This window comes from Triturus cristatus, chromosome 8, assembly GCF_964204655.1.
Source record: "Triturus cristatus chromosome 8, aTriCri1.1, whole genome shotgun sequence".
NCBI lineage: Eukaryota > Metazoa > Chordata > Amphibia > Caudata > Salamandridae > Triturus > Triturus cristatus.
Window position 1 is genome coordinate 1,695,760,520 of NC_140591.1, and position 576,716 is coordinate 1,696,337,235.

The window sequence follows — 576,716 nt, forward strand, 5'->3', positions numbered from 1 at the left end:
ATCCTCAGTCAGCGGGTTTGGTGGAGTGCTATAATGGCACTCTCAAGCCTAAATTGGCGAAAATTCAAGCCAGCACGGGTCTGGCTTGGCCTGATGCCTTGCCCTTGGCTCTCTTATCTACCAGAACAACCACCCATTCCCGTATGGGACTTAGTCCCTATGAGGTTGTGTTCGGACGCCCGGCAAATGTCTGGGGAGTCCCAAGGCCCAGGAAATACTCAGAGATAGAGCATCCATTGTTAATTGATTATTTGTATGAACTCACCACTAAGCTACGTGTCCTTCACCAACAGGTACAAAAAACTTTGCCTCAGGCTTCAACGAATCCTGGTCATGCCATACGACCAGGAGACTGGGTCTGCATTAAAAACTTCCAGAGGTCGAAGAACTTGGAACCTCGCTGGAGAGAACCTCGTCAGGTACTCCTCACAACCCGTACCGCAGTAAAGGTCGTCGGCAAAAAGAACTGGGTACATGGGGTACATTGCAAGAAAGTGCCCCTACCTTTGCCTTATGATCAGTGGGTTCGTAACCCAATTGGCGATTCTGAAAGTGGAAGAATACCAAGATTTGAACTGTTAAGCGATGCACACCTAGACTCTGCCAGATCACAGAAGAACAACGACGAGGTCTTCCAAGCAACTGTACCACCGAAATCGGACACTACTGAACCACATCTCCTTTTCCAAGAACAAACTGTACCTGGTTCCCAGAGATACGATTTGAGGCCCAGACTGAATAGAAATACCCCAATGGTACCTCATTGACTTTGTCTTTTATTCCGATTTCCACATGTTGCAGGGCCGTGAGAGAAGTCTCAGACTTGTGACCCAAGTTGTGGCACTAGGCCTGTGGGACTTGTAGGAAAGTAAAGAAAACTACAGACAATCACAGCTGAGTGAAGCAACCTCTCGTCACGGGCAACCTTTAGAGATGGAAATGACTGTTGAAAAGAGAATGAACAAAACACGAACAATGAACACGAAGCATTGTAAATTATTGCATAACCATTTTGTAGTAGTCTTAATAGTATTGCTTGTAATGTGTATTATATTGTCGTGCATAGGATGGGGACTACATGCAATTTTTACGCAGCCTGTTACCAAAGTTACCGTTGAAATGCATACATATGTCACTCTACCACCTCATGTTGAGTCAAGCAGGGGTGAATTCCGTAAAAACACTTTTGTTTCTATGCTACACCAACATCAATTGGCGACTAATGCAACAAACTGTTGGGTTTGTGGCCTCCTGACAAGTTCAGTGCACATTGGAATTCCATATATTACCCTTCCTTTTTCATTTAATGGTTCTTGTAGTGCATGGTGGGAACTGAGTGCCAGTTGGGTATTTTCTGCAGATAGTGATACCCAAGACGTGAGAAGCTTGGGAGTACATCTGTATCACTTATGTCGGCGGGACAGAAAAAGGATATATGGGACGAGTAGTGAGAAATCAGAATATGCTGATCGTCAAACCAGGTCTACAGACTTGTACTTCCTGCCCTCCAACAAAACCTCTCGGAAGGGTCAAACTTTTCTGGTGGTACCCGGACAAGAACCATTCTGTATTAAGAAAGGGGGGACAGAGTATAAGGGTACAAGCAATTGCCAACATATTGTGACATTGAATGGGACAGACTGGCCTCGCATGGTTCCCTCACTTAATACCTACTTTGTATGTGGAAATAAGGCTTATACTTCTCTACCTGGTAGCTGGAGAGGCACTTTGTTGGACCCGGCCTCGTGGCGTGGTCCTTAACCCCCTGGATTGTGCCCATTCCCCGCCCCGGCCTTCACGGGCCACCCGTCAGAACTGCACCAAGGCCCCTCACCCGGAGCTGCACGTGGTCGCATACTCCTCGTGGCTCCGCCATCTTGTTGGCATCCACGTCACACCGTGCACCAGCCGGCGCGACCCCGCTCAACCCGGCCTCGACCCCAGCGAAGCCCCGACATCGAGGCACCACGAACTAGCCAGGGGGGTGCCGCAGGAACCATTCATCGCCCCCGGCGGAGGACAGTATCGATGGGACCCCCAACTGTCCTCCCCTCTCGAGGTGTGATCGCCCTGCAACTCCCATGAGCCTGGCGCCTCTCCTGCTGGGCGTCTGGCCACCTCCACCCGGCCACTCCGCCCCCTCGGGCGCATAGGTCCGGACATCAAAGGGCTCCAGACCTATATCTGGGGCGACCCCACCACAGCTCGGCAGTTGTATCCCGGAGTCGAGAGCCCTGCTGATTGAATCGCGGCTGACCCTATGGAGAAGAACTCTTGTCGGAACCATCACGAGCCCTGCTGACTGCGTCGCAGCTCCTTCTTGTGAACCCTTTCTGAACCACCTGGAACATCGGAGCCCTGCTGACGCTGTCGCGGCCCAACCTCGCTGAAACCTTCCTCGGAGCCCTGCTGACGACGTCGCGGCTCGAGCTGAGCAGAAACCATCTTGAGAGCCCTGCTGATTGAATCGCGGCTCTCCACGAACTGTACGCCAGAGCCCTGCTGAAGCCGTCGCGGCTCGACCCCTCTGAGATCCGGAGGTCCTCCAGCTTGAGGATAAGAACTGGGCCCCAGGTACCCTCGTACCGCATTCCTGCCAAAGACTGTCCCGCTACCCCGACCCTTCCAAAGAGACACTGAGACTTTTGGTGGATCCCTCGATCCCTTCGTGTAAATATTGACCTCGTAACCTTTTTTATTGCTGATAAAGAATTGCTTGTCACAAGACAACCTCCTTGAGTCCTGTGTGGTGGTGTTACTGTGCTAGTACGTGATAGGAGAAGGATCTCTCAGGAGACTTCTCGGCAGCGCTCGGCTACTTCGTGCAGTGAGAGGGCCCCCCCTTGGTGGTCTCACCGACTCCTCGGGGTCCGCCTTCCAACACACTTGTTATATCGCTTGGTTGTTGCCCCCTACATACATAGCTGATGCCAAACATCATTTACAGAGAAGAGAGGTGACATTTGAACAGGATACGTCAGGACAGGAAGCCGGGGATGTCTTGATAGGACTCCTCCCATTCTGGGGCCCAATAGCCAACAGTAGGGACATAAGGCAACTAATTCGAGTTGTAGAAGCCACTATCAATGAAACAGCTGGAGCTTTTAGTAATCTCACTGCAGAACTAGTTGCTGACCGCCTCGTCACGCTTCAGAACAGAATGGTATAAGATATTATTCTTGCTGACTGTGGGGGCGTATGCAAATTGATCGGATCAAGCTGCTGCATTTATATTCCAGACCACGCCCCTACAGTATACCAAGCCATCTCTAAGCTACATAAGATCGCCGAGTCCGTTCACCAGGATGAAGGAAACTGGTCTTTGATAGGATGGTTTGTCTACATGGGGGTGGATGATTCTTACCTTTGTCGGAGCGATTTTGGCTATTCTCTTCTCATGTTGCCTTTGCTACAATGTGGTCCAGCTATATGTGGGCTCTGCGCTACCTTGTGTCTCCCACGTCCTGTGTCCCAGAAAGCAGAGAATGCAAAAATAATGTTACAACAACAGCTTGTAGATTTCATGGCCATTGAAGTCGATTCAGATTAACCACAGCCTCTGTTTGCTTTGCCTGAGTAATGGCAAAAGGAGGGTCTGAGGAAATTCAAATTTGACCCCATCCCGTTTTAGTAGCATTATTGCGCGGTTGCCCTCACTCAGGCACCTTAAACCTCCATAGCGTTTCTTTCGTATTTTATGCTGTTGTACATAGTACACAACCTCTCCTATTCTCTCGAGCCAAGCCCATCCTGCACCTCGTGAACCTCGGCTCGAAGCAACCAATTCTCGAGATAGCCATCTATTGACCCTTGGTGACCATTCTCCGGCCCCTACAGCTGTTTTACGAATCATCTTCTCCAGCACGCACACACGCTCTCTCGTAAAGTAATTTAACTAAGGAATGGCTAAGCCACCTGACCTGTCGGGTCGGATAGAGAACACGACCTTAGGGAAGGAATTTGTATTGCCCATTATTCAATATCTTGTGCAAAGAATGTGTTTCCGTGGATGATTTGTATTTTTATTGCACCTGAAGGGGGGTGTTGCTTTAGGGGATTCCAGCGCTACAAAAGATTGTGAGCCACAGATTGAAGTGGCAGTCTCCTAAGAACCTACTTACGATGTACTTCTGGGACAACTGTACCTAGCTGCAGCTAAATAAATTGAAGTTCCTATGCTAACAGAGTTTTCCGTGTCTCTGTAATTTGGAAGGCAAACTCAGAAGATTTCAGGCGTACCCTGCGCCGCTGGGCCTGACAAAGCCTGGTTCTTCAGTATGTATGTGGTGTGTAGTGAAATTAGGTGAGTTGGATTGGAATTGTTGTGGAATTGTGTGGCACAGAAATGTGAAGTGGATTTGTGTAGTGGAATTATGTGCCATGGTGTGCAGTGGGAATATATGGATAGTAATTATGTGTTATTGAATGCAGTGGAATTATGTAAAGTGGGGTTGTGTGTTATGTAGTGGAATTATGTGGAATAGTATTTTGTGTTGTGGAGTGATATGTAGTGGTGTTTACTTAATTACGTAGAGTAATGTTTAACCCCTTCACCGCGGCGCTGGGGGGGTTTATGGGCAGTGCGGCGCCGCCATGCTCATGACGGAACCACTCCGTCACGAGTCACGGGCGAGCTGTGCTCATGACGGAGTGGTTCCGTCACGACTCCGCCCACTGCGCTAATCGCCCACACAGGCGGGGAATTAGCGCCGCGTGGGCGGAGCGGCCGCCAACAGCCACAGCATGACGGAACCACTCCGTCATGAGCACACGGCGCCCGTGGCTCATGAAGGAGTGGTTCCGTCATGAGCACGGAACGGGTTAATGTTGTGTTTATAATGTTGAATGTGGATTGCTTGTATGTGGTGTGTTGAGTTGAATTATGTGGTTTGGCGTTGAATTATGTGGTGTGGATTGGAAATGTATGGAGTTGAATTGTGTGGAATGGAACTGGATTGCTTTGCCTTTTTTGGTTACAAAAAAAACAAGCATTGGCATAGCCAATAGGTCTCGCTTTTGGGACCTTATAAGTATTTAGTTATGCAGCACAATATCCTTCCTGCAACAACATTAACTGTTCCATGGCTAAACACTTAGCAGGTCCCAAAGGTGAGACCTATTGGCTATGCCAATGCTGTTTTTTCTTTGCTACAGTCCTCTCTACCCTTGCTTATCGCTCACGAGTGCTCCCCCAGTTTATACCTTAGTACGTCTATCCCAACTTCTTCCCTAGTACAACCACCGCAACCAGGGTGTGATCTAACCAGTACATCGAGGTGTGACAGATGCCCCTGTGAGTTCTCTATGCAGGGTGTGATCTAACCGGTGCACGGTTGTGTGAGAGATGCCCCTGTGAGTTCTCTATGCAGGGTGTAATCTAACCGGTGCACAGTGGTATGAGAGGTGCGCCTGTGAGTTCTCTATGCAGGGTGTGATCTAACCGGTGCACGGTGGATTGAGAGACGCCCCTTTGAGTTCTCTATGCAGGGTGTGATCTAACCGGTGCACGGTGGTGTGAGAGATGCCCTGTTAGAAAAGGTAGATGGACCGGGAGGGTCGGCCGGGGTCAGGAGGAGAGGTCTCCGGGGAGAGCCGTCTCCAGCGATCGTACAGACAAGTAACTTCCCCCCCACAGACAGATATCACACACGGATAAGGTTCAGTGATCTTTATAGGCACTTATTTAAGGTACGGTAAAATGGTACAAGGAGGTCTGGACTCAGGGGTCCCCTCGATTAGAGTCTCGTAAGGTAGGGAAGGGGGTAGCGGGACAGTCTATTTACCAATCAGGTAATTCGGATGAGATGGTGATGAGCTCACAATCCTCGAGCTTGGTGGTTAGGTGGTATGGGCCGCGGCAGCGCCAGCAGGTCCCGGTGTGGATGGTCGATACAACGGGCCGCGGCAGCGCCAGCAGGTCCCTGGAAGATGAACGGTCCGCGGCAGCGCCAGCAGGTCCCGGTGAGGATGGTCGTTACAACGGGCCGCGGCAGCGCCAGCAGGTCCCAGGAAGATGAAGGTTGCAGAGGGCCGCGGCAGCGCCAGCAGGTCCCGGTGAGGATGGTCGGTACAACGGGCCGCGGCAGCGCCAGCAGGTCCCAGGAAGATGAAGGTTGCAGAAGGCCGCGGCAGCGCCAGCAGGCAGGACGATGGTTCACAAGAGCGGGCTACGGCAGCGCCAGTAGACCGTCAGGGTTGAGTTCACTCGGTGTCTCTCGACTCCAGGATACAACTGCCTTCCTGCTCCGGAGCTGTCTTAGTTATAGGGCTGGTGCCCTTTGATGTCCGGACCCTCGCACTTGGAGGTCGGAGGGTCCGGGATGAAGGTGTCCAGACACCCAGCAGGGGGTGGAGCCAGCGCCTGGGGGCTGCTGGAGGCGATCGGCACCTGGCGGGGGAAGAGCTCTTGACGCTTCGTTCTCCCATTGACCTGCCAAGTGGTCCGCTCACCTCCTGGGTGGATGGTGGTGCCGGGATGTCGGGGCCGGCCAGGCCCGGGGTTAGGGTCGAGGTGAGGCCACGCGGCCGCGTGGTGCAGGGCCCAAGATGGCGGCTTGACCTGGCCGGGGAAGCCGGTGGGGCTGGACCCCGTGATGAGTAGGGGTCCGAGGGCAGAGGGTCCGTCGGGAGACGGAGTACAGGGGCTTGTCACGGGGGTATGCCGGGTGGGCCGGAGCTCGGGCCCTGTCGTGCGGGGGGGGAGCCAGCCCTCTGTGTGGCCTGTCCAACATGCGTCCCCCCCAGCTGAAGGCGGGGAGAGTCACCCATCTCCTTGGGGACTCTCTTCGTCGAGGCGGAAAAAGCGGGACAGGCCGTCCGCGTTGGCGTGGTCTTGGCCTGGCCGGTGCTCCACAGTGAAGTCCATTCCCTGCAGGGAAATGGACCAGCGCAAGAGTTTTGGGTTCTCCCCCCGCATCTGCATCAGCCATTGCAGGGGTCGATGGTCGGTTTGTACCCGGAAGTGGGTACCGAAGAGATAGGGCCGGAGCTTTTTGAGGGCCCACACTACTGCAAATGCCTCCCTCTCGATTGTGCTCCAACGCTGTTCTCGGGCCAGGAGACGTCGACTGATGAAGGCCACCGGCTGGTCATGACCTTCGGGGTTCAGCTGAGAGAGGACGGCCCCGATGCCGTGGTCGGAGGCGTCGGTCTGTACTACAAATTCCCGACTGTAATCGGGGGCCTGGAGCACCGGGGCGGTGCACAGGGCGGCCTTCAGCTCCTCGAAGGCCGCTTGACACTCAGGAGTCCAGTGGACCCGCTTCGGTTGATTCTTGGATGTGAGTCCCGTGAGGGGCCCCACGATGCTGCCGTAGTCCTTCACGAACCGCCGGTAGTAGCCGGTGAGCCCCAAGAAGGCTCGGACCTCGGTCTGGGTGACGGGGGGCTGCCAGGACTGGATGGCAGCAATCTTAAGTTGTAGTGGGGCCACCAGCCCGCTTCCCACTTGGTGCCCCAGGTAGGTCACAGACCCTTGGCCAATTTGGCACTTGCCGGCTTTAATGGTGAGGCCGGCCCGCTGGAGGGCTTGGAGGACCTCTTGGAGGTGACGGAGGTGGTCGGACCAGTGGCGGCTGTATACAGCGATATCGTCCAGGTAGGCAGCGCTGAATTCTTCGAGCCCTGCCAAGACCTGGTTCACAAGACGTTGGAATGTGGCGGGGGCATTCTTCATGCCAAAGGGCATGACCTTAAATTGATAGTGGCCATCGGGGGTGGAGAAGGCTGACCGTTCCTGAGCCCTGGGTGTGAGGCCGATCTGCCAGTAGCCCGCCGTCAGGTCGAAGATACTAAGGTAGCGGGCGGCCCCCAGCCGGTCGATCAGCTCGTCTGCTCGGGGGATGGGATGAGCGTCGGTCCGGGTGACAGCGTTCAAGCCCCGGTAGTCGACGCAGAATCTCAGTTCAGGGGCGGTGCCGGGGGCAGCGGCCTTGGGAACTAATACAACCGGACTGGCCCAGGGACTGTCCGAGGGCTCGATGACCCCGATCGTGAGCATCTTGGCCACTTCCTCCTGTATGCAGGCCCGTACCCGATCTGGTACGCGGTAGGCCCGGTGCCGGACAGGGGGACTGTCCCCGGTGTCTACGTCGTGCAAACACCAAGGGGTGACCCCGGGGGTGAGTGAGAACAGGGCAGCGAACTGCAGCAGGAGGTCCCGGCAGTCCTGGCGTTGCTCCGAAGTGAGGGCGTCGGAGAGCCGGACCCCATCCACGGAGCCGTCCTTCTCCTGAGTCTTTAAGAGATCCGGGAGGGGCTCGGAGTCTTCTTCTGTACCACTGTCGGTCGCCATCAGGAGGCTTAGTTCGGAGCGCACAAAGTGCGGTTTGAGCCGGTTGGTGTGGAGGACCCGCAGGGGGTTCCGGGTGGACCCCATGTCGATGAGATAAGTGACGGGGCTTTTGCGCTCGACCACTTTGAAGGGCCCCGTCCACTTATCTTGCAGGGCACACGGTTCGGTGGGGGACATTACCCATACTTGCTGCCCCGGCTCGAATTCCACGGAGGAGGCATTGTGGTCATACCACCTCTTCATGTCTTCCTGGCTGGCCTCGAGGTTCGCCTTGGCAATCTCCCTGAAGCGCCGGGTCTGGTTTCGTAAGGCCAGGAGGTATTTGAAGACGTCTGGAGGGGTCGTTAGGGGGGCCAACTCCCAGCCCTCCTTCACGAGGCTGAGGGGCCCTCGCACAGGGTGTCCGTATAGGAGTTCAAAGGGGCTAAAGCCGAGGGACTTCTGGGGTACTTCTCGGTAGGCGAAGAGGAGGCACGGGAGCAGTACATCCCACTGGCGACGGAGAGGCTCTTCCAATCCCCCAATCATCCCTTTGAGAGTGCGGTTGAACCGCTCCACTAGTCCGTTTCCTTGGGGGTGATAGGGGGTCGTGAATCTGTATGTGACCCCGCATTGTTGCCAGAGGGACTTCATGTACTTCGATATGAAGTTCGTACCTCGGTCGCTGACGACTTCTCGGGGGAAGCCTACCCGGGAGAAGATCCCCATCAGGGCCCGGCCAACCACTGGAGCGGTCACGGTCCGTAGGGGCACCGCCTCGGGATAGCGGGTGGCATGGTCCACTAGTACCAAGATGAACCTGTGTCCTTGTGCCGTGCGAGGGTCCAGCGGCCCCACAATGTCTATCCCCACCCTCTCGAACGGGGTGGTGACCACCGGGAAGGGTTGTAGAGGAGCCTTAAGCTTCCGGCCACTCTTCCCGCTTGCTTGGCATGTGGGGCACGATCGGCAGTGGTTCAGGACGTCATTCCTCATTTTTGGCCAGAAAAAGTGGGTCACCAGTCGACTGTACGTTTTATCTTGGCCCAGGTGCCCAGCCAGGGGGACATCGTGGGCTAGGTTGAGTAGAAAGTCTCGGAAGCGGAGCGGTACCACCAGAACTCGACTGGCCCCCAGCTCGGCGATTCTTTGCTCGCTGTAGAGCAGGTCGTTATCCCAGTAGACCCAGTGGGTTCCGGTGGTGTCCCCGGCGGCTTGGGTGCTGGCTTGTTGGCGAAGTCCCTCGAGGGAGGGACAGGTCTTTTGCTCCTGGCGGAACTGTTCTTGGGTGGGCCCCCCTTCTTGCCGCCACTGAGCCAGATCCGGAAGGTCCTGGGGTTGCGCGTTTTCTTCGGGGGCCGGGTCTGGGAGGTCGGCCTCGCCGTTGTCCTCTACGGGGGCAACCGGGGGCGGAGGTGCCGGCCATTCGGTTTCTTCTGATCGGGGGGCGGCCCGGCCGGCCATGGATCGGGTGGTTATGCAGGCCCAGTCCGGGAGGCCCAGCATCCCCAAGTGCTCTCTTCTCTCGACGGTGGCCCACGGGGAACTCTCGAGGTCATTCCCCAGGAGGCAGTCCACGGGGGCATCGTCCCGGACCGTCACTTTCAGTAGGCCGGAGACCCCTCCCCATTCAAACGGGACGCAGGCCATCTTGCACATGCTTTCAGAGTTATCTGCCGAGCGGACGGGGCAGAGAATGTTCGGCAAGATCTGCTCGGGCTTCACCAGGTGACAGCGGACGGCCGTCACGCTGGCGCCGGTGTCGCGCAAGGCCTCAGCTCTCTGTCCATTAATGGTCACCCACTGACCGTATTTCCTGGTGTTGGCGGGTAGGGGAGCCCGCGGAACCATGTCTCTTCCCCCTAAGCATGCCAGGACCATGGCGGCCGGTTCCCACCCTTGCTGGTCCGGCTCACACTCCTCGGGACCCTCCAACGACTGCTCCTCCCCCAGGGCAGCGGCAGCTACCTGGCGGGGTTTGGGCGTTTGGTTCAGCGGGCAGTTCGGATCGTTGGCGTAGTGGCCTAGTCGCTGGCATCTGTGGCACGTGACGTTGGCTCGGTACCCAGGCCGCAACGGGGGGTTGCCCCGGCCGGCCGGCGGCGGGGTGCTGGCCACGGTTGTTGCTGGCAAGGCGTCTCTCCCCCGCCCCTGGCCTCCTCCTCCTCCCCGAGGACGGTGCTGGCCTTGGTTGCTTCTGTTCTGGTCGTGTGGCCCTTTCCGGCCCACTCGGGTGCTCTCCCACCGGTCAGCTTCGGCGGCGAGCTGCCGGGGGTCAGTCAGCTTACTGTCGAGTAGATGCTGCCGGAGCTCGACGAAGCAGTTGTTTGACAGGTGTTCCCATACCATGAGGTTGAAGAGCTGTTCGTAGGTGGTGACCTGACTTCCCTTGATCCAACCCTCGAAGGCCCGGCTGAAATAGTTCACGTATTCCACCCAAGTGGTACCTGGGATCCGGGTGCAATCCCTGAACCTCTGGCGGTACATCTCGGGCGTGAGGCCGTAGCGGGTGAGGAGGGCAGCCTTCATGTGGTCGTAGGACGACATTTGGTGATCGGGGAGCTGCAGCAGGGCATCGCGACCCTCGTTGATAAATCTCCCCCAAAGTCCGGCTCCCCAATCACTCCGGTCGATCCGGTGGGAGGTCATTGCGATCTCATAGGCCTTAAACCATTGTTGTATGTCGTCTCCTCGGACATACTCGCGGACCACATCCTTGGGGATGTGAACTTTTTTCTCAGTTGGTCCCGGGGTGTGTGGTCTTTCAGGCACCCCCAAGTCCTTATGCTGTTTGCGCAGTTCTATCTCTGCCAATTGGCGCTCGTGCTCGAGCGTTATCTTTTTCTCTTCCAGCTCTCTCTGTCTCTGTTTTTCTTCTCGCTCCTCTCGAATCCGCATATGCTCGAGGTTGAGTTTCTGTTCAGCTAACTTGAGCTCCCCATCCATCTTGAGTCGTGCCATCTCTAATTCGTGCAGTCTGACTCTGTCTCTTTCTCGTATCTCCTCCGGTGAGAGGCCCGTTCCCCGTTCCTCGGGAGTCGTGGCGTTCCCCTCTGGTGTAACGCTGTTTTGGTCTGGTGTGACGCTGCTTTGGTCGGAGGGTCTTGCGACCCCCGTTTCTGTCCACGACTCAAGGGCGTGCTTTAGGTCATCCTTGGTACTCAGGCCAGTGGTAGCAATGCCAAGTTCTATGCAAAATTGTCTCAGTTCGCGGTGGTTGTACTCCTCTAGTTTCTCCATTTGGAACTTCTCGGTGGAGCTGCTATCTTTGGTCGACATCGTGCTTTGTCGTGGGGTGAGCTACTCTCTGTACGATTACGCGTTGATTCGGATCGCGCCGCTGGCCACCAATGTTAGAAAAGGTAGATGGACCGGGAGGGTCGGCCGGGGTCAGGAGGAGAGGTCTCCGGGGAGAGCCGTCTCCAGCGATCGTACAGACAAGTAACTTCCCCCCCACAGACAGATATCACACACGGATAAGGTTCAGTGATCTTTATAGGCACTTATTTAAGGTACGGTAAAATGGTACAAGGAGGTCTGGACTCAGGGGTCCCCTCGATTAGAGTCTCGTAAGGTAGGGAAGGGGGTAGCGGGACAGTCTATTTACCAATCAGGTAATTCGGATGAGATGGTGATGAGCTCACAATCCTCGAGCTTGGTGGTTAGGTGGTATGGGCCGCGGCAGCGCCAGCAGGTCCCGGTGTGGATGGTCGATACAACGGGCCGCGGCAGCGCCAGCAGGTCCCTGGAAGATGAACGGTCCGCGGCAGCGCCAGCAGGTCCCGGTGAGGATGGTCGTTACAACGGGCCGCGGCAGCGCCAGCAGGTCCCAGGAAGATGAAGGTTGCAGAGGGCCGCGGCAGCGCCAGCAGGTCCCGGTGAGGATGGTCGGTACAACGGGCCGCGGCAGCGCCAGCAGGTCCCAGGAAGATGAAGGTTGCAGAAGGCCGCGGCAGCGCCAGCAGGCAGGACGATGGTTCACAAGAGCGGGCTACGGCAGCGCCAGTAGACCGTCAGGGTTGAGTTCACTCGGTGTCTCTCGACTCCAGGATACAACTGCCTTCCTGCTCCGGAGCTGTCTTAGTTATAGGGCTGGTGCCCTTTGATGTCCGGACCCTCGCACTTGGAGGTCGGAGGGTCCGGGATGAAGGTGTCCAGACACCCAGCAGGGGGTGGAGCCAGCGCCTGGGGGCTGCTGGAGGCGATCGGCACCTGGCGGGGGAAGAGCTCTTGACGCTTCGTTCTCCCATTGACCTGCCAAGTGGTCCGCTCACCTCCTGGGTGGATGGTGGTGCCGGGATGTCGGGGCCGGCCAGGCCCGGGGTTAGGGTCGAGGTGAGGCCACGCGGCCGCGTGGTGCAGGGCCCAAGATGGCGGCTTGACCTGGCCGGGGAAGCCGGTGGGGCTGGACCCCGTGATGAGTAGGGGTCCGAGGGCAGAGGGTCCGTCGGGAGACGGAGTACAGGGGCTTGTCACGGGGGTATGCCGGGTGGGCCGGAGCTCGGGCCCTGTCGTGCGGGGGGGGAGCCAGCCCTCTGTGTGGCCTGTCCAACATGCCCCTGTGAGTTCTCTATGCAGGGTGTGATCTAACCGGTGCACGGTGTTACGAGAGGTGCGCCTGTGAGTTCTCTATGCACGGTGGATTGAGAGATGCCCCTGTGAGTTCTCTATGCAGGGTGTGATCTAACTGGTGCACGGTGGTGTAAGAGGTGTGCCTGTGAGTTCCACGGTGGTGTAAGAGGTGTGCCTGTGAGTTCTCTATGCAGGGTGTGATCTAACCGGTGCACAGTGGTGTGAGAGGTGCGCCTGTGAGTTCTCTATGCAGGGTGTGACCTAACCGGTGCACAGTGGTGTGAGAGGTGTGCTTGTGAGTTCTCAATGCAGGGTGTGATCTAACCGGTGCACAGTGGTGTGAGAGGTAGCTTGTGAGTTCTCAATGCAGGGTGTGATCTAACCGGTGCACGGTTGTGTGAGAGATGCGCCTATGAGTTCTCTATGCAGGGTGTGATCTAACCGGTGCACGGTGGATTGAGAGATGCCCCTGTGAGTTCTCTATGCAGGGTGTGAACTAACCGGTGCACGGTGGTGTGAGAGATGCCCCTGTGAGTTTTCTATGCTGGGTGTGATCTAACCGGTGCACGGTGGTATGAGAGGTGCGCCTGTGAGTTCTCTATGCACGGTGGATTGAGAGATGCCCCTGTGAGTTCTCTATGCAGGGTGTGATCTAACTGGTGCACGGTGGTGTGAGAGATGCCCCTGTGAGTTCTCTATGCAGGGTGTGATCTAACCGGTGCACGGTGGTGTGAGAGGTGCGCCTGTGAGTTCTCTATGCAGGGTGTGATCTAACCGGTGCACAGTGGTGTGAGAGGTGTGCTTGTGAGTTCTCAATGCAGGGTGTGATCTAACCGGTGCGCAGTGGTGTGAGAGGTAGCTTGTGAGTTCTCAATGCAGGGTGTGATCTAACCGGTGCACGGTTGTGTGAAAGATGCCCCTGTGAGTTCTCTATGCAGGGTGTGATCTAACCGGTGCACGGTGGTATGAGAGGTGCGCCTATGAGTTCTCTATGCAGGGTGTGATCTAACCGGTGCACGGTGGATTGAGAGATGCCCCTGTGAGTTCTCTATGCAGGGTGTGATCTAACCGGTGCACGGTGGTGTGAGAGATGCCCCTGTAAGTTCTCTATGCAGGGTGTGATCTAACCGGTGCACGGTGGTATGAGAGGTGCGCCTGTGAGTTCTCTATGCACGGTGGATTGAGAGATGCCCCTGTGAGTTCTCTATGCAGGGTGTGATCTAACAGGTGCACGGTGGTGTGAGAGATGCCCCTGTGAGTTCTCTATGCAGGGTGTGATCTAACCGGTGCACGGTGGTGTGAGAGGTGCCCCTGTGAGTTCTCTATGCAGGGTGTGATCTAACCAGTGCACGACGGTGTGAGAGGTGCACTTGTGAGTTCTCTCTGCAGGGTGTGACCTAACCGGTGCACAGTGGTGTGAGAGGTGTGCTTGTGAGTTCTCAATGCAGGGTGTGATCTAACCGGTGGGCAGTGGTGTAAGAGGTAGCTTGTGAGTTCTCAATGCAGGGTGTGATCTAACCGGTGCACGGTGGTGTGAGAGGTGCGCCTGTGAGTTCTCTATGCAGGGTTTGACCTAACCGGTGCAGAGTGGTGTGAGAGGTGTGCTTGTGAGTTCTCTATGCAGGATGTGATCTAACAGGTGCACGGTGGTGTGAGAGGTTCGCCTATGAGTTCTCCATGCAGGATGTGATCTAACAGGTGCACGGTGGTATGAGAGGTGCGCCTATGAGTTCTCTATGCAGGGTGTGATCTAACAGGTGCACGGTGGTGTGAGAGATGCCCCTGTGAGTTCTCTATGCAGGGTGTGATCTAACCGGTGCACGGTGGTGTGAGAGGTGCGCCTGTGAGTTCTCTATGCAGGGTGTGATCTAACCAGTGCACGATGGTGTGAGAGGTGCACTTGTGAGTTCTCTATGCAGGGTGTGATCTAACCGGTGCACGGTGGTATGAGAGGTGCGCCTATGAGTTCTCTATGCAGGGTGTGATCTAACAGGTGCACGGTGGTGTGAGAGATGCCCCTGTGAGTTCTCTATGCAGGGTGTGATCTAACCGGTGCACGGTGGTGTGAGAGGTGCGCCTGTGAGTTCTCTATGCAGGGTTTGACCTAACCGGTGCAGAGTGGTGTGAGAGGTGTGCTTGTGAGTTCTCAATGCAGGGTGTGATCTAACCGGTGCACAGTGGTGTGAGAGGTAGCTTGTGAGTTCTCAATGCAGGGTGTGATCTAACCGGTGCACGGTGGTGTGAGAGGTGTGCCTGTGAGTTCTCTATGCAGGGTGTGACCTAACCGGTGCACAGTGGTGTGAGAGGTGTGCTTGTGAGTTCTCTATGTAGGATGTGATCTAACAGGTGCACGGTGGTGTGAGAGGTTCGCCTATGAGTTCTCCATGCAGGATGTGATCTAACAGGTGCACGGTGGTGTGAGAGGTAGCTTGTGAGTTCTCAATGCAGGGTGTGATCTAACCGGTGCACGGTGGTGTGAGAGGTGCGCTTGTGAGTTGTTCTCTATGCAGGGTGTGATCTAGTTTGACTTGTTGGTTTAGTGCGCCAGAAGTATGCATCCAGGGCAGAGACACACGCAGCTTTTAAATTTCAGCAGCACAATAGTTATGTGTGTCTGGTGGCTATGCACAATGAACTGAGAAACAGCCCAGCAGCTCTATACACTGGCTTGATTGAGGGATTCAAGTGGGCCAGCTGAGGCTGCCAGCTCTATGCATTGGCTTGAATGAGGGGTTGAAGAGGGCCAGCTGAGGCTGCCAGCTCTATGCATTGGCTTGAATGAGGGGTTGAAGAGGGCCAGCTGAGGCTGCCAGCTCTATGCATTGGCTTGAATGAGGCGTTGAAGAGGGCCAGCTGAGGCTGCCAGCTCTATGCATTGGCTTGGACGAGGGGGTTGAAGAGGGCCAGCTGAGGCTGCCAGGTGAATACACCTCAGTAGCTAAGGAACTTTTCAAACACTTCCCCGCCTCGCGCTGTGCTGCTTGGCTCGCCCAGGCTGCTGCTTGCTTTCATTCTGCACGTTTCAATGTGTGATTGAAGACAGATGCATGCGGCTTGTGTGCACTTAGTTACATTGTGTGCACCAGTGCACGTTCATTCCCTAGGCACACAACCAGGGGGCATATTATCAAGACAGGCGATAAAATTATCGCCGCTTTAACGGCAGAAAACTGCCGCTAAAACGGCGATAATGGGCTTGATAATACGCCCTATGGCATTCCAATTGAAGCCCATGTTCGATGTGAAGGACAGCTAACCCGAGCTTCAATTGGAATTCCATAGAGCATATTATCAAGCCCATTATCGCCGCTTTAGCGGCAGTTTTCTGCCGCTAAAGCGGTGAAAATGTTATTGCCTGGCTTGATAATATGCCCCTAGGTTCGATATAAAGAAAGTTATAGCTGTCCATGGAAAGTAAACTTGGGAGCAACAGCAGCCGCCATAAGCGAGTTATATACATTATGGACATTAATACTTCCTGCTCTGCTGTCAGGGTAGCGGTGCCTGTCAGTTTCTTGCTTTTGTGAAAACATCCCGGTGATTTTAGAAATGTTTCCAGTAGTACCATGTCTGAGTAATTAGTTCTATGTGAGTACTTTAATTTGTTTAACAAGCACTGGCACGCTCAGAGAGTCATGGGCCCAGCGTGAACCGTGTATGTGCTTCAACATTATTCATGGACACGAAACCTTCTGTTTGAAAAATGTAATTTTTTATATGAAATAATGATATCAACATTTTGCAAGAATTCTTTTAATCAATGCGAGTGAGTCATCAAAAAAGTCTTGAGGTGGGCGGGGTTTGCGGGTGTTTATCTCGGAAGTAATTTAAATGCATCGGTAGGAGGCAGGTTCTAATATACTCTTAAGGCACCGTCACAACTGTGGAGTGTGTTGCTTTGTAGTTGTGTTGCTACTGCAGTTGGCAGTGCCCACAGTGGCAATGGGCAGTGCAGGCGGAAATGACGTACTAAAGAGAGCCCTGGTCCCTTTTTTGTTTTTTTAAACAAATAAAGTACAGGTTAAAGAGTGAGCAGGCTCAAGAAACTTACATTCATGTACACATACGTTCTAAGTGCTACGTGGACTCCATAAGGTGGAGAGTAGTGCGTCACAAATCCCCCAATTAACTCAATCTAATGATGTACAATGAGTCACTTTTATCTCCATTTGCCTTCAGATCGATTAAGAAAATGAAATCCATTTTGAATGGAACTTTAACGTGGACCTCGGCGACGCTTCATTTGCTTCAGGATTCCGGGGCTTCCACTTTTCTTTTGACTTTGCAGATCGTAGAAGGCAGGGATTTTTTTACATTAAGATAAACCTGTCTGTTATTGCTGCTAAAGGGTTAGGGGTGACCAAGGCAACGTCATCGGCGTATGCGAGGACCTTTGTCGCTATCCCATGATAAATGATAGGCTCGATTTCCCGAGCGGACTCACGGCCGTTGAGGAGATAGCCTTAGCTTTGGCGCATTCTGCGGTCACGCCTTGAGTAATCAGAAGACCCAGGGCCCGATTCACAGAACTAACTTAAGACAAAATCCTAAACTTACTTACTTATGTGGTGAAGGAATATTACAAGAACTACGCTATCCCATGATAAATGATAGGCTCGATTTCCCGACCGGACTCACGGCCGTTGAGGAGATAGCCTTAGCTTTGGCGCATTCTGCGGTCACGTCTTGAGTAATCAGTAGACCCAGATTGTAGTCAATGGTAAGGTTTGCCGCTCCGATCCGCGAATGGTAGACTCCGCGGTATACCTCGGTGTTAGACGGACCGGGAGGGTCGGCCGAGGACAAGGGGAGAGGTCTCCGGGGAGAGCCGTCTCCAGCGATCGTACAGATAAATAACTTCCCCCCCACAGACAGACACCACACAAGGAGAAGATTTAGCGTTCTTTATAGGCAATTTCTTAAGGTACGATGAAATGGTACAAGGAGGTCTGGACTCAGGGGTCCCCTCGATTCGAGTCTCTCAGGTTGGGGAAAAGGGGGTAGCGGGACAGTCTGGTTACCAGTCTGGTAGCTGAGATGGTATGGTGGATAGCTCACAATCCTCGAGCTCGGTGTTCTAGCTTGGACGGGCCGCGGCAGCGCCAGCAGGTCCCGGTGAAGATGGTCGATACATGGTCCGCGGCAGCGCCAGCAGGTCCCGGTGAAGATGGTCGTTACACGGTCCGCGGCAGCGCCAGCAGGTCCCGATGAAGGTGGTCGTTACAACGGTCCGCGGCAGCGCCAGCAGGTCCCGACAAGGATGGATGTTACAGAAGGCCACGGCAGCGCCAGCAGGCAGGACGATAGTTCACAAGGCAGGGCTACGGCAGCGCCAGTAGTCCGTCAAGGCTGAGTTCTCTCGGTGTCTCTCGACTCCAGGATACAACTGCCTTCCTGCTCTGGGGCTGCCCTAGTTATAGGTCTGGCGCCCTTTGATGTCCGGACCCTCGCACTTGGAGGTCGGGGGGTCCGGGATGAGGGTGTCCAGACACCCAGCAGGGGGTGGAGCCAGCGCCTGGGGGAGCTGGATGGGGATCGGCACCTGGCGGGGGAGAGCCCTTGACGCTTCTTTCTCCCATTGACCTGCCAAGTGGTCCGTTCACCTCCTGGGTGGATGGTGGTGCCGAGATGTCGGGGCCGGCCAGGCCCAGGGTTAGGGTCGGGTGGAGGCCACGCGGCCTCGTGGCGCAGGGCCCAAGATGGCGGCTGATCCGGCCGGGGAAGCCGGTAGTGGTTCGGTCCCGTGATACATGGATGTCCGGGGGCAGGAGTTCCGTTGGGAGACGGGGTGCGGGTGATTCTTGTGGATAACACCTGGCGGGCCGGGGCTTGGGCCCTGTCATGCGGGGAGGGAGCAAGCCCTTCATGTGGCCTGTCCAACACTCGGGATCACGATAAGTCAAGATCTGAATCATTTAGTCGATGTAAATATCGACCCTGTGATCCGCAAGGCCAAATGCGACTTCGATAAATTCCATAACTTGCACTTATCGTTGGTTGGCCGGTGCAACGTGATTAAAATGGTATTTTTACCAGAAATATTGTACTTGTTCAGGGCAATACCTTTAGAATTTGGGAAGAAGTGGTTTACCGTGCTGGACAATATGGTTAATCGATTTATTTAGGCGCGTGGTAAAACAAGGCGGGCCTTACGATTCATAACCCTGCCATCGGACAGAGGGGGCTGGGCAGTCCCAGATTTTAAATCTTATTTCAGGGCTGCGGCTTTCCAATATATGTGCGGATGCTTGGTGGCAGACTTGAAGACCCTAACTCCGAAGCTAAGCCTCCCGATGTATATAGCCCATTGGTGGGGGAGGACGCAGCAAATTGTTTTTTGAAATTTAGCGAGCCCAGCTACTACAAGAGAACTAAATTTAAAACTATGCAGGCATCTTTTGAAATCTGGGCTGCCTTTAAGAAGACGACAGGCCTTGTCAAGTCAAGAGTACTTATATCGCGCACAAATCACTCTTCCGAGTCTCATGGCGCTTGCAGACAGCTCTGAGAAGTGAAACGGAACCAAAAACTAGTTTCCAAAAAGCCAGGTCTTAAGCTTTTTGCGGAAACAGCTGTGGTCTGACATGTTGCGGAGGTGGTAAGGCATTTTATTCCAAGATGCAGGGGCCAGAAAAGAAAAAGCACGACCCCCCTGCCTTGCAGTGTGAATTTTAAGGGGGGTAAGCAGAGCAGAGTAACTAGAGCGCAGAGCCCTGGAGGGTTGACGCCATCGTAGCTTTGGCAACCAATATTTTGGACCGCTTCCATACATATGTTTATGAGTTAAACATAAAGTTTTAAAGAGGGTTCGTTTTCTCATTGGGAGCCAGTGAAGGGTGCTTAAGCAGGATGCCGACGGGGTTCTGTATGGGCGGTCGAGGACCAGCCTGGCGGCCGTGTTCTGAATAATCTGGAGTCTATTTAAAAGATCTAAATTAATTGATATCAAAAGAGCGTTGCCATAGTGCATTCGATTGAAAATTAGACCTTGTATTAAGGGTCTGCGGGCCTCGAAGGGAAGCCATTTAAAAACCTTGCGAAGGCTCCGCATGACACCAAAACAGGTGCCAATAACATGATTCACATGCCCCCTCTTGGACAAACAGTTGTCCATGTAGAATCCTAAGTTTCGGACCACGTTCTTATGGGGAGGACACGGACCAAGCCTGGACGGCCACCAGTCCTGCGTCCAGTGGTCAGTCGCTTTGCCGAAGAGCATAATCTCAGACTTGATCGCATTTAACTGGAGATGGTTGGACATCATCCATTTATCCACGTGGATCAAACAGTCTTTAAAACGTTGCTTAGTTTCTTGGGAGGTTACATTTTTATACTCAACTGTATGGTAACCCTACCTTGCCAGAATTTGTTTCGGATCAAATTATGGCACAGTGGGCAGAGAGTGGCTTTTTGAAAGTTGGGGATATTTTGGGCTCAGGCAGCTTTTGCCAATTTAAGGACATTCAGGATAAATTTGGCATTTTTTTAAATATCTCCAACTTAGGAGCTGCTTGAGTAAAAAAGTGGGCGGGGTTAACAGATTCAGTAAGGTGAAAGCCATCAATGTAATAAGAAGTGGGGATGGTTTTTCCATTAAAGGAATTTATGGTGAATTAATGGCAGCTAAACCGGATGATCTAGAAAAGCATGGTAAAAAATGGAAAGACAGGTTGAGCATTGATTCGGATAACTTTACCCAGTCTTTAGAATTGGGGCAGACAGTTTTATGCTCCGCGGGGCTTCAGGCCCAGCACGGCAAAACAGTTTTTTCCCTATATTATACTCCGGCAAAAAATGCACCATGGGGGGGTAGGAGGGCACCAGGTGCCCATGGTGCAACTCTGCTAATGCAGATCTTATCCATATGTTCTCTACTTGCCCTCGTCTTGACATGTTAAAATCCTCTATCAAGGTTTTCTTTGAATCTACCCTGGGTCTAAAAGTTAAGCTAACTCCAGTTTTAATGCTTCTTGGGGTTAATAACAGCCAGGGGCAAATTGTGTCTTACCGTTTTCTTTTTCTGGCTATGGCAGTGTTATGAATCTGTGTTGCCGCTGGCTGGCTTGATCAAGCCACCCCAACATTTCAGCTATGGCTCGCTCGGCTCCTCTCAGTATTCAATCTCGAGAGGGGAATATATGAAAGAAAAGGCAGGAGCGGGAAATCACTCAGTAGACGTATATGGGCTCCCATTTACAGCTGGAAGGAAGCGTTGTCTCATACTGGGCCATAGGTCTCTGTATTAAAAAGGCAGGTACTTTGTGGTTGGGTTACTATTCCCTATTGGTTATATGATGGAAATTTTGTTCTTTACTTTCTTCCATTCTCGTTTCCTTTGTCACACTAAATAATTATTTGGGTTATGGTTTATCCCTGCTAAAATCTCCCAAATGTAATGTTGTTTTCCAAAATTTGGTCCGATTATTCCTCATTTCTAACCGTAATTGTCATATGCTGTGCTATATATAGAAAATTCAATACAAATATTAAAAAAAAAGAAAAAAGATAAACCTGTCGCTGTGTTCCCGCACTGTTACAATACCTGATCGGGGCATACATATCATTTAAAGGGACCGCTTAGACAGAACATCTGTTAAGGACTTGCTAGTTGACATCTCATGAGTCTTCTTCTAAATTGTTTGAAGAAAAGGTGACTCCTTTCTGTAGCTGCCGTCCCCCTACTCAGGGAAAGTATACATGAAGCTGCCAATGGCCTCCATCGGAGGGTGCCAAATAGAAGGCACAGCCCACAAAGGGAGGGGATGGTGGGGGTGGTATTGACAAACTTAAGAATATTGATATCCGGATAGAAATGATGGGAGATGGTGGACACCAAACTCCTCCTGAATGAGCAGGAAAGAGAAAAGAACCAGGACAGATATTGGGATCCAGCAGAAGAAGCAGCTACAAGGAGCAACAAGCATTTGCAATGCAATAGGTCTCACAGTTGCAAGAGTAAGAGCTCTTGGCATTGTAAACACCCACTTTGTACTTATAGTCCTTGCTAACGAGAAGCAAGGCTGGCAGTAAAAGAGGCGCAGTTACTGCCAGCCTGGCTTCTCGTAAGCAATGACTATAAGTACTGAGGGGCAGATTTACAAACCCCTTGCAACACTTTTACGCCGCTGTTTCATCGCTTTTGTCATGCAGCAGCGGCGTAAACAATGCTCCACCATGCAACAGATTTACAACCTGACGCATCTAGTGAGATGCGTCACGTTGTAAAGCCCTGCGCTACATTATACTTGCATCAGGTATAATGTATGCAGGGTGGGCGTTCCGTCGCAAGGAAGCCCCGTTAACGTGGGGCAGTGAAACCAACAAGATTTCACTGAGTCACTTTTACGTCCCCTCTGCGTCAAAACCTTATGCCTGCTTGTAGCAGGCGTAAGGAGTGACGCAGCACAGCAAGTATAGGGCACCCCCGAGCATTGCTGGAGTTGCGTCGCGCATACAACACAACTGCAGCACTGCGTCACCTTTTCACTGTCAGATGCGTAACGCATCTCTCTATCCTTGCGCCACGGTGCGTAACATTGTAAATGCGAAGCATTCATGGTGGCGCAAGGGGTTTCAACCGTCAAGCAAAATAACTAGCGCATCCCTGCTGATATGCAGGGATGCACCAGTTATTGTAAATCTGCCCCAAAGTACGTGTTTACACACTGCTTGCAGGTTTTCAAAACATGAATAAAAGGCATTGTCATTACAATGCCAATAGCTCAAACTCTCGCAAATGCAAGACCTATTGCATTGCAAATGCTTGTTTTCTTTAAAATTTTGCCCACTGTGGGACCGTCAGTCTCACCTGTGTCCATGGCCTCCTTCTAAAGGGAATCATTCATACATTCATTCAGTGCTTGAAATGGAAACATAGATGTGCAGGTACTCTGTATTAGAGTGTCTGGTTGTTACTGTGAAGTGTCGGTACTCACTGTTGGAAGGGCGTTCTCCGGGAGGCTTCGGGATACGTTCCTGACCACCCTTTGACCCACCTCTCCCAGAGTTAGGCCGAGCACTGGCGGGGAGGCCCTTCCTGGAAGGGTCTCGTTCCTAGGATCGTACACACTGAGCTTACACTATTCGACAGAGGGACATCACACAGTAGTTCTTAGTAAGACAGTATACTTTATCTATAGTTTCGGGGGATCTTTATGATCCGTGATACAGCTGTTGGATCAATATCACAACGTTGGTGGTTTTGTGAGGTGGTACGGTGGTAGCGGGACAGTCTTTAAGTTCAGTGTCTCTGCGGAATATCCTTCGCACAGCTCTCAATCCTCGAGCTGGGGAATTTGGGTTCACTCGGCAATCTCTGCCGGTCCTTCAGGATAGGAGCGCCGCGAGTCTCTCAGCAGGCACATGTGGTTTCAGGTTCTCGGGAGCCGCGACGGTGTCAGCAGGGCTCCGATGGTTCAGAGTTCGGGGAGCCGCGACGTCATCAGCAGGGTTCAGATGGTTCAGAGTTCGGGGAGCCGCGACGGCGTCAGCAGGGCTCAGATGGTTCAGAGTTCGGGGAGCCGCGACGGCGTCAGCAGGGCTCAGATGGTTCAGAGTTCGGGGAGCCGCGACGGCGTCAGCAGGGCTCAGATGGTTCAGAGTTCGGGGAGCCACGGCGGCGTCAGCAGGGCTCAGATGGTTCCGTGGGTCAGGTAGCGTCCTTGGTTTCTGAGGTCGCTCGAGCCGCAACCAGGTCAGCAGGGCTCTCGTAGGTCCTGGTCTTCTCTGCCGCCTGTCCCTTCAGCACCCCTTGTTATACTCCCCCTCCTCTTTGAAGTCCGGAGTCCTCGCAGAGAGGGGTCTTGGTGGTTGGGGGCGGTGTGTTGGGATTTCCTGCCGCTCGGCTCTTGGATCTGTTCAGGTTGGTCTGGGAGGGACTCCAGACACCCAGCAGGCGAGGCGCCTGCTCACCGGGGGCCTGGTGGCCAATTGAAACCCTCCTTGGGGAGGAGATCAGAGGTGTGACAGAGACGGCTCCTCCCGGTCTTGCTTGGGGGGGTTTCTCTCTCCCTTGGCCGGGCATGCGAGGTAGTGTCTAGGTTTTGCTGTGGCCCCGGCCGGCCATCGGGTTTATTGGGCCATGGTGGCCGGAAGTCTGTGATACCAGGGGATTTGGTGTGGTTGCAGGGGTCGCTTACTGGTCGAGAGGGTCCACGCCACGAGGCCGGTCTCACACGTGCCCCCCCCCAGCTGAAAGGCTGGGAGAACTACCCATCCACTTGGGGGTTCTCCTCGCTGAAGCGGAAGAACCGGGACAGGCCATCAGCGTTGGCGTGGTCAGTCCCGGGGCGATGCTCCACAGTGAAGTCCATCCCCTGGAGGGAGATTGACCATCGTAGCAGTTTGGGGTTTTCTCCTCTCATTTGCATCAGCCACCGTAAGGGTCGATGATCCGTTTGAACTCGGAATTGGGTTCCGAACAAGTAGGGCCGTAGCTTCTTGAGGGCCCAGACTACTGCGAAGGTCTCTCTTTCAATGGTGCTCCACCGTCGTTCCCGAGGTAGTAACCTTCGGCTGATGAAGACTACAGGCTGGACTATGCCTTGGTCGTTGAACTGAGAGAGGACTGCCCAGATGCCGTGTTCCGAAGCGTCCGTCTGGACCACAAATTCCTGAGAGTAGTCGGGGGCCTTGAGTACCGGAGCAGTACACATAGCGGTTTTCAAGGCGTCGAATGCTTCTTGGCACGGGGGGGTCCACTGTACTTCCTTCGGGTGTTTTTTGGAGATTAACTCTGTGAGGGGGCATGCGATGCTGCCATAGTTTTTAATAAACCTCCGGTAGTAGCCGGTGAGGCCTAGGAAAGCCCGGACTTCTGTTTGGGTCGTGGGGGGTTCCCAGGACAAGATGGCGTCGATTTTCGGCTGGAGGGGGGCGACCTGCCCGCTTCCCACCTGGTGTCCCAGATAGATCACTGGGCCCTGTCCAATTTGACACTTGCTAGCTTTGATGGTTAGGCCTGCCTGGCGCAGGGCCATCAGTACTTGTCGGAGGTGCTGGAGGTGTTCGGTCCATTGGGAGCTGAATACCGCAATGTCGTCTAGGTACGCTGCTCTGAACCCCTCTAGCCCGGCCAGGACCCGGTTCACTAGTCGATGGAAGGTGGCCGGGGCATTTTTCATTCCAAAAGGCATGACTCTGAAGCGGTAGTGCCCATCCAGGGTGGAGAAGGCGGACCGTTCCTTGGCTCCCTCGGTGAGCGCAATTTGCCAGTATCCGCAGGTCAGGTCGAAGGTGCTGAGGTAGCGAGCAGCCCCGTTACGGTTGATGAGCTCGTCTGCGCGGGTATAGGGTGAGCGTCAGCTCGGGTGACCGCATTGAGTCCCCGGTAGTCTACACAGAATCTCAGCTCGGGGGCGACACCAGGGGCTGTTGCTTTCGGGACCAGTACTACTGGGCTGGCCCATGGGCTGTCGGAGGGTTCAATCACCCCTAGAGCTAACATCTTGGCTACTTCGGTCTGGATGCAGGTCCGGACCCGGTCAGGGACTCGGTAGGCTCGGTGTCTTACCGGCGGGCTGTCTCCGGTGTCTACGTCGTGGACACACCAGTCGGTGACCCTAGGGGTGAGGGAGAAGAGGTCTGTGAATTGTCTCAATAGCTGGCGGCAGTCGTCGGACTGTTGGGGGGTGAGGGTGGACAAAAGTCTCACCCCCTCTTCGGAGCCATCTTTCTCCATAGCACACAGGGGGTCCGGAAGGGGCTCTGTGTCTTCTTCAGTCCAATCGTCGGTGGCCAGGAACAAACTCAACTCCGTCCTCATGAAGTGGGGTTTGAGGCGGTTCACGTAGAGGACCCGGAGGGGGTTCCAAGGAGACTGAACGTCAACTTGATACGTGACTTGACTCTTCCGCTCGACCACTTTGAAGGGTCCAGTCCATTTGTCTTGGAGGGCGCAGGGTTTCACCGGGGACATTACCCAGACCTGTTGGCCCGGCTGAAACTCGACCAGCGTGGCATTCTGGTCATACCAGCGCTTCATCTCTTCTTGGCTAGCCTCGAGGTTTGCCTCGGCGAGCTCCCGGAACTTCCGGGTCTGGTTGCGGAGCGCCAGGATATAGCGGAATACATCGGGAGGGGCTCCTCGGGGAGCCGTTTCCCAGCCCTCTTTGCCAGGCTCAGGGGTCCCCGGACGGGGTGTCCGTAGAGTAGTTCGAATGGTCTGAACCCCAGGGATTTTTGGGGGACTTCCCGGTAGGCGAACAGGAGGCAAGGGGGGAGGACGTCCCATTTCCGTCGAAGGGGTTCTTCGAGGCCCATGATCATTCCCTTCAGGGTCCGGTTAAATCGTTCGACTAGGCCATTGCCTTGGGGGTGGTATGGGGTGGTGAATTTGTATGACACTCCGCATTGTTGTCATAAGGACCTCATGTACTTGGAGATAAAGTTCGTGCCACGATCACTCGCGAGGGAACCCCACGCTGGAGAAGATTCCCATCAAGGCCCGGCCCACCACGGGGGCTGTCACGGTGCAGAGGGGAATGGCCTCTGGGTAGCGGGTGGCATGGTCCACCAGGACGAGGATGAACCGGTGGCCCTGGGCGGTCCTGGGATCCAGGGGTTCCACGATGTCGATCCCCACCCGCTCAAAGGGTGTACTAACCACGGGGAAGGGTTGTAGTGGAGCCTTGCGCTTCCCACCACTTTTTCCGCTGGCCTGGCACGTGAGACATGACTTGCAGTGGGCCTCTACATTAGCTCGCATTTTGGGCCAATAGAAGTGGGTAACCAGGCGATGATAGGTTTTGTCTTGGCCTAAGTGTCCTGCCAGGGGTACATCATGGGCTAGGCCTAGGAGGAAACCTCGAAAGCGCAGGGGTACCACCAGTACCCGGGCCGATCCCAGCTCGGCCGACTTCTGTTCGCTGTACAGGAGGCCGTTTTCCCAATTTACCCAGTGGGTTCCGGACTGGTCGCCTGCGGCCTGGGCTTCGGCCTGCTGTCGGGGTCCAATGAGGGAAGGGCAGGTGGCTTGTTCCTTGCAGAATTCTTCTCGGGAGGGACCCCCCTCGCAGTGCCAATGAGCCATCTTGGGTAGGTCCCCTAGCTCGGTCAGTTGCTCGGGGTCTGGATGTACTGATCCATCATTGGGAACGGGTTCTCCTTCCGGGAGAGGGTCGTCGGGCTCGAGTAGCGCGTGCCGGTCCTCGGGGACGGCGACTGGGTACAGGGGTAAGGCCTCAACTCCCTTGAGGGAAGGCGATCGGGCAGACATGGAGCGCGTGGTGGCGCACACCCATACGGGTAGGCCCATCATCTCCAGATGGGCTCTTCGTTCCACTTGTCCCCACAGGGAGCTCTCGAGGTCGTTGCCCAGGAGGCAGTCTACTGGTTGGGAGGTTCAGACGGCCACTCTCAATTTACCAGTGACTCCCCCCCATTCGAAGGGTACCAGGGGCATCCGGCAGAGGGTCTCGGAATTGTCCGAGGATATGACTGGACAGAAGGCGTCAGGCAGGATCTGGTCATCGGAGACCAGGTGGCAGTGGACCGCCGTGACACTCGCCCCGGTGTCGCAGAGGGCCTCGACTCGGTGACCGTTGACCGTCACCTGTTGTCGGTATTTCTTCGTGTTGGCGGGTAGGAGGGTTCCGGGAACCATCTCTCGGTCTCCTAGGGAGACCAGGGCCATGGCTGCTAGTTCCCACTCCTCGGAGTCTTCCATCTCCTCTCCTAGGGCCACGGATGCCATTTGTCGGGCTGGAGAGGCTGTCGCTGCTGGTCGTTGGTACATGGGACACTGGGGGTCACTGGCATAGTGTCCGGTCTGTTGGCAGCGGAAACAGGTAATCTTGACTCGGGGTCCTTGCGTCCCCGGGGGCCCGACGCTGGCTGGAGGTGGGGCTGGAAAGTGCGGGGGTTGGCTTCTGGGGGGACTATGCTGGGGGCCCACCTGGGATTCCCTCTGTCTGCCTTGGTTCCTCCGCCCCTCTGGTGGGGGGGTCCCTGACTGTGGCGGCCGTAGTCTCCCACGGGGCCCCGGGAGGCCCGGGTGTTCACCCATCGGTCAGCTTCGACTGCCAGTTTCCGAGGATCAGTGAGCTTGCTGACCAGGAGGTGCTGGCGTAACTCCACAAAGCAATTTGCGGACAAGTGTTCCCATGCTATCAGGTCAAACAGTTCCTCAAAGGAGGAGACCTTGCTGCCCTTGATCCACCCGTCCAAGGCCCTGCTTTAAAAGTTCACGTATTCTACCCACGTAGTACCGGGTATCTTTTTGCAGTCTCGAAACCTTTGCCGGTACATCTCGGGGGTGAGTCCATATCTGGCTAATAGGGCCTCTTTCATGTGGCTGTAGGAATTCAGCACTGTGGAGGGCAGGTCCAGCAGGGTATCTCTCCCCTCGCTCAGGAACCGGCCCCACAAGCCAGCCCCCCAATCCTTCTGTGGAACTCGGTGGGAGGTCATGGCGACTTCGTAGGCCTTGAACCACTGCTGGATGTCGTCGTTCTTGTAGTATTCCTTCACCAAATCCTTGGGGATGTGGACCTTTGGTTCCACTGCGGGGGAGGTTGGTTGATTTCCCGTAGTTCTGGACTCCTCACTCTTGGCCTTGAGTTCGATCTCTTTTAGGCTGCGTTCATGTTCTAGTTGAAGTTTTCTTTCTTCGTGTTCCCGCTGGCGTTTCTTTTCCTCGAGTTCCCTTTGTAGGCGTAATTGATCTACGGCTAACTTTTTTTCGGCCAATTTTAGCTCTCCCTCTATTTTTAGTTTGGCTAGTTCTAGTTCGTGGTTGCGGCCCCTTTCTCGGTCTGCTAGCTCTTCCGGGGATAGGCCCCCCTCTGGGGCGTTGCCCCTTACCGGGATGATTCGTGGTTCGTTTGGCGGCTCTCTTTCCCGGGCGCCTCCTTCGGTTTGGGGCAGGGAAGCTCCTGCCTCGACCCAGGTCTTCAACGCTTCCTGGAGATCTTCTTTGGTGCTTAATCCGGTGGTAGCGATTCCAAGATCTTTGCAGAACTGTTTTAGTTCTCGATGCGTATAATCTTCCAACCGGTCCTCTTGGAATGTCGGGCTTGTGTTGGTTCCTGCGGCACTCATGGCGGTTTCTCCTTCCATCTCCGTTCGGTAGTGCGTCAGCCGTTTACTGTATGATCTCTAGGTGTCGGCTCGGATCCCGTCGTCTGCCACCAAATGTTAGAAGGGCGTTCTCCGGGAGGCTTCGGAATACGTTCCTGACCACCCTTTGACCCACCTCTCCCAGAGTTAGGCCGAGCACTGGCGGGGAGGCCCTTCCTGGAAGGGTCTCGTTCCTAGGATCGTACACACTGAGTAGGCCTGGGCGGTAAATTCCGTTCCGTTCGCGGAATTTGGGTAATTTCGCGTTCCGCGGAGAACGCGAAATTGCCCAAAAATCTGCGTTCCGCGACTTCGCGAAATTTTTTGCTTGTTCGCGTTCTCAATATGCGTGTTCGCGAGATATTTCACCCTGAGCACGCAAACAGCGATCGCGAACAGGAAAAAAGTATCGCGAACAAGCAATTCTGCGTGTTCGTGGAGATTTTTTACCGTTTCGCGGAGATTTGCGTAACGCGATTACGCAAATTCCGCCCACCCCTAACACTGAGTTTACACCATTCGACAGAGGGACACCACACAGTAGTTCTTAGTAAGACAGTATACTTTATCTATAGTTTCGGGGGATCTTTATGATCCGTGATACAGCTATTGGATCAATATCACAATGTCGGTGGTTTTGTGATGGGGTATGGGGGTAGCGGGACAGTCTTTAAGTTCAGTGTCTCTGCGGAATATCCTCTCAATCCTCGAGCTGGGGAATTTGGGTTCACTCGGCAATCTCTGCCGGTCCTTCAGGATAGGAGCGCCGCGAGTCTCTCAGCAGGCACATGTGGTTTCAGGTTCTCGGGAGCCGCGACGGTGTCAGCAGGGCTCTGATGGGTCAGAGTTCGGGGAGCCGCGACGGCGTCAGCAGGGCTCAGATGGTTCAGAGTTCGGGGAGCCGCAACGGCGTCAGCAGGGCTCAGATGGTTCAGAGTTCGGGGAGCCGCAACGGCGTCAGCAGGGCTCAGATGGTTCAGAGTTCGGGGAGCCACGACGGTGTCAGCAGGGCTCAGATGGTTCAGAGTTTGGGGAGCCGCGACAGCTTCAGCAGGGCTCAGATGGTTCCGTGGGTCAGGTAGTGTCCTTGGTTTCTGAGGTCGGTCGAGCCGCGACCAGGTCAGCAGGGCTCTCGTAGGTCCAGGTCTTCTCTGCCGCCTGTCCCTTCAGCATCCCTTGTTATACACCCCCTCCTCTTTGAAGTCCGGAGTCCTTGCAGAGAGGAGTCTTGGTGCCTGGGGGCGGTGTGTTGGGATTTCCTGCCGCTCGGCTCTTGGATCTGTTCAGGTTGGTCTGGGAGGGACTCCAGACACCCAGCAGGCGAGGCACCCGCTCACCGGGGGCCTGGTGGCCGATCGAAACCCTCCTTGGGGAGGAGATCAGAGGTGTGACAGAGACGGCTCCTCCCGGTCTTGCTTGGGGGGGTTTCTCTCTCCCTTGGCCGGGCATGCGCGGTAGTGTCTAGGTTTTGCTGGGGCCCCGGCCGGCCATCGGGTTTATTGGGCCATGGTGGCCGGAAGTCTGTGATACCGGGGGATTTGGTGTGGTTGCAGGGGTCGCTTACTGGTCGGGAGGGTCCACGCCACGAGGCCGGTCTCACACTCACAAATTAAAAGTATAGCATTTCTCGTGAGAAGCACCAGTACTCTCCCTCTCAAAATAAAAAAAGTGCGGGTACTCCGTATCGGACTGTACCGGCCCATTTAAAGGTCTGCATTCATTCTAAAATACACAAACGTCTCCAGTGTCACGAGTCAGACCTTAGCAATAAATCTCCACATGAGGGCGCGCTCGCCTCAAAAAAGACCCTTCAGTTAATTTAACAAAATCACCCACACAAGGAACACGAGTCACTCCAGAAGCACCTTCGGAGCCTCTGATGAACTCTGCCAGATACTAGAACCAGGACTGGCAACGCTTCAAGAATCATTGATGTGTTTGTTAAACAACTTAGAACAGGAAGTCACCACTTATGTATCTGTTGTAACTTACCTAGAACCGACCAGCACAACCCAGTGGCCTGCAATGAAATGTCTTCTAACCCTGTGTTGACATACCGTAAATCTTGCCTTTTTTTAGCGACACATTCTGGAAAATATGCAAATCATGTAAACTAACCCTAACAAAACAGACTGAAACCACCTAGGGGCATATCAACAAGGGCTTTATCTCTGCTTTTTTGGCTTTAAAAGCCAAAAAAGCAGAGATAAAACTAGCGCCCTATCAACAACAGGGTGCTAATACGCAAATTTGCATGTTAGCACCCTTTTACTCTACGCTTCCCCTTGCATCTCTAATGAGATGCAAAGGGGGCGTTCCAGAGTAAAATAATAGGAGAAATGTCGCTAAGCGACATTTCTCCTATTATCAAGAATGTCGCTAACCCTGTTAGAGACAAAAAAAGCAGCGCTAACCGCGGTTAACGCTGCTTTTTTACGTCTGCTAATTTTCAGACTTAGCCATGATATCCTATGGAAGGAGGATATCATGGCTAAGTTTGCCTGTCCCTATCAACAAGGTAACGTGAGATTATCGCTGGGTTTCCAGCGATAATCTCACGTTAGCCTGTTAGCGTGAGGATTTTTATCGCTATTGAGATAAGCATTGCTAATAGCACGCTATCTCAGCGATAAAAATTCACGCTAGCCGGCGATGATTATCCAAGCGCTAAGTGCGCTTTGCGATAATTATCGCCGGTTGTTGTTGATATGCCCCCTAGTCTCTTGCATTTAAATGTCTCTTAACCCTGGATTGACATATAGCAATCAATTTTGAGCTCACAAGGCTTATTTCCTTGTTTGTCTTTGATTTTTTGCTCATCCTGTAGATTACCAGCACACTTCCTGCTGACTCTCTGATACTTAAAGAGATGCTGCTGACAATTAAGGCATTAACCCGGATCTGAATCTAAAGCCCACAAACTATCATCTGGCCCTGACACAGATTATCTGTGCTCGGTAGAAGCTGTACCAGGCTCTGAGAGCTAACAAAGGCCGCGCCTCTTGTTAAACAGACAGCAGACTGCTTTGTCCTTTTTTCTTTTCTATTTATTTGAATAATGATAGCAAAAGATACTTCTGAATAGACGTACAGAAAACTCTAATGTCTTTTGTGGGACTTTTAAGAAAAACCTACACATTGTATAAATCACTCTGTTATGTTTCCTGTTGTGTTTTTTAGGTCGAGGTAGGGAGCGCCTCGAGACCTGCTGGAATCAGTCTATGGGCTTCAAGTTCACACCCTTTCTTCCTATCGTCTGCCTGCATTGTCAGTCGTTCATTCTTTCTTTTCATTGGTTTACTGCATGCATTTGTCATGCCTCTTTTACTGTTGTCCCTGCCCGAGAGGACAGGCCGAGTACAGTCTGACTCCTCAAGTTAGGCTTATAGCCTCAATTTTGGACTTCAAAAGCGCTGTAAATACCCCGTTAGTTGTCGTGCTGCGTGTCACCAACCCCCACAGCTGCACCCCGTTCCTTGGCGTCTGCGCTGAATGTGGAGGTTCCCGTCCTTGCACCGTGCGTCGATCATTGCGTCTCTTTTGCCCCACCCCCGCTCCTCTTCCTCACAGTTTATTGAACAGCAGGGCTCGAGTCGGGGAACCACGCGGGTGGACGGCGTCCCTCCACTTATTTTACTGGAAGTTCGATAACTGGAGCAAATGGAGCCACACATTCACTCTTTGGCCTCTCTGGGGCAAAATTGGAGCTCATTCAGAACGCTGCTCACGCGCTGGCTTCTCTGATGCAATCGCATCTAAGGCATGAGTGAGAGGAGGCAACGAGTCTGATGGTGCAAGCCACCTTTCGTGATATCACTTCCTGTCTTGACGTCAGCATCCCCCCACTTCTTTTTTTAGGTCTCGTCTAGGAGCACACATGCGCTGCATAGGCAAAAGACCTTTTGGAATCGCTTCGGCTTTTCAGCCAAAAACGTGCACGCGTTCCATTGCCTTCAACAGCAACATGTGCACATTTGGCGACTCCCTTGCGGGAGCGAGCAGCTGGCGCCATATGGTATCAATTATCGCGCCTTGCTGCTTGCTCCCGCAAGGGAATCACGCAGGCCCCCTCCTCTCTCCCCTCCCCCTGCTGCCACGCGAGGTGCACGCGCGCTTGTGCTTGTTTCAGCTTGAAGCAAGCAAGCCTGCGAGTCTCTCTAATAAGGGGAGGTTTTCTTTCTTAAGGTAAGGTCTCCAAGAGCCATATAATGACCACTTCTGGAGGCAGTTCCTGTGAACCAGATCTGTTTTGGTTCAAAGCACATTGTTCAGAAGTGTTTTCCCCCATCATCCCCTGCCTGGATCGACCTAATTAAATTTACCTCCTGAAAAATTGCATTTTATGTTTTCTGAATGAATATCAATTATTTTGTAGGTTGTTTTGGCCTTTTTTCTATTTGTTGGTTCATCTGTGATTTTTGGGAAATATTGCTTTGAAAACTCGTCTTGAAAGCTGCTTGAACCTCGGTTTCCGTGGTAACAGGTTGGCTGATGTTTCCGCATGCTCCGCCCTTTTGCGCCAGCCGAGTCCCATCATTTTCTTCCTTGCATGGTTTTCAGTCAACCATAGACTTGTATAATGCAGGACCCTTTAACCAGGAGGGATTTGAGTGAAATATCCAGAGAATGGCAGTGCTGAAACCCATTTCTTGTCAGACTTGATTGAGACCATTACCCTAAATTACATTATGCATGCCGCTGCCCACGTCCCACGCAGGGGGACATCAGCAGGGCAGCTCTCTAGTGGCCACCCGTCGGAGCACCCTCCCCCCCCCCCTGTTCCATCTCTCCCGAGAGGAGAGGCCGCGCCTTGGGGAGGGGAGGCCTCATTATGCATATGCTGGGGGAGGCGGGCCACTGGTGCTGGGCGGGGCTAGGCCCTACTTAAGCCTTCCGCCCTCGCAGATCGCCCTCTGCTTCCTGGTGTACACTCCTGTGCCACGCGAGTTCCCACCCTTTCCGCTTACCCTGCGCGGCGTAGGCAGCACACAACTGGAATGTTATAATGTTTTTTCTTGTGTTGCAGGCGGAGTTACAGGGCGATCTGGAGGCAGAAGGGTACAGTAAGGGTACCTCTGCGACAGTTGGTACAGTAAGGGTACCCCTGTCCGGCACAGTAAGGGTGCGCGAGCCAAGGTCCGGGAGCCGAAGGAGGTTCTGGGAAGACCGCGACGGCGCCCCGTTAGTCCTTCGGGCGGTTGGGGGGCCTGACCAACCGGGGGTGTGCCATAACACGCTTCGCCCCCGTTAAAAGGGGCGGGAGTATGAGACAGATCACGTGATCCAAAGGAGGGCATCGACCCACCGTGCGTGCTGGCTCGTAAGGCGGGTGGAGCAGTGAGGGGCTGCTTGCCCTGGATCGCCCGTAAGATAACCCACTCTATCGTCATACTTATGTTGTATGAAATAAACCTGCAGCAGTTCTTCACCCATAACTAATGTGTCAGTGTAATCATTGGGTGATGTCTGTGCTTACGTGTTGAGTGGAGCGGATGACGGTGTGGTCAATATGTAAATGGACCTCTGTTTACTTGGCACCGGAACGGTGTGTCTTCAGAGACATCCTACAGGTCTACCGCAGCAGGCATTTTAGAAGGCACTGGCAGGGGAATGCCCACCTGCCCAGCCCCCGCCAGGAAGGGCGATACAAAGACAATGCCCGTCATGGCACCCAGACGCACCTTCACAGCACAGGCGTGGGAGAATGTGGCTCAGAGCACTAGCCCCCCTTCTCTTTCAGTGACGTGGCAGACGTTCCATGGGCCCCAGGGAAAGCAAGGCACATGCACTGCAAGACTGGTATTTGGGTTCTGAAATAAAACAACAGTTAGCTTGCAGGCCCCGGTGCCACTACACGTGCTGAACGCCGATAACCATACCCTTGGTGTTGTTTGGCACAGAGGTGTGACAGGTGGCTCTGCAGTGCTCGCGACTTGAGGCTTCAGCTCCGCCATCACGAAAAGCTCTAAATATGTTACATTGCTCTGTGAGTGCTTTGCGCGTGTTGTTGGCAAATTTAGAAATGCCAACACTCCTTGATAATTGGCAATGTGATGTCTCAAGGCGCTTAGTGACGTACTAATTGGCTAAGCAGAAGATCCAGTAAATATTTTGGTCTAATTTATAACCAGGGAAAGGGTGTCGTGGCCAGGATAACATGGTGTGAAAAGAATGTTTTCGCTTTTTATCTTTCTGACTACATAGTGAGGGTTAGTTTAGTGGCGAGTGTGCGAATGGGCCTTTGTTATGTGCAGATGAGTGTCGCCTCTATGTGTCGGGTATTTTACAGCTGGTAGAGAGGGCTTCGATCAGATTTCCAAGTGGTTCCGTGCACTTCTAAAGCTAAGAATTTCTGCACAGAATTTAGAGAACGTGGTGGCTGTTGCTTACATAGACAGACTGACAGAAGAATGTATAAATGAGTGCATGATGTGATCTGGTGAGATGGCTAGAGAAACTATTAGCATGGGCTGCACGAGCGAATGACCACCTCTTCTCTCTGGCAGTCTAATGTTTCTTAGAGTGCCTGAGTTAATTTGACGGAATGTTTGACAGTGCATGGTTCCTATGTTTTCTAGGCAAGGGAAAGAACGAAAAGGCTTCGTTTTCATAACTATAGCACCCCTGTGTATTGTTTTCTGAAAAGTCAGTAATTCTTTGGAGAGCTCATGTTGTGCCTATCTTTCACCCTGTGCAAGAGGATGTTGTATGTTATCTAGTTTTTGCTGGTCCCTGGCCCAAGGGCTGATGTAGGACAGCTGGAGCTCACCCTTCGTGAGACAGTGGTTGACTAGGACCGTCCCACAGATTGGCATTCGGGGTCATATTTGGAACTTTTTTTTTACCTATCTAAGGGGATATGATTTGGGTGTTTATCTCAGCAAGTCACTCAGCCCAAGCGCAGCACCACCTCAGAACCAGCGCAGACCACCTCCACACCAGCACACCACCTCAACATCAGCTCTGCTCCAGTGCAGCACCACCACACTACCTCAGCATCAGTGCAGCACCAGCACAGCATCACTCTGCACCAGCTCTGCACCAGCTCAGCACCAGCGCAGCATTACCTAAGCATCACTCAACAACACCACCTCAGCACAGCACTACCTCACATCAGTGCACCATCTGATGCGCAGCACCATCGCAGCCCCAACACAGCATCAGCACAACGCCACCTCATCCGCAACTCAGTACCAACGCATCACCTGAATATCACCAAAACATCACTCAATACCGCCTCTGCATTACTCAGCACCACTCTAGCATCACTCAGCACCATCCCAGCACCACCTCAGCACATCCTCGGCACCACTTAGCACCACCTTAGCATCAATCGGCTCCACCTCAGTATCACTCAGTACCACTTCAGCACCAGTGAAGCACCACCCCAGCATAGCATCAATACAACACCAACTCAGCCCCACCACAGAATTAGCACAACACCAACTCAGCACCAGCATAGCACCACTTCAGCAGCAACTCATCACCAATGCAGCACCTCATCACCAATGCAGCACCACTTCAGCATTAGCACAGCAGCACCAGTGCAGCATCACCTTAGCACCAGCGCAGCACCAGCTGTGCATTACTAAGCACACTTGAACACTGGCACAGCACCGACAAAGAATCACTACGCATCACTCAGCACCACTTGAGCACCACCACAGAACCACATGAGCACCGCATCAGCACAGCACCATCTTAACATCAGCACAGTACCAGTTCCTCATCAGTGCACCACCACCAGTGCAACACCAACTTAGCATCACCGCAGCATTACCTCAGCTGCAGTGCAGCACCATCTTATTATCAGCACAGCACCATCTCAGCATTAGCGCAGCACCACCTCTACATCATTGCACCACCACCAGCACAGCCCCAACTCCACACATGCACAGCCCCACCTCAGCAGCAATTCAAAACCAACATAGCACCACTTCAGCATCAGTGCAGCACCACCTCAGCAGAGAACCAACTCAGCATCACTTATCACCACCTGAGCACCAGTTCAGCTTCACCACCTCAGAATGAGTCATCACTGTAGAATCACTCAGCAACTCAGTACCACCTTAGTATCATTCAGCATCCCCTGAGCATCACATCCGAACCAGCACACCACCACCTCAGCATCACCTCAGTATCACTCACGATCACCTGTCACCACCACTTCAGCATCACCTCAGTATCACCCAGGATCACCTGTCACCACCATCTCAGCATCACTCAGGATCACTCAGGATCACCTGTCACCACCACTTCAGCATCACTCAGTATCACTCAGGATCACCTGTCACCACCACTTCAGCATCACCTCAGTATCACTCAGGATCACCTGTCAAAACCACCTCAGCATCACCTCAGTATCACTCAGGATCACCTGTCACCACCACTTCAGAATCACCTCAGTATCATTCAGGATCACCTGTCACCACCACTTCAGCATCACTCAGTATCACTCAGGATCACCTGTCACCACAATTTCAGCATCACTCAGTATCACTTAGGATCACCTGTCACCACCACCTCAGCATCACTCAGTATCACTCAGGATCACCTGTCACCACCATCTCAGCATCACTCAGTATCATTCAGATTCAACTGTCACCACCACTTCAGCATCACCTCAGGACCACCTGTCACCGCCACCTCAGCATCACCTCAGTATCACTCAGGATCACCTGTCACCACCACTAAAGGATCAACTCAGTATCACTCAGAATCACCAGTCACCACCACTTCAGAATCACCTCAGTATCATTCAGGATCACCTGTCACTACCACCTCAGCATCCCCTCAGTATCACTCAGGATCACCTGTCACCACCACCTCAGCATCACTCAGTATCACTAAGGATCACCTGTCACTACCACCTCAGCATCCCCTCAGTATCATTCAGGACCACCTGTCACCACCACCTCAGCATCACTCAGTATCACTCAAGATCACCTGTCACTACCAGCTCAGCATCCCCCCAGTATCACTCAGGATCACCTGTCACCACCACCTCAGCATCACCTCAGTATCACTCAGGATCACCTGTCACCACCACCTCAGCATCACCTCAGTATCACTCAGGATCACCTGTCACCACCACCTCAGCATCACCTCAGTATCACTCAGGATCACCTGTCACCACCACCTCAGCATCACCTCAGTATCACTCAGGATCACCTGTCACCACAACCTCAGCATCACTCAGGATCACCTGTCACCACCACCTCAGCATCACCTCAGTATAACTCAGGATCACCTGTCACCACCACCTCAGCATCACCTCAGTATCACTCAGGATCACCTGTCACCACCACCTCAGCATCACCTCAGCATCATTCAGGATCACCTGTCACCACCACCTCAGCATCACCTCAGCATCACTCAGGATCACCTGTCACCACCACCTCAGCATCACCTCAGTATCACTCAGGATCACCTGTCACCACCACCTCAGCATCACCTCAGTATCACTCAGGATCACCTGTCACCACCACCTCAGCATCACTCAGTATCATTCAGGATCACCTGTCACCACCACCTCAGCATTACCTCAATATCAATTAGGATCACCTGTCACCACCACTTCAGCATCACTCAGTATCACTCAGGATCACCTGTCACCACCACCTCAGCATCACTCAGTATCACTCAGGATCACCTGTCACCACCACCTCAGCATCACTCAGTATCATTCGGGATCACCTGTCACCACTATCTCAGAATCACTCAGTATCACTCAGGATCACCTGTCACCACAACTTCAGCATCACTCAGTATCACTCAGGATAACCTGTGACCACCACCTCAGCATCACTCGGATCACTGACGAAATATCGAGAAGGAGAATATCAAATTGCCAAAATTTCGAAGGAAAAATATAGAATGCCAAATATCGAAGCCCTATCTCCAAAGAGGTAATTACAAAAATATCGAATCCAAAATATCGTTGTAAAAAATATAGTTAGTCACAATATCAAGTTATTGTAAATGTCTTAAAATTAATGTAATATTAATGAAATAAAACATATAATTAACTGAAACATACTCAAAAATACTGAAATAACTTTAAAATTATTAAATAATTAATGTAAGTAAAAAAAAATAATAATACATATATATTAACGTAATAGTAATTAAAAAAATGCAATATTTTTTACGTAGGATAGTGGGCGGGTAACTTTTACTATTACCACTCCAGTAAGTGCAATGGTAGGGAAAGCGTTGGATAGCAGGACGGTAAAAATTAATATTCCCACTCCAGAGAGTGCAACAGTAGAGAAAGTGTTGGATAGCGGGAGGGTAAAAATTAGTATTCCCACTCCAGACAGTGCAATAATAGGGAAAGCATTGGATAGCGTAGGGGTAAAAATTAATATTCATACTCCAGAGAGTGCAACATTAGGGAAAGTGTTGGATAGCGGGAGGGTAAAATTTACTATTCCCACTCCAGTGAGTTCATCAGTAGGGAAAGCGTTGGATAGAGTAGGGCTAAAAATTACTATTCCCACTCCAGAGAGTGCAACAGTAGGGAAAGCGTTGGATAGCGTAGGGCTAAAAATTACTATTCCCACTCCAGAGAGTGCAACAGTAGGGAAAGCGTTGGATAGCGTAAGGGTAAAAATTACTATTCCCACTCCAAAGAGTGCAACAGTAGGGAAAGCGTTGAATAGCGGGAGGGTAAAAATTACTATTCCCACTCCAGAGAGTGCAACAGTAGGGAAAGCGTTGGATAGCGTAGGGGTAAAAATTACTATTCCCACTCCAAATAGTGCAACAGTAGGGAAAGGGTTAGATAGCGTAGGGGTAAAAATTACTATTCCCACTCCAGTGAGTGCAACTGTAGGGTAAGCGTTGGATAGCGTAGGGGTAAAAATTACTATTCCCACTCCAGAGAGTGCAACAGTAGGGAATGTGGTGGATAGAGTAGGGCTAAAAATTACTATTCCCACTCCAGTGAGTGCAAAAGTAGGGAAAACGTCAGATGGCGTAAGGGTAAAAATTACTATTCCCACTCCAAAAGGTGCAACAGTAGGGAAAGCGTTGGATAGCGGGAGGGTAAAAATTACTATTCCCACTCCAAAGAGTGCAACAGTAGGGAAAGCATTGGATAGCGTAGGGGTAAAAATTACTATTCCCACTCCAGAGAGTGCAACAGTAGGGAATGCGTTGGATAGCGGGAGGGTAAAAATTACTATTCCCACTCCAAAGAGTGCAACAGTAGGGAAAGCGGTCAATAGCGTAGGGGTAAAAATTACTATTCCCACTCCAAAGAGTGCAACAGTAGGGAAAGCGTTGGATAGCGTAGGGGTAAAAATTACTATTCCCACTCCAGAGAGTGCAACAGTAGGGAAAGCGTTGGATAGCGGGAGGGTAAAATGTACTATTCCCACTCCAGTGAGTGCAACTGTAGGGTAAGCGTTGGATACCGTAGGGGTAAAAATTATTATTCCCACTCCAGTGAGTGCAATAGTAGGGAAAGCGTTGGATAGCGTAGGGGTAAAAAATACTATTCCCACTACAGTGAGTACAATAGTAGGGAAAATAATAATTTAATATGTGATTAAAAATAAATAAATTATTAATACCCCTAAAAAAATTACAATTAATTACCAATAACACTATATTTAATAATTAATTTATTATAAATACCAATATTTTATTATTAATAACCTATTAATAATTAATTAACAACCAATTAATTTTCAATACAAAAAATTAATAAATAAAATTAATCACAATTAATAATTAATTAAGAATAAACTAATTAGCAATATACAAAAATTATTTCAATAATTAATTATTTACAATTAAATTAATTCCCACCATATTCCCCTATAAACCCACAACCCGCTACAAATAATAAATTTATACAATTAGCATAATTATCAATTAAAAAATGATACAAATTAATTACCAATTAATACAAATTATTTACCAATTAATAATTAATCAACAACCAATTAATTTTCAATACCAATTAATAATTACCTAATAGCAATTAAGTTACTTCCCACCCTATTTCCCTATAAACCCACAACCCGCTACAGAAGTAAAACGCAAAATTAAATTAAAAATAATTCATAATTCCTAAAAATTATTATTTAATGTACTATAATTAAATTACTTCCCACCCTAATCCCCTATAAACCCACAACCCGCTACGAAATTAAATTACTCAAAAATTAAATAACATAACATTAATTACTTTAAAAATCTTCAAACATACATTCAAAAATGTATACATACTTTTAACACATATACTAACACTTAAAACACTATATAAAAATTTGATATTTTTAGCAACTATATTATGACTGTCGATATTACTTACTTCTATATTATTTAAATCGATATTTTATTTCTTACCTGATTTTCGATATTCTTCACCACTATATTTTGGCAATTCGATATTCTGTCCATTCTATATTAAAAACTCGATATTCTGTCCTGTCTATATTTTTAATTCGATATTATGTCTGTTTACCCATCACTCAGTATCACTCAGGATCACCTGTCACCACCACCTCAGCATCACTCAGTATCATTCAGGATCACCTGTCACCACCACCTCAGCATCACTCAGTATCATTCAGGATCACCTGTCACCACTACCTCAGCATCCCCTCAGTATCACTCAGGATCACCTGTCACCACCACCTCAGCATCACTCAGTATCACTCAGGATCACCTGTCACCACCACCTCAGCATCACTCAGTATCACTCAGGATCACCTGTCACCACCACCTCAGCATTACTCAGTATCATTCAGGATCACCTGTCACCACTATCTCAGCATCACTCAGTATCACTCAGGATCACCTGTCACCACCACCTCAGCATCACTCAGTATCACTCAGGATAACCTGTGACCACCACCTCAGCATCACTCGGATCACTGACGAAATATCGAATTGCCAAAATATCGAAGGAAAAATATAGAATGCCAAAATATCGAAGCCCTATCTCCAAACAGGTAAGTACAAAAATATCGAATCCAAAATATCGTTGTAAAAAATATAGTTAGTCACAATATCAAATTATTGTAAGTGTCTTAAAATTAATGTAAAATTAATGAAATAAAACATATAATTAACTGAAACATACTTAAAAATACTTAAATAACTTTAAAATTCATAATTAATGTAAGTAAAAAAAATAATAATACATATATATATTAACGTAATAGTAATTAAAAAAAATTAATATTTTTTTACGTAGGATAGCGGGCGGGTAACATTTAGGTGCCGATTCTGATCCGTTAAAAATTTTCCCCGTACAAATCGTATCCGTTTTTTTTTCCGTACGAATCGTACAAGTGCCGTACAAACTGCCAAGTACGATTCGTATGGGAAAAAGTCCATACGAATCGCATTGGGAAAATTCCCCCACACGTCCTCGGGTCGGAAATTGTGTCCGACACGTCCCCGGACGATTTTAGGTACGAATCGGAAATATGAAGTCCGACCGCGCAAGTACGATCCGTACTGGCCGTCCGATTGTACAACCGTATGGAAAAAAAAACCTCCGGAGCGAACTCCTATAGCAACCATGGAGACATGTGTCCGCATACGCGCCGAACACCCCCCCAGCCCCCGTATGTATGCAGCGAACACCCCCCAGCCCCCATATGTACGGAGCGCACCCCCACCTGTGTATGTATGGAGCGTACCCCCACCCGTGTATGTATGGAGCGTACCCACACCCCACCCATGTATGTACGGAGCGTACCCCCACCCGTGTATGTATGGAGCGGACCCACACCCCACCCGTGTATGTACAGAGCGTACCCCCACCCGTGTATGTATGGAGCGTAATCACACCCCACCCGTGTATGTACGGAGCGTACCCCCACCCGTGTATGTATGGAGCGTACCCACACCCCACCTGTGTATGTACGGAGCGTACCCCCACCCGTGTATGTATGGAGCGTACCCACACCCCACCCGTGTATGTACGGAGCGTACCCCCACCCGTGTATGTATGGAGCGTACCCACACCCCACCCGTGTATGTACGGAGCGTACCCCCACCCATGTATGTATGGAGCGTACCCACACCCCACCCGTGTATGTACGGAGCGTATCCCCACCCGTGTATGTACGGAGCATACCCCCACCCGTGTATGTATGGAGCGTACCCACACCCCACCAGTGTATGTATGGAGCGTACCCCCACCCGTGTATGTACGGAGCGTACCCCCACCCGTGTATGTATGGAGCGTACCCACACCCCACCCGTGTATGTACGGAGCGTACCCCCACCCGTGTATGTATGGAGCGTACCCACACCCCACCCGTGTATGTACGGAGCGTACACCCAGCCCCCCCTGTATGTACGGTGCGAAACGCCACCACCTATGGATGGTGCTGACCAACACCCTGCCCGTGTCTGTATGCACCCTACCTCAGGCCCCTACACCAGCACCCTCACCCAACATCGCACATGTACGAGTCGTACTAAGCCATAGCAAAGGCCAGTACTGTACAACAACATGGCCGATGTACGCACCGTACAGACGCAAAAAACACACGTACTGAACCAGGACAAAGCAAAACAACACAAGGAGAGTCACCACAAAACATGTCCAACAAGCCCAAATACAACCTATTCACTGACCTGCAACTGCCAAACACCTAAACAGAGGCCCAAAACACAACCACTCCTTATAACACACCCACCCAAAGTTCAGACACAGCCACACCCACAAATGGACCAATAAAAAGGGCCCATACACACAAACCATGAGCCTTTGCAACAGACCCACTGCTGCCAGACCACACATACAAACAACTGCACCATACTTCAACCTTCACTACACCTTACACTTGCACTCCTTCACACAACCACCATCACAAACACCCCCTCATCACATTCACACACACACCTTCACAACCACACTCACACACCCACAACCATCCACACCCACACCCCACACCATGGCCACTAACAAGAATCCAAAGTTCACTAAGGAAGAGTTGGAGATCCTTGTCGACGAAATCATCGGAGTCGAGCCACAGCTCTTTGGAACATTGGTCAGACAGACCAGCATATCCGAAAAATCAGCCATGTGGCAGAGGATCGTCGATTCTGTGAATGCTGTTGGGGCCACCAGGAGGACCAGGCATGAATGCCAAGCCAGGTGGTACGATCTGCGGAGGACGGTCCGCCGCAAAATGACGGACGAGCACAACCAGGGGAACATCACTGGAGGAGGGCCGCCCCGCAGACCAGTACACTACCATCCCTGGGAGGAGAAGGTGATGGCCACGCTGCCGCCGGTGGGAGTACATGGAGTAGAAGGAGTCCGATAGCCTGGTGAGTACACAAACAACTCACCTCACATGGGGGGAACGCCATCCACAACCCAAATCCCAATAATGCACGCAACCACCCCAAAGCCATCACCGGACACAACCATACTCCAAAAACAAGCACATGCCACTAGCGGCTCCATGCCCCATGCACTAAGCAAGGCCATGCCAAGTCACAGGCCTCACAAAACACCAGTACAAGACAGGATGTCCCGGATGCCGGGAGGGTGGGCAGCAAAATTAACAGTGTGCAACTCAGAAGCAGACAACAATGCCCTCAGCCCATATGGCCTAGGGCACAGCTATACAAACAGTTTGTCCCCACACAGTACTGTGTGGCCTGCAAATGGTGGCCGAGTTGCAGGATGACATGGGTATGAAGGTACAATTTGCACATAACAGCAGCTAATGAAGAGGCAACACTGTGAAAGAGTGGCAGCACACACCACCACAGCAGCAGCGCAGACTCAGACACTCCGCCCCATGGGTGCCTGGAGATTAGAAACAAACCCACATGAACAAGCCAATGGCCTTTGAAAGACCTGCAAACTGTGTGTGCCCAGGAAGCTGGGCTGAGGTGACAGAGGGTGACAGACAGAGGGAGGGAGAGGAGGATAGAGAGGGAGGGAGACAGAGGGGGACAGAGGGAGACAGACAGAGGGAGGAGAGTGACAGAGGGAGGGAGAAAAGGAGACACAGGGAGACGGACAGAGGGAGGAGGCTGACAGAGGGAAGGAGAAAGGGAGACACAGGGAGACCAAATCACCCTTGGGTGGTGTGGGCATGTCCGCTCGTCAGCAGGTGGACTGTGTGCATGTAGACAAGGTTAGGCAGTGCCTGAACCCCCCTTTTTCCATGGCAAAACACTGGGCCATGTGTCAATCTGTGCACGAGTAGATCCGTGCTGCAGGCACAAACCTAACCGTACACCCAGTATACCCACTCACTGTGTATGTTATAGCCAAGTCACAAATGCATAAGTTACCTACCTGCATTCTCAAATTGTTTGGAAAAACACCATTTGCCCACGTACAGTGCCACACGTAAGGCGGCTATGCATGGCTCGCTACGCCCGCTCACTACACTGCTGACAGCGGTCACAAATGATGCATCAACAAAGAGTGTGTCACACATAGGTAAAGTCTCAAAAGCTGTGGCCAAGGGACATACCCATGCACAAGTGCACTGTGAGAGGAATGCTAGACATATCCAACTACCCAGAGGAACTGTGCCAACTTGAATATGTATGAAACATGGATGTCGCATGTAACACAATTAACATTGTCTCTCTCTCACACACAGGTCAACGTCATCGATCTCCCCCCCACACTGGGGGAGAAGACTCACAGGACCAGGCGCCACGTGAAGAGGATCCCAGCGGCAGCGACCACTCCCACCCCTCCGTGGATGACCCCGACCAACCTGGCCCCTCTGGTGTCCAACCACCTGCAGCACCTGCGTCAGGTACAACTGTGCCAACCACCACCCCCATTCCTGCCACATCCCAGGAGACACACAGGAGCCCTGCCCGCACACCACAACGCAGCCAGTCTGACCAGGAGGGACAAGGTTCTCCGGGTACCCAGGAGGAGGCAGGTGACACCGCAAATGCCATCCCTCAGGGGTCCCGGAGACCCGATGTGCCCACAACGGCAGGCCAGGCGCAAGTGGGCAGGGGTGGTGGGAGTGGAGGACGGCGGAGGTGCGAGCCTGACCAGTTGGCTTAGGAACCGGTAATGTCACACGTCAGCAACATCCTCGACACATACCGGCGTGACACCAGGGGCATCAGCCAGGTTGTGTCCACCCTCAACGAGATGAAGGGGACCCTCGAGGAGATGAAGACCCTGCAGGCCGAGCAACATGCCAGTCAACAGCGACACCAAGGACGGATGGAGGCAAGACTGGCTGAGCTCCGGACGGTGCACACGGAAATGAACCGTTCACTCCGTCGGATTGCCGACAACATGGGCAACCTTCCCTGTGCCACCAGGCGAAGATCATCACCAGCCACAGGGAGGGAGCAGGAGGAGGAGGATTCATCCGACGGAGCATCACAAGCATCGTCACGGCCTCCTTCTGAGGATCCCCGCAGGAAGGTGGGTCGTCCACGGAAAAGACCGTGAGAGTCAGCGGAACATCACCATCTCCCAGGTCACCTGGCCTCGCACCTGGCCCTCTGGCCCAACAGCAGCACATCAGCAAATGACATTCTCTGCCACATGGACTTGCTGGTCACTGTCTGACCAATGTTGACAAAGACTGTGGCATGAACTCCGATGATTTCCAATGGCAAGGATACCAACTCCCCCAGGGAACTTTGGATTCTACACACCCGGAAAGCACCTCTTGTCATCCCCCCCAACACGTACCCCACCACAAATAAAATTCATCACAATCAAGAGATGATGCCGTCATTTAGCATTATTGCATTACATGTGTGTGTTGTAAAGTAAAACCATGCCTGAGTTTTTAAATAACTACAACCATCCATACCCTGGGGTCTGAGTCTGCCACAGGACACACATGGGTCACAATATATCATCCAATACAGACATGGAGCACCATACTCACCCGTGATGGGCCCAACCAGCTCAGGGGGTTGCCGCACAACTGTGCCGACAGACCTATTTAGAAGAGCAACAGTCATGCGCATAGGTCAGGGATCATGTGGAGTGTCCTGGAGTGCTACTCCCAGGTATGTGTAGACAGGTGGCAGAACCATGTCCTGCATGCTTGAGTCAGGTGGATGTGGAGAATGGTGGCCCGGCCAACGTTGGATGCATGGAGATGGCACAATGGGGTCTTGGATCACAGTGCCACAAGGTTGTGTTGGGGTTGTGGGCTGCATCCTGAGTGTGGGCGTGGATTGAGAAGGTCATCCTGCAGCTGGCAGTGATCCATTCCCCCCACTCTGTTGGACGTCGATGTGGCTTGGTCGCCGGATGTAGAAGCAGAGCTGTGCAGGTGCACCCTGTATGTGGACAAGTATCATGGGAGTTGTAACGCACATGTCCGTAGAGTGCAGGGTAGGATTAGACACGGATGTTGTAGTTCACCTGGGGGATGGTCTCTCTTGCCTTGAGGTGGATGGAACTGGGGATCTTGTGCATAATGCAGAGTGTGCTGCAGCATGAGGCACAGATGCTGCTGATCAGCATAGCACATGTGAGCAAGCAATCCATGATGAAAACCAACTCGTTGCGTGGACACTGGGTGCCCTTGCTTCAGGGCCTGCAGCAGAATGCACCATGTCAAGAAAACAATGCCACAAGTTACACACAAAGACAAGGATCTCAGGATGGAACTATGCAAAAGGTGTATGTCAAGGAAGGCATGGCTGGTTCAACATGGCACACACACACACAATGGATGCACATGCAGCACAGTGGCCGTCGTGGAGACTGACATGCCACAATACCTACACAGCCATGGACATCATGCACAATACGGATTATAATCCATGACCAACAGCTTGCATCTTGCTACTCTACACATAGACTCATAGGCACTATCTCTGATAACTATGCCAGACATGCCGTATGCACAGTGGCAACAGACCAGCATTGACAGAGATGAGGCACCTTGGAGGCAGAGGGACACCTTTATTAGTCATGTGTGTCAGAATGCAAATGCATCTCTGTTAACACATACACAGGTCATGTGGATGAACATGTGGGACCGACACTGGCACCCCCCTTTGCACCACAGATGCTGGAAATCCCTAGAACTGGCACACAAGTGACGGGTTACAGCTAAACCCCCCCTGCTGCTCACGGAGAGGCTGCTATACACCATTGAGCCTCTAATGGGGAAGTCCCACACCATGTCAACCCGGTGCAACCCGTATGTTTCCAAGGGCAGTGTTACACACATTGATGCCTTCATCACAATCCACTATCCCATTACAGATGACTGTCACCAAGTCTGACCATCAATTCAGGTGAATCCAGCTCCATGTCATGTGCCCCATGGTGATTCTACATGTATGCAATGTAACCAAACATGAACAGGAGCAGTGCACACACATTCAAAACAAATACCACACCCAAAAAGCCGTGATGCGCCCCTTACCCTAAGGAGATCTTCAAACTTGTCCGTGCATGTAAGGCTGATTCAGCACACGTTGCTGTGTTCATGAGGAATAGCAGGACCACAACAATGCCACCAGCAGACAGCATGCACAAGTACCTGGGGATGAGAGACACACAAGAAGTCAGCCAAAAGAAGCACATCCGCATGCATGTGCATGTACTCGACACGTATAAGGATGTCAACATGCTAGGTGACAATGATGACTCTGGAAAAACATTCATCTATTGCACCATCACTCGAGTGACACATCCAAACACACCTCTGACTCACATGGCATACATGCAGATGGACACACACATTGCAACACATGCCACACAAGGCCCAATGTGTGCACACTCAGACACTGGAACTCACCACTAAGCAAAGAAGTCGCGTATGAGCCGACTCCGGATGTCCTCCTCCACCTCCTCCTCCACATCACTTACCTCATCACCAAGCCCTTCATCCTCCACGGGTGGAGGGTCCTGATCATCCGGATCCAGGATGAGTGGCACAGCTTTCTCAACTGCCATGTTGTGCAGCATGCAGCAGACGATGAAGATGGTGCAGACCTTCACCAGTGCATATGGGAGTGCGCCGCCGGTCTTGTGGAGGCAACGGAATCGGCTCTTCAGGAGGCCAAACGTCCGCTGTATCACTCGCCTGGTCCGCCCATGGGCGTTGTTGTAGCGGTGCTGGGCAGCCGTGCTGGGGTTGCAGAGCGGCGTGATCAGCCATGGCATGTTGGGATAGCCAGCGTCCCCTACATGAAAACAACATGGACAAAAGTGGGTCAGGAGAAGCAGTCAGATAGGAAGTTAACGCTAAATACAGGACTGACAGAGTGTACCCACCAACAATACATGCTCGTTCATTGCGCAGCTGCAGCATCATTTCAGGCACCCTGCTACGCCTCATGATGTAGGCATCGTGTGCTGATCCTGGAAAACGAGCACATACATGGGAAATCACCATGTTGGCAAGACACACCACAAGGGCATTGATGGAGTGGTAATGCTTGCGGTTCCTGTACGCTACCTCCTGTGCCTGTGGTGGTACCAAAGCCACATGTGTCCCATCAATGGACCCAATGACATGGGGCATCCCTCCCAGGGCATAGAACTCACGCTTGACACCTGTCAACTGCTCAGGAGTTGGGAACTTGATGAAGTCATCCAGGTGAAGCAACATGGCCTCTAAAAAATCATGCAGCACACGGCTGAACATGGTTTGGGACATGCCACCAACATGAGCAATGGTATATTGAAAGGTACCCGTGGCAAAGAAATGTAGGGCTGCCATCACCTTCATCTTGGGTGTCAGTGCCGTAGGATACCTGTGTACCAGTCTTGCCGTCAAGTACTCAATCAACGGTCGGGGGAAGCGGTAGCGGCATATACAGTCATTTTCCCTCAGGTCAGCCAAGTCCGGAATTGGTCGGGGGAGAGGCGGAGCCCTGCAGTAATTTGGAAGGGACAACGAAGAGTGAGTTCAGTACAACAACAATGTCAATGTACTGAGCACATATTCAACAGTCAATACACATATGCTACATACAGAGTCAGGTCTGTGCAATATGCCCTGGACACATATGCCAGGCAGGTGACACTCCTACCAAGAACCAGTGTCACAGCCCACTTGCCGGGAAGACCTAGAACCCTGCCAAATCGCGTTCGAGTGCGCGGGACGGGGAAGAACTACTAATCCCATGAGCCTTGGAACACTCGCTGATGGGGTGACGTCAGGACGCTCGCGTACGGCGAGCTCAAAGAGGTTCCGGGGCATCGAGGGAGCGCCGCTTACTTTTTGCAGAGAGCTGCGCTGGACGTCGTGAAGACTGGTAAGGGTGCCAAGTGCACCGACCTGCGTTCGCTGTTAAGTTGTGGCTCAACTTGATTCCTGGTGGCCTTTCCTTGCGGGGACTCGGATCGTGAGTCTCCTTGTGGCAGGTCCGTAGATTCTTCCCTGGTTCCTCCCGCGGTGAATACCCGTAGTACCGCGCCAGGCTGGTATCGGGAAACCGCCGAGGAACTTCTCCTTCGGTGCTTCCTTCCCGCGTTGGTGAACTCGTGATACGAAGTTCGTGCGGGGAAGGAAGGCACTATTCGTGACTTTGTTAGCGGGGCTCTGTGTAGCGACACACGGGGTGCTGCGGGCTTTCTTCCCTCGTTGGTGAACTCGTGGTACGAAGTTCGTGCGGGGAAGGAAGGCACTATTCGTGACTTTGTTAGCGGGGCTCTGTGTAGCGACACACGGGGTGCTGCGGGCTTTCTTCCCTCGTTGGTGAACTCGTGGTACGAAGTTCGTGCGGGGAAGGAAGGCACTATTCGTGACTTTGATAGCGGGGCTCTGTGAAACGCCACACGGGGTGCTGCGTGCTTTCTTCCCTCATTGGTGAACTCGGGGTACGAAGTTCATGCGGGGAAGGAAGGCACTGTACGGAACTTGGTGTAGCGGGGCTCTGTGAATTAACCTCACGGGGTACTGCTGGACTACAAAACTTTCATGTCGTGGGGGTTCCGACTCTGCCGTTTCCGGCAAGGCAGAAGGCGCTGTCCTGGAACCTACTTGGAACTTATCTGAGGGTGCATGACTTAATGCATCAGTGTGTCCAACTAGCCAAGGCCTGTTGTTTAATGGTGGAATTCTCCACACCTGCAGATTTATTTTGAGAGTTTTCTTTCTTTTCAGGTACGGTCTCATTCTTAGAGAGAGGGTGGAGTCGGGAAGGGAGTTAGGCAGGGTGTTATTGATTACTGTCCTGTTTCTGTCTTCACAGGTCTCCCTCCCTGCTGTCCCCATCCTTCCCTTCCCCCGCTGGACCACTCCATGGAGTCTGTCATGCTAAATCAGACCATGGTGGTGTCGAGAGAGGGACCCCTTTAGAGCAACGTACGATCCTGAGGATTCCGGCCACAACAGAGTAAGCGGCCCACGGTTTATATCCTCCTGGTCGTACGTTGTCCCTCGGGCAGCCATGACATCCTTAGAAGACGTCCTGGCCGCTTTACAGATGGTCCACACCGAACTAGCCGCTTCTAGGGCAGAAACGGCGACTTTACAGGCTACGGTTGAAGGGATGCAGAGAAACCCCTTCAGCGTAGGGACCCCCTCCGCAACACGTTCAACTCCCTTGGTAGTGGAGATCCCCACCCCTGTTCCCTTGGCCACTCCAGAAAGATTTCACGGGGAAAGTAGTAAGGTCCAGGTGTTCCTCACCCAGATAATGTTACACTTTTCTTGCAAGCCAAAGGCGTTCACATCTAACCATGCTAGAGTAGCCTTCTTTATATCCTATCTGGCTGGGGATGCCGCCCAATGGGCAGTGCCGTTAGTAAAGCGAGATGATCCCTTACTCTATGATTGGGATTCATTTATACAAGACTTTGAAAAGACTTTCAATCGTAGAGCGGCAACGCTATCTGCCGACAAGGATCTTATGGAGCTTAAGCAGGGGAATCGAGATCTGATATCTTACCTCAATGATTTTCGGCGCCTTGTGACAGAAACTGAATGGCCAGAAGCGAAACAGTTAGCCGTTTTCTATAAAGGCTTAAAAGAAGATATGAAGGACATTGTGGCCCAAATCGACCCACAGCCAGGAACTTGTGAGGATTTGATAAACCTCGTTCTACGTCTAGATCATCGCCTTAGCGAGAGAAAAGGGGAAAACCGTAGAAAGGACAGGGGAACATGGCGTCCGGAACCCGTCCGGAATCCGGACAACACCCAGGTAGCCCGAGCCGAACCTATGGAAGTGGGAACAGTGCGTTCCGCTCTCACGAGCGAAGAGAGAGAATACCGGAGGAAGAAGGGCCTCTGCATTTATTGTGGAAAGAAGGGGCATTTCATAAGGGAATGCTTATTGCGGACCAAAACCCCAAGGATAGAAACGCGTCGACAACTCGCGGCCACAGCAGAAGGCCCTTCGGGAAACGAGGAAGCTTGAAGGACAGAGAAGGGGTCTCTTCAAGCCACATCCATATCCCTTCGTTGAGTGGTACCCAGCCGACGGCCAAACAACACCTTCTTCTCGAACTCTCTCTGTTAGTGGATGGAGAGCGTTGTGTTATCACGGCCATGTTGGACTCAGGAGCGACGGGGTGTTTTGTAGACCACCGACTGGCCGCTCGAATCGGGTTGTCTCTTTGTGAAAAAGAAATCCCTGAAGTAGTGTATGCGGTGGATGGGAAGCAGCTGGAGGCAGGGCCTATTCGTTTCCACACCAAGGCGGTTGAAGTGAGCCATGGGGTGGACCATGTGGAAAAACTCGAGTTTAATGTCATCCACGCTCCTCAATATGGGATAATCCTAGGACTGCCCTGGTTACGGTTACATAACCCCCAAGTGAATTGGAGGGAAGAAGAAATACACTACACCTCCGACTATTGTCAAAGGAATTGTATTCCTCCACCTCAGAGCCCGGCGCGTTTGTTGGCAGTAGGGCATCGTGTGGCCACCGCAGCTGAACAGGCAGTTACCCTGCCGAAGGAGTATCAGGAGTACGCTGCGGTGTTCAACGAAGAAGAAGCCGAGAAATTACCCCCGCACAGGCCATACGACTGCTAGATTGACAAATTCCAGGGGCGGTAGTGCCCACAGGCAGAGTATACACCCTCACGGAACCGGAAAATACATACCTGAGGGAATATTTGGACAAATATTTGGCGTTGGGATTCATTCGTAACTCCAAGTCTCCTGCGGCATCGCCACTGTTTTTATCCCCAAAGCCAACGGGGAGCTGAGAGCATGTATTGACTTTAGGGCTTTGAATGCCATAACGGTAAAAAACCGCTATCCCCTACCATTAATCCCCGTCATGCTGGAACAAGTACAGAAGGCCGTCATCTACACACGACTGGACCTGAGAGGGGCGTACCATTTGGTACGCATAAGGCAGGGGGACGAGTGGAAAACTGCCTTTAAGACGCGTTACGGCTTGTATGAATATCTAGTCATGCCATTTGGATTGTGTAACGCGCCCGCTGCCTTCCAGTTTTTCCTGAATGACGTTCTCCGTGAATACCTGGATCGTATAGTAGTGGTGTATATCGACGACCTGATCATCTATTCCTCCACGGTGGAGAGCCACGTCCATCATGTACGCACCATTCTACAAACCTTACAAAAACACCATCTCTATTGTAAGATAAGTAAATGTGTATTCGGGGTTTCCACCGTGGAGTTCCTAGGAGTGATCTTAACACCACAAGGCCAGGAGATGTCAGAAAGGAAGATCACCGCCGTAAAAAACTGGCCCATCCCGAAAAACATCAGAGACATCCAGTGCTTTCTCGGTTTTGCCAATTTTTACCGAAGGTTTATCGGCAACTTCTCAGGTTTGGCAAACCCCTTGACCAGATTACTGCGCAAAAAGGTCCCCTTTCGCTGGACGGCAGAGACGCAAAAGGGGTTTGAGGCGTTGAAAGAGGCTTTTGTGACGGCGCCGATCTTGGTGCACGCGGACCCTGCAAGGCCCTACATGTTGGAGGCAGATGCGTCGGATTATGCTGTAGGAGCAGTTCTATCCCAACGACATCCTGAAACGGGTCAGTTACACCCAGTGGCCTTTCGTTCCCGCAAGTTAAATCCAGCGGAACAGAATTATAACATAGCTGAGAAAGAGCTGCTAGCGATTAAAGACACCTTCGAGGAGTGGCGCCATTATCTCAAAGGGGCCCGTCATATAGTCACTGTATACACCGACCACCGCAATCTCCAATTCATGAAGGCAGCCCGACACCTATCTCCACGACAATTGCGATGGACATTGTTCTTCGCGGAGTATGACTTTATTGTCACTTATCGACCAGGAAAGGACAATAAAAAAGCCGACGCTTTAACCCGCCAGTCCACCTCCAATGATATCTCCGCACCGATCGCACAAACCATTATAGACCCAAGCAAAATCCTTGGTACCACGGTCACGGAAGCCTTTCTGAAGAGTGTGAACCGTTGCATCAAGACTGATAAATGGAAAAGGTGGATATCCCAACATCAGGAGTGGACGGTGCAGGATGGAGTGCCCTTACGCCAGAAACAACTATTGGTCCCAGTACCGGCGCTTCAACGACGTGTGTTTCATTGGTGTCATACGCTGCCCAGCGCCGGTCACAATGGAGTAGAGAAGACGACAGAGAGAGTACTCCGACAATTCTGGTGGCCTACTGTACGAAAGGATCTCCGGCAATGGGTCAAGGAGTGCACAGTATGCGAACAAATGAAGTCATCACATGCACGACCCGCTGGGTTGTTGCAAATCATGCCAACTCCTTAACACCCCTGGCAAAATATCTCGTTGGATTTTGTGGTGGGAATGCCTCTAGACCAAGGGCATACCGTGATATTGGTTGTGGTGGACTCTCTAACAAAAATGGCTCATTTTGTTGCATGCAAGAAGGTACCTACAGCAGGCCAATTAGCCCAGTTGTTATTGCTGCACGTAGTCAGGTTGCACGGGTTACCCCAAAGGGTGGTTTCAGACAGAGGGTCCCAATTCACCGCCAAATTTTGGTAGGAGTGGTGTACTTCCCTGAGGATCTCCCCCGATCTGTCCACCAGTTTTCATCCGCAAACGGATGGGCAGACGGAGAGGGTGAATCAGAGTTTAAAACAATATCTGAGATGTTACGTGGATAGCACTACAGAGAACTGGGTTGACACATTGTGGTTGGCGGAAATAGCATATAACAGTGCAATACATAGCTCCACCAAACATTCACCTTTCTACTGTTCTTATGGGTTTCATCCCAGGTTCATTCCTTTTTTGCACCCCAAGGGAACGGAACACCTACCAGAGGTCAAGGGGAGGGTTAGGCAGATCCAACAGCTCCTGTCCCAGGCGCACAGATCGTTAAAGAAAACCAAAGAGAAGTATAAGAACTACGCGGATAAAACCAGAAGACAGGGACAGGTATATAAGATCGGAGACTATGTATGGCTATCAACCAGAAACATCAGGTTTTAAAAATATAGCATGTTTAATCCCAAATACATCGGCCCGTACAGAGTAGTAAAACTCATCAACCCTGTCGCGGTTAGACTAAACCTCCCATCCTCTCTCCGAATCCATCCTACCTTTCATGTCTCTTTGTTAAAACCTGCAAGGAAAGGGAAGGCTGCTCCCCAGGCACGAGTTCAGGAAGAGGCAGAATATGAGATCAGGGGGATCCTGGATTCAAAAATCCACCGCACAAAACTGTGGTATCTGATTGCCTGGAAGGGATATGGGGAGGAGGAGAACTCATGGGAACCTGCAGAAGGGGTACACGCGCCTAGATTCGTCAGACTATTTCACCAGCGCTTCCCTAAAAAGCCATATCCTTGTCAGGGTTCTTCGGGGAGGGGATGTCCTGTCACAGCCCACTTGCCGGGAAGACCTAGAACCCTGCCAAATCGCGTTCGAGTGCGCGGGACGGGGAAGAACTACTAATCCCATGAGCCTTGGAACACCCGCTGACGGGGTGACGTCAGGACGCTCGCGTACGGCGAGCTCAAAGAGGTTCCGGGGCATCGAGGGAGCGCCGCTTACTCTTTGCAGAGAGCTGCGCTGGACGTCGTGAAGACTGGTAAGGGTGCCAAGTGCACCGACCTGCGTTCGCTGTTAAGTTGTGGCTCAACTTGATTCCTGGTGGCCTTTCCTTGCGGGGACTCGGATCGTGAGTCTCCTTGTGGCAGGTCCGTAGATTCTTCCCTGGTTCCTCCCGCGGTGAATACCCGTAGTACCGCGCCAGGCTGGTATCGGGAAACCGCCGAGGAACTTCTCCTTGGGTGCTTCCTTCCCGCGTTGGTGAACTCGTGATACGAAGTTCGTGCGGGGAAGGAAGGCACTATTCGTGACTTTGTTAGCGGGGCTCTGTGTAGCGACACACGGGGTGCTGCGGGCTTTCTTCCCTCGTTGGTGAACTCGTGGTACGAAGTTCGTGCGGGGAAGGAAGGCACTATTCGTGACTTTGTTAGCGGGGCTCTGTGTAGCGACACACGGGGTGCTGCGGGCTTTCTTCCCTCGTTGGTGAACTCGTGGTACGAAGTTCGTGCGGGGAAGGAAGGCACTATTCGTGACTTTGATAGCGGGGCTCTGTGAAACGCCACACGGGGTGCTGCGTGCTTTCTTCCCTCATTGGTGAACTCGGGGTACGAAGTTCATGCGGGGAAGGAAGGCACTGTACGGAACTTGGTGTAGCGGGGCTCTGTGAATTAACCTCACGGGGTACTGCTGGACTACAAAACTTTCATGTCGTGGGGGTTCCGACTCTGCCGTTTCCGGCAAGGCAGAAGGCGCTGTCCTGGAACCTACTTGGAACTTATCTGAGGGTGCATGACTTAATGCATCAGTGTGTCCAACTAGCCAAGGCCTGTTGTTTAATGGTGGAATTCTCCACACCTGCGGATTTATTTTGAGAGTTTTCTTTCTTTTCAGGTACGTTCTCATTCTTAGAGAGAGGGTGGAGTCGGGAAGGGAGTTAGGCAGGGTGTTATTGATTACTGTCCTGTTTCTGTCTTCACAGGTCTCCCTCCCTGCTGTCCCCATCCTTCCCTACCCCCGCTGGACCACTCCATGGAGTCTGTCATGCTAAATCAGACCATGGTGGTGTCGAGAGAGGGACCCCTTTAGAGCAACGTACGATCCTGAGGATTCCGGCCACAACAACCAGCTACAAACGTGGATTGTGAACCTCCACATCCCATGCCATTAAACTAGCTGTGGGCCGGTGTAAGTGAACAGGCAGACGCATTACAGGAGTGACAGACATCCACATATGTGCAGAAGAAGGATGTTTATCATACAGACAGGTTGCGGTACACTAGAGGCACAGGTCACATGTCCTTGAAAAAAGGAAAGACCACACACCTTGCCAAGAAGGAGTACATGTCAAGACTGATCACACTTACATTGAGACTACGCAGATATGTCCTAGTCTTGCAAGTCCATTTTCGATGCATACATACACACCTTACGTCGGATTACACATGTGGGATGGTATGCGTAACAGTGTGCCATGCCCATCTACACACAGACACATGTTGGTTGCAGCAACTGCAGATGCATGTGAGGGAACACCAACAGCAAGCTTATGGAAACACATGACACACACATGACATAGTCACATTGTGCAACAATAGTCACATGTCAGGTGTAATAATCGGTGTACCTGGTATCAGGGGACAGTTGCGGGTGTTGGTGACTGTGCCATGCCAGTGGCGCATCGCTCAACAAGTCTGTACTACATTCACACATGTCAAAGGAGTGAAGGGGATGAGTGGCACTTGGTGCACCATCAAACATGACATGTGTACACAGCTCATCACACATCTATTGGCTTCACACCTCAGGAGTTAAGTGCCACATCACAGCCTGACACACCTGTGCCCGACACATGTAGTACTGCACAGACAATGCCTTGATGTCCAGCCTTGGCCAAGTATGACAGCTCTATTCCTGTCTGTGTGCCGCCTGTCACCACTGTCAGGTGTGAAAGGCACCGTACATACGCTCTGAGGGTGTGTGTATGGTCCCTATCACTATGGGAGTGCTGGTGTATGCGTATGCCATAGTAATATGGACCGTACACGCGTGTGTACGGTCCCTATCACTATGGGAGTGCTCGCGTATGCGTACGCCATAGTGATATGGACCGTACACGCGTGTGTACGGTCCCTATCACTATGGCGTACACATACGCGAGCACTCCCATAGTGATAGGGACCGTACATACACGTGTGCGGTCCGTATTACTATGGCGTACGCATACGCCAGCACTCCCATAGTGATACGGACCATACACGCGTGTGTACGGTCCCTATCACTATGGGAGTGCTGGCGTATGCGTACGCCATAGTAATACGGACCGTACACGCGTGTGTACGGTCCCTATCACTATGGGAGTGCTCGCGTATGCGTACGCCATAGTGATACGGACCGTACACGCGTGTGTATGGTCCCTATCACTATGGGAGTGCTCGTGTATGCGTACGCCATAGTGATACGGACCGTACACGCGTGTGTATGGTCTGTATCACTATGGCGTACGCATACGTGAGCACTCCCATAGTGATAGGGACCGTACACACGCTTGTACGGTCCATTTCAATGCATTTGGGGTGCCCTAGGGCCGTGGAACGCACCGTACCTGTGTTTAAATATTGAAATACCATAGGGGACAAATGAGGGACAAGGATAAGGGCCTAAATGCATGCTGGTTGTCATGGAGACCGAGTTTCAAGTTTGAATTTTTGCATCATGTGGCCATCAAAAGTCGGTTGGAGACAATATACTTTGTTGCAAAGTGGTTGTTGGCTTGACATCATGCTCAATTTTTAAACCATGCAAAGCCACTCACTGGGGTAGGTTTAAAGGGATTGGAGGACATGTAGGATGCAAATGTGACTGACCAATCACTCTGTACTCCTGTAAATGAAACAGGGCAGCAAGGCAGATATAAGGCAGCCAGGTCCCATGAGAGAGCACTTGCCTGCATATCCTTTCATTCCACAACACTGCTGCTGCTCGTGATTCCTCTGGCGCCATGTCCAGATCTGTGGAGAGGGCCCAGCCTTTCACCCAAGAGGAGAATGAGGCGTTGCTGGACGTCATCCTCCCACAGTACACCATGCTGTATGGTCGACCAGGGGAGCAGGTGAGCGCTGAGTCCACTAGCTTAGACTGTGCCCCTTTTTTGTGACTGTGACTTCTGGCATTGTGTCCATGTGTGACAGACATGCAATGTTCTTTATAGTGGGTCCCAGGGGAAGGAAGGCCTCATGTCTCCCATGCAGAGCATGCTGTAGTTCCTGTGTGCACTCCTCACTTTCATAGTCCTTACTGTGACGATCACTGCATGGTGCATGCCACATTCAGCCTGCCTCATCCTCCTGGGAATGTTATTTCTACAGTCCTGATGTGATTCTGTGGTCCCCCCAGTGTGACAGGTGACAGTACCCATTGATGTGTGTTTGTGTACCTGTGCTGAGAGTGTCCAAATGATGTGCCCGTCCCCTGGACATTGGTGTGTGTGTGTAAGTCCCCTGTCATGTGGGTGAGTGCATATGTGGAGTGTTGCACCCCAGCTGCATGAGGGATGGATATACCCTGCCCATCTGATGTGAGCAGGGAGCAGTGCTGTGTGACTGCCATGCTGAGCCAGCCCCACATCTGTGACACCCCCCAGTTTAGTGGGACATGTGCATAGTGAGGTTTGTACCCGCAGTTGCCAATGGCAGGTGATTATCCTGTGCCTGTGTGTGTCTGTGTACTCTGCTGAGGTTGCGTCAGTGGCCTGGGGCATGTGACTGCTTTGAGGTGCTGTATATAATCCTGGTGTAGCTTGTGATGCACAGTGTGAGCCTGGATCATTGATTGTGTTGCACCCCTCATGCCACCTGTGTACTTTCAATGCCACCTAGTGCATTAGCCCTTCCCCAGGGGATAATGTCCCTATGACAAAGGTGCAATGAGTTGGCTGCATACCATGCCCTGTGCAAACAAGAAAAATTTGTAATATGTGTGTCTCTGTGTCATTGCTCAGGTGGATTAAAGTATTTTCACTTTTGCATCCTCACAGGTAGGCGTCTATGCCAAGGGGGAGATATGGAGGCAAGCCGTCAGTGCCGTGAGGAAGACGGATGGACGGAAGCGGCGCCTAGCCCAGGTGAGGAAACGCTGGCAGGATATCCGGTGCTGGACGAGGAGGATCGCATGGGTCCTGCTGGGGGACTCACCTGAGAGCCACAAGAACCGTGGGTGCCGGCGTCTGACCCACATCCATAAGCGTGTGCTGGCGGTGGTCTTCCCTGACTTGGATAGGTGCTTACGGGAGAAGCAGCAGCAGGAAGGGGGTAGGTACATGTGTGTTTGTTGTGTGTCACCAGCTTTTGGAAGTACGCAGTTGCATGGATACACTGCCAGGGTTTAAATGTGCAGTGCATATCCTGTTCCCCAAAGTAAACCGGTGCTGTTCTTCCTCCCTTCCCCTCCTTGCCATGTGTTCCCTGGTCTGTGTGTAGTCACTCTTGCACAAGGTTATCTAGGCTGCCAGTTTATCCAAGTGCCCAATGCTTGTCGCATCATGTGTGGGGCTGGTGTGTAACAGGTTTTGGGACCTTGCCTGTGCCCTGTCCAGTTCAGTCATTGTGGGGTCCATGTCAGTTGGCACTGATGCTGAGTCCCGACATAGGAGTGTGTCTTAAAAGTGTACTGCCTAACAGCATGCATGTCCAATGTTGTGCCCTCTGACATGATGTGCATGAGTGGGAGGGATGCATAGTGCAGGGACGTTTGCTTCAGTTGCAGTCATATTCATCCAGGACCATGGAGGAGTGTGGCCACTACCGTGCCCTGGGGCACCTTTTCCTAGGTATCATGTGTGTCATCCAACAATGTGGACATTCTCTGTGTCTTCAGCATAGGTTGGGCTCCGTGGCATTGTACCATGGACTAATTTGTATTTACGTAAACTGCTACATGTGTCCACTGTGCAGGGTGATCCAATTTTGCTTGTGCATACTCACAGCGGCCAGTGCCTGTGTGTGTTGGTACAACTATCTGATGATGGTTGTTTGTCAATTATATATGTGGACAGGCGCACCAGGGGTATTTTGTGTACAATCAGGATTTATTGCAGGCCATGTGTTTTTATCCCAGACTAACAGGTGTAAGTCCTTCCTCTGTCTCAATCACATTGTCTCAGGTAGGGGGTGGTTTGTGCGGGCAAGGCCTACATGTCAAAACCTGATGTCTCCTTGCTAGGTCTGGCCAGTGTGTGATGTTTGTCTGGACATACACTCAAGGTGCAGTGACCCAGTCATGTTGGGCATGGTTTAATGTATTACCTTTGCAGCATGTGCCAAAAGTTAAAAGACATGGTTCCTGCTCATCCGTTTTTTGGCAACGATGTGTGGTGCAGATGCTGTGCTCGATTGTCCCCAGAGCCTGGCTCCTCTGTCCAATTTGATATCAAGTTATTTGCTGTTGTGTCATGCTCTCCATTGTTTCTCAGTGGCATGGTGGGTCAACCAACTGTGTGTTGCAGGGCCTACATATGTGCCTTGTATTGTAGATGTTACTCATGTTGCTTTTCAGGCTATGCACTGTGTCCTATGTAGATTTGACTCATGTGACATATGTATACAGGTGTCTGAGTATTTCCTGTCTCTTCACCTTGCCCACAGCATCGTCGGGGGACTCCGAGGGAGACACTGGCACGGACCGTGAGGAGGGAGCGAGCACCAGTGCCAGCAGTGCTGTCTTGTCTGGCACATCGAGTGGCACGGAGGCCGAGGGGAGTGAGGCGGAGGACCTGTCCAGTCCCACGACCGACTATGAAGCTGACGGGTCCGAGGCTGAGCTCTCAGAGGGGGCGGAGGCTGCTCCCACAGCTGAAAGCAGCACTCAAACTCTACCCGCTCCCTCCATTCCCATCACCGGCCTCCCACTTGCTCGTTTCCCTTCCCGCCGTGCTAGGTCACCACGTGTCTCCTTCTTGCCAGGCACCGCACCCCCTGCCCCTGTCTCCACTGCTGCCGTGAATGCCGAGTCTGTGGACATCCTGCGACAGTTGCAAGTTGGTCAGACAGTGATGCTTAATGTCCTCCATGGCCACACCCGAGTGCTCACCCAGATGGAGGCATGCATGGAGGGCATTTCAGCTGCGCAGTCTGACCAACGCAACTTGCTGAGGTCCATAGACTCGACACTGACTGCAGCAGTGGATCTCCTGCAGTGCTGCGTCCCCCCCTACCCCTGCACCATCCACACTCCCCACTCCCATGCCTGTCCCAAGCACACCCAGAAGTACCCATGCACGCACCCCACCAGACACAGGCACCACACCACCAGGGAAGGCCAAGCGCACACCTCCTGTCACGCACACACAGGGTGAAGTAGGCACACCCACTGGGTCAGGGGGCAAACGGAAGACACGCAGCCAGAGTGGGAGTCCACATTCCTCACAACCCACTCCCTGCAAATCCACTCCCCTCAGCTCTCCTGGCCAAGATTCAAACAAGGATTCCTTCATGGCCGGTCTGTCCCTGAGCCCCAGTGTGACACCACCCTGCAAGCGGTCAAAAGAGTCCCCGGTCAGGGTAGTTGAGTCCCCCCCCCTGTCCACACCCTCCCCCAGTAGCGCTGCGACCCATCCCTTCGACCCCCCCCTCCTTGGGGCCTGTGGTTCCTTCGGGTGCAGGGGAGACGCTGGGGGACCTTGCAACCGTGTGCAGCGCCATTCTCACCACCACCTTTGGCGCTGCCCCACCCCCTGTGGTGGAGTCCTCCGTCCCTGCACCCACAACGCCTACCATTGCCCCTCCTGTCCCTGCGGTGCCTGGTCCTTCCCCCCCCACATGATGCCCCCCCTCTGTGGAAGACAAGGAAGTCTGAACTGTGCAGGCAAGCTAGGGGACACGCGTTCCAATGTGTCCCCCACCAGGATTTGAACTATGGACTGCCCTATGGGCCTTGTACATATTGAACTTTTAAAAGAAAACAATTTTTATCATGCTGAATAAAGCAATGTTTTTTTTTCCTTTGAACACTACTGCTTTTCTGCTATTGCTGTTGGTGGTCCTGCTCCATGATTTGGGGTGGTGATAATGTGTTAGGTGTCTGGGAAATGTAGTAGTGTGCTGGTCATGGGGTGGACCCTGGTATCTGTGTGCCATCACAAGGTATTTTCTGAATATCTTTGTTAATGTAAGCTGTTACTGCATGGTGACATTGTCCCAAGGTGTGTTCCTTCCTCTGTGGACCGTGACATCTTCCCTGCAGGGTGTTTTCAATATGTTGTGCTGAGCTGTGTCTACATTTGCTGGGTGTGTGACGGATCCCTTCAACTTTGGCCATGCCTGCTCAGCAATGTCTCCGCCTGTATCGTCTGTGCCATCCTTGGTAGTCACTGTACTTGTGTGTTAGACGGCGACCTCAGAGGAGCCCGGAAGGGGGTCTTGACTACCCTGAGACCCACCCTCGAAGTATCGTAGCCGGGCACTGGCGGGAGACTCCCCAGGGGGAGGAATCTCAGATCTAGGATCGTACTTCTGGCACCACACGACACAGAGTCACCACACCGTGTGTTCTTAGAAATCAATCTTTATCAATTAGGTTAGCACTGCAAATATGTACAAGGAGAGCGCGGGCTCAATAAGTCTCGGAAGGGATAGGGGGTATCGGGACAGTCTCTGGCAAAGGTTCAAGGCAGGGACGTACCCGGCGCACAGCTCACAATCCTCGAGCTGGGGGATACGCTTGTTGTAGTTGGGGTCCGGCGGGACCGTGGGAGTCTGTGGGAGCCGCGAGTCACTCAGCGGGCTCAGGTACAAGTTCGGAGGTCTTACGATCTTCAGGGAGCCGCGAGTCACTCAGCGGGCTTAGGTACAAGTTCGGAGGTCTTACGATCTTCAGGGGGCCGCGAGTCACTCAGCAGGCTCAGGTACAAGTTCGGAGGTCTTACGATCTTCAGGGAGCCGCGAGTCACTCAGCAGGCTCAGGTACAAGTTCGGAGGTCTTACGATCTTCAGGGAGCCGCGAGTCACTCAGCAGGCTCAGGTACAAGTTCGGAGGTCTTACGATCTTCAGGGAGCCGCGAGTCACTCAGCAGGCTCAGGAGGGTCCAAGTTCCAGGAGCCGCGACCACGTCGGCAGGCTCTCGTTGTTCCAGCGTCGAATCTGCCGGACAGACCCAGAGCACCCCTTGTTATAGGTCGACCCCTCTTTGATGTCCGGAGTCTGTGCAGGCAGGGGTCTTGTCACCTGGGGGTCGCTTGTCGGAGTTTCCTGCCATTGTCTTTTGATCTCTTCAGGGCCGGGTCGGGAGGAGTCCCAGACACCCAGCAGGCATGGAGCCAGCCCTCAGGGAGGCCGGAGGGCCGATCGAAACCCATCGTCCCAGGGGAGTTCAGAGGTGCGATAGAAACTGCTCCTCCCTCTCTCATCCCCTGGCGAGTGTGATGTCCTCCAGCCGGAGTGGCGCCTCTAGGCCCGGGTCGCGCTGGGGCCGGGCGGCCATCCTGGTGCATGAAGTGGGCACGCGGGCCCGGGGTGGCCGAAAGGAGAGAGGCCATGGACGAGGATGTCCGGGTCGGGTGCGTGTGTTCTGGTGGGAAGGATCGGCTGGGCCGTGTGCTTGGGGCTGCAGGTACCAGGTTTAGGTGGTGCGGGGGCACATGGGGCCATGCTACGAGGCCGGGTCCAACACGCGTCCCCCCCATCTGAAAGCCGGAGAGAACTGCCCATCATCTTGGGGGGTTCTCTTCGCTGAGGCGGAAGAACCGGGAGAGGCCGTCAGCGTTGGCGTGGTCCGTACCAGGGCGATGTTCTACGGTGAAATCCATCCCCTGGAGGGAGATTGACCACCGCAGTAGCTTGGGGTTCTCTCCTCGCATCTGCATGAGCCATCGCATGGGCCGATGGTCGGTTTGGACTCTGAAATGGGTGCCGAACAGGTATGGTCGTAGCTTCTTGAGTGCCCAGACCACGGCAAAGGCTTCGCGCTCAATGGTGCTCCACCTCTGTTCTCTGGGCAACAGCCGCCGGCTGAGGAAGGCGATGGGCTGGTCGAGGCCTTGGTCATTCACTTGGGACAGGACGGCCCCAATGCCATGCTCGGAGGCATCGGTCTGGACTACGAACTCCTTGGAGTAGTCGGGAGCCTGGAGGACGGGGGCGGTAAACATGGCTTTCTTTAGGGCATCGAAAGCCTCCTGGCAGGCAGCCGTCCACTGCACCTTCTTTGGCTGTTTTTTGGACGTGAGTTCTGTGAGGGGGCCGACAAGGCTGCCATACCCCCGAATAAATCTTCGGTAGTAGCCAGTGAGGCCCAGAAAGGCTCGGACCTCCGTTTGGGTGATGGGTGGTTCCCAGGCTAAGATGGCATCGATCTTTGGCTGTAGAGGGGCGACCTGGCCGCTCCCGACCTGGTGCCCCAGGTAGACTACTGATCCTTGCCCGATCTGGCACTTGCTGGCTTTCACTGTGAGGCCTGCCTGGCGCAGGGCGGTTAGCACCCTCCGGAGGTGCTGGAGGTGCTCACTCCATTCTGAACTGAAAACGGCGATGTCGTCTAGATAGGCCGCGCTGAACTGTTCTAGCCCGGCCAGGACTCTATTCACCAGTCGCTGGAAGGTGGCCGGGGCATTTTTCATTCCGAAGGGCATTACGCGGAAGCGGTAGTGCCCATCTGGGGTGGAGAAGGCGGACCGCTCCTTGGCTCCCTCGGTGAGCGCAATCTGCCAGTATCCGCAGGTGAGGTCGAATGTGCTGAGGAACCGGGCTGCCCCTAGTCGGTCAATGAGCTCGTCGGCTCGTGGAATGGGGTGGGCATCAGCTCGGGTGACGTCATTGAGCCCCCGGTAGTCCACGCAGAATCGGAGCTCGGGGGCGACACCGGGGGCCGCTGCCTTCGGGACCAGGACCACGGGGCTGGCCCAGGGACTGTCAGATGGCTCGATCACCCCCAGGGTCAACATCTTCGAGACTTCAGCTTGAATGCAGGACCGGACCCGATCAGGGACTCGGTATGCTCGGTGTCTCACCGGCGGGCTGTCCCCCGTGTCCACGTCATGAACACACCAGTCGGTGACCCGGGGGATCAGGGAGAAGAGGTCGGAAAATTGTCTTAGGAGCTGGCGGCAGTCCGCTTGTTGCTGGGCAGATAGGGCTGGGGAGAGGTTCACTCCTTCCACGGAGCCATCCTGCTCCTTGACACACAGGAGGTCCGGGAGGGGATCAGACTCATCTTCGGCCCCGTCATCGGTGGCCAGCAGGAGGCTCAGTTCTGTCCGCACGAAGTGAGGCTTGAGGCGGTTCACTTGAAGGACCCGAAGGGGATCCCGAGGCGACTGGACGTCCACCAAGTATGTGACTTGACTCTTCCGCTCAACCACTTTGTAGGGCCCAGTCCACCTGTCCTGGAGGGCGCCAGGCTTCACGGGGGCCATGATCCACACCTGCTGGCCCGGCTGGAACTCGACCAGAGTGGCATTCTGGTCGTACCAGCGCTTCATCTCTTCTTGGCTGGCCTCCAGGTTGGCCTCGGCCAGTTCTCGGAACTTCCTGGTCTGGTTTCGGAGGGCCAGGACGTATTGGAACACATCTCGGGGGGTGGTCTGGGGTGCTGCCTCCCACCCTTCCTTAACCAAACTGAGGGGACCTCGGACGGGGTGTCCATAGAGTAATTCAAATGGGCTGAACCCTAAGGACTTCTGGGGGACTTCCCGGTAAGCGAACAAGAGGCAGGGGAGCAGGACGTCACACTTACGCCGGAGGGGCTCTTCTAGGCCAGCGATCATCCCTTTCAAAGTCCTGTTAAACCTTTCTACTAGGCCGTTCCCTTGGGGATGGTACGGGGTGGTGAACTTATAGGACACCCCACATTGTTGCCACAGGGACGTCATGTATTTCGAGATAAAATTAGTGCCGCGATCGCTCACGACCTCGCGGGGAAAACCCACCCGGGAAAAGATCCCCATCGGGGCCCGGCCCACCACGGGGGCCGTGATGGTGCGTAGGGGAATAGCCTCAGGATAGCGGGTGGCGTGATCCACTAGGACCAGGATGAAACGGTGCCCTTGGGAGGTGAGGGGGTCCAGTGGCCCCACGATGTCGATTCCGACTCGTTCGAAGGGGGTACTGACGACCGGGAAGGGTTGGAGGGGAGCCTTGCGCTTCCCTCCACTCTTCCCACTAGCCTGGCACGTGGGGCAGGACTTGCAGTGGGCCTCTACCGCTGCTCTCATTCTAGGCCAGTAAAAGTGGGTCACGAGACGGCTGTAGGTCTTGTCCTGACCCAGGTGGCCGGCGAGGGGGACGTCGTGGGCTAAGCCCAGGAGGAAGTCTCGGAAGCGGAGGGGTACCACCAGTACCCGTCCGGATCCCAGCTCCACCGACTTCTGCTCACTGTACAAAATGTTATTCTCCCAATAGATTCGGTGCGTTCCGGTTTGGTCACCTGCGGCTTGGCCCTCGTCCTGGCGCCGCAGCCCGACCAAGGAAGGACAAGTGGCTTGCTCCCGGCAAAATTCTTCCCGGGTGGGCCCGCCCTCGTGGCGCCATTGGGCCAATTCGGGTAGGTCTCCCAACTCGGGGACCGGGGCGGGGTCGGACGGTGCGGGTTCGTCGCTGGCGACGGACCCTTCTGATGGGGGGACGGGAGGACCCTCGGCGGGGACTGTTCTGATCTCTTCGATCGGGGTGTTTTCGACTTCTCCCGGGGGGGTGAGTCGGGCTGACATAGATCGGGTGGTGGCGCACACCCACTCGGGGAGTCCCATCATTCCTAGGTGGGCCTTGCGCTCGACGTGCTTCCAGGGAGAACTCTCCAGGTCGTTCCCTAAGAGGCAGTCGACCGGCTGGGAGGTTCTTACGGCAACCCTGAGTTTACCTATCACCCCTCCCCACTCAAACGGCACCAGGGCTACCTGACACATACTTTCTCTATTGTCTGCGGAAATTACTGGGCAAAAGACATTGGGGAGGATCTGCTCCTCGGGGACTAAGTGCCTGAGGACACCGGTGATACTGGCCCCGGTGTCCCGCAGGGCCTCTATTTGGTGGCCATTGATCTTGACGAGCTGCCCGTATTTCTTCGTGTTGGAGGGCAGGAGGCTACCAGGGACCATCTCCCTATCTCCCAGGGATACTAGGGCCATAGCTGTGGGTTCCCACTCCCCGGTTTCCTCAACCTCCTCCCCCAGGGCTACGTTGGCTATCTGTCTCGCAGGGGTTGTAGGGGAGACTTGGGTGGTCATGGGGCACTCCGGGTCATTGGCGTAGTGCCCGGGTTTCTGGCAACGGAAACAAGTGACGGTTACCCGGTGTCCCCGTCTCCCGGGGGGCCCGGTTACTGGTGGGGGGGCGCTGGGAAAGGTGGAGGTTGTGTTTTCGGGGGGCTAGGCTGGGACTCTCTCTGCCCTCCCTGGTTCCCTCCCCCTCTCTGGCGGGGTGGTCCCTGACTGGCTCGGGGGTATTCTCCTACCATGCCCCGGGAGACCCGGGTGTTGGTCCAGCGGTCGGCTTCCACAGCCAGCTTCCTGGGATCTGTGAGCTTGCTGTCGAGCAGATGCTGACGTAGTTCTACAAAGCAGTTCGCAGCCAGGTGTTCCCACAACATGAGGTCGGTGAGTTCGGCAAGGGTGGTGACTTTGCTTCCCTTGATCCACCCATCGAAGGCCCGACTGAAAAAGTTTACATACTCCACCCAGGTGGTGCCCGGGATTTTCCTGCAGTCCCGGAATCGCTGACGGTACATCTCTGGGGTGAGGCCGTATCTTGTGAGTAGAGCCTCTTTCATGTGGCTGTAGGAGGTCTGCAGGGAGAGGGGTAGGTCGAGCAGGGTGTCTCTTCCTTCGCTCAGAAACTGCCCCCACAACCCAGCCCCCCAGTCCTTCTGCGGGACCCGATGGGAGGTCATGGCGACCTCATAGGCCCTGAACCATTGTTGAATGTCATCGTTTTTATAATATTCTTTGACCACGTCCTTGGGGATGTGGACCTTCTGTTCCGCTGGGGAGGCCGTCTCTCGGTTTCCCGGGGGCCTCCCTTCCTCGTTTCTGGCCTTGAGCTCGATTCCTTCAAGCTGCGTTCGTGCTCTAGTTGGAGCTTCCTTCCTTCGTGCTCCCGTTGGAGCTTCTTTTCTTCTAGTTCGCCTTGTACGCGCATTTGCTCTACTGCTAGCTTTTTTTCTGCTAACTTCAATTCGCCTTCGATTTTGAGTTTGGCTAACTCGAGTTCGTGATTGCGACTTCTCTCTCTGTCCGCGAGTTCTTCCGGGGATAGGCCCCCGTCTGGTACGATGCCTCGCACCTGATTGCTGCTGCTTTCGCTTTGGGGGTGTTCGGCTTCGTCGGGGCGCTCCCCCGTGCCTTCTGGGCGGGAGGCCCCGGCATCCACCCAAGCTTTCAGTGCTTTCTGCAAATCTTCTTTGGTGTTGAGACCGGTGGTAGCGATTTCAAGTTCTTTGCAGAATTGCTTTAGCTCTTTGTGTGTGTATTCTTCCAGTTGTTCCACCTGGAACACCCTGTTGGCGTTGGTTTCTGCGGGGCTCATGGCGCTTCCTTCTGCCATCTTTGTCGGTAATGCGTCCGTCGTTCACGGTACGATCTCTAGGTGATGGGCCCGAATCCCGTCGCTTGCCACCAATGTTAGACGGCGACCTCAGAGGAGCCCGGAAGGGGGTCTTGACTACCCTGAGACCCACCCTCGAAGTATCGTAGCCGGGCACTGGCGGGAGACTCCCCAGGGGGAGGAATCTCAGATCTAGGATTGTACTTCTGGCACCACACGACACAGAGTCACCACACCGTGTGTTCTTAGAAATCAATCTTTATCAATTAGGTTAGCACTGCAAATATGTACAAGGAGAGTGCGGGCTCAATAAGTCTCGGAAGGGATAGGGGGTAGCGGGACAGTCTCTGGCAAAGGTTCAAGGCAGGGACGTACCCGGGGCACAGCTCACAATCCTCGAGCTGGGGGATACGCTTGTTGTAGTTGGGGTCCGGCGGGACCGTGGGAGTCTGTGGGAGCCGCGAGTCACTCAGCGGGCTCAGGTACAAGTTCGGAGGTCTTACGACCTTCAGGGAGCCGCGAGTCACTCAGCGGGCTTAGGTACAAGTTCGGAGGTCTTACGATCTTCAGGGGGCCGCGAGTCACTCAGCAGGCTCAGGTACAAGTTCGGAGGTCTTACTATCTTCAGGGAGCCGCGAGTCACTCAGCAGGCTCAGGTACAAGTTCGGAGGTCTTACGATCTTCAGGGAGCCGCGAGTCACTCAGCAGGCTCAGGTACAAGTTTGGAGGTCTTACGATCTTCAGAGAGCCGCGAGTCACTCAGCAGGCTCAGGAGGGTCCAAGTTCCAGGAGCCGCGACCACGTCGGCAGGCTCTCGTTGTTCCAGCGTCTAATCTGCCGGACAGACCCAGAGCACCCCTTGTTATAGGTCGACCCCTCTTTGATGTCCGGAGTCTGTGCAGGCAGGGGTCTTGTCACCTGGGGGTCGCTTGTCGGAGTTTCCTGCCATTGTCTTTTGATCTCTTCAGGGCCGGGTCGGGAGGAGTCCCAGACACCCAGCAGGCCTGGAGCCAGCCCTCAGGGAGGCCGGAGGGCCGATCAAAACCCATCGTCCCAGGGGAGTTCAGAGGTGCGATAGAAACTGCTCCTCCCTCTCTCATCCCCTGGCGAGTGTGATGTCCTCCAGCCGGAGTGGCGCCTCTAGGCCCGGGTCGCGCTGGGGCTGGGCGGCCATCTTGGTGCATGAAGTGGGCACGCGGGCCCGGGGTGGCCGAAAGGAGAGAGGCCATGGACGAGGATGTCCGGGTCGGGTGCGTGTGTTCTGGTGGGAAGGATCGGCTGGGCCGTGTGCTTGGGGCTGCAGGTACCAGGTTTAGGTGGTGCGGGGGCACATAGGGCCATGCTACGAGGCCGGGTCCAACATTGTGTATGTAGTATATTGACATGACTTCATGTGGACATGTTCCCTTTTATGCACTATGCATGTGTGTACTCCCAGCCTCGCACACATGTGTTACGTGTTCTGCAGACTCTTTGTGCACCTGACTGAAAATTGTGGGCATTGTATCTGTGGGTACTCCACCCTTTTCTTTCCATGGGCACTGCTTGGAGGACTCTGCAGCCACCCCTCCTATGTCTGGGCACTGCTGGGAGGACTCTGCACATACCCCTCCTGTGTCTGGGCACTGCTGGGAGGACTCTGCACACACCCCTCCTATGTGTGGGCACTGCTGGGAGGACTCTGCACATACCCCTCCTATGTGTGGGCACTGCTGGGTGGACTTTGCACCCGCCCCTCCTATGTCTGGGCACTGCTGGGAGTGATAGGCACCCACCCCTCCTATGTCTGGGCACTGCTGGGAGGACTCTGCACATACCCCTCATGTGTCTGGGCACTGCTGGGAGGACTCTGCACACACCCGTCCTATGTCTGGGCACTGCTGGGAGGGCTCTGCACCCACCCCTCCTATGTCTGGGCACTGCTGGGAGTGATAGGCACCCACCCCTCCTGTGTCTGGGCACTGCTGGGAGTGATAGGCACCCACCCCTCCTATGTCTGGGCACTGCTGGGAGTGATAGGCACCCACCCCTCCTGTGTCTGGGCACTGCTGGGAGGACTCTGCACCCACCCCTCCTATGTCTGGGCACTGCTGGGAGTGATAGGCACCCACCCCTCCTGTGTCTGGGCACTGCTGGGAGTGATAGGCACCCACCCCTCCTATGTCTGGGCACTGCTGGGAGTGATAGGCACCCACCCCTCCTGTGTCTGGGCACTGCTAGGAGGACTCTGCACCCACCCCTCCTATGTCTGGGCACTGCTGGGAGTGATAGGCACCCTCCCCTCCTGTGTCTGGGCACTGCTGGGAGGACTCTGCACCCACCCCTCCTATGTCTGGGCACTGCTGGGAGTGATAGGCACCCACCCCTCCTGTGTCTGGGCACTGCTGGGAGGACTCTGCACCCACCCCTCCTATGTCTGGGCACTGCTGGGAGGACTCTGCACCCACCCCTCCTATGTCTGGGCACTGCTGGGAGTGATAGGCACCCACCCCTCCTGTGTCTGGGCACTGCTGGGAGTGATAGGCACCCATCCCTCCTGTGTCTGGGCACTGCTGGGAGTGATAGGCACCCACCCCTCCTATCTCTGGGCACTGCTGGGAGAACTATGCACACACCCCTCCTATGTCTGGGCACTGCTGGGAGGACTCTGCACCCACCCCTCCTATGTCTGGGCACTGCTGGGAGTGATAGGCACCCACCCCTCCTGTGTCTGGGCACTGCTGGGAGTGATAGGCACCCACCCCTCCTATGTCTGGGCACTGCTGGGAGTGATAGGCACCCACCCCTCCTGTGTCTGGGCACTGCTGGGAGAACTCTGCACACACCCCTCCTATGTGTGGGCACTGCTGGGTGGACTCTGCACCCACCCCTCCTATGTCTGGGCACTGCTGGGAGTGATAGGCACCCACCCCTCCTGTGTCTGGGCACTGCTGGGAGGACTCTGCAACCACCCCTCCTATGTCTGGGCACTGCTGGGTGGACTCTGCACCCACCCCTCCTATGTCTGGGCACTGCTGGGAGGACTCTGCACCCACCCCTCCTGTGTCTGGGCACTGCTGGGAGTGATAGGCACCCACCCCTCCTGTGTCTGGGCACTGCTGGGAGTGATAGGCACCCACCCCTCCTATGTCTGGGCATGTACGCTCGGGACATACACGGGTGGGGGTACGCTCCGTACATACACGGGTGGGGGTACGCTCCGTACTTACACTGGTGGGGTGTGGGTACGCTCCATACATACACGGGTGGGGGTACGCTCCGTACATACACTGGTGGGGTGTGGGTACGCTCCATACATACACGGGTGGGGGTACGCTCCGTACATACACTGGTGGGGTGTGGGTACGCTCCATACATACACGGGTGGGGGTACGCTCTGTACATACACTGGTGGGGTGTGGGTACGCTCCATACATACACGGGTGGGGGTACGCTCCGTACATACACTGGTGGGGTGTGGGTACGCTCCATACATACATGGGTGGGGGTACGCTCTGAACATACACTGGTGGGGTGTGGGTACGCTCCAAACATACACGGGTGGGGGTACACTTCGTACATACCCGTACCCACGCTCTGCAGGCCTGGGTACGGGTCGTACCACGCGTACCCCTAAATCACCCCAACAATGGCGGTACGGCGCATACCCACGTTCTAAAGGCCTGTGTACGGGCCGTACCAGCATTGTTGGGGTGCCGTAGGGGTACGCACCGTACCCAGGCCTTCAGAGCGTGGGTACGGGTCACACCACGCGTGACCCTACGTCACCCCAACAATGCTGGTACGGCCCATACACAGGCCTTTAGAACATGGGTACGGGCCGTCCTGCCATTGTTGGGGTGACGTAGGGGTGGGCGTGGTACGACCCGTACCCATGATCTTAAGGCGTGGGTACGGTACGTACCAGAATTGTTGTGTTGCCGGTTCGCGTCAACACCCACTTCCGTTGTGGCGGACGCAGGCGTTGCTGGACACGCCCCCACCCCCTCGAAGTGACCAGGCCCTGAGGGTCACGTATGTCCAGGGCATATATGATTTGTGACTTGGGTGGGGGTTATGTGTCATGCCCCTGCTCCCCCCTTTGCCCCTGGGTGTTGTTCTGACATTCTGCGGCGTCTGCGTTGGTTCCTGTAGAGCAGGTGGACTGCTATGAGGGCCGGGATGACACGTAGGTTCGGGTCCATGGCTGTCCGTCGCATACAGGTGCTCCTTGTGCGCGTCCTCCTGATTTCCCGGCAGTTTTTGGCTGCCGGAAAATATAATCCGTGCGGGGTGACGTCGGTACGCATCGTACTTCCTGGTTCGTGAAACGCAGCCTGAATGCGTCCCGACGTCACGTCGGCCCTTTCCCGGATCACATTTGTATGAATATTTTAGTCGGTCTGTGTTTTGTACGATTCGTACGGAAATAGCGTTTCCATACGAATCGTACTTGCATATTTGTAATGTGTTTTAACTGGGTACGTGTCGGAAGGAGAAAATGCTCCGTCTGACGGTTCGTACCTGGTTTCTCCAGGATCGGAATAGGCCCCTTACTATTACCACTCCAGTAAGTGCAATAGTAGGGAAAGCGTTGGATAGCGGGACGGTAAAAATTACTATTACTACTCCAGAGAGTGCAACAGTAGAGAAAGCGTTGGATAGCGGGAGGGTAAAAATGAGTATTCCCACTACAGACAGTGCAATAATAGGGAAAGTATTGGATAGCGTAGGGGTAAAAGTTAATATTCATACTCCAGAGAGTGCAACAGTAGGGAAAGCGTTGGATAGCGGGAGGGTACAATTTACTATTCCCACTCCAGTGAGTTCAACAGTAGGGAAAGCGTTGGATAGCGTAGGGGTAAAAGTTAATATTCCCACTCCAGAGAGTGCAACAGTAGGGAAAGCGTTGGGTAGCGTAGGGGTAAAAATTACTATTCCCACTCCAGAGAGTGCAACAGTAGGGAAAGTGTTGGATAGTGGGAGGGCAAAATTTACTATTCCCACTCCAGTGAGTGCAACAGTAGGGAAAACGTCAGATGGCGTAAGGGTAAAAATTACTATTCCCACTCCAAAGAGTGCAACAGTAGGGAAAGCGTTGAATAGCGGGAGGGAAAAAATTACTATTCCCACTCCAGAGAGTGCAACAGTAGGGAAAGCGTTGGATAGCGTAGGGGTAAAAATTACTATTCCCACTCCAAAGAGTGCAACAGTAGGGAAAGTGTTGGATAGCGTAGGGGTAACAATTACTATTCCCACTCCAGAGAGTGCAACACTAGGGAATGCGTTGGATAGCGGGAGGGTAAAAATTACTATTCCCACTCCAAAGAGTGCAACAGTAGGGAAAGCGTTGGATAGCGTAGGGGTAAAAATTACTATTCCCACTCCAAAGTGTGCAACAGTAGGGAAAGCGTTGGATAGCGTAGGGGTAAAAATTACTATTCCCACTCCAGAGAGTGCAACAGTAGGGAAAGCGTTGGATAGAGTAGGGCTAAAAATTACTATTCCCACTCCAGTGAGTGCAACAGTAGGGAAAACGTCAGATGGCGTAAGGGTAAAAATTACTATTCCCACTCCAAAGAGTGCAACAGTAGGGAAAGCGTTGGATAGCGGGAGGGTAAAAATTACTATTCCCACTCCAGAGAGTGCAACAGTAGGGAAAGCGTTGGATAACGTAAGGGTAAAAATTACTATTCCCACTCCAGAGAGTGCAACAGTAGGGAATGCGTTGGATAGCGGGAGGGTAAAAATTACTATTCCCACTCCAAAGAGTGCAACAGTAGGGAAAGCATTGGATAGCGTAGAGGTAAAAATTACTATTCCCACTCCAGAGAGTGCAACAGTAGGGAATGCGTTGGATAGCGGGAGGATAAAAATTACTATTCCCACTCCAAAGAGTGCAATAGTAGGGAAAGCGTTAGATAGCGTAGGGGTAAAAATTACTATTCCCACTCCAGAGAGTGCAACACTAGGGAAAGTGTTGGATAGCGGGAGGGTAAAAATTAGTATTCCCACTCCAGACAGTGCAATAATAGGGAAAGCATTGGATAGCGTAGGGGTAAAAATTAATATTCATACTCCAGAGAGTGCAATAGTAGGGAAAGCGTTGGATAGCGTAGGGGTAAGAAATACTATTCCCACTTCAGTGAGTACAATAATAGGGAAAATAATAATTTATTTTTGATTAAAAATAAATAAATTATTAATACCCAAAAAAAACATTACAATTAATTACCAATAACACTATATTTAATAATTAATTTATTATAAATACCAATTTGTTTTTTTATTAATAACCTTTTAATAATTAATTAACAACCCATTAGTTTTCAATACCAAAAATTCATAAATAAAATGAATCACAATGAATAATTAATTAGGAATAAATTAATTAGCAATATACAAAATTATTTCAATAATTAATTATTTACAATTAAATTAATTCCCAACATATTCCCCTATAAACCCACAACCCGCTACAAATAATAAATGTATACAATTAGCATAATTATCAATTAAAATATAATACAAATTAATTACCAATTAATACAAATTATTTACCAATTAATAATTAATCATCATTTTTAATACCAATTAATAATTACCTAATAGCAATTAAGTTACTTCCCACCCTATTCCCCTATAAACCCACAGCCCGCTACAGAAGTAAAACGCAAAATTAAATTAAAAATAATTCATAATTCCTAAAAATTATTATTTAATGTACTATAATTAACTTACTTCCCACCCTAATCCCCTATAAACCCACAACCCACTACTAAATTAAATTACACAAAAATTAAATAACATAAAATTCATTACTTTAAAAATATTCAAACATACATTCAAAAATTTATACATACTTTTAACACATATACTAACACTTAAAACACTATTAAAAAAATTGTATATTTTTAACAACTATGGTGCCGATTCCGATCCTGGAGAAACCGGGTACCAACCGTCGGACGGAGCGTTTTCTCCGTCCGACTCGTACCCGGTAAAAAAACATTACAAACATGCAAGTACGATTCGTACGGAAACACCATTTCCGTACGAATCACAAAAATCACCGACCGACAAAAACATTGCCAGAATTCTGATCCAGGACACCACGGATGTGACGTCCGGACGGAGTCAGACTGCGTTTCACGAACCAGGAAGTACGATTCGTACCGACATCACTCCGCACGGATTATATTTTCCGGCAGCCAAAAACTGCCGGGAAATCAGGACGACGCGCAGAGGGAGCACCTGTACGCGACGGACGGCCATGGACCCCAACCTACGTGTCATCCCGGCCCTCATAGCAGTCCACCTGGTGTACAGGAACCGACGCAGACGCCGCAGAAGGTCAGAACAACACCCAGGGGCAAAGGGGGGGTGCAGGGGCAGCAAACATAACCCCCACTCAAGTAACAATCATACATGCCCTGTACATACCTGACACCCAGGGCCTGGTCACTTCGGGGGTGGGGCCGTGTCCACCAAGGCCTGCGTCCGTAACAACAGAAGTCGACATGGACGCGAACCGACAACACAACAATTGTGGTACGTACCGTACCTACGCCTTAAGAGCGTGGGTACGGGTCGTACCACGCCCACCCCTACGTCACCCCAACAATGGCGGTAAAACCCGTACCCATGCTCTTGGGACGTGGGTACGGGCCGTACCGCCATTGTTGTGGTGACCTAGGGGTGTGCGTGGTACGACCCGTACCCACGTCCTAGAGGCATAGGTACGGTCCGTACCCCTACGGCACCCCAACAATGGCGTTACTGCCCGTACCCATGTCTCAAAGGCACGGGTACGGGCCGTACCCCTACGGCACACCAACAATGGCGGTACGGACCGTACCCACGTCCCACAGGCATGGGTACGGGCAGTACCGCCATTGTTGGGGTGACGTAGGGGTGGGCGTGGTACGGACCGTACCCACGTCCCAAAGGCATGGGTACGGCCCGTACCCCCACGGCACCCCAACAATGGCAGTACAGCCCGTACCCACGTCCCAAAGGCATGGGTACGGGCCATACCCCTACGGCACCCCAACAATGGCGGTACGGACCGTACCCACGTCCCACAGGCATGGGTACGGGCCGTACCGCCATTGTTGGGGTGACGTAGGGGTGGGCGTGGTACGGACCGTGCCCACGTCCCAAAGGCATGGGTACGGCCCGTACCCCCACGGCACCCCAACAATGGCGATACGGCCCGTACCCATGTCCCAAAGGCATGGGTACGGGCCGTACCGCCATTGTTGGGGTGCCGTAGGTGTACGGACCGTGCCCAGGCTTTTAGGACGTGGGTACGGGTCGTACCACGTAAGTGGACAGACACATAGGGGTGTGTGGCCATCAGCCCCAGCAGTGCCCAGACAGAGGAGGTGTGGGTGCCTATCACTCCCAGCAGTGCCCAGACATAGGAGGGGTGGGTGCAGAGTCCCCCCAGCAGTGCACAGACATAGGAGGGGTGGGTGCCTATCACCCCCAGCAGTGCCCAGACATAGGAGTGGCCCGATTCACAGAACTAACTTAAGACAAAATCCTAAACTTGGTATTCACAGAAGTTAGGATTTTGTCTTAAGTTTGACTTAAAACAAACTTAAGACAGACTTAAGACAGACTTTAGACAAACTTAAGACAAACTTAAGACAAAATCCTAACTTAAGTCTGTCTTAAGTCTGTCTTAAGTCTGTCTTAAATATGTCTTAAGTATGTCTTAACTTTGTCTTAAGACTGTCTTAAGTCTGTCTTAAGTTTGTCTTAAGTCTGTCTTAAGTTTGTCTTAAGACAAACTTCAGACAAAATCCTAACTTCTGTGAATACCAAAAGTAGTAAGTTTAGGATTTTGTCTTAAGTTAGTTCTGTGAATCGGGCCCGAGGTGTGGGTGCCTATCACCCCCAGCAGTGCCCAGACAGAGGAGGTGTGGGTGCCTATCACTCCCAGCAGTGCCCAGACATAGGAAGGGTGGGTGCAGAGTCCCCCCAGCAGTGCCCAGACTTAGGAGGTGTGGGTGCCTATCACCCCCAGCAGTGCCCAGACAGAGGAGGTGTGGGTGCCTATCACTCCCAGCAGTGCCCAGACATAGGAGGGGTGGGTGCAGAGTCCCCCCAGCAGTGCCCAGACATAGGAGGGGTGGGTGCCTATCACCCCCAGCAGTGCCCAGACATAGGAGGTGTGGGTGCCTATCACCCCCAGCAGTGCCCAGACAGAGGAGGTGTGGGTGCCTATCACTCCCAGCAGTGCCCAGACATAGGAGGGGTGGGTGCAGAGTCCCCCCAGCAGTGCCCAGACATAGGAGGAGTGGGTGCCTATTACTCCCAGCAGTGCCCAGACATAGGAGAGGTGGGTGCAGAGTCCCCACAGCAGTGCCCAGACATAGGAGGTGTGGGTGCCTATCACCCCCAGCAGTGCCCAGACAGAGGAGGTGTGGGTGCCTATCACTCCCAGCAGTGCCCAGATATAGGAGGGGTGGGTGCCTATCACCCCCAGCAGTGCCCAGAAATAGGATGGGTGGGTGCAGAGTCCCCCCAGCAGTGCCCAGACATAGGAGGGGTGGGTGCAGAGTCCCTCCTGCAGTGCCAAGACATGGGAGGGGGGGTGCTGAGTCCCCACAGCAGTGCCCAGAGATAGGAGGGGTGGGTGCAGAGTCCCCCCAGCAGTGCCCAGACATAGGAGGGGTGGGTGCAGAGTCCCCCCAGCAGTGCCCAGACATAGGAGGTGTGGGTGCCTATCACCCCCAGCAGTGCCCAGAGAGAGGAGGTGTGGGTGCCTATCACTCCCACCAGTGCCCAGACATAGGAGGGGTGGGTGCAGAGTCCCTCCAGCAGTGCCCAGACATAGGAGGTGTGGGTGCCTATCACCCCCAGCAGTGCCCAGACATAGGAGGGGTGGGTGCCTATCACTCCCAGCAGTGCCCAGACATAGGAGGGGTGGGTGCCTATCACCCCCAGCAGTGCCCAGTCATCGGAGGGGTGGGTGCAGAGTCCCCCCAGCATTGCCCAGACATAGGACGGGTGGGTGCAGAGTCCCCCCAGCAGTGCCCAGACATAGGAGGCGTGGGTGCTGAGTCCCCCCAGCAGTGCCCAGACATAGGAGGGGTGGGTGCAGAGTCCCCCCAGCAGTGCCCAGACATAGGAGGGGTTTGTGCAGAGTCCCCCCAGCAGTGCCCAGACATAGGAGGTGTGGGTGCCTATCACCCCCAGCAGTGCCCATACAGAGGAGGTGTGGATGCCTATCACTCCCAGCAGTGCCCAGACATAGGAGGGGTGGGTGCAGAGTCCCCCCAGCAGTGCCCAGACATAGGAGGTGTGGGTGCCTATCACCCCCAGCAGTGCCCAGACATAGGAGGTGTGGGTGCCTATCACCCCCAGCAGTGCCCAGACAGAGGAGGTGTGGGTGCCTATCACTCCCAGCAGTGCCCAGACATAGGAGGTGTGGGTGCCTATCACTCCCAGCAGTGCCCAGACATAGGAGGTGTGGGTGCCTATCACTCCCAGCAGTGCCCAGACATAGGAGGGGTGGGTGCCTATCACTCCCAGCAGTGCCCAGACATAGGAGGGGTGGGTGCAGAGTCCCCCCAGCAGTGGACAGAGACATGGTGGTGTGTACACCATCCTACAATTAGCAAAACTCCATGGGTGCATGAAGGCATACACAAAGTGCAACTATATTGAGAGTGCCATGACAACACATCACTGGCAGCAGGGTCCTACTCCCATGAGGGTGGAGGTCCATCCCCCACTGCATGACAAACCACATGTGGGTGTGATGACCAATTACACATGCATACCCACCCCTGGCACTGGCAGCACAATACACACACTCAGAGCATGCAACAAGACTGTATATTCATGTGCCACCCTACTAAACTAAGAGAGCCAAAGGGAACACACACTGTCACGCACATTCCAGGACTCATAGGAATGTACAGGTGCTGGGGCAGCCAACAAGTTGATGTCTCCCATGGAAGGAAAAGGGTGGAGTACCCACAGATACAATGCCCACAATTGTCAGTCAGGTGACCTAAGACCCTGCAGAACACGTAACACATGTGTGCGAGGCTGGGAGTACACACATGCATAGTGCCTAAATGGGAACATGTCCACATGAAGTCATGTCAATATTCTCCATACACAAGTACAGTGACTACCAAGGATGGCACAGACGATACAGGCGGAGACATTGCTGAGCAGGCATGGCCAAAGTTGAAGGGATCCGTTACACACCCAGGAAATGTAGACACAGCTCAGCACAACAATTGGGAAACACCCTGCAGGGAAGATGTCAGGTGCCACGGAGTAAGGAACACACCTTGGGACAATGGTAGCATACAGTAAGAGCTTACATGACCAAAGATTATTTGCAGATACCTTGTGATGGCACACAGATACCAGGGTCCACTCCATGAGCAGTACACTACTACATTTCCTAGAGACCTAACACATTATCACCACCCCAAATCATGGAGCAGCACCACCAACAGCAATACCAGAAAAGCATTAGTGTGCAAATGAAAACTATGGGGCATATCAACAACAACCGGCGATAATTATCGCTCAGCGCTCTTAGCGTGAGGATAATTATCGCCGGCTAGCGTGAATTTTTATCGCTGAGATAGCGTGCTATTAGCAACGCTTATCTCAATAGTGATAAAAATCTACACGCTAACAGGCTAACGTGAGATTATCGCTGGAAACCCAGCGATAATCACACGTTACCTTGTTGATAGGGACAGGCAAACTTAGCCATGATATCCTCCTTCCATAGGATATCATGGCTAAGTCTGAAAATCAGCAGACGTAAAAAAGCAGCGTTAACCGCGGTTAGCGCTGCTTTTTTTGTCTCTAACAGGGTTAGCGACATTCTTGATAATAGGAGAAATGTCGCTTAGCGACATTTCTCTTATTATTTTACTCTAGAACGCCCCCTTTGCATCTCATTAGAGATGCAAGGGGAAGCGTAGAGTAAAAGGGTGCTAACATGCAAATTTGCGTGTTAGCACCCTGTTGTTGATAGGGTGCTAGTTTTATCTCTGCTTTTTTGGCTTTTACAGCCAAAAAACAAGAGATAAAGCCCTTGTTGATATGCCCCAAAATGCTTTATTCAGCATAAAAAAGATAGGAATGGATATGTACACTATTTACAAGGCCCATAGGCCAGTCCATATTTGAATTCCTGGTGGGGGACACATTGGGACGTGTTCAGAGTTCCTTTTCATCCACAGGGGGGGCATCATGTGGGGGGGGAAGGACCAGGCACCGCAGGGACAGGAGGGGCAAAGGTAGGCGTTGTGGGTGCAGGGATGGAAGTCTCCACCACAGGGGGTGGGGCAGCGCCAAAGGTGGGGGTTAGGATGACGCTGCACACGGTTGCAAGGTCCCCCAGCATATCCCCTGCACCCGAAGGAACGACAGGCCCCAAGGAGGGGGGGGGGTCGGAGGGGTGGGTTGCAGCGCTACTGGGGGAAGGTGTGGACAGGGAGGGGGACTCAACTACCCTGCCCGTGTCCTGCCTCAAACGCTTGAGGGGAGTGGATTTGGAGGAAGTGGGTCGTGAGGACAGCGGACTCCCACTGTGGCTGCGTGTCTTCCGTTTGCCCCCCGACCCAGTGGGTGTGCCTACTTCACCCTGTGCGTGCGTGACAGGAGGTGTGCGTTTGGACTTCCCTGGTGGTGTGCTGCCTGTGTCTGGTGGGGTGCGTGCATGGGGACATCTGGGTGTGCTTGGGACAGGCATGGGAGTGGGAAGTGTGGATGGTGCAGGGGTAGGGGGGGACGGAGCGCTGCAGGAGACCCACTGCTGCAGTCAGTGACGAGTCTATGGACCTCAGCAACATGCGTTGGTCAGACATCGCAGCTGACATGCCCTCCATGTACGACACCATCTGTGTCAGCAGTCTGGTGTGGCCATGGAGGACATTAAGCTGCGATGTCTGACCAACCTGCAACTGCCGCAGAATGTCCACAGGCTCGACATTGACGGCAGCAGGGGAGACAGGGGCAGGGGGTGCGGTGCCTGGCATGAAGGAGACATTTGTCACCTAGCACGGACGTAAGGGACCCGAGCAAGTGGGGGGCCGGTGATGGGAATGGAGGGGGCGGCGAGAGATGGAGTGCTGCTTTAAGCTCTGGGAGCAGCCTCCGCCCCCTCTTGGAGCTCAGCCTCGGACCCGTCAGCATCATAGTCGGTGGTGGGACTGGACAGGTCCTCCGCCTCACTCCGCTCGGCCTCCGTGCCACTCGCTGAGCCAGACGCGCCAGCACTGGTGGCACCGCTGCTGGATCCCTCCTCAAGGTCCGTGCCAGTGTCTCCCTCTGTGTCCCCCGACGATGCTGTGGGCAAGGTGAAGAGACAGGAAATAATCAGACACCTGTATACATATGACACATGATTCAAAACTACATCGGTCACAGTGCATAGCATGAAAAGCAACATGAGTAACATCTACAATACAACGCACCACACAGTTGGTTGACCCACCATGCCACAGAGAAACAATGGAGAGCATGACACAACAGCAAATAACTTGATATCAAATTAGACAGAGAAGCCAGTCTCTGGGGACAGTCGAGCACAGCATCTGGACCACACACTGTAGCCAAAAAAGGGATGAGCAGGAACCATGTCTTTTAACTTTTGGCACATGCTGCTTAGCAAATACATTAAACCATGCTTAATATGACTGGGTCACTGCATGTTGAGTGTATGTTCAGACAATCATCACACACAGGCCAGACCTGGCAAGGACACATACGGTTTGGACATGTAGGCCTTGCCCGCACAACCCCCCCCTACCTGAGACAATGTGATTGAGACAGAGGAAGTACTTACACCTCTTACTCGGGGATTACTAAAATGCCCTTCAATTAATCCTGAATGTACACGAACTAACCCTCGTGCGCCTGTGCACACATATAATTGACAAACAACTATCATCAGATAGTTGTACCAAAACAGACAGGCACCGGCCACTGTGAGTATGCACAAGCCAAATTGGATCACCCTGTACAGTGGACACATGTAGGACACTGAACGTAAATACTAATTAGGCCAGGGTACAATGCCACAGAGCGCAACCTATGCTGAAGACACAGAGAATCTCCACATTGTTGGCTGACACACATGATACCTAGGAAAAGGTGCCCCAGGGGACTGTAGTGGCCACACTCCTCCGTGGTCCTGGATGGATATGACTGCAACAGAAGCCACCGTCCCTGCACTATGCACATCTCACACTCAAGCACATCTTGTCTGAGGGCACAACATTGGTCATGCATGCTGTAAGGCAGTACACTTTTAAGACACACTCCTATGTCGGGACTCAGCATCAGTGCCAACTAACATAGACCCCCCAATGACTGAACTGGACAGGGCACAGGCAAGGTCCCAAAACATGTTACACACCACCCCCACACATGATGCTGCAAGCATTGGGCACTTGGATAAACTGGCAGGCTAGATAACCTTGTGCAAGAGTGACTACACACAGACCAGGGAACACATGTCAAGGAGGGGAAGGGAGGAAGAACAGCACCGGTTTACTTTGGGGAACAGGATATGCACTGCACATATAAACCCTGGCAGTGTATTCATGCAACTGCGCACTTCCAAAAGCTGGTGACACACAACAAACACACATGTACCTACCCCCTTCCTGCTGCTGCTTCTCCTGTAAGCGCCTATCCAAGTCAGGGAAGACCACCGCCAGCACACGCTTCATGATGTGGGTCAGGCGCTAGCGCCCACGGTTCTTGTTGCTCTCTGGTGAGTCCCCCAGCAGGACCCGGGCGATCCTCCTGGTCCAGCACCGGATATCCTGCCAGCGTTTCCTCACCTGGGCCAGGCGCCGCTTCCGATCCTCCACCGACCTCACGGCACTGACGGCTTGCTTCCAAATCTCCCCCTTGGCATAGGCGCCTACCTGTGAGGATGAAAAAGTAAGACAACATCAATACACCTGCTACATGTCACAGAGACACACATTAAAACAATTTGGCTGCTTTGAACAGGGCATAGTATGCAGCAAACTCATTGCAGCTTTGTCATAGGGACATTATGCTCTGGGGAAGGCCAAATGCACTACGTGGCATTGAAAGTACACAGGTGGAATGAGGGGTGCAACACAATCACTGATCCCGGCTCACACTGTGCATCACAAGCTTCACCAGGATTATGTACAGCACCTCAAAGCAGTCACATGCCCCAGGCCACTGACGCAACCTCAGCAGGGTACACAGACACACACAGGCACAGGAAAATCACCTGCCATTGGCATCTGTGGGTACAAACCTTACTCTGCACATGGGCCACTTGACTGGGGGGTGTCACAGGTGTGGGGCTGGCTCAGCACGGCAGACACACAGCACTGCTCCCTGCTCACATCAGATGGGTAAGGTATATCCATCCCTCATGCAGCTGGAGTGCAACACTCCACATATACACTCACCCACATGACAGGGGACTTACACACACACCAATGTCCAGGGGACAAACACATCATTTGGACACTCTCACCACAGGTACACTCAACTCACACACATCTGTGGGTACAGTCACCTGTCACACTGGGGGGACCACAGAATCACATCAGGACTGTAGAAACAACATTCCCAAGAGGATTAGCCAGGCAGAATGTGGCATGCACCATGCAGTGATTGTCACAGTAAGCACTATGCAAGTGAGGAGTGCAGACATGCACCACAGCATGCTCTGCATGGGAGACATGAGGCATTCCCCCCCCTGGGACCCACTCTAAAGTACATAGCATGTCTGTCACACCTGGACACAATGCCAGAAGTGACAGTCACAAAAAAGGGGCACAGTCTAAGCTAGTGGAGTCAGCACTCACCTGCTCCCCTGGTCGACCATACAGCATGGGGTACTGTGGGAGGATCACATCCAGCAGGGCAATGTTCTCCTCCTGTGTGAATGGCTGGGCCCTCTCCACAGACCTGGACATGGTGACTGAGGAATCACGAGCAGCAGCAGTGGTGTGGAATGAAAGGTTGTGCAGGCAAGTGCTCTCTCATGGGGCCTGGCTGCCTTATATTTGCCTTGCTGGCCTGTTTCATTTACAGGAGTACAGGGTGATTGGTCAGTCACATTTGCATCCTACGTTTCCTCCAATCCCTTTAAACCTACCCCAGTGTGTGCCTTTGCATGATTTCAAAATTGAGCATGATGTCAAGTCAACAACCACTTTGCAGCATAGTATATTGTCTCCAACCGACTTTTGCTGGCCACCTGATGAAAAAATTTGAAATGAAAACTCGGTATCCATGACAACCAGCATGCATTTAGGCCCTTATACTTGTCCCTCATGTGTCTCCTATGTAATATCACTATTCACACACAGGTACGGTGCGTTCCACGGCCCTAGGGCACCACTACTCCAGTGATACGGTCCGTACACGCGTGTGTAGGCTCCCTATCACTATGGGAGTGCTGCCGTAGGCGTCGCCATAGTAATACGGACCGTACACGCGTGTGTAGGGTCCCTATCACTATGGGAGTGCTGCCGTAGGCGTACGCCATAGTAATACGGACCGTACACGCGTGTGTATGGTCTCTATCACTATGGGAGTGCTGCCGTAGGCGTACGCCATAGTGATACTGACCATACACACGCGTATACGGTCCGTATTACTATGGCGTACGCCTACGGCAGCACTCCCATAGTGATAGGGACCCTACACACGCATGTACGGTCCGTATTACTATGGCGTACGCCTACGGTAGCAGTCCCATAGTGATATGGACCCTACACACGCGTGTACGGTCCGTATTACTATGGCGTACGCCTACGGCAGCAATCCCATAGTGATAGGGACCCTACACAGGCGTGTACGGTCCGTATTACTATGGCGTACGCCTACAGCAGCACTCCCATAGTGATAGGGACCCTACACACGCGTGTACGGTCCGTATTACTATGGCGTACGCCTACGGCAGCACTCCCATAGTGATAGGGACCCTACACACGTGTGTACGGTCCGTATTACTATGGTGTACGCCTACGGCAGCAGTCCCATAGTGATAGGGACCCCACACACGCCCTCAGAGCATATGTACGGTGCGTTTCACACCTTACACTGGTGACATGCGGCACACAGAAAGGAATTGTGCTGTCATACTTGGCCAAGGCTGGACATCAAGGCATTGTCAGTGCAGTCCTACATGTCTCGGACATAGGTGTGTCAGGCTGTGAAGTGGCACATATCTCCTCATGTTTGGACCCAATAGATGTGTGATGAGCTGTGTACACATGTCATGTGTGATGGTGCACTATGTGCCACACATCCCCTTCACTCCTTTGACATGTGTGCATGTAGTACAGGCTTGTTGAGCAATGCGTCACCAACACCCGCAACTGTCCCCTGATGCCAGGTACATGGATAATTACACCTGACATGTGACTACCGGCGTTGCACGATGTGACTATGTCATGTGTGTGTCATGTGTTCCCATGAACTTGCTGTTGGTGTTCCGTCTCATGCATCTGCAGTTGCTGCATCCAACATGTGTCTGTGTGTAGATGGGCATGGCACACAATTACGCACATTAAATACAAGTTTGCTGGGGCAGCGTTCTGCCCCAGCACCAATGGCACAGCAGAATGCGGCTTGCGCTATTCAACCTGTATATACAATTTTCGTCTCCATTTTCAAACTCTTCATTTATTTCTCTCAATTCTTAAATCCTTCTGTTTTAGTTCCACACGTCCGAAATCATGCCAGTTTCCTAAGTTTTCTCATGTTCAGGTTTGTCCATACGGACCTTATTCCAAGAACAAGTACAGACGCATAACTTCATCATGGCAGTATTTTATTAACCCAATGCATTTCGGGCAATTTCAGCCCTTCGTCAGGGGTAACTAAAAATATCAATGAAAAACATATTTTAGTAGAATACAATTATTACATAATCAAAAACAATATAACAATCCACAATAGAAATTTTAGTGCACTTCAAGTCCCTTAAAAACAAAGTTTCAAATATTATGCTTATCTTCTTTGTGCTTAACAACTTTCTGTAACCGTCACATTTGATGCCTGGGTGGTTCTGGCAATTTAGATGTATACAATTCCTATTTCCAACACCATTAATTTTCATTAACGAGCAACGAAGCCCCCAACATCTTTCTCCTCTACCTCTCTGTTAAAACATTACTTGCTTTTACTAACGAGTTAACCTACCCTCACCCTCAACCTTATAAACAGTCATTCACCTCGCAAACTTGTCAACCCACCACAATTCTTACCGCATCACATTTTAACCATGTGCTCTTTACCCCGATACCTCAACACAATCATTCCCCATCCTCACTCTTACGCATGACTTCATAACCCACCCCACTTCAATGTTCTAACCTACCGCTTGCAACCCTACGACTCAAACTGTTTCTTAACCTCACACTACGTAACTCCCAATCCTTCCATTTTCCTTATACCCCTCACTCTCCCATCACCATCCACACTAACTCCCCGCTACTCCCCCAATATTGCAAAAGTCAAACCAAACACTATGCCATTCTACATACCTGCCTGTGTTCGAAAACATATTCTTTTTCAACTCGCTGTTCAAACCGAAATGTTTTGCATGTGTTAACCTCACCCGCTATTTAAACACTCACGTGACGAGACTCCTCCTTCATGACTCATACCTAATTAACCAACTAGTTGACTCTCCTCCTCTAATGTCCCACCCTTCTAGCCTAATAACTCCCTTTCCCATAATGCACTGTAACGAAAAACAACTAAATTTAAAAGGTAAACATGTGCGCACGCTTTTTTTAGTCGGATCGTTATCATTTAAATAAATGCCCTGACAAATCTCATTGATGTATTTCAACAAAACCCCATTCTCGATCTCCTCTTAAAACGTTGCTTGATGAAGGTGATCTTAAGTCGTGCGTGTGGAAATAGCACTTATTTTTAAACATTCGTCCTTGTCATTGGGTGCAAACCCTCTTTTGGGCAATATTATGAAGATACATTTGTGGCAGGGGATGCACACCTGAAGTTCCAAGTTCATCATAATTTGTACACGAATTAATTCGATGTTGCGTGCTCACTTGGTGTGGTGCCTTGCCCTGGTGGCACCCGGGTATTAAATACAAGTTTGCTGGGGCAGCGTTCTGCCCCAGCACCAATGGCACAGCAGAATGCGGCTTGCGCTATTCAACCTGTATATACAATTTTCGTCTCCATTTTCAAACTCTTCATTTATTTCTCTCAATTCTTAAATCCTTCTGTTTTAGTTCCACACGTCCGAAATCATGCCAGTTTCCTAAGTTTTCTCATGTTCAGGTTTGTCCATACGGACCTTATTCCAAGAACAAGTACAGACGCATAACTTCATCATGGCAGTATTTTATTAACCCAATGCATTTCGGGCAATTTCAGCCCTTCGTCAGGGGTAACTAAAAATATCAATGAAAAACATATTTTAGTAGAATACAATTATTACATAATCAAAAACAATATAACAATCCACAATAGAAATTTTAGTGCACTTCAAGTCCCTTAAAAACAAAGTTTCAAATATTATGCTTATCTTCTTTGTGCTTAACAACTTTCTGTAACCGTCACATTTGATGCCTGGGTGGTTCTGGCAATTTAGATGTATACAATTCCTATTTCCAACACCATTAATTTTCATTAACGAGCAACGAAGCCCCCAACATCTTTCTCCTCTACCTCTCTGTTAAAACATTACTTGCTTTTACTAACGAGTTAACCTACCCTCACCCTCAACCTTATAAACAGTCATTCACCTCGCAAACTTGTCAACCCACCACAATTCTTACCGCATCACATTTTAACCATGTGCTCTTTACCCCGATACCTCAACACAATCATTCCCCATCCTCACTCTTACGCATGACTTCATAACCCACCCCACTTCAATGTTCTAACCTACCGCTTGCAACCCTACGACTCAAACTGTTTCTTAACCTCACACTACGTAACTCCCAATCCTTCCATTTTCCTTATACCCCTCACTCTCCCATCACCATCCACACTAACTCCCCGCTACTCCCCCAATATTGCAAAAGTCAAACCAAACACTATGCCATTCTACATACCTGCCTGTGTTCGAAAACATATTCTTTTTCAACTCGCTGTTCAAACCGAAATGTTTTGCATGTGTTAACCTCACCCGCTATTTAAACACTCACGTGACGAGACTCCTCCTTCATGACTCATACCTAATTAACCAACTAGTTGACTCTCCTCCTCTAATGTCCCACCCTTCTAGCCTAATAACTCCCTTTCCCATAATGCACTGTAACGAAAAACAACTAAATTTAAAAGGTAAACATGTGCGCACGCTTTTTTTAGTCGGATCGTTATCATTTAAATAAATGCCCTGACAAATCTCATTGATGTATTTCAACAAAACCCCATTCTCGATCTCCTCTTAAAACGTTGCTTGATGAAGGTGATCTTAAGTCGTGCGTGTGGAAATAGCACTTATTTTTAAACATTCGTCCTTGTCATTGGGTGCAAACCCTCTTTTGGGCAATATTATGAAGATACATTTGTGGCAGGGGATGCACACCTGAAGTTCCAAGTTCATCATAATTTGTACACGAATTAATTCGATGTTGCGTGCTCACTTGGTGTGGTGCCTTGCCCTGGTGGCACCCGGGTATTAAATACAAGTTTGCTGGGGCAGCGTTCTGCCCCAGCACCAATGGCACAGCAGAATGCGGCTTGCGCTATTCAACCTGTATATACAATTTTCGTCTCCATTTTCAAACTCTTCATTTATTTCTCTCAATTCTTAAATCCTTCTGTTTTAGTTCCACACGTCCGAAATCATGCCAGTTTCCTAAGTTTTCTCATGTTCAGGTTTGTCCATACGGACCTTATTCCAAGAACAAGTACAGACGCATAACTTCATCATGGCAGTATTTTATTAACCCAATGCATTTCGGGCAATTTCAGCCCTTCGTCAGGGGTAACTAAAAATATCAATGAAAAACATATTTTAGTAGAATACAATTATTACATAATCAAAAACAATATAACAATCCACAATAGAAATTTTAGTGCACTTCAAGTCCCTTAAAAACAAAGTTTCAAATATTATGCTTATCTTCTTTGTGCTTAACAACTTTCTGTAACCGTCACATTTGATGCCTGGGTGGTTCTGGCAATTTAGATGTATACAATTCCTATTTCCAACACCATTAATTTTCATTAACGAGCAACGAAGCCCCCAACATCTTTCTCCTCTACCTCTCTGTTAAAACATTACTTGCTTTTACTAACGAGTTAACCTACCCTCACCCTCAACCTTATAAACAGTCATTCACCTCGCAAACTTGTCAACCCACCACAATTCTTACCGCATCACATTTTAACCATGTGTTCTTTACCCCGATACCTCAACACAATCATTCCCCATCCTCACTCTTACGCATGACTTCATAACCCACCCCACTTCAATGTTCTAACCTACCGCTTGCAACCCTACGACTCAAACTGTTTCTTAACCTCACACTACGTAACTCCCAATCCTTCCATTTTCCTTATACCCCTCACTCTCCCATCACCATCCACACTAACTCCCCGCTACTCCCCCAATATTGCAAAAGTCAAACCAAACACTATGCCATTCTACATACCTGCCTGTGTTCGAAAACATATTCTTTTTCAACTCGCTGTTCAAACCGAAATGTTTTGCATGTGTTAACCTCACCCGCTATTTAAACACTCACGTGACGAGACTCCTCCTTCATGACTCATACCTAATTAACCAACTAGTTGACTCTCCTCCTCTAATGTCCCACCCTTCTAGCCTAATAACTCCCTTTCCCATAATGCACTGTAACGAAAAACAACTAAATTTAAAAGGTAAACATGTGCGCACGCTTTTTTTAGTCGGATCGTTATCATTTAAATAAATGCCCTGACAAATCTCATTGATGTATTTCAACAAAACCCCATTCTCGATCTCCTCTTAAAACGTTGCTTGATGAAGGTGATCTTAAGTCGTGCGTGTGGAAATAGCACTTATTTTTAAACATTCGTCCTTGTCATTGGGTGCAAACCCTCTTTTGGGCAATATTATGAAGATACATTTGTGGCAGGGGATGCACACCTGAAGTTCCAAGTTCATCATAATTTGTACACGAATTAATTCGATGTTGCGTGCTCACTTGGTGTGGTGCCTTGCCCTGGTGGCACCCGGGTATTAAATACAAGTTTGCTGGGGCAGCGTTCTGCCCCAGCACCAATGGCACAGCAGAATGCGGCTTGCGCTATTCAACCTGTATATACAATTTTCGTCTCCATTTTCAAACTCTTCATTTATTTCTCTCAATTCTTAAATCCTTCTGTTTTAGTTCCACACGTCCGAAATCATGCCAGTTTCCTAAGTTTTCTCATGTTCAGGTTTGTCCATACGGACCTTATTCCAAGAACAAGTACAGACGCATAACTTCATCATGGCAGTATTTTATTAACCCAATGCATTTCGGGCAATTTCAGCCCTTCGTCAGGGGTAACTAAAAATATCAATGAAAAACATATTTTAGTAGAATACAATTATTACATAATCAAAAACAATATAACAATCCACAATAGAAATTTTAGTGCACTTCAAGTCCCTTAAAAACAAAGTTTCAAATATTATGCTTATCTTCTTTGTGCTTAACAACTTTCTGTAACCGTCACATTTGATGCCTGGGTGGTTCTGGCAATTTAGATGTATACAATTCCTATTTCCAACACCATTAATTTTCATTAACGAGCAACGAAGCCCCCAACATCTTTCTCCTCTACCTCTCTGTTAAAACATTACTTGCTTTTACTAACGAGTTAACCTACCCTCACCCTCAACCTTATAAACAGTCATTCACCTCGCAAACTTGTCAACCCACCACAATTCTTACCGCATCACATTTTAACCATGTCCTCTTTACCCCGATACCTCAACACAGATGTGTGATGAGCTGTGTACACATGTCATGTGTGATGGTGCACTATGTGCCACACATCCCCTTCACTCCTTTGACATGTGTGCATGTAGTACAGGCTTGTTGAGCAATGCGTCACCAACACCCGCAACTGTCCCCTGATGCCAGGTACATGGATAATTACACCTGACATGTGACTACCGGCGTTGCACGATGTGACTATGTCATGTGTGTGTCATGTGTTCCCATGAACTTGCTGTTGGTGTTCCGTCTCATGCATCTGCAGTTGCTGCATCCAACATGTGTCTGTGTGTAGATGGGCATGGCACACAATTACGCACACCAGGCCACATGTGGAATCAGACGTAAGGTGTGTATGTATGCATCGAACACGGACTTGCGAGACAAGGACATATCTGCGTAGTCCCAATGTATGTGTGAGCAGACTTGACATGTACCCCTTCATGGCAAGGTGTGTGGTCTGTCCTTTTTTCAAGGACATGTCACCTGTGCCTCTAGTGTTCCGCAACCTGTCTGTAGGATAAACATCCTTCTTCTGCACATATGTGGATGTCTGTAACTCCTGTAATGCATCTGCCTGTTCACTTACACTGGCCCACAGCTAGTTTCATGCCATGTCATGTTGAGCCTCGGAATCCAAGTTTGGAGATGGCTCTTGGTAGGAGTGTCACCTGGCTGGCATACGTGTCCAGGATATATTGCACAGACCGGACTCTGTATGTAGCATATGTGTATTGCCTGTTGAACATGTGCTCAGTACATTGACATTGTTGGTGTACTGTACTCACTCTTCGTTGTCCCTTCCAAATTACTGCAGGGCTCCGCCTCTCCCCCGACCAATGCCAGACTTGGCTGACCTGCGGGAACGTGACTGTATACGACGCTACCGCTTCACCCGACCGTTGATTGAGAACTTGACCGCAAGGCTGGCACAACACCTCCAACCGCCACACAGCTATCCTACTGCACTGACACCCAAGATGAAGGTGATGGCAGCCCTACATTTCTTTGCCACGGGTACGTTTCAATATACTATAGCTCATATTGGTGGCATGTCCCAGACCATGTTCAGCCGTGTCCTGCATGATTTTTTAGAGGCCATGTTGCTTCACCTGGATGAGTTCATCCATTTCCCAACTCCTGAGCAGTTGACAGGTGTCAAGGGTGAGTTCTATGCCCTGGGAGGGATGCCCCATGTCATTGGGTCCATTGATGGGACACATGTGGCTTTGGTACCACCACAGGCACAGGAGGTAGCCTATAGGAACAGAAAACATCACCACTCCATTAATGCCCTTGTGGTGTGTCTTGCCAACATAGTGATTTCCCATGTCTGTGCTCGGTTTCCAGGTTCAGCACACGATGCCTACATCATGAGGCGTAGCAGGGTGCCTGTAATGATGCTGCAGCTGTGCAACGAACGAGCATGTGTTGTTGGTGGGTATACTCTGTCAGTCCTGTATTTAGCATCATCTTTATATCTTACTGCTTCTCCTGACCCAATTATGTCCATGATGTTTCCATGTAGGGGACTCTGGCTATCCCAACATGCCATGGCTGATCACACCTCTCCGCAACCCCAGAACGGCTGCCGATCACCGCTACAACAACTACCATGGGCAGACCAGGCGAGTGATAGAGAGGACTTTTGGCCTCCTGAAGGGCAGATTCCGGTGCCTCCACAAGACCGGCGGCGCACTCCCATATGCACCGGTGTAGGTCTGCAAAATCTTCATTGTGTGCTGTGTGCTGCACAACATGGCAGTGGAGAAAGCTGTGCCACTCATCCTGGATCCAAGTGAGCAGGAACATCCACCCGTGGAGGATGAAGGGCTTGGTGACGAGGCAAGTGATGTGGAGGAGGAGGAGGAAGAGGACATCCGGAGTCGGCTCATATGCAACTTCTTTGCTTAGTGGTGAGTTCCAGTGTCTGAGTGTGCACGTATTCAGCCTTGTGTGGCATGTGTTGCAATGTGTGGGTCCATCTGCATGTATGCCAAGTGAGTCAGAGGTGTGTTTGGATGTGTCACTCGAGTGATGGTGCAATAGAAGAATGTATTTCCTGAGACATCATTTACACCTAGCATGTTGACAACCTTGTACGTGTCAAGTACATGCCCATGCATGCGGATGTGCTTCTTTTGGCTGACTTCTTGTGTGTCTCTCATCCCCGGGTATTTACGCATGCTGTCTGCTGGTGGCATTGTTGTGCTCCTGCTATTCCTCATGAACACAGCAACGTGTGCGGATTCTGCGTTACATGCACGGACATGTTGAAATTTCTCCTTAGGGTAAGGGATTCAGCATGGCTTTTTGGGTGTGGTATTTTTTTTGAATGTGTGTGCACTGCTCCTGTTCATGTTTGTTTACTTTGCATACATGTAGATTCACCATGGGGCACATGACATGGAGCTGGATTCACCTGAATTGATGGTCAGACATGGTGACAGTCATCTGTAACAGGATAGTGGATTGTGATGAAGGCATCAATGTGTGTAACACTTCCCTCGGAAACATACGGGATGCACCGGGTTGACAGAGTGTAGGACATCCCCATTAGAGGCTCAATGGTGAATAGCAGCCTCTCTGTGAGCAGCAGGGGGTGTTTAGCCCAAACCCGTCACGTGTGTGCCAGTTCTATGGATTTCCAGCATCTGTAGTGCAAAGGGGGGTGCCAGTGTCAGTCCCACATGGTCATCCACATGACCTGTGCATCTGTTAATATAGATGCATTAGCCTTCCGGCACACATGACTAATAAAGGTGTCCCTCAGCCTCCAAGGTGCCTCATCTCTGTCAATGGTGGTCTCTTGCCACTGTGCATGCGGCATGTCTGGCATAGTTATCAGAGATTGTGCATATGAGTCTATGTGTAGAGCAGCAAGATGCAAGCTGTTTGTCAGGGATTATAATATGTATTGTGCATGATGTACATGGCTGTGTAGGTATTTTGTCATGTCAGTCTCCACGACGGCCACTGTGCTGCATGTGCATCCATTGTCTGTGTGTGTGCCATGTTGAACCAGACACTCCTTCCTTAACATACACCTTTTGCATAGTTCCTTTCTGACATCCTTGTCTTTGTGTGCAACTTGTGGCATGGTTTTCTGGACATGGCGCGTGCTACTGCAGGCCCTGCAGCAAGGGCACACAGAGTTTCTATATTTAGCCTCACACACATGCCTCTAAGACGCACCCCCCTTCCTCCCTCCACCCATTGATTTGGGTGTCATCTGCTTGTGTGTGACACAGTTGCGGTGGCACAGGCTGGACCATCTGCACATGCTACGTGCACATTGCACATGCCTGATGTCCTTGCATGTGCCACATCACACTACACCATGATGTCGAGACCACCCACCAAGCAATGACCATCCAATACATTTGTTTCATGCACTAATCGGCCACACAACACCTTTGCATGATGAGTGTGCAACTCCAACTGGCTACACAGCGCTGGCACGCCTTCCAGGCCCTGTCACAACAACCAGGTCATGTCCCTCCTACTCCCCACCGGCTCTGTACCCCAACAAGGCCATGGGAGTGGTACTCCAGGCCTCTGCATGTAGTATGGTGACGTTGTGGGACACATGGCACGGGTATCATGTCTCAGCGTGTCAGTCTACAATGTGTCCAGGATCCCCCTCTACACCATGACATGCGCACTGCAGCTCATCATCATCTGGTGCCCCATTGACAGCCAGGTGCTCCTCACCCTCCCCAAAGACGCACTCCTTGCCAGTTCTCATATTGAATAATGCATGTGTTAGCGCCAAAGCTTGCAGTGTCCCGTGCGTGTGCCCACCTGCACGCTTGTCAGCCGTCTGGGGATCCTGACCTGCCTTCAGTCTCGTTTGCCCAGGGATTCGAACGTCCATCATCGCACCTTTTGTCTCCTCCCCCCGCCGCAGCCCTCCAACACCGGGACTGCCGCAGAGCGGGGGAGTAGAGACTACAGTCCCCAGAAGCCTCCGCGACTGGACCGGAAGTCGCGTCGAGGCTTGGCGCCCGGAGGCGCCGTTAAAGGGGCTGGCCTTGCGGTGGAGCGGGGTGTTAGCGCCAAAGCTTGCAGTGTCCCGTGCGTGTGCCCACCTGCACGCTTGTCAGCCGTCTGGGGATCCTGACCTGCCTTCAGTCTCGTTTGCCCAGGGATTCGAACGTCCATCATTGCACCTTTTGTCTCCTCCCCCCGCCGCAGCCCTCCAACACCGGGACTGCCGCAGAGCGGGGGAGTAGAGACTACAGTCCCCAGAAGCTTCCGCGACTGGACCGGAAGTCGCGTCGAGGCTTGGCGCCCAGAGGCGCCGTTAAAGGGGCTGGCCTTGCGGTGGAGCGGGGTGTTAGCGCCAAAGCTTGCAGTGTCCCGTGCGTGTGCCCACCTGCACGCTTGTCAGCCGTCTGGGGATCCTGATCTGCCTTCAGTCTCGTTTGCCCAGGGATTCGAACGTCCATCATCGCACCTTTTGTCTCCTCCCCCCGCCGCAGCCCTCCAAAACCGGGACTGCCGCAGAGCGGGGGAGTAGAGACTACAGTCCCCAGAAGCCTCCGCGACTGGACCGGAAGTCGCGTCGAGGCTTGGCGCCCGGAGGCGCCGTTAAAGGGGCTGGCCTTCCCGCATCGCGGGACCGCGCGCGGGGCTAAGCCCGGGCAAAGGGCGGGCCCTCTGTGGCCCTCAGAGGCCTGAGGAGTCTGGGCTGGGCACTACCCCCGGCCGATCAGCCACCCATCGATAAGTATACTATAAATGGCCCCCATGGAGTCCAAGCCTACCGCTAAGAACACGGTTAAAAAAACGCCTATCCATACACGCTCAGTTACAAGGAATACTGCCCAAACTAAAACACCGCTACCAACGCTAGCTGCAATTGATCGCATGCTCCAACAAACAATTGTGGTGGTAGCGAACGCCATCGAAAATACCGAGAGACGATTGTCGTTACCACCTAGCACCTGTCTAATTCAGCAGATATTACAACCTGCTGATTGTAATGAACATAATATAAATGTGACATCACTATCAAATGATTCTATATTAATGCAATCTTACACAGGTCTCCCTGGGGCCGTGCCAACCCATGTGGAAGATCCTTCCTCACTTCCTGCAGTGTTTCAAGATAGGGATAGCCGGTTGTCCCTAAGTCCTAATTTGCAGATTATTGCGACACCATCAGAGGAACCGGAGCCTAGTAAGGCACCCGAGACCAGCACAATCCTGATTTCCTGCGATAATGATGACCCTATCCCCACAATTGATTCACTTAATAATAGCTGTGTCGATAGTACGACCGATTACGGCTTTGTTCACCGCAGACCTAGAAGCACGCATAATAGAAAATTACTGGCCCCAAGTAGGGGTGTGCTAAACAAAGGGGTAGAAGAAAGAAGGTAACTCTGCCATTATTTGAACAGACCAATGGAAGAGAACCACCACAGTCAAGCTCAAATCTGGGTCTCAGAGGCAATGGGGAGTCTATAATGGGTCACATTATGGATGCTATGAAGCTCCTTATTGCCCCCCTAAATGACAAACTTGAGCAGATATGTAAAAAAGTGGAAAATCTGGAGAAATTGGGTTTAGCTAAATTAGATATCCTTGAACATCTGGGTCCACAAGTTACTCCAACCCCTTTGCATGTACCTACTGTGAATAAGGTTACTATGACTGCCACAAACACAACTAAATCACAGTTCCCTTCCGCTAGAAATGTGACCCCCACGGCAGCTCCCGGCAAGCCCACTAATTTACATACCTATACCTTAGGTAACACCACAAGTGGGCCTTCCTCTTCCTCTTCCTCTTTTTCTGGGGTAAGAGGAGGAGTGCCAACGGGCCATACTTCAGTAAGCGGGAATCCATCAGCACGCAGCCACTATAATAATATCATCCCTGCAGTGATTAATCTCCCGCCAGAAAGTAGACCATACGTGGCAATTCTTGCCAATGTCCCAAAACTTAAACCCTCCCAATACGAAAACAGCGAAACACTTAAAAACAAAATTTTGTACTGGCTTACCCATAATTGTGGATTCCCCTTAAGTGGGGCAAGCCAGATCCTCTCAACCCAAAGGGTAGGGTGGGTGGGCCCCAGTAAAAAGGAAATTAGTGGGGACTGCGTAATCATTAATTACAAAACCACCGAATGGGCAAGAGATTCCATCTTGAACGCGCCCATCCCCTCAGACAATGATTACAATACCACCTTGTTCCCATTGGACTACTTTTACAGAAACCTGGTGGGATTTAAGATTCCCGTGCAGAATTTTAAACACCCCAGAGTAATTAATACGCCATATCCATTAGTACAGCAGGCATCAGCGCAATCAGTTGGGTACCCTTTGACCTTTTATGCCCCAAATAACCAGTATGCTCCACAGCAACCACTGAATTTATTCAGATTGCCAAACCCTAACTACCTTAATAACCATAACGTCCCTGGGCCGGGAACTAACATTTATGGTCAATATGCAGTCCCAACATCGAATAGATTTCAGATATTCAATTCTTTAGATGAAAATGACTGACTCGGGGATACCCTTGTCGAAGAACCATCTGTAACTGAGGATCCTAGGCTGATGGCTGTTAATACAGTTGAGGAATCTTCAATAGACACCACTGTAAGAAGTTCTAATGATCCAACTGTGATAGATGCCACCATATGTACCGCTGAAAATCGCATGGGAAACCCAATAATATCATCAGCCATAATAGTTACCAACCCATCCCAAGTAGCCTTAGAAGAGAACCTGAGGGCTATTACGTGGAATATAGCTGGGCTAGCCTCTAAGGTAAACACCCCCATATGGGCTGACTTTATTAAACAGGGTTACGATATTATCTGCCTGCAAGAAACTTGGGATAGGGCTGAAGTACACGTTGAGGGCTATACCTCCTTTAACGTGCAGGCTGTGGCATCCCAAGCTGGTCGAGCCAAGGGTGGACTTGTGACCCTGATATCCACCGCACTGACTGAGTTTTGTGTTAGTGATCATGTAGTTCTAGGTGAACATGCTTCTGTTCTGCGTATGGCCCATAGCGGATACAGAGACTTAATAATAGTGAACTCTTATAATAACATTGCGGGGCACAAACAGGGAAAGTTTATTTCTGACATAGAGCGGGCCATTGATGCGATTTTATTGAGTACACCCAAACCTGCTGCCATCATATGGGTAGGAGATTTTAACATTAAATCATGTACTTATGCACTCAAGGGGGCATGTGGCCATAGGGAGGAGTACTCGGGAAGGGAAACAACATGTGTATATAATCATTTCCCGCATAACAACTATGGTAGCGCTCTGAATAACCTATTGGCTAAATATGACCTGGACCTCCTAGAATGCAATAAGAACACAAATAATGCTAGATGTCCGACATTCCATGGGAGGAACAGCCAATCATTTATTGATCATATTATGATATCTTGCTCCGTAGCTTATATCAATGTTTGGGTGATTGAACAAACGGTCAGTGATCACAACAGTGTAACTGTTGAACTATTGGGTTGGGGAATCAAAAGGAATACCTTTGGTCAACCAATTCAGGATATTGCTGCAGAAAGACCGAATGGGATGAGGGTGAAATGGACAAAAGTTGACCCCACTAAACTTTTTGCCAACGTGATCATATATTGTTGTGGAGAGGTCGAGTATTGCTTATCGCCGGAACCATGCCCACGAATCCTGTTATCCAAATTCCTAACTATTACAAAAACCATTGAGAAATCCCTGACATATAAACCTCGGAAATCAAGGAAAGTCAAGGCGGTGTGGTTTGATGACCATTGTGCTCAGTCATTAAAAAGGTTAAAAATTTCACTTGATGCAATACCCAGAGACGTTTGTAAGATCAGGGAAGAGCGCCATAATTACAAAATTGCACTCTCCACCAGGAAGAAGGAATTGCAGGACGAGGCATGGGAAAAATTAGATCTGGCTGCAGATACCAAAGATCATAAACTTTTTTGGGACACTGTAAATAGTCCATTCTTGAAGAACGACAACATCCCTGAACTAACCTCGCATGTTAGTTGTCAGGCCTGGATAGCTCACTTCACTGGGATTTTTAATTCTGATTTTATCTCTGATTTTACTTCTGTTTTTAATTCTAATGTTTTAACTGATACACCAACCTGTTTTAAATGGGAGAAATTACTGTTTTCGGTGACATTAAGTGAGGTGATTGAGGCAATTGAAAAGAGTAAGGGGGGGAAAGCCCCGGGTCCGGACGGGGTCCCCGTGGACTTTTTCAAATCTGAGATTGTTCTATGGGCCCCCATTTTAACCCGTTATTTTAATGCTGCAATCGAGGATAAGTTACCAACCTCATGGGGTCAATCCATTTTAGTACCACTCTTTAAAAAGGGTTCTAGGGCCGAAGCACGAAACTATCGCCCAATTTCACTTTTAGACTCGTCGTTAAAGATTTTGAGTCGTATACTTCTGGTGAGATTAGAGTCCTGGGCCGAAGACAATAATGTTCTTTCGCCTATTCAGTTTGGGTTCCGAAGGGGTCTAGGAACCATGGAGCAGTGCGTGAACCTTGAACTTATTATCGGCAAGTACACTAAAGCCAAGGAGGGGAATTTGTTTATGTGCTTTGCCGATCTAAGTTCCGCATTTGATCTAGTGGAACACGCACTGCTCTGGCCAGTACTACTTGCCATGGGTGCACCACCTGAAATCATCCACCTCTTGGCTAGAATGTATAGTAGTCTTTCAAGTAAGGTTAGATTCGGAACAGATGGTGAATGCACCCCCCTTTTTAAAATTGGTAGAGGGATCCGACAAGGGTGCGTGCTTGCCCCCCTTTTATTCTCCCTTTTTATAAATCAGGTTGATCAATTTTTACAAGAATCTTATGCTGATGCCCCCATCATCGATGGAAAGCAAATACCCGTCCTTTTATACGCGGACGACGCGGTCCTGATTTCCAGGACCGCGAACGGGCTGCAAAAGTTAATTGAGAAGTTTCATATTTTTATTAAGGGCAGAAAGCTTAAAATTAACAAGGGTAAGACTATGACCATGACTTGTGGTAAGAAAATAAAGAAAAAAAAGTCATTCTTTTTAGATGGGGATAAACTTGAGGCTGTCCAACATTTTTGCTACTTAGGTATTACCTTTTCAGGAGATGGGAGATGGGTAAACGAGCAATCCTGTGTTGGTCTGAAGATGACCAGAAATACAAATTGCATCTTCAGATTCGCCTCTAAACTGGGGGGTCGTAGAATCCGAGAGATGATTTCCATCTATAACTCAAGGTGCATGTCCTCTGCCCAGTATGGAGCAGGGATATGGGGATATAATCCTCAGATTGACCTGTCCATCCAGCAAGAGGAAAATAAGTACCTGAAACGACTATTATGCCTCCCCGTTTCTGCCTCAAACGAGATTACCCACAGAGAGCTAGGCATAAATTATGTCACAGACCTGATTGCATTGCGTCCCCTGTCCCTATGGCGGTCCATATGGGCCAAAGAAGAAACCAGGTTTACCCAGGAAGTAATTTTGGACTGTATCAAACTTGATCGACATTCGAAAATCCCCTGGCTAAAACACATTCACTCCTGGTATAAGACTCTCTTTGGTCAGGATATTTTTAAAGATATTTTAACAGAATCGGTTTTAACAAAGCGTGACCTCAAAACCACCTATTTGGATCATGCAAAAGGGACCAGAATGAAGGAGTATGCAATGCAAAGTACATTCAAATTATACTTGGAGTACAACCTTAGCACAAGACTCCCATCCTATCTTACATTCGTTAGCATTAATTCTCATCGCTTTGTTCTAGCACGCCTGAGGCTGGGAATAGTCCACCATTTGGTGGCTTTCCCTACCGTAAAAAACACCCGGGTTATGTCTGTGCCCATGCGATGGGAAATCTAAACAGAGCATCTGCCACTTTTTACTTTTTTGTAATTTCTATACTGGTTTTAGAAAGTTTTATTTGAAACAACTATTTTTAGAACATAACATGTACAATACAAGAGCCGCAATACAATTGTTGTTTGATTTGGCTTCCCCGAATGTGTGCTATTGTGTGGCCACCTACATTCTAAAATGTATTTGGCACAGGAAATCAATAATTATATGATTTCTTCCCTTCGTTATCCCCGTTCACCCGTTGGCCGTTACATTCTATGACTATTCGTGATTTACTGTTGAGTTACATTGTTTGTATGTGTATTTATTTTTGCACTGGCGTTTGCACAAACCCTTATCACAAACAAATTGCTGCTAAAATGTCTAAAGTGAACTAACTCCCTCCTCAACAACTACTGCTAAAATGTATAAAGTGACCAAATTTAACTCTGTACCCAAAAGTGATATACCTTATTGATTTAACAATATCGGCATGGATAGTGATGTAATTTTAAACGTTTCATTATTTAACTTACATAAATTTGATTTCTAACTGTATTGATGTATGTTGCTATATGGTTGTACTTGTACAAACCGAATAAAGCATTTTGATTGATTGAGAATAATGCATGTTATCCATTGGCAGATGGCTGAACATCAGCCACCTGATGCTGGACTTGTACAGGACTGAGGTGTTCATCTGCGGATTGTCCCCTTACAGCTGGGTCAACTGCTTGTGTCCCACCCGCAAGGGCCCTGCACAGGCACACAGTGTCCACGCACACAAGCTGGTGTTCATCATGGATTGCTTGCTCACATGTGCTATTCTGATCACCAGCATCTGTACCTCAGGCTGCAGCACACTCTGCATTATGCACATGATCCACAGTTCGATCCACCTCAAGGCAAGACAGACCATCCCCCAGGTCAACCACAACATCCGTGTCTAATCCTACCCTGCCCTCTACGGACAAGTACGTTACAACTCCCATGATACTTGTCCACATCCAGGGTGCATTTGCACAGCTCAGCTTCTACATCCTGCGACCAAGCCACATCACCGTCCAACAGACATAGCTGCAATGGATCACTGCCAGCTGCAGGATGACCTTCACAATCCACGCCCACACTCAGGATGCAGCCCACGACCACGGCCCCAACACAACCTTGTGGCACTGTCATCCAAGACCCCATTGTGCCATCTCCATGCATCCAACCTTGTCCTGGCCACCACTCTCCACATCCACCTGACTCAAGCATGCAGGACATAGTTCTGCCACCTGTCTACAAATACCTGGGAGTCACACACCAGGACACTCCACATGATCCCTGCCCTCTGCACATGACTGTTGCTCTTCGAAATAGGTCTGTCCGCACAGTTGTGCAGGCACCTCCTCAGCTGGTTTGGCCCATCACGGGTGAGTATGGTGCTCCATGTCTGTATTGGATGATACATTGTGACCCATGTGTGTCCTGTGCCAGACTCAGACCCCAGGGTATGGATGGGTGGAGTTACTTCAACACTCAGGCATGGTTTGACATTACAACACACACATGTAATGGAATAATGCAAAATGACGGCATCATCTTGTGATTGTGATGTTTTTTATTTGTGGTGGGGTACGTGTTTGGGGGGATGACAAGAGGTGCTTTCCGGGTGTGTAGAATCCAAAGTTCCCTGGGGGAGTTGGTATCCTTGCCATTGGAAATCATCGGAGTTCATGCCACAGTCTTTGTCAACATTGGTCAGACAGTGACCAGCAAGTCCATGTGGCAGAGAATGTCATTTGCTGATGTGCTGCTGTTGGGCCAGAGGGCCAGGTGCGAGGCCAGGTGACCTGGGAGATGGTGATGTTCCGCTGACTCTCACTGTCTTTTGCGTGGACGACCCACCTTCCTCCGGGGACCCTCAGAAGCAGGCCGTGACGATGTCTGTGATGCTCCGTCGGATGAATCCTCCTCCTCCTGATCCCTCCCTGTGGCTGCTGGTGATCTTCGCCTGGTGGCACAGGGAGGGTTGCCCATGTTTTCGGCAATCCGACGGAGTGAACAGCTCATGTCCGTTTGCACCGCCACAAGCTCAGCCAGTCTGTCCTCCATCCGTCGTCGCTGTTGACTGGCATATTGCTCGCCCTGCATGGTCTTCATCTCGTTGATGGTCTCCACTACCTGGCTGATGCCCCTGGTGTCACGCCGGTATGTGTCCAGGATGTTGCGGACGTGTGACATTACCGGTTCCTCAGCTGTCTGGTCAGGTTCGCGCCTCCGCCGTCCTCCACTCCCACCACCCCTGCCCACTTGAGCCTGGCCTGCCATTGTGGGCACACCGGGACCCCTGAGGGATGGCATTTGCGGGTTCGTCTGCCTCCTCCTGGGTGCCCGGAGTACCTTGTCCCTCCTGGTCAGACTGGGTGCGTTGTTGTGTGCGAGCAGGGCTCCTGGGTGTATCCTGGGACGTGTCAGGAATGGGGGTGGTGGTTGGTACAGTTGTACCTGACGCAGGTGCTGCAGGTGCTTGGGCACCAAAGGGGCCAGGTTGGTCGGGGTCATCCACGGAGTGGTGAGAGTCGTCGCTGCTGGTGGGATCACCTTCACGCGGAGCCTGGTCCTGTGATTCTTCCCCCCCAGTGTTGGGGGGAGATCGTCGACGTTGCCCTGTGTGTGAGAGAGAGACAATGTTAATTGTGTTACATGCGACATCCATGTTTCATACATATTCAAGTTGGCACAGTTCCTCTGGGTAGTTGGATATGTCTAGCATTCCTCTCACAGTGCACTTGTGCATGGGTATGTCCCTTGGCCACAGCTTTTGAGGCTTTACCTATGTGTGACACACTCTTAGTTGATGCATCATTTTTGACCGCAGTCAGCAGTGTAGTGAACGGGCGTAGCGAGCCATGCATAGCCGCCTTACGTGTTGCACTGTACGGGGGCAAATGGTGCTTTTTCATATCTATTGGAGAATGCAGGTAGGTAACTTATGCATTTGTGACCTGGTTCTACCAAACACAGTGAGTGGGTATACTGGGTGTATGGTTAGGTTTGTGCCTGCAGCAACGATCTACTCGTGCACAGATTGACACATGGCCCAGTGATTTCAGAACGAAAAAGGGGTGGTTCACGCACTGCCAAACCTTGTCTACATGCACACAGTCCACCTGCTGACGAGCGGACATGCCAACACCACCCATGCTTGATTTGGTCTCCCTCTGTCTCCCTTTCTCCCTCCCTCTGTCACCCTCCTCCCTCTGTCTGTCTCCCTCTGTCTACCTCTGTCACCCTCTGTCTCCCTCCCTCTCTCTCCCTCTCCCTCCCTCTGTCTGTCACCCTCTGTCACCTCAGCCCAGCTTCCTGGCCACACACATTTTGCAGGTATTTCAAAGGCCATTGTCTTGCTCATGTGGCTTTGTTTAGAATCTCCCGGCCCCCATTGTGCGGAGTGTCTGAGTCTGCGCTGCTGCGGCGGTGTGTGCTGACACTCTTTCAATGTGATGCCTCTTCATTAGCTGCTGTTATGTGCAAATTGGGCCTTCCTACCCATGTCATCCTGCGACGCGGCCACCATTTGCAGGTGACACAGTACTGTGTGGGGATACACTGTTTGTATAGCTCTGCCCTAGGCCATAATGGCAGAGGGCATTGGTGTCTGCTTCTGAGTTCCACAATGTGTTTTTTGAGGCCCACCCTCCCGCCATCAGGGACATCCTGTCTTGTGTTGGTGTTTTGTGTGGCCTGTGACTGGGCATGGCCTTGCTTGGTGCATGGGGCATGGAGCCGCTAGTGGCATGTACGTGTTTTTGGAGTGTGGTTGTGTCCGGTGATGGCTTTGGGGTAGTTGCGTGCATAATTGGGAATTGGGTTGTGGATGGCGTTCCCCCCTTGTGAGGTGAGTTGTTTGTGTACTCACCAGGCTCGGCGACTCCTTCTACTCCATGTACTCCCACCGGCGGCAGCGTGCGCATCACCTTCTCCTCCCAAGGATGGTAGTGTACAGGTCTGCGGGGCGGCCCTCCTCCAGTGATGTTGGTCTGGTTATATTCATCTGTCATTTTGCGGCGGACCGTCCTCCGCAGATCATACCACCTGGCTTGGAATTCATGCCTGGTCCTTCTGGTGGCCCCAATAGCATTCACATTATTGACGATCCTCTGCCACATGGCAGATTTCTCCGCTATGCTGGTCTGTCTGACCAATGTTCCAAAGAGCTGTGGCTCGACTCTGATGATTTCGTTGACAAGGATCTCCAGCTCCTCCCTTGTGAACTTTAGATTCTTGTTTGTGGGCATGGTGTGGGGTGTGGGTGTGGATGGTTGTGGGTGTGTGGGTGTGGTTGTGAAGGTGTGTGTGTGAATGTGATGAGGGGGTGTTTGTGAAGGTGGTAGTGTGAAGGTGTGCAAGTGTAATGTGTATTGAAGGTTGAAGTATGGTGCAGTGCGTTGTCTCTGGGGTCTGGCAGCAGTGGATCTGTTGCAAAGGCTCATGGTTTGTGTGTGTGGGCCCTTTTTATTGGTCCATTTGTGGGTGTGGCTGTGTTTGAACTTTGGGTGAGTGTGTTATAAGAAGTGGTTGTGGTTTGGGCCTCTGTTTACCTGTTTGGCTGTTGCAGGTCAGTGTATTGGATGTATTTGGGCTTGTTGGACATGTTTAGTGATGTTGTGCGATTCGAATTGACTCTCCTTGTGTTGTTTTGCAGTGTCCTGGTTCAGTACGAGTGTTTTTGGCGTCTGTACGGTGCGCACATAGGCCATGTTGTTGTACAGTGCTTACATTTGCTGTGGCTTGGTACGACTCGTACATGCGCTATGCTGGGTGAGGGTGCTGGTGTAGGGGCCTTGGGTAGGGTGCGTACAGACACGGGCAGGGTGGTGGTCCGCACCGTCCATAGGTGGTGGGGGTACGCTCCATCTATACATGGGGGGCTGGGGGTACGCTCCGTCCATACACGGGTAGGGGTACGCTCCGTACATACACGGGGGGCTGGGTGTATGCTCCGTACATACACGGGTGGAGGTATGCTCCCTCCATACACGGGGGTCTGGGGGTATGCTCCATACATACATGGGGGCTGGGTGTATGCTCGGTACATACACGGGTGGGGGTACGCTCCGTCCATACACGGGGGGCTGGGGGTATGCTCCGTACATACACGGGTGGGGGTACGCTCCCTCCTTACACGGGGGGCTGGGGGTACGCTCCATACATACACGGGGGGCTGGGTGTACGCTCCGTACATACACGAGTGGGGGTACGCTCCGTCCATACACGGGGGGCTGGGGGTATGCTATGTACATACACGGGGGGCTGGGTGTTCGCTCCGTACATATACAGGTGGGGGTACGCTCCGTCCATACATGGGGGGCTGGGGGTACACTCTGTACATACACAGGGGGGGGCTGGGTGTACGCTCCATACATACACGGGTGGGGGTACGCTCCGTCCATATACGGGGGGCTGGTGGAACGCTCCCTACATACACGGGGGCTGGGTGTACGCTCCGTACATACACGGGTGGGGGTACGCTCCATCCATACACGGGGGGCTGGGGGTACGCTCCGTACATACACGGGGGCTGGGTGTACGCTCCGTACATACACGGGTGGGGGTACGCTCCATCCATAAACGGGGGCTGTGGGTATGCTCTGTACATACATGGGGGCTGGGTGTACGCTCCGTACATACACGGGTGGGGGTACGCTCCATCCATACACGGGGGCTGGGAGTACGCTCCGTACATACACGGGGGGCTGGGTGTTCGCTCCGTACATACACAGGTGGGGGTACGCTCCGTCCATACACGGGGGGCTGGAGGTATGCTCCGTACATACACGGGGGGCTGGGTGTACGCTCCGTCCATACACGGGTGGGGGTACGCTCCGTCCATACACGGGTGGGGGTACGCTCCGTCCATACACGGGGGGCTGGGGGTACGCTCCGTACATACACGGGGGGCTGGGTGTACGCTCCGTACATACACGGGTGGGGGTACGCTCTGTCCATACACGGGGGGCTAGGGGTATGCTATGTACATACATGGGTGGGGGTACGCTCCCTCCATAAACCGGGGACTGGGGGTACACTCCGTACATACACGGGGGCTGGGTGTACGCTCCGTACATACACGGGTGGGGGTACGCTCCGTCCATACACGGGGGCTGGGAGTACGCTCCGTACATACACGAGGGGCTGGGTGTTCGCTCCGTACATACACAGGTGGGGGTATGCTCCGTCCATACACGGGGGGCTGGAGGTATGCTCCGTACATACACGGGGGCTGGGTGTACGCTCCGTACATACACAGGTGGGGGTACGCTCCGTCCATACACAGGGGGCAGGTGGAACGCTCCCTACATACACGGGGGCTGGGTGTATGCTCCGTACATACACGGGTGGGGGTACGCTCTGTCCATACACGGGGGGCTGGGGGTACGCTACGTACATACACGGGGGCTGGGTGTACGCTCCGTACATAAACAGGTGGGGGTACGCTCCGTCCATACATGGGGGGGCTGGGTGTACGCTCCATCCATACACGGGTGGGGGTACGCTCCGTACATACACGGGGGCCTGGGGGTACGCACAGTTCATATGTGGGTGGGGGTACGCACCATCCATACGGGGGTGGGGCTGGGGGTGGCACCGTACATACGGGGGTGGGGCTGGGGGTACGCACCGTACATACTGGGGTGCTGGGGGTACGGTGCGTACAGACGGGGGGCTGGGGGGGTGTTCGGCGCGTATGCGGGCACATGTTTGGACGTCTCCATGGTTGCTATTGATGTTCGCTCCGTACGGTGTTTTTTCCAAACGGTTGTACATTCGGACGGACGGGACGGATCGTACTTGCGCGCTCGGACTTCAGTTTTCCGATTCGTACGTAAAAATGTCTGGGGACGTGTCGGACACATTTCCCGACCCGAGGACGTGTGGGGGAATTTTCCCAATACGATTCGTATGGACTTTTTCACATACGAATCATACTTGCCAGTTTGTACGGGACTTGTACGATTCGTACGGAAGAAAAACCGGATACGAATCGTACGGAGAAAATTTTTACAGGATTGGAATCCGCACCTATATTATGACTGTCGATATTACTTACTTCTATATTACTTAAATCGATATTTTATTTCTTACCTGACTTTCGATATTCTTCACCACTATATTTTGGCAATTCGATATTCTGTCCATTCTATATTAAAAACTCGGGGGACGATTCACAGAACTAATTTAAGACAAAATCCTAATCTTAAGACAAACTTAAGACAGACTTAAGATAGACTTCAGACAAACTTAAGACAAACTTAAGACAGACTTAAGACAAACTTAAGACAAACTTAAGACAGACTTAAGACAGACTTAAGACAAATTTAAGACAAAATCCTAACTTAATTCTGTCTTAAGTCTGTCTTAAGTCTGTCTTAAGTTTGTCTTAAGTTTGTCTTAAGTCTGTCTTAAGTTTGTCTTAAGTTTGTCTTAAGTCTGTCTTAAGTCTGTCTTAAGTTTGTCTTAAGACAAACTTAAGACAAAATCCTAATTTCTGTGAATACCAAAAGTAGTAAGTTTAGGATTTTGTCTTAAGTTAGTTCTGTGAATCGGGCCCATGGTTCCTTTTCAACCATGCCAGCTTTACTATGTTGTACAAAAGTTTGTACGAAGATTGCCATAAGGAATCGCAATCTTGACCTGGTAAAACACTACCCCATAATTCCTCAGCAAGCTTAAACTCTCCGTCCACTGCCTCCAAAATTGCCTGATACCAAAAGGAAACTTCTTTCTTCCCATGGGGTCTAGTCACAAGGTAATACTCTAAGGGCCTCATTTATGAAAAGTCACGCATCACTGCGTGAAAGCAGTGATGCGTCACTTTTCACTGCGCCCTCCCTGCGACTCCAATGATGCGTCATATTTACAGTATGACGCATCATGTCGCAAGGAGTCACAGATACGTCAGTATTTCTGACGTATCTGTAGGCGCAAAAGTGACGCATTGCTGGAGTGTGTCACAAAAGTAACGCAACTCCAGCAATGTGTCCTTTCACATGGGCAAGCCCCATGTGAAAGGGCCTGCGTCAGTCTTACGCCTGCTGTGAGGCAGGCGCAAGATATTGACGCATTTGCACCCTAGAAGTGGCGCAGTGAAATCTCGTAGATTTCACTGCGTTACTTCTACGATGCTTACTTACGTGGGAACGCCCACCCTGCATACATTATACCTGACGCAGGTATAATGTAGCGCAGGGGTTTACAAAGTGACGCATATACCTAGATGCATCACTTTGTAAATATGGTGCAACATGGCGCATGTTTTACGCCACTGGTGCATCACAAAAAGTGACGCACCGGTGGCGCAAAAGTGACGCAGGGGCTCATAAATGAGCCCCTAAATCGTTACCTCTCCCTAATAAGCCCCCCTTAGTTGTTTGTAACTGGGCCTGAACCCAGCTCGCCAGCTGCAGATATTTAAATCTAGAGAGACCTGGCCCTACCCTCTCCCTTAGTTCTTCCCATGTTGCCAAAGTGCCATCTAGAATCAAATCGCCACAAACCGCCAAACCAGATTCCCTTAACGGGGTCGCTAAACTGTCACTCAGACATTCTGGGCCCCCAGGGGAGCCCCATAAAGGGGCCATACTAGAGAAGTAGCCAAGAGTGGCCGACCTCCTCAGGTTTACCCAAGTTTTGGCCAGACCCTGCAAAACCTTAAGCCTAACTTTTTTGAAAAACTTAACATCCCCGAACTTAAACAAAAAACCCTCCACCGGTAATTGTGCACCCTGTAGCATTGCTAAAAACAGCCCTCCCACACCAGCCTTAACCAGCATTTGTAACAGCATACGAGCGTGAGAGAGTTGGAAAGCCCATGCATACAGCTGAACATCAGGCAGGGCAAGGCCCCCCTTCTCCCTTCGGCGTCTCCAGGCTAAACGCAAAAATGTATATCCCCAAACAAAAGAGTTAATTTCCCTCTGCATTTTATCAATTTGTGATCTATCAAAATAAAGTGGGATACAGAAGAAGGAGCTTGTTTAGTTGTATGGGATCTCCGAAACGCGCGTCGGCGCTTTCTTCTTTTTGATTTGTCTATCTGTGTATGTATATGTTGTATTGTATTTTGTCATTTAATGTCTAGTTTAGGTTTTTTCTTGTTAGGTGTAGTGCCTATGTATTGATTTTGGTCTTCTCATGTATTCTCACCTATTGATTCCTTCATTATTGGACTTGCTGGGCTAAGATTGGTCTTTATTGATTTGTTTTATGTTGTGTTATGTTCTATATCATATATAAAACCAATTTTTTATAATTGTACTCTTGGTCTCTTATTCTATGGACGTACTGCCAATATTTGAAAGTATAGTGAGGCAAGTACTGTTCTTTTCTGACTTCTTAATCCAACCTTCCAAAATAGCCAAAGAGAGCAGGGGGAGCAGCCTGCGGCCTTTTCCCCTAAGCAAGGTCCACTCTCAATTGAACCAACAGTGTATTTGAATTTTATATTTATTAAGCACCCATAGGTCTCATAGTGCTAAGTGGAAAAGGTCAAAGCAGCTCGGCCCTAATTTACTAGATCTCAAAGAACCTTGAGGCATATTATCAAGGTCCGGTGATAAATATCGCAAAGCACGCGTAGCGCTTGCATATTTATCGCCTGGTTAGCGCGTTATCTACAACGCGCATCGCCGAGGCGATGAAAATTCCAGAGATAGTGTGGACATCGCCGTTTTCCGGCCATATCCTAGATGATAGGGCCTGTGGTCTTAGCCACAGAATCCACCCCCATATTAAGTATGCCTTAGTCAGGAATTTAACAGACGTTAAATTCCTGCGTTAAGGCATACTTAACGCGATTTAAATAATCGCTACCCTTCCTAGTTAATATCGCGAAGCTGCCTTCGCGATATTTTCCCTGGTTGGTTTCACAGCCACGCCTACATTGCATCTCATTAGCGATGCAAAGTTAGGCGTGCTGGAAACGGGCGCTAAGTAAGTAAGACACGCGATAGCGTGCCTTTGCTGATAAGGCGATAAAATAATTATTATTATTATAAAACTATCGCCGCTTTTCAGCCGAAAAAACTGACGCAAAAGCGGTGATAATTTTATAGCGCCGCCTTGTTAATATGCCCCCTTGTCTCCTGGAACCTCAACACTTGAGTTCACCTTTTAAGGGCCTTCCTCCAACTCCCAAAAACAATCAAAAAAGAGCAGGTGAGAAATCGGAGGACATTTCTGTAAAGCAGGGACCACCCGCAACTACAGACCAAGAGACGGCATGGGACATTCTGTTTAGAAACAGTGACTCTGTCACTGAGGTCACAGGACGCTTGAGCATGGAGTCTCTAGGGTGGTGCGATCGCACCGGGCGCTGACCCTGGTGGGGCATTATGTTTGCAAGTATAATATGTTTTTAAAAATACTTTGTAAGACCGGCCTCGTGGCGTGGACCCTCCCGATCAATAAACAACCCCGGCAAGCCCCCCTGATTCCCAGGTATCACAGACTTACGGCCACCACAGCCTCATAAACCCGATGGCCGGCCGGGGCCCCAGCAAGACCGAGACACTACCACGCATGCCCGGCCAAGGGAGCGAGAAACCCCCCCAAGCGAGACCGAGAGGCGCCGTCCTTGTCACACCTCTGATCTCCTCCCTAAGGAGGGTTTCGATCGGCCACCAGGCCCCCGGAGAGCGGGCGCCTCGCATGCTGGGCGTCTGGAGTCCACCCCAGACCAACGTCAACAGATCAAAGAGCCGAGCGACAGGAAATCCCAACACACCGCCCCTAGGCACCCAGACCCCTCTCTGCGAGGGCGCCGGACTTCAAAGAGGAGAGGGAGTATAACAAGGGGTGCTGAAGGGACAGGCGGCAGAGAAGACCTGGACCGACGAGAGCCCTGCTGACCTGGTCGCGGCTCGACCGACCTCCGAAACCAAGGACGTTACCTGACCTACGGAACCATCTGAGCCCTGCTGACGCTGTCGCGGCTCCCCGAACTCTGAACCATCTGAGCCCTGCTGACGCTGTCGCGGCTCCCCGAACTCTGAACCATCTGAGCCCTGCTGACGCTGTCGCGGCTCCCCGAACTCTGAACCATCTGAGCCCTGCTGACGCTGTCGCGGCTCCCGAACTCTGAGCCCTGCTGACGCTGTCGCGGCTCCCCGAACTCTGAACCATCTGAGCCCTGCTGACTCTGTCACGGCTCCCGAACTCTGAACCATCTGAGCCCTGCTGACGCTGTCGTGGCTCCCTGAACTCTGAACCATCTGAGCCCTGCTGACGCTGTCGCAGCTCCCCGAACTCTGAACCATCTGAGCCCTGCTGACGCTGTCGCGGCTCCCCGAACTCTGAACCATCTGAGCCCTGCTGACGCTGTCGCGGCTCCCGAACTCTGAGCCCTGCTGACGCTGTCGCGGCTCCCCGAACTCTGAACCATCTGAGCCCTGCTGACGCTGTAGCAGCTCCCGAACTCTGAACCATCTGAGCCCTGCTGACACTGTCGCGGCTCCCCGAACTCTGAACCATCTGAGCCCTGCTGACGCTATCGCGGCTCCCAAGAACCTGAACCACCTGTGCCTGCTGAGAGACTCGCGGCGCCCTTGTCCTGAAAGACCGGCGGGGATCACCGAGTGAACCCCAAATCCTCCAGCTCGAGGATTGAGAGCTGTGCGAAGGATATTCCGCAGAGACACTGAACTTAAAGACTGTCCCGCTACCCCGATAACCCCACCACGAAACCACCGACATTGTGTTATTGGACTAGCAGCTGTACCACAGGTCATAAAGACCCCCCAGAACTTGTTGATAAAGTATACTGTCTAACTGAGAACTACTGTGTGGTGTCCCTCTGTCGAATAGTGTAACCTCAGCGCGTACGATCCTAGGAACGAGACCCTTCCAGGAAAGGGCCACCCCGCCAGTGCTCGGCCTAACTCTGGAAGAGGTGGGCCAAGGGGTGGTCAGGAACGTATTCCGAAGCCTACCGGAGAACGCCCTTCCAACATTTGGTGGCAGACGACGGGATTCGAGCCGACACCTAGAGATCGTACAGTAAACGGCTGACGCACTACCAAACGGAGATGGAAGGAGAAACCGCCATGAGGGCTGCAGGAACCAACACAAGCCCAACATTCCGAGAGGACCGGTTGGAAGATTACGCGCATCGAGAACTAAAACAGCTCTGCAAAGACCTTGGAATCGATACCACCGGATTAAGCACCAAAGAATATTTCCAGGAGGCGTTGAAGACCTGGGTCGAGGCAGGAGCTTCCCTGCCCCAAACCGAAGAAACCGCCCGAGAAAGAGAGACGCCAAACGAACCCCGGAGCATCCCGGTAAGGAGCAACGCCACCGAGGGGGATCTATCCCCGGAAGAGATAGCGGACCGAGAGAGGGGCCGCAACCATGAACTAGAACTAGCCAAACTAAAAATAGAGGGAGAGCTAAGATTGGCCGAAAAAAAGTTAGCCGTAGAACAATTACGCCCACAAGGGGAACTCGAGGAGAAGAAACGCCAGCGAGAACACGAAGAAAGAAAACTTCAGCTAGAACACGAACGCAGCCTAAAAGAGATCAAACTCAAGGCCAAGAGTGAGGAGTCCAGATCCACGGGAAACCAACCAACCTCCCCAGCTGTGGAACCAAAGGTCCACATTCCCAAGAATGTGGTGAAAGAATACTACAAGAACGACGACATCCAGCAGTGGTTCAGGGCCTACGAAGTCGCCATGACCTCCCACCGAGTTCCACAGAAGGATTGGGGGGCTGGCTTGTGGGGCCGGTTCCTGAGCGAGGGGAGAGATACCCTGCTGGACCTGCCCTCCACTGTGCTGAATTCCTACAGCCACATGAAAGAAACCCTATTAGCCAGATATGGACTCACCCCCGAGATGTACCGGCAACGGTTTCGGGACTGCAAAAAAATACCTGGTACTACGTGGGTGGAGTACGTGAACTTTTACAGCAGAGCCTTAGACGGGTGGATCAAGGGCAGCAAGGTCTCCACCTTTGAGGAACTGTTTGACCTGATAGCATGGGAACACTTGTCCGCCAATTGCTTCGTGGAACTACGCCAGCACCTCCTGGACAGCAAGCTCACTGATCCTCGGAAGCTGGAGGTTGAAGCTGACCGTTGGGTGAACACCCGGGCCTCCCGGGGCCCCGTGGGAGACTACGGCCGCCACAGTCAGGGACCCCCCCCGCCAGAGGAACCAGGGCAGGCCGAGAGAATCCCAGGTGGGCCCCCAGCGTAGTCCCCCCAGAGGCCAACCCCGCACTTTCCAGCCCCACCTCCAACCAGCACAGGGCCCCCGGGGAGGCCGGGACAACGAGTCAAGATCACCTGTTTCCGCTGCCAACAGACCGGACACTATGCCAGTGACCCCCAGTGTCCCATGTACCAAAGACCCACGGCAACCGCCCCTCCGGCCCAACAAATGGCCTCCGTAGCCCTAGGAGAAGAGATGGAAGTCTCCGAGGAGTGGGAACCAGCCGCCATGGCCCTGGTCTCCCTAGGAGATCGAGAGATGGTTCCCGCAACACTCCTACCCGCCAACACAGAAAAATACCGACAACAAGTGACGGTCAACGGTCACCGAGTTGAGGCCCTCCGCGACACCGGGGTGAGTGTCACAGCGGTCCACTGCCACCTGGTCTCCGACGACCAGATCCTGCCCGACGCCTTCTGTCCAGTCATATCTTCGGACAATTCCGAGAACCTCTGCCAGATGGCCCTGGTACCCTTCGAATGGGGGGGAGTCACCGGTAAATTGAGAGTGGCCGTCCGAACCTCCCAACCAGTAGACTGCCTTCTGGGCAACGACCTCGAGAGCTCCATGTGGGGACAAGTGGAACAAAGAGCCCATCTGGAGATGTTGGGCCTACCCGAATGGGTCTGCGCCACCACGCGCTCCATGTCTGCCCGATCGCCTTCCCCCGAGGGAGTTGAGGCCTTACCCATGAACCCAGGCGCCGTCCCCGCGGACCGGGATGCGCTACCCGAGCCCGACGACCCACTCCCGAAAGAAGAACCCGGCTCCAGAGGCGGCCCAGGGAAGTCAGGCCCCGAGCCGCTGAACGAGCTCGGGGACCTACCCGAGATGGCCCAGTGGCACTGCGAGGGAGGTCCCTCCCGAGAAGAAGTCTGCAAAGAACAAGCCACCTGCCCTTCCCTCATCGGACCCCGACAGCAGGCCGACGCCCAGGCAGCAGGCGACCAGTCCGGAACCCACTGGATATATTGGGAAGGTGGACTCCTGTACAGCGAACAGAAGTCGGCCGAGCTGGGATCGGCCCGGGTGCTGGTGGTACCCCTGCGCTTCCGAAATATCCTCCTAGGTCTCGCCCATGATGTACCCCTGGCAGGACACTTAGGCCAAGACAAGACCTATCATCGCCTGGTTACCCACCTCTATTGGCCCAAAATGCGAGCAAATGTAGAAGCCCACTGCAAGTCATGTCTCACGTGCCAGGCCAGCGGGAAAAGTGGTGGGAAGCGCAATGCTCCGCTACAACCTTTCCCAGTTGTTAGTACCCCCTTTGAACGGGTAGAAATCGACATCGTGGGATCCCTGGATCCCAGGACCGCCCAGGGCCACCAGTTCATCCTCCTCCTGGTGGACCATGCCACCCTCTACCCCTCCGCACCGTGACGGCCCCCGTGGTGGGCCGGGCCTTGATGGGGATCTTCTCCCGCGTGGGGTTCCCTCGTGAAGTCGTGAGTGATCGTGGCACGAACTTTATCTCCAAGTACATGAAGTCCTTATGGCAACAATGTGGGGTGGCATACAAATTCACCACCCCATACCACCCCCAAGGCAATGGCCTTGTCAAACGATTTAAACGGACCATGAAAGGAATGATCATGGGCCTCCTAAGAACCCCTTCGCCGGAAATGGGACATCCTCCTCCCTTGCCTCCTATTCGCCTACCGGGAAGTTCCCCAAAAATCCCTGGGGTTCAGCCCATTCGAATTACTCTAGTCTATGGACACCCTGTACTGGGACCCCTGAGCCTGGTCAAAGAGGGCTGGGAAACGGCTCCCCGAGGAAACCATCCCGATGTATTCCGCTATATCCTGGCGCTCCGCAACCAGACCCGGAAGTTCCGGGAGCTCGCCGAGGCAAACCTCGAGGCTAGCCAAGAAGAGATGAAGCGCTGGTATGACCAAAACGCCACACTGGTCGAGTTTCAGCCGGGCCAACAGGTCTGGGTAATGGCCCCGGTGAAACCCTGTGCCCTACAAGACAGGTGGACTGGACCCTTCAAAGTAGTCGAGCAGAAGAGTCAAGTCACGTACCTAGTTGACGTTCAGTCTCCTCGGAACCCCCTCAGGGTCCTCCACGTGAACCGCCTCAAACCCCACTTCGTGAGGATGGAGTTGAGTTTACTCCTGGCCACCGATGATGGGACTGAAGAAGACACAGAGCCCCTTCTGGACCCCCTGTGTGCTAAAGAGAAAGATGGCTCCGTAGAGGGGGTGAGACTTTCGTCCACCCTCACACCCCAACAGTCCGACGACTGCCGCCAGCTGTTGAGACAATTCACAGATCTCTTCTCCCTCACCCCGAGGGTCACCGACTGGTGTGTCCACGACGTCGACACCGGAGTGAGCCCGCCGGTGAGACACCGAGCCTACCGGGTCCCTGACCGGGTCCGGACCTTCATCCAGACAGAAGTAGCCAAGATGTTAGCGCTAGAGGTGATTGAACCCTCCGACAGCCCATGGGCCAGCCCGGTGGTACTGGTCCCGAAAGCAGCAGCCCCTGGTGTCGCCCCCGAGCTGAGATTCTGTGTGGACTACCGGGGACTCAATGCGGTCACCCGAGCAGACACTCACCCTATCCCCCACGCAGACGAGCTCATCGACCGCCTTGGGGCCGCACACTATCTCAGCACCTTCGACCTGACCTGCGGATACTGGCAGATTGCGCTCACCGAGAGAGCCAAGGAGCGGTCTGCCTTCTCCACCCCGGATGGGCACTACCGCTTCAGAGTCATGCCTTTTGGGATGAAAAATGCCCCGCCCACCTTCCCGCGCCTGGTGAACCGGTTCCTGGCTGGACTAGAAGGGTTCAGCGCGGCGTACCTAGACGACATCGCAGTATTCAGCTCCCATTGGACCGAACACCTCCAGCACCTCCGACAAGTACTGATGGCCCTGCGCCAAGCCGGCCTAACCATCAAAGCCAGCAAATGCCAAATTGGCCAGAGCTCAGTTATCTATCTGGGACACCAGGTGGGGAGCGGGCAGGTCGCTCCCCTCCACCCGAAGATCGACGCCATCTTGTCCTGGGAACCTCCCACGACCCAAACAGAAGTCCGGGCCTTCCTGGGCCTCACCGGTTACTACCGGAGGTTTATTAAAAACTATGGCAGCCTTGCAGCACCCCTCACAGAGTTAACCTTCAAAAAGCATCCTAAGAAAGTACAGTGGACTCCCCCGTGCCAAGAAGCGTTCAACGCCTTGAAAGCTGCTATATGGACCGCTCCGGTACTCAAGGCCCCCGACTACTCTCAAGAATTTGTGGTCCAGACAGACGCCTCGGAGCACGGCATCGGGGCAGTCCTCTCGCAGTTCAACAACAAAGGCATAGACCAGCCCGTGGCCTTCATCAGCCGAAGGTTACTACCCCGGGAACGGCGGTGGAGCACCATTGAAAGAGAGACCTTCGCAGTAGTCTGGGCCCTCAAGAAGTTACGGCCCTACCTGTTCGGAACCCACTTTCGAGTTCAAACGGATCATCGGCCATTACGGTGGCTGATGCAAATGAGAGGGGAAAACCCCAAACTGCTACGATGGTCAATCTCCCTCCAGGGGATGGACTTCACTGTGGAGCATCGCCCCGGGACTGACCACGCCAACGCTGACGGCCTGTCCCGATTCTTCCGCTTCAGCGAGGAGAACCCCCAACTGGATGGGTAGTTCTCCCCGCCTTTCAGCTGGGGGGGGCAGGTGTGAGACCGGCCTCGTGGCGTGGACCCTCCCGATCAATAAACAACCCCGGCAACCCCCCCTGATCCCCCGGTATCACAGACTTCCGGCCACCACGGCCTCATACACCCGATGGCCGGCTGGGGCCCCAGCAAGACCGAGACACTACCACGCATGCCCGGCCAAGGGAGGGAGAAACCCCCCCAAGCGAGACCGAGAGGCGCCGTCCTTGTCACACCTGTGATCTCCTCTCTAAGGAGGGTTTCGATCGGCCACCAGGACCCCGGAGAGCGGGCGCCTCGCATGCTGGGCGTCTGGAGTCCACCCCAGACCAACGTCAACAGATCAAAGAGCCGAGCGACAGGAAATCCCAACACACCGCCCCCAGGCACCCAGACCCCTCTCTGCGAGGGCGCCGGACTTCAAAGAGGAGAGGGAGTATAACAAGGGGTGCTGAAGGGACAGGCGGCAGAGAAGACCTGGACCGACGAGAGCCCTGCTGACCTGGTCGCGGCTCGACCGACCTCTGAAACCAAGGACGTTACCTGACCTACGGAACCATCTGAGCCCTGCTGACGCTGTCGCGGCTCCCCGAACTCTGAACCATCTGAGCCCTGCTGACGCTGTCGCGGCTCCCCGAACTCTGAACCATCTGAGCCCTGCTGACGCTGTCGCGGCTCCCCGAACTCTGAACCATCTGAGCCCTGCTGACGCTGTCGCGGCTCCCGAACTCCGAACCATCTGAGCCCTGCTGACGCTGTCGCGGCTCCCTGAACTCTGAACCATCTGAGCCCTGCTGACGCTGTAGCAGCTCCCGAACTCTGAACCATCTGAGCCCTGCTGACACTGTCGCGGCTCCCCGAACTCTGAACCATCTGAGCCCTGCTGACGCTGTCGCGGCTCCCGAGAACCTGATCCACCTGTGCCTGCTGAGAGACTCGCGGCGCCCTTGTCCTGAAAGACCGGTGGGGATCGCCGAGTGAACCCCAAATCCCCCAGCTCGAGGATTGAGAGCTGTGCGAAGGATATTCCGCAGAGGTACTGAACTTAAAGACTGTCCCGCTACCCTGATAACCCCACCACGAAACCACCGACATTGTGTTATTGGACTAGCAGCTGTACCACGGGTCATAAAGACCCCCCAGAACTTGTTGATAAAGTATACTGTCTTACTGAGAACTACTGTGTAGTGTCCCTCTGTCGAATAATGTAACCTCAGCGCGTACGATCCTAGGAATGAGACCCTTCCAGGAAAGGGCCTCCCCGCCAGTGCTCGGCCTAACTCTGGAAGAGGTGGCCCAAGGGGTGGTCAGGAACGTATTCCGAAGCCTCCCGGAGAACGCCCTTCCAACACACTTGCTTCCTCTTTCCTGGCCTCCAGCAATTTTAGGTAACAAAAAAATGTCATGCTAACTCCAGTGACTAATGTTCTTCCTAGAGAGATATGGAATTTTGTCAAGTGGAAGTTTTGACTGGTGAAAAAGTAGCACAGAGGGTTAATGTGCCTGCTGCAAAGAACATGTACAATGCAGATCACAAAGTGCACATAATATAAATAGGTTAGTGGGCTACTGCTTTTCTCAGTGAGATCCTTTTGTTACTTGCAGCTTATACGTCGACATCCTAACATAGAACAATGTGCTATTAACAGTCATCTTACAGCTGCAAGCAAACTGCAAGGTATAAATTGGAGGGTTATGTTTTTTTCCAGTCCTTGATTCTCCTAATTTTTTTAAAAGGGTTAATTTGGATAGAGATTGATTCTGCTTATTAAATAGAACCCCCAACCATGGCATTACGTTCTAAATTCAGAGTTTGTGTTTCTCCACACAAATCACTAGGGGGCATATCAGCAACAGACGGCGATAAATATCGCAAAACGCGCTTAGCGCTTTTACATTTATCGCCGCCTATCGCTGTAATTTATCACCCGGATAACGCGTTATTAACAACGCGTTACTCCCGGGCGATAAATTTTACATCAAAAGTGGCGTTATGCGGGAATATCGCTGTTAAACCAGCGATATTTCCACAGCGATAGAAGAAACCTTGATGATAGGGAGATGTGGATTCAGCCACTGAACCCACCTCCCATGTCATAGATAGAGTAGTCATGAAAATTAGCAGGCGTAAAATACCGGCGATAACAGTGGTTAACGCTGTATTTTACATCGCTAAGGGTGTCCTGGGCCGTATTGTAAAACGGAGTAGGGCAGTTAGAGATCATTTTCCCTTTTGCAGGGAACGCCTACTTTGCATCTCATTAGAGATGCAAAGCGAGGCGTGAACTAAACAGGAGCTGATTCAAGGAAACACGCGAAAGTGTGTCCTTGTAAATAATGCGATATAATTATCGCCGCTTTTCGCCCAAAAACGAACGCTAAAGCGGCGATAATTATATCGCCAGCCCTTGTTGATATGCCCCTAATATGCTATATTGCCTACTAGTATGGTTGTCATGTGACTCCTACACCTTGTAGTCCTTTGTCTTATGTAACACTTATTATACAGTGATTAACACACCTATGATTGATTGTCTCTGTGTAGTGTGTGTGATGTAAAGTGCTCTGACAACCTCCACTGGTATCAGCGGCGCTGAAAATCAAATTAAATGCATCTGAGAGAGAGTGTGGTTATGGAGACTTGAGGGGCACTGTTAAAGGGTGGTAGTGAGGGAATCCGTGGCGGAGGTGGTCATTGGGGGGCACCAACAAACATTGTCGCACAGGGCTCCACAAGCGCTAAAGCCGCCACTACCACTTCCTACAGTTCTAACACCAAATCAGACACGTTGATTTGAAAACCCCTTGAATCTGCAGCGCACCAGCACTTTAAACACACCCAGATAAATGAGTCAATAGCAGGGAGCCACTGAAAGAGAATAATCTAGAATAGTCCTGTGATGTCACTTTCTGTGATGTCACTTTCTGTGATGTCACATGCAAATTAGAGGAGCCTCACATCTTCCCTTTCGCCCGGGCCCCAGAAGTCATATGACCGGCCCTGGTGCACACTATGAACCTTAAAGCACCTAGCTCAAATGTACTGAAATACATCGATAAGGTACTTTAAGAAGACATAATATTGCCATAAAAAATGCTGAACTAATTCTGAATGTTCATCAGTGTTACACAATACAGGTTTCTGTATAGTTTAGTAATAACCGATGTATTCATGATAGTATTATAATGCTTATTCTTTTTAAAAACACTTCAAATATGTTTCAGTACTGGTTAGATTTTGTTCCTTAAATTTCAGTTTTTCCTTGTGTGCTGTAGCCTGAGGCAGCTATAACTTTAAAGTCTGTTGAAAGCCACTTGTTTTTGTGTGGAGACACCCATTTTATTGGCCTCACATAAGAATAAAATGCTGAGATGACCACGCTGAAAATCATTAAAGGGTCTTAAAGGTTACACACAGGTAGGGCCACTAGAATTATGTAGCAGGGGAGGGCTAAATTATGGGTCAGGGTTGACTAAATTATGCGACAAGAAAAGGCAAATTATGCGGCGTGATGCATTTAATTTTGTGATAGTATTGTTCAATTATTTTTACACTTTTTAACATTGTCTGGGCATAGAATGCACCTCACGGGTACCAGTTTAACACCTAAATATAGCAATAAGCAACAGAAAGGTGACCCGTCAACCTCTGGAAAGGACCTTCCACTCTGCATCAACACATGTTGCTGTCTTTTTAGTGGCATTTGAGCTGGAAACTTTCTTTTTTTTAAGCTGCAGATTATGCAAAAAGATAATGGATCATGTGGCAAATCCATAACTATGGGAAAAACAGCATCCGCACAATCGCATAATTCCAGTCCCTGCAGAAGGAATCGTTCTATCATTTGTAACCATCTACATACATATGAATGTAGCATGAATTAATGTAACGATGGGTAGAACGTTCTTTCATTTGGCTAATGACAAGCGAAAACTTTTCTTTCATTCATTTTTAGGTCTCGACTCGAAGGCTGCGCTTGCGCAGTCTCGGTCCGAGATTTAATGACTTGGAGAAGAGGGGCTTGAACCCGCCCCTCTTCTCCCCTCTTCGCAATTGGCTGGCCTCTTGAATGCTGGCCAGCCATTGGAGAAGAGGTTTGTCTCTCCGAACAGGCCCCGTCCTTTTCGGATTCGGGGGCGTGTTTTTTGCTACTTTTCTCATTATCTCCTCCATCCAATGGCAAGAGGAGAGAAAAAGAAAAACACACTCCCGAATCCGAAAACGCCGCTGCCTTTCTCAGAGGCATTTCTGCTTCGCCTCGGAGAAAGGCGGCAGGGTTCAGGGCGACTCCCTTGAATGATTATTGCGCCCCTTAGGACCACGCTCAAATGCGACCTCTCGATCGCTGCATCTTGCAGCGGTGACCTTCGAACTCACTGAGCCACCTTGGGGATTTATTGTGTCTATAGTTTCGGGTTTCCGGTGAACCAGCCTCCTTCTGCCTCCATGTGTCCCACCGGGTGAGTAGTACTCTTCTAGTATCTACGGGAAGTTCATGGCTTGCGCCACTACTGCTCTTTACATAAGACGACACCATAGAGCCCTGCCGCGGGAACGTATAAGTAGGGGTGATCTGGGGCCGAACCACAGGTGGGTCACCTCGTATGCAAATATTCCAGCCGAAATGACTGTTTGTTTGCTTGAAGTCAAAGTTAGTCACACTTCGGGCATGCAGGCAACGCGGGCAGCTCCCAGAACCAGGACTTCAACTTGTTAAGGCCCTTGCTTACGGTGAATACCCCTCTTACCACCTTATTATGCCAAACAGCCCTATTCAGAACTGTCCACTCCAGTCCACACACGCGCTGATGGGGCCAGTGTCCGTCAAAGTAACCCTCACCCTGCAGCACACACACACCCTGCGATCCCCCAACACCACCACCGTGGACAGCCACAGACGAGCTCTGCGCCAAAGCGCCAACAGTCCAATTAATAGGAAAAGGGAAATACAGTGTCGGGTGGTGTCTGAGAGAGGGCGAAGGGGATCCTGATACGAGAGGGCTTGAGATGCCTTTAGTACAGCGGCATCGCCTCCGATGAAATCACTCCCAGGGATCATCATGCTTCAAACATGAACTTTGCTCCAAAAGTCTCTCCCATGGCTTCCTGGGACTGGTAGTTCTAGCTCGTGGTGTCGCCTCGATTCAAAGTCTCCCAAGTGCTGCGGAATCAAAGGGAACTTTCCAGCCCTGGGGTTTCCATTGCAATGTGGCTACAAGGGAGTCGATTCAAAGCCCAGGCTAGGACTAGAGACGTATATTGTGTAGCGCTTAGAATATCATTAGGCAGCTTCAATGCGCTGTGAAGAAGCAGACGCGAGAGGGAGAGATCTTGACTGGAACTAGGGGAGGAGGGGGGAGGAAAGAGACACAATGATGATAAACGGAGAAGGGAATGACGGAAGAGATGCCCGGCTGCACCCTCGGTGTCTGCGCAGCCCGACTCGCCCAGACCACTTCGAAGCGACAGGAAAACAGGGGAGGAAGGAATCTGAAAGGGAGGGTCGAAGGAGAGCAGGAAAGTTCCAGGTGACTTTGATTAAAAGTTAACCACAATATCTGTGTTCCCAACTAGTTGTGACACCCCCCATCCCCAAAGCGAGTTAATAAACGTAAACCTTTCTCCTATTCCACACAGCGGTCGCCCTCACTGCCTTTACCCCCACTTAACCTTCGTGTGGCTATTGGGTTTGGGGGCGGAGTAAGATCTACCGATTAGTCACTACAACGACAAGCTGGAGCTGAGCATGTTGTACAAGCACCCACACACAATCCTTTCTCTGCTCAGCAAAGGCCGATGGCAGACAATGCAACATTGCTTTGTATCAGCTCCCAGCATCTGCACTGACACATTTATGATCCTGGGCTAACCCGGGCCATTTGGCAACTGCACACAAATGACCAGCTGCTTCCAGGCCTGGAAGCCACCAGACGTAGGTGCTATTTTTCTCAGCCTTCTCAGTGGTGGGGGCGGGTGGGGGCTGTGTGAGCTTTGTGAAAAGACAGGAAGGTGGCAAAGAAGCGAGGGGCAGAGAGAGATAAAAGATCCGAAAAGGTGTGTTTCCTGTCACTTGCATTCTCTCACTTTCACGCCGTTTATCAGAAAAACAAGGCGGAATGCACCAGGCAGCCTTTTGGCATAAAGGAGACAAAGGCGCGAGGCATCCCAAGGCCACGGAAAATTAGCAAACAAGGACTCCGAGAATATGTTAAGCAAAATTTGCTTTGGGGGAAAAAACAACAGTTTTGTAAAGATGATACCTTTATTAGGCTAATGAGTGCGTCAGCTGCGAGGTGTTGGGGCCACCGAGCTGCCCTCTGTGTGAGCGGTTTTCACATTCAGTCGAGTCCCCTTCATTTATGTTTTTCTTTTTTAAGTGTATGTAATTTAAGACCGTTAACAGAGCACACCTTGCAAACATATGGAGCACATGTGAAGGAAGAGAGTCTACAACAGCAGGGGAAAGAGAGTCATACATGGCACGTAAAACAGTAAAAAGAAATGTACGAAGAAAGCAGCGGAAAAGCCAGGCAGAGGGAAGCATCAGAAAGAAGACCGCGAGTATTCAAGAGGAAGGACTCGAGTCTGCAGACGGCTGGGCAGAACGGGAAACAGCGCCGGGCAGAACGGGAAACAGCGCCGGGCAGAACGGGAAACAGCGCCGGGCAGAACGGGAAACAGCGCCGGGCAGAACAGGAAACAGCGCCGGGCAGAACGGGGAACAGCGCCGGGCAGAACGGGAAACAGCGCCGGGCAGAACAGGAAACAGCGCCGGGCAGAACGGGGAACAGCGCCGGGCAGAACGGGGAACAGCGCCGGGCAGAACGGGAAACAGCGCCGGGCAGAACGGGGAACAGCGCCGGGCAGAACGGGGAACAGCGCCGGGCAGAACGGGGAACAGCGCCGGGCAGAACGGGGAACAGCGCCGGGCAGAACGGGAAACAGCGCCGGGCAGAACGGGAAACAGCGCCGGGCAGAACGGGAAACAGCGCCGGGCAGAACAGGAAACAGCGCCGGGCAGAACGGGGAACAGCGCCGGGCAGAACGGGAAACAGCGCCGGGCAGAACAGGAAACAGCGCCGGGCAGAACGGGGAACAGCGCCGGGCAGAACGGGGAACAGCGCCGGGCAGAACGGGAAACAGCGCCGGGCAGAACGGGGAACAGCGCCGGGCAGAACGGGGAACAGCGCCGGGCAGAACGGGGAACAGTGCCGGGCAGAACGGGGAACAGCGCCGGGCAGAACGGGGAACAGCGCCGGGCAGAACGGGAAACAGCGCCGGGCACGGGCAGAACGGGGAACAGCGCCGGGCAGAACGGGGAACAGCGCCGGGCAGAACGGGGAAACAGCGCCGGGCAGAACGGGGAACAGCGCCGGGCAGAACGGGAAATAGCGCTGGGCTGCTTGTTGTCCACTGTCAGGGGCAGAGCAGCAGATAACAAGCTTAGCAAATGGTGTCGGCTGTTGCTACACATCGATTCATATTTGACATGTTATTATCCTCTGTCCATTACGACAGCAAATTAAACTATAAATCGCCCCTCCTGCCAATCATAAATTGTCTCTTACCTCTTCCTCGCTCCGGCGCTGCGGCTCGCAAGGGCCCCTCTTTCATGAGGAAACAGTGTATGGAAAAGTGCCGGCATGCTTTAGCCTGAGTTATGGACGAGTCAAAGCCACAGTATACATCAGGGCCTGGGAGAAATGGGGAGTTTGTTCTGCTATAAAACAGAAGAAAACCAAGCATCCGGGCAAAGGTTTCAGGCTGTCATGGAGAAACAATATGTTATCGCGACATTTTCAGGGCTTTTCCTTGCAACAATTACCGCACTGGAAAGGAACCGCTTTCTTTGGAAATGTGTGCAATTGGTTTTATTGCACTCTCGCTGTCCCGAGTAAACTGGGGATTCATCATATTAGGGGGGCAGATGCAATAATTAGCCCTGGCTGCAAGGGCTGGATAGGACGTGTAATGTGTTTACGGATTTTGGCGCGAGATGGAATGTGCTTGCAAGCATTTCCATAAGTGCGCTTCGAGCACTGGCTGCCTATCTCAATGCAGAGCGTTCATGGGAGATACAATGCCATGTCATTGCGGCTCCCACCTCCGCGAAGACTTCTTCTCAGCCAATAGTTGGCAATCAGTCAGTAATTGTATTTGTAAAACAGTCTGGATGACTTATTCAATCAGTGCTTATTAGAAATACAGAGCGGCCACTTCTCTGCGCTTTAATGCAGGGGCTGGCGGGAAAGAGGACGAGGCCAAGAGGCACATCTTAGGGTAGGTATCTCTGGGGCCCACCTTATTTACAGAGCCCTCCGGCTGCAGTGTTCAAATGCAGCCAAAGAGATCTAACTTATAGGTGGGAGGGCCAAGGCAGCCTGGCTGGGGCCAAACGACTGGCTCTAGCCCGGCTGTCGGCCTCAGTTTAAGGACGAGCCACAGACGAGCCAGGTGACTGCATTCTCCACCTCTCTTTTAGGCAGCTTTGTAACACAAAAACAAACACACAGCATCCTGAACATTGAAGGAGAGCTACTGCAATAAAGTACATGCATGAATATAATAAAATGCGGGGATTGTTCTTCCCACGTAACTTTTTAGGTCTCGGCTGCGCTTGCGCAGTCTCGCTCCGAGATTTAATGTTTTTCATAAGAGGGGCTTGAACCCGCCCCTCTTCTCCCCTCTTCTCCATTGGCTGGCCTCTTAAATGCTGGTCAGCCATTGGAGAAGAGCTTTGTCTCTCCAAAGAAGCCCCGTCTTTTTCGGATTCAGGGGCGTGTTTTTTACTTTCTTTCTCTCCTCTGGAATGTAAACATTCCAGCCAATGGCAAGAGGAGGGAAAGAAAAACACACCCCCGATTCCAAAAACGACACTGCGTTTCTCCGAGGCATTTCTGCTTGACCTCGTCGAAAGGCGGTGGTGTTCATGGCGACTCCCTTAAATGGATCTTGAATGGAAGCTGCCTTTCCACTGCCTAAACAACGTAAGCAAACAAGCAGCCCAGCGCTATTTACTGTTCTGCCCAGCCGTTTGGACGCACATCCATTGTAGTTACGGTGATCTGCGCTGAATACAAAGTCGCAAATGACCGAATATGCTCCCAGAGGATCCTGCCGCCTGGGAAGAGGTTACCCACCGGCCATTACTCTTGTATCTACTGCGCGCCTCAGACTCCGCGCAGAGCACCAAAGAAGGGAAAGAGGCGAGAGTGCGTGTAAACTCCTCCCCCTCGTTAATCCAATTCTGCTTTCAGAGATTCGTGCCTGCCCTGGTCACGCTAGAAGCTGTTATTTTTAAACATTAGCATATCTGCCAAGTCATCCCTGGTTATGAGACAGTTTAGTGTTTGTCCACGATTCACAAACATTTTGTGCTGGTTTTGTGTTACAAAAATGATACAAATCGGAGAACGTGAGATTGAAATGTTTGTGGTGCAGACCTGCCAACTTAATTTTTAGTGATAAATGCAAAGATCTAGAAACAATGGTGCCACTTCTGCTTTGGCTCCCAAGATCAATGTGTATGTGTCTAGATCTATGTGTGTGTGGTTGTGTATGTGTATGTGTGTGTGTGTGTGTGCGTGTGTGTGTGTGGCTGTGTGTGTATGTGTATGTGGCTCTGTGTATGTGTGTGTGGCTCTGTGTGTGTGGCTTTGTGTGTGTGGCCTTGTTTAAGTGTGGGTGGCTCTGTGTGTGTGTGGGAGGCTCTATATGTGTGTGGCTCTGTGTGGGTGGCTTTTTTTGTAGGTGGCTCTATGCGTGGGTGGCTGTCTGTGTGTGGGTGCAAATGCAATAGGTCTCGCATTTGAGAGTGATTAAGCTATTGACATTGTAAATAATATTGCCGTTTCTTTAACCTCTTCAATGCCCGTGACGAGCTGGTCTCGTCATGGGCCGCGGTTGCGCTGTGCCCATGACGAGACCAGCTCGTCACAAACCCCGCCCACTAATGCAACGGCCGGCACAGGGCGGGGAAAGGGGCGGGCACTGAAGGGGTTAAATGTTTTAAAAACAAAAACATTAAAAAAAATAATGTCCTGAGCAATGCCAATAGATCTAACTTTAACAATGCCGAGACCATTGCATTGTAAATGCTTGTTTTTACATGGAACGCTGCAAGTTAGTAATGGCCTCAAAGCAGGAAGAAAATGAAACATACCCCGAGGAAATCTATATCCTAATTATTATACACATTCATTTCAGATCTGAAGCATTATAACAATTATCTACAAAAAGGCCATTGTTGTTGCTTATTTAGCTTATGCAACGAGCCACCATTGACAAAGCCAATAGTCCTGGCTTGCTGCAGGTGTAATGTTACTTCTTGTATTATATATCATTATCTGGATGCAAAGACAGAAGCAGCAAAATACCTGTCGGGCCGCACATAATGCGACCTTTGACCCTGCCTGCAGGTAGGTCACCCCCCCCAGCCGCCGCACGATCCTCCTGTGCAGCCGCCCACCTGTGTCCTCATTGCTGCTGCTGCCCGGTATGCTCTCCTGTGCCTGCCGTGTCTGTTTCTCTGTCCCCAGCTCCCCCGTGCCCTGTTGTTTCCCGGCTCTCTCCTGCGCCCTGTGTGGCCCCGTGATTGTGCCCATTTTTTCTTCTGTGCCCTGTGTGCCCTCGTGATTGTGCCCGTTTTTTCTTCTGTGCCCTGTGTGACCCCGTGATCGCACCCGTTTTTCTTCTATACCCTGTGTGCCCCCGTGATCGCGCCCGCCCCTCTGTGACCCCTCCCCCGCTGCCCCCCGGTCCTCCTTCCCGCCGCTGCGTCCCTACGACTCCGCCCCCCGCTGCCCCATTCGCCACCCCGCTCCCGCCTCCCAGCTGGTCCTCCCTCCCATTACCCCTTAAATGAAGGCCGCACAGCAGCCGCGCGCAGCGGGCGCGCTGCTGGCGCGCCGAAGGCACGCCTAAGGCAAGCCCGTCTGCGCCCGTCCGCGCCTGGACCACGCCCAGTGCCAGGACCCCTGGTTCGTGCCGGAGACAACACACCCGTCGGAGTTACGCCACCGCCGCCCTCCACACACTCAACACAGGCCGACCGCCAGCCTGCTTCGAAGCCACCCCGAAACGCACCCACGGAGCCTTCACCTGCCATGCCTGCAAGTTCACCTGCCCCCGGTCCTTCACTGCACCCACCAGAACAGGCACCAACAGCAACCACCTCAAGTGCATCCTGCTCAACACCCGCTCCGTCCACAAACACGCCGTCGAACTCTGGGACCTCCTAGACACGACAACGACGGACGTCGCCTTCCTCACGGAAACCTGGATGAACGCCTCCTCAGCCCCCGACATCGCCATAGCCATCCCGGACGGCTATAAGATCACCCGGAGGGACCGCGTCAACCAGACCGGAGGTAGCATCACCATTGTCTACAAAAACACCATCCGCGTCACGACCAACACCGAAGACACCCTCAACGCCGCCGAGCACCTCCACTTCCAGATATACACCGACCCCAAGACCACCCTCAGAGGCACTCTCATCTACAGACCCCCGGGACCACGCACTCAATTCAGCGAAGCCATCACAGACTTCATCAGCCCGCTCGCCCTCGCCTCCCCCGACTACATCCTCCTAGGGGACCGCAACTTCCGCATGGAGAACAACAAGGACAACAACACCACCAACTTGCTAGACAACCTCGCCAACCTCGGACTCAAGCAACTGGTCCACACCCCCACACATTACGCTGGCCACACGCTTGACCCCATCTTCTCCTCCAGCAACCACATCTCCTTCAGCCACTGCACCAAGCTACACTGGACGGATCACGGCTGCGTCCACTTCAACTTCAGGAAAACCACGACTCTCCACCACCAGCAACAAGATCCCCAAAGATGCTGGAGCAAGATCACCGCCGACCAGCTCACCACCTCCCTGAGCCAAAACCCACCCACCAACACTACGGACCCCAACGAAGCAGCCCGCAACCTCACACAGTGGATCACCAACTGCGCCGATGCCCTTGCATCACTGAAGAACCCCCCTAGCAATCACAACAGCAACAAAGCCTCATGGTTCACCGACGACCTCAAAGACTCCAAGAAATCCTGCCGTTCCCTTGAAAGCCTGGCGCCACGACCAATCTACAGAAAACATGACAGCCCTCAAGAACGCCATCCGCAACCACCACCAGCTGATCCGCACCACCAAAAGGACCTCATTCAGAGACCGACTGGACAACAACAACCACAACAGCAAGGAACTCTTCAGAATCATTAAAGAGGTCTCCAACCCCAGCGCCAGCAATAACGACATCACGCTGTCGCAAGACCTTTGCGACTCACTCGCCACGTTCTTCTACCGCAAGATCGCCGACATACATGAGAGCTTCGGCGCTCAGACTACATACCCAGCCACCAGACCTACACCTCCCACCACCACCCTTTGCACCTGGAACCCCGTGAGCACTGAAGACACCACCCACATGATGACCACGATCCACTCTGGCTCCCCAACTGACCCCTGCCCACACCACATCTTCAACAAAGCCGGCTCCATCATCGTACCCCAACTCCGAGACATCATCAACAGCTCCTTCGCATCCGCCACATTCCCGGAGAGCTGGAAGCATGCAGAAATCAGCGCCCTCCTGAAGAAACCCACCGCGGACCCCACAGACCTCAAGAACTTCCGTCCCATCTCGCTCCTCTTCTTCCCCACAAAAGTCATTGAGAAAACCATCAACAAACAGCTGACCACCTTCCTCAAGACAAACGGCGCCCTCGACCCTTCACAGTCTGGATTCCGAGCGAACCACAGCACTGAGACCGCCCTCATCGCAGCCACCGACGACATCAGGACCCTAATCGACAGCGGTGAAACCGCCGCCCTCGTCCTCCTCGACCTGTCAGCCGCATTCGACACGGTCTGCCACCGCACCCTGACAACCCGCCTCCACCACGCTGGGATCCAAGGAAAGGCCCTGGAATGGATCATCTCCTTCCTCTCCGACAGAACTCAGAGAGTCCGTCTCCCGCCCTTCTGCGCAGCAGCCACCAAGATCATCTGCGGCGTACCCCAAGGATCTTCACTCAGCCCTACCCTCTTCAATGTCTACATGAGCCCCCTCGCAGCCATCGCACGCAAACACAATCTCAACATCATCTCCTATGCAGACGACACCCAACTCATCCTCTCCCTCACCAACGACCCCACCACCACCAGATCCAGCTTCCGGGAAGGAATGAAAGACATCGCGGAATGGATGAAGCTCAGCCGTCTGAAGCTGAACTCAGGCAAGACGGAAGTCCTCATCATGGGACCATCCCCCTCCGCCTGGGACGACTCCTGGTGGCCCACAGCTCTAGGCCCCGCCCCCACACCCACGGACCACGCACGCAACCTGTGTTTCATCCTGGACTCCTCCCTCACGATGACCAAGCAAGTCAATGCCGTTACGTCTACCTGTTTCAACACCCTCCGCATGCTCCGAAAGATCTTCCGATGGATCTCCACTGGAACCAGGAAGATGGTCACCCAGGCCCTCGTCACCAGCCGACTGGACTACGGGAACGCCCTCTATGCTGGGACCACGGCCAAACTACAGAAAAGACTCCAGCGCATACAGAACGCATCGGCACGACTCATCCTGGACATCCCCCGACACAGCCACATCTCTCCCCACCTGAGAGACCTGCACTGGCACCCCGTCAACAAGAGGATCACGTTCAGGCTCCTCACCCACCCACACAAGGCTCTCCACGACATGGGCCCTGAATACCTCAACAACCGCCTCACGTTCTACACACCTACCCGCCAGCTCCGCTCCGCCAGCCTCACCCTCGCCACCGTCCCACGGATTCGTAGAACCACCACAGGAGGAAGATTCTTCTCCTACCTGGCTGCCAAGACGTGGAACTCCCTCCCCGCCCACCTACGACTTATCCAGGACCACCTCTCCTTCAGGAAGCACCTCAAGATCTGGCTCTTCGAGCAGTAGCGGCAACCCCACCCCCTTCCCCCCCCCCCCCCCAGCGCCTTGAGACCCTCGCGGGTGAGTAGCGCGCTCTACAAATGTGATTGATTGATTGATTGATAAGCAGAGGTTTCTAACGTATGGGTTTTAAGCCACGCCCTTAATTATGTCGGCCACGCCCCTTTGAGAGACCCCCTCAGGTTTTCCTCTCACTTGAAGCCCTGGTCTCACTTATCAGTTTTCCGTGGCAAAGCTTCATTCTGAGGGTGTTATGGGAGTGACACCCACACATTTACTGGTTTGCAAAATGTTCAGTTCTGTCATAAACTTTGACTTACACACTTATCTTTCTTGCAAACCGCTCAAGTGCCCATGGGACATGTTGGCGCTGTAAAAAGACAAAACAGCAAGTGGACAGACAGGTTAGTGCACCCCAGAGGCGCAACTAGAGCCAAATTTCGTGGGGGGTTAAGAAAAAATGTCGGGGGGAGGGGGGGGCTGGATCTTTAAGCAATAGGCAGAGTGGAGCTGCAGGGGCTCTTAGAAGGGGTGAAACAGCGAGGCCTCATTAACATGCAAATGATCTTTGAAAGACCTGTGAAGTGCTCGGGTGCGGCGGTGTGTGTGCCCGGGAGCTGTCTCATTCCGGGCTGACACACACGACGGGAGGGGCTGAAGCCCTTTGAGTCCAATGGCTGTTGCGCGCCTGGTGCACCCCCCGTCCGAGGTAAAAAGGGGCGGAGCCTTGACACACCCACAGAAGTTGCAGGGTATCAAAAGGGGGCATGGCCGGGTATAGATAAAGTGAGGACACCTGCAGCTGACTGAGCCCCCATTCGCGCCCACTAACCCCATCTCAAAACCCCCCCAGTGTCGGTTCCTCCAGTGGAAGCATCCAAGGCACAGAGGAAGGGAGAGGGGGAATGACTCCCGAACAGGTCAGGACAGGAGGGCGTGGCCTCCGGGGGACAGGTGAGAACCAGGTACGGGGGCCCGCCCTGGAGGGAGGAGGGACAGGTAGATGCTGGGGCGGGAGGGCTCTCGAGGTAACTGGTGAAAGTGAACGCACTAGTGTCATATAGCGCCTGGAAGAGAAGGCTGCAGCACGGAGGGCACCTGGAGGAGACCTCATTCCCTCAGCATCACCCTCCGGCCCTGGGGACGGTAAGACTGACTGCTCTAGTTTGGAGTGGACCCCCTCACCCTCAGCTACTGCCAGGGCCTCCCTGTGCCCTCCTCACCCTCCCCTACTGCCAGGGCCTCTCTCTGCCCTCCTCACCCACCCCTACTGACAGGGCCTCTCTGTCCCCCTCCCCTACCGCCAGGGCCTCTCTGTGACAACCTCACCCTCCACTACTGCCAGGGCCGCTCTGTGACCACCTCATCCTCCACTACTGCCAGGACCTCTCCGTGCCTTGTTCACCCTCCCCTGCCAGGGCCTCTCTGTGCCCTCCTCACCCTCCCCTGCCAGGGCCTCTCTGTGACCACCTCATCCTCCACTACTGCCAGGACCTCTCTGTGCCTTGTTCACCCTCCCCTGCCAGGGCCTCTCTGTGCCCTCCTCACCCTCCCCGGGCCTCTCTGTGCCCTTCTCACCCTCCACTACTGCCAGGAGCTCTCTGTGCCCTCCTCACCCTTCCCGGGCCTCTCTGTGCCCTTCTCACCCTCCCCTACTGCCAGGGCCTTTCTGTGCCCTCCTCACCCACCACTACTGCCAGGGCCTCTCTATGCCCGCCTCACCCTACTGCCAGGGCCTCCCTGTGCCCTCCTCACGCTTCACTACTGCCAGGGCCTCTCTCTGCCCCCTCACCCTCAACTACAGCAGGGCCTCTCTGTGCCCTCCTCACCCTCCACTACTGCCAGGGCCTCTCTATGCCCTCTTCACCCTCCACCACAGCAGGGCCTCTCTGTGCCCTCCCCACCCTCCACTACTGCCTGGGCCTCTCTGTGCTCTCCCCAGCCAGGTCCTCTCTGTGCCCTCCTCACCCTCCCCGGGCCTCTCCGTGCCCTTCTCACCTTCCCCTACTGCCAGGGCCTCTCTCTGCCCTCCTCACCCTCCCCGGGCCTCTCCGTGCCCTTCTCACCCTCCACTACTGCCAGGGCCTCTCTGTGCCCTCCTCACCCTCAACTACTCCCAGGGCCTCTCTGTGCCCTCCTCACCCTCCCCTGCCAGGATCTCTCTGTGCCCTCCTCACCCTTCACTTCCGCCAGGGCCTCTCTGTGCCCTCCTCACCCAACACTACTGCCAGTGCCTCTCTGTGCCCTCTTCACCCTCCCCTGCCAGAGCCTCTCTGTGCCCGCCTCACCCTTCAATACTGCCAGGGCCTATCTGTTCCCTCCTCACCCTCCCCTGCAGGGTTCGCCCATAGCTCCCAGCCCTCCCCTGACTGGGCCCCTTTCCTCCCCCACACTGGCCGAGTGTGCCAACGAGGCGTCGAGCTCCCTGAAGCCAGACCTCACTCCGTGCCATAAGACTCGAACATTTCTGTGTTGTTGCATCATTTTGGTGCCAGGGCTCCGTCACCAGCTGCTGAAGTTCTGCTGGCACCAGGGCAAGGGGTACCAAGGGTCTGATTAGAGGGGTTCCAGCGGCTGAAGGTAAACTTAAGTAGGGTATCCCAATATGCCAGGGCTATGTTGCTACATCCCTGCACAGGCTCTCCTTATGCCAGGGCTCTGTTGCTACATCCCTGCATGGGCTCTCCTCATGCCAGGGCTCTGTTGCTAAATCCCTGCTTGGGCTCTCCTTATGCCATGGCTCTGCTACCATATCCCTGCAGTGGCTCTCCTTATGCCAGGGCTGTGCTGCTACACCCCTGCACGGCTCTCCTTATGCCAGGGCTCGACTGCTACATCCCTGCACGGCTCTCCTTATGCCAGGGCTCGACTGCTACATCCCTGCACGGCTCTCCTTATGCCAGGGCTCTGCTGCTACATCCCTGCAGTGGCTCTCCTTATGCCAGGGCTGTGCTGCTACACCCCTGCACGGCTCTCCTTATGCCAGGGCTCGACTGCTACATCCCTGCACGGCTCTCCTTATGCCAGGGCTCTGCTGCTACATCCCTGCACGGCTCTCCTTATGCCAGGGCTCGACTGCTACATTCCTGCATTGACACTCCTAATTCCCGGGCTCTGCTGCTACATCCCTGCACGGCTCTCCTTATGCCAGGGCTCTGCTGCTACATCCCTGCACGGCTCTCCTTATTCCCGGGCTCTGCTGCTACATCCCTGCTCAGGCTCTCCTTGTGCCAGGGCTCTATTGCTATATCCCTGCACGGGCTCTCCTTATGCCAGGGATTGGCTGCTACATCCTTGCATGGGCTCTCCTTATGCTAGGGCTCTGCTGCTTTACCCCTGCATGGGCTCTCCTTATGCTATGATTGCTGTGCTATAACCCTGCGTGGACTCTCCTTATGCCCGAGCTCTGCTGCTACATCCCTGCTCAGGCTCTGCTTATGCCAGGGCTTGGCTGCTTCATCCCTGCACAGCTCCCCTTATGCCAGGGCTCTGTTGCTACTTCTCTGGATGGGCTCTCCTTATGTTATGTTATGGTAACTGTATGTGTATAGCGCATTATTGCCCTGAGGCGTGTAATGTATGAACTGCGAGTGTCCGTCAGGTTGGCATGCGAGTTATCTGGATTTGATTAGCCAGGTCTTTACAGCCCTCCTGAAAGAGATGAGACTAGATTCATTTCTTATGCAGAGAGGAGGTGTATTCCATATTTCGGATGCTTCCAGCAGAATCCTCTTTCCACCCGAGCTTGTCTTTTTAAATCTCGGTTGTACCAATAGGTTGGCAGTGGCTGAACGAAGCTTCCTAGCAGGAATGTACCGGTTAAAACTTGATTCAGGAAGTCAGGACCAAGATTGTGAACTGCCTTATAGGTTGGACCCAGCACCTTCAAGGTTACTCTTTGCGTAACAGGAGCCAGTGCAGCTCTTTCGTGTTTTGGGCAACGGAACTGAATTTGGGGATTTTCAGTAGAAGCCGGACCGCTGCGTCCTGCAGGACCTGAAGCCTATTTAGGTTGTACTTGTGGGTGGTCAGAAGCAGACTGCTGCAATAATCTGTTTTAGACAGAATTAGTGAGGTAACTATTGTTTTTGTAGGTTGGCAGGTATGAAAGGTAGAACCTTTTAAATTATTCTAAAGGTGTTAAATGTAGAGGAGGTAAGTTTATTTACGTGATATGTGACATCAAGTTTAGTGTCAATAATAACACACAGATTTTCCGCCTTCTCCACTGGGAGGGGAATCGGGCCCATGGTGGTTGGCGAGGCTGACGGATCCCAAAAATTTGTTTTTGGTCCAAACAGTAGGACCTCTGTTTTTTTCTGAATTCAATTAAGGCAATTTGTATCCATCCAATCGGGGACAGCTATCCCGCAGTTCTGAAATCTGTTTCCAGTATTGTCATCATTTTTCCCTTCGGAGACAACAACTTGGGTATCGACAGCATAGGATGTGAGTGAAAAGTTCTTATCAGATCTGCTAAAGGGGAAACAGAAATGTTAAAAAGAGTGGGGTCAGCGAGGATCCCTGTGGGACTCCACATGGCAGCGAGAACGAGTGAGAAGAAAGATTTTCTAACTTTACTACTTCCTCCCGGTCCGCTGAGTAAGATTTTAGTAAGTTCCACGCCTGACCTGTGACTCCACAGGTGTTTAGGCGACTTAGAAGTAATTTATGGTTGACAGTGTCAAAAGCTGCCGAGAGCTCTAGCAGGATCAGGGCGGCCCCTCTTCCCTGCTCTAGGGCTTGTCTGGTCTCTTCGGTTGCCTTGAGCGGTGCTGTCTCCGTACTGTGTCCCGTCCGAAACCCAAATTGTGTTTTATTAAGGATTCTGTTGGTCTCGATAAAAGGAACCAATTGTTCATTCAGAAATGTTTCCGCTATTTTGGCTGGTAGTGGGGGACGGGAAATCGGCCGATAGTTGCGGGTCTTTCTGATCCAGAGAAGCCTTTTTTAGGAGAGGGGTCACAACTGCCTTTTCCAGATCTTAGGGAAGAGGCCTGTTTGACACACACTTTGATAAATAGGTGTTAGTTTAGACGCAACAATTTCTGCTGCCAGCTTAGTTCCATTTGTCGGGCACGGGTTATGTGGTGAGCCCGAGGTAGTGGTGTTTAATAAGGTTATAATATGGTGGAGAAGCAAATTCAGTCAAGGCTTCAGTTATATTGATGGGGTGATTGCCCTCGATAGCGGGTGCCAACGTGGTACCTACTTTACCATCTGAGAAATGATTGTTGATTGCTTCTACTGTTTCCAGAAAGAAGTCTGCCAGTGAATTACAAAAGGACTGACTGACGGTCATAGTTTTTGTGTTGTGATCAGTTAATTGCGTTACTGTGTGGAAAAGCTCTTTAATCTAGTTTGTTGCCTCCTCAATCTTCTTTGTGTGATATTCTGCCTTAGCTTTTACAATAATATCTACAACAACAATAGCAAGGAGTGTCCCGGCGCTATCTTAACCCCAGAACACACTAGATGAAGGGACAGCCAGCGGTAGCTAACTAGTCTGCGACTACTGTTGAAAAAGCCAGGTCTTTAAGCTTTGCCTAAAGATGAGGAGATCACGTTCTTGTCTAAGGGAAAAAGGGAGACTATTCCATAATTTTGCCGCTACTACTTGAAAGAAGCGACCTCCTTTGTAAGAAGGGTAAAACTTAGGCACAATTGTCAGCCGCTGGGATGAAGATCACAGCGTTCTGAGCGGTTTAGTAGGGCTGAATTTTGTTCCTATTATACGGGACACAATGGTATTTAGGGCCTTAAAAGTTAGGACCAGGGAATTAAAAAAGACCCTTTGTCTCACTGGTAACCAGTGCAGGGATCTAAGGTGGGAAGACATGTGTGACCTGGGTTCGACCATGAGCACGGACCTAGCTGCCGCATTTTGAACTACCTGTAGGCGGTTCAGTAAGTAGTCCGTAAGCCTCAGGTACAACACGTTTACGTAGTCCAACCTTGATATGATCAGGGCCTGGACCACAGTTTTCCTGTGAGGAATAGGAAGCAAAGGAAGGAAATTCCTCATCATTTTTCAAAGACCGAAGCAGGTGCCAGCAACCGGTTGAACCTGGGATTTCATAGTCATGTCGAAATCCAACTTCACTCCTAGATTTTCTCGCAGTGGAAACTGGTCTCTCAGGTGGAGATAGATTTTTAGGCCACAATTGACGCCACTCGTCGCCTGGAGTATGTCCAAAAAAGATCATTTCCGACTTGTCAGAGTTGCAGAGCAACTGATTTTGCCTAAACCAGTCGAACACCTTGGTTAAGCAAGCATTGACTTCATTACCGTTAACCACCTCATCCTTCTCTCAGGTGAACATCAATTGCGTGTCATCTACTTATGATATAAATTTTGCCCCGTATTGTTCAGCTAAAGGAGCAGGAGGAGCCATACATATATTAAACAGGGTCAGACATCCCTGCACAGTCTCTCCTTATCCAGGGATCTCCTGCTACATCCCTTCACAGCCTCTCCTTATGCCAGGGCTCTATTGCTACATCCCTGCATGTGCTCTCCTTATGCCAAGACTCTGCTGCTACCTCTTTGCACAGGCTCTCCTTATGCCAGGGCTCTGCTGCTACCTCTCTGGATGGGCTCTCCTTATGCTAGGGCTCTGCTGCTACATCCCTGCACAGGCGCCCCTTATGCAAAGTCTTGGCTGCTGCATCCCTTCATGTGCTCTCCTATGCCAGGGCTCTATTGGTACATGCCTGCATGGGCTATGCTGGGCCCCGCTGCTACATCCCTACACAGGCTCTCCTATGCCAGGGCTTGGCTATTACATTACTTCATTGGCTCTCCATATTCCAGAGCTTTGTTGCTACATCCGTGCACAGGCTCTCCATATGCCAGGGCTCTGCTGCTACATCCCTTCATGTGCTCTCCTTGTGTTATGGCTTTATTGCTACATCCCTTCATGTGCCCTGCTTATGCCAGGGTTCTGTTGCTACATCCCTGCACAGGCTCTCTTTTTGCCAGTACTCTGTTGCTACATCCGTGCATGGGCTCTCCTTTTGCCAGGGCTCTGCTGCTATATTCCTGCACAGGCTCTCCTTATGCCAGGGATCGGCTGCTACATCTCTGCATGAGCTCTCCTTATGCCAGGGCTCAGCTGCTACATCTCTGAATGGTCTCTCCTTATTCCAGAGCTCTATTGCTACATCCTTGCTCGGGCCCTATTTGTCCCACAGCTCTGTTGTTACATCCCTGCACGGGCTCTCCTTATGCCAGAAATTCATTGCTACATCCTTGCTCGGGCTCTCCTTATGCCAGGGCTCTGTTGCTACATTCGTGCATGGGCTCTCCTTAAGCCAGAAATCCATTGTTACATCCTTGCTCGGGCTCGACGTATGCCAGGGATCTGTTGCTACATCCCCACACAGGCTCTCCTTATGCCAGGGCTCTCCTGCTATATCCCTGCACTGGCTCTCCGTTTTCCAGGGCTCAGCTGATACATCTGTGCATGGGCTCTCCTCATGCCAGGGCTCTGCTGCTAAATCCCTGCAGGGCTTTCCTTATGTCAGGCCTCTGCTGCTACATCCCTGCATGGGCTCTCAATATGCCAGGGCTCTGCTGCTACCTCTCTGGATGGGCTCTCCTTATGCCAGGGCTCTGCTGCTACATCCCTGCACAAGCTCTCCTTATGCCAGAAATCCATTGCTACATCCTTGCTTGGGCTCTCCTTATGCCAGGGCTCTGTTGCTACATTCCTGCACGGGCTCTCCTTATGCCAGAAATCCATTGCTAAATTTTCTGATTGGGCTCTTCTTATGCCAGGGCTCTGTTGCTACATCCTACACAGGCTCTAAATGTACCAGGGCTCTGCTGCTACCTCTCTGGATTGGCTCTCCTTATGCCAGGGCTCTGCTGCTACATCCCTTCACGGTCTTCCCTTTTGCCAGGCCTCTGCTTCTACATTCCCACATGGGCTCTCATTATGCCTGTGCTCTCCTGCTACATCCCTGCACTGGCTCTCTTTTTGCCAGGACTCTGTTGATACATTAGTGCACGGGCTCTCCTTTTTCCAGGGCTCTGCTGATACACCCCTGCACGGGGTCTACTTATGCCAGGGCTCAGCTGCTACATCTCTGCATGGGTTCTCCTTACGCCAATGTTAGGCTGCTACATCTCTGCAAGGATCTCCTTATGCCAGAGCTCTATTGCTACATCCCTGCCCAGTCTCTCCGTATTGTGTTGTAATTGTATTTATATAGCGCTTACTACCCCTGACGAGGAATCAAAGCGCTTTTTGGGCGAGTAGCACGCTACTCCGGAACCCAAAAAGGATTAGAATTGAATTAGTATAGTGAATATGAAATTAATTAGAGAGGTGGATATGTTAGTCTGTTATATGGAATTAGAAGGATAGAGGAGGGATAGAAGAGTAAAATGTTTGCATTTATATAGCACTTGCTACCCCTGATGAGGTGTTGAAGCGCTTTTTTGGCGAGTAGCACACTACTCTGGAACCAGAAAAGGATTACTGGAAATTAGTCTAGGAAAATATGAAATTAATTTGAGCGGTGGACATGTTAGTCTGTAATTTGGATTGAAAAGGATAGTGGAGGGATGGAAGAGGGAAGGGTTTGCATTTATATAGTGCTTGTTCCCCTGATGAGTTCAAGCTTCAAGTTTAATTTTTATTTGCATAGTTACTAAAAACCATTGCAACATTTTAAAATAAGCAGTAGAACTAGTATTGTACACCATTAAAATCAATAAAACACGTGCTAAGAAATGCTGTACAGTGGTTAAAATTGTCAGTGCGGGCGTTAGCCCGAATCATAGGTTCACAGAATAAAGTGCAGTGCGGTCACTAAAAGTGTTACTGATGCCAGACGTGCGCGTGGTGAAGTGCCGTATAGTGCATATTGTTCGATTGATAGGGCCTGCTCAGAGTTTATGCAACAAAAAGCTGCTCCTTCCTTGTTGCGATCGAGAGAAGCCGCACCCAGTTTGCGGGCGAATTGCTCCACAGTCAACGTATTACTTGTGTGGCCGAAGTTGGGTTGTTATTTTAGGCATTTTGTGCACGGCCAGCATAAGAAAGTTTACCATTCTGCAGTTCAGTTGCGTGTCCCCCGGATTGAAGCATGCCGGCACCGCTTGCCTCCTTGTGTGGATGCCTTTCTGCTTAAAGGGGGCTTTTAACAACTGTGACCGTTCTGGCTGCGATTCCTTGCATGTGCAGATTCATCTTCAGTACTGCACAGCCTGCAAGTGCTTGGGTTGTTGCCCTCAGCCAAGGTGGGAGGTGCTGAGGGCATGGGAGAATGCCCGGTCTGCGCCTCAGAAATGTTATTTTTATTGGTTTAGGACAACCCTGATTGAAGTACTTTTGCGGTGCAAGTGTTTTGTAGGAATTTAGGGTCATCCGGGCATGAGATCTGGCAGAGACGGTTGATGAGGTGTTAAAGCACTTTTCGGCGAGTAGCAAGCTACTCTGGAACTCAAAAAGGATTAGTGGTGAATTAGTGTTGGGGAATATGAGATTAATTTGATTTGAGCGGTGGACATGTTAGTCTGTTATTTGGATTGTAAAAGGAATAGAAGAAGGAAGAGTCTATAAAGGTTTCTTTGTTGGTTTTTTTTAGATCTAAGCAGTAGGGGGGTTTGGGATGAGTATAGGGGAGGTGGTGGGGGAAGTCAGAGGGAAGGGTTTAGAAAGGCTTGTTAGGAAGATCTGAATAGTAAAAGAGGTATGAGATAATACAAGACTGGGCATTGGAGGTAAGAGTCTAGAAAGGGTTATTTTGGGGATAATAGTAGTGGTATGGGGTTTGGGATGAATGGGAGAGTGGGGTTAGAGGATATGCTGAGAGAGGTATAGGGTGAGATGTAGGGTAGTGCATTGGAGATACTGAATTAGAAGCAAAGTAATAAATATAAAGATTCATCAGTACATGGAAGGTATATCTGTATAAGGAAGGTAATATATGTAGATTAAAGTTGCATTTAATGAACTCAAACTTTCAAGTGTTGCTGAACTTTGAATTAATTTATTTGTCTTTTTTGTACTTCAATAGTGAAGCAATTGTAGATCAATAGTTATGATGAAAGATTTACTTATTTATGCAATCACTTATACCCATGTTAAACATAGAATAATGTAACTATAAGTAATATATACATTTGTTAAGGAGAACTAACAAATATCTAGATCTTTAAAAACAGTTATGATTCATGTTCATACACAGCAATACACATATATAGTTACAGATCTATAGTCCAAATAGATGCTCATATGCAGAGGGATACACTGTATATTTATGTTTGAGTACGGTGGTTATGTGGAGAAGAGCCAAGTCTTGAGTAGTTGTCCATGGATCGTATGTTGGGGGTTACAGAGTTCCATAGTTTGGCTGCTTGTACAGAGAAGGTGGCACCCATGGTTTTTCTCCCGTATGGTGGGGTTTTGAGGCGAGGTGCCAGTCTGGAGAGGAGGTTCCTTCTTGAATGTTTTTGGTGATTTCATTCCTGATGAAGAGCGGCCTGGTCCATGTATCGCTATTGTATTTTGCATCCTCCCTGGAGCTCTGTTTCTTGCTGCTCAACCCGTGTGAATGTGCTGTGTGGGAGGATGGAGTGCGTGGTGATGGAATGGAATGCCAGGGCGCCTGCGAGGTGGAGAGGGCCAGCTGGAGTACGGACTGAGCAGCAGGGAGGCTGCTACTGGTGGGGCTGACCTAAGATATAAGCTAAGAACCTATAAATATACAAACCTCCAACTAAGACCAATAATCATCTTATAAACTTACACTTCGGCTAATGGACTTCATTATTACAGAATCCTTTTCTGGGGTCACGCGCTGTGCATTTGAATATGCAGTGGTGTTTTGTTCCTTGGACAGGATGGGTTGAAATGTGGATGAGTCGGCCAACAGGTTTTGTAGCACCCTGGCCCACCAGTGCTTCCCCGTTTATCTGGATGTACACACAGCATTGTTTCGTGAGGATGTGTGGGGATGATCAAGTCGCGGCCATGAAGATGTCACCAATGGGCACATCTGCTAGTCCTTATGCCAGGGCTCTGTTGTGAAACCCATGCATAGGCTTTTCTTATGCAAGGGCTCTGCTGCTATATCACTTCATGTGCCCTCCTTATGCCAGAGTTCAGTTGCTACATCCCTGCTTGGGCTCTCCTTATGCCAGAGCTCATCTGCTACATCTCTACACGGGCTCTCCTTATGCCAGGGCTCTGTTACTACATCCCTGCACGGGCTCTCCTCATGCCTGGGATCTCCTGCTATATCCCTGCGCAAGCTCTCTTTATGCCAGGACTCTGTTGGCACATCTGTGCATGGGCTCTCCTTTTGCCAGGGCTCTGCTGCCATTCCTGCACGGGGTCTCCTTTTGCCAGGGCTCAGCTGCAACATCTCTTCACAGGCTCGCCTTATGCCAGGGCTCTGGTACTACATCCCAGCACAGGCTGTCATTATGCCAGTGCTCTCCTGCTATATCCCTGCAAGGCTCTCTTTTTGACAGAGCTCTGTTGCTACATCTGTGCATGGGCTCTCCTTATACCAGGGCTCTGCTGATACATCCCTGCACAGGCTCTCCTTATGCCAGTGCAACACTGCTACATCCTTGCACGGGCTCTCCTTATGCCAGGGCTCGGATACTACATCCTTCCATGGGCTCTCCTTATGCCAGGTCTCAGCTGCTACACCCCTGCATGGAATCTCTTTATGCCAGGGCTCTGCTGCTACATTACCTGCACTAGCTCTCCTTATGCCAGGCCTCAGCTGCTACATTACCTGCATTGGCTCTCCTTATGCCAGGGTTCAGATGCTACATCCTTGCATGTGCTCTCCTTATGCCAGTGCTCTGTTGCTTCACTCCTGCATGAGCTCTCCTTATGCCAGGGCTCTGGTGCTACATCCCTGCACATGCTCTTCTTAAGCCAGGGCTCTGTTACTACATCCCTGCATAGGCTTTCCCAATGCCAGGTCTAGGCTGCTACATCTCTGCATGGGCTCTCTTTATGCCAGGGTACTGCTGCTACATCTCTGAATGTGCTCTCCCTGTGCCAAGTCTCTGCTGCTACACCCCTGCATGAAATCTCTTTATGCCAGGGCTCTGCTGCTACATTTCCTGCACTGGCTCTCCTTATGCCAGGCCTCTGCTACTACATTACCTGCATTGGCTCTCCTTATGCCAGGGTTCAGATGCTACATCCTTGCATGTGCTCTCCTTATGCCAGTGCTCTGTTGCTTCACTCCTGCATGAGCTCTCCTTATGCCAGGGCTCTGGTGCTACATCCCTGCACATGCTCTCCTTAAGCCAGGGCTCTGTTACTACATCCCTGCATAGGCTCTACCAATGCCAGGTCTAGGCTGCTAAATCTCTGACTGGGCTCTCTTTATGCCAGGGCGCTGCTGCTACATCTCTGAATGTGCTCTCCCTGTGCCAAGTCTCTGCTGCTACACCCCTGCATGAAATCTCTTTATGCCAGGGCTCTGCTGCTACATTACCTGCACTAGCTCTCCTTATGCCAGGCCTCAGCTGCTACATTACCTGCATTGGCTCTCCTTATGCCAGGGTTCAGATGCTACATCCTTGCATGTGCTCTCCTTATGCCAGTGCTCTGTTGCTTCACTCCTGCATGAGCTCTCCTTATGCCAGGGCACTGGTGCTACATCCCTGCACATGCTCTCCTTAAGCCAGGGCTCTGTTACTACATCCCTGCATAGGCTCTCCCAATGCCAGGTCTAGGCTGCTACATCTCTGCATGGGCTCTCTTTATGCCAGGGCACTGCTGCTACATCTCTGAATGTGCTCTCCTTATGCCAAGGCTCTGCTGCTACACCCATGCATGAGCTCTTGTTATGACAGGGCTCGCCTGCTACACCCCTGCATGAGCTCTCCTTATGCCAGGGCTCTGCTGCTAAATCCCTGTACAGGCTTTCCTTATGCCAGGGCTCTGTTACTACACCCATGCAGAGGCTCTTCGTATGTAATGGCTCTGCTGCTATGTCACTTCACATGCTCTCCTTATGCCAGAGCTCAGTTGCTACATCCCTGCTCGGGCCCTCCTTATGACAGGGCCAGTAGCGGCTGTTACCAGACCTGGGTGGTGGTTTTGGAGGTGCAAGGGGGGCTAAAAAAGTTAATGAAAAACCCACTTACCTGTGATGACCAGCCACCGCCTCTCCACCGTCCTCTTCTTCCTGTCTCCAGTCTGGCAGCAGGAAGCAGCAAGAAGCACCCGGTCTCCCAGGCACTGCTGAGCCAATCACAACGCCTCAATGTAGTGTTTTGATTGGTCTGAGTGCCATGGTTCAGATGGGGACTGAGAGGCTGCGCATGTTCCTCACCAGGTTGTGAAGTGCAGCTTGGTGGGGAACATGCAAAGTGCGCATGACTGCTGGGGCAGCCTAAGAACGCCGGCCAAGCAGTCGTGCGCACTTAAGGACTGCAAACAACCCCTCTCTGGCCAGCCCCACCCCGGGAGCCACTGACTGCAGAGGAAAACTAAAAAATAACAATACGTTATTATCATTTTATTTTTCCTTTTGAGTACTGGGCGATGCTCCTCCGCCATGCACTTACTCTCCTTATGCCAGGGCGCGACAGCTACATTTCTGCATGGGCTCTCCTTATGCCAGGTCTTTGCTGTTACATCTCTGCACTGGCTCTCCTTATGCCAGGCCTCAGCTGATACATTCCCTGCACAGGCTCTCCTAATGCCTGGGATTAACTGCTACCTCCCTGCTCGTGCACTCCTTATGCCAGAGCTCAGCTGCTACATCCCTGCACATCTCTCTGTATGCCAAGGTTTCGGCTGCTAAATTTCTGCATGTTCTCTCCTTATGCCAGGACTCCGCTGTTACATCCATGCACTGGCTCTCCTTATGCCAGGCCTCAGCTGCTACATTACCTGCATGGACTCTCCTTATGCCAGAACTCAGATGCTACATTCTTGCATGTGCTCTACTTATGCCAGTGCTCTGCTAGTGCACCCATGCATGAGCTCACCTTTTGCCAGGGCTCTGCTGCTACATTCCTGCACGGGCTCTCCTTATGCCAGGACGCTGTTGCTACATTTCTGCACGTGCTCTCCTTATGCCAGGGCTTTGCTGTTACATCCCTGCACTGGCTCTACTTATGCCAGGCCTTGGCTGCTGCATTCCCTGCACAGGCTCTCCTAATGCCTGGGCTTAACTACTACATCCCTGCTCGTCCTCTCCGTATGCCAGAGCTCAGCTGCTACATCTCTGCATGGCTCTCCTTATGCCAGGCCTCAGCTGCTACCTCCATGCATGGGCTCTTCTTATGCCAGAGCTCGAAATATGCTGGAGGTTTGCATAGACTCCATTAAATGAGAGGTTCACGTTCCTTTATCCCAGGGACCCAGTTATCGGCGGCGCGACTGGTGCAGTGACACCGAGGCCTAAGCTGCCCTCCACTGGCTTCAGTTTACTTTGATGCTCATTGGCAGGTGCGCGAGGTAGGGCACCCCAAACCCATTCTTGATGGGGTCACATGCCTGGGTATTTGTGGGCCTCGTGACGTTTTTGATGTCACTGGGGTAACAATGACGTCCTGAGGGGGCACCGGGGGTCCAGGTCTGAGGTCAGATTCTGTCACTTTGGGTCACACATGCCCGACATGCATGAAGGGCTGATGGAGTCAAGTGCCAACTTATCTACTCTCTGGCACTTGGTGCTGGAAGTAGGGGTGCGGTAGGAACTTCACCCACCCTCCGCCCTTCCCCCACCTCCAGATGAACTGGAGAGATTCAGCAGGTGAAAGGTCATTGTGCCTTTAATACTGCTTCCTGATGCAGGCTGTGGTGTGTTCAGAGGTCAAAGGTTGGCAGTAATTAAGCCAGAGGGACACACTGCTTTTATAAAATTCTAATGCATCTTTTCATGCACCTCAGCTTTCAGATGTGTCTGTCTGCAGAGGGAAAACATTTTCTTTAACTACACGTGATTGCACCTGGGAGTTGGGAAATAAAACTGTAGTGTAGTTCCTATAGTACCCTATGCAGGACCTGCACTTTTGGATAACATACACTGTGAGCCTGGTGGTAGACTGGCTCTGAGCACCCCCACCGCGTATGTTAGACTGTTTGTGTTACCTAGCTCACAGTGCCACTAGAATCTCCTTGTTATCAGAGAGATTAGTTTCTGGCAACCTCAGAACACGACAAACCCTGATTCCTCAGATTCGTGGAAGCAATGCACTACTTTTCGCTCAATCACTCGTGCTTGCTAATTCAGTCTCCAGAGAGATACTCAGAAGAAACAGGCGAGCGTGTTTACAATAAGTATTTGTTGCACAGTTGGTATTCTCATGTGATATATGACCAGCAGTACAGTGAATAAAAGGGGATAGTACAGTTCTACCATTTTGAAATAGTCATGAACATATATATGAATATAAAATGCATTTATAAAATAAAGCGCATACTCCTATGAAGCCTGTCTAGATGTACCTATGTGTACCTAGCATGTGAGTAGGTGCGAAAGAGCCAAGAATCCCCAAGGATTTAGTCGAACCCCATTTCCTTAGTAAAGAAAGAGTGGGACCTCGTCCCGGTCTCGAGTTGGACACCCCGCAAGGGATGGTTAGACCACTGTCAGCTGGAGTGACTGCATGCAGGAACCTCAGCGTCCCTGGTCAGTGTGTCGGCCTTGAAGTCTCGGTTCCCTCTGTCTAATGCTAGCAAGAGGTGCTGTATTTATACAGGAAGCATAGAGTCCCTTTGTTTTATGTTAGCCATTGTTGGCTATGAGGATGACGTATGGGATGAACCGTTTACGAAGATATTAGGAGGGTGGTGTGGAAGGTGGTGTGTAGCCCCTACCAACTTTCCAAGTATCCTAATGAATTATTCATACTGGATGAGCACATCGAAGATGTTTACAGGAGGCCTATTGTTCGGGAAAACCCTCCTTCTGCACCCAAGCCAAAGACTAGATAAGGTTCAGCCCTATTGTGGAGTATAGGGAACTAATGTAGGTGAAAGATTATGCCTATATTAGGGCATCTCAACCATGCCTAAATTAGGGCATCTATACAAAACATATCAAAACCTACGACAAATGCCTCCCAACTTCTCAGATTTATAAACTGCTTGCCGCTTCTAAAGCTTTCAGAATATATATGTGTATAAATGGAGTACAAAGATGACCAAGCCTTTTAAGACTGGGGTGAGATGGGAATGTATATTTTTGAGGAGGATTAAATAAAAACTTGACAAGTTGATTACACTTTGTGTGATGTACACAGGAGTGAGGCTTGATAGTGAGGAGCCCCCTGGTGGTGTGATGACGTAGGCTACGTACATTCATAGTGTCCTCTGCACAGTCATGTACATCGTCCATGCTGCTCAAGCTGAGATAAGTCACATGTCAGATAACAATGTACATGCATAAGTCACAGTGACACATGTGAGATGTGCAGCGTGTGCTTGTAAAGTCCCGATTCACACGGTCCTTGTGTGTAGGATCTCACGAGCAGGAGGTCAGTTCTGAGCCTAGACTCTCACAGGGGCAGACACTACACAGTTGTAAACTACTTCTGCGGGGGGTGTCAAAATATTGGGGTCTCACGAATATCAGAGTAAAGGGTTATTGACTGCAGAACGTGGACCACCAGGAAACTGTGAAAACTGATATATCAATAAGTATAGATGTAATATCCTGAACTACACAGCTGTGTACCTTGAAGGTATATACCTCACTGGGGTACGTGGACGTGAGGTTAGTCATAAATCCAGATTTACCTCTGCATATTTTCCTTTACGATACTTCGGTGGGAGGGATGTTCTAGACTGAATATTGTTGTAAATTACTGTTAATCACTCCATCTTCTGGTAGCTCATCCAAGTGGGCGGTCCCAGGAGAGTGTGAGGGAAGGGTCCTTGGAAGTGTGAATACTTACAAAGAGGCATTATTTGTGTACTTACAAAGCAATTTAAATCCCTTCCCAAATGTATCTGTCCTTCTAAACTTAGACCTGAAGGAACCAGGAGTAAGATGTGTAGTGAGGCTGAGAATATATGCTTAAGGTCCCATCTATTTTTAAAGTTTTAAACAGAGAATTTTATTTTGGAAGAAATGCAACCAAGTACAAACATTCAAATATAATATTGATGTTAATGTAACATTTTTAGAAAGAGGATACAGAATAAAAATCCAAATGTTTGCTTATAGAAAAACGGGTTACAATAACTGTGAAGAAAGGAGGGCAAGGGAAAAAGAAAAAGAGGAAATGCAATAACAACCATATTAAATATACATTGTGAACAAAGGAGAACTTAATATATGCTATACGAATAACTTATTTTAAGTAATAATATCTGTAAAAGAAGTATAATCACAACAAAGAAAGGACGGAAAGTGTGTAATCAAATACATAATCAAATAAATGAATAACATATCCATAGGAACCAATCATGGCGATTTGGGGACTTCTTCCAATGATGTGCGATGTTGGGTAAATTTTAGGGCCGAAGTGTCCAAAAATATAGTCACCGGGGACAATATGTGCTCTCTTTTTAGTAATAAGGACATAGGTGAGACATATGCACGATCAAGTTGATGGTTATAGCAAACACTATATCACCACACCCGAACTGAGAGTTGTAAGGATTGTTTCCAATTTTTTTATATTTGCTGAAAGGCAATTGCAAGTAATAGATCCACAACACTCGTATTAAAAGAGGAAGATGGAAAATGATCTGATAATGTGCCTAGAAAAATGATTTTAGGGGAAAACGAGTAATGAGTGTGGAATATAGCATTAATTTGAGACCAAACCTTTAACCAAAATTGGTGTGTGGGAGGACAAGAAAAGAGCATGTGGTATAAATCAGTATGAGGAGTATAACAGGACCATCAATTTGAGGAAATGGTAGAGTTGAATTTATGTAGGGACATTGGAGTGAACAAAAGTCGGTTATATATAAAGAAAAGTGTTTGAGTTGTGCTTGCTGATCTTGAAGTTTTAGGGAGTTTTAACCATAGTTTATCCCAAAGGGCAGTTGGCCATGAACTGAAGAAATCACGTTCCCATTGAAGTTCTATATTAGTTTTAGTTTTGATCTCAGGAGGTGTATTGAGAAATTTGTAAATTGAAGAGACATCTAACCTGTGCTTCAATTGGAATTCCATAGAGCATATTATCAAGCCCATTATTGCCATTTTAGCTGCAGTTTTCTGCCGCTAAAGCGGCGATAATTTTATCACCTGTCTTGATAATATGCCCCTTAGAAAGTTGTTTACGTAGGAAAGCCTTGTGGTAGAGATGAAAGTCAGGGAAATTAACTCCACCCTGCGATTTAGGACGTTTAAGCATAACGATTGATAAACGTGTTTTTTTCTTATCAATGAAAAGACCGATAGGATGGAGTTAATTTTTTTGAAAAAGTATGCAGGGAAGTTAAGAGGAATAGCTGAAATCGTTTAGAAAATGACAGGAGCAAGCATCAATTTAATAGTATCCAGCCTGCTCCACCACAACACAAAATAAAGGATGCCATTTAGAGATAGATGTAGATAATGTAGATAGAACACAAATCATGTTTAGGGAAAGAGTTTGCTTAATAGAAGGTGCAAACCAAAGACCCACATATATTAATTTTTGGGGAATTCCATGAAAAATTAGTAGATTGAAAATCTTGTTAAAAACATGAAATATTAAGAGGGAGAACCTCACATTTATCATGATCCAATTTATAACCACAAATTAAAGAGAAAGCATTGACTAGAGAAAGCTGGAATAGATTGTTCTGGCTTAGAGAGATATAACAGAATATCATCTGCATTGACACTCATTTTAACATAAAGTTTGTCTTGTTGGAAGCCAAATATGTTGGGATTTTGCTTAATTTTTTGAAGAAAGCGTTCTAACGCAAGGATAAAGAGAAGTGGAGTAAGGGGACATCCGTGACGAACACCTCTCTGCAAAGTGAAATAATTAGAAATGGAACCATTGGCAAAAATAGAGGCTTTGGAGGAAGTATATATTAAAGAAATATAAGAAATGAATTTGGGTCTGAAGCCAAACTAGGATAATGTATGGAGAATAAACGACCAATCCATGAGGTCAAAAGTTTCTTCTGCATCTAGAGAGATAGCTGCCAGTGAATGAGGATATTTGTTAGATTTATGTAATATTTTAAAGAAGGTCCTAGTATTGTCTCAGATATTTCAACCCTTAATAAAGCCAGATTGTTCTTTACAGATAATGGATTTCAGAAGAGGTTCAAGACGAAGAGCAATAATTTTGGCAAATAATTTATAATCAGAATTAACTAGAGATATTGGTCTATAGTTTTTACATAAGTGAGGGTCTTTCCCTTCCTTAGGAATTAAACAAATAAGAGCGTCTTGGAAAGTACCACTGGAGGCGTTAGAAGAAAGGGAAGTAGAGATTTAGAGAAGTAGGAGTAGAATTCTACAATAAATCCATCTGGACCGGGAGCCTTTCCTGTATTAATAAGTTTTAATGCCTGGGAATATCCTTTATGGTGATGTCCCTTTCTAGTGGTGAAAAATCAATATCTGAGGGAAATTGTTTTTGTATTGATGCAAGAAAATTTTCTATGGCAATAGAATCTGGGACGTATTCAGGTGTATAAAGGGAGGAATAAAACTTTTTTAATTCATTCAAAATTTCTAAATTTTTAGTTACAGTGGAAGAGTTGGAGTCTATTACATAATCAATATTGGTGTGATTTTTTTTAATTGTAAGATATAAAGCAAGGCGTTTGCCTGTCTCATTTTGGCCACCATAAAAATGAGCACTGCTACGAGGAGATAGGCGGAAGCATTTTCTGTAGATAACTTATTATATTAAAATGTTAGATTATTCAAGTCTGATACAGAATTAGTTATGGTGTAAAGTGATTCTAATGATTTGATAGTCTTAAGAATTTCATTTGCTTTATGGGAATTTTCTTTTTGGCAACATAAGAGATTATAAAGTCCCTAACTGAAGCTTTAAAAGTATCCCAAACAATAGAGAAAGATGAGACAGAAGATATATTGCGTGAGAAGAAATCCGTAATGAAGTCTTCAAAAGAGGAGATAAACGTTTGATCAGCTAACAAGGCAGTATTAAAGCGCCATCTTATACTATTGTTGTTAATTGGGAATAATTTCAAGTCTAAAATTACAGGAGCTTGGTCTGAAATCAATATAGAGCCAATATCAGCTTGTATTACAGTTTGTGTTAATGCTTTAGAAACAAATAAATAATCTATATGTGATTGTGAGAGATGAGTGGGAGAGAAAAAGGTGTAGTCACGAAGTTGTGGATGGCAAAATCTCAAAGAATCAACAAGAGATCTATGGGAAATAGGGTTTGTGAAGTGTTGATGTATTGAAGAAGGAGCAAAAGGAGTTTTTGATGTACGATCAATATAAGGATCAATAACTAAATTACAGTCCCCACCAAAAATAAGATACGGGGTAGATATAGACATCAGAAGGGTAGAAATATGAGGCCAAAAGTTATTATCTGGTTTGGTAGGGGCATATTCATTAAACAAAGTAATAGGTATACCATCAACTTTAAGGTGGACAATCAACCATCGCCCTTCATCATCAGAGTTCTGGGAAAGAAATGTGATATTGAGTCTTTTATGGCAAAGAATTACAGTCCCACTCCTTTTACTAGTGCCTGAGAAGAAAAAACATTTCCCACCCATTGTTGTTTGAGTTTCAGAACTTCTGAAGCAATTAAGTGGGATTCTTACAGAAATACAATATCCGATTTTAGAGAAAGGACCCTTTGCCTTTTAATAGGTGTACCCAAATCCTTTACATTCAAGGAAATAACATGTAACGTCATTAATCAACTATATATATATTGGAAATAAAAAATTGTACAATATTACAGCAATGCAAGAATATATTAAATAAGAAATTTGCACAGTGAATAATAGGTTCTCCAACAGGAAGGAAATAGAATGTGGAAGGAGGAATATAAAAATAGAAAAGATAAAAAGATAAAAAAAGGAAGAAAAGGGAGAAAGAAAGGAAGAAAAAGTAGGAAAAGAGGGGAAAAACAAAAAGATGCAGAGAAGAAGCAAAAAAGACATTAAAACATACCAAAGACTCAAACATTGATAGAGGGTATTGAAGCCACAAAAGGAAGATGGATGACCAGCCACAAAACTCTAAAAAAAGACCACAAGGGAGGCATCTATTTCCAATAACGGATTATACACTAATGGGTAAATCAGGGGAATGGCACCTATTAGGAGACAACAAAAGGAAAGGAAAGGTAAGCAACTAATCAAACCAAACCTAACATGAAACCATTAAAACATTACAATATAGTACAGGAGAAAAAATAATCAAGCAGAAGATGATCCTGCAAAATCCATGGAATCTTCTTGGCAACTATCAAGGAACTGCTGAAGTAAAGCTAAATCTTCGTACGTTGTTGTTCTGTTTTTATAAGTCACTTTGAAGAGGCACGGATGAAGAAGACCAAATCTAGCATTCAAATTACGTAGAGCTGGATGCATGGCTAAGAAACTTTCCCATTTATCTGCTGTGACTTTTGCACAGTCTTGCAAAAAGAATAACTGGGAACCCTGTCATGATGTGCGCCGTTTGGTTTTGACTGCTTGCAGAACTTCCAACAGATCCGTGTATTCCAAAAAATACAATATTACACCTCTCGGGTAATGATGGGTCGAAGTGTTTTGAGGGAGGTGACCAAGCCTGTAAGCTCACTATATATTTAATGTTGGAGAATCTGGAAAATCAAGAATCTGCGGTAAAAAGGATTGAAAAAAAGAGATGGGACTGGAGCCTTCCAATCCTTCGGCCAAACCGTAAATGCGTAATTTTTGCATCTACTTCGGTTTTCGAGATTTTCAACTTGTTTCTGCAGTTGTAAAATTTCAGATATCATGGGATGAATTTGTTGAGAGGATATTTGTAACGATTCCATCTGATGTTTCATTGAATTAATCTTATTGTTATCCTGCGCTGCAAACCCTCGTACCACAGCTTTAAAAAAATACCTCAAATCCCACCTTCTCTCCAAATACTGGGGTCCGTAATCGCTGCATTCAACCCTTTATTCATCCCCCGTTATTCATTCCCCCCTGACAGTCTTTTTCTGTCTGACTCTTCTCCCCTCCCTCTCTCTCCTAGACTTTTTTTCTCCACTCTAATGCTACCTTCCCTATTTTTAACCCTTACCTCTAGCTCCTCCTCAATCTCCCCCAAACTCATTACTCCCTTCTCCTGTCTTTTGCTCCCTCCTACCCTATTTCACTCAATTGATTCTTCGCTTCCTCACTTAACAGCCCCGATTTCTCCCTCTCCCCCTTTCCTAATTTGAGCTGTGCTGCATGTTTCGGACAATGTATATATGATCAGCCCTATCCCATTTAATCAGCATAAACGAAAGCCTTGTCCCGGGTAAAATGACCCTTCTTTAGCTCCCTTGCCTTTTTTATTGTTTCTGTGTTAACTGTCTGTCGTGACATTTTCGTTCTACTCATGGCTATAACGGTTAGCCTATTTGCTTATTTAAGAAGTGTTTTTTAATGTGTAATGTCTGTATATCTTTTGATCTCGCTGAAACCACTGTACCAACTGGAATCCTAATGCTCATTGTAAAGCGCTCTGCTACCCCCGGGTCTTGCAGTGCTATATAAAACTTTTCAAATAAATACATAAATAGCCCAGAGTAGACCATTTATCCTCTAGACCTTGTAGACAAATGTTTGTCTCCTCCATATAAGGTTTAAGTTGTCGGATTTCATCTAGAAGCAGTTCTAAGGAGACGGAGGAGACGGAGGAGATATAGTTGGTGAAGGAGGATCCTTTTTAATTCTCTTGGAGGAGGATAAAGCAGAAGATGAAGGTGTTTTAGAATTTTTTTTCGCATTTGGAGAGGAGGAATGTGGGGAAGTAGCAAACAAGGATGAAGTATTAGTAGCAGGAATGTAATGGGGGGATGCGGCTTGGTCTGGTTCCTCGATGTCATCTTGAAGCACTGAGAAAGGATTTGAAGTATGAAATGCAGACTGTTTAGGATATACTGCTGGAGTATAAGTGGATTTTGAGCCTCTACCAGAGTTAGTGGTGGTGTCACACAAAGAGCATTGTTGTCTTCCAAAACAGTAATGAAGAGAGATGAATATTATTAAAGTTGCAAAAAAAATATCTGTTCCATGCGATTATATTAATGGTGAGACTTGCAGAATAACTCCAGAAAAGGTTTCATGCGAAGTATATGAAGCATTACTCAGTGATAAAAAAAACATTTTGGCTGAGAGGGAGAAAAAAAAATTCAGGATCACTGGCAATAAGAAAGAAAATGTAATTCCATGAAAGGAATTATCTAAAATGATAGCATACCTTTTTCTTTTTAAAAGGGAGTTGCAGTAGAGCCGTCAGCGCGCCAAATGCTTCAGGCACGCAAAATGGCGGCCACGACTCCAGTCACGGAGACGCGCCACACATGTTGGCCGAAAAGGAGCGTTGCTGTTTGTTGTCGACCGCTGCTAAAAAAGGGCACCACGGTATTCCTGTACTGCTCATGTACACAGTCTGTGAGCAGTGGTGAGTAACGGAGTGCTGCCACCACTTGTTAACAGAAAAGTCCTCGAGTCTTCACTTGGAGCTGCGTTAGCCCGCCGCCATCTTACTTGGAGTCAAACCACGCCCCCCCAAGGTCCCATCTTAACAGTGAGGAAGAGAGAAGGAAAGACCGGTTTGGGATTGTAAATCTCATGTCTGGGGATGGAATGTCGTATTTCATTGTCAATAGGGTACCGACTGCTTCCTAAATTTATCACACTTTTAGGTGCTACAAAAATAAGACAAATTGCAATATCTGTTCTAATAGTGGGTTATGAGTTCTGTGTATTTTTATTTGTGTGAGGTCTTGTAGGGTCTTTGCAGCAGGGACATGAACCCACTAGTTGCCATACCATTGATTGACACCTGGAAACATGCAACAGTACTCCTGCTCCTCAGGAAGCCCTCCGCAGATTGATGACACTAGCCAGCTATCGACCCTTCTACTTGCTCCCCTACCGACTAAGGGCCTCGAGAAGACGATCAACAGGTGCCCAGCCACTCACCTCAGCGACAACCATCTCCTCACCACCATTCCATCTAGTATCACGCTGCACCGCAGCACGGAAACAGCCATCACCAACCCAGACGACATCTGTATGATAAGGACAGAGGTGACACCACAGCCCTCATCCTCTTGGACCTCTCTGCAGCCCTCAATACCGTCTCTCACCCGATCCACATTCAACGACCACATAAAGCCTGCATTTAAGGACCTGCATTCCACTAGAGGTGCTCCCTCCTGATTCACCAGAAATGAAGTCAGATATCCTGCTCCCACTACCTGACACCCTGAACCACCTCTGCCCCAAGTCAGACCATGTCCAACATAGACAAGAACCCACACACCAGCATCATCCACGCCCACGGAATCAATGTCCTATCTCATGCTAACGACACACAGCTGATACTATCCCTCTGTGACAGAACACAAAAGCCTCAGACCAAGCTCTCCCCTTATAGGATCAAAGTTTTCAAATGGATGAAAACAAACTGCCTCAAACTGAACGCCAACAAGATGGAAGTTATGATATTCATCAGATAATCCTCGCAGAGGGACACCACCTGGTGGCCAACAGAACTCAGACCCACACTATCCCTCTCACCAACATCAAGAACCTCACTGTCAACTATCAAGAACCAACCCTGCAGGACCGCCCAAGTAAACCCTGGCTGCGCCTCCTGCTTCCACACACTCAAGGCGCTGAAGAAGATATTCAAATAGCTCCTCACCTGCACCCACAGAACAGCCAGCCATGCGCTTATCACCAGCAAACTTGACAAATGGAGCACCAGCTACCCTGGAATCAACACGCAACTGATCAGATGACTCCAAACCATACTGAACTCTGCAGCCACATTCAACCTCCCGTGCAGACGCACTTCACCCCACCCCTTAGGGAGCTCCAATGGCTTCCCATACACAAATGAGCTATTTTCAAACTTCTCACGCTCACCTTCAAAGCCTTACACAGCACGAGGCCCTGCATACCTCAATACCTGCATCTGCTTCCACAAACCCACCAGACAACCCCCCCAGCCACACTCCTTCTTGCACAGATACCATGCATACAGAGAGAAACAAAACACAGCATAAATACCAAACCATACAAAACACAACATAAATAACAATACAAACATACATAAACACATAGCATAACTCTCATCCCGACTGACTGGCAGACTGACTGACTCTATACCTACATTTACACACACTAGAAGAAAAGGTCTCTTTACTTTGTCTGTACAGAATCAGGGACTCTTAAGAGACGGTCATTAACATACAGTTTTCTGTGGCAAACACACTTTTAGGAGCTACAAAACAATAGCACACATAATACTTGCAATCTATAATGTCAGAAAAGTTTAAGATGAAGCTCGGTCATTCAAGAAGGATCAGGGATCGCAATGTAATAATTTATGAACATTAGAAGTATAAATGATGACTAGTGAACCTTCAAGGGCAGGGTTCACCCATAAAATGGCACACAGCAGTTAGTATACATGTATCAGATTTGATGTTGTAAGGTGAGGGGATGATGGGGGCTCCCTTGGTAGTTAAGAAACAGGCTGGGTTGACCAACAACAAGTACAACAACAAGTAGCCAACAACAAGTACAATTTCCCTATTTATAATTTTCAAAAGGGTAGTATATCCACAGATTTACAGGTCCCAAAGACAAGTAGTATTTTCTAAAATGTAAAGTTTATTACATTTTCTAATGTAATATAAGACATTGGTATAAATAATCATAATCAATAGACAATGTGCAATACAAACTTCAAAACAGAACACAAACATGAAACGATGAGTCGGGTACATACAGAAATTACAAAGCAAGAAAATGACACAGCAGTTAGTATAAATGTATCAGATTTGCTGTTGTAAGGTGAGGGGATGATGGGGGCTCCCTTGGTAGTTAAGATACAGGCTGGGTTGACTTCTTGTTCCCAGTGTGGGTGGGTTTCTCGTTGAAGACTCCACTTCATGCGGTGACAGCTGGTAGATGTTCTGTCTGCATTGATATGTGTGTGAGTCTGTGTGTGTCTGTATTGCTTCGTGTGTATTAGTCTGTGTGTCTGTATTGATGTGTGTGAGTGATATGTTAGATCCACAAAGCACATCTCCGTTGGCTCTGGCCTCGGTCTCTGAGTAGGGTACAGCAGGAGACAAAGCCGGCTCGCTCCTAGAGGCATTATCAAGAGTATATCTCGGAGTCGCTGCGCATTCTCAAATGATGGTCTTTGGGTCACTCTAGGTGTTCATGTAAAGGGCCTGATTTAGACTTTGGTGAATGGCTTACTCAGACACAATCATGATAAATGTACGGTGCACCGTATCATAGGTTCTTTATATTCAATGACATTTCTAATGCAGTGGACAGGATAGCCGTCACATTTGTGATGGAGTAACCCAGCCACCAAACCCTGAAGCAGCCATAAAGTTTGGGGTGAGTCTGTATTATCAACAGAAGACCCCTGAGTGACTCTGGTTCTACTTTAAGTAAACCCCTGGATGATGTTGATCTGAACCTGAAAAGTGCTCAGAGAGACTTGTCAAATACAAATCAAATCAGGTGTTTGTTAAGCGCAACTACTCACCCGTAAGGGTCTCAAGGCACTGGGAGTGTGGGGGGGTTCGCAGGTTCCAGTCCATGAAGGAGGGGGTCTGTCGAAGAGCCAGGTTTTGAGGTTTCTTGCGAAGATGGGGAGCGATGTTATCTGTCTGAGGTAGAGCGGAAGGCTGTTCCAGGCTCTGGTCGCGAGGAAGGAGAGTGAGCGGCCTCCCGATCTGGTCTTTCTGGTGCGGGGGACCGCGGCGTAGGAGAGCTGGGCTGATCGTAGGGTCCTTTGGGGTGCGTGGAATTTGATTTGGCTGTTCAGGTATGCTGGTCCGGTGTCGTGGAGGGCCTTGTTAGTGTGGGTTAGCATCTTGAAGGTGACTCTAGCTTCGATGGGGAGCTGGGAAATGTGGCAGTGTCTTGGCAGGTTGAGGACAAGTCTTGCAGTGGCGTTTTGGATGTTCTGTAGCTTTTGGGTAAGGTTTTTGTTCATTCCGGCATAGAGTGGGTTGCCGTAGTCGAGCCTGCTGGTGATCAGGGCGTGAGTAACGGTCTTTCTGTGTTCGAGGGGGATCCATTTGAAGGTCTTACTTAGGAGGTGGAGGGTGTGGAAGCAGGAGGACGAGATGGAGTTGATCTGGCGGTCCATTTTGAGCTCTGAGTCCAGGATGATTCCCAGGTTACGTGCATGGTCCGTGGGGTTGGGTGTGTTTCCGAGGGCTGGGGGCCACCAGGTGTCATTCCAGGTGTCTGGGTTTGGGCCCATGATGAGTACTTCCGTTTTGTTAGTGTTTAGTTGTAGGCAGCTGTTTTTCATCCATTTGGCGACGGCTTCCATGCCTTCTTGAAAGTTGTGTCTGGCGGTGTTGGGTTCGTTGGATAGGGAGAGGATGAGTTGGGTGTTACTGCATATGACACAATGTTGAGTCCATAGGTTCTGATGATGGAGGCGAGCGGAGCCATGTAGACGTTTAAGAGCGTAGGGCTGAGGGACGACCCACTGCATTCTGCCAGAGAGGAAGGAGCGGATCTAGTCGAGGACCATGTCTTGGATTCCTGCTTCGTGGAGTCTGCGTATTAGGGTGCGGTGAGAGACTGTGTCGAACGCCGCTGAGAGGTCGAGGAGGATAAGGGCTGCTGTTTCTCCTTTGTCCAGTAAGGTATGGATGTTGTCTGTTGCAGCAAGGTGGGCGGTTTCCGTACTGTGTTTTTTTCTGAAGCCAGATTTGGAGGAGTCGAGGATGTTGTGCTCTTCGATGAATGTGGTGAGTTGGCTGTTGATGGCTTTTTCGATGACTTTCACTGGGAACGGGAGCAGGGAGATGGGTCTGTAGTTTTTGAGGGCAGTGGGGTCCGCCGAGGGTTTCTTCAGGAGGGGGTTGATCTCAGCGTGTTTCTAGTCATCAGGGAACGAGGCGGTTGCCAGGGAGCAATTGATGGTGTGGCAGAGCATGGGTGTGATGGTGTCGGCGGCTCTGTTGAAAATGTTGTGGGGGCAGGGGTCCGTGGGGGCCCCGGAGTAGATTGACTTCATCGTCTTCAGTGTGTCTTCGTTGGTGAGGGCTGTCCAGTTGTGGATTGCTGACTTCAGGGTGTCGGGGCTGGTTGGTGAAGGTCCAGTGTGTTGGTTGTCTTCGTCGAAGTTGTCGTAGATGCTCTTGATTTTGTGGTGGAAAAAGGTGCTGAGTTTGTCGCAGAGGTCTTGTGAGGGAGGGATGTCGGTGGACTCGCTGGTGGGTTGGGCGTACTCCTTGATGATGTTGAAGAGTTCTTTGCTGTTGTGTGCATGAGTGGAGATTCTGTCTTCAATAGCTTTTTTCCTCATTTTTATGATGAGTTGGTGGTGGGCGTTGGTGGCGGCTCTGAAGTTGTTGTGGGCTTCTGTGGATTTGGTGTTCCTCCAGGCCTTTTTGAGGCAGCGGCAAGTGCATCTGGACTCTCGAAGTTCGGTAGTGAACCATCTAGCTTTCTTTGCATGGGTGTTGTTGTTTTTCTTGAGGGGGGCTATGGTGTTGGCGCTGTCAGAGAGTCATCTGTGCAGGGTTCGGGCTGCGGTGTTGGCGTCGTCGTTTTCTGCGATGGTTGGGGTGGAGTTGCTGAGTGATGAGGTTAGCTGGTCGTCGGTGATTCTGGCCCAGTTTCTTCGTGGGAGCAGGTGCTGGTGTCTGTGGATGGTGAGTGCTCTGAAGGTGAAGTGGACACATCGATGGTCAGTCAATGGGAGTTCGGTGGTGTGGCTGAAGGTAATGGAGTTTCCTGTTGTGAAGAGGGGGTCAAGGGTGTGTCCTGCTGAGGGCGTGGGTCCGGTCACGATCTGACGGAGTCCAATGTTGTGGAGGTTGTCCAGGAGGGATGTGGTGCTGGGGTCCAGTTGGTTGTCGAGGTGGAAGTTGAGGTCTCCCAGTAGGGTGTGTAGGAGAGTGGGATCTGCTTCACATGGGTACCCCCACTTTTTGCTGATGTTTCACTGTTTTTCGACCTTAGTCTGGCTGGGGCCCTGCTAACCAGGACCCCAGCCTAGCTGCTTCCTCTCTAAAATGGTTTCCATGTACATTAGGTACATCTCTGATTGGATTCTGGAGTGCCCTTATAAGTCCCTAGTATATGGTATACTATGTACCCAGGGCATAGGTACCCCAGAGGCCTACCAGGGGCTGCAGCATGTATTATGCCACCCCTGGGAAGCCCTCCAAAATGACACCACAGGTCTGCTACTGCAGCCTGGGTAAGGTGGTGCATGCACCCCTTACTGTGATATAGGCTACCTATATCACTACCAATGCACACACATATAAACCTAAGTCACTCCTATGGCAGGCCTTAACAATCCTGAAGGCAGAGTGCTTGGTTTTTATGTGAGAGGGAGTCTCTGTATGAGCAGAGCCCCTATGCAGCATTCGGAGTCAATCCTCTGATGCTGTTTGTGGTGCAGCCTGACCATATACTTTTAAGTGCATTATAACCTCGCGGTAAATGCTAACTTTCGACTGGCTGCACAGAAACATGTCGTGTTTGATGTCAAACACTTTGGAATGCTACCCCCGCCAGTTCTGGTGGCGGGGGTAGCATTCCACCCTTCTAGAGGGAGAGACATGTGCACACCGTGCTACCTGGTAGAAACTTTCCAAAGCCCTGGCATCACAAAATGGATGCCGCTGCCACAGACATGGGTATGGCCTCCTGCTGCTGACCGAAACTCTGGCAGGACAGGACAATAGGTTTCCTGTCACAGGGAGGTGTAACCACCTCCCCAGACAGGCAAATGTGTATTGAGGCTGGGCAGGAGCACTCTCTGGTGCTTTGAAGTCCTGCACTGGGGGCACATTTGGTGTCCCTGTGCATAGTCCAGTTCATACTGGTTGCAGGGGCCACCTGCCCCTGCTCTGGTGCGAAACTGGACAAAGGAAATGGGTGTAACCACCCCTCTTTTCAAACCCTCCCATTGGTGGGTCCCCAGAGTATGTCCAATCCCCTAACTTAGTATAAGTATGGGAACACAGTCCTTGAGACTTTAGATTATCCCTGGCCTACACTCTGAATGAGAATCCTGGACCTTCGACGCTCTACATCAAGATTAGAGGACTGAAGAATCTCCTTTGGGGTCAAGGAGTGACTCCCCTGCTTGGCAGACACCAAAGAAGCAACTGTCCGGTCTGCATCGCTGAAGCTCCCGCTGGACGCCGAAGTCTTTGCATCACCAGAGGTGGATTTCCAAACTTCTCCGAGGCTACCCTGAGTCCACAGCAAAGCTGAAGCCCATGGCTATCGTGGGTGACGTAGAACCGTGACCCCTGGACACCGCAAACTTTTGCAAGTACATCATCTTTCTGGTCTCTCTCGAAGTTGTGCTTTAGGCTCCAAGTAGCCTCCGCCACGGGCACCGACTGTGCCAAAGATCACTGGCCTCCACTCCATGAGTGACCCGTGGGCTAGCTCCAAGTGCGACCGCTTGAGGCTCCTTCGCGATCTTTAGTCCATTGGCTGGTGGGTCCCCACAAAGGCAATTCTTCTTCTGCTTGGGCTTCCCTGGTTGCTCCAGATATGCCCTGACCTACCCTTGCTGGGTGAGTCCCTCAGACCTCGCTGGTCTGCAACACAGTCCTTTCTCTGTTTCCAAGTGACTTGCCATTGCCAATGCTTGTTGGGTCCAATCTGGTCGCGGACACCGCAGCACTCGACAGACATTGTGGGACAGCTCGAATCCAGCTCCTGGTTGTTGTTGACACCTCCTGGACCTCGTGGCTGAAGTCAAGACACCCATCAACTCACCTGAAGCACCCGACATCGGTGGGCATTCGACTATCGTGCCCCTGGTCACTGGCTAGTGACCCAGACTCTGTCCTCTCTGCTTTCAGGTTTGGATCGCACCGGACACTCTTCTTCTTCACGTCAGCAGCACTTTCCAGCAGATCGCCATAGAAAACGACGACAATTCCCGACACCATTTGACACGTATGCACCCAGCTTCCCTGGGTGAGGTAACACTGGTACTACGGTACTTATGTGGGTGTGGGCCCTAGAAACTCAAGTTTAAAGGGGTTAACTGGAAGTCCTCTCCGAAGTGTCCTTAACCCCTTCCCTGTGGGGGTAATTCCCCGGCGGTGTGAGGGGGCGGGGGGGGTGAGCGCAGCGCCGTGGTGCTCGTGACGAGACAAGCTTGTCATGAGTCACGGTGGAGCTGTGCTCATGATGAGCTGGTCTCGTCACGACCCCGCCCACTGATTAATTCACCCGCACAGGGGAATTAACTGCTCGTGGGCGGAGCGGCACTGTTATGACAAGACCAGCTCGTCATGAACACAGCTCCGCCGTGACTCATGACGAGCTGGTCTCGTCACGAGCACCGAAGGGGTTAAACTCTTAATTTCCAACCGCAACTTTCCCCATAGAAGTTACCGGCGATTCGCGGCTGTGTTCTCACACTGCTCGCGTCTCCCGTGGGTCCCATTTGTCACTACCTTGGGTGGTTCCTTGTGGTCCAAGCACTTCTACAGGCTCTTGGCCTTGTGTCTAACTCAGTTATGGTTCTTATACCACTTTATTGGTATATGGTTTGGTACGCCCCTAGGGCCCAAACGTGTATTTGTGCTATTACTGTTGATAACTAACTTGTAACTTATGTACTTCCGAACTCTAGTCTCATAAAGAGACTAAAGGGGTGTGTTTTATCTTAAATACATATATTTTGAATATATACCTGGTGTCGATCTCCTTTCATTTGGTCATTCAAGAGATTATGAAAACAAGCTGCTTTACATTCCTTCAAGACTTAGCCTGAAGGCTGCTCTCCATAGCTACCACTAGGATAGCTTTCAATAAAGGTTGTCTTTAACCTATCACCATAAGGGGTTGTTTGGACTGGTACAGGGTGCCCACTTTAATTAGTTGACAGCATATACCAGGCCAACTTCTCACAGGGTGTAGTTGGTGGACGCAATGGCATGCGGGGAGATGATGTCCGTGATGGAGTTGGCGAAAAGTCCAGGGGGTCGGTAGATGAGGGTTCCTCGGAGGGTGGAGGTAGGGCTGGCCAGTATCTTGAAGTGAAGGTGCTCCATCAGGTCTGTGGGCTCGTCGGGGAGTGTGCTCAGGTGGAGGGTGGATTTGTAGACGATGGCGATTCCTCCTCCCGGGCGGGTGGCGCGGTCATTGCTGGAGATCTTGTATCCTTGGGGAATGGCGAGGGCGATGTCCGGTCCCGAGGTGGTGTTGGTCCAGGTTTCGGTAAAGAATGCTACGTCCGGGCTAGTGCTGTCGAGGAGGTCCCAGATTTCAGTGGCGTGTTTGTGGAGGGATCGGAAGTTGAGGAGGATGTATTGCAGGGTCTTTGGTTTGGTTGTGTTCTTCCGGGCAGATTGCGCTGGGTCAGTGGTCTTGGCGGTGCTGCAGGTGTGCCGGCAGCGGTGACACCTGAAGGGTCCGTGAGTGTCGGCTGGTGATGCTAGCTTGCAGTTGTTGTTGCGGCCTGGGTTGAGAGCGAGGAGTGCCGCTGGGTCATAGTGTTGGTGGTGCAGAGATCCAGGGTTCCTGGCGCGGGTCGCAGTCGGGTCACGGACAGGCGCAGACAGGCTTGCCTTTGGCGCCCTGGCGGCGTGGCCGCACAGCGGCTGCCATTAAGTAGGGGTTGGGGAGGGCTGGACAGCTGGGAGGCAGGAGAGGGGAGGGGATCTGGATTTGGCCGATCGCACTGGTCGTGCTGGGGGGAGGGGCCGCGGGGGCAGCAGCAGTGGTAAAAAACGGGCTGAAAAAGGCAAAAGGAAAAAGGCAAAAAGAGAGAGAAAAGTGCAAATAAGGCAGCAAAATTGCAAGAAAGAGTGAAGGAAAGACACAGAGGACACACAAGTGTGAAAGGGGGAGATTAAGATGAGAATAAAAAAACGAGTGAAAAACGGAGGAAAGACACAGAAGGAGAGTGAATGGGGAGCTTGAAATGGGGGAAAACAATAGAAAAAGTGCAAGAAAGAGTGGAGGAAAGACACAGAGGACACAGGAGAGTAAAAGGGGGAGATTGAGATGAGGGTAAAGAATGAGTGAAAAACGGAGGAAAGACACAGAAGGAGAGTGAAGGGGGAGCTTGAAATGAGGGGAAATTGACAGAAAATGGAGGAAAGACCCAGAAGGAGAGTGAAAGGGGGAGATAGAAGTGAGGGAAGAAACAAGTGAAAAAGGAGAGAAAAAGTGGAGCAAGAGAATGGAGACAGAGGTCCACTGGACCACCAGGGATGAGGCGCAGGGAAACCTGCGGGTGGAGGAGGGCCTCAAACCAACACTCGAGAGTGCAGGGGCTTGGGGGAAGGCCTCACTTAATGGTGGAGTTGCGAGGGAGGGAGAGCAATTTCACTGACAATGAGTCAATTGTGTTTTACTGGCCAAAGCCTTAGATGGTGTAAAATTATGGACAGAACTCTGAATTACTGCTTGTTTTCTCAATAACAGTGAACTGATATAATCTAATATTGTAAAGAACAGAGCTCTGGGTCACTGAATCTGGGGGGTATACACAGCAGAACTCCTTGGGTTTGTTTATTTTCATAAGTAATCTATGAGTGAGTGAGTTTTATCAAGTGCTTTGAGTGAGTCTGTATTATTAATATTAGAGCTCTGAGGTGCATTAACAGCAGAGCTTTGGGTTGCACTGGGTGATATCAGAAAAAAGTTTTTGGTATTAATAGCAGAGCTCCAGGTGGCACTGGACAATATCAGAAAAGAGCTCTCGGTAATATTAATAGCAGAGCTCTGAGTGGCACTGGGTGGATTCAGAAAAGAGCTCTTGGTATTAATAGCAGATCTTTGAGTGGCACTGGGTGGTATCAGAAAAGAGCTCTTGGTATCAATAGCAGAGCGCAGAGTGGCACTGGGTGGTATCAGAAGAGAGCTCTTGGTAGTAATAGCAGAGCTCTGAGTGGCACTGGGTGGTATCAGAAAAGAGTTCTGGTATTAATAGCAGAGCTCCTGTTGGCACTGGGTGGTATCAGAAAAGAGTTCTTGGTATTAATAGCAGAGCTCTGAGTGGCACTGGGTGGTATCAGAAAAGAGCTCTTGGTATCAATAGCAGAGCGCTGAGTGGCACTGGGTGGTATCAGAAAAGAGCTCTTGGTAGTAATAGCAGAGCTCCTGTTGGCACTGGGTGGTATCAGAAAATAGTTCTTGGTATTAATAGCAGATCTCTGGGTGGCACTGGGTGGTATCAGAAAAGAGCTCTTGGTATTAATAGCAGAGTGCCGGCTGGCACTAGCTGGTATCAGAAAATACTTCTTGGTATAAATAGCAGGGTGCCAGGTGGCACTGAGTGGTATCAGAAAAAAGTTATTGCTCTGATTTGAGGCTTTTAAGAGTGAGCACGCGTATTACCAAGATCAGAGGTGTTAGTATCCCTGGGTATGAAGGGTGAGCAGTAATATGTTTGTAGAAAAGACCAATAGCTGATCACATGTTTACCAGGGAGACTCTGACTGAACCTTAAAAAGAGGATATAATCTAAAAATATCTGTCTTGAATATCTTAACAGAATATTGTAGCCATGATGAAGACTCTACTGTCAGTCACCAGGTGTGGCTGCTAAGAGTTACACTTCAGTGATGTCATTCAATGAAGTACCGGGGATTTTAGGACCCCAGCGGTGCCAGGGATAGCACCCTATGACTTCGGGTTATCCTGTTGCTGTAGTATTATAAAAGACGCTCTCATGGTAATGTAACAAAGAACTTGGCAGAAGAAGCTGAAATATGAAAATAAATCTTTATTAAACTCAAATGAGTGAGACTACGTCGGACAGAAGCCTTAGCAACTGAATGAGGCAGTCTCCAGAACAAAAACCAGTCTTCTGTTTATATAGAATATTACGCTCTGGGCAACACCGCCCTTCTCTTGCAGTTGGTCATTCACATATTTTACTTCAAAGAACAAGCAGAGTCAGGATTACAATCTCACATTTCAGTTCAGCCAGCCCGCAATTATTTACCCAGCGAGGCTCAGATCCCTCATCATATATCAGCAGGCCCCAATAAACACGGACATCTCCTGTTTGCAAAACAAGCCATAAAGCAGGAAGAGTCAGGTGTGAAAGAGATTAGCCAGAGGCTCGTGTAGGATGAAAAGGCTTTATGGTGTGTCAAACCCTGATGCTAATCACAGGTGGCCATAGGACGGGCAGCTCGTGGGACCGGACTGACCTGGGGCAGCGGAGCCAAGCTGCACAGGTCATAGAGAAGTCAAATAAAGCACATGTGATCTAAAGCCTCATATTTGTTCTTAAAGTGTAGCCTATGTGAGGGCAACTATAAGATGGCCACCGCTCCAAGATAGAACCCACGGAGCCTATGCATAACATAAATATACATAGAATATTTATCAATGAAATGTTATGCAAAGTACTTGTACATACCGTATTGGCCATTTCCGGTTCGCTAATACCGGGATAGACAGGGGTAGGGTACTGTCTCCTACGCGGTCCCAAATTTTAAAGTACCACAGACCCTCCTTTTGCCCTTACATAGGCAATAAATATACTCATATCAATCCGAGTCCAGGTCTACAGACATGAAGTCATGGAGATGTTGCTGTAGCATCATCCTATTACTTAGCGACTCTCACGGGACACGTCTCCTTACACATGTAGTAGCACAAAGGCCACATATGGCAGGACAAAATAAGGAATACCTCTATCTAGGTGGCATAAGATCACACACCCAATAATTAGTGATGGTCATAACTAACTAGTGTTGATGCAGAAGCTGTACAAAAGAATTGCTTGCGAATTCTGATCTTCTAACCTGCTCATGTTCAGGAAAAGGGTGAAAAGAGTGAAAAGAAACAGTAGTAGGAAAGGACATAGGTTGGGAAGCGGGTGCAGAAGTCAATTGGGTAGAGAAAAACAATCCCACCCATAAATGACAAGGTCATGTTTAAAACAACACTAGAAAACACGTTATTAAGAACATATAGACAACGGGAGAAAGTAGTGACCACTATTACAAATGAAATAGTAATTTTTCACAACCGTAAGCAGGAAGCAAATCCTAAAACTATCTAGTAACATTTTTAGGGCTCCTATGCAATTCAGTGATTTGTTTTGTATGTCAGGTGAAACAGTGGTGACCCTCATCAATGCTCTGAGGTGAAAAAAAAAGGGGTGCTCTTTCCACAGAAAATGGACTTCATTCTGTTTTTACTAAACAGAATAGTACTTTAAAACAATGCCAGCAAAACAATCTGTCTCCTTAACACCTACTCTATACAATCACACGGAAACCTCTTGTGAAACCAACTATGTTCAGAGTCCGTTCAAAAAGCCTCTCTGGCAGGCTTCTATTGTCCATCAAATCTTCTTCTGTTGTTTTCTTTCGCATGGGCCTCTTCATTCAAGCCTTTCATGAGAAAAGTACTGCTTAGTTGGAGTGCCCTCCTGGCAAACACCCACAGCTCACTCGAAAGTCTCTTTCCTTTGCGTCAGGCACTACAGGTAGTGTGCTCTCCATTGATCAAGGGCACAGGTCATCTCGTGCAGATTCGGGACCATTCTCAGGCTCCAACACTCATCATTCAGTGTCAGAGGACGCTCAGGCTGCTCTTTCATGGACACCAGAATGTAGTGCCTTTTGTCAATCTTGTATCCGCCGGTGCACTGCACTTCCATTGGAGCAAAGGAGAAAGGGGGGGGGGGGTGTTTGGCCAAAAACTCAGGCAAAAGGGGCTCAAGGAACTGCACACTGTCAGAGGTTACCAGCACATGACAGGCGCTCTTTTGCACTGAAATTCTGGTTTGTGGCAAAACCAGCTCCTCCTTCTTTTCTGATGTTGAACGCCTTCTGATGAAGCAAGTGCGATGCTTTAAACAGTTCATTGTACAACAAGGGGACTGTAAACAGGCGGCCTGTGATCTTCAAAGGAGTGGCCACATGCCATGGGACAATTTTGGTCTAGAATATACTGTCATTCTCAAAAAGCAATACAAATATAAAGGCAGTAGGCAAAACAGTGTCTCTAATCTTTTCAATTGGGTTTCCATGTGAGAGCCTCCATCATCTAAGGGTAGATAACTACACGAGAATTCTATCTAAATGGGTGTCTTCACATATGGTGGCATTGTCTAATGGGGCAAACACATTTTTTTTTTTCAATGATTACATATAAGTGTTTCTAAATTCCTTATATAGAACATCTCAATAGAGAAATCACATGGTACAGATTATCACGGGCATGTAGAAACCTCCCTTTAAAACTGTGCATAATGCACTATGCAATACACAGGCTAATGATCAAATGTGGAAACAAAAGACAAGAACTAGAGGGTCCTGATATTTGCATGATTAGAACACATCTGATCCCACCAAAAATTAAAGCAACATGGAGCGAAAGGGTAAAAACCACATTAAAAATACACATTGAAAATTCGTCATGTTCAAAAGAAGTAAACGTAAGTTATCTCCTATTGAGATGGAAAACTTGTCTTACTATAATATTGAGTCAGTTACCCAGTCTATCGCTACCCTGATAGTCAGGCTGGAAAAACATTGAAGCAGGCCTAAGGAAAATTCTTGAAAACCAGTCTGGTCATACAAAAGGGAATTATACAGAACATGGGGGTCCCTGGTACATCACTGCAGTCTGGAAGTGTGTACCTGAACAATACACCTACAATAATAAATGGGCTGACTGGTGAAAAGAATACAGAAAAGGGAATTGGAACTAGGACACAACTAAAATCCCCAATAACTAAGCATGATGCGACATCGGTCAGGGGAGAAGCATCAAGAACAAGAATTTACTTGGGTGATAGTCAGGCATGTGACACAACACCAAGAGTACGGGTGATTCACAAAAAGCCAAAGTTACACAAATTTTAACTCTACCGCTGGCGACTACACCATATACGGTACGCCTAGGTAATATTCCAGTTCCCTCTTCAGGGAAAAATGAAAACCTGGTTTTCTTTTAAGGAACAAAAGCAATATGCTACTTAGGAAGCAAAACATCATTAACTATAGAAATTAGGCCACCTTGAGTCACAGATCTATAATTTCATCCTTAGGTCCAATCAAGGATACATAAATGTAAGGCTGCCTGTTCCTTTAAGGGAAGAGGTAGTAACGTGACTAACTACAGGTGACACACTTTGATCCTGTATATCTCTTTTATTTGCCTTCAATACAATTATAGCCAACTAGACATGCACTGGTAAAGTGTTGTCTCTCATGTTCACAGCATGAAATATCATTAGCTGTGGAATTTAGTAACCAGAACAAGTTCAACCAACTGTTGCGTAGCGATGGGCATCGTCATGACCATCCCCTCACAACACAGGTAAACTTGTAATAGTATCAAAAGCAGCAACAAAAACAACGAAAACAAGCAAAAAAAAAAAACGCACAAAACGTCAAGCCATCAGATATACTTGCTGTATATCAAGCACAAAAAGCATAGACAAAACAATAGCATATGTGAGCAAGCGGTGACACACAAACACCATGTAATGTACTTTTATGCACTGTAAACCTGCAGCCCAAAACCCAATATTTGGGCCTGTTTAATTTGTCAGGTTTAAAATCCTTACCCTCCTTTTGACAGTAGATCACCAGGCAATGGAAATCTGCTGTCAAATATAACTTTACTGTTTCTCTTCTAACGTACAGGACCAGCAAGAACAATTCATGATAGGATCAAATACACAAAAATAAATTTCCATTACTTAACTGTTACCCTCTTGTCAGTCCTTGCAACATCCAGCCACTTTAAGTTTTACCTTTCTAAAAATAAAAATCGTTACACTGACACTCCATATTAATTTGGCACCTACAATTTCCACTGTGAAAAATAATCCTTAGTTAGCAAAATCGCTCTAACTGAGGCATGTAGCCTTCAAAATTTAAAAAAAAAAAAAAAAAGGCTGCATCTTGTTTTCTGTCTAAGACTTAATGCAACACTTCATTTTCTGTTAAATAACACAAATGTATCAGTTCTGCAAAGCATTTAACATGATGTTTGGGCTTTCAAAGAAAACCCCTTTACTATATTTTCCCTTTGGAATTAAGTTCTTTAGTTTTAGTGATGTTGTTATGGAGAAACCAGAAACCCCAGCTTTAGAGGCCCGTGTAGCAAGGTCATTCTGCATTCCACAGAGGCAAGGCCCTAATTTAAAAGGTCATAAATGTCAACTCCATTGTTTACAGGAAAGATAGCATCTCAGCAGCGTGACCGAGCCAGCCTCTGCAGCTCTCCCAGCCCCCAGCTTCTGCCACTCTGAATTTGTCAAAGCCAGAAGGCCTTTCTAATTCCTCCTAACTTGCAATAATTCACTCTATTTTGAAAAATAATTTCTCCTTTTTAGGCGCTAAAAAAATTATCCCTATTCCCAGATTGTTAAACTACATGTACTGTGAATAATTCACAAAACTTAATAACACACATACCAGTTTTTAGAATAAATGCTTGTTGCAATCCTATGCAATGGTACACATTTCATCAACTTTAAATTAATGAACTTCTCAGTAGGCCCAGCTGAAGTTAGAACCTTCAACCCTGATATTAAAACAAGCCGTTGTACTGGCATATTAACTCATTGAATCATAAGAAGGCACAACCTGTAAATATATATCAAACCTAAATGTATGTATTTACTGAAGCCTGAGACACTTTAAAAAGTACTCTGAATGAAAGAAAATGCAGTTAAAACAGCGCTTTTACCCAAATTCGACTTTGACACCTTAGGCATTAAAAAATGAGTATCCTACAATTTTCTTGCATAATATGCATTACCAGAATGTCCATTACATAACCCATGAGTCAGGCATTGGAAATAATAACTTATACTTTATAAAAATGAGCTTGTTTGCGCCTGCGCCAAGGGAAAATTGTACACATGAATGCTTGCCATTTTAGTGATGCAACACAACTCAAATCAAATTTTAATGCTAGGAGGTCATAGTATGAGTATTAAGCTTTATAAATATCAAAAAACGATTTTGAAAAGCACTTATTTTTTAAAAATAATTTTTCCATGTTAAATAATTTTCTTTAAAAAAAATCCCAATTATTCGTTTTTGTGATAATTCCACATATAAAAAAAAACAAGCTGCATCCCTTGCCTATCATTTTGGACACATTTAACTCACAAGTCTAAGCGCATAAGCCTAACTTGAAACGTGTCACATTTTTGCGCCACTTTCATTTAAAAGGACGGTTATATGTAAAATTCCACCTGTGTTTAACTGGGAAAGTGCTGGCTGAATGAACATTCCTATCAAATATACTGCAGCTGAAAAGTTTGCCTGTGAACATCTAATACAATGCATCTAAGGAAAATGCTGTAAATTTATTTACTTTTGCAAAAATAGATAATTTCGTTTTTGGGGCCTTATTTATATCTATTGAATGTGGTTCTAATTTTATCCTTGAAGCATTTAACGGCAGTTTTGTATATGTGCACAACTGCTCATTCTATAAATTAAATAGCAACACATAGCTATTTTAGCACATCACATTGTTCATTTCTGGATTTTTCCTAAGTTTCTACTTAACATTAATTAACCAACATTTTGCTTAACAGACTGAAAACATCAGAAGACCCACAAACACATATTGAGCTCATTTCAGACATAAACGGAAAGGGGGGTTCAAACAGACAATATAGCGTGCTTTAGCCATTTTTCATAAATAGCGCCGTCGCAATTTACTTACATAAGTTGCACTAATGAGAAAACCACAGACATTTAAACACACAGTTGACTTACAAATCAATACGCATGACAGAAAGAAAGAACAGCTCACAGACTATACTTGAACCAAACCATTTGCAAATACTAGTTGTAAGTCATATTTACAAGAAACGCTTCTCAATAGTGTTCCAAAAGGCTGCATGAACAGCCCCACAGACAGATGCATGTCCAAGAAGTAGTGAATGCGCTCAATTCACCAGCTTTGCCTAGCAGAACACCAAACAAAATCGTTCTGCATATCTTCATTCATAAAACTGCGCAGAACGAAGGATCCTTGTTTTGTATTATGTCATATTTTAATTCCCTGGGGATACAAAATCACCAAGGAAGAAATATGTTTTCAAATCTAACCGATTTTAACTATGGTACCTTCCAAAAAAAGCAACACATTTTTCCATGTGAGCTTACAAACAGGCATGCCAAAAATACTGCGAAAAACGCAAGTATTATAAAACCAAATGGAGAAATATCTCCTCATTACCTGCCTACACAAATTGCAATTCGCATATCCAAACCTATACAAACACAAATTTCTACATTTCAAACTTGCTAAGATCAGGCATCTTATCGCTCACTAATCTAACTTCAAACTTCAAGGGGTTATCTCTATCAATACACTCGCAAATATACGAGACCCTTGGCTATGGTAATTGCAATGACCAAATTAAAAACCAAGAAACCAACCCCTCGGCTTTGGTAATTGCGATAACCAAATCAAAGACCCAAAGAACCAAAGGAGTGGGAGCGACCCACTTATACTTAACTCTTACTTTTATTAATCAAAAGGTTATCCAAATTCTAACTGTCAAGCTCTACATAACAAAACGTCTTTTATAATACTTACGCCAAAAAGGGTTCTAATCGGGAGTGACATCTTTTGGAGAATCAAAGTCAGAAAGATCAGAGATATACTGGGCTGCAGAGACAAAGAATCCCCCAGAACCTCGGTACCTGCTTAGTGGATTTCTGTCCTGTTCTCCCCAGTAGATTTCTGTCCTCTGACAAGATCGCTCCTCCAGATAGTCACTTGTATTGATGCAGCGCTGTCGGGTGCCAACTGAAGTACCGGGGATTTTAGGACCCCAGCGGTGCCAGGGATAGCACCCTATGACTTCGGGTTATCCTGTTGCTGTAGTATTATAAAAGACGCTCTCATGGTAATGTAACAAAGAACTTGGCAGAAGAAGCTGAAATATGAAAAGAAATCTTTATTAAACTCAAATGAGTGAGACTACGTCGGACAGAAGCCTTAGCAACTGAATGAGGCAGTCTCCAGAACAAAAAACAGTCTTCTGTTTATATAGAATATTACGCTCTGGGTAACACCGCCCTTCTCTTGCAGTTGGTCATTCACATATTTTACTTCAAAGAACAAGCAGAGTCAGGATGACAATCTCACATTTCAGTTCAGCCAGCCCGCAACTATTTACCCAGCGAGGCTCAGATCCCTCAGGACATCTCCTGTTTGCAAAACAAGCCATAAAGCAGGAAGAGTCAGGTGTGAAAGAGATTAGCCAGAGGCTCGTGTAGGATGAAAAGGCTTTATGGTGTGTCAAACCCTGATGCTAATCACAGGTGGCCATAGGACGGGCAGCTTGTGGGACCGGACTGACCTGGGGCAGCGGAGCCAAGCTGCACAGGTCATAGAGAAGTCAAATAAAGCACATGTGATCTAAAGCCTCATATTTGTTCTTAAAGTGTAGCCTATGTGAGGGCAACTATAAGATGGCCACCGCTCCAAGATAAAACCAGCGGAGCCTATGCATAACATAAATATACATAGTATATTTATCAATGAAATGTTATGCAAAGTACTTGTACATACCGTATTGGCCATTTGCGGTTTGCTAATACCGGTATAGACAGGGGTAGGGTACTGTCTCCTACGCGGTCCCAAATTTTAAAGTACCACAACAATAGTCATTTCTCTGTATCTGACTATGTAGCTGATATAACCAAAGAATATTCTGAGGTCATAATTTGTGCCTGAATAATCTGTAGCCATAATCTGAGCCCAGTACTTTGCAGAACGTTGTTCAATGGCACAACATTATGAGATGCATTTGACACTGCGCTTTGCTACTTTAGGACATTATTTCTACTTGGGGCACAAAACTATTGATTTTATTTTCTTTGCAAATTTTGTTTTTGAGCCATAACACAGTACACCTTGTGGCATTATTTCTTCTGTCCTTGTATTTGTGACTAGCATTAGTTCAGTTGTGACACACGGTTTCAGAGTAACACAGTTTAGTTATAAATGGGCACTACATGTGTGTGCTGGGCATGTTAACCCCTTTAAATCTGCAGAGGGTCACTACATGTGACTGTGTTGAAAACTGTGAAGAACAATCCATACTTGCTGTTACATAAGCAAGGCTCGGTTGTGTCCCTACAATGGTTGTTTATTGTTCATTATTAGCATGAAGTGCAAATGTGATGGGAATGTACTTACTGTAAATGGCCATACACAATGATATCACATTTAATTTATATATTTTGGGTCTAGTGACAACAGTGGATCTCATTTGAAGAAATCATGTCTTGTCTGCCTCTGTATTATCTGACTGGAGCGGATTCACTCATAAGCTACATATGCAACACTTGTGTGTTAGTAACAAAGGGATATTTCAACCCCCGGTTGTCTTAGTGAGTTGATACAAATGTCCAGCACCCCCATTCTAAATTGATTCCAGAATCACTGGATTCAAGACACTGATGTGCTGTATAGACTTTGCTTTTCAGCCCTTCCATGAGACACATATATTGCCTGTTATACCCCTGCCTTGTGTGCCCGGACTGTGAAATTCTGTTATGCTGACTTTTGGACTTTGGCCCTAGTCAGACACTAATCTAGTGTGCCTGTGATGGCCTCTGCCTGCCCTTAACTTATGGTCGGTTCTGGAGATGCCCTGGACTTCACAAACTGTGCCCTCAGAGTGACAGAAGGACTGCTCTATCTGTCACAGGTCTCAGATGTATAGTATGGTGGTGGAAGTACACATTGTTTGTAAATATTTATATGACCAGGTCTTTTTATCTGTGTCGGCTGAATAGGAGCCTATTGAGCAATTCACCTAAACCTCTACTGCTCCGGTGAACCTGGAATCCAAGCGCCAAGATGCTGTGCGCCTCACCATGTGCATGTGTGCTGGCAGAGGCTGTATTCAGTACGCCAATGGCTGAGTGAACTAGAGTGACACAGCCCTGCGGGTTCCTTTTTGGAAGCATCTGGTTCGTTCATGTTCACAAGATGGAGGCGAAGTTGCTTTCCCAGACAGTGGAAGTGTGTCACTGACATTCCTTGAACTGGAGGGAGGGAACCCAGACACTGAATTGCAAACGAGGAGCCAGGCTTCTCCTTAGAAGTTCGATCATGTCCTTAATGATATAGAGAGCTGCTAACTAGTTTTCCCATGACTGTCATTTGATGAATGGCAGGGATGTGGAATGGGCTGCGGTATCTGTTAAAGGGTCTCTATGAAAGGGAGCAGACCTTGGTCTCTCTTCATGATTATTCAGTTGTGGTTGTTGATAGTCAGGGTGCGGCCTGCTCACAGCTCTTTGCTCCTCTGTTGTGAGCGCTCCAGCCTGGAGACAACCCTGCCGTCAAGATTATAACTCGAGACAAAGGCTGAGTTTGGAAGACAGAGCGGTATGTGTTAACCTCCGTGTATAATATACGTCACATTTACACATACACTCAATCACAGAAACAGGTAGCATAACCAAAAAGATAACAATATGAATGCCACAGTGATAGAAATATATATATTACCTACTGGCGGTCGCCAGTAGGTAGTTATAGTTAGAACCTAGTTTCCATAGGAAAAGCATTTTTTGATTTGCTAAGAACTTTGGCCTCATTTGACGAATCTTTGTGAAATTCTCCTAAAAAAAAGTCTATCCAGGTCAGCTCCTGTCCTGAAAGTTTGGGGGTGATTCGTCAAGCGGGGGCTGAGAAAAAAGGGGGGTCCCACAACGCGTTTTCTCCATGTTAATTTTCATAGGAAATTTAGCGACGAGATACAGCCCGAACTGCTGAACGGAATTTCCTCAAATTTGGCAAAAAGGTAGAGCTTGGTTCAGAAGGCAACCTTTTTTTAAATGGTGTGAATCCGTTGAGTCGTTTTTGAGTAAATCAAAAAATAAGAGTCAAAAAATAATTTTACCACAGGAAACTTTGTGCAAGGCTACAGCCAAAACTACTGAATGGAATTACCCAAAATTTGGCATACAGGTATTGCTTGGATCAGAAAGCTACCTTTTTTTTTAAATGATGTAAATCGGTTGAGTAGTTGCTGAGAAAAATTAAAAATGAAAGTTTCGATATCTGGGCGGAACCTAGGTCCCGAAAACGAGCTTCACTGTGATTGGCTGCCAACATTTCAAACCTGGAAGTGTTGGCAGCCATCTTGTGACTCGATAGAAGCGAGTCACCAGAAAACAGAGAAACAAAGATATAATACAAGAGAAGGGGGCAGGGTAGAAACACCCTGACCCCCTAGGCCTGCTGAGGGGGTCCTAAAAGGACCTCCAGGGCCCAAAACAGCATTTAAAAAAAAATAAAAAAAAATTTTGGCACAATTGGCGCTGGGTCGCGGGTTCCCGCGTTTTATTTTAATGAGGCCCGTAGGTGGGCTAGGTACCGGGGATATTTGTTAAAAAATAATAGTGGGGCTTGCTGGGGCTGCGGGGGTCTGCTGGGGTCCTCGCAGCCCTGGGACTTCACTGATGTTGGGACGGGGTTGCGTGGCCCCCCTCTTGGAGCCCTCCATGTGCTTATAACTTTGGCGTCGTTTGACGAATCTTTAAGAAATTTTCCCAAAAGTTTCTCTTTTTTGATCAGCTCCTATCTTGAAAGTTTGTGCGTAATTGCTGAAGGGGGCCTGAGAAAAAAAGGGGGGTCAGAAAACGTGTTTTGTAAATGCATTTTCCATAGGAAATTTTAGACAAGGCTACAGGCGAAATTGCTAAACAGAATTACGCCAAATTTGGCAGTTAGAAAGGTCGTGGTCCAGAAAGTACTCTTTTGTTTAAATGGGATAAATCTGTTTAGTACTCTTTGAGAAATATCATATTGTACAGATATAGATATTTGAGAATTCTGACATCTGACTGGTTGAGGCGTTACGAGCACAATCTTGCGGCTCATTGGCTGCGAACTGTTAAGACTAGGAAGTGTTGGCAACCATTATGTTATTCAGTCCGTCGGCTGGTATGTCTCCGTAATTCTACCTCTTCGAGGCAATACCGAAAATATACCTGAGCTGTGTGTGTGCAAGATTCCCATTTGACGGTCGCTCTCCCCAGATCCCCACTTCACAGCTATGCGCTTCGAAGCCAGTCCATCGGTTCGCAGCACTGTAGCTTTGCGAGCTAGTATGCTGCTGTGCATCTACCTCTGTGAGCTAATACGCTGCTGTTCCTTTGGGAACGGACGGCTGGTAGTTCTCCCTCTGCGAGTCGAGCCCACGGGCCACAGCTGTCCCTGTGCGAGCCCGGGTGCGAACTGTTGATAAGTCACACTATATGAGCATTGGAAAGCCATTTTGTAATTCAGTTTGTCAGCTGGCATTTGTTCTAGGCCACTCTGAACAGATACCGGAGCTCTGTTTGTGCAAGATACCCCTTTCATGCTGCCTCTCCCCAAATCAGCAGGTAATGCACCCTGTTCCCACATCACCACCATACCCCAACAACATTCTTGAGCCCCCAAGTCTCCTGCGAACCACTTGTCGGCTCTCAGCACTTTGGGTGCGATTTCACTGGCCCGCAGTTGTATCTGTGAAGCTAAGACTGGAAATATAGCGCATGTGTCTCTCTGTGAGATACTTGCTTCACGATCCCTCTTCCCACATCACTGTTCCGCAGCTATCCGTTTGGAAGCTGACGGCCTGCACCTTTCCCTATACCAGTCAGCCCGCAGGTGTTCCTCTGCGAGCTGGCCCGCAGGTCTCCCTCTGCGAACTCACAGGCCGCGGCTCTCCCTCTACGAGCCAGCCAGTTGGCTCGCAGCTCTTCATGTATGCTTGCAAGTCACTGATAACAGATGCAATGGAGGCAACGATCATGCAGGTCGGACACCCAACCCTGCTCCGACACCCTCCAGCATTAACTCCTTGTCCGCCATCCCTCCTCACCCCAAACCCCCACAAACAAATGTGACAGTCACGTTAGGGAATCTGGAACGTAAAAAATGTTCCCTATACCAGTCGGCGCGCAGGTGTTCCTCTGCAAGCTGGCCTGCAGCTCTTCCTCTACGAACTCATGGGCTGCGGTTCTCTCTACGAGCCAACCAGTCGACTCCCAGCTCTTCATCTACGAGTTAGCCCACCAGCTCGCAAGTCACTGAGAACAGATGCAATAGAGGCAACGATCATGCAGGTAGGACACCCAATACTGCTCCGACACCCCCCAGCATTAGCTGTTTGTCGGACATCCCCCCTCACCCCCACTCCCCACAAACAAATGTGACAGTCATGTTAGGGAATCTAGAACGTAAAATAATGGGTAATGTTGTAGAATTATTAAAAAGAAGATGCTTGTGAGTTGGAAAAATAAGAATCACAGTCATGTATGAATTTATATATAAAACATTTTACTTAAACAACAAATAAAGAAGAACAATAACAAATATAACTATGTACAGCCATGGCGTGTCATCTCTGGACCATTTGAGAATCACAGCCTGCAAGACTTAAAGCAAAATAGGATTGTGCGTAATGCGTCCATCAAAGGAGAGTGAGAGGAAGAGAGAGAGGGAGGAAGAGAGAGAAAGAAAGAAAGAGGAAACCGAGAGGAAGACATAGAAAGAGTGAGAGAGAAGAGGAAGAGAGAGAGAGAAACAGAGAAGGAGTGAGATACAAGAAAGACAGAGAGTGAGTGAGAGAGAGAGGAAGAAAGAGTGAGACAGAGAGAAAGAGTGAGACAGGAAGAGAGAGAGAAAGAGTGAGACAGAGAGGAAGAGAGAGAGCGAGAGAGAGAAAGAGTGAGAGAGAGAGACGAAGAGACAGAGAAAGAGAGAAAGAGTGAAAGAGAGAGGAAGAGAGGGAGAAAGAGTGAGAAAGAGTGAGAGAGAGGAAGAGAGAGAGAAAGAGTGAGACAGGGAGGAAGAGAGAGAGAAAGAGAAAGAGAGAGAGAGAAACAGAGAAGGAGTGAGATACAAGAAAGACAGAGAGTGAGTGAGAGAGAGAGGAAGAAAGAGTGAGACAGAGAGGAAGAGAGAGAGAGGAAGAGAGAGAGGAAGAGACAGATAAAGAGTGTGAGAGAGCGAAAGGAAGAGATGGAGAGGGGGAGTTAGTGCTTATAGTCTGGAAAAAATCCTCACAGCTCACCTTTGCGCCAACGGTGTGTATCAAACAACATGCATGGACATTCTGTCGCTGTGAAGCTTAATCATCTGAAACATAGTATAGAATCAGTAATAGCATAGTACATACGGCTGCACACGCTTTCATCGCTGTGCGCCCACTGCGCATCCAGGCTGCTGTACACCATCCACTCCCACTGCCCAGAGGTGACTGCCCGCCCCTGCGCATTCAGGCCTCACTGCTCACCTTTCGCACTGCTGTGTGTGGAAGAGGGCAAATCACATGCCGAAGGAACCTCCTCAACTGTGGCGTACACGCAGTGTTGCGAAGCTCACAATTCAGATCGGGTCTTGATTGTAGGATGGTGAATCACAGTCTGCAAGTCAAACAGGAAGATAATATTGTGCGTTATGTGCCCATCAAAGGAGAGAGTGAGAGAAAGAGTGAGACAGAGAAAGAGTGAGAGTGAGAGAGAGAAAGAGGGAGAGATAGAAAGAGACAGAGAGAGAGGAAGAGAGAGAAAGAGAGAGAGTGAGAGTGAGAGGAAGAGACAGAGAAAGAGTGAGAGAGAGAGAGAAGGAGAAGAGAAAGAGTGAGACAGAGAGTAAGAGAGAGAGAAGAAGAAAGAATGAGAGAAAGAGTGAGACAGAGAGGAAGAGCAAGAATGAGAGAGAGCGGAAGAGATACAGAAAGAGAGGAAGAGTGGGAGAGAGTGAAAGAGAGAGAGAAAGAGTGAGAGAGAGAGGAAGAGGGAGAGAAAGAGTGAGGCACAGAGGAAGAGAGAGAGGAAGAGAAAGAATGAGACAGAGGAAGAAACAGAGAAAGAGAGAATGAGTGTGAGAAAGGAAGAGATAGAAAGGGAGTGTTGACATTTTGAAGAAAATCCTCACAGCTCACCTTTCTGCCACCGGTGTGTGTTCAAACACCTGCCGGCATATATTGCATCCCTCAAGTTTAGTGATCTGAAACATAGTATAGAATAACTAATGTTAGAGTAGATAGAACTGCACACGCATAATTCTCTGTTTCCCCCCTTCACACCCAGGCTGCTGCAGCCCATCAGAGAGAGGAAGAGAGAGAAAGAAAGAAAGAGGGAGAGAGAGGAAGACATAGAAAGCGTGAGAGAGAGAGGAAGAGAGAGGAGGAGAGAGAAAAAGAGAACGAGTGAGATACAAGAAAGAGAGAGAGTGAAAGAGAGAAACAGTGTGAGAGAGAGGAAGAGAGAGAGAAAGAGAGAGAGTGAGATACAAGAAAGAGAGAGAGAGAAAGAGAGAAACAGTGTGAGAAAGAGTGAGATACAAGGAAAAGAGAGAAAGAGTGAAATAGTGAGAGAGAGGAAGAGAGAGAGAAAGAGTGAGATAGAGAGGAAGAGAGAGAGTAAGAAAGAAAGAGTGAGAGAGGAAGACTGAGAGAGAGAAAGTGAAAGAGGAAGAGAGAAAGAGTGGAAGAGAGAGAGAAAGAAGTTGATGAAGAGAGAGAGAGGGGCAAAGAGAGAAAGGAAGAGATGGAGAGGGAGTGTTAGTGCGTATAGTCTGGAGAAAATCCTAACAGCTCACCATTGCGCCAAATGTGTATCTCCAACCACGTGCGGGGACATTCCGTTGCTGTCAAGCTCAGTCATCTGAAACATAGTATAGAATCACAGTCTGCAAGACAAATAGGAAGATAAAATTGATGTGCGCATAACGCACAAAGGAGAGAGACAGAGAGAGAGGAGGAAAGAGGGAGAGAGAGAGAAAGAGGGAATGAGAGAGAGAAAGAGAGAAAGAGTGAGAGAGAGAGGAAGAGAGAGAAAAAGAGAAACAGGGAGAGAGAGGAAGAGAGAGAGAAAGAGAGGGAGAAAGAGTGAGAGAGGAAGAGAGAGACAAAATGGAAGAGAGAGTGAAAGAGTAAGACAGAGAGAAAGAGAGAGATGAAGAGAAAGAATGAGAGAGAGAGTAAGAGATACAGAAAGAGAGAAAGAGTGAGAGAGAGAGCGGAAGAGAGAGAGAAAGAGTGAGACAGAAAGGAAGTGTAAGAATGAGAGAGAGGAAGAGACAGAGAAAGAGAGAAAAAGTATAGAAAAGAGGGCCTACCATGTGCCGGTGCTAGCCCCAAGCCAGGGGCCCACGGACAGGGCACCCTGCACATCATGCAGCCCCGTTCCCCAGGCCAGCAGGTCTCACATTTTGTACTGGGTCTTGATTTCGCCATGGCAGAGGACATACCAGTGCACCCTTCATGATCGCAGGTTGCAAACCCGCTCAGCCCTTGCGGTGCCATTAACTCCGTGACCAGTGAGACAATGCCACGTGGCGGTAGGCCTGCACTGTCTGATGGCTCAGGCCTACACTGTGGTCCAGCAGGGCACAGAAAACCTGATCTGTCCAGACCGCCGGGACGGGCTATCAACGCAGGTAGCACACCCGCTCAGCACTTACAGTGCCCCTACCTGAGTGGACCGAAAGTTACTGTCCCGTGCCTGTGCCGGCCACAGTGCATCCAGTGCGAGCAACTCTAATATGGTGTAGAACACGTGCACTCGGTCTTTTCTATTAGCAGGGTCACGTGTCCTGTGACGTCTGTGCTGGATGGGTGTGGTGTGGGTGTATAACAGCCGTGAGGGAGTGGCTGTGGCGTACTGACAACTAGGCCTGGGACCAGCAGATCTGTGCAATGAGAACCTGGGCCATGTGACGTTGTTGTCCTTCCCTGTAAGCAGAGTGGGCTGGCGTGGCATATGCCAGTCAGGCGCGCAACACCCATTGGGCTCACCGGGCTTCAGCCCCCCCGTCGTTTGTGTCAGCCCAGGCTGAGACAGCTTCGCGGGCTGGCGACCGTCTAATTGCAGCCACACCCGAGTACTTCACAGGTCTTTAAAAGACCATTTACTTGTTAATGGGGTTTTTGTTGTGTTTTCACCCCTTCTTTAAGCCACTCTGCCTATGGCTGGAAGAATTAGCCCCCCGAAATCTTTTTCAGCCCCCCCCTGAAATTTGGCTCCAGTTGCCCGCCTGATGTCAGTCCTGCATGAGGCTGTGAAGAATGATTCCGGAGCTATAGGCATGGCTTCGTCGTGAGCTCAATGAGGAATCAACTGATGGGGGTGCCCGTGTTGTAGTGCTGTCATAATCCGGATCACAAGCGCCAATGTGTTGCTCTGTGAGTCAAGTCCCACAAAATGTAGTACGGGGAATCACTGACCCTACATTCATCCATAGTTTCACACATGAAAGATGGCGGACATGTCAGATCTGTGTGGATGTGAATGTTTATTGCACATTGAGTGGAGTGTTGCAGCTGTAGCAATAGAGGGCCATGGAAAATTCAGGTTTCAGTTTTTGGCACTTGGAGAGCAGCCAATTAGAGTCAAGCTTGTGTTCTGGGTTTGGCTGCGCCAACATATGTAGTTATACAATCACTCCGCCAATTCCGAAGCACATATAAATTCACCATATACCCTGGTTGCAGTACTCTAATCATCCAGTTTCTACTCATGTACTTATACAATGACCCAGACGAAGTTACATAACCGAAGTCCTTCCCACTGCCAGAGGTAATATCGTTGCTTGTGCTGTGCACAGCACAATCTAATGTGGTAGGGCCAAGGCCCGTCATGCATACATAATGAACACACGGACACAGTTAGATAGTGGAACTGGCTACGGGTATGTGCGCCCGGCCCCTTTTTATTACCAGGGTCACATGTCCAGTGACGTCTGTGGTGGATGCGTGTGGGGTGAGGTGTAAGCCAGTCCTCAGGGAATTGTTGGTGCTGGCAACAAGTATAATAGTGATCATCGTATGACACACAGAGATTCGATTATAAAGGATCCATGACTTGTGGTGCACTAAGGCAGGGCACCAAATCTGAAATAACACACAAAAGATTCTATCGTAAACAGTCCATGAAGTAGGGGCAGCATATCTCATATCATACACAAATATAGCGTACAGTTCACTCTGGAATTAAAAAATCAAAACTCGATTTGAATTGTGAGCCCTGTGTCCGTACTGTAGATCGAAGGCAGTAGTCAACACATACATCGAGAAATGCTTTTTGACACTTTTTCTTTACAAAATCCGAGGACATAGAGTACAGTTCACCGTGCAATTAATAAAACAAGACTCAATTTGAATTGTGAGCCCTGCTGACCACAGTGCAGCTTGTGGTGCACTGAAGTAGGGGCAGCATATCTCATATCATACACAAATATAGAATTCAGTTCACTCTGCAATTAATACATCAAAACTCGATTTGAATTTAGATCCATGTGTCCGCAGTGTAGATCGAAGGCAGTAGTCAGCACATACATCAAGAAATGCTTTTCGTCACTTTTTGTTTACAAAATCCGAGGACATAGAGGGCAGGTCACACTGCAATTAAGAAAGCAAGACTCGATTTGAATTGTGAGCCCTGCTGACCGCAGTGTAGGCGTATCATAAAAAGATTCAATATGTATGGAATACACTGTTGAAGTGTTGTATTTTCTGAGTACAATCTTGTTAGAAATTAGCATTTAAAATTCGAATATGCGAGCTCTGCTGCCCTCAGTATAGACTGCTATTGAGTGTTCGTTTGCAGTTCAAGATGAATTTGGTCATTGTTCTATACCTATAACTGATATAAAAAAAGTTCTTGAAGCAAGGATACTAAAAGGATATTGTGTAGGTTTTAACTTTTAAGCCTGTGAATCGCGACTCGATCTGAATTACGAGCCCTACTCACCGCAGTGGAGGAAGGAGGCAGCGGTGAGGAAGGGCTGACAGGCACGTGGCATTGACTTGAGCAATGTCTGTTGTTCACTGGACTGCGTCATCTGCAATTGCGACTCGATCTGAATTGTGAGTCTTACTCACCGCAGTGGTGGCAGGAGGCAGCAGTGAGGAAGGGCCCACAGGCATGTGGCATTGATTTGAGCAGTGTCTGTTGCCTACTGGACTGCGTCATCTGCAATTGCGACTCGATCTGAATTGTGAGCCCTACTCACCGCAGTGGAGGCAGCAGGCAGTGGTGAGGAAGGGCCCACAGCCACGTGGCGTTCATATGAGTTGTACAGATATGGAGTATTTCATTTTCTTATTCGACTATACTCTCTTACAAAATTTGCATGGGTAGTAATCTTGAATTGTGAGCCCTGCTAACAGCAGTGTAGATCGAAGGCAGTAGTCTGTACAGACATAAGTCTGCGGTGCTGTGCTGCTGGGTTCACAGGGGGCCTGTGTCGATGAGGCCGCGGTCATGGGAGCAGCTACATGGCAGGGTGAGGGCCGCCGCACTGGCAGACACTTTGGCCTTCCCACAAGGGAAACACGCCCAGAGATCCAGCCTATTTATTTATACTCCTACGCTGAAGTGCCGTACGTTGGATCAGCCCACTCAGCTTCCGTTTCCAGGGGGGGACAACACAGCTACATGACTGAGAACTTTCCCACTGTCTGGTTACGTCCACCATACCAGTAATATATGTACACATGGGGAGGTTTGTGTTCTGCATAGTGAGGTCTGTCCAGCACATCACCGCTACACTTGCTATTGTGTGCATTATTATTGATGGGTGACTTGCGTCCTTCACACATACTTGGTTGCCACATCTCCCAACTAACAGCTATTATGTGGTTGAGGGACCATGCTGTTTTTGGAGGGTTCGCTTTCCTGTTCTGCGCTGCCTCGGTGGTAGTAGGGAGAGGGGTGGTATGGGGGGAGTTCCTGAGTGTTGTGGCGGTTGTGTGTTGGAAAAAACTATATGTTAAATGAACATTATATTTAGAAATTACCATTAAAAAAACCTTTCAAATTCACTGAAAAAAGCATAGGCTTCAGGCACATTATAGTTAGAAATTAGCATTTAAAAAAACCTAGAAAATCACTGAAAACCATAGGTTTCAGGGTTGTTATAGTTAGTTGGGCATTTCACTCGTACAAAACCCTAGAAATTCCCCCGTTATAGTTAGTTCAGCTAACTATAACTCGCGCGCCCGCAATGCACTGCTGATGACGTCACATATTACATCATTCATGACATGGTCAGTGACATCACTGATGACATCTCAAATGACATCACTGATGATATCATCCAGTGACTGTGTGTTTTTGTAAAGTTTAAATACATTTTACATATGCCAAGGTGTATTGAAGAATGAGTGGATGTGTAAGTGTCTGGATGGAGAATTTAGTAGGTGCGTGACTTACTGTATAAGCGAGTGATTAAATGTGTCTTACTGAATGCATGGGTTAGTGACTAAACTCTGTGAATATCTGTATCAGTCTGTTTGTTGTTTTGTAAGCTGCTACAAGTCTGTTGCTTCTCTACAGACCTGTGGGCGCATCGCTGACTCCTGCCGCTTGCTCCGCTCTGTGTGCCCTGTGCGCTGAGCGCCCTGCCTTGCTGAACTCTTTGTCCCCCGCCGCCGCAAGCACCAACAGCGGTCGCCGAGCGGGGACAAACTACGTTACCCTGCAGCCTGTGCGGCTAGAGACCCGCCCACAACCTTTCCCGCGCCAGGAGGCGCTTCAAAACCCGGCGCTTCCTTGGTAGAGCGGGTTGCTTCTCTACAGACCTGTGGGCGCATCGCTGACTCCTGCCGCTTGCTCCGCTCTGTGTGCCCTGTGCGCTGAGCGCCCTGCCTTGCTGAACTCTTTGTCCCCCGCCGCCGCAAGCACCAACAGAGGTCGCCGAGCGGGGACAAACTACGTTACCCTGCAGCCTGTGAGGCTAGAGACCCGCCCACAACCTTTCCCGCGCCAGGAGGCGCTTCAAAACCCGGCGCTTCCTTCGCGACGCGGGACGCGCGGGGGCGTTGCCGGGCTGAGCCCGGGCAGAGGGCGGGCCGTCTGTGGCAGTCCGGGGCCAGAGGAGGCCGGGCCGGGCTACCCCCCTTGGTTCTTGCAAGTAAGACCTACCATAAGACTTGTTACGTACTGTGCGGCAAACACCATTGCAACCTGTAATTTCTCTGTTCATAGTACTCGTATATCTGTGCCCTTTTACTTCTTGTGCCCACATTCAAAGCATGCCTGTAACACCGCCTATACAACCATCTAAAGGCAAGACAACACTAGTGGGAGGTTTACGGAAAGGGACACTAGATCATTTTTTGGCTAAAGCTGTCTCTAAGTTGGACAACGAAATAGCGGATACGAAACGCCGTCTGTCCCATGGTTTACCCCCTAATAAACGCTCCTCTCTGGGCACTATTCAAATGATTCCTTCTCCTACACCTATAACACATAATTCGGTCAATACCTCCGCTTCAACTAATGACCCGGGTATTCCTCTACTTCTTCAAGATCTGCCGCCGACAGCAGACTCCTCAAGGGATTTAATCATTATTAATACAAATGTGAACCCTTCCCCACACTCCATTTTGGAAGGGGTTCTATCAAATACGCCTCCAAAAACAAAACCAAGGCCTATCAGAAAAATGAATCCCCCTAAAAATCCCAGACCTGTGGCAACCCTGAAAAGAAAGAGGGGCGCTGCTGGAGCAATAGGTAGCCGCTCTAAAGCACCGAGATTACTCCCCAGTCCCTTAAAATGTAAAGACACCGCGTTACCTATTGTGCCTGATCCCAATGACGGACTAATCCAGAGACTCGAACACCTTGTGAAATCACTTTTTCTACCTCTCTCTGAGAGAATAAAAAGGCTAAATGAACAACTAGACACCCTAACAGCCATATCTTCTTCGAATAGTTCTTTATTGAAAGATCTGGTCATTTTTCAAACAACCGATGGCCAGAGGAAATCACCAGATATGACCCTTAGAAGAGATGTCTCATTGCCTAATAAAGCAAACACACAAGCTATCTTAGCTGATTCTGATTCTGAAAATGTGTTCACATCTTCAGGAGATAGGAAAAAATTAGTCCCGCAAAACACACTAGGAGGGCAAAATACTAGTATCTCCAGGGCGCAAAATTTACATAAGTCTATCCAAAGAATGGATGAGCATATTGATTTACCACCTGAGTCTGCCCCCTATGTTACCATACTTACGGGTGTACCAAAATTAAGCCCAGGAAAGAAAGAGGGGTTTGTGGAACTTAAAAATAAAGTAATACATTGGTTAAGTAAGAACAGACCTCTGCCCCCAAACCTTAACGGCGAGATTTTATTTGTGCGAAGGCTGACCTGGCTTGGGTGTAGGCCTAAAGACATAGAGGGTGATATTGTAACTATAAATTTTAAAGATCAGAAAGTAGTTACTCACATAGCGGATTGGTTCTTAGAAAGAGGAGTGGAAGGAATATCAACTCGTGTTCTGAGTTACTTCTACCCCCAATCCCTCCTCACCCCCCATGGTAACACTTCCATCTGTAAGCCACTCAGAAATACCAGAACAGTTCCAGCGTCCCAACACCCAAGAACTATTAAATCTGTCCCTTTGCTTCAACATTCTAGAAACTCTAGTCGCTGGACTGTTTCTTCCTCCTTCTCACCCTTTCCAGATAGGCCTCACTTCTATCAACACCAGCACAAATACAATTCACCTCAGTACCCAACTTGGACTGTACCAGTCACAAACCGTTTTGAGGCACTGACAGACTTAGAAGACCCTGATTGACAGATGGAACCTAGCTTGGAAGTTTATCTATGTGGAGCTCCCACTATGCCACTTAATACCCATGTTGCTACTTCTTATCCTGGAACGGATATTGCTAATATTTGTAATACGGGAACTCTAAATTGTGAGGCACCTATTGATCAGCCACAAACTAGTAGCGATAAATTATACCCTGGGACCACCTCTAACTCTGATTGCCCAACCTATCCTAGTCCCCCTCTTCACCAAACTATTACAACTAGAGCTAAAAATAAAAATGCTCCTTTAATGAGGGAAATATGAGATGCTGAAACTATCATCTCATGGAACGTTGCAGGCCTGTCAAATAAAATATCGCACCAACCCTGGCTAGATATAGTTACTTGTTATAGTATTATCTGCCTCCAGGAAACATGGGCCGCAGACGAACTCCATATTCCAGGATACCAGACCTTCCATGCCCCTGCACAAATAAGCTTACAGGGGAGAAATAAAGGAGGATTGACTATATACGTCTCGATAACGCAGGGCATAAAGGTATTGAGATATATATTTACTGAGTACTATCAGATTTTAAATGTTAGTTGGGGGCAGGTAAAATTTCTAACCCTCATAAATTTTTATAACAATATTCTCAGCAACAATCTAGAAAGCCAGATCGATAATCTTATGTCGAGTGTTAATGCTATCAAGACCCAGAAAAAAGACGAGCTGGTGTTGATCTGGCTGGGCGACTTTAATTGCACTATTTGCCCACATGCTTCCAATGGCATTTGCGGCCTTGGTAAACATAAGGATGACAACCCAACTCATTTCGTCCACTCAAAACTGGGCGATACTCTTAACTACATGCTTTTTCATTTTAACTTGTGTTTTATCAACGAACTCCGCACCCCAAATATTCCCTTTAAACCAACTTTTCATGAGCGGGGATGCAACTCGACTATTGATTTTACTCTTATATCTCCATCCAATGAAGGACTAGTTACCGCCTGGGAAACACTCAACGTTCTCTTCAGTGATCACTACCCAATCGCCTTTAATCTTAAAATTAGAAAGACTCATGAGATCCCTGTAGACAAGCTTAAATACCATCCCAATATAAATTTAGCTACAAAAAACGGCTATTCCATAAAATGGGATAGGGTCAACCCCGCCGTTTTTCTACATACTCTAATGGGATCCAGCCAACCTGATATACTTGCCTGTCTGACAGAAACAGAGGAGTCATCAGTACTCTCGACTCCCTTCTTAAAAATTCAATTTGAACTTAAAAAATTACTAACTAGAGAGCATCAATCTAACACTAAAATTGGCCACGGTTGGTTTGATAAAAACTGCACCAAAGCTCTTCAAGCTCTAAAAAGGGCTTTGCATGAAACTATCAAATCACCTGCTGAGATCAGTAAAGCCAGAAAACTGTACAATTTGGCCATAAAAATAAGGAAACAGACTTTAAAGAAAGAGGCTTGGTCGGCCTTAATTGAAGCCTCCAAATCCAAGGACAACTTAGCTTTCTGGAAAGTGGTCAATGCTCCCTATTTACAGAAAAACCAGACAGATATTATGGATATGGCTATTAATGGTGAAACTTGGGTAAATCACTTTAAAAACTTATATGATAAAATAGAAAACCCCGACTATGGTAACTCCCTGATTGACGGGGTAATCATCCAACCATCCATAATTCTACCAAATACATTCCCAATAGGCATTTCTTTCAATTGTATGGAGATTACAAAAGCAATCAAAGATAGTCCTTAAAGGCAAAGCCCCTGGCCCTGACGGTGTCCCGATTGATGTCTACAAAGCAGAAATCGATCTTTGGGCTCCCCTGTTAACAAATGTTTTAAATAATTTTAATCGACATGGGCTCCTACCATCTTGGTCTGAAGCCATAGTCGTCCCTATTTTTAAACTTTAGACTTTAACATTCTACAATTTATAAAAACTCTGTATAGTGACGCAGGCGCTAGAGTACGCTATGGAAATAAAGGCGAGTGCTCTGATAAATTTCCTATCAAGAGAGGGGTACGTCAGGGGTGCATTCTAGCCCCCCTCCTCTTTACCCTATACATAAACTCCATTGGCCAATATTTAATGGAATCACAGCATGATTACCCAAAAATTTTGGGAGCTCCGACCCCAATACTCCTTTATGCTGATGATGCCGCCATCATGTCTCGGAACAAGATAGGTCTCCAGAGGGCTGTCTTGAAGTTTGCAACTTATATGAAAGAACGAGGGTTAAAAATTAATATTACAAAAACATATACGATGGCCTGTGGCCCTGGAACAAAGAAAGTGCCTTGCTCAATCTTTTTAGATACCAAGAGGATCGAGACCACAGACCATTTCTCCTACCTTGGAATACACTTTGATAGGAGGGGAAATTGGCATACAGCTGTAAATGCCAGAAATTTGGCCTTCACCCGAGCAATTGGCGCCCTTAAACAGTTTTCAGCTAAATTAGGTGGCAGACCAGTGAAAGAGCTGATTGTTCTTTATAAGGCTAAATGCATTTCTACTGCCACCTATGAAGCTGGTCTTTGGGGTATTGAAAATTCACAACTACTACAAAAAACAGAAAATCAGTTTTTGTGTTATCTATTAGGAGTTTCTAAATCAACATCGACTTACTTTATACATATCGAACTGGGTATGCTGTACATTTCAGATATTATTAAAATTGCGCCTATACTCCTGTGGCATAAGATTTGTGTTACTCCTGAGACTCAACTAAATAGAGACTTGATCACTGACTGTCTCAATCTCGACGGATTAACCAACATCAAATGGCTCACCTACGTAAGAAACATGATGACTGACCTTGGCCACCCTGAGTTTTTCACGAGGCCTTCTACCATGGAAATGGTTTCCAGAAAGACCCTAAGAGAGTTGGCCTTAAACCATTTAATAACTAACAGATGGAACCTGGAAAAAACAAAAAATACAGTTATCAACTTCCAAAAAATAACCATGCAAGAAGGCCTCCAAAATTATCTGTTAACTCAGCCTACTTGTTATGCCCGAATGCTTCTGACTCGTCTCAGATTTGGAAACTTTTATCGTATGATTGCTTTCCCTCTCTGCAATTCTTGGTCAAATGAGCTCCCACTTTGCCCTTGTGATGACACCTCTGCCCAATCTAACATTCATTGTGTTCTTTTTTGTAAATTCTATCAGCTGCCCAGGGGGGCTTTTTTGAAACCACTTTTAAAGTCCTGGGGGATCCGTACTTGTAGACTGGCCATGTTTAGGTTATTACAGCTGGAAAATGAATGTACTATCATTGCAGTAACGAGTTTTTTAAAGCTGGCTGTTAAGTTTTGGAGCTCTATGTAATTATTTTAATATGCATTTTGTGCAATTTGACAAATTTTTCATTAACAGGGGATTGTTCTGATTGACTCTGATTATGTAAAAACAAAATTTTCTTAACATTTTTACCTGTATATATATGCATGTACTTTTTAATGTATGCTTTTTTATGTATGCTTTTATGATTTCAATTTGAAAATCGAATAAAGCTTTCTTGATTGATTGATTGAACTTATAAAATGTTGTTAGCTGTATACATTTTATATATTTGTATTTTGTTTCTTGTGGTATTTTGTTGAGAATACCATGTTGTTTTTTTTAAGAATCTTTCTTATTTTCCAGGTCTGTCGTCAACATCCATTGTCCCCACAGGAGTGTTCCGCCTTGTTGTTTTTTATTATTGTTGTTACATTTTGTTTATTAGTTTATTGTTCATATATATGTTAATAAAAAAATAAAGTTTGAAAATAGTTTATTGTTTATATATTTATTATTATAAAAAATAAAGTTTGAAAAAAAAATTAATAACGTTTTTGGTTGTTCTCTTAACTGCTGTGTGACTCTTTCTTGTTCTTATTACTGTTATTTGATGGAGTCCACCATGGTGTTAAATTTTGGGGCACTTATCGCTGGAATACTGGTGATATCTGCAGTTTGCACCAACTTCTGAATAGTGTGTTAAATTTATCTCAACTTTACTTCCGTTAAAGTGCTGATAATAAAATGGAGAGTAGCCGTTCCCGTGCAAAAAGACACGAGGTGCACCTTTCCTATTTATTCTAAATACTAAAATCCTGTATTAAATTGCACTGAGGTATTGGCTGCACTTACAGTGTACACACAAAATCTATTAAGAAATCTCATTGTATTTATATTGATTGGGAATAGTGCGTCAGGTGCTGGATCTTGACGAGATACACTGCTCAGTTCGTATATTGTTCTGCACACGAAAAAAATCACATCACAACTTTCACATCAATTGCAATGCGAAACAAATTCCGGCGATAAGACACGTTAGCACCAGGGATTTTACACCTGCTTTCTGCTGGTGTAAAGCAGGACAACTACCTGCACCATGAAAGGGAACACAGCCAAGAGCCACACCAGAACACCCACAGGTGCCATAGAGTCAATGAGCATGATACAGGGATACCCATGAGGGCCAGAAGACTCATCTCAACAACTCCAGGACCACCAATGCCCCCCAAACCCACATCTTAGTAAGTGTGTCCCTGTGGTCATTGTCTTAGCATGATAGGCACGAGCCCTGCAACATCACAGTGTGCTGTCACCTCAGCGTTGACAGTGAGCCTGGATGTGTAGCTACGCACGCATCCTCCTGCATGCACAACTGGCGTGTGCTGGTCTGGAGTTCACAGGTCAGTGCAGGGGTGTGCCTATCCGGCAAGGGGAACGGGGTGTCTCGGACATGTCCGTGTACAGGAAGTGCGGTAAGTGTGTCTCTGTGTTCTGGTGTGGCCTGCTACAAGAGCCGCAGCAGTCGATGTTGTAAAGTGGCATGCACCACCTCCAAACGGCACTGTTATGTTGTAGTTGGAATGTAGCAGGACATGCGCAAATAGGCATTACAATGGTTTGCCGTACGAGTGCACGAGATACAACAGCGCACCGTACAAAAGTGTGGAGGCTCGTGGGAGGGAGGAGCAGCCGTTTGACAACATAACACATAGTGAACTCGACCATGTGCCACATGCTGGGCATCTCATCCATGATGACCACGGTCACAGACATCCCACAACACCAACGACTGGCCTGTGTACACATCCTGTATGAATGCAGTGTGGTTTTCACTTCTATGCTCGTTCAGTGGTGTGATTTTGGCGGGTTGTGTGACTTGTGCTCCTTGTTGGTGTGTTTCATTTTGGCCACTGTTAGTCTATATGTGTGTTGTACTTAATTGTGCATGTGTGCCATTCTGCCCATCTCCCCTCCTCCCCCACTCCCTGCTTCTTCCTCTTCCTAGTGCTGTTGTGTCTATAATTTTGTTGCTGCACACATAAATACATGTAAAGAATAAATTAGAATAGTTCCTTGATTCTTTTAGGTTTCAAAACTTCTCTATTGGTTTCTTTTTAATTTTCCATATAAACTGTTTTTTAATATTCAACAACACATAGAAGTCAAAAGTGCAATGTATTCTATCAACACACTTTCTAGAACATTCTACAACACGTGCAGGTTAAAAGTTCATCAATTTTTTAAAACTTAACGATATTTTTTTGTAACATTTTCTTGAATATTTAACGACACGTGCAGGTTAAAAGTTCACGATTGTTTTAAGTTCGAACAGTGCCTTCCAAATGCAAGTAGCAGGTGTGGTTGAGGTGAGCAAATTTTATCCTATGATATGTACTCCACGTTGAAACTGCTTTTTCTTAACCAATCTCAAAGATGCTTTTCCACAAAACTAATGTGCACCCTACTTTTAAAAAAGAATGCTTTTCAATATATCTTTAGAGATAAATTATAGATAGGAATTAGCATTTAAAAAACCTTTGAAATTCACTGAAACAAACCATAGGTTTCATGCACGTTATAGTTAGGAATTGGCATTTAACCCCTTGAGTGCCCATGACGAGCTGGACTCGTCATGGGCCGCGGTTGCGCTGTGCCCATGACGAGTCCAGCTCGTCATAGACCCCGCCTGCTAATGCAACGGCCGGCACAGGGCGGGGAAAGGGGCGGGCACTCAAGGGGTTAAAAAACCTTTGATATTCACTGAAAAAACCATAGGTTTCAGGCACGTTATAGTTAGGAATTAGCATTTAAAAAACCTTAGAGATTCACTGAAAAAACCATAGGTTTCAGGGGCGTTCTAGTTAGCTCGACATTTCCCTCGTACAAAACCCTAGAAATTCCCCTGTTATAGTTAGTTCAGCTAACTATAACTCGCGACCCTGCAATGCACTGCTGATGACGTCACATATTACATCACTCATGACATGGTCAGTGACATCACTGATGACATCTCAAATGACATCACTGATGATGTCATCCATGTGATAAATTAGTGCATCTTCTCACACCCTAATATAACCTTTGATACAGCGACTCAAAATTTCAGACGGCCATTTTGACAACCATAGATACTCCAACACCAATAACTACTCACCCACTCATTGACTTTTAGGTCTACATACATGTCCACTCACTCACCTATACAGTCACTCATACTTACAGTCACTCTGTGCGTTTATATACCTATATAGACACTCGCACACCGCCAATCATCCATTGAGGTACTGACACATCTAGTCAGTCATGCAAATAATTAATCACAGTCCAATTTACTCACCTATACAGTTAAACACACTCAAGTTCACTTACTCATAAAAATACTAACAAATTCTGTGTCTTCCTGCAGAAAAATAAACAGCACATGACACAGATATCATTGCACTATGGCGCATACAGCCACTCCCAAAATCACACAGTCTCACATATAGATAGTTATATACTCTTACACACATGTACACTGTGTTTCACATATGTAGTTACTGACACATGTACAACTGAGATATACATTCAATCACTAACACACCCATATGTACACTCACCCAACCATACAGTCCATCACAGATGCACTCTTAAAACCATGCACCCACTGAATCACCCACTCACACATCTAGTCACAGAGTCACATACACCCTACCCACACAAACACTCAGGCACCCCTACAGATACTCAGACAACCAATCAATAACCCATATAGACACTCATATAGCTATTCCCAAAACCATACAGCCACTTATACACCAACACACAGACATATACAGACATTCACACAGTTTAGTCACTAGTCTGCAGTAAGATACATTTAATGACTCACTTATAGAGTCAGTTACATACCTAGAAAATCATCCATTCACACACTTGTACACCCACTTATTCTTCAACAGGCCTTTCCCTATATATATATTAAACATAATAAAACTGTTCAGAAACACATACTCAATGGATGATGTCATAGTGATGTCATCAGTGATGTCATTTGAGATTTCATCAGTGATGTCATCAGTGATGTCACTGACCATGTCATGAGTGATGTAATATGTGACGTCATCAGCAGTGCATTGCGGGGGCAGGAGTTATAGTTAGCTGAACTAACTATAACAGGGGAATTTCTAGGGTTTTGTACTAGGGAAATGTCCAGCTAACTAGAACGCCCCTGAAACCTGTGTTTTTTTCAGTGAATATATATATATATATATATTACCTACCGGCGGTCACCAGTAGGTAGTTATAGAGTTATAGTTAGGACCTATTTTCCGTAGGAAATTCGCAACATTCTGTTACCAATAACTTTGGCGCCGGTTGACAAATCTTCGGGAAATTTTCAAAACTCATGGCCTGCTTCGGTCCGTTCATATCCTGAAAGTTTTGGGGTGATTTGGCAAGTGGGAGCTGAGAAAAAAGAGGGGTCCCTAAACGTGTTTTTCCAATGAAATTTTCCATAGGAAACTTTAGACACGGCTACAGCCCGAACTGCTGAACGGAATTACCCCAAATTTGGCAAAGAGGTAGTTCTTGGTTCAGAAAGAACCCTTTTTAGGTCAAGCCTAGAACAGTGCATGCGCTGTTGCTCGACATTTAGTATACGGGTTTCCAAAGTGCTACCTACCAGACCTCGCTGGCCTAGCACTTGCGTTCACGTGAGCGTGCATGCGCGCAGCCACCAATCACTGCTGCGCGCACACCACTCGCGTGCTTGCCACACAGCGCGTCCCGTCCTCGCAATCGCGATCACTTTCACTGTGATCGCGATTACTTTCGCGGCCAATGCTTGTTCCTTTTTTAAAGAAAGTCATGGTTTAATTTAGGCTTTGTAATGTCATTTGCTAGTATCCCTCGCGGATGCCGCTGTAGAATGGATACAGACTGTACTGTGGGTGAGCTCAGTGTCCCCACTTAAGAGATCCCATCTGCAGGCAGGGCTCGTCCTCGAGGTACATGCCACATCGAGTTGCCACTACAAACCAGTGGATATGCAAATGACCCCTCTTCAGAGCAACTATGTGTACATTTATTTCTTGAATACCAATTGTGGAAATAGTGCATGCTCTACTGTAATCCGCCATTGATGCTCAAACTCAGGTAGTTATGGTTTTTGCGGAATGAACGCCATTTCAGACAACTGAAATGCACTCAGACACCTTCTGCTACTCTTGAAAAAAGCGAATGCCCAACCTCGATAGATCGCGGAGGATGGACAGAGAGATCCATGCTATTAGTAGACTGAACATGGTCCATTTGGTTCTCCAACTTCATTCCCTACACCTCATCTTGGACCAAGCTCCCAGCGCTCGGAGCCAAAATGAATTCCAAGAATAAACCAGACAAGCTATTTTCTGTCAGTCATTATAGTTCCCATTGGCTGAAAGATGGAACAGATGTAGCGCAGCAAGCTGCATCTCAGATCATCCAGGAACATGAAAACCATGGAGACACAGAGTCTGCTGCGGCCGGCTGACGATGAAGCCATCCGCGAGATCTATGTAAAAGAATTTGCAGAGCACAGCGAGGGACCTCACAGACACTGCATACAGATCAGTGTTCATGTGCTTACGACGGACACGTGTTCATCCGGCACATCTGAAGCACTAAAGACTGTCATCACAAGGAAATGTATGTGGAATGGACAACACCCAACAACAAATATACACTCTCTGCCTTCCTTGTTGGACACACCTGGACCTCTACATCCTGGCCAAAACAGCATGGCAAACACTTCTAAGTGTTAAACCACACCTATTAACATAGCATTACCTTTCAATGACAGCCAACTAGCACTACACATATAAGAATGTTAGAGTAACATAATCTGCCCCCTCAAATTAATACATGAGAATTTACAGAGGCAGGCCCTCCTAACTACCACTGGTAGATCACAACCAACCTCTGGGACATACACCTACACACAACTTTGACAGCACAACCCAACACTACAGAACACCCATTCTGACAGCTACAATATATTATCTCCGTAAGGCACAGAGAATCTGTACTGTTAGACCTCACTCCATTACACCACAGCTTCACCCTTCAAAACCCCCTTCCAGCTTGGAAGACACTGATCCTGAACCACACACCCTTCCCACCTCACAGTACTTAAATAATAATAGACCACACCCCTTCCTGACAGTTATCCATACCCATTCCACCTGGAAGCTACAGTTCTACTTAAGGGCGTCAATTTCACCCTATAGTTTCACTGCTCCAGCGGGCTTTAGATCCTAGTTCATGACTCAAGACACAGATTAACACAAGTGATGACGAATAACTTTTGCGATGCCACACTTTTGCAGTTCATTACATGAATGTGGCATTCATGTAATGTATTGTAATTGTATTTATACAGCACTTACTACCCCATACGAGGCATCAAAGTGCTTTTCAGCAAGTAGCACACTACTCCAGATTCTCAACAAGCATTGGCATAGCCAATGGGTCTCGCCTTTGGGACCTTATAAGTGTTTAGCCATGCAACAGTTGATGTAGTTGCACCAAGGATATTGTGCTGCATAATTAAATACTTATAAGGTCCTAATGGCGAGACCTATTGGCTATGCCAATGCTTGTTGTTAAATGGTGTAAATCCATTCAGTAGTTGCTGAGAAAATAATAATTAAAAATGTTTCGATATCTACGGCCGTGGAGGATCCGCGCACCCTACAGATTAGGATCCATGCACCCTGCCGATCACGAGCTGCGTTCTAATTGGCTGTGAACACTCTAAACCAGGAACTGTTGGCAGCCATCTTGTGCCTCGGTAGAAGCGAGGCACAAGATGGCAGTAAAATGAAGGTGGAAAACAAGAAGAGGGGGCAAGGTTTAAACACCCTGACCCCGTAGGTCTGCTAAGGGGGTCCTAGAAGGACTTCTAGGGCTAAAAAAAGCATTTTATTATTTTTTTTTAAATGCCGCGATGAGCGCAGGGTGCACAGATCCAGCCGCAAAATTGAAAAAAAGAAGCATGGGCTCCCGCGCTTCGTTTAATTAAAGCCCCCGGGTGGGCCAGGTCCCGGGGCATGTTAGTGTAAAGTTAAGGGGGCCACTAAGGCCCCCCAAGCCCTGGGGACTGCCACCCCCTGGGGCTCTAATTAATTATTATTGTGGGGGGCACACTGCCCCCCACAGCCCCGGGGACCGCCACACCGGGGGCTTTTAAAAAAATGTAACCTGTGTGGTAGGGCCCCCTCTCACGTCCCGGGGACCGCCACCTCCCCGGGGCACTAAATATTCAAAATAGGGGACCACCCTGGGGACCACCATCCCCCAGGGTTTGCATTAAGTGGGAGGGGAGCCGTGCGGCCCCCCTACTGGAGCCAATGATAGCCCTGGGGACGGCCATCCCCCAGGGCCAGCTCCTGCAGTGTCTCGGGGTACCCAGCCCCGGCACACTGCTGTTTGCTATGGCAGGGCGGGAGCCTCGTGGCTCCCGCCCTGCCATAGCAAACTTGGTTTGGAATTTGAAAGAGAGAGCAGGGAAACCTGCTCTCTCTTTCAGAATTCGAACCAGATTGCTTTTCCACATGGGGAGCTGCATGTTAGCAGCTCCCCATGTGGAAAAGCAATGCCGGCTCCTGAAGGACGCGGGGAGCCGGCGGGACCGTGAGGACATTGGGGCTCCCCTCACGGTATCTATCATTATGTATAAGCCCCGGGAGAAGGGGTCCCCAGGGAGAATATAAATTAGTGGTAGGAGCAAAAAAAAAAATTACGGAAAAATTTGAAGTCGCGACTCCAGCGCGGTGCTCAGCGCGGCCCCCTCGTATGAGCGCGCTGGGTGTGTGACTCCCAGCGCGGCCCCCTCATGTGAACGCGTTGGGTGCGCGACGCCCATCGCGGCCCCCTGCTGTGAACGCATTGGGTGCGCGATGCCAAAACGCGCTAGATGCGCTACTCCAAACATAAAAAAGTTATTTTTTAAAAAAATATATATCAAGCTTATGTGTTTAGATCTTAGGTGGCTCTAAAAAGAGCCCTTGTGTTTATTGGAAGATTTTTGTACCTACAAGGAAGTACCTATGCAGAGTCTAAAGTTGTTGAGAAAGACTCTGTTACCCTCATCTGTAAAATCTACACCATCTCTCCTATTGATGCCATCCATATTGAAACGCAGATTGTTGTTGTAAATGGACCCATCCTATAATCTCTGAGATAAGCAGGAACAGCTTTATTGACATGTTTCCTAGCTTTCTCAATCTGTGGACAAAATTGATTGGACCGGTTCCATTTCTGTCTTTGGCATATGTTAGAATAGACAAAGGCAGTTTGGGGGAAAAGTGACATCAATTCTCCAAAGATGTCCTTCATAAGCATTTCCAGACCTACACCAGTCAAAGTGCCTAGGTCATTGCCACCACAGTGCACAATTATGAGGTCAGGGTGTTAGAGATGCAAAAAGGATTTAACCAATGACATCAATTGGTACCACCTTAATCCTCTCTAACCAATACACTTAATGTCTACATTTGGCAAAGCTAAATCTTTGTCAATACCTCTACTTTCAGCATACCTTTTGCTCCTGAAAATATAGCTGTGTCCCACAATTCACACTCTAAGCATATTGAAGGGAGGTCTGGATGCACTCAGAAGATGTCTGTATGTGAAATGGGCAGTTTGAAAACTAAGATTTTTCTAAAATGATGAATAAGATGCAGTTTAAAAAAAGAAGAGAAATGATTGGTTGTTTGAGATCATTATAGACTGAAAAATAGGGTGCATGTTTCTGTGTTTAAAAACCCTGTTTCTTATTGGTTAGTAAAAACGGTTCGAAAGGAACATTAGATAGGATAAGCTGATAGTTTGAAAAGTCAAGCACACTTGCCGATTGAATTTGCAACATTGTGTGCTGAACTTGTGACCTGTGTGTTCAGTTGAGAGTTCCATGAACTGTTACTATGGTAACTGGCATTAAGCAGAATGAGGGTAGGGTTGAAAGTTATGTCAATTGGAAAGGGTTGAAATGTGTAAGCAATAGAAATGTGTGATAGCTTTTGAATTAAAGTGGGAAGCAATGTGATTTGATATTTACATGTTTATGTGTGCAGAATGAGAGGAAAAGTGCGCCATTTTTTGGTTTTGCTAAGAGCAGTGCACTACAGACATTGTGTGCATAAGAAAATCTCGTGTGTGATTCAGATACTTCATAATCTACAAATCAATTTGAAAGGTGAGTTATTAATTTGTGAGGTGTTGTATGTGGTGCCTTTGTTTTTAATTACACTACTGAGTTTCTCTTGCTAAAGTCCAGGGAATACTCTTGCTTGTCTAGAATCACACTGTGAGTCTGTGTGCACTTGTGCAACCATTGTGACAGAAGCATGTGGTTAATTAATCTCTTCCCTGACAAGATGCTACAAAATATTAATACATTCTTCAAAATACCCAGTTTATATCTATGTAGTTTTGTGACCTGAACAAAAAAGATTTGATTGGTTCATAGCATTTCCCATTGTAACTATTAAAGGGTCGCAACTATTTTAATCATTCTTTTTTTAGCATCTTTGGAGAGATATCTCTGTGCATACCTTCTGTCACTCTCATACAATTTTTCTATCAATCAACTAGCAATATGTTTTTATTGTAATAGTCTGCCAATACCTAAGCACTTCTGGGGCAGATTTAGAAGCATCCTATACCAACAATATGTCACTTTTGTAACATAATGATGGCGCCAGACACTCCTTCATATTTACAAGGAGAGGAACAGGCACCCTGTGTAGCTTTTCTTCTCCATGTAAATACGACCTCATCATACACACCACTTTGCGTTGAAGGGGCGTTCCATAGGTGTTGCTGTGGGTGTTTGCACACAACATTCATAGAACAATACACATCTCCAGATTTATCATAAATCATAAATCTGGAGATGTATGTGAATGCTGCACCATCCTCCAGTTGGTGTAGCAAGGCACAACAAGGAGAATTGTTTTCATTTCTCCTCATTTTTTCTCTTTCAATGCATGCTGCATTGCACAGCATACATTGAAAGAGAAAAATGCCTTCACTGATTATTTTTGTGCAGGAAGGTGTCCCTTCCTGCACAAAAACAATCTCTTCACGACACAGACATGCTTGCACCATGGTGCAGGATGCCTGTGTCACTGTATGTCTGCACTTTGTGCAGCAGTGCAGAGGGAAGCATAGAGTTGCAACATATTTATGTACATATGTCGCATCCCTGTGCTTCGGAAGTACCACAGCACAGTGCAGCTAAAGAGCTTACAGTGTCACGCTGCAGCACTTCCTTATAGTTCTGCACTTATACATTCACCATACACTACTAATACATTCTTTCAGTCAATTATGCTCTACACATGCATTCAACCAAACTTTCACACATTATCATACAAAAATAGTTATTTCTTTAAGCAGAGAAGTTAGTTCTGAAAATAACTTTTTTTTCTTCTTTTTTTGTTTTATATTTTTTTGTGTTTTTCAGAACAATTTTGTAATTTTTTGGGTGTTTTTTTCAACAATTACTTTTTCTTAAAAAAGAATGAAAAAAACAGGAAACTTTAGAAATTATGTGTCATTCCCAAAAAACAAAACAAACAAAAAACTAGCAATGATGGTTACATTGCGCAGCACAAACTGCTTCCACAGACTGCTCTCCAAAAGAAATGAGTTTGTTGCACTTCACGCAGTTTTAGAAAAGTGAATTCAGGACGTCTGTCCGGTGCTGAAGCAGTTGTAGAAGTTCCAGAGGTTCCAGGAACTGCAGGTGGAGGGTATCTTTCAGCTCTCCTACACTCCTTCCGAGCCAGATTAACCGGATGGAGAGTCTTAAGGTGTTTGTACATGGAGGCAGTACTACAAGAATATTTTCTTTCGGCACTACCTCTCGACAAGACTCTCTCACAGATCCGGCAGGTGACTTTTGTGGCATTGACCTTTTTCTGCCCTTCTGGGAAAGTAAAGAACTTCCACACCACCGACACAGGCCTTTGAGGACATGGAGCTTCTGGTAAAAATTCTTCCTCTGAAGAATGTTCTGACTCCTCCTGTGGCTGCTGTCCTGAAGCCATGTTATCTTAGTTTTCAAAAACACCAACAAAAAAAAATGATACAAATAGGGTTCTTCCAAGCACAGAGATGTCTCTCCAAAGAAGCTCATAGAAGAATGATTGAAATGGGTGGGGTCCTTCAATAGTTACAACAGGAAATGTTATGAACCAATCAAATTTTTGTTTTTCAGGTCACATGGGGTCTGCGCACCGTGCGCACAGGCAGCAAGCACCCAACACGACTTTGCAAAATTGCATCTAAAAGTGATGTAAATTTATTACAAGTAAAAATATATTATTTTTATTAATAGCTTAGATAATGTCTTCCCCTAATATGTATATTAACGACATATAAATGTATCATTTTAGACGTTAAAAAAATTTGCGGGAGTCGCGCACCCACCGCGCCCAACACATATATGACGTCATGCGAAACTCGTCACCACGCAAGCACCACGTACAGTGATGCGCATGGGTCGTGAATGCGCAGGAGTCGTATACCGGTCGCATAGTAATCACGCACATCTCAGAAAATACGCACCCGTCACACACCCTACGCGGATCCTTCACAACATTCCTAAAATAGCGGCTAGGTTCCACGCAGCGATCTTGAAAGGTACGCTTTGGGTGCGCGACTTCCCAAAAAAATTGAAAAAAAAACAATAAAGAAATAATATAAATATATTAAAATAAAAATATAAAACAAAAAAACAATATTTCAGTTTCAATATTTTAAAAAACATTTTTTTCCCATTTATATTGAAAATATATAATGTAATATAAAAAATAAAATATGTAAAAAAAACAGTTAAAAAACTGTAGAAAATCAATATAAAAAAATACATATAACTATTATTACATTTAAAAATTATCATTTAACAAACCATCGAAATTAGATTTAAAAAAATAGGTTTCAGACATGTTATAGTTAGTAATTAGCATTTAAAAAACCTTAGAAATTCACTGAAAATGTCATCAGTGATGTCACTGACCATGTCATGTAATATGTGACATCATCAGCAGTGGATTGCGGGCGCGTGAGTTATAGTGAGTACAAGTAACTATAAGGGAGGAATTTCAATGGTTTTGTATGAGTGAAATGTCCAGATAACTATTACAGCCCTGAAACCTATGGTTTTTTTCAGTGAATATATATATATTCCACGTAGGTTCCAAGTAAACGCACACTCAGAGTTCAGATTGCAAAGCTGGTAGCTATTTTATTGCTCGTTCCGCGTTTAGACCGGAGTCTTGATCACATGAACATCTGTTCGTGAATAACCCATTTGTCCCTATTTAAACCCACGTGAAATTTAAAAACCTTATCTTCTTTTCATTCTGCAGCCTATATAACATATAACAGAAAAAATATATATATACTATTATAATATCTACAAATGAGTTTACAGATCTTCTTCTGTGTTGTCTATCCTTTTGGGTATTTACAATTCAATTCGATTATATAACGAGACTCTAGTTTTCTCAGTTTCTTCTCCCTATTTCCGCCCCATTTGTCTACTGCCACTGCATCTATCACATAATATGTGAGACCTTTACTGTCCTTGTCATGGAATTTCTCGAAATGACGCGCAACTGGATATTTGCGATAACCATTCTTGATTGCCCGTAAATGCTGTAAGGTTCTTTTATGGACTTCTAGGATAGTGCTTCCCAAGTGTCTCAAGAAAGGGACAAGGGAACCCAACTCACTAAGGAACCTGGGTAGGTAAATTATTAACAAAAACAGTAGTTCCTGTGGAATAATAGAATGAATGTAGATAATGGAATGCACAATCGCAATGAAGGGGTTAAAATGATGTCAGAGGACGAAGAAACCACATACACCTATGGTTTTATTTTGATAGAATCGTATTTTATATTTTCCAAACAAAAAAAATCATTTTATATACAATGAAAAAAAGAATGTGCGTAGTGTCCCCAGTGAAAACCAGGAACCTAAAGTATTGGTGAAATAATTGTGGCAATATTTTACAAGGTTTCAAAAGTATTCAAAAAAGTCGACCATTTAACAATCAATATATAATACACAGCAGCTATATACAATAGGAAGCGCTATTAATGGCTCGCTTTCTTTAGTTGCCGACGACGTTTTGACCCTCTACATGATCTAAGGTCTCATCAGGACCTAAGGATTTTAGGGACATCTAGGAAACAAAAGTAAAGTAAGCATATGGCCCATGTACCGACCCAAATGCGACAAAATGGATAAAAGGGCATAAAATTCAAGAGTACCTGATGGATAGGACGCGCAGCCGCGTGAGGTGTATGTGCCAACAGTGGGTTCATCATTCACGAACAGACTAGAACCGATGAAAAATGAAACTCCTAGTGACCACTAAAACATACTTAAGATTATTGTATTTTTATAATTCAATGAAATCCATCTGGAGGACCTCAAACAGGAAAGTGGGTGGCGTAAAATTACCAGGCGGTGTAGGGGTACCTTTCCCCAGATAATATTTCATACATATCATGCAATGTTTCACCAAATGTGCAGCTGTTTTAGAGATGCTATAATTATGCCAAACAGGGGCTAACAATTTACAAATACCTTTCGCACTAATATGGGCTAGACCATGGGCCATAGTAACCACAGGAATTACATATGCTTCGGGTAACATCCATTTCTGTTCTCCAGATTTATCAACCCAACATTCTTCCTCATTTATCTGTGCTGTACTCTCCTGCCATTTCGCTAATTCCTCTATTGTGGCTTTGCTTTGTATCTCCTTTACACTCTCAACGGTATTTTCAAACATAGCAACCGCAGGAACCCACCTAGCTGGATCTGCAACAAACATTCTTTTTATTTTACTTCGGGCCGTCTCCTTGGCTACCTGATCTGCAAATGCATTTCCTCTACCCAAGTCATCAGTAACCTTCCTATGGCACTGCACTTAATTATTTCCAATTTCTTGGGGAGAATTAATGCCGATAACAATCGCAATATGAGGTGTCCATGCTGTATCCTAGTACCATCAGATGTAAGAAACCCTCTCTCCGCACACAGTCAGACAAAATTATGTGCAACCCCGAATGCGTACTGACTATCTGTATAAACATTGACAACCAGCCCTTCACTCAATTCACAAGCTCGGATAAGGGCAGCAAGCTCAGTGGCTTGAGCCGACTGATAGGGGACCCGTGATGTCTCTACCACCGTACTCAACGTAGTGATAGCATAAGCTGCAGTGGTAGTGCCATCTGATAATTTAAAACAGGAGCCATCGACATATAATTCTCCTTGGGGATCAGATAAGGTAACATCAGTCAGGTCTACCCTTCCTTTCATCTCTTCTTCTGTCCGGAAAATGCAGTCATGTTTGTCAACTGCATCATTCTCAGAAGGAAGAGATAGTAACATGGCTGGGTTCAGAATGGCACATCTGTTGCTCGTAATATATTCAGCAAACAATGTCAATTCATAACCAGTAAGACGTGCACTGGTGAGGTGCTGTGTCTTTGTCTTATTCAAAAGTGTATCCACAGCATGGGGTACTATAACTGTGAGGTCTGTATCAAGTGTGAGTCCACCTGATTGCCTGATTGAAGTGGCCACAGCGCAACCACTCTCAGACAGCTCGGAACGGCCCTAGCAACAAGTTCAAGCACAGCAGAAAAATAAGCACATGGCCTCTGTTCATCCCCAAATTTCTGTGCACAACCAGCCGTCTCGTGAACATAAAGCACAAACAGTTTCTTATAGGTATGTGTGTCAAGCACCGGAGCTGAGCAAAGCGCAGTTTTCAATTGCTCAAAAGATTGCTGATATTCTGGCATCCAAGGCAAAGGCTCATGCACTGCTTTCGTTGGTAATGCAAAGGTTTGATTAGCAACGAATAATTCAGAATCCACTGGCAACAGTAGGAAGTAATACCTATAAAAGCGTGTACATCTTTTTGAGTTTGTGGAATGGGCATCTTAATAATGGTACTGATGCGCTCAGGGGTCAACCTCCTACCCTCCTTCAACAGTAGGTGACCTAAATAAGTAACCTCCTGCCGACAATACTGACATTTCAAAAGAGAGGCCTTATGTCCAAGATGTGCCAAATGCAACAACAATTTCACTGTGCTGTCCTTGCAACCTTGTTCCGTATCAGAAGCAATTAACAGGTCATCGACATACTGCACAAATACATTACCTGGGGAAAGCGAGAGTGAATCCAACTGACTCTTTAATGCTTGACTATAAATACTAGGACTCTCTGTATAGTCTTGAGGAGCGCTACAAGAATTGAAAGCTTCTGCTGGCCAGTGTAAATCCAAACCTACTGTATAGGAATACTGAATAATGCATTTTTCAAATCAATAACAGAAAAGAACTTAGCAGTAGATGGGATCATTGTTAAAAGCTTAGTGATATCAGGAACCACCGGAAAATGTGGAACTATTTAACTTACTTAACTTACTTAACCTCTCACAAATCAATCGCAAAACGATAGACATCATCAATAGCATCAGAGGAACCTGAGGGAGTCCTCTTAAGGACTGGAGGAATAGGTATATTACAAATGTTGGCAGACGTTTCTTCAACTACTCCCTTTTGTATCAAATCCTAAATAATCTGAAGGGCCCATTCTCCTGCCTGCGGTATTTTATACTGAGGAATACGGAGCAGAATAGCTGTATCTTTAACTTGTATAGAAACTGGCAGTATATGCAACAGACCCATGTCTGTATCACCAGTGGCCCATAGTGTGGGTGGTACCTGAGCTAACTCATCTGGAAGGGGAGTTTCCTGAGACAAACACTGTCTAGTACTCACATTCAGACTCATAGTAATATAGACACCATCAGGAGAATAATAAATAGTAGCATGCCACTTTTTCAACAAGTCCAAACCCATCAAATTTTCATCACAATGAGATGTTAACAAGAATGGAGACTCCACAGTGAAAGGACCAACAGTAAGCGCAAGGGGGCATGAAATGGGGCTGACAACCGGCACACCTAAAAAACCTACCGAAACATTATTTTGTCCAGACAAGGTCGTCCTGGGGATCATATATCGAGAAACAGAACTTTTTGTTGCACCTTTGTCCACCAGAAATTCCTTAGTCGAGCCTTGCAAATCACTGTGACATAAGGACCACGCTGATCTAAAGGTACCTGGACTGGTCCCTCACCCTGTCCCTGGCTGTCCTAGCTGCAAGACATACCTGTCACATTATCAATATCATAGTCATCATGATAATACTGCCCATCTCTGGGGTTATCGAAATAATCATTATCAAAGCGGCCCAGAGGAGCCACAGCATTCTGATTTTTGTCGGTCCCAGGGCCTCTACCACCAGAACTGTGTCCTCTAGGGGACGAAACCTTCTATTAAAGTACAGGGCACTGGCTACGCCAATGTCCTTCCTCCTTACAATACGCACACTGATTCTGTCCCAAGGGTGTCAATGAAGGCTGCCTAGTATATGGGAGTTGTGGGGAAGGACCTCCCCGTTCTCTGGTACTACCCCGAAATGCCTGCTGCAACAACACTTTCGTCTTCAAATCTTATGTTTTTTATCAGTTTTATCCTTTTCCTCCTGATTTCGATGCTCATAATATTGAGCCATATTCAAAATAACAGAGGGAGAAGATGTAGACAAAGTACTTTCAGACGCCTGCAATCGAGTCATTATTTCAGGAAGAAGATTAGTGACAAACCTGTCGACAAAAAAAGAAACTCCTCCTTCCGTGGACATATCCTGCCCACTATAACCCCAAAACATATCTTCAAATCTAGTAAAAAAATCAGATACACTCTCATCCTTCTTCTGTCGACAGACCATCAATCTATCCCAATCTCATTTCTTAGGTGGAGTAAGTGTATGCATATATGTAATAATACGACCAGGCAAAGCGAGTATCTCAGCACGCGCTTATCTCCTGGGTTCCACTCTTGATTCCATCCCTTAATCACATTCCATGTATCACCCAACTCCGCGATATGATCTTGAGTATGCACCTGCCATCAAATATCGACCGGAACAAGAAGACCAAAAAACATTTCAATATCAGCAAGAGTCATTACAGTACAAGAGGCAGCCTCTGTTAATTCCCTATAATAGGCTGTAGGATTTTTCCTAGGGTCGGGGCAGAGTAGCCTTAAGGGCTAAAACCTCACTTCTTTTCCATGGAGTATAAACCCATTGCTCCTGGAAGCGGGCAGCCAGGGCTGGTCTAGTGTTCGCACCGTGCTGATCCGTCAATGCAGGTTTTTCTGGATGATAATTTGGGTGAATTTCAAGCATAGGGAACTGAGTTATTTGAGTAGGACTCTTCTCATATAAGAGACTATGGTAGAAATGTTGCCAAACACCTGGCGCTAAATCAGTAGCATGAACGCGGTCTATAATATCAAATAATATTTGGGGAGCCTCCGACTCAATGTGTGTAAGTCAAAGGTCAATCAATGTAGCAGACATATGTTAAAGGGCATGCTATTGTAACAAAGGTTCAAAATTACGTATAACTCACCAAATATCCTCAACGCTATAAATTGCATTACAAGCCCACTGCATTGCCTGACTCGCTATTACCTTCTTCTCATCCTCCCCTACTCCAGATCGCATCAACTGGCCTATTCGTTCCCTAAATCTCGCCAAATCGCTGTCTTTATAACCACGTACAGGGGTATCAGCATCCGAAAACAGCGAAGGATGAATAACCCCAGGAGGAGGAGTAAAAGGAGTAGTAGGTAGAACCGTTGACAATGATTGCACCGGAGAAGAAAGAGCAGAGGGCACAGGAGTTGCAACAGTGGATGTAATAGAGGTCACATTCATCAAAGATGGTGAGGGGAGAGAAAGAATAGGGGGCACTGTAACCGGAGCCGTGGGTGTAACAGCCATAGATACGAGGGTAACTGGAGCGGGTGAGACAGGCTGCTGTGACTGTAAAGGAACAACAGGGTATATCCTCTGCTGGGCGTAAGGAGGTGGGGTTGAGTATCTAACAACTCCTTTACAGAAGTATCATCTTCTTCTTTGGCCACATAGGACATGCCAATATGCAACCAAAATCTCCTTTCCTCACATTCTATTCCTGTCTCCTGTTTTTCTCTATTATACACCATAGCTTTCTGTGTAAGAGTCTGCATCCTCCCTTTCCATGCATCTTTCTCCATTTTTAACCGCCTTTGTTTGGCCTCCTTCTGCCAAGTTCAAAGGGAGTCAAAAATCGACCATCTACTTCGTCTCTTAAACAACTGTTCCTGTAAAAATCCAATCTTCTGTTCATCAAAGGAGCCTGTCAGAGGCCACTGCAACTCGGCATTGCCCCTCGTATATTTGTGCCATAATGAACTAAACATAATAAGGCCAAGACCATGTTTCACATACATATCAAAATTGGAGCTGCCTTCAGGAGGAGCGGGCTGAGCTTCTTCCAACCGGGCATCTGCAGAACAACAACGACAATACAAACTCCAAAGTTTGCTAAGACCAGGCATTGCAAAGGAAGAACAAAATCATTATTTTTACCTGGCAACGTATTTGCAAACACTTTTCATCAAAACAGTCCTTAGACCGTAACAAACTCAAACCACAATGGTACCATATCCACATAGAACCAAAACAGATTCTCCTGACAAAAGAAGTACAAACGAACCAGTTCTCCACTGCCGACTCTTCAGACCAAACAGTCAGATCAAGGGTTTCGCCATTCAGGACGACAGTCGGGATAACCGCTGGGCGAGGCAGCCTCCCGTGGGGCAAAGGCCGTAGCTGCGAGTAACAGAAACTCTTCTTGCAGGGATCCCTGAGTCGCCCGTCTGACCTGATGATGTCCTCATCCTCCCCTCTGTCAGCGGAAAGGGGATGGGTCAACAACCTGAAGGAGTCCATGTTCGGGCGCCACCTGAAGGAAGTGACCCGAAAAGGGCCACCCGGGTCACCACTGACCTCCTCTCAGGCTTCTGTACCAAATGAAGTGTCAGTCAGACAGTGGAGAATACAAACCAATAACTGTTTATTCATATACACTCAGAGTGGATCTCCACCTGTGCAGTCTCTAGGAGTGCTACAGAGGGAACTGAAATCAACAAGCACAAAGATACATTATGTACATTTTACCCCTGGGCAAAGGTACGCTCACAGTGGAATTTTCCAGGCAGATGCAACTGGACAGTGAAATACAAAACAAAATCTTTCTGTTCTTGTATCTTGCACACCCTAGCATAGTCAAAGGTCGTTACACCCTGGGCCCACCACCTGACAAGTAAGAGAGGGCCTCAATCTATTCAGAGAGATATGCGCTGACATACACAGTTTACTCATTACTGAAGCAAAACTTAACGTTTCAGAAACAAAACTTTAGAAGATGGCATTTCTCAGAAATGAACTAGATCAGTTTCGAGTAGCCCAAAATGGCGCCTGAGAATGAAAATGGTTCAGCGAAAGCTAATTAAAACATAACATTAGGTAAGGATTCTACGGGCCTAATATAACACCATAAAAGCAAGGTCTATAGTAAAAGCGTTCTTCTCTAAAAAGTGTTCATAAAAAGGTCCTTTATATGTTTGAATATATTGTCATTATTTTTCTGAGCACCTTGGAATGTAATGTTATGTTATAGTCACTTATAGAGCACACGTTCACCAGACAGTTTCATGGCGCTGAGGGCAGAGAGGAGAGGAGAGCAGCAGGAAACTAGATTAGGTCACCATATGCTTGAGTAAACAGGCGTGTTTTAAGCTGTTTTCTGAACTGGGCGTTGGAGATCACCGACCTCAACTCTACGGGAAGGGAGTTCCAAAATTGTGGGTTTCCCTGGACGAGAATCTACTGATCTTTCTTATTCTCCACAGTTGAAAGAAACTAGCGGAAACCACTGAGCTGGTCTGGGAGTTCAGTGACAATTCATTAGAGATCACTATACCCAAACTTTTGGCGTTGCTGGCTGGCAAAAGGGTGAGTTACCCAAAGAGGATGGCCAAAAGTTGGAGTGCCATGGTTTGGAAGGTCCACCTTTAAGAATCAGCTCAGTTTTGACTGGGTTCAACTTGAGTTGGTTTTTATTCATCCAATCACTTATGAAGATCATGGTGGCTTGAAAGTTGAAAACTGAAGATGCTGCTGAGTTGATGTCGAACACCAATTGAAGATCATCAGCAAAGTTGTACGTTCCAATCATTCTTTCGATCAGAGAGCGGATTAGGGTCCAGAGGTACAAATTGAAAAGGACCGAGGACAGAGAAGAGCCCAGGGGAACCCCACAAGTCAATTCCTTTTTTCTGGAGGAGAAGTTGCAGAGTCGCACCGCTTGAAACCGGTTGCTAAGAAAAGAAGAGAGCCTCTTCAACGCCAGACCCTGGATCCCGACATTTCTGACACGGTCGATCAGAATATTTTGATCGACCGCGTTGAATGCAGCTGACACGTCCAGAAGGACGAGGGCCTGGAGGGCACCCTTGTCAGCTCCTTTCCTAAGTTCATCCAAGAACTTGAATGCCACTATGCTCAGACAGAGTAGAGAAGAAAAAACAAAGCCAGTTCGACCTTCAATTTGGTACATGTTTAAAAATTGTCCAAAGTTCCCAGCGTAGGAAAGGCCAGATTGTTTAAGAATCCGGCGCTGAAGACTCAACATCACTGAACACGGCATCCGCAGGAGGCAGCCCCTCCAGTACTTCCAGTATGATATGGAGTGAGCAGAGGTGGTCATCTCTGGTTCCCACGGCAGCCGTCGGGGAAGAATTAGATGCCTGTTTGCCTGAGACTGATGCCTGCACATCCGTGGTGGAGCCGATCTCCGTTCCAACAGGAGCTGAAGAGTCGTGTGGAGGCTCTAGGAATGCCATCATCAAAATGGGAATACGCTGTGGACAACTGTGCACATGGGCCCGCAAAGGCACCAGGAGCATGTCTATGTCCAGCGGTGCAACCAATGGAAGTGTCAGACAGAGGTCCAACACATGTCCGAATCCGCAAAAGAGTCAGTGGAATACTGGCAGGATGCAGTCAAGCCAGGTCTGTCTGAAAGACAGGAACCAATGCTCACTCAGCTTTAGCCAAGGTATACCCATAAAGAACACCAAGTGTGCACGACAACGTCACCCCAGCAGTGTTCTCTCCATGTCTCGAGTGATGTTGACATCCTTTGCAAAGCAATAGAATCAAAAACAGGATGCCTTCTACTAAAAGCAGGACCAAAGGAAGCCCTCCAAAAATGCTTCCAAGTAGGTACTGTATAAATGATGCAATTGCTCGGAAAATGATATGAAAGGTAGTTAACAAACCTGACCCAATGCTCTTAAATAAGTGTGTTATCCCAGCGTATCAGACATGTTAAAGATAGGATGGACCATTTCTCTGAAATGGAGCGGGAAGTTTGTGCGGACCAGAGTCTGTATCTCTGCCGAGGACCTTGCCACTTGGAGATCAAAAGTCTCTCGGGCTGAAGTTAAGGCCACATTATGCTGAAACAGCATGGCTTTCAGTCTGCTCAGAGAATCAAACCCTATTTTGGGAAATATTCAGTGAAGGCCACAGTGGTGCCTCCCTAACTGTGCGAGCCGTGGGTAATAATACTTGCTTACAACAAACAACCCTGGAGTTCACAGTCACTAGATAATCGATACCTGGTGTCATTTCAAAGCAGCCTCGGTCATTCAGCATCAAGTAACTCCCATTGGAGAATAACTCAAAAACAGGATGAGTGACAGCATCTGGGGAGCCTTCGGGTAGCAGGACAACTTCACTATTGACGCATTACACGCTCCGCGAAGCGACACTTCTTTACACACTAAAGACCCGCTCAAGGCTTTTTTGCAGTTTGAACCACTCAAGAAAACCTCCTTGTCCATGTTCCTGCACCAATATGTATCTGGTAACTTCCAGGTTTCTCTTATGTACCCTTGGCCCAATGCTTCATACCTGCCTACTGGGTAATATTTCTGGCAGTGCTGGAATTGGATTGTCGTGATTGGCACTGTGATATAGCCATGGATTAACGATTCCGTAGATGATGACTCTGCTACAGTAAAAGGTAACTTCTCTAGTTTTTCAATGAGCAGCATGGTGTACTTCGCATCTCTGCATGTGATGGTCAATTGTCTGTCAGTCGGATTGTAAGCCAAAAACAGATTTGTGTCTTTAATGTATCACAATGGAACGTGGCCAGAACGCAATGATTGAAGCATCCAGTTTAAAAGCATTATAGCGTGCAGCTGAGACTTCCCATGTTGTAGAATAGACAAATCTTGTTCCATTATATCAATAGCTGAGGACACAATGTTGCCCAGTGGATAAATACAAGAGTGTGGTCATGCCATTGTCTACCACAGCTAAGGCCTTTTCTAGCTTAATTCTATTGATCGCACGAAGTCTCTCTCTTCCTTTTGGGAGACTTTCTAGACTTCATTGTAGATGGTATATAAGAAGTGTTTCCTACATTGTTTCTTTGCGACCATACAAGAAATACCTAAGATCCGTGTTGTCTGACAGAAGGGACAAGTGTTGTGTGACCTGTAATAGTAATAGTGTTAAGGTCTTTAGCCAATCTAGGCACAACTTCCCAACACTATAGGAAGTCACTACCCCTGGGTCGTCTGTGTGTACATAGTGTGGGTCGGGCCTAAACCCTTCTGTGGTACCCTTGAATCTTGAGTTACACATATTCGTGTCTACGGGCCAGACCAACCAACCCTTCCAATTGGGAGATGATGAATTATATGTACTCATAACATGTGTCCCCTCACTTCTTAGTGTGTTAGTTGAGATACAATTAATAGGCATGGGTAAGGGGATGCTCGGTGTTCTCAGGTCTTTTATTTTTGCAAACCCGCAACAGGTAATCTGTTGCACTGTTCTGTTCAGGAAAAATCTGTAATGGTATAAGGCAAGCTCTGAATAAAGCCTCCGTTCCCTGAACCTGCCACTCTCTTGTCCCCCAGATAGATTTTGTGTCTTTGGTGGCTCTCCAGTGCACGAAACCCTGTACAGACAGAAGAGAGATAAAAGGTGCCGGATATATCAGTTTAGTTCTAGTCAACATACTCTTCTCCTTTGTTGCATTAGTCTGTGCAAGTTTGTAGTAAAACGATTCTGGGTCTGATGTATTGAACCCTGAAAAGTATGCGGACTTCTGTGCGAAGGTGGTAGCACTACCCTTTGGTGGTGTCGGGCAATGTTCCCTTTGATGGTAAGTGTTAGCAGTGCATGGAACACTTGCCCTATGCAAACAATTATGACCAAAATGCTGGTAACAAAAACATGGTATCATAATCGGTTGTATCTTCATACAATTCCCTGTAAGAAAATGCAGCAGACTGTTGGAGAGTAGGAGCTGCACTTATGTTTCCCCCACTTTTTTTCTGATGTATACACTGGTTTCTGGCTATAGTCTGGCTGGGTCCCTGCTAATCAGGGCCCCAGCCTCTCTGTTCTCTCTAACGACTTGGTGTACATATTAGATGCACTAGTCGTTGGATACTGTGGTGCCTCATGAGCCCCTAGTATATGGTACCCTTGGTTCCAAGGGCATAGGTACTTCACAGGCCTACCAGGGGCTGAAGCATGTATTATGCCACCCCTGGAAAGCAGACTCAATCTGACACCACAGGCCTGCTACTGCAGCCTGGGTGAGGTAGTGTTAGCACTCCTCACAGAGGTATAGGTTCCTGTATCTCACCATACACACACATATAAACCTATCAGTCACCCCTAAGGCAGGCCCTATCAATCCTGAGGGAAGGCTGCTTGGTTTACAAAGTGAGGGGGTGCCTCTGCATGAGCAGGGTCCCTCTGCAGCGGGCAGAGTCTATTCTCTGTGGCTGTTTGTGAATACGGTAAACCATATACTGTTAAGTGCATTATAACCCAACGGTAAATGCTAACTTTGGAATGACTGCATCAAAACATGTTGTGTTTGGTCTCAAACAACTTGGAATCATACCCCCACACCAGTAACTGGTGTGGGAGTATGATCCCACCCTTCTAGAGGGGACGACAAGTACCTACTGTGGTAACACGGTAGAAATCTGAAAGAGCCTTGGCATCACAAAATGGATGCCACCAGCACAGACACTGGGCTGCCCTCCTGCTGCTGACCGAAACTCGCTGGGGAGGAGGCCCAACAATAGGTATCCTGTCACAGAGAGGTGTCACTATCTTCCAGACAGGATTTAGTTTATTGGGGCTGGGTGGGTGCACTTCTAGAGTGCTTTGAAGTTCTGTGCTGCGGGAGCAGTAGGCTCCTCTGTGCATATGCCAGCTCAAACCGGTTCAGGGGCTACCTGCCCCTTCTCTGGCGCAAAACTGGACAAAGGGAAGTGCGTGTAACCACCCTCTTCCCTGACCCTCCCAGAGGAGTGGTCATAGAGCTAGTCCCTCCCCTATCTTCACTATAAGATACCAAGCATTGCCATTGCAAAGTAGATAACCCTGGACGACACTCTACAAAGAAGAATCCTGGCCCTTCGATGTTCCACTACCTTTGGAAGACAGAAGAATCTCCCTTGGAGTCAAGGAGTGACTCCCCTGCTTGGCAGGCACCAAAAACCTTAATCAACGGTCGCAAACTTTCCCGCTCCCGCTGGAGTTCGAAGTCCCTGCTGCCCCAGAAGTGGATTTCCTGACTTCTCAACAACCATTGTGAGTGCCCAGCAAAGCTGTGGTGAGTGGACCCCACGAGTGACGAGGAACAGCAATACCCGGGTACCGTGCACTATTGTCAAGTGCAACCCCTTCACGACGTTCTGTAAACTTGTGCATTGAACCATTTGTGGCCCAAGCCTCCAGCAGGTTTTGCAGCGAAAATCAGAGGCCTACCCCATCCCGAGTGACCGTGGGCTCCTGTGAAACATTTCCTCAGGAGGCGTCTTTGCGATCCCTTGCCCATTGGCTTGTGGGTCCCCCGAAGTCTTTCTTATCAACTCAAAGGGCTCCCTTGGTTGCTCCAGGCCTGCCCTCACTCACCCTTGCTGAGTGAGTCCCTCAGATCTTGCTGGTCTGCAACGCTGACCTTCTTTGATTTCCACAAGACTTGCTGTTGCCAAGGCTTGTTGGCTCCAATCCGGTTGCCGACACCTCAGTAAGCTGAAGACTTTGTGGGACACTCCGAATCCAGCTGCTGGTCATCGTCGATCCTTCCTGGACCTCGTGAGCGAAGAGTCAATACACCCTTGATCACCTGAAATGACCCGACTTCCGTGGGCATCCATCTTCCTGGCCCCGGGTCACTGGCAAGTGACTGTGAACACTGTCCCTTCAATTTTAGGTCATCTTCATCTTGAATCCACCCTTGGATTCCACCGGACACTTCTCCAGTCTTCGCAAGCAGCAAATCTTCATTGGTCTCCATTGAAAACGACGACGCGACCCGACACCAAAAGACACCTATGCACCCGGCTTCCCTGGGTGAGGTAACTCGTGCACTCCGGTGCCCTAGTGTGTGTTGGCCCTCGAATTACTTACCTTGTAAGTAGCTTGATTGTAGACTTCCTCGAAGTACCCTTAAACTTTAAAAATCAAATCGCGACTTGCTCCATTGTAATCAATAGGGAACCCGCGGCTGTGTTCTCACACTGCACGCGTCTCCCGTGGGTCTTTTACTTACCTGCTTCTGCTGCATTAGTGAGGCCCCAGCGATTCTACAGGCCCTAGGCCTTGTACCCTTGCAAGTTGACATTCCTAAACCTCTTTTTTAGTATATGGTCTGGTACGCCCCTAGGGCCCCAGCCATATTTGTGCTTAACTTATTGTGAAACGTTGATATTTGCATATGTTCCTGACTTCTAATCTCATAAAGAGATTAGTAGAGTGTGTCTAGTAATAAATACATATATATTTGATATATATACCTGTGTGGTGTCTTTTCATTTGGTAATTCAAGAGATTATAAGGTAAAACAAGCTGCTTTACATTCCTCTGAGACTTAGCCGGAAGGCTGCTCTCCACAGCTACCACGAGGATAGATTTCTTTAAAAGGTTGTCTTAAACCTATCTACCATAAGAGTCGAATTGGACTGGTGCAAGGTGGCCACTATAACTAGTGACCAGCATATGCCAGGCCAACTTCTCACACAGACTGTTCTATATCTGAAAGCACAATATTTACAGTTTCAATGTCCCAATCATCAGAGATTGTACTGGGAGTAATTAAATCATTTAAAGAAATTTTTAAACAAATGTGGAATTTTCAAATGTTCAGTAGGGCCAAACGCATCATATGAAACTTTATCCTAAACTATACCATCAGTTACTGGAATTGCTGTAATGTTGACTAGGGACCAGTCTCTTTGTTCAGGATGGGATGACCTATGTGGTACAGGACCAAGTTCACATATTGTACTTCAGAGCGTTCTGGGAAATAATGTCCGTTTAGAAGCAATAAAAAGACATCACTGTGCCAATCCAAATTAACAGGTATACTACCCCTATTGCAAACCAAATATGCAAATAAGGTGGCACAAAGTAAGTCTTTTTGAGCATAAGATAGAATTGTAGAAGTCTCTCTTTCTTTGAAATGGGTGGCGCTTGATCCACTTGGATCTGAGGAAAAATCATCGAAGTTGATGAAGTAGCCAGACGCAGTTCGATCTATCTTTTGTAGCTCGTCAGGTTTTGTAAAACTGGCAGATGTGTCATTTGAAGGCACATTAATGTAGACATCATTGTTGGGTTGAATTGCAACTTACGTTGTTGCTAAACACAGGATCACAGTCGGAATGTAAAATGCCAATTGCATATGTCCCTATAAAGACTCGCAGATCCTTTATAACAGTTTGAGCGTCAGCCAAGCACTGTGGCCAAACCCATAGGAATCCAGAGCATGAATCCACTGCCACCAAGATGTACTTGTAAGTAACCCTGGGCGTAGTTCGCGAAGTAGCGCTACGCATAGCTACGCAAAGTGCACTTCGCACTACGCGAGCTACGCGTAGCACTTCGCGAACTGCATAGTACCCTGTTCGCACTGTGCAAGATGTCGTTTTCAATGAATGAACAGTGCGGACAAGCAACCTGCATTGTGCAATCATTGAAAACGGCATCTTGCACAGTGCGAGCTGTAGTTTTCTGACGCTCTAGTAGATTTTTACTCGAGCGGCAGCTTTCTCAACGCGGACTGGTAGTTTCTCATCGCGAGCGGTCGCGAGCATACGCGACCACTCGCAATGAGAAACCTGACCTCCCCACGTTGAGAATCTCGCCGGGAGGTTTATTTTCCACACTCGCGATCACCAACTTGATGTTGCTGATCGCGAATGAGGAAGCAGTCTCGCCGGGATGTCATTTTCCTTGCTCGCGGTCACCAACTTGCCGTTGAGGACCGCGAGCAAACAAAAAATGACCGCTGCACTACGCAACGCTACGCTACGCGTGTTTGCACTGTGCTACGTGCAACTCACGTAGTGAGAAGTGGCGCAAACTTTGCAAACTACGCGAGCGTAGCGTAGTGCTTTGCCCAGGCTTACTTGTAAGCCCCATCTGAATTTAAGGGGCTGCAGTGGTCCAAATAGACAAATGCGAGAGGTCTGTCTGAAATCAGTAATGGTGTCTGTGGTGGCCTGTGAATGGTGGAACCCTTCATCTGTAGGCAAATATCGCACTTTAGGACATAGTCCTTTGTTTGTTTTGTCAGCTCCGACCATCAGTAATGCTGCTTCAAAAATGAAATTGTTGCAGTGACTCCTGCGTGTGCAGAGCCCAGACCCTCGGGCGCAGCTAGAATTAAACCTAATCTGCGATCTTTGTTTTTTATTAGTCTATCCCCCACTCCTGTAATTTGAGCATACAGTGTGTTTTGGACATCTAACTTGTTGGAGTACTTGAGTGGAAAGCCTTTTGGCAGTACAGCAGAGCTGTTCTTTGTGGCATTGATAGCTACTAGTACATCTCTGTCTATTCTCGTGTGTGAACGAGTGATTGCAGCAATGGCTGCAGTTTGCACTGTTGCCTTGGCAGCTTCATCAGCCAGTGAACTCCCTTTAACATGTATGTCAACACGATGATGACTCAAGATGTGAATAACTTGAGCCCGTGGCAGGTATGATTCAGCTTTGCCACTTGTTCCCTTAACAATTTATGTTTTATCATGCCACCCTTGGCGTCTTTAAACCCATTCTGACCCCAGGAGTGAAGATATTCATTGAAAGATTGCACACAGTGTGGGGTACTCCCAATTGTATACTGTAGCGCTAGTATTAGGGCTTTCAGTTCTGTCAGCTGCGCTGTACAATCTCCCAGAGATTGTGTAGTCGTGTTGCTGGGATGGAATTTACAATCCCGGATACAACCTTTTACTATAGCACACGCAGCGCTATATTGCTGTTTACTTCCAATAGCAGGTTGCGCAGAACCGTCAGTGTAAATGATGTCTTCATACTGATCTAGAGGCAAGATTTCATTCGGTGGAGGGTATTCTTGTTCATACTGCAGAAATGCTTGTTTTCTCAGTGTAGGATTGTATCTGTATTCTAAATCTGTTGCAGTGAGAGAATTAGCCCATTGTATCCAACATAGATGCAATGCCTTTGCATTTGAAATGCTGGCTTTGGTTACCGCTTCGAAAGTCGATATTGGGGTTACAACGATGATGCGTTTCCCCTGTGCTAGTTTTCTTTCTCTCCCTACAGCAGTCTGTACTGCTGTCAGTATTTTTTCTGTAGCTTCAAATCTATTTTCAGCATTTGTGTATAAATGAGATTTGTATGCGACTAAAACTGTCTCATCTTCATTGAACGTGATGTAGGTATACCCTGATAACCCTGGGACGACCCGTATTACCAAATTGCGCCAAATTCAGGCGACCAATCTTTTTCTGCTAACAGGATGTCATATCCAAATGTCAAATTTTCCCAAAAGAGTCCTTTTATCTTTCTTGGGATATCCCCCTCTATTTGGAGATTAATTTCATGTAGACTGTGTGGGACACACACTCTCGTGTGAGGTGTTTTCACCGTGATGTTTTCATTCAATACTGCTGTCACTAGACATTCCTTTAGGTTCTGGCGAGCTATTGTTACTTCTGCCGCGCTGTCTACCATCGTCAGAGCCCATTCCCCGTTCAGAAGCTGAGTCCTCAGTAACCTGGGCATTTCTAATTTTTAATCCAGGTACTTTCTTCTTTTTGAATTGAGCCTTTGCTTTAGGTTGCTATTCCTTTTTGGTGATGAAATCTGAATTGCGATGTGTTTCCCTTTTTCCCTTTGGTGTATCTTAAGTCTTTTGTTCTGACCGTCCTTCCCTCTCTGAGTTTTTTTAATGAAATCTGAAAGGAACGAAAGGAACGAGTATCAGTGTCCTGATACCTGTCAGGTTTTCTAATGTTTTCACGATTCCTAAGGTAGTACCTCTTTTCAGACGACTCCCGTTGGGGAGACCCACCCCTTGATCATGAAGTGTTTCCTTTATTGTTATTATTTTTTGTTTGAATATTATCCCATTTCTTTTTAAAAGAATTCGGTGCTTGCTTTGAGGTATCCTTGTCAGAATTACTCACCACGTGTGGTTTCCCTGGTTTGGCTCCCAAACTATCTCTGCCTAGCGAAGCATAGGTGTCCTCGATAATTTTTGGTAATGCACGCTCCTATTTTGTAGGAGGTGTTTCCCTTAGGCGTTGGCGTATAGCCACCGCTGCTGCTTCCCGCTTCATGTTGCTCAGCATAATTGCCAAAATTTGGTCAAAATTGCCCATCAATTTTATCCTCAAGTCCACTTTGTATCTGTTTCAATACTTCAGGAATAATTGATATGGTCGGGGTACTGTGTATTGTAATGTACATTGCAGGAGAGATTGTTCGGGATGTGGAGTGTAAGTTGTTCAGACCGGCCTTGTCATTCCTACTCTGCTGAGTAGACCGAGTCTTATGACCGAAGTTGTGTGATTTAGGGTGCCTTAAACCAGTTTCTATGTTGCTGGTAAGTTAACGGGAATTCAATGTCCTCATATGGGATGCATTCTTCTGGTGAACCCATTTCAATGTATTCATGGAATAAATGTGTCTGTGGATCAGCAGGTGGGAATTTCACCCAGGAATAGAATACTTCTGATCCGAACTCCTCGTGTGCCTCAATCATGAAAGAACATGGCCACCTGATTTGTCTCCTTCCGCCCTTCCACTGTTACTCGCAAGGAGGAAAAAGTAGAGGTTTGAGTGGTGGGGTTTAGCACAATATGGGAACTTTTAATCCTTACAAGCTTGTCTAGACCTTCAGCCGATACACAGGGTGTACCTGCACAGCTGAGGCGGATATTCCTTCCCATTTCAGAAGTGTCTGGAAAATGTGAGTAGGGTGACTGAACTACTCAGATTTTACTGTTAATATAAGAACCAAACCAACGTTGGAGGCACTATGTGGTGTTGTTAATAGGACCCCCCTCAGGACCTGCGTGTTTTGGATGACCTAACCTGAGGGCTTGATGTGCAAACAGACTCTGTACACCCCCACAGGATGAGTCAGCCATTGGGCCAGCTAGCTCTACGGTGCCACTACCACCCCCTGTATTCTACAGCGGTGTATGTAGATTCTGGCAACCACTGAACATGACAACCCTGATTCCTCAGATATCGTGGAAAACAATACGGTATCTGTCACTCAGTCACTCGTGCTTACTTTTCTCAGATTACACATAGAATGACGATTGCAACGGTTTCAATAATTATTTATTGGTCAAGCGTCAGTCTAGTGTGAAACATATTCGCTGCGACAATCAAAAGACAGGTGCAGACAAATGTGATCGCGAGCACCAATTCGTAAATAGCAGATACATTTCTACCATAGTGATATTAAGATGAATAAAAGCAGATTATGTAAAACAATAGCATTGGCGTACTCCTACGATGCGTCGCCTAACTAAATGTACCTGGCCTAGATATGTAGGTGAATCATGTATAGGTACATGTCAGGATAGATCCTAATGGAGCCAGGAAACCCCTGGGGAAGTACTAACCCCTCACTTGATGGTTCTGTATGAAGGTCCCGTCTCTGCGTCGAGGATGGCACCCTGCAAGGTATGTGCGGTCTCTGCCTGTCGAAGGATCAGGCTGCAGAGTCTCGGTCCAGCCTGGAAGCAATTCTCCTCTTTTTTGTATGGGGAAGTGAGTGTCTTTTATACTAAAGTGGTCACTCCAAGGTTTCTTACAGGATCAATATGTTTTGAAAACATTCACTAATCCTTTGCTAATCCTTTTCTAAACAAAAAAATTCATGCACAGCTGTCTGTGGGCCATGGATGAAAAAAGTGGTGTCCCTTATACAGAATAAATCTGCCGTGCCTGGGACATATTTATGTAGGTCAGGTACAGGGATTAAGATAGGGAACTGAGAGCCTGGTATCGAAGAGACAGAAGTAAGCTACTAGGTAAAAGGTCACCTGTGTAGGACCGTTATGTCGTGTGGATGGGACAAAATGTATGTAATATGTTTGTACATGAGACTTTCCTAAAGGACAGTGTCATTTAGTATGTCTAGATCGACTGAAACAGAGGCATGATCTGAAATGAAGATAGGGCCAATATCTGCATTGATCATATGATGAAAAATATTTTGTGTTCAGAAAACATAGTTGTTATAATCTTTCATGTGTTAGATACTGCATACCTTGTAACCCACTTCTTTCCCTTGGTTCCTTCCTCCCTGGTGCCCCCCTCTCTCCCTGTTAAAAAAGATCCTGGCTTTTAAGGGACATAAAGGGGCCCTACAAACTTCTGCACATCCCAAGGAGTAAGAAACTTGGCAATGAAAGGCAACAGTTAAAGTACAAGAGTCCAATCACGGAAAAAGCGTGATTGATATTATAAAATGTTGACTTTAGAAGAGCAACTCTACACCAGTATTTGCGCTGCTCGACCAGTAGATTATCGGCTTCTGCCTTGAAATGACAGCACACAAAATATATTTACATCATCCCCTTTGGTTTCGCTTTGTTCACCCTAAGTTGGCAGGGTATGCCCAGACGTGGGTCCCTTGCCCACTTTGCCACTGGATTCAAGATAGCCTGGCTGTAGAGGGTTATGTACCCGAAACCGGTCCCAGGAAGCTTGTTTCCGGTCCAGGGAAGACATGTCTTGTCAGTTCGGGCTGGACTGTTCCCATGAGGCACAGGGTCAGACTGATTTGCATATGGCCATGTCTGAACTGGGGTGGCAGAGTGGGCTAAAGAACGGTGATGGATCAAACCCAGATCAGTTGACTGGGGGTGAGTGCTTGCAATGTTCAACACTCCGTCCATCATTTCCTTTGGTTTTGCTTTGTTCGCCATAAGTTGGCAGGGTATGCTCAGACGTGAGTCCCTTGCTCACTTTGCCACTGGATTCAAGCAAGCCTGGCTGAAGACGATTGAAATGCCAGAAACCGGTCCTAGGAAGCTTGTTTCCGGTCCAGGGAAGGCATGGCTTGGCAGTTCGGGCTGGACTGTTCCAAGACAGCAACATCTGGTATGTAGGTGCGGTTATAACCTTATATCGGAAAGCCGTCAGCAGTCCCTGTCATACAATAACTCGCACATAACCAGGGGGATTTTGCAGAAGTCCCGACAATCATCATTATGGCTCTACTGAAATCACCTCAGCAGCAAATGGTGCAGTACATGAAGGTAGGTATCTTGTTGCCGGTCACCAGGTGAGCGGTCAGTGCTGCACCGCAGGCATCAAGTGCCCGGATCGGTTGGTGTCGTGCAGCTGTCGTGCCCCATCGCCCAGTGGTTTCATACACGAATAACCTGGGGTCACAGTCCCCTGGAAATAAAGGCATGCCTTCTGTGTCAACACTCTTAAAAGCAGTTCAAGGCAAGTTCAATTTTAAGATGAGGATAGGTTATAGGACATTTGCCAAGTGTGATAAGAGTGGACACCAGAGCCCTATTCAGAACAATGAATTGGCACCAGAAGAAAATTGGTGGTCCCCGTAAAAAGCACGAGGAGTAATCAAATTTAAATACAACAAAAGGGGTGGGACGTGGCTTCAACAAATGCGAAAGTAAAATGTGTGTTATCCTACAAAGCAGTGTCATCTTCATATGAAAAAGTTGCTGCATCGTTTAGCACCCGAGCACGCACACACACACAATTTGTTGCCTAAAATGACCGTGGCTAGACAAATGTTAATCTGCATTTGCTGAGGCCGCAGAGCCATACTGCTTCAGGCCTCTGGTTATTTTCAGACAGCCTGTTATGATCGCCGGTCTATCTTCAGACCAATTCTGCACCAAATGCCCCCACTCCATCAACAACCTGCTATGTTACGTTGCCGCCCACCCTTCTCTCACCTCCTTTACATGCACTTCATCTGACGTAAAAGTTTCTCAAGTCTATTACCATGCCTACTGGCATCCTGTCTGACCCCCAAACTGCTGCCCTTTCACGGTGCCTTAAAGACTTACACTAAACAGCAGTCAAGCAAGCTTACGAGTCTCCAGAGCTACACAGAATAAGAAAGGAAGCAACTAAACCATGTAAAATAGCAAAGTTAAGCAACCCAACAAAAGAAAAGCATTGGCATAGCCAATAGGTCTCGCCTTTGGGACCTTATAAGTTTTTAGTTATGCAGCACAACATCAACTGTTGCATGGCTAAGCACTTATAAGGTCCCAAATGCAAGACCTATTGGCTATGCCAATGCTTGTAATGCTTGGAGTGGTGATGAGTTCTGGGCATGGCCCCCTCCTTGTGGTTGGTATGGATGTCTCGGGGGCTCCCGCCTGGGCGTCTTAGAATGGGACGCTCCTCAATCCAGGACCAGGCTTCTTCTGGTGTAAGAAAGAAGAATGACTTCTCCTGGTAAAGTACCTTTAGCTTGGCTGGGAACATCAGCATATAGGGGAGATCCAGTTCTCACAGCTTGGCCCTGATTCCATCAACGGAACGTCTCTTTTTTTGGAGTGATCAGGGAATATCAGTATATTAGAGTTATCACACCTCTACTTACCAAGTTTGCAGCCTTCAGCAAGGATCATGTCTGTAGCTCGGAAATTTAGAAAACAGGCGATGATTGTCCTGGGTTAGTCTCCCGGCAGGAGAGGGCCCCCCAGAGCACAATGGGCCCTCTCCATAAAGAAGCAGGAGGAGAATTTATCTTGAGGAAAGCGAGATTGCAGCCAGGTGTCAAGGAAGTGAGCTGCGTCCATCACTCCTTCCAGAAATCCCACAAAACTGAGATTATTGCAACGTACCCTGTTTTCATGGTCTGCCTCTGAGCGAGGTCTGAGAGGCAGTAGCTTCTTGTCGTAGGGTGGTCGTAGGGTGGTGACCATGTCTTCCTGTTCTGATATTATGGATTCCGTCTCTGTGTCTCTCTCTGCCACATTGTGGAGGTCTTGGTGAAGCAGGGTGACCTCAGATCGCACATTGCCAACCCCCTCCCCCCACTCTAGTGCCTCTCTGGACACCTGTATGGCCTGGAGGAGGGTGGCCTTATCAGGCACCGGTGGGTCGGTCTGGGGCAAAGGGCTCACTACTTGGGCAAAGTGATTCAGACGCCCCGGCCGAGGGACTTAGGCTCTTTATCCTTTGCAATGTTATCCCTTGGGGGAAGTCCTGCCATGGGCCCCCACAAAACTACGTGTGCACATCCTCTTCACCACTTGAATTATGCCTGCAGGTGCTTGTAGCTCAGAGGAGTGACCGCGTGTAGATAGAACATTCTCCTTGGGGTGTTGCCTTAAAGTGTGCCTTGGCAGTGTGTGCTGTGTTTTGGGTGCCTATGCAGCTCTATCGCCTCAGCCTCCGCATGTATCTGTAGTCCGGGATGAGTCAGGGTATATCCGTAGAAGGCCTAAAATCTGGCCAGGTCTCCACGGGGGCCCACATCTCAGCAGAGCGATGAGGCAATAAGGGCCCCAATGGTCCCAGGGCAAGCCCTCGGGCCCCCGCAGACAAGAGCAAACTGCACCAACCTCACACTGGCCGTCCCTTTCCAGGTCTCCAGCGGGGGGGGGGGGGGGCTCTGGTTTCTAGAGCTCTCTGCAGTCTCGGGTGCCGCCGACTCAGACCCTCACTCTGCACTTCCACCATCCCGGCTCTGTGTCGGGCCTGAAGAGTCCGCGCTCCCGGCCTCACTCACTCACTGCCCAGCTCCGGGGCCTCCAGTAGTTAGGGACTGTTGGTTCTCCCGGACTTGGAGTCTCATCCTCTTCTCGCTGGTCAGTCTGCACAGGATGCCATGCACGCCTCCTTCATGTCCACCACCACTCCCCTCCTCCCAGCACTCTCTCCTCTCGGTCTCGAGGTGGCTCAGCGGGGGGCAATCAGGCCGTTGGGTGCCGGTCGGGTGTTCTGTTTTGGCCCGGTCGTTACCGCTGCCTGTGTCCCGCCTCAAGTCTGCGCCTTGCGGGCCCACCGCCCAGCGCCACACACCACCTCAGGTCCCGCAGAACTAGGCACCCTGGGCAGTGTCCGTGTCGCGCACCCCTCCAAATGTTTTGGTGGACTCGTCGATGCGCTGGGCAGCCCCAGCTCCGCCAGCCTCTCGTTTGAGACGCAGGCCTTTGTGTCCATGTCCACCGTTGCTGTCCAGTACAGGCTTCCAGACAAAAACCGGGGTTAAGACTCCTCCCCCCGGTCCCGCAACCTGATGATGAGATATTCTACTGGGTGGGCACATCATGGCGTCTCTACCAAGTGGTCTGAAGGAGTGATGAGCAGGATTCTGAACAGGATTAATATCCTACACGTCCTGCTCTATCGCCATCTTGGCCACACCCCACCCGCCTATCCATTTCTAACACTTCAGCCCCATATAGAGCCGGAGGAATGAGTTTACACTTGATCGCTGCCAATTCTATAATCGAAACTTTTCAGGGCCTCCACTTCGGCTGACATTGTCAGTTTCTGATAGGCCATTTGTTTGTCCTCATCTGAAAAAAATCACACCCAAATACTTATATTCGTGGCTCTGCTCCAACCGTACAGTCCCTAGGAACCAGGTGAAGGACCTTTTTATTTTTACATAGAGTTGTGTCTTTGTTTTATCAACATTAATGGTTACAGTAAGAATTCAGAGCATTAAGTTTTCTTTGAAGCCCAATACGTGTTAGATCTGTCACTACAAGGTCAGCTGCATACAGTGGGCAGCTGGCATGCCTACCCTCAAACTTTGGTGAAAAACTACTAGGAGCACTGCGCGTCCGCAATGACCAAACTGGCACATATCATTGTCTACTGGGATTCTCCCCAACAAACTACCTGAGCCTTCTAGATCAATCTGAACCCATATTTCACTATGGAGCCCTCTCAACAAATCTAACAGGGTGCCCGAGCATACGTCTGTCCGCTCTGTTGAACGCCACTTGGAAGTCAACGAAGCAGCAGCAAGGGCCGCCTGCCAGTTCCATTGGCCTCCTTGCTATCCCTTGGGTTAAACTGTGATCCATGGTAGAACTTTGGTTTAAAACTTCCTTGCTCAACCAGTATCAACCCGAAATCAAAACCTCTAGCAGCTAGATGCTTCATCAAAGTTAGAGCAAACAATCTAGAAGCAATATCTAACAGTCTCATCAAGTAATAATTAGATGGTTGATCCAATTTGCTTTTTCGTGAATGGGCTTCACTATGGCTCCTTTCCAGGAGTCCAAAAAAACACACTCAATATTAGGCCCCACTTCCTAGAGTTTTCTTAAAGATCACAGAGGGTAGGCCATCGGGGCCACCGCCCTGGAAGCCTTCATATTGCTGATTATTTCCAAAAGAAATCCTGCATTCGTACATTTGCCGTCGCCTCCACATCGGCTTGGGCATAGCAGTCGGTCACTGCTCTGTTCGCATAATCACCACTCCTGTGGAGTGTGCAAATAAAGGTATTACAGTCTCCCCCACTGATAGGTGCCTCCTAGGTGTAAGCTGATTAGAGGATTGACGGTTTTAGCAGGCTAGAGAACTTCCTGTTATTTTTGGCCACAATTGCGGCCGGCATTAATTCCCAATTTAATTTGTAAATCTGACTGTTCTTGTGGGCATGCAGATTTCAATGTGCATTTTAAATTAGTACTATGTGCACTGAATGAGGGTTGTTAGTAACAAGGTCAGTGTGTGCAGTGAACTCTGGAGGCTGGGTGGAGTTCATTTGCACTCCTTTTGAGACCTTTTAGTGCTGTAGTAACTTTAGAAGTCAGGCTTGTACATACCAATTGTCCTGCCCTTTTCCGAGGGTGTGTTTGTACTACCATTACCTCCCTAAACCGCTCCTTACATGTCCCTAAACTCCTCCCATTTAGGGGTCTATATTCCCATTTTTCCCATCGCTCTCCTGGTTCATCCCACATTTACTACTAAAACGTACAATTAAGTGTTCAGAAATCTCCACCACTGTAGCTGAGATGTCTTCACAGAAAAGCTAGTCGGGTCCCAGTAACCCGTAGGACCTCTATATATGCCACACCATGCAGTTTGTGAGTCCAGCCCATGGTGTTCAGCGCGTTTCATTCTTGCGCTGGCCCATGAGCCCTTTGGCCAGTATCCTGCTCAGTCTCTGCTACCATTGAGTATGTTCATCCAAGGGTCCTCACTCTGTGTGCCCCTGCCCCTCTACAGAATATGCCAAACACTGGGTTGCTCTTTTACAGCATTTATTTGATTTCTGAGATGCCCACTCTACACAGTTGACCCATTTGTACAAATGTTGTGTTTGCTTTTAAATATCACTGGACAACGATTTGACAAGAATTCTAAAAACTGAGATTGGAGCATCACTATTTCTTCTAAATCCTGTGCCTTAGGATCAAAGGCAGATCAGAACAATAATGCCCATCACCAGCTTTCAAATGAAATGTCTCAGAAGGCACAATATGTTCATTCAGCTTTCCACGGAATTTCAATCATATTTTTATGGGCGAATCTAACTTAAATTAAGTATTTGCCTCCCAGAAGTGTCTCTGCGTGTAATTAGAATAATCGACATCTCTGTTGCTCTCTCTGTGACAAAGGGTAGTCCTGTTTTAAGACTGCAGAGTGAGGGGCGCCAGAGCTGCCAACTTTGGAGCTGGGGAACCAGGTTTGAGTCTCAGCGTCGGCTCTACATCCTGTGATTCTGGGCAGATCACTTCATCTCCCTGTGCCTAAAGAAAGTGACCTGTAGAATGTAACTTGTGCTTGTGAAAAGTGCCCACAATACTTTTGGGTCGAATTTGCGCTACATCAAAATGTAAAACAAGCATTTGCAATGCAATCGGTCTTGCTTTTGGGACCTTCTAAGTATTTAGCCATGCAGCACAGGCTGGCACAGCTGTGGAAAAGGCAATCACATGGGATGTGTCAGTCACCTATTAAGCCACACACTGACACTGTGCAGTAATACGTCGTTACTTAGACATGGTACTTACACCAGACTAATCTCTGCAGTGACAATGTGCTGTGCGATGTATCTGACAATGGATTCTTGGAGGAGGGGCCACAGGGTGTTGGGTGGCTGCCGAGGTGTGGCCAGTGCTTTCAATGGAAAAAAATAAGTGCAGGTACACACCAAAAGGAGCAGTCGGCGGAGTTTAGGGAGGTGCGAAGGTGGGACAAGGGGCGGGGTTAGCTTTTTGACTTTGCCACGGTTGTATGCACAAACTCTGCATGCATTGTTAGAATGTCGGATGTATCTGTCCATTCGTTATCTCACTAATAACTATATATATGACACCTACTGATAAGTGCTTATTACTACCCAAAGTAGCCTTTTTTAGCATCCTTAAAACAAGAAAAGATTGAGGAAATAACAGCGAGGTTCTAAATATATGCCTTCTTGTTTGCAGGCAGGTCCTTGCTGCAGGGTCATAACTCACTGAGCTATATTACAAGGATCTTAACTTTTGACCTGCAGGTAACACAAGGCTTTATGCAACAAAAACAGTAATGTTTTGATTTGTTCTGCATTCCGTCCAACAATTGTGTGTCTTTTGCTCAGTTTGTACAGCACACACTATATGTGGTAGCTATTTATCAAGATAACCATAAAGGAAATGTGACGTCATCAAATGTCATGCTGTGAAGAAAGGCGCAGCAAGATACTGTAAGGTGGCCAGTAGACGCTCCACAGTTTCTTTTGTGAGATTGTATGCGTTTGGTATGTGTTTAAGTGTGCTTGTTGTGTGTGCGTGTCTACCGATGGAATGTGTGTGCTGTGTCCGTGCTTGTGGTTTTCGCAAGTGTTTGCGTGTGCGTGCTTGGACATTAATCTTTGGTACATGTACATCTGTGCGGTATGTACTCATCCATGTCTGTGCATTATGGTTTGTGTGCATATATTGTTTACTGTGTTGCCTGTGGTGCGTGTCTATTTGTGGAGTGTATGTTTTATTTGTGCAACAGTGAAATCGAGCATTTCATGAACATTTGTTTTTAAAAAAATGTTAGTAAAATCGAAGGGTATCCGAAGAGTGTGCAATTCCGAGTGAGCTGTGTTCTTTCCTGGGACTCATTCTGAAACATAAGCCAGAGTTCAGTGCCTTCCTCCAGCACCTACTTGTTTTCTCAACCACGTACACTAACACTTGGCACTTATCCGATATAAAGAAACACGTTTCGTAATTTCGAAATCTGTGCCTCGTCGTCCCTCTACGTGAGTGTACTCATTCTGGAAGGAGTTACTGTTACTCCTATGAGGCATTATTATACTTTACAGAAAGAACTCATTTCACAACACGATAGAGTTTTAGAATGAAGAGGGACTCTGGAAATATAGATCAAGTTGTAATGGTAGCCTGAAGAACGGTGCCCTCCGGTGGATCCTACACCCAGGGCAGGCCAGCGAGGCCTGAACCCGGGAGGGGTCCGAGGCCGACACGGGCAGGCCAGCGAGGCCTGACCCCGGGAGGGGTCCGAGGCCGAGACGGGCAGGCCAGCGAGGCCTGACCCCGGGAGGGGTCCGAGGCCGAGACGGGCAGGCCTGCGAGGCCTGTCCCCGGGAGGGGTCCGAGGCCAAGACGGGCAGGCCAGCGAGGCCTGACCCCGGGAGGGGTCCGAGGCCGAGACGGGCAGGCCAGCGAGGCCTGACCCCGGGAGGGGTCCGAGGCCGAGACGGGCAGGCCAGCGAGGCCTGTCCCCGGGAGGGGTCCGAGGCCGAGACGGGCAGGCCTGCGAGGCCTGTCCCCGGGAGGGGTCCGAGGGCGAGACGGGCAGGCCTGCGAGGCCTGTCCCCGGGAGGGGTCCGAGGCCGAGACGGGCAGGCCAGCTGGCGCCTGTCCTCAGGTGCGCTTAATGGGCCGCTGTTAGATAACACTCAGTGGACATCACTCCCACAGCCATATACCCACTTTTAAATGAAACGACGCTGGTCAGTGATAACTAACATTTTCAACAACAGAAAAACACAGAAAGCAGCAGCAGGTAAGTAGGCAATTCACATGTGTGCCGATGATGAAAGCATTAGCAAACGTTCTTTTGTTCCGACCACGGAATATTCAATCTTGAACAGTGCGTCCCACCAAGCACCCATTTGATTTTACAGCCCCTTCAGCCCCACTGTGAAAGAACAGTGGATAAGATAACCACCCTGCGCCCGCCCCCCTCCCTGTTGGTTTTTGCGTGTCATACCGGTGGAAGGAAAGTTCAAAGTGCACGTGTCCATACGACAGCCATGCACCGTGGGGGGTTGCTGCATGATGGGTTGATTGCAGGGCTTGGCCTAAGGCAAGCTTCACTTGTTCTGGGTTTGTAAGAAGCTTGCAGTGCAGCTCGCTGCATTGTGCTTGTTCCGTCTCCAAAACATATTTGCACTACTACTATTGAGGCTCTACTTCAGTGCTTAATTTGAGCCAGTGGCGGCAGGAGGGGCCCACCAGAATTTACTTTTTTAGCACCATACTTTGACCTGCAGCAAGAGGGAGAAAAAACACAAAAGGAGGAGGAGGAGAAAGCCCGAAAACAGACCCAAAGGTTGAAAGCAGGAATGAAAACTAACCTCTTAGGGTAAAACTAAGTAGTAGGGAGTGTCTGGTTATTCAATAATGGCATGAGGTGACATCAAGTCTACATGGCCTTGGTATGCAGCACTCCAGAGATTAGGTCGGCGCCACCTGTGGGCTTCTGAGAAATACTTTGGGCATCCACACTTATTATTTTTCAAATTAAGCACTGCTTCTACAGGTTCTTTGTGTGTAGCAGTTTTGTACTGCAGCCAATCCTGATGTCCTTGTGCAGGAAGATTTCTCCTGTACACCCTCTCTATGCACGGGAAGATAGTGCAGCTTCAGGTTGTGCTGTACAAACCTGCTGTGTATGACTGTGTTACTCAGCTGTGTCACACTGCCTTCCAGAACGATGCTTGGTTTGTTGTGTGCACGCATGATGGAAGCTTGCACTGCTGCTGTGCGACACTGCAGGAATCTGCGCTGTGGGGGATGTGTTTTTATCTTTCTTGTACTGCTGGTGCCAGTGCTGTGAATGCTGCCACCCAAGCCATAATATTTGGAGTAGGAAAAGAGTCAAACTCCTTCACCAAAAACAGGATGAAACTGTGAAAAGACAAGCTAATTTAAAATTGCAGAGACAGTGTCCAGAAGCCAGGGCTTTGAAGAATCGTTCATTTGGCACTACCAGGCTAGCAAAGTCCTCAGCCACCTCCTGCTAACTTTCTCTGAATCCTCATCACCTGTAAATTAGTTAGCCAAGGTTTAATTGGCTAACAACCAGGCCCCCGGGAGAGCCAGGTACAGGTCTTCATGACACCCATCAGGGCCCAGCAGGGGAGAGAGGACCACTACCGCTCGCACTGTACCAGCACCACTTCTGAACACCTACAGATGGACAACCGAAGGGGCGGGCCACTAGAAACCACAAGTACTGGCACATTCTGTCTTTGCCAATGCCGACATATTGCCTTCGCTAATGTTGTTTAGCATTGGCAAAAGTGTTTCAAGCACGCGCATACCGAAAAAAACGCACCTGCTGATTCAATCGTGAGAAAGTAAGAGCAAACACACTTACTTATGGCCCCACAAATCCCTCTGGGCTCCACACGCAATGCAACTGGCATGATGACCGACAGACATGAGGCTCCTCACAAGAATAAGAGAGGACATGGAAGGACGGAGCTGCCAGAAGGACAGCCTCGCGTCCAGCCTTCCCGTCCGGCCGTCCCTTGGAGCATCGCTGATTCTGACCTGGTATCGGAGTCCATCGAGGGCTGCAGCGCGGGATCACCGGAGAGCGGCTGGGCCAGCAAGGACCTCCGCTGCTTCCAGAGGGCAGGGCAGCTGACGGGAGCGCAGTGACTCAACTCGTGAGCCGCCGTCTGACTGCGCATGCTTCTGCACAGACACTCTACCTGTGCCAGGTCTCTACTCCTCCTCAGTGCGGCCGGACGATAACAAGCGGTGACTTAACCCGTTAGCCGACGTCTGACTGCGCATGCTTCTGCACAGACACTCTACCTGTGTCAGCTCTCTACTCCTCCTCAGTGCGGCCGGAGGATAACCAGCACAAACTACTTTAAATACAAGCCTTTGCACTGCAATAGGACTCGCATTTACGCAAGACCTATTGCATTGAAAACGGGAGTGCGGGCGGTGAGAAGGCACGAACGGGAGCGGGATGGTGAGGGGGGGCCTGAGAAGTCATGGACTGTGGGAGGGGCGGGGGGGACACAGGGAAGAAAATAGTGTTTTGAGTAAAGGGGCCAATAGCCATGGAAGGATACAAATGAAGACATGGCCGTGCTGAGGAGGGACTAACAAGCCTAAAACCATTTGGAAGGCCGCATTTAGGACCTAAGCCAATGAAAAAGATGGGTGGAGAGTGGGCGGAGCTTCCACGAAGCTTCCACGCTATAGTGTATACTGCATGCCTCGCAAAGCGAGCAGCGCATGCGCTGCAATGTAGGTAAGACCTAAAAATATACTAATATCTATAATCTGCATCGAAGCTCTAGCAAGCAGCCCTCACCGACCACACTCCTGAGGTGCAGTGGACTAATTGCAGGATTTGTGCAGGCATTGGGCGGCTGCAGTCAAAGACAGCTCGGCTGATCCCAAGCTGGTGATCCTGGCACTGAACTCTGCAGAAACATGCATGACAGTGCCCAAAACCTGGGTCCGACTGGGCACCAAAATAAAAGTGCCCCCATTAGTGAATTAGAAAGCTAAACAAGCCTATGCAATGCATTAGGTCTCACATGTTTTTAGAGTTAAAGTTATTGGTGTTGTAATAGAAATGTTTTTTACGTAAATTGCATGCGCTGCATGCGGGATGGCACTGAGGGCGCCTAAGCTGAACAAGCATTTGCAATGCAATAGGTCTTGCATTATAAAAGTGTGAGCAGTTGGCATTGCTAATAATAATGCAACACTAACTATTGGCATTGTAAATGATGCCATTAATTTATGTGTTTGTTTTATAAAATAGATAAAAAAAGGTATTGTCATGAACAATGACAATAGCTGAAACTTTTGCAAATGCGAGACCTATTGCATTGCAAATGCTTGTTTCAGTACTGCAGGATTTTTTAAAGTTTTAGTCACTACTCAAAATGAAATCCATTTTATCAGCATTGCCTGTGCTCCTTTAAGTTTAATGCCCTAAATGAAACACAATGTTCTAAGCAGATTGCTAAACAGCATCTCCAGCCCCGATCACAATGTCTCACTTCATGATGGACAGTGGGCACCCTGTTTTTATGCAGCGCCAAGACGGGGTGAACTAATGCACAGACTGAGGTCTGTCAGCCTCCGAGGCTCAAAGCATTCCTTGCAACAGTCCGCTGTGTCAAGGTATTGCCATGTGTACAGCACACACTCTGCTACAACGTGTGGTTTCAAAGTTGGGGGTGACTTCCCAAACTTTCCCGAAGTGTTCATTGTGTTTGGTGACAGCGTATTTATGCTGACAGCCAAAAAAACTGTTAGTGGTTGTGTGTGTGGTTGTGTGTGTGGTTGTGTGTGGGTGTTTGTGTGTGGGTGGTTGTGTGTGGGTGGTTGTGTGTGTGGGGTGGTTGTGTGTGTGTGGTTGTGTGTGTGTGGTTGTGGTTGTGTGTTTGTGTTATTGTGTGTGTGGTTGTGTGTGTTTGTGTGGTTGTGGTTGTGTGTGTGGGGGGGTGTGGGGGTGGTTGTGTGTGTGGTTGTGTGTGTGGTTGTGGTTGTGTGTGTGTGGTTGTGGTTGTGTGTATGTGTGTATGGTTGTGGTTGTGTGTGGTTGTGGTTGTGTGTGGTTTTGGTTGTGTGTGGTTGTGTGTGTGAGTGGTTGTGGTTGTTTGATTGTGGTTTTGCATGTGTGTGAGTGGTTGTGGTTTTGTTTGTTTGTGGTTTTGTGTGTGTGTTTGTGGTCGTGTGTGTGGTTGTGTGTGGTTCTGTGTGTGTGTGGTTGTGTGTTGTGGTTGTGTGTGTGTGTGGTTGTGTGTTGTGGTTGTGTGTGTGTGGTGGTGTGTGTGGTTGTGTGTTTGTGTTATTGTGTGTGTGGTTGTGGTTGTGTGTGGTTGTGGTTGGGGGGATTGGGGAGGGCAGAGGTAGGAAAGGAGAATGGAAGGAGGAAAGAAGAGGAAAGGGGATGTAAAATTAGTGAGAAGTGTGCCAGGAAGGCAAAGAGAGAGATAAAGAGAACAGGAGGTTCAGTGGGGATAGAATGTAAGAGAAGAGAACGTGAAGGGGGAGTGAAGTGAGGACAGCAGTAGGAAGGTGTCAGATTTAGGAGGGGACTAGATAGGGGGAAGGAGAGTAGGGGCATTCAAGAGGAGATGAAATGGGATCTGAAGATGATGGAAGGGCGGGGGGAGACGAGTGAACATCGATAGAAAAAGAGGAAGATGGAGGGTGGAGACATAAAAGGTGATAAGATGAGGCAGGATCGGAGGGGCGAGTACAGAAAGAGCAGAAGCTGTGGAAGGAGAGAAAAGAAAATAGAAATGGAGATGCATGGCGAGGGGGCAGGAAAGAGATGGGGAGGTGAGAGAATAAAGAGTGGGAGAGAAGGACCAGGAGAAAAGGATGGAAGTTGGAGAGAAGAGGGGGGAGTGGCTGAGATAAGGGTGATGATGTAGGTGGAAGAAAGAAACTAAAAAGAGATGGGAGTGGAATGAGACTAGAGCAGAGGGAGGCTGGAGAAGAGAGGGGCAAGAAATAGATAAGGAGGGCGGGGGGTAGCGAGGCCAGAGGAGAGGGAGACTGGAGAGGAGGGAGGCAAGAAAGAGATGTGGAAGAAAACGAGACCAGAGGAGAGGGAGGCTTGAGAGGGGGCAAGAAAGAGATGAGGAGGGGGGGGGGTAGCGAGGCCAGAGGAGAGGGAGACTGGAGAGGAGGGAGGTGGTGTAGAGAGATAGTAGGTATACCCCCCTGGCGGCCCCAAAAGAATCGTACACAATAGCCACAAAGTTCACAAAATGGCATGGTGAGCAGACCAGCTACCCGGGAAGCGTGCACGTGTTCGGAAGTGCATATGTGTGGCCAGAAGGACAGCAACGGATATCCTTTGGCGAATAGGACTGACTGGTCGTTAGGAATGTGCTAAGAGGCAGTTTAGTGAGGTGGCAGCACGCGCTATAAACACCGCCCGAGTAGCTTTAAAGGTAAGCATGGCAGAAGGTATGCGCGTCAGCTCAGGCGTGGTTTACAAGCTGCGGGCGCGCTGCGGGCGCGCTGCACGCGCTCTGCTACAGGTGTGCTACACATTCATTCACAGGAGGCAACATTGCCTGCCAAGGATGGGAGGGCGGGGGCGCATCTGTCAGTGAGGAGGCACAAGACAGTTAAAAGCTTGAGCAGCTAATCTGAGCACAGTGAGGTGGGAACACCGGAGCCCATGGAATGAGAGAGAACGCAGTGACCAATGCACTGGAAAGGAAACAAGCATTTGCAATGCAATCGGTCTTGCATTTGTCAGAGTTAGAGCTATTGGCGTTGTAAATGACAATGTTATTGTATCGTAATTGCATTTATGTAGCGCTTACTACCCCTGATGAGGCGTCAAAATGCTTTTCAGTGAGTAGCTCGCTACTCCGCAACCCAAAGAGGATTAGTGATGCATTAGTATAGGGAAGCCAGGGTTCGTTTTCAGTAGTGGACATGAGAATCTGTTAGTTGGATTGAATGGCGAAAAGAAACGGCGGGAAGAGAAGGGAGCAGTGCTTTAAATGGGTTGGTACTCACCGGTACGGAGTACCGCCACTTTTTATTTTTCTCCCTTTGAGTACCGGAACCTTTCCTTCGCCAAGGACAGTACCGGTACTCAGGGGAAAGTCAGGCAGTGCACTGGAGACTGTGCTGCACAGAAAGTGCTCTGCTCGGCTGCTGCCAAAAAAGAGAAGGCAGGAGGGAGGGGCAGTGTTCGCCTCTGAATGCAGGCGCTGCTGAGCAATCCCGCAGCGGCTCATTAGCATCACTTAAGGGCTGTTTAGGGTTGTGAATGCCCTGCGGCCCTCTGTGAATAAAAGTGAAGGGTCCAATCAGACCCTGCCCACTTAATCACACTGTAGGTGCGGGACACTGAGCCTATCCCCTACCCCACAAATCTAATTACAGCGTGACACCCCAGATGAATGCAGCTCTCAGTACGTCTGCGGGGGGGGGGGGGGTATTACACGCTACCCAGCATCAGATTGGGAAGGCGGACATTGGGCGATGGGATGGTGCCTAAGGGTCTCTCTGCTTTTCTTCCCTGCTCCCTGTCCAGGCTAGCGCCCTGAAGCTATAATTTGCTGGGAAAGGGGGAGAGTTAGTGAATTGGTTTTGCTGTGTGCCTGTTGTTAGCACCTTCGCTCCAGTGTCTTTCAGGCCATGGTGGGGGGTTTATGTTTGCATCGGCTGTGAGGCATCTTTCCCAGATAGGAACATTGAGAGGCTGTGAGGCATCTTTCCCAGATAGGAACATTGAGAGGCTGTGAGGCATCTTTCCCAGATAGGAACATTGAGAGGCTGTGAGGCATCTTTCCCAGATAAGAACATTGAGAGGCTGTGAGGCATCTTTCCCAGATAGGAACATTGAGAGGCTGTGAGGCATCTTTCCCAGATAGGAACATTGAGAGGCTGTGAGGCATCTTTCCCAGATAGGAACATAGGAACATTGAGAGGCTGTGAGGCATCTTTCCCAGATAGGAACATTGAGAGGCTGTGAGGCATCTTTCCCAGATAGGAACATTGAGAGGCTGTGAGGCATCTTTCCCAGATAGGAACATTGAGAGGCTGTGAGGCATCTTTCCCGGATAGGAACATTGAGAGGCTGTGAGGCATCTTTCCCGGATAGGAACATTGAGAGGCTGCGAGGCATCTTTCCCAGATAGGAACATTGAGAGGCTGTGAGGCATCTTTCCCAGATAGGAACATTGAGAGGCTGTGAGGCATCTTTCCCAGATAGGAACATTGAGAGGCTGTGAGGCATCTTTCCCAGATAGGAACATTGAGAGGCCGTGAGGCATCTTTCCCAGATAGGAACATTGAGAGGCCGTGAGGCATCTTTCCCAGATAAGAACATTGAGAGGCTGTGAGGCATCTTTCCCAGATAGGAACATTGAGAGGATGTGAGGCATCTTTCCCAGATAGGAACATTGAGAGGCTGTGAGGCATCTTTCCCAGATAGGAACATTGAGAGGCTGTGAGGCATCTTTCCCAGATAGGAACATTGAGAGGCTGTGAGGCATCTTTCCCAGATAGGAACATTGAGAGGCTGTGAGGCATCTTTCCCAGATAGGAACATTGAGAGGCTGGGAGGCATCTTTCCCAGATAGGAACATTGAGAGGCTGTGAGGCATCTTTCCCAGATAGGAACATTGAGAGGCTGTGAGGCATCTTTCCCAGATAGGAACATTGAAAGGCTGCGAGGCATCTTTCCCAGATAGGAACATTGAGAGGCTGCGAGGCATCTTTCCCAGATAGGAACATTGAGAGGCTGAGAGGCATCTTTCCCAGATAGGAACATTGAGAGGCTGCGAGGCATCTTTCCCAGATAGGAACATTGAGAGGCTGCGAGGCATCTTTCCCAGATAGGAACATTGAGAGGCTGCGAGGCATCTTTCCCAGATAGGAACATTGAGAGGCTGAGAGGCATCTTTCCCGGATAGGAACATTGAGAGGCTGTGCGGCATCTTTCCCGGATAGGAACATTGAGAGGCTGTGAGGCATCTTTCCCGGATAGGAACATTGAGAGGCTGAGAGGCATCTTTCCCGGATAGGAACATTGAGAGGCTGTGAGGCATCTTTCCCGGATAGGAACATTGAGAGGCTGCGAGGCATCTTTCCCGGATAGGAACATTGAGAGGCTGCGAGGCATCTTTCCCGGATAGGAACATTGAGAGGCTGCGAGGCATCTTTCCCAGATAGGAACATTGAGAGGCTGCGAGGCATCTTTCCCAGATAGGAACATTGAGAGGCTGTGAGGCATCTTTCCCAGATAGGAACATTGAGAGGCCGTGAGGCATCTTTCCCAGATAAGAACATTGAGAGGCCGTGAGGCATCTTTCCCAGATAAGAACATTGAGAGGCCGTGAGGCATCTTTCCCAGATAGGAACATTGAGAGGATGTGAGGCATCTTTCCCAGATAGGAACATTGAGAGGCTGTGAGGCATCTTTCCCAGATAGGAACATTGAGAGGCTGTGAGGCATCTTTCCCAGATAGGAACATTGAGAGGCTGTGAGGCATCTTTCCCAGATAGGAACATTGAGAGGCTGTGAGGCATCTTTCCCAGATAGGAACATTGAGAGGCTGTGAGGCATCTTTCCCAGATAGGAACATTGAGAGGCTGTGAGGCATCTTTCCCAGATAGGAACATTGAGAGGCTGTGAGGCATCTTTCCCAGATAGGAACATTGAGAGGCTGTGAGGCATCTTTCCCAGATAGGAACATTGAGAGGCTGTGAGGCATCTTTCCCAGATAGGAACATTGAGAGGCTGTGAGGCATCTTTCCCAGATAGGAACATTGAGAGGCTGTGAGGCATCTTTCCCAGATAGGAACATTGAGAGGCTGCGAGGCATCTTTCCCAGATAGGAACATTGAGAGGCTGCGAGGCATCTTTCCCAGATAGGAACATTGAGAGGCTGCGAGGCATCTTTCCCAGATAGGAACATTGAGAGGCTGCGAGGCATCTTTCCCAGATAGGAACATTGAGAGGCTGCGAGGCATCTTTCCCAGATAGGAACATTGAGAGGCTGTGAGGCATCTTTCCCAGATAGGAACATTGAGAGGCTGCGAGGCATCTTTCCCAGATAGGAACATTGAGAGGCTGAGAGGCATCTTTCCCAGATAGGAACATTGAGAGGCTGTGAGGCATCTTTCCCAGATAGGAACATTGAGAGGCTGAGAGGCATCTTTCCCAGATAGGAACATTGAGAGGCTGAGAGGCATCTTTCCCAGATAGGAACATTGAGAGGCTGAGAGGCATCTTTCCCAGATAGGAACATTGAGAGGCTGAGAGGCATCTTTCCCAGATAGGAACATTGAGAGGCTGTGAGGCATCTTTCCCAGATAGGAACATTGAGAGGCTGCGAGGCATCTTTCCCAGATAGGAACATTGAGAGGCTGCGAGGCATCTTTCCCAGATAGGAACATTGAGAGGCTGAGAGGCATCTTTCCCAGATAGGAACATTGAGAGGCTGTGAGGCATCTTTCCCAGATAGGAACATTGAGAGGCTGCGAGGCATCTTTCCCAGATAGGAACATTGAGAGGCTGCGAGGCATCTTTCCCAGATAGGAACATTGAGAGGCTGTGAGTCATCTTTCCCAGATAGGAACATTGAGAGGCTGCGAGGCATCTTTCCCAGATAGGAACATTGAGAGGCCGTGAGGCATCTTTCCCAGATAGGAACATTGAGAGGCTGTGAGGCATCTTTCCCAGATAGGAACATTGAGAGGCTGCGAGGCATCTTTCCCAGATAGGAACATTGAGAGGCTGAGAGGCATCTTTCCCAGATAGGAACATTGAGAGGCTGTGAGGCATCTTTCCCAGATAGGAACATTGAGAGGCTGAGAGGCATCTTTCCCAGATAGGAACATTGAGAGGCTGCGAGGCATCTTTCCCAGATAGGAACATTGAGAGGCTGTGAGGCATCTTTCCCAGATAGGAACATTGAGAGGCTGTGAGGCATCTTTCCCAGATAGGAACATTGAGAGGCTGTGAGGCATCTTTCCCAGATAGGAACATTGAGAGGCTGTGAGGCATCTTTCCCAGATAGGAACATTGAGAGGCTGTGAGGCATCTTTCCCAGATAGGAACATTGAGAGGCTGCGAGGCATCTTTCCCAGATAGGAACATTGAGAGGCTGCGAGGCATCTTTCCCAGGTAGGAACATTGAGAGGCCGTGAGGCATCTTTCCCAGATAGGAACATTGAGAGGATGTGAGGCATCTTTCCCAGATAGAAACATTGAGAGGCTGTGAGGCATCTTTCCCAGATAGGAACATTGAGAGGATGTAATGTTAGGGCCGGTCAGAGCTGCCTAACAAGGACCTATGAAAATAGGTTTGAGTCCCAGCTTCAGCTCAACATCCTGTGATTCTGAGCAAATGACTTCATTGTCCTAGGCCTAAAAGAAAAATGAATGTGACTTTCTGAAATGTAACTGGTGCTCATGTCATCTCTGCCCTTGCGTGTCTGCTATGTTTGTGTGTTTTCCTGCATTTGAATTCCTGTTTGTGTAAGAAAAAAGTGAGAGAAAGAGAGAGAATCAAGACACTCTCAGGAGGTATTTTAAAGAAATGGCTGGCACTTTGTGTGCACATGTCTGCTCGGCGACAAAGATTCATAAATAACAAAAAAAAGGGTTGGTGGGTGGGTGAGTGAGTGAGTGAGTGGATGAGTGAGCAAGGGTGGATGTCTGGATGGATGGATGAATAGATGGATGGATGAGTGAAAGCATGCATGGGTGAAAGAGGGTGGATGATTGGCTAAAAGGGCGGATGATGGGTGGATAAGTGAAAGATTGGATGGATGAATGAAAGGGTGGATGATGGATGAGTGAAAGGAGGGATTGAGTGAAAGGGTGGATGGAATGAAAAGGTGGATGGAATAAAAGAGTGAAAGGGTTAATGGATGGATGAGCGAATGGATTGATGGATGAGGGAAAAGGTGGATAAAGAGATGGATGAGTGAAAGGATGAATGGATAGGTTTGGAGATGGATGGATAGGTTTGGATGTGAAGGGTGGATAGACGGAATGGTGAAAAACTGAATGATTGATGAAAGGCTGAATAGACAATAGAAAGTAAAGGTTAAATGGTGGACATCAGCAGGTAAATGGTAGGATGAAAGGATGAATGGATAGATCGATGGAAGAGACAAGAAATTTCTTCTGGGGAGGGTCATGATTGTTTGCTTCATTTGTTTGGTACCATAAGATCTTTTTTTCGAAGTGGGGGTATTTTCAGTTTCTTCCTACTCGCGTGCTCAAAAATATATAGTATTGTGCCAAACAGCAATTAACAGTATGGCATTTAAAAGGTGCAACTATTTTTTTTTAAAATAGGAAATGTTAACATATTATCGCATTTCTCTTTCATTTTGTGTAATAAGTTAACTTGCTTTGTTTATATAAACACATTTCTCATGTGTTTTGGTATGTGCTGCAACTAATATAGAAGTCGTTAAGTAGCATCATGTCTGGCCTTTAGCCCCGCCCCTAGCCCCGCCCCCTCACTACACCTACAGCTCATTTTAATAAGTACCTGCACTTATTTTTTCCCATTTAAAGCACTGTGGCTCTGCCTTTACATTTAATGATATTAGATTTCAGGGCTCCTGCGCCCTATGCAGGGGCTCATACTGTTGTTAACCCAATCAGACCTGACTCCATAACATAAACCAACTGTGACAGATCTCAGATACATTCACCTGAATGATGCACCTTTCATTGCAGACACTGAGGTTGGTGCTGTATAATGGCTCATGGAAGCAGCCCAGAGACAGCCTGGGATGTGATCTATCGTTGTTTAAAAGAACTGACTGACAGAGACTTCAAGGAATTCAAAATGCGTGTCCAACACGTCGCTGTGAAACCTGGACAGGAAAAGATCCCAAGATTACGCCTTGAACACGCCGACCTCCTGGATACCCCGGGCCTTATGATTGAATATTACGGGGATCAAACAGCCACTGAGATCACACGAAACGTACTGACGAAAATCCCTAGAAACGACCTCGTGCAGAGATGTAAGTACCCGTTTGTTGTACTGTGTGTCTCGGAGCTCGCAATGCGTTCCTGTCGAGCTCGGAATACAAAATGTGTGACTTGAAATCCCGTGTTCAGGGGCACGTTGGGGCTTTTCTCCCATTGAACCTTCCTAAGAGCAAAATACACCAGCAGCAAGAAGCAACAAGGCCTTCTCAGGCGGAGCACAACCGGTGTGTCATGTGTGAGGTTGTGTTATATTAGGTTATGTTGTGTTGTGTTGTTTCATCTAGTTGTGTAAAGTGTGTTTGTAACTCCTCACCTCAGAAGTGATGAGCCTGGGTAAAGTTCACTTCACAAGAGTTCAGCATGTCAATGACATGACAAGATGAAGGGGTCGTGGGGGGGGGGGGGCGGCGATTTATCTGCTGTTAGCTAAGACGCTTTACTGTTTTATGTTTGATGTGACCGTACAGGTAAGGCCTCCCAGATGACAAAAACAAATAGATAAGCAAAGCCTTCATATATTCAACAGAAAAAATAATGAACAGATGTAACAGAACTCAGTAAAATTGAAAGGTTTTATTTGATATCAAATATAACAGTATTGTTAGTTTATCCCTCTTCAATCGAGGAGGTTTGAGCAGCTCGTTGTTTTCTTAACAGTCCATGAACTAATGTGGAAACCCTCACCTCTTGTTGGGCCCGATTCACAGAACTAACTTAAGACAAAATCCTAAACTTACTCATTTCGGTATTCACAGAAGGCACTTACTCATCTCGGTATTCACAGAAGTTAGGAGTCCTAACTTTAGGACTCCTAAATGCCTTCTGTGAATACCGAAAGCCTTAAAATTAGGATTTTACTTAGTTTAGTAGTAGTAAAGTTAGGAGTCTTAACTTTAGGATTCCTAAACTGAGAAAAATCCTCATTTTACGACTTTCGGTATTCACAGAAGGCATTTAGGAGTCCTAAAGTTAGGACTCCTAACTTCTGTGAATACCGAAGTGAGTAAGTGCCTTCTGTGAATACCAAAATGAGTAAGTGCCTTCTGTGAATACCAAAATGAGTAAGTGCCTTCTGTGAATACCAAAATGAGTAAGTGCCTTCTGTGAATACCAAAATGAGTAAGTGCCTTCTGTGAATACCAAAATGGTAGTAAGTTTAGGATTTTGTCTTAAGTTAGTTCTGTGAATCGGGCCCGTTGTTGCTGTTATTCGATGTACTTTCCGCATTTGGAACCTTCTGGACTGCGCCCAGCGCACATGTGTTTCGCCTCTATATCCCTGTGTGCCCGGGGCTTCTTCGGGTGTGAGTATCTGCTGTTTTGTGGTCTCTGATTGCTGCCACTTGCTATTTAAATCTGCTGCTATTCTCATTGCATTTTTGCACACTACTGTTGTTTGCTCAGTTTTTAAACTTAGTAGTTTTAAATTTATTGGAATACATATTGTTTTTATTCCTTACCTGGCCACTTCCATTAATTTGTCCCTTACTTCGCGCTCGGCCCTGGCGGAACTCAGATGTTAGTGGGTCTGCATCGCACAGGGGTTGACGCGCTAGTCTTTTTCACTACCGGAAACTATATAAAATGCGCTGGGGCGGCCGCACAGAAGGCGCGCGCAGCGAGCACGCCTCTGGCGCGCCAAAGGGGCACCAAAGGCAAGCCCGTCTGCGCCCGTTGGCGCCCAGAGCGCGACCAGCGCCAGAACCCCTGGTCATTCGATTCCCGGGATACATAGTAGACAACAGCTGTTGACCTTACATTCAGAACCATGTAAATTACATGATATGATCCTGCATGGTAATAATGTAAACGACTTTGTTTGCCCTAACTGCTCCTTCCGTTTGGGATATTCAACTGTTGAGAGGGTGGAGGCTTTGGAGGACGGAGTTATGGGAAATCAACCCGGTTATCCGTCCAGGCAAGATGAGGTTAGAAACTCTAAATTTGCTCAAGAAAAATATCTGCAATGCGTCTTGGTAAATGTACGATCCTTGGGGAAACATAAATACCAGATCGAAGATATGATTCAAAGTACGAATACGGATTTAATTTTCCTTACCGAGACATGGACAGACAATGCCTCGTGTCCAGACTGGAATATAGCCCTGCCAAAGGGCCATGCAGTTACCTCTCAGGACAGGGAGGAGGGGAGAGGTGGGGGCATAGCAATTATTCATAGGGAGCATTTAAAACTGCGGTTAGACACCATTAGGGATCTGCCGGCAGAAGCCCTACGTTTCACCATTAATATTAATAATATTTTGAATCTTCAGGGACTACTAATTTATCGTCCTCCTGGACCTAAGGCCTTATTTGCACAGACTGTAAGGACCCATTTAGAATCCTACACAGATTCTGTTCCGTTTATGATTCTCGGGGATTTTAACTACGACCTGGAACTTGCTGATAACTTAGATGCTGGTAGATTATTGGATAACCTGGCAACCTTTGGTTTCACCCAGTTGGTTTTAGAGTCCACCCATCAGGCTGGTCATATTTTAGATAGCGTCTTTTCGAATAATTCTGAGACGCTCGTGTCAAGAGTTGTACCCCTTCCATGGACGGACCACCATGCGATCCACTTTAAGATCAGGGTCCCGCTGTTAACTCAGAAAACACAAGCAAAACCAACTAAGGTAAAGACCAGACATTGGAACAAAGTCCACGCCGACGATATGATAGCAGCCCTTGGTCAAGTTCCCCTGTCGCTGGCCAAAAACAACAATGAGGCAGTCTCTGAGTTTAATAACTGGCTCCGGACACCGGCTGACCATGTAGCCCCAGAAAAATGGTCAACAGTTAGGAGACTTAAGCCCTCGTCCCCTTGGTACAATCCACAATTGAAGAGTCTAAAAGTAAAGTGTCGAGCTGCTGAGCGTCAGTGGAGGCAAGATTATGGCAATGCTAAGAAAATAAACTACAATCTTGCTCTCCAACAATATAAAGAGGCAATTATTGTGGCCAAAAAGTAGTTTTATACCACTAAAATTGAGGAAGCTGGTAATTGCTCTATGGAGCTTTTTAGAACGGTAAACCTGCTCTCTAAATCACAGCAGGGCAGCACCTTCCATCCGAATCAAATTATGTGCAATAAACTAGCTACATTTTTTCAGAATAAAGTCCAAGTTATCTATGATAGCCTTCTGAAAGCTCGAATGGTCCCAGATAAATCAGATCTATTACAATGAAGACAGAACTATCTGATGTGGAGTTAACCAGGTTTCCAGCAATCAGTAAAGATGAGGTTTGTAAACTCCTCCTCTCTATAAAATCTGGATCACCTAAAGACCCCTGTCCTGTCACGGTGTTGCATTTGGTCGCTAGCAGAATTGGCGACGAATTGACACCGTTAATTAATCATGTCTTGGAGTCTAGTAGCTATCCAGTATGCTGGAAAAGTGCCACGATTAGACCTATTCTTAAAAAACCTACTTTAGATCCTACGGAGCCTACGAATTATCGACCGATTGCCGGTCTGCCTATAGTGGCCAAGATCCTAGAGAAATCAATGAACAAGACACTGATGGATTACCTGGACACTAATGATTTATTGGACCCGACTCAGCATGGTTTTTGATCTAACCATTCGACCGAATCGGCCTTAATTGTAGCAGCCGAGGAGATTCGGAGAACAGTTGATAGTGGGGGTAATGCAGTTCTTGTATTACTTGACTTGTCGGCAGCCTTTGACACTGTGAACCACACGGTGTTAGTGCAGCGGCTGCGGGAAGTAGGGATCGGGGGTTCGGCTCTGTACCTCCTATCTTCATTCTTGGAGGGGAGAGAACAGAGCCTGTACTGACGGCGTGGGTACGGCCCGTACCACCATTGAAGTGTACCACCTTTGAGGTGTTGATGTAGGGGTACGCGCCGTACCCACGCCCCCAGAGCGTGGGTACGGCCCGTACCAGCATTGTAGTGGTGATGTAGGGGTACACGCCGTACCCACGCCCCCGGAGCGTGGGTACGGCCCGTACCAGCATTGTAGTGGTGATGTATGGGTACGCTCCATACCCACGCTCTGGGGGCGTGGGTACGGCGCGTACCCCTACATCACCATTACAATGGTGGTACAGGCCGTACCCACACTCTGGGGGCGTGGGTACGGTCCGTACCACCATCATCGTGGTGACGGGTACACGTCCACGTCCACTTCCATTGTGACGGTACGTGGGAATTTGTGGACACGCCCCCCGAAGTTACCAGAGCCTGGAGGTCATGTATGTACAGGTCATTTTGACCTCTTTACTTGGGTGGGGGTTATTTTTCCTGCCCCTCGCCCTCCCTTTGCCCCTGGGTGTTGTGCTGACCTTCTGCGGCATCTGCGTGGGTTTCTGTGCACCAGGTCGTAGGCTATGAGGGCCGGAAGGACACGTAGGATGGGGTCCATGGCTGTCCGTCGCGTACCGGTGCTCCTTCTTCGCGTCGTCCTCGATTTCCCGGCAGTAAAAAAAGAACAGTGCGGAGTGACGTGGGCATGAATCGCACTTGCTGGTTTGTAAAACGCTGCCTGACTCCGTCCGGACATCACGTATGCGATGTCCCGGATCGGAATTGTGGGTATTTTTTCCACGCTCGTAATTTTTTACGATTCGTACAGAAATGGTATTTCTGTACGAATCGTACTTGCTTGTTTGTAAGGTGGTTTTCCCGGGTACGAGTCGTATGGAGAAAATGCTCCATACGACGATTCGTACCCGGGTTTTACAGGATCGGAATCGACACCTAATTATTAATTAATAAAAAATTACTTCCCACCCTTTACCCCCCATAAACCCCACAACCCACACCTAAAATAAATTACACAATTACCATAATTGATTACCAATTAAATAATTAATATTAATTAACAACCAATTAATGATTATTTACAAATAAATTACTTCCCACAATTAACACTATAAAATCTCAATTAAATAAATATTAATAAATACAAAATTATTATTAATTTATTATAATTAAATTACTTCCCACCCTATTCCCCTATAAACCCACAACCCGCTATGGAACGAGAAAACGCAAAATGTACTTAAAATAAATTTGATAACTACTAAGAATGTAACATATATTAAAAAACATAAACAATACTTATACAAAAATCATACATGACATGCATATAACATATAAACTAAAATACATAACACTAATTTAAAAAATCTATATTTTAAACAACTATATTTTTGCAAATGATATTGACTTCTTTATTTTTTAAAACAATATTTCTTACCTTGAATTCAATATTCTTGACCACAATGTTCTTGCTGTCGATATTTCTGTGTCACAATATTTCCAACTCGATATTTGTGTAAATAGTGATAGGATGAATATGTATCTATAGTGCTGTTAAGGAATTGTGCACATAGCCATAATCCGTAGCGTAGCCAGTGCTGTGATGTGATTCATTATAAGGACAGGTGAGAGTGCTCCAAGCTTTATATTAACCGTGTCCGTGTACAGCTTATAGAATGGGATGAAGCATACCTTGTGAAGTATGGTATGGTGATCGATCTGCCTATTGGTAAAAATAAAAGAGTATAGAATAAGTCAAAGGAAATGATTGATAGGTGTGGATGAGGAACACAGATAGGTAATATACCTACCTTGAGACCGGTTATAATTCTATCCCGGTCAAAAGACAGGGAAAAAGAGTTCAGTTCGTCTGGTCAGGGTATCTCCTGTACACCTAGAATTAAATGTCAAAGTGAAACTTACAATTTGATCTCTATCGTCATTGAACATCTCAGTAAAATACAGAGGCGAGGTACTCCTTCTCTTTTCTGTCTACGCTACGGATTATGACTATGTGCACAATTCCTTAATAGCAATATAGATACATATTCATCCTATCAGTATTTTTCCACACGCCGCATCAGCAATGATGATCTTCGTAAAATTTGATCTACGGGGACTATTTGGTCCACTGGTGACTCATTATATTTATTTATTACGTTGCAAATTATATACCATGTGGGCTCCACTATTTTGGAATACTATGTTTGCTACAATTTGTCTGATCATATCACAAGCAGGCTTTGTAATTTATCTTCCAGCCCTGAGGAAGTCGTGGGTACTCCCGGGCGACGAAACACGTGTTGGCTGGACCAACGGAAGCAAGAAAATTAAAGTGCAAACTACTAACGAATCTGTCCTGCATCATATTGTTGTAGTACAAATTATTTAATGATATTGTGTGTGTGCTCAGGTTTGGAACTAATTTTGTGTGATCCCTAGGGATTACGAATTGTGTGGGGTGGGTGACTCCTCTCCCCTTGAGAACCTACAGATAGATACACTCATTTACCGAAAACCGGAAAGAGGTAGTGCCATTACCACGTAGGGACGTAGCATCCTTTTCATTGCCTACGATATTTGTGTAAGTCGACATTTATAACTGGATATTTTGTCTGAATACCGCTATGAACGGAACAAACACCGGACCTGGTTAAGACAAGGGAGGAGGGTTAGGATGAGACAGCTGAGAATAGATCTGGTGAAGACCGTAGAATCTGTCACTGTTGGTTTCTCCATTGCTAGATCTTAACTCATAACTCATCATCATCATCATAATCTTTATTTCGACAATCAGTCATAAAAGTATATATACAATTGACAATAGAAACACAGTAAAATTAATAAAAATATGAATGATCAAACAGCCTTTTGCAGGAATGGAGCAATCAATCAATCAATCAAGGCATTTATAAAGCGCACTACTCACCCGGAGGGTCTCAAGGCGCTTGGGGGGGGGGGGGTGGGGTGCCGCTACTGCTCGAACAGCCAGGTCTTGAGCTTCTTCCTGAAGGAGAGGTGGTCTTGGGTCAGGCGAAGGTCGGTCGGGAGGGTGTTCCAGGTCTTGGCGGCCAGGTAGGAGAAGGACCTTCCTCCTGTTGTCGCTCTTCGGATGCGGGGGACGGCGGCGAGGGCGTGGTTGGTCGATCGGAGGTGGCGTTTGGGAGCGTAGAAGTTGAGGCGGTTGTTGAGGTAGCTCGGGCCTTGGTCGTGTAGGGCTTTGTGTGCGTGGGTGAGGAGACGGAAGGTGATTCTCTTGTTGACGGGGAGCCAGTGCAGGTCTCTCAGATGTCCGGATATGTGGCTGCGTCGGGGGATGTCGAGGATGAGTCTGGCTGAGGCGTTCTGGATCCGCTGGAGTCTCTTCTGGAGCTTGGCGGTGGTTCCAGCGTAGAGGGCGTTGCCGTAGTCCAGTCGGCTGGTGACGAGGGCCTGGGTGACGGTCTTCCTGGTCTCGGTGGGGATCCACCGGAAGATCTTCCGTAGCATGCGCAGGATGTTGAAACAGGACGCGGAGACGGCGTTGACTTGTCTGGTCATGGAGAGGGAGGAGTCCAGGATGAAGCCCAGGTTGCGTGCGTGGTCTGTCGGTTTAGGTGCGGTGCCCAGGGCGGGGGGCCACCAGGAGTCATCCCAGGCGGAGGGCGAGGAGCCCAGGATGAGGACTTCCGTCTTGTCTGAGTTCAGTTTCAGGCGGCTGGTCGTCATCCACTCGGCTACGTCTTTCATCCCTTCGTGGAGGTTGGTTCTGGCGGCGGCGGGGTCGTTGGTCAGGGAGAGGATCAGCTGGGTGTCGTCGGCATAGGAGATGATGTTGAGGTTGTGTTGGCGTGCGATGGGCGCAAGGGGGCTCATGTAGACGTTGAAGAGGGTGGGGCTGAGCGAGGAGCCCTGGGGAACGCCGCAGATGATTTCCGTGGCTGCAGATCTGAACGGTGGTAGGCGGACTCTCTGTGTCCTTCCAGCGAGGAAGGAGATGATCCACTCCAGTGCCTTCTCCTGGATTCCGATGTTGCTGAGGCGCTGCACTAGGGTGCGGTGGCAATCAGTGTCGAACGCCGCGGAGAGGTCTAGGAGGATGAGGGACGCTGTTTCACCGTTGTCCAGCAGGGCTCGGATGTCATCGGTGGCAGCGATGAGGGCGGTCTCGGTGCTGTGGTTGGCTCGGAAGCCAGACTGTGAGGGGTCGAGGGATCCATTCGTCTCGAGGAAGGCGGCCAGCTGCTTGTTGATGGTCTTCTCGATGACTTTGGCTGGAAACGGGAGGAGCGAGATGGGGCGGTAATTCTTGAGTTCGGTGGGGTCCGCTGTCGGTTTCTTTAGTAGAGCGCTGAGTTCGGCGTGCTTCCAGCTCTCAGGGAAGGTGGCGGTGTCGAAGGAGGTGTTGATGATGTCCCGCAGGTGGGGTGCGATGACAGCGTCGGCCTTGTTGAAGACGTGGTGGGGGCAGGGGTCGGTCGGAGATCCGGAGTGAATAGAGTTCATCCTGCAGATGGTGTCTTCTGTGTTGATCTGGGTCCAGGCGCTGAGGGTGGTGGTGGGGGGCGTTGGTGCGGTCGTGGGGAGCGTTGTTTGTGGGCTGAAGCTGTTGTGTATGTCAGCGATCTTGTTGTGGAAGTAGGAGGCGAGGGAGTTGCAGAGGTCTTGCGATGGGGTGATGTCGTTGTTTCCGGCGTTGGGGTTGGAGAGCTCTTTCACGATGTTGAAGAGTTCCTTGCAGTTGTGTGCGTTGTTGTCCAGCCGGTCCTTGAATGCTGTTTTCTTGGTGGCGTGGATCAGTTGATGGTGCTTCCGGGTGGCGAGCTTGAGGGTGGTCATGTTGTCCGGTGTTGGCTCCCTTCTCCAGGCTTTCTCGAGGGCTCGGCAGTTCTTCTTGGAGCTCTTGAGTTCGTCGGTGAACCATGGGGCCTTCTTGCTGCCGGGTCTGCTAGGCGGGGTCCTCAGTGGGGCGAGGTCGTCTGCGCAGTCGCTGATCCACTTCGTGAGGTTGTCGGCGGCCTTGCTGGGGTTCGCTGAGCTGGCGGGAGGGTGCTGGCTCAGGGAAGCGGCGAGCTGGTCTGCTGTGATCTTGTTCCAGTTTCTTCGAGCAACCTGTTGCTGGTGGTGGTGGATCGTGTATCTTCTGAAGGTGAAGTGGACGCAGCTGTGGTCCGTCCAGTGGAGTCCGGTGGCGTGGCTGAAGACGATGTCCTTGCTGGATGAGAAGACAGCGTCGAGTGTGTGTCCGGCGAGGTGGGTGGGGGTGGTCACCAGCTGCTTGAGTCCGAGGTTGGTGAGGTTGTCAAGCAGGGTGGTGGTGTTGCGGTCGTTGTTGTTCTCCAGGTGGAAGTTGATGTCCCCCAGGAGGATGTAGTCAGCGGAGGGGAGGGCGTGCGGGCTGATGAAGTCGGCGATGTCTTCGCTGAATTGTGTGCGTGGTCCAGGGGGTCGGTAGATGAGGGTGCCTCTGAGGGTGGTTTTGGGGTCCGTGTGGATCTGGAAGTGCAGGTGTTCGGCGGTTGTCAGGGTGTCGTCGGTGTTGGTCGTGATGCGGATCGTGTCCCTGTAGATGATGGCGATCCCTCCTCCAGTCTGGTTGCCGCGGTCTCTTCGGGTGATCTTGTAACCCTCTGGGATGGCGATGGCGGGCGCTGAGGAGTCGTTCATCCAGGTTTCCGTGAGGAAGGCGACGTCAGGAGCTGTGGTGTCGAGGAGGTTCCAGAGTTCGGTGGCGTGTCTGTGGACGGAGCGGGTGTTGAGTAGGATGCACTTGAGGTGGTTGCTGCTGGTGTTCGACTTGGCGGGTGCTGGTGCGGGGCAGGTCCGGATGCAGGTGAACTTGCAGGCGTGGCAGCTGAAGGGTCCGTGGGTTCGTCTCGGGGTGGCTCGGTAGCATCCCGGGATTCGGCCGGTGTTGAGTGCGTTGAGGGTGGCGGCGTCGTACGTCCGGTGGGTGGGCTGGGGTCTGCGGGGGCCAGGGGTCCTGGCACTGGGCGCGGTCCAGGCGCGGACGGGCGCAGACGGGCTTACCTTTGGCGCACCTTCGGCGCGCAATCGGCGCGCCCGCTGCGCGTGCACGCTGCGCGTTGGCCACTCTGCCATGTGTGGAGAATGGGGGGGGCGGAGCGCGGGAGGGCAGCTGGGAGGCGGGAGCGGGGAGGGCACAGAAAGGAAGAGGGCGTGGCCGCGTGAACGGCGGCGGGAAGCGGGAGAGGGGCGGGGGGACAACCAGGGGTAAACACAGCAAAGGAGGCAAAATACAATACTGAGGGAAAAGGAAAATAAACACGATCACAGACAGCAGTAGAAATACAGTGACACGGGCAGCCGAGTCCTACCGAGGACGGCGGAGCCGGCCCGGGGGGGGGGAGCGCTCACAGAGTGCGAGCGGTGCTATGCGGCAGGGCAGGCCGCCGAGGAGGGTGGACCTGCGTGGGGAGCGAGGCTGGGGGCAGCAGCAAGGGGAGAGGGCACCGGCACAGCTGGGGCCGTGCGGCACGGGAGTGTCCTGCGAGCAGGTCACGCTGGACTGCACCGTGCGGGCCCTATTTATGGACCAGTGGGCGGGAGGGCAGCTGGGAGGCGGGAGCGGGGAGGGCACAGAAAGGAAGAGGGCGTGGCCGCGTGAACGGCGGCGGGAAGCGGGAGCGGGGCGGGGGGACAACCAGGGGTAAACACAGCAAAGGAGGCAAAATACAATAATGAGGGAAAAGGAAAATAAACACGATCACAGACAGCAGTAGAAATACAGTGACACGAGCAGCCGAGTCCTACCGAGGACGGCGGAGCCGGCCCAGGGGGGGGGGGGAGCGCTCACAGAGTGCGAGCGGTGCTATGCGGCAGGGCAGGCCGCCGAGGAGGGCGGACCTGCGTGGGGAGCGAGGCTGGGGGCAGCAGCGAGGGGAGAGGGCACCGGCACAGCTGGGGCCGTGCGGCGCGGGAGTGTCCTGCGAGCATAATACAATTATGTGTATATCAGTTATTACAGCAGAAACAACGGCAGCAACGCCCATGAACATACCAATAATAATGAGGACTTTGGTGTGATTCTAAAAAGCCATCTCATATCACTTGTCACGTTTTAGTAGGAAAATATAATTTCAAACAAAATTTTCACAGATCCTTCTTTTCCTCCAGACACCGCGAAAACAGTTACAAATGTTGGATCTGTTTTAAAAATTCGGTAAGCATCCATGCAATGCGTGAAGCCCAAATTTTTACAAAGTGGAACGATCCAGCACCTCCTAGACTTTTTGTAAGCCGGACAGAAAAATAATATATGGAGATCATCTTCCCGTTCCGCATCACAACCAGGACAATTTTTTGGGGAGAGCGGAGACCATTTACTTGTAAAAGCTCTTATAGGTAAGGTGCCATATCTCCATTGGAGATAAAGTTTCCTTGTAAGATGTGGTCTAATATCATTTAAAACGTGCTCAAACTGATAATAATCTTTGAACATTAAAAATGATTGTGTTAGGGTGGAAGATTGGGATTTCTGTATTAGGGCATTTAATTTACTTTCATAGTACAAGTTAGCCAGGTGCTTGCGTGAGACACTAATACATGCTGTCGCCGGATTGGACCACAGCTGCGGGAGACCTATTCTCTCCAGTTCCTCTCTCACGTACCTCAGCCAAAAGTATTTCCCTACATTAGGTAATCCCAAAATGTCCATAAGTTCTTTTCTATAACCCTCTAGATCTGGAGTAATCCAGATCCTCCGCCAAAATGTTAGGGGTTTAAGGCCCAATTCCTCATCTATAGATCTAAGGCCCAAGTCAAATCTTAATGGCAATAGGGGTGTACTAGTTGGGAGGGCCAACAATTGCCTTACAAATTTATTCTCTGTGACTCTGATCTCTGGACGGCAATGAAAGCCCCAGAGTTCACCACCATAGGTTACACCACCCCTTGCCTGGAGTTTATATATTTACAGGGGTGGAGCAATTGGTTTTGGACATGATTTATTTAAAATTCTTAAAATCCCCCCCGTTGCTTGGGTTAGTTTCAATTGGGCCTTAATTTGATGTGGTACCCACGTCATTTTTTCATTTAAAGTGAGTCCCAGGTACTCAAAGGTCTGAACCCTTTCTAAGCTAACTCTCCCTATGGTCGGGTTAGGACGTGCCGTTGGTGGTGGGTTAAAGATCATGTATTTTGTCTTGAGAGTGTTTATTTCTAGGACCCGCTCAAGACAAAATGTCTCGAAACCATCCAAGACACGTTGAATACCCATCGGGGACTTAGAAAGCAGAAGGGTATCATCTGCGAACATAATCGCAGGAATCCGAGAGCCAACAAGCTTTGGGGCATCACTATTTATGACCTCGTTCAGATGTGTCAATACTCCGTTTACATAGCGGCAGAAAAGGGTGGGGGCCAGCACACACCCCTGTCTGACTCCCCTGTCAACCGGAAATCTAGATGTTAACGCACCATTTTTCCCACACCTGACCTGTGCAAAATTACCTTTATGCAGACGAATTATCATATTCAATAAAGGAACAGGTATGCCCATCTGTAGGAGGACGGACCATCACTTTTGCCTGGGGACCAGATCAAAAGCAGTACGGAGGTCCACAAAAACAGTATACAGCGAACCCCCCTCTACTTTGACGATTTTCCAGAGTAGCAGTGTCAAACGGAAGATCTGGTCAATAGTAGACACCTTCTTCCTGAACCCTGCCTGATAAGGGCTCAGGATAGAAAATTCTTGCAGCCAGTCCCTAAGGCGGTCCAGAATCAGCCTTGCAAAAAAAATTTGGGGTACATCAATGAGGCTAATAGGCCTATAATTGACTGGGAGAAGAGTAGAGCCCTTCTTTAAAATTGGGACTATCTCAGCTCCCAGCCAAGTAACGGGTATCGCCATTCCTTTCTGTACTGCATTATACAAAGCCGTTAGGTAGGGAGCCCAAACCTTAGGTTCGTGTTTAAAAAGATCTCCAGGGAGTTTATCAAGCCCAGGGGCTTTACCAGCTGGAAGTTTGGAAATTATAGCTAAAACCTCTTGTTCCCTGAAATCATCCTCGTAGGGATCAGAGGTAACTGAGACCTCTTGTTCACTAGACTTATCCTCATATGGGTCAAAAGTGAAATTGAACAATACTGCCCCCTGGTCTCTGTCTGGGATAGAATGATCACTTTCATAAAGGGTTGAGAAAAACTACTGGCAGCGATATTGGGCACAATCGCCGGTAAAGGGTCAGACGACCCCGTGTTGACAATTTGCCAGAATTTCCTGGAATCTTTTGTTTTTAACTTCCTGGAAAAAACTCATAACTACATTCACATTAACCAAGTGAAAACGTCCCACCTGCAGGTTGCAGTGCATTGACCCATGGCTGAGAACTTGCCTTCAGGATTCAATCTGCTTTTGGTTTGGAAAGGGGATAAATGTTACTGAGAAAAAGGGAAAAGCATCTATTGGTGTTAAACCTTCATCACATCCATTCATTACTACACCACACATTTCTACTCGACTCACTATTAAGTTTTAGTGTGCACCTTCCTTTCAAGACTGTCCTTTTCCACAATCCAAAAATAGGTAACAGTCTCACAAGATCACTCGATGAAAGTCTGTTCTTTCCAACTGTGAAGGTCAAATTACTGCTTACTTACAGCAAGACACCGAAGTCTTTGTCTCACCAGAGGTGGATTTCCAGACTTCCTCGAGGCTACCCTGAGTCCACAGCAAAGCTGAGGCCCGTGGCTATCGTGGGTGATGTGGAACCGTGACCCCTGGACACATTGATCTTTTGCAGCTCTATCATCTTCCTGGTCTTCTCGAAGTTGTGCTTTAAGCTCCGAGTAGCCTCAGCCTTGAGCATCTCCTGCACCGAAGATTGCTGGCCTCCACTTCACGAGTGACCCATGGGCCAGTTTCAAGTGCGACCGCTCGAGGCTCCTTAGCGGTCGCTAGCCCATTGGCTAGTAGGTCCCCACAAAGGCAACTTCTCTTCTGATTGGGCTTTCCTGGTTGCTCCAGATGTGCCCTGACTTATCCTCGCTGGGTGAGTCTCCCAGACCTTGCTGGTCTGCAGCAATGTCCTTTCTCTGATTCCAAGTGACTTGCCGTTGCTAAGGCTTGTTGGGTCCAATCTGGTCGCCGACACCGCTGCACTCGACAGACTTTCTGGGACAGCTCGAATCCAGCCCATGGTTGTCATCAGCGCCTCCTGGACCTTGCGGCTGAAGAGTCAAGACACCCGCCAACTCACCTGAAGCACCCAACATCTGTGGGCATTGGTCTATTGTGCCCTTGGTCACTGGTAAGTGACCCAGACTCTGTCCCCTCTGCTTTCAGGTTCCTTCCATCCTAGATCCAGGCTTGGATGGCTTCGGACACTTCTCCTCTTTATGGCAGCAGCACTTCTTCGCCAGCTCCCATTGAAATCGACGACGCGACCCGACACCAAGAGACACCTATGCACCCGGCTTCCCTGGGTGAGGTAACACGAGTACTCCGGTGCTCCTGTGGGTGCTAGCCCTAGAACTTCCTAAGTCCAAAAGGGTTTGGTCCTGACTAATTTCTAAGTGTCCCTAACCTTTAAATTTCCAACTGCGACATTGCCCATAGAAGCTAACGGGAACCCGCGGCTGTGTTCACACAGTGCACACGGCCGCCGTGGGTCCCCTGTGTCACTACCTTGGGTGGTTCCTTGGCGTCCCAGCGATTCTACAGGCTCTAGGCCTTGTGTCTAGTTCAGTCATGGTTCTTATACCACTTTATTGGTATATGGTTTGGTACGCCCCTCTGGCCCAAACGTGTATTTGTGCTAATATTGTTGAATACTGACTTGTAACTTAAGTACTTCGAACTCCAGTCTCATAAAGAGACTAGAGGGGTGTGTTTTATCTTAAATACATATATTTTAAATATATACCTGGTGTGGAGGGGCCCTATTCACAGAACTAACTTAAGACAAAATCCTAAACTTACTTCCATTTTCGTATTCACAGAAGGCACTTACTAATTTTGATATTCACAGAAGACACTTACTCACTTCAGTATTCACAGAAGTTAGGAGTCCTAACTTTAGGACTCCTAAATGCCTTCTGTGAATACCGAAAGTCTTAAAATTAGGAGTTTTCTCAGTTTAGGAGTCCTAAAGTTAGGACTCCTAACTTTACTACTACTAAATTGAGAAAAATCCTAATTTTAAGACTTTCGGTATTCACAGAAGGCATTTAGGAGTCCTAAAGTTAGGAGTCCTTACTATACTACTACTAAACTGAGAAAAATACTAATTTTAAGGCTTTCGGGAGTCACAGAAGGCATTTAGGAGTCCTAAAGTTAGGAGTCCTAACTTTAGGACTACTAAATTGAGAAAAATCCTTATTTTAAACTTTCGGTATTCACAGTAGGTATTTAGGAGTCCTAAAGTTAGGAGTCCTAACTATACTACTACTAAACTGAGAAAAATACTAATTTTAAGGCTTTCGGGAGTCACAGAAGGCATTTAGGAGTCCTAAATTTAGGACTCCTAACTTTAGGACTACTAAATTGAGAAAAATCCTTATTTTAAGACTTTCGGTATTCACAGAAGGCATTTAGGAGTCCTAAAGTTAGGAGTCCTAACTATACTACTACTAAACTGAGAAAAATCCTAATTTTAAGACATTCGGTATTCACAGAAGGCATTTAGGAGTCCTAAAGTTAGGACTCCTAACTTCTGTGAATACCGAAATGAGTAAGTGCCTTCTGTGAATACGAAAATGAGTAAGTGCCTTCTGTGAATACCAAAATGGATTTTGTCTTAAGTTAGTTCTGTGAATCGGGCCCGTTGTCTTTTCATTTGATTATTCAAGGTATTATAGACTGATAAAACAAGCTGCTTTACATTCCTTCAAGACTTAACCTGAAGGCTGCTCTCCATAGCAACCAGTAGGATAGCTTTCAAGAAAGGTTGTGTTTAACCATTCACCATAAGGGGTTGTTTGGACTGATACAAGGTGCCCACTATAAGTAATGGCCAGCATATTTCAGGCCAACTTCTCACACCAAGCACTTCTACAGGCTCTAGGCCTTGTGTCTAGCCAAGTCGTGGTTCTTATACCACTATTTTGATACATGGTTTGGTACGCCACTAGGGCTACTCATATATTGTGCTAACTTATTGTGATTTCCTTGATGTTCTTTCTTTTGTGTGCTTTGACTTCTAATCTCATAAAGAGATTAGTAGAGAGTATTTAGAAATAAATACATATATTTTATATATATATCTTGTGTGGTCTACTTTCATTTAGTAACTCAGAGATTATAGACTGGTAAAACAAGCTGCTTTACATTCCTTCAAGATTTAGCGTGAAGGCTGCTCTCCATAGCAACCACTAGGATGGCTTTCAATGAAGGTTGTCTTTAACTTATCACCATAAAACTCGAATTGTACTGGTGCAAGGTGTTCACTTTAACTAGTAAACAGCATATACCAGGCCAACTTCTCACAGCCAGCAAATCTAAGAGTCGCTTTGCAGGTCGCTACTTCTCCAGGGGTCAATCGCTCCACATGGGCTCCTATAAACAAGGCTCCCAACAATACTATCAGGAGTACAAGCTTCAGGTTCATGCCCATCATTCTAGTGGATTCCAGAACAGGATATACAGAAGCAAAGCAGAATTAACTCTTAGTAAGAACTTTCAATTTTGGTCATCCTTCCGTAGAATGAAGGTTAGCATGTTGTCTAGATGCTTGGTTGTCTCTAGCCTCATATCCTTGGATCATTCAAACTGTCCAAGGTTCTTGCATAGATCTTTATCAGATTCCAACACATTTTCACTAGGGGTGGGCGGAATTTGCGAAATCCACTTCCGCAAATTATCGCAAACAAGCGGAAATATCGCGAAGAGGCGGAAGTTTTTTTCCCGCATGTTCGCGAGATTTTCTGCATGGTTGCGGGTCGCCAACTTACCCATGTGGTTGCTCGCGGGCGCGGCCATCTTGTTTTGAGTTGTCTCGCGGTGCATGATCGTGAGAAGAAAGACGTGATCGCGCGACGCATGACGTCACTGCAGGCGCGAACTGTCGCGAGACAGCGCAAATGGCTAAAAACAATACAACATCTCATGGAGAACGCGACCGGATCAAGAAAACTTGTCGGCGAATGCAGAGATTCAGGTAAGGCGATCGCGCGCGCGCGAGAATGTATTATTTTACAGCGCGAGCAAGAAACAAATTATCGCCAAGCTGCGGAAACCGGAAATTTTGACATTTTGGCGCTCTCCGCGGAACGCGAAAATGTCAAATTATCGCAATTTCCGCAAACGGAACGAAATATTCACCCAGGCCTAATTTTCACCTTCCCCTTCCTATTCATTTTTCACAGGATCAGTTTCCACTTGTTCAACAAGAAGTGAATCCCTTCTTTCAAAACAGGCCATAGAAGAGACTACTTTTGATCCATCATGCTTCCTCAGCACCATTTTCCTGGTCCTCAAAAAGAACAAAAAGTACCATCCAGTTATCAATCTAAAAGAGTTCAACAATTTTGTCACGTACCATCATTGCAAGAAGGAGACCATTCTTCATCTCAGAGATCTTCTTCTTCAAGACGATTGGTTAGTGCGTCTGAATCTGCAAGACGATTATTCTACAGTTCTAGTCCACACATCCTACAGGAAGTTTCTCCAATTTACTGGGGTCAGTCCTTTTTCCATTTCAAAACTCTACCTTTTGGCCTCTCTTTGCCCCTTGGTTTTTCACAAAGATTCTCAAAGCAGTAGTTGCCTTCCTCAGAAGTCAAGGAGTTCGGCTCGTATAACTCAATGACTTTTTAATTTCTAAGAGATATGTCACGATTTGTCTCTTCCTATGTGTTCCCTCAGATCTCTAGCCCGTCTGGTAGGGCTTCTGGCCTCCTCCATTCAAGCCTTTTTTCCCAGCCCTCTGCATAACAGGGCCCTTCAGAGACGAAAGATGTGTTATCTGCGCAAAGGGTTGCCATAGTCTGATTCAGTTTCTCTAGATTCAGAATCCAAGGAAGAGCTCCATTGGTTGCCAAGTCACTTAGACGCCTGGAACAGGAGAACGATTTTCTCTGCCGCCCCAGATATTGTCTTAGAGTCAAGTGCAAGTCTAATGGACGGGACACAAGATATGGTCATCTCTCGACTAGAGGTATATGGTCTCTTCAGGAGTCATCACTGCACATCAAATGTTTAGAGATGCTTGCAGCTTCCTTTGCCATTCAGTCCTTTATAAAAGACAAAGCAAGTTGTACAGTACTTTTGCGGATGGACAATCTGCGGTCACTTGCATAAACCGTCTTGGATGCTCCAAAGGAACATTTCTGCCAAAGCAGAGTATCTTCCAGGCAGATTGAATGTGGTGGCAAATTGGTTTTCCAGAAATCTTCAAGATTCCAGTGATTGGAAACGTTATCCTTCAGTGTTCAATCATCTTTCTTCGATCTTTGGCACCTTGTCTGTAGACCTTTTTCCTTCCCGTATCAATTCTCAACTCCCTTCGGTCTTCACTCGGAAGCCAGACCCCTTGTCCTCGCGACAGATGCCTTCCTGCAGTCTTGACCTCAGTCCCTTCTTTATGCCTTTCCTCCTTTACTTTTCATTGCCAGAGTACTTGCTCAACTTCGCAGACAACAATCCTTCCTTGTTCTAATTACCCCCAACTGGCAATCTCAACCTTGGTACCCAACATTATCGGAACTATCCATGGATCTTCCGGTGTGGATCCCTCCTTTTCCCGAATTACTCCTCAACCCTCGGGGTCTTCCTCATAATAACACCTTAGAGGGCTCCCTGTCCCTAATAGCGTGGAGGATTTTGGGTCTTCCTAGAGAACCCCAGGAATTTTGGAGGAGGCTGTCCTATTCATCCAACAGTCCTGGGCTCCAGGCACAGATAAAGTATACAAGTAGGCATGGGTGGGGAACTCTGCTTAGTTCGCTGAGTGTGCAGAGTTTTTTGCACTCTGCACCCAGCAGAGCTTGCGAAGTTCAGAAGTGGAGTTTTTTCCTCGCTCGTGCTCACCAACAGTAGGTTCGCAAGCGCAGAAAATCCAACCCGTGGCCGCTTCACAGCGAGATTTCTCAACGTGGGCAGTCACGGACAGACGCCACCGCTCACGTTGAAAAATGTTGTGTTTGTGTTGAGGAAGCTGGCGCTCGAGTAGAAATTCTATTTGAGTGGCAGAAAGAAGCAGCGCCTCTTGCACTGCGCATGGTGCAGTTTGCACTGATTTTACAGCGCATGACAAACACCCAGCATTAAAAAATCAGCGCAAACGGCGTGAGGTAATGCACTCTGCCACTCATGGACATTCACGTAGCTTGGCTAAGATTTTTTGTCACTTCGCGGCTAGCAGAACTCTGCCCAGGCCTATATACAAGCCAGCTCGATTGGTCTGGTGTAGCTGGTGTTTGGTGTAAACAAGATGCATGCAGTTCCTAAGGGGATTGTGAAGGGGATTAGGAGGTGGATAGAAAGGTTCTAGGTTGTTGCAGAAGGATGGGGGTTCTCCTTGTAGGAGCAAGTGCCATCACACACCCCAAGAAGTGTCATCCTTCATCATCAGGCAGCTCCTCGTTGGTCCGGCGCTGCAATGCTCAATGGGTTCATTGGGGGGCTCTTTGCTGGAGGTCTTTTCTTTTTGCCTATGTGAGTTGATTGAAGTTGTGATGCGCATCGTAAAGGAGTCTTAGTAGAAGTGGAGGGAATGTGTGTAAATAAAAATAACTACAGGAATACCAAAAAATGCTTTATTTGCTGGATTCCTATGTTATGATTAAAAAACAAAAAGTCAAGGCTAGAGCAGGGTACAATGAACCTCTCAGGCCCTATTTAGGGGCCGATTCCGATCCTGGAAAAATTTTCCCCGAACGAATCGTATCCGGATTTTTTTCCGTACGAATCGTACAAGTACCGTACAAACTGCCAAGTACGATTCGTATGGGAAAAAGTCCATACGAATCGCATTGGGAAAATTCCCCAACACGTCCTGGGGTCAGAAAAAGTGTCCGACACTTCCCCGGACGATTTTCCGTACGAATCGGAAAACTGAAGTCCGAGCGCGCAAGTACGATCCGTCCCGTGCGTCCGATAGTACAACCGTGTGGAAAAAACACCGTACGGAGCGAACCTCTATAGCAAGCATGGAGACATGTGCCCGCATACGTGCAGAACCCCCCCCAGCCCCCGTATGTACGCGCAGAACCCCCAGCCCCCCTGCGGATGGACGCGCCGTACTCCCAGCCCCCCCGCGGATGGACGCGCCGTACCCCCACCCCACCCGTGTATGTACGGAGGGTACCCCCACCTGTGTATGTACGGAGCGTACCCCCAGCCGTGTATGTACGGTGCGGTGGGGGTCCGCACCGTACATACACTGGTGGGGGTACGCTCCGTACATACACTGGTGGGGGTATGCTCCATAAATACACTGGTGGGGGTATGCTCCGCACATACACTGGTGGGGGTACGATCCGTACATACACTGGTGGGTGTATGTACCGTACATACACTGGTGGGGGTACGCTCCGTACATACACTGGTGGGGGTACGCTCCGTACATACACGGGTGCGGTGGGGGTATGGCACATCCATCCATGGGGGTGCTGGGGGTATGGTGCGTCCATCCGCAGGGGGGGCTGGGGGTATGGCGCGTACATCCGTGGGGGGGCAGGGGGTATGGCGCGTACATACGGGGGCTGGGGGGGTTCGGTGCGTACATCCACGGGGGGGCTGGGGGTTCGGCGCGTACATCCGCAGGGGGGCTGGGGGTACGGCGAGTACATACGGGGGCTGGGATCAGCGCGTACCGGGCCCATAATTCCGCTCGCATCGCGACGTACTTCGCTTTTCTGGCACTTTTTGGGTGCCGTAAAAATATTGCCGTCCGGACTGCTGTTGGTACGAATCGTACTTCCTGGTTCATGAAACGCAGCCTGAATGCGTCCCGACGTCACGTCGGCGCTGACCCGGATCACATTGGTATGTATTTTTACAGTCGGTCGGTGTTTTTTCCGATTCGTGCGGAACAGGTGTTTCCGTACGAATCGTACTTGAAAGTTTGTAGGGTTTTTCCCGGGTACGAGTCGGACGGAGAAAACGCTCCGACTGACGGTTCGTACCCGGTTTTTCCAGGATCGGAATCGGCACCTTAGTGTGTGTGAGAGGGTTAACATGTTTCATGCCTATTGTCCAGAGGATCACGGCATTTCATCAGGACCGGGAAATTATTCCATGATTTCAATCTTTAAGTGAATGCCGCTTCTTACGTTTTGGCCTTTTAAAGGATTCCCCCTGCCATTACTTTGCATGCCCTGGTTAACCCTTGAACTTCTAACATATTTTTCATATACGTATAGTTTGAGCAGTGTATGCTAATCACAACACGGTTTTACAACACTTTGAGACCTGGGGGGGACCACTCCCCTCTCTAATTTCTTCACCACGAGCAAATTTATTTTCACCTTTGCCAAGGTGAACTACAATGTTGCATGCTTCGATTTGATCACTAGAGATCTGGTCTCTTGGCAAGGACTTCGGATATACTGACATGTAAACAATTCATTTGCTGGTAGGTTACCAGCTGAGCTTCATTATCTCAGATGTGATATTTAGCGTCTATATAAATGATGGATTGCTAGTGTCCTAAATATAAGACCTAATCAATGTTACCTTCCATTTATGTGACCTTTAAAAATCATTTACAGAAGTCCTTTTTAGGACCTACCTCATGAGTGATCAGAGACACCAGATCTCATTGACTCATCTGACCTACTCATACTAGATATAAAGGTAACACCAATTGCTCTTTATCATAAGATATAGTATTTGCCAGTGCTAGATCAGGTATCCATCACATTTATGGTGGATCTTTTGTTCTTCAGGGCTTTCACTATTCCTATATTCAAAATCTTTCTCCCCTCTCTAAAACTTCAGCTAAACACATATTTTTTTTCTTTTCTTCCTTTATCCTGTACTAGACACCTCCATCATATTGCAATTGAATTTAGTTTTAGATTAACCCCCAAATCACGTGTGGTGGTGTTTCTATGAATGGGGTTCCAACTTACTTCTAAGATTGATTATTTCTGAACATACATCACAGTCGGGATACCTACTTGTAATTTCTCTATTTGGCCTTGAAAAGGCCTTAGGCGTGCTCACAACTATAGGGTAAAACAGGTGTTGGCTTATTGTGAGAATTACATTAAAGACAACTTCTGCAGGTAAATTCAAATCAAGTCTCAGAAAAAAAAAGAACAATAAACTACCTGACTGTGAAAACAACCTCAATGGATTTTATTTCTTCTCCTTTGCACTTATTCACATTGGAATGTTTACTGTGTTGATCTTACCTTCAGGAAGCCAACAAATCTTTTGCACCATGCTTGTACCACGAAATGTGGTACATGCGGGATGCAAACCTCTAAGTCAGATTTATCAAGCCCACCAAAGCCGCTCTTCTCAAGGGAGGCGTTCCATGGGCGTTGCAGTGGATGTTTCCAAGCAACTTCATGGATTTTGACACATTCCCAGATATGAAAACCATGTAAACCTGGGAATGCGCCAAAGAGATACGCCCCCCCCCCCTCCCAGGAGAGGTCTAATGAGGAGAAATATCTTTATTTCTGCATTCTGCAGCATTAATAGAAAGAGGAACCATCTCTCAGGATGAATTCCATGCCAGAAGATGCTCCCTCCTGCAGAAAAACAATCCTGAATATTCTGTAATGTTGAAAAATTTTGTAAAGGGCGTGAATGCCCAGAGGTGTCTTGGCGCTGGCAGAGCTGCAAGGGGGGAACAAAAACAATAGTGGAGGGAAAGCAGAACGTTTAGATGGTGGAAAACAGCCAAGTTTGGTTTTCAGAGATTACCTGAAGGCCAATACATTTTGCCGTGCCTTGATGGAGAGAGGAAAGTCATTCCAAAGTTTGGCTGCATTACAGACAAAACCTCTGCCACTCCAGGTGGCCCATCTAGAGCTGGGCACATCGACACGCAGTGCAGACATTGAGAAGCAGAGGTTGAGCGAAGAGACCTGGCACGTGCGTACCAGGTAAAGCTCTTTTGAAGATAAAAGGTTCCCCGGTTGTGCAGAGCTTTAAAAACAATGCAGAGTGCCTTAAAAAATACCTTCTGCCTGAAGTTTGGAAACAGATTGATATTTGGGAATGTTGAGATGCAGCCGTCCCTCCTTGTTTGCAGAGTTTAGAGTTTATTTAAGACATGTTGATGGGTGTTTGGATAAAGACTGCTACAATAGAGATAATAAGTGATGTAACTAATGATTTCTGTAGGTTGGCAGGAATAAAAAGTAAAATTGTCTTTACAAGCCAGAATGAGTAAAGGGTAGAAGATGTGACCATATTTGCCTGATTGTGATATGACAGTTTGTCATTGATAGTAACTCCAAGGTTTTTAACTGCTCTCACCGGGGTGGGGACAGTACCTAGACAAGAGGGGGACGAGGCGGGGGACCAGAAAGAAGGAGATGCACCGAAAGTCAAGACATCATGCCTGCTTGAATTCAGTTTCACACAGTACGAGGGCATCCAGGAACTGAGAGCCTGCAAGCAGTCCTGGAAGTTAGAGGACGTTCCAGAGCTGTCAGAGACAAATGCGACGACGATTTACCTCACATCTGCATATGAAATCAGACAGAAGCCCAAAGATGTTATTACGATTTGCTATAGAGTCTTGCAAATATTGAACAACGTTGGACTGAGCAAGGACCCCTGCGGGACCCCGCATGGTAAGGAGTAGGTGTCCGAAATAAAATCGCCTAGTAGAACCGATTGTTCCAGTCCACTGAGAAAGGAATGGAGAAGAATCCAGGCAGGGCCAGTCACTCCCAACCTGCTCGGTTGATGCATCAGCAGCCCATGATCAACCGTATCGAAGGCTGCTGACAAGTCAAGCAGGATGAGGGCTGCTCCGCCGCCCTGATCTAATGAGAGCTTGATTTCTTCTGTCGCTTTAATGAGCGCGGTCTAGGTGCTATGGGCAGCAGGAACGTTGAATTGAGTGTCATCTAGAAGGTTGTTTGCCTACACGTAATTCATGAGTTGTTTATTTCTTAATCAACTTCGCCAGCATAGGCAGACAGGAGACCAGTCGATAGTTATTGGGATCTTTGGATCCATGGATGGAATGCAACAAAGGCACCCAATCATGTAAAATGGCGTTGTGATAGTGATGTACTCAAACAGATTATAAATGGGAAAACGAAGAATTCGGCATACAAACTCCATGAGTAGAAAGAGCACTACCAGCAGCCTTTTCGAACAAAGGGGCATATCAGCAACACCCGGCGATAATTATCGCTCAGCGCTCTTAGCGTGAGGATAATTATCGTCGGGTAACGTGGATTTTTATCGCTGAGATAGCGTGCTATTAGCAACGCTTATCTCCTCAGCGATAAAAATCCTCACGCTAACTGCCTAACGTGAGATTATCGCTGGAAACCCAGCGATAATCACACGCAATGTGGCGTTAGCTTGTTGATAGGGACTCACAAACTTAGCCATGATATCCACCTTCCTTAGGATATCATGGCTAAGTCAGTCCTGAAGCAGGCGTAAGGAAAGTAGCGATAACAGGGGTTATCGCTACTTTTCCTGACGCTATGCTTCATAGCGTGGGGCTTGATGATAGGAGAAATGTCGCTTAGCGACATTTCTCCTGTCATGTTAGGTCAGGAACGCCCACTTTGCATCTCATTAGAGATGCAAAGCTGGGCTTTAGGAATCCCCACGCTAAAGCAAGGTTTCACGCGTTAGCGTGGCCTTGCTAATTAGGCGATAAAATTATCGCTGCTTCTCGGCCGAAAACGGCCGCAAAAGTGGCGATAATTTTTTATCGCCACATTGTAAATATGCCCCAAAGACTTTAAAAATGTGTTTTTTGGTACTAACGTAGGTGTAATATCCTGTTGTGTATACGCTACTCATGTGTACCTGGTTCCTAGCTGCTCAGCCAGTGTGAGTTTTCTGTGTGGAATGTTGTGTGATGGACATGTTTGGAATGCCTGGGTGCCTGGTGTGAGCATTGACAGTTGAGGATGGACTGAGCAGCAGGGAGGCAGCTGCTGGTGGGGCTGATACTACTGATGTACATGTAACTAGGGGCTGACCTACACAACTTGTAACTACAACATAATAAATCTACCTGAAACTACATCCTGGACACGGACAACATTCCTCAAGATTTTTGGCAACGACTTGAAGACTAACCCATGGCTTACAATTGGATTTCATTGTACCTGGCTCTTTTAAGAAGATACAAAAATGAAGAAACATAAAGCAACTAGAGATGCTTACAGCGCAAAGCAGATTTACAAGATGAAGTCATTCACAGATGAGCAGACAGAGCAGAGATCATTGCCAGGAGGAAATGATTCAAAAGAGATCAGACCGACAGCACAAAGTATTTTTGCAAGAGGAAGGTGTTTACTAAAGAGTAGTCAGTGTAAAGTGCAATTCTTGGATGAAGTGTTTAAAAAAATAAAAACCTCATGTGTCAAGAAGAAACCAAGAAGCTCTTCAAATAAAAGCACAGAAGTTCAAAAGAAATAAGAGAAATTGGAGCAGCATGGCCTGCAGTCACACCAGTGTCCTTCACATCAGACAGCCCCAGCCCAGGCGTGCCGTGCTCATCAACATTGCATCTTTTGGACTTTGAAGTATCTAGTATTGCTTGCATCATTAAGCTTGACAACATACAACCTGTGCCTCTCACACGGTGTTTTTGTGTGCTTTGGAACTTGTCTCCAGTTCTACAAAGTGTGGGGTCAATCTCGTGTCTTGGAAAGACAGTGAACATCACGAACAATTCCCACACAATTGGCACAGGCGGGAAACAAATGTATCTGTTTATTGTCAGCTTGTGCTCTACTGCTATATGCCTCTCACGACTTCGTACTTGTTAACTTGTGGTGAAATTTGGTATCACTCGTGAGTATGTAGTTTTTTGTAAAAATCAGCAGTGATATTTTAAAATTTTTTATTTGCACCGTAAGAACATTGACCGTTTAGCTTGACAGTTACTCACATTTGAAACACCACGTGGGTGCCTCAGGACATGGTTCAGTCACGACGCATGTCTTTGGTGCGAGGAGCTCTCCACTACTGGTTGTGATGACGCTGTGTCCCATGTTGGAAATGTTTTCAGCGCTAAGGTTTGGAGCACGTACACTCCTGGAGCCAATCGGCACTGTTTTTCTTGCGTTCCATCATCTTGAAATTTGTGGCAGCATGTAACCAGCGAGGCCAAGGAGTGTCCCGCAATGTTCATTCGGTGTTGGATCTCATTGATACAACCGAGAGCAGCAGAGTTAAAAAGGACGGATGTTTATGCAGGCTGAACACGTCGCAGGTTCACGGTGTACTGCTGTTTCACACTGCATACTTCTGGAGTAAAGGAATAATGTGGTAATACAACAATATCTGGTTGTCACCTTTCTCAATGGTTGACACTGGTCTTTCTCTTCTATTCAGACAGCTCAGTAACAAGCACTTTTGGCGGTTAACAAAGTCTACAGCCTTGTGTCAAAGTTGATTCCAGCTCAAGACTGGTATCTTTGGGGTGAGGGCTTGCTCACCAGTGTAGTTGCTACCTTGCCAAGTCTCATTCTTACTTTATGTGTTACTGTTTTTCTCCATCACACCTAAATGTGCATGTTCTCTTTTATGCTTGATGTTGGAGCTTATGTTATTCCTTACATGGGGTAGTTTCCAGTGTCATTGTGAGTCGTGGTCATCACCCATTTCTTGCTTTTACTCTAGACATTCTTACATGGATTTGGTCTTATAGTTTTAATGTGTGTAAGTCACCCTGTGCTGCACATTGTTTTAATGTGTGTAAGTCACCCTGTGCGGCACGTTATTTATTTGTGTGTAAGTCACCCTGTGCTTCACATTTTTCTTTGGTTTGATGTACGGTGCTTAAGTCACCCAGTGCTGTACGCAGTAAGTCACTTTAGCTTTACAGTAGTGAAGAACCAGGCTTTGTCAGGCCCGGCGGCGCAGGGTACGCCTGAAATCTTCGGAGTTCGCCTTCCAAATTACAGAGACACGGAACACTCTGTCAGCATGGGAACTTCAATTTATTTAGCTGCAGCTAGGTACAGTTGTCCCAGAAGTACATCGTAAGTAGGTTCTTAGGAGACTGCCCCTTCACTCTGTGGCTCACAATCTTTTGTAGCGCTAGAATCCCCTAAAGCAACACCCCCCTTCATGTGTAATAAAAATACAAATCATCCACGAGAACACATTCTTTGTACAAGATACTGAATAATGGGCAATACAAATTCCTTCCCTAAGGTCGTGTTCTCTATCCGACCCAACAGGTCAGGTGGCTTAGTCATTCCTTAGCTAAATTACTTTACGACAGGGGGCGTGTGCGTGCTGGGGATGATAATTCGTAAAACATCTGTAGGGGCCGGAGAACGGTCACTACGGGTCAATAGATGGTTATCTAAGGAATTGGCCGCTTCGAGCCGAGGTTCACGAGGTGCAGGATGGGCTTGGCTCGGGAGAAATAGAGAGGTCGTGTTAGATGTATAACAGCGAAAAATACGAAAGAAACAAACAGAGAGGTCGTGTTAGATGTATAACAGCGAAAAATACGAAAGAAATGCTATAAGAGTTCAAGGTGCCTGAGTGAGGGCAACAGTGCCGTAATGTGATTAAAACCGGATGGGGTAAAATTTTAAAGTTCCTCAGACCCTCCTTTTGCCATTACTCAGGCAAGAGAAACATAGGCTGTTGTTAATCTGAATCGACTTCAATGGCCATGAAATCTATAAGCTGTTGTTGCAACATTATTTTTGCGTTCTCTGTTTTCTGGGACACAGGATGTGGAAGACACAGGGTAGTGCAGAGCCCGCATATAGCGGGACCACATTGTAGGCAAAGGCAACATGAGAAGAGAATAGCTAAAATCGCTCCGACAAATGTAAGAACCTTCCATCCCCATGTATACAGTATGTCCCCAAACCATCCTATCACAGACCAGTTTCCTTCATCCTGATGGACGGATTCGGTGATCTTATGCAGATTAGAGATGGCTTGGTATACTGTAGGGGCGTGGTCTGGGATATAAATGCAGCAACTTGATCCAATCAATTTGCATACGCCCCCACGGTCAGCAAGAATAATATCTAGTACCATTCTGTTCTGAAGCGTGACGAGGCGGTCAGCAACGAGTTCTGCAGTGAGATTACTCAAAGCTCCAGCTGTTTCATTGATAGTGGCTTCTACAACTCGAATTAGTTGCCTTATGTCCCTACTGTTGGCTATTGGCCCCCAGAATGGGAGGAGTCCTTTCAAGACATCCCCGGCTTCCTGTCCTGACGTATCCTGGTCAGATGTCACCCCTCTTTTCTGTAAATGATGTTTGGCATCAGCTATGTATGTAGGGGGCAACAACCAAGCGATATAACAAGTGCCTCTCCAGCTACCAGGTAGAGAAGTATAAGCCTTATTCCCACATATAAAGTATGTATTACGTGAGGGAACCATGCGAGGCCAGTCTGTCCCATTCAATGTCACAACATGTTGGCAGTTGCTTGTACCCTTATACTCTGACCCCCCTTTCCTAATACAGAATGGGGCTTGTCCGGGTACCACTAGAAAAGTCTGACCTTTCCGAGAGGTTTTGTTGGAGGGCAGGAAGTACAAGTCTGTAGATCTGGTTTGGCGATCAGCATATTCTGATTTCTCACTACTCGTCCCATATTCCCTTTTTCTGTCCCGCCAACATAAGTGATACAGATGTACTCCCAAGCTTCTCACGTCTTGGGTATCACTATCTCCAGAAAATACCCAACTGGCACTCAGTTCCCACCATGCACTACAAGAACCATTAAATGGAAAAGGAAGGGTAATATATGGCATTCCAGTGTGCACTGAACTTGGCAGGAGGCCACAAACCCAACAGTTTGTTGCGTTAGTCGCCAATTGATGTTGGTGTAGCATAGAAATAAATGTGTTGTTATGGAATTCATCCCTTCTTGACTCAACATGAGGTGGTAGAGTGACAAATGTATGCATTTCAACGGTGACATTGGTAACAGGCTGCGTAAAAATTGCATGTAGTCCCCATTCTATGCAAGACAATATAATCCATATTACAATCAATTCTATTAAGACTACTACAAAACGGTTATGCAATAATTTACAACGCTTCGTGTTCATTGTTCGTGTTTTGTTCATTCCCTCTTTAACAGTCATATCCATCTCTAAAGGTTGCCCGTGACGGGAGGTTGCTTCACTCAGCTGTGATTGTCTGTAGTTTTCTTTACTTTCCTACAAGTCCCACAGGCTTAGTGCCACAACTTGGGTCACAAGTCTGAGACTTCAGTCACGGCCCTGCAAAATGTGGAAATCGGATTAAAAAAAAACAAAGTCAATGAGGTACTATTGAGGTATTTCTTTTCAGTCTGGGCCTCAAGTTGTATCTCTGGGAATCAGGTACAGTTTGTTTTTGGAAAAGGAGTTGTGGTTCAGTAGGGTCCAATTTCGATGACGATGGTACAGTTGTTTGGAAGACCTCGCCGTCGTTTTTCTGTGGTCTGGCAGAGTCTAGGTGTGCATCGCTAAACAGTTCAAATCTTGGTTTCCTTTCGTTTTCAGAATCGCCAATTGGGTTACGAACCCACTGATCATAAGGCAAAGGTAGGGGCACTTTCTTGCAGTGTACCCCATGTACCCAGTTCTTTTTGCCGACGACCTTTACTGCAGTACGCGTTGTGAGGAGTACTTGGCGGGGTTCTCTCCAGCGAGGCTCCAAGTTCTTTGACCTCTGGAAGTTTTTAATACAGACCCAGTCTCCTGGCCGTATGGTATGACCAGGATCCGTTGAAGCCTGAGGCAAAGTATCTTGTACCTGTTGGTGAAGGACACCTAGCTTAGTGGTGAGTTCATATAAATAATCAATTAACAATGGATGCTCTATCTCAGAAAATTTCTTGGGCCTTGGGACTCCCCAAACATTTGCCGGGCGTCCGAACACAACCTCATAGGGATTAAGCGCCATACAGGAATGGGTGGTTGTTCTGGTAGATAAGAGAGCCAAGGGCAAGGCATCAGGCCAAGCTAGACCTGTGCTGGCTTGAATTTTTGCCAATTTAGGCTTGAGAGTGCCATTATAGCATTCCACCAAACCCGCTGACTGAGGATGGTTTGCTGCGTGAAACTTTTTGCTTGATGCCAAGACCAGCACATACTTTCTGCATGATCTGGCCCACAAATTCACTCCCATTGTCACTCCAAATAATTCTAGGTAACCCAAATCTCGGCAGAAACTCCTTTAAAAGGACCTTCACCGTCGATAGAGCAGTATTATCTTTCAGGGGATAGGCCTCTACCCATCGGGAGAAGGCACATACTACAACAAGAACATACTTCAAATTGTTACATCGTTCCATGTGAATGTAATCTATTTGCAACACCTCAAAAGGGTACGTTGGGGGAGCAAAGTGGCCTGTTGGTGTTGGCTTTCCCTTCCCTGGATTATGCATCAAACATACAATACAGTGCTGAACCAGATTGTCTGCGCATTTAGGTATCCCCACATTCTGCCATACTGGGGCCAGAAGTTTGCATATTCCTTTTGCGCTGATGTGGGCTGGACCATGTGCCATGGTTACTATTGGTAGCACATAAGCATCTGGTAACAACCAGCGTTGATGCTCTGACAAATCTGTCCAGCATCCTGTCACATCCAACTTTCCCATACTTTCTTTCCACGTACTTAATTCTTTCTCTGTGGCTTCCGCCTGGATCATTTTCACACTGTCCACAGTATTCTCACACATCCCACCTTGCGCAACCCATCTAGCGGAGTCCACAACATACATGCGGCTAGTGATGTCCTTAGCTGTCTCTTTCGCTATCTGGTCTGCAAAAGCATTTCCTTGACCTACATCATCAGTGATCTTCCTATGTGCGCTACACTTCACAATTGCTATCTGAGTGGGCAAGGTAAGCGATTCAAGAAGGTCATTTACTAATTGGCCATGCTGCATCTTAGTGCCATGGGATGTGAGAAACTCTCTTTCCTTCCACAGGCGGCCAAAACTATGGGCCACTCCAAACGCATACTGACTGTCAGTGAACACATTCACTCTTTTCCTTCAGCCAACACACACGCTCTAGTCAATGCTATCAATTCAGCTGCCTGGGCTGAATTATGCATAATCCGTGCTGTTTCCACAACAGTGTACAAGGTAGTAACTGCATAGGCTGCAGTTGTTTCACCATTGGGAAGCTTAAAACAGGAACCGTCCACCCACAGGGTCCCATCCGGGTCCGGGAGTGGAGTGTCCTTCAAATCAACTCTGCCTCTTGTCTCTTCCTCCGTACGGAGGGAACAATCATGTTGCTCCGGTGTACTATTTTCTACTGGAATTGGCAGCAATGTTGCCGGGTACAGGACATTACATCGTTTAATGTGTATGTGGCTAGCCAAGAGTGTCAGTACGTACCCCGAAAGGCGGGCACTCGTAAGTGTTGTGTCTTTGTTCTGTTTAGGAGGGTGTCTACTGCATGCGGCACCATGACAATGAGGGTATTATCTAATACCAATCCGGCAGACTGGCGAATGGAAACTGCTGCTGCTGCTCTCAAACAGCTAGGTAAAGCCTTGGCCACTGGATCTAATGTGGCAGAGAAATAGGCACAGGGACGCTGTCTGTCCCCGAATCGTTGCGTTAAAACTGATAATGCGCAACCTTCTTTCTCATGAACATAGAGTGTGAAAGGTTTACTGTAATCAGGAGTACCTAACACAGGAGCAGAGCACAAGGCAGTACGTAGATCATTGAAGCTTTTCTGACATTCCTCAGACCATGGGAGAGGGTACGGTGTGTCTTTAAGAGTCAGTGCCAACAAGGGTTTCGCCAGAAGGGAGAAATTGGGGATCCATGTCTACAATAAGAGGTAATACCTAAAAAGGCACGCACCTCTTTTTCGCGTACAAGGAATAGGCATTTGCGCAACCGCTTGGATACGTTCTGGGGTCAATCGCCGTTCCTCCTTTGACAAGAGATGACCTAGGTAGGTAACCTCTTGGCAACAATATTGCAATTTAGACGGTGAAACCTTGTGATGGTGGTCAGATAAGTGGCGTAACAATGAAACAGTAGCCTTTTTACAAGTGTCCTCTGAATCAGCTGCTACTAACAGGTCATCCACATATTGAATGAGGGTGGCACCTGGCGGTAAAGGCATAGAGTCGAGCTGTGATTTTAATGCTTGGCTGTAAATGGAGGGGCTCTCGCAATACCCTTGAGGAGCTCTCTTAAACCGGAAGCTTCGGCCTGCTAAGGAGAAGCCAAAAATATCCCTACTTTCCTCAGCAATAGGTATGCTGAAGAACGCATTTTTGAGGTCAATGACAGAAAACCAGGAAGCTGAGGCAGGGATCATTGTCAATATGGCATTAATGTCTGGGACAACCGGGAATTGAGGCACTACAATCTTATTGACTTCTCTGAGATCAATCATAAAATGATAAACAGGTGGCTGGGAGGGGTCGGTTCGTTTAAAAACAGGCAGAACAGGGCTATTGCATACATTTCCCCTAGTCTCTTCGACCACACCATTTTGTTCCAAATCGTGAACTATAGTTAAAAGAGCCTTTTCGCCGTCACTGGAAATTTTATACTTTGGAATGCGTGGAAATTTGACATTTGGCTTAATCGTTACAATGTAGGGCGGAATTTGTAAAAGGCCCACATCATTGGGGCCAGCGGCCCAGAGGGTGGCAGGAAGAGACTGTAATTCAGGAGGGAGCTGGCCTGTGGACAAATACATCGATGACGTCGATCCCTTACCTAGGGTAAGACACACACCAGAAGGAGAACAGTGCAATGTCGCATACAATCTCTTCAATAAATCCAAACCCAACAAATTTTCACCACAACCAGTTGTTAAAGGGAGCAGAGCCTCCAATTGGTAAGGACCTATTGAAATGGTCAAAGGGCGTGAAACTGGGTTTTGAACTGGCGCGCCAGAAAAATCCACAGAAACATTCATACAGCCAGACAAAGGTGCCCCAGGGAGTTTAGAATGAATTATAGAGCTCTTTGTCGCACCGGTGTCTAATAAGAATGGCTCTGTAACACCTAGTGCTACCACATTGACATAAGGCCCGCTTTGATCCACTGGAATCGAAACTACTCCCTTACTTTGTCCAAGGCTGTCTTAACTAGGTTGATAATTCTGGCTCTCACCCCAGGGAGTTTAGAATGAATAATAGAGCTCTTTGTCGCACCGGTGTCTAATAAGAATGGCTCTGTAACACCTAGTGCAACCACATTGACATAAGGCCCGCTTTGATCCACTGGAATCGAAACTACTCCCTTACTTTGTCCAAGGCTGTCTTAACTAGGTTGATAATTCTGGCTCTCACCCTCTGTATAATAATCATCATTGCAATAGTTGGTAGACTGAATATTGCGCTGATCAAAGTAGTTCGTGGAGTTTTCAGGGGGGATGGAATGTTAGTTATTAGGTGGTGTGCCTCGTTCTCTACCCCTGGGTGCTGACTGATAACCACCCCGGCCTTGTGACCCGGGTGTGCCGTTCGTACGCTGCAACAAAACTGGGCAATTATACTTTAAATGGCCTTGTTCTCTACAATAGGCGCATTGATTCTGGCCCAGCGCGGGTCGGGGAATAAAAGAAGGCCCAGGCATCTGTGACGGTCTCTGAAATTGTGGAGGGGGCTGATATTCGTATTGGGCAGGGCGAGGAGGATAAGCCTGTTGTAAGAGAACTTTCGTTTTCAGCTCTTTCGTCTTTTTATCTAGTTTCTCTCTCTCTTCTTTATCCCTATTCTCATAATACTGAGCAGTGGCCAGTATCTGGGCAGAAGACGACACGGCCCACGCACTTTCAGAATTCTTTAATTTATTTGATATTTCCGGAACCAAATTAGACACAAATGTATCTACAAACAGTCGTTGGCCACCTTCCGTGCTCATATCCTGACCACTATGATCAATAAACGTCTCCTCAAACCGTGTGAAGAAATCTAAGACATTTTCATCCGCTTTCTGCTTACAAGCTGCTAATTTATCCCAATTAACTCGCAGAGGGGGCATCATAGTTTTCAGTAAGGCAATAATTCCAGCTGGGAGTTCTGTAACTAACGGCTCCGGTTTAGCACCACCCACTTGGAGTCTGTCTGCGGCAAGTATGGCAGCCCAATCACCTCCCAATTCCGCATGGTGGTCTTCCTGGCCCATAACGGCTGTGGGACCACATTACCCATGAGCATGTCTATGTCGGCCAAATTCATAACACATGCGTCGACAGTTTGGGACAACTCTTTATAATACCCAGCAGGATTTTTACGGGGGTCCGGTAACGACTGCCAATACCTCGGAACGCTTCCAAGGAACGTGCACCCACACACGCTGAAAGTGGGCAGGTATAAGAGGATTGTCTCCTTGAGCGGCGACCTCCTCTCTCCACACTGGGGGAACCTCCCTCATAGGGTAGTGTTTCAACTTTCGCCTAACAGAAGAATCGCGTTTTGGCAAAAACTGGCAAGCAAACATCATTCTGAACGTGATGAGCGTTCCCACTGCATCCTCGACCTCAGCGCCCACAATCAATCCTTTATCAAACTCAGCCTGTACATCTAGCAGGCCCTGGGGAACTGGCCCCAATCCCATATCTTCCCATTCTTTACTTAAACATTTGCACATAGCATCAAAAACGTATCTTTGCGTAGGCGCTTCCCACTGGTGAAAGGTAAGCATAATGTCCTGCAAGGTAAACTGCGAGCCGTTCATGACCCACCGTCGGGCAAGGAGGTCTAGCACTCCCCGTTCGTCTGGACCGGGGAGTTGGCTACGAGTTTGCCTGCGAGGAAGAACGGGAGTAGTTTGCAAAGCGTCAAAGAGAGGGGACAAAAGGCCGGAAACGGTTTCGATCATCCGTTTCCGAGCGGAGGGAGAATTCGTCATTAGGATAGGAGACATATTATTAGGCGGAGCAGGTGAGGCGGTTGCATTCACATTAAGCGGAGCAGGAGAGGGAGTAGCATTCACGAAGGGAGCCGACGGGAAGGGAGAACTCGGAAACGCCGGAATAGGTTGTAAAGGGGTTGCGGGAACCAATTGGGGAGCGACGGGCGGAACAACAGGTGGGGCAGGTACTAACGCTAAGGGTGCATTTGCTCTCGGGGGAGGCGGTAATGCGGGAGGTACATTAGTCCCCTGCGCGTAGGTCGGGGGTAGTCTCAACAGATGAGACATTAAAGGGTCCTTCTCAGGGTCCGCATTTTTCTCTGCATGGGAGTCGGCAACACTGGATAACATCTATCGACCGCCATACGATGTTGCCTATCTAGAATCTCAATAGCACGATCGGTCTCGTCACTTGTAAATTGCTGAGCAGCTTGTACAATAGTCATATTTCTCCTATCTTTTTTTAGCTTGTTTTATTTCTTTTTGTTTGGCCTCCTTGCGCCATAAGCGAAAGGAGTCAAACATAGCCGGCCGGGCTTTCCGTTTAAACAGGACGTTTTCCAAATTATCTAAGATATCGAGCTCATAACTGCCGTTTTTCGGCCACCGTAAAACACCATCTTTCCTGGTATAGCGAACCCATGCCTCATTAAACGCTATGGGGCCAATACCATGTTTAGAGTATACTTCATACGTAGGAGTTCCGGACGGAGGAATTGGACAAGAGTCCTCCAGTCGGGAATCCCTATTGCAACCAAAACCAAACCAAGTACCAAACTTATTAAAACCAGGCATCGTTAGCACACTAGTTTTCTTACAAACTTCAAGGGGGATTAATTAGTCACTTTACGGTACACAAACCTTACGTACCCCTCGGTTTCGGCTTTTGCAAAAGTCGAACAAAACAAAGCAAAGACAAAGGAGTGGCCACTTATACTTAACTTATCCAGATGAGTCCCACGCCAACAGAGGTCCGTTCTAATGTCTCGCCATACCAAAACCAAGAGGGCCAAAGCGTGGCGGCAGTCAGGGCAGCAGGTCTTCACAGCCGTTAGAGGGGAGAAGCCACGCTGTAAAAACCTTCGGTCCACTTACGACATGCAGGGGTCGATCACGTGGTGCGCGTCCTCCGGATTTTCCTGGCGGGGCTCCTCACGATCCTCGGGCTGGACCCACGTCCTCTGAAGCCGCCTCACAGAGGGCACCATTTGAAGAACCAGGCTTTGTTAGGCCCGGCGGCGCAGGGTACGCCTGAAATCTTCGGAGTTCGCCTTCCAAATTACAGACACGGAACACTCTGTCAGCATGGGAACTTCAATTTATTTAGCTGCAGCTAGGTACAGTTGTCCCAGAAGTACATCGTAAGTAGGTTCTTAGGAGACTGCCCCTTCACTCTGTGGCTCACAATCTTTTGTAGCGCTGGAATCCCCTCAAGCAACACCCCCCTTCATGTGTAATAAAAATACAAATCATCCAGAGAACACATTCTTTGTACAAGATACTGAATAATGGGCAATACAAATCCCTTCCCTAAGGTCGTGTTCTCTATCTGACCCGACAGGTCAGGTGGCTTAGCCATTCCTTAGCTAAATTACTTTACGACAGGGCGCACGTGCGTGCTGGGGATGATAATTCGTAAAACATCTGTAGGGGCCGGAGAACGGTCACCACGGGTCAATAGATGGTTATCTAAGGAATTGGCCGCTTCGAGCCGAGGTTCACGAGGTGCAGGATGGGCTTGGCTCGGGAGAAACAGAGAGGTCGTGTTAGATGTATAACAGCAAAAAATACGAAAGAAACGCAAACAGAGAGGTCGTGTTAGATGTATAACAGCGAAAAATACGAAAGAAACGCTATAAGTGTTCAAGGTGCCTGAGTGAGGGCAACAGTGCCATAATTTGATTAAAACTGGATGGGGTAAAATTTTAAAGTTCCTAAGTAGGGGTAACTTTATAATTTTAACCCTTATGTGAGGAAGGTTTTGATAAGTCATTCTACCTTTACAGGTGGGGTGAATTGATGGGTTTTAGTCCCATCTATCTTTGTTTGCATCTTGCAGCGCGGGGACGCACTGTTCCGTGTGCAACCATGCGCTTAACAAATGCCATTATAATAATAATAATAACATGATGGGTGGCAAGTTGCATCCCAGTCCCTTCTTCACAGTTTAAGTTTAGTCCCTTACATAAGGGGTGGCAAGATGGATTTTAGTCCCATTTTCACAGTTTTTGTTGTTGTTCCTTACATAAGGAGTAGATACATAGGGTGCAGTTCACCCATAATGATAGGGCTCTGGGGGTGTGTGTCTCCCGTGGTTTCTCTTCACAGTGCTTTGCCCTGCTTTGCGGTGCATGGTTGGATGCTTTTTTGCATCTTTCATGAGTTTAAGTTTCCCATGTCTTTTCATTGTGGTGGTATCTCACTTTGTTTGTGTGAGCTTAACGCTCTTGAATCTACTTGATTTGTTTTTAATATTAAAGGGAAGGATGGTTGATATTTCATATATACCTATTTATTCTTCTTCCCTCCTTTGTTTAGTCTTCGTTCCATCTCGTGATCTAGTGCTTACCTTGCATCCCTGGGTTCTGGACTATTTCCTTCTTTTGTACATTGTTGTGCATAGTTGTTTTCTTTTGGTATTGTTTAATTAATTTTACATTTTAAGGGGAGAAGATATGTAATATCCTGTTGTTGTGTGTATATACTGCTCATATGTACCGGGTTCCTATGTGCTCAGCCAGTACGAGTGTTCTGTATGGAATGTTGGTGTGATGGACATGTTTGTAATGCTTGGGTGTTTGGTGTGAGCATTGACATTTGAAGATGGGCTGGGCAGCAGGGAGGATGCTCCTGGTCGGTCTGATACTATCGATGTACATTGATTGCCTTTTTTTTTCCCTTGCAGGACTTCAGTCAAGCAAATGAAGTTCTCAATATTTGTGACTAATAAAAAAAAGGAAAACTCAATGTTGTATTTTTCAGTTAATTGGTTGTGTTAGACAAATGTGGAATTGGTTGTATTAGACAAATATTTAATCAAAAAGGGAAAACTCAATGAAGTATTTTCGCTTTAACCTTTTCATACTCTCTTGGAACACAGCATTGCTCATGTTCCAGAGAGTGGCGGTTTGACTTTACTTGTCACCAGAAGCTGCCAGGGGTACTTGTATCTCAACACAAATAAAGAGAATTGTTTCAGTAAAACAATATTTGAGTTTTTGATCAGAGAATATGGCAAAACACTCATCATCCCACGCAAATTCGAACCTGTCCTTCAATAGCAGAGAAAAGGCTCTCACCCTGGATGCAAAATTCGGTATGAACCATGAATAAAATACACAGAGGCCAAAAAAAGATTTCACCCCTGCTTTATCCACCGGGGGAGGAGCATCCAAAATGGCTTCAAATAAACCAGACTTGGGACTCACACCCTCCTCAGATACAATGTGAGGAAGATACCCAACAGAGGGGTTCATGAATTTACATTTTTCCCTCTTCGGGACAACCCCAGCTTTGTCAAAAGCCAACAGAACTTGCTTCAAGATCAGGTCATGTTCCAAGCGAGAACTGACATGAATCAATACACATCCTGAAAAACGGAAACATTTGAGATTCCCTTTAGCAATTCAGACATCAGTCTCTGGAAGACAGAAGCTGCCAACGGCAAGTCAAACAGCATGCGGCAATACTGGAATTTCCCTAAAGGGAAAACAAACGCAGTAAGATGTTGTCACTCCTGGGCCAATTCTACCTGATGATAGACAGATGCTAAATCAAGTTTCGTGAAAAACTTGGCACCAGAGATAGTAGACAGCATTTCACTAATCTTTGGCAAGGGATGTGAATCTACTCATATTTCTTTGTTAAGGGCTCTGAGATCAACGCAAACCCTCAACTCACCATTCTTTTTCTTGTCAAAAACCAGGGGACAAAGCCACAAAGAGCACTCACCAGGCTCAATTATCCCTTTCTTCAGTAAACCCTCCAATTCCTTTTCCAAATCACTGCGTACACTGAAAGGGACAACCCTCAACTTATGTTTCACAGGTAGAGCATTGGTCTTAGTCTTTATTTTGTGTTGAAAACCCACGATTTTCCCAAGCTCACCTGAAAATTCCCTGGGAAACTCATTCAACAAATGCTCAATGTCATTTGATTCTCAACAGTCACCCACACCATGACACACAAGCAAAAACAAACTCCTGTAGCAAATCCAGATCTCTCACCTGACATCCAACCCTGAATACTAACAATAAAACCAACAGGAAAAGTTCCTTTCCTCCCTAGTTGCCACAAGAGGATCAGCAGTTGCAGTTCAGCACCTTCAAAACAGCTCCGGGATGTGCCCACGCAAGTGGTAATCTCCCTCATCAGCTTCAAATGCTTGGGCATCCACTGCCTCAAAGTGAGGTAGTTGTGTGCAATAGTCATTCTTCCTCAAAATGTGAAAGTCACTCACCACTGGACAAATTCCCAGAGAAAATTCAGCAAAGTCTCACCACCATAACAGGTAGCCGCTGTAATCTTATCTGATTCCAATAAAGCTGACCGGCAATTTTCACTGATTCCAATTGTTAGAACTCAGGGTCTCTAGTTGGCAATGGCATGCCCCTTTGTCCAAATAGGGATCCTTGTGTCTAAGTCAGGGAAAGGGGATTACACTACTGGATAACCCCTGCTCACCCCCTTGGTAGCTTGGCCTGAGCAGATAGGCTTATCTCAGAGGCAGTGTGTAAAGCATTTGTGAACATATACGGTAATACAGTGAAAACACTACAAACGGACACCACACCGCGATGTATAAAAATAAGTATTCTTTATATAGACTTATCACAAGACCATAAACGACAAAAATCCACAATACTCTATTTACAAGCAATACTTCACGATGGTAAAAGTAATTCAAAAATAGGCTCTTCAATTCAAATAGTTTCTAGCAACAGATAACCCCAACGGGAGTTATCACAACAACGAAGCAAAAGTGTTCTCAAGGTACGGCACCGACTGCGAGGTACGCAGCATCGGGTCCGGAGTCATAAGTAGACCCCCACAGAACAGTACCTGAAGAAAGTAAACAAAGGCCGTTCACGGCATCGGGGAGAGGCGAAGTCGTTGGCACGTTGCAGCTTCGGTTCCTTGCTTCAGGGGAAAGCGATATGTCATTGTCCTGGATGCTTGTGCAGGCAGGGGAGGTGTCGGTCCTGACAGGAGAGGAGGTGACGTTGCGACGACGCCGGCACCAGGGTTCCTTACCATGTCGCTAGGTCGATGGATTCTTGATCACCTTTCTCGGTGATCGGCTCCGAGCAGATGCTGGTCTTGGAGTCGATGTGGCACAGCAGCAGGCGTCGGTCTACGGTTCAAGTCGGAGCAGCACTCACGGCTTCTAGGCAGTTGGCGGCGACATTCGCTGGGTCTTGGAGTTGCAGAGTTCTTCCGTAGCGACTGAAAGAGCAAGTTCCAGCAGCACGCAAACAGAAGGGGTGAAGTCTTTTGTAGCCTAGAGACTTCAGACAGGAGGCAAGCTCGATTCAAGCCCTTGGAGTAATATTCTGCAAGATGATGAAGTTCCTTTTAAATGGTTCCTTCTCCTCTCCTCGGCAATGAAGACACCACTGCAGGCCAACCCACTACAGCACACTGGCAGAGGGGCAGTACAACTCCTGCAGCTTCCTTCGCTGCTTCTCCTCGGCAGAGGGTTGTCTTGCGTTCCCAGAAGTGATCTAAAATCTTGGGGTCTGGGCCCCAGTATTTATACCCAGAAATCCTCTGTTCTCTGAAGGCAGAGGGTCCTGTACCTAGTCCAAACCAGTTCTTGGTGCATTCAGCCAGTGTAAAACTTCTTCTTTTGTCAGAGTAGGCCAGGGTCATCAGACGCACGACAGTAGGTGGAGCCAGCATTGTGGAAGGCAGGCATAGCTCTATTCAGGCCCAGGTGCTACTCCTCCCACCACTCCTCAGGTAGATTGGCCTATTCAGCCTAACGTTGAATCGCCCTGTCTCCTAGAGCCCCCCAGACCCTGTCTCTCACAAAACCAGACATACAATACACACTCTAGCAGAGGCAAGCTGGATCGTTAGGTAAGAAAATACCTTCTTTCTAAAACTGGTATTTTCAAACACAAAATGTTAAAACCAACTTCACTAAAAGATGTATTTTACCATTCTGAGTTCAGGCATACTAAACTCGAATCTCTATCTAGTTCCCTGAGTCATTTAGGATTATAAAATTCTGTAATCAAACTGCCCATTCTGGCCTATGGGAACAGGTAGCCTTGCAATAGTGAAAAACAAAATAGGTTGTAGTTCACTATCAGATCATGCCACACACACCAGGGTATGACCTACCTTTTACATACAACTCACCCTGCCCATAGGCCTACCATAGGGGTGACTGAAAAGCAGAAAAGGGAAGGTTCAAGGACCGGCGAGTGGGTGCACTCGCCGAGTCGACATGGCAGTCCCAGACTGCGTACGGTGCTCTGCAGTGGCAGGCCTGAGTTACACTTTACGGGGTGCTTCGGTGGGTGGCACAATCGGTGCTGCAAGCCCACCCGCAGCATTTGAGTTGCAAGCCCGGGGACATGCGGTGCACAATACAAGGGTCTAACAGTAACCCAAGTAAGTCAATCGTGGAGTCACTACTCAAAATGTCAATTTGCCATAGGGAGCACTTGCACTGGGGCACTAAATAGCAGTGCAACAGTGCCCAAAGCATCTAAACACGCAAAACATATCAAAAACAGAGGAGGCAATCAGAAAAAATGGAAGGGAAACTCAAGCCAATGGTACCAGGTCTAACACCAATATTCACTCACAACATGACCCAGTGTCTGAACACAGGTAAAACTTACCAGTTTTACAACATAGCCGACGTCCATCATACTCCTTCTGCAGTAGAAACCAATCCTTAGTTATCGCCACAAAGGTTAATTTCATAATGCCAGTTTGCTCACGTCACAACTTCCAGCATTATTTGTATCACAGCGCTGCCTGTTCACTCTCCTCCGGCATGACTAGCCAGATCATGAACTCTGCTTGTACATACCAACTTCAATCTTGTTGATAACAAAGTCCTTTCAACTCAGCAGCGGCCCTCTTGATCTGCTGCACACAACAGTTCGGGCTGGACTGTTCCCATGAGGCACAGGGTCAGACTGATTTGCATATAGCCATGTCTGAACTGGGGTGGCTGAGTGAGCTAAAGAATGATGATGGATTAAACCCAGATCAGTTGACTGGGGGTGTTCAACACTCCGTCCATCATCCCCTTTGGTTTTGCTTTGCACACAGTACACAGGCCTGTTCAATTGACCTTGAATGCAGGCTGTCTGACTTACATAGACACTGGTGGGGCTGCCAGGTAGAATTGTTCCTTACAGGCTACAAACTCTTTTACTTTGTAATCCTCTAGTTTGTTCTTAGTTTCTGTAATTTCTTCTTAATTCCTTGTACCTCACATGTAGTTTCTTTTCCGCTCGCCGCCAGGGTTACAATCGAGGAGGTAGTCTCGTAGGTTATAAAAGATGAAGGTTTATTACGTTCAGAAAAGGTTATAGGTAAATCAGGTAAAGCCCCACCAGGAACAGCGAACTACTGCTCAGTCCTTCTCACTCCAACTGTGCACTCATCCAGCCAAAAACACTCTCAATATTCCAACCATCCAAGGACCTCACTCACTGGATGAGCAGCAGGGACTTGGATCTCGGGAGAGGGTGTATTGTAACTAAGGCTCCCGGTTTTCCATTTTTATGGATTTTTACAGATAAATTCAGACAGAAAACGATGTGTTTTCTGTCTGCATTTATTCTTAAAAGTGGATAAATACAGAAAATTGGGGTTCTTTTAAGTGACTCTGTGCTGTCTTTCATGAATTATAGCCCAACAGCTGAGCAGATGAACAGCATGGGAAATTAAAAAACAGGATGCCATTTCATTAATTAATGCCATATGTCAATATACATTTGTGGTATAATGCTAATTTTTACCAGTGGATGTTTTGTTATATAATATTTGGCATCTTAAATAGCTAAAACAAACAGACATCAAATTATGAGTGCGAGTCTATCAATTATATAAATATGGAAATGTACAGTTTTACAACTTAATTTGTCCCAAAACACAAAATAAATATGGATAAATACAGATAAAGTAGGCAAAAAATAAATATGGATAAATACAGACGGAAAAGCTAAAAAAATAAATACCATAAAACAGGGAGCCCTAATTGTAACCAAGACAAGTCACAACACATCTCCGTCTGTTAAAGAAACAATAGAAAATTGAAATAAAACAAACATCGAGTCCCATAAATATTACTTCTAGATTAACATCAAGTTAAAAGGACAAGAGATGGCACAATATGATAAAACAGTTTCAGGAGTGGAATGAGAACAAACGAAAAACAATACGGTTTCAGGAGGGGAATTGGAAAAAAGGAACAGTGTTTTAACCTGTGTCTAGTCATGGGTAAGTACATGAAGGCCAAGGGGGGTTCAATCCACTTGGCCTTCATGGACTTATCCGGCGCTTTCGATACAGTTAGCAGGAGGCAGCTGTGGACACTTATGGAAAAAATGGGTTTTGAGGAAGCCCTTATTACCCTGCTATGTAGGTTGCATGCATCAACCACTGTCACTATTTGTTACTGCCCTGGAGGAGAGAAGACTAGGCCTATTGTCTCTACAGAGGGCGTCCGACAGGGCTGTATTTTGGCCCCTTTTTATTTATTTTATACACAAATGGGGTGGAGAAATTTTTATTAGAGCAGCAGTCGGATTACTCTAGCATAGGAGGTAAACAGGTCCCCTTATTGTCATATGCTGATGATACGGTTTTGATGGCTTTAACGACCAACAGCCTCCAAAAATCACTGATTGCTTTTACTGATTTTATGACGGCATTAGAATTAAAAGTAAAGTTTAGCAAATTATTTATCATGGTATGTGGTCCCAAACATACTAAAATGAGAACATTTGTGGTAAAAGAAAAGATAATTGACAAGGTACCCAATTTTACATATATGGGGAATATATTTAACAACAAATTGAATTGGGATAATTTGATTGTAGCCAGGGTACAACACACAAGTAGAATCATAGAGGATCTGTTACGCTTTGTGCGCAAGCTGGAACATAAGCCGGTGGCAGAAATGTTAGTTCTCAGTAGCAATTTATGGGGCAGGAGTATGGGGTCACCAAAAAAGCAGCCAGATCCAAATCTTGGAAAACACATTTTTGAAAAGATTATTGATGATTCCCATTAGTTCTCCCACAAAATGTTGTCACTCGGAAGTGGGATTGGACTAGGTCAAAGATAGAATAAATATTGCCCCATTGATTGTATGGGGAAAGGTGTGGACTTCAGATGAGTTATCATTCTCCAGGGCAATTATTGAGATTGTATGAATTTGGAAAAGGCCCTGTCTATTCCCTGGCTTTGTTATGTCAAGAACACTTTTAATTAGATTGGTTTGGGACACTACTACGATAACCCCGGTGGCATACAATCCAAAATGAAATTAACCATAAAACATGCATATTATAATGATATTAGAACGTCCAATCGGGACGATGACATATTAACTTATGGGCCGAAATGCTATCAGCAATTTTATTTGTCTTTTACTATTCATACACAATCACGTTTCGTCATGACTAGGCTTCGTCTTGGCACGTAGCACTTTCTTGTGGCTTTCCCTAAACAAGCAAGTTGGTGTTAGAAACTGACTCCCTGTCCTTGTAATAATTTGGCCCAGCAAAACACAATGCACTTTATGCTATTTTGCACACTTTATAAAGATATTAGGGCACGCTTTATTAAACCTCTTTTGAAGGAAATACGCCCTTGCTCGAATCAAGAAGGTTTTAATTATTTACTATCTTTGTCCAATGCTGCTATCTGCAACCCTGTGCTCAAGTTCATTAGAACTGCATTATTAGTTAGGAAACTGTATGAATTGTGACGGGAAATTGGGCCTTGAGTGATTTTAGGTTCTAAATTTGTTATATAACTAAGGGATATAATGAAGAAATGCTGTATATTATTAAAATTTGTTTTAATTTTTTGAACTGCAAATTAATATATGTATTCACCCCAACTGTTGTATAGAAGGTTTTAAGTTTTATTCTATTGTTTTATGAATGTATGGTACAGTTTTATGATTCATATGAATCAAATAAAGTCATTTGAACTGAACTGATAAAACAGTCCTATGAACATTAGAATACATGGATAATCACATCATGCAATCTTCAGCAGAACTATGAAACTAATAAAACCCCTAGGTCATTCACCTCACAACATCACAGTGTGACACGCCCTTAATCACTCAGGAGTGACAACACTAACATAAGGGTGCAATACACATACCCCATACACTACATCCTTAACCACTCAGGAAGGACACAAGAAACAATATCATTCATATCAGCTTTATTTCGGCCACTAGGACCATAAAAGAGTAAAACAAAATAAGCATACAATGAAGAAATACATGTTACTCGAAACATATTAGAATACACCAGTTAGCAGTTACGACATAACTATACAGAAAGGTCTTCGAACACAATATTTGATTTTATGCAACGGTTGCGGCTAATCCACATTGCTGATAAAAATTTCGCAACTGCAAATACTGTAGGAGCTGATACATCAGTTTTTAAAATTCTATAAGCTGGAAGGTGATGCTTAAAACCCAAATTTTTTAATAGTGGGACGAGCCAATATCTCCTCGGTCTTTGATATGCTCGACAAAAAAATATAATGTGCAAGTCGGACTCGGAAGGGTGTCCACATGCTGGACATTGAGTAGCTGATTGTGGTTGTGACCAACTGGCGGTATGAGCCCCTAGGGGGAGGGTGCCATAACGCCATTGTAAGTAAAGTTTTCTGGTTATCGTTGGTTCTATATTATCTAAAACTTGTTCTCGGTTATATGTATCTTTGAACCCCAGAAAATGCTCAGATAAAGACCCAGCCCTAACCTTCATGAATAGAACACGTAGATTGTGCTCATGGTAGGCCAGTGAGATGGTTTTGCGTGAGGTCGTACGACATGCTCTGGCTGGGTCAGACCACAGATCTGGTCTGCCTATTAGCTCACAGGATTGTTTCACATACATTAGCCATGGAACCTGGTCAGCTTTTACAAGGCGCAAAATCTCTTGTAGCTCCATTCTATAATTCTCGAGCTCTGGTGTGCACCATAATTTGCGCCAGAAAGTTAAAGGTTTGAGACCAAGCTCCACCACGATGGGTCTTAAGCCCATATCTAGTCTTAATGGTAATAATGGTGTGCTAGACGGTAAGGCTGTCAACTGCCTCAAGAAATTATTCTCGATAATCTGCAGTTTCTGGTTGGCTGTATGTCCCCAAATTTCGCCCCCATATAACACAGCCGCCCTAGCCTGGGTTTTATAAATGTGGAGGCGTGGGCCTAATGGTTTGTAAGTCAGCCCACTCATCATCCTGGAAATGGCACCCGTCATCTGTGTTAACTTCAAATTTACTTTTGTCTGGTGTGAGTCCCACTTCATTAATTGGTTAAAAGTGACCCCCAAGTATTCGAAGGTGTATACCCTCTCAAGACTGGAAGCCCCTATCCGAGGGCTCGGCCGAGTTGAAGCAGGCGGTTTGAAGATCATGTATTTAGTTTTTGTAGTGTTGATCTCCAAGTCATGTGACTTACAGAAGTCGACGAATCCATCGAGGACCTTTTGTATGCCCATAGGAGATTTGGAAAGCAGCAGGGTATCGTCAGCAAACATAATTGCTGGTACCCTGCTGCCCACCAGCTTAGGGGCATCAATATTACTTAGCTCGTTTAGGTGGCTGAAGACCCCGTTGAAAAAGAGGCAGAAAAGGGTCAGTGCAAGCACGCAGCCCTGTCTGACCCCCCTGTCAACGGGAAAGCCTTCCGAGAGGATTCCTCCTCTGTCACACCTTACCCTTGCAAAATTACCCTGGTGTAATTTTTTCAGAATTGTAAGAAGATCAGCGGGGGCCCCTAGGGCCGTCAAGACGGCCCATAATTTGTCCCTAGGGACTAAATCAAAGGCCGCTCGCAGGTCTACGAATATCGTGTATAGGCTGCCCCGCTCGATTATTACTGACTTCCAGTAAAGGAGGTTCAGACGAAAAATTTGGCCCAACGTTGAGACACCCCTCCTAAAGCCCGCTTGAAAGGGGCTCAATATGTCATGGTCGTCAATCCAATCCTGGAGTCGGTTCAAAATCAGTCTGCCAAAGATTTTTTGTGGGACGTCTATAAGACTGATAGGTCTGTAGTTGGCTGAGAGCAGAGGTGAACCTTTTTTGTAGATGGTGACAATCTCTGCACCCAGCCAAGTGTCAGGGACCTCCATACCGCCCAGGATGGAATTAAATAATAAAGCTAGGTAAGGTGTCCAGACATCCGGCTCCTGCTTGAAAAGGTCGCCCGGTAGACCGTCCAGACCGGGAGCCTTGCCTGATGCCAGTCCGACAATAACCGCTCTAACCTCCTTAGTTGTAAACAAGGGCATTTCTGCCGTATCGTCAACCAACGGTAAGGAAGGAACAACCGATTCCCCATCTGGGGATTGGTATAAAGATTGGAAATGGTCTGACCATGCCCTGGCTGAAATGTTCGGCTCCAGTGCTGTGGCCAGTTCCATCGATCCGGTGTTCACAGTTCGCCAGAATTTGCGAGAATCGCCCCTGGCAAGTGATGCTGAGAGTGTTTCCCATTTTAGGTGTTCCCATTCTTTTTTTGCATTGCTAGTTATGGTTTTGTAAGCAGATCTCTTGGCCCTAATTGCCTCGCTTCCCACACCCGCCTTGATGGAAATCAGAAGGCTTGTTTTAGCGTTGCGGCAGGTCTTATTATACCAGGCTGGTCCCGCAGCGCAACCATTTGCCCTCTTTGGTGCGCGGGTGAGGATTACGGATACTGATTTAGGGAGGTCTTTATGGAACTGCCCTATTTGTTCTTGTTCACTCTGAGTTATGTCATGGGCCTTGAGTGCCTGAATCTTTTCGAATATGGGAACTACCCTCGCGTAAAGCGTGGGTATCTTCTCTGGGTTAGAGATTAATCTCTCCCACTTCACTCTGCGTCTATTTTGTGTGAGGCCGAGCCCAGCCTCCATGGACGCCCTCTGTCTCATCTTAGGGTCTAGGCCAGGATGATCGTATTCCAATTCCAGCGCATTGTGGTCGCTGTCTTCCCTAGGTGACACCCGGAAGTCAATAATACGCAGCCACAGAGCCAAGGGGACGAGTATATAATCCAATCTTGACTCCCTGCCCTTGCTGTTAAAGGTATAACTAGCTGGTTTATCCGAGATTGCTCTGCCATTACATGCCCGGAGACCATATTTCATAGTTAGAGCGGTAATTTGTATGGCAAGAGATGTCCAAGCTCTGGGAGCCGATGCTTGCAAGGGAGGTATAGACCACTCCAGGTCCTCCTCCTGGGCCAGATCTACCAATAGGCCCGGGAGCGGCTCGAAGTGGGAATTAAGGTCTCCCCGATCAAGATAGGGGTACCCTGAGGGATTTCGTCTAAAACAGCTGCCAATTCCTCTATCGTATGCGATGTCTGCGAGGTCTTAGTTGGCCTGGAATATACATTGATCAGCAGGAGACTGTTTGCGTTCGGCCACTCAAGGCGGACTGCAAGAATGTCCTCCGACTTTTGTGGATAAACAACAGCCCTGCATCCCAAGTCGCTAGATACCCAAATAGCCAAGCCTCCTGAGGGACGCCCTATGCCAGCCCATTTTGCTTGCGCAACAAATGTTGCAAACCCCGCATGAAGAAGATGTTCTCTCGCCCAGGTTTCCTGGAAGAGGCAGATGTCTTGAGCCTGAATATATGCACACCAGTCCGGACAATTAACTTTATTGGCCAGACCTGCCACGTTCCAGGATAAAATCTTGAGGAGGGGGCAATTAAGACTCTCCCTAGCTAAGTTTGCCGATGCAGCCTCACCCATGTCCTGCCCTATGGGTTGAACATCCCCTGGGCTGGCCACTTGGAGTGCAGTTTCCTCGATTGAACTGGGGGTTAGAAGTGGGATCCCAGGACTTGTCTCCATGACTTGATGTTCCCAGTTAATTTTGGTCTTCTCAAGCGGAACAACTATCCTGGCTTGTGTATTATCAGACCGTTTAGGTTCTAAGGCTTCCTCCCCCACTATCTTTGTTGGTCAGTCCACCATGTCAAGACTGCTAAATCTATTGTGGGTGGGAAAAAGGTCAAGGTATGGTGGTCTGAGGTGGGGGTTTGCACTTGGGACTCTAAGCACCCGGTTTCTTCCCCTTCTGGGGACTAATTCCCATCCATCCTCTACCAATTCACAATTAGCAATTGGATAGAAGAAAGACAAAGGAAGTGAATGTATCAATGACCCTTGTGCCTGATGTGACCAGCTACATATGTGAGAGACGATGAGGGGATCTCTAAAGTTGATCAAGACACAGTCACCGTGGATTGACTTCCTAGTGTTTCCTATCCAAGGGACTCGCCTCACCATCAGCACCTCACTGTGTATACCATCCGGTAGAGGCCTGTTGGTAGAGAGCCAGTGAATTACTTTATTCTTCAAGGCCCCCGGTGATTCTTGGGTGGAGGGATTTAATTCTGGGATGCCAGCTAGGATTACTATATATGGTGTGGCCTCTGGTGGCAAGTCAATGGTTCTATAATTTGGATCTTTACCATTGATGCCCATAGGAGGTGCTACTGTCTTCACTTGCTGGCTTAAGCCTTCTTTATGTGGTGAGAATTTGAAAGTTCTGGAGTAATAGAGGTTGGCTGTTGCGATTGTGTGAGTTTTGAAGTGGAGCAGCCAGCCTCATCTAAAGTCTCAGGTGTGGAGATGTTGGCAGTACCAAGTGATTTATTGCATGAAATCTGATTGAATGTGTTTGAACCCTCAGCTACTTGGGTGGTATCCTTCTGGCGAAGCACTAGAGCTTCTTCTATCTTTACTAGACAACTTACAATGGGGTTAAGTAAATCCCTCAGGAGTGCACCGATATTCAATAATGTAAGGCCCTCCGCTCTCGCTTCGGCAATTGGGCTCGGGTTTTCTTGAGGCCGGATGTTTGAGGTTGAGAGCCCTTGTCCTTGGGATCTGCTCTTGTCCTTTTTGGCCGTGCCTACTGGGTTATTCTCCCGGATGGGGATACGTTTGGGAATCTTGGCCTTGCGCCCTCCTATGGTTTGCGCCACTCTTTTTATTTTCGGGATAGCTCCTTCCCTGACGTGTGCAGATGTTTGGTCAGACTGGGCAATAAGGGTAATGATTGACTCTTTATAAGGTATACTAGATTCGCCATTAGTGGCTGGTATGGTTACAGTAGGGGGTGGGAGGGGTAATAAACTAAGGTCAGTATGAGCAGAAAAATCACATTCGGTTGCTGAAACACTGGAATTCCCGTGTACCAAATGCTCAGATGTTTTACGCAATGTTGCGATAGTCCCCCCCCCTTCCATCAATATACAACTAGGCAGGGAGTCAGGGGATGTAACATGTTGAAGGGGGCCCAGGGAAGATCTTCTAACCCATTCCAGCTCTTGGGAAATATGTCTTTCTAGTGTGGTGATTTCGTCTATAAGAAGGGACCCCGCCTTGACAAAATATGTATCCAAAGTACCTTTGGGGTCCCTCGGAGCCGACGATGTTTTACTCCTGTTTTTCTTGCAGACATCTTCACCAAGTCAGTTTCACAGTTAATGGTCAAAGTCCCGAATATGAGGTGGTTGTCCTCCTCCTTCCTCGTCCGTGCTCGAACGGCCTCAAACGGCCCACTCTTTGCCCGGTCTTCGCCCCTGGCTCCGTCCCGCTCGCGTTCCGCTAACGCGAGAGGAGCGTGCGTCACTTAAATACAGGGAGATGGGAGGGAAGAGGCACCAGCTGCGCTCAGGATCGGCAATGCGCTAGGCAGGCTGGTCCTCGCAGTCCCGCCCGGCCGTAACAGAGTCTGTGAGCTGTAGTCTCCCCCAGCAGGATTCCGGTAAGAAGTGAGAATGAAGCACCAGTGTTCCAGCCTTAATCAGGGTTTTTAAGGCGGCGAGCGGCGCCCGCGAAGCGGGGGCCGCGAGTCGTTATCACAGTGCTGGGAGTGGTGGGAGGGAAGAGGCACCAGCTGCGCTCAGGATCGGCAATGCGCTAGGCAGGCTGGTCCTCGCAGTCCCGCCCGGCCGTAACAGAGTCTGTGAGCTGTAGTCTCCCCCAGCAGGATTCCGGTAAGAAGTGAGAATGAAGCACCAGTGTTCCAGCCTTAATCAGGGTTTTTAAGGCGGCGAGCGGCGCCCGCGAAGCGGGGGCCGCGAGTCGTTATCACAGTGCTGGGAGTGGTGGGAGGGAAGAGGCACCAGCTGCGCTCAGGATCGGCAATGCGCTAGGCAGGCTGGTCCTCGCAGTCCCGCCCGGCCGTAACAGAGTCTGTGAGCTGTAGTCTCCCCCAGCAGGATTCTGGTAAGAAGTGAGAATGAAGCACCAGAATCAATCAGTGTCTCTAAAGACAGCAGGAACAGGGTCTTCACATTCTCTACTGCATCCAATCTCAAGGCAGGACCAGGGACTCCAAACCTTTTACTGCACTTGCACAACATAAACAGGACCAGGGACCACATACCCTCTACTGCATCTACTCCCACCTCAGGACCTCTGCAAAGGGTATCTCTCATGGCGTTGTGATAGTAATGTACTCAAGCAGATTATAAATAGTAAAACTAAAAATATAGGCATCCAAACTCCATGGGTAGAAAGAGCACTACCAGCAGCCTTTTCGCACAAAGGCTTAAAAATGTTTGTCTTTAGGCCATTCAATTAGCTCCCATATGGGTACCAAAGGCACTTAGCCCACTGAGCTATTTTACCGGTCTACGAACTGACCTATGCTCACCCAAACATGGCGCTCTAGTAGACTTGGTTGGCATCTTTTTGGCATGGAAAGGAGGCTTGCCTGTCCTTCCTAACATCTGCGGCACATCTATGAGAAAAAGAGTGTCTGTCAGACTAAGCAAAGATCAGCCTGTCAGACACTCTTTATTTTCAGATCAGGAGGTAGACATGCGCTAAATGTGCGGGCTCCTGGCTCCCTGAGCTGACCTTTGCGAGGCTGAGGATTTCACAGCCATGTGTGCTTGACCTCCTCAGCCTGGCAAAAGAGCCTCAAGGCCCTCCCCTCGTGACAAGAGGGAATGTCACTGATTGCCTCGGACCTAAGCACTTCAGTTTTACAAGGCCTGAAGTGCCCAAGGCTGAGTGTCAATCAATAACATCTCATCACAAAGTGATAAGTAATCTTCAGCCACTCTCCTCTGTTCCTACCACATTTACTACTAACTAGGATTAGGCATAACTCGCATAACTTCCCTATAGCATAATCATGTGGAATTACCTACAAATTCCACAAACTTTTGTGAAATTACCCTAGAAAAGTAATTTTTGTAAAGTTCTATCTTTTTGTGGAAAAAATTCCCTCTCGCTTCAAAAATGGTTGTGAGAATTTATTTTTTAGTGTGAAATAGCATCAAACGCACCAGAAGAGCAGCCTCTGGCGTTTGCTATATGTGATGCAATGTGGTGCATTCCTATCCTTTGCCCCTGCGCTGATGCAATTTCTGCAGCCTACTGCCAACGCAGGCACCCTTGCACCATCGTGCAAGGGTGCCTATGTTGTCGGAAGGGGCACCTTCCTGCACAGAAACAATCCTAAGAGGCGGTTTCCTCTGTCTGTGTGTACTACGCAACGCAGCACACATAGAAATAAAGAATAATGAAGAGAAATAAAGATATTTCTCCTTGTGACCTCATGAACAGGGGCCTACCGATGCCAGCGCCATCGACTCCAGTTCATCAGCTGATGACACAACAACAACGCCGCTGCTTGCACCGTGACCTGCCAGCACCGTGACGAGCACTGCATCACTTTGCACCGCAGTCCTGGTCTCATCGATGCCGCCAGATGACCGTCACCGAGCGGCTGCCTGCACCGTGACCTGAGGGCACCACACACCACACCACTGCACTTTGAACCGCAGCACCCGACGCCTGCCGACGCCAGCGCTCCTGACTTCAACCAGGAGGAGTCCTATCGACAACACGTGAGACTTCAAGGGCCGGACGACTCCTGCACCAACCTCCGGAACCGACGCCTGTGGATGCGGTGCTTTCAGAGCTCAACGAGAGGTCGCCGATGCCCTGCATTTCTAAAGGGGTTTTAGGAGACAAGGGTACCCCAATATGCAAACCTGGGGTGATAGTAAATAATTGAGGACAATGGTTCAGGTATGGCCTAAAAGGTCCTAAAGAAAGGTGAACCAAGAAGGGGCACTTGTTTTTTAAGAAGTGAAGTCAATTCCGTAGGGAGCAAAAGACAAAGTACGTAAAGGGTCATGTAGGTCAAAAAGATGACAGGTATTTATTTAAACAAATTCAATTTTTTGAGTGCTCACATAAAAAAGCGTGGAGTGAAATAGTGATAGTGGCTAAAAAGACATTGCATTGACAACAATATAGTTGAGTTCCATAATTGATTTTTTACAAGTTATAAGGAATTCATGTTGTGGGGTGGTCGACGGCGTTTCGAACCCAATTATTGGGGTTCATCTTCAGGACAATGGTGAGCAAGTTGGTTTGAAAGTTTAAACTACTTGTAGAGTATTGGTGTAATTCCTAGATGCTCCAAAACTGGGAGGCAGGGGCTTCAGAAGGCTATATCAATTAAAAGCCAAATGAAAGAGTTTGAACCAAGTGGTAGTTGGTTAGAGCAGCTGGTCAGTACTTAAATTCGCCTGCCATTCAACAGCCAGCCCCAGCAGCAGCAAGACGTCTCTGTCTGTTCAGCTTCAGGCTCCCATTCACTGCCCTGCAGCCCCTCGAAGGAAAATTATACTTTCCAGGCGAATTTAAGTACTGACCAGCTGACCATCTCAAATTAAGCACTAATATACATTAAGGCAAGCCAGTGCAAATCACTGTGTTGCCTTACTCTACACTCAGAATTCATTCCATGGGCGTTTGCGGTGGCTTTTCCCACGCAACACTGATGGACTTTGACATTTCCCCAGATTTCGAGAGCATGTAAATATATGGGAATGCACCAGATCCTTATGCCTCATGAGGTCACAAGGAGAAATATCTTTATTTCTCTTCATTATTCTTTATTTCTATGTGTGCTGCGTTGCGTAGTACACACAGACAGAGGAAACCGCCTCTTAGGATTGTTTCTGTGCAGGAAGGTGCCCCTTCCGACAACATAGGCACCCTTGCACGATGGTGCAAGGGTGCCTGCGTTGGCAGTAGGCTGCAGAAATTGCATCAGCGCAGGGGCAAAGGATAGGAATGCACCACATTGCATACATTCGGTGCATTCCTGCCTTTCACTTTGGCATATGGCAGCACAACAACCTGACTTGCGGTGCTGCCCTACGCCAAAGCCCCCAAAATGAGGGCCAGAGACTCTAAAATTGTTGCTATTGAGCCATTAAAGGCATCTGAGATGTCTGGAGAAAGGTGCTTGCAGGTGCCCCGTGCAAGAAGCAAGGCGCAGTCTGTAGCTATATTTTGAATTATCGGTAACTTACAAGCTGTTATTTATCTAGAGATAGATACAATAATTGACGCAAGAACTGACTATATTCTGGATGAATGTGAAAATACTGTTGAATGGCAAGAGAGGCAGGGGCTTCCACAGAAGCTTCAGGTAACAAGCATTTGCAATGCAATTGGTCTCCCCTTTGGGATCTTATATGAATTTACCCATGCAGCACATTATTGTGGGTACAGCAACATTTAATGTTGAAAATTCCACTTTTTCTGACGTAGGGGTAGACTATGAGGTGCAGCCAAAACACAGTCTAAATGCACAGAGCAGATGGCAACAATGTGTAAGTAAAAAATAGACAAACAGGTCCTAGTGTTTTACTCAGTTTCACACGGGTAGTGGAAGGAAAGAAGTTAGAGGTCTTGAAAAAGGCCAAGGCTCAAGAAGCGCAACTAAAAATGATTTCCAAGATGTGTACGTAGGTAATAAGGGCGCGTCTTATAACACAGAAATTAAAATCCTGTGAGTGACACAACGTGCCGCCTGAACGGTATTTGGGTGCCTCCAAGCATGTCATACAACAAACATATGCTTAAAATAAAATACTGTTATTAGATTTGCCAGTGATTGTTAGCCAAATCAAATAAATGAATGTTTAAACTTTGAGAATGTAAAACGTAGCTGAAGATTACTAAGGTCTGTGGAAAGGGCAGTGGTCGTGGGTGTGTCTCACTCGTGTAGTCCGTCAAACGAGTTTCCTCTGCAGTCGGTCCCTGTTCGGACACTTACGCCCTTTTCCCCTCACATACTTTGAAGTAATTGGATTTTTTAGGACCCCAGCGGTGCCAGGGGTAGCACCCGATGACTTCGAGTTCTTCCTGTCTTGGACCACAGAAACACAGAGTGGAGTACTTTAAAATTCCAGCGTCAGGGTAATATAACAAAGAACTTGGCAAAGAAGCTGAAATATGAAAAGACATCTTTATTAAACTCAAATGAGTGAGACTACGTCGCACAGAAGCCTTAGCAACTGAATGAGGCAGTCTCCAGAACAAAAACCAGCCTTCTCTTTTATACAGAATATTACGCTCTGGGCAACACCGCCCCTGTTTTACAAGTGGTCATTCACATATTTTCGCTTCAAAGAAGGAACAGAGTCATGATGATAATCCCACATTTCAGCTCGTTCAGCCTACAATTATTTACCCAGCAAGGCTCAGAACCCTCATCAGATATCAGCAGACCCCAATAACACGGGCACCTCCTGCTCGTAAAACAAGCCATAAAGTAGGAAACAGAGTCAGATGTGAAAGAGATTAGTCAGGGTTCGTGTGGGAAGAAGGAATTTATGATGCCTCGGGCCCTGATGCTAATCCCATTTGGCCGCAGTAAAAGGAACCGGCCGGACAGGGCTGACTTTGGGCAGTGGAGTCAGTTTGCACAGGTCACAGAGAAGTCACAGAAGGTGTACGTGTCCTTTAGGCCTAGGCATGGCCTTAGCACACAGCCTATGTGAGGGCAAGCAACAAATGGCTACTGCTGTAAAATGGAACCCAAGCATATAACATGTAGTATCATATACACGGTGACGAAAACACTCGTACATACCGCATTTGTCATTTGCGGTTCGTTGATACCAAAATCGGCATGGTGGGGGCATGCCTCCAATGTGGTTCCAAATTTTACAGTACCACAGACCCTCCTTTTTTCCCTTACATAGGCAATAACTATACTCATACTAATCTGAGTCCAGGTCTATATTCATAAAGTCATGAAGATGTTGCTGTAGCATCATCCTATTACTTAGCTCGTCTTTTGATACATGTTTCCTTACACATGTAGTAGCACCAAGGCCACGTATGGCGGGACAAAATAAGGAATACCTCTGTCTGCAGTAGGCGGCATAAGATCACACACCCAATAATTAGTGATGTTCACTACTAACTAGTGTTGATGCAGAAGCTGTACAAAAGAATTGATTACGAATTCTGATCTTCTAACCTGTTCATGTTCAGGAAAAGGGTGGAAAGAGTGCAAAGAAACAGTAGTAGGAAAAGACATAGGTTGGGAAGCGGGTGCAGAAGTCAATTGAGTAGAGAAAAACGATCCCACCCATAAATGACAACGTCATGTTCAAAAAACACTAGAAAACACGTTATTAAGAACATATAGACAACGGGAGAAAGTAGTGACCACTATTACAAATGAAATAATAATTTTTCACAACCCTAAGCAAAAAGCAAATCCTAAAATTATCTAGTAACATTTTTAGGGCTCCTATGCAATTCAGTGATTTGTTTTGTATGTTCAGGTGAAACAGTGGTGACCCTCATCAATGCTCTGAGGTGAAAAGGGGTACTCTTTCCACAGAAAATGAACTTTATTCTGCCTTTTTCTAAACAGAATAGTACTTTAAAACAATGCCAGCAAAACAATCTGTCTCCTTAACACCTACTCTATACAATCACACGGAAACCTCTTGTGAAACCAACTATGCCCAGAGTCCGTTCAAAGAGCCTCTCTGGCAGGCTTCTATTGTCCATCAAATCTTCTTCTGTTGTTTTCTTTTGCCTGGGCCTCTTCATTCAAGCCTATCATGAGAAAAGTACTGCTTAGTTGGAGTGCCCTCCTGGCAAACACCCACAGCTCACTCGAGAGTCTCAATGTCTCAAGGCAGTGCGCCAGTATCTCTCCTTTGCGGCAGGCACTACAGGTAGTGTGCTCTCCATTGATCAAGGGCATAGGTCATCTCGTGCAGACCCGGGACCATTCTCAGGCTCCAACACTCATCATTCAGTGTCAGAGGACGCTCAGGCTGCTCTTTCATGGGCACCAGAATTAGTGCCTTTTGTCAATCTTGGATCCGCCGGTGCACTGCACTTCCATTGGAGCAAAGGAAAGGGGGGTGTGTGGCCAAAAACTCAGGCCAAGGGGCTCAAGGGACTGCACACTGTCAGAGGTTACCAGCACATGACAGGCGCTCTTGTGCACTGAAATTCTGGTTCTGTGGCAAAACCAGCTCCTCCTTCTTTTCTGATGTTGAACGCCTTCTGATGAAGCAAGTGCGATGCTTTAAACAGTTCATTGTATAACAAGGGGACTGTAAACAGGCGGCCTGTGATCTTCAAAGGAGTGGCCACACGCCATGGGACAATTTTGGTCTAGAATACACTGTCATTCTCAAAAAGCAATACAAATATAAAGGCAGTAGGCAAAACAGTGTCTCTAAGCCTTTCAATTGGGTTTCCGTGTGAGAGCCTCCATCATCTAAGGGTACTACACGAGAATTCTATCTAAATGGATGTCTTCACATATGGTGGCATTGTCTAATAGGGCAAACACATTTTTTTTTCTCTCAATGATTACATCTAGGTGTTCCTAAATTCCTTATCTAGAACATCTCAATAGAGAAATCACATGGTACAGATTATCATGGGCATGTGGAAAACTTTCACATCAGGTGCACTATGCAATACACAGGCCCACCAAAAATTAAAGCAGCAGGAACAAAAGGGTAAAAACCACATTAAAAATGGACATTGAAAATTCGTCATGTTCAAAAAAAGTAAACTTAAGTTATCTCCTATTGATATGGAAAACTTGTCTTACTATAATATAATATACTTGAGTCAGTTAACCAGTCTATCGCTACCCTGACAGTCAGGCTGAAAAACATTGAAGCAGGCCTAAGGAACATTCTTGAAAACCAGTCTGGTCATACAAAAGGGAATTATACATAATATGGGGGTCCCTGGTACATCACTGCAGTCTGGAAGTGTGTACCTGAACAATACACCTACAATAATAAATGGGCTGACTGGTGAAAGGAATACGGAAAATGGAATTGGAACTAGGACACAACTAAAATCCCCAATAACTAAGCATGATGCGACATCGGTCAGGGGAGAAGCAACAAAAGAAAAAAAAAATCTATAGGAAGAACAAGAATTTACTTGGGTGATAGTCAGGCATGTGACACAACACCAAGAGTACGGGTGATACACAAAAGGCCAAAGTTACACAAATTTTAACTCTACCGCTGGCGACTACACCATATACGGTAACCCTAGGTAATGTTCCAGTTCCTTCTTCAGGGAAAAATGAAAACCTGGTTTTTCTTTTAAGGAACAAAAGCCATATGCTACTTAGGAAGCAAAACATCATTAACTAATGTAATATAGAAATTAGGCCACCTTGAGTCACAGATCTATAATTTCATCCTTAGGTCCAATCAAGGATACATAAATGTAGGGCTGCCTGTTCCTTTAAGGGAAGGGGCAGTAACGTGACTAACTGCAGGTGCCACACTTTGATCCTGTATATCTCTTCTTATTTTCCTTCAATACCATTATAGCCAAATAGACATGCACTGGTGAAGTGTTGTCTCTCATGTTCACAGCATGAAATATCATTATCTGTGGAATTTAGTAACCAGAACAAGTTCAACCAACTGTTGTGTAGCGATGGGCATCGTCATGACCATCCCCTCACAACACAGGTAAACTTGTAATAGTATCAAAAGCAGCAACAAAAACAACGAAAACATGCAAAAAAATAATAAAAACGCACAAAACGTCAAGCCATCAGATATACTTGCTGTATATCAAGCACAAAAAGCATAGACAAAACAATAGCATATGTGAATAAGCGGTGACACACAACACTATGTCATGTACTTCATGCACAATGAACCTGCAGCCCAAAACGCAATATTTGGGCCTGTTTAATTTGTCAGGTTTAAAATCCTTACCCTCCTTTTGACAGTAGATCACCAGGCAATGGAAATCTGCTGTCAAATATAACTTTACTGTCCCTCTTCTAACATACAGGACCAGCAAGAACAATTCATGATAGGACCAAATACACAAAAAATAAATTTCCATTACTTAACTGTTACCCTCTTGTCAGTCCTTGCAACATTAAGCTACCTTAGTTTTACCTTTCTAAAAGTAAAAATCATTACACTGACAATCCATATTAATTTGGCACCTACGATTTCCACTGTGAAAAATAATCCTTAATTAGCAAAATCGCACTCACTGAGGCATGTAGCCTTCAAAATTGTAGAAAAGGTCTGCATCCTAATTTCTGTCTAAGACTTAATGCAACACTTCATTTTCTGTTAAATAAAAGCAACTAGCAGGCATTATTTTATTTTTATTTATTTTAGAGCGGAGACACAAATGTATCAGTTCTGTAGAGCATTTAACATGATGTTGGGACTTTCAAAGAAACCCTTTTTCTACATTTTCCCTTTGGAATTAAGTTCTTTAGTTTTATTGATGTTCTTGTGGAGAAACAAGAAACCCCACTTTTTAGAGGCCCGTGTAGCAAGGTCATTCTGCATTCCACAGAGAAAAGGTCCTAATTTAAAAGGTCATAAATGTCAACGTGGCAGCCTACTCCATTGTTTACGGGAAAACTAAAGATAGCATCGCAGCAGCGTAACTTGAGCCAGCCTCTGCAGCTCTCCTAGACCCCAGCTTCTGCCACTCTGAATTTGTCAAAGCCAGAAGGCCTTCCTAATTCCTCCTAACTTGCAATAATTCACTCTATTTTGAAAAATAATTTCTCCTTTTTAGGCGCAAAAAAATTATCTCTATTCCCAGATTATTAAACTAAATTTACTGTGAATAATTCACAAAACTTAATAACACGCATACCAGTTTTTAGAAGAAATGCTTGTTGCATCGTATGTAATGGTACACATTTCATCAACCTCAAATGAATGAAGTCTCAGTAGGCCCAGCTGAAGTTAGAACCTTCAACCCCGATATTAAAACAAGCCTTTGTACTGGCACATTGACACAGTGAATCATAAGAAGGCACAACCTGTAAATATATATCAAACCTAAACGTATGCATTTACTGAAGTCTGAGACACTTTAAAAAGTACTTTGAATGAAAGAAAATGCAGTTTAAACAGTGTTTTTACCCAAATTCGACTTTGATATTTTAGGCATTAAAAAATGAATATCCTACAATTTTCTTGCATAATATGCATTACCAGAATGTCTATTACATAACCCATGAGTCAGGCATTGGAAATAATAACTTATACTTTATAAAAATGAGCTTGTTTGCGCCTGCTTGTCATTTTAGTGATGCAACACAACTCAAATCAAATTTTAATGCTAGGAGGTCATAGTATGAGTATTAAGCTTTATAAATATCAAAAAACGATTTTGAAAAGCACTTATTTTTTTTTTAAATAATTTTTCCATGATTAATAATTTTCTTTAAATAAAATCCCAATTTTTCGTTTTTGTGATAATTCCACATATAAAAGCAAGCTGCATCCCTTGCCTATCATTTTGGACACATTTAACTCACAAGCCTAAGCGCATAAGCCCAACTTGAAACGCGTCACATTTTTGCGCCACTTTCATTCAAAAGGACGGTTATGCAAAATTCCACCCGTGTTCAACTGGGAAGGTGCTGGCTGAATGAACATTCCTATCAAATATACTGCAGCTGAAAAGTTTGCCTGTTAACATCTAATACAACAATGCATCTAAGGAAAACGCTGTAAATTTATTTTATTTTTGCAAAAATAGATAATTTCGTTTTTGGGGACTTATTCATGTCTATTGAATGTGTTTTCTAATTTTATCCTTTAAGCATTTAACGGCAGTTTTGTATATGTGCACAATTGCTCATTCTATAAATTAAAGAGCAACATATAGCTATGTTAGCACATCACATGGTTCATTTCTGGATTTTTCCTAAGTTTCTACTTAACATTAATTAACCAACATTGTGCTTAACAGACTGAGAACATCAGAAGACCCACAAACACATATTGAGCTCATTTCAGACATAAACAGAAAGGGGTCAAACACACAATACAGGGCGCTTTAGCCATTTTTCATAAATAGCGCCGTCGCAATTTACTTACAGAAGTTGCACTAATGGGAAAACCACATAGACATTTAAACACACGTTTGACTTACAAATCAATACGCATGACAGAAAGAAAGAACAGCTCACAGACTATACTTGAACCAAACCATTTGCAAATACTAGTTGTAAGTCATATTTACAAGAAACGCTTCTCAATAGTGTTCCAAAAGGCTGCATAAACAGCCCAACAGACAGATGCATGTCCAAGAAGTAGTGAATGCGCTCAATTCACTAGCTTTGCCTAGCAGAACACCAAACAAAATCGTTCTGCATATCTTTATTCATAAAACTGCGCAGAACGAAGGATCCTTGTTTTGTATTATGTCATATTGTAATTCCCTGGGGATACAAAATCACCAAGGAAGAAATATGTTTTTAAATCTAACCGATTTTAACTATGGTACCTTCCAAGAAAGCAACACATTTTTCCATGTGAGCTTACAAACAGGCATACCAAAAATACTGCGGAAAACGCAAGTATTATAATCAAAATGGTGCTTAAGGTACTTTTCGTACGTGCACCGTTCAACTAAACCAAATGGAGAAATATCTCCTCATTACCTGCCTACACAAATTGCAATTCGCATATCCAAACCTATACAAACCAAAAGGTGGCCAACACAAATTTCAAAGTTCCAAAGCTACATTTCCAAATTTGCTAAGATCAGGCATCTTATAGCTCACTAATCTAGCTTCAAACTTCAAGGGGTTATTTCTACCAATACACTCGCAAATATACGAGACCCTTGGCTATGGTAATTGCAATGACCAAATCAACAACCAAGAAACCAACCCCTTGGCTTTGGTAATTGCGATAACCAAATTAAAGACCCAAAGAACCAAAGGACTGGGAGCGACCCACTTATACTTAATTCTTATTTTTACTAATCAAAACGTTATCCAAATTCTAACTGTCAAGTTCTACATGACCAAACGTTTTTTTATAATACTCACGCCAAAAAGGGTTCTCAAGCAGGAGTGACATCATGTGTAGGATCAAAATCAGGAAGATCAGAAATATACTGGGCTGCATAATCAAAGAATCTCCAGAATCCCTGTGCACAGATTACCTTCTTGGTAGAATCCTGTTCTGTCCTCCTCAGTAGATTTCAGTCTCCTGACAAGATCACTCCCACAGAAAGTCACTTCGCTGATGAGCCCCACGTTGGGTGCCAACTGAAGTAATTGGATTTTTTAGGACCCCAGCATTGCCAGGGGTAGCACCCTATGACTTCGAGTTCTTCCTGTCTTGGACCACAGAAACAGAGAGTGGAGTACTTTAAAATTCCAGCGTCAGGGTAATATAACAAAGAACTTGGCAAAGAAGCTGAAATATGAAAAGACATCTTTATTAAACTCAAATGAGTGAGACTACGTCGCACAGAAGCCTTAGCAACTGAATGAGGCAGTCTCCAGAATAAAAAACAGTCTTCTCTTTTATACAGAATATTACGCTTTGGGCAACACCGCCCCTGTTTTACAAGTGGTCATTCACATATTTTCGCTTCAAAGAAGGAACAGAGTTATGATGACAATCCCACATTTCAGCTCGTTCAGCCCACTATCATTTAACCCAGCAAGGCTCAGAACCCTCATCAGATATCAGCAGACCCCAATAACACGGGCACCTCCTGCTCGTAAAACAAGCCATAAAGTAGGAAACAGAGTCAGATGTGAAAGAGATTAGTCAGGGTTCGTGTGGGAAGAAGGAATTTATGATGCCTCGGGCCCTGATGCTAATCCCATTTGGCCGCAGTAAAAGGAACCAGCCGGACAGGGCTGACTTTGGGCAGTGGAGTCAGTTTGCACAGGTCACAGAGAAGTCACAGAAGGAGTACGTGTCCTTTAGGCCTAGGCATGGCCTTAGCACACAGCCTATGTGAGGGCAAGCAACAAATGGCTACTGCTGTAAAATGGAACCCAAGCATATAACATGTAGTATCATATACACGGTGAATTTATCGTGAAACATGACGAAAACACTCGTACATACCGCATTTGTCATTTGCGGTTCGCTGATACCAAAATCGGCATGGTGGGGGCATGCCTCCAATGTGGTTCCAAATTTTACAGTACCACAACTTCAGAAATCCTCCATCTGCATATCTCATATGTCATCACTTTCCTGTTAACTGATATTTTCTTACTCTCATTCGTGATCAGTTTCATGTTCTCCACTTCACTCTCTTTCAACTCACACGCACACATGCACACCACCTACTTACTCATGTGCCAGCACTAGGTTTTCTTTTAGAACGATGCTGTACATTCTCGGGCAGCTGTGGACTCCCTCACACATTTACCCACACCCCTTGCCCTCTGCTCCTCCCTTTCCACCCGCCCTGGTTCCTCAATAAGGCGGACAGTTTTGTGATGACCCGTCTGGGGCGTGACTGGAGTACAGCATTGTCACGCTCGTTCTCGTTAGCTAGTTCCATCACCGCCCGACTGTGTGGGGGCAGTACCCCTGGTTCTTTCTTCTCCATTTTCTGTTCAGTCAGTAGTTCCTTAATGTTTGGTCCGCACTTTTTAAAGTACGTGACATTCCTGGTTAGTCTTCTTCTGTCAGTCCCTGCAGAGATCATGGTTCCCTTTTGTTGTATCACCTTCAGCGGAACCTCGTGGGACTTGCTGTCAGTCTTCCGGGGCTGCTCTTGTCGCGCAAGCACCCAGTCTCCTTCTTGTATTTGTGGAGGCGCAGCACGTCGCCGTTCATCAGCATAGTCTTTCATCTTTTCTTTCTTTATTTTATCTCTGGCCGCCAGCTCCTCATGGTCAGAGTCAGGATACTGTTCGTTCACTGCCCTAGTCATCATTGGTAGTCTGGTACGCACTGGGCGTTCCAGCATGAGAGTGGCAGGACATTTGCCTGTGGTGGAGTGAGGCGTGTTTCGGTACGCTCGTGGTACCTCGTTGAGGGCCATTTGAATGCTCTTTCCGGTGAGTTCTGCTTGCTGAATGGCTTTCTTTATCGTGCCCATGAAGCACTCGACCATTCCATTGGTCTGAGGCCATAATGGTGTGATCTTGCGGTGCTTGAAATTGAGGTGTTGAACAAAATCAGCAAAGTCATGGCTGTTGAATGGAGGCCCGTTATCTGACTTCACCACTAGAGGAATGCCCCATGCAGCAAAGACCTCCTCTAATATCGGCATGGTGCTCGATGCTTTCGTTGATGAACACAGGTGTGCTATGGGGAATCTGGAGTCCTCATCCATGATGACCAGGACATATTGGTTCGATTTTATTGGCCCAAAGAAGTCAGTGGCAATGTGTTGCCAAAACACCCTCCGGTAGCGGAGACATTTATAGTGGTGCAGGAGGATCCGGACTGCTCACCAGTTGGCATTGCGGGCAGTCTTTCAGTGTTGTCTCTACCACCATGTCTAGTGTCGGAAACCAGGCTCTTTTTGTGGCTACTATGCCCCGGTGTCCTTCATGAGCCAAATTGATGACCCCTTGTCTGAGTTGTCGTGGGATCACTATTCTGGTGTCTCGTAGGACGAGACCATTTGCCGCTATTGACCGTTCGTCGTGGACATGTTTGAATGCCGCCATTTCTTGGTCGCTTTGTTCACTGCTTTGCGTGTGTCTCCAGCTGTTTGTTTGGATCCGACGTTTCACCTCTTGCAGGGTGGCATCTGTTTGCGTCGCTTCACAAATGGCTTCTAGTGGAACAGCCGGAGGTCTCGCTTGGTCCACTGCGAAGTGGATGTATTCGTCTGCGATTGATTGTTCTGATTTGCTCGATCTGATGGGGTGCCGGGACATGTAGTCGGCAGGGTTTGCAGCTTTTCCTGGCTTGTGGATGACAGCTTGTTTGTCAGCCACTCTGTATAAGATATCAATCAGTTTCAGTCATTCTGCGGTGGCCAGGCTCAGGAGGCAGTCGGCCTCAGGTCCCTCGATGACGTGGATGTATGCTGATTTTGTGCGATCTTGATACGACAGTTCGGTTGCAAATTTCCCTAGACACGTTAGTGGCTTTTTGGACATCCACGTGTACACTCGCACATGTGCGTTGTCCAGCTTGGGCGGTGATTTCATTCGTTGGTATTCCGTGACGGGCAGGTAGTTTAGTGAAGCCCCACTGTCTAGCACGAACTTGGTGGGGTGAGCCCCAATTCTGATGTCCAATCGCGGGTATTCTTTCAGCCAATCAGGGTCAGCTACACAATAAATGTATTCCTTTCGGTCTTGATAAATTGGTGATGTGGATCGAGATTCTCCTGATGACGACCGTCGAGATTGATATGTCCCGCATGAGTGGCAGCTGGATTGTGACGACCCAGTGGATGAGTCTCGTCTATCCTGGACTGCTCTGACATGGTGACAACTGCTTGAAGTCTGATGTTGCCGGTGTCTTCCCTTTTGATCACCTTTGGGTACCGCCCCGCACATGCTTTCAAAGTGGTTGTCTCTACCACACTTCCGTCATTGTTGGCCTAGTGCTGGGCATGCGTCGGCATGTGGGAAGTCGTAGCCGCATCTGTAACATTTGAGGTGTCTGTCTGATCGTTCCTTGTGGTGTGGTCTGCCTTTGTGTCCATTGCTTGACTGGTGGTGTTGTCTCTTGGACCTGGAGGAACGCCTCTGTGGTGGTGATCTTCCATGCATTGGCCGAGACTGCATCCTGAATGCTTGCTCCCGTCTCTCACCTTTCCCGGCTTTATTTCGCATGTTCATCTGCTTGTTCTTCTACTCTCGTCATCTCTTCTATCTCTTCCAGCGAGTAGCTTTTCTTGAGCAATTTGCGTTGTAGTGGTTCAGAGAGGCATCCTTCTATGACTCTCAGCTGAAGGGCGTCTTCAGTTGAGAAATTGTCAAAGTCACAGTATCTCGCCAGTCGTCTCAGCCGTGTGACGAACACCCCCATTTGTTCACCTGTCTCTTGCGCGGCCAGATTGAATGTGTACCGCTCGTAGTCAACGTTCCGTTTGTGGAGGAACTTACGATCTAGTGCTTCGCGAACTTTGTCATAGGCACCAGAGGACTCAGCCGGTAGTTCTTTTATGATCCGTCCGACTTCCTTGCCAATCAGGTTCTTGAGGGTGCTGGAGCAGAGTTTTCTTTTAGAACATTCAAGGGCTTTTTGAAGCTCTGGCATGTCTATGCGTTTTATTAATTTATTAATAATTAACAATTAATTATTTGTCTTGTGTAAGTGTGTTTTTACTAATCAATCCGTTTGTTCTAACATAAGAGAAAGTTATACGAGGGTTAGCTTATTTGTGCTGTTTCTGTTTAATAATAACGTGCAAGTTTTATGTTTAAACGTTGCTGTGTGCTATTTATTTTAAGCACAAAACGCTGTCTGAATTAATGCTTTTTTATGTTGCAAAGCTAGATAAATGCATACACATAAGGGTATTAGTGGGGTTAACATTGTTTAATCATTATGCTGTAGTAACGTTTATTTTGTCTCTTTAATTAAGATGGTCTATTGTGGCCTATGAAGGCCTTAATCGAGCTGACTGTATTTCGAAGCCTGGCTGTGGCATATTCTGTGATGTGGCAAGGGAGACCCCTGCTGGAAAAAGGTCGAAGACAACTGACCATGGTCCTTGTTGTAAATTTCCATGAGGACATCAGCAGTTTGGAAGATCTCCAAAGAAATGGAACGTCCTTGGCAAACAAAGGAGCTTCAGAAACAGACAATGTACTGTGGCTTAGCTGCCGAGGGAAGTTGAACAAGTTGGATACTTTAATAGTTTCTTGGTTCCTGTTCCGTAGTTCACGTCTTGTGACTTTTCCTGAGCGAAGATTTTCAGATGTAGCAATGTTACATCCCTTCCTTCTCGCTCTGCTCAGTGATACAGTTTATTTTGTCAACTTTATGTGTGTTTCCATTGTAATTTTTACTATAAGAATTGTTAGCTTAGGGAGGGCTTTGCCACTTGCCATTTTACCTTTGCCGCGTGAACTTGCGTTGCTGAGGATCGACGCTGAGGGACTTCATCTTTAAAAGACTTTACCGAGAGACTGGTCCTGACCCGTTCTGACACTTAGTTAGAATAGGTAACTATGAGAAATGATTTATTCTAATTGATTTACTTTGACTAATTTTTAGATAAAGCAATATAACTTTAAACATGGTGTTGAATTTCTTTTCTTGTCAATTATTGTGTACATTTTGATTATTATTGTATAGATTGTATAGAGTATGTTTAAGGACAATCACTATAATCAGGTCCTATCGTCCTCGATATAGATGCAGGGTGGTTTAGGAGTTTTCTTCCCACAGGTTTATTGCTGGTAGAGTATTTGAGCGTATGTTAGTGAAATGGGCCCTAGCGTATGATGAATGTATGTGCGTGTAACTGTGAGATTACTCTATCCGTGGTAGTGGGCATATTTTAGATACCCTGATCTCTATCAATTTCTCTGGTAGCAGAGGATGGTTATAGATGGTTGTCTTGATCTGATAAGATAAGATTGCTTGTATATTAGCTTATTGATTATTGATTTATTTTGGTTGATGTTATTGGTATATGTACTAATACTATATGTTGGAGTCGTCATGTTGAGTTATATGTAGTGCTTCTGGAATTTGGAAGCTGGTAACAGTTCCGTAGTAGGGCAGAGGAAGGTGTATATGCTGCTCTCGGGAAAGACGGGATTGTAAGGAATTACGTGTGACAATTGAAGTTGCGCGTTCACATTGTCTGGGCTCGGAATCAGTGACATTATTGTATGTTACTATTAGAATATTTCTGGTATATAAGGAGTGTGTATTGTAGTGAAGGTTATCTGTGAAACTCTGGTCTTAAGTCCCAGGGATCTGTAAAGATTTCCGTTAAAGCTTATCGCGGGAGGATTAATAGGTATTCTCTGAGCTTGTTTGAGGAACTGGGCAGAGGTAAGCTGCTTAGTTGATGTATGTTATAATTCTGTAGTAGGACAGATTGTTCTCAGGAAGCAGGATTCTGTGTGCATGTACTATATTTTTCTTGTATGAATGTGCGTGAATGCATATACATTTATTGATTGTAAGACTCTTTGGATAAGTTCTAGAGGAAACAGTTATGAGATGTATGTAAGTTTGTTGATTCTTGAGAAATAGACTCTCTTTACTATCCTGTGGTTAGCGAAGCAGACAATGGAGATGTTTTTATGTTGTAACTAATAGATTTTGTAGAAATTTTGACACGAAGTCTACTGAGAGTTTTTGTAAAGGAAGGGTAGACGAGTGACAGAGACAGGAGACAGAGACTGCAGCGGCTGTTGACGTCAGAAGGTCCGCGCTCTGATTGGATAGTGGATCAGACTAGGGTTCGCGCTAGGATTGGTGCGTTAGTGTAAGTCGCGCAGGGATTGGAAGACCTGTTTAGTGACGTAAACGCTCCAGGATTGGTGCGTTAGTGGGAATCGAGTTTTTCAACCTAACCTCGTATTGTATAATTAAAGTACGGAAAGAGTAGAGAGTTTTGGTAAGCGCTAAAATGTATTACCAAGAAGAAGAAAAGAAAAAGACATTCTTTGGAAAAGTTAAAAAGTGGTTTAGCAAAGATAAAGAGGTTAAGACGAGAGAGGGTGAGTTGCTACCTCCAGCGAAAACACCTGCATCCTTTATGGCTGCGAAATATGGATTACATACCTGTATATGGTTGCAGAATTGGGTTAGGTATACTAAAGAAGATGGTGTTCTAGCATTTCCAGAACATGGTTCATTTAATTTGGCCGTGTTGAGAAACTTACGGGAAAAGATGGCATGTTTGGACCCGAAGCCGAGACCTACACAGTTCGAGGCTTTAGTGGAATGGGAAGAGGAAGTATATAATCGAGAAAGACAAAGGTCTGGAGGTCAGTACAGATATATGTTTGGCAGGAGACATGATCGTGAAACACATCATGATCGAATGAAAAGATGGCGAGATGCTAATATGACGGAGGGATTATATCCAATGAGAACAGTTGAAGTTTCTGCTCCTTCTGTAGAAAAGGTTCCTGAGTCAGATATGAGAAGATATGGAGAGTATGAAGATGAGGTCTTGAATGACATGATTTACAAGAGACCACCTCCATATAGACCAGAACCAGATGAGAGTACACCAGTTGTTTCTCCAATAAGAGATACAGTTGAAAAAGAAAAAATGACACCTGAATCAAGAGGTAGTAGTTCTTTCAGGGAGAGAGAGAATCGAGGTAGTGAGGAAAATGCCAGACAATTAGCAAAGACGACAACAGAACTGACTGAGAAAATTAGAGAGTTAACGAAAAATCTGGAAGCTGTTACGGTGCCTGTAACTATAGGTCCGGTTATTCCTGTGTTTGATAAACAGAGGACAGGTGAAAATGGACTGATAGTTCCATATATTGCAAATGATTCGACAAATTCAGTTGGTCCTTTAGGAGATACAGGTAAAAGAACAGGGAAAAGTGATCTGAGACAAACAAGACATGGCACATGTAGTGAACTATTGGATGCTAGTGAACCTAGTTGTTCAGGGATGCCAATTTTAGAGCCGCAGAAAGGAGTGGTTCCAGTGAGAAAAACTGCTGAAATAACAGTTGATGATTTGAATGATTGGATGAAGGTTCTTCAGAAAAAGAATAAGGATTCACAAGTTATTGATGTGGTTAAGTTACGAATAGAATTAGAAGAGCTTGTGACAGGAACAGTTCCAACAGAAATCCTGAAGAGTCATCATGATGGTGAATTAATGTTTATGTGTAAAAGCATAACATGGAGAGCAAGAAATACTCATGATAGACTAAGGGCGATAGCAAATGAGCAAGGAATTGACATTGATAAAGTAAAGGCTTTGCAGAAAACATACAGGATGGATTTTACAGAGAAAGACATAGAAAATTTGAATACTTCTGGTAGAATAGGACAGATTAAAGAAATGGTGGCATTATTGCGAAGATGGGGTGATGTAGAAAAGTGGAAGGATAGGTGGTATAAGAAAAGAGAGGAATCTGAAGATAGAACAACGTATTCAGCATTTCCAGTGAGAGAAAAAGAGAAACCAGTGGAGCATTATCCCATGAGAGAAATACCTGGAGGAGGATATGTACATGTTCCATGGACCAGACAGGATATTTTATCATTTACGAATGATTTCCCTCGATTGAGAGAAAAGCCCGTCGAGTGGTATAGGCAGGTAGACAGGTTTGTGAAATTGTCAAAAGTGCTGTGGGTTGACCTGAATAGTCTGTTTGATATAATTGTTCCAGCAGACTTGTGGACTGAGTGTAAAATAGTTGTGAGTTGGCCTGCTGAAGAGTATCCAAGAGATCCAAGAACAGGGGCACCAGATCCAGAAGTAATGAGAAAGTACGATCAGGTGATGGTATACCTGAAGAGTAAAGTTCCTCCGAAAGAGACAGACTGGGTTAAAATAGATCGAACACAACAGGAAGCAAAAGAATCAGTTCATGCTTTTTACGAAAGGCTGATACTAGCATTCAAACAATTCAGTGGAGATGAACACCTGGGTGACAAGGATTTGAGTCATTTTGTATACAGATTTGTATATGGTTTGAGACCTGAAATTGGTGAGAGAATTCGTGAACATACAGTGGATTGGCAGAGTAAGAAAGTAGATGAGATTCTGAGACATGCAAAATATTTCAGTGATGAAATTGAAGCAAAACAAAGAAAGCTGAAAGAGAAAGCAATGTGGGCACAAGTGAAAGTTGCAGAAAGACAGGAAGCACAGTTGGTGGAACAGGCAAATAATCCAGGAAATAATGTAGGGAATAGATCGAGATTTACAGGAAAAGGAAAGGGAAGTCTTGAGGAGGCGAAAAAGAAGTTCCCGTGTCACAACTGTGGCCAACTGGGACATTGGAGATCAGAATGTCCTAATCCACCATTAGTGAATAATGAGGGTAAATCCTTAAATCAACAGGTGCAGAATGAAGGGAATAACCAGCAGCAACAGCAACAGAAAGTTGTGAGACAGCAGAGTCAAGAGCCAAAACCGCCCTTGCCGCAGAATAGAGGGGTACAAAAGTACAGTCAGGACTCGGGATTCTACAATGATGAGCAGGTAAACAAACCAAAACGTACTAACAAAGTACAACAGTACCTGTTAAAGAGTGAAGGGAGTGAGTCTGAGGGTGATTATTGACGGTGCCGAAGAGAGGAGGAAGAGTGCATACTTGGTGCAACTCTAGAAATAGACAAGGCAGGACCATTTGTGGATGGGAAAATAAATGAAGAGAGTGTTACTTTTTTGGTAGACACAGGTGCGACAAGGTCAACTGTCAGGTCAACAGATGTTAAAAATCTTCCTCTCTCGGATGAAGCAATCCAAGTAGTTGGTGTAGCCAATACACAAATCAGAACACGTCTTACTGAACCAGTAAGAGTACAGATAGGGAAATTTTCAGACATGCACAGATTTATTATCTGTGACACGAGTCCAGTGAACTTGTTAGGTAGGGACTTGCTGTGCAAGATGAACTGCACAATTTTTTGTACACCGGATGGAATAGCTTTTGAGACACCAGATGATGATGTTTTGTACCGAATGACTCTAGAAAATAGAGAAAATGAGTTAATTGGTGCATTTGCTGTGTTTGATCCGGAGGATTTACCTCAAGAGCTAAGAGACACAGTGAAAAGGGCAGTGTGGGATTTCACAGGAGAGGATGTGGGATTAATGAATAATGTAGATCCAGTAAAAATTGCAGTGAAAGAGGGAATTACATATCCTAACATTCCTCAGTACAAAATGACACCAGAAATAATTGAAGGGATAACTCCAATAATTGAGAAAATGATTCAGCAAGGAGTTCTGAGAGAACTACTGAGTAGTCCATGTAATTCACCGATAATGGGACTGAAAAAACCCAATGGGAAATTTAGGATCGTGCAGGATTTGAGAAAAATTAATCAAATTGTGGTGGCATGTTGTCCTATTGTGCCAAATCCATCAGTGATTCTGTATCAAATTCCACATGATGCTGAGTGGTATACAGTGATTGATTTGTGTCATGCGTTTTTTTTCAATTCCATTGCATCATGATAGCCAGCCGATTTTTGCATTTAGGTTTGGCCAGCGTATTTTAGCATGGTGTCGTATCCCACAGGGGTATACGGAGAGTCCTTCGATATTCAATCAGTTATTGAAGAAATCGTTGGAAAGTTTGATCATGCCTGAGAGTTCAGTGCTGGTTCAATATATTGATGACTTGCTTGTGGCATCAAAGACACGTGAAGCTTGTGAAGTGGATACCATAGCTTTACTGAATCATCTGGCAGATGGAGGGTTAAAGGTATCTCCAGCCAAATTGCAATTTTGCAAGAAAGAAGTGCATTATCTTGGACATAATATTGAAAAAGGTCTGAGAAAAGTGACAAATGACAGGATCAGAATAATCAGAGAAATGAAAGCTCCAAAAACCCAGAGAGAAGTGAGAATGTTCCTGGGTATGGTGGGATATTGTCGTCAGTGGATAATTAATTTTTCCCTGATAGCAAAGCCATTGATTAAATTGACAAAAAGTGAAATGACAGATCCATTGGATCTGGATGCAGAACAATTGGCAGCATTTGAAGAGCTCAAGAGTAAAATGTGTGAGGCTCCAGCTTTGGGTATGCCTGACTACGAAAAAGAGTTCGAATTGTACTGCAGTGAGAGAAATGGATGTGCACTTTCAGTGTTAATCCAGAAACATGGGCAATTGAGAAGGCCTATTGCGTATTTCTCATCGACACTTGATCCTGTAGCTGTGGGTTTACCAGGTTGTCTAAAATCTGTGGCTGCAACATGCAGAAGCCTGGAACAAAGTGAGGGAATCATAATGGGGTATCCTGTAAGGGTATTCGTACCTCACAATGTGGCAATTCTTTTGACGAGAAGCAGAACTCAGCATATGTCACATAGTCGGCTGACTAAGTATGAAAAAGTGATTCTGGGAGCTTCAAATGTGACTCTTGAGAGATGTGTGAATGTGAATCCAGCAACACTCTTGCCGGATATTGAAAATGTGGGTATAAAGATGGAAGATGATCATGATTGTTTGGATGTGCTTGAGTATTGTACAAAACCGAGACCAGACATAAGGGATATTCCCTTACCTGAAACTGACCATGTGTTGTTTGTGGATGGATCATGCCTGAGAAATGATAATGGTGTGCTATGTGCAGCATATGCAGTGTGCAAAGTTTCGGAGGTCATGGAAGCATCACCATTGAAAGGAGTGAAATCTGCGCAAATTGCTGAATTGGTGGCATTGACAAAAGCTTGTGAAATTGGGAAAGATTTGAGGACAACTGTGATGACTGATAGTCAGTATGGATTTGGAGTGGTGCATGACTTTGGCCAACTTTGGCTACAAAGAGGTTTCTTGACGTCGGGTGGGACTCCAATAAAGAATGCTGAAATGATTGGCAAATTGCTTGAGGCGATACAGCTGCCTAAGGAATTGGCGGTTGTAAAATGTGCTGCACATGGTCCAGGAGATGATTTTATCACGGTTGGAAACCGTTACGCCAACGATGTGGCGCAGTATTGTGCTAAGACAAATCAGTCAATTAATCGGGATAGAATGGAGGAAATGTCTTTTCTTTCTGTGATGTTTACTAATGTCCTAGAAACGTGGGATGAAGTGAAGCAGTTACAAGATGAGGCAGGAGAAGAAGAGAAACAAGATTGGGTTAAGGCAGGATGTGCTCCAAGAGAAACAGACCATGTTTGGGTCTACAGAGATGGCAGACCAGTAATGCCAAACTCTATCTTGTCGTCAATGGCAAGGATGTATCATGGCCAGGGACATCTGGGGAGGGATGCGATGGTAAGGTCCTTTAAGCAGACCTGGTAGAATGCAAAGTTCAGGACAATTGCAGAGAGCATCTGTCAAAGGTGTTTAATTTGTCAGCAATTTAACACTGGGAAAAAGACAGTGGTGAGTCTAGGGACAATTGGCAGAGAAGGAGGTCCTTTTACGAGAATGCAGATTGATTTCATTGAAATGCCCCAAGTGAACAGACTGAGGTATGTTCTAGTGGTAATCTGTTTGTTTTCAAGGTGGGTGGAAGCTTACCCGACTAGAAGAAATGATGGATTAACAGTGGCAAAATTACTGTTGAGGGAGTTGATTCCTAGGTACGGGTTTCCAGTCACAGTTGAGTCTGACAGAGGTAGACACTTTCAAAATGAACTCATAGGTTTAATTTGTGAAGCATTGAAAATACAGCAGAAGCTACATTGTGCATATCGACCAGAGGCTTCTGGTGTGGTTGAGCAGATCAATGGCACAATCAAGAATAGAATTGGAAAGATGTGTTTAGCCACTGGCATGAAATGGCCAGACGTTTTACCTCTAGTTCTGATGACTATGAGATCTACTCCAGATAGAACTACAGGTTTGAGCCCGCATGAGATAATCATGGGACGTGCAATGCGTCATGCATTCGTGCCTGTCAATAAGTTGGTGACAATAACTGATGACATGATTTTGGATTACTGTAAAGGCCTGGCTGACGCAGTTCATTCTGTGTTTCACCAGGTTGGAGAAGAAGCTACCACACTTGAGAAGAAGCAAGCTCATGATCTAAGTCCAGGAGACTGGGTGAGGATTAAGGTGCACAGAAGAAGAAATTGCTTGATTCCAAGGTGGGGAAGGCCGAGACAAGTTATTCTGACTACAACGACTGCAGTAAAGTGTGCTGGAGTGAGGCACTGGGTACATGCAAGTCATACTCTGAGAGTTCCAAATCCAAAAGAAGGGACTGGTGAAGAGTATTTTGAAGAGTCAGATTCCAGTGATGGTGAAGATCCTGATGATACAGAATCAGTGAGAAAAGAAGCAGAGAGAGCTTCAAGAGATTCACTGCGAGTATCAGAGAGGAGATCAGATTCTGTTAAAGAGCCTGAAGTTTCAAGTAGCAGTGGAGGGAAAAGAAAAGAAAAGAGAAATCACACAGAGAATACTCCTGAATCAGAAGAGGAGGAGATTGAAGAACCACTTGAGATTATTCTTGAAGAAGCAGGGTCAGTAGAAGATAGAGAGGGGCAGATTGCGGAAGACCCCCGAGGAGGTGTAGGGAACATTCATGAGGAGCTAGGTGAAGGGACAAGTAGACAGCAAGAAGATTGCGTGTCGGAGACCCGAGGAGGGAGAGAAATAGGGAAGTCTCAAATAGTGGTGAAAGAATCTGTGGAAGAAAAGAAAACTGCTAAAAAACGAAAGCAAAAGGCAATTGAAACAGAATCGGATGATGAAAATGAACAAACAGAGGGTCGAGTTCTGAGAAAGAGAACTTCGATTGGAAAAAGGAGTGTTAAAGAATTAAGGCCGAAAAAGGTTGTGAAAGGAGATCGTTGGCCTAACAACCGAGTTAAAAGGGTGAGATACAGAGTAATAAGAGCAGATTCATCAAAAGCTGAACAAGTGAATGAAGTATCAAGTCAAACTTCGAAAGCTGAAGAAGAAGAATCGAAGAAATCAAGAGAACCAGTGGAAATAAAAAGAGTAAAAAGACCCAACCAAAAGTACAGATCACCGGAATGGTCTTATGTGACACTGTCTGAAGAAGGAAAAGAAGAAACAGTGACTCGAGATAATCCGGAAGTGGTCTTGAGAAAAGTGGTTGAGGAAGATACTGGTGAAATCCTGAAAGTACTCTTGACTGACATTGGAGAAGAGTCAGATACTGAGGATTTGAGTATTGGAGATCTGATACAATTTGATGTTGAAGAAATTGGAGTAAAAAACGATGAATATCCAAACTGAGTAAAAGAAGGATACACTTGGACTGAGTGAACGGAAAGATTTTTTGAAGAAGCTGAAGAGTTTGGAATAAACGTTGAAAATTTGAAAAGTTCTAATTTCAGTAGTGGAGTAGTAGAGGTTAAAGCAAGAGCAAAATAGTAAAATGGCTAACATAGAGAATAATCAAAATAGATGTGCCTTCTTTAAAAGGTGGTGTAGGATGTGCTGCTGTTGTACTGGATTATTAATGCTTCTATGGGGTGTTTTAGTTTTATTAGTAACTTTTAAGGTTGAATTTGGAATGAATACAGAAAATATGACTAATATAGAGAAAAATTCGCAAAAAGTAATTCCAATTAGAAGTAGTAGTTACATACACAAAGATAGGTCAATTAATAATTTTTCCAGTAATGTTTTATCTAAACTGTTGTATGAATATGTGAAGACAATGGAAGTAAGGGATTGCTATGTCTGCATGCAGTTACCTGCATCCGTTTCAGAGGGTGTTACTTATCACCATTTACCAGCTACATATGGTATTTCTTGTAGTATTTTAAGTAGTGTTTTTTATTTGTTAGGGAAAATAGATTATAAGATGTCTAACAGAGATAGTATTTTTGGGCACTTGCCAATGAACAAAGAGCTGAATCCAGCTAAAGAAGCTAACACTTTTGGTGAGATTTTTATTGAAGAAAAAGGACTAACATTAGATTACATTTTTAAGAATAATTTAACTTGCAGTCTGAAAGAAGAGGAGAAAGCTTTCCTGGATATGGTAGAGGAAAGGAGAGTGAACATGCATGAGAAAGCGGGAAAATATGAAGTGAGTGAGACAATTTGGGACATTGAGATGGGAAAAGAGTTGAGAAATGGGGCTAGTCCAACTTTAGCTCTAGATGCACCGCAGAAGGGTAAATTATGCATTACCAGAAGGAAATCCCAATATGATACATATTTTGTGGGGACTAGTGAGTGCCATGATACATACTTCGTTGCGACAGGTTGGGGTTTCAGAGGTGGAGAAGATACAATTTTTCCAGGAGTGTACTATGTGTGTGGGAACAAGGCTTACTACAAGTTGCCTGACCATTGGTATGGCACATGTTATGTGGGCTTGGTTTTTCCTAAGATTTTTCATACAGATAAAATAAGAGATGTAGAAGATATTAACTTATTAACACGTTTTAAGAGAGAAACTTGGTCTGAAATTGTGGGTGACATTTTTGGGGTTTTGATTCCAGCAGTGGGAATTTCTTTAAATGCTTATGGAATTCGGAAACTGTCCACAGTGGTTGATCGCTTATCGACAAATACCGCTGGAGGGTTTCTTTTGGTGAATACGGAATTAAGTGCCGTACGTGCCATGTCAATGCAAAATCGACTTGCCCTTGATATTCTTTTGGCCAAGGAGGGTGGAGTCTGTGGGATTTTGAAAGTTCAACATTGTTGCACTTACATTCCTGATGAAAGTAAAGATTTGAAGGTCTATATCAGAAATATTACTGATTTGCATGAAGAATTAGTACCACTTGAAGCTGGGAGTTTGTGGACTAAAATAGCTAATAAGATGATAGCTGTTAAGGATTTTATTGCAAAAATAGGTAGTACTATTATAGGTAGAATATTGTTTCCTCTGTCTTGTATAATTGTTGCTTTACTGATACTAAGATTGGTGTGTGTGTGTTGTAAAAACAGGAGAGGGAAAGAGAAATTGAAAAATGAAAAGAAAAATAAGGATTCGAAAATTTCGAAAAGAGAACCACAAGAGATTGAATTGGAAGAATTAAGGGAGAGTGTTTATTTAGAGACAAAGAGAGATGATAAAAGAGTGACTGGTGTGTAATGTTGTGTAAGGGGAAAATACATTTCTGATTTCTCCTAAAATGGGACTAAATTTTCACTAATTTTTTTTTTTGGGTTTATTTGGTGATAAAATCACCAAAGGGGGGATTGCTGGAGCAGAGTTTTCTTTTAGAAAATTCAAGGGATTTTTGAAGCTCTGGCATGTCTATGCGTTTTATTAATTTATTAATAATTAACAATTAATTATTTGTCTTGTGTAAGTGTGTTTTTACTAATCAATCCGTTTGTTCTAACATAAGAGAAAGTTATACGAGGGTTAGCTTATTTGTGCTGTTTCTGTTTAATAATAACGTGCAAGTTTTATGTTTAAACGTTGCTGTGTGCTATTTATTTTAAGCACAAAACGCTGTCTGAATTAATGCTTTTTTATGTTGCAAAGCTAGATAAATGCATACACATAAGGGTATTAGTGGGGTTAACATTGTTTAATCATTATGCTGTAGTAACGTTTATTTTGTCTCTTTAATTAAGATGGTCTATTGTGGCCTATGAAGGCCTTAATCGAGCTGACTGTATTTCGAAGCCTGGCTGTGGCATATTCTGTGATGTGGCAAGGGAGACCCCTGCTGGAAAAAGGTCGAAGACAACTGACCATGGTCCTTGTTGTAAATTTCCATGAGGACATCAGCAGTTTGGAGGATCTCCAAAGAAATGGAACGTCCTTGGCAAACAAAGGAGCTTCAGAAACAGACAATGTACTGTGGCTTAGCTGCCGAGGGAAGTTGAACAAGTTGGATACTTTAATAGTTTCTTGGTTCCTGTTCCGTAGTTCACGTCTTGTGACTTTTCCTGAGCGAAGATTTTCAGATGTAGCAATGTTACATCCCTTCCTTCTCGCTCTGCTCAGTGATACAGTTTATTTTGTCAACTTTATGTGTGTTTCCATTGTAATTTTTACTATAAGAATTGTTAGCTTAGGGAGGGCTTTGCCACTTGCCATTTTACCTTTGCCGCGTGAACTTGCGTTGCTGAGGATCGACGCTGAGGGACTTCGTCTTTAAAAGACTTTACCGAGAGACTGGTCCTGACCCGTTCTGACACTTAGTTAGAATAGGTAACTATGAGAAATGATTTATTCTAATTGATTTACTTTGACTAATTTTTAGATAAAGCAATATAACTTTAAACATGGTGTTGAATTTCTTTTCTTGTCAATTATTGTGTACATTTTGATTATTATTGTATAGATTGTATAGAGTATGTTTAAGGACAATCACTATAATCAGGTCCTATCGTCCTCGATATAGATGCAGGGTGGTTTAGGAGTTTTCTTCCCACAGGTTTATTGCTGGTAGAGTATTTGAGCGTATGTTAGTGAAATGGGCCCTAGCGTATGATGAATGTATGTGCGTGTAACTGTGAGATTACTCTATCCGTGGTAGTGGGCATATTTTAGATACCCTGATCTCTATCAAGGGCAAACAGTTGTTCTTCAAGGTCCGTCACCTTGGACGCTTTCATGAAATCCTCGAAATCTTCTATCCATTCTTGCCATCGCGGACCCATGCCCCCGCTCAATTCAAGAACGAGGGGCTCAGGGCGGCGCAGGAATGAGGCTCCAAACATACTTGCGGGCGCTTGGTCGGGCATTGTTCAGCTGTTGTTGCTGTTACCCACTTCGTTTGCTCTCCGTTGCACTCACCAGTGCTTGTTTGTTGCGATTGTTGTATTCGCTAATGTTTGTTTGTTTGTTTCGTTGCACTCGCCAGTGCTTGTTTGTTGCTTCTGTTGCTTTTACCAATGGTTGTTTGTTACTTCTCTTGTCTTTACCAATGCTTGTTTGTTGCTTCTGTTGCCTTTACCAGTGTTTGTTGGCTATTCCTGTTTCTTTTGCCAATGCTTGTTTGTTACTTCTGTTGCATTTACCAATGCTTGTTCGTTGTTCCTGTTGCATTTACTAATGCTTGTTTGTTACTTCTGTTGCATTTACCAATGCTTGTTCGTTGGTCCTATTGCATTTACTAATGCTTGTTTGTTACTTCTGTTTCATTTATCAATGCTTGTTACTGTTTGGCTCATCCGCCTGACTTAAAGATGGCCGCCGATGGTTCCTAACAAAGGATCGGGCAAATCTCATGCCTGATTTTAAGATGGCCGCCTCGAGAATCTCGTGTACAGCGAGATTTTGGCTTTTCAAATGGCCGGAGACCCGTGCTCGTTAGCGCTTAATTTTACTTGATGTCACTCACCGGGGCTCCGCTTCTGGGCACCGCTACCACGCCAGGTAGGGTTATTTTCTTCACTTTTGGGCACTGTTCGCTGTTGCCGCCGGGGTGGGCTCCCGGTAGGCTCTTCAGATATCGCGAGCAGCTCCGGGCCAATCGCCGCCGGGGTGGGCTCCCGGTAGGCTCGTTACGTATCGCGCTCCAGCCCCACACGCAGGGCGAGCAGCTCCGGGCCCGTCGCCGCCGGGGTGGGCTCCCGGTTGGCTTCTTGGGCTTCACGCTCCAGCCACCACACGCGGGGCGAGCTCCGGATTTGTTGCCGCCGGGGTGGACTCCCGGTGGGCACTTCTGTCGTCGCGCTGTTTCCTGGTGAGCTTCACTCACACGTGGAAGCTCGACAAACCTTCATCGCCAGTTGTAGTATCGCTGGATTCAAATGAGACACGGACACGTGATCATCTTTGTGCAGCTTCTTTATTCACGTCTTTCCTCAACCCGGGCTGGTGGCTAACTGCTCTCCCTTGCCCTCTGCTCCTCCCTTTCTGCCCGCCCTGGTCCCCACCCAGGCCGGTCCTAGTGCCTGACCTGTTTGGTCAGTGTGCATCATTACAGGATGCGTCTGTAGTCTGTCCGTCCCTCTGAGCCCACTGACGTGCAGTGTCGGAAACTGGTCCTCTCTTCAGCTGCAGCTCCAGAGCTCTCAATCAGTCCATCATAACTCCCCCCCAACACCCTGAGCTCACAGGTCCCCTTGTGGCCACTCTTCTCCTTGTATCCGCTGCACAAGAGCCGCAAGCTGCTTTTTAAAATTAATTAATTACGTTATTTTTTAACTACATAAACACAAGACGTGGAATAAGCAATTAATATTGCGAGACGCAAGAAGAAGGAAAACTTGAAATATAAATAGTTGCTGACATGGATAACCTTATGATGTTTGCAGTCATTGGTGAGAAATGCATTCGATCGCTGTTTTTGCCTGTAAGGTTAAGCACATGTTCATGGGGTCAGATGAGGGCCCCTTTCAAAGTCACTGTTTAATTCCTGCCAGTCTGAGCCCTGCGTCGCCCCAGTCCGCCTAAAGCCCTGGTTTGTCAACTTCCAATATCATACCATAAAACACCATCTCGGTTAATGCTGGGGGGATGTTCTTTCCTTTTACATCAGGGGCTTTCCTTTTATTGCAAGGCCCTGGCACGGGAGCAACTAGGACTTAAGTCATTTACATATTTTCATACCAGCAAGTGGTGAGACTTCATGTTGTGAAACTTTTCAGGTTCGCGGCATGAAAGGGAGATCACGTTCTCCACATGATTTCTCGCTGCAACTCCCTTCATCCAGGAGACATTCTTTACATTATTTTCTCGGCGCATTAAAGTACTCGCATATCTGTCAAGTGAATCGAGCCCATAGCTGGCGGCATTGATGTTTACATTGCATCCTTGCGGAACACTCCTGTAGGAATCTGTGCTGTAGCGAGGAGAGGATGTGGCCCAATGGCTAGAGTTGACTTCCTCGAAGCTGGGAAACCGGGTCCGAGTCTCGGCAACGACGCTCAACATCCTGTGATTCTGAACAAATCACGTAATCTCCCCGTGCATAAAAGAATGGATGTGTCCGTCTGTTAAAGCGCTCTGAGTTGATGCGATATAAAGCTACCCCCCTCCCCCCCCAAAAAATAACTTTGACAGGTTCCCTCAGCAGCCACTCAATCACTATAAAAAGAACATATGTAGCAGCATTGTCCACTGGCATAAAAAAAAAAACGTCACTAATGAGTGGCTACATTTAGTATCTTAGGGGATCTCTGGATGTGAACTTCCACCAACTGGGTAATAGATACCAAGCAACGTTGCCCCGTCGGTCACTTCTAGATCATTCATTATTTTACCTCAGCACCTTCCTTGACATCCTATGGCATAAGTAACACTGATGCCCGTGGCCAATAGATGGCAATGCTTTACTACAATAGGACAGCAGATGAAAAGAATGCCTAAGACCGCTCTGTTCAGCCCTCACATACAATGAGCAAGGAAGAGCGCTTTTGTTTTCTGTTGCTAACCATTAGAAAAACAAATAAATAAACCAGACTGGAGGAGGGGGGAGAGGCCATGAAACACTATAACAGGGTGATGGCCAAACAAAATTTTATCTTAGTGAAATCACCTGGGAGGCAGCTAAGCACACAAATGAGGGATATTTAACCCCTTAGCCAAAGCGCAAATATTGCCGCGGCGCGAGGGGTGAGCGCGGCGCCGCAGTGCTCATGAAGGAACCGCGCCATCATAAGTCACGGGTGGCTTGTGCTCATGACGGAGTGCTTCCGTCACAGCCCCGCCCACTCATTAATTCGCCTGCACAGGCGGGGAATTAATGCCGCGTTGGCGGAGCGGCAACCGCATGACGGAACCACACCGTCATGAGCACACGCCGCCCGTAGCTCATGAGGGCGTGGTTCCGTCATAAGCAGGCAAGGGGTTAAGCAAATGCACCAATAACAAGCCAGCATTTCTAAATGACACACATAACAACCAATGGCAATAGGTGGGTGTGCCAAAAGCCATAGAAGAGATACAACAGGTCTTGCAGACAGCGCAAGCACTGTCAAGGCTCGACCTAAAAAACTGGCAAAATTGAGTGTGAGAAGTTGGCCTGATATATGCTGTCCACTAGTTCTAGTGGGCACCTTGTATCAGTCCAAACAACCCCTTATGGTGATTGGTTAAAGACAACCTTTACTGAAAGCTATCCTAGTGGCAGCTATGGAGAGCAGCCTTCAGGCTAAGTCTTGAAGGAATGAAAAGCAGATTGTTTTACCAGTCTTTAACCTCTTCAATGATCAAATGAAAAGACAACCACACCAGGTATATATTCAAAATATATGTATTTAAGATAAATCACACCCCTCTACTCTCTTTATGAGACTGGAGTTCGAAGTACTTAAGTTACAAGTCAGTAGTCAACAGTAAAAGCACAAATACACGTTTGGCCCCTAGGGGCGTACCAAACCATATACTTATAAAGTGGTATAAGAACCACGACCGAACTAGACACAGGGCCTAGAGCCTGTAGAAGTGCTTGGACCACAAGGAACCACCCAAGGTAGTGACACAGGGGACCCACGGGGACGCATGCAGTGTGGGAATACACAGCCGAGAATCGCCGTTAACTTCTATGGGGAAAGTCGCGGTTGGAAATTAACAGTTTAAGGACACTTAGAGGATGACTACGAGCGAACCCTTTTAGACTTAGAGGGGCCTAGGGCCAACACCCACGGGAGCACTGGAGTACTCGAGTTACCTCACCTAGGGAAGCCGGGTGCATAGGTGTCTTTTGATGTCGGGTTGCGTCGCTCTTTTCAATGGAAGATGCTAGAGAAGTGCTGCTGCCGTGAAGAGGAGAAATGTCCGGAGAGATCCAAGCCTGGATCTTGGGTGGAAGGAACCTGAAAACAGAGCGGACAGAGTCTGGGTCACTTGCCAGTGACCAGGGGCACAATAGTCCAATGCCCACAGATGTCAGGAGCTTCAGGTGAGTTGATGGGTGTCTTGACTCTTCAGCCACGAGGTCCAGGAGGCGTCGACGACAACCAGGAGCTGGATTCGAGCTGTCCCACGAAGTCTGTCGAGTGCTGCGGTGTCGGCGACCAAATTGGACCCAACAAGCCTTGGAAACAGCAAGTCACTTGGAAACAGAGAAAGGACGTCGGTGCAGACCATCAAGGTCTGGGGAACTCACCCAGCGAGGGTAAGTCGGGGCACTTCTGGAGCAACCAGGAAAGCCCAATCAGAAGAGGAGTCACCTTCGTGGGGACCCACTAGCCAACGGGCTAGCGATCGCGAACGAGCCTCAAGCGGTCGCACTTGAAACCGGCCCACGGGTCACTTGTGGAGTGGAGGCCAGCAATCCTTCGGTGCAGGAGGTGCTCAAGGCTGGGGCTACTCGGAGCCCAAAGCACAACTTCGAGGAAGACCAGGAAGATGGTGGATCAGCAAAAGATCACGGTGTCCAGGGGTCACGGTTCCACGTCACCCACGATAGCCACGGGCCTCAGCTTTGATGTGGATTCAGGGTAGCCTCGGGGAAGTCTGGAAATCCACCTCTGGGGATGCAGAAACTTCGGCGTCCATCGGGAGCTTCAAAATTGCAGACCGGACAGTTGCTTCTTTGGTGCCTGCCAAGCAGGGGAGTCACTCCTGGACCCCAAGGGAGATTTCTTCAATATTCTAGTTGAAATAGAACGTCGACGGTCCAGGATATATGTTGCAGAGTTTTGTCCAGGGTAATCTAAAGTCTCAAGGACTAGGGTCCCATACTTATACAAAGTTTGGGGGTTGGACATACTCTAGGGACCCACCTATGGGAGGGTTTGGAAAGAGGGGTGGTTACACCCATTTCCTTTGTCCAGTTTCATGCCAGAGCAGGGGCAGTTAGCCCCTGCAACCGGTTTGAACTGGACTATGCACCGGTACACCAAGTGTGCCCCCAGTGCAGGACTTCAAAGCACCAGAGAGAGCTCCCGCCCAGCCCCAATACACATCTGCTTGTCTAGGGAGGTGGTTACACCTCCCTGGGACAGGAAACCTATTGTCCAGGCCTCCCCTGCCATAGTTTCGGTCAGCAGCAGGAGGCCAGACCTGTGTCTGTGGCATCCATTTTGTGATGCCAGGGCTGTAGAAAGTCTTTACCGGGTAGACCAGTGTGAACATGTCTCTCCCTCTAGAAGGGTGGAATGCTACCCCCACCACCAGAACTGGTGGGGGGGGTAGTATTCCAAAACGTTTGACACCAAACACGACATGTTTCCGTGCAGCCAGATCAAAGTTAGCGTTTACCGCAAGGTTATAATGCACTTAAGAGTATATGGTCAGGCTGCACCACAAGCAGCATTAGAGGAGGTACTCTGAACGCTGCAGAGGGGCTCTGCCCATGCAGGGGCACCCTCTCACATAAAAACCAAGCATTCTGCCTTCAGGATTGTTAAGGCCTGCCATAGGAGTGACTTATAGTTTTTAAATGTGTGTTCTATGGTAGTGATATAGGTAGCCTATACCACTGTAAGGGGTGCAAGCACACCCTTACCCAGGCTGCAGTAGCAGACCTGTGGTGTAATGTTGGAGTGCTTCCCAGGGGTGGCATAATACATGCTTCAGCCCCTGGTAGGCCTCTGAGGTACCTATGTCCTAGGTACATAGTATACCATATACTATGGACTTATAAAGCACTCCAGAATCCAATTAAAAATGTACCTAATGTACATGGAAACCATTTTAGAGAGGAAGCAGCTAGGCTGGGGTCCTGAAAAGCAGGGCCACAACCAGACTAATGGCGAAAAACAGTGAAACACCAGCAAAAAGTGGGGGTACCCATGTGAAGCAGATCCTACTCTCCTACATTGAGTTTCAAATTTTGAGTATAGCAATTGAGGTGATCATCAAAACTTAATCTCGGTTGCGAATTGAGGGAAAAGAAGATGTGATCTTGTCCAAAAGACTTGACCTCCATTATTGGGACCACCAGGAAGCAGAGCGTTCAATAGTGAAGACCTCTGTCTTTTCAGATTTCTATTTCAGGGGGTGTATGTTTGTTCAGGATTCTATATTTGAACAACAGGACTCAAAGGGGCATATTCTCAAGGAACTATCGCCGAGTTAACGGCACTTTATCGCACCCAAAGTCATGATAAATCCATTTCTGTATTCACAAGCCGGTGCAAACTGCCGATACCACCATTTTACCTGCGATAGCAACCTCCAAAAACATTGCCGCGGATGACCGCGGCAACTATCGCTAATGAGATGCAGAGCAGGCATTCCCGAGCAAAAAAACGCGACCACACCACTCCACAACATTCTCAACGCCCAGCCACATCGGCAATAAGATCACAAAACATGCAATGAGGCGCGATAGCAGCAGGAAACTAACACCTGCTCCGACCTGGTACAAAGTCGGACGACAACCGGCAACAGAAAAAGGAGCCTAGTCCAAAGCCACACATGAAGAACAACAGATGCCGTGGAGCCACTCATCATGCAGCTCGGAGCCCCAACAGGGAAACAACACTCCCCGCCACCACACGCAGGACAGCCCCACCCCCTCCGGGGCCACTCCCTAGCCACCCCCACCTCCTCCGGTCCAAGAGAATGCACATCAACGTCACAAAATCATACACAGAACCATTTGCCTGAAGCAGCAGAAACACAATAACTAACAGCCATGTGAGTGCAGAAAAAGAAGATTCCATCCTTCACCATTGACAGTCCAAAAAAAACATCACAATCAAATATCACACCAAACAACTATTTGATAGAATCATGGCGGGTCATCCCTGGACAATCTGCAAGTGACAGCCTGTAAGACAATATCTCAGATAAGAAGGTGTGTCAGGCACTCATCAAAGGACAGAGAGAGAGAGAGAGAAAGAAAGAGAGATTGAGACTGAACAAGGAGCGCAAGCACAATCGGGCCCTTGGCACATACATGCCAACTGTTGCGTGTGTCTCGCAATTGGTGCACCCAAAACCTGAGGCCTGGCAACATATCCAGTGCAAAGGCCACATCACATTTTAGAAGCGCAAGCAGTAGTCAGACTAAAATTAGGCATAAAAGCTCCTTTGTGTCGAAACGCAAGGCAGAAGGACATCCGAACCTCTGACCTTGGTCTCCAATGCGCACGGCACGCCCTGAGTGAGATACCATACCAGACTCTGTTGACTCCCACACCACGAACTGCGCTAATGAAAGAGCGACTTGTCCACACCCCACACATACTTGTCCTTGTCCTTGCTCGAGCTACACCTGCATGGCATGCCCCCAACACATCGGTACAAGATACAACCCCTACATCAAAATGTTGAACACACATATGGCTCATTACTCCGAGCTGTGGCATATCGTCCACAGAACCGCCGCCAGTCTGAGGAATGCCGGTGGTATGAGACCAACAAATGCAATGGCAGACAATCCCGGGTATATGCACAACCACAGTCACGTGGAACTGTACCGTGCACAAATTCTGCAACTGTTGGGAGCTCTGCCAATGGCAGTCCTGCGAATCAGTTACCGTCTGAGTTTCCAGCTTGCATACGTCATATGCGTCCAGCCATGGTTCCACTGTCGATCATGCACATTCGAGTGGCCCATGGAGGTCTGCCTATCCAACACAACGGTAGCTGAACTGGATTAGGACTTGTGTGTGTTACCCCTGTTGGCACACAAACAGGAGTGCAACCGGGATCCTCGGGCATGGAATGCCTTGATATGTGGTGTCTGTGCCGGCAGCAGTGGATGAGAGATTGCACAAGTCACCATGTGCAGTGACCACATCGAGGTGCTCCCCTATTGGGCTGTGCTGCGGATTGGTGAAACTGCATGGTCGGAGCACATCTGTCCAGACCAGTTAATGGATTGGCCCTCCCTCATGTTCCTTGAATCCGAGAACGACGTACAACTGGAACTGAGCGTCTACGAAGCAACGCTTGCATTCATAGACGAGTAACTACCTTCCTGCATAAACAACTGATTGACACCCAGAGTACAGGTCTCAACACCGTGTTGCATCGTGGAGGATTGGTCCCATAAGCCAGTACAACAGTGGATGATTCTGCTTTCGCACGGACTCTGAATGCATGTGCGTGCACCTACACGTGTTGCCACTCACCTGTGCAAGGTGCTGCAGCCCCATGGGCGGAGCTGCACAGCGTCTTTTGGCAAAGTTTCTAAATCTGACATACTGCTGGAGGTAGACTAAACACATGCCAATGTGGCACGACATGTGACGTTGTTGGTCCCTTTCACTTGCTCAGTGTCAGCTGACCACACAGTCGGCCCAGTCCGCTGGGAAAGCTCCATGCAGATCCCATGGGCTGTGAGTCGTGTCCCCTGACACGGGTCAATGAGCAGATGCCAAACATCACATGACTTGGCCAGCAAGGCAAGGTGGGCTGAGACCGTTGCCAACCTTAAGGATATGTGTACATGTGTGCCACCCCATTCCATGCACCTCGACACGTCCCCATTCTGTCTGTAAGTGTATTCAGCATTTGTCTGCCTGTTGGGGCCCATCACTTGCCCGTACTGACATCCGCATGCTAATAAAGCCTACGCAACTTCACCAGTGTACAACTGATGAGTGTTGACTAGTTTGACAAATCGTGTGTATCAATGAGCATTGTCCGTACACAGGGAGGCACTTAGGTGGCAGCTCCACCTCTGTGAGCCACACATTGTGTTTGGAATACTTGCTGGTAGACCTGTGCCCTTATGTGTCTGCAGCAATGTCTGCAGCAATGTGAGTATGGTGTCAGACTACTTGCCTTGTGGATCAATATGATCCATTGGAGCAGACCGTGTACACACTGATGTGTGTGAGTACGTCATGCGAAGAGGAGTTCCTAAGCCACATGCAACGGGGAACACTACTACAGGCGGGCTACCGATTTTGACATTGACACACACAGCCCTATGTGATACATGGACGTGGGGCTACATTGGGGGATGTGAGATTGTTGTGCATGTGCAATGAGCCCACAGCTAGTTCACACCTACACAGTAATCCAATTGGCCATGTGCGTCAGGATCAAACTCGCGCATTGCTGACATTTACCAGGGTGCACCTCTTAGTGCAATCAACGTCCCAACATTCATCCATTCTTGTACACGCGGGTGAACATAGACATGACACATCTGTGTGATTTTGAATGTTTTATTCACATTTTGGGGAGTCTCCGAGATGGAGGGGCACATATCCAGTTGAAGCCAACATTAAGTATTTGCCTAGTGGTGGGCCAATCAGAGTCCTTGGGGGAATGAAAAGTTAATCTGAAGAGGAAAAGTACAGTCCTCAGCCAGATTGCTGTGTCATTGGTACAAGGGCAAATATGGCAGGCCATGTTGGGGTCCAGGGGAATGTCGCAGAGTTTTCTGGGGGACAGTTGGATGTGTTGTACCAGGGCATGATGCATGGGGCTGAACCATGAAGGGACTGGCCATATGGCGGGCACAGTTGCTACTGACCTCCTTCCTCACACAGTTATTGCACTCCACATCTTACTCCTTTGAGACACCAGCTATGGACACTTAAATATTTGGTAATAACCTTTGGGTCAGGTAACGCAAGCGGCTCACACATCACCCATGCACTATTTTACACCGTCCCACTGACCCACGCCCCATAGGACCAAGCTGCTAGTTAGGAGCCTGGCTATTACTGGACTATAATACTGCTTCTATTGTGGGCGAAGGTCATGTGGCCACCATAGGAAATACCTTAACAGATGACTGAATAGAGGCAAACTGACCAGCAGCTTGTGGGAACCAGCACCTCCTTCCTTTCACAAGCAGTGGCAGCCAATGCCAGCGAGGCCAGTAACAGTCAAGAAATGGCACATACATCTCTGGGAGGGCAGCTTACCATGGAGGACAAGTAATTCCATGGTGCACAACAGGAAATCAGAAGTCTCTGGGTACCGAGATGAAAGGTGATGTTGTAATGCAAATCAATGGTACCCGTTAATGGTTAACAAAATAACAAAAGGCTGAGTCGGTAACCCTTGAATTTAAATAAGTCACTAAACCAACTGCGTTATCTTACTTCATTCAGCTTACAGTGATAATGAATGCTATTTATAGTGCATATTCCACCATACTGGGGACTTCACAGCACTGTTAGTCACATGTTACTGCCATTCAAGTCGTTAGCACCTATGAAAGTTGAAAGGCTGAGTGTACCCCGCTTTAATGCGAACTAGGCCTGGGCAAAGCACTACGCTACGCTTGCGTAGTTTGCGAAGTTTGCGCACCTTCGCACTACGCGAAATGCACGTAGCACAGTGCGAACACGCGTAGCGTAGTGTTGCGTAGTGCTGCGGTCATTTTTTGCTTGCTCGCGGTCCTCAACGTCAAGTTGGCGACCGCGAGCAAGCAAAATGACATCCCGGCGAGACTTTTTCCTTGTTCGCGATCAGCAACATCAAGTTGGCGATCGCGAGCATGGAAAATAAACCTCCCGGCGAGATTCCCAACGCGAGGAGGTCAGGTTTCTCATTGCGAGGGGTCGCGTATGCTCGCGACCGCTCGCGATGAGAAACTACCAGTTCGTGTTGAGAAAGCTGCAGCTCGCGGTGAAAATCTACTCGAGCAGCAGAAAACTACAGCTCGCACTGTGCAAGATGCCATTTTCACTGATTGCACAGTGCCGGTTGCTTGTCCGCACTGTGCAATCATTGAAAACAACATCTTGCACAGTGCGAACATGTTACTACGCAGTTCGCGAAGTGCTACGCGTAGCTCGCGAAGTGCGAACTGCACTTTGCGTAGCTTCGCGAAGTGCTACTTTGCGAACTACGCCCACCCTTAGTGTGAACCCATTAACCTTCCATTCCACATCAAGGCATCTGCGGACCTCACCTGTCTTGAAAGCACTATTGGAACCGAAACAATCTCACAAAGCTGTAGTATTGGCAGGGGACTCAGACAGCCCACCTCCACCTCTGAAAAAGCACGTTTGTGAAACTTGCAGCGGTTCTGTCACTTGTGGGACAGGCGCCACTCCGTAAACATACAGATGTTACTTTATTATTGACTGTGAACTCTATTTGTCTATGTCAGTGTCCTTTCAAAATCCTTGCTTCCTAAAGTCAATACTTCTTTGTCCCTCCTTTTTTTTGTTTTCTCCCACTGCAAACCAAAACACACCAGTAAAAGACATTGTCATTTACAACGCCAATAGCTCCAACTCTGACAAATGCGAGACCAATTTGCATTGCAAAGGCTTGTTTATTTAGATATTGCTGGGCTTATTTTGGGGTTTGCTGAGTTAGAATATTGAGGAGTGTTAGTATTTATTGCTAGTCAGTATTAAGTTCTTGCATGGATTGGGTTCCTGTCACTCAAAAGAAAGTGAGAAGGTGGGAGTCGTAGGTAAGGAGCACACATGGCAGCCGGTAACCCGTTCCGAGTGATTCCAGCAGAAGTGGTAAGATCTTAACTCGTTCGGTGGTCATGACGGCCTGGAGCCGTCATGCCTCTGCTGCTCCGCCCACGCGTGATTAATTCCCCGCCTGTGCGGGAGAATTAATCAGCGGGCGGAGTTCTGACAAGTCCACGCCGTCATGAGCACACGACTACAGCGACTCTTGACGGCCGGGAGCCGGCATGAGCACCATGTTCCACGAGCCTCCACCCCTCCCCCTGCGCCGCAGTGAAATTCATGCCGCGGCGAAGGAGTTAAAACATCTGAGATGCTTGTCTCTAGACACATGGGGCCTCATTTATGAGAAGTGACGCATCGCTGCGTGAAAGCAGCGATGCGTCACTTCTCAGTGCGCCTTCCTTGCGACACCAATGATGCGTCATATTAATAATATGACGCATCATGTCGCAAGGAAGGACAGATACGTCAGTATAACTGATGTATCTGTCGGCGCAAAAAGTGGCGCATTGCTGGAGTTGTGTCGGAAGCCTGACGCAACTCCAGCAATGTTCCTTTCACATGGGGCAAGCCCCATGTGAAAGGGCCTGCATCACCCTTACGCCTGCCATGAGGCAGGCATACGGTTTTGACGCATTGGCGTCCTAGAAGTGATGCAGCAAAATCTCATAGATTTCGCTGCGCCACTCCTACGACCCTTTCTTGCAGGGGTACGCCCAGCGTGCATACATTATACCTGGCGCAGGTATAATGTAGTGCAGGGGTTTACGAAGTGACGCATCTACCTAGATGCGTCACTTCGTAAATATGGCGCTACATGGCGCATGTTTTACGCCACTGGTGCATCACAAAAAGTGACGCACCGGTGCCGTAAAAGTGACGCATGGGCTCATAAATGAGCCCCACGATGTATTTAGGATACACGAGCAACCACTTGCGTAATGAAGTGAAGCAGTTACATTGAAGGGACCCCGGAACGCCATCTTGTGTTTTCTCCACTTCCCCTTTCCCCTGGGTACTGTTGTCACTTGGAGGATCTCTTGCAGTTCCCCAGTAATTGTGGGGTTCTAGGTAGTTAGTATTTTGGCTTCTGGAATTTGCGTCTTGCTCCCAGAAGAATTAGCCCACCATTTCCTCCCAATGGTTGTGCGCAGTCGTTACAGTATCAGCATGGATAGAGTCAAAGCTGTGAAGGCGAGGCCAGTGCGAGAACTGTCAAGGAGATCCAGAGGTTGTTACGTTTTTAACAATTTATGCAAGACTTTATAGAGATTGTACATCTCGTCTCTTGGCTGACACAAGAAGAAATTACATTTAATTGGATATATAAAGAGTCAAAAGAATCATTTGAAACTGCTTAAGAAATCACCCATGAAGCTTTGTCTCACTGGAGGTATTATCTTGAAAGAGTCCAACTTAGAATAACCATTTGATCAAATGACCCCATATTAGGCTACCTTAAGCTGATGCCATGTGTGATCCTCGACATGCCAGGCGCTCCTTGGTCTTTATCAGGTTTGACTTCGACATGAGCGACCGGCCAGGCGATAGAATGTTAGAATGTTACCAAGACTCGCCTCACACATATTGGTCTCTTGTATGTTATGAGTTGTATAGTAAGTTGATAAAGTCGTGCACCTGATTTTCACTTTTCTGTTTCCAGTTTTCAATGAGAAAGGTGTACAGCGTGAAACAAATGTGGAAGGTGAGATTTATACATTTTTTAAATTCCACTTTCGTGCATGTTACCAGGAAAAATAATTTTTTTTTTTACTAATGATTGACTGATCTAAACCATCCGGTTAGGTGCCTAGGTATTACTATTACCTGGTAAAAAAAAAGATTTTGTTCACCCAACTACCGTCTAAATGACTCCCCTTTCACACTATTTACTGATTTAGTCTTTTTTTATTCATCTGATTTTAGGAGATATGATTAGCCTACATCTGTAGTGCTTTCATGAGATGTAATTGTTGTATATCTGTGACTTTTACTGATGTTTTTGTTTTATCTACATGTAATGTCTGCTATCTTTTATGGCTTTATTTAAAAAAAAAACGAATAAAGAAATTGAGGATGAATGTTGTGATTAATTTATTATGTAACAAAAATTACTAAAATGTATGTTTGGAATTATTTTTCATTATTTTAATTTATCTAAAAAAGTCATTATTAAATTAAAATATTTTATAATAAATTACTAATTATTTAGTTATATAGAATTTTATAAATAAACTTTTATACACATTAACATTAAATCGGTATATTTTTAGATAGGTCTAGATAAGTTAGTTTAATGTACCTTTATTTACTGTGGCACTATATTGCAGTACCTGTGTCTGGCAATGAAAGAATTCAGTTTTAGTCTGTTTGTCTCAAAGCCTTCTGGAGCAATAACCCTGGCTTTTTCCGCATGGTTCACTCCTCTGTGCTGGTCCTCATGCAATCGATGCTCTCACTGCATCTCTCCTTTGCTTCCCTCCAGAATCCAACTGATTGGTCTTACGAGCCACCCAGAATGCATCCACCGCAGGCATTCGTTAGGATTGCCTGGCGGAGCGCACAGATGGAGGTGAATGGTGGCGGTGCCTAGCAGGCACCGTCCGCCAGATCACAATGCTGGCCTCAGGCAACCTTTTCGTGGCGGGTAACCGCCATGGACAGGCTGGCGGAGAATGGATTTGGGGGCCCTCTCAGTGTGGGGGGAGGGTGGTTGTGCACTCATTTCCCTGCACAAGGTGGCAGGCACCGCGTGGTGCCTGCCACGTAGTGCAGGGAAATGCACTACGTGGCATTATCGCAATGCGCACGGTGCTGCAGCCAGCAGCACCGTCCGCAATGTTAAGGGCCTTGGATGCTCCCGCCACTATGGTGGGCGCATCGTTAAAGGGCTCAGCAGAACTGCCGCCTTAGCAGCGGCCAGTCCCCAGCAGCGCAAAGATGGCAGGCGGACTCAGGTCCGCCCGCCATCGTAATGACCCTCCAAGATGCAGGGCAAGGAAAACCAACTAGAACATGGATTGTGTTTCATCTTGACCTTGTTAAATTTAATCTGTGTTCTGGATTTATTATCCATTTTAGATCAGACTCCATTCCAGAAGTGTTTGAGATTGGTGTGTAATTTAATACTGAAGCCATTTCTAAAGCTCTCACCATTCGAGCCTCCTCTCTATACAAGAGGATTTTACGCTTTAATGAGACTTTTGCTTGTGGGTCGGTTCGGTCCGGAGAATCAAAAGGGTTCTTAATTGTAAATTGGAAAGAGTATTCCTACCATAGGCCGGCTATGGGATGGAGCTATTGTTACTTGAATGTCAACAGCCTGCAGCACTCACCTAGAAAAGCCGGCTTCAGGGGTGCTCCATATTTTAACCCACAATAAGAGTGGAGACATTTCAACAACATCTTCAAAAAGCCCAAACCCAGTTCATGGTGCGAAATGACGCTAGTGGTAGGTTTGGGGACAGATAAGATCCTACAGAGACATTTATTCTCAGTTGCCTGCAGTCTCTCCAGGGATTCGTCACCCTACACACCTGCTCCATGGTTCCTCAGCAAGGCATTTACTCTTGTAAAGTTGGGTCATCTCCTTTGTGGGCTTGTGGCCCAGTGTTCTTGTGAATCTATAAATCGAGTCACAGACTATCCCCATTTTCAGAGGTCATTGATTTATTCATCTATCCCACGTCAAATCGGCTTCAAATCAAATACTGAGGTAGTTATAAAATGGTGCATCTTGGCAATTGGAGTTCCCCTCATGGAAAAGCTTTTTGATTTTGTATTTTTAGCACCGCTAGTTAAAATGAAAGATTTTTGATGGTTCACTCTAAGATTTAAATTAGTCATAAAAGTGTTAAAACCATTTAAAAGCTTTTGCAAACCATTCGCTTTTTGTGCAATTAAAACCGTGTCATCCGCATAAAGTAAAACTGGGACTGGATTAGAGCTGACTCTAGGGGTGTCAAGGGCCCAGGGCTGTATCCAAAGCATTGATATAAAATAAAAACAAAAATAGGGCTAAAATGTAGCCCTGTCTTAGCCCTCTTGCCACCATTATGGGACGTGTGCACTGTCCGTGCAGTCAATCAATCAATCAATCAATCAATCAGGGAATTGTAAGTGCACTACTCACCCGTGAGGGTCTCAAGGCGCTTTGGGGGTTGGTGCGATCAGATGTTCTTTCCGTTCAGTCAAAAAGCCAGGTCTTGAGAGCCCTTCTGAAGGTGTTCAGGGAGGGGATGCGTCTGATGTCGATCGGGACCTTGTTCCAGGTCTGGGCCGCGATGTAGGAAAAGGCTCTTCCCCCTGTTCTGGCTCTTTAGATGTGCAGGGTTTCAGCGAGGGTGAGGTTGGTGGATTGAAGGGTTCTTTTTGGTATGTGGAAGGCGATTCTCTCGTTGAGATATTGGGGTCCTGTATTGTGGAGGCATTTGTAGGCGTGGGTGAGTATCTTGAAAGTGATTTTCTTCTCGACGGGGAGCCAGTGTAGGTTCCGTAGGTGTTGGCTGATGTGCTCCTATCGCGGGATGCTGAGGACAAGTCTGGCTGTGGTGTTCTGTATCGTCTGGAGCTTGCGGAGTAGAGAATTGTTGATGCCGGCATAGAGGGTGTTTCCGTAGTCCAGTCTACTGGTTATGAGTGTGTGGGTGACTGTCTTCCTTGACTCCGGGGGGATCCATTTTAAGGTCTTTTCGAGGATGTAGAGGGTGTTGAAGCAGCTGGAAGTGACGGCATTGACCTGCTTGTTCGTGGAGAGGGAGTAGTCAAGTACGATGCTGATGTTTCTGTGTGGTCCGTGGGGGTCGGAGGGCTGCAGATGGCGGTGGGCCACCAGGTGTTGTTCTATGCAGACGGGGCGGTTCTGAGTACGAGGACTTTTGTCTTCTCTGAGTTAAGCTTCAGGCAGCTGTTGCCTTGTATACCAGCGTTGCGTAGTCTGTCGGCGAGTGTGCGGTGGGAGAGGGTGTTGAAAGCTGCTGACAGGTTGAGTAGGAACAGGGCTATGGTGTGGCCTTGGTCGAGCAGGGTGCGGATGTCATCTGTGGGGCCAGTAGGGCAGTCTCGGTGCTGTGGTTGCTGTGGAATCCAGATTGGGAGGGGTCCAGGATGGAATTGTCGATGAACCTAGTTAGCTGTGCGTTGACGGTCTCATCAGCGACTTTTGCCGTGAAGGGGAGGAGAGAGATGGGCCGGCAGTTCTTGAGGTCCGTGCGTGTTTCCATTTGACGGGGAAGGTGCTGGTCTTGAAGGTGGTGTTGATGGTGCTTCGTAATTCTGGTGCGATGGCGGCTCTGTGGTAGATGTGCGGTTGGCAGGTGTCCATGCGAGCCCTGAGTGGATGCCTTTAATGGTCGAGGCGGTCTCTTCGGTCGTGACCGGTGTCCAGGAGGCAATGGTGAGCTGGTTGGTGTTGCCGGAGGGTGCGGTGGTTGCGGAGTCAGGTGTTTGGCTGTTGAAGTAGTCGTAGAGGCTCTTGATTTTCAGATGTAAGTAATACCTGAGCCTGTTGCAGAGGTCCTGGGAGGGGGTGAAGTCCGTGGTTTCGCTGGAAAGCTTGCTGAATTCCTGGATGATGCTGAAGAGTTTCTTGGAGTTGCTGTTGTTGGCGAGGATTTTGTTGTGCTGTGTATAGTGAGCACTGGTAGTCGTACCCCACTGCAGGCACCTAATAAGGTTCAATAAGGGGGGGTCGACTCCTAAAAGCTCCATCAATTTCCATAGTTCCCCCTATCGACCTAGTCAAAAGCACAGGAGTGGTCCATAAAAGCCATGTGGTGGGCACCGCTCCTGGCCTTGACGTACTTTCCCATGATGAGGGATAGGTTTAATGCTTGCTCAGTGGTCCCTAGACCTGGGGGAAAACCATATTGAACCTTGGAAAAAAATGTGTTTTCTTCAGCCCATTTTTCAAGTTTTCTCTGTATGACATGGTCTAATACTTTTGCAGTAGTGTCTAACAAAAGAAATTGGGCGGTAGCATGCCGGGAGGTTCCTGTCCTCTTTTTTGTCTATCGGCACTATGATGGCTCCTCGCCACAAATCAATCAGGGCTTCCAGAGTCCTTAGCCCGGGTGGTTCCTTGGGTCCCCAGCACTTCTAAGTCTTTTGGATCCATTCTCGACTTCGGTCGTGGGTCGCATTCCACTCTTTTAGTATGTGTTTTGGTCTCTCGCGGAGCCCACTGTATTTTCGTGCTACTTACCTGTCTTATGATCAAAGTATTGTGTGTATTGTAATTATATCTCCGGGTAGAAGATATTGTATTGTGCTAGTTAGTGTCTGTAATAAATAAATATTTTTATAACTACGCTGTGTGTTTTTTTTCACTTAATGTACAGTACAAGATTAGATACTAGTAATTCAAGTTGCTTTACACTCCTCCTTGAGTAAGCCTGAAGGCTGTTCTCCACAGCTACCACTTAGAGAGCTTTATAATTTGTCCAAATCACTACAATTACCATAAAGGTTGTATGGATTGGTGCAGGGTGCAGCATATACCAAGCCAGACTCCTACAAGAAGCATCAAAAGCTTCCAGAAATGACGATTTGGAGTATAAAACCTCCTCAAATGGACCGCTGGCATTGGCTTTTTGTGCAAAGAGTCCTTTTTAAACTTTTTTTTTCCAACAGGAAGGAACTGCCCCAAAGTCTCCAACTTCCTGTTCCTGTCCCGCAGGTTCCTCCCAGTGCTTTGTTCATCTCCTGGTTGCTTTATAATTAGATTTGGAGCTGGAAGGATCTCTCTTTGTGTCTGCTGCACATATACCAATGGATATAAGGACTTTGTATTTGAGATTTCACAAGTAAGTTAAAAAACAGTTGTATAATTTTTTTTTTTGTTTGTTAGAGGGCTTGCACCAGGATGCATTTCTTTCTTTATTCCTTTTTTTCAATTTATTGTATTGGGGGGGCCTGCAGTTTCAGTAGAAGCCTACTTATTTTTTGCATATAATTATTTTTCATTTATAAAAGAAAAATGTGGTACAGTTAGTACCTTTTCTCCATGTTTAATAAAACATTTGTAACAATCTTTTAATTGATTAATGGCCTACTCTTCCAATGGGTCTTCCAGCCAGTAGGCCCAGTACTAGTCATGGGTGGATGAAACAACTATTTCTGAGGTGTCTATTGTATTGAAAAATCATTTAGGCCATGAATGGCATTGAAATAAATACAAAATGAGTTTTTTGTGCTGTATTTCATGTTTTTTTCTCCCTGCAAACATTGCATAGGTGGGGTAATCCCTTTGGAGAATGTGTGTTGTTGTAAAAAAATTTAGCCCTGTTAATTTTTGTTTTTGGCATTGCTGAATTAATGTTGTGTTTTCTGTGTTAACTTGCCTACTTTGTCTGGTGTGTGTGTGTGTGTGTGTTTGTCATAGGCCACCATTTGCCTTTGTTCCCCATTCAATGTAGCCAGGGGCCATTTTGTATAGTCAATGTCCATAGGCCTGCATGTCTTCTTTGTTTTCCAGTCCTCCTGCTTGTTGTTGTGACCATGTGGCTGGAGGCCATTTTGTGTAGCCAGCCAGTGTGCTTTTGCATTAGGCTTGCATGTCTTCTTTCTTGTGGCCATACCTTCTTGCCGGCTGTTGTTGTTGTGACCATGTGACTGGCGGCCATTTTATGTAAGCAGCCAGTGTGCTTTTACCATAGGTCTGCATGTGTTCTTTGTTGTGGCTATGCGTCCTTGCTTGCGTGCTCTTTCACCATGTGGCCGGTCACCATTTTGTGTAGGCAGCCAGCGTGCTTCTGCCATAGGCCTGCTTGTCTTCTCTTTGCTCCCAATGCTTTCTTGCTCAATATGTTGTTGTTGATGACCATTTGAACTGGCTGGCAGCCATTTTATGCATCCAGCCAGTATGGCCCTTTGTCAAACGCTTGCATTGATGGTTGAGATAGCAGTTTAATAAATGATATGCTTAAGGATAATTTCACTTTTTTATTTTAAAAAATCTTAGGTTTTTTTAATGTATTCATTTGTGTAGTTTTCTTTTGTAATTTTTTTTTATTATTATTATTTTTTTAAGTATTTTAATTTTAATTGTAATTGTTTTCCCTATTTTCCCAACATCTGGCATCAATCAACAACATGTGTGCAATAGGTGCACCACAGCATTCATTGTCTAAGGATTATTCCATTGTAAGCTGCACCTCCCTGATGCACGTGATGCACATAAAGCAACCAGTTACATCTGTATGTTGTTGCTCCTTCTTATCCTTCCTGCGTGTACACCATGAACGTTTATTTTAGTGTGTTTTTACGAATGAATACACTGTGTTCTTAATTCTTTATAGTAACTTAAGTAACCAGTGACCACACTAAATGGTATTGATTGTTTGTACTACTATTTGAACAGCAACAGTGCCACATTTTGCTGATGTTCTTCTTCCTTGTTTACTTTTAGGTGCACAAGAGAAAGAAGAGACATTATCCACAGTACTGCCAGACAGAAGGCCTGTGCACGTGACTCATGACCACACAAAGCACTTACATCTCTTCAGCTTGTGATGCTAAGGCCACTGCCAACTGGTAACTTCAAGATGGCCCCAAAGAAAGGTGCAACCAAGAAAGTGGCCAGTGAGAAGAAGGAGCTTACCACCACTAGTATGTCAACCGATACCGTTTTCAGGCACAAAACGTGGGCCTGCCACACTGACCTCGGGGGAGCAAGCTGGGAGCAGCATCCCAGCACCATGTCTGTCACAGAGGCAGCCTGTCTAATCACGGCAACACCGATGAGTAGTGACGTTGAAATGGGCTTATATCTTTTGCAAAGTAGTAACCATTTGTTGCAGGAAACTCAGATAAGTTGACAACAATAGCTGCAACCACCAGTAGAAGTTCCTCCTGAAGTAGGAGCAGTTTAGCAGATTGAGCTTCATGCTGGATGTAATGTGGGACAGAGGAAACGGACTGTAGGACCTCCGCAGCCAGGGAGGCGTGGACAAGGCGGGATCAGGGAGGGACAAGGGGTATGCCCGCGAAAGCTGGCAGAGCAGAGTAGGCTAGCAATAGAGAAGGTGGTATTGAATAAAGCGTTAACGTGAATCTGACCTCATGTCCGAGTCTTCTGTAAGCAGGACACTACACTGAGGAAGTAGAAAAAGCCACTCTTTCAGAAGATCCATTGTATTCCCGATCTCCTGCAAGAAAAAGGAGGGTTAGTCCACCATCTTCTTCTTCAAGCCCCTTTTCTGATGATCAAGATTCCACTTGGATCCTTCCTCAGTTTGAAAGTAGGAAACGCCAGGGGAGGCAAGGGAAAAGGAAGGTTCCTGAGAGCCTTAGAGCTATGGATGTAGAAGAGGAGGATGACGACGAGCCAGTAATCATGGATGTTAGCCCAGCCCCAGTGCAGGGCGACATTACCTCATCCCAACCTGCTCTGATTCATGTGGCACTACAGATACCACCACTGCCGTCAGCTGCCATATTTCTAAGGCCATGGCAGTGACCTACATCCACAACCACCTCAGTAGAAGAAAACTCTGCAGCGAGGCAAATGTCAAAACACCCACATATCGCCAGGTCCTCCAACATTGGTAGTGACACCAGTGTCAGAAAGTGGACCTCCCAAGTTTTGGACTTCTTCATGGTTAGCAAGAAGGAGCCGAACATTGTCATATGCTCCATTTCCGGAGCAAGTGTTAGTTGGGGTAAGCTTGGTACAAACTAAGGTACCGGAGGCCAAACAACCCATTTGAGAAAGCACCACACAATCCAGTGAGGGGAGCACCTTAGCAGCCAAACAATTGCAAGTGGTGTTGGTGAAGAGGGTGAAAGGGTGAGCAGGGAATCCGATCCGATCACAGTGGAAGTGTTGTGTAGTTCCTAAAAATACATAGGATCTGCACATTTGTTGGACAACATAAACTAAGAGATTGGTGCCAAGACGGACTCCGGACACCCCTGAAGGATATGTCGGCCGATAGACCTGCTAGCTCACAGTGCCACAATATGCCCTCAAACCTTACCAAATAGTTTCTGGCAACCACTGAACATGACAACCCTTTACCCTTCAGGGATCGTGGAAACAGTGCAGTACTTTTCGCACAGTCACTCGTGCTCACTTAGTAGAGAGATATACAGAATAAACGTTGGGGACGTTTCAATCTATTATTATTATTTGTTAATTTATTTATTTATTGAACCAGCGTAATTCTAATATAAAACATATGTGCTGCAACAATTAGTCAACAGAAGCAAACATAGGGGGGTCCTCGGGAACATGGCGGCCACTAGCTAGATGCTAGGGGACGCAGGCGCCAGTCCGGGGGGAATCTCACCGTAAGAGCAGGAGAGCGGGAGAGCGGGAGAGCGGTGTAGCGGAGCGCGGCAGGGAAAAATATTCAGTTTCATATTTCGGAGAGACAAAAGTGGACTGAAGTACGTACCTGCAGCAATCCAGGGTGCTGGGCAATGTTCACGGAGCCCGGTTTCACGCCAGGAAGTCGCTGGGGAGCACAGCGTGGAGTACAACTGACGCGCTGGAGCGAGGCAGCCGGAAGCCTCCAATGGATCCGGCGGGCTGGAATCGGGGGCAGCAGCAGAACAAGCAGGGCTTGCCTGCATCAGTTGGAAGAGGTGGGGGCTGAGGAGAGAGGCCTGACTGGAGCCGAGAAACAATAGACGTGAGGGCTAAGAGAGAGGGGAGGAAGACTCTTACATATGGAGACAGGGATCCACAGGGAAGGGGAGGTCCCCTCCAGGTACACTCTGAGGACTAGGAATATTGGAGGTAAGGCAAGTCTTCTTCCTATCTCACCAGACGCCCTGCCTGACCTACCACAAGGGGTGAAGACCATAATTAAGGCAAAAAGGGGTGACAAAGGATATCCTCGCAAGGTAGAGGGACTGGGAGGGCCTTAAGAAAGAAAATCAGAGAGAGAAAGAATATAAAGAAATCTTGCCTCCCAACCACGAGAGTTAAAGTAACTCCTTCACTTAAATCCTTTTTTTACGTTTTGCCAAGCATGCAGAAAAATGATGCAGCAAGCGCAAGTTCTAGCCCTGAAGAGCGCATTCCTGACAATAAAACGGTGAATGCTAGTAACATGGGAAAAGACAATGATACTGAAGACACTGCTGGAATGAGTACTTCGAGTAATTCGAGTAATTCGAGTACTTCGAGAGGTCAGAGCAGGACCCCTCAGCAGGATATAATAACAGTCCTTGTAAGCAATAGGTATTTGGTCCTAACATTAGCCGAGGAGCAGGAAGCACCACCATCAGAAGCAAATGGGGATAACCAGAATCGCATAACCAGTTCAGGAGAAAGAGCACCTGCAATAAATGTAGAGGCAGAGATCTCACTGGCTAGTATGCTATTGGAGCTGAAAAATGATATTAAAAAGTGTTTTGAGGTATCAGAGGCTAATCAACTAGGCATACAAGCATCTTGCTCTGAACTAGCCCAGAAGCTAGATGAGGTTACCTCCCACACAAAAATGTTGGAGGATTGGTGCTGTAAAACAGGACGTTGAGAAAAATGCAATCGAGATCTCTAATCTTGGCAAACAAAATCAAATGCTAAGAGACGATATAGAGAGAATTGAGAATCATTCTCGCAGGAATAATATAAGATTTTTAAATATTCCTGAAAGTGAGGAAGTGGCAGATATGAAGGTTTTTATAATCTCCCTTCCTCGAAAAATGATCCTGAAGGATAAGGAAGAGATTAATCTCGAGCGCGAAATACAGAGGGCACACAGAGAGACGTTTCGACGTAACCCACAGAGAACCAAACCTAGAAAGATCTTGGTAAACTTCCTTTCCTACAATATTAAGGAGGAGATACTCAGCAGTGCTTTAAAAAATGGCCCATATGTGGCTAATGGTTATTCTTTCCTGATGTGTGGAAGGCCACGGAACAAAAGCAGTGGGAGCTAGGCGGAAAGATGGAGGAGCTTAGAAGGTTAGGAGCGAAAGTCCAGTTAAAATTCCCCACTACGCTCCACATAATGTGGAATAATAAAATGTACAACTACCGCTCAGTGGACGACATCGAAACGTTAATAAACAGAATGAGCAACGAGAATTCTTCGAAGTAAATGATAACTCTCTAGCTCTCTAGCGATGTATACATTAGAAGTGCATCAGTAAATTCCCCCCGATGGTACACCCATAGGCAATATTATGCCTAATAACATAGGGAGGGTTCCTCAGGGTGGGCACAGTAGTGGAAAGGGGGGGTGGGGGAGCACGGGTGGGGAGCAGTGGAAAAAAAAAAGTCCTAAACACCTTTTATGCAGGAATATTTCTTTAGCTCAGGATTGAAACCAGGAAGAAAACCTATTAAGAAAGATGGCTTCGATTAACATTCCGAGTATCAAAATTCTCACATGGAATGTGAATAGCCTTAGGTCCAAACCTAGGCAGAGGAAGATATTGGAATATCTAAAAAAATAGCCAAGCACAGGTTATGCTGTTACAGGAAACTCACCTTTTGGCAAATGAGAGTAAGGAGCTGTTTGGGAGGTGTGGCTGGGTCCACAACTTTACTGTCTCAGATCAATTGTATTGCTGTAAGGGAGTGGCTAATCTGATCAGAAGTGGTTGCGGAATAGAAATGAAAGAGTCAAGTACAGATAGTTTGGGTAGGTGGGCTCTAGCCGCTTAAAGTGGGCAGACAGGGATTTTTTATGTATGGGATTCTATGGACCTAATGAGGATAACCCCCAATACATTGTAGATCTAGAATTGAGGATGGCAGCAATCTCAGTTCCCGTAATTGTAGGTGGGGGCTTAAATGTCCTGTTGGATCCTGTGCTAGATCGGTCTACAAGAAGAGAGAGTGTATATGTCCCCAGAATGAAAAACGCCCTGAAAAGCATGATACGTGATTTTAATTTAGTGGATGTTTGGATACACTTGAAGGGCAAGACAAGGAGGTACACGTATCATAGCAAAAAACATCACTACTTTTCGAGAGTTGACTATTTTTTAGCTGATAGAGATTTTGCAGCAAACATTAAGAAGATCAAGCATCTCACTGCTCATATCTCACACTACTCACCTAAAATGGAAACCATACAAGCTTTGGGGCAACAACCATCTAGGAGATGGACTTTAAGACGTGCACTGCTCCTAGAAGAGGGGGTTGAGATTGCTCTGAAGGAAGCAACAACTGAATACTTTGTTAAAAATCAAGACACTGCTCCTCGGGTATTGTATGGGATGCCTTTAAGGCATATATCCGGGGAATCCTAAAAAGCCTCACCTCATTAGAAAACCGGAAAGCACGTTTAGAACTAGAGAATATGGAAACGGAGATTGGGATTTCAGAGGAGGCTCTATATTCCATGAGTATGGGGAAGAAAAAGCAAGGATGGAAGAGAGGTTAAATGAGACACAATTGGAATGTAAAATAAAAATTGAGCAAAAGCGTAAAGCTAGATGGCAAGCAGCGAATATAAAGGAATTCGAATATGGTGAAAAAGCATGTGCTCTGCTTGCCTGGAAAGCGAGAGTGGAAAGGTTAAGGAACGATATAAAAGAGCTAAAAAGTGAAACAGGAGAAAAGTTGGGTAGGCGGGATTCCATGCAGGAGCACATAGTTGCATAGTTTTCACAGCTTTATACGGAAAATATTATCTCTGATACCACAAATGTCAGATGTTGGCTTAGCTCGCTTGATCTTCCGTTACTGAGTGACGAAGGGAAAGAAGTACTGGAAGCACCAATCACAAAAGAAGAGATAAAAGGAACAATAAAAAAGACTAAAAATGGGAAGGCGGCAGGGCTTGATGCTCTCCCGGCGGAAGTATATAAAATCATAATTGATTAAATATTATCTACCTGGGAGAAGTTGTTCAACATGATATATAGAGGGGGAGTGCAGGCCCCAGAATCATGGCGTGAAGCCTCTATATTTTTTAATATTGAAACCTGCTGAGGACCTGGCTAAGGCAGAACCACATCGGCCAATATCCCTGCTAAATGCTGATTATATGATCTTTGTCAGCATTTTAGCAGGGAGGCTATCCAGAGTAATACCTCAACTAATACATGAGGATCAGAAGGGGTTTATCCCCGGAAGACAAATGTGTGAGTTGACTCAACAACTAATAGGATGCATCGACATAGCTACAGAAAGATCTGTCCCCTTGGCGCTTGTCACATTGGACGCCGCTAAGGCGTTTGATCGAGTTTGCAGGGAGTATTTATGGGTAGTCTTAGAACATATGGGATTTTGGCCTTTCTTTATAATCACATTAAAAACATTCTATAACGGTTCTACAGCTAGGATTCTTTTAAATGGAGTCCTTACTAAGAGTTTCAAGATCACGAGAGGGACGCGACAGGGCTTTCCAATTTCACCCCTGTTATTTAACTTATATATCGAGCCATTTGCTCAGGCGCTTCGTCAGGATAACCAGGTGAAGGCTTTCAGTCTAGGAATGTTTGAAAACAAATCTCTCTATACATGGATGATTTAATCATTTATACAGCAGATCCGGTTATAACAATCCCAAGGATAGAACAATTGGCAGATGAATTTGGAGCCCTATCTGGATACCGAGTAAACAGGGAAAAAACGGGGTTATGTGCTGGAACATCCCGAACTGGAGGGGGAGTGTACAGAGAGAGATTAGGTACTTAGGAATTAATATTCTCAATACAGTGCAGGATGTTCCACAGCATAATCTTGAGAGAATCACAAAGGAAATCGAGAGAACATTAACTAGGTGGAAGAATCTTCAGTTAACGGTATATGGAAGGGTCAATCAGATTAAAATGGTGATTCTGCCAAAGCTCACATTTCTTTTTAATTGTATACCTCTTACGTTCCCGAGTAGTTTAATGGATAAAATACAGGGTAAATTGGGCAGTTTTATCTGGGCAGATAGGGGATCACGTATGTCCTGGAAGAAAATTAGACGTAAATTAACAGAAGGAGGGCTTTCACTACCAGACGTAAAATTATACTGTATGGCATTCCAGTTTAAAAATTGCAGGGTCTTACTATGTACACCATGGCACAGGGTTTGGGGGGGTTTGTGTGAGGAGATGATTAAAGAGTGGGGTGGGAAGGGATTCCTGTTTAAATTTGAAGTAAAGATATTTTTCAAAAAAGTAAAATTAAAGACATTGAAGGCAGCTCTGTTTTTGTGGGTAAAGATCAGGAACATATTAGCAATTGGTTATTATTCAGGAGAGGCTCCAATATGGGACTCACCTGGTACGCCTGAATGCTTGCAGTGTCCCACACATCGGCCTTTCCCTCCTTTCAACTGCACCCACGCATAGAGCTGGTCACGCCCTTGACCTGATCTTATCTAACATAACGCATCTCGTTGACCTTCCCCCCCTCCCCTTAACATGGACCGACCATTTCTTGGTCCCTTTCTCCTTGAGACAACAGCACTCAAAAGATTTATTGAATTCTGGACCTCGCTCTTCGCAATTACGTAGACCTGCCATGCCCTGCCCCAGGCTTCCCCAGCGCTAGGCGCTGAGGCTTCAGAATTGGTGAAGACCTTCTCGACCAATCTCACTACAGTCTTCGACTCTCTCATTCCTGAGAAAAAATTCTGCCCCTCCAAACAGCGTAAATCGGCCTCCTCGTATACAGCAGAACTCAGTGCCGAAAAATCCAGGTGTAAATCCCTGGAAAGATGCTGGAGAACCAGTAAGACCCCTACGGACCGACAGACTTATAAACATTCATTATTTAAATATCACCAGAACATAAAGCCAGCAAGAAAATCCTTTATATTTGCACAAATTGACCAAGCCACAAACTCTTCAAAAACGCTATTTAATATAGTTAAAGAGTTTGCCCACCCTCAGGCTTGTAGGTCGCCTCAAATGGAGTGACAGGACCTCTGCAACTCTCTTGCAACCCACTTTGAGGAAAAATTAATCTGATTTATGCTAATTTTTCGCATTCAATAACCCAGTAAAAAAAGTCTACCATCATGAGCCCTGCCGAATCCAATCAAAAGATTTCGTGCATGCTCAAACAATTTGAACATTTATCTGTAACGGAAGTGAACACCTTGCTTTCCTCAGCAAAATCTGGTTCTCCTGGTGTCCTTTGCCCCCCGAGAATCATGGCCCTCATAGCCCCGTGTTGTGCTTTGGAGATCCAAGCAATCTTCAACAGTTCCATTAAGTCGGGCATTATCCCCCCCGTCTGGAAGGAAGCGTTTGTCCGTCCCATCCTGAATAAACCGACTGCAGATCCCCTCATGCTTGCTAACTATCGACCCATATCATTATTACCCTTGTTGGACAAAGCACTTGAAACAGCCATAAATAAACAGCTGAGCCACTACCTTGAATCAAATGATATCCTAGATTCATCTCAATCAGGTTATCGACCTGGCTACAGCACCAAGACTGCCATTCTAGTAGTTACGGATTCATTGAGGCTAGAAATGGATGCGGGAGGATCAGCCATTCTGGTTCTCTTAGATCTCTCTGCAGCATTTGACACGATATCCCACTCTATTCTGTCGGAGAGATTGAGTTCCTGCGCCATACAAGATCAAGCCCTGAAATGGCTACAAAGCTTCCTGGCAGACAGAAATCAAACCATTATGCTAGGCCCATTTCGATCAAACAAATACGGCTTGGACAAAGGCGTCCCCCAGGGATCATGTCTCAGCCCTACTTTATTCAACCTATATATGTCCCCTTTAGCAAAAATAGCCGAATCTTGTGGGTTCGAGGCTATCTCATACGCAGATGATACCCAGCTCATCTTTAAAATCAATCCTAATGCAACGTCAGAACACCTACGCTTTGCAGCAGGAATGACCACCATCTCCAACTGGATGACCGAGAATCTGCTCCAGCTAAACCCGAAAAAGACAGAGATTTTATTAGTTGGGAAAGCTTCTGTTTCTTGGTCCAAGGATTGGTGGCCACAAGAGCTGGGGATAGCTCCAGTTCCTAAAAAAGTTGTGAAAAACCTGGGGTTTACACTGGATCAGGCCCTCTCGATGAAAGACCATGTAGCTACAATCACCAGCACATGTTACTTCAGTCTACGACTTTTACGGAAGATTCTCCCTTACCTTCCCATCAAGTATAGAAGAACGCTAGTCCAGGCAATGGTGATCTGCCGCCTCAATTATGGCAATGCCATGCTCGCTGAACTTGGCCCGTCCCTGTTAAAGAAACTACAGGTCATCCAGAATACCGCGGCACGAATGATTTTCGACCGTCCGGCAGGCACGCCTTCAGCCCCTCTCCTATTAGAGCTCCACTGGCTCCCTATCGTGAAACGATCCAACTTTAAGACCTGCTGCCTTACGTACAAAGCCTTGAACAGTACATGTCCTAAATACCTGGCAAACAAACTAAAAAAAAAGACATCCACTCTTAATCTTAGATCCAACGCCATGGAATTTTTGGAAATCCCCAGATTCCGCCGCTCTTGTGCAGGGGCTAGGCTTTCTCATGTCTCGCGCCGCGCTACTGGAACTCGCTTCCCATTGCCATTCGAAACTGTCCCTCTCTTTCAATCTTCAGGAAAAAATGAAAAATACTTCTATTTTCTACCCCCTAGTATTTGTTTTGGTGTCTCTCCTTCCCTCTCAGTGATCAACTAAGTATAGCGCTGAGATGCCCCTGGGTGAGTCGCGCGCTCTAGAATTACCCTTAACATAACATAACATAACATAACTTAGGAGGGCAGGAACAGAGGTCTGTGGGGGCCTGATAGTGATGGACGAAGTGGTCCCATGGGAAATGCTATGGAGAAAGACAGGGGGATCTCTGTCTCGGCTTAAACTTCTCCAGTTAAAGTCCCTGGGGATGCGAATAGGCATGAGACAAAGAGTCATTGGGAGTTTGAAAAAATTTAAAGAACAAAACTATAGTGAAGAAGGAAATAAGCAGATGGCACCATGCATTATCGACTTCAGAGGAGAAAAAAAATCAAAGCCCCCTACGAAATATGGGACGAGGTGATGCAGATTCCTGAGCCACAAAAATGATGGCAACTCTCTTTTAAGCTGCTTTACAAAACAGTCAAACCATCGAACTTGAAGAGGAACCACTTCTTTACGGCAAGTAGACTTTACTGGACTCCACAAAAATTAGCAAAGTTTGTTACTGATACCCCCCCCCAAATGTCGCAGGTGCGGAGTAATGAGTGCTAATGATAAACATATCTTTTTGAATGTCCTTAGTGAGAGGAGTACTGGTCTGAGGTGGAAAAGATAATTAATGACATTTTAGATACAAACATTAAAGTTAGCCTCTTATTGATAATGTTGGGGGTAGAAGATAAGCCATGCAGAGCCATTACTGGGGATAAACAGGCCTTGCTATTTTATCTAATCCTTCTTGCCGGCGGGAAATTTATAAAAAATTGATCGAACCTGCCCCACCACAAGGGATAGACTGGTTACAAGCAGTAAGAAGAACAGCTAAAATGGATATTGATCTGAAGTCCAATATACATTTTAAGATTTGGGTGGCTTTCCAGGATTGGAATGGTTTTATAAGTGTGTAACCCCTTCGGTCCAATGATTACACCTGCATGGTTTGTGCAGCCAGGATACGGGAAGGGCACGAGCGCAGGAGCTTTTGAATTATCGCAAAAGGCCTGGGGAGGTATAGATCGGTTGACAGGCTGTTATTTGCATACAATGGTGGTATGAGGACAAAAAAAAAACAGAAGCAAACGTAAGAGATTACAAGCACCAAAAGAGTAAACAGTACATAGATTTCTGCCATGGCGCTAAAGTAATGAATATATGCAGGCATATATCAACAGTAATCTCAGCATACTACAAAGTGGACCCTATCTAACTGTACCTAGATGGACCTAGCATGTATGTGGGTATAAAAGCATGCATGTAATGTGAAGATAAGAATCCCCTAGGAAAGAGCCAACCCCATTACCTGATGAGAGAAAATGAAGGAACCTGTCTTGGTCACGAGTTGGACACCCCGCAAGGGATGTCAGATCACTGTGTGCTGGAGCTTCTGCATGCTGGGACCTCAGTTTCAACGTGGAAGCTTCTCCTCTGCTGACCCAGTGAAGGTGTCGTTCTTTTACACCAAAAAGGCAGCCGCGGCTGCTACAGGTAAGAGCAGTGGGGCCAGGTGGGGGGGATTTTGTGAGACGACCACAAGGGAAAATTAATTATTTATTAAATTTTCCTTCGTGGTCGTCTCTCAAAATCCCCCCTCACCTGGCCCAACTGCTCTTACCTGCAGCAGCCAAGGCTGCAAAAAGGTACCCTCAGGGGTTCTACCTGGATCTACATGTTATGGTTGCAATTATGTAAATCAACCTGAATCAATAATTGTAATTATGCAAAGTAGGCCTGTCATTCAAGGATGATGAAAGCGATGACTTTTGTACAGAGTTATTATACAGGGTATGTTAATCATGTACGCCATGTGCAGGGGATTAAGATATGATACTAAGAATCGTCATGCATAATAAATGAAGCAAGTTTTAAAGAAACCAAACAACATTTATTTAGTACATAACTGGACAAAAGGTCCGCGCTAGAACCGTTAAGGAGAATAAGGTAGAACGATGTAGGTGAAAGGTCACTTTACTACTTAGGCCTAACTTATGAAATATAACTGAAGGTGAAGAAGAGTAAGACATTTTCGGTATGCAAGTCAGCCCTGTCCCCAGCAGTACAGTAGTATTGCCCTCATCCGCACCATCGCAATGGCACATGACCCAGGTCGAGACACCCAGGCAAGAGCGTATAGTGACTCCTCCACTGAGACGCACATTGAGCCTACCACTGTCTACTCTCAAGAAGTCATCTGCATCAGTGGCACCAGGAAAGGAAAAAATCTAGGCTACCATTCCTGTCATATTTAGGCTGAAGAGGCAGTATGAACGCAACCACCCAACGGCATGTTTGTACAACGCAAAGCTGGCTAAAATGTTAGCGCTGGATCTCTTCCCTTTTTCTTTTGTGGAAGGGATGGGTTCTCTAGAATTTGTGGAAAGCATCTGCCCAAAATGAAAGGTTCCCAGCCTGTTCTATTTTGCCAGAGTTGCTGCTCCAGCACTACATCACGATGTACTGGAATTGCTTGGATAAGCTTTGCAGCAGAGAGCTGTTCACGCTAACCATCTGACGACAAAAAGGTAAACCAGTTGCCAAGGCATTGATTACATGTGCATCACTGCACAGTGGATCTCTTCTGTGGGGATTAGAGAAAAGATATCTGCAGGTGTTGACACTGCTGAGATTTTTAATGACGCTCGGAAGCATGCGACAGTAGCCATGTTCACCATGGAGAAATCCCATACTGCTGCAAACATCTTGGAAGACTATAACAACAAGGTCTTTGAATGGCTGCGACCAATTGGATTTGTTGCCACGGACAATGGCAGTAATATAGTCAAGGTCATGGCAGATGTTGGCTATTTCAGGGTACTGTGTTTGGTGCACTGCTTCAACTTTATTGTACAGGACTTTCCCAAAAAAGAAGACCGAGTCAGCAACTTACTGTCCATCTGCAGAAGAATCTGCACTTATTTCAGCCATTCTTTTAAAGCCCGGAAACAGCTGAGGGTCATTCAGAAGATAATATAATGCCAGTAAAAGCATTCATACACGAGGTGCCAACACTTTGGAATTCAACTCAGAGGGGATGCAGGTTAGAAAGGCATGATCATTGAGATGGACCAATAGGGCCTAATCAAATGCCTGACAGAAATGCTGCTTCCCTTTGAGGTTGTCACACAGGAAGACAGCCAGGAGGACAGTACCATCGGCCAAATTTATCCTCTTGTTGCATATGCTCTAGGAACAGCTAAAGGAGCTGTCTAAAATGTTCTCAGATGTGGATGAAAAAAATATAGATATGAGTTTGTGGTGAGCTTAATCCTTCGCTCATCTGTTAATGCAAGGGTGCAAAGAAACATTGAGTCATCTAAACATTACATCTGTGCCACAATCCTTGATCCATGGTACCAACCATTACTGCCCACTTTCATTACTTTTTCAGACGGGGATGTTTGATACTATAAAACATGAAAAGTTGAGAAAGCCAGTGAGCTAGAAAAAGAACTGCTGGGAATTAGAGGCCAATTCCTCCAGGGTACAAGTTTTGCATTGCAGCCTTCAACTTCAGAGCCTGAGTTGCAGTGATGTTGGCTCACAGCACCCAAAACCAAAAACAATAACACCAGCAACAACAGGAGCATCAGCCCCAAGATCTGCATATGATTGGTTTCTACTGGCAGGGCTTAAGTCCAGTGCAGAGGTGAAGACATAAGAGGTGGAGCAAGGTGGACACCCATGACTATTGAGAGGCTGGTCTAGGCCTATCTGGATGACCCAACAGAGGTCTATCTTGATCAACACCCATTGGTGTATTGGTCTTTGGCAGAGGCGCCAATGGCCAGTGTTAAGAAGGCTGACAAAATATCTGGCTTGCCTGGTAGGTAGAGTGTCTGCTGAGCGTATGTTCAGTGCAGCTGGTGCAGTTGTCACAGTGAGGAGGACCAGTCTCTTGCCCCAAACATGGAGAGATCAACCATGATCAGAATAAATAAGCACTTTATACCACTGAATTATACCAGACCTGAAGTATGACAGGAGGAGGATGAGGGTGATTAGTCAGACTCAGGTTATGGGAGAAGGGTATGTTAGCTGCCCTACTTCTGGGCAAACCACCTGAGTTTGAGGACAAACTCTACTTCCCTGACTACTAGGCCTGGGCCATCAACCATAGAACTTTATCTTCCTATCGCCGAACTGCTTTGATGACAAAAAAAAGATATAGCTAGGGGAACATTATTTTATTTTGTTTGTTTGTGTCTGACTGAATAATCAGCCATCCCATTTTAGACACATTTTATTGCTGGATTGGCATTGCACCAGTGTGCAGTGAAGAAGCATCCCCCCATTTCCCTCAATGACATTGGAGAGACACATTTGTGCCTGCCTCCATCCTGTGCCTATCTATTCTATCTTTCATTCCCTAGCCACACTATCCCACATTATTTGATTTACAAGACTGGCCAATGTCGGTTTCGTAAAACAATAGATCGACAATGTACCACCGTCACCGCTCTTGAATTAGAACAGGTAAACTCCATGCATTGCACGCACCAACGGTTGATATATATTATGAGTGATTGTTGTTTGCAAGTGTGTTGAGATGATTCATGTGGTGGCAGGCAGTGAGTGACACTGGGGGCCCGATTCACAGAACTAACTCAAGACAAAATCCTAAACTTACTACTTTTGATATTCACAGAAGTTAGGATTTTGTCTTAAGTTTGTCTTAAGACAAACTTAAGACAGACTTAAGACAGTCTTAAGACAGACTTAAGACAAACTTAAGACAGACTTAAGACAGACTTAAGACAGACTTAAGTTAGGATTTTGTCTTAAGTTTGTCTTAAGTCAGTCTTAAGTCTGTCTTAAGACTGTCTTAAGACTGTCTTAAGTCTGTCTTAAGACTGTCTTAAGTCTGTCTTAAGACTGTCTTAACTCTGTCTTAAGTTTGTCTTAAGACAAACTTAAGACAAAATCCTAACTCCTACTTTTTGCTGGTGTCATATTGTTTTTCTGACTAGTCTGACTGGGATCCTGCTAATCAGGACCCCAGTCACTGTGCTTCCTCCCTAAATTGGCTATGATGAGTACATGGTACATTGCTAATTGGCTGCTAGGGTGCCCTTGTAAGTCCCTAGTATATGGTACCAAGGTACCTAGGGCCTAGGTACAACAGGAGTCCCCATGGGCTGGAGCATGTATTATGCCACCCATGAGGGACCCTCCAAACTGTGACTACAGGCCTGCTATTGCAGCCTGTGTGAGTTGGTGCTTGCACCTCACACGAAAGTTATACGATTCCTTATATCTAACATCACTGCACTTAAAACCTGTAAGTCACCTCTCTCGCAGGCATTTCAGTCCCAAAGGCAGGGTGTTTGGTTACAAGTGTAAGGGTGCCCCTGCATTTGCAGAAAACCCCTACAAACCCCGGAGTCCATTCTCCAGGCTTTATAAGTGAATCGGCGATTACAAGAAATAGAGTGACCATGCGTCGTTACGTGATGACCATCTCTAAATTGGCTGAAACGAACCTGGGCATGTTTGGTATCACACATGTCGGAATCATACCCCAACACCATAAACAGTGTTGATGGTATGATTCCATCCATGGTAGGGCTCCTCTAGGGAGCCCTCATTGCTCCTAGGACCGATCTTCCAGAGTCTGACAGCAACCTGGGGCTGCTGCCGACCACAGACACAATTCTGCCCTCCTGCTTCTCAGCCAAGCCAGAGCAGGGGAAGGAAGGCAGGACAATAGGTTTTCTTTCTGGCTTGGCAGTTCAGTCTGGACTGTTCCCATGAGGAACAGGGTCAAGACTGATTTGAATATGGCTGGGTCCAAACTGGGGTGGCGTAGTGGGCATAAGAATTATGGATTTAACCCAGATCTCTTGACTGAGGGAGAATGTCTGAATCATTTAGCATTCCGTCCATCATTTGTTGCAGTTACACTTTTCGCTCTAAGTGGGATAGGAATGCCCAGACTGGGGTCCCTTGCTCACTGTGCCACTGGATTCAAGCTAGCCTGGCTGATGAAGGGTGACATACCCTGAAACCGGTTCCAGGATGCTTTTTTCCGGTCCAGGGAGGACCTGGCTTGGCAGTTCGGTCTGGACTGTTCCTATGAGGCACATGGTCAAGACTGATTTGCATATGGCTGAATCCAAACTGGGGTGGCATAGTGGGCAAAAGGACAATGGATTTAACCCAAATCGCTTGACTGGGGGAGAGTGTCTGAATCATTCAGCATTCCGTCCATCATTTGTTGCAGTTACACTTTTCGCCCTTACTAGGATGGGTATGCCCAGACATGGGTCCCTTGCTCACTGTGTCACTGGATTCAAGCTAGCTTGGCTGATGAAGGGTGACATACTCTGAAACCTGTCCCAGGATGCTTATTTCTGTCCAGGGAGGACCTGGCTTGGCAGCTCGGTATGGACAGTTCCCATGAGTTACAGGGTCAAGACTAATTTGCACATGGCTGAGTCCAAACTGGGGTAGCATAGTGGGTAAAAGAATGATTGATTTAACCCAGATCGCTTGACTGGGGGAGAGTGTCTGAATCATTGTCAAGACCGATTGTCACTCACTTGTAACCAGCACTCCCAGGAGCAGAATGTAGAGAATTTCTCAATTCCCACCTCAACCGTCCAAACAACACCCTATCCACAGATGGTTGCGTGAACTCCTTTGGGGGAAAGGGAAGTGGACAGAGAAGAGACTGCCTAGACCTTCTTGTTAGCTTCACTAGCCATCCTTTCAATTCCTCTGGAAATGCTCGCTATTCCTGCCTTCTCACTCCTTTTCTCTCTCTTGGGGTATAGTGAAGATACTGTAACAGAAAGTACACTTTTAATACTTCTCTAAATTTCCCTCCCTACTCTCCTTCTTGTCACTCTAAACTTCTCCTACCAATTTGGCCTTGGGCCTTAGCTCCTCTTCTATTTCTTAGTATGTTAACTTGCAATTTCCTAAACATAAACAAGACTGTAAGTCACTGATATAAACTCTCAACTATGTCACTCCATGCACTCATAAACCTTAATTTATACTTTTGAGTAATTCTCAGTGTTTTTCTTTCCTCAGGAAAAAGACCAACTGGACACGGACTCGGGACCTTGGAAGACTCCTTTAAAATCTGCTTTTTAACCTATAATGCTCTGAAAGGTAGAGGTCCTCTCTACTTGCAAAACAAACTCATAAAATACTCACCCTGCAGAAATCTCAGATCCAGCACACTAGGCCTTCTTCAGGTTCCCCGAATTCGCCTGATTCGCACAGGGGGCAGAGCATTCTCATATCTTGCTCCAAGATACAGGAATAAGCTCCCTATGGCCCTGCGCAAAATTTCCAGCTATTGTATCTTTAGGAAACAGTTGAAAGCCTTTCTGTTCTAATTGTCTCCTTTGATGCGCTCTGGTCCTTCCAATCCTCAGGTTACTATTTCTAAGCAGCGCCGAGATGCCCCAGGGCGAGTCGAGCGCTATAGAAATTAAACTAACATAACATAACAACTCCTGCCGGAAGTAGAACGGTAAGTGGAAAATCCCTATCTTCACTTGTTAATTCGAACATTTAATAGAATCCTATTCCTGACTAAATACTGTCGAAAACGATAACGCATTAACCTACGCCTTGCCTAGCACCAAAACTAACCTGAACACTGTCTACCTAAAAGCTCCTTGAAACGTTACCTAACTCGGGAAGTTCATTGGTGAAGTGCGCGGTTCGGAATTCCACCGCGGCTTCGCAGCGGAGAGAGAGCTCGCGCCCAGACCCAAGCGTGAGAAACTAGACTGCCAACCTCTTTTGCCAATCTCCCTGTTGGAAGGAGAAAATGGGTTGCCTTCCCAATTGCAACAATTACCCGTGATTTTCTTTGAGTGGAGGAATGCTTCGAATGAGCATTCCCCAAGACTGTAGTGGAACATTGGAGTCTTTGAACTCCCTTTATTCTGACCCTGACAGTACCCCCTCGCAAGATCAAGCCTCCTGGCTGGGGTTTGTGTGGATATTGTAAATGAAACAATCTGATTAGACTGGGAGCTTGTACATCTGATTGTTCCACCCAGGATATATCTTCAAGGCCATAACCCTTCCAATCCACTAGATAAAAGATCTTATCTCGCATGATTTTTGAGTCTAGGATTCTTTTGACTTCAAATTCTTCTTTTCCCTCAGAGGTGTGGTAAATATTTAAATTACCTGTACTATTTTTATGCGGTAAAGTTTAATAAGAATAACTCAGAAAAATAAGAGGCAGAATCCGTGGTATTTGAGGTTATAAAAGGGGTTTTATTCCTTACAAAGGAATTGGTTCGAACCAGGCAATCGGATTCCGTCACCACGAAGGTTCAGGAAGGGATCAGCGCTTACATTATTGACAGGTTGTCATATATATAGTCAATGCATTACAGTAAAGACAGATGTAGAAGGCGTAACAGCTGAGAAGAGAGATAAGAATACACATACGTAATGAAAAAAGGCGTTACAATAGGCGTACATAAAGGCGTGTACTAGAAACGTCATTAAGAGGATGACACAGGTGGGTGGATCCATAAGAGAATCCTGCAATGTCAGCAGAAATACTTGGAAGAGATGCGCGTGCAGCAGCATGACGTGTGATTGACGTGGAACTAGAGGGTGAAGGGGACTTGACATTGAGCCCTACATGAGGAGACAGAAGTCTGGGATGTCAGAACAACCTAATCCCAAATCGTATCTAATATCTTGTGTTTAAGGAACTGTATTATCTGGAAGGAAAGGTCTCTCAAGCAGAGGCTATTCTATACTGGCTGCTAGTGCGTGAATAAACGTCTATGTGTCTACATGAGATGCGAGGGGGCATGGGCCTACCATGGTAACAGGAGCTATGAATTACTTGCACGGAGACAGTGAGGCCGGGCCCTTTGCTCTGCAGCTGGAAGGATGTTTACCTAAACTACGAGACAGGAATGTATTGGTCGAGGAGCGGAGCAGATAACTTGAAGGCTAAATACAGTCTTGGCAGGCAACAGGCCGAGCCAGGCACCGTTAGCCGCGCAGGGAGTAAGACAAAGGTCATGGATACAGATGCAGGTCCAGGCTGGAGCTTTCAGAGGCAGAAGGCAGGAAAAGGCTCGATGGCAGAATTCAGGGCCTAACTTGCCAGAGCTGAAAAACGTGAAAGGTACACCATATAAAGACGGTGGCAAGGCATACTTAGGAACGGAATATTCGACCCATTCATGGCAAATCTGAAAGAGGACATGTTGACGTTGGACGCATATGTATTTGCGTCTTCATAGCTGGAAGTGGAGGGAACATACATGTACTTGTAGCACGTACATGGAGCCGTTGGGGTCTAAGATAGGGGACACAATTGATCATAGAAATTCATATTTCCTCATTCCCTCCTTGTCCCCTACGGACCCTTCATGAAATATCGATCCTCATGAATCCATCAATCTGTTCATGTAACATCATTTGCTCTTCTTTCTTCTTCCGGTATTTTGAATGAGAACTTGGATGTGGAATACAAGATGTGGCACACAGGCCGCAAATCGCTGGCCCACATTGTAGACACAGGCAGCAACTGAATACTATGAGAAGGGCAATACCTAGGAAGGATAGGACCTTCCATCCCCAGGCTGCCAACACACTCCAGAACCAACCGTACAAAGACCAGGTGCCTGGATTCTGGTGTATCAGACTTGCAATCTTATGAAGACGAGTTATGGCTTTATATACCGATGGCGCGTTTTCTGGAATGAAAACACAGCAACTAGATCCGATGACTCTACAGGCTCCGCCCCTATCGGCCAGGATGACGTCAAGGACAAGACGATTTTGGAGAACAACAATCCGTATCGCAGACTGCTCCTCTGTTAAGTTACCTAGGGCAGAGGTAGTTTCATTCACTACTGCTTCAAGGGTTCTTGTTAATCTGCGTATCAGTTTACTATTAGCTACAGTACCTATGTAGGGAAAGAAACCTTTATTGAAGTCTGTGTATTGCTCCCATGCCGTTTCAGTGTAGTCGACAATCGGGAGATCTCTCTGGGGTCTATTGTGTACTAGATCAGTATTTCTATGATAATCAGGAGGGGCTAGGAAAACAGGTGGCAGAAGGAATGCAATGTAACAGGTACCATCCCAATCTAGAGGTAAACGTATATATGCGGTATGACCACAAACGAAGTAGGAATGACGGGAAGCTCTGAATGTAGACTTGCCTTGATCACTGAATTCGATCACAGTAGTACATTTACTATGACCCAGGTGTACTGAACCATTCTTTCTTATACATAATTCACCTCTGACTGGTAATACTGACATAGCAGGCAAAACTGGTGCAGCTTCGGATTCAACATTCAGAATCATGAGGTTAAGTGTAAAGTTACCTAATCCATATACTTCATTTTCTAGATCAGTTCCTGTCCTTTTGGGACGTCCCTCCTTGTTAGGGTAGCAGACTTTAAGCAAAACTAGGTTCAGGTTTCCCCATACCCAGTTGTCTTGGTAAACTGCGGTATCTGGGTCTAAGGAGTTAATCAAACTAAACCATGCTCCGCAGGAGCCATTGTGTGTGAACGGATACGGAAAGAGGGGCAGAACTCCCTTGTAGTTTTGATAGGGAGGGAGTCGGCCACATATCCAACAATTTGTAGCGTTGAGGGTCTGATGAGAGTGGTGTAACATACTAATGAATGTATTGTTGCGCAGCACAAGTCTGTAGGGCAACTCATGCGAGGGTAATTCGCTAAAAGAATGTTCAGCAGTGGCATTGAAAGCAGAATGTGCATGCTTGAAGATAGGATAGTATATGTGCAACAGTATACTTGCAGCAATAATCAGAAAACTTAGAAAAAACATAATCGACAATGTCACTATACAGTGACTACGAAGTGATTTACAATATGCACGTTTCTTGAGCTGTATCTGTCTATCTCTCTCTCTACTTCGGTCTAGAGGATACATGTCAGAAACTAGTTTAACCGATTCACCTAGGAGAGGACTTAAACAATCAAACTGTCTGACTTGCTAGACCGTAGTTTCAGTTTATATTCTTGCGACTCAGTTTTTTCGAACAGGGGGAGTTTTGAGTCAGTCTGTGGAGAAGGGCAGGGCTGAGAGTTCAAATCAGAAGGTGGTCCATGAAATTTCTTGATATGGCTCGAGTGTAGCCAGCCCTTGCGACCCTCAATCTTCACTGCTGTCCTCGTGGTCAGAAGTACTAATTTCGGCGTTTGCCAGCGAGGCTCCAGCGGGCTCCTCCTGTCGAAGTTTCTTATGAAGACAAAATCACCAGGAACCACTTCATGGGGCTTCACCTCAGTGTTATCGGGAAAGGCTGCAGCTACCTGTGAACGACAAGATTGTAGTGCAGACATCAAGGAAGCCAGGTAATCTGTCAGCATATTACAATCAACGTCAGTGATTTTACGAGGTATAGGCGTCCCCCACATACTTGGTGGCCTACCGAAGACCACCTCGTACGGGGATAGCCCTGTTCGAGAATGCGCTACCATTCTCATGTAAAAGAGCGCAACTGGTAAAGCTACTATCCAGTCGACTCCTTTCTCTCTGCAGATTTTAGAAAGTCGAATTTTCAGAGTCTGATTATGACGCTCCACGAGACCTGCTGCCTCGGGATGCCGGACACAGTGGAATTTCCAATTGTAGCCTAACAGGAGTGAAATGTGTTTCATTAGCTCGGATGAGAACGGCTGACCGTTATCTGAGTACACAGCACGGGGCAAACCATACCGTGGGAAAAATTCACGAACCAGCTGCTTGGCAGTGGTCGGAGCAGTGTAATCTGAGACTGGGTAGGCTTCTGTCCAACGGGAAAGTGCGCATACAACTACGAGGACATATTTGAATCCTCGACAACGTTCCATCTGGATATAATCCATCTGGAGGACTTCAAAAGGATGATCGGGAGGTTGAAATCCACCTTGCTCTACAGGAACGCTTTTACCTGGGTTGAACTGACAACAAATCATGCAAGTACGCACTTTCTGTTTGGCTGCTGCTCGTAAGTGTTTATTGAACCAAATGTTTTGAATACTGTCTAGCATAGCTTTCTCTCCTAAATGCGCTGGACTATGTATTGTGTTAATGATAATTTGAACCATGGAGTCGGGGAGAAACCATGTAGATTTTCCCTTCGTCATCCATCCCTGATCTGTTTGGATCCCTTCTAGTTCAGTCCATTTCTTTATTTCCTCAGGTGTAGCATGTGTCTGTATGTCAATTACATCAAGGGCGGGATCCCTAACTGTCATGCAGTGTATCGATGTCGGAACTATTGTCTTTGTCAAGTCAGTTGCATGAGTCTGATTCTGAGCAGTTTGTTTAGCTGTTCGGTCTGCTAGGTCGTTACCCTGGGAAATGATATCAGTAACTTTTGTATGGGCCTTGCACTTCATAATAGATATCGCATTAGGCAGATGTATTGCGTCTAACAGAGCTTGAATGAGGGGACCGTGTTGAATGTTGGCACCGTGAGAAGTCAAATAACCTCTCTCTCACCAGAGGACTCCGAAGTCGTGTACGACTCCGAATGCATAACGTGAATCTGTGTATATGTTAACTCTCTTATCTTTGGCTTGAATACAGGCTTGCGTCAGAGCGATGAGCTCTGCTGCTTGAGCTGACAAGGTGTTAATACAATTTGTTTCAATAACTTGGGTGTCTGTCGTGACTGCGTAAGCGGCCACTAACTCTCCTGCACTTGTTCTCATGCATGAACCATCCACATAAAGTGTCAGGTCTGGATCTGGTAATGGAACGTCTGTCAAATCTTGTCTGGGTTTCGTCGTAATAGTAATGACTTCAATACAATCATGTGCCAATGGGTCTGTTCCATTTAATGGCAAAAGTGTGGCAGGATTTAATGTATTACAGCGTCTGATTTATATGTGTGGCTGGAACAATGTTAATTCATAACCCGTCAGTCGTGCTATGGTCAAGTGTTGGGTCTGTGTTCGGTTTAAAAGAACTTCCACAGAATGTGGAACTTGCACTGTCAATTGGTGTCCTAATACTATGGAATCACTTTGTCTGATCGCTAAAGCTGTCGCTGCGACTGATTTCAAGCACGCAGGCAGAGCCTGGGCTACTGGATCTAACGTGCTAGAGAAGTAAGCACACGGTTTGTGTGAACCTGCTTGTTCCTGTGCGAGTACTGACAAGGCAGTACCTTCACGTTCTGTGACAAATAGTGTAAAAGGCTTACTGTAACATGGTGTCGCTAAAACTGGTGCTTGACATAAGGCTTTCTTTAAGCTTTCAAAAGCTTGTGTATGTTCCTGAGTCCAAGGGAGGACAGTCGATGTCGCTGCCTCCTGGGTTGTCAACTGAATGAGTGGTTTTGCTAGAAATGCATATTGGGGAATCCATTGTCTGCAGTACGAAGTGAGGCCTATGAAGGCCCGCACCTCCTTTTGTGTCTTGGGTGGTGACATGTTTACAATTAACTGGATGCGGTCAGGTGTGAGCTGTCTCCCCCCCTTGGACAGCAAGTGCCCAAGGTACACAACTTGCTGAACACAGAATTGCAGCTTCGAAGGGGACACCTTGTGCCCCTTGTCGGCCAAAAAATGTAAAACCGTCAGTGATTCTTTTTCACATTCGGGTTCGCTTCGGGCGGTGATCAGCAGATCATCGACATACTGAAGCAGTGCAGTGTTAACAGGCATGTGGATACCGTCAAGTTGCCTTTTCAGTGCTTGGCTGTAGATGCTGGGGCTTTCTGTGAATCCTTGAGGTGCGCGTGCAAATTTGAAGCTTCGTCCATTTAAACAGAATCCGAACAAATATTGGCTTTCCGGATCAATTGGGACGCTAAAGAAGGCGTTCTTGAGGTCAATTACAGTAAAAAACGTTGCTTCTGAATCAATAGCTGTCAACAGTGACGAGATATCTGGGACCACGGGATACTGTGGTATAATGCATTTGTTCAATTCGCGCAGATCAATAATTAATCGATAAACTGGGGGTGCTTTTGGATCAGTACGTTTAAGAACTGGAATGATCGGAGAATTACATACATTGGAGTCGGTTTCCACAACCACTCCTTGTGCAATGAGCTCGTCAATGATTTGCAGCAAAGCCACTACAGCATCTGGGGGTAACTTGTATTGTCGAATTCGTGGTAATACCACTCCTGCTTTGAGTGTGACTCGATATGGTGTAATGTGCATACAACCTACATCAGTGGGGCCTTGTGCCCATAAATGTACAGGGACATTCTGTAATCGGTGATCCATGTCTTTTAATACGTAGTGACCTTTAAAGTCACGCAAGAATAGTCGTACCCCCTCCGGGGAACAACATATTACAGCTCCTAGAGCTTTCAGTGTCTTTATACCTAACAAGTTTTCTGGGCATGATTTTGTAAGCAATAGATCTGTAGTCCGTGTCAAAGGACCAACTGTAAGAGGAAGAGGTTGCGATACTTCGTTAACAATAGGCTTTCCTGAAAAACCAAGGGAAATATTCTGTGAGCCTGAGAGGGGTGCCCCTGGAACCTCGTTGTGACTTATAGTTGTTCTGCTTGCCCCTGTATCAACTAAAAACTTTCTGTCTTTCCCTAATACTTGACTATGTACATAAGGACCATCTTGGTCTACAGGTACCTCAATAAGAGGCAAGCCAACCTCCCTCTCTAGGCTTTTTCATGTGTATCGCTGATAATCGGGATAGTCACTTTGTGCATACTGGTACATCTGTTGTGTCGTATTTTGTGTTGCGGCAATAGGCTGTGACTGTGGTACTGTTACGGTCTGTTGTGAAGCTGGCATAGGCTGTACATTCTGAGGTACTTGTTGTTGGATCTGATCCTGTCTAGGTGGACGTGGTCTCTCCTTAGTTTTACCCGTAGAGATATTATGTTTCAGAACTGCGCAATCGTTTATATAATGACCTGGCTGTTTACAATAGTTGCATGTCCCTTTAACAGGAACCGCCGAATTACTGGACTGTGTCGCACCCTTTTTATGGCTGTCAGCTGGAACTGACTGGGCAACGAGCATTTTCATTTTCGTGTCTTTCATACGTCTTTGTTCGTGTTCTTGTTCTTCTCTAATTCTATTCTGGTGGTACTGTAACATTTGCAACATTTGTGAAGGGGTATTAGCTTGCCAAGTGCTCTCGACTTTCAATACTCTGTTCTTAACCTGGGGCAGAGAATTCTCGATTAATTTCGTTACAAAAAGATGTGGATATGACTCGCTATTTGCTTTCAGACCGCTATTAATACCAAAACATTTTTCAAATCGGGAGTAAAAATCACTAGTGTCTTCATCGGGTTTCTGTTTACAGGCTGAGATTGCACCCCAGTCTTCCTTTTTCGTAGTTAATAAACGTGGCAATACTTGTACTAACAATCCTGGCAATGCTTTAGTTCTTTCCCCAAGCCCTAGGCCTGCAGTTCGGGCATTTTCTTCGTTTTCTAATACAGTCCAATCAATCTTTTGGTCTCCCACCTCCCATTCTTTTTCTTTGAGTTTCTCGTAAATACCGGCAGGCAATAATACTTTTAATATTTTCATAATGTCAGGATAGGTATAATCACCCATGAGTAACATATCTTTTATTTCGCGGTGAAAACCTGCTGGATCTTTGTCATGGTTGGGCACTAATTTTTTCATTTCCAATAATTCTATTTTAGTTATGGGCGTGTATACAAACACGCGTTTAAAAGTATTATCTTCATTTTTAACTGGGTGTACTTCGCGTAAGGGATTCTGTCTGTCTATGTAATACATTTTTCTTTCCATGGAAGGAGCTGAATCATGCTCTGGACACAGGAAGGCACTGTACCTGTGCCGATGTTCTAGAATTTCTTTAATTAGATCAGTACCTAGACCTCTCCATTTATTCATTAGTAGTTCTATCAGTATATCCGGTAGGGGACCAGGATCGGAGTGTTGGCTTTTATACAATATAAGGAGGTGTTGTATCATGTATATACCAGCTAAACGCTGTTCGTCTGGTGAAAGATTAAAAAACGTGTGTGCTAGCGCATCATCACTGTATTTGTCAGAGCTGTCAGCCCATTGTACTGCTGACCTGGCTAATTCTTGTTCATCCATAGAATCGAGTACATGGTACCCCATTCGTTCTTGAAGTATTTTATCAGTAGCCTGGAATAAGTGTTCAGGGGTCTTTGGATTTGACATGGCTGTTAGAAAAATTCTCTTACTTTCTGGACGTATCGGACGCATTGAATTATTAAAGGATCTTCCCTTACCTACATAAGCTATCGTTTCTCTGGCTGGTAATTGTAATTGTCCTGTTGTCATTTCTGATTGTTCCTCCTCCTCCTCCTCTGATTCAGTTTTATCTGCATCTAATCCTCTTTCATGTATTTGTTCTACTCTTTTTCGGATCTTTCGGCACATAATTTCTATACTCTTTTGTTTATCATGTTTTCCGTCTGCTATATTCTGACCCCATCTGTTAAGTTCTTGCATTTCATCCGGATCTACATCAGGCCTATCTCTGTTTCTTATCAAGCAGTTTATGAAGAAGCGTAACAACAGTTTTTGCATGTCCACTTTCTGGTATGCCATGGCCTCGCCAATACTTTCAGGGCCTTGCCCTGTTTGGACAAAGCGATATATATTGTCTAGATGATCAACCATTCCTGGTAGTGTCATTAAATAGTTCGAAACTCGTCGTAGACGTACTGATGATAGCATCATTCTGTCGTCTTTTCCGGGTACTGGATCATATCTACAGTCTGTAAGAGGTTCCTTAAATATATCGGAATTCGCTGTTTGAGGTGTACGTTGGTGTGCTAAATCCCTATAAGTCCATCGATCTGTTTGCGGTGGCGTAGAAAAACCTCCTGTCGCACCTCCTGAGGTGCTAGGTTCAGCAAATGGATTTGTTGGGTGTAAGGTAGGGAGATTAGGTGCAGGAAGGAATGGAGGAACAGGCGGAATGTTTGAAACGGGAGGGGAAGTATGTTGCTGCGTAGGTGGGGTCAGAACATCTCGGGGTCGAGTGCCATCAGCAGGTGGTGTGTGTGGCGGCGGAACATTAACATATTCGGGGGCTACATCGTCTAAATAGGAAGAAAGGAAAATGTCCTTTGCGGTCTTGGGGCGTAATTTAATCGGAAGCAATGGAGGTGGCAGATCTTTTGGTACTTCCAGAGTGGCCTTAGGTAAACCCTCGGCCAGAAGAGGATACATACCATTCATAAGAGTGTTTTGTTGTCTGTCTACTTGTTCTGCTTTTACTCGGATACCTTCCTCAACTAATACGTTTTTTCGGGCTTTGTCTGAATCCTCCCTACTTTTCTCTTCTTTTCTGAACGCTTTCTCTGTGCGTCTATGCGATTCTTTACGCCATAACTCAATGGCATCTTTCTGTGACTGTCTGGCTTTCTTTTTCCATAATGCTTCTTCTACTCTCATGATGCAATCTGCATCCCATGGCCCAGCAGCGGGCCATCTCTGATTCTCTGCTAAATCTTTGGTGTAGTCCACCCACAAATCAAGATATAATACGGCATCTAGGCCATGTTTATGGTACATAAAGTACCCTGGAGTGTCCCTAGGTGGAATGGGAACGGCTTCCTCGAGTATCCCTTTTCTAGTTTTTATCTGTCTTAATTTTGAGAATAACGGCATCTTAAATCTTGCTACTTGATTCTTACTCGGACTTGAACACAATTTATACAATAAACACAGTAATGAAGATCGAACAATCACTCATACCACGACATTTAAAACATGTTAAAACATTTAAAACGAACAATGATAATCAGAATAAAACTAGCTAACTGCATAATACTGGATGTACTGCTAAACAGTACAGATACACTGCTGAAACAGTGCAGACCGGATCTGTGTACCCAAACCCGTCTTGACCGGCACAAACCAATGCGCACGTCTAGATGCGTCCCCAGCAACGGTACTCACCGGGAAGCACGGAACGGAACAGAAGGCCTCGGAAACTCTGGACTGGACTGGACCGGACTCGACTCGACGTAGATACTTCGGAACTTCGGAACCTGGTGGGCCTCTGTATACCTCGGATCTTGCTCTCTCAGCTAGGCTCTGGTCGGGATACTCCGCACTCCTCACCGCCTCGTCTGGGTGCTGATCGCAGCCTCAGTCACCTCCGTTGGCCTGAGGGAGGTACAGGAAATCCTGCGGGTACGCGTAGTTGTCCGTCCGGCAGTGGCAGGGGACCGGGCCTGCAACGCACCTCCGACGTGTGGGGCGTGAGAGACGTCCCTGTTCGGGCGCCAATTATGTGGTAAATATTTAAATTACCTGTACTATTTTTATGCGGTAAAGTTTAATAAGAATAACTCAGAAAAATAAGAGGCAGAATCCGTGGTATTTGAGGTTATAAAAGGGGTTTTATTCCTTACAAAGGAATTGGTTCGAACCAGGCAATCGGATTCCGTCACCACGAAGGTTCAGGAAGGGATCAGCGCTTACATTATTGACAGGTTGTCATATATATAGTCAATGCATTACAGTAAAGACAGATGTAGAAGGCGTAACAGCTGAGAAGAGAGATAAGAATACACATACGTAATGAAAAAAGGCGTTACAATAGGCGTACATAAAGGCGTGTACTAGAAACGTCATTAAGAGGATGACACAGGTGGGTGGATCCATAAGAGAATCCTGCAATGTCAGCAGAAATACTTTGCAGAGATGCGCGTGCAGCAGCATGACGTGTGATTGACGTGGAACTAGAGGGTGAAGGGGACTTGACATTGAGCCCTACATGAGGAGACAGAAGTCTGGGATGTCAGAACAACCTAATCCCAAATCGTATCTAATATCTTGTGTTTAAGGAACTGTATTATCTGGAAGGAAAGGTCTCTCAAGCAGAGGCTATTCTATACTGGCTGCTAGTGCGTGAATAAACGTCTATGTGTCTACATGAGATGCGAGGGGGCATGGGCCTACCATGGTAACAGGAGCTATGAATTACTTGCACGGAGACAGTGAGGCCGGGCCCTTTGCTCTGCAGCTGGAAGGATGTTTACCTAAACTACGAGACAGGAATGTATTGGTCGAGGAGCGGAGCAGATAACTTGAAGGCTAAATACAGTCTTGGCAGGCAACAGGCCGAGCCAGGCACCGTTAGCCGCGCAGGGAGTAAGACAAAGGTCATGGATACAGATGCAGGTCCAGGCTGGAGCTTTCAGAGGCAGAAGGCAGGAAAAGACTCGATGGCAGAATTCAGGGCCTAACTTGCCAGAGCTGAAAAACGTGAAAGGTACACCATATAAAGACGGTGGCAAGGCATACTTAGGAACGGAATATTCGACCCATTCATGGCGAATCTGAAAGAGGACATGTTGACGTTGGACGCATATGTATTTGCGTCTTCATAGCTGGAAGTGGAGGGAACATACATGTACTTGTAGCACGTACATGGAGCCGTTGGGGTCTAAGATAGGGGACACAATTGATCATAGAAATTCATATTTCCTCAGAGGTCTAGCTCTTTCTTTCTTTTTTAGGTGTATAGAGACATTTTTTAAGAAGGAGACGTTGTAGGAGAGTAGGATCTGCACTTATGTTGCCCCCACTTTTTTTCTGATGTATACACTGGTTTCTGGCTATAGTCTGGCTGGGTCTCTGCTAATCAGAGCCCCAGTCTCTCTGTTCTCTCTAAACGACTTGGTGTGCATCTTAGATGCACTAGTGATTGGATACTGTGGTACCTTATGAGGCCCTAGTATATGGTACCTTAGGTACCCAGGGCATTGGTACTTCACAGGCCTACCAGGGAATGCAGCATGTATTATGCCACCCCTGGGAAGCATTCTCAATCTGACACCACAGGCCTGCTACTGCAGCCTGTGTGATGTAGTGTTAGCACTCCTCACCATACACACATATATAAACCTATCAGCCACCCCTATAGCAGGCCCTATCAATCCTGAGGGAAGGGTGCTTGGTTTACTATGTGAGGGGGTGATTCTGCATGAGCAGGACCCCTCTGCAGCTGGCAGAGTCTATTCCCTGCTGCTGTTTGTGGATGCGGTTAAACCATATACTAGTTAGCAGTAAATGCTAACTTTGGAATGACAGCATCAAAACATGTTGTGTTTGTTTTCAAACAACTTGGAATCATACCCCCACACCAGTAACTGGTGTGGGAGTATGATCCCACCCTTCTAGAGGGGATGACATGTACCCACTGTACTAAACGGTAGAAATCTAAAAGAGCCCTGACATCACAAAATGGATGCCACCAGCACAGACACTGAGCTGCCCTCCTGCTGCTGACCGAAACTCGCAGTGGAGGAAACCCAACAAAAGGCGTCCTGTCACAGGGAGGTGTCACCACCTTCCAGACAGGATTTAGTGTATTGGAGCTGGGTGGGTGCACTCTTAGAGTGCTTTGAAGTCCTGCACTGGGGGAGCAGTAGGCTCCTCTGTGCATATGCCAGCAAAAACCGGTTCAGGGGCTACCTGTCCCTGCTCTGGCACGAAACTGGACAAAGGGAAGTGGGTGTAACCACCCACTACCCAGACCCTCCTAGAGCAGTGGTCATAGAGCTAGTCCCTCCCCAATCTTCACTATAAGATAGCAAGCATTGCCATTGCAAAGCAGATAACCCTGGACGATGCTCTAAAAAGAAGAATCCTGGCCCTTCGCCGTTCCACTACCTTTGGAAGACAGAAGAATCTCCCTTGGAGTCAAGGAGTGACTCCCCTGCTTGGCAGGCACCAAAAACCTTAATCAATGGTTGCAAACATTCCCGCTCCTGGCGGAGTTCGAAGTCCCTGCTGCCCTGGAAGAGGATTTCCTGACTTCTCGACGGCCCGTGTGAGTCCCCAGCGAAGCTGTGGCGAGTGGATCCCACGAGTGACAAGGAACAGCAATACCCGGGGACCGTGCACTATTGTCAAGTGCAAACCCTAGACAACATTCTACAAACTTGTGCATTGGACCCTTTGTGGCCCAAGCCTCCAGCAGGTCTTGCACCAAAAATCAGCAGCCTACCCTTTCCCGAGTGACCGTGGGCTCCTGTGAAGCATTTCCTGAGGTGGAGTCTTTGAGATCACATGCCCGTTGGCTAGTGGGTCCCCCGAAGACTTTTTCATCAACTCAAAGGGCTCTTCTGATTGCTCCAGGTCTGTCCTCACTCACCATTGCTGGGTGAGTCCATCAGACCTTACTGGTCTACACCATCGACTTTCTTCAGTCTACACAAGACTTGCAGTTGCCAAGACTTGTTGGCTCCAATCCGGTTGTCGACAATGTCATCAGCTGCGGACGTCATGGGACACTACGAATCCAGCTGCTGGTCATCGTCAATCTCTCCTGGACCTCGTGAGCGAAGAGTCAAAACACCATCAACAACCTGAATCGACGCGACATCTGTGGTCATCCATCTTGCTGGCCACCGGTCACTGGCAAGTGACCTTGAACACTGTCCCCTCAATTTTCAGGTCTTCTCCATCTTCAATCCCTCTTCGGATTCCAGCGGACACCTCACCAGTCATCGCAAGCAGCAAGTCTTCTTTGGTCTCCATTGAAAACAGCGCCTCGACCCGACACCAAAAGACACCTATGCATCAAGCTTCCCTGGGTGAGGTAACTCGTGCACTCCGGTGACCAAGTGTGTGTTGGCCCTCGAAGTACTTACCTTGTAAGTGGCTTGCTTTTTGACTTCCTCGAAGTGCCCTAGAACTTTAAAATTCAAACCGCGACTTGCTCCATTGAAACCAATAGGGAACCCGCGGCTGTGTTCACACACTGCACGCGTCTCCCATGGGCTTGTTACTTACCTGCTAACACTGCAGTAGTTAAGCCCCAGCGATTCCCCAGGCCCTAGGCCTTGCCATTTTGCAAGTCGACATCCTTAACCCATTTTTTAAGTATATGGTCTGGTACGCCCCTAGGGCCCCAGCCATATATGTGCTTAATATATTGTGAAACATTGACATTTGAATGTGTACCTGGCTTCTAATCTCATAAAGAGATGAGTAGAGTGTGTCTAGAAATAAATACATGTATACTTGATATATATACCTGTGTGGTGTCCTTTCATTTGGTAATTCAAGAGATTATAAGATAAAACAAGCTGCTTTACATTCCTCAGAGACTTAGCCTGAATGCTGCTCTCCACAGCTACCACTAGGATAGCCTTCTTTAAAAGGTTGTCTTAAACCTATCTACCATAAGAGTCAAATTGGACTGGTGCAAGGTGGCCACTATAACTAGTGACCAGCATATGCCAGGCCAACTTCTCACAGACGTGAAACACAGGGTGTATCTTAAGCTGCGGGGGAAGTGTCAATTTAAAGGTTACTGGGTTCACAACTTGCTCCACTGGAAATGGACCTACGAAGTGTGGTTGGAACTTTCTATTTCCTCTTAAGCTTAAGTTTCTAGAATTTAACTAAACCCTGTCTCCAACTCGCAAGGTGGGTTCTAGCCTCCTCTTTCTGTCAGCTGCCTTTTTGGAACGTTCCTTTGCTTTGCTAAGTTCCTAGTGGCTGATTGATGTACCTCACTAAGGTGTTGGACTAAGTTTTGAGCTTCTGGCACCAACATTTCTTGGGCGCAAATCACTGAATTGGGATGTCTTCCGTAGTTAAGGTAAAAAGGTGAATAATCAGTAGAGACATTCTTAGCATTGTTATGCGCAAATTTAGCTGTCCAAAGAAGATCAGGCCACTCACCCTCCTGGTCTAGAAGGAATAACCTAAGATACTTCTCGAGCTCCTGATTGGCCCTCTCAATTTGCCCATAAATCTGCGGATGAAAACTGGTAGAGTATCGTGACTCTATGCCCAATTTCTTGGTATAGGCCTTCAAAATGGGACAACAATTGGGAACCTCTGTCTGTTATCAGAGCCTTAGGTATGCCATGCATTATAATCAGATCTTGGTTTAGTTGGGCGGCTATTTGTTTTGCTGATGCATTTCTCTTCAGAGCGACAAAGTGCGCCATCTTTGAGAAGGCATCTACCATCACTAGAATTTAATTGTATCCCTGACTGGAGGGCAGTTCCACTATTAAATCGAGCATGACAGTGTGCCATGGGTATGGAGGGGTAGGCAAGGGTCTCAGCAACCCCTAAGGTGCCTGTTTATCAGTCTCTCCTATTGCACAAATCTCGCAGCCTTCAACATACACTCGTACGTCTTTTGATAGTCCTGGCCACCAAAACTGTCTTTTTAGCAATTCTTCTGTTCGATGAATTCTGGGATGTCCAGCAATTGGGCTGTTATGGCTCTCTGTTAACACTTGTTGTTGGAGTTCTTGAGTTGGTATAAACAAGGCCTTGGAATGAAAGGACAATCCTTCACGAATGTCTCGAACCGGATACTCTAGGACCCATTTTAACTTTTCATCTGAAGTCAAGGCTTCTCTGAACTTCTCTTCAAGAGATTTTTCCACAGTTGCCCCAGTGATTTTTGTTTCTGGAATTATCTTTTGATCCCTAATGAAACCTTTTTTTCCATCCGTGTCTATCCGCGACAAGGCATCGGCCTTCCCATTGTTTTTTCCTGGCCTGTAAGTGATTACAAAGTCGTAGTCAACGAAGTACAGGGACCACCTAAGCTGACTTGGTGTCAGAGTTCTAGCCGACTTGAGGAACTATAGATTTCGGTGATCCGTGAACACCCTGAACACATGTCTGGCACCATGGAGGTAGTGTCGTCACTCTTGGAAGGCGTCCTTAATGGCAAGGAGCTCCTTTTCTGAAATGGTATCGTTTTTCTCTGCTGGCTGCAACTTCCGGGAGTGGTACGCCACCAAGTGAAGCTGGTCCGCTTCCGAATGTTTTTAGAGAGCACTCCTCCGATTGCTTGTTCCGAGGCATCTGTTTCAAAATAAAAAGGTTGAGTTGGGTCCGCGTGCAGCAAGATGGGTGCCGTGGTGAAACTTTTCTTTAAGAACCGAAAGGCTTCTTCAGCCTCTGTTGACCAAAGAAATGGAACTCCATTTCGCAACAATTTTGTGATGGGGGCTACCTTCAAGGAAAAATCTCGAATAAATCTTCGGTAGAAATTAGCAAAACCTATGAAGCTTTGAACTTTTCTCACTGAGGTTGTTGAAGGTCAATCCAGAACTGCTTCAATCTTCTTAAGATCCATAGTTAGACCATCCACTGAAGTCACTCCAAAAGCACACTTTTCCAGCTTCACATAGAGATTGATTTCCTTCAGACAGCGCAAGATTCCTTTTACTTGAAGTTGGTGCTCTTCTTCTGTGGATGAAAAATCTAAATGTCGTCGATGTAAACAATCACACATCGATCTATGAATTCTTACAGAACATTGTTAATAAAGTATTGGAAGGCTGCAGGTGCATTACTCAAGCCATAGGTCATGATTTGATACTCATGCAATATGTATTTTGTCCTGAATGCAGTTTTCCATTCATCTCTACACCTGACTCGGATTAGATGGTAAGCCCTCTGCAAGTCTAGCTTGGTGAAGATTTCTACCATCCTTTAGTTGATCCAGAAGGACTGAAATCAGAGGCAATGGTTAGCGGTTTTTGATGATAATCTTGTTTAAGGCGCGGTAGTCAACACACACCCTTAAATCCCCATCCCGTTTTGGGCCGAAAAACGAAGGGGGTGAGACCGAGGACTGAGATGGTCGAATGAATCCGTACTCCAAATATTTCGAAATATATTCCTTTAGATGTCGATTCTTCGGCTCAGTGAGCGCGTAAATACGGCTGCAAGGAAGGTTTGATCCGGGTACTAAATCGATCTTGCAGTCGTAAGACCGATGAGGAGGAAGCTTCTTAGATTCAGCTTCACTGAACACTTCAGCAAATCCCAAATATTCCTCCGGCAAGGTCGCCGTCTGAACCGCACACACCATAATTTCCCTTTCTCACAGAGAGGCTGCTGGATTCTCTTTTGGGCTTTTCGGCTTTTTACCTAAGCAATGTTCCAGAGAATAGCTTGAGTCAAACTTCACAGTCCTTTCACTCCAATTTATGGTTGGTTTATGTTCCGTCAACCAGGGGAGACCCAGAATGATTCCAAACTGCGGAGCATCAATCAGGTTGAATTGGATCTCCTCCCAATGACCTTCCTTAGATATGAGTTCCACCATCTCTGTTTGACTGCTGATTGGGCTGGAGGACAGGTTGGTTCCATCAACGGCTCCCACCACTTCTATTCTCTCCTTAGGTGTTGCCTTTAATCCTACTCTTGAAGCATACTTAAGGTCGCAGAAGTTCCCAGTGGCCCCAGAATCAAGCATCACGACAACCCCTGAAAGTTCGAAGTCGCGGAATTTCAAAGTCATGGTCAGAATGAGATGTGGGGCGGAAGACTGTAACGTGTTGGCTATTTGATGTGAATGTGGAGTTGAATTCTTATTAGCAACCACCAGCCCAACTCCCTCTACTGGTGGTGCTGAGAGTTTTCCTTCTTGAAGATTTTGGGCTTCTCGAGGCAATATTTGACAAAGTGCCCACTGGTTCCACAATACAGACATTGATTATTTAGTCTCCGCTTTTCTTTCTCTTCCTTGGAGAGTGGCCCCCTTATAGTTCCAATTTGCATGGGTTCGACGCCGTGTTCTCTTTCAACTGACCTTAATGAATCCGGCCTTGCCCGATCGAAGCGTGGGACGCTGGGTTTGAAATCTAATTTTCTTTCATCCCACCTCTCAGACTGTTGATAATCAATCTCTAATACGAGATCTATTAATGCAGATACGCCCGTGGGACGATTTGGAATCTGTGACAGGGAGTATTAAGGTCATCCTTCAACCTGCAATAGAATAAGGCAGCTCTTTTGGACTCTGGCCACTCTGTCTCCACTACGAGCTTGTTAAATTGAGCCAGGTAAGTGACTAATTCGCGATTCCCTTGCCTAAGTTCCAGCAATTCGTTATCTGTTAATTGTGCCACCTTCCGACGGTCGAAGATACGTAAAAATTCCATCTTAAACTCCTCAAAGTTTTACAAAATTGGGGAATCTTGAGAAACCAAAGCCATTGACCATGAGGCAGCATCTCCAGTGAGGTAAGACAAAATAAAGGCTATGCGAGACTGAGCATCTGGGAAGACAGTGGGTCGGCACATAAAATATAGGGAGCATTGTGTCCAAAAAACTTGACCCTTTTGGGGGTCTCCTCCAAAGCGCTCCGTAGGTGCCGAAGGAATGACTGGGGCTAAAGAGTGTACTCCCTGAGTGGTGGACCCTGAGCTAGCAACCGACCCTTGATGAAATATGCCCGGTCCTGTAGGTAGTGAGTGAAATTTATCCCCAGACCCTTCTTGCTTTAACTGGGCTGTTATTTCCTTGGTTTCACGTCGAGCGGTCTCCATCTCAAATTTGATCACCTTATTCTCCTTCCTGACTGCCACTAATTCCTGTTGAATTTCCCTAAGGATATTTCCAATTTTTTTTACATCCAACCCTTCAACCATTCTGCTCAGGTGAGTAAGGCACGTGGGCACTTCACTCTGCCGAGACCGATTGTCACTCACTTGTAACCAGCACTCCCAGGAGCAGAATGTAGAGAATTTCTCAATTCTCACCTCAACCGTCCTCACAACATCCTATCCACAGGTGGTTGCATGAACACCTTTGGGGGAAAGGGGAAGTGGACAGAGACTGCCTAGACCGTCTTGTTAGCTTCACTAGCCATCCTTTCAATTCTTCTGGAAATGCTCGCTATTCCAGCCTTCTCACTCCTTTTCTCTCTCTTGGGGTATAGAGAAGATACTGTAACAGAAAGCACACTTTTAATACTTCTCTAAATTTCCCTCCCTACTCTCCTCCTTGTCACTCTAAACGTCTCTTACCAATTTGGTCTTGGGCATTAGCTCCTCTTCTATTTGTTAGTATGTTAACTTGCAATTTCCTAAACATAAACAAGACTGTAAGTCACTCATATAAACTATCACCTTTGAGTATGTCGCTCCACTTACTCATACGCCTTACTTGTTACTTTGGAGTAACTCTCCGTGTTTTTCTTTCCTCAGGAGAACGACCAACTGGACACGGACTCGGGACCTTGAAAGACTCCAGCCGGAAGCAGAGCGGTAAGTGAAAAATCCCTATCTTTACTTGTTGATTCGAACATTTAATAGCATCCTATTCTGACTAAATACTGCCGAAAACGATAACGCACTTACCTATTCCTTGCCTAGCAACAAAACTAACCTGAATACTGTCAACCTACAAGCTCCTTGAAAGGTTACCTAACTCGGGAAGTTTGTTGGTGAAGTGCACGGTTCGGAATTCCACCGCGGCACTTCACAGCGGAGAGAGAGCTCGCGCCCGGACCCAAGCATGAGAAACTAGACCGCCAACCTCTTTTGCCAATCTCCCTGTTTTTTTTTTTTTAAATTTGTTTATTCAGGTCAGCAATTAAATGACAATACAGTTAAAGGTGCTACAAGCGTCCGCTGCTGCGGGCTATGTCCGAACAGATCAAGCACTGTAAATCAATATGAATGCAATATTCAGTTTTCATATAACACCCAAATACACTGTTACAGAACCAAAACTAACACGAACTCCGGTACAGATGGAAATCAGCAGCGCACAAACAGTATACACGTGGCACTTCAGGAGTGAAGTCTACAAAGGGGGCACCACATATCAAGTGGCACACAGCAGTGACGAACCTTAGTAGGCATCGGACCAAGGTGTGACGCGACCCACGTGGTCCCAGCCATATCCCCCACTGGCCCATTGTCCGGCCCGGCAGGGCGAAACACCCTGCCCTTCCCTCCTCCCCGTCTCAGAGCATGCACACCTAGTCAACCACCGGCAGCTGTAAAGTAGGCTAGAGCCCAGCATGTTAGGCCAACCCCACCCTCCCCCCAGCCCCCTCAACCCATGTCGTCTGAAACTGCCCCTGCCAGGGAACGTGGAGAGTCGAGGGAACCCGCCCCCTCCCGGGTCCACTGTAGAAAGGGCTCCCAGATGTCCCTCGGACGGGAAGCGGTCGGCATCGTCTCCCAGTAATATTCTAGCTGTGCATTGCCATACGTAACATCTCTCACCCATTCCGTAAACTTAGGCACGGATTTACGGCCCCAGCGCACCGCCACTTGCCTTTTAGCATAAAGGAGCAGTAGCGCGTGTAGTTTCCTGGTCTTTGGTGGGGTAGCCTGGACACATCCCAACAGCCCCAGAAGTGGCGTCGGCGCGTCAGTTCTGTGAAGGATTTGATTTAGCCAATCTCCCTGTTTGAAGGAGAAAACGGGGTGCCTTCCAATTGCAACAATTACCCGTGATTTTCACAGAGTGGAGGATTACATCGAATGAGCATTCCCCAAGACTGTAGTGAAACATTGGAGTCTTTGAACTCCCTTTATTCCGACCCTAACAATCATTCAGCATTCCGTTCATCAGGATGCTTATTTCAGTCGAGGGAGGACCTGGCTTGGCAGTTCGGTCTGGACAGTTCCCATGAGGCACAGGGTCAAGACTGATTTGCACATGGCTGAGTCCAAACTGGGGTGGTGTAGTGGGCAAAAGAACCATGAATTAAACCCAGATCGCTTGACTGGGGAGAGTGTCTGAATCATTCAGCATTCCGTCCATCATTTGTTGCAGTTACATTTTTTGCCCTAAGTGGGATAGGTATGCCCAGACTTGGGACCCTTTCTCACTGTGCCACTGGATTCAAGCTAGCCTGGCTGATGAAGGGTGACATATACTGAAACCGGTCCCAGGATGCTTATTTCCGGTCCATGGAGGACCTGGCTTGGCAGGTCGGGCTGGACTGCTCCCATGAGGCAAAAGTTCAAGACTGATTTGCATATGGCTGAGTCCAAACTGGGGTGGCATAGTGGGCAAAAGGACAATGGATTTAACCCAGATCACTTGACTGGGAGAGAATGTCTGAATCATTCAGCATTCCTTCCATCATTTGTTGCAGTTACACTTTTCGCCCTAAGTGGGATGGGTATGCCCAGACATGGGTCCCTTGCTCACTGTGCAGCTAGATTCAAGCTAGCCTGGCTGATGAAGGGTGACATACCCTGAAACCAGTCCCAGGATGCTTATTTCCGGTCCAGGGAGTACCTGGCTTGGCAGTTCGGTCTGGACTGTTCCCATGAAGCACAGTGTCAAGATTGATTTGCATATGGCTGGGTCTGAACTGGGGTGGCATAGTGGGAAAAATAACAATGGATTTAACCCAGATCGCTTGACTGGGGGAGAGTGTCTGAATCATTGTCAAGACCATTTGTCACTCACTTGTAACCAGCACTCCCAGGAGCAGAATGTAGAGAATTTCTCAATTCCCACCTCAACCGTCCAAACAACACCCTATCCACAGATGGTTGCGTGAACTCCTTTGGGGGAATGAGAAGTGGACAGAGAAGAGACTGCCTAGACCGTCTTGTTAGTTTCACTAGCCATCCTTTCAATTGTTCTGGAAATTCTCACTATTCAAGCCTTCTCACTCCTTTTCCCTCTCTTGGGGTATAGTGAAGATGCTATAACAGAAATCACACTTTTAATACTTCTCTAAATTTCCCTCCCTACTCTCCTCATTGTCACTCTAAACGTCTCTTACCAATTTGGCCTTGGGCCTTAGCTCCTCTTCTATTTCTTAGTATGTTAACTTGCAATTTCCTAAACATAAACAAGACTGTAAGTCACTCATATAAACTCTCATCTTTGAGTATGTCTCTCCATACACTCATATGCCTTACTTGTTACTTTTGAGTAACTCTCCGTGTTTTTCTTTCCTCAGGAGAACGACCAACTGGACACGGACTCGGTAGCTTGGGAGACTCCAGCCGGAAGCAGAACGGTAAGTGGAAAATCCCTATCTTTACTTGTTAATTCGAACATTTAATAGAATCCTATTCCTGACTAAAGACCGCCGAAAATGATAACGCACTAACCTACGCCTTGCCTAGCACCAAAGCGAACCTGAACACTGTCCACCTAAGAGCTCCTTGAAACGTTATCTAACTCGGGAAATTCGTTGGTGAAGTGCATGGTTCGGAATTCCACCGCGGCGCTTCACAGCGGAGAGAGAGCTCGCGCTCGGACCCAAGCGCGAGAAACTAGACCGCCAACCTCTTTTGCCAATCTCCCTGTTGGAAGGACAAAACGGGTTGCCTTCCCAATTGCAACAACTACCCGTGATTTTCTTCGAGTGGAGGATTGCTTCGAATGAGCATTCCCCAAGACTGTAGTGGAACATTGGAGTCTTTGAACTCCCTTTAGTCCGACCCTGAGAGTACCCTCTCGCAAGATCAAGCCTCCTGGCTGGGGTTTGTGTGGATATTGTAAATTAAACATTCTGATTAGACGGGGAACTTGTACATCTGATTGTTCCACCCAGGATCGATCCTCAGGGCCATAACCCTTCCAATCCACGAGATAAAAGATCTTATCTCTCATGATTTTGGGTCAAGGTTTCTTTTGACTTAGAATTCTTCTTTTCTCTCCATCAATCAAGGTATAGCTCTTTCTTTCTCTTTTAGGTGTGGAGAGACCTTTTTTAACAGGGAGACGTGAAACACAGGGTGTATATTAAGCTGCACTGAAAGTGTCAATTTAAAGGTTACTGGGGTCACAACTTGCTCCACTGGAAATGGACCTACGAAGCGTGGTTGGAACTTTCAATTTCCTCTTAACCTTAAGTTTCTAGAATTTAACTAAACCCTGTCTCCAACTCGCAAGGTGGGTTCTAGCATCCTCTTTCTGTCAGCAGCCTTTTTGTAACATTCCTTTGCTTCTGCTAAGTTCCTATTGGCCGATTGGTGTACCTCACTAAGGTGTTGGACTAAGTTTTGAGCTCCTGGCACCAACACGTTTTGGGCAGAAATCACTGAATTGGTATGTCTTCCTTAGTTAAGGTAAAAAGGTGAATAACCGGTAGAGACATTCTTATCATTGTTATGCGCAAATTCAGGTGTCCAAAGAAGATCACGACTCTCACCCCCCTCGGTCTAGAAGGAATAACCTAAGATACTTCTCCAGCTCCTGATTGGCGCTCTCAGTTTGCCCATCAGTCTGCGGATGAAAACAGGTAGAGTATCTGTTGAGGCCTCGGGCTTCAGGTACAGAATTTGCCAAAATCCACAGGAGCGAAGTACGCGCCTTTGCTCTCCTCCGAGATAGCCCACTCCTCGGTTATTAGAACCCAAAGAGGGGGGCAATATCTCTAGGGAGCGAAGAGGCAGAAATGCGCCACCAGGGAGCGTCAGGCTTGCTCTTTCAGGGAGACAGGGAGTGTCAGTAGATAAAAGGAACCTGCAGTAACAAAAGAAGCAGAAGAGGGACAGGTTAGAACCCACACCTTGTCTATATCAGACACTAACTCCTTACTATAGGTATGCCTGGTGTACCCCCCCACACTTGCACTGAGACCAGCAGAAGGGGCATGTAATCATAATTCTCCAGAAGGCATGTAGAACAGGGTCTCCCTTTTTCAAAGAACACAGGCCTCAGTGTAGGCTGGAGCAATCAGATACAGTATATGTACAGAAGCCAGGTTTGAAATGTACCAGCGCTTCGATAATCCGTGACAGGAATGGGGGTAGGTTTGTAAGTAATTAATAAGCAACAAAGTCACATGAACATCATCAGGCAGGAACGAACTTACTTGCTCTCGCTCCGACAATCAAAGGAATTGAGAGCGTCTTATTTAATCAGAATAACTCCCAACAAGGCTAATGGTGAAGTCGGAGTGTGATTTCAGGTTACAAACACAGCAGCTGTTCTTGAAGCTAGTCCGTAGCCGCTCTTGACGGCGACGCCGTAGAGCATGCACTTGATCACCCAAAAAAAAGACTTCTTCCAGCGCTTCCTTCGCGCTCTTAAAGGTATCGCGTACCTTAGTGTTGTTAGCGCTTCCCAGCGCCGAGTCCCAAGGATACAAAAGACGACGTGTTCAGGCTTTCCCGGGGGGACCTGGAGTGACGGGTCCTCAAGCAGCGCTTCCTAGCGCTGACGCATGCAGGTATGACAAAGTTAATATGTAGTGCGACCTCGCGCGTGCACAACAAAAGGGCAGTGGGGGGCACGAAACAGCGCGTCCTCGCGCTACGACCACATGGAGCCGCACTAGTCCGCGCGGTTTCACAGAGTATTCCAGGATTGGGACACCATCAAACAACGGTCCGTAACGAGGTGCAGTCCTGAAGCAGGTAGGGCAGGTTACTTTCCACAGAAACAGGGCGTGGCTCTAACAGGAAACAATGCCAAGCACCTGGGAGCGGTTGCTGCAAGCTTATAAGCTGTGCTTGTCAGCTGAACTAATCCCATTGCAGTCTGGGAAGGCACACAAGTTCTACACTATTCTAGTGCATTATGGGATGAGTAGTTCGAGAGTTAGCAAAAGGAAGTCATGTGGGAGTTTCTACCTTTAACAGTTCTCCCCCTAATGGCCCCTCCTAGGTCGTGGCTTGGAGGGATGTCTAGCATGGAATTTCCGTATCAACGTAGGGGCATGTATATTTTCAGCGGGTTCCCATGTTTTATCCTCGGGGGCATACCCCACCCAATCAATGAGGTATTGTAACTTGCCTTTGATTCGTCGTGAATCCATGATGCTCTTCACTTCATACTCTAGTTCTCCTTCCACCACTATGGGCGGGGACGGAGATTCAGGGAAGGAGGGAGGGACATAGGGTTTAAGAAGGGAAGTATGAAAGACGGGATGGATCTGCATGTCTGATGGAAGATCTAACTTGCAGGTAACATGATTAATAATTCGGGAAATGGAAAAAGGTCCTATGTATCTGGGTTGTAATTTACGGGGACCTGGTAACTGGAGATTTCTTGTGGAAAGCCAAACCTGTTCTCCCTTGATGTACTCTGGTGAAGGGCGTCTGTGTTTGTCTGCCTGTACTTTCATGGACTGTTTAGCTTCAAGCAGGTGTATTTTAGCTTGTTCCCAAATAGATCTGAGGTGAGAATAGTGATCTGTTACTGCTGGTACGCCAATGTGTGGAACAGAGAGAGGTAGGAATTTAGGATGGTATCCGGTAGTAAAGAAAAAGGGGGAAACCTTGGAAGCAGAATGCGTGGCATTGTTATACGCAAATTCTGCCAAAGGGAGAGCTCGGAGCCAGTCGTTCGAGGTAGTGCTTATTAAACAACAGAGATATTGTTCTAAAGTCTGATTATTTCTCTCCGTTTGCACGTCTGTTTGCGGGTGGTATGCTGAAGAGAGGCGATGGTCTATCTGTAGAGCCTTACATAACCCTTGCCAGAATTTGGACACAAATTGAGGGTCTCTATCAGAAAAAATAATAGACGGTAAGCCATGTAACTTGACTATGTTGTCAATAAGCACTTCAGTGAGATCTAAGACAGTGGGTACTTTCTTGAGGGGAATGAAATGTGCCATCTTTGATAACATATGAACTATCACTAATATAGTGGTGAAACCTTGTACGGGTGGGAGGTCAGTGATAAAGTCCATGCTAATGGACGACCATGGTGTGTCAGGGATAGGCAAAGGCTGTAGTAGACCAGCAGGAGCACTGTGTGAGGATTTTTGACGTGCACACGTAGGACAGGCTTTGATAAACACATCAATATTGTGAGCCATGCCTTGCCACCAAAACCATCGTTGGCACATTAATAATGTTTTTTCTCCCCCAGGATGACCCGCCATGGGCAATGCATGACACCATCTAATAATCAAGTCACGGGTTTCCCTAGTAGGAATGAATAGACTGCTCTCATGCTAGAACATATCACCCACTATTGTGTTTTTTGGGTCAGCGAGCCATTTCTCCCTATTAAGGGTAGCGTAAGCAGACGTTAGTTGGCATGCAAAAGAATAGCCCTTGTTGGTAACTGCTACGATCTTGTTGACTGGGATGATGGGCATGGGATATTCTTCTGTATGTTTATGGTCTTTACCGAGGCGTGACAAAGCGTCCGCTTTGCCTTGTTTAGAACCAGGGCGAAAGGTAATTATGAAGTCGTATTCGGAAAAAAAGGAGTCCCATCGCATCTGTCTGGGAGTGAGGGCTCGGGCCGACCTATAGAACTGAAGGTTTCGATGATCTGAGTAAATGGTGATGGTGTGTGGAGATCCCAACAGGTAATGACGCCATTCTTGAAAGGCCATCTTAATGGCCAAGAGTTCCCGTTCTCCAACGGCATAATTTTGTTCTGCCTGTGACAGGGTTTTAGAAAAATAGGTTACAGGATGGAGATTTCAGGATTGTGCGTCCCGTTGTGAAAGAACCCCTCCTACTGCGTACTGAGAGGCATCAGCCCCTATATAATAAGGCAGAGTTTCATCCGCGTGCCGAATGATGGGAGCCGATGTGAAACTGTTCTTTAATTGTCGAAAAGCTCTTTCTGCGGCATCATTCCACTCAAAAGTAACTCCCTACTTTAACAACCGGGTTATGGGTGACACTATATCAGAGAAATGATTTATGAATCTCCGATAGAAATTGGCAAACCCTAAAAAGGATTGTACTTCCTTGACCGTCTTAGGGATATTCCAGTTAGTAATAGCTGTTACTTTAGCGGGGTCCAAATATATGCCTGCTGAGGAGATAACAAACCCCAAGAATTCCACTTTTTGGACATGAAAAAAGCATTTGTCCAATTTCGCAAACAGGTGGTTGTCCTGTAGTAGTTGTAAAATTAACTTTACATGTTTCACGTGTTCTTGGGTAGTCTGGGAGTAGATCAGGATATCATCAATATAGACGATAACAAAGACGCCCAAATACTCTCTCAATATCTCATTCACGAAGAATTGAAACGCCACCGGGGTGTTGCATAGGCGAAAGGGCATCACACAATATTCAAACAGCCCAAACTTCGTGCGAAAAGCCGTCTTTCACTCATCTCCCTCTCTAACTCGGACCAAATGATAGGCCCCTCTCAGGTCCAATTTTGTAAAGATTTTAGCTTTTCTCACCTGATCCAAGAGAGTGGAGATGAGGGGAAGAGGGTATTTATTTTTTATCGTCACTTTGTTTAGAGCTCTATAGTCTAGACAAGCTCTTAGGCCACCTTTGCGTTTGGGGATAAAAAAATAGGGGAGGAAACCGGGGAAGTGGAATGGCGGATAAATCCTTTTTGTAAAATGTCTTGTAGGTATTCAGAAAGGTATTGGGTTCCCGGCTCTGTTAGTGCATACTCCCTGCTGACAGGAAGCTGTGCCCCCGGTACCAAATCAATCCTGCAATCATAGGATCGATGAAGAGGCAAGGCTATAGCTCTTACCTCATCGAATACACCTGCAAACTGCACATATTCAGTGGGTAGGGCAGGGGTGCATGGCAGGGACAAGCACAACATAACGGGGTATGCCAATGGGCGACGTCCCGATAGCAACGCATCACGCAATATGAGGAACGCAGCGTGACTTTCCGAGATGCCCAATCAATGAGCGGGTTGTGTAATTGTAGCCATGGGACTCCCAGAATAGCGCCAAAGTTAGGGGCATCGATTAAATCAAAGGTGAGGGATTCTGTGTGCCCGTTATCACATGGCATCATGAGTTTAGGAGTCTGATAAGTGATTAACCCAGACGATAATTCCGTTCCGTCCACAGCTCTTAGTTTTTCAGGTTGAGCCTTTGAAACAAAATCTACCCCCAACGGTTTTGCCAATGAGATATCCAGAAAATTACCGGCTGCACCAGAATCTATCAATATGGACATGGTTTTCCTAAGCTGGGAAGGTAATAGCAGTATAACTGAGATGGTGAAATGTTTGGGTACAAGCACCACAGTATTAGCCAAGAATTGAGAGACTTGTATGTTGGTAAGACTTGAACAAGCGATCTCTGAACTGTCCAAGTCTTTCAGTTTTCCGACTGTGCTACCGCTCCGGTTCTGGGTGTGTTGGTTTTCACGGAGGTTTTGGGTTTAACCATACATTCTCTCGCGAAATGACCACTCTTTCCACAATACAAGCACAGATTTAATCTCCTACGTTTGTCACGTTCCTCTATGGAGAGCGGACCCCTAACACCCCCAATCTGCATGGGTTCAACCGTATCCTTTGTTTCTTTCTTCTCGCTTTTAGCAAGAAAAAGACGGGTATAATCACTCTTTGTTTTTGCTCCTTTTCTCTAGGATAACCTATGGTCTAATTTAACCACTAGATCCATGAAAGAAGGACAGTCTTCTGGAGGGTCTACTATTTGTGATAAAATATCCTTTAGTTCATCCTTTAGACCCCTGTAAAACAAGGAGGTTCTTTTCTCCTCCGGCCATTGTGTTTCGGTTACTAACCTATTAAAGGTGGTGATATATGTCAACAGATCTTTAGAGCCTTGTTTAAGATTCAACAGCTCGTTATCGCTTGCTTGCATGTAGGAGTGACAAGCAAAAAGACTTCTCATTCTTTCCTTGAATCTAGTGAGGTCATATAATATGGGGTCATCGTTCTCTACTAGAGGTACCGCCCACAAGGTAAGAAATAATGAGGGCGATTTTTGCCACATCATCCGGAAAAGAGGCCGCTCTACATAGAAACTGGAAGTGGCCTTGATTAATAAACACCCCATATTTGCTGCTGTCCCCACTGAACCTTTCGGGCATAGCTAAAGGGGTCTGGGGAGGAGTCACTACTGTTACATTAACTGGGGAAGGAGAAGAACCCACATTCGGAGAGACAGAAGCAGAAGAAGGGATCTGGAAGTGTGCAGGCTGAATGTAACTCCTCTTGAATTTGGGACTAGTGTTGTGTACTTTCTCTTCTGCCTGTCTTTGAGTTTTGAGAATATCTAATTCAGTGACTAGGCGCTGATTCTCTCCTCTCAACAAGGTAAGATCAGCTTGTAAATTTGTTACAACAGCGACTAACTCACTCATGGAGGTTTGGAGGGTAACAAGGGGCAATGAGCTATCCATAAGGGCATCATAGGAGGCGCCCTTATCCATCTTCGCTCGCAGGATAATATAATCGTGGGCTTGGCTTTTCTGTTGAGGCCTCGGGCTTCAGGTACAGAATTTGCCAAAATCCACAGGAGGGAAGTACGCGCCTTTCCTCTCCTCCGAGATAGCCCACTCCTTGGTTATTAGACCCCAAAGAGGGGGGCAATATCTCTAGGGAGCGAAGAGGCAGAAATACGCCACCAGGGAGCATCAGGCTTGCTCTTTCAGGGAGAGAGGGAGTGTCAGTAGATTAAAGGAACCTGCAGTTACGAAAGAAGCAGAAGAGGGAATGGTTAGAACCCACACCTTGTCTATACCAGACACGAACTCCTTACTATAGGTATGCCTTGTGTACCCCCCCACACAATTACACTGAGACCAGCAGTAGGGGCGTGTAATCATAATTCTCCAGAAGGCATGTAGAACAGGGTCTCCCTTTTTCAAAGAACACAGGCCTCAGTGTAGGCTGGAGCAATCAGATACAGTAAATGTTCAGAAGGCAGGTTTGAAATGTACCAGCGCTTCGATAATCCATGACAGGAATGGGGGTAGGTTTGAAAGTAATTAATAAGCAACAAAGTCACGTGAACATCATCAGGCAGGAACGAACTTACTTGCTCTCGCGCCGACAATCAAAGGAATTGAGAGCGTCTTCTTATTTAATCAGAATAACTCCCAACAAGGCTAATGGTGAAGTCGGAGTGTGATTTCAGGTTACAATCAGAGCAGCTGTTCTTGAAGCTAGTCCGTAGCCGCTCTTGACGGCGACGCCGTAGAGCGTGCACTTGATCACCAAAACAAAAAAGACTTCTTCCAGCGCGTCCTTCGCGCTCTTAAAGGTACCGCGTACCTTAATGTTTTTAGCGCTTCCTAGCGCCGAGTCCCAAGGATACAAAAGATGACGTGTTCAGGCTTTCCCGGGGTACCTGGAGTGACGGGTCCTCAAGCAGGGCTTCCTAGCGCTGACGCATGCAGGTATGACAAAGTTAATATGTAGCGTGACCTCGCGCGTGCACAACAAAAGGGCGGTGGGGGGCACGAAACAGCGCGTCCTCGCGCTACTAGCACATGGAGCCGCACTAGTCCGCGTGGTTTCACGGAGTATTCCGGGATTGGGACACCAGCAAACAACGGTCCGTAATGAGGTGCAGTCCTGAAGCAGGTAGGGCAGGTTACTTTCCACAAAAACAGGGCGTGGCTCTAACAGGAAACAAAGCCAAGCACCTGGGAGCGGTTGCTGCAAGCTTATGAGCTGTGCTTGTCAGCTGATCTAATCCCATTGCAGTCTGGGAAGGCACACAAGTTCTACACTATTCTAGTGCAATATGGGATGAGTAGTTCGAGAGTTAGCGAAAGGAAGTCGTGCTGGAATTTCTACCCTTAACAGTATCGTGACTCTATGCCCAATTTCTTGGTATAGGCCTTCCAAAAATGGGACACAAATTGGGAACCTCTGTCTGTTATCAGAGCCTTAGGTATGCAATTATTTCTAATCAGATCTTGGTTTAGTTGGGCGGCTATTTGTTTTGCTGATACATTTCTGTTCAGAGCGACAAAGTGCGCCATCTTTGAGAAGGCAACTACCATCACTAGAATTTAATTGTATCCCTGACTGGAGGGCAGTTCCACTACTAAATCAAGCGTGACAGTGTGCCATGTGTATGGAGGGGTGGGCAAGGGTCTCAACAACCCCTGAGGTGCCTGTTTATCAGTCTTTCCCATTTCATAAATCTCGCAGCCTTCAACATACACTTGTATGTCTTTTGATAGTCCTGGCCACCAAAACTGTCTTTCTAGCAATTCTTCTGTTCGATGAATTCTGGGATGTCCAGCCATTGGGCTGTTGTGGATATCTGTTAACACTTGTTGTTGGAGTTCTTGAGTTGGTATAAACAAGGCCTTGGAATGAAAGGGCAATCCGTCACGAATATCTCGAACCGGATCCTCTAGGACCCATTTTAACTTTTCATCTGAAGTCAAAGCTTCTCTGACCTTCTCTTCAAGAGTTTATTCCACAGTTGCCCCAATGATTTTTGTGTCCGAAATTATCTTTTGATCCCTAATGAGACTTTTTTTCCATCCGTGTCTATCCGCGACAAGGCATCGGCCTTCCCCTTGTTTCTTCCTGGCCTGTAAGTGATTACAAAGTTGTAGTCAGCGAAGTACAGGGACCACCTAAACTGACGTGGTTTCAGAGTTCTAGCCGACTTGAGGAACTGTAGATTTCGGTGGTCAGTGAACACCGTGACCACATGTCTGGCACCATGGAGGTAGTGCTGCCACTCTTGGAAGGCGTCCTTAATGGCAAGGAGCTCCTTATCTGAAATGGTATAGTTCATCTCTGCTGGCTGCAACTTCCGGGAGTGGTACGCCACCATGCAAAGCTGGCCCGTTTCCTGGTGTCTTTGAGAGGGCACTCCTCCGATTGCTTGTTACGAGGCATCTGTTTCAAAATAAAAAGGTTGAGTTGGGGCCGTGTGCAGCAAGATGGGCCCGTGGTGAAACTTTTCTTTAAGAACCGAAAGGCTTCTTCAGCCTCTGTTGACCAAAGAAATGGAACTCCCTTTTGCAACAATTTTGTGTTGGGTGCTACATTCAAGGAAAAATCTTGAATAAATCTTTGGTAGAAATCAGCAAAACCTATGAAGCTTTGCAATTCTTTCACTGAGGTTTTGTGAAGGCCAATCCAGGACTGCTTCAATCTTCTTAAGATCCATAGTTAGACCTTCAGGAGCTGTTACAAAATCCCAAAAATCCACTGAAGTCACTCCAAAAGCACACTTTTCCAGCATCACATAGAGATTGTTTTCCTTCAGACAGCGCAAGATTCCTTTTACTTGAAGTTGGTGCTCTTCTTCTGTGGACGAATAAATCATAATGTCGTTGATGTAAATAATCACACATTGATCCATGAATTCTTTCAGAACATCGTTAAGAAATGTAGTTTTCCATTCATCTCCACCCCTGACTCGGATTAAATGGTAAGCCCCCTGCAAGTCTAGCTTGGTGAAGATTTTACCATTCTTTAGTTGATCCAGAAAGACTGAAATCAGAGGCAATGGGTGGTTTTTTTTTGATGATAATCATGTTTAAGGCGCGGTAGTCAATACACATCCTTAAATCGCCGTCCCGTTTCGGGACGAAAAACAAAGGGGATGAGACAGAGGACTGAGATGGTCGAATGAATCCGTACTCCAAATATTTCTGAATATATTCCTTTAGATGTCGATTCTCTGGCTCAGTGAGCACGTAAATACGGCTGCAAGGAAGGTTTGATCCAGGTTCTATATCGATCTTGAAGTCGTAAGACTGATGAGGAGGAAGCTTTTTAGATTCAGCTTCACAGAACACTGCAGCAAATTCCAAATATTCCTCCGGCAAGGTCGCCGTCTGAACCGCACACACCATAATTTCCTTTCGCACAGCCAGGCTGCTGGATTTTCTTTTTGGCCTTTCGGCTTTTTACTTAAGCAATGTTCCAGATAATAGCTTGAGTCAAACTTCACAGTTCTTTCATTCCAATTTATGGTTGGGTTATGTTCCGTCAACCAGGGGAGACCCAGAATGATTCCAAACTGCAGACCATCAATCAGGTTAAATTGGATCTCCTCCCGATGACCTTCCTTAGATATGAGTTCCACCATCTCTGTTTGACTGGTGATTGGGCTGCAGGACAGGTTGGTTCCATTGACGGCTCTCACCATTTCTATTCTCTCCTTAGGTATTGCCTTTAATCCTACCTTTAATCCTGCTCATGAAGCATACTTAAGGTAGCGGAAATTCCCAGTGGCCCCAGAATCAAGCATCACGACAACCCCATAAAGTTCGTAGTCACGGAATTTCAAAGTCATGGTCAGAATGAGATGTGGGGCGGAAGACTGTAACGTGTTGGCTATTTGATGTGAATGTGGAGTTGAATTCCTATTAGCAACCACTAGCCCAACTCCCTCTACTGGTGGTTCTGAGAGTTTTGGGCTTCTTGAGGCAATCTTTCACAAAGTGCCCGCTGGTTCTACAATAAAGACATTGATTATTTAGTCTCCGCTTTTCTTTCTCTTCCTTGGAGAGAGGCTCCCTAATAGCTCCAAATTGCATGGGTTCGACGCCGTGTTCTCATTCAATTGACCTTAATGAATCCGACCTTGCCTGATCGAAGCGTGGGATGCTGGGTTTGAAATCTTGTTTTCTTTCACCCTTCCTCTCAGAATGTCGATAATCAATCTCTAATACTAGGTCTATTAATGCAGACACGTCCGTGGGACGATTTGGAATCTGTGACAGGGCGTCTTTAAGGTCATCCTTCAACCCCCGATAGAATAAGGCAGCTCTTTTGGACTCTGGCCACTTTGTCTCCACTATGAACTTGTTAAATTGCGCCAGGTAAGTGAATATTTCGCTAATCCCTTGCCTAAGTTTCAGCAATTCGTTATCTGTTGCTTGTGCCACCTTCCGACGGTCGAAGATACGTAAAAATTCCTTCTTAAACTCCTCAAAGTTATACAGAATTGGGGAATCTTGAGAAACCAAAGGCATAGACCACGTGGCAGCATCTCCAGTGAGGTAAGACAAAATAAAGGCTATGCAAGACTGACCATCTGGAAAGACAGTGGGTCTGCACATAAAATGAAGGGAGTATTGTGTCCAAAAAAACTTGAGCCTTTTGGGGGTTTCCTCCGAAGCGCCCCGGAGGTGCCAAAGGAATGACTGGGGCTAAAGAGTGTACTACCTGAGTGGTGGAACCTGAGTTAGCAATGACCCTGGATGAAATATGCCTGCTCCTGTAGGTAGTGACTGAAATTTATCTCCAGACCCTTCTTGCTTTAACTGGGCTGTTATTTCCTTGGTTTCACGTCGAACGGTCTCCATCTCAAATTTGATCACCTTATTCTCCTCCATGACTGCCACTAATTCCTGTTGAATTTCCCTAAGGATATTTCCAAATTTTTTTACATCCAACCCTTCTGCCATTCTGCTCGGGTGAGTAAGGCACGTGGGCACTACACTCTGTCAAGACCGATTGTCACTCACTTGTAACCAGCACTCCCAGGAGCAGAATGTAGAGAATTTCTCAATTCCCACCTCAACCATCCACACAACACCCTATCCACAGGTGGTTGCATGAACGGCTTTAGGGGAAAGAGGAAGTGGACAGAGAAGAGACTGCCTAGACTGTCTTGTTAGCTTCACTAGCCATCCTTTCAATTCTTCTGGAAATGCTCGCTATTCCTGCCTTCTCACTCCTTTTCTCTCTCTTGGGGTATAGTGAAGATACTGTAACAGAGAGCACACTTTTAATACTTCTCTAAATTTCCCCCTACTCTCGTTATGGTCACTCTAAACTTCTCTTACCAATTTGCTCTTGGGCCTTAGCTCCTCATCTATTTCTTAGTATGTTAACTTGCAATTTCCTAAACATAAACAAGACTGTAAGTCACTCATATAAACTCTCACCTTTGAGTATGTCTCTCCACTTACTCATACGCTTTACTTGTTACTTTTGAGTAATTCTCCATGTTTTTCTTTCCTCAGGAGAACGACCAACTGGACACCGACTCGTGACCTTGGAAGACTCCAGCCAGAAGCAGAACGGTAAGTGAAAAATCCCCATCTTTACTTGTTAATTCAAACATTTAATAGAATCCTATTCCTGATTAAATACTGCCGAAAACGATAATGCACTAACCTATGCCTTGCCTAGCACGCACCAAATCTAACCTGAACACTGTCTACCTAAGAGCTCCTTGAAATGTTACCTTACTCAGGAAGTTTGTTGGTGAAGTGCGCGGTTCAGAATTCCACCACGGCGCTTCACAGCGGAGAGAGACCTCGCGCCTGGACCCAAGCGCGAGAAACTAGACCCCCAACCTATTTTGACAATCTCCCTGTTGGAAGGAGAAAACAGGTTCCCTTCCCAATTGCAACAATTACCCGTGATTTTCTTCGAGTGGAGGATTGCTTCGAATGAGCATTCCCCAAGACTGTAGTGGAACATTGGAGTCTTTGAACTCCCTTTAATCTGACCCTGACAATCATTAGGCATTCCGTCCATCATATGTTGCAGTTACACTTTTCGCCCTGAGTGGGATGGGTATGGCCAGACGTGTGTCCCTTGCTCACTGTTCCACTGGATTCAAGCTAGCCTGGCTGATGAAGGGTGACATACCCTGAAACCGGTCCCAGGATGCTTTTCTCTGGTCCAGGGAGGACCTGGCTTGGCATTTCAGTCTGGACTGTTCCCATGAGGCACAGGGTCATGACTGATTTGCATATGGCTGGGTCCAAACTGGGGTGGCATAGTGGGCAAAAAAACGATGGATTTAACCCAGATCTCTTGACTGGGGGAGAATGTCTGAATCATTCAGCATTCTGTCCATCATTTATTGTAGTTACACTTTTCGCCCTAAGTGGGATAGGTATGCCCAGACTTGGGTCCCTTGCTCACTGTGCCACTGGATTCAAGCTAGCCTGGCTGATGAAGGGTGACATACCCTGAATTCGGTCCCAGGATGCTTATTTCCAGTCCAGGGAGGACCTGGCTTGGCAGTTCGGTCTGGACTGTGCCCATGAGGCACAGGGTCAAGACTGATTTGCATACGTCTGGGTCCAAACTGGGGTGGCGTAGTGGGCAAAAGAACAATGGATTTAAACCAGATCTCTTGAATGGGGCAGAATGTCTGAATCACAGAAGGATTTGAAGTTAGTTAGCAGGCTCTGCAGGCCGACCGGGGTTTTAGAGATCAGGAGGGTATCATCTGCAAATAGGAGGGTAGGTATTCTACTGCCAGCCAGGGATGGTGCGTCTGCTGGAACTTTCAGCAGATGCTCCACCACTCCATTTACATACAATGAAAACAGAGTGGGGGCTAGGACACATCCCTGGCGTACCCCTCTATTTACAGGTATTCGAGCTGTTTTTTGTCCCTGATTACCCCACCTGATCTGTGCAAAGTTATCGGCATGCAATTTTACCAAAAGGTTTAGAAGGTATGGTGGGATGCCCAGGTCATTAAGCACACTCCAGAGTTGGCTGCGTGGGACCAGGTCAAAGGCAGTCCGCAGATCTATAAAGGCAAGATACAGGTTGCCTTTGCCCAGTACAACCACTTTCCAGTACAGCATCAAAAGACGGAAAGATTGCTCTATCGTCCCCATACCTGATCTAAATCCGGCCTGAAAGTCAGAGAAAATGCCTTTTTCCTCGACCCAGTGTAGTATCCTACCCAAAACCACTTTTCCCGCCACTTTCTGCGAGGAGTCTAAAAGGCTTATGGGTCGGTAATTAGCTGGGTCGGTCCGGCTCCCTTTTTTGAAAATTGGTACGACTTCAGCACCTTTCCATGAGTCCGGGAAAGTTGCCCTATCAAAGCTTGCATTCAATAGGGCAGCGATGAGTTTTCCCCACTCCGCCGGATTGATGCATAGCAAATCCCCTGGTATGCCATCAGGGCCTGCTGCTTTGTTGGGGACTAGACATTTAATCGCCCCTATCACTTCCTTAGCTGTGAACAGGTGCTCATCGTTAAGTTCACAGGATACTAAGGGATACTGTTCTGGCAAACTTGGCCCCATACCCGGGACCACTGTATAGAGCTGGGAGAAGTGGTCAAACCACGCGCCCTCTGGTATATTACATGTAATTAATGAATCCACGGGTTTATCCCTAGCTCTTAGTAGACCCCAAAAACCCTTTGAGTCCTTCCTTAGGCTAGCGGCCTTCAGGTCGTACCAAAACTGGTTCTCCCATTCTGCCTTAGCCTTGTTTATAACCCTCCTTTGATTGCCCCTTGCGACACTGATCAGGGCTCTATTCTTGGATTTCACCGCCTTAATTAATTCCCTTTTGGCGTCTCGACAAGCAAGTGAGAACCACCCAGCATTACCCTTTGTGCCACCTCTTTTGTTAGGCCTTTTCCCCGCATTGTGGGCTAGAAACAATTCGCCTAAAGCGTACGTGGTTTGGGCAAACAGTGAAGAAACCTCCTGCGCACTGATAGAGGGAGAGTCTAACGTGGAGGGATATTTGCAATTATAGAATTTATCTCCAAGATCTTTCCTTCATTACCAACAATATTATTCCATTTCAGGCGCCTACCACAATTAGAGGGACACACTTCGTGTGTAATTCTCCACACGTGTGGAATTGGGGATGGGGAATGTCCCAGCCACAGAGGGGACAAGGACAGGGACAGCGGGTTATGGTCACTGTCAATGGACGGCAAGACCGCCATGTCCAGCAAGTGGGGCCACAAACAATAGTTCAGCAGAATGTAGTCAATCCGTGAGGAATGCCCTACTCTGTTGAACGTGTGGGCCCCCAATTGGTCTGAATTAGACCTACCATTGGTTGCTCTGAGGCCATGCTCCAAACAAAGGGCATTAAGATCGATGGCACTTTGATTCCATCTCCTGATTGGCGTGATTTGCAGCGATGGAATACCTCTCCTAACGTCATCATCTCTATTGCCCAACACATCGTCCACAGCAAGGGGTTCGAACGTGCAGTTAAGGTCCCCGGCTAACATAACAAAGGAATCAGCTTTATCATTTCTTAGTTCCTCGTCAATGCCGGTTGATGGCAAAGTGGACGAACCGCCCCGTGCACCTCTGACATAGATGTTAAAAATTTCAAGCACTCTCCCTCCACATGGTCCTCTCACTGTTAGTCTCTGGAGATCAGGAGACTTCATAGCTATAGATTTAATGGAGTACCGCAAGGAGATGCTAACCCAGATTATCAACCCTCCCGAGGGACGCCCCTTCCCTCCACTTGGACGTAAGGCGGGGACAAAGTAGGTGGTGTAACCCATCTTGTGTTGTGGTTCCAGGCACCAAGTTTCCTGGAACAAGCAAATCCCAAACGATTCTATCAAAACATTCCAATCTGGTATGCCTGTATTTCGTGCAAGGCCGGCTATGTTCCAACTAACTACCTTCAATGGGACACTAACACCCCCTTCCTGCCCCATTGCTAATTCTCTTGCAAGAGGGGCACTGGCGGAGATTATAGCCACCTCGGTGATTGGCGACGCCACGGCCTCCATAGATAGAATGACCCCCTCCAGTGACTCCCTACTAGGCAGAGACGGCTCGAGTGCTTCGGAGCAGGCCAACAATATTTGCCCCCTAGAGGTAGTAGGTAAGAAAGGGGTACTGGTGGGGGACCCCCCCGACTCCACTCCAAATGTTAGGCTATCACTTGGTGTCTCCCCATATACCTCGACATGCATCTCCCGTGTTGGGCAGATTGCATGTCAATAACTTAGCAAAAACCGACTGCGCGGCTGGCATGGGGTATTACCAAGTAAGCTAGATTGGGAGAGGCTTCCGCAAGTCTGCCTGCCGCCTCTATCCTCCCACATAAGAGCATTCCGTCCATCATTTGTTGCAGTTACAGGGAGGTGAGACCACTTCCCAGAATCTCCCTTGGAGTAAAGAAGTCACACCCTTGCATCCGCAGGCACTGCAACCTCGCTGACTGGTCTGCTGATCCTGGGCTCCTCCAGACTCTAAAAGGCTCAACAACACAGGTGGTGGTTCCTCAACTTCCTCGAGGCATGGGCTGTCTTCCCAGGAAGTCTGAAATCAGCACCCCTTGTCAGAACTGCTATGACCAAACCCTGTGCACCGCTTCAACTTGCTGTTGCCAAGGTTTGGTGATTCTCTCCTTCAGAGATCTTCGGGCTCCAAGTAGCCGCAGCCTCCAGCAACTCCTGCTTCCAAGATCACCATCCTCGCCACATCCTCTGCACTGGGGGCCTGCATCCTTGGTGAGGTGCTTGAGGTCCTCTGCGGCTCCTGTACCTCTGGCTTGTGGGTCTGTCCGAGTTTCTTCTTTGCCTCCAGTGAGCTCCCCTGCTTGCTTGGGACCTACTCTGACTTACCTAACTGTGGTGATTCTCTTGGACCTTGCTTGTCCCGACAGGGCACCTTTTGTCCTGTTCCAAGTTGTTGCCGCTGTCAAAGCTTGCTGGGGCTCCCGCCGGACACCAGCACTGGTCATCGACATCTGACATGGGACAGCTCGCATACAGATTCTGGTCATCCACAGCATCACCCGGTCTTCGCAGCTGCAGAATCAAGGGCACAATCAACTCTCCTGCAACAGCCGACATTGGTGGGCGCTCAACTCCCATGCCTCTGGGTCACTCCTGAGTGTCATACACTCTGTCCCCTATGCTTGCAGATACACCTCTTCTTGAATCCACCCTTGGATTCCACCAGACTCTTCCAGCCTCTTAGTCAGCAGCATCTTGCCTCCATTGGGGTCTACAACGGTTCCCAACGCCAATTCGTACCTATGCACCCGGCTCCCCTGGGGCAGGTAACCTGGTCTCCTGGGTATTCTGGGGTGGGGTGATTCTTGAACCATTCATCTTTCATGGGGTGTTTTCCAAGTCCTCTAGGAAGGGTACTTTTTCCTAAAGGGTACTTACCTCTGGTGGTTTCTTGGGTCCCCAACACTTCTAAGTCTGCTGGGTCCGTTCTCGACTTCGGTCGTGGGTCTCATTCCACTATTTTAGTAAATGTTTTGTTCTCCCCCTGGAGCCCACTGCATTTTCGTGCTACTTACCTGTCTTATGATCAAAGTTGTTATATTTCATTTAAGTACCCTAATATAGGTCCAGGGAACATCGTACTATTTCCCTACATCATCTCCCCTTCATTTCATATGAACGAGCTTTATAAGGACAGACCTCCTAATAAGGACAGAATGCCTTATAAGGACCAACGCCTTTTATGGACTAAACCTTTCACCTAGTTCCATGCAGATGGAGGTTTTGTCCCAATCGATATTGCACATATGAATAATTTATGAGAACACTACCCAGAGGGTCTACTTCATCTCTCCAAACTACGCACAAGGTTTAATCCCCAACATAATCCTCATACTAAACAATGGCTAACACACGCACAAGGACTGTATAAATACACCACCTCTTGCTATCAGTAGTCAGGAGGGAACTGAGACTTCATGCCGACACACTGACCAGAGACGCTGCGGCTCCGACATGCAGTCGCTCCAGCTGACAGTGGTCTGACCATCCCTCGTGGGGTGTCCAACTCGAAACCAGGACGAGGTCCCACACTCTCACTATTCAGGTAATGGGGTTTGACTAAATCCTAGCAGGATTCTTGGCTCTTAGGCTTATTAGCTCTTCCTCACCCACCCACATGCTAGGTACACTTAGGTACATCTAGACAGGCATCGTAGGAGTACGCGCTTCATTTTATAAATGCCTTTTATATTCATGTATGCATTCATGACTATTGCAAAATGGTAGAACTGTACCATTCCTTTTTATTCACTGTACTGCAGATCCTATATCTCTGCTACTGTGTAACAGTTGTAGCAGCGCATATATTTTACAGGAGAAGAACAGCAGTACAATAAATTTTTATTGTAAACACACCCGACTGTTTCTTCTGTGTATCTCTCTGAGACAAAATGAGCAAGCACGAGTGACTGGGTGAAAAGTAGTATATTGTTTCCACGAGTCTGAGGAATCAGGGTTTAATGTGCTCTGAGGTTGGCAAAAAATAATCTCTCTGATAAAAGGAGATTCTAGTGGCACTGTGAGCTAGCTAATGCAAAACAAGGCTAACATACGCAGTGGGGGTGCTTAGAGTCCGTCTACCACCCCACCCACAGTGTATGTTATCCAAAAGCGCAGGTCCTGCAGGGGTACGACAGGAACTACCCTACAAAGTATTGTGTGTATTGTAGTTATATCTCTGGGTAGGAGATATTGTAGTGTGCTAGTTAGTGTGTAATATATAACTATTTTCATAAATACACTGTGTGGTTCTCTTTCACTTAATCCATAAGATTAGATATTTGTAAAACATGCTGCTTTACACTCCTCCTAGACTAAGCCTAAAGGCTGCTCTTCACAGCTATAATTTAGCGAGCTTTCTAAGGTTGTCTAAACCACTAGAATCACCACAAGGGTTGTCTGGAATGGATTGGTGCAGGGTGCTACACTGAAATAAGTGTGCTCCATATACCAAGTCAGCCTCCTACATTAGTGTGTAGCGGTTGGTATTCAAGCTTTTACTGTTTTACCAGCTAATCTAAGTTTGGATTAATTGAAAAACCATCACTAACATTACGCAGATATAATATTTTATAGACAAGTAAGTTCTACTGAACTTACAGATTGGTTGTTAAGGGCCTAGCACACCCTTTCTCCATTTTTAGAAAGTTTAGTTTCCACTAGGTTAGGTAGGTGCAACACCACACTACACCTAGTATGTCTTTAGCTGGAGAACCTAGTGGCTCTCTGCCCTCTAGATACAGTGACCTCATGTTCCAGGGACTGAGGACCCTGTGTTCCTCTAGGAAGCTTAAGACAGGGAAAAGCCCTAGTACTCAGCGCCTCTTAGAGGTGCTGCTGCAAGATGACCTCCAGAAGTCTGGTGGGTCAGGTGAGCAGGACCCAGTGGGTCGGCAAGAGCCAGAACAGGGGTCAGGAGGGGTTTCCCCCTTGACCTTAATTCTGACCCTGACAAGGTGGAGTCCAATGTCCAATGTCCACTTTGGTGAACTCTGATCCCCCAGGGAATAGTACAGATAGCACCAAGGGTGTCCCTAGAAGCAATTTCCACTTTATTCCACCTGGAGGGTATAGGGTAGGCAAAGGAGGACTAGATCTTCCTCTGCTGAGTCCATTTCCTCTGATACTTCTGTAGGATCATCCATCTCCAACAAGAGAGATAGCTCCTTAGAGAGGGAGTACCAAAGGATCAAACTTGAGAGAGTGAGATTCAGGCAAGATCAGTTGGCCCTTGATGAGGAGGCCTTAGAAGTCCAGACGTTTAGGAATAATTTGGGACTAGAGTCCCGTGGTGGCAGTCCCAGTGTCCCCAAAATCAGGGAACCCTCCTTTGACACTAGGAACCTGAGCAGTATAGTCCTCCCTTACCAGGAGGGGGATGCCATCCACAAATGGATCACTGCCTTGGAGAGGGTCTGTAAAGTACAGAAGGTCCCTCAAGGGAAGTGGGCAGCTAATCTGTGGCTCTCCTTTGCTAACAAACGAAGAGACAAGCTCCTCTCTTTTAGAGAAGAGGATGCTGACAACTACACTGTCTTGAAGACTGCGTTGATAGATGGGTTTGGCTTAACCACTGAACAATACAGAATTAAGTTCAGAGACACCCAGAAGACAGCCACTCAAGACTGGGTTGATTTTGTAGATAGTGCTATTAAGGCTCTGGAAGGCTGGCTTCATGGAAGCAAGGTGCAGGACTATAAGGGACTGTACAATTGTTGATGAGGGAGCACATCCTTAATAACTGTCAGAATCAACATTTGCACCAGCCAATAATTGGGAAAGAAGGCAGAAAAATGAGTCCGCACCAGGGTCAAGCAAAGAGACCTTGGTGGTGGAGGTGATCAGAAGAAGCCAGATTCTTCTAAATCCCAAGACATGGGTGGGGACAAAAACAAAGACAAGAAAGAGTCTTCTCAAGGCCCCCAAAAACCTGCATCTAAGGGTGAGTCCCAAAACTCTAAAAAGGGCAAGAAGAAACCTTGGTGCTACTTTTGTTGGGTGGAGACCCACTGGACAAAATATTCTGATTGTCCCAGAGCCAAGGAAGCTACTACCACTGCCCCTAAGGCAGCTGCACCCCCTAGCTCCAGTACAAGTAGTAGTACTGCAACCGAGGTATTAGTAGGGTAAACCTTGGGCTCTGGGGTGGGTTCTTGCCTAGTTAGAACTCCTACCCAGGCTGTCCTTGTCTGTGATGGTGGCATGGATCTTGCCACCTTACTAGTAAGTCTCACTAACTTGGCCAAGTACAGACAGCAGCCTTTGATTGATGGAAATGAAGCAATGGCCTACAGGGACACAGGGGCCATTGTCACAATGGTCACAGAGAGACTTGTGTCACCTGAATAAATCATACTTGGTCAGCAGTACCAACGCTAGCAATGTCCGGACTGATCATCCCTTGGCAGTTGTGAATCTCAGCCAGGGAGGGGTAACTGGCCCTAAAAGAGTTATGGTTCTCCAGACCTACCTGTAGATTGTCTGTTGGACAATGATCTGGACACGTCAGCATGGTCTGAAGTAGAGTTCAGGACTCATGCAGAGATGATGGGCATCTCTGCCAGTGTCTTTGCTGTCACCAGGGCGTAGGCCAAACAGCTTCGCACTGAGGGAGCACTGGATCCTGGAAGAATGGACCAGTTGGCTCCCAAGAGAAGGAACAAGTAGGGTAATGATTTATCCTTTCCCCAAACTCCCAGTGGGAGTCATTCTCCTGAGGGAGATGACCCCAGTCCCTGTGAAGGAACTACCCCAGAGGAACCTGGGCTTGACCAGGCAGAGTTCTAGGGAGCAGGGGGCCCTTCTAGGGCAGACTTGAGTTTGGAGCAGAAATCCTGCCCCTCTCTTAACAACTCAGACAGCAAGCTGCTACTGAGGAAACAGGGGTTGTCAGAGGAACCCACAGGGACTACTGGGAAGAAGGGCTACTACACTCTGAACGTAGAGACCCCAAGCCTGGTGCCACCAGGAGGTTGGTCATACCGCAGAAGTTCAGGGGTTTCCCTCTGTCGCTTGCACATGACATTCCCCTTGTAGGACACCTTGGGCAAGCAAGACTTGGGACAGGCTTGCCCTCACTTTCACTGGCCCCATATGTCGGAAGACACCAAGATGTTTTGTCGCTCCTGTGTCATCTGCCAAGCCAGTAGTAAGTCAGGTGGCACTACAAAGTGCGTCTTAATTCCACTTCCAGTGGTTGGGGTTCCCTTTGAGAGAGTAGGGATAGACATTGTTGGTCCCTTAAACCCTCCAACTGCATCTGGACACATTTATATACCAGTGGTAGTGGACCATGCCACTAGGTATCGTGGAGCCATTTCCCATAGGACCACCACAGCTCCTGTGGTGGCTAGGGCCATCCTGGGAATCTTTTCAAGGGTGAGCTTCCTAAGGAGGTATTAACTGATAGAGGCACCAACTTCATGTCCAGTTACATCACTGAAATGTGGGAAGAATGTAGAGTAAACTATACGTTTACCACACTCTTGAAATGTTCAACAAGACCCTAAAGGGTATGTTCAAGGGACTTCCAGAAAAGCTCACATGCAAATGGGATGTCTTATTGCTCTGCCTTCTCTTTGCCTACAGAGAGGTCCCACAGGGGTTGGTTACAGCCCATTTGAACTTTTGTTTGGGCATACCGTTAGGGGTCCCTTGTGTCTGGTTAAGGAGGGATAGGAGCAGCCTCTCAAACCTCCTGAACAAGATATTGTGGACTATGTCCTTGGCCTATGTTCACAAATGGCTGAGTGCAGGAAGAAGGCAAATAAAAACCTTGAGTCCAGCCGAAAGCTTCAGAAGGCCTGGCATGACAAAAAGGCTGTGTTGACTGTTTACCAGCCAGGACAGAAAGTGTGTGTGTTGGATCCTGTGGCCCCAGCAGCTTTCTAAGACAAGTGGAGTGCCCCCCTCACCATCCTTTTTTTTTTTGCAGAGTTTTATATAGCGCGAACTTGACCCGAATCCAATCAGGTATCAGAGCGCTTTACATAGCACCAGTTACGTTACATGAGGACACACATTCATTTTTTGTTAGGCATGGGGAGATTAAGTGATTTTGCCAAGAATCACAGGATGTTCAGCGTCATTACAGAAACTCGAACCCAGTTCCCCAGGTCCGAGGTCGAGCGCCCTAGCCGTTAGAAAGGCGAGGTCACCTACTTGGTGGACCTAGTCACTCCCAGAAGTCCCCACAGGGTACTTCATGTGAACCGCCTAAAACCTTTTGTGGATAGGGCTGACATGAGTTTGCTCATGGTAACTGATGAGGGACAGGAAGGAGAGAGTGAACCTTTACCTGATCTCCTTTCTCAGAACCCTGTTGATGGGTCAGTTGAAGGAGTAGCCTTGGCAGGCAGCCTCACTGCCCAGCAGCAAGCTGATTGCAGGAAAGTCCGCAATCAGTTCAAAGGCATGTTTTCTTTGACACCCAGTCAAACCACCTGGTGTATCCATGAAGTGGACACAGGTGACATTCTGCCTGCAAAGAGCAAGATTTACAAACAGCCTGGAGGCGTGGCTAGCAGCCAGCAGGAATGGCCGCACACTAGCACGGCTCCAGAGCCCTCACTCGCAATCCGCCACAAATCCTGTACTTAATCCGCAACAAGTAACCCAGATACAAGTGGACCCAAGCCCTGGTCATAGTTGGCGTCTATGGTTTCTCAATTCAGTGTCTGGAGGTGAGGCGAGACAAAGAAAGGACAGCAAGCACGGACGACTTCAAGGCGGCACAAATGGCAGCGAGGCAGCAGCAGCAATCCCGATGCAATAAGTGTGCCTGGAGAAGGCGGTATCGCCCATTAAACCCCACGGCCTGTGTTGGAGTTCAGAGGTGCCTGGGGGTTTGAAGTGTTACTGTCAACAAGCAACCGACCGCTGGAGGTATGAGACCCGCAGCCATATAGGTGGGGAAGGTGCGCAACTAACCGGCAATTCAATATCAGTGCGCCGACCCGGAGGGAGGAATCCCCGCCACGTTGATTCCAGCAGTGGCCTCTCTGCGAGGAATCCATCGGCAGTCAGGAGGTGATATACAGTGACGGGTGAAATCAGAGGGGTGAGTGAGGAGTGAAGCCGGGTGCCCATGGGTGGAGTCACTGGGAAAACAACCTAATGCGGGCTGCAGAAACTAGCAGACAAGGCCTGAGAGGAGTGGCTTACCTTGGGCCACATGAGTCGCGGTGAGCCACTTTAAAGGGGGGGCTCAAAATACCGAGACTGTCTTGATTGTGTGGCGGAGGGGGGAGCTGGTCCACATGACTGCCCACACTTCTAGGTTGAAAGTGGATCAAGCTATCAATCTGATACCCATCAGGGAAATAAGATTTGGTCGATGAGCAGTGGAAGGTAACACCCCCCATGAAAGAATACTGACTGCTGTGCCCCGCGATTTAATGTAATACCAGAGAAAAGGAGGTGCCCGCCAAAACATAGTACAGGGAGGATCCGTTTGTGGCGCCGCACCTACCAGAAAGCGGTGATCCCCCCAGCCGCAAAGGAGAGAGGTGAACATAAGTGGCCACCATGAACTTGAAATACGGCATGTATACAGAACTGCAGGCACCTAGAGCATACCTCCTACGACATTAAAAGATCAGGTGGCATTCATACTGGGAAACCCAAAAGGCCGAGGGAGACGAGCGTCCCCTGGGCAGGCAGCAGGGATTACCGGATCTGATCCTCAGTAAATCACCTATCACTCCACACTCTCACTTGAAGAATGGCAGGAGGGAAAGGAAATAAGATGACGCTACAGACTAAACTCGATAAATATTCATGGACCAAAAGGGGAGACGACCAAGAGGCCGCCCAACCAGAGGATCATGACAAGACACAATCCCCCCAAATTCAACAGGATTTAACACTCCCGGACATTATGGCTGCCATCTATGAGGTGCGCAGTTCCTTTGAGTCCCAACTTTTTGTAGTGAATATCGAAGTCTCGCTGATTCGGGAGTACCTTAGGAAAATAGACACCAGAGTTAAGGAGGTGAAAGATGTCACCACAGAACTTACAAAAGATATCTCCCAGCTTAAAAAACAAGTTCAACAACTGCGAGATATTCAGGTCAAAATGGAAGCGCAACTGGACAAGTATGAAGGAAGAGCACAGCGAAATAATGTGCACATCCTGGGGGTTCCGGAACGGGCAGAGGACCTGGCTCTAGAACTTTCTGTTGAAGAATTAATCTCTGAACACTTGCAACCAAAAAAACTCTTAAACTACTTTTCCATCAAACGGGCTCATTGAGTCCGTGGGGGGCGGCCAAAGCAGGGAGCTCCCCAGACTGATAATTGCCAGAGTCTTTAATTTTCGAGATCGCGATGAAATACTCCAAGCCGCACGCACCAATCCACCACTTAACCTGGAGAACAGTAAGATTTCCTTTTTTCCAAACTTTACCATGAAATTTCAAAATCAATGGTGTAGATTCCTTGTGGTTAATAAGGCGCTGAGAGAAAAGGACATCAAATAAGCAATGCTTTTTCCAGCTAAGCTACGTATTGAAGTGGATGGCAAGACATAGTTTTTCTCCACCCCAGAGGAAGCTTTGGATTAGCTGGAGGGATGGCGTTGAGTGGGGAAGCCTACCAAAGAGAGACGTGCTAGACCAAGAAGCAGTAGAACAGAGCCCTCCAGTGGGATGTGGAGCGACTCAGCTGCCAAAGAAGCAGATTTGATATACAGGAGCTAAGTGGATCTGGTTGCATAGGGGAGTACCTATAAGGGAGTGCACAGGGGGTCTCCAACAGGAGACTCTTAAGTACAACACAAATGTTAAAATATCCATTTGGGGCTGGGGTCTCACCATAACATGCAGTTACTATCTATTGAAATGTTCAGATCAGGGCAAGGGTTGAGAGGCTGCGTACCAGGCACCTTTCCAAATAGGGGGGGGGGGGGGGGTGGCGACTTGCACTCTGCCTTGTTGGGGAGTGGGTAGTTATAAAACCAATGGCAGGGGGGGCAGCTGAAGGGTTGGGGGGTTTGTTATGTTTTTTTGTTTTCAAGTCACATTGTTTGAATCAATGGAATCAGCCACACACTATGTCTTCACTCATGAACGGATTGGGTTCCTGTTGTCCTCTATGACCTGTGTTCCTATCAGCCACGTAATGTCTAACACTGTAAGAGGAGGGACGGCTATAATAATGGCTGCCCGTACTATTTGTTCCAGGGCTCATATATATCCCCTCTAAAGATAAAATGGTGGAAAGCTTTGTAGAGACATCACTCTCTGTTTTAACGTGGAACATCAATGGGATGGGGGATAAAATAAAAAGAGGCATCGTGCTGCAATATCTCAAAAGACAAGCCCCTGATCTAGTCCTGCTACAAGAAATGCACCTAGTGGGGAACAAGTGTAAACCCTGACCCAATGGGGATACAAACTTCTTATCCATACAGGATACACCTTGGGATCCAGAGGCACGGGTAGCTTGGTAAAAAAAAGTCTTGCACTTACACAGATATGTACATGGGCGGATCCCCAAGGTAGATTTGCAGTTTTAGAAGCAAGCGCTAGGGAATGAGGCGCTAGCCGACCTGGGAAAGATCTTGCTGTATTTCCCATCAGGTGCGCTAATTCTGGGGGTAGATTTCCAAATGACTCTTAATGACCAAGTAGATAGACAACCATTACGCCCTCAGGCACGCCCCAACACACATATCTCAGAGTTTATCACGGCTATGGGTGTCATTGATATATGGCGCCATTTTCATCCAGACTTGACTCACTTTACATATTACTCAAATGCCCACAGAAGCCACTCCTGCATAGACTATTTTTTTACCCAATCGGTAAACATTGGTGCCTATCGGAGCCCACGTTGTTTACCACGTGGAATCTCTTATCACTCCCCGGTATGGGTGGAACTCACGCACCATAATCAGAGACAACGAAATACAATTGTTATTAACCCCTGGTTGCTTAAATTCGCAGATATAAAAGAGAGCCTAATATCGCACTCTGAAAATTATTTTAAAGAAAACGTTGGATGGGTGGAATCGATACAGATAATTTCGAAGGCCTTTAAAACAGTGGTGAAGGGACAGGCATTAGCACTCAAGGTGGGATAGAATAAAAAGCAGTGACAACAAATAGAACAGCTTGAAAGCAAGCTTCAACAGCTCGAAATAGAACACTCACGGTCGCCTAGCGAAACTGCAGAACATAAATTAACTATCAAACAACCTGAGTATACAACCTTAGCCCGAGAGCAGGTTGGAGCCAAGTTATTGACCATACGTCACAAGCTTTATGAACTGGGAGACAGAGCGGGCAAACTGCTCGCATGGTTGGAAAAAAGGAAACAAGTAGAACATTGGGTCCCCAGATTAAAAGTTAACACGACACAGACTCTCTCAGATCTGAGGATTACCTAGAGAGGATTTACACACCCTCGGTAAATACTAAAGTGGAGGACTTTCGCCAACTACTGGCAGATATGCATATGCCTACCCTATCTTCTGGGGATAGGGACGCAATCGAGGAGGATCTCACAGACGAGAAGATTAGCACTGTAATAGGAAGTATACAATCTGGGAAGGGAATGGGGCCTAATGGGGTTCCCATTGAATTCCTAAAATCAACGGTTTTGCACGTTGTGCCCCACCTGAGAGAAAAGTATAATGAAAGCTGATGGCCCCCAAACTTTTCAAAAATTTAGTATCAATAGTAATAATTTGACCAATGGCCCAAGAGTCCAGGGGGTGGTAACATCTACTAATATTCTTGCCCAGTCACCGGGCCAACCCCAATTGAAATGTCAAAAATGTATCTGTAATAAAACCTCACTATCGCAGTTTAAGATTCTCTCATGGAATATTGCAGGCCTTCATAGGAAAATGTCCCTACCTGATTGGAATGATTTGATCGAGGAACACCATATTTGCATGTTCCAAGAAACATGGAGTTTAGTCCCATTATATAAATCTGGCTACGTTTGTTTCTTTAAACCTGCTGTTTCCAAGGGGAGGGGAAGGCATTCTGGAGGCCTCATTGTTTGGATTAAGATTGATATGGGCTGCCAAATTACTGAACATCATTGTGATAACTTAGATATCATGCGGCTCATGATCAAGGGACATAGATGTGGTAAGACCGTGGAGCTGTTCAATGTATACATAAGAGGTACACCTGGGGGCAAATCGTCAAATATTGGACTGTCTTTAGAACAGGAGTTAGCCAATTGTGCACCAAATTCATGTATTATGATTGCAGGCGATTTTAATTGCACTTTTGAGCCACTAGACTCAGAGGATTTGACGGGGTCAGACGAAGTGGATACCAAGTGGGGTGTCCCAATGTTAAATCTATCCCCCATTAAAAAATGGTCTCAAATTGCAATCCAGATTAATGCGCTAACACTGGAATTTGGATTAAGGTCTGTGAATGGAAGAACCCCCTCTGATGTTACAGGAGCAAATACATTTAATAGAATTAATTGCCCCTCACGAATCGACTATATATTAGTAGATGTGAGGCTATGGAAAAAGATACTGGATATGGAAGTGCTCCCCTCCACTGACAGTGACCATAACACACTAAGTATGATTATAGCCAATCCTTGAGTCTCCCTCCCTTCCAGTAACCAGTCCCTAGATCCCCTTATGATTACAAAAGATCTAGTGCCTTCTAATTCTAGAAGGACCCTCAAGTGGCCCAAAGTTCTTGCCCAAGAATCACTGATAGCTGGCATAAGCCAAGCCTTGAGCGAAAACACCCGTTTACTACTAGAGGCCACTGAGGAAGCAGGGGGGCTAATGAAAATACCAGATTTGTACGACGGTATGATAGTTCAGATAGGGGCATACTTTATAGCAGGTAATCCAGGTAAGGCAACTAGAAGAGCTAAAAAGCGCCATACTTGGTTTAATGGGGTCTGCAGAAAAAAAAAAAGGACTTGATCTTGGTAATAAAAAGTAAAAACTGTCTTTTAATCAGAGAATCCAGAAAGGCCTATAAAATTGCAATTTACCAAGCAAAATTAGACTGGGATGAGTCATACTGGCAAGATCTAAAAGACGCAAGCATAGCTAGAGACCCCAAGCTTTTCTGGAATAAGGCCAGACGGGTCGGTAATGAAGACCCTGATGTGATTCTTAATCATATCACAGGCGAGGATTGGTACAATCATTTTGAGAGCCTTTATTCTGAATTAGATTCTACTGTCAGTGGAGGGATATACAAACAAAGAAATCTCTAATCTGTCCCAAATCCCACTGACCTTTTTACACTAGAAGAAGTCGAGAAAGCCATAAAGAAAATAGTCCCAGCAAAAGCTCCAGGACCCGATGGACTTCCAGGAGACCTTTTTCTTGACGACTCTCGCAACTGGGCAAACTATGCCATGCTTCTAATTAATTCAATTGTAAGTACCAGAATCATGGAAAGGGGCAGAGGTGGTACCAATTTTTAAAAAAGGAGCAAGGGATGATCCCGCCAATTACTGCCCAATTAGCTTGATAGATGCCATGCAGAAATTAGTTGGTAGGGTGCTATTACAGAGAATCCACCAATGGGTGGAGGAAGAAAACATACTCTCCCAATACCAACCTGGATTTAGGGCATGCACAGGGACGGTGGACCAATCTTTTAGATTGTTTTTAATATATTGGAAGGTAGTTTGATTGGCAAGGGCAGCCTTTATCTGGCATTTATTGATTTAAAGACCGCCTTTGACCTAGTTCCCCGTGACCGGCTTCGGCACCTATTGGAAGAAATGGGGATGCCTTCACTAGTACTGAACATCTTGATTCTCCTACACGAAGGCAATTATGCCCAAGTGAGGTGGGGGTCCCAGGGACTAAAAACAAATAGGATCCCAGTAAATAGAGGAGTCCGCCAGGGCTGTGTTCTGGCACCCACCCTGTTCTCCCTATATATGAACGGAGTAGTGAGCTATTTGCAGGAGTTTCCATCTGATGCACCAGCCCTGGCAGGAGATAGGGTTCCCACTTTACTTTTTGCAGACAACACACTGCTTATCTCTAAAACGCCAGCAGGGCTCCAAAAGCTCCTAGATAGATTTTATACTTTTTGCGAATCTAGGGGCTTGATTGTGAACACCTCTAAGACTAAGATCATGGCGCTCAACCCTTATAAGCCTTACAGAGACAACTTTAGTTTAGATGGAACACGCTTGGATAAAGTCCCAATGTTCGACTACTTGGGAATAAGACTAGATGACAAAATGCGATGGAGGCATCACGTTGACAAGATGCTCCTAAATCATAAGCGTGTCACGGGCATATTAATTAAAGAACATCGCCTATCGTTAAGCAGACCAGTGGCTCCTGCCCTTGCAATCTATGCAGCTAAAGCGGTCAGCTCAGCTCTTTATGGAGCCGAATTGTGGGGCTTTGAGAATACTGAAAGCATTTGCAGGTCTGAACACAAGTTTTTAAGAGATTTAGTGATGTTACCCAGAAGCATGCCACTGAAACCGCTGTTAAAAGATACGGGTAGGCACTCTTTTAAAGATTTATCGAGATTACGACCCCTGTTATTTTGGGCCCGCCTATGTCGGACCCCTGAACTAGCCAACTACACAGCCGCATTTATAGAAATTATGGCCCTAGACGCAAATAAAAGAATTAGCTGGCTAGTTATTCTTAAAAAATCCCTAGTTGCTTTCGGCTTCAAGGAGTAATGGGACACGCAAACCGCCCCTAGTAAGGCTGATCTCAAAAGACGTTATTGGGTCTGGGTTGATGCCCAAGAACATAACAACCCAAGAGCAGGAAGGCTGACGGAAGAGTTTTATCTTCACAAGCAATGCACACTTTTAGAACCATATCTAGATTTTATAAAAACACCACGCAATAGAGCGCTATATATTCAGTTCAGGGTAGGTTCACTGCCGGTCAGAGAGCTAACAGTGAAATGGAGCACCCCACATCAGACGCCCTTACGGTGCCCCTGTTGCAAAGCACCAACTGAGAGTGTAGCCCACCTTCTGTTTGCCTGCCCCGCTTATAAAAGTGCAAGGAAGAAATGGCTTAAACCTATCTGCAGAGAGTTGAGCATGCGTGAACACTGTACTGCTCTACACATTTTAAAGGCTGACCCGCGGACCCTCTTTGCTTGTGGTGTAGCCAAATACCTGGGGTGTGCTTTGATTGTAAGGTTTAAATTCTTGCGCGAAGACTTGCAATGAACTGCGCTCATATTTTTAGTGTTATGATTTACCCGTGATATATTGCACTTCCACTTTACTCTCGAGAAATAAACCAAGAATAACTTAAAGGGGAAAAAGGCCTTCATGACTAGAAGGGCCACAAATGAATTTTGTAAATATTGATCTAAGACTAGATTATTTTTGCAACAATTATATTACTTAATATTGCGGGCAATTAGAATTTGATGTTTTTAATGTCTGATTGTATTTTATATTTTTAAATTGATGTTTTTAATTTTTTTATGATCTCTATAAATTGACGGACGTAATCATGGAAATGCTTTTAAGATATTGGATATCAAAATAAAGCTACTTTGATTGATTGATCATGAAAGCTATGAGAAAAGGATCCTACCAGAGGACCAGAGGTTGGCCTCTATCGTTGTTATTCGTAAACCAGGGAAGCCAGCCGACAGCTGTGGATCCTACAGACCGATTTAGTTAATTAACGTTGAAGCGAAAACCCAAGCAAAAATGTTGGTTTCATGCCTAGCCCTTGTTATCACCCCCCTGGTTCATGTAAACCAGTCTGGCTTTGTGCCGGGCCGCAACACAGTGTTAAATATCTGTTGCCTCCATGGTGTCTCGAGACCTATGTAACCCCTGATCCCAATACTTTCTACGCCAAGAATATACCTGTGCCTTTGGATAGACTGCGTAACAATTTCAAACACTGGAGAACTTTGCCCCTCTCCATACTGGGCCAAGCTGCCCTTTTAAGATGTTGGTTCTCCCCCTATTTTTATACATCCTTCAGAATTGCCCGAACAAGGTCCCAGAATCCCACTTCAGAAATATTGAAAGTGAGGTTAGGGCTCTACTGTGGGACAGAAAGGCGCCTCGCATCGCTTTAAATAAATTAAGCAGAGGATGGTATGATGGGGGTATTGCACTCCCAGACATGCGTCTCTATCACTGGGCTTTGCAGCTGGTGGTGGTGAACCAATGGTTATAACTCTCCCCGTTAGACCCTGCGTATCTCCTAGATAAATATCAAATGCGAAGAGAAGGCTACGTAGAGGCCCTCTATTCAAAAGTCAGGAAGGGTTGTTACTTGGGTCCAACGGTCCATACTGTGGAGGTTTGGCGACAAGCTAATAGAAGACTCGGCTGACCCAAGCCCCCTGGTATGGTCAGCTCAAAAACTAGGAATACTATGTAACCAACCCGGGTTTGATAGATAGGACACTATAGGCATCTCTACAGTAGGCCAACTGTGGAAAAAGGGGCAAATACTAAAATTTGCAGAATTAAAAGAGGAGTATGATCTGGGTCAGGGGGAGATCTTCCGCTATTTACAAATCTGCCATGCCCTCAAGGCGGCACTGTCAGGCAATGAGGACATACCGGAGTCATCCCCCCTGGAGGACAGACTGCTCTCTGAATCTCTGCTAAAGAAAGCCGTGTCATTAACATATCGGAAATTATGTAATAATTTACCTGACCCGTTCCAGACCCTCCGAGAAAAATGGCAAACCGATATAGGACCAATTGAACATGACCATTGGTAAACATTGATGTCCCCAAGGGAAGCAGCCATCCCTCTTACGCTCCGTCTTATCCAACTAAAAGTCCTGCATAGAACTTACCTCACTGAGGTTACTCTTGCAAAGATAGGGAGTAGACAAGATGCTCTATGTCAAAAACACACAGCAAACAAGTACCAGACTAATAGATAAGCACCTCAAACTATAACTGCAGACTTATTAGTAAAATGGTTTGTGCACACTTCTCGGCACCCATTACCCTTAGGTGCCTCTGTTTACAGATTCCACAACGTATTCAAAAGGGAGTGGTGCACCGAACAGAAAGTCTCTTAGTCTCGTTGTCTTCATTTTTTCTTCAATTCTTTACTTTCAAATCCACTTTAAAAAAAAAGAGAAATCTTATTTTTTTTGGGTGAATGAATATTTTTTTTTTTAGTGGATTTGAAAATAAAGAATTGAAGAAAAAGACAAAGAGACTAAGAGACTTTCTGTTTGGTGCGGAGAATCTTATTCAAAAGGGAGTGGTGCACCGAACAGAAAATTCCGCCAATGTCCTGAGGAAGCAACCTTTTATCATATCATATGGAAATGTCCCAACATACAGGCCTTATGGGAAAAAGCTACACAACACATGCAAAGAGCCATAGGAATTGGGGCTCCTAAATATATGGGAGGTGATTGACCTTGTGGGGCTGGAACAGCAGTGGGTCACCCTAGGATATACGTTGTTGAAATGTACAATAGCGATGAAGTGGGGAGCAGCTGAGGTGCCATCATCAAGGAGCTGGGCAAAGGAACTAGATACATGTATGATTGCTGAAAAGGAGGTATTCGAATCCAGAGGATGACCAAGAAATGGGATGAAAAATGGGGAAAATAGAACATGTACCAGGGTGAACTGTGTATTTCCCCCACTAGTGAGATGGAAATTAAAGAAAAACAATGGAACAGACAGGATATAGGTGGCTGAACAGAAGTGAAACCTGTTATACATGTACGGTGAGTAATAACTGTGTTGACAATTACTAAATGTTGATATACCTGTGACTAATATGTTCTTTAAAATAATAAAAACATCTTTAAAAACAAAACAAAAAAAAAAGATTACAGACAGCCTGACCATGCCAGAGATTGTATCAGGACTGACGTCCAGAAAATGCTGGAATTGTGGGTCATTGAGTCTTTAGATAGCCCTTGGGCTAGTCCAGTAGTTCTGGTGCCAAAACCCACATCAAAGATGGCAAGAAAGAGATGAGGTTTTGTGTGGACTAAAGAGGCCTTAATGCAGTCACTAGGGGGCATATGTATCAAACGAATTTTTAATCGCAAATGCTGCGAATCGCAAAAAACAGCGTTTGCGATAAAAAATTCGCAAAACGGTATGTATGAGCCATTTTCGCATTGCAAAATTAAGAAATCGCTAATTTTGCGAGTTCTTAATTTTGCGTAAGCATTTAAGAAATCGCAAATTTCGATTTCTTAAATGCTATGTAACACGCACCCAAGTTGTGCGAATTATCCTTAAGAAATCGCAAATTACCACCACCTTCTAGTTGGTGGTAATTTGCGATTTCTTTGAAAAATGCACTTTTTGGCATTTTTCAAAGTGCCACGTGGCGCACATACATGCCCTTAGGGCATGTATGTGCGCCATATGCGCACACATGCTCATTTCAGGGGTGCATCAGGGTGTCATCATGACACCCTTGCACCTTTGAAATTATTCTCAAATTGCGATTAGCAAATTGCGATTCGCAATTTGAGAATTACTTCCCATTCATTCCTATGGGTCTCCTGGCCCATAGGAATGAATGGGAAGGTATTCCTTAATTGCGATTTTGCAATTTGCTAATCGCAATTAAGGAATATTAAGAAATCGCGAAATATTTGCGAGTTTTTAAATACATCCCGTTTTGCGATTCTCAAATAGCGATTCTCAAAAAATCGCTATTTGAGAATCGCAAATTCGGTTTTTGATACATATGCCCCTAGGACTGATACCCATTTTATTCCTAGGGCGGATGAACTCATAGACACTTTGGCCTCAGCTAAGTTTTTGAGTACATTTGACCTCACTGCTGGCTATTGGCAAATCAGACACTCAGAGGATGCCAAGCCAAAAACAGCGTTCTCATCCCCAGTGGGCATTATCAGTTTACTTTGATGCCCTTTGGTTTGAAGAATGCACCTGCCACATTTCAGAGGTTGGTGAACAAAGTTCTCACAGGTCTGGAAGCCTATAGTGCAGCATATCTTGATGATATTGCTGTCTTTTGCTCCACCTGGGAGGATCACCTGCTCCACCTCAGTAATGTTCTGGAGGCCCTGCAAAAGGCAGGCCTCACTATCAAGGCTGCTAAGTGCCAGATAGGGCAGAGCAAGGTTGTGTACTTGGGCCACCTGGTAGGTGGAGGCCAAGTTCAACCACAGGAGAGCAAAATCCAGACTATCATGGACTGGGTTGCTCCCACTACCCAGACTCAGTTCAGACCTTTCTTAGGCCTGACTGGGTACTTCAGAAGATTTGTTAAGGGATATCGGTCAATTGTAACTCTTCGTAAGGATCTCACATCCAAAAAAATGCCAAAGAAATGTATTTGGACAGCAAGCTGTCAAAAAACATTTGAATACCTGAAGCAGGCAATGTGCACTGCTCCCATTCTGCAAAGTCCTGATTACTCCAAAACCTTCATTGTCCAGACAGATGCTTCTGAGATATGGGGTAGGTGCTGTGTTATCACACCCTAATGCAGAGGGCCAGGGCCAACCAGTAGCTTTTATAAGCAGAAGGTTGACCCCCAGGGAGAAACATTGGTCAGCCATAGAGAGGGAGGCCTTTGCTGTGGTCTGGGCCCTGAAGAAGTTGAGGCCAAACCTTTTTGGCACTCTCTTTCATTGTTCAGACAGACCATAAGCCCATCCTGTGGCTTACACAGATGAAGGGTGAAAACCCCAAACTTTTGAAGAGGTCCATTTCCCTACAGGGGATGGACTATACAGTGGAACATAGACCTCTCCAGAAATTTCCACTTAGAAAATGAAGACTCAACTGGGCAAGGTTAGTCTCATCTCCTTACATTTGGGAGGGGGGGGGGGGGGGGGTTGTGTAGGAAAGTAGGATCTGCTTACATGGTTACTGCCATATTGTTTTTCTGACTAGTTTGACTGGAATCCTGCTAATCAGGACCCCAGTCACTGTGCTTTCTCCCTACATTGGCTATGGAGAGTACTTGGTACATTCCTAATTGGCTTCTGGGGTAAGTCCCTAGTATATGGTACTAAGGTACCTAAGGCATAGGTACACCAGTGGTCCCCCATGGACTGCAAAATGTATTATGCCACCCACGAGGGACCCTCCAAACTGTGACTACAGGCCTCCCATTGCAGCCTGTATGAGTTGGTGTTTGCACCTCTCACAAAAGATATAAGTTACCTTATGTATAACATCAATGCCCTTAAAACTTATAAGTCACCTCTCTAGCAGGCCTTTCAGTCTCAAAGGCAGGGTGCTCGGTTTTAAGTGTGAGGGTGCCCCTGTACGAGCAGGACACCCCAACAAAACCCAGAGTCCATTATCCAGGCTTTGTAAGTGAATCAGCCATTATGAGACATAGAGTGGCCATGCTTTGTTTTGCAATGACCATCTCTAAACTGCTTGAAACGAACCTGGGCATGTTTGGTATCAAACATGTTGAAATCATACCCCAACACCGTAAACGGTGTTGGAAGTATGATTCCATCCACAGTAGGGCTCCTCTGGGGAGCCCTTCATGCTCCCAGGACCAATCTTCCAGAGCCTGACTGCAACCTAGGGCTGCTGCCGACCACAGACACGATTCTGCCCTCCGGCTGCTGGGCCAAGCCTGAGCAGGAGAAGGCAGGACAATAGGTTTCCTCCCAAACAGGATTTAGTGTATTGGGCCGGGGTGGGGGCGCTCGCAAGTGCCACCAGACTGCATTGAAGGGAAAATTTGGTGCCCTCCTTGCATACTCCAGTTGGAACCAGTTCAGGGTGCCCATGGGTCCCCCACTTATGCGAAACTGGACAAAGGATATGGTAGTAGTCTCCCCTCTGTCCAGCCCCTCCTGTAGGAGGAAACCCCTGAATCCTCCAGACCCTCTCCCCAGGGTACTTAAGGGTTTGCCTGAGGGTGGCTCACTAGGTTTGTCGTGAGACACGATTCAGATCATGATCCACGTCGCTTCGACCGACTGGGCACTCTGGACTTCGCTGGACTCCGTTGGGAACCAAGACTGCACCGAGAAGGCTCCTGCTGCTCCTGCACTTGCTGTTCCACCAGTTGTCTGCAACGTCTGTGCCTGTGCTTCTGCCAGGAACTGCTCCAGGCCTGTGGGTATCAAAGACACCCAAAGGAATCTCCCTTGGAGTGAAGGAGTCACTCTGCTGCATATACATTCACCGTAACCTCGCTGACCGGTCTGCTGATCCTGGGCTCCTCCGGACTCCGAAAAGCTCAGCAACACAGGGGGTGGTTGCTCAACTACCTCAAGGTCTGAGCTGTCTTCCCAGCAAGTCTGAAGTCAGCATCCCTCGTCAGAACCGCTAGGACCGAACCCCTGTGCACCGCGTCGACTTGCAGTTTCCAAGGCTTAGTGACTTTCTCCTCCAGAGATCTTTGGGCTCCAAGTAGCCTCAGCCTCCAGCAACTCCTGCTCCCAAAATCACCATCCTCACCATAGCCTTTGCACCGGGGGCCTGCATCATTGATGAGTTGCTCGAGGTCCTCTGCGACTTCTGTGCCTCCGGCCTGTGGGTCCGTCTGAGGGTCTTCTTTGCCTCCAGTGGGCTCCCCTGCTTGCTCTGGGCCTACTCTGATTTACCTGATCATGGTGAGTCCCCTGGACCTTGCTGGTCCTGACACTGCACCTTTCGTCTTCTTCCACCTTGTTGCCGCTTCCAAAGCTTGTTGGTTTTCCCACCGGACACCGACCCGCTGGCCATGCCTACATGGGACAGCTTGCATACAGCTCCTGGTCATCCACAGCATTGCCTGGTCTTCACAGCAGCAGAAACAAGGTCACCGTCAACTCTCCTGTAATAGTCGACATTGGTGGGCATTCAACTCCCGTGCCTCCGGGTCACCCTTGAGTGACATAGACTGTGTCCCCTCAGCTTGCAGGTACTCCTCTTCTTGAATCCACCCTTGGTTTCCACCGGACTCTTCCAGCTTCTTTGGCAGCAGCATCTTGCTTGAAGTCCTCCATTGAGGTCTACGGCGGTTCTCAATGCCACTTCGTATCTGTGCACCTGGTTCCCCTGGGGCAGGTTACCTGGTCTCCTCGGGTATGCAAGGGTGAGATGACTCTCGAACCATCCATCTTCCTCAGGGTGTCTTCTAAGTCCTCTGGGAAGGGTACTTTTTCCTAAAAACTGCAACCGTGACTTCCCCATTCACTTACCTTGAGCATGCAGTCATGTATTCACTCTGCACACAACCTCCGTGGTGTTTCTGGGTACGTACCTCGGGTGGTTCCTTGGGTCCGTAACCCTTCTAAGACTTCTGGGTCCGTTCTCGACTTCGGTCGTTGGTCGCATTCCACTATTTTAATATATGGTTTGGTCTACCCCTGGAGCCCACTGTATTTTCGTGCAACTTACCTGTCTTATGATCAAAGTATTGTGTGTATTGTAGTTATATCTCAGGATAGGAGATATTGTATTGTGCTAGTGATTGTCTGTCATAAACAAAAACAATTATACCTACACTCTGTGGTTCCTTTTCACTTAAACTACAGTACAAGAATAGATACTGGTAAAACAAGCTGCTTTACACTTCTCCTAGACTAAGTCTGAAGGCTGCTCTCCACAGCTACCACTTGGAGAGCTTTCTAAGTTTGTCTAAATTACTAAAATCACCATAAGGGTTGTCTGGATTGGTGCAGGATGCTACACTTGAATAAGTGAGCACCATATACCAATTGAGCCTCCTACACACCAGTTTAAAAAAACTGCTGTTTTTTTTTTCTTTTATAGGATTTCCTACTAAAGTGCTTAGATGGTTTGTGGCTCACGAATTAGGACTGTTTACTAATGAATGGTCTAGTTTTAGCTACAATATTGATTCTGGTACGATCAGACAACTTATATTTTCTTCTAGCATCTCTAGTCTGACCTTTACATTTGCATTTTCATTGGAGATCAGTCCACTACAAACTGTTCAAAGTGATCAGGCCTTTGTCTCTGCAAGGTCTGGGAAGCCTATTGGTCTTGGGTCAAGGAATTTTGATTTTCTCTTAAATAGCTGGTCATACAGGCTGTCAACAGGGATTGCCAAACACGAATCCTTGTGTTGCTATGTGCATGTTACTTTTGTTATCACCTCAGACTATTTAACCTTTAACTCCCTCAGCTATATCCTACATCTTTTGATAAAATGCCCTGCAGGACATTGAATTGCTATGTCTAGGCATTAATATTTTCCTGTGTTGTCTACAACAGAGTGCCCATGTACTAGTACATATGCGATGCACATGTATTGTGTACTTGCTTTTTAACTAAAATGTAACTAAACAACAGACACTTTGAGTGGAAATTGAAAAATAAAAACAAATTACCCGTAATGAAAGAGAAAGGCATTATGCACTATTGAGTACAAGTATTCTCTCTCTTGCTGTGCTAAATTAATTAATGCGGGTATGCCTCAGCTGACGCCCTAATTTTACTCCTAGTCTCTGCAGTCTGAATCTGGGGCAAGACAATTATCTTATTCCAATGGCCATGCTCTTTTCCAATACATTTTGAGTTTATCCTGACTACAAGGCAGATAAATAATATGAATGATACCAGTCACATATTAAAGCAATCAATCATGCAAAATTCCTATCTGCAGCAAGTAGACGGTGGGACAAGCGATGTACTGAGTACAGTCAGTGAAAGGATTAACGACCGGGATATAGCTTTGGCGCGTTCATCACAGACTATCCCATCCACAAAAGTCAAGCAAATGACATTATCCATTCAGCTTGGCGTTGTTTTTCTAGTATTCTTAATCTTCACCCTTGTCCTTGGTATGCACCATTTAAGCTTTACATTCTCTCATCCACTCTTCCACTATAGAAAATCAGTCATCATTATTCAATCAATCCATCCAAACATAGCTCTGAACAAACATTTCACCAACATCCCTTTACGCACCCATACATCCTTGCTTTTGCTCATTCCATTCACCCATACTCCTTTGCCTTAACCCATTCAAGCATTCCTTTCACCCACCCAGGCAGTCATCCTTCCAGTTTCACCTATATATACCCTTTCATCCAGCCTTCACCCGGTCATGCAGATTTGATTTCTATGATCATTGGCCACCCATATGTTTCCTTTCACCCACGTATCCTTTCACTCATATATTACTTACATTGATTTCACCCATCCATTCTCCTTCCATCCTGTTTTGCCTTTCCTTCTTAAAGTTCATTTATGAACCTTTGTCAGCTGAGTTGCAGATAGAAAAGGGCATAATATCTACTCAACTCTCACTCTATCTGCTAAAGCGTGGTGTTCACGAGTCAGTCAACACCCTCACAATGACTATATATTCTGTTTGTCAATAAGTAAGCAATGTACCTTACCACTGTCAGCCCTTGCTGCCGCTGGGACTCCCCCTTCAGTGATAACCGCTGGTCTGTGCGGCTAGAAAAAAACATTACACATTTATAATTTAAATGCCAAATACGCCTCCCCCTATTTCCTCTTAGGAAAAATACAACCACAAAACAAAACATCACTACAGTTCGGTTACAGTATCTTAATCTTTTCTATCAAAAATTCAAAACATCACACGGTTTTGTTGGTTGGTAATCATTGAAAAGCCAGGTAGTCAAGCCAAACAAAAACTTTTTGTAAAGGAGGGGCAGAGCTATGATGAATCTGAGTTATTGAAGTGCAATGAAGTGGAGCAATTGGTCATCAACTGCTGGTTTACTATGATAATAATAAATACACAGCACTAGGGGGTCCACCATGACCACGGCCATTCTCTTGTTTTACTGTTTGAGCACGAGCAAGAAAAAGAAAGTGGGTTCTGTGAGTCTTACAGTACTACCAGTATATGAGGGGAGATGGAAAGCTTACTGACAAAGCAGAACAAGAAGGAAACTACAGACAAGTACAGATAGTTTGAAGTCACATACAGAAACTTGAAATATAGAAAAAAAGGTAATAAATGGGATAATGCAGGAATAAGAAGAATTTAGGAAACAGATCAAAGTGGAGTTGGAAAAACGTTAAGAGACAGGCACAGTAAAAAATAAAATAAAAATTCTAAATGTGGAGCGGTAAAAGAATCAAGATATGGAAATAATAATAATAATATTATTAACAGGAGGACCTATCAGAGCCGTGGGCACTTGTGGAGGCCCCTCCTGCTCCCTCACCCGCCAGCGGCTTAGTGTGGTACTCGCTGTATCCCTCCTGCCCCTGAATGCTGAAGTAAGAAATAAACAAAATAAAATAAAAAGAAGATTAGTGGTACAGTTAATCTCCCCAAAAATATTTTGACAGGGAGAGGCAAACGCAGAATCATTTGATTTAGCTTTTATAAATCCGATCTCCTTTCCTATTAGTATCATGGACCTATTCCTTAATTTCATAACCCTATTCTAAATTTCTTAAACTACATTCTGAAACTACTAATAAATTGCAACTAATGATCTTTGCTTCTCATCTCATTCTCGATCTCTCACCCTTTGACAGGTCACCGTGGTCAAGCAACTCCGTCCGCTTGCAGAACTCTGCATAGCACTACAGAGTTTTTTTTATCACTTTGCGGAGTTCCGAGTAGGGCTACGAAGCACACTCTGCCTGGGACATTTGTTTAGGGCTTCCCCATATGCAGCATGTAAAAAGTGGCTATCATCTTCCCTCTCTCCATCCGAGATCCCGCATATACGATTACACCAGTGTAAACATTGCTCTGTATTAAAGTCACTGGCCCACATAATTGATGAGTATCTCCCCCTACTATATAAAAAGTTCAATACCAAATCCCGCAGTTCTTCGATTATGCCCAACTGCTGTGCTGAAAAAAAATTAACCAATGTAATGTTAGACAGTTCCGGCAGAGAGATCTTTAAAATCTGGAAACATGGTTTAGCTTCTGTTACTTTTACCCTCACATTCCTAATGTTCACAGATATTAAAACGGCCGAGCCTCCCTTACCCCTCCCCGCCAGCGATGGCATTGCAGGTGAACAAAAAGATTTAAACCCATCAATGTGAATAGAGTCAGTGGACCAGGTTTTCTGGCAACATATTACGTCGAAGGTCCGTATGGAAATTATCCAGTATTTATTGATCAGTTTCTGGCGAATCCCTGCAACATTCCAAGATAACAGTCTAAGATTCCGGCTGGAGTGTTTTACATTTTGAGCCATATATACCCCTAAAGTCATCTGAGCATCGGGGGAAGTTGGCATACTGGGATTTGAAAGGTGTGTTTCACAATTTTGTCCAATTTCCATGGTTTGTCAATCATTTTCATTGAGATTGGACAGGATTGATGCAGGGCGTTAGTGTGATTTAAAAAAAGGTTGTGCACTGGCTTCATTTATAATATATGGGCGGTAGAAAAATCCTTAAGGAAAAACCCACATTTTTGCATGTGAGTTAGAAGAGTACTGCAAGTGGGACAACAAAAATCACACACAACCTGTCACGTGGTTGCTAGGGGCACTGTCAATGCAGTATACGTGCCACAACAAGCTTAATAATGAATAACACAAATATTGTCAGCACTGCAGCAAGTCCATACATTAGGAGACATCATTATACAAAGACAATGGAGACAGGACTACAGTGCTTAAGCTCCCTCCCTGTGGACAGAATAGGTATTATTCTATAATGGAAGATCTCTGGGCTTTGTCAGCAGACCCCATACCTCAGGCCATAGATCGTATTTCTACATCGCAGGTGCATGTAGCTCTTCTCCGTTGTCTTTGTATAATGACGTCCCCCTTTATAATGTATGGACTTGCTGCGATGCTGACAATATTTGTGTTATGCATTATTAAGCTTGTTGTGGCATGTATACTGCACTTTAGAGCACGTTAGTTAAAATAAATATTTTAAACTATTTTAGTGACAGGTACGAGAGTGTGCGCAAAAGGGGGTGTCTTGCTACTTCTATTCCTGAGAGATCCAGGAATGTTGTGTTTTGGGTTGTCTATACTAGTAAGTATCCCTCTAGACCTATATTGCTTTTACTTTACTATTCACTTATTGTGGGTTCACATAAAGAAGAAAACCACCAACTGTGTGTATACATTTTATCTGTTATATTTATTTTTGTAAATTATTTTTCATTTTTGCTTGCTTATATACATTCTTCTCTGATATACATTGGATTCTTTTCTTGTTACTAAAAAACTATGCAGAATTCATCATTATTCCTTTGTGTGTGTTTAGCTGTATATTCACAGTGCATACAAATATAAACAGTTAATAAATCTGCAAAATCGCAACAATGATTCAAGAGATATCCCCACATCGGTCACTCCTCTGATCATACTACATACATGTCACTTTCATACAACACATTCATACTACACCCCAGAAAAGCACCAGCGTTTGTACAAAAATAACCAGGCATGAGCAATATGCTCAGCCCTCTGATGTGATGCAGGACACTGGGGTGTATCACTCAATCTGGTCGACGCACGTTTCGGTGGCTCAATCTTCTTTTATCGCCACCTTCCTCAGGACCTGTTGTTACGAGTTTGTTATCACGGGCAGGAATGGGGAAACTGTTTTTCTGTTCTGTCTTGTTGTTAGTGTAGCAAGGAGCCTCTTCTGAGATAGTATTTCGTTTACTTCTCTTCTTAATTCGTAATATGGCCAATGCTTAATCAATCCGGGTTTCAATCATGAGGATCCATCTCAAAGGTCGTCGCGAGAATATTATTCCAAAACTTTTCTCACGAAGCACAACGGGTAGTCAGCCCTCAAATGATCTTTGTATGACTGCCTAAAGGGTCTTTTTGTTAACTTTTCTTCATACTATGTTCTTATTTCTTATTTCTTTTCCTCATACGTTAGCGCTATTTCAGGTGGGAATTACTGGTTCCCTTCTTGTTGAGTGCTCTATTGGTGGTAACGTATATCCACTCGTTGGCGTTCTTGATGTGATCCAGCTCCGGTGTTTTGGGTTGTCTAAACAATTGTTTCTCCATTTGTGACTAGGAGAGCGAGTGAGACACTATAGCTAGTCGGTCCTGGGCATGTGGGTACTAAGGATGTAGGAAGGCATAGCCCCTATACACCGAGGTCCCATAATGCTGCGCATAGTTCTGTGTATGTGCAGAATCTCTACAACATGGTACCACCAACGTTTGGTCTGGTACTTATTCGCGAGACCTCTGAGTAGCACTTGTGCTTGTCCATGATACCCTCTCACTAGTAACAGAGACATCCGTGATGCGAGGGACAAATCCTCACGTATTTGATATTTATAGGTTTTTCAAGCTTGAATTTTAAAAGGTTCTTTTTTCAAACCCAATTTTACGCTACAGTTTAGTTTTCAGTATTTGTCATGGCTGTTGACATTTCGGCTCAGAATCGTGCAGCTGTTACAGCACATTTGACCCAACACGGGGTACCGGTTGCAAGAGCAGACTTTATTTTTGTTGTAGAGGCTAAAACTGCCTACCGCTTCGAGGTTTTTTACACCTGGCTTTAAGTTCCTGCTGTTGACGGAAACAACCAATTCTGTCATGAATATGAGCATGGCGCAGTGCCACAAATTTACCATCATTAAGTTTTTGCTTGAAGTTACGATGTCGGCTTGGCAACACACTATATGGTTTGATGGCACCCTTCCTCACCCAGATTTGTTGGTCCATCTCGGCCCATTGTCGGTCGACGGGGCCACTTGGCCCATTTTGGCGGGATTTACTCCACATCCCAATTATTTGGCTCTTCCAATAGCTGAGCTGAGACTATTGCATACAAATTTGATTCATAAACACCGAAGTGTTATACAATATTTGGTGTGTAATTTTCCTGCGGCTCCGGCTGGGGCGGCACAGCCACCAGGTCTGGGAGGCGTGGTCATTAGTACCCTCATGGTTAATTCTGTGAGGGGGAAGCGCCCTCAGAATAGGGATGAATTCCTGTTTTGGTTGGCTGAGAAATTTAAGCAATTCGATGCTGTTTTTCCACACACGTCTCCTGTAGATAAAAACAGGATCCTAACCATGAGTTTACCGAAAGGCTTAGTTCCCAATTTGGCTGATTGTACCACCTGGCGGAAAGTGTTTGCTGCGGTATATTCCCTTTTCTTTGGAACCCCCTATATGACAGTGCTTCTGACGGTGATTAAGAAAGTTCAAGATGAACACGGGGCAGAGGCCGTGCTGGAGTTAGGGATGAGAGTAGTGGGGGCATTACCTGTGGCTTCTGATATGATCCTGGCAAATGTAAAAGGGGAAGTGGTGAGCTTACAGGTGAGTCAGTGCTTAGAGGCTGTTCCCGATGTGAAAAAACAACGGGAATTGCCAAAGATTATAGCTAAGGCGTATAAATCTTTAGGCCGTAATAATTTTTACACAGACTCAGCAACAGACAAATCCCCAAACTAAAAAGGAGGGGCGTCCAATCTTTCCTAAAAAGAATTGGAATAGAAATAAGCAGCAGCAACAATAGAAGCAGGATTTGCATGCTGGTTCATCGACCCCTGGTACTTTTGAGAGTAGATATGATTTGCATGACCGCCGTAAACTTAAGACCCTGGAAGGATTTCAAGTGCCTGGTCCACGTTCTCCTCGTTCCTTTCAGGAATCATCGGACCAGCAGTTCGGTGGAGGGGAGCGACAGGACCGCAGACAAAGCGAGTCCAGTCAACCACGAAGGGATCAGCCACGACAGTTTAATGTTAAAGCAAAGACGGAGGGGCAACCTCCGCATCGGGCCCCGTTTCAGAAGAAGAAAATTGCAACTTTAACAGTAAAATATGCCTCATACGGTGAGAAGCCAACTCCTCGATTGGAGATGGGTTGTGACACTCCTAGACAGGGCAGTGGAAGTTACCATAGTGTGGGAGGCACTGCATCCTTGTCTGGAGACCAACTGATACTTTTGTAACGGTGGAAACAGCAGATATACGAGTTGCACCACCTTATAGACTATATTAGGTCACCCTCTAAATTGAGGGTGATATCAGGCGGAAAGTTAAGGCGATCTTGTGCGAACGCCTTACTTCCTCATATGACATTTTGTTGGTGGAGGCAGATTGGCTGCCCCCATTCGTATTAGCATCTTCACGAGGGGAAGACGTAATTTTACCAAATTTTTCCTGTAACTTCTGGAAGGAGGCAAAACGGGATTACGCGTTAGATTTTGCGCCGGCTGTGTATCGTAATCAAGTGGGCTGGGACACATATTCTCCGCTGCATGTGATACCTTTACGTTCTATGCCACAGCCACTGGTCAAATATCCCATCAAAAGAGAGGCCAAAGCTTCTGTGAATAACATACTAACACAATTGGAACATCAGGGTGTAATTGAGCCCCGTGTTTCAGCAATGAATAACCCTCTTTTTCCGATAGTGAAACCAGATGGTTCCTATCGTATTGTTTTGGATTACAGAAATTTGAATAGTCACGTGTGCACATTTGCCGTTCACAACGCACGCAGCTCTGCTCTGATCAATAGCATAATACACAAAAAATATGAAACAACCCTCTATAACACGGTTAGGGTTCTCCAAAGGGATCTTTGGAGACTCACCTAGCAATTTAATTCTCTGGCCTGGCATATTCCCCAATAATCAGGGACATTTTATCCTCCACGGATTGTGGAGATGATTTTAGACTTTCTCTCTTTCCCTTCTGATACATTGGCACATATTGCCAACATTTTCTTTGAGGCCTGTGACCACGAAGGGTGATATAAATTTTACCCAGACTTTACTTATAGTTTGAACTGACCGAACTTTATTTGTTAACCATGGACTAAACAGAATCTACTGTCGCTTATTAAGGCGACATTATTGTATACCATTACCTGATGGGCTCATCTATTTGGTGGAAGCTATGGTCTTTATCACCAACGCAGGCATTACCTTGCAAGGATCACTGAATATGGATTTACTAGGCGTATTTCGTCTTGAGTCCCTGAGAAGGTTGACTGACTTAAGATGGATTTAATATGGATTTAATAAGCATATTTAGTCTTGTGTCCCTGAGAAGGTTGACTGGTCTAAGATGGCGGCCACTTATTTGAATTGTAGTGGCAGTTCAAATCGAATAACGAGGATTCTCTGTATTGCTGAACCTCATATCATTTGGTGAGGCTTGACTAATAAATAGACCAATTATTGTGGGTCTGTGATGTGATTTTAACTGCTGATCGAATTTCCATATACGACTATATAGACCTATTATTGTGGGTCTGTGTTGTGATTTTAACTGCTGATCGAATTTTCGTATATGACTACATAATTTTATAGAAATGCGGAGCTATCTCATAAATAATTTTCAGTAAGTTAGGGACTTCGATCTGTAGCCTAATGGATATTTTGACATCTTTTTAGATAAGTTCTCAATCATTCATGTTTTAACCACATAATATGGCGGCGGCGAACAGGATTTCCGCTCGCCGCAACCATGTGCTAGTGTTTTGAGACGTTTTAGGCTACAAGTTAGCACTTCCGGCGTTCAACGTCTTACAATGGCCATACGGAGGTGTCGGGAGTCGGATTGAGACTCTAATGCTGTTACTCACAGGTATGGATCGGTTGGTGATTCGGGGACGCGCTTATAATACTTTACGGTTGGTGATGATGGTTGTGTGATTAGATATATTCTTGGTCTTGCAGCTCGTCGTGGGTTATTCAAATAAAGAAGCCCTTGTTTGAGCACGACCTTATTCTGTTTCGTGTGAATTAGGTAAGATGTGAGATGGACTTTTATACTATCGCAGTGATTCTGTTTGGTGTTATGGGCACGGTATTGGTTTATTGGGTCCAGACTCTATATGTTTTGGACTTTTATATATTTTTTCTATGCATCTGATTTGTCATGCATTCTATTGCACGTAATAATATCCATTAGATACCTGGACTTTCTGAATTTTGTTTTGGCAATATTTTGACTTACATTCAAGAACCTTAATTTGTAATGAGGGATATTTCTGATTTTTTTACGTTTTGACATTTGTTTGTCTGTCCCTTGTGTCATAAGCAGAATATATTACAAGTATTTACTCAGTTGTTTAATATTAATGATTCACCCGAGCGCTCACCTCAGCGTCTGTAATTGGGACTTCACCATTTTTCTGCAGATACTTGTGATAAATTGGAATCTTTCAAGAGATGTTTGGCTTTGCCCGGCCCAATTTGGCTGGGACGGAAATATAATCAGTCTGAAGGTACGTGTTGACCCCATGTATGTGATTTAGAATGGTTGTCGACCATATTAGAGTACTTTCCCGACACTAATTCCATTTATCTTCTTGACCTGACCAAACTTTAGGCGCATAGACGTTTGCACCGTGTGTAAGGTAGGCTTGGGTATTCAAGTGGATAATTTCTGTAGCTAACCCGCACTGGTTGTGGTACTGGAGTGAAAGCTCATCGGTTGCATGTTGCCCTTCTTTTGGCACACCATATAATTCCACCTACTCCCTTGCATTGTCCGCGGGGTGTCTCTCTCATTGGTTGGTTTCTACTATCGGACGTCATCAATGGATATATTAGATAAATACCATGAAATGTAATACAATCACTGTCCCCTGCTGGGTGTTTTCAACATGGATATAAGGCTTATGTTGTATGTTAAGAAAAGAGTTGGCAGCACCATTAATCTATATGAGATGTGTGATATTATTGTAGCACCTAATGTGTTGGGCTGACATTATGTTTTATGATATGTTTTCCAGCCCTGAGGAAGTCGCGGGTGTCTTGTCCCGAGCGACGAAACACGTGTTGCCTGGAGTCTCTACAAGAAATGCATTAAAATGATGCTTGTTTTTCATGTATTTATACTGACAGTCAAGTTGTTCACTTGTCTCTAATAATAGGAATGTGTGCCGGGACATGTTGCAAAATTGTTTATTGATCTTTGATCATATTTGGGAGGTGTTGGATGATTGCCTCGTCCCCGAGCACCTATTGAGTTACTGTGCAACTTAATACTTATCGTACTTAGTGAGCGCCATTACCACATAGGATTTAATCATCCCAACGTGCTCGCAAGCTTAATGTTCATTGGCTGTGAAGCAGTAAAAGTAGAAGTGTTGGTAGCCATTTCCTCCCCCTCTGCGGAACACCATGGACAATTTATTGTCTGGGTCCGGTTCACTGTTGAGAGCCATTTTTGCCGCACTTCAAAGAAGTACGAGGAAAACAAATAGTAAAGGAGAGGGTTGGAACACTATTAAGTCTGAACAGTGGTCATATGGTGGTGGACAGGGACTGTAAACGTAAAAAATGATTTCTATATATTTTAAGGACCATTTATATAATTTGCATAGGGCCCACAAATCACGGCAGGAAAATACCAGCGTGTGTTGCTGTTTTGCTTTTATTAAGTGCGCGGGTGGGATACATCCCAAAATCACTATTTAGTTATAATGTAGTGTTTTCTTTTCTGACGGGGAGTGCTACATCTTTGGAGCAAATAGTACAATATGGAGGAGGGTGTTGCAAAAAGAAAGCGCGCTGTTATGGTCTTCATTTAAATAAGGTTCTGAGTAGGCTACTTCTCTGGAGTAATGTTTACTTATGATGTATACTTATAGTGCGGTGCTTGCTTTTGTCGCGGGGAGTGCTACTTCTTTGCAGCAAAATAGTAGCTGTGGTTGTGCTGCAGACATTTTAGTCCAGATGTGAAACATTTTTTATCAAGCAATCACAAATCTAGTTTCTTACGAAAGATTAGCTGTATATATAAAAGGGGTAACAAAAAAAAATGCAAGTCATAAGATATCCCTTAACCGTGGCCACACCTTCCCTTTTTCCCCCGCAGGCTATGTTTTCTAAACGTGTTGCCCCGTATTCTTGTTACTATAAGAGGGCATCAGTTACTTTTAGATAAAGATGAAAAGAAGTGCTACAGGAAACACTCCCGCACTCCATCATCTCAGGTCACAACAATATTAACAACTAAAAAATAGTTAAGCACAAATGACGGCATATTATATAGAAATGTACGCTTCATCTAAATATTAAATATTAAATAAAGCATTATGTACAGAATTTTTGTTTAGCAACTATTATTTTATAAAACATAAGCAGTGTTACAAACTGTGAGGTACTAAGTTATCAACGGAAATAACTGTAGTATATGTGGTAAAAAAGTGGCACAGATAAATCTCCAACCCCTTTGAATTACTATAAAGTCACAGTATTAAAATATACAGTATGAGTTTATAGTATTCCACAGGAGAACAAGAATAAGGACCACAATAAAAAAACAATTTTTTTATAATTTCGAATCTGTAGAACTCAAGAAAATTCTGTTGTAGTGCTTAGAGGTCTGTAACTGCTCCGCTAACAGATCAAGTCCTCCTTTAAGAACATATAGGATAGTAGTATAATATACACTACTGTTCCTATTTATTCTATAGGGAGAAAGAGAATAGGAACCACAATGAATAAAAAAATATTTTCCAGCGGTGAATATGTTCAAAGCTTCTTTTTTCCGGGACTTCCAAATCTTTCTGTTCAAGATGACTGGTTATAACCTTCTCTGAGATCATGATGACTGTGAATATTACGATATACATTCTCACAGTATATGATCCTAGAGGGTGATACCGAGTAAGAAGGAGAAGCTGCTGACGTTACATATCTTTACCTACACACCCACAGGTCACCCATACCTCTGAGCTCAAGTACAGTGTCAATTTTATAATATACAAGTCACACTATATGAGCACAAAGAAGCCAGAAAAGGAACAGTGTTTAGTGTATTCTGTTTGTTTCTGAATTGAAGCTGCTGACGTTATATATTTAGTTGTTGTGTCAATGGGTCACCAACACCTCTGAGGTCTAGTATACTTTGAATATTACAATTTACATAGTCACAGTATATGACCTCAAAGGAGCCAGAAAAGATACAGTGTTTCCTCAATTCTGTCTGTTTCTGAATACAAGCTGCTGACGTTACATATTTAGTCTTCGCATCGATGGGTCACCAATACCTCTGAGGTCTAGTATACTTTGAATATTACAATTTACATACTCAGAGTATATCACCTCAAAGGAGCCAGAAAAGGAACAGTGTTTCCTCTATTCTGTCGAACGAAACTAATCGATCGACGGGTGTGGTTTAAATACTTTTTGGTTATTGAGTAGTCTATGGAAGGAAAATGCAGCTCCGTCCATTTAGGGTAACTAGACATAATATCGAAAAAAAAATATCAAGTAGTCAGAATATCAAGTTTTTAATATCGAATGGACAGAATATCGACTTGCAAAAATGTAGTGGTGAAGAATATCGAAAAACAGGTAAGAAATATCGATTGCAATAATATAGAAGTAAGTAATATCGACAGTCATAATATAGTTGTTAAAAATATCGAATTTTTTATAGTGTTTTAAGTGTTAGTATATGTGTTAAAAGTATGTATTAATATTGGAATGTATGTTAGAATATTGTTAAATTAATGAATTTTATGTTTTTTTATTTCCTTGTAATTTAATTCCGTAGCGGGTTGTGGGTTTATAGGGGAGTAGGGTGGGAAGTAATTTAATTATAGTACATTAAATAATAATTTATAGGAATTATTAATTATTTTTAATTTAATTTTGCGTTTTACTTCTTTAGCGGGTTGTGGGTTTATAGGGGAATAGGGTGGGAAGTAATTTAATTGTTATTAGTTAATTATTAATTGGTATTGAAAATTAATTGGTTGTTGATGAATTATTAATTGGTAAATAATTAGTATTAATTGGTAATTTGTTTTTATTGTTTAATTGATAATTATGTTAATTGTATTCATTTAATATTTGTAGCGGGCAGTGTGTTTATAGGGGAATATGGTGGGAAGTAATATAATTGTAAATAAATAATTATTTAATTTATTTGTGTATATTGTTAATTAATATATCTTTAATTTAATTTTGCGTTTTACTTCTGTAGCGGGTTGTGGGTTTATAGGGGAATAGGGTGGGAAGTAATTTAATTGTTATTAGTTAATTATTAATTGGTATTGCAAATTAATTGGTTGTTGATTAATTATTAATTGGTAAATAATTATTATTAATTGGTAAATAATTTGTATTAATAGTTTAATTGATAATTATGTTAATTGTATTCAATTAATATTTGTAGCGGGTATTGTGTTTATAGGGGAATATGGTGGGAAGTAATATAATTGGAAAAAAATAATTATTTAAATAATTTGTGTATATCGTTAATTAATATATTATAAATTAATTATTAATTGGTATTATTTGCATTTATTAATGTTTGTTATTGAAAAACAATTGATTGTTAATTAATTATTAATAGTTAATTAATTAAACAAAAATGTATTGGTATTTATAAATAATCCATTCTTGTGTGATTGGTAATTAATTGTAATACTTGTTTTTGTATTAATAATTAATTAATTTAAAAAAATAAATACATTTATTATTTTCTCTACTATTTCACTTACTTGAGTGGGAATAGTAATTTTTACCCCTACGCTATCCAATGCTTTCCCTATTATTCCACTCTCTGGAGTGTGAATAGTAATTTTTACTCTCCCGCTATCCAACGCTTTCCCTACTGTTGCATTCTCTGGAGTGGGAATAGTAATTTTTACCCTACCGCTATCCAACGCTTTCTCTACTGTTGCACTCACTGGAGTGGGAATAGTAAATTTGGCCCTCCCGCTATCCAACGCTTTCCCTACTGTTGCACTTTCTGGAGTGGGAATAGTAATTTTAACCCCTACGCTATCCAACGCTTTCCCTACTGTTGCACTCTCTGGGGTGGGAATAGTAATTTTTATCCCTACGCTCTCTGGAGTGGGAATAGTAATTTTTACCCCTACGCTATCCAACGCTTTTTCTACTGTTGCACTCTCTGGAGTGGGAATAGTAATTTTTATCCCTACGCTATCCAACGCTTTCCCTACTGTTGCAGTCTTTGGAGTGGGAAAAGTAATTTTTACCCCTACGCCATTTGACGTTTTCTCTACTGTTGTAATCACTGGAGTGGGAATAGTAAATTTTGAACTCCCGCTATCCAACGCTTTCCCTACTGTTGCACTCTCAAGAGTGGGAATAGTAATTTTTATCCCTACGCTATCCAACGCTTTCCCTACTGTTGCACTCTCTGGAGTGGGATTAGTAATTTTTATCCCTACTCTATCCAATGGTTTCCCTACTTTTGCACTCTTTGGTGTGGAAATAGTGATATTTACCCTTCCGCTATCCAACGCTTTCCCTACTGTTGCACTCACTGGAGTGGGAATAGTAATTTTTACCCCTACGCTATCCAACGCTTTCCCTACTGTTGCACTCACTGGAGTGGGAATAGTAAATTTTACTCTCCCGCTATCCAACACTTTCCCTACTGTTGCACTCTCTGGAGTGGGAATAGTAATTTTTACCCCTACGCTATCCAATGTTTTCCCTATTATTGCACTCTCTGGAGTGGGAATAGTAATTTTTTCCCTCCCGCTATCCAACGCTTTCCCTACTGTTGCATTCTATGGAGTGGGAATAGTAATTTTTACCCTCCCGCTATGCAACGCTTTCCCTACTGTTGCAGTCACTGGAGTGGGAATAGTAAATTTGACCCTCCCCCTATCCAACGCTTTCCCTACTGTTGCACTCTCTGGAGTGGGAATAGTAATTTTTACCCATACGCTATCCAATGCTTTCCCTACTGTTGCACTCTCTGGAGTGGGAATAGTAATTTTTACCCCTACGCTATCCAACGCTTTCTGTACTGTTGCACTCACTGGAGTAGGAATAGTAAATTTTACACTCTCGCTATCCAACGCTTTCCCTACTGTTGCACTCTCTGGAGTGGGAATAGTAATTTTTACCCCTACGCTATCCAATGGTTTCCCTATTATTGCACTCTCTGGAGTGGGAATAGTAATTTTTACCCTCCCACTATCCAACGCTTTCCCTACTGTTGCATTCTCTGGAGTGGGAATAGTAATTTTTACCCTACCGCTATCCAACGCTTTCCCTACTGTTGCAGTCACTGGAGTGGGCGAATAGTAAATTTGACACTCCCGCTATCCAACGCTTTCCCTACTGTTGCACTCTCTGGAGTGGGAATAGTCATTTTTACCCCCACGCTATCCAACGCTTTCCCTACTGTTGCACTCACTGGAGTGGGAATAGTAAATTTTACCCTCCCGCTATCCAACGCTTTCCCTACTGTTGCACTCTTTGGAGTAGGAATAGTAATTTTTACCCCTACGCTATCCAATATTTTCCCTATTATTGCACTCTCTGGAGTGGGAATAGTAATTTTAACCTCCCGCTATCCAACGCTTTCCCTACTGTTGCATTCTCTGGAGTGGGAATAGTAATTTTTACCCTCCCGCTATCCAACGCTTTCCCTACTATTGCACTTACTGGAGTGGTAATAGTAAATTTTACCCGCCCGCTATCCTACGCAGAAAATATTGAATATTTTTAATTAATATTACGTTAATATATATGTATTAATTTTTTTTTTTACTTACTGTAATTATTCATTAATGTTACTGTTATTTAGGTATTTTTAAGTATGTGTCAGTTAATTATATGCATTATTTCATTAATTTAACATTACTTTTAAAACATTTAAAAAATTCGATATTTTGACTAACTATATTATTTACAACGATATTTTGGATTCGATATTTTTGTACTTTCCTGTTTGGAGATAGGAATTCGATATTTTGGTATTCTATATTTTGGCATCGATATTTTTGTAAGTCTATATTTTTGTAGTCAATATTATGTCAGTGATCCCCAATTAGATGTCACGTTTTACAGTTGACACATGCTCATGTTTTGACTATTTAACTTGTGCACGTGTTGGGAAAAGTTGCAAAATGTGAAGCGGTAAAGGTTTTGCTTTCGATCCTCACACGTATAAGCTGCTTAATATGTAGAGCTTGAAAAATGTTACTCGGCAAACCGTGTTATTTCCTTTCTCGTATCTAAAAACATCTATTAATTGCCGTAATTCTAAATAGAAGACATATAAAAAATATCGTGCAGAATAGAACAAAAAAAAATGTGCTAATATTTCTTATCACTATGGGTTTAAATGAAAAAAATGCCAGCATTTTTAAAGTGGACAGCTACCTCCAGAGAGGTGTCCCGGCGCTCGGATGGTGCTCTAAGATACTGCCGGAGCCGGGAATCAAACTGTGAACGTTGTTGTTCGAAGTCACGTATCATACCTGCAGGGTCACACTTTTTCCACACTTATATGTTAATTAGTGCTAATTAAGTTTTAATCATTGTTGAATTATAACTTATAACAGACTACTGTTTCAGTTAGTTTTTCACTACAAAAAGTATGGATGTCTTTTTATAATGTACTTAAAAACAATATAGGTTTCAGGGACATTGTAGGTAGAAATTAGTTTTATAACAACTTTGAAATTTAATGAGAAAAACCATAGGTATTAAGAACACTATATTTAGAAATTAGCATTTAAAAAACCTTTGAAATTCACTGAATAAACCATAGGTTTCAGACATGTTATAGTTAGTTGGACATTTCACTCATACAAAACCAGAGAAATTCTCCCTTTATAGTAATTTGAGTAACTATATCTCGGGCCCCCGCAATCCACTGCTGATTACTTCATATATTACATCAATCATGACATGGTCAGTGACATCACTGATGACATCACTTATGACATCTCAAATAACATCACTGATGACATTATTGATGACATCACAGGATTTCATCATCCCTGTCATACCTGTGATTGGGCTGCAGCTTAAGGCCCGGCCAGCGCTCGAGTGCTTCTCACAGCAGGACCAAACAAGAAGCATTATACATATGGCGGAGGCCTTACCGTCGAGAGTGCACCACCCCTGACTTGAGGGCCACGGGGGTTGACATCCAGCAGCCTCGCATTGGGGAGCGAATGGCCAAGGATTGAGGAAGTGCCTGATCTTCAAGGCTAATTTGTAGGCTTTTATCATCCCAACAGAACATTATGAAGGCATCTTACAGGGGATCATATATCCCTTCCGAACTACATTTCCCAGAATCCAGTGTGCAGACTCATGAGCATCCTATAGGAGGCGCGTAATAAAGGGAAGTTGAAATGAAGCCGGAAGTGTGTGTGTTCCTTTCACCACTGGTCTTTGAAAAAGATGGGATATCGAAACGCATCAGGCCAACAGCGGTGTTCGGCTGTTTAAGGCATCAAGGGGCAGACGCTTCCATACCTGTGATTGGGCTGCAGCTTGAGGCCCGGCCAGCGCTCGAGCGCTTCTCACAGCAAGAAGCATTATATATATATATATATATATATATACCCCCCTGATACCTCTTCGTAAGGACTTGGGCAAGCGCTCTATTAAGGACATAGCAAGATTGCGCCCGCTGCTCTTTTGGGTTTGTTTGAGACGCACCCCGGAATTGGCCAGCTATGCCGCTGCTCTGAATGAGATCATTAATTTAGATACAGGTAATAAGATCAAATGGATCTGTAAATTAAAGCAGTTGGTCACAGAAATTGGGTATGGGGATGCATGGTCCAGCCAGATTCCACCCGCAAAGCAAATTTTTAAAAAAGCTTATTGGGATTGGGTGAAGGGAGGGGAAGCACGAAACCCCAACCGAGGGATCCGCACTGATCAGTTCCTGGAGCACAAGCTTGATGCTAAATCTGAGCAGTATCTCGACTTTATACAATCCCCACAAGACAGAATGCTCTACATGAAGCTTAGGTTAGGAACCCTCCCGCTTAATGTTTTGGTATCAGGTTGGAAAAATCAGAGCGTAACATCCGCCAACTGTCCTGGGTGTTGCGCCCCCAATGAATCCATCTCCCATTTCCTCTTTGCGTGCCCGGTCTATAGGGCGGCAAGGAGGAAACGGCTTAGCCAAATCTGCAGAAATCTGGGTTTTGTGGATTATAGGGTGGCGTTACGTTCTATTTTAACCGATGCCTCTTCCCTTGCCTATGGTCTGTGGGGTAGCCACATTTTTGGGGTGTGCCTGGTTGATGCGTACTAAATTGTTAAGGCCTAGCAAGAGCTAGGCCTTTAGAGATATATGCTGTATTTTGTTCTGCTTCATCAGGAAGTGTTTTTTTATGGTTTTTTATCTGTACATATTCCCTTTTTAAATTCTATTTTTACATTGTCACATGTTGTATAATGACAGACTTTTATTGATGAACCAATTATGCTCGTACTTTTATGATATTTTATATCGAATAAAGTGTTATACTATATATATAGATATATATATAACTAATTTCAAGTACAACACCTGAAAGCTAAAGTTTATTTAATGCATCTTTAATCTACATATGCTACCTTCCATCATGCATATATATACCTTCCTTGTACTTATGGATCTATATCTTTATTACCTTTGGATCTATATATTTATTACTTTTACTTATTTATTACTTTTCTTCTAACTCAGCATAGCCAATGCACTACCCTATTTTTCACCCTATACCGCTCTCAATATAACCTCTAGCTCAACTCTCTGACTCATCTCAAACCTCTTTCTACTACTCTTTCCAATGCACTACCCTATTTCTCACCATATACCACTATCAATATATCCATTACCTCCATTCTCTCACTCATCCCAAACCCCATACCACTACTATGATCCCCCAAAAAAACCTTTCAAGTTTCTTCCCCGCTGCACCCCTCCTTGCATCATCTCATACCTCTTTTTACTATTCCGCTCTCCACAACAAACCTTTCTAAACCCTGCATCTGACTCTTCCCTCTCCACCTCCCTTTTACTCATCCCCCTCCACCTCCCTTTCACTCATTCCAAACCTCCTCCTACTGCTATGAGCTCCAAAATAAAAATAAAAAAATCTAAATTCTTCCCTTCTATCCCTCCACTATCCTTTCCAATCCAAATAGCAGACTAACATGTACACCACTCACATTTCTTTCATATTTCACTATACTAATTGACCATTAACGCTGTATGGGTTCAGGAGTAGTGCGCTACTCGCCGAAAATAAGCTCTTCAACACCCGATCAGGGGTAGCAAGCGCTATATAAATGCAATCCTTTTTAGGTCTCGCCTTGCTATCGCGTAAGCGATCGCGAAGCGAGACTATAGAATACGGGTTTGAAAAGTGCTCCCAAAAAGCGGATTGCATGGCTAGCACGCGCACAATCACGCGCATCGCGCCGCCATGCAATCCGCTTTTTGGGAGCACTTCAAAGGGTCCGCTCCCCCGCCCCCAAGCACGCGCGCAGGCTTGTTTCCTCTGCTCCAGGGCTTCTAATTAGCAGGTAACCCAGACCAACGAATAGAAATCGTTAAGCCCTGCCCACCGCTCTTTTAAACGCCAGTGTCTCGCACCACCGTTCTTTGGTGATAGAACGCGCTTTTTGCGGCTTGACGTGCCACTGCTAGCACGTCGTTGGGAAAGTCTTTAGTGCGAGATTCTTGGGTCAAGCTCCCAATATTACTCCCACAAAACGCCAGGGTCGGTAGACGAGATCGCATGGCGCCTCTTTTCATGGTATGGCCGGAGGCCGCACGTAATGGAGTCAGTGGTGTTGGTTTACTACGTGAGCAACCCTTCCGGCTCTCACGTTGTTAACAGGCGGGGGCGTCATTAGAAGAATGTCCCCCCGTAAGCTTCGATATGGGTGGAACAAGCGTGGGAGACACTAGGAAACCTGTAATTTAGTCTGGATTCATAAGGGAAAAATCAATGTTTGGCAAGGAAATGCGTATATAAAGTAGACTAGGTGAGCGTACCCCCAAAAGAGTGCGTTTTAGTCTGGCCTATAAACCAGGCCAAAGGTCATCGCCATGGACACCGCATCTCCAGTGCTCACGGAAGCACAAATGAAAGCGTCGCTTCCGGGAATAAATTATCCTCCGGCACTCCGCCTCCTTTCCACCACACTTGAACTCCCCGTGTCTCAGCAGCCCAGTTTCCTCTACCCTCCCTCGAGTGCTGTGATATGATTCATCCGGAAGTCATGTCCCCGATCCCAAGTTTAAAACCCGAAAGACAAAAACAACTTTATACTAGAGCGCTGCTCCAACTCTCCCATTTCTGAATTCAGTCGCAGACAGAGGGGAAAAAAATCCAAGCACACATGGCACCACCCCCTAGTCGACGCACGCGATGTTAGCATGTCAGATGTACAACCGCAGTTCACGTGAGGGCTGCATGTAATTGGACCCAAACACCACACACACGAAGGTACATGTCTGCGGTGGGCATTTATGTTGACAACCCTAGCCATGCCGGCGACGGTAGTGTTAAAAAGGAGGTGCTTCCGAGATCCTGCATGAAAAAGATCTTTTGCGTCGGCGGGCATTGTTTACCTGCTTCCCCCGGTAGAAGAGCCTCTGCCGGTCTGGGTTTACGTTGAAGGTCTCCTGGATCTTGAGCCTCAGACTCTCGATCTTGGTGAGACGGGACAAGTCGTCTATAGTATGCGTCTCTTTGCCGTCAATGGTTCGAACCTGTATCCACATCCTGCAAATATTCCAGTTTTTGCCTTTTGTTAATCCAGGACCCTAAACGTCCTCCTCCTTTGTATGTGCGACAAACGGTGCCACTCGCTCTCAGGCTGCAGTCAGAGGAACGCCTTGCAGAGGACGGGCATGGCCGTCGATGATCCTCCAACGAAACCTGCAAGGCGGGAAGCACAGGGATGCCAGCCCGCTTCGCCGCCGCTTACAACCGGGAAGCCATGGCTGAGCTGCAGGGAGTGTTTACTAGGAGCTCCTCTCACATGGAGATCACGGCACCAAGCAAGTCTCGCGAAATGTACAGCCAGCAGAGGGTTGGGTCTCGCTCGGATTAAAGAGCCTGCGGGGGGCGCTGCGCACTGCCTCCTTTCCATACTCCCACTTAAAGCTGCCGCCTGGTTTTTAGGTCCGTCCAGAAGGAATGGCACGCATGAACATTTATGAATGGCATAAAAGATACAATTGTCGCGCGCTAGATCTAATCAGCATGATTGCGCAATAAACAACACCCCTATCACAGCGGAAATGTACGTAGTTGTGACTGGAAGCCTTTAGCCGAATTACGAAAACGATACTTGAGAGTGAAAATTGGTTGTTAGCAGTAGTTGAGGACCGGCTATACAGTTGATCTCAAAAAATTGATTGGCAAACTCTTCATTAAACAAGCATTTTGCAATGCAATAGGTCACGCATTTATAGGAGTTTGAGCTATTGGCATTGTAAATGACAATGCTTTTTATTTAATTTTGTTTTTTTTAAAACATAAATAAAAGGCACAGTCATTTATAATGCCAATAGATCAAACTCGTATAACTGGGAGACCTATTGCATTGCAAATGCTTGTTACCTCTCCTACCCCTTCGCTAACCTTCTCAATTCAAATAACTGACTAACATATCCACCACTCAAATTTTTTTCATACTTTCACTATACTAATTCACTACTAATCCTTTATGGGTTCCTAAATAGTAGCGTGCTACTTGCTAAAAAAGCGCTTCAACACCTCATCAAGGGTAGCAAGCGCTATATAAATGCAAACCTTTTTCCATCTTCTATCACTCCACTATCCTTCTCAATCCAAAGAACTAACCAACATATCCACCACTCAAATTACTTTCATATTTTCACTATACTAATTCGCCACTATTTCTTTATGGGTCCCAGAGTAGCGCGCTACTCGCCGAAAAGTGCTTCGACACCTCATCAGGATTAATAAGCAGTATATAATGCAATTACAATTACAATTACAATTAACTAGGTAAACAGGCCTTCTTAAGACTCACCTATGAAGCTGGTCTACACCTGAGGTTGGACAGATCTTTGTATGTATAATCAGTGCAGATAACACCATACATACTCGTTACAGTCACAGGTCCACTGCTGAATGGTCATTGTGTACCATATACATACATACATGCATACATAAATGAATACATGCATATATACATGAATACATATATACATGCACACATACATGCACACATACATGCACACATACATACTAGCATACATACATACAACCAAGCATACGCACATTTTTTTTTGTTTTTTGTTAGAATTTTATATAGCACAAACTAGACCCGAAGATATCGGGTATCAGAACGCTTTACATGAGCACCAGTTTCATTACACAAGGACATATTAATTTTTTTTAGGCGCGGGGAGATTAAGTGATTTGCCCAGAATCACAGGATGTTGAGTGTCGTTGCCGAGACTCGAACGCTGTTCCCCAGCTTCGAGGGCGACCGCTCTAGCCGTAAGGCTACATCCTCTCATATATGTATGCACATGCATACATATATGCATACATACATGCATACATATATACATAGGTAAACAGGCCTTCTTAAGACGCACCTCCGAAGCTGGTGCACATGTGAAGTTGGGCAGATCTTTGTGTTTCTTATCACTACAGAAGAAGGGTAGATGTAACCCTTCCTGTTGTGGTCTACCAGAGCTCAACCACAGTCTGAGGAAAATAAACACGAGTTTCACGTTGGAGTGGCACTTTTATTCAACAAGTCAATAACACAGCAAAATATATATATTCATCTATTCATTAGCTCAGAAAGAATGTTATGATCACAGTTTTAATCAATCAGAAATAGCAACACAAAATATGCATATATTCTTAGCCTGCTAGAGCGTAGAAGGCAAAAACCTTAAATGAGAAAGTTAATCATGCAGAAGTCCTAAGATCAAGATACATTAAATGCAATAAATTGGGTGAGGATGAAAAACCAAGAATGAGTGATGAGACTGAAAAGGAGAGAAGAATGATATCTAGATTGGGCTGTACCACCTGAGAGTAGGCTTCTCAAGCCCAATGCAGATATTCGGCCGGCCGGGAACCCACGGAGTGCGAGGCACTGCAGAAGAGTTCTGGGCTCAAAGTGGGGTCCGGACCTCATATACCTGGTCAAAGCAGAATGGTTAAACCGCATTGACGTGGGTGCTAGAGTCATACTGGGGCAGGTGCTTGACCGCACGCCTACAATGTGTTACTAACCCCTCAGAACACAGAAGTGGGACCTCGGTGGGTCAGGTGGTTGGGCGGGCAGTCGGCCATGCTTGACCACAACTTATAAACAAAGAACATTTTTAGCATAAGTTTCTCTAAATTTATATGTGAGAGCGGATCCTGCAACAGGTGCTATCATTGTTATCATTGCAAGTTGCCGTCTTGAGTTTCATATGAGCAAGCTTGGTAAATTTCATAATATATAAAAAAATGAAGCAAACGATCCTTATGAAATGTCAAGGGTGTACCAACCGGTGAGACACGTTCTTCTTGTAACTATGGAAAGCTTCTGCAGTTTGCCAAGCTGCCTAGCAGAGCTGGACATACGAGAAATTCATGTTTGTAAATGTTGGGCCTAGTTGATTTTATTGTTGGAGTATTGTTGGCGATGATAACACGAGGCAGTGGGCTTTGGCCTCTGCGCAGAGGGGTCAAGGGATGAGTGGGTTATCACTTACTGATTGTGCATGGAAAGAATGATCAAAATAGCACATTTCCAGATTCTGGCTGGTAGGGCCTATACAGAGACCTTCATGCTACCTGGGTTGAGCGAGATGTCATGTTGGGAATTCAAATGGTAAAACGTGACCCTCCATCTGACCCTCCATCAATACATACATACTTATATACATAGGTAAACAGGCCTTCTTAACACGCACCTTCGAAGCTGGTGCACACGTGAAGTTGGGCAGATCTTTGTGTTTCTTATCACTACAGATAGAACCACATACACTCGTCACCATCACACTTTCACAGCTGAATGGTCATTATGTATCATATACATACCTGCATACATACATAAATACATCATCACACTTTCACAGCTGAATGGTCATTCCATGCATACATACATACATACATACCTGACTACTTGGGGAAATTACGATTTCTAATCTCATTACAATTTTTTGCTCCAGATCGCAACCATATCCTGAATATGTATTTGGGGTTCAAGGGGCTTATTTATGAAATAATGATGAAATGCAGCAAGTCACCGTGCTGCGCTGCGTGATAGGAAAAGGGCAGGAATGCGCTGTATTTAACATAACACAGAGCATTCCTATCTTTTCCCAGTGCTGGAGCACAATGTGCTACCTAGCACCAATGCAGGCGCCCTAGCACCAATGCAGGCGCCCTAGCACCAATGCAGGCGCCCTAGCACCAGTGCAGGCACCCTAGCACCAATGCAGGCGCCCTAGCACCAATGCAGGCGCCCTAGCACCAGTGCAGGCACCCTAGCACCAATGCAGGCGCCCTAGCACCAGTGCAGGCACCCTAGCACCAATGCAGGCGCCCTAGCACCAGTGCAGGCACCCTAGCACCAATGCAGGCGCCCTGGCACCAATGCAGGCCCCTTGCACTATGGTTGCAGGCGCCCTAGCACTATGGTTGCAGGCGCCCTAGCACTATGGTTGCAGGCGCCCTTGCACTATGGTTGCAGGCGCCCTTGCACTATGGCTGCAGGTGCCCTGGCACCAATGCAGGCGCCCTTGCACTATGGTTGCAGGCGTCCTGCGTTGCAAGCAACGTTGTTTTGGTTCAGGAAGGTAGGGGTTTCTGTACAAAAACAATTCTGAGAGGCATTTTTCTCATTCTATGTGCGCTGCAGAATGAATGCAGCAAACAGAGAACGAGGAAGTAACACGGAGAAATAAAGATATTTTTTTCTACGCCTTGCCTGGGTATATGGAGCATTTTGACGCAGTCACAGGTCTACCAGTAATGGTAAATATGGGAATGTGCCAAAACCCATGGGTGAATGCGTAGCAACAGACACGCTCTACCCATGGAAAGCCTCCCTGGGGCAGAGTAATGCCACGCAGCGATTTACGCTATCTTGCGTTATTCTAGTTTATCAAGTCATGCACAGCCATGCAACGGAGCCTTGCGTGTCTTGCTAAATCAAACTTAAGAGTTGCGTCGCTCTTGCGCCCCGTTGCGTGTCACGAGGGTGACGCATCTTTTTTATAAATAGGCCCCCATGTTTCCAGGATTTGTTCTATCGTAGCTCTGCACTGTCACAAAAACAACAACTGAAAGATGTGTGAGAGCTGCTGTTTTGAACCAAAAGAATCTAGTCCTGCTCTACAATGTAGAAGATATCTCTGTGAATCCTGTTGACCTTTTTTGTTTTCTGTTGAGAGAGAAAAATATGCATTTTCCAATGTTACATTTTCTCTAGGAAGTCAGGAGTACCAAGGGGTAGGCATGGGTTTAACCTGCCACCCCGGGTGACGCGTAGTTGCCATCTGTGAGCGATACTGTCAAGAGTATACTATGCCAACTTGTTATCCTTCTGAAAACAAATATCGGGTGCAAATAACTCTCTCTCTGTTGCTTTTCAGGCGTGATCTTGTTCACTGTGGACAATCAGGGTGTCATCAGGGCGGGCCAGCCTCCAGCAGCTTACAACGACGATTTCACGTCCAGAGCTCCTGTTTTGGGGAAGCTGTGCGGTGTAAGCCATGTGCTCTTCAGCCCAGAGGGTCTTCTGTATGTCGTGAAAGGATCTGAGATATATAGAGGTCCCATGCCTTCAGACCCATCCAAGAACTGGATCAAAGATACTGCAAAGCGTGTAGGGAAAGAAGACTGGGGAAGATTCAAGCACCTTTTCTTTCACCCCAAAGGAGCGCTTTATGCCACCACTCATGAGGGTGAGCTCTACACAGGCCCCCCGCCAGCCAATGAAGACCAGAGTTGGTTGCACAAACAAGCTACCAAAGTTGGTAATAACGGATGGGATTGGTTTTCCTCCATCTTCTTCGACCCCCAGGGCGTTCTGCATGCAGTGACTGCAGATAAAATGTTCAAGGGAAGTCCTCCAGCGAGTGCAGCTGTCAACTGGATTGGAGAAAGCCAGGCCATTGGCAGAGGAAGTGGATGGAATGGTTTAAGCCACTTCATGTCTTTCACTCCCGACGGCATCCTTTGGTATGTCTCCAAGTCAGATGGGAAGATCTACACAGCCTCTCCGCCAACCAGGATGGACGACAACTGGCTTGGAAGAGCTCAATATCTGGGTCATATCAATTTCTTTAAATTCATGGCCTTCACAAGGGAGGTGGAGAACAAGAAAGAGCCAGATGCTGCCAAACCTTGTGGCATAGCAGCCCAATGACGAGAATAAGAGCCCAACACCCTTGTCTAAGTAAGTATGATGCAAACACAAGGAAATGATGAACGGAGCGCTGGAACTTTTCAGACACTCATCCACAGTCATAGATCTGGGTTGAATCCATCATCATTTTTTAGCTCACTTAGCCGCCCCAGTTCAGACCTAGCCATATGCAAATCAGTCTTGACCCTGCGCCCAATGGGAACAGTCCAGCCCGAACTGCCAGGCCAGATCTTCACTGGACTGGAAACAAGGATCCTACGACCAGCTTTGCGGTTTCAACCCTCATCAATCAGGCTAGCTAGACTCCAGTAGCATGGAGAGCACGGGGCCCACATCTGGGCATAAGCGTCCTACTAGGGGTGAGAAATACAAAAGGAACAATTGATGGACAATTCACCCCAGTACAGAGATCTGGGCCTAAATCCATTGTTTTGTTTCTCCCCATGCTTTTCCAGTTTAAAGCCAGCCATATGCAAATCAATCTTGACCCTGCTCCTCATGAGAACAATCCAGCCCGAACCTCCAAGCCAGGTCTTCCCTGGAAAGGAAGCAAGCTTCCTGGGACCGTTTTCGGGTTTCATCCCTCATCAGACCGGCTAGCTAGACTCCAGTGGCATGGAGAGCACGGGTCCCATGTCTGGGCATACCCGTCTCACTTGGGGTGACAAATGCAAAAAGAATAATTGACGGACAGAATGTTGAACAATGTCATGCATTCTCCCCAGTACAGGGATGAATGTTTGCATTGTTCAGCATTCCATCCATTAGTTGTTCCTTTTGCTTTTGTTGCCCTAAGCGGGAAGAATTACCCACAATGTTATCCTATGGAGACAAACATAGAATGCAATAAATCACCGTGCAGTACATCTTAGAGGTTCACCTTCTAGGATTCCAACATTAGGGAGCCAGGATCCAAAGTTCTACCAACAGTTTCTTGGGGGTGTCTCAGATTTGGCTGGGTGCAGGGTGCTGGGAGAGTAAGTAGCTGGCACCCTGCGAAGAAGGGAGCCCACTTAAAAATAGGCTGCACTGGGGGACTTGTAGCCAAGTTCAGAGGCACTCAAAAGAGTGAAGAGGTCGCAAGGACCTGGGGACCATGGGTCCACAAAGGTTTCAGAGATTCCCTGGCTGGTGTGTCGGTCTCAGTTGTTGCCTGTGGGTGGTGATTCTTATTGTGGGTGTCAATCTCAGCTGTTGACTGCAGATGGAGATTTATATTGTAGGTGTCCGTCTCTGTTTTTGCCTGTGGGCTATGAGCCTTATTGAGAGTATCGATCTCAGCCGTTGCCTGTGGGAGGTGAGACCTATTTTGGGTGTTGATCTCAGTTGTGGCCTGTGGGCGGTGAGTCCTATTGTGGTTGTCTATCTCAGCTGTTGCCTGTACACAGTGAGTTTTACCATAGGAGCCGGCTCTGCAGGCATGCTTTATCTTGTAGTACGTGGATTTGTAGAGCATGAACGTAGCTACAAAGCAATGGGGCACTGTGCAGTAATGGGTACAGCAGAGTGGGCTGGAGAAAAGAGGAGAGAACATATGCAAGTTTGAGGAGGAAGAAGAAAGGGGTGGTGGCAAAGAGAATAGACTCCGATTGCGCTGTCTAGTGGGCTCGTTCTATAACGGTAAACTCAACAGAGTGGCTTCAGAAAGGACGGCAAAGTAAAATATATTTTTTGCAGCTGAAGCAGCATATTCTCCACCCCAAAGCCTTAGGTTGGCTATCCTATTTATGTGGAAACCTTCCTTCCTCATGATGCACGGAGGGCAGAGGAGTTTGCAAGCACCTGAAACCAGTCCCCATTCAGTAAGACAAATCTAGCTTCGGTTCCGTCCATATTGCTTCTGAAGGAGTGTTGCTCCACAACAGTGAGCGTGCAGGCAGATGTAGGTGTACATATACATTTTGCATTGGTTTCATATTTTGGGGGATTCACAACATCCCCAAATAACCCCAGGAAATATTATGAAATCTGTAGTTTTAGGAAAGCCTGTATGTCATTTTGGCCCAGGAATGTCTGAATGCAGACTGTTGTCATCTCTTGCTGCCTGTTTTTCTGCGCCTTTTTCATTTTTCTAGGCCTCCTCGCCTTTGGAGCCTTTTTCCCGCCGCCGCTTTTTTGCCGCTTTTTTCCCCTACTCGCCCTCCTCCCGCCTCCCAGCTGACCCCGCCTCCCCGGCTACCCCTTAAATGGCGGCCGCTGCGAGGCCGCGCAGCGGACGCGCGCAGCGGGCGCACCGCTGGCGCGCCGAAGGCGCCCCTAAGGCAAGCCCGTCTGCACCCGTCCGCGCCTGGCCTGCGCTCAGCGCCCGAACCCCTGGCCCCCGCCTGACCTACGACACCACCACCCTCGTCAACCTCAACCCCGGCCGCACTCCGGGCTGCTACCGCGCCCACCCTAAACGGACCCACGGACCCTTCACCTGCAACAACTGTCACTTCACCTGCCCACGGACCAACACCGCTCCCGTCAAGAACAACTCCCCCGGAAGCAATCTCCACTGCATCCTGGTCAACACCCGATCCATCCTCAGGCACGCCATCGAACTGTGGAACCTCATCAACTCTACGAACCCGGACATTGCCTTCCTCACCGAGACCTGGATGAATCCCTCCTCGGCACCCGACATCGCCATAGCCATCCCCGACGGCTACAAAATCATCCGGAAAGACCGCACCAACCGCATCGGAGGAGGCATCGCCATCGCACACAAAAACTCCATCCGCATCTCAACCAACACCGACAACTCACTCCCCGACGCCGAACATCTCCACTTCACGATCCACAGCGACCCCAAGACCACCCTCAGAGGCACCCTCATGTACAGACCACCAGGACCCCGCACCAAGTTCAGCGAAGACATCGCATACTTCGTCAACCCTCACGCACTCTCGTCCACCGACTACATCCTCCTAGGAGACCTCAACTTTCACCTGGAGAACCTCACCGACAACAACACCACCGCCTTACTGGACAACCTCACCAACCTGGGACTGAATCAGCTAGTCAACACACCCACCCACTACGCCGGACACACGCTCGACCCCATCTTCTCCTCCAGCAAACACATCACCTTCAGCCACACCACCGAACTCACCTGGTCGGACCACAGCTGCGTCCACTTCATCTTCAAGAAGACCACTGTGCACCACCACACCCAGCAACCACCAAGAAGACACTGGACTCGTATCACCACGGATCAGCTCGCATCAACCCTCTCCCAGAACCGACCCACCAGCACCACCGACCCAAACGAAGCCGCCAACAACCTCACCAACTGGATCTCCGACTGCGCCGACCTCCTGGCCCCCCTGAAAAGTCAAGCCAGCACCAACAACCACAAGAAAAACTCCTGGTTCACCCCCGACCTCAAGGATTCCAAGAAAGAATGCCGCGCCCGCGAGAAGACGTGGCGCCTCAACCAGACCGAAGAGAACATGTCAGCTCTCAAGGACGCCACCCGCCAACACCACCAACACCTCCGCGCCGCACGAAAAACAGCCTACCGGAACAGACTTGACAACAACGCCCACAACAGCAAGGAACTATTTGGCATCGTCAAAGAGCTCTCCAACCCGGACGCAGAAAACAACTCCATCCCCCCATCACAGGACCTCTGCGACTCCCTCGTGACCTTCTTCCACCACAAGATCACCGACATATACATCAGCTTCCCGACCACCGACACGAACCCCCCCCCCAGAACCCGCTACCGACATCACCACCATCCTCACCTGGAGCCCAACCACCACCGAGGAGACCACCCGCGTCATGAACACGATCCACTCCGGATCCCCATCGGACCCCTGCCCGCACCACATCTACAACAAAGCCGACGACATAATCGCACCGCACCTCCGAGATGTCATCAACGCCTCCCTCACCACCGCCACCTTCCCGGAGAGCTGGAAACACGCAGAGCTCAACGCCCTCTTAAAGAAACCCACAGCAGACCCCACCAAACTCAAAAACTTCCGGCCCATCTCTCTCCTGCCGTTCCCCGCCAAAGTGATTGAGAAAATTGTCAACACTCAACTCTACAACGCCCTGGAAACCAACGACTCCCTCGACCCCACACAGTTCGGTTTCAGGACCAACCACAGCACCGAAACCGCCCTCATCGCAGCCACGGACGACATCAGAGCCCTGACCGACAAGGGTGAGACCGTGGCCCTCATACTCCTGGGCCTCTCCGCAGCCTTCGACACGGTCTGCCACCGCACCCTGATACGACGCCTCAGCAACGCCGGCATCAGAGGCAAGGCCCTCGAATGGATCATCTCCTTCCTCTCCGGAAGGACTCAGAGAGTCCGCCTGCCCCCCTTCAGATCCACAGCCACGGAGATCATCTGCAGCGTACCTCAAGGATCCTCCCTCAGCCCCACTCTCTTCAACATCTACATGACCCCCCTGGCGAACATCGCACGCAAACACGGACTGGACCTTATATCATACGCCGACGACACCCAGCTCATCTTATCACTCACAAACAACCCCACCTCAGCTAGGAACAGACTTCATGAAGGAATGAAGGAAGTGGCGAACTGGATGACAGACAGCCGCCTGAAACTGAACGCCGACAAGACGGAGGTCCTCATCGTCGGCCCCACCCCCACCGCATGGGACGACTCCTGGTGGCCCCCCGCCCTAGGCAGTAATCCCCAACCCACCGACCACGCACGCAACCTCGGCTTCATCCTGGACTCATCCCTCACCATGACCAGACAGGTGAACTCGGTGACCTCAGCATGCTTCAACACCCTCCGCATGCTCCGCAAGATCTTCCGCTGGATCCCCACCGACACCAAAAAGACCGTCACCCACGCCCTCGTCACCAGTCGCTTGGACTACGGGAACACCTTGTACGCGGGCATCACCACCAAGCTGCTGAGGAAACTCCAACGGATCCAGAACGCTGCCGCAAGACTCATCCTGGACATCCCTCGCCACCACCACATCTCAGGACACCTGAAAAAACTCCATTGGCTCCCCGTCAACAAGAGGATCACCTTCCGACTCCTCACCCACGCACACAAAGCCCTTCACAACCTCGGACCCAAACTCATCAACAACCGCGTCTCCTTCTACACTCCTCCGCGCACTCTACGATCCGCCGGACAGGCCATGGCAGCCGTACCCCACATCCGCAAAGCCACCGCCGGAGGAAGATCCGTCTCTTTCCTGGCAGCGAAGACCTGGAACTCTCTGCCCAGCCACCTTCGCGCCATACCTGAACACCTCTCCTTCAGAAGGCAGCTCAAGACCTGGCTCTTCGAGCACTGACCCCCCCCCCCACCCTCCCCAGCGCCTTGAGACCCTTTATGGGTGAGTAGCGCGCTTTATAAATGCGATTGATTGATGATTGATTGCTGTGCACCAAGACATCTGCATTATTGTGTCATGTTAAATGCACATTTACTTTGTAGCCTTTATTTCCACACCACAAATATTGAATTTGTGCAGCCACAGCCCCATTACCACACTCAGTTCAACACTTGTGCCTACTCGAGAAGTGCAATACAGTTAGGGCATTGCACAATGTTTGTCTGTCCCAGTCCAATGCTACTCCCATGACACTCACATGTGAACCTACATTGCATCACCCTCAGGAAAGAAAGGAAAACAATTCCCTGCTGGCACATGTCACCAGAGTAATTAATTTTACCTAGTCCATGCGCATGCAGCTAATCCAGTACATGTATTTTCTTTGCATTCTGGGACTTGTAGTCCTTTACATATTAGCAACCAGTACCAGAAATAACTATACAAATGTGATTAAATGAAGTGTATGGAACCAAGCCAGCACCTTTAACTTAAGGCATACAGCTGATTGTGGCACCATTGATAAGGTAACTCATCATACATGGTAACCTAATGTGGATATATTCATGTGGAAACATATACATGAACAAATTCATAAGGGTACCACATAATACCCAACACGATTGTCATTAAATTGTGAATTCCGTTAGGAAAACTACAATCAGTGACAAGCAGCTTCTAAACTCAATAAAAATCCCTGACTTCAACCCTAACCACAATCGACACCCTACCCACAGCATTAACCCTAAACATATCATACCCTACCCACCTCTCTCACCTTGAGACTGTTCCTAGCCCTTAAGGGTTCCTTCCAGTGGTGAGAAAATGCAGTTCTCTCGGAGATAATTTCCATTTATAGTCATAAGCACTGAATAGTACCGCCCACGCGCAGGGACCCCGGAGCGCTTATTCACAATACATCTTCATAAGTGTTGATGTTCGCCTTTCTTCAGGAAGGACAGCAGAGTCACTTAAGTAAGAAACATATTATGCAGCCTTCAGGACTAAGCCACAATGGCCCAGTTCTGCATCGTGTACTTAAAAAAGGGGCCAAGAGAGATGCATATGTGTATAATTTCACGGTGTTTTAATATAACAGCATAAATCTCTCTCACAAACCCTGGTTGTTAGAGTTGAGGGTTTGAGCAAAGAGAACTCTTTTCTTCCTCTTCGCTGGATGACTCTTTTAATAACAACAAAATGACTTTATATTATGTTTCTTCGTTATTACTCCGTGGAAAACATCTTCTTAATCAGAGCTCTGCTCTAGGGGAGCGCCTGAGTAGTTTATATATTTACATGTTTCACTTTGGGATGGTCAATGAAATATAGAAACACATTTTTGTATTTTGGTTTGTTGTATCTGCTCAGCTTAAAGTTAGTTTACTGCTTACACATGTATCTTTTCTTAATTTTACTAGAATGACACAACGGTAAGACAGATGTTGAAAGGGTCTGGAGGAAAGCCAAGCCTCAGGAATTTCAACCCTGGACACCACTCTATCCTGGAATGTTACAGACGATCTAAGACATTCAGTTCCTGATTGGATGGCTGATTTTTACAAACCGGCTGCGAGAAAGATCATGTTGTTCTGTTGCTCGCTGTATACGCATGAATACTCTGCAGTTGTACAATCTATGTGTCTCCTTTTTATGTTTTTCTCACATTTTCAAATAAAGGGTGGTTGAAGTGTCAGCATTTGTCCTCCCCGATTCTTTCTTTTTGCGTTCTGTCTTGAAAGTGCAGCTGTCACCACACAATTTAGTGAGCATCACAAGAGAGGGTCTTTGGCTCCGCCCACATGTTGTGAACCAGAAGTACATGTTTTCATTGGGCAGAAGTTGTGTGCTTCCACGAAAAAGGCGGATGGCCAAGCCACCCGCAGGGGGACACTAGAGGGGACAGACTCTTGAGGGCATAATATCAAGGGCTTTATCTCCGCGTTATCTGCACTTTTCTGCCGATAATGCGGCGATAATTTTATCACCCTATTATCAAGGCAGCGTTATCGTGAAAGGGGGCATGCAGTGGGTGTTGCGGTGTGTCTGCCAGCGTGAAACCCATTGAAATCGACGCTGCCTCCTATTATCAAGCTTGGCGATAATAGGTGGCAGCGCCGAACTTAAGACCAGAAAAATCCTGGTCTTAAGGTGATAAACGGGGAGAAATGTTTAATTTCTCCTAGTTTTTGATTTTTCCATGTGGGCTGCCTTGTGCAGCACACAGGAAAAAAGCAAAATGCCTTGGTCTGTTCATGTACAGGAAGGTGTTCCTTCCTGTACATGAATTTTTTTTTTTTTCAAAATGCCATTTCGTAACTTTTCTGTGTGCTGCACTCCTTCCTACACATAAACAAACCTTCCTGCTCGCAGACAATCTTGCATTCTGGTACAAGGGTGCCTGCGCTGGTGATAAGTGGCGTAACTTATCGCCATCACAGGGGGAAATGCCAGGCTGCACCATATCCTTGGTAATATGGTGCAGCCCGGCTTTTCCAAAGTGGCGAAGAGAGGTATTTAGCCAAGACGCCTAATGCCTCTCTTCGCCACTTCCTTGATAATATGACCTTTAGTGTTTCCTCACTGCCTATGGAGTACTGTTTTTTCTGTGGCCTCCTGGCCCGGAAGTTAGCCACTTCAAGTACGAGAATTCGCCTCCCCGTGACCCCAGGTATGATGTCACTTCCAGGATAGTGGTGGGGTATTCAGGTGGGCACCACACCTGGCTATTCCTCTTTCAGTGGCCAGCAGCAGAGGATTATGGGCAGGCCGGCACAGGTAGAATAGCGGACGCGGGAAGTTTTTGTTTTTGTTGAGGTGAGCGCACCAGTCTGGGGTTAGTTTGGTTCGCGGTGTACGTCTTTGTGTCGGGGCTTGCCCATCTGTTTACGAATTATACTTGCAAATGCCACAGCTTAGGTTCTATAATGGTCAGGCCGAGCGCACCTTTTGCCACTGCATTTTGGACAAGACATTTTTTGTAGTGTGGCCTCTGCACCTCCCCTGCTGTGTGGCTTTAGGCGCATGTAGAACTGTTTAGAGTGCGTATCAATCAACCCCTTTTGTGTGTTGAAAAGCTTTCTCCACCTGCTTTTTTATATTTAAGGGGAAAAAAAGTACTTGACTGTCTTAAACCTATGTTTTGCAAAGGTTTGAACTCCGGTCCGGCAGAGTTGCACCGCTCTCCGATGTGCAGTTTTGATGGGAGCGCCACATCACCCCTGGGCGTCCTGAGGGGCTTGTCTTCAAGGCTGCAGGGACTATCCGAGGTGGGGAGCCTTCCCCCATATTAAATGGCTGTGTGTTGTGAGATCAGTGGTCACCTTTGGGTGACCACTGTCAACATTTTTTTTGTTTTTGCAGATTTATATAACACAAACTCGACCCAAAGGTATTGGAGCACTTTACATGAGCATCAGTTACGTTAAACAAGAACACATTCATTATTTTGTTTTTTGGTAGGCACAGGGAGATTAAGTGATTTGCCCAGAATCACAGGATGTGGAGTTGACCCCGAGGATCGAACCTTGATTTCCGAGTTCTAAAGTCGGCAGCTCTAGCCATGAGACAACATCCTTCTGCGGGTCATGTCATTTTGTTGTTAGATAGTTAGTCATTTGTCAAGATGCATCGAAAATAGTGTAAGTCATACTACATTGATTTAGATGCTACATAGCAGGATTAACATGGCACCAAAAGTATGGACATTTGAACAACAATACTGATGCACCTTGGGATGTGTAGGAGAATGACATCAACCACGTGGGTATTTGAACTGAAGCACTTTCCTATGAATGCAATTGTACTCACTTGTGACCAGGGCCTAAAGTCCGTAAAGCGTAAGGATATGAGGACATGAGGTCGCAGACACTTTCACTCTGGAAATAGACGCACGATTTTACACTGGAATCAGGCTCTGCACCTTTCTTCTTTTGGATATATATATATATATTCACAGAAAAAAAAGATTGAATATAGTTTTCCTAACTAAAAATTATTCACAACTTTTTTTAAATATATATATATATATTAATATATATAGAAAATAAATAAAAACATAGGATTGAGGTACATTATACTTACAAATTTTCATTTACAAAACCTTTGAATTTCACTGAAAAAACCATAGGTTTCAGGGACGTTATAGTTAGAAATTAGCATTTAAAAAACCTTTGAAATTCACTGAACAAACCTAGGTTTCAGGCACGTTATAGTTAGAAATTAGCATTTAAAAAACCTTAGAAATTCACAGAAAAAAACATAGGTTTCAGTTATAAACGTTATAGTTAGTTGGACATTTCACTCGTACAAAACCATAGAAATTCCAGCGTTATAGTTAGTTCAGCTAACTATAACTCGCACCCCTGCAATGCACTGCTGATGACGTCACATACTACATTATTCATGACATGATGAGTGACATCACTGATGACATCAGTGAAGAGATCTCAAATGACATCACTGATGACATCACTGGTGACATTGTCCAGTGATTGTGTGTTTCAATAAAGTTTAAATATGTTTTATATATATGCCAAGGTGTATTGAAGAATGAGTGGCTGTATAAGAGTCTGGATGGATGATTTAGTAGGTGCCTGACTGACTGTATAAATGAGGGAATAAATGTATCTTACTGAATGCAGGGGTTAGTGACTGATACAGACATTCACACAGTTTAGTTTGTCAGTTGGTGTATAAGCGATTGCATGGGTTGATGAGTAGCTAAATGAGGATCCATATGGGTTATTGATTGGTTGTCAGAGTATCTGTATGGGTGCCTGAGTGTCTGTGTGGGTGGGTGTGGGGTGTGACTCTGTGTATAGATGTGTGAGTGGATGATTCACTGGGTGTATGGATTCAAGAGTGCATCTGTGAAGGGCTGTATGGGTGGGTGAGTATGTGTATGGGTATGTTGGTGAGTTAATGGAGGCCTCAGAGGTACATGTGGGAGTAGCTGCATATGTGAAAGGCAGTATATGTGAGTGTTGGTGTGTATAAATTACTATATGTGAGACTGAGTGTTTGTGAGAGTGGCTGTATGGATCAGTGTGGGCTTGTATTAGTTATTGTATAGGAGTGTAAGTATGTATTAATATATGTTTGAATACGTGAGGTGGTGTGTGTATAGCTGTATAGGTGAATAAATGGGAGTGTGATTGATTGTTTGCATGACTGACTAGGTGTGTGAGTAACTATGTATGAGTGGAGGTGTGTGAGTGTCTGTATAGATATGTGAGAGCATATGATAATGCCGTATTGATGGTTGACTGTATGGGTGAATGAGTGGATGTGTGTGTAGACCTAGGAATTAGTGAGTGGGTATTTACTAACTGGTATTGGTGTGTCTATGGTTTCAAAAATGGTAGTCTGTATTTTAGAGTGGGTGTATCAAAGATTATATTAGGGTTTAAGGAGGTGCATCAGATTTTCATGTGGATGATGTCATCAGTGATGTCATCAGTGATGTCATTTGAGATGTCATCAGTGATGTTATCAGTTATGTCACTGACCATGTCATGAATGATGTAATATGTGACGTCATCAGCAGTGCATTGCGGGGGCATGAGTTATAGTTAGCTGAACTAACTATAACGCCGGAATTTCTATATTTTTGTACGAGTGAAATGTCCAACTAACTATAACGTTCCTGAAACCTATGGTTTTTTCTGTGAATTTCTAAGGTTTTTTAAATGCTAATTTCTAACTATAACGTGCCTGAAACCTATGGTTTGTTCAGTGAATTTCAAAGGTTTTTTAAATGCTAATTTCTAACTATAACATCCCTGAAACCTATGGTTTATTCAGTGAATTTCAAAGGTTTTTTAAATGAAAATTTGTAAGGATAATGTACCTCAATCTTATGTTTAAATTTGTAAGGATAATGTACCTCAATCTTATGTTTTTTTATTTTCTATATATATTCATATGTATATATATATATATATATTCACTGAAAAAACCAAAGGTTTCAGGGGCGGTATAGTTAGGAATTGGCATTTAAAAAACCTTAGAAATTCACTGAAAAAACAATAGGTTTCAGGGGTGTTATAGTTAGCTGGACATTTCCCTCGTACAAAACCCTAGAAATTCCCCTGTTATAGTTAGTTCAGCTAACTATAACTTGCGCCCCCGCAATGCACTGCTGATGACGTCACATATTACATCACTCATGGCATGGTCAGTGACATCATAGATGACATCACTGATGACATCTCAAATGACATCACTGATGACTTCATCCATTGAGTATGTGTTTCTGAACAGTTTTATTATGTTTATGTTTATTATGGGACACACTTACTAAGATGTGGGTTTGGGGGGCATTGGCGGTCCTGGAGTTGTTGAGATGAGTCTTCTGGCCCTCATGGGTATCCCTGTATCATGCTCATTGAATCTATGGCACCTGTGGGTGTTCTGGTGTGGCTCTTTTCTGTGTTCCCTTTCATGGTACAGGTAGTTGTCCTGCTTAACACCAGCAGAAAGCAGGTGTAAAATCCCTGGTGCTAACGTGTCTTATCACCGGAATTTGTTTCGCATTGCAATTGGTGTGAAAGTTGTGATGTGATTTTTTTCGTGTGCACAACAATATACGGACTGAGCAGTGTATCTCGTCAAGATCCAGCACCTGACGCACTATTCCCAATCAATATAAATACAATGAGATTTCTTAATAGATTTTGTGTGTACACTGTAAGTACAGCCAATACCTCAGTGCAATACAATACAGGATTTTAGTATTTAGAATAAATCGCAAAGGTGCACCTTGTGTCTTTTTGCATGGGAACGGCTACTCTCCATTTCATTATCAACACTTTAACGGAAGTAAAGTTGAGATAAATCTAACACACTGTTCAGAAGTTGGTGCAAACTGCAGATATCACCAGTATTCCAGCGATAAGTGCCCCAAAATTTAACACCATGGTGGACTCCATCAAATAACAGTAATAAGAACAAGAAAGAGTCACACAGCACTTAAGAGAACAACCAAAAACATTATTAATTTTTTTTTCAAACTTTATTTTTTATGATAATAAATATATAAATGATAATCTATTTTCAAACTTTCTTTTTTTTTAACATAAATATAAACAATAAACTAATAAACAAAATGTAACAACAATAATACAAAACAAGGCGGAACACTCCTGTGGGAACCACGGATGTCGACGACAGACCTGGAAAATCAGAAAGATTGTAAAAAAAAAAACAACATGGTATTCTCAACAAAATACCACAAGAAACAAATCACTGATGCATAAAATGTATACAGCTAACAAAATTTTATAAGTTTAACTTACAAAAACTGTAAATGTTGCCGCTTTAAAATATTTACAGAATCTGAGGAAATTCTTTTGCAGAAGGCACCACGCCCACAACGTTTTTCTTCAGTGGTGACGAAATTTTTTACTTTTTCCAAGGGGCAAACAAAGACCAATGCCACCTTCTTCATTCGCAAGATTTGCCAAAGAGTTCTGTTACGAGGGGATCCTAACAAAAAATACTCGTGCGGCACAGCATGTATGATAAAACACCTAAGGACCCTTCATCCAAACAATCTTGCACGAGAAGAGTGCAAACAGATGAGAAACACTCCTGTTCTGTATCTGTAAAAAATAATCACAAATAAATGTATATTAATAACTTTCAAATTTATACTAGTCCATTACTGTACAAACACATTTTATATAAAAACTGACTAAGAAACTATAGCCCTGAATCACAAGTGTGACGATCGGTAAAACACTACATGCATAGTGCATACTACTTAGCAGTTCATGCCCTAAAGCCTACCTCACTAAAAGACTACATGCTAACTGACTAAATGATTACAGTACTATAAGGAGACACACTGGGTGAGTGACAGGGTGTTTGCTAGAAGAGTATGAATACTAACTAGGGAATAGAAGGTGTGAAACACAACTGTTTAGGTGATTAGAGGACTGCATATGCATTTAAAGCAGTCCATGTGCTAAGGCCTGGCCCACTGCATGACTACTTGGGTACTGACTGAATGATTAGAGTACAGCAAGGAGAGTGCCTGGGTGAATTTATAAGTGCTAGGCTTTTTGCATAGGGAATGGATTAGTACTTGGTACTGAATGGGTCACTAGAGGAGTGCAAAGGCAGTCACAAGTGCTGGACTGTATGGATACTGACTAGGAAATTGAAAGTGTGAAAGACAAGTGTCTAGGTTGTTAGAAGACTGCATGCATAGTGCATAGGGGTTTGAAGCAGTCCATGTGCTATGGCCTGGCTCAGTGTATGAATACTTAGGCACTGACTAAATGATTAGAGTACTGCAAAGATAGTATCTTGGTGAATTTATAAGTGTTTGGGTTTTAGCACAGTGAATGGATTAGTACATGGTGCTGAATGGGTCACTAGAGGTCTGCAAAGGGAGTGACAGGGTATTTCCTGGAAGTGTATGGATACTGACTAGGGAATTGAAGGTGTGAAAGACAATTGTGTAGGTGGTTAGAGGACGGCATGCATAGAGGATAAGGGTTTGAAGCAGTCCATATACTAAGGCCTGGGTCACTGGATGAGTACTTGGGTACTGACTGAATGATTAGAGTACTGCAAGGAGAGTGCCTGGGTGAATTTATAAGTGTTTGGGTTTTAGCACAGTGAATGGATTAGTACACGGTGCTGAATGGGTCACTAGAGGACTGCAAAGGGAGTGACAGGGTATTTCCTGGAAGTGTATGGATACTGACTAGGGAATTGAAGGTGATAAAGACAATTGTGTAGGTGGTTAGAGGACTGCATGCATAGTGGATAAGGGTTTGAAGCAGTCCATATACTAAGGCCGGGGTCACTGGATGAGTACTTGGGTACTGACTGAATGATTAGAGTACTGCAAGGAGAGTGCCTGGGTGAATTTATTAGAGTTTGGCGCAGTGAATGGATTAGTACATGATGCTGAATGGGTCACTAGAGGAGTGCAAATGGAGTGACAGGGTGTTTGCTGGAAGTGAACGGATACTGACTGGGGAATTGAAGGTGTGAAAGACAAGTGTGTAGGTGCTTAGAGGACTGCATGCATAGTGGATAGGGTTTGAAGAAGTCCATGTGCTAAGACCTGGCTCAGTGCATGAATACTTAGGCAGTGACTGAATCATTAGAGTACTGGAAAGAGAGTGTCTTGGTGAATTTATAAGTGTTTGGGTTTTGGCACAGTGAATGGATTAGTACATGCTGTTGAATGGGTCTCTAGAGGACTGCAAAGGAAGTGACAGGATGTTTCCTGGAAGTGTATGGATACTGACTAGGGAATTGAAGGTGTAAAAGACAAGTTTATAGTATGTTAGAACACTACATGCATACTGCATAGACATTTGAAGCAGTCTATTTGGTACTTAGAAACTGACTAAATAATCAGACTACTTCTAGGACAGTGCATAGGTAAAACTTTTAAACTTTCTGTTCTGCCACAGTGAACAAAATAGTACATGGTACTGCACCTTAGTGTCAAATCCTGACTCAGTCAGTCAGTTACTTTTATTCGATCATTGAAGATCAAAAAAAGAGACAATACAAACAGATAGTCACATTACATATGGTACAGGGCAAAAATTCATCAATTACAATAGTAGTTATAAATAACATTATCAAAGTTTAAGAAGTTTGAAGAGAACATATTTCATAAGTTCAATTCTAAGTTAAAAAGAATAAATAAGATACAGAAATATAATTTCAATTTATAAAGTCAAACAGGAATAGAAAACTCCATGGCAAAAGACCACCATCCGTCATACCACGTCAGACATGTTAAGACTGGGCCGTGCTCTAACACGCTTCTTACTGATACGAACAGCTGCAACTAGAAAGTTTGCTACATAAAAAGCAATAGTAGTGTTAGGCAAAAGTTGCAAGAACAGAAGCGCTGGCCGAACCTGGGCGAAACCAGCCCCTTTAAGTAAAGGTAGCAAGTATTTTGTCCGAATCTGTGCGTAATGTTCACAGAACATAATGAAATGTAGTGTGTCCTGACAGGAAAAATTATCACAATCACATGGGGTAGCATTATCAGGGGTGGCCCATGTGGGATAAAAACCTAGCACAAAATGTATCAGGTTTAAACGGAATTTGATTAGGAGAGACCTATGAAGTGGGCTGGTTACAAATGCCAAGTAGGGTTCAAGACCAGGAACAGTTATTAACCCATAGTTCCTTCTCACTAATGGCTTTTTTAGTCCCAAGTCCTCCCTCTCGGCCATAAATCGTGTCAATAGTGCGGTCTTAATCCCCATGATGTCCTTCTTGTTAATACAGTCAGGGGAGTTAAATAGCTCTGGTCTGCCTACTATTGCCAACATCTTTTTGACGTGTGCCATCCATGGGATTCTATAGGCTCTATCCAGGGCAAGGCAATCCTTGAGTATCAGGTGGGTTAGAGGAATTTACTGGTTAAGCCAAGTTTTTAACCAACATATGACAGGTGCCACTTTGATTAAGTCTACAACAAACCCCATACCCAGTTCTGAGTGTATTGGAAAAGTGGGTGTGGACTGGGGAACAAACAGCAAGGATCTTAAAAACTTGTTCTCCACCCTCTGTATGGTGTCGATGTTAGTGTAGCCCCAAATGGCAACGCCATAGGTGGCTATAGCCAAAGATTTAGCTTTGTAAACTTTCAAAATGGCCTCCGGGGGCAAGCTCCCAACCGTTTGGCAAAGCCAAGTATAGCTGCGGCCGATCTTGCCACATAATTGCCTTTTTGTTTATGTTGCGGGCCCCATGTACCTTTCTCGTCAAAAATAACCCCTAGGTAAGTAAAAATTGGGACCCTTTTAACCTCGTGGCCTAGGCAAAAAAAAGATTTAGATTTCTTTTTCCTACTGGCCTGACCAGTGTCCATAACCTGTGATTTTTGAGTATTAATTTTCAGGTCTAGTGATGTCATAAACTCACCGAAAGAGGCCAATAGTCTATCAAGAGCCACCCCTGAACGTGCCAAAAGTACGGCGTCATCAGCGTATAGGAGAACTGGGATCTTAGTGTCTCCTACACGTGGTACATCCGCCACTGCATTGGCCAGGGCTGGGTCCAAGGCATTTATATATAGTGTAAAAAGAAGAGGTGCCAATATGCACCCCTGCCTAACACCCCTCTCTGACTTAAAGCAGCTGGTGCATCTTCGCCCTTGGGTGACTCTCACCGAGGCTAATAAGCCGCAATGGAGATCTGCCAAAAATCCAACCAGAGGGGGATCAACCCCTATGTCCAAGAGGATACTCCACAATTTTGACCTGTTAACCAGGTCAAATGCTGAGGAGAGGTCCATGAAGGCCATATACAAGGACCCCTCCTTTGCAATAGTATATTTGCAAATAAGTAAGTGGAGATTTAAGCATTGATCCTGCGTGCTCCTATTAGCCCTAAAACCGTATTGAGCGTCTGATAATATGCCACTACCCTCGAGCCAAGTGTTCAATCTGCCCAAAATGACTCTGCCTAAGATTTTAACGGCGGAGTCAATTAGGGAAATAGGCCTATAACAGGCCGGATCATCCCTCTGGCCTTTTTTAAAAATTGGGATGATTATAGACTTTGCCCAAGACTCGGGGATATTCTTATTTCTAGCGGCGTTAAAGACATTTGTTAATATTTTGGCCCACATTTTAGGAGCAGACCTATATAGGTCTGCAGGGACACCGTCAGGACCTGGCGCTTTATTCTTAGATGTCTCAAGAATAGCTTTTTCTACGTCCTCCTCCTTGAAGGCCGAAACTGGACCAACCTGAATCAGAGGTAGTAGCCCCTCTAAATTCCCAAACGAAAATGAACTATAGATTTTTTCAAAGTGGGCTAACCACTGCTCGTCAGGGATGCTACAATCCATAGCCTGATTCTCGCTACCGGAAAAGAAAGAGTGGTTTATAACTCCCCAAAATTTGGAGCTATCCCGCAAAATTTCCGGTGACAGTAAATTATTCCAGGCTTCTTCCTGGATCTCGTTTTTACGAGCTTTAATGGCCAGTTTATACTGTTTCCTCAAAGATGTAATCAGAGGTCTGTTTCGCGGTTTTCCCTTTATCGCCTTCAAAAGAGCAGAATGAGCCTTGGTACAATTAGTATCAAACCATTTTTTGCCTTTTTGGCCGCCTGGCTTAGATTTAACCAGGAGGACAGCGTTTATATGTAGGCAAATGGTATTAAAGGCCTCAACTATCCTGGGGTTAGTGTTAACATGGTCTAAGCATATACCCACCTCTGGTTCAACCTTAAACAGAACTTCTGGTAAAAAAGTAATCGGGATCACATGGGCCCATTTTAATCTCCTGCCCTGGTCTTTTGCTACAAGGGCTCTGGGTCCCAAATTTGTTGAGTCTTTAAAGGCCAAGAACCCTTCCGAGGCGACCTCAGCTATCACTGGATTATGGTCACTAAATACGGAGTCCTCAACCCTGTAATTTAAAACCAAGGGCAACATCAATGAAGAAACAAAAATGTAATCGATGACTGATCCTGAATCAGTTCCTTTGAAAGTACAAAGTCTCTGACCTTCCATGCAGCAGCCGGGTTCGGAGAGGTCTGAGGAAGCCAATAGGCTCTCCAAGGCCTCACCTTGTTTGGTATGTTCAAAATGTGTGGATGATGAATAGGGAGATCCATCATCATCGTCCAAAATACAACCTAGACTGCAGGGATGGATATTTAGGTCACCCATTAGGATGACCTCAAAGCTATTATGTGACGCTCTGAATTTGTCCAGAACCTCCCCCAGAGATTCTAGATGCTGATTTAAGCTGACACTGTCTTTAGAATTATAAAAATTGATCAGAAGCAAAGAAGGGGAGTTTGCAACCACTAGTTCCACAACTAAACAATGTTGGGAACCAGATTCTACCTGTTTTGCAAATCCTTTCTGGTTCAATGAAACCAACAATGCGATGCCCCCCTTTGTCCTCCCCGCCAAACTAGGTGTGGCTGGAATATAAAAATGAGCATAGCCATCCAAAGAAAGACTATTCGCTGTGTCCCAGGTTTCCTGCAATGCAATGATATCATGGGACACAACATAGCCCACCCATAGCTCGTCCTGGTTTTTGAGTCTAATGCCAGCAATGTTCCAGCTTAAAATTTTGCAGGTAGTTTTTTTGCTGAACTCATGCGGCTCTAAGTCTTCAGCTCCCTTTCCCTCAGATCTAGCTATCAAATTGTTTGGTGAGGGAAACATGCTAGGAGAAGACCCCTCCAGCCCCGGTCAAGCTATGGCAACCGGATGGTGTATGTTATCAGTAAACTCGGGGGGGGGAAATAGCAAAGTTTAGGTTAATTCCCCTTCTTTCCTGGTTTTGGCCAGAACTTCCCGAAATGTTAGGATAAGAATTATAAAAATACCATAGATCGTATACCCTTATTTCTGACCTATCACGACTAGGTGGTTGATCACAAATAAAACGCACCACACGGCTATCCTTAAAGTTAATAATAATACAGTCCCCAGGGACATTTTTTGGTCTGGGGCCCACCCAACTAACTCTTCTGGCAAAGAGAATCTTCCCGTCCAAAAAGTTCGGGATCGGTCTCTTTTGGTTAAGCCAGAAAATAACTTTATTTTTGAGTTGTTGATAGGATTCCTCTTTGCCGATTTTAAGTTCCGGAACACCGGTCAAGACAATAACATAAGGAATAGAGTCAGGAGGTAGGTGGATATGAATGTTAGAGGATTTAGTTGTTCTGTCCCCAAGGTCTGTATTTAATCCTTTATGTGTACTCCTGCTAACAGATTTGATTCCTGATGAGTCCCTTAAACCAACCCTGACCTGGCTACCACCTTGAGTGGTGGTATTGTCTTTTGTCAGAGTTCTAAGGGGAGATACCCTAGAATTAGCTATAGATGGTGCATCAGTGATAGGAGGAGAAAGTGACGGGGCGGGAAGAGTGGAATTAACCTTAATAGGGTTGTCACTGTCCTTGGTGGCTAATTTGATCACATTTTTTAGTGAGCAAAAATTATCTAAAATAGTTTGCTCAAGTCGATCAACTTTGTCAGTGACCACTTTTACCCTTTCCAAAAGTGGCAATAATAGGGAACGGACTAGTTGCTCGATCTGAGACGTCAGATCACTATGTTGGGGCTGGTCCGAAAGCCTATTAGAAATTTCACCCAAAAGTGAGTTATCGACAGCCTGAGCCTCACCAGTCTCCGATGGTGAATATGTCGTAATGTTAGAGTGCTTACTGCTTAGCCTGTCTCCCACCCTGCGTCAGCCCATCTCTCTTCCTCTTAAGAATAGCACTTTTAACACCCTTTTTACTAGCTCTTGTCTGTGGGTAAGTAGAGACAGATTTAGGATTTGTAGGAGTGCTAATAATTAAGGTGGCAACTTCCCCCGGTCCGTCAATTGGATCATATCGGACAGGTGATGTAATAGTGCTGTCCCCTATATTCCGCTGCTGCACAACATCTCCCAAAACCTGCAATACTGAGTCCTTAGGGGATTTTTCTAAAGCAAGTATTCCCAAGGAAGAACGCCTAGCTTGAATTAGCTCAGAGGATAGCCGACACTCAGTGATTGCCAGTTCATGTTCTAAAACAGAGACTGCTCTAGTAATAAAATGGTCAAGTGTGCCAGACACGGACCCACCCCCTCCCAAGCGCTTCCCCTTGCCTGCCATCATATACTGTGTACACCCCTGTGACAATGCAGTCTTGAAACAATATTAACAATGTAGTGTGCCAAGAATATGAATGTTGTGTCACAGTACAACCCTACAATAATCCAGGCAAGAAGGCCTCTAGCCTCAATAAACATAGGCAGTGCACACTAGTCGTATGGCCAATGCAAACTAAAAGTACAAATCTACCTTTCCTTCTGATGCGCATATGGCAATGTTAGGGGGGTGGCCCAGTCCAGTCAGGTCCAGGCAGTGACGGGCAAGGACGGGCCCGGGCTTGGCCCGGGCTTGGCCCGGGCGCGTCCCGCGCGCGTCCCGCGCTGCGGGTCTTCTCCCTGGGCTTTAACCCTCCCCGGCGCTGCCTGATGACGCGATAGGCAGGCGCCCGGAAGAGGGAATGATGGGGGTGGTAGTTTGTGCATTCCGGTAGCCATTTTGAAAAGTAGCGCTGGGGTCGCGACTTCGGTGGAATTTGTAAATTATTAAATATCTTTAAATTAATTATAAATAAAAGTTTTTCTTTAAGTGTTTGTCTAAATTTATTTATAAAAGTATTTTTAAACTAATATTTTCAATATAAAATGTACGAAAGTAAAGTTACTGAATGCGCGGGGTATCTGCTTAGTGTGCGAGAACTCTCCCGGCACGTATTTCCAGGGTCATTCCGTGATCACGCCGAAATCGCACCAAGGTCTCAACTTTGGCGTATTTTTAAAGTTGAAAAAATGACTATTGAAAGCTTGAATATGATATTAGACTGTTCAGTTTTGCTAATATACTTATTAAAAGTTTTAAGAAATTTCTATTTATAGTGTATAATTGTGAGAAGTTGGCCTGGTATATGCTGTCCACTAGTTATAGTGGGCACCGTCCAAACAACCCCTTATTGATGATAGGTTAAAGACAACCTTTATTGAAAGCTATCCTAGTGGTAAGCCCCTGGTAGGCCTCTGGGGTACCTATGCCCTTGGTACAAAGTGTACCATATACTAGGGACTCAAAAGGGTACCCCAGTATCCAATCTGGAGTGCACCTAAAGTACAGGAAACCATTTTAGAGAGGAAGGAGCTAGGCTGGGGTCCTGATTAGCAGGGCCCCAGCCAGACTAAAGTCGAAAAATAGAGGAACAGCAGCAAAAAGTGGGGGTAACCATAAGAGGCAGATCATACTCTCCTACAATAATCATGTATACGATATTTCATGGGTGCGTGACGGGTGCGCGCACCTTACGTGACTTCATGTCAGTACAAGGAGAACAAATCTGATTGGTTTAAATCAATTTCATTGTGGAAGAGGGAGGATCCATCCTCTTGATGTTCCCCTTATTTTGTGTCTTTGATAGAGACAAGACCTGTTTCCCAGTTGTCTTTAAAACTTTAACTTTTTTGTGTGTTTGCTTATTTTATTAAACAAGTATGGCTTCTAGTTTTTCTGAGATTGATCCTCTGGCCATGCAGGAGCAGAAGAAAAAAGAAAGCATTGTGTGGGCTTTTTTCAGAATTCTTGAGGGTGAAAAAAAAGTGAACACCCGAAAAGTTGCTTGTATAATCTGTCAGAAAGTATTATCGAGAGGATCTGACAAAAAATATTCATGTGGAACAAGCAGCATGAAGAAGCATTTGGAGACCATACATCCAGTGCACCTCGTAAGAAAGGAGACCAGAAGACAGTTGAATGCTGCTGCCGAAACAGAAAGAAATGCTCCATCAACATCAGCACAGGTTCCATCTGCTTCAAGGCCCCACATTCTTCCTGAATTTTTAAATGCAGCAGTTGGTTGTATTAAGTGCAACACCCAAGGCTGTTTTGGAGAGCAGTGTGTGGACCTTATCTGCGCTGTTCTAAAAGCATATAAATATTAATTTTTCTTTTTAAATTGTGCTATTGTTTTTTGTTGGTGAGATCATGTCCTGATCTTCATTTTGTTTCTTGTTCTTAAAATTAAAAAACACAATAAAAAAGTTAAAAAATAACAAAAAAAATTAAAAGTGTTCTGAAAACAAAAAAAATCAACGGTTCTCACAGAACTACCTCTACTGGTTAAAAAAAGAAAAATTACCTGAGTGATTCTACAAGAGTATGGAAACTGTGTGGGTGATTGCTGACCTGCAAGGCTGCTGCATGGTTGTTTTATTAATGTTTCAGTAGTGGAATGTGATTGAATGTGTTCGTAGATAATAGCTGGGTGATTGGAGATGTGCACGAGGAGTGACAGAGTGATTGCTGGACTGCATGGGTACTACCTGGGTAATTGAAGGTGTTAATGAGCATTGACTAAGTGGTTAGAGGACTGCATGGGTAGTGCATGGAAGATTGTAGCAGTGCACAAGTTAGTGCCTGTGTGATTGCATGAGTACATGGGTAGTGACTGGATGATTAGAGTACTGCAAAGAGAGTGCATGGTGAATGTATAAGTGCTTGGGTATTAGCAGAGTGAATGGATAAGTACATGGTGCTGTATGAGTGATTGGAGGAACGTGTGGGGAGTGACAGGGGGATTGCTGGAGTGCATGGGTACTACCTGGGTAATTGGAGGAGTGAATCAGTAGTGTGTAGGTGGTTGGAGGTCTGCATGGATAGTGCATGGAGGATTTTAGCAGTGCACAAGTTAGTGCCTGAGTCATTGCATGAGTACATGGGTAGTGACTGGATGATTACAGTACTACAAAGAGAGTGTGTGTGAATTTATAAGTGCTTGGGTATTGGCAGACTGATTTGATAAGTACATGGTGCTGGATGGGTGATTGGAGGAATGTGTGGGGAGTGAGAGGGGGATTGCTCAAGTGCATGGGTACTACCTGGGTAATTGGAGGAGTGAATCAATAGTGTGTAGGTGGTTAGAGGTCTGCATGGGTAGTGCATAGAGGATTGTAGCAGTGCAAGAGTTAGTGCCTGAGTCATTGCATAAGTAGATGGGTAGTGACTGGATGATTAGAGTACTGCAAAGAGAGTGCATGGTGAATGTATAAATGCTTGGGTATTGGCGGAGTGATTGGATAAGTACATGGTGCTGAATGGGTGATTGGATGAGTGCGTGGGAAGTGACAGGGGGATTGTTGGAGTACATGGGTACTACCTGGCTAATTGGAGAAATTAATCATTAGTGTGTAGGTGGGTCGAAGGCTTCAGGGATAGTTGTCAAATCCAGACTTGCGATCCCCTCAGAAGCCGATGACTGGTCCACCAATTCCCCTAACCGAAGCCAGCAACAGTCTGAGATGATAAAACTGCTACTAAACCCAGCTCGGGGGAAAGGGGAGTGGGAAGACAAACAAGAGAGGCTGCCTCAGGTATTGGTCTTCAGTCTCAACGTTGTACTGGCACCTGAAAATAAGCACAAATAATTATTGTTGCTCGCTGACTCTAGATTAACCTTATTTTATAAATTCCTTTTCTCTAATTACCTTTTAACACTGAGGGGGAAGCTCCTCTCTAATGAATAGTGTGTGTGTATTCTTTGATGGACTGGAAGAACCATAGGTCAAACTAATCCAATGCTGGGAAATACAAATTCTATCTGAACTCCAACGAACATTGGAACTTATGAGTTCTAAGTTGAATAGTTTTTTCTTTTTAAAAGGCATACAGGCTGTAACTCTGAACCCTTACAATTTGATCTCTCACACTATTCAATTGTTCAAAAAGTCTCTTGAATTTCTTTGCTGTATATCGTGGCATCCACAAGGAAAGCTTGAAGCAGGTTACTCAGTTCTCTGCTCTAACTGTCAAGTTTATTGAATGCTGCACACTGAAGCTTTGGCCGTAGAACACCATAGACAGCTGATAGACTACAGTGACTGCGCTCTGCTGACTGGTTTCATTATGCTGCATACTAAATTCTGAAGAATTCGTCTTTGCCGATAAGTTGTCTCAATAGTAGCACATTGCTGTAATTCTCTGGACTCTCTAAATCTCTTGCTGACAGAACGCAATAGCGCGCATTAAGGCATCAAAGGAAAACTTACTTGGACAATGGAAATAACTTCTCTTCACAGAAGTTTTCACGCTTACTCACAACTCAAGTTAGTGCCTGAGTCATTGCATGAGTACATGGGTAGTGACTGGATAATTAGAGTACTGCAAGGAGAGTGCATGGTGAATTTATAAGTGCTTGGGTATTGGCAGAGTGATTGGATAAGCACATGGTGCTGGATGGGTGATTGGAGGAGTGCATGTGAAGTGACAAGGGGGATTGCTGGAGTGCATGGGTACTACTTGGGTAATTGGAGGAGCGAATCTGCAGTGTGTAGGGGTTAGAGGTCTGTATGGGAAGTGCTCGGAGGATTGTAGCAGTGCATGTGTTAGTGCCTGAGTCATTGCATGAGTAAATGGGTAGTGACTGGATGATTAGAGTAATGGAAAGAGAGTGCATGGTGAATGTATAAGTGCGCGGGTATTGGTGAAGTGATTGGATAAGTACATGGTGCTGGATGGGTGATTGAAGGAGTGCATGTGAAGTGACAGGGGGATTGCTGGAGTGCATGGGTACTATTTGGGTAATTGAAGGAGTGAATCAGTAGTGTGTAGGTGGTTAGAGGTCTGCATGGATAGTGCATGGAGGATTGTAGCAGCGCTCAAGTTAGTGCCTGAGTCATTGCATGAGTACATGGGTAGTGACTGGATAATTAGAGTACTGCAAGGAGAGTGCATGGTGAATTTATAAGTGCTTGGGTATTGGCACAGTGATTGGATAAGCACATGGTGCTGGATGGGTGATTGGAGGAGTGCATGTGAAGTGACAAGGGGTATTGCTGGAGTGCATGGTTACTAATTGGGTAATTGGAGGAGTGAATCTGTACTGTGTAGGGGGTTAGAGGTCTGTATGGGAAGTGCTCGGAGGATTGTAGCAGTGCACAAGTTAGTGCCTGAGTAATTGCATGAGTACATGGGTAGTGACTGGATGAAAGAGAGTGCATGGTGAATTTATAAGTGCTTGGGTATTGTTGGAGTGATTGGATAAGTACATGGTGCTGGAGGGGTGATTGTAGCAGTGCATCGGTAGTGCTTGGGTGACTTAATCTTACCTGTTTTGAAGTACATAACACTGATTGAAACATTTTTTCACTTTTTTTTGTAAAGTAAGTTTAAAATATTCTTAAGTTTAGTAGTTTGGTCTGTAACAGAGAAGAAAAAAATCCTGTTATTACATATAATTTTATAGTTTTAAGAACACAACATAATTTTACAATCACATCACATATTCAGTTTGCCTTTTTTGCTGTCTTCAGATTCTATTGAATTTCTCCATACTCAGTGATTTCAATGTTGATCATCCTATGACAGCGGCAAAAAAATACAATCAATAAGATTGTTGAAAAAAAAACATACCTGTGTTCAAAATATCTACAACCAACTCAACTATCTATTAACATTTTCACAAATGAACACCCTCATTACGTTGTTTATAATACAAAGATAAAATATATAAGCACCTTCTTTCGAACACTGTTTTCAAAATGCAATATCAAAGAACAGAATCAATAATTCAAACCGTAATTCTTGACATCTTTCCAATTGACCGAATGATGTTTCTAAAAACATTTGCATTGAGGATATCCAAAATAAACTTCTGAATTCATATTGAAACCTTTCCAATAGGCCGAATGATGTGTCTGAAATCATTTGTAGTGAAAATATCCAAAATATACTGATTAAATCCAGATGTTGAAGTAGGGCCATCGTGGAAAACAATAGCTACTGTTTTAAAAGTTCTTTCTGAAATTGACACCTGACCTGACACTAAATTTTTAATTTTGCTTTCCAATGTTGTTTCATCTGCTCTACGACGTTGCAGCATTAAAATGATATATTCGCCAAATCTTTCAATAAATAACGTTGACAACATTTCCGATTTGCACTGAGTACATTCCATATCTTGATTAGCTGATTTTACTAGTTTGTTAAAAGACACTGTTTTGCAATCTGGTATTGCCAAATATATGAATTGTTCATTGTCTATTTTAGTGGTAGATGAAAATGAACAGCTGTCACATGTAGGATCCCATCTGTAATGTAGTCGAAACAGATTTTCAATTTGTATTCCTTCATCTTCCAATACTGCAAGCATAAACATAAGAAATTATTGAGCATCTTGCTGTACATTAAGTGTAAATTGTGAAGAACCAGAAAATATATACAGAAGATTCCGCACGCCAGAAGCAGTATGTATTTTTGTTTTATCAGTTTTCAATTTTTCCAAAACATTATGAAACAAAGAACAGAATCTTTTTTCTCAATTTTCCGTAATTGCATGCTGTAGAGTTTCTAAAACAAACACAACGTTCATGATTACATTAGCAAAGCAGTTGATACCTGAACTATTTTCTAACTGGTATCCTACAATATTAGCAACCATATCCACTTCCATTTTCTTTTCAGCCTCATCATTCTTTTCAATTCTTTTCTTCTTTGCAACCTCACTAAAATGTTTGTCATATTTTTGTTTTGGACGTATCAAACATTTTTCATAAATAGGATATTCACCTAAGTTAGGAGCATACAGTCTGCTTAACCGATTATACTCTCTTATACAATTTGCATCTGCACTAACCTTTTGCTCATCAAAATCAAGCAAATACAATCCAGATAATGTTCTTACTCGAGACAATGCAACATATGCCATACCCTCTTTCAACAAAGAACTTCCAATATTTACCAAAGCACTGTCTGCACTTAAACTTTGAGATTTATGAATGGTCATTGCATAGGCTAAAGAAAGAGGAAACTGTTTTCTATGAACATACACATCTTTTACAAGCAAGAAACGAACAGACAACGTGCAATCTGTTTCGCCTCTTCAATCTGATCAAATTTAATCTTCAAACATTCAATTCCATCTCTATTTGCATAGCTAACAAAGTCAACAACGTTCCCCATTGCTCCATTTACTAAACCTTTCTCAACATGTAAATTATGCTGTAGTATAACCCGACAGTTTACAAATACATTTAAAGTCTTTTCCAAACCAGCAGTCTTAGATATTGATTTTTCCAAAGAGACTAATTTTAACTGTAATTTCTCTGACAGAAGAATAGTTACTCCTTTATGTTCTATTTTTTCAGTGGCTGCCATTTTCATTATCAGTTGTTTCTCCAGTTTCAAGAGTTCTTCATTGAATGTAGAGCATTCTTTCAGTGTTGGCATAAGGCAAATTATAGAGTTCGTTCCTGCAATTTTTTGGTAGATTGCTTCAGGTGCACAATTTTCTTTTGGAAACAAGTTTGTTAGTAGCTGACTTTCTAAAGCTTCTTTGCCATCCTTGTTAAGACACCAATTCTAATATTTTGAAGAATGTTTCTATAATCTTCGTCATTTGCTTATCGCATGTTCTTATTAAGTTCTTTATATTTAAAATAACTCCAGATATTCACATTTCCAATACTTCCCAATGATTTTTTAGTGTCTTCGTGAAGAAGGGTCTTAAAAACTGGTTGGCCTTTCACAGGTGTGAGTTGTAGTAGATCACCAAATACAATTGCATGTTTTCCTCCGAATAAAACATCGTAGTTTGTTTTTAAAATCTACTGCATTCTCAAATGTACAAACGCAAGCAATAAGGTTGAGACCATGCTTACCTCATCAATTATAAGAAGTTTCATTTTCTTCAGTTTCCTTGAAACTTCGAAATAAGCTTCTCCAGATAGCTTGTGATATTCCAACTCATTTTTTCATGTTCTACTGGGACTATTTGTAAATGATGTAATGTAATCCCTTTGCTGTTGTGTGCTGCTAACCCAGTTGGAGCAGTTACAACACAAGATAAATGTGAGTCCATTGATTGTTGTAGATAACTTGACAAACATTCAATCAATAAACTTTTCCCTGTTCCAGCTTGCCCACTGATGTACAAAAGAATAAGTTTAAATGGTGTACATTGGCAAACATTCTTTTCATGCAGTAATCCATGTTCTATTTGTTGTGTAACTTGGTGATATATTTCTTCTAAGTTTTTCAAATCAATATTGTACTGTTGTGCTTGTTGCATTTCCATTTCCACTTCACTCATTGCTATTGCCTCTTCATTTTCAAGAATGGCTTCTCCTAATGGATCTTGACTTTGTGCAGCAGAACTCTGACTATCTTGAGAACTATCTCTATCTATTTCAGCTGCAATAGTACTTTCTTGATTAATCTCTCCATTCAACATTTGGAGATAATTTGGAAAAATTGCACATTCAATGCTATCTTTACATGCATTAAAAGAATCTTCATAGCACTCAAAATCTCCAAGTAATTCCATTTCAGCCCGCCAAGGTTTGAAGAGTTGCAGAAGAGCTAAATAGAAAAACTCAATTTTATCTGGAGTATCACAACTCAGTTTCCTGTGATTAATAAGATTTCCTTTGGTATGTTTTACCAAACATCATTCAAATCCAATAACAGCATATTTCCCTTCATTTATATTTTCCGCGACATTTCTCTTAAAGCTGTAATGTTGCAGTACTTCATATAGACATATCTTTTCGAGGTGTGGACTTCTATTTGGATAGTACATATCCAACATATTTGTTTTAAGAATATCTGAAATTTCTTCCCACATTTATTTCAATTCTGTTTTTTCAGATTTTGTTATATATGACGTAACATAGCGAGCAACAGCAATTGAGTTATCTGCAACATACTGTATGTCCATATTTGCATTCCATATCATCAAAATTACTGAATTGTAATCATTAATATACTTTGATTCATCTGTTCTTTTTGGTGATTTTCGAGTGATAGTATGCCTCACTCCTGACATAAAACTGTTGACTCTTCCTTTACAAATTACCAGACGAGGAAATCCAAAACGACATTTGGTGCTTTTTCTTTTGGTATGGTACAGGTAACATGTTGTTCAATAAAAGACAAACAGTCTCATCAGTATCCATCAGTATCCATTCCAAATTTTGGTACATTCTTGATCCATAACAGAATATGAGGTGCACCTCTAGCTTGGTATTCCTTTCTCCAAAAGAAATCAATAACTTCGCCAATAGGTGGATTATTTTTTATTACAGATGAAAGACATCATAACTTCAAACCTATGATTAAAAATATCTGCACACATTCAATGGATCCAGGGAACACAATTCTCCAGCTGTCTTCAATTCAATATTTTCTATATTCGAATTTGCTTGTCGTAGAAAATTAAGTAAATCATCCCATGCGTACTCAGCACAGCTAAGTGTAACAAACCACAAAGGGGTTCCTAAGTTCCTTAACATACATTTCAGTTTCCAATGACGTCGATACCAATATTCATTAGTGCTACATGACAAATTAATTAACTGTGTTTCTAATTGTTTGTCTCTTTCTTCAACTTTGTCCATGAATTGCTTTGCAGAAACATCCAAAAAATGAATTCCTATTTTTAATATGTGATTCACTGCATATGAAAGTGCAGAGAGGTCACTTTCAAATAAAAGATGAAACAAATATGGAATACACTTTCGAAATCTTGGATCTTCAGAGTACAGTCTTAAAGTATGATGTTCTGAAGCTGGAATCTGAACTGGTAGTTCATCATATTGTCCACCTTTTCCAGTAGGGAACAGCTGTAGAAAACAACGAGCTTCCAAACTTTTTTCCCATACACTCATGGGAGTACCTTTTGCTTTTCTCATCTGGAACAATTCAATAATGTCTCTTATCACTTCTTTTGAATGTAGAAGGTGTATAGTGTAATGTTCGTAAATTTCTCATTTTCTGGAGGTCTCCACTTTTTCTATTTGTCCACTTGAAAAGTCTGTTTCATCTCCTAAACATATTTCTTGATCTTCTACATTTACAGTTTGATAGTAGATATTGTTTTCCAGAAGATATAATGTATCCTTTTGAAGTTTGCTGACATCTACTAACTCTTGCCATATTTTCAGACTCTTTGTGGGTACACCATTAACAAGAATGACTACAGGTTCACCTTCCTCTCTTTCTACGCCAACAATTTCAAAAATGTTCTTAAAATCTAAAGGTAAATACACAACTCTTCCTTTTAAACCTCTTTGTAGATCTGTTGCTGGCAGTTTACCTGTTTTAGGCTCAATACGAATTATAGCCTGAAACGGGTGCACAGATTGAATAAGGATGGACTCATATGTATTTAAATATTTAAGTTCTGGAGGTATAGCTACTAAATCTAGGTCATTATGAACAGCTCTAGCTGGCATTTTGTTTCCTTCTAATTTATTATAACAATATTTACAAATACGTTGTTCAGTACCCAACTCAAAACGACATTCCACAGACAAATAAGCAGCAAATTCCCTCCATTTATCATTGTTTTCTTTTTCACTTTTTAAAATACATCTACATTCCTAGTTTGACTTTTATAGTGAGTACGTCGACAACAAATACAAACATAGTTGGGATTTTCACCAGAAACTATTTTAAACTTTGTTATTGCTTATTCAAACTTCACAACAGTAGTATCTTCCAACTCTTCTTAAACACCTACACTTATCAAACTCTCACTTTCTCTACACTCCTCTTGAAACGTAGAAACGTAACTCTATATCATCACAAACTTTATTTACATCCAACACTGATTCACTGAACCATGCAAAAGAGCTGTGTTAATTTCATTTAGACATAATACAGGACTTTTTACGTAGTATAATCTTCTTACTAACTTCCGTATGATTTACTGCTAACATTCTTAAATCATGAAAACAACTTTGACACACTTTCTTAGAAATACAAGCCAGAGAATATATTTTTTCTCACTTTGCAAGGATCCAGTCCTTGTAATATCTTAATCTTCTGTTTCACAGATTTTTTTCCATATTCTCTTAAGAAATTAAGTAATTTATCAATAGATTCCTGTTGTATACTACAAATACTACTACAATCCCATGTAAACACTGGAGCCTGTGTACGTCTCCCTTGAACTTCCTCAGCTATTACTTCTTCCACATTTCTAGGAACCATCTTTTCTTTTTCAATTGGACAACCATTTTTAATTTTGTAACAACGACCACAGGTATCGACTGCGTGAACTAATGTATTTTGTTGAAAATAGCTTTCTTTATTAAGAAAGGTTCCATACTAGAAGTATGCTTCCATTCCCCAGAAAACATTTTATCAAATTTAGTTCTATTTACAATTCTATTTCTTTTACATTTGTCCTTCATAGACTACATTATTGTATTTAAAGTTTTCAATCTCTTTAAAACTAAGATAAACAATTTTCGTTTCAATTCAAATGCTTTTTCAATGACACTTAGAATCTCCTTTTTTTGTTTGTAAAATGCTGATCTCTTTTTGTATTTGTACATTTTTTAACAAATTTTGTAGTACTCTATTTTTATACAATCTTTTTCGAATCTCTAAAAATTGTTTCTTCCTCCTTTCAACATATTTTTATTCCTCATAATCCAATTTTGCCCTTTTTTGTACATTTTTATTTTCCTTTTGTTTCACTGTACTTCTTTTGTCTCTCTCTTCTTTATTTTCTGAATTTGTTACACTCTTTAAAACTTTTTTTTCCAAATTGTTCAGCTCTCTTACCAGAAGAGTTTTCTTTAACGATCCATGTTGTATATGATCTAATTTCTCCTTTTCTCTTTTCTTTAGATGCATACTACTGAACACCCGCTCCGCACGCAAACACACCGTCGAGGTCTGGGACCTGCTCAACACAACATACCCGGACGTCGCCTTCCTGACAGAGACCTGGCTGAACGACTCCTCCACACCCGACATCGCCATAGCCATCCCAGACTGCTACAAGGTCACCCGCAGAGACCGCACCAACGGAGTCGGAGGAGGAATCGTCATCGTCCACAAGAACAGCATCAGGGTCTCGACTAGCACTGACGACGATCTCAGCACCGCCGAACACATGCACTTCCAGATCCACACAGACCCTAACTCCACCCTCAGAGGCACCCTCATCTACCGACCACCCGGACCCTGTCCCCAGTTCAGCGACTCCATCACCGACTTCATCAGCACGCATGCCCTGACCTCCACCGACTACATCCTCCTCGGAGACCTGAACTTTAACCTTGAGAACAACAACGACAACAACGCCACAACCCTGATCGATAACCTCACCAACCTCGGACTGAAGCAACTCGTCACAATGCCCACCCACTCCGCCGGCCACACGCTCGACCCCATCTTCTCCTCACGCCCGCACGTCTCTGTCAGCCACACAACCGAACTCCTCTGGAACGTCCACCGCTGCATCCACTTCGCCTTTCAGAAACCCACCACACACCACCGCACCCAACAGATCCCCCGCCACTGCTGGAGCAAAATCACCAAAGACCAACTGCATGCAAACCTCACTCTCAGCCCACTCACCGAGCCCTCCAACTACGACGACGCTGCCCACAGCCTCAGACGCTGGATCGAGGACTGCGCCAACACCCTCGCCCCGCTGAAGAAACTCCCCCACAGAGACACCAGCAAGAGGGCCAGCTGGTTCACCCCAGAACTCCTGGCCTCCAAGCAAGCCTCCTGGAAACTAGAGAAGGAATGGCACAGTGGACAAACTACAAGGACGCCATCCGCAACCACCACCACCTCATCAGGGCGGCCAAGAGGACCTCCTTCAAAGACCGCCTCAACAACAATGCACACAATAGCAAGGAGCTCTTCAACATCGTGAAGGAACTCTCCAACCCCAGCTCCAACACCAACCACATCCCGCCGTCGCAAGCCCTGTGTGACTCCCTCGCCACCTTCTTCCACCACAAGATAGCAGACATCCACGACAGCTTCAACGCCCAGACAGCCTCAACAGACAGCAACACAACAGACCCTCCGCACACCATCGACCATGACCCCCTGCTAGCCTGGGCCAGCGTGAACGTCGATGACACCATCAAGACCATGAGCACAATCCACTCCGGCTCTCTGTCAGACCCATTCCCGCACCACATCTTCAACAAAGCAAGCAGCTCCATCGCACCCCACCTGCGCAATGTCATCAACCTCTCCCTCGAGACCGAAACCTTCCCAGAGAGCTGAAAACACTCCGAGATAAACGCCCTACTCAAGAAACCTAAGGCAGACCTCAAGAACTTCCGGCCCATCTCTCTGCTCCCTTTCCTGGCCAAGGTCATCGAGAAAATCGTCAACAGACAGCTAACCAGATACCTCGAAGAAAACAGAATCCTGAACCCTTCCCAGTCAGGGTTCAGCAGCAACCACAGCACCGAGACTGCCCTCATCGCCGCCACCGATGACATCATGACCCTGCTGGACAACGGTGAGACCGCAGCACTCATCCTCCTAGACCTCTCTGCCGCATTGACACCGTCTGCCACCACACCCTACGCGCACGCCTCCACGCCGCAGGGATCCTAGACAAGGCTCTGGAATGGACCACCTCCTTCCTCTCCGGCAGAACCCAGAGCGTCCGCCTCCCCCCATTCCATTCCAAAGCCTCCGAGATCATCTGCAGTGTACCCCAGGGATCCTCCCTCAGCCCAACACTGTTAAACATTTACATGGCCCCCCTCGCACACATCGCCCAATAGCACGACCTCAACATAATCTCCTACACAGACGACACTCAACTGATCCTTTCCCTCACCAAGGACCCCATCACCGCCAAAGCCAACCTCCACGAAGGAATGAAGGCCGTCGCCGACTGGATGAAGATCAGCCGCCTGAAGCTGAACTCAGACAAGACGGAGGTCCTCATCCTCGGATCCAACCCCTCAGCCTGGGATGACTCCTGGTGGCCGACGGCACTGGGGCCAGCCCTGACACTCACCGTCCACGCACGCAACCTGGTAATCATCCTCGACTCAACGCTCAAGAATGACCAAGCAAGTCAATGCCATCTCCTCCTCCTGCTTCAACACCCTCCGCATGCTCCGCAAGATCTACAGATGGATCCTGACAGATACAAGAAAGACAGTCACCCAGGCCCACGTCAGCAACATACTCGACTACGGAAACACCCTCTACACGGGAGCCCCGACCAAGCTCATCAAACGACTACACCGTATCCAAAATGCCTCGGCAGGACTGATCCTCGACATACCACGACACGGCAACATCACCCCCCACTTGAGAAACCTGCACTGGCTCCCCATCAACAAGAGGATATCCTTCAAGCTCCTGATCCACGCACACAAAGCACTCCACAAGACCGGCCCAGCCTACCTCAACAGACGGCTCTCCTTCTACATCCCAACCGCCAGCTACGCTCTGCCGACCTCTCACTCGCCACCGTCCTGCGCATCCGAAGAACAACCACCGGCGGGAGATCCTTCTCCCACCTCGCCGCCAAGACATGGAACACCCTCCCACTGAGCCTACGACAGACCCATGCCCTGCTGACCTTCAGGAGGATGTTCAAGACCTGGCTGTTTGATCAGTAGCGCCCCCCCAGTGCCTTGAGACCCTCGCGGGTATGTAGTGCACTTTATAAATGATTGATTGATTGATTGATTGATTGATTGATTGATAGATATGCCTCTTTTTTTTCTTCTCTTTTCCTTTGCTCTTTTTTTGTCATTGTACTTCTGTCTTAATATTTATTCATAATATCTGTTGAAAAAGATTTGTTTTTTTTTACTATTTAATTTAATTAAAATAATTTTATACAAACATTCACATGTATAAATATAAAAATAAATTCAATTTTAAAACTACAAACATATCCACATATAATTTTCACATTATAGTAACAGTTACACCTAACATATGTCTGGGGGATTTCAGGAGTGCAAAAGTAGTGGCTGTGTGATCAAAGGACTTCAGCAGTAGTGGCTAGGTAATCGAAGTAGTGCAGTGATACTGCCAGGGTGATTGCCTAAGAACAAGGGTAGTACTTGGATGATTGGAAAACAACTAGGGTAGTGCCTGGGTGGGTGGGAGTAATTGGATAAGTACATAGTAATGGATGAGTGATTGGAGGAGCGGGTGGATACTGACAGGGCGATGGCTGGACTGCAAAGGTAGTCCTCAGGTGATTCTAGCACTGCAGGAGTTAGTGCCTGGGTCATTGCATGGGTACATAGATACTGACTGGATGATTAGAGTAGCGCAAAGAGAGTGCATTGCAAGTTTATAAGTGCTTGGGTATTGGTGGAGGGATTGGATAACTGCATGATACTGCATGGGTGATTGGAGGAGTGCGTGGAGAGTGACAGGGGGATTGCTGGACTGCATGGGTACTACCTAGGTAACTGGAGGAATGAATCAGTAGTATGTAGGTGGTTTGAAGTCTGTATGGATAGTACACAGAGGGTTGTAGCAGTGCATATGTTAGTGCCTGGGTCATTTCATCAGCATGTGTGTAGTCACTGGATGATTACAGTGCTGCAAAGAAAGAACATGGTGAATTTGTAAGAGATTGAGTATCAGCGGAATGATTGGATAAGTACATGGTGCTGGATGGGTGAAAGGAGGAGTGCATGGGTACTGACAGGGCGATGACTGCACTGCAAGGCTAGTGCTTAGGGATTGTAGAAGTGCATGAGTTTGTGCTGCTGCTTTACCATTTTACAACTACTTTTAATGTTACACCTAGCCAGATAGAAAGCAGGAACCGTTCACATGTCTCTGCTATAAGTCTCACCATATTCCTAAAATATGCATGGATATCTTCGTACCACAACACTATGTACAACTCATAAATTCACACAAAAAACTTCACATTTGAACCAAACACAAAACATTATGTGGCATATTTCAACTGTACCTCTCTAGAGACTTATAAAAACTACTGTTATCACTAATACCTTAACTCAGGATATGCAAATAGAGACATACTTCACACAAAACTCCATGCACACCTTAAAACTTGACAGACTGCACTTCCAATTCGAAAGCGACACCTAAAATTATGCGGTATACTACAAATGTACATGTGATTGGAGAAATCTAAAGGTAGTGCATTGTACTGCCTACGTGATAGGAGGAGTGCATAGATCCTGACAGGGTGATTGCATGAGTGCAAGGGTAGTGTCTGAGTGATTCAACCACTGTATAACTAATGCATTGATGATTACATGATTGCAGAAGTAATGTCTGGGGATTAAAGGAATACATAGTTAATGCCTGGTGATTCCATGAATGCACAGGTAATATGTGGGGCATTTTAGGAGTGCAAAGCTAGTACCTGGATGATTTTATAAGTGCTTAGGTAGTGGCTGTGTGATCGAAGCACTTCAGCAGTACCGGCTTAGTGATCAAAGGAGTGCAGTAGTACTGCCTGGGTGATTACATGAGAACAAGGGTAGTGCTTGGATGATTGGAACAGAAGTAGGGTAGTGCCTGGGTGATTACATAATTGCATAGGTAGGGCCTACATGATTTTGAAAGTGCATCAGCACTGCCTAAGTGATTGGAGGAGTGCATAGATCCTGACAGTGTGATTGGAGCAGTGCAAGGATAGTGTCTGATTGATTGAACCAGTTTATAGCTAATGCATTCATGAATTTATGATAGCAGAAGTATGCCTAGGGGATTAGACAAGTACATAGGTAATGCCTAGTAATTCCTTGAATGCTAGGGTAATGTCTTGGAGATTATAGGAGTACATACAAACTACCTGAGTGATAATATGTCTACAAACATATCTCAAACCTCACTTTTGTACTGCTGCTTTACCAGTTTACAACTACTTATAATGTTACACCTAACCAAATACAAAGCAGGAACCATTCACATATCTCTGCTATAAGTCTCACCATATTCCTGAAAACATGCTTGGATATGTCTGTACCTTAACACTATCTACACCTCATAAATTCACAGAACAAACATCAAATTGAAACCAAACACCAAAAATTACGTGGCATATTTCAAATGTACCTCTCTAAAGACTTATAAAAACTAGTCAAATCACTAATACCTTAACTCAACATATACTCTTCCAACTTCAAAGCAACACCTAAAATGATGCAGTATACTACAAATGTACATATCCACACACTGAAACAAACTACCATAATGTCAGAGATCTTACTTGAAGTATCCCAGATTTCTTCACAGGAGCAGAATGACGACTTTCTCCAATGCCTCCCTAAGCCTTCCTCCACGCTCCCAAAAGAACTCAAGGGAGTATGAAGAAACACCCGGGGGAGGGGGGAAAGGGGTATGGGACAGAGAAGAGACAGCCTTGTCTTCTATTTCTGGTGTCTTCTGTTTTAACTGCTACTTCTAGCTGTTATCTGGTGCAGTTATCGGTACTGACACTGAAACACAAATGAAACAATTACTAACTCCTAACAAGTTTCACAGTAAACAATGCTCACTCTATTCCTAAAATAACGTACCCCTAGAAGACTGGACTATTGCCTCTCTTCTGTATACTTAAAAAAAGGTCTGCTAATTCTCTTTACGATTTTGATAGAGCTTGCATTAACCTGTGGAAGAGCAACAACAGTAAGAATTTTTTAAGCAGTCTATTTAATGTTAATTATTGTTTGTATGCTTAGGGGGAAAATTCCAATAACCTTTCTTATTTTTCTTTTGCAGGGGGAACCTTGGAAGCTGACAGATTCCACAGATTATCTTCCAGTTAGTAGTACTTGTTAAACTGCAGAAATAAACTGTGAACATTCTTCATGGCAGAACTGGAAAAATAAACATATGCGAACTGTGCTTTGAGCAAGCTTCTTCTTAAACGGAAACAAAGTATCAATAAATCTTTCACTAGGCTTTCTTTTTGACAGAAAAGAACTTGCATGACAGGAGGCTTTAATTAGTGAGGATTTCTTTGCAGATGTCCTGCCTGGAAACGAACTGTAGACTTGGAGAGAGTCATGGAGCTTCTGTTCTTGAATTCTCTGCCAGGAAATATTTGACGCGAAGCAGAATTCTAATCTTCCGTCGAGAACAAACTAAACGCTTGAACTAGCTACACTAACTCTAATTCATGGACGAAACCCCAATCACTGTTACTTCAGTAACAGTCTTGGTGAGGTGCACACAGCTGAGTGTGAGCGCGAACCTCAGCTGTGCTTAGGATCTCGTGCTTACTGACAATAGGCTGAAGCGCTAACCATAGTGCTATCAGCCATCTTAAAGGTATGCTTTCTGACCAGTTCTGTCCAAGACTGGTCATTGCGCTTTCGAAGAGAACTGTTTTTTTTTTTACATAATTACGTCTCCTGTATCCATTGGTAGCTCCTACTAGTTGACATTTCTTTAAACTAGAATTTGGATTCCTGACACTAATGCATTATTAAGTATATTGTGTGAAATAAGTAGTTAGTGGATGCCGGCATTATATTTGTTCGGTTGACATGTGTACCGCCATTTTGTTTTCTAAGATGCCATTTCATATACAGAATCGAAACTGCTCTTTATTCTTTTACGAGAAATGGGCCCTACTAAGTTTTATTTCTCCAATGTTAAGTTTTGCTCGTTAGCACATTATTCTACTGCTACATCGAGGCCTTCTCCCACCTGTCTGGTGAGGAGGATAAGCTAGACGACCTTGGGCAGTAGATAGCTTGTGCAAGGCTGTGGAATCGAAACTCATGCTCTGTACCCCCATTGTATTACGACAGCTACCAGTTCTTTTCCATAATAGGCGGGTCTTTGTGGGCTCCGCAACCTACATAATGTAAGTTTATGCTTGTAAGAGTCAGTCCCTCGTCAGCCATTTGCAGAGGCTGGTCAGACCGGACTTCACTGCAGTGTATTATATGAATAAACTAGTCTGTTTGTATTCTCTACTGCGTCATCGACTCTTCACTGCATGGAAGGCTAGCAAAGGTCTAGAGTGACCCGAGTGGCCCGAAACGGGTCACTTTCTTCAGTTGGCGCCTGAACAGGGACTCCACCAGGTGACCCACCTCGGCTGTAGATGGGTTGTAGAGGTTGGGGTTGCGTCTGGTCAGATGGGCGGATCGGGGTACCGCACACGAACAAGCTCTGGTTCCTGCAGCTGCCCCACCTGTCTGATCGGGCGGCTCCTTGTCAAGTGGTCACCTCAGCTGGGGTCCTGAGAAGGCAGAACCCTTGGATCTGGCTGTTTTGGTCTGAGGAGTCGGCAGTGGAGAAAAATCTTGTCTGACCTGTGTGCACCAGGTGAGTTTTGGTAAGTGCTGAGCCGTCTTGATTAACTTGGTAGGTCTGCGACCCTTGTGATACGGAGCGTTTTAACTGAGCGTTTTCGATTACAGTGCGATAAGTCTTATGTAGTTAGGGGGAAAGACAATATTTTTGTGGAGGAGCTACTGGAAACCCGTCCTCCACCTCCGTATGCCCCACAGAGAATATATCTTGATATTCCTTCAAATGTTTCTTCACCTCCTTTAAATATTCCATTGAGTTTGACCGCTTCGGCCCTAGTTTTGTCTGCCTCTCTTTCTGTTTCTGTCTTACTGTGAGAAGTTGGCCTGGCATATGCTGGTCACTAGTTATAGTGGCCACCTTGCACCAGTCCAATTCGACTCTTATGGTAGATAGGTTTAAGCCAACCTTTTAAAGAAAGCTATCCTAGTGGTAGCTGTGGAGAGCAGCCTTCAGGCTAAGTCTCAGAGGAATGTAAAGCAGCTTGTTTTACCTTATAATCTCTTGAATTACCAAATGAAAGGACACCACACAGGTATATATATCAAATATATGTGTATTTATTACTAGACACACTCTACTAACCTCTTTATGAGATTAGAAGCCAGATACACATTCAAATGTCAACGTTTCACAATAAATTAAGCACAAACATGGCTGGAGCCCTAGGGGCATACCAGACCATATACTAAAAAAATGGTATAAGAATGTTGACTTGCAAAATGACAAGGCCTAGGGCCTGGGGAATCGCTGGGGCTTCACTACTGCAGTGTTAGCAGGTAGGTAACAAGCCCACGGGAGACGCATGCAGTGTGTGAACACAGCCACGGGTTCCCTATTGATTACAATAGAGCAAGTCACGGTTGATTTTTAAAGTTCTAGGGTACTTCGAGGAAGTCTACAAGCAAGCCACTTACAAGGTAAGTATTTCAAGGGCCAACACACACTAGGGCACAGGAGTGCACGAGTTACCTCACCCAGGGAAGCCGGGTGCATAGGTGTCTTTTGGTGTCGGGTTGCGTCGCTGTTTTCTATGGAGACCAAAGAAGACTTGCTGCTTGTGTCGACTGAAGAAGTGTCCGATGGAATCCGAAGGTGGATTCAAGATGCAGAAGACCTGAAAATTGAAGGGACAGTGTTCAATGTCACTTGCCAGTGACCAGTGGCCAGGAAGATGGATGACCACAGCTGTCGGGTGATTTCAGGTCGTCGATGGTGTTTTGACTCTTTGCTGACGAGGTCCAGGAAGGATCGACGATGACCAGCAGCTAGGTTCAGAGTTTTCCACAAAGTTTGCAGCTAATGGTGGTGTCAGCAACCAGATTGGAGCAAACAAGCCTTGGCAACTGCAACTCTTGTGTAGACTGAAGAAAGTTGATGTTGCAGACCAGCAAGGTCTGAGGGACTGACCCAGCAAGGGTGAGTGAGGGCAGGCCTGAAGCAACCAGGGGAGCCCTTTGAGTTGATAAGAAAGTCTTCGTGGGACCCACTAGCCAGCAGGCAAGTGATCGCAAAGACGCCTATCAGGAAATGCTTCACAGGAGCCCACGGTCACTCGGGACAGGGTAGGCCTCTAATTTTTGCTGAAAAACCTGCTGGAGGTTTGGGCCATAAATGGTCCAAAGCACAAGTTCATTGAACATTGTTAAGGGATTGCACTCGACAATAGTGCACGGTTCCCTGGGTATTGCTGTTCCTCGTCACTCGTGGGGTCCACTCACCACAGCTTTGCTGGGGACTCACAATGGCTGTCGAGAAGTCAGGAAATCCACTTCTGGGGCAGCAGATACTTCGAACTCCAGCGGGAGCGGGAAAGTTTGCAACCGTTGATTAAGGTTTTTGGTGCCTGCCAAGCAGGGGAGTCACTCCTTGACTCCAAGGGAGATTCTTCTGTCTTCCAAAGGTAGTGGAACATCGAAGGGCCAGGATTCTTCTTTGTAGACCGTCATCCAGGGTTATCTGATTTGCAATGGCAATGCTTGCTCTCTTATAGTGAAGATAGGGGAGGGACTAGCTCTATGACCACTCCTCTAGGAGGGTCAGGGTAGGGGGTGGTTACACCCACTTCCCTTTGTCCAGTTTCATGCCAGAGTAGGGACAGGTAGCCCCTGAACCGGTTTGAGCTGGCATATGCACAGAGGAGCCTACTGCTCCCCCAGTGCAGGACTTCAACGCACTCTAAGAGTGCATCCACCCAGCTCCAATACACTAAATCCTGTCTGGAAGGTGGTGACACCTCCCTGTGACAGGATGCCTTTTATTGGGCCTCCTCCACTGCGAGTTTGAGTCAGCAGCAGGAGGGCAGCCCAGTGTCTATGCTGGTGGCATCCATTTTGTGATGCCAGGGCTCTTTCAGATTTCTGTCGTTTAAGTACAGTGGGCATATGTCGTCCCCTCTAGAAGGGTGTGATAATACTCCCACATCAGTTACTGGTATGATTCCAAGTTGTTTGACACCAAACACGACATGTTTTGATGCAGTCATTCCAAAGTTAGCATTTACCGCGAGGTTATAATGCACTTAAGAGTATATGGTGTAACCGCATCCACAAACAGCCACAGAGAATAGACTCTGTCAGCTGCAGAGGGGTCCTGCTCAGGCAGAGGCACCCCCTCACATAGTAAACCAAGCACCCTGCCTTCAGGATTGATAGGGCCTGCTATAGGGGTGGCTGATAGGTTTATATGTGTGTGTATGGTGAGATATAGGAACCTATACCTCAGTGAGGAGTGCTAACACTACCTCACACAGGCTGCAGTAGCAGGCCTGTGGTGTCAGATTGAGAATGCTTCCCAGGGGTGGCATAATACATGCTGCAGCACTTGGTAGGCCTGTGAAGTACCAATGCCCAAGGTACCTAAAGTACCATATACTAGGGGCTCATAAGGTACCACAGTATCCAATCACTAGTGCATCTAATATGCACACCAAGTTGTTTAGAGAGAACAGAGAGACTGGGGCCCTGATTAGCAGGGACCCAGCCAGACTATAGCCAGAAACCAGTGTATACATCAGAAAAAAAGTGGGGGCATCAAAAGTGCAGATCCTACTCTCCTACACTTACCAACCACGACTACGGTGACTTTGGGTACTCCCGTAACATCTGTTATGTCTGCTTCTATTTCCTCTCCTTTTCTCACCCCTACTACGCAGCCACGGATGACATTTTCCCCTTTGTCCGTGTCACTTATGTCTTCCCCAGGGTTGTTACCTACTGTGGTAAGTAGTGTTCAGACACCAGTAAGAGGGACCGGATAGAGGGAATTGAGCGACAATACAAGAGCGAATGGAGCAGGTGTTGACTCGATCGAACGTGGGTGAGGAAGAAAAGAGGATGGTAGCGAATCAAACAGTGTGCCCGGAATATGATTTATAGCGTGGAGGATATATGGAGTGTAATGAAAGATTTTGATCCGTTTGTACAGCAGCATGCCCTCCAACATATGTCTACGTTGATCAGTTTGTAGGAACAGTGTATTCGGGGCATAGCCCCTCAAATAATTTATAACATTCGAGATCGTGTATATTCAGCCAGCATGGCTATTGCAGAGGTGTTTGGTAATGTAGGGACGTTAATAGGTTGTCGGGAGAAATTACAAAATAATACTCCAGTTGGTAAATCCCAGTTCCCGATGCGGGAGGTGCATCCTATTTTTCATCCCGAGATTCTCGAGCAGCGAAATCAAAGAAATGAAGTGATCCAACAAAGGATGGAGGCTCGTATTCAGGAGCAGTGGGCTTATACTCCATGACAAAGAAGCGAGGCATTGGCCCTCAAGAGCCAATTACCAGATCCAAGAAAGAATCCCACAGCATATTATGAAGAGTTGACAGAGGTGGCTTCCTCGTCAGTTATGACTCTTGCAGATATAGAGATTTTCTTTGGGCTACTGGTCCCTGTGGATATATGGAGATAGGTGCATACTCAAGACCATAGGGTGGAGCTAGGCAGAACGTGGGACGAGATTAAAGCATGGGATGCAGAGTGGAAGCCTGGTGAAAAACCAAGGGCTGAGATTCTGGCTTTGCCGAATCGTATCATCACATGTATGCATTCCCTTAATCCACCTCCATGGGTCGATTGGTATAAACTAACAGGATGTAGACAGAAGAAAGTGGAAAGTGTGTCTGATTTGTACACAAGGTTTGAAGGGGTTTTCTTGGATTTCAGTGGACAGGATTTGTCAGTGGAACAGGGAATTCGTTTGTTTGTTACAATTTACTTCCAGAGATTACGGCCCGATTACAGGCCTCTGAGAGTACTTGGACTACCTCCTCCCCTTCAATGATATTGAGTATGGCTCAATATTATGAGCATCGTGAAAACAAGGAAAAGGATGAGGTAGAGAAAAAGAGTAAGGATTTGAAAACAAAAGTATTGTTGCAGCAAGATTAATTGTGGTCACCTCCTGAGGCACAGCCGGGAGCAGTCTGAATTGTATAGCTTCTCTTTTAAAAATCACTGCATCTTTGTATTTTATCTCGCACTCACCTCCACTTCCTGATTCACAAGGATAGTGTGCAGGCACCCCTCTGCCTCTAAGCGAGCGCCAGAAACAGCCAAAACCGCCGATTCACCTCTCCCGCCATTGTCCTCGTTACGACAGGACACGCCCACTTCGAGGCCACGCCCCCCGCAAGTCCTACAAATAGCGCGCTGACTACTAGCGCGGCAGATTAATTGTGGTCACCTCCTGAGGCACAGCCGGGAGCAGTCTGAATTGTATAGCTTCTCTTTTAAAAATCACTGCATCTTTGTATTTTATCTCGCACTCACCTCCACTTCCTGATTCACAAGGATAGTGTGCAGGCACCCCTCTGCCTCTAAGCGAGCGCCAGAAACAGCCAAAACCGCCGATTCACCTCTCCCGCCATTGTCCTCGTTACGACAGGACACGCCCACTTCGAGGCCACGCCCCCCGCAAGTCCTACAAATAGCGCGCTGACTACTAGCGCGGCAGATTAATTGTGGTCACCTCCTGAGGCACAGCCGGGAGCAGTCTGAATTGTATAGCTTCTCTTTTAAAAATCACTGCATCTTTGTATTTTATCTCGCACTCACCTCCACTTCCTGATTCACAAGGATAGTGTGCAGGCACCCCTCTGCCTCTAAGCGAGCGCCAGAAACAGCCAAAACCGCCGATTCACCTCTCCCGCCATTGTCCTCGTTACGACAGGACACGCCCACTTCGAGGCCACGTCCCCTCACCCTATATATGTGTATCCACAGGAAGCGCAGCGGACGAGCGCAGCGGGCGCGCCGACTGCGCGCCGAAGGCGCGCTTAAGGCAAGCTCGTCTGCGCTCGTCCGCGACCAGACGGGACCAGGGGCTATCCCCCCTGTTGCTCCCGCTCCTCCGGTCAGGACTTATAGCCCCACGGCTTTACGCCTCATAGGAAGCAGAGTCACTGCCCTATGTACCCGCACCTTTACAGCCACCTCCCTCCCTCCCTGCTGCTATGAATGCAAACATTCCTTCCGAAACACCCTGGCAGGCCCCTTGGTTCAGAAATATTGCATGTTGACATTAAATTGTCGATCACTGCCAAAGCATAGCACTCAAATGCTCTTGCTGCTAGAGTAGCGCAAGCCAGATGCTATCTTTTTAACAGAGACTTGGCTCTCCGCCCAATCTGACCCAGACATAGTCGCAGCTCTACCCAGTGGTTACCACATAGTTAGATCGGACAGACCAGCAGGAAGAGGCGGCGGTCTGGCCATCATTCTTAAAACCCAGTACCGTTGCCGCACCTCAGCAGATAGTATCCCCGAGTGCGAAAGCATGGAATTCTGCATAGAGTTCAACGCCAACACTTCCTTCTCAGGCACGCTGATCTACCGTCCCCCTGATCCAACAAAACTGTTCCATAGGTCGCTCCCGGAGATAATAGCAAAAAGAACTCTATCTGCGGCTAATTACACAGTCCTAGGAGACCTGAATCTTCACTTCAACTCCTCCACAGATTCGATTGCCAAAGAGCTAATAGACGACCTTGGAGCTCTTCAGCTGCACCAGCTGGTCACAGCTCCAACCCATGAGAAGGGCAATCTGCTCGATCCAATTTTCAGCAGCTGCAGCGAGCTAACTGTTGACACTCCTATCCCCCTCCCATGGTCAGATCACTTTCTGATTCCGTTTGCTTGGGCCATTCATAAGGTCCCCCAGCTACCCCCCCGGACAACAATTAGGAGGAACTGGTCAAAACTCCAGCTGGAACCCTGGAGGCACAGTCTGGCCTCTACCCGCCCGCCCCCTTGCTCAAACCCCAATGTAGCAAACGAAAATTATGTCAGCTGGATCTTTAACTCATTAGATACGATCCTTCCCCTCCGGAAATCCTCATCTAAGAGAATGCATAAATCCGCGCCCTGGTTCTCCGACTCCTTAAGAGAACTAAAACGCTGCTGTAGGCAACGAGAGAGAGCCTGGCGTTTGGATTTTCTCCCGGAAAAAAAGCTAGCCTACAAAGAAGCGATAAAAGCATATAGAGAGGGGATTAGGACGGCAAAAGTGACCTTTTATTCTGATAAAATCCTAGAGGCTAAATCTAAGCCCAGGGAAATTTTTCAGATATTAAAGCACTGCTCAAGTGTCATGACCGCCCCCCCTCCGAGCAAAACCCAAGATCAATGCAACGAGCTTGCGGACTTTTTCTACAACAAAGTCCTGAAAATTTATTCCACCTTCCAAACGGGAGCTACAGCTTTGGAGACAGCCGACCCACCCTCTCCTAGAAACCTCCCCCCCCCAGGTCAGCCAACCCTAGAGCACTTCCCTCCCATGGACCTCGACACCCTCGGCAAAATGGCACGCCAAGTAAAATCGGGCTCCCCACGCGACCCAGCCCCACCAGAAGTCCTGATGCAGGCACACAAAGCCACCTTGCTTGTTATCTTGGAACTCCTAAACACATCCATAGCCTCATGTGCCGTTCCTACAGCATGGAAGCAAGCCATGGTACGGGCGTTACTGAAAAAACCGAACCTGGACCCCGATGATCACTCCAACTATCGTCCCATTTCACTCCTCCCTTGGGCTGGCAAGGTACTGGAAAAATACATCAACGCCCACCTGGTCCAGTTCATTGAAAACCACTCCCTATTGGATGTATCCCAGACAGGTTTTAGGCCGAAACATGGCACCGAAACTGCCTTACTAGCGGTCGCCGAGGAATCCCGAATGGTTCTGGACCAGGGAGGATCAGTGGCTGTGATCCTCCTTGATCTAAGCGCCGCCTTCGATACGGTCAGCTATGCCATCTTGCTGAACCGTCTCCGGGTCATTGGAGTCTCAGGCGACGCTCTAAGGTGGTTCGACTCCTTCCTGTCCGACAGATCCTTCCAGATCTTCGATGGCGACATAACATCATCCAGCAAGCCTCTCAGTTGCGGAGTACCACAGGGCTCCTCTCTGAGCCCTGTGCTATTCAATATCTACATGAAACCACTGGCTGGGATTGTCAAACCGTACGGCATTAAAATTGTGTCGTACGCCGATGACACTCAGCTAGTGGTATCATTGGCCCAAGAGACCATTAGCCAACCCCATGGAGGCCTGCTGAGCTGCCTAGAAGATGTTAAGGAATGGATGACCAACTCCTCCCTTAAACTAAACGGAGATAAAACTGAGCTCTTGCTTCTAGGCCCAGCCTCGCCAATACCTTTCGCCTCCTTGTGGCCCCAAGCTCTGGGCATTCCCCCTACCCCCAAGGAAAACGTCAAGAGCCTAGGAGTATGGCTGGACAGGAAGCTCTCCTTTTCCACCCAGGCTACTAAGTTGTCCGCCACCTGTTTTGGCATCCTCAAGACTCTGAGGAAAGTCCTTCCACTTCTGCCCCTAGAAGCCAAGAAAGTGGCAGTACAAGGCCTCATCCAGTCCCGCCTGGACTCAAATAATGCCCTATATGTTGGGGCCCCCGAGATGACTCTCCGGAAACTCCAGGTGGTGCAAAACTGCGCAGCACGCACCCTGTTACAGATCCCACGAGCCCAGTCAGCCAGACCTGCACTAAAAAGTCTTCACTGGCTACCAGTCAAGTACAGAGTGACATTCAAGGCACTGTGCATTGCGCACCAGGCCTTTTGGAAAACGGGGCCTGCAATTAACAGCAACCTTGTCATCCCCTACCACCCTAATAGGAACCTCCGTTCCACTAAGGCTTTCCTGGCAAAGGTCCCTAGAGTGAAGAGAGCCAGATCCGGGGGCAGGTTGTTCTCATTGAACACAGCTAAACTCTGGAACACTCTCCCCCTCTCACTCCGTTCCAACCCGCACCTGCTATCTTTTCGAAAAAAATTGAAAACCTGGCTATTCACCAAAGCCTCCGAGCTCTAATCTGTCACTCAGCATGTCTCTCCAATTTATCTCAGAGCTTGGACGCCCTTGGGCAGCAACCGCGCTCAATAAATCTATTTCAATTCAAGTTGGTAGAGGGTCTGGGAGGGGATGTGGTGGTGGTCCAAATCAAAGAGGCCACGGTGTAGGTAGAGGTGGTGCACCTTTGGGAGTGAATCAATGTGCATAGTGTAAAAAGGAGGGACACTGGCAAAGTGAGTGTCCAGAGTTATTACAAAAACTTGCTGTTCCTGGAGGGCGAGGATCACGAGGAAGGTGCCGTTATGAGGCTAATAGTGAGGAAGCGCAAGTTGGTGCGTCTTCCAGGGATCGTTCGGACTCAAAATATTTTGATGATCCCCGGGAACGGCAATATTATCATGATGATTATGCTGTGGATGATGCTGCAGGGATGTCATAAGGCTATGACAGCCAAGGGCAGGGGGAAGGGACCAGTCCAAATTGGTGGATACAGGTGCGATGAATAGCTCTGTTTCCCATAAACTGGTCCCTGGGGCAACCCTGTCTGTCCGTAATAATGTTTCGGTAGGCTTTTCAGGCGTGCTGGTTGTGAGCCCCATTTCCACACCCCTTGCTTTAACTTTGGATCCTTTTACAGTAGACTCTCCATTTTTGTTGGCGTCTAATTGTGGTGAGAATTTGATGGGATTGGATTTGTTAAAAAAGTTGCATGCTACCATTTCCTGTTCCCCGGATGGTGTTTATATGACTATTGGACCTACTGTGGCCAAGGCGAAGCAGTGTCTGTCAAAAGATGTCCCCCTTCCTGTTGAATTTAAAGACGTCACATCCTTATTGTGGGCCACAGGGGATACAGATGTAGGACTGTTACCTATACCACCAGTTTCCATAAAAGTTAAGGAGAATGCTGTGCTCCCTCGTGTTCCCCAGTATAAGATATCACAGACTGGGGAACAGGCTCTGATGTGGATTATACAGGACCTGAGTAAATCAGGGGTGGTTGAGGAGACAGCGGGAAACATGTGCAATAGCCCTATTCTCCCTATTCTTAAGAAGGCACCGTTAGATTCTCCTGATTCACATCCTGATGTTTATCGTTTTGTGATTGGCCTTCGAGAGGTCAACAAAATTGTGGTTCCACAGTTCCCAGTGGTGCCAGATATCGCTGTCCTTTTAACTATGATTCCTTCCGCCTCTCAGTTCTTTTCTGTAATAGATTTAAAAAATGCTTTCTTTAGCATTCCTATTCATCCCTACGGCACTCATCTTTTGGATTTGCGTTAGCTGGGAAGAGTTTACAATTATGTTGGGCTCCTCAACGGTATACTGAAAGTCCTAGTATTTATAGTCAAGCTTTAAAAAATCTATTGGATTCTCTCTGTTCCCGCAGGTAATGTATTATTGCAATATATGGATGACCTCCAGATCGCCTCCGATACTGAAGAGGGTTGTCGGGAGGCTACAGGTATATTATTGAAGCATTTGGCGTGTACAGGGCATAAAGTGTCCCTGTCTAAATTTCAATATTGCCAACAGCAGGTCACCTATTGTCAAAGGAGGGTTGATGCTATTGTCAGGATCCCTGTGAAGCAGAGGGATGTTTGTGCTGTTCTTTGCATCACCTCTGTTAGAACTGGGGGTCTCTAGTGGCAGAGGTAGGTACTTTTGACCAAATAGGGACCCTTGCTTCTAGTCAGGGTAAGAGGGTACACTTCTAAAAATAACCCCTGCTCACCCTCTTGGTAGCTTGGCACGAGCAGGCAGGCTTATCTCAGAGGCAGTGTGTAAAGCATTTGTGAACACATACAGTGAAAACAATACAGATGGACACCACACCAGTTTAGAAAAATAAGTAATCTTTACTAGACTTAACACAAGACCAAACGACAAAAATGCACAATACTGTAATCAAAAATAGACTTTAAAATGTTAGAAAATAGTTCAGTTCAATGTAGATGGTAAATGCGACACTTTACTCTCAAAGTACCTTGGATGCGTCACACAATACAACAAAAGGGTCGCAAGGAAGGTGATGTGTTGGTTCCTTGCTTCAGGGAGGTGATGCGTTGGTTCCTCACTGCAGCACAGGGGAGGTGGTGCGTCGGTTCCTCACCGGAGAGGAGGTGATGCTTCGGTTTCTTACTGTGATCCGGTGCGATGCGACAATATGGCACCTCCATGCGATGTGACGATCCGGTGCGAGGTGAGAAAATGGCGTCTTGATGTGATGCAACAACATTGGTGCGTGCACGCCCGATGGCCGAGCGGCAAACTCAGTAACTTCTGAGCCACGACAGGCCCTGCGACACGCTTCTCCGGTGATGTGACGGCGACCTCTGCGGCGGTGACACGCTTCTCCGGTGATGCGATACGCTTCATCGATGATGCAACGGTGAACAGCTGCAGTGGCGGCACGCTTCTTCGGCGATGCGACGGCAACTTTTGCAGCGGCGACATACTTCTCCTCGTTGCGTCGCGCTTCCAGCTCCCAGTGACTCGCAGTCTTATCAGAGGGCCCAAACAACAGTAGGCACCTCTCTGCAGGCAGAATTCCTCAGCAAGGGAATTCAGGGGAACTGGTGGTGAAGTCTTGTATCCCTGAGACTTCAGGCAGGAGGCAAGCTCAGTTCAAGCCCTTGGAGATTCTTCTTCAAAATTGCAAAAGTACACACACATTTCCTTTTCTCCTTTCCTTGGCAAATAAAGTAACCACTGCAGGCCAACCCCTACAGCACAGCGCAGGGGCAGTCTCCTCCTTGCAGCTTCCTTGGTTCTTCTCCTTGGCAAAGGTTTGTCTTGACTCCCAGAAGTGATATTAAGTTCTGGGGTTAGGGTCCCCCCTTTTATACACCAAACTCCTTTGTCTCTGAAGGCAGAGAGAGTCTGTACCCAGTCCAAACCAGTACTGTGCAGTCCTGGAGCACTTTGTTTACAGGACTCCTTCTTTCCTTTGACAGTGTGGGCCAGGGTCATCAGACGCACCACAGGAGGTGGAGCCAGCATTGTGGAAGGCAGGCACAGCCCTATTCAGGCCCAGGTGCTACTCCTCCCACTACCCTACATGCAGATAGGTCTATTCAGCCTGTGCTGACTCACCCTGTCTCCTTGAGCCACCCCAGCCCCTGTCATTCACAAACCAGACATGGAATACACAACCTAGCAGAGCCAGGCTTGGATGGTTAGGCAAGAAAATACCTACTTTCTAAACGTGGTATTTTCAAACACAGAATGTTAAAACCACCTTCACTAAAAGATGTATTTTATCATTCTGAGATACTACTCGAATTTCTACCTAGTTCCCTGAGTCAGTTATGATTATAAGATGTTGTAATCAAACTGCCCATTCTGGCCTATGGGAACAGGTAGCCTTGCAATAGTGAAAAACTAAATTGGCTGTAATTCACTATTAGGACATGCTACACACATCAGGGCATGCCCTACCTTTTACATACAATGGAACCTGCCCCTGGGCCTACCTTAGGGGTAACTAATATGTAGAAAAGGGAAGGTTTAGGGACTGGCAAGTGGGTGCACTTGCCAAGTCGACATGGCAGCCCCAGGCTGCACACAGGCTCTGCAACGGCAGTTCTGAGTCACATTTTGCAAGCTGCTTTTGTGGGTGGCACAACCAGTGCTGCAAACCTACCAGCAGCATTTTATTTACAGGCCCTGGGCACATATGGTGCACTGTACTAGGGTCTGACAAGTAAATCAAATGAACCAATCATGGAGTCACTAATCCAATATAATAGTTTACAATAGGGAGCACTTGCACGGTGGCACTGAATAGCAGTGGCACAGTGCCCAAATCATCTAGACCAGCAAAACACATAGCAAAAACACAGGAGGCAACAGCAAAAAATGGAAGGGAGACCCACGCGAATGGTGCCAGGTCTAACAACCTCATACTGTCGTCACTGGATTCCTGCTTATTCTTTACTAATACAACCCTTGCTCCATTTGATAACTAAAGACGTGCATGAACCTTTGCCTTGGAGGCATGAATGCCAGCATGCTTTTGAACAAATAAAGACTGTGCTTTGCTCCGCACCTGTGCTTTGTACGCCAGACTATCAGAAGCCTTTTGTGCTGTACACGAGACGGCTGGGTGTGCAGAGGACGTGTGCTTATTCTTTTGCTACGCTTGACCCTGTCGCCAGAGCTCTCCCGAGTTGTTTAAGAGCCATGGCGGCTGCTGCGCTTTCTATATGACAGTCGGCAGGGCTCGTCCTCAATCATGATCTCTCAGTGATGGTACCCCATGCTGTGGATGTCCTTTTGAACAAGACAAAAACCCAGAACCTTACCAGTGCTCGTCTTACTGGATATGAACTGACATTATTTGCACCCCTTATTATCATCAAAAGATGTGCTAGTTTGAATCCTGCCACGGTACTACCCCTCCCTTCGGACGAAAAGGACCAAGATGTCCATGATTGTTTGCTTGTTTCATACAGAGGAAGAAACTAAGGGACGGGTAGACTTGACTGATGTACCCTTATCTGACCCACAAGGGGAACTATATGTCGATGGCTCTTGTTTCAAATTGTCAGATGGCACCACTACAGCGCCGTATGCTTTTACTACACTCTGCACTATAGTTGAGACATTGCGCATTCCCCACCAGTCTGCTCAAGCGGCGGAGCTGATGGCTCTTTTGCGCGCATGTGAGTTAAGTGAAGGACTGGCTGTCAATATTCATACTGACAGCCAGCATGCTTTCGGGGTGGCCCATAATTTTGACAGCTTTGACCCTTCCTAAATGATTGGCAATAGTGAAATGTAGTGGCCATAAGGCAATCACTGATAATGTAGGGAGAGGAAATTCCTTTGCAGATCAAACAGCAAAAGAGACAGCTAGGTCAAAGATGACGAAAATGTTTGTGGCAGGCCCCGCTAGATGGGTACCGGATGTTACCATGTTGGAAAATACATTGGACAGTGTCAAGGAGGCGACACTTGAGGATTACCTCTAGGAGTCCCTTGCAAAAACACTCATAGGCAAATAAAATGGTTAAAGAGAACACGTATGAAAGAATTTTGTGAAGGAGTAACAGAAATAGAAATAAACAATTATAGTAGCGGTATTACTTTTGGTTATATTCTGTCTGCTATTTTTACCTTAGGGGGAAGGGCTATGAGTAGGAATGAAAGGCCAGGGAATACTCTGCCTGCAAATTACAAATATTGTCAAATACTACAGTGACAGCATTGCGTGATATCACCATTCAGTTATAGGAGATCAGTGTGTGGTTTGGATAACTAGTATGGAGAAAAATATCACCAAGCATAGTTTAGATATTATAGAAAACGTGGAAGGCTGGGGTTGGATTTTGGAGACAATAATATATTTTACAGTCATCCTGATCTGCTGTTGTGTTCTGATTCAATGCCTTCCCCTATGTTGTTCCTTTTGGACCACCTATTTATCTCCTAAGAGATTCTCCATCCATGACACCAATACAAAGATCATTCTCCAGCAGGAGGTTGATCATCTAATGAACTTAGATGACAAGATTTTTGGTTCCTCCACTTCTATTGCAGAGTCCATTACCGAAGTTTCTTTTGTTGACGAAAAATGAAGTCTGGTTCTATCCTTTGTTTGTCAGTATGTATACACGTATATATATATATACATGAAAAATAAAGTTTGCCTTTTGCGGGAAGCACTCGCTGGAGATGTGGTTCCACTAAGGAGCTGCTAGTGCCTCAAACACTCGACAGTCTTTTGCGACGCGTTTCGGGCCATACCCGCCCTTCTTCCATGGCAAAACTGTCAATTGGTGGGTCAAACACAACTTCCAGTACATCCCCCAAATTTAAATGAAAGTCACGCCCATGTGGGCCGGCAGAACACTCACGCTGTGACAAAGGATTATGGGACTGGAAGTTTATTAAAAATATATAATCCATGTGGATCTGTTCAGACCTCTCCAAAAATTAAAACGTGAGTTATTTTTCAGTGCTCGAGTGTATCACAGCTCCACATTACCAGACAATCTCCAGCTCACCGAATCAGCTGTCCCAGTAAACAGCACTGGACACGCAAGGGTATCGCAGTGGTGCTATCCCTCGACCTGGCGGGCCGAATTACATGAAAAATAAAGTTTTCCTTTTGCGGGAAGCACTCGCTGGAGACGTGGTTCCACTAAGGAGCTGCTAGTGCCTCAAACACTCGACAGTCTTTTGCGACGCGTTTCGGGCAATCCCCGCCCTTCTTCCATGGCAAAACTGTCAATTGGTGGGTCAAACACAACTTCCAGTACATCCCCCAAATTTAAATGAAAGTCAAGCCCATGTGGGCTGGCAGAACACTCACGCCGTGACAAAGGATTATGGGACTGGAAGTTTATTAAAAATATATAATCCATGTGGATCTGTTCAGACCTCTCCAAAAATTAAAACATGAGTTCTTTTTCAGTGCTCGAGTGTATCACAGCTCCCCATTACCAGGCAATCTCCAGCTCACGGAATCAGATGTCCCAGTAAACAGCACCGGACCCGCAAGGGTATCGCAGTGGTGCTATCCCTCGACCTGGCGGGCCAAATTACATGAAAAATAAAGTTTGCCTTTTGCGGGAAGCACTCGCTGGAGACGTGGTTCCACTAAGGAGCTGCTAGTGCCTCAAACACTCGACAGTCTTTTGCGACGCATTTTGGGCCATCCCGCCCTCCTTCCATGGCAAAACTGTCAATTGGTGGGTCAAACACAACTTCCAGTACATCCCCCAAATTTAAATGAAAGTCACGCCCATGTGTGCTGGCAGAACACTCACGCCGTGACAAAGGATTATGTGACTCGAAGTTTATTATAAATATATAATCCATGTGGATCTGTTCAGACCTCTCCAAAAATGTAAACATATATTTATATTATTTTCTTTTTAAAAAAATTCAATTTTTTTTTCGCAGTTGCGCACTGAAAGCGTACACATCATGGTGGGTGCGCGCATTCTAGTCTCCATTTTAGAAAAGTCGTGAAGGATCTGCGTACGGTGTGCGACGGCTGCGTGTTATTCAGTTACATCATATACATTTAATATTACGTGATGTGCCCAATTGGTATGCGACCAGTCCGCGACTCCTGCTCCCGCGTATCCGCGACACATGCGCATTACAGTATGAGATGCTTGCGTGGTTGCGGGTCCCACGTGACGTCATATACGTGCTGGGGCGCGCTGGGTGTGCGACTCCAGCCAAAAAAAGTATGTTCACAAATGATATGTATCTGTCTTTAATATACATATTAGGGCAAGAGATTATCTAAGATATTCATTAAAATAATATATTTGTAATTATAATAAACGTATATTATTTTTAAATATATTTTCGCAAAGTCGGGTGCGTGCATCGTGAGTGAAGAGAAACAGGTCAGCAGAGCTGCTGTAGAGCCAGGGAAGCCAGGTCAGCAGAGCCAGAGAACCAGGTCAGCAGAGCTGCTCTAGAGCCAGAGACCCAGGTCAGCAGAGCTGCTCTAGAGGCCGAGAACCAGGTCAGCAGAGCTGCTGTTGAGCCAGAGAAACCAGGTCAGCAGAGCTGCTTTAGAGGGAGAGAACTAGGTCAGCAGAACTGCTTTAGAGCCAGAGAACCAGGTCAGCAGAGCTGCTTTACAGCCATAGAGCCAGGTCAGCAGAGCTGCTCTAGAGGCAGAGAACCCGGTCAGCAGAACTGCTTTAGAGCCAGAGAACCAGGTCAGCTGAGCTGTTTAGAGGGAGAGAACCAGGTCAGCAGACCTGCTTTAGAGCCAGAGAACCAGGTCAGCAGACCTGCTCTAGAGCCAGAAAACCAGGTCAGCAGAGCTGCTTTAGAGACATAGAACCAGGTCAGCAGAGCTGCTTTAGAGCCAGAGAACCAGGTCAGCAGAGCTGCTCTAGAGCCAGAGAAACCAGGTCAGCAGAGCTGCTTTAGAGGGAGAGAACCAGGTCAGCAGAGCTGCTTTAGAGCCAGAGAACCAGGTCAGCGGAGCTGCTCTAGAGCCAGAGAACCAGGTCAGCAGAGCTGCTTTAGAGCCAGAGAACCAGGTCAGCAGAGCTGCTCTAGAGGCAAAGAACCAGGTCAGTAGAGCTGATTTAGAGGGAGAGAACCAGGTCAGCAGAGCTGCTTTAGAGCCAGAGAACCAGGTCAACAGAGCTGCTCTAGACCCAGAGAACCAGGTCAGCAGAGCTGCTTTAGAGCCATAGAACCAGTTCAGCAGAGCTGATTTAGAGCCAGAGAACCAGGTCAGCAGAGCTGTTCTAGAGCCTAAGAACCGGGTCAGCAGAGCTGCTCTAGAGCCAGAGATCCAGGTCAGCAGAGCTGCTGTAGAGGCAGTGAAACCAGGTCAGTAGAGCTGCTTTACAGCGAGAGAACCAGATCAGCAGAGATGCTTTAGAGGGAGAGAACCAGGTCAGCAGAGCTGCTTTAGAGCCAAGGGACCAGGTCAGCAGAGCTGCTCTAGAGCCAGAGAACCAGGTCAGCAGAACTGCTTTAGAGCCATAGTACCGGGTCAGCAGAGCTGCTTTGGAGCCAGAGAACCAGGTCAGCAGAGCTGTTGTAGAGCCAGAGAACCGGGTCAGCAGAGCTGCTCTAGAGCGTAAGAACTAGGTCAGCAGAGCTGCTCTAGAGCCAGAGAACCAGCTCAGCAGAGCTGCTGTAGAGACAGAGAAACCAGGTCAGCAGAGCTGCTTTAGAGGGAGAGAACCAGGTCAGCAGAGCTGCTTTAGAGCCAGAGAACCAGGCCAGGAGAGCTGCTTTAGAGCCAGAGAACCAGGTCAGCAGAGCTGCTGTAGAGCCAGAGAAACCAGGTTAGTAGAGCTGCTTTAGAGGGAGAGACCCAGGTCAGCAGAACTGCTCTAGAGGGAGAGAACCAGGTCAATAGAGCTGCTCTAGAGCCAGAGAACCATGTCAGCAGAACTACTTTAGAGCAATATAACCGGGTCAGCAGAGCTGCTTTAGAGCCAGAGAACCAGGTCAGCAGAGCAGTTGTAGAGCCAGAGAACCAGGTCAGCAGAGCAGTTGTAGAGCCAGAGAACCAGATCAGCAGAGCTGCTCTGTAGCCTGAGAACTAGGTCAGCAGAGCTGCTCTAGAGCCAGAGAACCAGGTCAGCAGAGCTGCTGTAGAGCCAGAGAAACCAGGTCAGCAGAGCTGCTTTAGAGGGAGAGAACCACGTCAGAAGAGCTGCTTTAGAGCCAGCGAACCAGGTCAGCAGAGCTGCTCTAGCTGACACTGACAGACTGACACTGACTGACTGACTGACACTGATTGACTGACACTGACTGACTGACTGACACCGACTGACTGACACTGACACCGACTGACTGACTCTGACTGACTGACACTGACTGACTACTCTCTACTACTCTACCACTCACTCTCTACTACTCACTCTCTACCTCTACCTCTTTACCTCTACACCTCTACCTCTCTACCTCTCTCTAACTCTCTCTACACGCACACTTATGCACATATATATATGTATGAAGATAAGCGTTCCTGGCTCGCTCCTTATCAGCAAAGAAACAGGTACGGACCACAGCGTGCGTTTTCAGTGCAGGTTTATTGCATCCTTATTCAGCTATATTCGTACAGCGCCCGGCATGACGCGTTTCGACAGCAGGACGCTGTCTTGATCACATGACGCACCAAGGGCCAATCCTCATTAAATACTTTTTTTAGATGTTAAAAAAAACTGGCAAAACATTTTTTTTTACATTCAGGGGAAAGAGAAAAAATACTACGGTTGTATATAATACTGTCATAGTAAAACATGTAAGAATCAAAAATTGCAAATAATGTAAATGATTAGTGAAAAATGTCAACTCATTACATCATGGTTATTTTTATCACATAAATGACCAGTTTTTAGAATAATAAAAGCTGAAGAATTAATCATTTTTCTTAAAAAGGAGAAAAATGCCGTAAAGATGCTTTCACATTTCCACATAATATGCATAAATGCATAAAATTAGCTATCTAGCATAAAGTGCAGAGAGTGTTTTTAAAGTGCAAATCATGGCCAATCATCATAGAATGAAATATGTAAAATATCAAAATTTAAACAATGACTGAAGATAATAGAAATAAAGTGCAAGTGCATCACGCTAATAGTGCAAATACTTCGCTAAAGTGCATATCATTGGTAATCATCACAATAAATTCTCTTAATAATAATATCAGAGTTGTATGATGATTATGTAAGGATGTCAAGATAAAGTGCCAGTGCATCAATATAACATGACAACAATGAAATACATAACGACATAGTAAGAACAATAACAAGAGAATGGATATGGGAAAGATAAAAGACATACTAAAATTGCTCATGTAGCCACCCCCAAGCCATGCCCAGTAAAAGCCAAGTAAAACCACAGGTAAAAGCCAGAGAATCCAGATAAAACCAGTAGTAAAACCTAGCTAAAACAAGACAAAACTGGGAATAAAAACATGAAGCAACACATAGAAGTCAATTCACTGGACAATTCAAATATAGGCCAAAACCTCAATGAGTACCAGGCTGCAGGAGAACAGGCAAACTTCACAACTAAATGTTAAAATTCATAAAAAATTATGTAAGTCCTCTCCTGTGTTTAAACCATTAGGTATTTTGGTATCAAGTGTGAGTATGTAGTAAGACTCCAACTGCCTGAGCTTTTTCTCCCTATTGCCACCCCTTAATGACCTAGGTACAGAGTCTATTACATAATAACTCAAATCTTTGAGGTCATTTTTATGAACATATTTGAAATGTCTGGCCACTGGGTAGCTGGGGTCAGAGTTCACAATGGCTCGTAAGTGTTGTAATATGCGGTTATACACTTGCAGTTTGGTGCTGCCTACGTATTTTAATTTGCAGGAACATTCTACTAGTCTCTACTACTCACTCTGTACTACTCACTCTCGACTATTCTCTACTACTCTCTCTCTACTACTCTCTACTACTCACTCTCTGCTACTCACTCTACTACTCACTCTCTACTACTCTCTCTACTACTCTCTCTACTACTCTCTCCTACTTGCTCTCTACTACTCTCTAGTACTCACTCTACTACTAACTCTCAACTACTCTCTACTACTCTCTACTACTCACTCTCTACTACTCCACTACTCTCTACTGCTCACTCTCTACTACTCACTCTCTACTACTCCACTACTCTCTACTGGTCACTGTCTACTACTCTTCTACTCTCTACTACTCTCTCTCTACTACTCACTCTCTACTACTCACTCTCTACTACTCTCTCTTTACTACTCTCTACTACTCACTATTACTCACTCTCTACTACTCACTCTACTACTCACTCTCTACTACTCACTCTCTTCTCTCTACTACTCACTCTCTACTACTCTCTACTACTCACTCTCTACTACTCTCTAATACTATCTCTCTTCTACTTACTCTCTACTACTCTCTACTACTCACTTTCTAGTACTCACTCTCTACTATTCTCTGCTACTCTCTCTCTACTACTCTCTGCTACTCTCTACTACTCACTCTCTGCTACTCACTCTACTACTGACTCTCTACTACTCACTCTCTACTACTCTCTACTACTCACTCTCTACTACTCTCTCTACTACTCTCTACTACTCACTCTGCTACTCACTCTCTACTACTCTCCAATACTCTCTCTCTGCTACTCACTCTCTACTACTCACTTTCTACTACTCATTCTCAACTACTCTCTACTACTCACTCTCTACTACTCTCTACTACTCTCTACTACTCACTCTACTACTCACTCTCTACTACTCTCTACTACTCTCCACTACTCACTCTCTACTACTCATTCTCTAATACTCACTCTCTACTACTCACTCTCTACTACTCACTCTCTACTACTCACTCTGCTACTCTCTACTGCTCACTCTCTGCTACTCTCTCTACTACTCTCTCTCTACTCTCTATTACTCACTCTCTACTCTCCACCTCTCTACCTCTCTCTACCTCTCTCTCTACTACTCCCTACCTCTCTACCTCTACCTCTACCTCTCTACCTCTACACCTCTACCTCTCTACCTCTCTCTAACTCTCTCTACACGCACACATATGCACATATATATATGTATATATATGCATATGCATTTATATATATGTATGTGTATATATATATATATATATATATATATATATATTCAATGAAAAAACCATAGGTTTCACACATGTTATAGTTAGCTGGAAATTTTACTGATAAAAAAACCAATGAAATTCCCCCGTTATAGTTACTGTAGGCAACTATAACTCACGCGACCGTAATCCTCTGGTGATGACATATGTGTCTTTATGAAAAAAAAAAATTTGTAAAATATGTATAGCTAAAATTTAATGGAAGAAGACATGGGCAAATAAGTGTCTAAATACAGTATTAGCATCAGCAGAGGATTGCGGTCGCGTGAGTTATAGTTGCCTACAGTAACTATAACGGGGGAATTTCATTGGTTTTTTATCAGTAAAATTTCCAGCTAACTATAACATGTGTGAAACCTATGGTTTTTTCATTGAATATATATATATATATATATATATATATATATATATATTCACTGAAAAAACCATAGGTTTCAGGGGTGTTATAGTTAGCTGGACTTTTCACTTGTACAAAACCATTGAAATTCCCCCGTTATAGTTAGTTCAGCTAACTATAACTCGCGCGCCCGCAATGCACTGCTGATGACGTCACATATTACATCACTCATGACATGGTCAGTGACATCACTCATGACATCACTGATGACATCTCAAATGACATCACTGATGACATCACTGATGACATCATCCAGTGAATGTGTGTGTTTCTGAAAATTAAATATGTTTTATATATGTATATCTCAAGTGCGATGGAAGAATAAATGGGTATATAAGTGTCTAAATGGATGATTTGTTTTTGAAAAATTGATTGTGTAACTGACTGATTAAGTGTTTCATAGTGAATACATGGCTTAGTGAGTAATGTTTAAATATGTAAATATCTGTATCAGTCTCTCACTTTGTGTATAAGTGGCTGCATGGGTTGGTGAGTAGCTACATGGGTGTTTATATAGGTTATTAGTTGGTTTTATGAGTATCAGTCTGAGTGTCTGCATGGTTCGGTGGGGGTATTACGTAGTGCATAGGTGCATGAATGAATGACTCACTCTTTGTATGTGTTGAAGACAGCATGTGTGCAGGACTCTATGGGTGGATGAGTGAGTGTATGGGTGTGTTAGTGAGTGAATGACTGTCTCAATAGTGTCTTTATGAGTAACTACATATGTTTTAAACTAGTATATGTGACTATTGGTGTATATAAGCGAGTATATGTGACAGTGAGAGATTGAAAGAGTTCCTATATGAATAAGTATGTGTTTCTATAAGTGATTGTTTAAAAGACTAAGTATGTGTAAGTTTCCGTAGAAGTAAGTGTGGTGGTGTGTGTATAACTGTATATGCAAGTAAATGTATGTTTGATTCTTTATTAGCATGAGTGACTATGTGTGTGAGTACCTCTATGGATGAGTGGCATTGTGTAACAGGATGTATAGGTGTATGAGTACATATGATGAGTGAGTACATGTATGAGTGACTGTATAGGACTGTTGGTGAATGAGTGGATGTGTATGTGGATCTTAGAATTACTGTATAGGTTGTTGTAACTGGTATTGGTATGTCCATTGTTTTTAAAATTTTAATTTCTATTTTTGAATGTGTGTATCAAAGGTTATATTAGGGGAAGAGGAGGTCTGCCACTCTATCACAAGGATGATGTCATCAGTGATGTCATCAGTGATGTCATTTGAGATGTCATCAGTGATGTCATGAGTGATGTCACTGACCATGTCATGAGTGATGTAATATGTGACGTCATCAGCAGTGCATTGCGGGCGCGCGAGTTATAGTTAGCTGAACTAACTATAACGGGGGAATTTCAATGGTTTTGTACAAGTGAAAAGTCCAGCTAACTATAACACCCCTGAAACCTATGGTTTTTTCAGTGAATTTCTGAGGTTTTTTAAATGCTAATTCCTAACTATAACGTGCCTGAAACCTATGGTTTTTTCTGTGAATTTCAAAGGTTTTTTAAATGCTAATTTCTAACTATGCCTACAGAGATAGGACATGTGAAGAAAGAAGAAAAAATGCACAGAAAGAAACAAAAGAAGTGCAGAAAGAAGCAACAGAAGTCCTCAAATACGAAGATAAGTGCAGGAAGAAGGATAACGTGCAGAAAGAACAAAAAGAAGAGCAGAAAGAAGCCTTGTTGCAAAATCATCCTGTACCCTCAACTTTTTCAGACGGATACTGGTGGTAACTGAGTCTGACTAACCAGTCCTAGAGCCAGTGCTATGTTAAAAGACACTTAGAATACAGTGAAAACACCTACATACACTAGGGAACATTATGCGTTGGGGTCCCCCTGTGATTAGCATGACCTCCTCTGTAAGCCCCTAGTGTATAATAGGGCATGGGGATTAAAACTACCTCTTAAAACAGGCCACAGGGCGTTTTTGCACACGTTAACTCAGGCCTCGTCCCCTCCCTTCACCACTGTGTAAACACGCCCTGTGTCCATTTTTAGTTGGGAGATTAAGTTCATTTGAATCCTGAGGGTCCCTAGGGTCCAACTAGCCCACTAGGTACCTCCAGTAAGTGCCACAGAGCTGCGTTGCAGAGAGGTGTAAAAAGTGGCACGGCCTGGACCACCTCTCTGCAATGCAGCTCAGTGGCGCTTACTGGAAGCACTTGGTGGGCTAGTTAGCCCCCAGGGGCCCTCAGTATTGAAGGGAAATTATATCCCCAATTTAAAACGTGCCATAGTGCGTGTTTGCACACGTCACCTCAGGCCCCGTCCCCTCCCTTCACCACTGTGTAAACGCGCCCTGTGGCTGTTCTAAGTTGAGAGATTAAGTCCCCCTGAATCCTAAGGGTCCCTAGGGTCAAACTAGACCACTAGGTACCTCCAGTAAGCGCCACAGAGCTGCGTTGCAGAGAGGTGTAAAAAGGGGCTTGGCCTCAGAACACCTGGCTGCAGCGCAGCTCCCTGGCGCATACTGGAGATGCCTGTTGGGGGCGCGTTTGCAGAGTGCTGCACGGAGGGGGCATGGCCTCCGGCACGATGCCAGTCTTTTATTTATTTTAGTTTTTTAAGAAGGGGGGCTGTTTGGTTCCCCTTCTTATTCTAATTTATTGGCCCTGATGACCCCATCCCCCAGGGCCAGTCTCCTAATTATATTTTTTTGACCCCAATCCCCAGGGCCGGCCACTGTTTTTTATTATTTTAAAAAAATATATATTTATAGACACACCTAGGACATGCTGGACAAACCGTACGTACCTATCACCATGACGATTTGCGTGATATTCATTAAAAGGCGACTATGCATGCAATGAATCCACGTGGAATGTATTTACACCACTAGTGAAGCTCTGACATGTCTGATGCCCTACCGTGCCTAATCCTGGTAGACACCCTTGTCGTTTATTTATACAAACATGGGTAGCTATTGACGGGCACATTTAATACACATGCACACTAAGCCATTCAAAGGGGATTCGACAAAAATTCGACCAAAACTATGCAAGAAACCCCCCTCACGGTTAATAAAACACACATCCACTGCCGGATGTGTAATACTTTTTATTTTACTCTCTGGAAAGGGGACGAACATCACTTGAGAGTCACAGCGTGCTCCTGACAGAGCCCAATGCTGTGTTACACCCACCATTGCCTGCCGAGTGCCACACACCTCTGTGTTGTATTCCACTAGCTAGTGCATATGCTATGACACTCTCTAGCCCATGTGCACTGTAACACCACCCCGTGAATATGTCATGCCACACTTGTCTTCGCACGGGTTATATTGCCCCATCTAACGTGCCTTTCTCGATGCCTATGTTATAACGCACAGTGCTATGCCATACATATTACAATCTGGGATCCATATCTTTGTCACAGTGCATATGCAACGTTACACTCCCCAGCACATATTTTATATTACAACTTTAGAGACTAGTTAGGTTACACAACACTGCCCTGTGCATATTACACTCCAAGGCGCATATCGCATAGCACGCGCTAGTGCCTGTGCTATCTCGCGCTCTCCCATGAATCTGTCATTGCGCACAATGTATTGCATATTATATTTCACGCCCGGTTCATCTTATATCACACTTTTTGGTGCATAGTTTATACCATACACTATATCTAGTTTTCATTTTCAATCGTGCTCTCAGGACTATGTTCTATATAACACTGTGTTCACCTACCCTTTTCACGGGCATTACATTTTGCGATAGGGGGTGGAGGGTCAGGGGGTGTTTCTGCCAAGTGAGCCCGGAGTCACAGTCACAAACGTCCTCTTCTTCCTGAATAAAAGTGAGATTATGCTGCATACTTGTTCATATTTTAAGTAGTTCGCACAGACACAATGTTTTAAAAACAATAAAGTTCCTAATACCCGCCTTCTCTGAACAGTTAGCTTGCTGCCCCATCCCCTTCCTCCCTATCCTCTGTTGTGTGAATCCATGGACTAGCCTCCTCCCTCCTGCCATGCATGGTCTGATGTGCTGCCACTGCCCTCAATTTAGTATGATGTACCAGTCCACTCCTCCTGCCCTCCATTGCCCAATTCTATGCCCCATCATTGACCTCCTGCTTAAACTCTGTGCTTAGCTTGCTGCCCCTATTCTCCTTCCCCCTGCCCTCCGATGTCTTTGTGCATGCCCCTGCTCCATCCTTTTTGCCCACCATGTCCCATGGACCTGCCACTCCTATCTACTCTGAGTGTTCTGTTGAGCTGCCACTCCCCTCCCACCTGCCTAGCATTGTCAGATGACTGTAACCTGTCCCTGCCACCTCCACCCTGCCTGTCCACATGCCATGCCCCTATCCTCTTCCTCCTGTCCTACATGGTCCATTGTACTGCCACACCCTTCTGCCCTCCCTGGTCTGTTGTGCTGCAACTGCTCCTCCTGCCTGCCCCGTGTGGTCTGTTGTGAGGTCCCTTCCCCTGAACTTTCTTGTCTGTGCACAGGTCCTGACCCTTCCTTCTATCCTCCATCGTCCTTTGTGCATGCCCCTCCACCCTCCTTCTTGCCCATCATAGCCATTGTGCTGCCACTAACCCTCCCACTTGCCATGCATGGTCTTCTGTGCTGCCATGGCCCCTCCCACCTTCCCTGTGTGGTCAGTTAGCTGCCCCTGACCCCCTCCCACCTTCCCTCCATGGTCTGTGTGTATGCCATCACAGTCTCACTGTTGCTCTTCATGGTGTGTCTTGCTTCTAGTGCCCATCCTGCCTGACCTCCATGGCTATCTTGCTGCTCCTGCCCTGCCCCCTTGCCCCCAGCCCTACTCCCTCCCTCCTGGCTTGTCTGTTCCATTGTAATGCCCCTGATCCGTCCCTCCTGCCCTTTATGGTCTGTTATACTGCAGCTTTCTCTCCTGTCTGTCCATTATGGTCAGCTAGCTACCATTGCCTCTTGCCCCTCTGTTCTCTGTTGTCCATGTGCATGGTCCTGTCCCCTCCCTCTTGCTTTCTATGGATTGTTGTGCTGCACTCCCGTCCTGCATGCCCTGTGTGGTGTATTGTGCTGCGCAAACCCTGATGCCTGCCCTGCAGGGTCAGTTTGGTGCACCTCTCCATGTCCCTCCTGTCCTCTGTTATCCAAGTCCATGTCCCTATCCCATTTCCTTCCATGATCCAATGTACCATACTTGCGAACATTTTGAACTTGGTAAGAGGGAGATTTTGAAAAAAAACTGGGGTATTGATTTTCCCCTTTGAGTTACATTGAAAAAGAGGATATTGTAGACAGGAGGCAGATCAAATAAAGCCCATTTGAGCTTAAAAACATTGGACGTTTCCTGGCTGAATCGGGTCTGTTGGCATGTATGGTTGTACTACCATTGCCTCTTCCTTCTGCCCACAATGGTCTATTACATTGCCACAGCCTTGAAGGAGGGTAGATTTTGTATCACAGGGGGCCCCTGGCCCGTTCTGTCCACACCTGAAGTATGAGACCCTTGTCCTTGCCCTGCCAGCTGCATTTGTAGGCCGTATTAAATTGACCAGCGGGTCCTGTGTTGCTATATAATTATCCTGAGACATCCTTACCACTCAGCCAGCATAAAACCCCTGTGTAGGCCCTTCTGTTCAATATGTAGGCCTCTTTGTTAAATTGACCATAGCTCTGCAATTTTAGTGTATAGCAGTCTGAAGGCAGGTCTGCGAGGCCTTCTGATCCAAACTAGTAGCCCCCACCCTACCCGAGTGCTCCGTGCTCGGTATCAAAGTTCAACATCCCCCTGAAGCTGTCGACATACAGTAGGCTGCATCCTGGACTGGTACTTGCTTCCTGGGCAGGTTTCCCGCTTTTAAGGAAGTGGCAACCGCAGAGCGTCAAGTTAGGAGAACTGAGGAGATTTTATACATGAATATATTGAATTCCCGTACAATACCCATTATTTTCTGCTTGCTCTATGGAACTTACGATAAGCGATTGGCCTGAGAGACTGACCTTTTCACCCAGTCCATTGTCAGCATTAAGTGGGTAAATGACGAAATGTCTGGTAAAATCTGCAGACGAAGCTTTTGGGTAGCATACGTAGGTAGATGTAGCGTGCAAAGGAGCCCACAAAATGATATAAAAAGGGAGCACCCACAGATATCGACGGACTACCTCGCCGTCTGTATGTAGGTTAACAGGCAGTGCAGGTTTCCCCCAAGAGCTGGGAGCTCTTGTCTTCCTTTGCTTAAAATGTCTTGCTCTGCTTTGCTTGAAGTATCTTATTCTATTTTACCTATATGAAATGTCATGTTATGTTTAACCATTGTTCTCTTTACTTTTGCATTTAAAAGATTTTGTATTGTAATTGCAGGAATGCTTGCTCTAAGAGTAAACGTGAGTGTTCCTAGGTAACATTTTCCTTGGTGTAACTTGTTTCTCATGATGCATTTATAGATGTGTTTTCTCTCTCTCTCTGTCAGTACATTAATTGAGATACAGAGAATATTATGACAGCTGTATGATTATCTGGATTCTGTATTTTGTACTTTATGTCTCTATTCTGCGGTTTCTTTGAAGTTGCATCTTCTCATTAAACTGCCATTGTATTCTGCCTCCAATTCCATGTCTCATATGTCTGTTTTCTTCATTTTTGGAGCAAGCGTTCCTAGGCACCCCGGCTCAAATTAAGGTGCCCCTTTTGTCCCTGACTCACTCTCCTGCTCAGTTCTGTGGTGGCTCCCGGGGATCTGGGGACCGCCCCTAGCTTCCTTGACCCGTAATAGATCTTCCCTCCAACAGCCTCTCTTGCAAGTCCTGTATTGTTGGTTTGTTGCCCCTGCCCCCCTTTCCACTGCGCTCCATAGTCTGTTGTGCTTCCACGGCCCTTCCTGCCTGCTCAGTGTGGTTAAATTGTTGCCTTTGCACCCTCCTACCTGCCTTCAATTTTCAGAGTCCGTGCCCCTGGCCTCTGCCTCTCAACAGTATCCTAATGAACAACAAGATTGCTAACATTCTATATTTATTACAAAAGTGTGGAACGCCTGACATCATCTTGATGTAATCAAAACTGTAATACCTAGAGCATTTCCTTTAGAAATTACATATATGAGAGGGTCTTATTGGCATCAAAATTATGGTTAGTGCTCTAAAAGACTAAAATAAGGACATATTTTCTGAGTTTTCAAATAGCGACAAAGCACTTTTAAATTATTTGTTATCTTTATGTTTTTTTATCCAGTTGACCACTTGATTAAATGTTGCACTTAGGGGAGAGGATGTGGTGTTACTTCCAGAACTGCAGACTTTGCAACTGGGGAACCAGGTTGAAGTTTCTGCTTCAGCTCGACATTCTGTGATTCTGGTCAAATCACTTAGTCTCCCCATGTCTACAACCAAAATGAATTTGTTCTTGTGTGATGTAACCAATGCTCATGTAAAGCACTCCAATACCTGACAAGTCTGCACTATATAACACTGCAAAAACACAAAATAATAAGTGTTTTGCACACTTCTGTCATTGGGCTATATTTGGGCTACATCTGGGTGATTTTGGGCTACATTTGGGCTCTTTTGTCTCCGGTGGCCATCTTGGGAGATTTATTTGTTATGAAGTTTCCTAATTTCCTCATGTACTGCAGTCTCCTCAGTAGGAAATGCTTTCAGTTTTTTACTTTGATTCCATCATGAAGGTATTCAGATATGTCACACATTTGCCATAAATTCTGAATGTTAGCACTCTAGTTGCTCATTAGATCACTGTAGTAAAACTACTGCACCATGGAAGTCTGCTCCTGGTATTAAAAGTGCATGTTTCAGTCTGCATGTCAGAATTTTTTAATGAAATAGAAGAGGATTTGAGAAGTCACTCAAAATGTGCCCTCATTTTCTTTCTTCAGCATTAATCATAATTTCTATGGCAAAATGAACCTCCTCATTGTGTTCCTTTTTAAATTAAATGTTTTAAGTGTTACCAGTTTATTCCAATCAAGATGGCTTCAGGTGTGCCTTACTTTTGTCATAATGAAGACAGTAAGCGCTCTAGTTGTTTTTAAGAACATTCTGGGACATTCTGTCATTGGGCTATACTTGGGCTACATCTGGGTGATATTTGGGCTACATTTGGGCTCTTTTGTCTCTGGTGGCCATCTTGGGAGACTTATTTGTTATGAAGTTTCCTAATTTCCTCATTTACTGCAGTCTCCTCAGTAGGAAATACTTTCAGTTTTTTACTTTGATTCCATCAAGAAGGCATTCAGATGTGTCACACATTTGCCATAAATTCAGAATGTTAGCACTCTTTTTGCTCATTAGATCACTGTAGTAAAGCTACTGCTCACCAGGGAAAACTGCTGCTGGTATTGAAAGTGCATGTTTCAGTCTGCATGTCAGAATTTTTTAATGAAATAGAAGAGGATTTGAGAAGTCACTCAAAATGTGCCCTAATTTTTCTTTCTGCAGCACTAATCATACTTTTTATGGAAAAATGAACCCCCTCATTTTGTTCCTTTTTAAATTAAATGTTTTAAGAGTTACCACTTTAATCCAAGCAAGATGGCTTAAGGTGTGCCATACGTTTATCATAAGTAGGACTGTTAGCGCTCTAGTAGTTCTTTGGAACACTCTGGGAAGCTGCAGTAGAACACAAAGGAATCAACTGACAGTCTCTGCCCTTGTTGGATGTACATGTTTTACTGAGAATGTCAGACTTCATTCTCACATGACTGAGAAAGATAATGTGAATTTACAGAAAATAAGCTCTCAGTTTAGCCTATAGATCACCTTCCAAACCTCTGTGGTAAAAGCATGAGAAAATATTTTTCTCTCAATCATGATATCCCAGCAGAAGGCTTTTTCACATGGTGAATTCACCTTAGAACATACCACAATTCCTAAAATGAGTATGGTACCATCAACAAATGATTTATAATGTAACTAAAGTCTTAAAACCTTCTATTAACTGAAATGCTTTTTAATGAGGTGCTATCATGTATATTGGTCCCAAGATGGCTGCCAACACTTCTTGGATGAAGTGCTGACAGCCAATCAGATCTCAGGATGAGATGTGTGGTTAGGCTCCGCCCACATATATATATGCTTTTAAATGCTATTTTCTCAGGAAATACTGAACAGATTTACACCAGACCTGCAAAAGGCACTTCCTTGACCTTATGGCTACCTCTCTGCCAAATTTCAAGTAATTCTGTTCAGCCGTTCGGGCTGTAGCTGTGTCTAAAGGTCCTATGGAAAAATGCATGGGGAAAACGTGTTTTGGGACCCCCCTTTTTTCTCGGCCCCTGCTTGACGAATCCCCCCGAGACTTTCAGGGTAGGAGCGGAGCGTAGTGCCCCACCTATTTTGAAAATTTCGCGAGGATTCGTCGACTGGCGCCAAAGTTATTCCAAATAGAATGTTGCGGATTTCCTATGGAAACAGGGTCCTAACTATATCTACCTACTGGCGACCGCCAGTAGGTAATATATATATATATATATATACATATATATATATATCAACATATATATGATCTGCATATCTATATAAATACAAATATAAATGCATGCATACATGTACATAGAACAGCCACAAGTCCTGGAACAATCCAATGGGATCCAGAAAAAAGCAGGTACGGACCACTTCGTGGAAAATAATTTATTTTATTGACGGTGCAGATTAAAGTGCATAGTGCGTTTTCAAGCAAGTGCTCAGCTCAGCCTGATGCGTTTCGACTGCCCACGGAGGTCTTGATCACATGACGCGCAGGACCAATCAATGACTTTATATAAGCTGACCAATTATATCACCGCTTAGACAATTGCTAACACAGTTTACTACTGAACATAAACATGGGACTGCAATTTAAACTATACAGATTTTACACTTGATCTCAATGTATTTGCCAAACTTTGTTATATGCAAAAACGTTTTCACCTAGATATGCATAGGACATGTAATTATAATCATCCAATTGGAACATAGTGTTCTCATTCCACAATAAATATAGAATTCTATCATTAATCATTGTAAATCGAATAATTTTTCTTTCAATGAGAACATAGTGTTCATTTGTTTTACAATTCACAACTGATCAATTTCTCTTAAATAGAAACCATTATAACTCCTGTCAATATTTATATCAGTAGGTATAAAGCATTTTTAGTTGGCATCTAATAATTGACATATTTGCCCATGTATAACTATATATGTACAATACATCTTTAAATCACCAGTTCCTTAAAGAATATATTTGGCATACTCAGCGGTAATTATAAAGACTAGTGCAAAATAGTGCAAAAACCATTACTAATAAAGTGCATAACAAAGTAAACTTATATATCTAAAAATGTGATAAATGTAAAATACATAGCAGCTTGTAGTTGACATTTCCAAGTTTTTCCATGTTTCAATACTCTAGAGTGCAATGTTCATGCAGATACACGCAACATTTTCTCCAAAACATTCTTATCGATGGCATCTGATTAAATGAGGAAGTCAAAAATATTTTCAAATTAGAATTTAAACACATATCTACAGATGTTAAAAACTTCTGAATAGTCATATAAAGTGCATAATTTTGTAAACATCAATAATTGATCAATAATTGGCAGACACAAACCACACATTATTTGCACAACTTTAAAAAGATGTCTAAAATGAATAAAATCTGGGAGCTTAAAACCAACACTAAAATCCAATAAAACCAAACAAAGTCTAGGAACCTATATGCATACATATGCATGTTATGTACATCAAAGTTTGAAAAACACTAATAGAAGCAAAGCTAAAAAGCCACCTAATTACAAACAGAATTGCTTTAACTTAAACGATGGTTAAAGGGCTAGTTAGCCCCCAGGGGCCCTAAGGATTGAAGGGGAATTATTTCCCCAACTTAAAACGCGCCACAGGGCTTGTTTGCACACGTTAACTCAGGCCCCTTCCCCTCCCTTCACCACTGTGTAAACGCGCCCTGTGGCCGTTTTTAGTTGGGAGATTAAGTTCATTTGAATCCTGAGTGTCCCTAGGGTCCAACTAGCCCACTAGGTACCTCCAGTAAGCGCCACAGAGCTGCATTGCAGAGAGGTGTAAAAAGAGGCACGGCCTGGACTACCTCTCTGCAACGCAGCTAAGTGGTGCTTACTGGAAGCACCTGGTGGGCTAGTTAGCCACCAGGGGCCCTAAGGATTGAAGGGGAATTATTTCCCCAACTTAAAACGCGCCATAGGGCGTGTTTGCACATGTCACCTCAGGCCCCGTCCCCTCCCTTCCCCACTGTGTAAACACGCCCTGTGGCTGTTTTTTAAGTTGGGAGATTAAGTCCCCTTGAATCCCGAGGATCCCTAGGGGCAAAATAGCCTACTAGGTACGTCCAGTAAGCGCCATTGCAGAGAGGTGTAAAAAGGGGCACTGCCTGCACCACCTCTCTGCAACGCAGAGCAGTGGCGCTTACTGGAAGCCCCTGGTGGGCTAGTTGGCCCCCAGGGTCCCTCAGGATTGAAAGGGAATTATTTCCCCAACTTAAAACGTGCCACAGGGCGTGTTTGCACATGTCACCTCAGGCCCCGTCCCCTCCCTTCACCACTGTGTAAACGCGCCCTGTGGCCGTTCTAAGTTGAGAGATTAAGTCCCCTTGAATTCTAAGGGTCCCTAGGGTCAAACTAGCCCACTAGGTACCTCCAGTAAGCGCCACAGAGCTGCGTTGCATAGAGGTGTAAAAAGTGGCGTGGCCTCAGAACACCTGTCTGCAACGCAGCTCCCTGGCGCATACTGGAGATCCCTGTTGGGCTAGTTGGCCCTCAGGGACCCTCAGTATTGAAGGGGAATTAATTCCCCAACTTACAACTGGCCAGGGGGTGTGTTTGCAGAGTGCTGCTAGGAGGGGGCGAGGCCTCCGGCGCGATGCCAGTCTTTTATTTATTTAATTTTTTTAAGAAGGAGGGCTGTGTGGCCCCACTTCTTTTTCTAATTTACTGGCCCTGGGGACCCCATCCCCCAGGGCCTGCACCCTCATTTTTTTGTTTAAAAAAAAGAATTTGGCCCTCCCAAGGCCTTAATCGGCCCCGGGGACCCCAACCCCCGGGTCATGGCCTTTTTTTTTTTTTTAATTCTTTAGGAGGGGGCTGCGTTGCCCCCCTCCTCAGGGCACTTATGGCCCCGGGGACCCCATCCCCCGGGGCCGGCTTTTGTTTTTTATTATTTAAAAAAATATATATATTTATAGAAACACTTAGGACATGCTGGACAAACCGTATGTACCTATCACCATGACGATTTGCGTGATAATCATTAAAAGGCAACTATGCATAGAATGAATCCACATGGAATGTATTTACACCGCTAGTGAAGCTCTGACGTGTCTGACGCCCTACCGTGCCTAATCCCGGCGCCCCCGCCGGTGGGTACTCTCCAAGTAGACACCCTTGTCGTTTATTTATACAGACATGGGTAGCTATTGACGGGAACATTTAATATACACGCACACCAAGCCATTCAAAGGGGATTCAACAAAAATTCGACCAAACTATGCAAGAAACCCCCCTCACGGTTAATAAAACACACATCCACCGCCGGATGTGTAATACTTTTTATTTTACTCTCTGGAAAGGAGACGAACCTCACTTGAGAGTCACAGCGTGCTCCTGGCTGAGCCCAATGCTGTGTTACACCCACCAGTGCCCGCCGAGCGCCTCACACCTCTGTGTTGTATTCCACCAGCTAGTGCGTATGCTATGACACTCTCTAGCCCATGTGCACTGTAACACACCCCGTGAATATGTCGTGCCACACTTGCCTTCGCATGGGTTATATTGCCCCATCTAACGTTCCTTCCTCGATGCCTATGTTATAACGCACAGCGCTATGCCATACATATTACAATCTGGGATCCATATCTTTGTCACAGTGCATATGCAACGTTACACTCCCCAGCACATATTTTATATTACAACTTTAGAGACTAGTTAGGTTACACAACACTGCCCTGTGCATATTACACTCCAAGGCGCATGTCGCATAGCACGAGCTAGTGCCTGTGCTATCTCGCGCTCTCCAATGAATCTGTCATTGCGCACAATGTATTGCACATTATATTTCACGCCCGGTTCATCTTATATCACACCTTTTTGGTGCATAGTTTATACCATATACTATATCTAGTTTTCATTTTCAATCGTGCTCTCAGGACTATATTCTATATAACACTGCGTCCACCTACCCTTTTCACGGACATTACATTTTGCGATGGGGGTGGAGGGTCAGGGGGTGTTTCTGCCAAGTGAGCCCGGAGTCACAGTCACAAACGTCCTCTTCTTCCTGAATAAAAGTGAGATTATGCTGCATACTTGTTCATATTTTAAGTAGTTCGCACAGACACACATTTTAAAAACAATAAAGTTCCTAATAACCACCTTCTCTGAACAGTTAGCTTGCTGCCCCATCCACCTCCTCCCTATCCTCTGTTGTCTGAATCCATGGACTAGCCTCCTCCCTCCTGCCATGCATGGTCTGATGTGCTGCCACTGCCCTCCATTTAGCATGATGTACCAGTCCACTCCTCCTGCCCTCCATTGCCCAATTCTATGGCCCATCATTGACCTCCTGCTTAGCCTCTGTGCTTAGCTTGCTGACCCTATTCTCCTTCCCCCTGCCTTTGTGCATGCCCCTGCTCCATCCTTTTTGCCCACCATGTTCCATGGACCTGCCACTCCTATCTACTCTGAGTGTTCTGTTGAGCTTAGGCCTGGGCGGCAAATTCCGTTCCGTTCGCGGACATTGCGGAATTTGGGTAATTTCGCGTTCTGCGGAGAACGCGAAATTGCCCGAAATTCCGCTTTCCGCGACTTCGCGAAATTTTTGCTTGTTCGCGTTCTCAAAATGCGTGTTCGCGAGATATTTCTCTCCGAGCACGCAAACAGCGATTGTGAACAGGAAAAAAGCATCGCGAACAAGCAATTCCGCGTGTTCGCGGAATTTCTGCGTGTTCGCGGAGATTTTTTACCGTTTCGCGGAGATTTGCGTAGCGCGATTACGCAAATTCCGCCCACCCCTAGTTGAGCTGCCACTTCCCTCCCACCTGCCTAGCATTGTCAGATGACAGTAACCTGTCCCTGCCACTTCCACCCTGCCTGTCCACATGCCATGCCCCTACCCCCTTCCTCCTGTCCTCCATGGTCCATTTTACTGCCACACCCTTCTGCCCTCCCTGGTCTGTTGTGCTGCAACTGCTCCTCCTGCCTGCCCCGTGCGGTCTGTTGTGAGGCCCCTTCCCCTGAACTCTCTTGTCTGTGCCCAGGTCCTGACCCTCCCTTCTATCCTCCATGGTCCTTTGTGCATACCCCTGCACCCTCCTTCTTGCCCATCTTAGCCATTGTGCTGCCACTAACCCTCCTGCTTGCCATGCATGGTCTTCTCTGCTGCCATGGCCCCTCCCACCTTCCCTGTGTGGTCAGCTAGCTGCCCCTGACCCCCTCCCACCTTCCCTCCATGGTCTGTGTGTATGACATCATAGTCTCATTGTTGCTCTCCATGGTGTGTCTTGTTTCTAGTGCCCATCCTGCCTGACCTCCATGGTCAAGTTTTGCACACTTCTGTCATTGGGCTACATGTAGGCTATATCTGGGTGATATTTGTGCTGCATTTGGGCTCTTTTGTCTCTGGTGGCCATCTTGGGAGATTTATTTGTTATGAAGTTTCCTAATTTCCTCATTTACTGCAGTCTCCTCAGTAGGAAATGCTTTCTTTTTTTTCCTTTGATTCCATCAAGAAGGTATTCAGATATGTCACGCATTTGCCATAAATTCTGAATGTTAGCACTCCAGTTGCTCATTAGATCACTGTAGTAAAGCTACTGCTCACCACGGAAGTCTGCTGCTGGTATTAAAAGCGTATGTTTCAGTCTGCATGTCAGAATATTTTTATGAAATAGAAGAGAATTTGAGAAGTCAAAATGTGCCCTAATTTTTCTTTCTGCAGAACTATTCATAATTTCTATGGGAAAATGAACCCCCTCATTTTGTTCCATTGTAAATTAAATGTTTTAAGTGTTACCACTTTATTCCAATCAAGATGGCTTCAGGTGTGCCATACTTTTGTCATAAGTAAGACTGTTAGCGCTCTAGTTGTTCGTTAGAACACTCTGGGAAATTCTGTCATTGGGCTATACTTGGGCTACATCTCGGTGATATTTGGGCTACATTTGGGCTCTTTTGTCTCTGGTGGCCATTTTGGGAGACTTATTTGTTATGATGTTTCCTAATTTCCTCATTTACTACAGTCTCCTCTGTAGGAAAAACTTTCAGTTTTTTACTTTGATTCCATCAAGAAGGCATTCAGATGTGTCACACATTTGCCATAAATTCAGAATGTTAGCACTCTAGTTGCCTATTAGATCACTGTAGTAAAGCTACTGCTCACCAGGGAAGTCTGCTGCTGGTATTGAAAGTGCATGTTTCAGTCTGCATGTCAGAATATTTTTATGAAATAGAAGTGAATTTGAGAAGTCAAAATGTGCCCTAATTTTTCTTTCTGCAGAACTATTCATAATTTCTATGGGAAAATGAACCCCCTCATTTTGTTCCATTGTAAATTAAATGTTTTAAGTGTTACCACTTTATTCCAATCAAGATGGCTTCAGATGTGCCATACTTTTGTCATAAGTAAGACTGTTAGCGCTCTAGTTGTTCGTTAGAACACTCTGGGACATTCTGTCATTGGGCTATACTTGGGATACATCTGGGTGATATTTGGGCTACATTTGGGCTCTTTTGTCTCTGGTGGCCATCTTGGGAGATTTATTTGTTATGAAGTTTACTAATTTCCTCATTTACTGCAGTCTCCTCAGTAGGAAATACTTTCAGTTTTTTACTTTGATTCCATCAAGAAGGCATTCAGATGTGTCACACATTTACCATAAATTCAGAATGTTATCACTCTAGTTGCTTATTAGATCACTGTAGTAAAGCTACTGCTTACCAGGGAAGTCTGCTGCTGGTATTGAAAGTGCATGTTTCAGTCTGCATGTCAGAATTTTTTAATGAAATAGAAGAGGATTTGAGAAGTCACTCAAAATGTGCCCTAATTTTTCTTTCTGCAGCACTAATCATACTTTCTATGGCAAAATGAACCCCCTCATTTTGTTCCTTTTTAAATTGAATGTTTTAAGAGTTACCACTTTATTTCAACCAAGATGGCTTCAGGTGTGCCATACTTTTGTCATAAGTAGGACTGTTAGCGCTCTAGTTGTTCTTTAGAACACTCTGGGAAGCTGCAGTAGAACACAAAGGAATCAACTGACAGTCTCTGCCCTTATTGGATGTACATGTTTTACTGAGAATGTCAGACTTCATTCTCCCATGACTGAGAAAGATAATGTGAATTTACAGAAAATATGCTCTCAGTTTAGCTTATAGATCACCTTCCAAACTTCTGTGGGAAAAGCATGAGAAAATATTTTTCTCTCAAACATGATTCCTGATATCACAGCAGAAGGCTTTTTCACATGGTAAAATCACCTTAGAACACACCACAATTCCTAAAATGAGTATGGTACCATCAACAAATAATTTATAATGTAACTAAAGTCTTAAAACCTTCTATTAACTGCAAGGCTTTTTAATGAGGTGCTATCATGTATATTGGTCCCAAAATGGCTGCCAACACTTCGTGGATGAAGTGCTGACAGCCAATCAGATCTCACGATGAGATGTGTGTTTAGGCTCCGCCCAGATATATATGTGATTTTACTTTTGATTTTCTCAGGAACTACTGAACGGATTTACACCATATATGCAAAAGGCACATGCCTGACCTGAGGACTACCTCTTTGCCAAATTTCAAGTAATTCTGTTCAGCCGTTCGGGCTGTACCTTCGACTAAAGGTCCTATGGGAAAATGCATGAGGAAAATGCGTTTTGGGACCCCCCTTTGTTCTCAGCCCCCGCTTGACAAATCACCCCGAGACTTTCAGGGTAGGAGCTGAGCGGAACGCCCCATTAGTTTTGAAAATTTCACAAAGATAAGTCAACCGGCGCCAAAGTTATTCAAAATAGAATTTTCGGATTTCCTATGGGAACTCGGTCCTAACTATAACTATCTACTGGCGACCGCCAGTAGATAATATATATATTATCAACGTGAAGGATCCCGAAGGGTGAAAAAAACATTTTATTTTTTTTCCAAAAATCGCGGGGTGCGCGCACCGTGCGCACACCCTCCAGCCGCCATTTTGAGTTTTAGGCAGAAGAGAGCTAAAAACACAAGTGGAGAACGTGAAAAGGGGGCAGGGTAGAGAGTTCCTGACCCACTAGCCTTTGTCAGGGGGTCCCTGAAGCATCCCGAAGGGTGAAAAAAACATTTTATTTTTTTTAAAAAAAATGCGGGGTGCGCGGTCGTAAAAAAATAGAATTCAAAATCAAGTTTAAGTGTTTAGATGTTGGTTGGCTCTAAAAAGAGCCGTTGTGTTCATTGAGTGTTTTTTGGTACCTACAAGTAAGTACCGATGCACAGTCTAAAGTTCAAGAGGAAGACTCTGTTCCCTTCATCTGTGAAATGTACACCGTCTCCTCTATAAATGCCTTGCATGTTGTAACGCAAGTTGTTGTGGTATATAGAACCCATACCATAGTCTCTGAGGAAAGCAGAAACAGACTTATTGACGTGCTTTTTTGCTTTCTCAAACTGCGGACAATATTGGTTGGACCAGTTCCACTTTTGCCTTTGGCATATATTAGAATATACAAAGGTAGTTTGTGGAAAAAGTGACATCAATTGCACAAAGGTGTCCTTAACAAGCATTTCCAGACCTACCCCAGTTAAAGTGCCTAGGTCATTTCCACCACAGTGCACAATTATAAGGTCAGGCTGTGGGAGATGCAGAAAGGATTTCACCAAAGGCATTAATTGGTGCCACTTTAACCCTCTCTGACCAATCCATTTAATGTCTACATTTGGCAAAGCAAGGTCTTTCACAATACCTCTTTTTTCTGCATACTTTTCACTCCAGTAGACATAGCAATGACCTACAATCCACACTGTGAACATCTTTCAAGGAGATCTGGATGCACTCAGAAGGTGTCTTTCAGTAGAATGGCAATATGAAAAAAAGATAGTTGTAAAATGGAGGCTTACATACTTTTTTTTAATAAGAAGAACTCATTGGCTGTTTCAGACCATTCAACACTAAAAACTAGGCTGTATGTTGACATTTTTAAAAGCATGTTTTGTATTGGTTCTGTGGTAAATAATGTAATTACCGGGACTTAATTTGATACAGAAACATAATAAAATAGCTCAGTAAATAAGAGGCAGAATCCGTGGTATTAGAGGTTCGGAATGGGCTTTATTCCAGTGGTCGATTATAATCGGTTGCTCCAAGTTCCATCACCACGAAGGTTCAGGAAGTGAAGTACATACATTATTGACAATCAATTACTTTTATACAATAGGCATTACAGTGAAGCAAATACAAGAGGCGTAACAATTGATAGTGGTGATAATATATTCGTACGTAGCAAAAATAGGCGTAACTGGGAGTGATTTAAAGAACGTCATCAGATGTGATGTCATAAGAGGGTGGTTACATGAAAGAATCTCGCAATGTCAGCAGAAATACTTGGCAGATATGCGCGCGCAGCAGCATGACGTGTGATTGACGTGCAACTAGGGGGTGAAGGGGACTTGACATTTAGCTCTACTTGTGGCGACAGAAGTCTGGAGGGTCAAGTCAACCTAATCCCAAATCATATCTAACATCCTATGTTTAAAGAACTATGTTATCCAAAAGAGAGGTCTCTTAGAGTAGAATCTTATTCTATACTGACTATACTGACTGTTAGTGCGTGTACAAGCGTCTAAGTGTCTACACTAGATGCGAGGGCAGGAATCTTCCATAGTAACAGGGCTATGAATTACTTGCATGAAGACAGAGAAACCGGGCCTTTGCTCGGTAGCTGGAAGAATGTTTACTTAAACTACTAGACAGGAATGCATCGGGCAGGGAACGGAGCAGATAATTTCGAAGGTAAAATACAGTTTTTGGCAGGCAGCAGGCTAATGTCAGGCTTCGTGAGCCGCGCAGAGAATGAGACAAAGTTCATGGTCACAGATGCAGGCTCAGACTGGAGCTTTCAGAGGCAGAAGGCAAGAAAAGTTCGATGACAGAATCAGGGCCTACTTGCCTGGACTGTAAAATGGCATAAGTGAACCATATAAAGCCGGTGGCCTTTCATACTTAGGAATGGAATATCCGGCCTATTCATGGCGGATCTGAAAGAGGACATGTTGACGGTGGACGCACATGTGTTTGCGTCTTCATAACTGGAACTGGAGGGAGCATACATGTACTTGTGATTCATACATGAAACCGTTGGGGTCCAAGATAGGGGACATAACTGATCAGAAAAATCCATATTTCCACATTCCCTCCTTGTCCCCTACTTGCCCGTCAAGAGATATCAATCTTCATCAATCCATTGATCTGTTCATATAGCATCATTTGTTCTTCTTTTTTCTTCTGGGACAAATGAAATCTTGGTGATGGGACACACGATGTGGCACACAGACCACAAATCGCTGGTCCACATTGTAGGCATAGACAGCAACTGAATAGTATGAGAAAGCCAATACCTAGGAAGGATAGGACCTTCCATCCAAAGGTGGATAATACATTCCAAAACCAACTGGACCAAGTCCAGGTGCCTGGGTTCTGGTGTATCTGGCTTACAATCTTATGAAGGCGAGTTATGGCTTTATATACAGATGGCGAATTTTCTGGTATGAAAATGCAACAACTTGATCCGATGACCCTACAAGCTCCGCCCCTATCGGCCAGGATGACGTCAAGGACAAGACGATTTTGAAGCACAACAATCCGCATAGCAGACTGCTCTTCTGTTAAATTGCCTAAGGCGGAAATAGTTTCGTTCACTACTGCTTCAAGGGTTCTGGTTAATCTACGTATCAGCTTACTATTAGTAACTGTACCTATATAGGGAAAGAGACCTTTATTGAAATCTGTGTATTTTTCCCATGCTGTTTCAGTGTAATCGACTATCGGGAGATCTCTCCTTACTCTAGTATATACTAAATGAGTATTTCTGTGATAATCAGGAGGAGCTAGAAAAACAGGTGGCAAAAGGAATCCAATATAGCAAGTACCATCCCAATCTAGAGGCAAACGTACATATGCCGTCTGACCACATATGAAATAGGAATGGCGGGTAGCTCTAAATGTAGACTTGCCTTGATCACTAAATTCTACTACAGTGGTGCATCTACTATGGCCCATGTGTATGGAGCCATTCTTTCTTATACATAATTCCCCTTTTACCGGGAATACGGACATGGCGGGCAAGATTGGAGTAGCTTCGGATTCGACATTTAGGATCATAAGATTAAGCGTAAAATTACCTAATCCATACACTTCATTTTCAAGATCAGTTCCTGTTCTCTGGGGAAATCCCTCCTTGTTAGGATAGCAGACCTTAAGTAAAACTAAGTTCAAATTTCCCCATACCCAGTTATCTTGATAAACTGCAGAATTCGAATCTAGAGAATTAATTAAACTAAACCATGCTCCACAGGAGCCGTTGTGTGTGAACGGGTATGGAAAGAGAGGTAGAATTCCTTTATAATTCTGATAGGGAGGGAGTCGGCCACATATCCAACAATTTGTAGCATTGCTAACCTGATGGGAATGATGTAACATATTAATAAACGTGTTATTGCGCAGCGCAAATCTATAAGACAACTCAAGCGGAGGTAATTCACTAAAAGAATGTTCGGCAGTAACATTGTAAACATGTCTAGAAATAGGATAATATATGTGCAACAATATACTTGCAGTAATTATTAAAAGACTTAAGAAAAACAAAATTATTAATGTCACTATGCAATGACTACGCAGTGATTTACAGTACGCCTGTCGTTTCAACATTTTTCGGGTGTTTTCTCTATTCAGGTCCAAGGGATACATGTCAGAGACAATTCAACCGCTTCACCTTGAAGAGGACTTAAACAATCAAATTGCTTGACTGATTGGGCCTGAGCTTTAATTTATAATGTTCGGAATTACTTTTTTCCACAAAAGGAAGTTTTGAGTCAATGGGTGAAGACACACGAGGTGTGGTATTCACATCTGCTGGTAGTCCATGAAATTTCTTGATATGACTTGAATGAATCCAGCCTTTCCTGCCCTCGATCTTCACGGCTGTCCTTGTGGTGAGCAACACCAGCTGAGGCAACTTCCACCTAGGTTCCAGCTGAGTCTTTCGATCAAAGTTCCTCACGAGGACCAAGTCTCCCGGAACTACGTCATGGGGTTTCACCTCAGTGTTGTCAGGAAAAGCTGCAGCTACCTGTGAACGACAAGATTGTAGTGCAGACATCAAGGAAGCCAAGTAATCTGTCAGCATATTACAGTCAATATCAGTTATTTTGCGTGGTATGGGCGTCCCCCACATATTTGGTGGTCTGCCGAAGATCACTTCATACGGGGATAGCCCTGTTCGAGAGTGTGCTACCATTCTCATGTAAAAGAGTGCAACTGGTAATGCTACTACCCAGTCGACACCTTTCTCTCTGCATATTTTGGACAATCTTATTTTCAGGATCTGATTATGTCTTTCTACGAGACCTGCTGCCTCGGGGTGTCGGACACAGTGGAATTTCCACTGATAGCCTAACAAGAGCGAAACGTGTTTCATTAATTCGGACGAGAACGGCTGGCCGTTATCTGAGTGAACAACACGTGGTAAACCGTATCGTGGGAAGAATTCTCGAACCAACTGTTTGGCAGTAGTCGGGGCAGTGTAATCTGAAACCGGGTATGCCTCCGTCCAACGGGAAAGAGCGCAAACAACTACGAGAACATATTTGAATCCTCTACATCGTTCCATCTGGATATAATCCATCTGGAGGACTTCAAAAGGATGATCAGGAGGATGAAATCCACCCTGTTCTACGGGAACGCTTTTTCCTGGGTTGAACTGACAACAGATCATACAGGTACAAACTTTTTGTTTGGCTGCTGCTCGTAAATGTTTATTGAACCAAATGTATTGAATGCTGTCTAGCATAGCTTTTTCTCCTAGATGTGCTGGACTATGTACAGTGTTAATTATAACCTGGACCATTGAATCAGGAAGGAACCACACAGACTTTTCCTTCATCATCCATCCTTGATCGGTTTGGATCCCTCCTAATTCAGTCCATTTCTTTATTTCGTCTGGTGTAGCATGTGTCTGTATGTCAATTACGTCAAGAGTAGGATCTTTAACCGTCATACAATGTGTTGGCATCAGGACTATTGTCTTTGTCATGTCGGATGTTTGAGTTTGAGCAGTCTGTTTAGCTGTTCTGTCAGCTAGATCATTGCCTTGAGAAATGATATCGGTAACTTTCGTATGTGCTTTACATTTCATAATTGATATTGCAGTGGGTAGATGTATCGCATCTAATAAGGCATGAATGAGGGGTCCGTGCTGAATGTGGGCACCGTGAGAAGTTAAATAACCTCTCTCTCGCCACAGCACGCCGAAGTCATGTACAACTCCGAATGCATAACGTGAATCAGTGTATATGTTGACTTTTTTATTTGTGGCTTGAATACAGGCTTGTGTCAGAGCGACGAGCTCTGCTGCTTGAGCGGACAAGGTATTTATGCAATTTGTTTCAATGATTTCAGTATCTGTTGTGACTGCGTAAGCGGCCACTAATTCCCCTGTACCTTTTCTCATACATGAACCATCTACATACAACGTCAGGTCTGGGTCTGACAATGGGACATCTGTCAAGTCTTGTCTGGGTTTCGTCGTGATTGTAATAACATCAATACAGTCATGAGCTAGTGGGTCTGTTCCATTTACAGGTAAAAGTGTGGCAGGATTCAATGTGTTACAACGTCTGATTTCTATATGTGGCTGAAACAGTGTTAGTTCGTACCCTGTAAGTCTTGCTATAGTCAAATGTTGTGTTTGCGTTCGATTCACAAGAACCTCTACTGCATGTGGTACTTGAACTGTCAATGGATGTCCTAACACTATGGCATCGCTTTGTCTGATTGCTAAAGCTGTCGCTGCCACTGATTTCAGACACGCAGGCAAAGCCTGAGCTACGGGATCTAATGTACTAGAAAAATAAGCACATGGTTTGTGTGCTCCTGCTTGTTCCTGTGTGAGTACTGACAAGGCAGTACCTTCTCGTTCTGTAACAAAGAGTGTAAAATGTTTTCTGTAACATGGTGTTGCTAAAACAGGTGCTTGGCATAGAGCTTTCTTTAAGCTTTCAAAAGCTTGTGTATGTTCCTGAGTCCAAGGGAGAACAGTCGATGTGGCTGCCTCCTGTGTTGTCAATTGAATGAGTGGTTTTGCTAGAAATGCATACTGAGGGATCCACTGCCTACAATATGAAGTGAGGCCTATAAAAGCCCGCACCTCCTTTTGTGTCTTGGGTATTGGCATGTTAGCTATTAACTGAATGCGGTCGGGTGTAAGCTGCCTTCCCTCCTTGGACAGCGAGTGTCCAAGATAAACAACTCGCTGGACACAGAATTGCAGCTTAGAAGGGGACACCTTGTGCCCCTTTTCGGCTAGAAATCGTAAAACTGTCAGTGATGCTTTCTCACATTCGGGTTCGCTTCTAGCGGTGATCAGCAGATCATCGACATACTGAAGCAAGGCAGTGTTAACTGGCATGTGGATACTGTCGAGTTCTCGTTTTAGTGCTTGGCTATAGATGCTGGGGCTTTCTGTAAATCCTTGAGGTGCACGTGAGAATTTGAAGCTACGTCCATTTAAACTAAATCCGAACAAATATTGGCTTTCCGGATCTATTGGGACGCTGAAGAAGGCATTTTTGAGATCAATTACAGTAAAGAATGTTGCTTCGGAATCTATAGCTGTCAGTAATGACGAGATATCTGGGACCACAGGGAATTGTGGCACAATGCATTTGTTCAATTCGCGCAAATCAATAACCAATCGATATACTGGCGAGGCCTTCGGATCTGTTCGTTTAAGAATCGGAATTATCGGTGAATTACATACATTGGAGTCTGTTTCCACAACCACTCCTTGGGCAATGAGTTCGTCAATGATTTGCAGTAAAGCCACTACAGCATCTGGTGGTAACTTGTATTGTCGCATTCGTGGTAGTACCACTCCTGCCTTTAGTGTGACTCGATATGGTGTAATATTCATGCAACCAACATCAGTAGGGCCTTGTGCCCATAGATGTGTAGGTAAAGTCTGCAATCGGGGATCCATGTCTCTAGACACATAATGACCTTTAAAAGCACGTAAAAACAATCTTACTCCTTCCGGAGAACAACATATTATAGCTCCTAGAGCTTTCAGTGTTTTTATTCCTAACAGGTTTTCTGGACATGATTTAGTAAGCAATAAATCTGTAGTTCGGGTCAAAGGTCCTATCGTAAGTGGAAGAGGCTGTGACACTTCATTAACAATAGGTTTTCCTGAAAAACCAAGGGAAATATTCTGTGAGCCTGAGAGGGGTGCCCCTGGAACTTCACTACGTTTTATAGTTGTTCGACTTGCCCCTGTATCGAGTAAACATTTTCTATCTTGACCTAATAATTCACTATGTACATAAGGTCCTTCTTGGTCTACAGGGACCTCGATAAGGGGTAAGTCAACTTCCTTCTCTAGGCTGTTTCATGCATATCGTTGGTAATCAGGATAGTCATACTGTGCGGTCTGGTACAGCTGTCGTGTCGTGGTTTGCGTGGCAGCAACAGGCAGCGCTGGTGCAGCTGGCACAAACTGTATAGACTGTGGTGGAGCAGGCATGGACTGCGCATGCTGTAAGGCTCCTTGTTCATTCTGATCCTGTCTAAGTGGCCGTGGTCTTTCTTTTGTAATACCTGTGGCGATATTACGCTTCAGGACTGGACAATCGTGTACATAATGACCTGGTTGTTTACAATAGTTGCATGTCCCTTTTACAGGTCCTGCTGAATCACCGGAATGTGTCGTACCCTTTTTATGTCCTTCAGCTGGAACTGTCTGGGAGACTAGCATTTTCATTTTCGTGTCTTTCATGCGTCTTTGTTCATGATCTTGTTCCTCTCTAATTCTATTGTGATGATACTGTAACATTTGTAACATTTGTGATGGAGTGTTACCTTGCCAAGTACTCTCGAATTTTAATACTCTATTCTTCACTTGAGGCAAGGAATTTTCAACTAATTTTGTCACAAACAGATGTGGGTATGATTCGCTACTTGCTTTTATGCCACTATTTATACCAAAACATTTTTCAAATCGTGCATAGAAATCACTAGTGTCTTCATCTTGCTTCTGTTTACAGGCTGAAATTGTACCCCAGTCTTCCTTTTTCGTGGTTAATAAACATGGCAGTACCTGTACTAGTAAACCTGGTAGTGCTTTAGTTTTGTCCCCAAGCCCCGAACCTGGACCTCGGGCCTTTTCTTCATTTTCTAATGCTGTCCAGTCTATCTTTTGGTCTCCCACCTCCCACTCTTTTTCCTTGAGTTTTTCATAAATGCCAGCAGGCATCAATACCTTTAATATGGTCATAATGTCGGGATAGGTATACTCTCCCATGAGTAACATGTCTTTAATTTCTCGGTGGAAACCCGCTGGGTCTTTGTCATGACTGGGTACCACTTTCTTCATTTCTAACAATTCTATTTTCGATATGGGCGTATATACAAATACGCGTTTAAACTCATTGTCCTCGCCTTTTATGGGGTGTACTTCTCGTAAGGGATTCTGTCTGTCCATGTAATACGTGGTTCTTTCCTTAATGGGCAGTGAGACATGTTCTGGGCATATAAAAAGAATGTACTGCTTTCTTGATTCTAGTATTTCTTTAAGTAGCTTAGTACCTGAACCTCTCCATCTATTCGTGAGTAATTCAGTCAATATATCAGGTAAGGGACCAGGATCTGAATGTTGGCTTTTATATAGTATAAGAAGTTGTTGAATCATATAAATCCCAGCTAAACGCTGTTCATCTGGGGTGAGATTCAAAAATGTGTGTGCTACTGTATCATCATCATACTTTCCGGGACTGTCAACCCAACGAACGGCTGACCTGGCTAATTCTTGTTCATCCATAGAATCGAGAAAATGATAACCCCTTCGTTCTCGCAGTAATTTGTCAGCGGCTTGGAACGAATGCTCGGGGGACCTTATATTTATTATAGGTGTTTGAAAATTCCTGTTATTTTCTAGACATATCGGACGTATCGGGTCAGTAAGACATCTAGTACTATTACAAGATCTTCCTCTACCTACATAGGCTATAGTTTCTGACTGTCCTGTGGGCAGTCCTGATCCTTCCTCCTCCTCATTTTGTTCAAACTGGTCTACCGCTAATCTTTCTTCGTGTAGGCGTTCTATTTCTTTACGGATCTTTCGGCACATGGCTATTATACAGTTTTGCTTATCATGTCTCCCTTCTGATATATTCTGGCTCCATCTGGTAAGAATTTGCATTGCTTCCGGGTCTACCCCCGGTCGGTCTTGATTTCTGATCACACAATTTATGAGGAAACGTAACAGTTCCCCCTGTATTTCCACTTTCTGGTATTCCATAGCTCTGTTAATACATTCAGAATCTCGCCCTGTTTGGACAAAATGGTATATATTATCTAGATGCATAGTCATTCCTGGTAACTTCCCTAAATACACCGCGGCTCGTCTGATACGTAATGATGCCATGATCATTTCGTCCTCTTTGCCGGGCACAGGGTCATATCTACAATCTATAAGAAGTTCCTTAAGCGTACGGGCATTTATGAGTTTGGGGGTACGTGAATGTGCAGATTCTTGAAAAGTAAGTTTATTTATTCTGGGTGGCGTAGAAAAAATGTTGGTAGCACCTCCCGTAGCCCCATCTGGGGTATCGGGCGTGAAAGGATTCGTTGAACGTGATACAGCAACTATAGGTGTGGACACAGCTATGGAAGTAGCTGTAGGAACAGATGTGGAAACAGATGTGCTTGCCGGAACTTGTGTCAGAACTTGTTGCTGTAGGGATACGGGTACTGGATCTTGGCGTTGAACCTCCCTGGCAGGCGGTCTATGTGGGGCGGGATTAGCATACTCGGGAGCTGCGTCATCTAAATATGAGGAAAGGAAAACATCTTCTGCGGTTCTAGGATGCCCCTTAGGATGTACCTTTATTGGAAATAATGGGGTTGGCAAGTCTTTTGGTATCTCTGGAGTAGCCTTAGGTAATCCTTCGGCCAGAAGGGGATACATACCATTCATAAGGGCATTTCTTTGTCTGTCTACTTGTTCTGATTTCACTCGTGCACCTTCTTCAATTAATAGATTTTCTCGGACTTCATTTGAATTCTCTTTACTCTTCTCTTCCTGTCTACGTGCTCTTTCTGTACGTCTATACGATTCTTTACGCCATAATTCAATGGCGTCTTTCTGTGATTGTCTAGCTTTCTTTTTCCATAATTCTTCCTCTACTTTCACGATGCACTCTGCATCCCAGGTCCCAGCCGCGGGCCACCTCTGACTTTCTGGTAATTCCTTGGTGTAGTCTACCCATAAATCAAGAAATAATATAGCGTCTAAGCCGTGTTTATGATACATGAAGTACCCTGGAGTGTCCCTAGGAGGAATAGGAACAGCTTCTTCGAGTACCCCTTTTCTAGTTGTGATCTGTCTTAATTTCGAAAAGAGCGGCATATTGAAAACTGATCTGATACTTGATCTTGAACAAACTTAATACAGTAATCACAATAATGAACAGTCATTCATACCACAATATGCAGAACGTACTAAAAACATTTAACATTTAACATTTAACTGAGCAACAATGATGATGACGATCTAAGGAAAACTTAATCACTAAACATAATACTCGACTTGAACTGAATTATTCTGAATTTATATACTTGATATACTAGATATACTGCTAAACAGTACAGGTACACTGCTGAAACAGTGCAGACCGGATTTGTGTACCCAAACCCGTCTGGACCGGCACAACTTATGTGCACGCCAGAACGCCTCCCCAGTAATGGTACTCACCGGGTAGCTCGGAACGGAAGGCCTCGGAAACTGAACTGATCTTGAACCGGACTGGACTCGACTCGAACACTTCGGACACTGGACTCGACTTGGGACTTCGGAAACTGGTGGGCCTCTGTATACCTCGGATCTTGCTCTCTCAGCTAGGCTCTGGTCGGGATACTTCGCACTTCTCACCGCCTCGTCTGGGTGTTGATCGCAGCCTCAGTCGCCCCCGCTTGACCGGAGGGAGATACAGGAAATCCTGCTGGTACGCGTTATTGTCCGTCCAGCTGTGGCAGGAGACCGGGCCTGCAACGCACCACCGGCGCGTGAGATGAGAAAGTGTCCCTGTTCGGGCGCCATTCATGTGGTAAATAATTTAATTACCGGGACTTAATTTGATACAGAAACATAATAAAATAGCTCAGTAAATAAGAGGCAGAATCCGTGGTATTAGAGGTTCGGAATGGGCTTTATTCCAGTGGTCGATTATAATCGGTTGCTCCAAGTTCCATCACCACGAAGGTTCAGGAAGTGAAGTACATACATTATTGACAATCAATTACTTTTATACAATAGGCATTACAGTGAAGCAAATACAAGAGGCGTAACAATTGATAGTGGTGATAATATATTCGTACGTAGCAAAAATAGGCGTAACTGGGAGTGATTTAAAGAACGTCATCAGATGTGATGTCATAAGAGGGTGGTTACATGAAAGAATCTCGCAATGTCAGCAGAAATACTTGGCAGATATGCGCGCGCAGCAGCATGACGTGTGATTGACGTGCAACTAGGGGGTGAAGGGGACTTGACATTTAGCTCTACTTGTGGCGACAGAAGTCTGGAGGGTCAAGTCAACCTAATCCCAAATCATATCTAACATCCTATGTTTAAAGAACTATGTTATCCAAAAGAGAGGTCTCTTAGAGTAGAATCTTATTCTATACTGACTATACTGACTGTTAGTGCGTGTACAAGCGTCTAAGTGTCTACACTAGATGCGAGGGCAGGAATCTTCCATAGTAACAGGGCTATGAATTACTTGCATGAAGACAGAGAAACCGGGCCTTTGCTCGGTAGCTGGAAGAATGTTTACTTAAACTACTAGACAGGAATGCATCGGGCAGGGAACGGAGCAGATAATTTTGAAGGTAAAATACAGTTTTTGGCAGGCAGCAGGCTGATGTCAGGCTTCGTGAGCCGCGCAGAGAATGAGACAAAGTTCATGGTCACAGATGCAGGCTCAGACTGGAGCTTTCAGAGGCAGAAGGCAAGAAAAGTTCGATGACAGAATCAGGGCCTACTTGCCTGGACTGTAAAATGGCATAAGTGAACCATATAAAGCCGGTGGCCTTTCATACTTAGGAATGGAATATCCGGCCTATTCATGGCGGATCTGAAAAAGGACATGTTGACGGTGGACGCACATGTGTTTGCGTCTTCATAACTGGAACTGGAGGGAGCATACATGTACTTGTGATTCATACATGAAACCGTTGGGGTCCAAGATAGGGGACATAACTGATCAGAAAAATCCATATTTCCACAGTTCAGAAAAATGTGTTCCCACAGAACATTACTTTGGATATGCTGTTAGGTTTGAAAAGTCAAGCACTCTTGCTCTTTGGATTAGAAACATTGTGTGCTGAACTTCTGACCTCTCTGCTCACACCAGTGTTCCATGATCTGTTGCTATGGTAGCAGGCAGAAGTCATGTTGGGGGTAGGAATCATTTGGAAAGGGTTGAAATTTGCAACCAATAGAAATGTGTGTTTCCATTTAAAAAAATGTGGGAAGGAATGTGATTTGAAGTTAACATGTATATGTGTGAAAAAAGAGAGGGAAAGTTTGCCATTTAGTGGTTCTGGTGAGAGGAGTCCAGCTCAGAGATTCTGGCTCTGATAATCTGCTGTGTGAGTGGCACATTTCTTTCTCAACTAACTACTTTTAAAGGTGAGTTATGAATTTGAGAGGGGATGTATGTGGTGTATGTTGATATAAATACTAGAAATTAGTTTCTTCTTTTAAAGTTGTGTTTTACATTTTATGTTTTGGAAGATATTTAACTGCCTTGAACTTGTAAGATATTATGGAGTATGTCTTCACCATACGTTAAGGTGTACTGGTATCACCCAGGAATACTGTTTTGTGCCTAGAATCACATCATGAGTCTGTGTGCACACAGGAATTGTTGTTAGAGATTTAATTTGTGTTGCTCTTGTTCTGTAAGACTTGCTCTCGTAGGAAAGAGGCAGCTTGTTTTCTTGAACTGTTATGGTTAGCATTCAGCACAAATCACTATCTCACAGATGAGAGGCAAATGCTAACACATTTGAAAACAACAGGGTAGATTTTCCTTCCACTCCTGCAATGGGTGAGGTAGTTCCTACATGTTCAAAACTCCAATTAACCCTTACCACATGTGCTCTTACATACATCTCTGCAGTCTTCATGCAGTTGTGCAAGTGTCCATGCAGATCTCTCTTGCACCTGACAATACACAGTCTCCAGAAACACACTCTTAGCACACAGGCAGCTGCTTCTCCTGCACTCCCATGCTCAGATAGCAGTGTGTAACGCTAACACATTCATCATCACCAAGGCTCATTTCCTTTGCTCTAGTCTAATCACTCACCCAGGTTCCACATGCTCATGGTCTCAAGTAGCTGTTAGGACATGTGCTCTTTTCTGCCTCTCTAAACTATAAGGAAAATGTGTCAGGTAAGTTTAAAATATCTGTATTTCTCACCCCTTCACTTTCATGCTCCCTTTTCTTCACTTCTCCTCACTCTGCTTTTCTCATTCCCCTTCCCTCTCTCTTCTTCCTTTACTGCTCTTTCATAACTCTCTCACTCCTTCTCTACTACTCCCCTAGGTTTACTGCCTCCATCACTATTTTTTCAACCATGTTTCTCTCCCTGTCTCCATATGTCTCAGTCATTCTAACTGCCTTACTCCTTCTCAGTTCCTTGCTCTCTGTCTCTGTTTCTGTCTCTCTCCCTTTGTCTGTCTTACCCTTAATTTCCTTAACATCTCTCTTTCTACCACTCCTCCTCTCTCCATCACTCATTTTCCATCTATGTTAATTTTTTAACCTTCTCCGTCATTCTCCTTCCCTCACCTTCCCTAACTGTCACTATCCTTTACTCATAGTCACTCCTATTCTCCTACTTCAATTCCTCCTGTCTGTATCTCACACCCATTCACCTTTTCGCATTCTTTCCTTCACTCTCCCTCACTCTCCTTTGCTCATTGAAATCCAGACTCCCTTTCTCTCACTCCAGTTTCCTAAATCCCTCCATCCCCTCACTCCCCATCTCTCACTTTCCCTTACCCCCTTTTCTAATCCTCATACCCCTTATCTCACCATCACTCCACTTCTCTTACTTTCAATCTCTTTACCCTGCTGTACTTCATCCGCTTCATCTGTTACTCCCTTTTCCTATCTCCGTCCCTTCTCCCCTTTTCTCACTACCCCTCCCTCAGTCTCCATTACTCACTGCCATTCCCTTACTCATTCACTCTTCTTACCTGTATCCTCTACCCTTAGTCCTTTTGTTGCAGTCAGTCTTTCACTTCCCTTTCATGACTGATCATACTTTCCTTTTCTCACTCATTCTGTCAGTCCTTTCCTCCTCTTCACTCAGTCATTTCAATCATTTCAATCATTCATGTATACACTACACATTCATTCAATAAAATTACAACACAGTATATTAGGAATATAGCTCTTCTTGGAGAAGTGCAGTGAGTTCTGAAAAGAACTGTTTTTTTTGTCTTTTTTGTTTTACATTTGTTTTTTAGTTTTTTAACAATTTAGTATTTTTTTTTATTTTTTTAGAGCACCAAAAGAAAACTGGTAATGAAAAACTGTTCAACAGGAACAAAAACAATAAATGAAAAAAATTATGGGCTGGAGCATGTGTGCTGCTGTATTTTGTTTTCAATCAAGTTAATACTGCTCTCACCGTAGCAAAGAACAGCATTGCACACATTACAATGTATGTGCACCTACTGGAAAAGTGGGTTGATGTCCAGTGGCCTGGTACACGGAGAATCTGTGGCCGCAGATGATGTGCTCGGCTGAGCAGGTGGAGGGTTTTCTCTTAGGGCTCTAGTTGTCTCTCGAGAGTTTTTTAACAGTTTTGTATTATTTTTTATTTTTTTAGAGCACCAAAAAAAACTGGTAATGAAAAACTGTTCAACAGGAACAAAAACAGTCAGTCAGTCAAAAACATTTATTTCGGTATGATACCATAAAAAGACATAAATACATATTTACAATAAAATTAGTAAAAGATGAACATTTACATGTAATTCAATCCATCAAGAACTAAAAACATGTTTTAAAAGTTAAATGAGCATTTAGGACACAATTGAATACATTATTAAAACGGACATTACAATGTGTGTGCACCTTCTGGAAAAGTGAGTGGATGTCCAGTGACCTGGTGCACGGAGAATCTGCGGCCGCAGATAATGTGCTCGGCTGAGCAGGTGGAGGGTTGTCTCTCAGGGCTCTAGTTGTCTCTCGAGCATAACGCACAGGATGCACTGTCTTGAAGTGTCTCAACATGGTATAAATACTAAACAAGTATTTCTTGGTGGGATCTCCTCTGGACAACACACTTCCACAAATAGTGCATGTCACCTTCGGTACATTGACCTTCTTTTGGCCCTCTGGAAAGGTGAAGAATTTCCAAATAAAAGAGTCTTTTTGTTTGGTCTGCCTTGGTGGTACCACAAAGGTCTCCTCCTCACTCGATGAAGTAGACTGCTGTTCTGCCATTTTCAAGTAGATAGCTGTTCAGCTCCTTGTCCCAGGAAATAAGAAGAAATAGTGAGGGGAGTGGGTGTGGTGTTTGAAGATTCTGGAACAAAAATTACTTTGAACCAATGAAAAGGGTTGTTTCATAATCACATGACTTGCCGTGCACGCACGGTGCACGCACGCATCGGAAATGAATTACTTTTAACCAGATTTCTAAAACATGAAAAGGAGGCAGGGAAGACACTCCCTGACCCCCTAGACCTTCTCAGGGGGTCCCTAAAGGACCTCGTAAATCAAAAAAACCCTACAAAAAGTTTATAAGTTTATAGAAGATATTAACTATGCTGTTCAACTTTATCCAAATTTAAAAAAAAAGAGCTGAGCCATTCCATATTACAGGATACAGTTAATCTATAACTATAAACATAGGTAGTTTATTGTAAAATAAATATAAAGAAAATATAATAATACATACATAAATTAGCATTTAAAAAACCTTGCAAATTCACTAAAAAAAACCATAGGTTTCACACACGTTATAGTTAGAAATTAGCATTTAAAAAACCTTGCAAATTCACTGAAAAAACCAGTGATGTCATTTGAGATGTCATGAGTGATGTCACTGACCATGTCATGAGTGATGTAATATGTGATGTCATCAGCAGTGGATTGCGGGCGCGCAAGTTATAGTTATCTGAACTAACTATAACGGGGGAATTTCATTGGTTTTTTACGAGTGAAATATCCACCTAACGATAACATGTGTGAAACCTATGATTTCTTAAGTGAATATATATATATATATATATATATGTATTCACTGAAAAAAACATAGGTTTCACACACGTTATAGTTAGGAATTAGCATTTAAAAAACCTTGCAAATTCACTCAAAAAACCATAGGTTTCACACATGTTATAGTTAGCTGGGCATTTCCCTCGTAAAAAAACAATGAAATTCCCCCGTTATAGTTAGTGCAGGCAACTATAACTCACGCGACCGCAATCCTCTGCTGATGACGTCAGATATTACATCACTGTATTTAGACACTTATTTACCCATGTCTTCTTCCATTCATCTTTAGCTATACATATATTACATTTTTTTTTTTCAGAAAGACACATATGTCATCAGTGATGTAATATCTGACGTCATCAGCAGAGGATTGCGGTCGCGTGAGTTATAGTTGCCTTCGCAGAATTTTTTCCGTTTGGGTGGTGCGCGCAGGGTGATTTCAAAAAATAAAATACATTGTTTTTTGGCCCTTGGGGGTCCTTCTGGGACCCCCTGACCATGGCTAGGGGGTCAGGAACTGTCCACCCTGCCGCCACTCTATCACAAGGATGATGTCATCAGTGATGTCATGAGTGATGCAACTGACCATGTCATGAGTGATGTAATATGTGACGTCATGTGCAGTGGATTGCGGGCGCGCGAGTTATAGTTATCTGAACTAACTATAACGGGGGAATTTCATTGGTTTTTTACGAGTGAAATATCCACCTAACTATAACATGTGTGAAACCTATGGTTTTTTAAGTGAATATATATGCACCAATAAATCCGAATTGGGATTAAAATCTAACCGGAGTGCTGGTCCTTTGTTCATTTTGTGGAACTTTGGAGCGTTATATATATATATATTCACTGAAAAAACCATAGGTTTCACACATGTTATAGTTAGCTGGACATTTTACTGATAAAAAACCAATGAAATTCCCCCGTTATAGTTACTGTAGGCAACTATAACTCACGCGACCGTAATCCTCTGCTGATGCTAATACTGTATTTAGACACTTATTTGCCCATGTCTTCTTCCATTAAATTTTAGCTATACATATATTACAAATATTTTTTTTTCATAAAGACACATATGTCATCAGCAGAGGATTACGGTCGCGTGAGTTATAGTTGCCTACAGTAACTATAACGGGGGAATTTCATTGGTTTTTTATCAGTAAAATGTCCAGCTAACTATAACATGTGTGAAACCTATGGTTTTTTCAGTGAATTTGCAAGGTTTTTTAAATGCTAATTCCTAACTATAACGTGTGTGAAACCTATGGTTTTTTCAGTGAATTTGTACGGTTTTTGAAATGCTAACTTACTTTGCGTCATTCGTGGCGTGCGCGCCCACTTAACGCAGTTCGTTCCGTGCGCGTACGGTGCGCTTCTCGCACCGTGCGCCCACTTTACGCAGTTAGTGCCATGCACGCACGGTGGTCACGCGGTGCGCTGCGCGCACTGCGTGCCCACATTATGCGAGATGGGCCATGTACGCACGATGCGCTTCGCTCACCGTGCGCACATGGGGGACATATTATGCGCATCGTTGTGAAATGTTTTGTTTATTAATTTCAATTATTTCATAAGCCATGCACAAATGGTGCCCTTCGGGCACCATTTGCACATGGGGTGGGGAGAGTGTGGATACTTTATTTTTTTATTTTTTTTTTTTACCGTACGCGTACGGTAAGCGTAATCGGCGATTTTTCGAAAAAAAAAGAAATTTTTTTTTTGGCCTTGTGGGTTGTTTGGGGGCCCGTATATCATTGCTGGGTGATTATTATTTCAATATACTGCCCCTTTACCCATTTTTGGGCTTCATTTATGCTGCCCTACTCAGAGTGCGAGAGAGAAAATGGCGGCCGCCGCTTCCTGGTTTCGGCCGATTCGAATGTTTACTAAGATCTAAGAGCCAATCAGAATCGCGCTCGCGCACGTCACCGTACGCGTACGGTAAGCGCACCGTAAGCGCACCGTAAGCTGGCTCAGATATATATATTGATTTAAAGGCTATTTTCTCAGAATCTACTGAACAGATTTACACCAAACCTACAAAAGGCACTTCCTTGACCTGAGGACTACCTCTCTGCCAAATTTCAAGTAATTCTGTTCAGCCGTTCGGGCTGTAGCTGTGTCTAAAGGTCCTATGGTAAAATGCATGGGAAAAACGCGTTTTGGGACCCCCTTTTATCTCAGCCCCCGCTTGAAGAAACCCCCCGAGACTTTCAGGGTAGGAGCGGAGCGTAGCGCCCCACCTATTTTGAAAAATTCACGAGGATTCGTCGACCGGCGCAAAAGTTATTCAAAATAGAATGTTGCGGATTTCCTATGGAAACGTGGTCCTAACTATAACTACCTACTGGCGACCGCCAGTAGGTAATATATATATATATACATATATATATATATATATTCACTGAAAAAACCAAAGGTTTCAGGGGCGTTATAGTTAGGAATTGCCATTTAAAAAACCTTAGAAATTCACTGAAAAAAACATAGGTTTCAGGGGTGTTATAGTTAGCTGGACATTTCCCTTGTACAAAACCCTAGAAATTCCCCTGTTATAGTTAGCTTAGCTAACGATAACTCGCACCCCCACAATGCACTGCTGATGACGTCACATATTACATCACTCATGACATGGTCAGTGACATCACTGATGACATCTCAAATGACATCACTGATGACATCACTGATGACGTCATCCATGTGATAAATTAGTGCATCTTCTCACACCCTAATATAACCTTTGATACACCGACTCAAAATTTCAGACAGCCATTTTGACAACCATAGATGCTTCAATACCAATAACTACTCACCCACTCATTGACTTTTAGGTCTACATACATCTACACTCACTCACCTGTACAGTCACTCATACTTACAATCACTCTGTGCATTTATACACCTATATAGACACTCACACACCGCCAATCATCCATTGAGGTACTGACACATCTAGTCAGTCATGCAAATAATTAATCACAGTAAAATGTACTCACCTATACAGTTAAAAACATTCAAGTTCACTTACTCATAAAAATACTAACAAATTCTGTGTCTTCCTGCAGAAAAACAAACAGCACATACCACAGATATCCTTTATACTATGGCGCATACAGCCACTCCCAAAATCACACACTCTCACATATAAATAGTTATATACTCTTACACACATATACAATGCGTTTCACATATGTAGTTACTGACACATGTACAACTGAGATATACATTCAATCACTAACACACCCATACATACACTCACCCAACCATACAGTCCATCACAGATGCACTCTTAAAAACATGCACCCACTGAATCACCCACTCACACATCTAGTCACAGACTCACACACACCCTACCCACACAAACACTCAGGCACCCATACAGATACTCAGACAACCAATCAATAACCCATATAGACACTCATATAGCTATTCACAAAACCATGCAGACACTTATACACCAACACACAGACACATACAGACATTCACACAGTTTAGTCACTAGTCTTCAGTAAGATACATTTAATGACTCACTTATAGACTCCGTTACGCACCTAGAAAATCATCCATTCACACACTTGTACATCCACTTGTTTTTCAACAGGCCTTTTCCTATATATATTAAACATAATAAAACTGTTCAGAAACACATACTCAATGGATGATGTCATCAGTGATGTCATCAGTGATGTCATTTGAGATGTCATCAGTGATGTCATCAGTGATGTCACTGACCAAGGGCATGAGTGATGTAATATGTGACGTCATCAGCAGTGCATTGCGGGGGCGCGAGTTATAGTTAGCTGAACTAACTATAACAGGGGAATTTCTAGGGTTTTGCACGAGGGAAATGTCCAGCTAACTATAACACCACTGAAACATATGGTTTTTTCAGTGAATTTCTAAGGTTTTTTAAATGCCAATTACTAACTATAACGCCCCTGAAACCTTTGGTTTTTTCAGTGAATTTCAAAGGTTTTTTAAATGCCAATTCCTAACTATAACGTCCATGAAACCTATGGTTTTTTCAGTGAATTTCAAAGGTTTTTTAAATGCTAATTCCTATCTTTAACTTATCTCTGAATATATCATGAAAAGCATTCTTTTTTAAAAGTAGGGTGCACATTAGTTTTGTGGAAAAGCATCTTTGTGATTGGTTAAGAAAAAGCAGTTTCAACGTGGAGTACATATCATAGGATAAAATTTGCTCAGCTCAACCACACCTGCTACTTGCATTTGGAAGGCACTGTTCGAACTTAAAACAATCATCAACTCTTAACCTGCACGTGTCGTTAAATGTTCAAGAAATTGTTACAAAAAAATATCGTAAAGTTTTAAAAAATTGATGAACTTTTAACCTGCACGTATTGTAGAATGTTCTAGAAAGTGTGTTGATAGAATACGTTGCACTTCTGACTTCTATGTGTTGTTGAATATTTAAAAAAACGGTTCATATGGAAAATTAAAAAGAAACCAATAGAGAAGTTTTGAAACCTAAAAGAATCAAGGAACTATTCTAATTTATTCTTTACATGTATTTATGTGTGCAGCAACAAAATTATAGACACAACAGCACTAGGAAGAGGAAGAAGCAGGGAGTGGGGGAGGGGGGGAGATGGGCAGAATGGCACACATGCACAATTAAGTACAACACACATATAGACTAACAATGGCCAAAATGAAACACACCAAAAAGGAACACAAGTCACACAACCTGCCAACATCACACCACTGAACGAGCATAGAAGTGAAAACCACGCTGCATTCATACAGGATGTGTACAAAGGCCAGTCGTTGGTGTTGTGGGATGTCTGCGACCATGGTCATCATGGAAGAGATGCCCAGCATGTGGCACATGGTCGAGTTCACTGTGTGTTATGTTGCCAAACGGCTGCTACTCCCTCCCACGAGCCCCCACACTTTTGTACGGTGAGCTGTTGTATCTTGTGCAATCGTACGGCACGCCATTGCAATGCCTATTTGCACATGTCCTGCTACATTCCAACTACAACATCACAGTGCCGTTTGGAGGTGGTGCATGCCACTTTACAACATCGACTGCTGCGGCTTTTGTAACAGGCCACACCAGAACACAGAGACACACTTACCGCACTTCCTGTACACGGACATGTCCGAGACACCCCGTTCCCCTTGCCGGATAGGCACACCCCTGCACTGACCTGTGAACGACAGACCAGCACACGCCAGTTGTGCATGCATGAGGATGCCTACGTAGCTACACATCCAGGCTCACTGCCAACGCTGAGGTGACAGCACACTGTGATGTTGTAGGGCTCGTGCCTATCATGCTAAGACAATGACCACAGGGACACACTTACTAAGATGTGGGATTGGGGGGCATTGGCGGTCCTGCAGTTGTTGAGATGAGTCTTCTGGCCCTCATGGGTATCCCTGTATCATGCTCATTGACTCTATGGCACCTGTGGGTGTTCTGGTGTGGCTCTTGGCTGTGTTCCCTTTCATGGTGCAGGTAGTTGTCCTGCTTAACACCAGCAGAAAGCAGGTGTAAAATCCCTGGTGCTAACGTGTCTTATCGCCGGAATTTGTTTCGCATTGCAATTGATGTGAAAGTTGTGATGTGATTTTTTTCGTGTGCACAACAATATACGAACTGAGCAGTGTATCTCGTCAAGATCCAGCACCTGACGCACTCTTCCCAATCAATATAAATACAATGAGATTTCTTAATAGATTTTGTGTGTACACTGTAAGTGCAGCCAATACCTCAGTGCAATACAATACAGGATTTTAGTATTTAGAATAAATCGCAAAGGTGCACCTCGTGTCTTTTTGCACGGGAACGGCTACTCTCCATTTCATTATCAGCACTTTAACGGAAGTAAAGTTGAGATAAATCTAACACACTATTCAGAAGTTGGTGCAAACTGCAGATATCACCAGAATTCCAGCGATAAGTGCCCCAAAATTTAACACCATGGTGGACTCCATCAAATAACAGTAATAGGAACAAGAAAGAGTCAACCAAAAACATGATTCATTTTTTTTTCAAACTTTATTTTTTATAATAATAAATATATAAACGATAAACTATTTTCAAACTTAATTTTTTTATTAACATAAATATAAACAATAAACTAATAAACAAAATGTAACAACAATAATACAAAACAACAAGGCGGAACACTCCTGTGGGAACCACGGATGTTGACGACAGACCTTGAAAATCAGAAAGATTGTTAAAAAAAAACCATCATGGTATTCTCAACAAAATACCACTAGAAACAAATCACAGATATATTAAATATATACAGCTAACAACATTTTATACGTTTAACTTACAAAAACTGTAAATGTTGCCGCTTTAAAATATTTACAGAATCTGAGGATTTTTTTTTGCAGAAGGCACCACGCCCACAACGTTTTTCTTTAGTGGTGAAGAAATTTTTAACTTTTTCCAAGGGGCAAACAAAGACCAATGCCACCTCCTTCATTTGCAAGATTTGCCAAAGAGTTCTGTTACAAGGGGATCCTAACAAAACATACTCGTGCGGCACAGCAAGTATGATGAAACACCTAAGGACCCTTCATCCAAACAATCTTGCACGAGAAGAGTGCAAACAGATGAGAAACACTCCTGTTCTGTATCTGTAAAAAAGAATCACAAATAAATGTATATTAATAACTTTCAAATTTATACTATTCCATTACTGTACAAACACATTTTATATAAAAACTGACTAAGAAACTATAGCCCTGAACCACAAGTGTGACGGTCGTTAAAACACTACATGCATAGTGCATACTACTTTGAAGCAGTTCATGCCCTAAAGCCTACCTCACTAAAAGACTACATGCTAACTGACTAAATGATTACAGTACTATAAGGAGACACACTGGGTGAGTGACAGGGTGTTTGCTAGAAGAGTATGAATACTAACTAGGGAATTGAAGGTGTGAAACACAACTGTGTAGGTGATTAGAGGACTGCATCCATACTGCATAGGCATTTAAAGCAGTCCATGTGCTAAGGCCTGGCCCACTGCATGACTACTTGGGTACTGACTGACTGATTAGAGTACAGCAAGGAAAGTGCCTAGGTGAATTTATAAGTGCTAGGCTTTTCGCACAGGGAATGGATTGGTACTTGGTACTGAATGGGTCACTAGAGGAGTGCAAAGGCAGTCACAAGTGCTGGACTGTATGGATACTGACTAGGAAATTGAAAGTGTGAAAGACAAGTGTCTAGGTGGTTAGAAGACTGCATGCATAGTGCATAGGGGTTTGAAGCAGTCCATGTGCTAAGACCTGGCTCAGTGTATGAATACTTAAGCACTGACTGAATGATTAGAGTACTGCAAAGATAGTATCTTGGTGAATTTATAAGTGTTTGGGTTTTAGCTATGCCTGGGCTAAAATTTCGTTCCGTTCGCGGAAATTGCAATAATTTGACATTTTCGCGTTCCGCGGAAAGCGCGAAAATGTCAAAATTTCCGCATTCCGCAGCTTAGCGATAATTTGGTTCTTGCTCGCGCTGTAAAATAATACATTCTCGCGCACGCGCGATCGCCTTACCTGAATCCCTGCGTTCGTCGACAAGTTTTCTTGATCTGGTCGCGTTCTCAATGAGATGTTGTATTGTTTTTAGCCATTTGCGCTGTCTCACGACAGTTCGCGCCCGCAGTGACGTCATGCGTCGCGCGATCACGTCTTTCTTCTCGCGATCATGCACCGCGAGACAACTGAAAACAAGATGGCCGCGCCCGCGAGCAACCACATGGGTAAGTTGGCGAGCCGCAACCATGCAGAAAATCTCGCGAACATGCGGGAAAAAACTTCCACATCTTTGCGATATTTCCGCGTGTTTGCGATAATTTTTAACATTTTCGCGATCATTTGCGAAAGTGGATTTCGCAAATTCCGCCCACCCCTAGTTTTAGCACAGTGAATGGATTAGTACATGGTGCTGAATGGGTCACTAGAGGACTGCAAATGGAGTGACAGGGTATTTCCTGAAAGTGTATGGATACTGAGTACGGAATTGAAGGTGAGAAAGACAATTGTGTAGGTGGTTAGAGGACTGCATGCATAGAGGATAAGGCTTTGAAGCAGTCCATATACTAAGGCCTGTGTCACTGGATGAGTACTTGGGTACTGACTGAATGATTAGAGTACTGCAAGGAGAGTGCCTGGGTGAATTAATTAGGGTTTGGCACAGTGAATGGATTAGTACATGATGCTGAATGGGTCACTAGAGGAGTCCAAATGGAGTGACAGGGTGTTTGCTGGAAGTGAACGGATACTGACTGGGGAATTGAAGGTGTGAAAGACAAGTGTGTAGGTGCTTAGAGGACTGCATGCATAGTGGATAGGGGTTTGAAGAAGTCCATGTGCTAAGACCTGGCTCAGTGCATGAATACTTAGGCAGTGACTGAATCATTAGAGTACTGGAAAGAGAGTGTCTTGGTGAATTTATAAGTGTTTGGGTTTTGGCACAGTACATGGATTAGTACATGCTGTTGAATGGGTCTCTAGAGGACTGCAAAGGAAGTGACAGGATGTTTCCTGGAAGTGTATGGATACTGACTAGGGAATTGAAGGTGTAAAAGACAAGTGTATAGTATGTTAGAACACTACATGCATACTGCATAGACATTTGAAGCAGTCTATTTGGTACTTAGAAACTGACTAAATAATCAGACTACTTCTAGGGCAGTGCTTAGGTAAAACTTTTAAATTTTCAGTTCTGCCACAGTGAACAGAATAGTACATGGTACTGCACCTTAGTGTCAAACCCTGACTCATTTTATCAATGCATAAGCAAAGACTAGCTTCTAATGCTACTAAAACTTGACAACATGAGAGGTTTTAAATTAGTTATCTGTCAGCAAATACACAATGTTACCAAATGCTTCTCTCACAGTGGTTCTCAAATGCACACAGACTCAGAGTGTGATTCTAGACAAAAACCACTATACCTAGGAGTTTACCAAAAATCATTCACTACTGTGGAAGTGGTAAGCGAACTGCACACAATCTTCATATTTCAGGACTGCACTTTTATGTCAAAGCCTGACTCATATAATCAAAGCATAAGCAAAGACTGGCTTCTAATGCTACTAAAACTTCAGAACATGACCGGTTTTAAAACAGGTATATGTCAGCAAATACACAATGTTACCAAATGCTTCTCTCACAATCCTTACCCAAATGCACACAGACTCACAGTGTGATTTTAGACAAGCAACACTATTCTAGGAGTTTACCAAAACTCATTCACTACTCTGGAAGAGTTAATGGTACTGCACACAATCTACATATTTAAGCACTAAACATCAGTGTCAAAGCATGACTCATTTAATCAACGCACAAGCAAAGACTGGATTCTAATCCTACTAAAACTTCACAACATGACAGGTTTTAAAACAGTTATCTGTCAGCAAATACATGATGTTACCAAATGCTTCTCTCACAATCCTTACCCAAATGCACACAGACTCACAGTGTGATTTTAGACAATCAACACTATCCTAGGACTTTACCAAAACTCATTCACTACTGTGGAAGGGGTAAGGGGACTGCACACAATCAACATATTTAAGTACAGCACATCAGTGTCAAAGCATGACTCATTTAATCAACATATAAGCAAAGACTGGATTCTAATGCTACTAAAACTTCACAACATGACAGATTTTAAAACAGTTATCTGTCAGCAAATACATGATGTTACCAAATGATTCTCTCACACTGATCCCAAATACACACTAACTCACAGTGTGATTCTAGACAAGCACCACTATCCCTATGAGTTTACCAAAACTCATTCACTACAGTGCAAGTGGTAAGGGAACTGCACACAATCTACATATTTCACGACTGCAATTTACTGTCAATGCCTGACTCATTTAATGAAAGCATAAGCCATAACTGTCTTCTAATGCTACTAAAACTTGACAACCTGACTGGTTTTAAAACAGTTATCTGTCAGCAAATACACGATATTACCAAATGCTTCTCTCACAATCCTTACCCAAATGCACACAGACTCATAGTGTGATTTTAGACAATCAACACTATCCTAGGAGTTTACCAAAACTCATTCACTAGTCTGGAAGAGTTAATGGTACTGAACACAATCTACATATTTAAGTACAGCACATCAGTGTCAAAGCATGACTCATTTAATCAACGCATAAGCAAAGACTGGATTCTAATGCTACTAAAACTTCACAACATGACAGGTTTTAAAAAAGTTATCTGTAAGCAAATACATATCACTAAATGCTTCGCTCACACTGATCCCAAATACACACTAACTCACACTGTGATTCTAGACATGCACCACTATCCCTGGGAGTTTACCAAAACTCATTCACTACACTGGAAGTGGTTAGGGAACTGCACACAATCTACATATTTCAGGACTGCACTTTTCTGTCAAAGCCTGACTCATTTAATCAAATCATAAGCCATAACTGTCTTCTAATGCTACTAAAACTTCACAACATGACAAGTTAAAACAGTTATCTGTCAGCAAATACACGATGTTACCAAATGCTTCTCTCACAGTGGTTCCCAAATGCACACAGACTCACTGTGTGATTCTAGACAAACAACACTATCCCTTGCACTATACCAAAACACATTTCTTCATCTAGAAGTAGTACTACATTTTAGTATAGAAACATAACATAACTCATTTCACAAATTCATAAACAATGACTGGTTTCTAATTCTACCAAAATATAAAAACTGCACAGTTATCTGTTTACAAACACATGAAAAACACAAATGCTTATCACAGAATGGTTTCTACATGCACACACACTGTCAATAAGATTGTAGACAAAAAAAGTACTCCCTGCACTTTAGAAGGAGAAATACATTAGTCTGATTAAAATCAAAATAGTCTACATACATCCCCTCACAATTAAATAACTCATCTTTCAAGTTCTTTTGTAGATTAAGTGTCAGGACTGGAGTTGAGAGAGTCAGATTCCCCCGATTACAACTACTACACGGTAGTCAGACCAGAGTGGGAAGAAGGAAGCGGAGACGTGTGTCTGCTAGATCACTTTCCGCTTTCCTTCGGTTACTGTTAGTTTAGGTAGTCGCTTAGTTCCATCCCCTTCCCCTCCTTAAGATGGCCGCTGGTTGGTTCATCACTTCCCAGTTACTTCCGCTGTGGCTGCGTTGCAGTGTTTCATTTTTGATTTAGTGCGCGCGTGGCCAATACGCGGCGCACTTCAACCGTCAAACTCTGTGAAGAGGCGGTTTTCGTCTGGAGATCCGACTCTTTCCCTCAGGTTGTTTTCAGTCAGATTCTTGGGAAGTAAAGCAAGTGTTTCCCTGTTTTGTGACTTCCATTTGGCTCTATGAGCGGAGCGTATTTTTCGAGGGAAATCTCCACAGTGAATCCAGAGAAGTTTTGTCAGCGAGAAGCGGAGATTTTAGCTGTCAGCATTTTCTGTGACTTCGTTCTTCTGAAAGTAAGGAGGCAAGGTGGCAAGAGGGAGGCTATGACTCTTGAGAAGTAAGTGCAGCATCTCATTCAATTTGCTGTTGCCACATCTTTCCAGTGCCTTTATTCCAGAGACAGTTGTGTATTGAATTCAGTCATTCAGAATCAACTACGAGTTCCAGCCAAGTCCTGCAGTAGTTCGATTTTCTAGTAGAGAGGCGTTTTCCATCATCTTAACATTGACTCCAGAGTACCTGAAAATAAAGAGACTTGTGAGGAAAACTTTCTTCAAGTAGAGACCTATCTACTGGCCACAAAGAGCTTCTTAGTAGTATATTGATATATATATATATATATATAGAGTATACATTAGTTCAGTAACCTATTGTGGAGTACCAAACTCTAAAAGAAGATTCATTACTACTTCAACTCCACCTTCAAATTCAGCGATAGATTCAACTCTCTCAGATGGTAGCCAGGTAAAGATAGTTACTAGAAAGGGGTAAAAGGGTGGGGAAGGTCTTGGGTAGTTTTGGTTCTCACATGTGAATTTCTATTACAGGAAAAGTTGCATGCCATCCACCCACACCAACTTCCACCTATGAGAATCTCGCTGAAGTTGTATAGAGAGCAGCTACCCACTGTATCTGGACAGGTATAGTGTAGAAGGTGGTAATTAGAACTTTGTGAGTTAGAAGCAGTAGAGCAGTAGTTAATGAGTTTTCTTTGCAGGATCCTTGACGAAGAGGTTTCGAGGCCAGTCCAGGAAGAACGTACAGTGCTGTCTCTCTTGTCTGTCCAATTCCCCTTTCCCCCTCACTGCTGCTCGTGAGCCTTAGAGTTCGCGGTAGCGGAGTGGGGGAGTGGAGAACCAGCATCTGCTCCTGTGGATTAAGAACTCAGCTGAGGAACTTGACAGATTGAAGTGCCTTAAAACTGAATTTTCCACCTGAGCACGATGGCTGAGGGAATTGATGTCAAGGCCCTAGCCACAGTATTAGATAGTATCCAAAAACAGTTAACAGATACTATGGAAGAGAATAGGTCCCTGAGAGAAGAAGTTAGGAAGTCAGTCTCAGATGCTAGTCATTTGCGCCAACAGTTTGAAGAGTTTTCTGGGGGAATTCGTTTACCTGTCAAGGAAGATAAGTCCCCCTCTTTCGCTCCCGCCCCATCTGCGGCGGAACTCACTACACAGGTGATCCACGCAATCTCGCCAACTATCCCTTTGGCAGCCCCTGAGAGATATAGTGGGGACCCGAATAAGGCCCAAATTTTCCTCACACAATGCTCCTTACACTATCTCTGTCGGCCCATAATATTTAAGGAAGATCAGTCTAAGGTGGCGTTCATGCTGTCGTACCTGAGTGGAGATGCCGCCGCTTGGTCCATGCCTTTGGTAAATAACAATGATCCCATTTTATATGGTTTTGAAGAATTCAAGAAAGAGTTTCTACGGATTTTTGACAGGCGGTCCATCTCTCAATCTACAGATAATGAATTATTAGATCTGAAGCAGGGGAATCGAGAATTAGTTGCGTATTTGGCGCAATTTAATAAATTAATTGTTGAAACTAACTGGCCAGAAGCAAAACGTGCTGCAATCTTTTATCGAGGTCTCAAGGATGAGATCAAGGATGGCCTATCTCAGATCCCAAAACGTCCCACAGAGGTTTCCGAATTGATTGACCTCGTCCTTCAGATTGATCAGCGTCAGAATGAGAGGAAGAATGAGAGGAGAAGGGAAACTAGGTTTATCCCTCCTCGTTTCGACAGAATGAAGGCAGAAGGTGCTAAGTCAAGGGAAACGACTTCTGAAGATGAGCCTATGCAGATTGGTTCAGTGCGAGGACCCTTGTCAAAGGAAGAAAGAGAGAAGAGACGTCTGGGTAAGCTGTGCATGTACTGTGGGAATCCAGGTCATTTCGTGAAGGAATGCCAAAAGAAACCTAAGAACAATTCTTGGGTAAAAGATCGGCTCCACCAGTAGAAGGGGTTGCCCTGGTGGAAGCGAAGGAACAGCCAACTCCAGATTTGAAATTGGCGGCAAACACCTTGCAATCTTCGGCCCCACATTTGATCTTATTGGTACGGATAAGGTTTGGTGGGCAAGTCAAGGAGGGGATTTCTGTCATGATTGATTCAGGGGCCACAGGAAATTTTTGTGACATTGGTTTTGCTAAGGCTCTTGGAATCGCATTCGTGAGAAAAGAACGGCCAGAGCCGGTACGAGCAGTAGATGGAACGAGTCTGTCCTCTGGACCCATAGTCTATGATTCTGAGGAAATTTTGTTGTATGGTCCAGGAAGACATTTAAGCTCTGTCCAATTCAATTTGATTGATGCTCCGCAATTCCAATTTATCTTGGGTCTGCCCTGGCTCACTGAGCATAACCCTCAAATAGACTGGGCTCAACGATCCATTCGCATGAATTCAGACTACTGTCTGCAACATTGTTTCCATTCAATTCCAGATACATCAGTTGCAACACTAGTTTCTCAGTCCCAATGTTTAGCCAGTATAACTCAGACCATTTGTGCAGTAGATACACAAGAAATTCCCCAAGACTATGAAGATCTCGCCCCAGTGTTCGATGAAAGAGAAGCGGAACGATTGCCCCCCCATCGAGAGTACGACTGTCGAATTGAGCTGGAGCCTGGTGCCTCACTGCCCTGTAGCCGAATATATGCACTGACCGAAGCAGAAAATGTCCATCTGAAGGAATATCTGAGTAGATACTTGGCCAATGGCTTCATACGCCCTTCTCAGTCTCCGGTTTCGTCTCCCCTCTTCTTCATTCCGAAGAAGGATGGCCAACTGCGTACTTGCATTGATTATCGTGCCCTCAACTTGGAGACCAAGAAGAATCGTTATCCACTACCTTTGATTTCTGAGCTCTTGGACCAGGTTAAGGGAGCGAAGTTATATACTAAATTGGATCTGAGAGGTGCCTATCATCTGGTACGCATGGCAGAAGGAGAGGAGTGGAAGACGGCTTTTCGTACTCGGTTTGGGTTGTACGAATACCAAGTCATGCCCTTTGGATTATGTAACGCCCCAGCTGCGTTTCAGCACTTCGTGAACGATGTGCTACGCGAATTTTTGGATCGTTGTGCAGTGGTGTATATTGACGACATCCTAATTTTTTCAGCCAGTTTAAAGGAACATGTCCAGCATGTCCGAGCCATCTTGAAGAAGTTGCTTGAGAACCAACTTTTTGTTAAATTGGAGAAGTGTGTATTTCATTCCACCCAAGTTGAGTTTTTAGGATTTGTGCTGTCACCAAATGGTGTGTCCATGGATGAATCCAAGGTTAGAGCCATCAAGGAGTGGCCCTCTCCGAGCTCAGTGAAGGAAGTTCAAAGTTTCCTCGGCTTCGCCAATTTCTACCGGCGTTTCATCGTCAACTTCTCTGAGCGAGTATGTCCTCTCACGAGACTACTCAAGAAAAAGACCAAGTTTGAGTGGAATGCAGAAACTGAATCGGCGTTCAATAAACTTAAGAGAATTTTTGTATCCTCCCCTGTGCTGCTCCATCCAAATCCTGAAGAGCCATTTTTTGTGGAAGCAGATGCCTCCAATCTGGCCATTGGGGGTATCTTGTCTCAGCGCCATAAACAGACAGGTCAGCTGCATCCAGTTGCCTATCGTTCAAGGAAATTATCAGCTGCGGAAATCAACTATCCCATCGCTGATAAGGAGCTGTTGGCAGTCAAGGATGCGTTTTTAGAGTGGAGACATTACTTGTTGGGTGCCAAGCATGTTGTAACTGTCTTTACGGACCATCGAAATCTGCAGTTCCTTAAATCCGCTCGCACCCTAACTCCACGTCAATTGAGATGGTCTTTATTTTTTGCAGATTATGATTTTGTTTTAACCTACAAACCTGGAACAGCTAATGGAAAAGCGGACGCGCTTTCCCGTTTGAATGTGGGTGAAGAAGTCCACACCAGTGACAAAGGGGTAATTATCCCTGTAGAACGAATCATTGGAACACTCTCCTATGCTGACATTGAAAAGAAGTTAAGTGATTCGCAGTCCCCCGAAGAGGTGAAGATTTGGACAGCCAAGGGAAAAGAATTCCAAGTCAAAGAAGGGAAACTCCATTATCTTGACAAGGTGTTGGTGTTAAATTTGGATTTGCGAAGGCAGATCATAGAACATTTCCACGACGATCCACTGGCAGGACATAAAGGAGTGAAGAAGACGTTGGAGCTGATTCGGAGAGAATTTTGGTGGCCGGCAATGGAAGCTCAGGTGCGGCAGTATGTAGCCACTTGTGTGTTATGTATCAAGGGAAAGACACCTAGAAGGGCTCCTCAAGGTCTTGTACAGCCGTTGCCTATAGCCCCATACCCTTGGCATACCATTTCTATGGACTTCATAGTTGATCTTCCGTCCAGTGGAGGTCTTTCTGTCATCTGGGTGGTGGTGGATCATTTTTCTAAGATGAGCCATTTCGTCCCATTGAAAACTCTCCCCAATGCCACACAACTGTCCAAATTGTTCACACAACACATTGTAAGGGCACATGGAATCCCTAAGACAGTTATTTCCGACAGGGGCCCGCAGTTTGTCTCTCGTTTTTGGAGATCCTTTTTGAAGAGGTTGGGTGTGGATTCTCGTCTGTCCACCAGTTTCCATCCAGAGACTGATGGACAGACAGAAAGAGTAAATCAGGAATTGGAACAATACCTGCGCCTGTTCTTGATGGATCAGGAGGGAGAATGGCCAGATTTGGTTTGGGCAGCTGAGTTTGCTTACAATAATGCTCAGCATGCTTCTACCGGTTACTCCCCATTTTATTTGAATCAAGGTAGACATCCAAACACCCTAGTTGGGAAAGAATTCAGTGATGTTCCAGCAGTAGAAACAGTAGTACAGGAGTTACACTTGGCCTATCAGTCAGCTTCCAAAAATCTATCTAAGGCAAAAAGTTCTTTTAAGAAGCAGGCAGATAAGAAGAGGCGTCCAAATCCAGTTTACAAGAAGGGAGATCTGGTTTGGGTTTCTACTAGAAATCTACGTATGAAGGGGAACCGGAAGTTTCAACCAAGGTTCGTGGGTCCCTTTCGTGTAGACCGAATGGTGAATCCCGTCAGTGTCAAGGTTAGACTCCCACCTAGGTTAAAGATTCATCCAGTCTTTCATGCCTCCCTGCTCCAGCGTAGTCCCGAGGGTTGTAGGCTAAGGAAGTCTCCTTTGTCAATTCAAGTGCAGGGTAGTGAGGAATTTGAGGTGAAGAGAATCTTAGATTCTAGGCTACAGAGAGGGAAGATTTTCTACTTAGTGGATTGGAAGGGTTATGGTCCTGAAGAGAGATCATGGGAGCCATCATCCAATATTCATGCACCACGTTTGCTTCAAGAGTTCCATCGCACTTATCCCGCTAAACCCAAGGAGGGTAGGGGGGGGGTTTTGGTGGGAGGTACTGTCAGGACTGGAGTTGAGAGAGTCAGATTCCCCCGATTACAACTACTACACGGTAGTCAGACCAGAGTGGGAAGAAGGAAGCGGAGACGTGTGTCTGCTAGATCACTTTCCGCTTTCCTTCGGTTACTGTTAGTTTAGGTAGTCGCTTAGTTCCATCCCCTTCCCCTCCTTAAGATGGCCGCTGGTTGGTTCATCACTTCCCAGTTACTTCCGCTGTGGCTGCGTTGCAGTGTTTCATTTTTGATTTAGTGCGCGCGTGGCCAATACGCGGCGCACTTCAACCGTCAAACTCTGTGAAGAGGCGGTTTTCGTCTGGAGATCCGACTCTTTCCCTCAGGTTGTTTTCAGTCGGATTCTTGGGAAGTAAAGCAAGTGTTTCCCTGTTTTGTGACTTCCATTTGGCTCTATGAGCGGAGCGTATTTTTCGAGGGAAATCTCCACAGTGAATCCAGAGAAGTTTTGTCAGCGAGAAGCGGAGATTTTAGCTGTCAGCATTTTCTGTGACTTCGTTCTTCTGAAAGTAAGGAGGCAAGGTGGCAAGAGGGAGGCTATGACTCTTGAGAAGTAAGTGCAGCCTCTCATTCAATTTGCTGTTGCCACATCTTTCCAGTGCCTTTATTCCAGAGACAGTTGTGTATTGAATTCAGTCATTCAGAATCAACTACGAGTTCCAGCCAAGTCCTGCAGTAGTTCGATTTTCTAGTAGAGAGGCGTTTTCCATCATCTTAACATTGACTCCAGAGTACCTGAAAATAAAGAGACTTGTGAGGAAAACTTTCTTCAAGTAGAGACCTATCTACTGGCCACAAAGAGCTTCTTAGTAGTATATTGATATATATATATATATATATAGAGTATACATTAGTTCAGTAACCTATTGTGGAGTACCAAACTCTAAAAGAAGATTCATTACTACTTCAACTCCACCTTCAAATTCAGCGATAGATTCAACTCTCTCAGATGGTAGCCAGGTAAAGATAGTTACTAGAAAGGGGTAAAAGGGTGGGGAAGGTCTTGGGTAGTTTTGGTTCTCACATGTGAATTTCTATTACAGGAAAAGTTGCATGCCATCCACCCACACCAACTTCCACCTATGAGAATCTCGCTGAAGTTGTATAGAGAGCAGCTACCCACTGTATCTGGACAGGTATAGTGTAGAAGGTGGTAATTAGAACTTTGTGAGTTAGAAGCAGTAGAGCAGTAGTTAATGAGTTTTCTTTGCAGGATCCTTGACGAAGAGGTTTCGAGGCCAGTCCAGGAAGAACGTACAGTGCTGTCTCTCTTGTCTGTCCAATTCCCCTTTCCCCCTCACTGCTGCTCGTGAGCCTTAGAGTTCGCGGTAGCGGAGTGGGGGAGTGGAGAACCAGCATCTGCTCCTGTGGATTAAGAACTCAGCTGAGGAACTTGACATTAAGAAGTATATCAATCACTCACCATATTTTCTTTTACAGAATCTCTGCACTGTGCACCTCTCAGCAAAAGCAAAGAATGAAAAAGTTTCCCTTTCATTTTCCACACATATACATGTAAACATCAAATCACAATCCTCCGCACATAAACTCAAAAGCAAACACACATTTCTATTGGTTAAACATTTCAACCCTTTCCAACTGAAATACATTGCAACCCTTCCCCCAATCTGCCTTCTGCCTGTTACCATAGAAACAGGTCATGGAACACTGCACTGAGCTCACGGGTCACAAGTTCAGCACACAATGTTCCTACACAAGACAGGAAGTGTGCTTGACTTTTCAACATATCAGCTTATCATATATAATGTTCCTTACAATCTGTTTTTGTTAACCAATAACAATCATACCTTTAAAAAACAGGAATATACACCCTACCTTTCAGTGTAGAAAGTTGTCATACAACCAATGATTTCTTGTCGTTTTTCAAAAAACGTTGCCGTGGATCCGCGAACCCACCGCGAGAGAATCCGTGCATCCAACGCGATAGGATGCGCGCACCGTGTGCGCATTTCCCCGTGTTTTTTTATTTTAAAAAGGGGGCCCCAGGGGGTCCTTCTGGGACCCCCTAAGCACCTCTAGAAGGTCAGAGTATTTCCACTCTGCCCCCTTTATATGTTTTACACACTTATTCCCTTGCATCTTCAGCCTCGCTTCTACCGAGGCAGAAAATGGCCGCCAACAGTTCCTGGTTTCGAATGTAGAGAGACACTCGACAGCCAATTAGCATTCAGCCGCGGTCTGGAAGGTGCACGCTCGATTCGGGGAGGGTGCGCTTACGGTGCGGGTACGGTGCGCGGATCCTCCGCGGCCATAGATTTCACTAACTTTTTTACCCTAATTTTCTCAGTAACTACTAGACAGATTCACACCATATATGCAAAAGGCACGAGTCCGAACTGAGGACTACCTCTTTGCCAAATTTGGTGTCATTCCGTTCAGCGGTTCAGGTTGTAGCTGCGACAACAGATTCTAAGAAACAACTTACAGTGCTCTAGATCCTTGGGTGAGGGAGCATTGAGGATGCTATCCACTGAACCTGGTCCTGGCTTGAAGCCATCCGATGTCAACACATGCCCCAGGTACTCAACCTCAGAGGATCTACAAATACACTTTTCACTCTGCAGAGTTATACCATGTTCCTGCAGTAGCTCCAACACTCACTCCACAGTACGATCGTGGTCAGCCAAATTCTTGAAAATAAATAAGAATGATGTCCTGAAATGCTAAAATGTTACAAACTCCTTTGACGATATTTGTGATGACTCTCTGAAATGCTGATGCCGCAGATGCCAATCCAAAGGGTAGGCAATAAAATTGGTAGGTGCAAGTGGGTGTGATTAAAGCTGTGTGGTGCATAGGATCGGGATGTAATAGGACTTGTTGAAAGTGAATCTTAGTTCTAGCTTTATAAATCACTTGCATTGACCAACTTGGGACAACAAATCCTCCATTCTGTGAAGAGCGAAAGGTTCAACCCACAGAGCCTCATTTACTTTCCTAAGGTCGACACAAACAAGAAGCTTGCCACTTCTCTTCCATGCGAGGACTAATGTAAAGTTGCAGTTTTTATACGCATGACATTTGTTATTTCTTGCATTTTGTGTTGAATTTATTATGTGAAAAGGGGAGATATGTGGTGCTTGGTCTTAATAGCAATTTGTGAAGCCTTGCCTTGTCATCAGCAGAATGCTATGCTGTGACAAGGAGAATTTTGAGTGAAGAGCAAGGGTCCACAAAGGGCTATTCAGGCCAATCACCACAGGATGCTGACCTATCACTATTTCCACAAGTGACATAAATTACAGAAAGTGTCTTCCTCATCATGCCACATTTTGTTCTCCTATGTTTCCCTCAGAAAGTTTTGGCCACCATTACCTTAATAGTGTTCTACCAGGACTGGGCAAACTCATTATATGTTCCACCCTCGAAGAAAATGTGTATTAGTGGCACATCCCTGGCTCTGCAGAAAGCCAATCTCAAGAATTTACTGCCAGTAAAATTAACAACTATTCTTCATCACCTGGCATTCAAAGAGGTAGAAAAAAGATAACTATATACAAAAAGTTGTCTCCCTTAATTTAAACACCACTAAGTCAGTCCCGGATCTTGAGTCCCTAAGCAAAGGAAGATCAGCTATGCAAAAATAACTATTTCTAACCCACCTTTCACTTCCATGGATGATAAAACCCAGCTACAAGAGCAATATGATGTGAATAGCGCACCTCCCTGGTGTTCATGTACAATGCAACAATTACCCACATATGATGCAGTATAATCCCAAACTCGACCAATTTTGTACAATAAATGGAACAGAAGTGATAGGTTTAAATCCAAGGAATGCAACTCAGTCTTTCATCATTCTGAGCTCAGTAGGCTGAGTAATTAATTGTAAACACCTTCCATTGACAGTGCTTACAAGCAGAGTGCTGTATGAATTACTATCTAGAAATAGGTTTCTAATAGTTTTAAATATATGTCTAAAACAGGGTTAAAAAATTAGACATCATACCCTTATTATGTAGGTTAAAGTACTTCCCCTCTTTGAAATGGCCACACTGCCTCACCCCCCCCCCCACTTTGTAATGATCTGGCACCTGATTTAAGCGCACAAGTGTTGGATTTTTATGCCGCAGCTGCCATGGAGACGCTCTTCCATTGTCTCCATGAGGATCGACCCTCAGAACCATTCCGTCAAGATATTCCATCAAAAAAGCCTTTTTAAGTGCAAATCGCATATCTGTGAGGGGTGTTTCTAGAGAAGGCAGCCACATAAAGCCGAATCCACTGTCCTCATCTATAGGATGACCATGGGGAACAACCTTTACAACGCAACTTTTACAACGCACTACACTTACAACGCATTTTTTACAACGCACAATCCATTACAACGCATGACATTAGAACGCATGACATTACAACGCATTTTTAAAAACTACCTTTACAACGCATTCCATTACAACGCATAATACCATTACAACGCATACCATTACAACGCATAATATTACACTACACTATCCAACACTTACCCTACTGTTGCACCCCCTGGAGTTAGAATAGTAATTTTAACCCCTATACTATCCAACACTTGCCCTACTGTTGCACCCCCTGGAGTTAGAATAGTAATTTTAACCCCTATACTATCCAACACTTACCCTACTGTTGCACCCCCTGGAGTTAGAATAGTAATTTTTACCCCTATACTATCCAACACTTACCCTACTGTTGCACCCCCTGGAGTTAGAATAGTAATTTTTACCCCTATACTATCCAACACTTACCCTACTGTTGCACCCCCTGGAGTTAGAATAGTAATTTTAACCCCTATACTATCCAACACTTACCCTACTGTTGCACCCCCTGGAGTTAGAATAGTAATTTTAACCCCTATACTATCCAACACTTACCCTACTGTTGCACCCCCTGGAGTTAGAATAGTAATTTTAACCCCTATACTATCCAACACTTACCCTACTGTTGCACCCCCTGGAGTTAGAATAGTAATTTTAACCCCCTATACCATCCAACACTTACCCTACTGTTGCACCCCCTGGAGTTAGAATAGTAATTTTAACCCCTATACTATCCAACACTTACCCTACTGTTGCACCCCCTGGAGTTAGAATAGTAATTTTAACACCTATACTATCCAACACTTACCCTACTGTTGCACCCCCTGGAGTTAGAATAGTAATTTTAACCCCTATACTATCCAACACTTACCCTACTGTTGCAACCCCTGGAGTTAGAATAGTAATTTTTACCCCTATACTATCCAACACTTACCCTACTGCTGCACCCCCTGGAGTTAGAATAGTAATTTTTACCCCTATACTATCTAATACTTACCTTAAATCCAATTTAATATTATGCGTTATAATGGTATTCGTTGTAATGGTAGTATGCGTTGTAATGGAATGCGTTGTAAAGGTAGTTTTTAAAAATGCGTTGTAATGTCATGCGTTGTAATGTCATGCGTTGTAATGGATCGTGCGTTGTAAAAAATGCGTTGTAAGTGCATGCGTTGTAAAAGTGTGCGTTGTAACGTCATACATCCGATGACCATCCATCTAAAGGCGTGCAAACAACCCTTTTATCTTGGGCTCAAGTATTAAGGTAACATTGCCCAGCAGTGCCAGTGTAGTCTGCTGCATATTCTTATATGCTCTCGCGCCACCAGCGCGAGAGCTCATGTGTTGTTTTAATTGTAGTTCCACAGTCGGGCCATGAACGATGCGTGTCAGGATTCTACCAACGTTAATCAGTTGGTGGAGATCCTGGTACGCAGCGAGAGCACCTGGCTGTGGGTGCCATTATCTTACAATAAATTCTTATTCTTCATGAAGATTGCCTCCGTACCTTCCTACTTCAATTGGCGACAAGGGCGAAGGACGAAACAACGCATCCGGGACCCACCAGCATGATTCATGTTATTTAAAGTATTCTGCTTTTCACGAGCCTCCTCCTTCTCGCTGCTTCCACTCGCTCCTGCTGGCAGCTTGTGAATGGTGCATTCCGGTCTGCTTCCCGACTTCCGGATTGCATTTTTGAGCATTTAGGGCGATTTCCTCGTAATCGGAGACATCGCGTTTCCAACGTGCTGTTACCTAGCAACGAGGGAAAGCTCCGTACTCATTACGCTTCACGTAGGCGTATCTTAGCAACGAGAGCAAGCTTCAATCAGGAATCTCGACGTTCTTCGTTTATCCTTACATGGAGGCTCAATCACGCTTTTGGGCACTTTAAATTACTTTATTTCACCGGTAACCCAACGCTGACCTTCTAATCCCAGGTAGGATCCAATCTTCACCACACAGTGACAGGCACACTCTTGTTTTGAGTACATTTCAGCCTGCACTTCACCACACAGTGACAGGCACACTCTTGTTTTGAGTACATTTCAGCCTGCACTTCTCACGGTGACAGGCACACCTTTCATATGCAATTTAAAATTTATTTCAGTGCTCTTATTATCACTTTTGGTACATTTTTGAAGGGGCTGCTTTAACCTCAATACACAGTCCTATTTTAAAGTAGAAATAACTGTGATTTTTTTTTCTTTTCACCTTATTTTCTTACTTTGTATTTAAAATTGTTTCATTTAATATAGCATAATAAGTCCTTTTATTACTTAGTTGTTTGACTTATCTATAATTGAGATATAATTACTTTGCCCATCCATTTTCTGTCATGGCCTCTTCTCAGCAGTTTGCGCAACCTCCTCCTTTTTTACAACAACCTGGCAAACCTGAAATTCCATGGCGTCAGTGGGTTAAATCCTTTGAAAATCTTATTGTGGCTATAGACGCTGTTAAATTTGCTCATGATCGCAAAGTTGCCGTTCTTTATGGTTGTCTGGGTCTTGCGGCGCAACATGTATTTGAGAATTTACCAAAATTTCCCACACCAGCTGGTGAAGCTGGGGATGCGCAACATTGGAATCCTTATAAAGAAGCCTTAGCTCGCTTGGCAAGACATTATGACCAAGAACCAAACATTATGCTTGAGCGACATAATTTCCATAGGAGAAAACAGCGTGAGGATGAAACAGTGGATGAATACATTGCTGCATTACGTGTTCTTGCATCCACTTACAAGTTTGAGGCAGATCCAGAAATTTACATACGTGATCAGTTCGTTTTTGCTTGTTTTTCTAGAAAAATACAAGAGAGCCTTCTCAGCTGTAGAAAGCCATCTTTACAAGACACAATTGATATTGCCAAGAGTATTGAAAGGTCCTTCGTTACATCAAAAGCTCTTCAACAAGATCAATCTATTAACTCTTTCAAGTCGATTTCAAATGATCCTGGAAATTCTGTCAATGCTGTTAATGTTCATAGAACTTATAAGCAGCCTTTTAAAAAGGTTAACACAATGTGTTTCAGGTGTGGTTCTCGATCACATCTTGGCAATCATCCCATGTGTCCCGCTTCAGGAAAAAGATGCGTTTCATGCCAAAAAATTGGCCATTTTCAAAGTGTTTGGAAATCTGCCAAGAGACCTACCAGAGTTAATAGCATAGAAGTTAAATAATCTCTTGAGGATTGTACAAAACAATTTCATGATATGATTGTTTCAATTGAATGTAATTTGATTTTCAATCCTCATCATGTCAAAGGTCCCCTAGGTGTTGCAATATTTGGAAAAATTGAGATTCCGATTATGGCAGATTCTGGTTCTCCAATAACTATTTTATCAGATGTAATATTTTTTGAGAAGTGGCAGAATTCCATTACCTTGACTAAAACAGACATCAATCCAAAAGCGTTTGGAGAATTTGACATAGAGATGTTAGGATATTTTATCTCAAGGTTGGAATGTCTTCAAAGGTCAATATACACTAAAGTCTATGTCGCAGTTAGGGGACGCAATATAGTTGGTTGGCAGGATCTTGCTAGAATGGGTCTGTGCCTTGTTCCTGGTGGGGATAATCCCATCATGCGTGGTGATCCTCCCCAAGGTTATTCCCCAGCCGGATGGTCAGAAAATGAACTTAACACATTAGATTGTATTGATGTCACAGATCATTCACATGATCTTAAAAAGATTCTAGACCTATTTTCTAATTTATTTTCTGACAAACTTGGCACCGTCAAAGGGTTCCAACATCAGATAAAGTTAAAACCAAATACTCAACCCTTTGTACATAAGGTTCGCACATTACCACTCAGTGCTAGGGATGAACTCAAGTCTACACTTAAAAAATAGTGTGATGATGGGGTCATTGCACCTTGCAACTCATCAGAATGGGTTTCTCCCATCGTTATTGTCCGAAAAAAATCAGGTGAGGTCAGGCTATGTGCGGACTTGCGCACTTTGAATAAAAACATCTTAATTGATTGTCACCCGCTCTAAAAAATTCAAGATCTTCTTGCCAGCTTAGGGGGTGCCAAATTTTTTTAAATAACCGATCTTCGCTCAGCCTATCACCAAATTCGCTTAACAGTTGATTTCCAAGATCTCACCACTTTTGTCACACCCTTTGGTGTCTACAAATATCTTAGGCTTCCTTTTGGCCTGGCATCTGCAGCCAGTGTTTTTCAAAAGATGATGGATAGTCTATTTCAGGATGTGCCAGGGGTCCAAGACTATCAAGATGATATTCTTGTTTTTGCCAATGACTGGGAAACACATGTAAAAAATTTAACTTGTGTCCTGATCAAATTGAATGATGCTGGTATGACTATCAGATCTGACAAGTGTCAATTTGGTGAACAACAGTTAGACTACTTAGGTCATACGTTGTCTTCTCAAGGAATCAAGCCAAAGTTTTCGCTTGTCAAGGCCATCAGTCATGCTGTTCCTCCCAAAGACAAAGATGCTCTTCGATCATTTTTAGGTTTGGGAGAGTACTATGCCCGTTTTGTTAAAGGTTATGCTCAGACTGTTGAGCCATTGTGCGCCCTATTGCGCAAAGGTTCAAAGTTTCTTTGGTCTAATGAGGTTTCATCCTCACTTGATCAACCAAAAAGACTTATTGTTGAAGCCCCCGCACTTCATGCTTTTCAAGATGATTCTAAATGTTTCATTATGGTGGATGCCAGTCTCAAAGGGTTGGGTGCAGTTCTTGGTCAGTGGGTGGCAGGAAAGGAACACACCATAGCTTTTTCATCAAGAATGCTTAAACCTGCAGAGACCCATTATAGTACAATTGAACGCGAAGCACTTGCTTGCGTCTGGGCAATCGAGAAGTTCAGGAATTACATTTGGGGACTTGAGTTTGAACTATTCACTGACCATAAACCCCTTACACATTTACTCGATGGTGATGGATTTGGAAGAACCTCTGCCAGATTGGTTAGGCTACTGTCAAAATTGCAAGAATTTCATTTTACTATCAAACATATTTCTGGCGGAAGAAATTTCAGGGCTGATTGTCTTTCACGCATGGCATTTCATGAGGCACCTGATTTGGATGCTGTTGAGGACACAGAATGTGTTGTTGAGGCACTTGATGCCATCAAAGAATGTCCTAACATTACTGAACAAATTTGGTTGGAAGCTTATTGCAAGGATGATACTCTTAAACTGGTCATGCAATATTTTGTAAAGGGTTGGCCAGAAAATAGGAAGCTGTCAAATGAGTTAAAAGCCTTTTCCATGGTTGCTTCTGAACTTTCTTTGGTCAATGGAATGGCTATGAGACATGAATCCTTTGTTCCCCCTTCGAGTTTAATGGAGGATATCATTAAATGTGCACATCAGGGTCATTTGGGGATTTCAAAAACCTCTCAACTCATTAAATTGTATTATTGGAGGCCATCCTTAGAATCACAGGTCAAGTTTTATATTGATTCATGTTCAGAGGGCCTCTTATCAGACAAAAAGTGGAAAGTTATGAAAACACCCCTACATCCGGTCCCATTTCCAAGTAAACCATCGGAAAAGGTTGCTGTAGATTTTTCAGGTCCTTATGATCTTTTATCTCATGATTTAAAGTTTTTAATTTTGTTGATTGATAATCATTCCAAATGGATTTATCATATGTTTTGTGACTCACCTAGTTCTACTAATGCCATTAGATTTTTGAGGAAGGTGTTTGCTATTGAAGGTTCACCCTCCATTATTGTTACAGACAACGGTACACATTTCGTTTCCCAGAAATTTTCAGCATTTTCAGCGGAAAAGGATGTCACTCATTTCAAGGTTGCTTTATACTCACCATCATCTAATGGGTTGGTTGAAAGGGCTAACAGATTGGTCAAGGATTCCATTCAAGTTGCTCTTTCCTCAGGAAAAGATTTTAAGTATTTTATTGAGGACAAGTTATGGTCATATAACATTTCACCACATTGCACAACAGGTATTCCGCCTTTTTCCCTGTTAAGAGGTAGGAATGTTCACACTACGTTGTGCCCCAATTGGTTGCAGGATAAACAAGTTAAGAGTACGCCTCAGGATATAAATCTTGCATCACGAGTTTTGGAAAAACAAACCTATATGAAAATGGTGCATGATCAAAAGAAAAGTTTTAATGATTTTGTTTTAAAGATTAATGATTGGGTTCTTATCAAAAATCCAAAAAGAGTGACAAAAGGTTTGTCTAAATTCTCTTCTCCAGTGCAGGTTACTAATGTGAACAAAGGTTCAGCACTCCTTGGTTATAAAGGGTGGTGGAACAAGAGATCACTTGTCCGACTTTCTGATTCACAAGTTTCCTCCTTATTGAAATGAAGACATTGGCAACCTCACAGCGAATAGAGCAGATACTTTTGGCTTTTCAGCTGAAGAAACAATCAGGATATACGGTTTGATCCAGGATCCAGAATGCCTTACCACAAACACAGCTTCGACTCAGTCAATCATCAGACAGCTTTTATTTACAGCTAAACGTGAGATTAACCAGAGATTGCATGCCAGTACCCTGATTCGCTACCATAAAGTTCAACGTATACCCAGAGGATTACGCATTCCTCTTAAGTCAACTCTATGCAAAAACAACACGAGATTTACAGACCGTTGGTACGCCATTTTAAACAAATGCTCTCTCGACCTTATTCTCCTCATAGTTGAAGAGTTGTCTATCCTCCTAGAGGAATTAGAAAAAGAAGTGGTGCAACTCAAAAAAGACCTAAGTGAGAAAATCACCCCAGAAGAAATGGCTAAAACACTTGAAGATATCAACAGTCAACTTGATAAGTATCAAAGAGAAATTAATGAAAGAAAATTACGCAAATTTAAGAGAGATACAGTAGATTATAAACTAGGGGAGGTGTATACATGGGCTGAAGTATACGCTACACGCAGAAAACAAAGACCATACAATCGATCTACAGACGGCGAAACATCTTCATCTGACAACTCACAAGCGCATCCCCGAAGACCTGCATCTAGACAGCCTGGCGGTCCAGTTGACAGTCAACCTTCAACCTCTACAGATATTACTAACGAATCGATTCCTTTTTTAGGACAAGGCCCAAACATACGGGACGAACCAGGAGGTCAAAATTTAAGAACAAGAGACACACCCATTGCAAAGTCAACAAGGAGCCAGAAAACTTAGTTATCAATATTTCTCAAAAAAATTTGACACCTCAGCAAATTCACACATTACAGAAAGGGACTTCATTTGTGCCTACCTATAATACGAACGATGTGGAAACACAAGTATGTTTGTTCAAATTCATGCGTAACCTTCGACTTAAACATTTCTTCTCTAATGTCATCGAATCCTCTGTGACTCAAGACAAAGGAACATTATTGGACTTACGCCCCAAAAGTAAATTCATGGCTCCAACAAGTCAGAAAGTTCTTGATACCTTTGAACTAATCGTGGGAAATGAGATAACTAATCTATTTCATGAACAACAATCAAAAACTAGCAACTTGACTTTAAATGAACGCAACATCATCAAACAACTAGCATCGGATAAAGACATTACATTCTGTAAGGCAGACAAAGGAGGGGCTCTTGTGATATTAGACACCTCTTTCTACATGGAAAATGTTGAAACACACGTGAGCGATCAAGACACATATTTGAAATTGCCGTCAGACCCTACTAAGGAATTTTCTTCTATCTTGCTGACCATTATCAATAATGCTCTACATCAAGGTACCATTAATGACAGAGACAAACGCTTTCTCATTGTGGAAAATCCTAACGTCCCGTATCTATATATGATACCTAAGATTCACAAAAATCTGGAGAAACCACCATTCAGACCTATTGTAAGCACTAGAAATTCCATCCATGAGCCTATTGGAAAATACATAGACAAACATTTGCAACCTCTGGTTCAAAGTATGTCTACATATTTGAAAGACACTACGGACTTCCTTATCAAACTAAACAACATAGAAGTTCAAGATCACGCTCAACTTCTCCTATGGACCATAGACGTTAAGTCTTTGTATACTTCCATCCCTCATGATCTAGGCATACAGGCAATCGAATCTTTTCTGATCGACACTGACAAGGATGAAGACATGAAAGTCTTTCTACTTGAACTTACGCATTTCACTTTATACCACAGTTATTTTCTTTGGAACAACAACTACTACATTCAACTCTCAGGCACATCCATGGGAAATTGTGCTGCTCCAGCATATGCCAATCTCTTTATGCACCGCTTCGAGCTGGATCACATCTTATCTCAAGAATCATGGTCAAAAAATTTGTTGATGTTCCATAGGGATATCGATGACATCTTTCTAATTTGGAAAGGAACCCAGACGGAGTTATTGGCACAGATTACACACCTCAATTCAATCAATGAACGCATTCAATTTACTCATGAAATCAACTACAATCATATCACATTTTTGGATGTTGACATTACAATACACAACAATCAGTTAATTACTTCAGTATTTACCTAAACTACTGATCGTAACAATTTATTACACTTCTCAAGTTTTCACCAAAAATCTCTGAAGAAACATCTCTCATATTCTCAACTATTGAGGATCAAACGGATTTCATCCACGGAAGGGATATTTCAGGAACAAAGTCGTCTCCTTATCGACAAATTTAAGAAAAGAGCATACCCTGTTCCTATTCTCCAAGAAGCTGAAAACAGAGTGAAAACTAAGAATCGCATTGATTTACTTCAAAAACAAATTCCCAAGACTGCGAATGATTCACGACTAGTCTTCGTATCTAAATTGTCCAAACAAAGCCCAAAAATTAAGAAAACTATTCGAAAATTTTGGCCATTATTACAATCGGAACCAGATTTCAAAGGCATTTTTGACCAATTTTCGCCTACCAACGAACACCGAATTTGCAACAACTATTGAACAAGAGCCCTCCTGAATTCGACAAATTGCACAAAGGAACCATCCCCTGCCTAAATTGTGGTGGCTGTAATAACATTATCAAGGGTACTAATCTCATGCATCCTTCTTAAGGCACACCAATCAAACTCAAGGTCACGGCTACATGCGACACTAGCAACGTAGTGTATTTACTGAAATGCCCATGTGGACTTCCATACGTGGGTAAAACTGAAAGAAAAATGAAAACCAGGCTCATCGAGCACAAAAGCAACATTCGAACTAAAAACATCAAATCCACAGTTGCAAAACATTTTCTGAACATAATCACAACTGCAGCCAATTGAGGTATTTGATTTTGGAACAAGTTCCGATTCAACGAGGGAGAAACAACAGTGCCTTCCTGCTACAACGTGAACTTTTCTGGATAAACAGACTTAATTCAGTTTACCCACATGGGTTCAACGAACGTCTCGAATTTAGTTGTTATCTATAATTGTTCCCCATTTCAAATTTGTCATTCTCACATACTATAATTTTCCCTTCACATCTTCTTTATTATCTTTTTCTGTTTTACATATTATCCACAAAAACATTTTTGTTCACGAATTTTTTTCCATCTGTTCTTGTTTACTATTCCTAGCTAACGTGCCACTATTCATTGATGAATCATGATTGTTTACGTTATACATTGTTTGATTTTTTTAGTTAACATCATTTGGTTGCTTTAGTTACACTACATGTACGCCAGTCTTTCTTCACTCTCATTAGGTCACATGACATGCTTTCGAGCTTCACCGTGTTTACCACTTCCGGGTTTGTGAGATATATTTCCGTTGTTTACCCTGCATGTCCCACATCTATTCCGACGAGGCTTTGCGAACTGTGTTCCGGCGTTTTTCAGGTATTTTAGACCGTCTTTAGTTGTTGCACTCATTAGTCTGAGCTTTTTTTCAATGTTTCGTGCACTTCGTTATAATCTCGAGCACCTTTTTCCCTAAGGGTCCCGTAACTTTGAAACAGGATTGTATCGGTTTTATTTATTTTCCCACTTTAACGACTTGAGTACCAAAGATATACATTTACACCGTGACTTTTGACGAGAGCACATGTGTTCCCTTCACTCCCTCATTTTATTTGTTGCACTCATCAGTTTGAGCTGCTTTTCTATGTTCCGTGCACTTTGTCTTAATCTTGAGCACCCATATGGCCTCGTAACTTTGAAACAGGAATGTATCAGTTTCATTTATTTTCCCGCTAACACGTTAACGACTGGAGCACCAACGTTATATCCCCTGCTTGCACGTCTATAACATGAGCACTATCGGCATTTGCTTATAGTAGTGATATTCGTCTCTCACCACGCATTAACCATAACCCACACTAGCCATTATGGCCTTGCATCCTGGACCTATGCCTATTGTCCTCCTTTATTTCTTTTGTAGAATCATCCCCTGACGAAGGGCGAGTCCCGAAATGCATCGGGGACATCTGCAAAAAATGTTTGCCTAAAGAATGAACAGGTATTCGCGAACCTCTTGGTTGATTGAACTAATTTTGAAATTATGAGCAGTATCATACGTACGAAAAGTTACATGAATTGAACATGTTGGGCCCGATTCACAGAACTAACTTAAGACAAAATCCTAAACTTACTACCAAGAGAAGAAAAGAAAAGAGACCCTAATAGAAAAACATACAAAATGTATTCAATAAAATGGCTCAGTGTTGTAAGCTGGTACATATAACATAAAAACATATACATAACCAGACAAGTGTGTACCAGTTTACAGCACTGAGCCGTTTTATTGAATACATTTTGTATGTTTTTCTATCAGGGTCTCCTTTCTTTTCTTTTTCTTTTCTTCTCTTTTTTGTTTACATAAATTCATGTTTTTATTGCTTCTTGATATGTGTTTTTGAATTATACACTTTGAACCTTTTGTTTGGAATAATTACTGAATGCCCCTGGTTCAGGTGGATTGGGCTGCCCCTGTGGTGGTTAATGATCCATATAGAGTGGGCACCATATCAGGAACTCCTGACCCAGGTCATATCTCACCAATGTTTGCATCATAAATGCCCAGTCAAAGGCCTTTTGGGCATCCAAGCTCACCACGGAACATCGTTCACCTTTCTTTACTGTCTAAGAAACACTGTCCAAGTGTTTGTGGGAGTCCTTCGTCCCCCCATAAATCAAGCCTGATCGGGATGTACTTTACTTTCAGCCGCCCTCGCCAGTCTCCTTCGCTAGAATCCTCCAAAGAAGTTTGGCTTCCACGTTGATCATCGACAATGGTCTATATGACTCGCACTCAAATGGGTCCTTCCCAGAGTTAGGCAACACCATTGTGAGAGGTTCATGGAGTGACTTCGGAAGGACACCCTTCTCCAGTGCTTTCCTGCACATGGCTAATAACTGTGGATCAGCTGGCCTCCATATGCCTGGTAAAATGAAGCTGTCAGACCATCATTTCCCTGATGCGTTATCAGTTTTCATATATATAACTCCCCATCTACCATCTGCTTCCTCTATCAGGCTTTTTATTGTCTCAGCTATCTCTGCAGTCACCTTAGGTAATCTCGCCTCATCTGAGACGGTTGACTTGCCAGCCTGCTCCGCTGTCATTTGGTTTGTGTACATTGTGGCACAGAATTCCTCAAACCTCCGGAGGATGTCACTCTGGTTTGAGAGTTTGCCTCACTCCTTGCTTTTAATTGCCACCACAGCATTACTTCCCTTTTCTGTACTCACTAACCACACCAATAAGTGTTCAGCTTTGTCCCCCTGCTTATGCAATAACTCAGTGTCTGTCCCCATACTGTCCCTTTCCGGCTCTGGTTCCTTCATTATCTGTTGCTGATTCCTCAGTCCCCGGTGCTAGCATCGTCTGTCGGTCGATGTCTGCTGTACGCTTTTCCAGCCTCGTTATCCTGTCACCCAGGCACTTCCGGAATCCATAAGTCGTGCTCCCTTTATAGTCCCAACCCTCTATTAACTGCAAAGTAATCCCTGATTGGGTCCCTTAGGTCTTCCCTGAACACCTGGTCTTGTAGTGCACGGGTCTATAGGCGACATTGTGGGATTGTAGCTACATACCTACGGCTCAGGAGTTCAGCAGTCAGCGGTGCATGGTTCGAGAGTGTGTGGTCCAGATATTGTACTCCTCCGAAATCAGCTATCTGTTCTGGGTGTGTGAATGCAAAATGGATCCTGGAAAAGGTGGTGGTGGTGGGGAACAGAAAGAGGAACCTCTCTTGTGCCCATGTTGCGTTCTCCAAAGATCTATAACATTTACGACATATTTATCAAGGGTTTTGTGTCACCCTTGCTCCAAGCCAGGGGGCACAAGGAGGACAAAAAACCTAAGTGAGATTTATCAAGCCCCCCTGCTTGTCCTTGAGCGGCTTGATAAGTCTGGAGAAACTCAAGGCAGCGCAATTCGCTCCTTTGTGCTAGCCTGCCCCAGGGAGGCTTTCCGTGGGCGGAGTGTGGGTGTTCCCACACATCCACCCATGGATTTTGACGCATTCCCAGATTTACCAATAGTGGTAAACCTGGGAATTCGTCAAAACCCTACGCCTTCCCTGGGGAGGCTCAACGAGGAGAAACATCTATATTTCTCCTCGTTGTTTCCTCTTTCTGTGCGTGATGCATTTTGTAGCACACATAGAACGAGGAAAATATCTCAGGGGATTGTTTTAGTGCAGGAAGGGACCCCTTCCTACACTAAAGCAATCCTGCCTACAACGCAGGCACCCTTGCACCCCGGCTCAAGAGTGCTAGCGTTGGCGATAGGTAGCCAAAAGGGCACCAGCGCAAGGAAAGGACAGGAGTGCGCCGTATGATGTTAAATACATCATATTCCACCCCTTTCCCTTGCTGTGCTGTGTGTAAGTTTGATGAATGTGACCCTGAATGTTTCCGTTCTATCAAGTAATGCACGGGAGGCTCTGCCCGGTGGCCTTACCTTCACTTGCTGCGCTGTGTGAAGTTTGATAAATGTGCCCCTGAATGTTTCCAGTCTATCTGTGGTAAATATTTCATTACCGGTACTATTTTTATGCGGTAAAGTCTATTAAGAATAACTCAGTAAATATAAGAGGCAGAATCCGTGGTATTAGAGGTTTAAAAAGGCTTTATTCCTATACAAAGGAATACAATTCAAATTGTAGGCTTTCTATTCCATCACCACGAAAGTTCAGGAAGGAAGGGCATACATTATTGACAGATAGGCAGTTTTATAGAAAATACATTACAGTGAAACAGATGCAAGAGGCGTAACAGCTGATAGTACAGATAAAAGGTGCATACGTAACTAATAGAGGCGGATGTATGGGCGTAATTTAATAAACGTCATCATACATGATGTCACAAGTGGGTGGATCCATAAGAGAATCCTGCAATGTCAGCAGAAATATTTGGCAGAGATGCGCGCGCAGCCGCATGACGTGTGATTGACGTGCAACTAGAGGGTGAAGGGGATTTGACATTTAGCTCTACATGTGGAGACAGAAGTCTGGGGGTCATGTCAACCTAATCCCAAATCATATCTAATATCCTATGTTTAAAGAACTGTGTTATCCAAAAGGAGAGGTCTCTAGGATAGAATCTATTCTATACTGACTGTTAGTGCGTGTACAAGCGTCTAAGTGTCTACACTAGATGCGAGGGGGTAGGAATATTCCATGGTAACGGGGCTATGAATTACTTGCATGAGGACAGCGAGGCCTAGCCCTTTGCACGGTAGCTGGAGGAATGTTTACCTAAACTACTAGACAGGAATGCATCGGATGAGGAGCGGAGTAGATAATCTTGAAGGTGAAATACAGTTTTTGGCAGGCGACAGGCTGGATCAGGCACCGTTAGCCGCGCAGGGAGTAGGACAAAGTTCATGGATACAGATGCAGGCTCAGACTGGAGCTTTCAGAAGCAGAAGGCAGGAAAAGGCTTGATGACAGAATTCGGGGCCTACTCGCCTGAATCTGTAAAATGTGGAAAGTGAACCACATAAAGTCGGTGGCCTTTCATACTTAGGAATGGAATATCTGACCCATTCATGGCGAATCTGAAAGAGGACATGTTGACGGTGGACGCACATATATTTGCGTCTTCAAAACTGGAGCAGGAGGGAACATACATGTACTTATAGCATGTACATGGAGCCGTTGGGGTCTACGATAGGGGACATAACTGATCACAAGATTCATATTTCCTCATTCCCTCCTTGTCCACTACGGACCCTCAGGAGATATCGATCTTCATCAATCCATCGATCTGTTCATATAGCATCATTTGTTCTTCTTTCTTCTTCCGGGATTTTGAACGAAAACTTGGATGTGGGATACACGATGTGGCACACAGACCACAAATCGCTGGCCCACATTGTAGACATAAGCAGCAACTGAATAGTATGAGAAAGCCAATACCTAGGAAGGATAGGATTCTCCATCCCCAGGCTGACAACACGCCCCAGAACCAACCGGACCAAGTCCAGGTGCCTGGACTCTGGTGTATCTGGCTTACAATCTTATGAAGGCGAGTTATGGCTTTATATACTGACGGCGAATTTTCTGGTATGAAAATGCAGCAACTTGATCCGATGACCCTACAAGCTCCGCCCCTATCGGCCAGGATGACGTCAAGGACAAGACGATTTTGAAGCACAACAATCCGCATAGCAGACTGCTCTTCTGTTAAATTGCCTAAGGCGGAAATAGTTTCGTTCACTACTGCTTCAAGGGTTCTGGTTA

General features: G+C 46.3%; 1 protein-coding gene and 1 long non-coding RNA gene across 9 annotated transcripts; one reads left to right on the forward strand and one right to left on the reverse strand.

The window, feature by feature from the left end:
• Positions 1–86,978: 86,978 nt before the first annotated feature.
• On the reverse strand, positions 86,979–92,206 carry LOC146808629 (uncharacterized). 2 transcript variants are annotated; one of them, XR_014968016.1, is made up of 3 exons: positions 90,955–92,206; positions 89,407–90,288; positions 86,979–88,740 (listed from the first exon to the last, which is right to left on the reverse strand). It is a non-coding gene; the product is annotated as an uncharacterized LOC146808629 (long non-coding RNA). The 2 variants fall into 2 exon arrangements; XR_014968017.1 differs by having other exon boundaries at positions 86,979–87,192; positions 87,859–90,288.
• A 41,639-nt stretch (positions 92,207–133,845) lies between these two features.
• On the forward strand, positions 133,846–454,642 carry LOC146808630 (uncharacterized). Of its 7 annotated transcripts, none has more exons than XM_085623656.1 (9): positions 133,846–133,970; positions 244,754–245,046; positions 337,471–337,512; positions 360,404–360,484; positions 380,271–380,330; positions 383,003–383,062; positions 395,658–395,717; positions 446,852–447,657; positions 454,368–454,642. In XM_085623656.1, the coding sequence occupies exons 2-8, from the start codon at positions 244,776–244,778 to the stop codon at positions 447,625–447,627; spliced, it is 1,350 nt and encodes a 449-aa protein (XP_085479782.1). In that variant the 5' UTR covers positions 133,846–133,970; positions 244,754–244,775; the 3' UTR covers positions 447,628–447,657; positions 454,368–454,642. The 7 variants fall into 7 exon arrangements, with proteins under 7 accessions (XP_085479782.1, XP_085479783.1, XP_085479781.1 ...); XM_085623657.1 differs by having other exon boundaries at positions 133,865–133,981; XM_085623655.1 differs by lacking the exon at positions 133,846–133,970 and adding an exon at positions 134,024–134,162.
• Positions 454,643–576,716: the final 122,074 nt, after the last annotated feature.

Excerpts from the sequence above, each read along its gene's own strand:
- LOC146808630 (XM_085623656.1), top strand. The coding sequence starts at position 244,776 with ATGGCTCATGGAAGCAGCCCAGAGACAGCCTGGGATGTGATCTATCGT. Across the intron at positions 360,485-380,270 it reads AACCTATAATGCTCTGAAAG|GAGAACGACCAACTGGACAC; the intron begins GTAGAGGTCCTC and ends TTCTTTCCTCAG. Across the intron at positions 383,063-395,657 it reads CTCCAGCCGGAAGCAGAACG|GAGAACGACCAACTGGACAC; the intron begins GTAAGTGGAAAA and ends TTCTTTCCTCAG.